We start from the raw sequence: 559,281 nt of genomic DNA, 5'->3' as shown, positions 1-559,281 counted from the left end.
TGGCCGAGGGCGCAGGCCAAGCCTAGGAGGGTCCTGGAGGGCAGCTGGGTTGGGGGGTGGGGGAATGACGGGAAAGCGGCTGCCCAGGGGTCCTGCTCCTGGGGTCCCTGGGCCCCAGCTGGCAGGAGGGGCTCTGCACCAGCACAGGCAGGCTGACTGGGGGCGCAGGCCGGGCTACTGGGGGGTGAGGAGCAGAGCCCGAGGAGGGAATACGGGCTGAGTCCTAGCGGGGTGACAGCCCAGGGGCCTGGGAAGGTGGGGCGGGGTGCAGATGAGAGGGGGCTGTCGGAGTGAGCCCCCAGTTCATGGCCTGGGTGCCTGTGAATGGTGGGCAGGAAGTGGGTTTTGGGGAGGCCTTGGGAGCAACCCTCCAGCCCCAGATGTGTGGATCTAGCCTGGTGTGTGGGCTCCCTGGGGCATGTGTGTGCACACGTGTGTGGATGCACGCTTGCGTGCATGTGCCCGGGTGTAGTTTGCCAAATTCTCAGCCTGTTCTGAATGCCCACGAGGGGCTTGTTGAAGGGAATGAGCCAGGTGTGGGGTCCAGGGCCCACTCTGATGCCTGGGACTCGGGTGAGGTTTGGTGACACACCAGCCTGTCACGCCCCTGGGTGGGGGCTTGTCGCCCACACCTGGACACAGGCAGACTTTTTCCGTGAAGGGCTGGTGGCCATGTGGTGTCTGTCACAGGTGCTCAGCAGTGCCGCAGGGGCCCTGCGCGGGCAGTGGGCGCGGCTGTGTGCCAGTCACACCTGACTTACAAAACCTGGTGGCTGACTTGGCCTGGGGGCCGTGGGGTGTGGAGCCTCTGTGCCCAGTGCCCGACCCGGGGCTGGTGAGAGGGTGGCTGACAGTCAGGGCATGATCCTGGGGCCCCCTTTCCCACCCCTGAAAGTCTCCGCCCATCCTGGTGTGGAAATCATACACGCCTGCTTCCCGTGGTGGCTGCAGGAGCCGTGAGACGCACTCCGCGTGCGGCCACCGCTGACAGACGTGGTCTGTGGTTCTCGTTGTTGCCATTGGTTGGCTGGGACATGGGGGCCTGTGGCTGCGGGGGCCACAGTGGGTGCGAGTCGGGTGGGAACGGCTTGGTCCTTCCAGGGAGAGGGGCCCTTGAAGAGCCACATGCCCACGGGTGATGAGGAGGGGGGAGGGGAGGGATCGCAAGGGCTGCCCCCCACCCAGCGCAGAATCCCACCTCACAAGGGACCAAGTCCCCTACTGCTGGCCCGTGGCTGGACGCTCCCCCCCAGGCTGGCCCTACTGCCATCTCTCTCTCTCTCTTTCTGTACCCCTCCCCCTCCCCTCTTCTCCCTCAGTCATGGTCACAGGTCACAGGTCAGCCGTCTGAATGAGCTGCATCCTCCATGGCCAAGCAGAGGGCAGGTGGCCGTGGCCCTGGTTTGCTGGACCCTGTAGATGCAGAAGTCATTTTTGAGAAATGACTTCTTTGAGAAACAGCAAAGCTCACTTATCTTTTCTACTCTGATTGAATTACACAAGGGAGGGAGACACTGAGGTACAATATTCTAATCCTCGTTTCTCTTAACTTGGCTCAAGTCTGTTCTGTGCTTAAAAGTGAAAACTAACAGCTTTTAGCTAAAACAGTCTTACAAATTAAATCGCATGTGTTTGAAGTTATGTGTGTCACCGCCAAAGAAAGGTGTAGCCTGTCTGGGCTTGGCTCTCCTTACTTGGAGCAGCGTGCTCTCCTGTGGCTCCGAGCACACCTTGCTGATCCGATGTGGCTTCCCGACATTCCCAGCATGGGGCCTGGGGGTGACGGTCGTTGGCTCTAGAAGGGCGCTACTCCCAAGCCATGTGATGCCGGGACACCTGAGTGGAGGCTGCTGGCCCCGAGCTTCCTGGGGAGAGAGTCCCGACTGGGGGGCCCCGGAGGTGCCGGCCACACGCTCAGGCTCAGCTCTGGGTCCTCGCGGGAGGGGGGGCCTCCTGCTTTCTCTGGCCACTTCCCATGGGTCACGTGGCCTTATCGGTGCCGCCTGGCCCACTCTGTCCTGGAGCTGGAGGTCCTCAGGGAAGGGGCCGGGAGTGCTGGCAGGAGGGGTGGTCCTTCCAGGTCGTGGTGGGCAGGGGCGGCCTGAGTGACACCCTCACCTGAGAGCCATGGGAACAGGTGGGCCCAACTCAGCATTCAGGAGGGAGCGGGCTCACTCCCAGGCCCGGGGCTCTGGTTTGGTGGCTGACCCCTGTCCTTGCTGGGCCTGGCCACGAGTGGCCCCCACCCCCAGACACACATCCGGCACCCGGGACCCCGGTCCTATGGGCTGTCCTGGGACTGGGGGTCCTCCCAGGGACACACGTGGGGTCTTCCCTCTGGGAGTGCTTCCCTCAGGGAGGAGGGGCCTGAGTGGGTGAGGCCTGTGAGCAAGGGCCGCTGGCCACACGGCAGGCGGCCCCCCGCAGGCCAGGTCAGGCCCGTCCCAGGAGCCAGACCCCGTCCCCAGGCTTCCTGGGCCCCAGGCCTGCACCGGGTCCTGGGAGGCCTCCAGCTTCGAGCCCACGTTCCCCATGTTGCCACGAAGTGAGGTGTGGATGCTCAGTGCCTGTCGGGCCGACGGTCTCCATGCTGGTCGCTGGTCGTGTGACTTCAGAGAGCACAGCCCGCAGCTGGGATGCCCCCGGGGCCCGTGCTGGGGTGCTTGCCTCTGTTAAAGCCCGGAGATGCTGCTGGGCCCTCCGGGAGTGGGGTCTGCTTGCGGCGGGGCCCTCCCTGTCCTGACTGTCCCTTTCTGTCTCCCCACCGCCAGGTCCGGCCTCTTCGGCCTGCCCCCGTCGGCTCCGCCGCCCCAGGCCCAGGACCCGCCTGTCAACGGCTGCCACGGGCCGGCCCCCACGGAGGGGGACACAGAGGCGATGCAGCTGGGGACAGGCCCCCCGCCACCTCCCAGTGGGGACCAGGCCCCTGAGACCGCCAACCCCGAGCCGCCCCCGCTGCCTGCCGGAAGCCTGCCCCCGTTCCCGCCCTATTTTGAAGGCGCCCCCTTCCCTCCCCCGCTCTGGCTGAGGAACACGTACCGGCAGTGGGTGCCGCAGCCGCCCCCCCGGGGCATCAAGAGGACACGGAGGCGCCTGTCCCGCAACCGCGACCCTGGCCACCTGGCCCTGAGTCCCATCCGCCTGCGGCCCCGCCAGGTGCTCTGTGAGAAGTGCAAGAGCACCCTGAGCCCCCCGGAGGCCAGCCCTGGCCCCCCGGCCACCCCCCGGCCGCGCAGGGAGCCCCGAAAGCCCGAGGACCCCGACGGTGGAGGCGACGCCACCGCCAAGAGGAGCAAGAGGGAGAGGCGGCAGGAGGCGCGGGCCCGGGTCCCCCGGAGCCCGGTCATCAAGATCTCCTACAGCACGCCCCAGGGCACCGGCGAGGTGGTGGAGATCCCCTCCCGCGTGCACGGCTCACTGGAGCCCTTCTGCCCCCCGCAGGCCCCGCCCGGAGGCCCGGACCCCGAGGTGCCCAGGGACAGGCCACCTGCCGGGGCCCCTGCCTCCATCCCCAAGCTGAAGCTGACACGGCCCCTGCCCCCCAGCGCTGCCCCGCCGCCCCCCAAGATCCGCCTGAAGCCCCACCGCCCGGGGGCTGGCGAGCAGGAGCCCGTCTACAGGGCTGAGCTGGTGGAGGAGCTCAAGGGCTGTGGTCGCGGCCCCCGGGCCGGCTCGCCCGCGCCCCTGGCTGACAGCTCTGCCCGCTCCGGGCTGGCGGACTCGTCTTCTGGAAGTTCCGGCGAGGACGACGACTGCAAGGGGTGTCCCCGAGGTGAACACGGGCGTGACGGCCTGGCTTTTCTCGCCGCCTGCCCCCAGAGAACTGGCTGTGCCAGCGTGTCGGTGTGGAGCAGCGACAGCCTGGACGAGTCCAAATCGTCCAGCTCAGAAGTGACGTCACCAGACATGTGTGACCTCTCGTCCGGCGACGGTGCGTCTGTGCCGGCCTCGTCCAAGGATGCGCGGCCGACGGTCCCACCCCTGACGGTCAGGCTGCACACGCAGAGCGTCTCCAAGTGCGTTACCGAGGACGGAAGGACCGTGGCCGTAGGGGATATCGTGTGGGGTAAGGTTCATGGTTTTCCTTGGTGGCCAGCACGTGTCCTGGACATCAGTCTTAGTCAGAAGGAGGACGGGGAGCCCTCCTGGCAAGAAGCGAAAGTCTCATGGTTTGGTTCTCCAACTACATCGTTCTTGTCTATTTCAAAACTCTCCCCTTTCTCTGAATTTTTCAAACTGAGATTTAACCGTAAGAAGAAGGGGATGTATCGGAAAGCTATAACAGAGGCTGCCAATGCCGCCCAACACGTGGCCCCGGAAATAAGGGAGCTCTTAACCCAGTTTGAAACGTAACTCGGGTTCCGACCAGGTGAGTGTGTGCGTGGAGGGCGGCCTCTCTCCGGCCGTCCCGAGCCTGTGTCTGCGTCTGGGCTGCCCCTCCGCCCTGGGCCTCGGTGAGCCAGGGGGACGCGAACGCCCCTGGCCATCTGGCCCGCTGGTCCGAAGGGGGCCGTCTGGACGATCGCCCCACTTGCTGGCAACATTGTCCAGCTTTTCGATTCACAGAAGAGGTGCTTGAAAAGCAGGCGAGTCGTCGGCCACCTGTTCAAAGAACAGAGCTAGTTTGTGTTTTGCGGCCGTCTTGCAAAGGACCGTAAAAGGTCTCCTTGCTCTTTCATTTCCCTTTGGAGAAAGGAGAGGGTTTTAAAGATGGCGGCTTTGACGGATGGGGCGGTGGTGAGCGCAGGGAGGGGCTTCCTCTGTTACCCACTCTTCCCAGGCTGCAGCCGGGGCCTCCCTCCCTCCCTCCCCCACCCCCACCTCCTGCTCGCAGGTGCGTCCAAGGGTCTGATTTTGCCGGAAGGAGGAATGTCACCGAGCTGCCTGCCCTCGGAGGTAGCGCCTATGGCCCAGCGCTGCTTTTCTGCTGCCAGTGGGGGCTCCCCTCCGTCAGCCGGCACGTGGGTCCTGGACATTGGTGCCGGGGGCTCCAGGCTCCTGGTGGCGGGGCCGGTGCTCTGGGATCTGTCCCTGGGCCAGTGCCTCGCCCTCCGTCTCTGCCCCCAGGAGACCTTTGGAAGATCTCCAGCCACAGGCCTTATGGAGCCTTTGTGGGGCTGGGGGTGTCACCACCTGGGGTTGGAAGCATCACCTTGTGCCGTTGCCGTGTCACCAGGTGGGGTGGGGCATCACCGTGTGGCATGTCTGGTCACCTCGTGGGATGTCAGGAAACGGCCGAGGGGCTGAGGGCGTCTGCCGTGAGCTTGCCCTGGGCCCCGAGATGCAGGGAGATGTGGGCGTGTTCTCATCTGATGGCTGCCACCAGCTCTGGTCCCTGGGCAGTGGGGTGTGTCCAGCAGTCACTGGCGCTGGTGGTCACTCTTCCCAGTTCTGACTGCCCTCTCTGTCCTCCCCTGGTTGGTCCCGGGCGGGCCATGGTCCCCCGAGGCTCCAGGCCGCCTGGGTGGACCGGAGGGGACATGACAGGGTCCCCTGTGAGGGGCAGCCCGTGGCGGCAGTGCTCTTCCTGGCTCCGTGGCCTCGTGCCCACGCCCACAGAAGGAGCCGGCATGGCACGGGGGCTGGCCCAGAGGACGAGCTGGGCTTCTGCCTTCGTCTCCGGACCCTCAGGTGACCTTGTCTGGCCTGGCTGTCCTGCTCACCCACCTGTCTGTGCCAGTTTCCCGGGTGACGCGAGTTTTCAGGGCTGGGCAGGGCCAGCTCATGTGGCTGGGGAGGGGCTTTGTGGAGTGCTGGTGCCCGCTCCCTGCTGTGCCGGGCGCAGCGGGGTCCTGGGATTGAAGAAACAGTGATGAGGGGCACGTCTGGGCCGGGGTCCCTGACGAGGCTCCTGAGGCCTTGTCCCCACCCCTCCCCCACCTGCTTCCCACGTCACCTCCTGCATGGCTCCCCGGATTCCGGGCACGAACTTCTCCTGTTGGGGACCAGGCACATCCCCCATCAGTTCTGGCCTTCGTGTTGGGGCGTGGGCATGGCGCCGACCTGGTGGCATCCAGGCAGCTAGGGTCTCAGGTGAGGGCGGCCAGCTCACCTGAGGGGCAGCGGTCCAGGGAAAGTCCAGATGCCCTGGCATCGGGCTTCCTGGGGCATCTCACTGCTGTGGCCAGGCTTAGGGGCACCCCTGGCTGCGGCCGCGTCCCGCTGGCCTGGGGACCACCCGGGGGGCCGTGCCTCTCTCTGTGCCCTTCCGCTCCCGGCCCCGCCCCTCTGCTCACAGGGCCCAGCCCGTCGTCTTTGGCCTGGTGTCGGGCAGCTCGCCCACGTGCCCCTGCTGTGGGCAGAGACAGCCCCGTGGGTTCAGGGCTCTGCAGGGCTCTGCGTATCAGGAAGCAGAGGAGGAATCTCGCCAGACGGGTTTGCCTGCTGTGGGGGCCTGTGCCCCCCGCCCCCGCAGGGTGTGGAGCTTTGGGAGCGTGGCGGGGCGGCCTGGATCCTCTCGGCGCCAAGGCACCAAGTGGTTTTGGCTGATGGGCTTTTGGGTTTTGTTTTTTGAGGCTTAAAGACTGAGCTGAGGTTTGTGCCAGCCAGGTGGCTGATCTGCTGGCGTCAGCAAGCCGGGGTCTCGCGCTCAGGTGGGGTCTGCGGTCTCCTGGTGGACAAGTTTGCTTTCAGGTGTCAAGTGTCTGGGGAGCAGCCGTCCAGGCTGCTCCTTGAAGGGGAGGCTGGGAACTGCCCTCACCGGGGAAGGTGGGCTTCCCCAGGCAAGCTGAGGGCTGCGGGGCTGGTGCAGGAGGAGGGTCCCGGCAGAGCTTGTGTGAGATGCTGGTGGCAGTGCCCCATCGTGGTGCTGAGGTAGGGGCCAGGGTCACCAGCACCCGGGCGCGTCCTGGGAGGAGGAGGGACCTCCCGGCGGGCGTGGGCTCCCCGGGCCCCCCACGGGAGGGCTGGGAGGCTGGCACAGGGGCCTGGAGCTCGGCCGGGAGGCCTGCTGGGGAAGGTGGTCCTCCAGGCCCCACCCACCGGCCACCCCAGGCTGGCCCAGCTGACCCTGCAGCCACCTGAGGACGGCTGAGGCGGTGCCAGGAGCTCCTTGGGATTTGGGGTGTCCGTGCTTCCCCGCAGGTGTCAGGAGAGTCTCAGCAGATGTGGGGCTGGGCCCCTTCCAGGGACGTGTGCCCAGCACCTCTTCCCCGAGAGACCCTGCCTCCTTTGCAGGGCTGCTGGAGGCTTGGCTGAGAGGTGGGTGCCCATGCGGACGTTGTGAGAGTCGCCGAGCCGGCCTGGGGCCTGGCGGCCAGGGCGCTGGGGAGAGGCCAGCGGGGCCTGGCTGGGCACAGAGGCTCTGAGCAGGCACCGCCCCTAGGGTGCTCGTGTGCTCCAGCGGGGCGCATCTCCCGAGGGCTCCGGACCCTGCCCTGGCCCCAGCAGGCTGGCGACTCTGAGCCTCATTTCCCCATCTGTCTCCCGGGTAGGGCCTGAGTGAGGGGACTTGTCTGCAGCCGGCTTTCTGGCTCTGCTTTCCCAGGGGTCCTCCCATGTCCCCCTGGGGGTCCTCCCATGTCCCCCTGGGGTGGGGCCGGGGTTGTGCTCCTGACTGGATGGGCTGGGAAACTCCTGCTGCCCACCGGTCAGGGGGGCGAGGGTCCTGCAGGTGGGACAGGGATGCCCTGAGTGCGGGGCTGGCCCCCCAACCTGACAGGTGACAGCGACTCCTCCCGGGGGTGGTGTGACCCCAGGGCCTCTTCCTCTCAGACCTGGTTACGTGCTTCTTCTCTCCCCACCCACCCACCCACCCACCCACCAAGGGATCGGCCTACCAAGGACTGAATGCTCTGCTGGATGGGGGACAGAAGTGTGCACAGTCACCGAGGCCCTTGTCTGGGGGGCTGGGGAGAGGGCTGTGACTCACAGTCCCCAGATTCGTGCATAATCACGCACAGGAATGTGCTGAGGGGGGGACAAGGGCCTCCCAGCAGAGTGTCTGGTGAGGAAGCTGATTTGGACTGGGCGTCTGGGAAGGCTTCCTGGAGGAGGTGACATATAGCTGAGATTAGAACAGTGAGCTAATCATGAGCTAATAGGGTGGGGATGAGCATCTGAGGATGCAAAAGGAGCAGCATGTGCTGGGGCCCGTGGCAGAAGGAAGCTGGGCATGTCCTTAGGGGTGGGGAGAGGCCCAATGTGGGCCTGGTGGCCTGAGGCCCCAGCTGTCGCCTTATTCTCAGAGTAGAGGTGCCATGGGAGAATTTCAAGCAGAGGGTGGATGGTCCTGTGCTCTGGGACAGCAGTGTGGTAGGGGCCCGGAGGCTGGAAGGATGTGCCAGAGGATGGAGGCTCAAACCAGGATGGGGCATCAGAGGGCCACGGGGAGCAGGGGGCAGAGGTCCAGGGGATGGGCTGGACTGCTGGGCTCTCCCAGAACTCGGGGACTGCCATGCCCCTCGCCGGCCGTGGAGGAGGTACTCTGGTTGCCGGCATCTGAACGCCTGGGTCTCGGCTGGGAGGAGTCTCGGGGTCCAGCCTCAGAGGAGCCTTGGGGCCGAGTGATGGATTCGTGGGATGACGTGGGTGAGGACGAGGCCGTGGGTGAGGACGAGGCCGTGGGTGAGCACGGATGGGCTGGGGCCTCTCCCAGCCCGTGGGCACCACCCAGGTGAGGGCAGGCAGTGATGGAGCCGTCCGTTACCGGGTGCACGGTCACTGGGAGCGCCCCCCGAGGGCCTGGGAGGTGCGGGGATGGGTGCCCCGGTGTCCTGGGAGCCGTGACAGCTCAGAATGCCACCCAATGTCCCAGCCTCTCAGCCCAGTGGGAAATTAACAGGCCCCGTGTGAGCTGGGAGGGTCCAGGGCTGGGGCCCAACCTCCCGTGGAACCGCAGGGGCCCTGGCCCCTTCCCTTCCTGCCTGAGTGGCTGGGCTGCTGGCCAGCAGGGAACTTTCGGGGCTCACTTCGCGGGCAGCTCCGAGCACTGGGTTTTTTGGTTTCCCTGAGTGGAGGGCACCCTTGGGGTGAGCCTCGTCCCCTATGAGCTTCCTGTGGCGCTGGTACAAATGACCTCACGCTGGGCAGTTGGAAACAACAGAAATCTCTTCCTACGGTTCTGGAGGCCAGAAGCCCGAAGTCAAGGTGCCAGCAGGGCTGTGCTCCCTCCGAGGCTCCAGGGGAGGGTCCTTCCTGCCTCTTCCAGCTCCTGGGGGCTCGGGCGCTCCCGGGCCCGTGGCCGCGTCACCCAGCCTCTGCCTGCGTGGTGGCGGGGACCCCTCTGCTGTGATGCGTCCCCCCGCCTTCCTCCGTGAGGACCCTGTGAGGCGTTCATGGGCCACCTGCTTGGCCCAGCCTGATCTGCTCGTCTCAAAGCCCTCATTCCATCACACTGGCCGCACCTGTCCCACGGAAGGTGACGTCCCGGGTTCCAGGGCTGGGGCCCCACTCGCCCACTGCGCCCTCCGCCCACTCAGCGGGCCCGTGTGGGTCCGTGCACAGCACGTGCGGGGAGGCCGTGCACACGGGCCGGCGGCGGCACCAGGGCCGCTTTCGGCTTCACAAGGTGACTCTCCCGGGAAATAGAGACATCCGCGGGAAGCCAGCCGGGACCCGTGCCGCCCGGCTGCTGGCGGCCGCCCGCCCCACCCCGCCCCGCCCAGGAGTGCTGACTCGGCGTCCGGTCCCCAAGCGGAGGCGTCCAGATCCTGTCTCCAGGGGCCACTTCCCTCTTGTGCCTCTTCTAGAACGGTATCCTCGAGGCGAGTGCCCCAAACGGGCTTTTCTCTCTTCCAGTGCTAAATAAAGATGTACTTCTGCTTCTCAGCTGACTTCCGCGTTGCTTTCAGGGAGCTCAGGTCCTCTGTGAAGGTTGTAATTATTTTGTTCCAGAGGAAACTAAGGCCTGTAATTCCGAGGCTGCTGCAGGGGCTCAGGTCCCGCCCCCTCCCCGCGGCCTCCCCAGGTGGGTGCGCGGGGACACACGCCCGGTGTGTGCAGTCGCTCTGCTGGCGTCCCTAGCGGGGGCGGGACTTCTCCCAGCCTGGGGGAGGGGCTGCGGGCCCCCTGGGCTGGGCCTGCCGGGCCCAGTGCTGCCCCCCCGACTGGTGAGATGCCTTAACCACTCTTTGCCAGGGGTCCCCACCGCCAGCTCCAAATACTCGGCCCTGTTCCTGTCCTGCTTCTTCCCCGCTGGACGGAGCACCTACCCCGAGGTCGGAGGTCCCAGAGCACACGGGGAGGGGCCCGAGCTCTGCGCTCCTGCGCCATGGGATTGGGGTGCGACCCCTCCACGGGACGGTGGTCCCTCAGCTGCCCGTCGGGAGGCCCTTCTGTCCTAGTGACCTGATCAGCTCCTTAGCCATCCTGCAGTAACACTTTGGTCACCTTTAGATGCGGTCTTACAGAACAGACGGACGAGCGTCTGAGTCGGTTCCCAGCACCTTCCGGAGTGACCAGCGTGTCTGTCGTAAACATGGTGGACTCCTCTCAGTCCCGGCGAATGTCCTCTTTGATGCCCAGATCGTCCCATTGCTGGCCATGGGCTCATCGGCTCATGAGTCCGCCTGACGACCACAGCGGTCTCTGGCAGCGGCCTTGCTTTCTGCCAGGACTCGGGATTCTGGGTCACCGTGGGCATTTCTGGCCCAGACCCAGGGTCAGCCGTTTCCCGAGGAGTCCCGGGTCCTCTCAAGGGGACTGGTATCTAGCCGCCATCCTGCCTGGGCGCGAGGGGTGCCGGCTGCTGGGGTCACACTGTTTCCAGGTGGTTTCTTAGGCTTTGCAGTTAACAGACCTTGGAATTTCTTTCAGGAGAAAAGAAATCATGACTTCACACTGATTTTTCTAATTCAGATTTTTGACTTCTTCAACTTTCGTATTTGCATCTTTATCCCCTTATACTGAAGATCTTGGTTCTTAGCGATATTAGCACAATAATTTTACGTGCAAAAGTTAATATATGTCAAATATTTAATATATGTAGACTACATCACGTATGTAATCGTTTCAGACAGTGATGCCGCCAGCTTGCCCGTGGGCCTACACCAAGCTTTGTTTGCAGGCCTTTTGTCCCTGGGCTCTGGCCCTTCGGGGGACACGTCAAATTCCTGTTTCAGAGTTATCAAGACAGCGCCCCCTCCGTGGTTGTCATGACCACAGGCACCGTTAGGGTCACTGAGTTCCTTTTTTCGTTCCATCTGTAGAGATTCCTTTACATTTTGATTCCGTGCACATTTCCAAGGGTCCCAAGAGAGCCTGAGCATCGTCCCGGCCCCTCCGTGCTGACCTCCTCCTGCGGGCCTCCTTTCTGCCGTGTTCGCTTGTCCTTGTGTTTGCAACGGAAGCAGACACGCAGGGCGCCCCTCCCCAGCTCTCAGCTCCATGTGGCAGAGCTGCAGTGCCCGCCCACTCTGTGCCCGGTGGCCACCTCCTCAGGGACTCTCTCCTGGGCACCCCACGTACGGCCGTGACCCCAAGGAACCCCCAGAGCTTGGGATTCTCCATCCCCGCATCTTTGTTTGTCACGGCTCCTTCACAACCCACTCCTTCGTTCTTTGCTGTTCTGTTTGGGGTCTCCCCTTCGAGGAAGTAAGTTCCTGCACACCCAGACCCACGTGCTGCCTGGCACACGGTAATGCACACGGGGGCCCGGCCTGCTGGGGGCCTGGGCGCGGCCCTCCCCCGCCCTGCCCTGCGCCAGGTTCATGGCACTCTGCACGCTGGGCTGCACCGCCAGGAGGGGGCCCGTGGCGCCCTGTCCCACAGGTGGGGAGACCGGTCCCCAGGGAGGCACAGCCAGGTTTGCTCCCAGGCCAGGTTCTCCCCTGTGCATCCGGCAGCCCCTGGCCCTGGAGAGGCAGAGCCGGATGCCTGACGCGTGCCCCCCCAGCGCCCTCAGCACCTCGGGCGAGGGGAGCTGCTCCGCAGCTGTGGAGGAGGGGCCTGGGAGGATGGTCTGGCTCTGGGTGGGTTGGCATCTGCCCCATCGTGTCTCTGGGTTAAGAACCCTGAGCTGGAGGTGTCCACACCCGGTCTACACAGCAGATCTGGATGGAGGGGGCAGCGCTGGCTGAGAGAAGGGGCTGCCTGGGCCTCTGGACCAGGAGGTGGGCCACGTGTCAACCCTCTGCGTATCCTGGGGAAATGACGTCAACAACAGCTTCCCAGCACTCCATCCCGGAGGAGCTGGCGCTCCTGGGAACTGTCCCCTTCCCCTCCCTGTGTCTGGGCCAGGCTCTCACCAGACCTGATGCAGTCTGGGTGTGGCTGAAGGGACCACGGGACCAAGCGGGTGACTGGGGAGGTGGGTGCTCGGGGGCCATGGCCAGCGCCTTGCTGGTCTCCGCTGGGTTGAGGGAGTGGCTTTTCCTGAGCCGCGCTGGATGGCCCTGTGTGCGTGGCCCGTGGAAGGTCGTGCGCCCGCAGGGCTGCCGTGGGCCACCTTCCCAGGTGGCATCAGCGATGCCAGGCCACAGCCGCCTTCCTTTGCTTCCTTCTTCGTGAGGCTCCGTGGTTCTCACTTCCAACGGTGGCTGCTTTCTTTGCACGTGAGACACTGACGTCACCGCATTTCGGAAAGCTGTGGTTTGGGGAACAGGCCTTGTCCGTTCTGGTCTTGTGTTGAGCTCAGCGGCCTGGTGATCATCCCGCAGCCCAGGCCCTGTCGTGGAGGGAGGGGAGCCCCGCATCCCCCCATCTTCTCAACAGGCGCCCGGTTTGCAGGCAGCTTAGCCCCGTGAGGGAGCTGAGCCTGGGGTGTCTGACCGCCCTGTGTGGGGAATGGGCTGGGGGCCGCTTTCCGGGCTGGAGACGCCAGGTTGGGATGTACTGCTGGGAACCCAGGGTGGTGTGGCCTCTGCGCCACGGCACCCTCGTGGGGAGACCCGGCTCAGGTGTTGCTCACGAGGTGCATCGGCGTGGCCCCGTGCTGGAGGCGCCCTCCCGCTGGGTGCCCTGGTGCCTGGAAGCTTCCCGGTTAACCTGCTTCCGGCAGGCAGGAGGCGGTGGGGGCTGCCGGGGGAGCCATGTTCAGTGCAGGTGGCGTTCGCCTCCCAGTTCGAGGGGGCTCCGGCATCGTGGCTCCCCCCTCAGACACCTGGGCCCCCGGGCAGCTGTGGGACCGCATGGCCTGCCCCTTCCGGTCAGGGCTGGGGCGGACCTGATCCCTGGGGTGCTGGCCACGGGAGGCGGGGGACGCTGGGGCGTCGGGGGTGGGACCTTCCAGGACCCAGGCTAGAGGGAGCGCCACCTCCAGGGATGTGAGGGCAGGAGGGGCCTCCGGGCCAGGACTGGGCTGAGCGGCACTGGGGCGATTCTTGGGGAGGGAGGAACTGGGGGGAAAGGGGTGAGGAAGCCTTGCTGGGCAGTGGAGCTGGTTCCTAGCCAGTGGGTGTCTTCCTCCTGGGAAGAAAAATGCGCTTCTCTCTAGAGGACCACCAGCAGCCTCTTGCCATGATCTTGTGCCCTTCCTGCAGTTTCTAAGTGGGGTGGGGGACAGCAGGGCCGGGGAGCTCTCGGTGGGCAGCTCAGGCTGTCGCACCCGCCCAGAGGGAACGTCCCATTATTAAAGAGGGACCGGTGTGTCCCAGGCAGAGGGCCTGTCTTAGTCTCAGGGGCATTTCCCTGGCTGATCAGTCAAGAAGAAAGTACAGGGAAAGTCCGGGTTTGTCCCCAGAGTTATGAGAACCCCTGCTGTCCTCACAGAGGCCCGGGCCAGCCTGAGGGCTTCCGAGAGCCGGCCCGCTGGCTGCCCCAGGCCGGGACCCATCCCCCTGGGGCCTCTGCATCAGGGCTTCTCCTGCCTGACCACCAGGGCTTTGGTCATCGCTGCTGTCGCGCGTCCGCGTCCTCTCCGTGCCCCCCACCGCCCCTCCTTGCCTCTCCTGGGGCCTCTGGTCGCTGGGGACTCGGGGGTGGGAGGGCCCGGCAGCCACCACAGGCGGTGAGGACGCTGCCTGGTGTCCGCTCTGTCCTGGGGCACCTGCAGAGGGGAGACCACCAGCGTCAGGGAGGGCCTGTCCCCAGGACTGGCATTTGGAGAGGGTATTTGGCGGCTCAGACAGTTTGGGCAGGAGGCGGTTGGGAATTCAAGAGCAAGGTCCAGGATTTTGTTTTATGGTTTCCGTCTTTTTCTTTGCCAAGGGCAGTGTCCCCAGAAACCTGCTGCTGGCAGACACTGCAGAGCCTTTCCTGGAGCCGACCGTCTGCCCAGCCCAGGGTGCTCCCGGAGGGGACAGCCTGTCTCAGGCACTGATGGGCAAGACAGACCCGGCTGCGGGTACTGGGCCCCGGGTCCGGGATCTGGTCCTGGGTTAGGGAGGGTTCTAGGCCCCAGGTTGGGGAGGGTTCTGGGCCCTGGCTTAGGGCTCTGGGCCCCGGGTCCGGGTGTGGCTTAGTGGACGTCATGCCCAGAGGCTCCCGCTCTCAGGGGTGCCCCGAGACTGGGAGCCCGCCGCCCTGGGTGGACGAGTCTCCTTAGCGGGGCCTTAGCGCTACACTCAGGACTTAGAGGTCTTTCCTGTGTTTGCTCAGGGTCCTGCCCGGGCCACATGCCTTGCATCCCTCTGGAGATGGCTCTGGAGCCTCCAGCCCTCTCCATCCGATGCTGAGCTGCTTCTTTGGACCAGCCTGGGGGCTGTGACTGAGCTCCGAGGCGATCGGGAAGCATGGGGCAGGGGGGATGGCCAGAGAGGGGTCCCTCCGGCACACCCCAAGTCGGGCTCCTGGCCGGGAGCTTTCCTTGGAGCCTTGGGGGAGGGCGATGACACGTTGGAGCCCGACGACCGGCTGCGGCTGGGGCGAGTGTGCGGTCCAGTTTGCTGTGGTCACCGCTGGTGTTTCTTTCCTGGTCGTTGGAATCCTGGGCGCTTTGGATAAGGAGCAGGACGGCGGCTCCCCTTCCCCACCTGCCGGCCGGGCCGCTAGGCCACAGGGTCACTGCTTTCAGACCTGCGCAGCGGTGGTGACAAGAGAGGCTTGTCTGCCCTGAGGCTTCGCCAGCCCCTCCGCTGACACAGGGCTCAGGGCCCATAGGCAGCCTCGGGGATGGTGGAAGGCGTTTGCATTTCTCTGCGCAGATGCATCTCCTGGATTCTATATTTTAAAAATAAGTGGAAAAAGGCTTTGGTTCCTATTTCACATTATAGTAAGATGTTCCTGAACACGATATCTTTCCATTGAATTTTTATTTGTAGCAATGTTACATACGCTCATGGTTTGAAAGCCCACTAGTAACATGAAATGTGTAATGAAAGGATTTCTCTGCACATTCCTACACTTATCTTGCTGTTTCTTCTTTCATGATTTCTCAGCTGAAGCCTTCTTTATGGACTTTTTTTCCTGTGGAAAAGGAAGATTTTGCAACCTCATAACACCCCCTTTTCCTGCCACACAAACACACAAACATGATTTCTGGCTAAATCAAGATTCAGTGTTGATATTAAAAATTGCAGCTTAGGGGCTTCCCTGGTGGTCCAGTGGTTAAGACTTCGCCTTCCAATGCAGGTTCGATCCGTGGTCGGGGAGCTAAGATCCCACGTGCCACGTGGCCAGAAAAAAAAAACCAAAACATAAAAAAAAAGAAGCACTATTGTAACAAATTCAGTAAAGACTTTAAAAATGGTCGACATCAAAAAAGAAATCTTAAAAAAAAAAATTTGTAGCTTATCCATGTAGATAATTATGAATATATTTTGTTTTTCTTCAGATCTGTTCTCTGCAGAGTTGAATTTGCCTCATTTGGGGTCGTTTATATGTAATCAGTTATTGGTTCCTAGGTCTCTGAGAGAAATCGAAACCTCTCAGTGCCTTCAGACACGTAGGGTATTTGTCTCAGTTTATGATCACTCTGTGAACAAACTTCCCCAAAACACAGTGACTTCAGACAACTCTTGGTTGTCTTGGTTATTTCTTGGTTATTTCTCATGATTGTGTGCGCTCCCGGCCAGTGGCGTCGGCCGGGCTGGAGTGTCCGCGGGACTCCTCGCCTGCCCAAGGCCTCGGCCGGGGTGGCCGGCACCTCCCCTCGCACATGCAGCACGCACACCCGGGCCCTCCACGTGGCTGGCGTGGCAGTCTCGGCATTCAGGGTCTTGTCACAGCCGCTCAAGGCTTCCAAGACTACAGAGGCAGACGCCCGCTCTCGGGGCTGGGCCAGGCCCCGGCCGGCATCTCTCCCTCCTCCTGTGTAGGAGCGCCTCATGGGTTCGGGTACACGTCCCCTGTGGGGGGGGGAGCAGCCGGCTTTGTGGCCGGCAGCCCCCGTGCGCTCCGCCTGTCCTCGCTGGACTCTAGGCACCTGGCCTCTCCCTCCCCCTCCTTCCAGGCTCCCTCCTTCCCAGAGCCTCCTGTGATGGCAGAGCTGCAGTGTGGGGAACACTTTCCCCCTGGTTTGCGGGACTTGGGGAGGCTCCCCTCCTTGAGAGCCCACTGCCTTCTTTAGGGAGGGGTTGGCCCTGAGACGCTGGGCTGAGAGGTCCGCTGTCCCTGCTCGAGGATGACCACCTGGTGGTCAGATGGGAGGTGGGGACAAGTCAGGAAGCAGGGCTGAAGCCTGGGCTCCCCACCAACCTGGGAGAGGATTTTCTTGTCCAGGGTCTGCCCTCTGCCCCACCCCTGCCCACCCCTGACCCCAAGGGGGTCTTTTTAAGCCAGGAGGGTGCATCTGGTGGGGGGGCAGGGCTCCCGGCTGGGGGCGGGGCTCCAGGGGTGTCAATCACCCCTCACACTGGGGCCTTCTGAGCCTTGAGCCTGGGGCATGTGCACAGCCATCAGCCCCCCCAAACCCCCAGTCACTCACGGCTGGCGGGACCCAGAACAGCTGGCCTGCCTTCAGCCCCTGTGTGTCTGGCCCAAGGCTGAGGGGCTGCAGGACAAGCCTGTGGTCTGGGTCCCTGGGCCACTGAGGATCCTGCATCTTCCCCGGGCAGTTCAGGGCCCCTGGTAGGTAGGGTGGGCACGGGGGCATGCAGGGGTCAGACACCTGCCCCAGGAGACGGGGAAGGGGCACCAAAGGAGGCGGGACTCCCGAGATGGTGAGGGCTGGGTGAAGCTGAGGGATCACAGAGCCTGAGGGAGAGGCTCAGAAGAGCTGGGTGGGCGCCCTGGCCTGGTGCTTGGACTCCGAGAGGCCTGCCCCCCGGCACTGGACCCTGAGGTAACCTGTGTCCCTTTCTGCTTCCCCCCAGGTCACAGACAATGAGGGCATGGCTATTCCCCTGCAGCTCCTGACTTCAGGGGTGTCCTCCGCACCCCCGCTCCGTCCCAGGACCCTGCAAGCCTTCTGGCCGGCTACGCGCAGAGACCCGGCCCGCGGGGTCAGCCTGGTTCGAGGCCTCCGGGGGCAGCAGGTGCGTCTGGCCACGAGGACAGACCCCCGGAGCACTGCGACTCCTCTTGGCCAAATGTATTTATTCCCCCGACGCAGACTTTAGCTTTTCTGGTTTGTGAAGAGCCAGAGCCCAGCAGCAAGGGTGGCCTCCGGGGTCAGGGCGCCCAGGGGAGCAGGGCCGCGTCACCTCCCTGCTGGCTTCGGAACAACCCAGCCCCGGGCGCACGGGGTCTCTGTGCGCTTGACAACCGGCCGCCTCCCCATCCCCGTCCCCCTCCGTGTTCGTCCAGAGCGTGGGTCTCGCTGGGCTCCCCGCACCAGCCCCAGGGCTGCCCTGTCCCCCCCGTCCCGTGTGGGGGTGATGCAGTCAGACTTCAACGTGAGAAGGATAAAAACCTCGCCTGTTCTTTGTAAGAGGGCATTCCGTACCCCTTTGTGTCACTCTGAAGACCAAAAAGCAAAAAGAAAGGTAAAGAAAATGAGTTCTGCTCTTGGTTTAAATGTAAGAGAACAGAGAGGTGTGTGAGGAAGTCACCCTGGCTCGGGCGCATCTGCGGTGCTGGGGGACCCTGGGGCAGCGCTTGTCACGTGGACAGTGCGGCTTTGGGGGCGGGTCGCTTGCGGTCCTCCTTGCCCGTGGGCCGGGTCGTTCTGGCTGCCGCCGCCTCTCGTCCGGCCCCCCTCGGGGCTTTCTAGCTGGCACGGCTTCCCCGGCGGGACGTCGTGGAGAGTGGTGGTCTCGTTTCTCCCTGTGAAACCTCGACCCCCTGGTTTCCTGGTCGGCGCCTTCAGAGCCAAGGGACATCCCAGAGGGGACGGTGGTGCCTCTGCCTGTTCCTGGCTTTACTAGAACATTCGTGGTGTCCCCGCACCCAGCAGGACCTGCTCCTGGCCAGGCCGGAGGTCCTCTCTGGGATGGAAGAGGGGTGGGACTCCCCTCCCCGTGGGGCCTGGGGTTCTGGGCCTGACTCTTGGGTGCGGGTAGCGGGAAGACGGTGGTTTTCAAACATTTGGAGCATCAGAGCCCTTTTCTCAAACAGAATCTTACCAGAATAAACCCCCTAGGAGGAGCTCTTCTGGTCCAGGCCCTCCCACCCTGAGACCCCCCCCCCAGAAGAGGGAGGGGCAACCTTGCATGAGTCCAGGAGGGCAGAGAGGGGGTGCTATCCTTCTCCTGCCCTCCCCTACCCAGGGAGCCCCCTTCCTGCCCCTGCCCTGAGGGTCCAGCAGAGCCAAGGCCCCGACTTGGGGCAGGGCAGCCTGGCCTCCGTGTGCAGGCCAGAGGGGCCGTCCAGACCCTCTGCGCCCGTGGTTGCCCAGAGCTGTTCCCCACCTCAAGCCCCGCTCTGCGGCCTTGGTCCTAGACGGCTCCCTTGGTGGCCAGGGGCTGCCATGCTCACCTTGAGGGAGATGCGGCTGCCCTGGGATGAGGCCTGGACTTGGGGAGGAAGTGCCGACCACGCAGAGAGAGACAGGGCGTTCTCTGTAAGCTAGGCACTGCTCCGTGGAGAAACGCATGTCTCCGAGTGATCGGGACCCCGGTCCCCCGAGATGGCAGCCTGGCCTGGGCACGTTCACTCCTGACTACCAGCCTGGCTCTCCCAGCCCGGCTCTCCCAGCCCCTCCCTGCAGGCCAGCGCAGCAGGACCAGCCCCAAGGTCAAGTGCGAGGATGGCCACCAGCACATGGGGCTTTGGAGCTCCACAGACAGACGGGGGACCGCCTCTACAGGAGACACAGGCAGTCCCTTGCCCTGGAGTCGTCCCTGGACCGTCCCAGGCCAGCGCCCTCTATGGTCCAGCTGTGCCCGGCCCTGATATGACCCTCAGGCCTGCGGGCTCCCCGGTCCCTTGACCACCCTGCTCCTGATGACCTGATGCCACCTGGTCCTGCTCAGGGCACTCTCCTGCCCTGGGCTGGGGGCCTCTCCATGCCATGGCCCCAAGGCTCCCCTCCAGCCACCCACTGCTCAGACACCCAGGGCACCCAGGATGGGGCTGCCCCCACTGAAGCCTTCAGGAGGGCGGCTAGGCCGGAGGGGCTAAAGGGGAGCCAAGTCCTGGGCTGGAGGGGCTTCCCCTGGGATAGAAGGGAAGCCCCCAGATGGAGGAGCTGCTGAGCAGCTGGCCAGAGGGCATGAAGCCTGGCAGGTCCCCTCTGGTCTCCCACACCAGCACCACTCTTTTAGTTTCCATGGAAGCCTGGGGCTGGGAGGACCACCGCTATCCCGTTGTTCAGATGGGGGCACCAAGGCCCTGAGAACGCACTGCCAGGCGGTCCTGTCCCAGGTCTTTATACGCCCCCGCCAGCTGGGGTGCACTGTCCCCTGGGACAGACAGCAGTTCTAATTGAAAGGGAAGGCAGCCTTTTTTTTTCTTCAGTCTTTGTGACTGTTTCTTTAAGCAGCAAATTGATCATGTTTTCTTGCCAGTTTGATTTCATTGCATCTCACCATGCCCTTCTGTGTGACCATCATTCTTCTCAGGACCCAGGAAGTAGGACCCTCACCAAGAGCTGGCCCCCCAGACCTGGGTTGATGGCTGGCCCCTGGTGATATCTGGGATGCCACGGTGATGTCTGACCCTCAGCTCCTTCCCCCCACTGGCCGCCCCCCCAGAGGCTGGCCACAGTGGCTGTAGGAAGGGAGTGGGCCTCCAGGGGAGTGGGCACCTTGGGGGGGGGCGGGGTGGGAAAAGCTCAGTGGAGCAGGAAGGCCCCTGCCATTCTGGAAGGGGCTGGGGAGGGGTCCTCTCAACAGAGGGACCCCACAAGCACGTCCCAGGCAGGAGGGGCCGGTGTGCTCAGGAGGGGAAGGGCAGGGAGGCCGGGCTGTCAGCGGAGCCAAGGGAGCCGTCCGGGGCCCTCCTGACTCTGGGTCCCAGCTTCCCACGGGTCTCCCTACGGAAGCTCGTCTGCTCCGAGAACAGAGCCGGCCGGGCCTCCCTCGTGTCCCTGTGGGGAGGGTTCTGACCCCTTAGCCTTCCAACGGACCAGGGTGGGCCCCGTGGGGAGCCCTCGCCCCGCCCCCCGTGGCCTTCCAGCCTCCAGCCCCACAGGTCCCTGCAGGCACCCAGCAAGCGCTCGCCCACCCGGTCACACGACCCTGCTCCCCATGGGGCTGGCCACCCGCCCCCCGCCCCTTGGCCAGCTGTCCTCACCTTTGCTGTGGAGCAGGCTGGCCGGTGGAGGACAGCAGGCTGGAAGGCGACAAGTGTGCAGGGCACGTGACTGGCTTTCTGTCACCCTCCCCCCGCCCAGCCCAGCCCCGTTCCTCCAGGGGATGGGGTCTCGCACCCCCTCCCAGCTGCGGTGGGGGGCAGGGGCTGGCGTGGCTGGTGCGTGGGGAGAGCATCTTCCTCCCTCTCACTGCCCGTTCGAGGTCCTCCAGCCAGGTGGCCCATTTCGGCCAGTCCGCTCCGTCCCGGAGGCCCGAGCCCCCGATCCCCGATCCACGGTCTTCAGAAGCCAGAGCAGCCAAGGAGACACGCACTGCGGGGATAGGGCCCACGTGGGGTCCTAGGTCTGGAGTCCGGGGTCTCCTTAGCGTGGCCACTTCCAGGCTGAACCCACATCAAGGAGAAGGAAGGTAGAGGGACACAGGACACGGCCCATGGTGGCCTGGCTCCCCCCGACACCCTGGGGTGACGGCTTACTTTTGGACTTGCGGTGTCCATCTAGAAGGAGCCATCGGGTGGAGGGGCTCCGATTGGGTGGCGGCCCAAGGAGGTGGTGGAGGTGGGTCTAGGGGCTGGAGGGGCTTCCCCTGGGATAGAAGGGAAGCCCCCAGATGGAGGAGCTGCTGAGCAGCTGGCCAGAGGGCATGAAGCCTGGCAGGTCCCCTCTGGTCTCCCACACCAGCACCACTCTTTTAGTTTCCATGGAAGCCTGGGGCTGGGAGGACCACCGCTATCCCGTTGTTCAGATGGGGGCACCAAGGCCCCGAGACCGCATTGCCAGGCCAGGGTGGTGTTGAAGGGGTTCGGGACTTGTCCTCTGGGGGGGCAGCCCCTGCTCACCCTGCCGCCCACCAGGGAGGTCAACGTCTTCTTCAGCTCTCGGAACTCCATGGGGTCTGCGACCTGCCTGTACCAGGCAGTGTGATTCTAGACATGGACCTGGACCCCAGGGAGGCCTGGGCTTCCAGGTGGGGGCCAGGTGCTGTGCAGCAGGGGTCATGGGTGGGGCTCTTGGCCCCAGGATGACCAGCTTCTGCAGCCCCTCAGTCCCCGGTCCCCCCTCCCCACTGCGCCTCTGGTCTCCACTCCCCATAAAGCACACAGTATGGGAACCCCACATGCCACCTGCTAGGCTTCTCTTGTTGGTGGGGGGGCAGTGAGGGGCAGAGCAAACATTTACGGGGCCCTCACCGTGGGCCTGCAAGTCGCCACGGTGCCCACATCTCACAGCTGGGGACACTGGGGCTGGGGCATCCCAGCTGGTCCCCGAGCCCTGTCTGCAGGGTTTAAAGGCCCTGCCACCGGTGGTGTGGCCCCCCTGCTGTACCAGGAACCCGGTTGGTACCTTCCCTTTTCTCCAAGTTTTTTTTCTCTGATTATAAAATAATCCCTGTTGGGGGTAGAACATTAGTAAAATACAGAAAAACAGAAAAAAGAAAAATCCCCTGCAGTCTCCCACCCCCGTGGGTCTTCTGTGTATTTCTCCCTGCGTGACTCTTCTGGGCATTACCAGATCCTTCCCTGCATTCCTGGCCTCAAGCCACCCAGGAAGCTCTGCCTGACTCCCCTGCCCAGTCTCCCCCAGTCCTGGGGCTCCCACCCGCCCCCTTCCTGCCTTGGGCCTGGGGCGTGTCCAGCGGGCATCTCCACGCTCCTGGACGCTGCGCAGGAGCTGTCAGTGGTCTGGGGCTGGGGCCGCCGGCACCCAGAGCCTCCCGCAGAGGAGGGAGCCGGCCTCTGCCCTGGCCATTGTCAGTCCGAGGTAAGGGATGCAGGTGGAGAAGGTGAGGAGGCGGAAACCAGGTGGGACGTGGCCGCCCTGCTGGCCGGTGGGGGCCCCGTCCCGGCCTGAGAGTGGCCGTCGCCTGCCGGGGAAAAGCTAAGTGGCTTGTGCTCTTCCCGCACCCCCAGAACCCCAAGGGAGCTTCCGGACTGGAGCCGATCAGCACCCAGTGGGAGGCAGGGGCCGGGGCTGGGGTGGGCTGCCCACAGCCCCTCGCCCACCTTCTCGGGCTGGAGGCACGTCAGCGGATGCTCCGGTGCGGCCTTGCTGGGCCTGCGTCCCGTCAGTTACATGGTTACCAGGGCCTCCCTTCCTGCCCCGCCCTCGGAGCACCCTGGCAGTGCTGGCTGAGTTATTTTTAGCTCCGCCTGACGCCAGGGTTGCCTTTCACCTCGGAGATCAGAGGCCTCGGGCTGGGCGGCCAGTGCCCTTGACCCTGTACTTTTACGGACTGGCTGGGCATAGAGGGAGGTAGAGCAAGGGGGTGTGCCTTCCTTGCTGGTGTGGCTGAGGGCAGGGGCCCAGGGGCCCCAAGCCTGGGGGTGCGGCCCGGGGAGCCCAAAGCTGGGGTGGGGGTCAGAATCCTCATTCTTCAGGAAGCTGAGGCTGAGGCCTGAGCAAGTGGACCCGCCCCTCCTGGGGGTGCAGGTGGGGATGGGGGTGGGGATGGCGGTGGGGATGAGCGATGGGGATAGGGGATGGGGGTGGGGTGGGATAGGGGATGGGGGTGGGGTGGGATGGGGTGGGGATGGGAGATAGGGGTGGGGATGGGGTGGGGTAGGGATGGGGTGGGATGGGGAGGATGAGGTGGGGTGGGAAGTCCTGGTCAGCTCAGGCTGCGTTACGAAGTACTACGAACACTTATTTCTCCCGGGGTGGAAGGCAGAAGTCCAAGGTCAGGGTGCCGGCTGATCCAGTGCCTGGTGAGGGGCCCCTCCTGGTGCACAGATGGCGCCTTCTGATGACTGAGAGAGCCTGGTCTCCCCTGGGGAGGACACTGTCCCTATTGTGGGTGTCTCACCCTCATGACCTCATCGAAACTGAATTACCCCCTAGGGCTCCTCTCCAAATACCGTCGTGTTGGGGATTATACGTCACCATGTGGATTTGGGGGGTGTGGACACGAGGAGGCACCCTGGACTGGGGGGGTGTGAGCTGGGCCTCAGGGAACAGCCAGGAAGGCAGCAGGAGGAAAAGTGGGTGCCGGGGGTCTTGAGGGAGCCGGGAGGACGGTGAATGGACCTGGACCCGACCTGCCGGGCACTGGGGAGGGGTGAGTGGGGTGGGGGAGGCCCGAGGATGGGGTCCAGGAAGGAGTCCTGCGAAGGGGGTGGGGTTGCAGATGAGTGTGGCAGCACGGGGGTGGGGGAGGGCAGGCTGGGGTTCAGGGGGAGCCGAGCCGTGGCCGGGCTGCTGGGGCCCGGGTGCTGGTCCTGCACGGGGCCTGGATGGGTGGGGCCCGTGCGCCCACAGGAGGAGGGTTGGGGGGGCCACCTGCTTTGGGGAGAAAGCCTTGCTGGTCCCCACCGGCTGCATCAGCCCCTCCTCCCCCTTGCTCCTGCCCCCCCAGGTTTCCGGTGGGAGCAGCATGGGGGATCGCCCGGCACAGGCCCCCGCGGGCGGACGGGAGCTCCTCATGCAGGCGGGAAGGGGCTGTGTTAGGGCCAACCGCAATGACAGTCACCCAGCCTTTGGGTCCCTAGTCTGGAGGCAGGTTCAAGCACAAAGCTCCTAATGGCCATTTGTCACGGAGAGAATGGCCCTAAGGAATTCCGTCGTGTTTTTAGGGCGAGGACTCATGACAGGAACCGGGGTCAGGAAGCCCTTCAGTCCATCTCGTCTCCCCAGGCCAGAGGCACCTGGTCATTCCAGAGCCAGATTGACAGAGACACCGCTCTCATCCCATCAGACCACCCATCACAGGGTGCGATTCAGCGGGTTTTAGGGCGTTCACAGATTGTACAGCCGTCACCACAGTCTGTTCCAGAGCCTTCCGTCACTGCCTTCAGCCATTGCCTGAGCCTGGCCCAGCCCCCGAGACCTCACGTCCGAGTCTCGTCCCCGGGGAGTCGCCCAGCTTGGACGTTCACACAAGCGGGTCTCGTGGTGCGTGGACTCGGCGCCCGGCTTCCCCCCCCAGAGCTCAGTGTTTGCAGCGCCCACACTGCCGCCTGCGTCAGGGCTCCCCTCCGTCGTGGGGAATAGCGTTCCCTGGCTCGGATGAGCCAAGTTTTGTTTGCCCCCTTTTCTGTCGGTGGACACTTGGGTTATCTGCCTTGTGGCTGCTGTGAATACTCCGTGCAGTCTCGGGTGACATGTTTTCATCTCACCTGGGTACATGGGGTCCTTACCTCCTGGGATTCACTGTCTCAGGTGACTTGCTGGGACCCTGCTCCCTGGTTTTGTCTGAGACGCAGGCTCCTGGCCTGTGGCCCAGCTGCCTCCCCGGCCTCCCCCCACGCCCAGGGTTCCGTGCTCCACCCCACCCGAGTGGCTGCAGAGAGGGCAGTCATAGGGTGGGCTCCAGAGAGGAGGGGCACAGGCCTGACTGGTCCTCCGTCACCCGGCTCCTGGCACGCTGTCCAGAGACGCCTTCCCATTGTCTGCCTTGCTGCAGATGTGCCAGTCCTTCCGGACGGTCCCCAACCAGCAGCTGCCCTGTGCTGAGTAGGGGCCTCCCGGCCATCACAGATCGTCCCACTGGTGCTCGGGAGGAGAGTGGCAAGGCAGTGAGGTCCCCTCCCGCAGCCAGTCCCAGGCCCCCCTGGCCTGGCGTTTGGCGACGGGGCCCCGGAGGTGCCTGGGCCTAGTAGGGATGACCCTACCTACCGGCGCAGGCTGGGTCCACCCCACAGGCATCGCCTTCCCTTGATTGGCTTTTTGTTGCACCTGCTGTGGAGCCCTACATCAAGGACACAGGACAAAAACTCTGGAATTAACCAAGCCCCCATAGCAACTGTTGCCATGGGCTCTCCTAACCTAAACCGGACAACCCCCCACTCCATATTAGGTAAAATAATCACCATGTAGTAACCTTGTAGTATCTTGACCAATCACCTAATGCCATCCTGCCAAAAGGAATTTTCTTTGTCTTGAGGCCATAAAAGTTGGCCACTAGCCCACAAAGGGGGCCGGCTCTCCCTGGTCCATCAGGAAGCCGGCTCTCCCTGGTCCATCAGGAAGTCGGCTCTCCCTGGTCCATCAGGAAGTCGGCTCTCCCTGGTCCATCAGGAAGTCGCCCGCTGGATTCGCAGCGCCCTCACTAACTCTGCTCCTTGTTCTCAATAAACTCACTCTCATTTAAAATACTTCGTGTCTGGAAATTCTTCTTCCAACCGGCACATGGACCACAGCACTGCTTTCCTGGTGAGCCCCCTGCATGGATGGCCTGTCCATGTCCGCATAGGCATTTCCGGGGTGGGGTCATAAAACTCTCAGGGACCTGGCGTGTGTGTTTGCTGGGACATGGGTGCACCTCTGGCCCAGGGTCTCATATGGCGGCTTGGTTTCTGCAGAAAGGGGAGCGCAGCCCTGCTTTCTCAACGCAGCACAAAGATTGTAAATGTGCTGTGCGGTCATTCCACGCAGTGAGGCTCCGCTAACCAGAGACCTTTCCTACAAACAGCCATCACTCTGGGCTCAGTCCTAGAGGAACTCTTTCTTTCTGGGTCACATATTGTGCATTTTCCCCTGAAATATTTCACGTGTTAGGTCCCAACTTCAAACACATTAGCTCTAAAGTAGACTATGTTTAGCTTGATTTGAATTTGGCTCTGAGATTTTAAAACAGAAAAAATTCCTGCCAGAACTATGTATCTAAAGAGATAACATGGTTGATCTTTGGCAAGAAAATGTCTCACTTTCTTCAGGTATTTGTGGTTGGGTTAGTATTTACTGGGAGTGGACATTGTTTCACCCACCAGGGAAATGTCTAGAACATTAGGCAGATGTAGCACATTGATGCAGGTACTCAAATACTTTATCTCTTTTCAGAAATGAGCTTTTTGGTTTAATTGCTCTGAATGTACTGGCTGAGATTAAACCACGTGTGCCTTCAGAACGGAAAACCCTGCAGAAGTATTTAGATCCATCTGCAAAGCTGGGAATGGACCCCACTGGGCAAGCCCTAGAGGGGGGCTGTGTGCTTGGGCGTGTGTGCACGTGTGTGAGTTGCATCAACACAGAATTGCACTTTCAATGTGATCGTTCCTTCCTTTCAGGCCACTGCTGAGGTGCCCGCTGTCTGTGGCCATCACTAGCTGTGGAGCCCTGGTCTGCGGTGGTTCCTGGACGCCCTGCTCCATTCACCAATGGGGAGACTGGCTGTTGAGGGGCTGGCCTGAGCCTGGGCCACTGTTCCCAGGTCCTGCAGGGCTCTAAGGGGCCCCCTTTGGTAGCCTGGGGATAATTTTTTTATATTTAATAAACTTTTAAAAATTGATAGACTTTAGGGCATTCCCTGGCAGTCCAGTGTTTAGGACTGCACGCTCTCACTGCCGAGGGCACAGGTTCAACCCCTGGTCGGGGAACTAAGATCCTACAAGCCACGTGACGCAGCCAAAAAAAATAAAATAAAATAAGAGACTTTATACTTTAGAGCAGTTTTAAGTTCCCAGAAAAATTGGGCAGATGGTACGGAGCCTTCCCATCCCCCTCACTGTACATCCCTTATTACTCACACCTGGCACCAGTGGGATACATTTGTTGCAGTTGATGAGCCAACATTGATACATTATTATTAATCAAGCCCAAGGTTCACATTAGGGTTCACTCTTTGAGTCCTACACTCCACGTTTTTGACAAATGCGCATGACAGTACCCACCGTTACAGTAGCACACGGAATCATTTCACTGCCCTAAAATCCCCTGTCTGCCACCATTTATTAATGTTTTCAATGAGTAAAGACACATAGGATTTCAAAGGAAGCAGTTATTTTAAAAATAATTATCAAAATATTAACAAAGCAGCCGCGTGGGCTCCGTGCTGATCTGGGTGAGGAAGCCCGAGCTGCTGAGGCCGCCCAGGCTGGGGTCGTGGTGAGCGTGGAGCCTTGTGCTTCCTGGTGCAGGTGAGTGCCAGGCACCGCGGACGCTCCTGGGGAGGGAAACGCTCAGTTTCGGTTGAGCTCAGCGAGGCTAAGACGCCGTTTGTCCTGTCCACGTTCACCGGCCCCTGAACCGAGGGTCCCTGCTCTAGAAAAAACTTCAGAAGCTGGTGAACCGGGAGAACACGGGCCAATGGGAATAGAAAATGTGTTTTCAAAACCAAATCTATGTTGCTTTTGGAATCTCCCTCATGACAAGTAGCCAAGTGGGTCTCAGATTTCTCTGTTTGCACAGACGGCTCTGAGCGAATTCAATGATCTCACGTTGACAGAAAATGGGTTAATTAGGAGAAGTTGATCAGGCTTTGCAGGAGGGAGTGTAATTAGCGCCCGTCCACACCGCAGGCAGGAGGGTTGCATGTCAGTGTCTTCCCGGGACCGGAGAGCTGCTGCCTGAGCCGGGAGAGGCTGCAGGGCGACCACCGTGCCGCTCCCAGGGGTCCAGCAAGCAGCCGGCACCCCGCCGTCCCCCCGGGCCCCGTGACTCCCACTGGTGCGCAGGGCAGCAGGGTGAACGGCGCTGTGCCACCATGAACAGGCGTGGGCTGGGCCTGGGCCACCGGTGCTGTGGGGATGGATGGACGTGCAGGCTCGGAGGCCAGGACGGCGACGCCTTCACGGCTGCTGGGAAAAGGCAGCTGGGCTCGAAGGACCAGAGCCTCGGCGGCGCGGCCCTGTCGGCGCGGCCCTGTCGGCTCGGCTGGCCCCGTGGCCAGCGTCAGCCCTCGGTGAGCAGGTGCTTGGGGTCTCTCCCCCTCCGCACCCCCTGCCCAGCCCCAGAGTAGAGCCGCGTGGCCTCCTGCTCTCCTGCCCCCGCCCAGCCCTTCCTCCTGTTTTCTGCCCCACTCATTTTGACCTCATTCCTCCAGGCCCTCAGATGCCTTTCCCATCCCGGGATCCCAGAGCTCAGGTGGCTGAGACCTGCACTCACGGCAGGCGCCCTGCCCCCTGCCCCATTGGTCCCACGCCAGCGCCTCCCTCCCCTGGAGGCCCAGGCAGGACTGACTGGGGTACCAAGTCAGGGGGCGTGCCCGAGTCTCCCTCCTGCTGTGGGAGTGGGGAGCCAGGGCAGCTTGTCCAGGGCCCCGGCCGCCAGGCTGCCACTTGCATGTTGATCTGTGCCCCAGGGCCTCAGCCAGACTCACGGTCCCCTCTGGGGTGGCTGCCACCCCCTCCACGTGGCGTCTGGCTCTGAGCCTGTGGGCGGAGTGTGCTGGAGACTCTCCGGGGGAAGGCCAGGGGTCTACAAGGCTTTCCACGACCGGCCATTCTGAGCACCCACCTGCCCCTCCTGATGTCCCTGCCCTGCCCGTCGCCACCCCAAAGGCAGGCCCTGGCATACTTGGTCCCACCTGCCAGCCAGCAGGTGTCCTGAGCTGGCAAGGCCCCCAGGGGAGGGGTTCCACCCCTTCACCCGGGCAACAGGACTCCAGGCCCGCTTCTCCCTGGCCCCCTTCTCTCAGCAGTGCTTTTGTCTCCAGGAAAGCAGGCATCTCAGGAAGGGCTTCTGCCCCTGGGTACTGGGGCCGCCCTGGCTGGAGGAGGCGGCGGGGTGGTGGGTGGAGGAGAAGGTCCTTTCCTCCCACTTCAGGACCTGGGTGGGCAGAGCCTTGGGCTCACGGGCCTCTGGGGGGCTGGGCTTGGCCTCCCCACCGTGATCTCAGGGCCTGTCCCCAGCCCCTGGGGCCCCTTCCGCCCACTAGGCATCTCATCGGCCTCTGGCCGGCGCCCACTTGTAGCCTGAGTTCCAGGTAGGCTCTGGGGGGCTCGTCTGGCACATGCTGGAGGCCCTCGGGACTCTGTGATGCCGATGCCGTGACAGTGACCGCGTTTCCTAGGAAACCGCAGCCCGCCGCTGGGCTGCCTGCCTGTTGGGGTGTGGGCAGGGCTGCGGCTGGTGCAGGCAGGGGACACCCGGGTGGGAAGGTGTGTCCCAGTGCGTGTGTGTCTGTGTGGGGGTCTGTTTGGGGGTGTCTTGTGCGAGCCTGTGCCATGGCAGGTCTCTGTGGGGCATCTGTCTGAGCGTCCTGGCTCTCTGTCTGGGTCTCTTGGGGGTGTCTGGTGCGGGTGTGTGTGTGTGTTGTGGGCGCTTCTCCTCGTGCCTGGGGTTTAGCAGCCTCACCCACCAGCACCAAGCTTGCCATGTCAGCTGGCAGGGCTGCTCCCCTCCCTCGCCTGCCCGGCAGAGGCCTGGGGCCTTCCGGACGCTCCCGTTGGCAAACAAGCGGGGCCGCCCGGTCCTGGCCCAGAGGGAGGAGTGACCCGCGGAGGGGGGCAGGCCTGGGCGGCCGGGTGAGGCCGGGCCGCTCGCTCTCAGCAGGAAGTGGACGGTGCCTCAGAACTGCGGGGTTGTCAAAGCCCACCGCCTGCAGCTTCCTGCCGGCCCCTCCGTGTCCCTGCACAGCCTCCCTGGGCCTGTTGGTGACCCTCCTCCCCCTGAGGACAGGACGAGCCCACCCTTCGCATCCCGTGGACTTGGTCATGTCTGGAGGTCTCCCCGGCTCTTAGACCTTGAGACCAGGTGTGCTCTGGGTCACCATGAGGGCATGGGCTGAGCCGTGGGTGGGGCGGCGTGCAGGGCAGGGGCCCTCAGGACACAGTGGAGACCAGGGGCGCTCCTGCCCGGCCCCCACCTCCCCTCCATCTGTGTGTGAATTTCTGGGCCACACACGGTGCACAAGATCAGCGAGCCCAGGACGCAGGGAGAAGGAGACGCAGGTGTGACCATCCCCTGAGGGCCACAGGCCTGTTCACACCGTGGTGCCACCCACGCTGCGGTCTGCGGGTGTGCGGGGCCGGTGGGGAGACCCTGGGCTTTGGTGACCCCTCACCTGCCCCTGCTGTTGCGAGGCCACATGCTCAGGCGGGTGACCTGAGGTGCAGGGCCTGGGGGACCCGGCTCCTGGGAGGCACCAAGGACAGAGTCATCCTCAGGGCCTGCCAGCTGGGGCACAGCTGCCCCCGGCGGCCTTTTCCAGCACCGGGACTGTCCACAGAGTTTCAGTGGCGCCCAGCCTGCCTACCGCTGTGGCCCCAGCAGAGGGGCCAGAATCTCCTCGTCGGGAGCCCATTGCCCCTCCCCGGGGGCTGTGGGGCCCAAGGCAAGGCACAGTGTCAGGCTGCCAAGGAACCGGGTGGCTCCAAGCACCCTCAGGGCCTGCACCTCATTCATTCGTTTGTTCAGTTGTTCCTGGCTGGCTCCTTGGCGCTCAGCCCCAGATGCGTTTTCTTTGAGGACGTGACCTGTGAGGGCGACTGTGACGCGAAGAAGAATCCAGCCCCCTGGGGAAATCAGGGGGACTTCCTGGAGGAGGCTGTCTTCAGGCTGACGCTGAAGCAAGAATGGGAGTTAGCTTGCTGAGGCTGGCGCTGGAGGAGGGAGGAGCTTTCCGGACAGAGTTTGCACGGCCTGGTGCAGGGCGCCCTCTCAGTCCTGCCCAGACACGGGGCCCGCACGAGGACGTGTGTATAGGGGGTGCTGGTGGAGGGCACAGCAGGGCCGTGGAGGTGAGCGAGGCCGAGGCCCTGGGAACCGGGGAGCCTGCTGCAGGCCCTGGAGGAGCGCCAGCCTGGGCCTGTGGGGCTGGGGGCTGGGAGATGTCCCAGGCAGGTCTGCAGTGTGGGCTGTGGCAGAACCTGGGGGTTCTTTGGGGGCGAACAGTGTGGGACAGGTGAGGGGGGCTCACCCCCAGCCCAAGAGTGAAAGCAGGCAACCCTGGGTGCCCCGTCATGCCCTATCCTGAGGTCTGCCTGGGTGCACGTGGTAGTGAGGAGTGGGGTGAGCCCAAACTCCGGTGTCACTAAAGCACATTAAGTACATGGGGGCTTTGGGCCACCCTGTGGCCGGGGCCTCTGCTCCCCACTCCACGTTCCAGGAGAAGCAGCTCAGCAAGGTACCCCATCCTCCAGGCATGGGGGTGGGCGCAGAGCAGGGAGGCTGGATCGGGAAGGGCTCAGGACCTGCCAGGCCCAGCCCCTGCCAGCAGAGACCCCCAAAGGGCCCTGACCCCAAGGACAGGGAGCAGCCCCCTGAGGCCAGGGCTGGGGTGCTCTGAGGGGTCCCCTGTATTGAAAGTACAGAAACGGTGGCCCCAGGGAGGCCCTTTGTACAGCAGCAGTGTGGCCACCACCCCGTGTGCACCCCCTGGGAAGAAGGGGCTGCGGGGTGGAGAGTGACGAGGAGGGCAGAGGGCCGGCAGAGAGGACGCGCCAGTGAGCGGTCCATCAGGCAGCCCCTCTTCCCACCCGGCCCTGCCCCGCGCCCGCTCTGCTCCCCACGATGTGGCCCAGTCCCTGAGGGGCCCGATATATAGATTTTCCCCTCTGCTAATTGGAATCTGTCTGCCTTAGAGGTAACTGAAAGAATTAGACATGCAGGATTTACAGTTAACATTTTGAAAAAGCACGTTCCCCCCTTTGAGCTAATATTGGATAAGGACAAGCAGGACGTCAGCCTGCAGCTGACGGGAATGAATGATCACCGTGGCCGCCTTCGCTTTGCGGAGGCTTCGTCCCTGCCCCGGGCCCAGCGCCAGAGCGGCCCGGGGTGGGGGAGGGGCTGGCCGGGGTGCACGGTCTGCCGGTCCCTCCCACCCCGGCCTCACGGAGCAGGGAGATCAGTCCTCCTGCTGAACGCCTTTCTGCGGCAGGGGAGACTGTCAGGCTGGATTCACCGTGCGCTCTGGCTGGGGGAAGAGAGCGAGGTGCGCTTCATTATGTAATTGTTCTCGAGTCTAATTTAGCATGGAGTCCTCTTGGGCTCCAGAAGCCACAGCACAACCCGTGCTTTGACGGGGCGGGGTGGCCGCGTTGCTGGGCTTTGTTCAAATTAATGCAGCCACCTTGGACACCGGGTCGGTCACGGCAGAGCCACAAAGCCAGGTGGCGGCTGGCCTGCAAGACTCTGGCCCCAGAGGGGCTGGGAGAGGGGAGGGGGCTTCTCCGGGGGTGGGGCGGGCGGGTGGGTGGAGGGCCCAGTCCATGGGTGCTGTGAGCAAATTGGGACGGGGCCCTGGTCCTTCCCGGCTCCAGTGCAGGTCCCCAGCTGTGCTCGAGGTCGGGGCTAGACGCCATGGCCCCGCTGGAGCCAGGGCAGGGCCTCGGTTGCTGTGATGGTGAATTTCACGTGTCTGCTGGGCTGGGCCACGGGGCCAGCTGTGTAGTCAAACAGCAGTCCAGGTGTGGCTGTGAAGGTGTAACGTCTGCAATCCGGGGACTCTGAGGAAACGCGTGCCCTCCAGGAAACACAGCCCCTGCTTCTCCTTCTCTCACCCACAGAATATTTCGGACGTCAGACCTGTGGGTCTTCCCCACACCAGCTGGGTGTCCTGCTATTTGATTCAATTCAGACACCGACCAGTTAGCTCAGACCCCACAGGGTAAGGGCTCAGTCCCACAACTGTCCCCCACTTCAGCCCCAGTCACGAGTAGTAGGTCCCCAGGTTACCCACAATTTCTGCCCACTTGGCTACAAATCAGGGGTTCCCTTGACACCCTCCCACGACTTAATCATTTGCTAGACTAGCTGGAAGAACTCGGGGACGTGCTTACTTACGTCCACCAGTTTAGCAAGTCATAAAGGATGAACAACCAGATGAAGAGGCGCTTAGGGGGAGGTCTGGGAGTGTCCCAGGTGCAGGAGCTACTGTCCCCGTGGAGCTGGGGTGTGTCATCCTCCCAGTACTTGGATGTGTTCACCCACCTGGACTCTCTCAACCCCGCACTTCAGAGATTTTTACAGCGGCTTCATCCCGTGACAGGGAAGAGCTAAATCGGCATCCAGGTTCTGTCTGTTTCTTTAACTTTAACCTTTGCTTTTCGTTGCCTTTGTTATTATAATCATACATAATGGCCTGCCTCAGGGAACCCCGCTCCTCTGCCTGAATGTTAAACCGAAGTGCCTTTGTACCTCCTGACCCCGTCCACCTGTGGATGGCTACAAGAAAGAAGAAATTAACACATCCCCTCCCTGAGGCTGGCCATTCCAGGGGACATTTGCAAATCTTATGACCTTTTAACTTTACTTCCTCATCTCCTCCCCCTCTCTGTGCTATAAAAGAAACTGGCATCCAAAGCCCATAAGATGGTTTTTCAGAGACACTAGTCTGCCATCTTCTCGGTCTGCCGGCTTTCTGAATAAAGTCGTACTCCTTGTCTCAGCACCTCGCCTCCTGATTCCTTGGCCTGTTGTGCGGGCGAGGAGAGTGAGCTTGGTCTCGGTAACAATCACATCAGAGTGATCGGTCATTAAGTCAATCTCCAGCCCCTCCCCATTTCCCGGAGGGTGGTGGGGTGCTGATGAAAGTTCCAGCTCCTAACCATGTCTTGGTCTTTCTGGTCACCAGCCCCCATCCAGGAGGCCACCCAGAGTCACCTCATTAGAGTGAAAGATGCTCCTATCACCCAGGAAATTCCAAGGGATTAAGGAGGGCTGCGTCAGGGTCTGGAGACAGGCCAATGTTTATTTTTTCTGTTATTTCATACCCTCCAACCTGTGGTGGGCCTCATCCAATCAGTTGCAGAACATAAGAGAAAAAGACTGAAATTCCCCTTAGGAAGAGGGAATTCTGCCTCCAGACGTGAACCCTTCCATGGGTCTGCCTACTGCCGGCCTGCTCTGCAGACTTCAGACTTGCCGCGCCAGCAATGTGTGAGCCAGTCCCTTAAAATAAATCTCTCCCTCCAGGCACCCCCCCACCCTCGCCCACACGCGCACACCCCCCCTCACTGGTTCTGTCTCTCCGGAGAATCCTGACCAGCCCGGGAGCCCAGCAGTGATGCGGGGGGCGGGGCATTCCTGGCTGTGACACTGCGCAGAGCCCACAGATGCCCCCAGCCCACCCCTCTAGGCTGCCACCGCCCTGGGTCCCCTGGTCCTTCTCCATCCTGGATCTGGTTCATCGGGGCTGCAGCCTGGGGTCAAGAGACTGCAAGGCTCAGCGTTGGGTGGGAGCGGAGGGCAGGGAGGGGGGCAAGGGGGGAGGAATGCCAGATGAAATACAGGATGCTCAGTTAAATTTGAATTTCAGATAAACAATGAATGAGACAGGTTTATACTGAAATGATTTATTGCTGATCAGAAATTCAAATATCACTTTGCTTTAACTTTGATTTTTTAAGTTGCTAATCCCATCCACCCTCGACGGGAGCCTCAGGACAGGTGGGCACGGGGCACCCTATGTGCCGTGTGAGGGTCCAGCCTGGCCTCATCCACCCTGCACTCCACCCAGGCCTGCCTGCTCCAGCTCCCTCTCCTGGGAAGGGGCTCCTGGCACTCTGGGGAGGGGCTGGACCCCGTTCCCACTAAGGGTCTTCTCAGTGCGAGGGCCCGTGCTGCAGGCAGGGGCTGGACCAATGGGTGCAGCTGGGACCTTTTTGAAGCCACTGTCATAGCCATAAACACAAGGACCGCCAAGCCTCTGCCAACAGGACAGAGCCCACTGCTGTGTCCAGGCCTGGGGACAGTCTCCACCAAGTCCAGCCACCAGGGCCGGTCAGGGACCCTTGTTTCCAAGGATCTCTGGGTGACGCTCTCAATCCCGCCACCTCACCCATTCCCCAGCGCTTTCCTAGTCGTCTCCAGGCCCTCCGGCATTCACTGGACACAGCTCCAGCCAAGAGGCTCCCTGGCGCTCGCTCACAGGGAAGTGGGGATGGGGGAGGGCCCTTCACCCCACAGAGCCCTGCGTTTAGCTGGCGCGTCGGACACGGAAGCTGCTCGCTCCCCCCAGGGGCTCTCTGGCGTTTCGGTCTCGCTGGACACCCCAGGGGAGCACGGATGCTGCCGGTGACCTCTGGTGCACCCCACCTCCCGCGCATCCAGGCCACGTGTCCAGGGCCCCACTGAGTGCAGAGAGCAGGAGGAACATGACTCCCAGTCAGCCCGCTGACCCCTCCAGCCCAGCCTGGACTCCAGTTTGGAGACACTCATGCGGCCTTGGCTCCCAGGGCCAGGATCCCATCCACGTCCCATCCTCCCAGGTTCGGCCATGACCCCGGCCCTCACTGTGGCGGCGGGTTGGCCTCACGGAGGCCGGGGCGCGTCAGGGAGAGGGTCCCTTATCAGTCGCCTCTTCCTTGAACCCACAAATGCAGGCAAAATGCACCCTCTTTTCCTGGAGATGCAGGTCCCCCACCCTGCTCAGACCTATCCTACTGGCCAGCCTTTTGTGCCCTTTTCTTGTTCTGTTCTGATTATAAAAATTACAGCTGCTCATTATACATTATTAAGAAAATGTGAAAACATTTTAAAGAACAAAATTAAAATTACCCATAATCACACCCAACAGAGATAATCACAGTTGCCTCTTTGGTATATTTCTTCTGGAGGGATATGCATGCACATGCACACACATAGATACACACATGTGCACACACAGACACACGCACACTCATAGATACACACATATACACAGAGAGACACATACATACACATACACGCAGATACATGCATACATGGTTACACACACAGAGATACATACACACAGAGATATGTGCGTACACAATATACACACACATAGATACACACATGTGCACACACAGACACATGCACACTCATAGATACACACATATACACAGAGAGACACATACATACACATACACGCAGATACATGCATACATGGTTACACACACAGAGATACATACACACAGAGATACGTGCGTACACAATATACACACACATAGATACATACACACATACATACATGCACACGTACACACAAATACATACACAGATACGTGCATACGTGCACACATTAGATACATACATATACGCAGATACACACACAGGTACATACACACAGATACATACACAGAGCAGTTGAAGTAATTCTATGCACAACATCATTTCATACACCTTTTCTCTTGCATTAAAATTTGTTCAAAATCAACAAGATTTTAATGGACTGTGTGGGGCTTATGTAACAAATTCACTGTTCCTGACTTTCGGATATGCCACTTGATGCCGTGCTTTTGCGTGTACAAACCACCCCTCCTGAGCAGGTCTGCCTTTGTCTGAAGAGGCCACGCTCCCTGGGAGAGTCTCCTGGGGGAATTACGGGATCCAACCCAGAGGACAATTTTAAGGCTCTTGGTAGAAAAAGCCAAGCAGCCCTTTACAGAAATATAGATGGTCTAAAAGGAAATATCTCAAGGGAAAATTTGACACAAAACTTTAAATAAATGGTGGGCAAGTGTTGGACCATGACTTCTCCTTTCCTTTTTGTAACATTTAAGTTGATCTGTGCCTGGTGTAGAAATAATAGATAAACATCAGTTCATTAGAAAGGATATTGAAATCCGTGGTCCCACCCCCCAGACCAAGCACCTGTCCTTCCGGGCCCCGCCTGCTCCCCCATCCTCTGTCTCTGGAGAGGGAGTGCAGTGACGGGGCGCCCCCAGGCCTCAGGTTTCTCCCATGGATGCCCATGGCGCCTTGGCCTGGGTCTCACCCCTCTGAGCCCCGTCCTCACGGGAGAGGAGTTACCACCCGGCCGGCTGGGTCTCGACGCTTGGGAGATGGTGTAGCCCAGGGCGGGGCTGCATGGGGTGACCACCACCCACCACCACCCACCACCCACCACCACCCACCACCCACCACCACCCACCACCACCCCCACCCACCCCCACCCACCACCCCCCACCCCCCACCACCCAAGCCCCCCGGACGATCTGGCAGTGAGACCCTGAGGAACAGACAGGACCAGGACTGGGGGGCCCGGCAGGGTAAAGCCTGCTGTGGGCACAAGCCGGGGGCCACTGGAGGCCCCAGTCAGGAGCAGAAACTCACCGGCAGCAGGTCGCTCTGGGGCACAGCAAGGTGACTTTTATGTACCTTCAAGTTCCTTTGTACTGTTTTCAGAAATTTGGGGCTGCCCTATTTTTATTCTCTTTAAAAATAGCTTTATTGAGGACTTCCCTGGTGGTCCAGTGGTTAAGACTCTGCTTCCACTGCAGGGAACGTGGGTTCGATCCCTGGTTGGGGAACAAAGATCCCACAAAACACGTGGCTCTGCCAAAAAAAAAGAAAAAGCTTTATTGAGATATAACTCACATCCCATACAATTCTCCCGTTTAAAAAGTACAGTCAGTCGTTTCAGTGTGTCCACAGATGCTGCACACTGTGCAACCATCACCACGGTCCATGTTGGAGGAGTTTCATCACGTCAAAGAGAAACTCCGTATCCTGTAGCCGCCACCCCCTGCGCCCCCCGCCACTCCCAGCTGCTGGTAGCCGCTCACCTGCTCTCTGTCTCTATAGATTCACATTTTCTGGACTTTTCACATTAGTGGAATCATATAATATGCGGACTTTTGCGTCTGGTTTCTTTCATTTGGCGTGATGCTTTCAAGGGTCATCCGTGTTGCAGTGTGTCACGAATTCACTCCTTCAATAGCTGAGTGATGCTCTACTGTGTGGATGGACCACATTTTGTTAATCTTCATCCACTGATGGACATGTAGCTTCTTTCACCTTTTGGCTCGTATGACTAACACTGCCGTGAACATTTGTGTCCAAGTTTCAGTGTGGATATAGGTTTTCCCTTCTCTTGGGCATAACCCAGGAGCGGAATTGCTGGGTCACATGCTAAGTCTGTGTTTGACCTTTTGAGGAACTGCCAGGCTGTCTCCTAAAGTGGCTGCACCTTTTTGCCTTCCCAGCAGGAATGAATGAGGGTTCTGATGACGCCACCTCCTCCAGCACTGGTTGTTACGTCTTTTTAATTCTAGCCATCCTAGTATGTAGGAGGTGGTCCCTGTGGTTCTTGGGGCTTACCTCACTTCCCAGTGAAAAGCTGAAGCAGATAAATGTCCAACAGCGGGGGATCAGATAAATACAACACAGTAGGTCATAAACAGCACATGCCAAAGGAATGCATTCTAGGAAATGTGAAGTGGTGATTGAAAACATGCGTGTGAACGATAAAGAAGATGATGAAACTATTGCAAAACTTGAAGGCAGAAACACAGTTGAAAATGAAACTGGCGAAAAACTCTAGTTCTCCTGATCCCATATTTTTAAAGCTTATTTAAAAATTTTTTTCTTCTTTGTAGGGTATCTAATTTTTGGAATAAAATGAATTAATATATGGGAAGAGCTCAGAACATCTCCTCTGGGTTGTTATTTTTATTGCCCTTGTTATTATTTTTTTATTGTGTTATTATTTTCTCCTTCAGGAAAGGAAGTATGTCTTGATCAATTATGTTTCTTGTATAATATTTTAAAATCTAGTAGAAACTTTCATTTCTATTCTGTAGACAATGCAAATCTATATATTCATGCCCAACTGATCCTTAAAGAATATCTTTAGCAATAGTTGCTCCTGGGAAAGGAGCTGGAAGTCCCCTTGGAGGGGCTGAGTGACTTCATCAAAGAGGAAGTTTCTTTCTGCCAGTGGCCTTCAATCTAAGAGGTGTCTTTTAATTTTATTTTTTTAATTAAAATTTGTTCTTTTTTTAAATCTTTGATCCCCTTCACCCATTTCTCCCATGCCCCCATCCTGCCCCACCTCTGGCAACCTCCAATCTGTTCTCTGTATCTATGAGCTTGTTCTTTGTTTTTGTTTTTTAATTCCACATATAAGTGAAATCATATAGTATTTGTCTTTTTCTGTCTGACTTATTTCACTTAGCATAATGCCCTCAAAGTCCATCCATGTGGTCATAAATGGCAAGATTTTCTTCTTTTTTTTAATCTGAATAATACCCCATTGTATGTATATACCACATCTTCTTTATCCATTAGTCTATTGGTGGACACTAAGTTTGTTTCCATATCTTGCTGTTGTAAATAAAAATGATGCTGCCATGAACATGGGGGTGGTGCAGATACTTTTTTAAAAATTAATTAATTAATTAATTTGTTTTTGGCTACGTTGGGTCTTTGTTGCTGCATGCGGGCTTTCTCAAGTTGCAGCGAGCGGGGACTACTCTTCGTTGCGGTGCATGGGCTTCTCATTGTGGTGGCTTCTTTTGTTGCGGAGCACGGGCTCTAGGCGTGCGGGCTTCAGTAGTTGTGGCACGCGGGCTCAGTAGTTGTGGCTCTCAGACTCCAGAGTGCAGGCTCAGTAGTTGTGGCGCACGGGCTTAGTTGTTCCGCGGCATGTGGGATCTTCCTGGACCAGGGATTGAACCCATGTCCCCTGCATTGGCAGGTGGATACTTAACCACTGTGCCACTCCAGGGAAGTCCCCAGATATCTTTTTTGAGTTAAGTCTTTTGTTTGGACAAATACCCAGAAGTGGAATTGTGGGATCACATGGTAGTTCCATTTTTAATTTCTTGAGGAACCTCCGTACTGTTTTCCACAGTGGCTGCACTAATTTACATTCCCACCAACAGCGTAGGAGGGGTCCCTTTTCTCCACATCCTCACCGATACTTATTTCTTGTCTTTTTAATGATAGCCTTTCTAACAGGTGTGAGGTGGTATCTCACTGTGGTTTTGATTTGATTTCCCTGATGAGTAGTGATGTTGAGCATCTTTTCATGTGCCTGTTGGCCATCTGCATGTCTTCTTTGGAAAAAATGTCTTTTCAGTTCTTCTGCCCACTTTTTAGTCAATTGATTTTTGTTTGTTTGTTTGTTTTGCTATTGAACTGTGTGAGTTCTTTATGTTTTTTGGATATTAACCCCTTATCAGATATGATTTGCAAATATTTTCTTTCATTCAGTAGGTTGCCTTTTCATTCTGTTGAGGGCTTCCTTTGCTGTGCAGAGGCTTTTTAGTTCGATGTAATCCCACTTGGTTATTTTTACTTTTGTTGCTTTTGCTTTTGGTCTCAAATTCAAAAAATTATCACCAAGACCTATGTCAGGAAGCATACTGCCTAAGTTTTCTTCTAGGAGATTTATGGCTTCAGGGTTTACATTCAAGTCTTTAATCTATTTTGAGTTAATTTTTGTGTGTGGCCTAAGATAGTGATCTAGTCTCATGCTTTGGCTTGTGGCTGTCCAGTTTTCCCAACACCGTTTATTGAAGAGACTGTCCTTTCCCCATTGTATATTCTTGGCTCCTTTGTTGTAAATTAATGGACCAGATATGTGTGGGTTTATTTCTGGGCTCTCTATTCTCTCCACTGGTCTATGTATCTGTTTTTGTGCCAGTACTATGTTGTTTTGGTTACTGTAGCTTTGTAGTACAGTCTGAAGTCAGGGAGCATGATTCTTCCAGCTTTTGTTCTTTTTTTCCTCAGGATTTCTTTGGCTATTTGGGGTTCTTTGTGGTTACACACAAATTTTAGGATTTTTTGTTCTAATTTCTTTGAAAAATGCCATTGGGATTTTGATAGGGATGGCACTGAATCTGTAGATTGCTTTGGGTAGTATGGACATTTTAACAATATTAATTCTTCCAATCCATGAACATAGTATATCTCTTCACTTATTTGTGTCTTTTTCAATTTCTTTCATTAATGTCTTATAGTTTTCAATATAAAGGTCTTTCACCTCCTTGGTGAAATTTATTCCTAGATATTTTATTTTTTCTGATGCAGTTATAAACAGGATTGTTTTCTTTATTTCTCTTTCTGATAGTTAGTTATTAGTGTATAGAAATCAACAGATTTTTATGTATTGATTTTATATCCTGTAACTTTACTGAATTCATTTATTAGTTCTAACAATTATTTGATGGAGTCTTTAGGGTTGTCTATATATAATACCATGTCATCTGCAAACAGTTACAGTTTTACTTCTTCTTTTCTAATTTGGATGTCTTTTATTTCTTTTTCTTGCCTAATTTCTCTGGCTAGGACTTCTAGTGTTATGTTGAATAAAAGTGGTGAGAGTGGGTATCCTTGTCTTGTTCCACATTTTGTAAGCTTATTTTCTTATTACAAAACCAATCCATGCTTCTTAAAGAACACTCACAAAACACTGACCATCAAAAGTCATGTTCTAAACCCCCTCACATTTCCCACACACCCCGAGACAGCTCCTGTTAAACCTGGTCTTGTCTTCTCAGAATGTCTTTAGGTGCAGGCACAGGCCCGTGTATGTAGGTAAGTGTGCATTTTTAGCCTATGTGAGTTCATGGGCCACCATTGTATTATAGCCAGACATTTAACCAGCCCCCAAAGGCTGAACATTTAGGGTCTTTCGAAATGTTCCTCTTACCAACAGCATCGAGCAGGAGGAGCTGGTGACAGAGGAAAAGAAAGTGCAAAGTGGGGCACTCAGGGCCTTTTAGAGAAACTGAAGGATGTATTTACAGAGCAAGTGAGCTGGCACCAGAAAAACAGGGGCTGGGCTTGGACCTGATGGCCCTTGTCTCCACTTTGTGTGTGGTTGGACACATCCACAATAAAAATGTTTAAAAAGTATGGAAGGGGACCAGAAAAATCTGAAAAAATGGAAGAAAATGCATGTGGTTCTTACAAGGTTGCTCTGGAAGACCCAAAGGTGCCGGGCTGGAGTGTCCCTTTTCAACCTCAGTCTTCCGGGCCAATTGTTCCCACTGTGCTCCTCCCTGAGGTCACTGGCACTGACCTCGGGTCCACGTGAGCAGCGAGGTGAGGGGACCCCGGCCCTCACTCAGACCGGGAGGGATGATGGCGCTGTAGTTTTGTATGAATACAAAAATCATTTGCAAATATCAGCAGTGAGTTAGCTCTTTAATGGGACTTTAATTTTCAAATGAATATTTGTGAACTGCTGCTAACTCCGCCTGGAAGTTCCCGATTCTGAGCTGCATGATGGTGGCCTGGTTGTCCCTCCCAGAGACTCCAGGAGGGGCCGGTGCTGTCTGGAGCTCCTGTCCTCGGGTCCACCTGGGCCTTGCGCATCTGCCTGGTGCCCCCCACCCTCTGCTCCTCCATCTCAGCCCACGGGCCCTATCCCTGTCTGAGCACTCGGCCCCCGCCTCACCCCCTCAGCCCTCTCCTCTGGGCTCAGCTAGAACCAGGGCTGGGGCCTAGGGTGTCCTGGGTGGGGGGAGCATGAACCCTCCAACCCCATCTCCTTTCCCAGGATACCAGGCCCCCTTCTAGGGGCACCTGAGACACAGTAAAGAAAAACCCTGACGTCACAGCTTCTGCCAGGTGTTTAAAGGAGGCCCAGTAGGCGAGAAGGAGCCTTTGGCTTGAAAATGAAGGCTCGGAACCAGCCATAGGGAGAGCTCTCTGAGTGACAAAGTAGCTGAGATTTGGGGTCTGTTCCCATGGAGATGTGCCCAAAGGCCCCCAGAGTCCTCGGAAACAGTGGGCAGGGCCGGGGGTTTAGGGGAGAGTCCAGGTGCCCCAGCGGTGAGGGAGGCACCCTGTCATAGACTGCGTCCGTGTTTCTCTGCTGTGCATCCGTCCCGATGAGAGGCCAGCTGTGTCCCAGGTGGGGGGTTATGTCTGTGGGCAGGGGCTGTGTCCATAACGAAGGGCCGTTCTAGAAGTTTCCTTGGAGAGGCCCAAAGTGGAAGCCACTGGCTGGTGAGCTGTTGTGACGGGCGGTTCGCCCAGGACAAGGCTGTCCTCGAGGGGACGGGTGTCCGAGGCACCCGCAGCACCAGGCCAGCCGCGCGGCCCCTGTGCCCCGCACGAGCTGGGTGCTGGGGCTCGCACGCTGCTCACGGGCTTGAGGCCCTGGCACTGCCCGGCGACTCCTGCCCCTCCTGCTTCTGTCCCCTGGGCTCCCGCCTCCCCGCCCCCAGCTGGTGGGCTCAGGGGGAGTGGAGCACCGGGAGGGGACTTCCGCATGGGGGCTGGGGATGAGGTGACAAGGTCCAGGCCCTGGTCAGCCTCGGGAGCCCAGGCAGCGGAGTGAGGGTGGGCAGGAGGGGTGGGACCCCGAGATCAGCTCGCTGGCTACTCCAACCCGCCCCCACCCCAGGAAGAAACCTGGCTGGGTCAAGGTGGGGTGGGCAGGCCCCCTCTTAGTCAGCTGCTGAGGAAGCCTCAGGTGCAGAGCTTTCCGGAAGCAGGGAGGCCTAGGGAGGCTCGTAGACTGACCGGCTGAGAACCTCGCAGCTCCCTGCTGACTCACAACAGGAGAGACACAGAGGAAGTGCTTTGGGAGGAGCTGGGGGAGGGAGGAGGGGGAAGGGGAGGAGGGGGAAGGGGAGGAGGGGGAGGAGGGACCTGCGGGGGCGGGGAAGGCCAAGAGGAGGAGGGGGAGGAGGGGGAGGAGGGGGAGGAGGGGGAGGAGGGGGAGGAGGGGGAGGAGGGGGAGGAGGGGGAGGAGGGGGAGGAGGGGGAGGAGGGGGAGGGGCCTCCGGGGCGGGAGGGGGCGGTGGGAAGGCCAAGGCTGGGCGTCCAGGGCCTCCCCAGCAGGCCCTCCGTGGCATGGCGGCTCCTAAGGGCCCTGGGCGCTGAAGGTCACAGCTAGGGGTCAGGGGGCAGGGTCCCGAGGGTCTGCCAGCTGGGCCACAGGGCCTAGGGCCTGAGGACCCGGGAGGTGGGCCTCTGCCTCTGCAGGCCCAGGAGGGCCAGAGGAGCAGTGCTCCGGGGCGGGGGCCCCTAGAGTGACCCATGTGGCCCAGGGGTCTGCCCCCCGCGCCGGGGTCGGGGGGAGGAGGCCCGCCTGGCGGGGCTGGAGGGCCTTGGGCAGCGCCGGGTGGGCCGGGCACGGCTGGGGGAGGGTGCTCGGGAGAGGCCGTGGCGTGGGGGGCGCGTGTGTGCGTAGGTAGCCCAGGTCTGGGTGCCTCCTGGGCCCCTCCTGGCCCGTCCCAGTCCCCCCGCCACCCCCCGCCCCACCCCGGGACCCGTAGGCTTCTCGTTCTCACACAAACTGCAGCCAGCCACCCCTGACCAGGAGACCCGCCTTTCTCCTCCCAGCGCCCCAGGGCTTGGCTGAGGCCAGCCGGCGAGGCGGCTGGAAAAGCCGGTTCTGTGGGGCTGCCTGACCCCAGAGGCCTGTGCTGACAGGTGGATCCTGGGGGCCAGGAATGCGGAGGTGGGGAGGCCCAGGCCGCCTGAGCTGGGAGGCTGGGCTGGGCTGAGCCCAGGGGGCCGAGGACGTCTCCCCCACTCTGGGCACCTCCTCACCAGTTCCCAGGGACCAAGCGTGACGACATCTACGCTGGGCCCGCCGGCCCCTGGCAGGACGGGCTCTGAGAGGCTCCCTGACCCTGGAGGAGGGGAGGGCGGTGCAGGGGTTGTGCGGTGGGGAGGCCAGGAGCCCAGGGGCCGAGGCGTGGTCTCCCCCCGTCTCTGGGAGAAGGCTAGTGGCCTAGTGGCCCGCTCCGGCAGAGGCAGGAAACAAACGGCCTGTCAGATGCCTAGTTCCGATCCGGCATGAGCGCTGGCTCAGCGCTGGGGGCAGGGAAACCCCGCCAAGGCCAGGGTCGCAGCCACCTCCGCACAGGAGGGCACTCAGCGCAGCGTCCAGTGTCCTGCTCAGCTGCCCCACTGCCCCCTCTGGGGCGCCCCACCCCAAGGTCCCCCAGGCCCGCCCCAGCCCTGCCCCAGCTGGGAAGGCCCTGAGCCGCCTGGGCTCAAACCTCCCGGGAACTTAGGGCTTTGTCTTACACTTTCTGTTTTTAAATAAATTAAAATTTTTAATGAAATAAGGCAGTGTAAAAGCTGCTCATTATAGAAAGAGTGAAAATACAAAAAGACATCTCCATCCAGGGAGAGGTGGAGAAAGGAGCGCGGGGATGGAGGGAGGGTGGGAGGCCGTGGGCTGGTTGTCGTCAGGAGCCCAGCCTCCTGGTGCTCAGCACAGCATGGGAGAGCCGGGTCAGCTGCTGAGAGGCCCAAGTCCTGGAAGCCCCAGACACGGGGCCCACCTGGGCCACGGTGAGGACAGGCGAGGACGGGCGGGGCAGGAGGGGTCAGGTGAGGACGCTGGGGAGACTGGGTGGCGGTGGCGTGGGTGTGGATGCTGGGCTGCAGCCCCGGGGGACACGGCCTGCACGGTGGGATGTCCCCCGCGCCAGCCCGTGTGTGATGCGTGGACCAGGGTGACGTGGGCCGTCACCTCACAATATGGATCCCCTCTTTAAATGCGGCTGCGATTCAGTCTATAAAATAATCACACCATCTTTCTAAGTAAGTGCCTTCTTTATGGTGCCGCCATGAAATATTCAGTTCTGAGTTGTGCGGCCCCAGGCGACACGCCGGATGCGGGTGAGTGAGCCACAGGACGGCCCTTCCCAGGCGGCAGAGGATGCTGCGGCTGGGACAGGAGGGCTCGGGGAGTTGGGGAGGCAAGTCCCACCCTGGCACCGGGACCCTCCCCGCAGGCCGCGCCCTCCGCTCGGGAGCTCCTGAGTCGGTGGGCCAGACAGACGGCAGCTCCCACCGTCCACATCCACCGGGCAGGCTGTGACCTTGAGCAGGAGATGGCCGGGAAGGGGGTGGGTCTTGGATTTCCAGGGGTGCCTTTGGTGAAGGGAGAGTGGGGGCCAGGATGGGTCGCCCTGGGAGCCACTGAAAGGGCCCCTGTGCCCACGTCACCCTGGACCTGGAGTCCCTCCCTGCCCCTCTCCCCTGCCCAAGCCCCCTTCCCCCGCACCTCCTCTGGCCCCTCCCCAGACAATGGCTGGGAGGCAGAGTGGGCCCTCATGCACGTGCTCTCGGCCGTCCCCCAACCAGAGCCAGGCGTGGGACCCTCCCCGGCCTCCGCCCTTGCCAGGCCAAAGGGGTGCCCCTGTCCTGGGCCTCCAGTTCTGCGACCCAGATTTCTCCGAGGCCATGGCTGTGGAAGCCACCAGACGCCATGTTACCGGACGCATATGTGAGCATGTGTGTGCACGTGTATGTTCGAGTGTACGACGTGTGTGTGGCATACGTGTGTGCACGCATGTGCGCACGTGGGCATTAAGACTGCAGGTGAGTCTGTGGAGAGACCCCCGGGTCCTGGGAGGCCCTGGGTTTCAAAGACAAAGAACTGAGTCTGGGGGTCAGGAGGTCCAAGAGGCTCGGGCAGGGCTGGTCCTGAAGCAGACGAGGGGACCCCGGGCAAACAGCATCCCCTGAAAATGAGCTGCGGGCTCGGGTGATGGCCCCCCTCACCTGCCTGCCAGCCCCGCCCAACAAGGCAGGCAGAGTGGCTCGTGGTGCCTCAGAAGGAACATTCTCGCGGGAGAGTGTCCGGAGGGAAGCTACCCGTGGCCGGTGGCGGGCTGGACTCACGTGCGACTCCAGGCTGTGTGTGCGGTGGCGGGAAAGAGGGAGCGAGGCAGCCCCTCCTGGCGCTCGTGTTTGGGTGACGTTGTTGGGATGCTCAGCTGGACGGGAGGAGTTCTGGGAGAGGAGGGGAGGGAGGAGGGGAGGGAGGAGGGCCCACCTTGGGAGAATGGGGGGCCGACCGCGCCCCGGGTGTGCTTGGGGTGAAGGGACCCCATGGGCTGCGGGGTCAAGGCCTGGGGGGGCATGGTGAGCTGCAGCCATTGACGGAAAACCGTGAGCCCCACGTGGGGGGCAGCAGGGAGGAGGCTGCAGGCCCCCAGACCCTCCTGGCACAGACACGTGCTGTACCTGGCAGGGGGGAGGGGTGCTCAGAGTGGCCACCAGAGACGCCTGGTCCCCCATCAGAGCCAAAAGTGCCAACTGGGCTCCAGTCCCAGAGGGAGGCTCCCAGGATGGGCCAGCCCAGCCTGGGGCCCTCTGCTGCCAGCTGAGCACCCAGCAGGCTGGCCCTGCAGTCTCTCTCTGGCGGGGGGGTGGGGTGGGGGGGGGTGGGGTGGGGTGGTCCGCACCGCCATGGAGGGGCATGGGGGCCCTCTTCTGGCCGCACTGCAGAAGACACGGCCGCCGCCAAGCAGGCAGCCCCCTCAGGCACCCACGCCGCCCCAGGCCGGGCCCAGGTCCCTCACCTTCCCCAGCGGGCCCTGTACCAGCTCCCTGGCCTCATTGGGCCTGGCTTCCAGGACAGAGGGCTGACCCTCCATCCGTGGGGAGCTGGCTCCAGCCCTGTGGGGCCTCAGCGTTTCCAGCACCCCTAGGACTGGGCCCCAAAGCACAGCTGCCCAGAGCTCACGGCCCACCTGGGGCTCAGGGCCAGAGGGATCCTGGGCAGGAGGGGAAGGCTGGAGTGCTGGGCTCCGCTTGGACACTTCAGGCAGCCGAACCTGGGCCAGGTAAGGACCAACGGCCTCCTGCCTCGGTTTCCCCCTTCAGAGCCCCAGGTGTGCGGAATACTCCAGACATGTGAAGCCCCTGCAAACCGCACAGCCATGTGAGTCCCTGCTCTCTCACTGGGGCCCTTTGGGGACAATTCAAGCCAGACCGGCCTCCAGCCCCGCCGGGGACTTCCAGGGCATGGCCTCAGGCCGGGCGGCGGGGGCGGGGGTACGCGACTCGTGCCCCATGGCGGTGTGCCTTTAAGTCCGCAGTGAAGCATCATCACGGGACGGCGATGCCACCTGCCGACGCTTCTCAGCATCCTGGCCGGAGTGGCCGCAGCTGCTGTGGTGGGTGCGGTCGGGGAGGGACAAGGGGCCCAGACAGGGCTTATAAAGCCGGCAGACACAGACACAGTTACTCCCGCTCAAAGGAAGGGTTTAAAAACTGAATAGCGTTCACTTACCTAACAAACATTTGCTAAATCAAAGCAAGGGAGGAAGCACACAGTAGGTTGACTTCAAGGGAAAGGTCTTTTCTTCTGGGTCTGAGCATCCAGAGTTGAAGCAGAAGCCCTTCAGGTGGAGAAGGCTTGGGCAAGGACCAGGGTGGGCCGGCACAAGACTGGGGGCCAGAACAGCAGGCAGGGGGCTGAGCCGCGCTGCTCTTCAAACCTAGACTTCCACTCTTTTATAGATGGATTTTGGGTCTTTTTTGGCCTTGCCGCGGCTTACAGAATCTTAGTTCCCCGACCAGGGATCGAACCCAGGCCCTCGGTATTAAGAGCACGGGAGACCTAACCACTGGACCACAAGGGAATTCCCAATAGACGTTCCACTCTTTTGAAGTCCATACTCCACGTCTATTTATAAGTCTAGAAACTGTCATAGGGTCTTTGAATAATTGTTCCCACTTACAAACTTCCAACATTTTAAACTGCATTTATTAGTTTAATATATTTGGTTCCTTAAGTAGTTCGTTGTGTGGATTAACAAACACAACTTTGGTAACTGATATATAATGTCTAGAAACCTAATACATTTGTTAAAAAATAATTTTCAGTAAAAGGTAAGATTGTGACTCACAGATATAAAAATGAGCTCATGTGAAAGATGTTATTTACTTACTAATCAAGGGAGAACCAGGCAGCTGTTCTAAGCAACTCCAGGGAGAAGCTGCAGGACAGACGTACCGAAAGGTCACTGATATTGAAACCAACAGAGGAAAACCTGGTTTCTGCACGGGGGTCGGGGAGGGGAGATGGAATTTCGCCTCTGCCCCCTTGGTGGAGCTGAGCTGACAGTGACAGTCAGATCAGACGCCCTCTACACAATGCAGAGCTTTCCACTGAGACATGATTTTTCGGTCTAAATTACAAGTGTGAACACTGTGAACTTTAGCCTCACTTAGTATTCTTGCAGCATCGTCAGCATCTATCTGGGAGGATGAGTCCATTATACACTTTGCAGATGCGAGGAAGCTGGTGCTCGGCCCACGCTCTCTGACACGTCACAGAAAAGACCAAATGTGCACAAGTACATTTGCAATACTCACAGTAACCTAGGGTAGGCTGTGACTTCCTGCCCGTTTCTGCACCGAATCCCAGCTGATCCTGGGCAGGACGGGTGTCTCCCACTGGAAGGGTCCTTGGGCCAGGTGGGCCGAGACCCCAGCTGCAGAAACCCGACTCTTGTCTTGGGCAGCTATGGGGAGCTCCGCACCAGCCTGCATGCCGGCCTTGCCAGCCAGGCCGGGCCCCACTGGAATCTGGGCAGCGGCTCTGGGGACGTGCTGGCCTCGTCTAGCTGCGGGTCGCCCGCGGCGCGGCTTTAGCGGGAGGTGACGGGAGCTCAGGATGTGCCCCGTCGACCCTTGGCCGGGGCGTGATTGATTGTGCTCTCGAGACACGCAGGTGTGTCCCAGGGCCCTGAGCTCACACTGGCCCAACTGCACACACGTTAAAACACCGCTTCCGTGGGTCCAAGGCCTGGGCTGGCATGTGCGGTCCCTGTTAGATGACCTTATAAATTCGTCTCGCTGACTCCCAGCCCTGGGCAGCCTGGCTGACCCAGGCCCATCAGCTTCCTTCCCCGGCCCAGGCCCCGGTGCTGCCCTCCCCATGGCCAGCCTCCAGGGCTGGGTGATGGGGGCAAGGGCGGGTGCCCAGGACACATCCTCAGGCATGTCTGAGGTTCTCTAGGGCAGAGGGCACAGCGCACGGGACCCAGAGACCAGGGCAGGAGGGCAAGGGACAGCCAAGGGCCAGAGCCCCCTCCCCAGCCCTACACCCCTTAATCAGAGCAGCCCTGCTCTATTGCCTTAGGCCTCAGGATCCCCCAGATTCTGGTTGAAGAGTTTCCACTGCCAAGCTTAGAATGTCTGTCTTTGAAATCTGATGGCCACATCGCTATAACCAAGAATTACAAGAGCTGTGGTGAAGCCAAATCTTCCCCAGGCCCTGGGCTCCCAGGTCTCGGGTTTGCTCGAAGTTCCAGCTCTTCAAATAAGACCGAGGTCCTACCAGTGCAAAGGTCGGGGGGAGGGGGTGGGGGTGTGCTGAGCGCCTTGCATCCTGGGGGCATCTTGCTCCCACTGGGGACCAGAGTCGGGCTCTCTACTGGCCAGGGCTGGCCGGCCACTCTGACCACAGTGGAAACATCTTAAAGATGAAATCCGGAAGAGGAGGACTTGCGGGTGACCCCACGCCAGCAGAAGCGCACGCGAGGACGGGACCGCGGCTGTCACGGAGGGACCGAGAGCTGGCATGGTGGGGAAGTTTCCTGCTGAGGAGGGAGGACTCGGGGGGCCTCTCCAGCCCCCCGCCTGCGGTCCTGTGGCCCCCAACTCACTTGATGGCCACACCTGGCCTCCAGGGCTAGGGAGGGGCCCCAACACGGGAAGCCCCCAGGGCCGAGCCCTTGGTCCCCAAACACCCTGACCACGAGTGGGTGGGATGTCGAGGGCCTGATGGGGAGGAGTGGGGCCCGCAGGGCTGGGCAGAGGGGCGCAGGTCGGAATTGACCGAAACCTGGGGGTTTGGTTAGAGGCGGTTCTTTCCATGCGGGGCGGGGGCTTGATCAGGGCTGGGGAAGGATCTGGGTGCCTCAGTGTGGCGGACAGGACAAGGTGAGGGCTCGGAGGTGAGAGATTCGCAGGAGCTGAGGCACTGATGGTCAGTGTTTCCTGCTGCGGGGCCCATAGTCTCTGGAAGTCCCTGTCACCAGCAACCGAGCTTCCTGCCGGGCAGAGGCTCCGGGAGATGTGACGTCCTGCTGATGAAGATGGTGGCCCCAAAGGCGTGTCTGGGATGGTGAGGGCTGCCAGTGCCCAGGGTCCAGGCCGCACCTCCAGAGAGTCTGGGGCAGGTCCCGCAGGGCTCGGGTGGAGCTGCTGGGGGACAGGCCTGCCTGAGGGCTCCTCGTCTCTCCATCCCCGTGCAGAGCTTACTCTCTTGTGGAAGGGTGTCTTGGGCCTGCCCCAGCGCTGACACACGCAGACAGGCAGCCTTGGATGAGACCCGGCCCCTGAGAACGAGCTCACCGAGGGGCAGAACGCTGGCTGGGCTCCCACCCCAGCCTCCCTGCTCCCGGTGTCCAGCAGGAGGCCTTGATGTGGACAGAAGCCACCGCCGGGCCGAAGGTAGTCATTTTCAACACTGGGCTGGAGCCCGGTGAGCCGCCGATGACAGGGTCCTCGGGGTGAGTCACATTCAGACGTCAAGTGTGACCTAAAAATATGACGCCTGCAATTACGGCACCACAGCAGGGGGAGGGAGGCCTTCCAGACGAGGACACGAGCCCAGCCCCGGGGGCCCCTGGTGGCCCATCTATTATTAGAAGAGCTAAAAGCTCCTCGAACCCACACAGTACAAAGACCGGCTCCATTCACCCCAAATGTGGCGGCTACCTTGACTTCAGTCCAGGGGCTGCCCGCCGCCCACCGGACAGAGCCGGCGCGGTGGGTCCAATCCTGCCCATTTCCCGGGAACCGCGCGCTGATGTGGGCTGGCGCTGGGGCGCGGCGGGGGGCGGGGGGGGGAGAGGAGCGGCCAGGGCACTTTCCCAAGAGAGCAGCTGACGGTGTCCATGCGGAGAGAACCCCTCCGGGGGGAGGCCCAGCCGGCCCCACCCCTCCTGTGACAGTGAGAACGAGTCCCCAGCAGGGCTGGTGGCACCCTGCGACAGCTGGAGAAGGCGGCCTGGGTGGGGTAGCCAGACCCTGCCCCCAGGCTGCTCCAGGGGGTCAGGGGTGCAGCCCGAGAGGAGGGGGCCCGGTCCCGCCTGCCCTCTGCAGGGCCCGCCACCGCCAGCAGAGGGCGCCCCCCATGCGCATGCAGGCGCCCCGCATACCGCACCCCGTGCCCCACTGCGACCTCATGAGCCCCATCGTGACCCCACCCTCCTCACAATGCTCACAGCTCAATCTTTGCTCCAAAGACCCTCTGGCTACAATGCCGCAGGGGCTGCTGCAGGACACGTGGCAGCTTAAAGAGGAAAATGAGTGTCCGACCCAGAGTGTCTCTCCTCCCAGACGCTGTCCTAAGAGGGCAGTTTTCCTGCTTGTTTCCCCATGTCACTCAAGTTGTACCCTGTGTCACTCGCCCTGTCGCTGAGCGCAGAGGCGCCCGCCAGCTCTCTCCACGAGGACAAGGACGCAGCGGTGACAGCGCGCTGGCGGGTGTGTAAGCCGCCATTGTCTTTGTCTCTGCCATCGCCATGCCACTCCCTGCCCGCCGCCACGTCGAGTTTGGACCCTCAGCTGTGGGTCTGAGGGCTGCAGTCCGTGTCAGACAGCGCGGGGCTCGTCCTCCCTGACCTCACGTGACTGGGCTCCCAGCTCTGACCTCGGAGGGCTTGACCGCAGGGCGGGCAGCGCAGGAGGGGCTGTGGGGACGGTCACCTTGTTACCTCTGGCCCCCGCAGTGCTCCCCAAGCAACTGTGACCCCAGACAGGCCCCTCCTGTAAAGCCACGGGGACTCCAAGTATCTCCCAGGCTGACCGTCCGCTGTTCGTGACCAGCAAGAAGGCCAGGAAGGCGGGGAGCAGGGGCTGGAGCGCCCAGGGCGAGGGGGGCGCTGCATCTCACCCCGCGGTCCTTGCTGACTGGAGCTGGAGCCACACACGGACTTACCGTCCAGATGATGACCTGGGGCTGACCACAAACGTGTGGTGACCACGGGCGGTGCTGGGCCTGGTCTTCCCGTGTTTGTGTGTGTGTGTGTATGTGTGCATGTGAGTGTGTATTTATATATGTGCGTGCGTGTGCACAAGCCACATTCTGTTCTTGGGCAGGACTCTCCGTTCCAAGGAGGGTGTATGAGTTTCTGTGGCTGCTATAACAAAAGGCCAGAGTTCAGTGGCTTAGAAGATGCAAACTTATGGTCTTACAGTCTTGGAGGTCAGAGTCTGACGTGGGTATCCCTGGGCTAAATCCAGGTGAGGGCCGGGCTGCTCCCCTCCAGAGGCTCCGGGGAGAATCCATTTCCCCTCCTTTTCCAGCTTCTAGAGGTGCCTGCATCCCTCAGCTCATGGCCCCTCCTCCACCTTCAGGCCGCCAGTTGCCTTCTCTGACCCTCTGGCCCTCCTGCCTCCCTCCTCCCCTGTGAGGACCCTTGAGATTACGCTGGGCCCACCTGGACAGTGCAGGACAATCTCCCCATCTTGAAATCGGCCAACCGTCAACCTTCATTCCAGCTACAACCTTGACTCCCTTCTGCCATGTGGGCAACAAAGACCCAGGCCCCGGGTCCCTTATTTTCCCACCACGCGGGGTCTCTTCTCCGGGCCCCAGGCCCTGTGCCTGGAGTCGAGGCTTGGAGTGGACAACCTGTGCCTCACTCAGGCCATCACTGGGGTGACCAGCACCCCCGGGGTGCCTGGCCGTGGGGGGACCAGGTGCTGGGAGCACAGGCTTGGGGCTAAACCTGCTTGTCAGGTGAGCTGGGCCTTCCAGGGGCTGCAGCCTAACCCTAACCCCACTCAGCTGCCTCTGCTGCCTCTCCTTCCAAGGCATCAGCATGGGCTGCCCACCCTGGAGTTCCGGCATCCTCGGGGCCCCCTCCCCTCCCAGGCCCCGCCTCCTCCCAGGACCCTCCTCCTCCCAGGCCTCCTCCTCCTCCCAGGGCTCCTCCTCCTCCCAGGGCCCCTCCTCCTCCCAGGGCCCCTCCACTCCCCAGGCCCCTCCTCCTCCAATGCCCCCTCCCCTCCCAGGCCCCCTCTCCTCCCAGGGCCCCTCCTCCTCCCAGGCCCCCTCCACTCCCCAGACCCCTCCTCCTCCCAGAGCCCCTCCACTCCCCAGGCCCCCTCCCCTCCCAGGCCCCCTCCACTCCCCAGACTCCTCCTCCTCCCAGGCCCCCTCCCCTCCCAGGGCCCCTCCTCTTCCCAGGCCCCCTCTCCTCCCAGGGCCCCTCCTCCTCCCAGGCCCCCTCCACTCCCCAGACCCCTCCTCCTCCCAGAGCCCCTCCACTCCCCAGGCCCCCTCCCCTCCCAGGCCCCGTCCACTCCCCAGACTCCTCCTCTGCCCAGGCCCCTTCCCCTCCCAGGGCCCCTCCTCTTCCCAGGCCCCCTCTCCTCCCAGGGCCCCTCCTCCTCCCAGGCCCCCTCCACTCCCCAGACCCCTCCTCCTCCCAGGGCCCCTCCACTCCCCAGGCCCCTCCTCCTCCCAGGCCCCCTCCCCTCCCAGGGCCCCTCCTCCTTCCAGGCCCCCGCCCCTCCCAGGGCCCCTCCTCCTCCCAGGCCCCCTCCCCTCCCGGGGCGTGAACTGCTCTTCTCCGGGTCCCCAGCACCAGCCTGGATGCTCATGTGCATGTGCTCGAGATACTAGGCTGATGAGTGAATAAATGGGGGGCATGGGCATTGCTCACCTGAGTAGGACCTGACTGGCTGCGGGGCCCTGCCCTGGCATTGCATATGGGCCCCCGGGACTCAGGGAGGACGATGCTCTGGGGGCACTGGGTCAGGGAGTGGGGTGCCGGCTGCCGGGCTGATGGGGCCAGGTCTCCAGGCTGGGGTGGGCCTTTCGGTTCAGACCTCTTAGAGTCGCTGTCTCCCACTGTGGAAGGGAACCTCGTGGGGGATCCCGGGAGCAGAGACTTGGGGTCCACCCAGGAGCGTCGGCCGCGGTGATGTGAGTCTGCACCTTCCAGATCTGGAGTGCAAGGTGTCCTCCTCACGGCGTTGCTGGGTTCCCCTGGGACGGGGTCTGCAGCTGGGGGGGCGCCGGCGAGCAACCACCCCACTGGAGCAGCCTGCCCTGCCACCAGCTCCTGCCTGCCCTACCGAGTTCGCTGCCTTTGCGGGCGCCTCCTTCTTCCGAGGGTAAATCAGGTTACCCACAGCTTTTCCTCGAGGAATAAGGAGGCAGCCTTTGAAACCAGGACAGATGGCAGCCCTTCTCCAGGGGGAGCTGGCTCATTAATCGTTTCTAAATTAGTCAGAGGGATGGTGGGACTTCACGGGCTCTGGGAACCCACGGAGCCACCTTCCCAGCCCCAGCGGGGAGGCTTGTAGCTTCTGCTCTGGCCCAGCCGCCTTGTCTCCTGCTTCCTTCCTTCTCTCCCTTCCCCTGCCCCTCCCCATTCTCTCCACAGACCTGAGCAGCTTCCAGAAATGGCTGGGAGAGAAGAGCCTGCCTGCAGGGGGCTGTGGGAAAGGACAGTGGGCTAGGGGGCATCAGGCTGGTCCAGGGCTGGGCCCTGAGTGCCCCAGCGGGGACCCAGTGGGGACAGCGCCTCTATTCCGTGGCTCGGGGCTGCTCCAGGCCTCCTCTTGAAGGGCAGGGGTGGGAGGGGCAGGCACAGCTGCAGTGGACAGGCCAGGCTGGGCAGAGGGGCCAGCCAGGACCAGGGCAGGGCCGGGAGGCCGGTGGGCCTGATGGCCAGGCAGGGCCAGGGCTGCCAGGGCACCTCAGAGCTGATGTAGGCGCTCAGGTGCCCAGCGTACATGGTGGAGGCTTGAGTCTGGGGGGTCCGGGACTAAGCCCGAGATGTGGGGTGGGGGTCTGTTCGGGCTCCAGCTGCAGGGGCAGAGCTCCCGGCACTGTGGTGGTGGGTCTGGGGCCTCTGATCCCGTCTCCTCAGACGTTGGTGCTGATGGTGGCCGCTCCCTCAGCTCCTCCTGGCTGTGCCAGCGTCGGGGAACCTCCACTGGCCTGCCGGACGCAGAGCCCGGGACGCCTGCACCCTGGGGCCTGGGGTCCAGGCCCAGCTCGCCGTTCAGGGACTTGGGGAGGACTTGCCTCTCTGGCCTCTGTTTTCTCTTCTGTAAACCAGCCCGTGGACCCCTTCAGCCTGTGCACCAAGGGGCTGGTGAGAGCCAGTGCAAAGACCCAGGCTGACTCTGCTCAGGGGCTCCCTTCCCTGTGCCCCTGACAGAGACCCCTCCCCACTCCCCCGACTTGTGTCCTCGGGCTCTCTCTCCTCTGCTGGACTCTGCGATCCCTGAGGGCAGGGTCCTCCTCGGCCCCCAGTACAGCCGGGACAGAAAGTGAGCTCTCGCCCTGTCTGCAAACCTGACTGACACAGAGGAGAGGAAGCTGTCCTGACGGAGGGTCACCAGCCCACCTCTGCCCCCAGGAGGGAGGCAGGGCCCCCTCTGCTGAGCTTCCCACCCCACTGACCTCCTCACAGTTCAGTCTCCCTGCATCTCTGGAGCCCATATCACAGATGGGAAAGTGGGGCTGAGGGCGGAGTCACTCGCTGAGGCCACCCAGCCCCAGACAGCATCTTGGGGTTCAAACCAGGCAGTCTGGGGCCTTGACCCCGAGGCTGCCTGAACCCACACCCCACCCCCATCCGGGGCCAGCAGCCAGAGCGCCCCTACGCTCCCATCACCGGCCCCGGAGGCTTGTGGGATGGAGGCCAAGCCAGCAGACACCCAGCTGGATGCCCACCTGGCCCCCAGGGCCAGCACCCGGACAAGACAGGCCTGGCAGCCCCCAGCTGGACGAGAGGAGCCTGCAGTGGAGGCCGCCCGGCCCCGCCCACCCTCCCTGGAAGGGCTGCCCGGCGCACTGGGCCAGAGCCTCATGTTTTCTGGCTTCGATGAAAACCAGCTTGTTCTGTCCAAGCCTGGACCCGGCCCAGGCTTCCAGAAGGGGGCCGAGCCAGCCTGAGTCTCACACTTGGCTCGGGGAAGGCCCGTTCTCTCCAGCATTCCTGAGCCTCCGTGCTGCCCGCCTGCCCTGCCCGCAGGTGTGCAGGCCCGGCTAGCCCAGCAGATGCGGCTCTTGGTGAAAGCTGACCCCCGGGCAGGTGTGGGTCTGGGCTGGGATGAAGGGAAACTGAGGTCCCAGGGGTGGTCACCTCCCCTGGTGGTCAGGCTGGCCCCTGAGTCTCAGATCTGTGCGCCTCACTGCTTCAGACAAGCCTATGGCGGGTCCTGGGGCCTGGGGTTCATGGGGCCGCCTCCCCCAGAGAGCAGGAGGGCTGGGATGGGACAGGGAGTGGTCTGTGGTGGGCAAGGGTACCCCTCCCCCAGGGCACCAGACCTCTTGGAGGCAGCTCGTTCTTCTTTGGGAGCCGCGCTCAGTGCTGGCCCGAGGCTGGGAAAGGCAGTGCCAGGCCTGGCTCCCAGCAAGCGCAGCTGGTTTTCTTCTCTGGCTGGAATCCACGGCGGTGCCTGCCATGACTGGGAAGCCTCCAGGACGTCCTGCAGGCCGAGCAGCCACACCCAAGCCAGGCGGGAGGAGGGAGCCGAGACGCAGGCCGGGGACTCAGCTGCTCGCGGGCTGGAGCTCGGGCTCCGTACTGACCTCTCAGAGCCTCAGTCCTTCACCTGCGAGGTGGTGCCCACAGCCTGGTGCCTCCAGATCAATCACGGGATGGGGGGGGCAGCGGCCTGGCCCGGGGACCACCGGCCAGGTCAGAGGTGGTACGGCCCTCGTGGCTCCCTGGCTGCCGGCTCCCGCCGGGCTCGGAGCGGCCACTTTCTGTTTCGTGAGCCGTGAGCCGGGCTAGAACCCTCGCTGGCGCCGCCTGGGCCTCGTCTCCAAGTCCCTCTTGGAGTCACACAAGGATCTAGCCAAGGCCTCCAGAACCCGGCGCCAAAGGGTTAGGGGGCCCCGCGTGTCACCCCACGTGGTGCGAAGCACGTGAAGGAGGTCAAAGTCCTGCTCTTTCCCGTACAGACCACATGGATACATTTTGGAAACGACCGATATCAAATCCTTCCAGAAACAGTCGCCGGAGGTCCGCCCCGCTGGTGCCCAAGGCGTGCCGATGGGCAAGCCCGAGCGCCCGCCTGAACCCTGGGGGGAAGCCGTGGCTGTGAGCCGAAGGACAGGCCGCACCAGGCTCCTCTCTGGGAAGCCCCTGCCGCTCCAGGCCCACGGGCTCCGGGGCGGGATCTGCCCCAGGGCGGTGAGACAGCCTGTCCTAGCTTCCCCCAGTGCCAGGCCCACCCCACCCCGAGCCAGGCCTGGCTACCTGCCCACTCCATAACGGGGAAAGCTGAGGGGGTCCGGGCCGCTTGGAGGGGGTCGGGGGTCCCCCGGGAAAGAGGGTCCCTCTCGCGGGAGGGAGGGAAGACCGCTGGGCACGCGGGAGCAACGCTCGATTCCTGACGGACCCGTCACTCTCGGGTCAAGGCCACGTGTCACCCCACACCAGGTGGTCCTGGAGATAGACCGCAGGCTCTGCTGTGTGTCCCATGGGGCTGGCTGGCCCCTGGTCCTCCGAGCACACCTGGACAGGTGGGGGCAGGGCACGGAGCAGCGCCTGGTCTCATCTGATCAGACTCTCTTGCACTTGGGGACACTGTGGCCCGGAGGGGTCAGTCCTGCCTGAGGACGCAGGACTGCTGTGACGGCCCAGGGTGTGGGTGCAAAGAAAGACCCTCCCCATCTGGCCATTGCTGGCTGAGGTCGTGCGGCATCAGCCGCTGAGCTGGCAGCTCCTTGCAGGCAGGGACAGGGCAGGGCACATGGCAGGTGACACCCTGGGTGACAACTCAATGGGGAGGCCTGGAGATCCAGGCTCTGGGGCCATGTAGAGCACACGGTCACCAGGGTACCCCAGCTCGTGGCCATTTGCCTAAAGAAGGAACAATCTGGAAGAAAAAAGGCTGGCCCAGAGGGGAGGGGGTCTGCGGCTCAGGCCTCCTGTCTTTGGGCCCAGGGGATGCTCTGTGAAAGGGGGGCTTTTGATGATGGGGGGGTCACCCGGCCAGGCCACGCACCCACGCCACCATCGCACCCCGAGAGCACCTGGCCCGAGCTGACCTCTGCTCCGGCTATTCCTGCCGGCCTGGGGGGCCTGGGGGGCCGGGGTTGGAGAAGCACGTTGGCAACTGTGGGGAGAGACTCTGGCCCTGCCCCTCCCCACATCCCAGCCCTCCCCTCGGCCGCCCTCATCCCGGTGCCCCAGATCCTGCTTCTGGAAATACACTTGCAATTAAATCAAAAGGCCCAAGCGCTGCCTGGAGAGCCAAGCGGTGGTTACACAACCCTCATCCCCGTGGCTCCCAGCGGCCCAGAAGACACACGTGCCGCCCCGGCCGTGCTCTGGTCCTGGTCGCAGCCTCCCGGGCGGGAACGAGGATGGGCTCCAGGAAGTGTGGGTCCAACCTGGGCGCCCTCCCGGCTGGAAGGCAGGAGGAGGGCAGGGAGGTGGTGTGGCTCCAGGGCCTGGCTGCCCTCTGCCCCGGGGAGCTTGCAGGTCCCTCAGGGCTTCATGTGGGAGGACACAGCCCCTTCCCCGGTCTGGCTTAACAGACACAGTGCGTGCAGCACAAGGTGACCCGACAAGCGGCCGCCCGTTTCCAGGCCGACTCTTGAGGGAGACAGTCGTGCTGAGCAGAGCAGCATTGCCCGAGGGTGGGCTCCAGGCTGGGAGGGGCAGCCAGACTGCGGGCTGGATTCCCAGGGCGGGGAGAGGGGTGACAGCCCCCTGGGAGGTGCCCGGAGAGGCTGGTGGCAGCTCAGGCACGGGGGCAGCCCCGGGGATCAGAGCCCCCGCTGGAACAAGGCTGAGAGCTGGCCAGCCCGCAGGGTCCCCAAGTCCACCTCCCACCCCACGCAGACAAGTTGATGCTCTGAGGTTCTTTGTGGCCAACACTGTAGCAAATCCGAACCCCACAGGATCCGAAATGAGAGGGAGGAGGGAGCGGGAGGATGGCGGCCAGGAGGGCTGCACGCGGACTCGCTGGCCGCTGGCCACCGGCCTCCAGAAGGGGCCACGGCAGGAGCAGCGGCACCAGCCTGGGGCAGGGCTCTCTGGGCCGGTGGACCCTCCGCTGCCCCTGCCCCGGGCCCCCTCCTGCCCCCTGGGCAATGGCTGGGAGTGGCCGGCGCAGGTGGGGCTGTCACCGGGCCACCTCAGAGCTGGGAGGCTCTGGCAGAGCTGGCGCTGGCCGCCTGCCCTGGGCAACGGGACACTTCCGGGGCAGGAGGCGTTTATGGCCCCTTGACCAAGAGGAGTCCAGCCAGGTCCTGTTCTGTGGCCCAGGCCCAGCACCGGGCCCTCGTCCCTGCCCCACCCCCTCCAGCCCCTTCCTTTTGCTAAGTGTCCACAAGATGAAAACTCAGTGGGTTCTCCTGGCATTGGCTTTCCCTTAAAAACAACATGTGCTGCCTTTTCCGGTGATGGAGCTGATTTGTCAGTACAGTGGAACATCTGCAAAAACAGATGTCACTCATACATCCATAGACGAAGGGACCATGGTGACCACATTAGCCACGTCCTTCTAGCCTGTCCCCAGGACTCCTCATTGCCAGTTCTGTGCCTGCCTTAGCGGTAGACAGGGTCCCTGTCATCCCTGTCATGCTCATGCCCTGGCAGGGAAACCAACGTGCAAACCTGCGAGAGACCAGGCACCAACAGGGATGAACCGGGTGTGGCCGAGAGTGCAGGGGCCGCCGTCCAGCCGGGCTGGCTACAGGCGGGGGCCCAGCTGAGGATGGGACATTTAAAAAGATCTGATTGTACAAAGGAGGCAGCAGTGGGAATATCTGGGGAGAGTGTGCTGGGCAGAGGGCAAAGCAAGTGCAAAGGCCCTGGGGCAGGAGATGGTTCGTGGCAGGAGCAGACAGGGCCAGTGAGTGAAGCCCTTGAGTCGGGCAAGCCTGGGGAGGCTGGGCAGGCCCTAGAGGCCCAGACAGGGGGCAGGTGTTTGTGGCAGGCAGGTGGGGGAGGTGGGGGGGGGTGGGGATGTGCCGGGGCCCGGCATGGAGAGGGTGTTGGCAGCAGGGTGCAAACCTGGCGTTCTGTGGTTTAACTTTCAGCAGCCCTTCCTGCACTGGGGGGGCTGCCAAGTTTGTCTCCAGGGGAAACTGCTTATTTGTTTAGGAAGATATGTTAACAGACCTTTCGTTTCTAAAGGGAAAATTCCAGGGCTTAGTCTGGACCGGAATCAAAACAGAGTCAAAGTGCCCCCCCGCAAGAAGGAGGCACTCTGGAAGTAAAGCTATTAGGTGATGCCCCCCCCCCCAAACCTTGGGCCTACAGCAGGGGAGAGAGAGGGAGAGGGCTGGACCACGAGGTAAGGGGTAAATCGGACCTAGTTTTCATTTAATTTCTCTGATGGCTGGAGAGGTTAAGTACTTTCACTTTAGACATTTGAATTATTTTATGTAAATTGTTTTATCCTAGTCTTTCCCCATTTTCCATTGGGATATTTGTCTTTTTTATTAGTTTTGGAAATCTTCGTCCGTTACAAATATTTTTTCCTATTTGTCACTTGGCATTTAATTTTTCAAAGATATTTGTATATATAAAAATGTTAAAATTGTATGCACTCAAATTTATCCATATTTTCCTTTCATGATTCTTCTTTGGGTTAATACTTAGAAATCTCTTATCAAATTTAAAATTGGTGTAGTACCTCCATATGCCTTTTTAATTTATATCATGGTTTTATTTTTTATTTGCTTCTCTAATCCATCTGGAATTTAATTTATGTGGATACTTGGCTAGGGATATAAGTTTATTTTTCTCTCCAGATAATTAACCAATTATCCTGTCAGTGTTTGTTGAATATTCACTATATAGCAGAGTTCTCGTGCTTGGTCTGGTACTTTGACTAAGACTTAATAAAGGGGGTGACTCAGAGACGTGGGCAGGGTTTACGGCAATAGAGAGGGACTGAGCCTTGCCCAGGAGCGTGGAGCTGGGGATCCTGGGCCTGAAGCTGCACAGAGAGTGTCACAGGGCCCCACAGGGGAGCAGTTTGCAGAGAGACCCTGCAGGGTCCTGCCCCTGGGTAAGAGACACAGCCAGTCCAGAGCAAACTGGCTGAGCCCATCTTGAAAGAATTCCCTGACCTCTCTCTCCTCCCACGTCGCCCCCAGCAGGTGGAGGAGTTCTCAAAGGCGGAGGGAAACCTCTGCAGTCCCATCCCTCAGGGGGGATCTCCTCAGCCCCTCCCCCAGGGCCGTCACCAGATTGCCACCTCTCCTCTCAAGCCCTGGGGCCAAGGGGGCCGACCTGCTAGGCGGGCAGATAAGGAGCAGACCGGGTCTAACTCAAACTGCTGTCAGCCCCGCCCAGCTCCATCCTCCCCTGGACGGACTAGTGCAGCCCTCACTCCTCTGTCTAGAAGGTAATGTCTAGTGGAAGGGATGGCACCTGGATCTCACCGGTTCTTTCATGCACCGTGTTAAGCTTGTAACCAACCATTACCAAACATGGAAGAGGCAAGAAAATAGGACCCACAATTAGGAGGAAAAAGTAGACAATAAAAGTGGACCCGAAGATGGATGCTAGAGCTAGCAGACAAGGACTTTAAAATAACTGTGATGAGTGTATTACAGAAAACTGAGGAAAAGATGAATAAATAAGCAGATGAAAAATGGAAAATTTCACCAGAGAACTGAAGTCTTAAAATATGATTTAAATTATAAAAAAAATCAATGGACATTTAATAACTACGATAGTCAACCAATGGCTTTAACAGCAGAACACAGGATTGGTGAACCGGAGGGCAGGTTAATGGAAAATACCCAAACTGAAGCACAGAGAATAAAAACAGAGAAACATGGAACATGCTCAAAACTTCTAACATACTTAGAGTTCCAGAAAGAGAGGAGAGAGAATGGGGCAGAAGCAAAGTGCAAAGAGATAATGACCTAGAATTTTCCAGAACTGATGAAAGACATCAACCCATGAATTCAAGAGGCCCTGCAAACCCCAAGCAGAAAAATCAAGCTACTGAAAAATAAGGAAATGATTAACTCCAGGAAAATATTAAGTTGTATAACAAAGGGAATACAATCAAATGACATTTCATAGCTCGAGTCTGAATGGCATTGACCTAATCTAATAACACAACCATCCATTTTGATTTAAAAAAAAATTGTGATAAATCCCATAAAAGTGGGGGAAGAGAAGTTCATGGGTCTGTGTAGGGGCAGAGGCAATGGGAGAATTTACCTTCATCTTCCAAACCAGGGAGCTGATAGAGAACACCTAAAACTGAAAAATCAAGCCACGGTAGGTAAGTATGTTGTTTAGCAGTGGATTGGTAAATACCTGGGGAGATCTCTAAAAAGAGCTGAAGGCAGTGACCCCTGGGGAGCAGGGAGAGGAGAGGGTTATGCATTATATAACCCCAGACAGGCTTGACGTTTAAGATTGATGATGAATGTCCATCGACAGAGGAATGGATAAAGATGATGTGCCACATACATACAGTGGAATACTACCCACCCATAAAAAGGAAGGAAATAATGCCATCTTCAGCAACATGGATGGACTAGAGATGATCATACTAAGTGAAGTAAGTCAGACAGAGAAAGACAAGTATAATATGATATCACTTATATGTGGAATCTAAAATATGACACGAATGAACTTATCTACGAAACAGAAACAGACCCACAGACGTAGAGAACAGACTTGTGGCTGCCAAGGGGGAGGCGGGTGGGGGAGGGGTGGAATGGGAGGTTGGCATTAGCAGATGCAAACTAGTATATAGAGAATGGATAAACGACAAGGTCTTACTGTGTAGCACAGGGAGCTATATTCAATATCCTGTATTGAACTATATTCAATATTCAATTATGATAAACCATAATGGAAAAGAACATGAAAAATAATGTATATATATATGTATAACTGAATCACTTTGCTGTACAGCAGAAATTAACACAACATTGTAAATCAACTATACTCCAAAAAAATAAATTTAAAAAATTAAGGTTAATGAATTTAAGTATTGTCAAATGCCTTTTGTCGTGTCTATTGATAATCAGATTATCATATTTCTAATTTAATCTATTGATATGATTAAATTATTAATACAATTTAGATTGTATAATTTTAACTCATCCTTGCCTACAACGGATAAAATTAATGCACTCAATGTATTGTTAATTTAAGATAGTAACTGAACTTAATTTGCTAAGGATTTATTCGGAATTCTTATATTTGTGTTCATAATTGACATTGTATCATAAGCGTTTTCTTGTAATGCTATCTTTGCTAAGTCTTAGTATCAAGGTTAAATTAGAGGTATACAGTTACTATTTCATTAACTATCAGTTGATAGCATATATATGCATGTGTGTATATATATATATATATATGGCATTGAAACTATCTGTTCCTTAAAATTATGAAATAATTCACCCGTAAAATTGTATTGGTCTGGCACCACTTATGTGAATAACTCTTTGGCAACCCTTACAGTTTAGTCCATGGTTATTCATCTATTAAAGTTTTCAAGTTTCCTAGTGAGACAGTTTTGGAAAAGCCTATTTTCCTAGAAAATTGTCCCTTTCTTCGAGGTGTACAAACATTGTAATAGTGTTGTGCATGATTTCACTTATTATTTTTATGCTACTGTGTTATTTTTTAAGAATTGTTTTGACATTTAATTCTGTTTTGCAACCAAACACAATTATTTAGGCTAATTCCATGTGTAATTGATTTCAAAACTCACTACAGATCTTTCCAATTTCAGGACGTCCCCATCCCTGTGCCCTTCGTCTCCTTGGGCGGGAGGAAGGACCTCCTCTGCCAGTTCCTTCGCAGAGTTCCACTTCTCCAGTTTGCTTTCATTCCTCTGTGATCTCGCTTCTGCTTTCTTTCGGTCCAGCAACACTTTTCGTTCTACCTGATATTCAGGCAGCTGCTCTCTTTTTAAAAATCGTATCTTATTCCACTGAGACCTCTCATTTGTCCTCTCGTTTCCTCAGTACGTTTATTCTTGATTTTTAATGAAAGTACAAAGCAGACACTTTCAAATATATACTCTTCTCTGTTAGAAAATATTTTGTAAAATGTGTTTTCCATTTTCATCTTGGTTGCTATGTTCTCTATCTCTCAGGATGGAGGATTTTTTTTACAGGGCCCAAGTGGGTGTTTTGGGTGTATGCACATGGGTGTGTGTGTATATATGTGTGCACACACGTGTGGGTTGTACATGGGCATGCATGTGTGTACAAGTGTGAACACACATGTGTATATGTGAATATGAATGCACTTGTGCACGTGTGTATGTGTGGGTGTGGGTATGCATGTCCGTGTGCCCCTGTATTTATGTATGTTTGCATATGTGAGTGTGAGTGTGTGTGTGGGTACAGCCTGAGCGTGTTTCTTGTCTGTCACCCTGGAGAGGCCAGAGGCCCCGCGCCCTGGTGAAGGTAGACATCCGTTTGTAGAAGCTGGGGTGCGTGATGCACCCAGCCCCTGGCCACCCTGCCATCTGCTGGCCCTTCACCCCACGTGGAGGCCACCAGCCATCATCCCCCTTGAGAACCCGATCCTGGTGACCCCTAGCAGCGAGGGCCTGAGCACCACAGCCCCAGGGTCGGCTGCACCCATCACAGACCAGGGGTGGAGGGGAAGCGCCCCCAAGCCGGCCTCCGGTGGGCTGTGTCCTGGGAACCCCAGTCCCAGAGAGGACGCAGGCAGGTGGGTGCCTGGGCTGGGACCTGGGACCCCAGCTGCTGCCTGCGTCCGGAGGGAGGGCGTGTCCCGCAGTTGCTCTGTGCCCTGCAGGGTGTGTGAGAGCCCACTGCTATCGATAAGCCATTCACAGCCGTGGAAACGGGAGAGGTCGGCTGCCGGCCCCGCGGCATTTTGGCGGAAGAGCATTCATCGGCAGCGACCTTTGCGTCTGTCAGCCGCCTGGCCGGCCGGCCGCCCACGTGTTCCAGAAGCCTGGCCTGCCTGACGTGGTCACAGCTGTGGGGGTCCTCCCCGACTGGGAGGAGCTGGGGGCTGCGGTTGATTCCTCCCGTGACCCAGGCGCCTGGGAACAGGGGACCCTCCTGGACGCCCACCCTCATGCTGGCAGCCAAGCCTCCCGTCTCTAACAGGCACCCCATCCCACTCTCACCCCGCCACCTCCCTCCTGATAACACCTGGTGCCGGGCCCTCTGCGGCCTTCGGGAGAATCCAAGCTCCAAGCAGCAGGCTGCTCTGCCCCGCCAGCCCGGGGGCTCCACCTCCTGCCCCTCCCCGCCCCCACCTGGAGCCCTCTCCTCCTGGCCCAGGGGGTCTCGGGCCTCACCTCCTCAGCCTGGCGCACAGCAGGGGCCTGTCGGTGGAGCTGTGGTGAGGGGGCCCTGTGTCCTGTCACCACCCTGCTAGTGTGGGCTGACCTGCTCCCTCCGAGATGACCTGGGAGACCCCTGCCCCTTCCAGAGCCTGAGGCCTCTGGGGGGTCAAGAGAAGCCCCTGAGCTCCGAAAGGAGTTGGAACCACCCGCTTCCTGGAAGCCTCTGGGTGGATCCACCAAGAGGGTGTGGGAACCCCGTGGACACCCAGGATGCTGGAGGGATGGGCAGGGCTGTCCAGGATGGCTGTGTGGCCAGGGGCCACGTCCATGTCCAGGGCGTGCTGGTTCACTAATGTGCGGGCCCTGGTCGCCCCAATCCACCTGCCTCTTGCTCAGAGGCAGCCTGGGGCGGAGGTCCCTGACGACCAGCCTGGTAATCCCTGCAAAGCCACCAGATGCCCCCATCACCGGGCACAGCGAGCTGTCCAGATGGCCTCGGCTATTTTTAGGTCTGGAGTGTGTGCCGGGGCGGAGGACGCCTCCCACTGGAGTGGCCACCGGGGCCTGGGGACGTCCCTGCTTCCTTAGCAGGTGGAGACGTACCTGCTCAGGGCTCCCTTGGCCTCCGGGGTCCCAAGGGTGGGTCCGGGAGCCACAGATCCACAGCTGCGGGGCTGGGGACAAGCTGAGGCCAGGCAGGGAAGTGGCCCAGCCAAGGAGCCTGGACGCAAAGCAGGGCCCCTTCCTGAGTCCCCACGTCACCAGGAGGCCAAGCAGGAGAGGCTCCTGGGAAGGCTCCACCGGGCCGGCCCCAGGGGCGCTGAGTGACGGGGGTGCTGGGGGCCCTGGGCTTCTGCCCGCCAGGAGGACCCGGGAAGCTGAGTCCCACATCACTTGTGTCCACTCCACGCGTCCACCGCGTCCTGGGCCTGGGCAGGTGAGACCGGAGGAAGGAGCAAGGGCGGGTCCAGCTCCAGGCCTCCTCCCGCCGCTGCCGAGCGTCCTGCCCCACGGAGCAAGGCCTGCCGCGTGGCTCTGAGCCTGGCAGGGCCACCTGGTCCCGGGTCACTGAGCGATTTCTCGGGCTCCTCGGAGGCACGGAAGGAGAGTGTGCGTTGTGTCAGGGGTCTGAGAAACGTCCTCCTGGAGGCCAGCAGCGGGCAGGTGTGGCGCCAGAGACAGGCCCAGCCTCGGGTGTTGGAACGGCACCCGGACACGGCCGCAGACCCTTTGACCTGCTACCCAATGAAACAAAGCCAGGAGGGTCCCACCACCCAGACTCCACCAGTCGCAGCCACAGGCCACGGCCGGTCCACGCAGGCCTCCGGGAGCCCCAGCCCAAGGCCCCCGCCTGTTGGCTGTGGGATCCCCCCACCCTGGGGCCTGGGCTGGGTCAGAGCCTGAGCCCAGCACTGCCTGACCCCAGTGCCTATCCTCTGACCCCCCCAGCCCTCCCCCAGGGGCCCGGGGCCTGGTGCCAGAGAGCGGAGTCAGAAACCAGAGCCGCCAAGCTGGCGTGTGCAGAGCCCTGACCTCACAACACGCCCGCATGCAGGCTAGGCGGGCCCCACTCCGCGGGCCGCGAGGAGAGAGGAGCACAGGGTGAGACGGAGGGCAGGGGGCCCCTCGGCCTCGACCAGCAGTTACTCCTCCAGCTAAAATCCAAGCAGGACAAGCTGCCGGGGAGAGCGGCCCCAGGGCCTCCTGAGCACAGAGTGTCACCCCGCAGACGGTCCCCATCCGTGCGACCCTGAGAAGCGAGAGCCCTGCCCCGGCACCTGCAGGGAGCTGGGTCCTGCCAGTGGGTCAGAGGCCTCCCCGGGCTGGGGAGGGGCAGTGGCAGAGCCTTGGTGGGGGGGCTGGGGCTGCAGTCGCGGGCAGTTGCCCAGATCAGGATGAGGGCCCCACCCTGAGCAAGCAGGGGCAGAGAACAAGGAGAACCTCCCCACGGAAACGCCTGCCCTGGGATCGCTTGCGGGGAGCCCGAGGGCTGGGCAGGGCTGGAAGGAGTCCAGACCAGACCAGAGCCAAGGTGAGCCCCCAGGGCCCCGGGCAGCGATGGGAGGTGGTACCTCTCCAAAGCTCTGAGCCCTGCCTGCCAAGCTGCATTTTATCTACGATTCTTGTAGCTACATTAACCAATGAGCGTGGACACCCTTCCAGCTGTCTGGCAGCCACGGAGCCCAGAGCGACCCTCCTGTCTCAAATGTACATGGAACACTCAGGAAAAGTAACTGCACGTTACAACACGAAACATACCAACCAATTTCCATGAAATGATACCATATAACCCGTGTTTCCTGACCGTAACACAATTAGTTAGAATTGAAAACAATATTTAAAAAATAATCTTAATGATTTAAGACAGTAAAAATAATCTTTAAAAATCTCCATTTATTTGGAAAATAAAATACACACTTCCAAACGATGCCTAGGTAAAAGCATAAAGCATAATGGAAACTAGGAACACTTGGAACTGGATAATGATGAAGATACTCCGTGTCGTGCATGTCGTGTGCGGGACCACCTGTGTGTGGCATATTGCAAAGCGGGGCCGGGGGAAGCTGTGTAGCCTTAAAAGAAGAAAAGAAAAAAAAATAAAAGAGGCAAGTATGCAACTTAAATCAGAAAAAGAATAAGAGGCTAAAACCAATAAAAGGAGGAGGAAAAGGCACGGATATGAGCAGAAATTAATAAAATAGAAAATGAAAGGCACAGTGGGGAGAATCAAAGATGAAAGCTGGTTGGTGACTGGAAAGACAAAAGCGAGAGAGAAAGAGAGAGAGACAGACAGACAGACAGCCAAATTAACATTAGGAATGAAAAGGGGAAAGTATCTAACATACACAGAAATTTTAAAAGATAATAATATCGTGAACCACTCAATTTGAAATCTTATTCAAAATGAACAAATTCCCAGAAAATTATGACTTTAAAAAATTGATTCAAGAGGAAAGAGAAGACAAAATATTTCTATGACGTTTAAGGACATTTAACCATTAGTGGAAAATATTGCTACAAGAAAACTCACTGATGGGATTATACAGATGCGTTCTACTAAACTTCCAAGGAATGACTTTTCCAGTCTTACGCAAACTTCCTCAGGGTAGACAAAGGGGGAAATCTCCCCCAATTATTCTGAGGCCAGCATAACTTTTAAAACAAAACCATACGAGAATAGTACAAGAAGCATATTTTAGTCCAGTCTCACTGTTAGGTAAGGATGTAAAACTCCTAAACAAATTACTAGCATTAGCACACTGCACCCTGTAAACTGTATATTTTTAAAAAGTGATGATACATATATATATATACACACACACTTAGGTATGTATAAGAAAAACCAAACGGCCCAACATAAAAATGGGCGAAGGGCATGAACAGCTGAGAAGGAGGAGAGAGGGAAATACAGTGACCCCGGACCACGCCGAGGAAGGGCCTTTCTCATCGCCCTACGGGAAACGCAAACTAGCAAAAGTCAGGAAGTCTGACCAGACCCAGTGCTGGAATGCTATGTTCCAAAAGGAACTCTTCCAGAGCATCGCTGGGAGCTTACATTGGCACAGCCTGCTCGGGAAGCATCTCGGCATCGCCTGTAAAGCTGAATATTCACAAAGCTTTGAGCCGGCAAACTGACCTCTGGACACGTGCTGCTCCCTGGACGCCGGGGCCGCCTCCCTCACCTCCCTCGGGGCTTTCTCCACGTGGCCCCTTCTCAGCAAGGTTCCCTGGCACCTCCCGTCCCACCCCACCTGTCTTCCTTTTCTCCGGAGCCGCGGCACCGTCCAGCACACCAGGGCTTCCTGTGTATTTCCTTTGTCTGCCATCTCCTCCAGGATGGTGGCTCTGTGGGGTTGGGTGTGTCTGCCATGCTCTCTGCTGTACTCTGAGCCCAGGGCAGTGCCCAGCACGTGCTGGACACCCAGTACGTATTTGGTGAATAAAGGAATGAATGAGGGGATGGGGCAATGAAGCACGTAACGCAGGGCCCTGGCCTGGCCTATTGGCCACCTATGGCAGGCACACCCATAATATTTTGGGGCCCAGGGAAAGGGGCAGTTGAGGCCACACCTCACACACCACATGTCCAAATCTTAGGAGCTGCTCATCACTCTCCGGTGTGGGGACTTCCCAGCCCCCGTGTCCACATCTCCTGCAAACAGCCAGGGGCCTGGGGTGCCACTCAGGCATAGGGCACCCCCTGGAGACAGACCCAGGGGAGGGACTCACACAGGCCCTGGACGTGAGCTTGGGACTGTGGCACGGGCATGTGTTCTAGAGGTGGGACACGGCTCTGCGTGGACCCCTCATCCGTGGGTAGGGGAGAAGCGGGCACCTCTGGAACTGCGACGGGCACAGGGGTCCCATGGGATCTTGTTGAAATGTGAGCCTTATTCGGGGCCCTGGAGGGGCCTGAGGTTCTGCGTTCCTAACCAGCTCACAGGTGATGCTCGACATCCTTGGAGTGTCAGAGACCACGGGCGCAGGGCCGGGGGCAGTGCTCCTCTCCTGATGCTTAGGGACGGTGCTCAGTGCTGGACTCGACTGGCACAGAGCCGGCCCCGCCGGGATGGGAGGAGGTGCGTGAGGGGCCTCATGTCATGGGGGCCTAGCCGTACCGCTCGGGAAGGACTCAGAGGGAAGCCAACCATCCAGGAGGCCAGGAAATGAAGTGCTCAGGGGAGAAGGAAGCTAAGGGGGAACGGGGGAGGTGGTCCTACGGTGTCAGGGAAACCTGCTGAGAGGGGGGCTCGGGGAGAGCAGACCATGGGACAGAGAGGGGGGCTGCCCTGCCTCGCGCAGCGCCCAGCCCCCCCCCCCCGCCTGTACCGGTGTCCCCGTGTCCCAGTGTCCCCGCGTCCCGGCGTGCCGAGGTCCTGGGCCACACGGCTTTCCTCTCCTCCGGACTGGGCACCTCCATCCACCTGCTGCCCCTCCCCCCTTAGGCCCCAACTCTGGGACCACCTAATTCAGTCGCTAAGGCCCTGCTGCCCAGGGCCCCAGACAGCAAGGGCACCCCTGGGGAGACCCCGTCGCGGCAGCCTCACCCCAGTGAGGGCGGCTCCCTGCCTTGGCTGAGGGGAGTGGACGGCGGCCCTCGAGGGGCCTCACCCCGAGCTCTTGGGTTCCCGTCCCTCCGGCAGGACCCGGGTGACGCTCGGCCGTGTTCCTCTCTCTAAGGAGAAGTGAGAGCTCCTGACAATGGAGCCGCCAGCCTCAGAAAGGCTGGACTTGGTCAAGAAATGGCGAAATATGTTACCAGGGCCTGGGAGGGGCCCCCTGGCCTGGGAGGTCAGCAGACGACTCCAGAATCAAATCAAGAAGCCCATTTAGCTCGGCAAAGCTCGGATTTGCAGCGGAGAGAATTGTATCAGAGGCCTGGAGCCTGGAGCCAGCGAGATTAACGCTGAGAGCGTCGCGGGGAGGTGTGCCCTGTGCACCCACAGCCCGTCCAGAGGGCACGACCCACTCCTGGTCAGAACGTGCTTTTCCCTAAGGGGAGACGCTGAGCCCAGGCCAGTGACGTCCAGTTCTTCTCACACCACCCTCTTCGGGCTCCCTGGGACCCCCCTGGCTGGTCGGCCCTGAGGTGGGAGCACACCCCAAGAGGGTCTCCTTGCGTCCTCAAGTGAGGGTCGCTCCGTGGGCCCTCCTGGAAGAGGAGGCTGGAGAGCTGGGAGCTGCAGGAGACCAGACCCACTCGGCCTCGTCACCGACAAATTGGCACTTCCATCCGCCTCCACGAGGATCAAATCGTGAGTTGCTCGCTGCAGCTGCTGACCTTCAACACCCCCTGACAGGAGCTCAGGGTGGAGATTGGGAATGAGGCCCTCTGTGCTCTGGGAAATACTGGCAGAACAGGCCTTCAGATAGTTAGATATTTTCAGGAGAAGGTTTTATGAGCCCAATGCTAGCATCTTCTTGTATCTAGAAAAGCACTAAAATCCATGGTGACGTCTGCTCCTCGTGACTAGCGGTAACCTCTGCAAAAGAAAAGTGCTCCATTGCACGTGCTCCCCCTTCACCAAAATCACATCCGTACTGACCTCCCCCCACCTCTTGGGAGCAGTTTCTCGGAGCTCTCTGAGAGGCTGTCTCCTGGGCTATAGGCCTCATTTCTGAGATGCTGTCTCCTGGGCTGTAGGCCTCATTTCGCCCCAAGTAAAACGGAACTCGCAGCTCTCACGTTGTGCAATTCTTTTCTCAGCCAGCAGCCTCCACCCCCTCCGTGTGGAGCGGACCCTTCTCTGCCCCCCGAGCCCCTGTGCCGGCTCTGTGAGTGGGAGGGGCTGGGTGGGCTGGGCTGGGGTCTCCTCTGTCCGAGGCTCCAGGCCCTGCCCTCCATCCCCAGGGCTCCCAGGGTGGGCAGAAGCCACAGTCCTGGATTTCCTCCAAGATCCGGGCCTTGTGTGTGTGTCGCCCCCCGCCCCTGCTCAGTGCCCCCCACCTCCACGGGTTGTCCCTCCACCCCCAGGGTGGTGACAGCAGGGCCCAGCAAAGGTGGGCCCAGCGGGGGCAGAACAGCCACCCCTGCGGGTCCCAGGGGGCCTGCGGAAGCTTATCCGGGCCCACCCAGCACATGCCCACCTCCGCGCCAGGGCTGGGTCCTGGCGGCCTTAAGCCTATGGGGCGTCCCTTCCAGGTGCAGGCATGTGACCAGCAGGTCCCACTGGATGAGTCTCACTTGGAACAGAGGGCAGAAGCCTGCTCTCCTGCCCTGTTAGAACCTGGAAGCTTGTAACTCTCCAGGTCCCCAGGCTCCAGTGGCGCCAGAGGACAAAGGGGACGTGCAGACGGGGGGATGGAGGAGCTGGGGCTCGGTCCCCGGGGAAGCACCTCCACCAGCTCACAGCCCTCGCGCCCGGCCTCCAGGTGCTGGGCAGGGGAGGGGGCTGGGGGGAGGAAAGAGCGAGCTCAGCATCATGTGGTGAGAGGCTTGGGGTCTCCCTGCCCCCCCTTCCTTGGAGGAAGGTCACCTCCTGAGAAGAGGGCAGCACGGTGCGGGGAGGAGACAGGCGAGGCCGGGGCACCTGGGCTCCACCTGGGAACTCTCTTCCCAGGGACCCTAGCTTTCCTGGCAGGAGACCTGGCGCATCGCAGCTCCGGCCAGGCCCAGGCTGGGCAATTGAGTGATGTGTAGGGTTATGCCTTCCTCACCAGTCCTGGCTGGGGGACCCTGAGACACGCTTGCTTACGTCCAGGAGAGGTCTTAGGTCCACCTTCTCTGCTGCTGCCCAGTTGAGAGTCTCCCGCAGTGACCTTGTGTCCACGTCCCCCCCATGTCTCCCCTGATCCTTGGCCCCACCAGGTACCCCGCCGGGCACCCCACCAGCGTGCCGTCTGGGGCTCCCTGGTGCTCCCAGGGCGCTAGCGGGGGGCTTTGGTGTCGCTGTGCTGCACGGGGTCCCAGGAGGATGTGAGGACGGGGTCCCAGGTGGATGTGAGGACGGGGTCCTCGCCCTTAACCTGCTGCCCTGGGCTCCCGGAAGTCCACTCTCGCGCGTCCTCTGGCACCTCTGCTGGGGACATAGCCCTGGGTGGGGTGCGGGGACACAAGGCGTGTAGGGCCCCTCAGCGCTCAGGAGGGGCAGCGGCACTGCTTCCTGTCCCGGGGCCACCGGTGGGCATCCAGTGCAGCCCCGGAGAGGACGGCTGCACCTTGGGCTCACCCCTGTAAAGGGAGTGAAGCCCTCCCCTCAGGGCTCACCCCTCAGCACCTTGGGGCCTGCAGAGACGAGGACCCGGGCATCCCGGACTGCCCCTCGAGGGGCGTGGTCAGCTTGGGCCCGCCCTCCTCCGTGGAAAGGGCACCAAGCTCTCCTCATCCAGCCAGAGACTCCGGGTCCCAGTCGTGAGACCCCGACGGCGGCTGCCACCTGCCGAGGCCTGGGGGTGAGAGGGCTCAGCCCCCAAGGTCTGTGGGAGCTGCAGGCGGCTGTCCAGCGGGGCTTCCCACCTGGGGAGGGCAGCCACAGGCTCACCCTTCCGAGGGCACACAGGCCGCTCCAGCGCTGCTCCTGGCCCCATCTCGTCCTGGCCCCTGAACCTCAATGACAAGGCCTGCCTGGTGCTACCTGGCCCCTCCCCACTCACCCACACCGGCGCACGGCCCACCGCAGCGGGCCTGGCGTCCTCTGGCCCCCAGCCTTGCTTGGGCCTGGGGCCCCTCGCCGTCAGCCTTTTTCTCGTTGGGCTGAGCCTGCTGTGAAGGGGCGGCCTGGAGGGCCCCCCTCAAGACTGCCTTGCTCCCCTGCCCGTGTCCACCCTGAGCCTGGGGGGAGGACACGACCCCGCAGGCCCAGGCGCCACTGCTCCCTGCTGTGTCCCCACATCTGGCTCCGCAGGCCCCCCACTCATCCCGCCGGTGTCCCTGAGGCCTGTCCCTGCCTGTGCTGGCCGCCCAGCCACTGACCCTGGCCGCGGGCACCACGGCTGGCCTGGCCTCAGGTGCCTCAGCCTCAGGTGCCACAGCCTCAGCCGGGGGCCTTGCTCTGCTGTAGGGCTTGAGCCTCATCCCCTGTTGCAGAGGCTCCCCCTCGGGTCCACTGGCCAGGCTGACGCCCCCAGTGCACGGATGGACTGCCTTCCGTCTGAGGAGGCCAAAGCCATTTCACCTGACGTTTATCCGGCCACTGCTTCCTTCAACGGGGCCGTCTCTCTTGCCTCTACTTGTTTTAAATTTTTTAATTGAAATGATTTGCTTTAAAAGTAATACCAGTTTATTATAAAAGTCTGGTACATGCATAAAACAGAAGGAAGAAAACACGCTCCCATGGCCCCATTGCCCAGCCCACACTCCCAAGCGCCCTGGCAGTATTTCATGCCGATGTGTGTTGTCACCCAAGAGTGGACACAGTACACAGATGGCACAATTCACTGTTTAACAGGTTCTTCTCTGGTCGTAAAGGTGATACACGCACATTACAGAAGACTGGATGCCTCGGAAAGGTGCCGCGCCCTGGAGCCCCCGCTCGGTGCCTGCAACCACACGCGCTTCTCTGGGGTCTTCTTAGGGGCTCTGCCTTGAGATCATCCCACAAGCCAGATCAGCGTAAAAGTATCCGTCGTCCCTGGCGGAGGAAAAATGAGGAGGAGCTCGCTGTCAGGTAACCGACACTTGTGGCCTTTTGTTCTCTATGAATAAAAATAAATACATGCTTCCACGAGAGGTTTCGTGACGCAGGAAGGCGTCCTTCACAGCCTTTGGCAAGGGCAGGACACCACTCTTGACGCACGCATGCTTTTGAGGAGGGGGGTCTGCTCGTTTGGGCTTCTGCCACCAGGGTCTCAACCACATGAAAAGTTCCACTGTTGCCGGGACGGGGGTGCTGGCACTGAGCCACGTGGTTTGTCCAACAGGCAGGGACAGGTCTGAACTCCGGGGGGGGATGGGGGGGGGAAGATATGCAGAAACGCACCTCCCAGAGCTGGGCCCAGGCTAGGGGCCGGCAGCCGGGCACCGGGCAGCCTTGTTCTGGCTGCAGAGTCTGTGCCAGACACACGGCTACAGACCCTCATCCGGGGGCATGGGGTTCACGCTGCTTCATTTCTCATCTGGCCAAAGCGCGTCTTCAAGGACGCTTGACAGTGTTACGTACCTTATCATAATCATTATCTCCATCCTTTGTATACGGATATGTAATAAATGCCTTTGTTTTTATCAGTAATAAACGTTATTATTACTTTCTACCTTGGGGATAATGTAATAGCTGTGTTTGCATATTTGACGGGCAGTGGCTCGGTATTTGCAGCATTTTGAGGCAAACTGGGTCTGGGGTCCTGTTCCAGCAGTGCTGCCCAGCGTCTCCTCGAGGGAACATGACAGGTGGCCGTCCTGCCGGCAGAGCCCCTGGGCCGCCGGCCCCTGTTGCGCTGCGGACGCCGTGCAGTTTGTCCTGGTCCTGCCCCTGAACTGACTGCCGCCCCTTGGAAGGCCTGCTGAGGCTTCTATTATTCACTCGCAGCATCTTCCCGGGTGAGTCTGCTGGTCCCGGGCTCTCCGGCCACTGCCCCGCTGGCCCTCTGTGCTTCTCTCTGCCTGTGCACCAAGGGTTTTCCCTGTGAAGCCTCCTGCCCCGATTCTGCCGCCTGCGGGTCTTCATCCCCTGACGTGCACGGCTCCGCGAGCCCCGGCCCCTCTTGTCACGTCTGGAACGCACCCACACTTTGCATGAGGCAGGGCCTCCCCCAACCTAGAGTAAATGTCAAAGAGTTTTCTTCTTCCTCCAGAAGATCATCTTCAGGTGTGGTGGTTCTTCTACGTCTTCAGAATGATGCTCCTTTTCCTGTTTTACACTCTTTTTCCATAGTCCCCTAAGTCCCTCATTCAGCTAGGGCTGACCATCCACCCAGACCGCCCTCGTGAGGTGAGGGGGGCCGCAGAGCCTGCTCCCCCTTGTCACGGGTCCCCCTCCCCGTGTCCAGCCCACTGGCATGGCGCTGGCGATCCCATTGTTCCGGGCTGTGACCGCCGCTTCCCCTTGGTCACCCCCCCAGCCCCCAGCACCTGCCGAGCCTGTGGCTCCATCTGGTCCAGGCCCATCAGCTGAACCTTCTCCCGGGCCTGGGCTGGCTGTGGGCAGGCTTGGCGCTGCTTCTCTGCAGGGCGACTTGACGTTCTTGACAATGATCGAGCCTCTGATCTCCCCCTGCTGTCGTCAAGAGTCTCCCACACAAGCGTGTCAATCTGTGAGCAGGTGAGTGCTTGGCATCTCTGCGGAGACTGAGGCTTTCGCACCCCAGGAAACCTGCCTTGGTCTGGGAGCTGGGCCTGCACCAGGCAGAAGCCTGGGCGCAGAGGGGGGATGCCTACCCACTCGGCATCTACTCTGTCCACCTTTTTGTGGTAAAATAAAGCTCAGATACAGAAAACCACACCACGAAGACACGAAGTTGAGTGAGAATAAACTGAGCATCCTTATAACCATCGCCCTAGCCAAAGTAGAACTTGGCCAGCCACCCGCAAAGCCCCTGTAAGTGCCCTGCCCCCAACACAGAATCCCAGCCCCCAGAGTAGCCACTGGTTTCCCCGACATTGACAGTCAACTGCCCCGTGTTTCTCTGGAGCTTTGGCCCCAAGTGTGCATATGCCGTAGTTCAGTCCTGCCCATCCAGGGGCTCCATCAGACACAGGTCCGATCCCTCTGGTGCATCTCGAGGGGGGTGACCGTCCCTCCAGAGGCGTGTAGGTCTGCTGTCGCCCTTTCCCTGACATGAACAGCCGTGGGGCCTGACGCCCAGATCCACTCACCCACGGGGGTTGCAAAATGGTGACGTTTGGATTCTGTCTTTGCCCTTCAGTCCTGAGTCGACACACTTTTATAAAAAGTCACTTCCCCTCACCTACCATTTGGCTGCCTCATGGTCCAGTTCACAGAGAAAAGGCAGGAGAAATGCTGGATACTTTCCCTTTATCTACCAGCTCTCAAGATAATGAATCGGTTCATGTCATCTTCCCAAGATGACCAACCAGGTTACAGATCGTTCAGTTTTATGTAAACATTATCAACTAATGTATTTGATGGGGTGTGTGACTTGCAAGGATTACATCTTTTGAATGTCAGGTTGATCCACCTTTGGTCAGCGGGAGCCCAGTCAGGTGACCCCCGAGTCCTTCTGACATGATGCTGGTGGGCTCAGCAGCACCCTCACTGCTGTGACTGGACGTCCCAGGCCCTTCTTTGTATTTCCTCTCCCACCTTGGGAATCAGCTGTTTCTCCCAGAACCCCTGGCTTCCCTGTTACCGCGCGGATCACTGTTTCTAAACCTCTTCAGATGCCGGATCTCAGGACCACAAGGTTGGGGTTTTTGTTTATTTTTTGTTGTTTCAGTTCTGTATTAGGTCTGTACTTCCTTCCTTCCACACTGAAGATCTTTGTTCTCAAGGAAACGGGAGATGATACATTCAACAGTATTGAAATATCCCATAATTACTAACTGACTTTATTCCAAGTTGTACATACAACAGTAACCCAATAGCAAAACTAATACCACAATCACCTTATAATTACTGAGAAGAGTTTTTATAAATGTTTGCTATGCTGTTCCCTGTTTTCTAATTGCGTGACCTCACCATTAATACTGAGCCTTCACCCCCTCTTAATCTTAGTTCCGTGTAATGATATCTGTAATGCCCACCACTGGTCTTTATATCACCAGTGCTGTTCTAGTTATTTTGATCGTCTGGAGCTTGGTAAGGGCTCATGGGGAAGTAGTTCCTGAGTTCTTGTATGTTGATAAGTTTCCTTGTAGAGTTTAACACTCGAAAGTCAGTTTTGCTGGGTATGAAAACCCTTGTCTCACATTTTCTTCCTTTGAGTATCTTAAGTACGTTACCTAATTTTCTCCTGGCAAGAAATATTGTTTTTTACAGAAAGTCTGATGATAACCTGATTGTCTTTCCCTTATAAGTCACTGGCTCTTTTGGACTAGATGGCTGAGGGACCTTTCTTTTCCTTTAAGCTCCAGTTGCTTTACTGGACCATGTCTTGGCTTTGGCATTTGGGGCAATATTCTTGGGCACATGGTGTGCTCTTTTTATTCCAGAAAAAATTTTTTGAATGTATATGTTTATTCTGCGCCTTTGTTTTGGTTTTCTTCTTCAGGAACTCCTGTTGATCTTCTTTGCCCATCTTCAATCTTTATCTGATTCTTCCCAATAGTTTTAACCCCTTTCTTTTGTTCTTTTTCATTTTATTTTCCCCTCTCTTTCACCTTCTACTCCTCTTAAGGTATTATCTGTGCTAATTCACTCTCATGTTCCTTTTCATTTAGTCTTCACTCCTGACATGAATTCTTTACTTTTATTTCTAATTCTGTCCTGAGTTCTGACACCTCACTTCTGAGTTTTTCTAATTCTGATTTATGTTATTCTTTCCTGTCGTGTATGTATAATTTTCTTAACATCTTTTAACTTGTTTGAAATAGAAGTTTTCAATGTTATCTGTACTGTGGACATATCTTTCTAGTATCCTTTCATTTTCTGTAGGAATGTCATTGTGCTCCTTATTTAATTTCTTCTCAAAATAGCATTATATTGGATATTGCCTTGATAATTTTTAGTGTTCGCTTTTATGTTAAGTTGATTTGCATGGACTCAGAAAACAGTGGTTTTTAAACTTTTTGAACTTCACGGAGCTCTCTGCTCTTGATTCTGTGCCCACACCTGCTACTGGAACTGGCAAACCTCCTCTCACCTCCAGCTACCCTTCCCAGGGGCTCTGTGTTCTCCAGGGTGGACCTGTGGGCTATTTGGGGTTCTCCTGCTCACAGGTGTGTCAGGTGCCCCATTGCTTCCCTCTCTGTGTGCTTACATGATGCCTGCATTCTCGTGGCTGGTATTTTGTGGCAGGGATGAGGGAAGGACCAAGGATGGGGGCTCCCAGGTGCCAGAAATAGGGATGATGTTTCCACCCCTGGGCCTGGAGGGAACAGGGGCAAGTGGTGTCCTCTGAGCTCAGTAAGGGGTCGTCACGGGATTGGGAGTAACTCCCAGCATGCTCTGTCCTACCCTTCCTCCTGGGCTGGTACTTTCAGGCTCACAGGAATCGTTTTCCCCTAATTTTGTTGCATATGTGTCCGTGGGTTGTGCTTTCTAATGGCTCTGCCTGTCTCTGGTGGGAATTTGGAGAGAGTCCAACGCTGGGCCACCACCACCTCCGTGCTTCCCACGTCCCTTCAGCCCCCGGGGCCCTTTCAGTTTCCTTCCTCCTGCTTGGGCCCTCAGGTGGGAGACAGTTGTTTCATCTGCTTCATCATTTACCCTCTGTGTTAGCTCTGCTCCTTGTAGAAGCAGATGCCAAGATGGAATTAGACATGCAGGAGGTTTCATTGAGGGAAATACCGTGAAGGATGAAGGAAAGAAAGCTGGATAAAACCGGGATAGAGGTCAGCCCACAGAGCAGGTCTGACACCGGTGGGAGAGGGAAATGAAGCAGACTGGAAAGGGTATTAGTCAGGGTTCTGCAGAGAAACAGAACCAAGAGGTTTTGTGTGTGTGTGCGTGTGTGTGTATACATATATGTAGATAGATGTACATATAGATAGAGACAGAGAGAAATTTGTTATAAGGAGCTGTTTTACACAATTATAGAGGTGAGCAAGTCCCAAGACTTATGGGACAGCCGGCAGGCCGGAGACCCAGGAGCACTGATATTTTGTTCCAGTCCCTGTCCGAAGGCCTGAAGACCAGGCGAGCCGACGGTGTGATTCTCATCTGAAGGCCAACAGGCTCGAGACCCAGGAAGATCAGACGCCCCAGTTCAAAGCCAGTTGAGCAGAAAGAATTGTCCCTTCCTTGTGGGAGGATCACCCTTTTTGTTCCATTTGGGACTTCAAGTGATTGGAAGAGGCCCACCCACACGAGGGAGTGCAATCTGCTTTTCTCAAAAAATGTTAATCTCATCCAAAAACACCCTCACAGCGACACCCAGCATAAATCAGACCAATGCCTGGGAACCCCGGAGCCTGCGCAAGTTGACACATACAATTAACCATCAGAGGAAGCGCAATTCCAAGACAGGCACAGCCAGGCCAGTGGGGAGCCCTCCAGCTGAAGTCTCCACTGGAGGGGTTCCCCACCTCCTGTGTCCTGCTTGTTACCGGTAGGGAACTGTCCGTGGGAAGAGTGGCCTTGGGTGGACGAGGAGGTGGACCCAGAGTCACAGCACCTGGGCCATCAGTTATGCTCCGGAGTGTAGGTCTGAGCCATGTGTTTTCACGGCCACCACCCCTCCTGACGAGATCTCAGTGTTGAGTCATGGGCTAGCCTCGGAGCTGCAGGGACTTTCTTGGATCCAAGTGAAAGAGACGCAAACCCAAACTTTAAGCCACAGGGAAGGGGCCGTCCCGTATCCACGAGAAGCTCGTTCCAGGAAGGATGGCTGTGGACACGCTGGGCCACCTGGCTCAGGTGCTGTCCTCGGGACACCCCACCCTCGGCTTCCCCTCACTCTGCCCATGGCCTTGTGGCTCCCTCGCAGGGAGCCTCCTCCATGAATCCAGGGAACGTGGACATGAGCAGCTCCAGCCGACACTGTCCCAGGTCCCCTGAGCCCCCAGGGAAGGAGGGAGACCCTGGTCTCCCGGCCCTGCTGAACACACCTCCAGGAGGGCTGACGGACCCAGTCTGTTTCAGGTGCCTCCCCCTGGGCCAATCCCGGTGGGCTAGGGGGAGGGCAGCAGGGTCGGCGAGGCCTGGGGGGCCAGGCCCCCACTGCCAGGAGGGAGGCAAGACACACCCTCCAAGCAAGTCCCTCCCCCGCCCTCCAGTCTGCCTCACGTCCTCCCCAAAGTGGACCAGGTGTCCTTCCTCCATCTCTAATTTGGCCACCACTACCATTCACCCCTGAACTGAGGCAGCATTTGGGGTTGCTGAGAAAGCACGAACTTCGAAGATGGGTCAACTTGGGTGAGGATCCAGCTCTCATACTCACCAACTGGTTGACTTTAGGCAGATTCTTGACCTCTGTGAGCCCAGGTCCCAGCAGCACCGGAGCCTCCCTTCTCCAACGGTGCTGGTGGTGCCATCGGGCACAGGTCACACCGGGTCTCAGGATGCGACTTGCCGTGGGCCACCTTGTGGACCGGGTGGAGCCTCCCCCGGCCTCCGGGGCACCCAGGGCCTCCTGCCTTCTCCCCCGGGAGCCTCGTGGGCATCACAGCTCCACCTTGGGGGAGCTCGCCTCCCTAGGGACACAGGATATCTCACTGTCTATGGAGGAGGCCCACCCCGAATGGAGACGTGGCAGGTGGGAGTCTGGAGCCCTCGCTTGGGGCTGACAGAGGGGTCACTCTCGGGCTGCACACCTGGCCCAGCCCCACAGCCTGGGACTGGTCAGGACCACCTGGAGGTTAGTCTACTAGAAGGTTCCAGGACTCTGGTCGTTAGACACTCACACAGAATCACGTGTGGATGTTCAAATTTGCCATCCAGCTGGGACCAAAGTTTACACTTCGTCCAAGTGACATGGGCCTGCTTAACTCGGGGTGCAGGCACACGCGGTTACACAGACACGCATGCACATGCCCTCTGAGCCCCACGCCTGGCACCTCGTATGTGTCTAGTGAACCCCCCGTGCAGGTGACAGCCTGCTGATGCGTTTCCAGGGCAACGTGAATAAGGTGCCGATTTGATCTCAAAGGGAGGTGCTAAGGGACCCCACTCCTGGGGATTCGTGGGTCTGGAGACCCAGGGAGGGGGGCCGGCCCAGGCCGCGTTGACGTGTCACGTTTCAGGTCACCCCTCAAGTGTTGCTTCTTCAGAAAGGCCACGCAGACCCCCATCCAGGTCACACCCTCCCGAGCATCCAGCACTCTCACTGTCTCACCTTTGTCGCCTCTGCGATTCCTCACCGTGTTCCTGTCTCTGCGCTCTGGAGGGCGAGACCCTGGGGGCAGGAGCGCGTCTGCCCGGCCCACCCCCCTTTCCCCGCCCCTCCTCATCTGCCAAACCACGCACTGCGCAGGCGGGCGGTAGGGGTGGGACAGCAGGGGCTGCGCCCCTTGCTTCCGCCCAGGGCCTCCCGTCCAGGGGCCCGTGGAGGGCCAGCAGCTCGGACACTTGCGTGGAGGTGACCGGGAGGCCGGCGCCTTTGCCACTCAGTCTCTCCTACACACCCCGGCGTGTGAGTTCACGCCACATGGCCGTTCCAGGAGCAAAGCCCTGAAAAACGTGCCTGGAACCAAAGTAGTCAGGCTGGAAGCCGCACAAGAACCGCGCCGGGACCACGTTCCCCAGATCCCCGCAGTGAGAGCCGCGTGGTGACCACGAGGTTCAGAAACCCCGGGAGCGGACAGGGCGCCGGGCAAGGGGTCCCTCCTCCCCTCTTGGACGGGAACTGGGTCACGGTTTTAAACCTTCTTCATAGAAATTCTGGGATAAGTTCACAGGAAAGAACAGGGACGCTGAGATGAGCTTTAGACGTAAAATGAACACCTCCAGCTGGGCCAAAGGTGGTTCAGCCCAGAAACATCCTCTGCTTTGAACCAAATAGAAAAAGCAGCGAAGCCCAAATTCAGCCACAGCCGCGCGAGAGTGCCACATGGGCCCAGAGAAGCCGCTGTGCCAAAGCCCCAGCCCAGGGACCCCGCCACCGCCAGAGGCTTGAGCGGAACCCACGAGCCCTGCGAGCTCGGCACCAGCAGCCAGGCCCCCGCCTGTCCCTCCTGGAGTTGCACCATGACGGGCCCGCAGCGGGGACACGCCCTGCACTGGGGACAGTCTGTAGCGGGCACACGCCCTGCAGAGAGGGTGGGAGGGCATATCTGGAGCTGGTCCCGTCAGGCTGGTCTGGCTTCTCAGAGCATCTGGGAGGACCTAAGCCCCAGAGCCCAGGGAAGCTGAGCGGATCTGAGGCCGGGACGAAGGCGCTGGGTCCTCCAGCCCTGCCCGAGGCGACACCCCGTCTGGGGCCTGTCTCCCCTAGGACAGATGACTGCAGGCTGGCGACTCGGGGTAAGGACGCTGAGTTGCCCCGCTGGGCCAGAATGGGGGTGGGGCAGCCCGGTGCATAGAGTGAGCTGGGCGATGGGTCCAGGCCCCAGGTCAGCTCTGCTTTCCACACGGTCACCCTCAGCACTCTGGTCGCTAGACGGCTGAAGCCGCCCCAGACCCCCACACGAGGGAGGCTCGGTCCCTCCGCGGGAGTGGAGAAGCTGCCCGGATGCCCCTGGCAGGCCTGGTCGCGTACCCCCTGGTCCCCTGCCTCCTCGGGACCAAGACTCCACCCCGGGCCACGTGTGACCCCCCCACACACGGGGGCCAGAGTGGGACCCACGCCTGAACCCCAGAGCTCACAGGGTTTGAATTCTTGGAACTCAAACAAGGACTCACCCAGTGTCCGTCCTCTGGGTGCAGGGGGCTGGCCGTGGTCAGAGATGAAGTCACAGAATGTCTCCCGTCCCAAGAGACGTGCAGAGCAGGGGACACGGAGGGACAGAAAGCAGATCAGTGGTTGCTTAGGGCGGGGTGATTACTAAGGATACGGATTTCTTTTTTGGGTAACAAAAATGTTCTAAAAAGGACTGTGGAGATGACTATCTGTGAACACACCGAAATCATCGAATTGTATGCTTCAAAGAGGTGAAGTGTGTGGGGTGTGAGTTATATCCCAAGAAAGCTGGTTTTCTTTTTTTTTTTTTTTAAAGGTAGTGTCCCAACAAAAAGAATTTTCTCAGCAGACGTTTCTAAGGGCAGGCACAGGCGAGGGCAGGACCCCAGACCGGGACCCAGTCTGGGTGCCGGTGCGTGGGGAGGTTGTCCGCACAACCCCGAGTCCTCAACAGCCTGACCTTCCCCCGAGGGACCTGCCGCAGACGCCGGGCCACACCGCCCTGGACTCGCCTGGGGAAGGTGGCCGTCTCTGATACACGGCGGGGTGAGAGTCTTTGGACACTTGGTATGTCGGACATAAGGAGTCATGGAAATTTCCCACGATATTTAGGCCAAGATGAGTCAAAGGCAAAAGGAAATCTTTTTTTAGATTTATCCCTTGCGATGATGATTTGAAAGGGCCATTGTTAAGGATCTGCCAGTTAACGTTTTTATGACTCAGTCCGAGTGAGCGAGCTTGTTCGCAGCGTCCACATGCAGCCTGCAGAGGGGGGTGTGGGCCAGGGGTGGCGGGGGTCACCCTTCACTGTTTAAAAAAAGGCATCGATAATAATTCTGAGGCTTCCGATATTTTTGCCAGGAGTGTCACTTTCTCTGGAAGTTTCCAGAAAGCAACCTCTCCCACAGCAGCACTTTGGATACAGGGGGGCTGTCTGGATCCCCTGTATCCAGACTGTTGGGATACAGTCTGTCTGGACCCCCGGGGAGGGGGGCTCCAGGACCCCCGGCCCTCCATGTGGGCTCCTGCAAGAGCTCACCAGCCCCCAGCGGTCCCTGCTGTGGCCTTGGAGACCATCCCTTCGTTCCTTGGCCTCCCTTCCCTGGCCCAGGGCCACCCGCGGGTCCTGAACACTCAGCTGGCCCTGCACACCCTCCCCCCGGGAAGGGCCCAGCCCAGCCCAGGTCTGGGGACGGAAGGTGCGTCCCATGTGCCAGCCGAGCCAAGCCCCAGGAGCTGCTCAGGCCAAAGGGTGCCGTGGGCTGGGTGCCAGAGCCCGCAGCAGCTGACCCCCAGCCCGAACTGCGGCCCCAAGAACCGCCACCCGCCCAGTGGACGTTTCTGGGGAGGCGTGCTGCCTGTATGCAGGGACCGGTCAGTGCAGGACGCAGGGCCCGGGGCCTGGCTAAGACTCGGCGACCCCAACGGGCCCTAGTGGCCCAGAGCTCCCCGTGGGGTCTGCCGAGGCTCATTGCCCACGGAACCCTCTGCCCGGGCTGCTTCCCTCCCTCAGAGCGGGGGTCCCGGGATGCCCTGCGGGCCGGATGCAGAGCTGCACAGCCCACCGCCGGGGGAGCCGGTCCCTGCTGACGGAGGGGCAGGGGGCTCAGGGGCTGTGCGCCTTCTGGGAATATCCTTGGCTTTTGGAGACTGGGGGACCTTGTTCTTGATAGACAGTCTCAGAATCACCAAATGCAAGGTGAGCTGTTGAGTTCAGGCCGGTGAACGTGGCAGGTGGAGCCAGGGGCCTCGAGGGCGGCCCCCGTTCACGCCCGTCCGCCCCCCAGCCCTCCCTGGTGTTTCCTCCTGACGCCAGCTGGGCCCACGCGGCCCTGTAGCGCCCTGGGAAGTGCCCGGAGACAACTGCCACTGCCCCCCAGGGGGGCTCAGCGCCGCGATGGTCATCCCCGGAGCTGAGCTGGGAGGGGCCCGTCCTCACCTGTGAGCTCACACCTGGCAGGGTTGGCCCCCGCCAGACCTCGGAGGGGCCTGTGTCCATAAAAGGAGCAGGAGAGACTGGGGCTCAAGGCGGGGATGGAGCCCCCTCACACCCTAGCTGAGCGCTGGGGTCTCTTTCCAAAGGCCGCCTGGCCCTGAGGCTCTCTCAGGGCCTTCCCTGTCAGCAGGACAGGACAGGACAGGGCGGGACGGAGGGGGCCTGCACCAGCCGTCATGTCAGCCCAAGGCTCAGGGTCCTGGGTCCCCCCACGGGTCATACCCAAAGAGGATCTGTCACAGCAGACACTCGGCCGGCCTCTGGGCGTGAACTGGGATCCGGAGGCCGCAGAGCCGCTGGCCCTTCCGGACGCAGAGCCAGGCCTGTGGGCCAGGGGCCGTCCTTGCACGGAACAGGCAGCGCGTCCCGGGGCGGAGTGTCCTGCGCGTAAGTCAGTGGCTCACATTGCAATTCGGCGAGAAGATTATAAATCGTCCCAGAGGAGGCCGCCGGACGCTCGGCAGAGGAGCGAGGGCTCTGAGGAGACCCTCAGAAGGGGAGCCCTGGGGTCTGGGCCGCCTCTGGCTTCTGCCTCCTCTGGTCAGGCAGGTGGCTCTGGGGGGCGCGGGGGTCCTGCTCTGTGCACCCAGGGAGGCGCTCAAGGCCACCATGGCCACTGCAGGCTGTGATATGGCATCAAGAGGGGTGTGAAGCCCGTGACTCGGGCCTCCCTCTCCGCCGAGGGCGGGCATGAGGGCACGCTCCCGCCACCCCCAAATCCCTGCCCGTCACACCTCCGCCGAGCGTCCCTGCTGGGGCCACACTCCTCTCCCTGCACCCACACACCTCCCCAAAGCAGCCTGAGGCCCACACATCATGGACGGTGCAGCCCCTGCGTCTCCTGGAGAACTTGGACCTGGACCTGTGGACCTTCCAGCCTCTGCCTCACTCCAGATCAGCCGCTCCCCCGCCAGGACACCTTAAAACGGAGGCGCTGGACCTGCCCCAGTGCAGCACCTGGCTGGACCTTCAGTCTCAGTGAATGTCAGTCTCTGCGTCCTTTCCCGATGACCCCGGGTGATCTGAGTTGGCCAAATTGGGATTTGAAGTGACTTGAGGAATGTTAGGGAGACCAGAGGGGCTGCAGCGAGGGGGGCTGTGGTGAGGGGGGCACTCAGCTTCTCACTCCCCACGACGTCAGCCAGTGGTTGGCCTCCTGGAGCCCAGCGTCCTGGGCTGTGGACGGCAAGGCGTGAGGTTCCACAGGCAGGCGTGTGTGAAAGCACCTTGTGAGCTGTCAGCATGTTCCCAGTCTTTGTCATAGAGGGGACTCTCCGAGGAGATGTCCTGAGTCCAGGCCACACTTCGGACCCCCTGGGGCAGGCCCCAGCATCAGCACTTCTATGAAGAGGCCCTGGTCCTTGAGAAGCCTGACACCCCGACAAACCAACACAGGTGCACACGCCCCCGGCCGTGCCAGGAGCACCTGGGCCCCGCGAGCAGGAGGCAGCCTCACAGATCCAGTGGCCGAGCCTGGCTGGGAGGACTGGAGAGCGAGGCTCTGGGCACCACGCAGGCCGTCTGGCAGGTGACCACGTCTCAGGCCTTATTAGCAATTAGATTCTCAGCAGCCAGTTTCAGGCCCAGCGCCCTGGGAACCAATCTCATGCACCTGCCGGGAGCTGACACCACAGGGGCCGGCCCAGCTTCCTGCCCACCAGCCCCAGGTGGTCCCAGGGAGGCTCAGCACAGGCCCAGAGGTCAGAACCGGCTGGCCTGGCCCTCCACCTGCCGGTGCCGGCCAATGTGAGTTTATAGTTTACTATGCAAACCAGGCAGAAACCCTCGGAAGTACACAGAACAGTCAGCAACGTCCCAAGTCAGCACACACAGGGACCGTGGACATCTGGACAGATGGGCCCTCCCGGTGGACCGGAAGTGGTCATGTTCCAGACAGAGCGACTTCTCCACACAAGCGTCAGCAGGAGACAGAAACATTCCCGAAACCAAAGCACTTTCCTCGTTCGCTTCTTTGAGCCTGAGGAATGAGACGGGGAGCGAACGCGGGGTCACCTGGGGTGTCCTCGGGGGATGCTGAGTGCACCTCCCGGAGAGAAGAAAATCTAGCAGTGGTGGGGACGTGGTAGGGCAGCCCCTGGCTTCTGGCAGGGGCGCTGGCCAGCTGGAGGCCACGGCAAGGCACACGCAGAGCCCAGCGGAGCCCGGATCCGCTGCGCTGGCCCTGGGGGCTGGCCGGGTCAGCCGGGGAAAGAGTGTTTGCCCCCGGGCAAACGGGGTAGGGAGGTCCTGGGGCCGGAGGCAGGGCACACACCCTCCTCTGAGCGTGTTCTCAGCCCCGCCTGACCCTGAGGACGGTCAACCTGTCTGCTCCCATCTGCCCACAGAGCCACCGGCCCTGCCCTCCTGCTCCATGGGGCACCAGTGGGACAGTCTGTGGGCCTCCAGCGGCGTGCACGGTCCGATGTGCCAGCTGCAGCCCCTGAGAACCGGCCTGGCCGCTCAGGGCTCAGCAGGGTCCCCGACCCCTGGGCTCTTCGGGGCTCCAGACTCTTCTTGGCAAACAGGGATGCAGCTCACAGCTTTCAGCCATGTGCAGCTGCCCTTCCCTCATGGAGTTCCCGAGAGTCCCGGTCCCCACGTGCTTCACTCTCAGGGGCAGGAAGCCAGGAGTGTGCACAGGGCAGAGGGCAGCCCCCAGACTCGGACTCCCTGCCCTGCTCTCGGGCCCCATCGAGCGGGGAGGATCACCTCTGAGTGCAAACCCGGGAGCCGTGCTGGACCCCGGGCTCACTGCATCAATGAGGGGAAGGTTGAAGGGCAAGAAGCCAGCTGCTGCTGGGCCAGGGAGGCGAGCTCCAGGGAGGGAACGGCAAGAGCAAAGGCCCGGAGGCAGGATGAAGTCGGCAGTTTCTTGGAACAGACAGAAGGGTGGAGGGAAGAAGGGAGAGAGGTGGTGGGCAGGGGGCAGAAGGCAGCTCCCTCTGCTGGGCCAGAGCCGGCCCGCGGAGCCCCCTGCAGCCCCAGGGTGGCGTGAGGGCAGCCCGACCCCCACTGTGTCTGCGGGTCAGGCGTGCAGGCTGGAATGTGTCAGACTCCGCGGCCGGGGTGGGATGGGGCCTCCACCCAGGACTCAGGAGGGAAGACCCATCCTCCTTGGAAGGAGAGCCCATCTGGCTTCCAACGTCCAAGTCAGCACGGTCAGGAGTGAGATTCCGGCTGCAGAGAGGGGGTCCGGACCTGGGCGTCTCGTCCCCGACGAGCTGGCCCTGCAGGCCGCTCCGGGCAGAGCGTCTGTGTTGAAGTGATCCCCTCAGCCGGTGGGGCAAGGTGGTGAGTGTCCTCTGCTGCTGCAAGCTGCACAGCTGGGTCTCGGATGGAAGTTGGCGTCTCCCAAGCAAGCACAGACATCCGTCCATCATGGGAGCTCACAGCCACCCTCACCCCAGCCCTGGCTCCTGTCGGCCCAGGCTCGGCCCAAACGGCTCCTTCTCAGGAGGCACCGACCAGCAGCTCAGGTGACCTAATGCTGCACCAGACCTTGGGCACTGACCTTTTGGCCACATCCTCACCTGGGACCCCGAGACTGGGTGGGGCCCTGTCCCATCGTCCCTGCCCCCACCACCTGGGGACACACGTGTTCTCGCGCCGGAGACACTCGGGCAGAAACCACCAAGAGCCTCGCTGGGCCACGTGGCACCCACCTGTGACCTCAGGCCAGTCACTTGTGTCCCTAAGCCTGGGGCATGCCTCAGGTGGAGCGGGGATGCAGCGTCCTCCCCCTCGTAGGATTAATGGGACGGTCCCAGGGCCCTTGTCATGGCCCGTGGCACACAGTGAACACTTGAGGAATGTCAGCCAGGGTTTGGCATGATTAGGGATCCGGGGAGGTGAGCTGGGAGCTGCTGATCCTTCTAGAATAAAATGATGGTTTCATCGTGTAGAAATACAAATAGCTGGAATTTTCAGAACAATATTAATTAATCGTGGTGAAAGAGGATAGGTCTGTTGTGACTGAAGCCCGTATCGGTCTAGACTCTTAATTACAAAAGACAGAAAAGCCAACTAAATTAGCTTCAAGGGCATTTATTCACTCACATGGCTTTGAGATTCAGGCATGGCTTGATCAAGCATCCCAGTCTAGCTTCTAAGTGTGTTTCTATGTTCCAGCTCAGCTCTCTTCTTTGTCATAACATGCCTGCAACAGCTCTAGACCATATGTCCACTTGGGGAAAAATTCAAGGGAAGGGTGAGCATGTTTCTTCCAAAATTCCCCAAAAAAGTCTCGTTATTTTCCATTCGCTATCACTGGGTCCATTGCCCATTCCTGGCCAGGAGAACAGGATGTTTTGATTGACACACCTGGGTCACATGCCCACCCCAGGATGGGCTGGAGAGGAGAGAGAAGAAGTCTGGCGGGCAAGCATTGACCAGGATAACTGTTGTTCCACATTCTGTATTATTCTGTTCAGAGTTTGTTAAGAATGCTGGGAAGGAATTTAGAAGTTTATCAAATGCTCTTTGGCATTTGTTGAGAGGATAAGAGTTTTCTTCTTTGACCTTTGGCCGTTGTAGAGCTTATATGCTCCTTGAAATTAAACTATCTTTGCATTCCTGGGCTAAAACCTACTTTGGGCTTCATAGGTTATTCTTTTCATATCTTCTTGAATTTGATTTGCTAGTGTTCCGTTTATGATTTTTGCACCTAGGTGGTCTATAATTTTCTTTTTTGAACCAGTTTCAATTTCCTGATCGAGGTTATGCTAGCATCATAAATTGAATTAGGAATTATCTAGTCTTTTTTTCAGAAAAGTTTTTATACCTTGAGAATTGCCTGTTCTTTAAATGTTTGAGAGGATTACTCGGGAAAACTTGAGAACATTTTTCAAAAACCTTCTATTGTTATTTGCGTGTCTAGTCTTTCTCATGCTTCTTAAAGCCATTTTGCTAATTTATATTTTTATAAAATTATTTTCATTGGGATATTTATATTTTAATTGCACGTCTGCTGTTATTATAATTTTGCTTACTTATATTTTAGTTCTTTTTCTGGATTATAATTGCCATGGATTTCCTCATTTGTTGCTATTTTGTCCATAGACCAGCAGCTGGAGTTATTGATCAGTTTTTATTTTCTAATTTCATAGTTTTTTCTTCTGGGATGATCTGTTCTTTCCCCAATTTTGTTTTAACTGCTGCCGTTGGTTAATTCTAGATCTTTAGTCTCATTTAGAATGGCAACATGCCAGAATTGTGACAAGTAGTATTTTCAATTTCACTATGTTTTACACACCCTGGGATTGTGCCTTTGCTGGCCTCTTTGACCCAAGAGCTATTTTGGAGGATTTGCTTTAATTCCTAGCTGCTGGGGGTCTCCATGTAAGCCACGAGAGGTGGCACAGCCCAGCAGGGAGGAGAGGCTCCGGGGCTGGCGGCCATTGGCCCTTGGGGGGCCCTGGTCTGGAGCAGGACTGCTCTGTCCCTTTGCCTGGTGGGGGGGGGGGGCGCCACGGGTCCCTTGTCCGGGGAAGTGATGGGTTAACGTACCTGCGGCCTGGCCCCAGTGCCACAAGCTTAAGCTACTTCAGGGTCGTTATCATGTTGTTATTCATGTCTAGTTTACTTCATTGTGGTGAAAAAATGTGGTCTCTACAAAAACATTTTTTGGAATTATTGAGGTCTAGTATATGAACAAACTTTAGAAAGATCTAACACATGCTTGCAAAGAAATGCGTTCTTTATGTGACACACGGCACTTGATGAAACAATTAGGTCAACCTTATTATTTAAATCTTAAATCTCCTTCATGTGCCAGAAGCGGCAGAAGGACGTCATCATCTCCCAGCGCAGATGGACCTCTGTAAATGGGCCGCGGTGTCCAAAGTGTTTGCTCTTTGTACTTGCTATGTTATTATCCAAACCCAGGGCTTCAAGACCTTTATCCCCCATCATGTCCTGTTACATCCATCTCGGCTCACCTCACCTTGCTGGTACCTGTTGCCTCACGGAAACCATGGCTCCTCCTTGACCTATGGCCTCCCCGACTTCCTGCAGGTTCCTCAGCTCCAAAGATTGTTTCTTCTAATTGAATCATCAGAATGATGACACTCTGTTGCCCTTAAACAGGACTGTTACGTGAGCTCTGTGCTGTGTGTGCACGTGTGTGCTGCCAGCGGTGTGCGGGGGGTGTGAGCGTTGTATTGTGTGTGTGCTATTCTGGTGTGTGTGTGTGTGTGTGTGTGTGTAGGGATCCACCCCGTGTTAGCCGGCAGCACGTGGGGATGGGGGCTGCTCGCACCCTGTCCCACAGCTGGACAGAGCCCCTGGGGGCACCGGCCCCATGTCCAGGGTTCCCGGGCCCTCCAGTCACCTTTGCCCCAGGCCCTGAGGTCATGGCTCCTGCTCGCCGGGCCTACAGTCCCCTTGGGAGGCTCCCGAGCAGGGTCCACGTGCGCCCAGACGAGGTCCTCAGGAATCAGCACAGCTGCCTCAGAAAGCAGTCCCCACGGCCGAGGGGGCCACACGGGTTTCCAGTGAGCACAGGCTGGGGGTCGTGAGTGGGAGGCCATCCAGCCTCCTGGGGTGCCGGCAGAGGGAGTGCTGCCAGCCGCACTTCCCAGGATGTCTGCCACATTCTCAGAGGAGCGCATAAGCCCTGGTTTCCCCAGCTGTTGTGGGGTTTTGTGTTTTTCCTTGTCTTCGAGGGTATCTTAGTGGGAAGTTTAAGAGGACGCCTGGGACGGGGCAGGGAACCAGATATTTTTAATGGAAGACTCTTTTCCAAGTGATTTTGAAGTTAATGAAAAACAACACAATGCTTTCATTCTGGAAAATGGCTCTTATACATCTTTTTATTTTCCCTTACTTCCTGAAAGACAGACTTAGGAATAAAAAAAAGATGCAGAATCAACAAGGTATAATTTACTGTCATTATTCATCTTTAGGAAGCAATTTCCTCCCTAAATATAACAGCATCCTGATGCGTGAAGCAGAGAAAACAACCAACAGACAAGGCAAAGACTGTGAGTCCAAGGTCAACACCAGCAGAGCTGTCTCTCTTAATGACCTCATTCTGGGAAACACATGACAACGTGCACCCCGCAGCTGGACAGCATCGGGACACTGTGGGGCGGGTGGGAAGACACCACAGGCAGGCTGGGAGGCAAGGCCTCCGTCCCTTCCCCGGCGTCTGCTTCGTGTGTTTGCCGAGGCCGTGGCGGCCAAAACTACAAGGAACTGCTGGGAAGGTGCAGGGTCAGGGCCTGTAAGAAGTGCCCTTTCCAGCCGGAGGTTCTGGGGTCTCGGGTGGGCTCACCAAGTCCACCCCCACCCCCAGCTCCAGGTGGCCCATCAGTTCAGTCCCCGCCCACGGCAGAGTCGCCCCGGTGCCCCTCCCCACTTCCGAGCCCAGTGTCCCCACAGAGCCGCTGCCCCGCCCTGGGGCCGCCCCTGGCTGCCAGTGGCCCTCCTCCTCCCCTCTCAGTCCAGGGGTGCCGGAAGGCCTGACCACACAGAGACAGGCTGGGCCCATGCAAACCTCCTGCTGGGTGGGAAGGTGGCGGTGAGATGGACATCCCTCTCTGCACCAGAGGATGCTGAAGAAACGGCAGTTTACTCCAAAGGGACCAAAGCTCCCACACACACATGAGTACGCACAGGTACACACGTGAGCACGCACAGGTGTGCACGTGAGCACATGTGCCCACACGTGCCTGTGTGTCCACCGCCCTCCCCGTAAGCCACACGTGCTTCCCCCAGGAGGGGACGGAGTCGGGGCCTCCGCACGGCCCAGGTGGTCGAGTGACACAGCCGGGCGGGAGTCCGGCTCCCCCACTCTGCTCCGCTCTGGTGACCTGCTCCAGAAACCCTTCCAGTAATAAATGGCCCGGCGGCCGGCTGCTCACAGGAACTGGGCTGCTGGGGGCAGGACCAGCCTGGGGACACTCGGGAAGGCACCTCGGGCACCCAGTGCCAGAGTGAGACCGCCAGAGGCAGCTGGGTCAGGGCCGCATTTGGGGCCAGGGAGGGGAGAAGGGTGGGTGGCCCCCAGGACTCCCAGACGCCTGCAGGGAGAGGGGAGACCCAGGCCCAGCCCCCCTGGGCTCAGCACCGCTCCCCAGGAGGTGAAGGTCAGGCCACATTCTTTGCTGAGGCTGGAATTCTGACATCAGATTTTCCATGCTCTGCTTGGGGGAGGAGCTGGCAACGCAGGGAGGGAGCAAAGGGGTGGGTGGGGCGGACAGAGGGCCGGAGGCTGCCAGGCACCCACGGCTCAAGGCCCAAGGTGGGAGGGTTCCACTGGCCCTGGCCTGACTGTGCCCTGGGCCCGGCCTGCCCACGCTCGGTCGCCTGGCGCATCCCGGCCATTGGCCATCGTGTGACTTTCTCATCCCAGCACAGGGCCTTGCTGAGTCACATGGGGCTGGGTTAGGGACTCTAAAAATAGTCTGGCAGCTGGGGCCAGCGCGGGAGTTATTATTAGGCTGGGACGGAGCCCTCCTCCCGGGGGGCTCTCCCTTCTAGGGGGCCCAGAAGAGCTGGGGACTTAGCCAGGGGAGGCCGGGCTGCTGGACACCCCACCCTGGACACGCAAGCCGATCCTTCCTTCCTGGGGCCCAGGGGCTGCAGTTCCTCCACCTGAAATCTCCCTGGACAACCCCTTCTTCCCCTGCTCCCATGGTGCATCCTGGGGTGGGGGTGGGGCTCCTGGACCCTCTCAGAGGTCAGAGTGTCCCCAGAGAGCCTGCAGATGGGAGTGACCCTTGTTCAAAACGATCAAGGATCTCAAAGAGAAATCACAGCCAAGGAGCCTGCAGCAGCTTTGGCCACATCAGGGTGCAGGGTCCCCGAAATGCCCAGACCTGCAATTTGTTTCCTTGGAAAAGCAGCTGCCAGGCCAGCACCTCTCGGGGCACCTCGAGCCATTCACGTGAGGCCATAGACCTCAGGGTGGCCATTTCGGCCAGTGAAAGAGCAGTAGCCCCCAGATGTGGCTCTGGGAGCAGGCCCCGGATGAGAGGGCTGTGCTCTGAGCCCCTCCCTCAGAAACTCTTTGGTTAACTTCTGAGACCCTTAAGGGACTGACCCAAGGGTATGCTCACTGGGCCTCGTGCGGGCTGGCCCCCTCTGGGCCAGAAGGATCACCCCAGGGCTCAGGCCCCTTCCCCCCTCACCCCACCCTCACGCACCATCTGACCCAGCACTTTTGGAACCAGAGGCCTCGGTGACTGAGAAAGCCCCGATCCAAGCTCAGCCTCCGTACCTCCAATCCAGAGACCCTTCAGGGGTGAGCCCACTCGAAGGCCGGACTCTGGCCTGACCCCAGAGCAGACCCGTCCCCATCCCGCCCACGTGGGTCATCTCTGGTGCTAAAGCTGCATCCACGTGGTGGTGCAAGAAAGCGCTCGCGTGCCAGAGTGGACTTCTGGACTCAGAAGGAAAGAGCCGACAGCCTGGGGCAGGGCCACCTGCTTTCCAGAAAAGGAGTGAGGTCCATGTGGCTGGCGGGGCTTGCTGGAGCAGCAGCTCCCTGGACCGGCTGTTGTGACTTACCGAATACTAACAGGGAGAGCCCCTAGGTCGGGCTGCCAAAAAGGTACTCAGGCCAGAGATGTTCAGCGCCACCCAGAGAGATGGCAGCTCCCAGGGAGCAAGAGACAGCATCGCAATCACACCCGCGAGTTGTCCCAAAGCACAGCAGCCACCCGAGGGCGACATGGCCAGTGGCTGAGGTCGAGGCTGGTCCCCCAGTGGCGGGCTCACCCCTGACCCTACAGCGGGCGCTTTCAGACGCCCCTCCTGGTCCTTTGACATTGTAAAAGAAGAGAGCATTTCCACACTTGCCTCCCACACCTTCTGGCAAAGACAAGGCTTTTCCTGATGAAAAAGTAATTTGTGGCCTGAAAGAGGCTGCCAGCTGGTCCTCGCCTGCCCGCCTCTTGGTGTCCTCACGCCGGGCCGTAAGCGCGAGCAGTGCACGCGTGGGGTGGCTGTTGAGCCCCCGCATCAAGCAGTCAGCCCCCCTCCCCAGCAGGGATCCCCTGGGCGCACAGGGGCCAGCTCTGCTGGGCGAAGGTCAGCGTCCACGCCGCGCTGAGGGTCGCGAGGCGGCAGATCTGAGCTGTTGGGACGAGAACAAGTTTGTCCTGGGGCTCAGAGCTGCCCACGGTGTGGGCTGCAGCCATCACATGCTGGCGGCAGCCACCTGCAAATGTCCCACTTTCCTTCCACTCGCCGTCTCATACATCACCAAGAGCATCGAATCTTCCTAGAGGTCGAGGGGAAAGCGACCTGCACCTGATTTCTGGCTGGTGCCCTGACAGGCCCATCTTCCCAGGCGTCCTGCTCTCAGCCCCATGCCCCGCAGCTGAGGCCTGGGGAGTGGGGCCTGGCAGCACAGCCCCTGCTGGGCCACAGGATGAGGTGACCCTGAAACAGACGCTGCCCTGCAGGAGCTGCCCCGGCATCAGGACCGAGGGAAACCAGCACCCCAGGCTGCCTCTGCCCTGAGCCACCAAAATGCCCTTAGTGCCTGGAGCCCAGGTCAGGACAGTAACCTGCCCACACCCTCCCTCAGGGGATCAAGGTGCGCGCAGGTGAGATGCTGAGGAAACGTTTCAGGAGGGATGGACATCTCCTGAGAGGGAGCTGGGTGGGTTCTGAGTCCCACATGGAGGAGGGGTAGGGAGGAGATGGGGGAGGAGATGGGGCCGGAGGGCGGGGTCATGCCCACTTGCCCTCAAGCCTTGATGAGAAATTAAAAATCCACATTTACCTTTTTGCTCAAAGTAAGTGCCGCCCTTTGAAAGGAGACATCGGTTTTCAGGTGAAGAGAAGACTGACAAGGGAACAGGTGTGACATTTATGCAGTCAAGATCAAGGTCTCGGCCCAGGCAGAGGGAGGCTGCAGAGAGGAAACAGAACAGGCGGGGGACAGAGCCACCTGCTGTCGGGGAGCTGGGGGTCCCTGGAGGCGGCCGAGGGGGCGTCTGACACGGCCCTGGCACCTCTGCTCATCCACCACCCGCCGCCAGGCGTCCTGCCCTGGGGTCCACCCGGCCCTGCCTCGCCGGCCAGACGTGTGGTGAGGAAAGCTGAGCGCAGGGCCTGGGCCTCGACCGGGAGGAGGAGGGAAGGAGGGTGCTGGGCTCCCCTGGAGCTGGGCTTCTCCTGAAACCGCAGGGGAGGGGGCCCTTGCACAGCGGACCTGGAGAGCAGGAACGGGGCCGACCCGCTTAACAGTTTGAACAGACTGGCCTTCCTGCTCCAAGGGCTTGGCTGCGTTTTAGAAATTCCACTTGCGGACCAGAGCTCCAGGAGGGCTGGATTCCCTCCACATCCATCGAAATCCCCGCCTCCTTCCTCCTCTCACCTCCCTCTCCTCCCCCTCCCCCCTTCCCCTTCCAGAGTGTGCGAACCTCCCCCCACCTCTAGGCCTCCAGTGGGCCAGACGGAGTCCAGAGGCCTGGGGTCGGGGTGGGCATAAGAGGCTGAGACAGAGGAGACGCAGGGAAGTGGGAAAGCCCGGGAGGCGATGGACCAGGAGGCCACCCAGTGAGCAGGGACCCTGTGTCCCTCCTCAGGACAGGGCCCGGGTCCCTGGAGCAGATGACGTCCAGGCCTCTGCGGTGCTCAAGGTGGGGCGGGGCAGGGGGCACTCTGGCAAAGAGCTGCTCTCCTTGGGGAGGCGAGAGGCCAGCAGTCAGGCCCCAAACCAGGGGAAGCCCGGTGCCTGAGGCTGAAGACCCCAGCCTGGGGGTGAGTGGCTCTGGGGGGCGCGAGGGCCCCCCACGGTGGGCTCCCGCTGGCTCAGAGCCCCCCTGTGAACACAGCCGAGTAGGAACCAGAGACAGGACCCTCAGCACCGACCTCTCTCTGGACACAGGCTAACGGGGGTCCTGAGACCTGGTGCTTCAAGGCCTCACCAAGGTCTCCACTGGGGCAGGTACCACCCCAAGCCCTGCAGTCTGTGTCTAGGTGTCCAGCCCCATACACACCGGGCGGGACATGGCCATCGGGGACCCTGCAGCAGTGGGGTGGGGGTCACAGAGAGTGAGAGGCAGCCAAGGGCGCAGGCACCTGGCGGCAGAGGAATGCAGGAAGGGTCCCCAGACCGCATCGGGGACCGTGGCCTGAGCCCTAGGGGCGGTCCTAGGGAAAGATCCGGCCACATGGGCCCCGCCGGCCGGCTCTGGGAGGGTCGGGCAGGGCCGTGCTCTCTTCTCGCCGTCCTGGGTGGTGGTGGGGCCCCGCTGGGCACACCCGCCCTGGCCTCTGTCCAGCCCCCCACCCGGTGAGTCACTGCCCCTCGGCGCTTGCAGGGCCTGCCAGACCGGACCGCCTGCCTGCGTCCAGGACGCACCACACACGGAGCGGGGCTGGCAGCGGAGGCCTGGACGCACAGCTCGGCCAGCGGAGGACTCAGGCCTCTGGGCCCGCTGGCCAGGTCCTCGGCTCCATCACTCCAGGAGATGGAAATGTTCCTAAACCCGTTCACTTCACAGCTGCTTTTACTTCTAAGCCTGCGCTTAAGATAGCCTGGAGCGGCCCCTCTGGCTCGCCTTTTCCGCGGTTGAAAAGCAGTGCAGGCAGCGGGCAGCCCGCGGGGAGCGCTTCTCCTGTCACCGTGACGCGTGCGGCTGCAAGGCCTCTATCTGAAAGTCAGGTGAACACGTTTGCTCCATAAAGTTGCCCTCTTTGACTCGGACCAGAGGGCTGCTGGGGAGGAGGAGGCGGTGCGAGGGCTGCTTCTCTCACACGGCTGAGCTCAGACCCGGGACCGCACCCAGCAAGCAGCCTGGCGCCCGGGCCAGAAGCTGGCTGGGCCCTCACCTCACCTGCCAGCCGTGGGCGCTTCTCAGCGGCCTGCCGAGGTCGCGCGGGGGCTGAGGGAGACGCCTGGAGGCCCCGCACACACCCGCTGGCCAGGACCGCACTCCTGCGGGGATGTCCGCCACGTCTCCTCTTTCAGGGGAGGGCGGCGTTCTTCCCATCTACGTGCGAGAGTCAGGCTGCCCGCAGGGAGCCCCTGTGTCCCCCTCCAACCCCAGGGCTCACCTTCCTGCGTCCGGGGTTCGGAGGGGAGCCCAGCAGAGTTCCCTGGCCAGCCTGGATAAGGGCCCCTGGGTTCTGCAGGCGCAGGTGACAGGTAAGCTGGCCCCCTTGGGGAAACAGTGAGCACCCGCCCCGGCTGTGCTGGTCACAAGTAGCTCCTGGACGCCAAGGAGACTCCCCAGGCCTGGAAACGGGTGACACCCAAGGCCTAGTTTAGAGCAGGTGCACGGCCCAGCAGTGCGCACGGGGGGCACCTGTGAGGGTGGTTCCAGGCCTGAGCAGAGGCCACCAGCCACACAGCTGACACCCTGGGCACACCTCCTCTGTGCTGGCACAGACGGGGCTCATCCCGTGAGCAGGTTTCCTCCTGTGACTCTGACTCCATTCTCATGAAGGTTTTATTTCTGGTCTTGTGAATATTTCATGCCATGCTTAATTAACATCGGCCCTTTGCTTCTGGACAAAAACAATTTCATGGCCCCTCGTTTGGCAGCCACTGCCCTGCCCCTTCTGTCCCTGGTTTTGGTCACAACAAGGAACTTCACAGTCATGCTGTCACTCAGGCCAGTGGTTGGGGGCTTTGGCCCTGTGCCCCCGATTTGCACGAGAGGTCCCAGTGTGTTGAGGGTCACCGCTGAGAGCTCTGCCCGGGGTGGGGTCCCCTGAGAAGGGTGGACAGGCTGCCCGTGGCGGGCACCTGGCTGGACGGCGCGTCCTGGGTGCTGATGCGCTGGAGCCGCCAGGGGCGTCAGCAGCCTCTTGGTCTCAGTCTGTCTCTGCCTCTGAGGCTCTAGCTGTCCCAGGCTCTGTCGGCCTGCCTGTCTGTCGGCTCCTGCTCTGCGTCCTTGCAGGCAGCCTCTTCTTTCCTTCTGTAGACGGCTTCTTCTGTGTCATGGGGAAGTTGGCTGAAGCGGCTCCAGCCGGGGAGGTGAATCCCCCCCGGACCCTGCACCCCCATGAAAGGACAAGCCCAGTCACTGGCACCAGCAGAACAGGGGAGGGGTCCCCGAGGGAAGGGACCTGGAAGAGCCTGAGTCCTGCTGGCCTTGAGGGGACGAGTGAAGGCCATGAGGGGGCAGGGGGCCCCCAGGCAGTGGAGGGGGTGGTCCCGCCTGGGCTCGTCCCCCTCGGAAGCCGGAAGCTGTGCTGTTCAGGAATCAGCCAGGAAAGGGAGGGGAGCGTCCCAGAGCTGGCTGGGAGGAGCCAGTGGGCTCTGAAGGATGAGGACAGCTGTGTCCAGAGGCTGGGTCCCTGTCCCTCCCTCCCCAGGGTCGGCAGGAGAGCGGGGCCCTGTGGGCGCCCACGGTGTCAGGTTTACCTCTCCCCTAAGCACCCTCGGGGAGCTGGGAATCATCTGTGCTCTGTGCCTTGAATGAGGACCTGGGTCGGAAAGTCCGGCCAGAGAAACACAGCGCTTTGCCCGGGACCTGGATCGTGGCCTTCTCTAAACCGTGCGTTTGGTTAGAAGTACAGCCAATCTCCTATCCCTGCAGGGTCAGTCTCTGAGCCCTGGGAAGAGCCCCACGCCGCCACCCAAGCAGCCCCAACTGCCCCCGGCGAGTCTGTGTCCTCTCTGGGTGTGGCCCACTGTCCCACTCCGCCCCCCCCCCATGGCCCGCTCCCCTAGGCCTCCCCAGGGCACCACTGGAGCGCCATCGCCTTCGTGGGTCAAGCACCGAGACCCCGAGAGAGCCCGGAGAAGCTGGCCTGGAGCCGTGAGGGGGACGGGACTGTGGTTCTCTGTTTCCCCGAAATTTCAGGGGCTCCTGTCTGGTTTGTTTCCTGGGCTCTGGCTGGAAAAGGCGGAATCTGCAGCTTTAAGCAGGCTTTTAGTTTTGAATGAATCTTCTAACTAACAAGACTGTTCCAGGAATTGACCCTGGACTCATTTTAAAGGTCGGAGGGTGAGGCTGCCAGCTGCGGGGCGGGTGGGTAATCGTGCCCTCTGCAGTTCGGCTGCTGAGCTTTGGGCGATTTCTCCTGCTGGCCCGCGAGAGACTGCTGAGCGGAGCCCGGCGACAGCAGAAGAAGCTGCGCGGTGAGGTCAGCCCTGAAGACCCAGGCCGCCAGCGCCGCCCTGCCCGGGCCAGCAGGACCTGCCAGGAAGGCTGTTCTTCTTAAAGAATTGCTGGAAATGGTTTATTATTCAAGGCAGGGCATTTAACATGTTCTGATAGGACAAGTTGTAAAGTAAATATGTCGTTGGCCTCATTTCAAAAAATAAACAGTTTAATTAAATCTATTTGTGGTTTGAAAAACTGTCATGCTTTTTCCATTCTTGGGGATATCTTAATTTAGCTTTAAATAGCATTAACACCGTCATTTCAAATCAGTTAGTGTGATTCCCTGCCCGAAAAATCCAAGAGACTGTCTAATAAATAATCAAAGAGAGAAAACCAGAAGCAATAGTTTTAACATTTTAAATATATGTTTAGATTAGTAGCATTTCTATTTACAAACCACACGAGTTGGACTATGTGATTGAAGACAGTCACATTCCTAATGACAATACAAAAGATGAAAATACCCAGGAATAAATTTAAGAAGTATGCATGACATTAAAATTTAAAAAAGGAAATTACACCAAAGGATATATAAGAACCCTTGCATTAATAGAAATGCAATTAATAGAAATTATGCAATTAATTAATATTAATATTCTAATTAATAGAAATGTTTTTTATATTAACACATTTTAACTTTATATTTAAGAGGATAGTAAACACTTCCTACTAAATAAACAATGCATAGTATAATATCAGAATTCTCTTAATATTACTAACAGTATATTTCTGTTTAATAGAGGAACAAACAACATAAATACACATAACAAGAAAATGAAACATTTGGTTTTTACTAATTTTTCTTATTAGACTTGAATTTTCCTAAGATATGAACAAATGGTGAATTCAAGTAGCTCGTGTAATGAGCAAGGAGGTATTCCTAACTGTCTTAATTATAATTATACCCCAGACATCCCTGCTTTTAGGAGTGAACCTGTTTCAATAAGATATTACCAGCTAGAAATAAGTAAATATTTTAAATAGAAGAAGATTTGAAAACACGTGGCCTTTTTAACAGAGGTGAGGCCAGTGTCTGGGGTCACCCTAAAAGGGCCACCCACATCAGGACACTGGAATGACCTTCAGCCACTAGGAGATGGGGCTTTGAGTACTGACTTAATAACCATCCTCAAATGTGTGAAAAAGGCTTTCAGGGGTCCAGGTAACCAACCTTTTTTTTCCCTTTTTTCTTTCTTCCTTCCTTCTTTTCTTTTTTTCTTTCTCTCTTTCTCTCTCTCTCTCTCTCTTCCTTCCTCCCTCTCTCCCTCCCCTCTTTCTCTCTTTCTCTTTCTTTTCTTCTTTCTTTCTCTCTTTCCCTTTCTTTTTCTTTCTTTCTTTCTTTTTCTTTCTTTTTCTTTCTTTCTTTCTTTCTTTCTTTCTTTCTTTCTTTCTTTCTTTCTTTCTTTCCTTTCTTTCTCTCTCTCTCTCTCCCTCCCTCCCTCCCTCCCTCCCTCTCTCTCTCGCTCTCCCTCCCTCTTCCTACTTTCCTTCCTTCCTCAGAAAAACTAGCTCTAAAATACAGTCCAAGTGACGTTAGCCTGCATACAAGAATACACAGGGACACACTTCCTTCACCGAAGGGCTGGTGGAGGTGCTGCTGTGTTTCCTACCATTTTCCTTAAAAACAGAGGAAATAATACAGCTGACAGTAAGTGATTTACGAGGAACCACCAAAGCAAAGATGTAGTTGGTTGGCAAAAACAAATCACTGAGAAGTTCATTTTAATAGAGAGACATATGTAATGTACATAAGTAGTGAGATTTAATTTTGAGCAGGCCCCTGCTCAAAATAATGGCAACATTTAACAGAATGGTATCTTCTCATTAAACCATTTCCACTTAGTGGACCCTTTATTCCTGTGTTTACCTGCTCATTCACCATCCATTCACTTCCATGCAGGGCTGAGTCTCTACATCAACAAATAAAACCAACAGGACCCTTTCTATACAGACCTCAGGAAAGAATGGGAAAGAAGGGGAAAGAAGAGACGTGTGCTCACAAACTGCTGTTCATTAAGGGCTTAGATACTTGTGGAGGGTTTTTTCTTGTAAAATAAAGTTCGGGTATTTTTGAATTCTTCTAAAGATTTGAGCAAGGGACAATGGAGACGAATCTTCATAAAGCTGATTTGATAAATACAAAGTTGCAAAATAGAAATTACAGCTGAGTTGAGAATCCTTGAAAAATGGAGGCTGTGGATTGCCCATGCGAGCAATGCTGATTATTTTTTATTTATTTATTTATTTTTAAAATTTATTTATTTATTTATTTATGGCTGTGTTGGGTCTTCGTTTCTGTGCGAGGGCTTTCTCTAGTTGCGGCGAGCGGGGGCCACTCTTCATCGCGGAGTGCGGGCCTCTCACTATCGCGGCCTCTCTCGTTGTGGAGCACAGGCTCCAGACGCGCAGGCTCAGTAATTGTGGCTCACGGGCCCAGTTGCTCCGCGGCATGTGGGATCTTCCCAGACCAGGGCTCAAACCCGCGTCCCCTGCATTGGCAGGCAGACTGTCAACCACTGCGCCACCAGGGAAGCCCAATGCTGATTATTGAAGCAAGAGCTGGCACTTCTTCAAAAGCTGGTCAGCAGGAGGAAAAACAGCTTCTCGCTTTACCCTCAAAATGAGCTGACACACGTCGGGAGCTTTGACAACTTTAAAAGAACATTGCCAACTCAGAGACAGATTTTCCTTGTACGATATTCCTGACTTTGTTTCAGTTATCATTTGGGACTCTTAAGAATTCTGGAACCAATTTGTCCTTTTGGCTACAAAGGATTAACCTCTGGCCAGGTGGTCCCTGGGCAGGGCTGGCCCACCGTGGGCAGCCCCACGCGGAAATATGAGCACTTGCCAGCCGGAATCATGGAAATGCCAACATTTCTGCCTGCACAATATTACGTAAATAATCTGGTCCCGTCGGCAATCTGTTTCTGCCAAAGGAGAGGCGTTACGCACCTTTGCCAAAGCAGCAGGCCTCGCGTGTGCTCGGATGCGGCTGATCGCAGAGGCTGCTGAGACTTTGCCACGAGGACCCCAAATTCACTCTAATTTCCTCCAAAGTCAAGTGACGGTCTCACCCCCTGGTAGGGCCGCAGGGAAGGTCAGGATCGGTCAGCGCTCTCAGGGCGAGTGGCCGAGGGGTCCAGACTGCAAGGCCCAGGCCGGGCACGTCGCCTCAAACCTCAGGAAAATTTTGGGAACAATTATGGCGCCATTAATTTTATGGAGCGGATTAAGAACTAACCAAAGAGAGGAGCTAGAGACGACCTCTGAAGGCAGAACAGGCGTCCTGCAGCCCGAGCAGCAGGCCTGCTGGTGAGGGCTCGCCCTCCAAGAGCTAGCTTCCTCGGCGTCCAGGGTGTGCGGAGTGTGTCCTGGGACGCTGCAGCCCGTCTCCCTGGTTAGCGACTCCCGTCCGTGGAGGTTCTGCTTCAGCTGGCGGAGCAGGCCGTGAGGTGTGAGGTCCAGGCCCGGCCGCTCAGCCTCTCAGCCTGGCGCCCCTCCCTCGCGGGCTCCCTCCCCGCGTGGGTGAGGAGCCTGGCTGTGTGCCAGCCCTGCTCCCAGCCAGGGGCTGCTGCTCTGCAGGCCCCCATGCGGACACCTGGGGACCACGGAGCGGGGATGGAGAGCAGCCTCTTGCTATTATGTTTCGAGACTCACGACACTGGGAGTGCGGTTTCTAAGGATGAAAGTGCAGGTCTGAACGGGGGCTGTTTTCTCAGGAGCTGTCACAATTAAAGCTCCACATCGCTTATCTGAAACCCTTGGGACCAGATATAATTTAGGATTCAGATTTTAGAAAGATAGTCTGCGCACCGCACGTATCACGTACCACAAACAACAGGGGATAGGGGAACCCACATCCGAGCCCATATCCAAGCGTTTCAACCTATGGGAAACAACACAGACGGATTCTCCTGCTGAGCAGGGCACGAAGACTCTATTTTGCTGTACTTTCCAGGTTATGCCAATAAACAAATTAAAAAACAACTTCCCAATTTTAGAGGATTTGGGTTTATGTTATTGTGCATAAGAAATTGTAGATGTACATAATCGTAATGATTAATTCATTTTCCTTTTCAAACATTTTAGATTCACCTTATTATTTTTTAAAAATGTTTGTGCTATTCTTTTTTTTAAATAAATTTATTTATTTATTTTTGGCTGTGTTGGGTCTTCGTTTCTGCACGAGGGCTTTCTGTAGTTGCGGCAAGCGGGGGCCACTCTTCATCGCGGTGCGTGGGTCTCTCACTATCGCGGCCTCTCTTGTTGCGGAGCACAGGCTCCAGACACGCAGGCTCAGTAGTTGTGGTGCACAGGCTTAGTTGCTCTGCGGCATGTGGGATCTTCCCAGACCAGGGCTCGAACCCATGTCCCCTGCATTGGCAGGCAGATTCTCAACCACTGCGCCACCAGGGAAGCCCAGATTCACCTTACTGAGGTATGATTTTCTTACAATAAAATGCACCTTTGTTCAGTGGACATTTCCGTGAGTTTTGACAAACGTATACACCATGTAATACCACTACAATCAAGATCAGGAATGTTTCCTTCTCTCCAAAAAGTTCCCTCCTGGGCCCCTTGCACAAAATCCTCCCCCACCCGGGCCCAGCAACCACTGATCCATTTTCTGTCACTAGAGAGAGAGTTACCTTTTTCAGAAGTTATGTAAATGGTGTCACCCCTTTGTGTGCGTTTGTGTCTGGTGTTCCTGAGCCTGTCCTATGTCGTTTCTGTTACTGAATAACAGAATAATAGAACAATAATAATAATAGTCCATTGTGTGCGGACTCCAGGATTCTTATTCTGGCCATTTTCTTGATGGACGTTGGAGTGTAAAAAGGGTGGCTCTTTTCATTTTATTAACGGTGTTTCTCAAAGAACACAGTTTAAAAATTTCGATAAAGTGCAATGTTTTTCTTTTTCTTTTTCATTTATGAGCAGTGCTTTTGGTGTCCTCTCTAAGAAATCCTCACTTGCTCCAAGTCTCAAAAATGTCCTCATGTGTTCCTAGAAGTGTCATAACTTTAGCTTTTGTGTTTGGGTGTGTGATCCATTTTTAGGTTAATTTTGGTATTGTGTGCGTTAAGGTTTATTTTGTCTCATATGGATATCCAATTGATCCCAGCACTATCCACTGAAAAGACTATTCTTTTCCCATTGAATTGGCACCTTTGTCTAAATCGATGACCACATAAATGTGGGTTCTCTGTTCTGCGCCATTTATTTACATTTATAACAGAACTGTCTTCATTTCTCTAGCTTCATGGTAAGTCTTGAATCAAGCAGTATGAGTACACCAACTTTGTTCTTTTTCAAAACTCTTCTGGCTATTCTATGTATTTTACATTTCCATATATAGTTTAGAATCAACCTGTTAATTTCTAAAAAAAAAATCAAACAAAAAAAGTCTTCTGAGATTAGATTGGGGTTGCATGAAATCTATGCATCAATTGAAGAGAACTGACACTTTAGTATCTCTGAATCTTTCAACCTACAAACATGGTGTATCTCCCCATTTACTTAGGTCTTCTTTAATTTTAATCCCCCATGTTTTGTAGGTTTCTTGTACACCTTTATTACATTTATTTCTACACATTTTAATTTTCATGCTATTTTAAATGGGAATGGTTTAAAATTTTATTTTCCCATCTTTCGTTACATTTATTCCTACACATTTTAATTTTCACATTACTGTAAATGGAAATGAGTTAAAATTTTATTTTTCTAGTGTTCATTTCTGATATATAGCCATATAATTGATTTCTGAATATTAACTTGTATTCCATGACCTTGTTAAATTCACTTATTCAGTGGCATTTTTTGTAGATTGCTTAGGCTTTCCTATGTAGATGATCATGCTGCCTGAAACCAAAGGCAGTTTTACTTCTTCCTTTCCAATCTGTATGACTTTTATTTCTTTTTCTTATTTTATTGTACAGACAGCTCTTTCATTCGTGTTGAATAGAAGGGGTGAGAGTGGGCACTCCTGCCTTGTTCCAAGACTCAGGGAGCAAGTATTCAGTCTGTCAGCACTAAATATGATGTTAGCTGTGAACTCTTCCCAGATGCACTTTATCAGATTTAGGAAGTTCCCTTTATTTTTAGTGTGTGGAGAGTTTTTATCCTAAAAAAGATGTTCAATTTTGTCAAATACCTTTTCTGAATTCCTTGACCTAAGCACGCAAAACTGGAAACGACCTCAACTTACAACACTAGGGTGTCACTGGTCAGGTGAACCGCAAAGTAAATACTTCACATTAATAACATATAGGGAGAGTTTTCAGTGGTGCAGTGTACAGCAGGGTCAGAGCGCTGGGGATGGGGCTGAGCGTAACAAACCTCGACAGAAGTGCTACGGAGATGGTGAGATGCTGGCGATGTGTTGTGAAGCCCTGAGTGGCGGCTTCCCCTTGTCACAGTCTGTGTACAACTCTCTTGTTTCAAACATTCTACGATGAGCATTTGGCTTCCATGAAGAAATGTCCAGTAAGCTGGCAGGGCACGACCTCAGTGAGTGCCTGCGCACGCGTCCCCTGCCTGCTCTCCTGCGGGAACCTCAGGCTTCCTGCGGACCTTTGCCGTCTTAGCCATGGTGTCTAGAATAGCACACAGCACAGAGAAGGTGCTCGATAAATGTCAGCTGAAGGAATACATGAATGAATGGCTGGATGGAGGTGAAGGCCGCATGATGCTGCTGGGCACCAGCTGGGCCTGGAGTCCTGGCCCCGTACCAATTGGCATGTGAAGTTGAACAGCTTTTTAATCTTGAAGGCTTGGTTTTCTTATCTATAAAACAGGGATACATACCTCTTAAGACTGCTGTGAGGACTAGAAATAAGAATTGCAAAGCACCTCACACACAACCGGTGCCTGCGAAGTGATAGAATTACTAAGCTGATTAATGAGGAAAGTACCCAGATAATTCAGAGGGAAAGAAACCTCACTTGCTCAGATGAATTTGAGGTAAGGGAGTAAAATTCCCATTACCTTACTAATGGCAGAAAATACCTCTGGCTAAAGCAACCGAGTCCAGCCCCTCAAAAAGAGGACAGAGCCCTAGATTCCTTCCACTGTGCGCCCAGCCAGCCTCTCTGCCTATAGAAAATTAGCTTGAGTGAGTCAGTTAACCCAGCGTTTTTATATACAACAGAATAAGGTTGACCCACCCTGCAGGAGTATTGAAGGTTGATTATTAAATGATTGAAGCACATTTTGCAGCTACAAAGTGCCATCTGTCTATCCATCTGAAGGAGAACTCTTTTTTTTTAAATTTATATATTTTATTTAATTTATTTTTGGCTGTGTTGGGTCTTTGTAGTTGTGGCTCGTGGGCTCTAGAGCACAGGCTCAGTAGTTGTGGCACACGGGCTCAGTTGCTTCGCGGCATGTGGGATCTTCCTGGACCAGGGCTTGAACCCGTGTCCCCTGCATTGGCAGGCGGACTCAGCCACTGTGCCACCAGGGAAGCCCCTGGGGGAGGATAACTTTTAAGCTTGTGGAGGAGGAATCCCAGCTGTAAACCTCTCAACCATCGGCTAATCTGAATCCATAAATAAATTGGTTACTATCTTAAACTAAGTAAACATGTGATACACTTAGTGGCTAACATACTGTCCTTTTTTAAAAAAAAGCTTACAGCATATTGTTGTTTAATCAAAGAATTGGGTCAGCCTCCCTCCTGGGAGCCCAGAGAGCGTCTGGCTGAGCGGGCTGGGTCGCAGCGGGCTGGCTCCCCTGAGGAATCCATGTCGCAGCCCGGGCTGCCTCCACCTACCCTCCACTGCCCTCGAACACTGAGGGGTTGAGCCAGGCCTCTCCTGAAGCCAGATAAGCAGGCTGTGCAGAACTTCTTCTTTCTCCTCCTCCTCCTTCTTCTTACTATTATTGCAAAGGAAACAGACATGGAACAATGTTCCAAAGGTAAGAAGGGAGTCAAGCAAAAATGATTTTAGGAACGTGGCTTCTAACACAGGTGGTCAACGCTCCACGTCTCTGAGAGTTGGGCAGCCCTGGCCCCGGGCATGGTGATGGCTTCGGCGTGTCATCGATTCCTGTGATACATACTCACGGAGTGTTCCTCTGTGACAGGCTGTGCCCAGGGGGCGGGGGAGGGGAGGCAGTCAACAGGCAGAGGGGAAAGGAGAGCCTGGCCTCCATGGTGAGATGGGTGATGTGAGGGGGAGGCATGGGGTGCACTGGGGGCGCTCAGAGGGGTCTGATGGAGGAAGGGGCATTTGAGAAGGCTGAGCAGAAGAGGCTAGTCAAGTCACCTCTGGGGCACAGGGACAAACACAGCTGCCACGGCCTTGACATGGCCGCGGGCCCATGAGGCAGCCGAAATCAGGCGTGTGTGGCCACCCGTGTGGCTCTGCCCAGTGCGGCGGCCGGGCACACGGCTGGACCAGGAGACAGCGATCACGGTGAGAACGGCCCCAGTGGGCTGTGCGCACAAAGAGGCGCGGTCTGAGGGCCTGGAAGGGAGGGGGCCATGGATCCCGGGGCAAAGACTGGTTGACTTTAAGGAGTGGGTTTGCAGCAAAGGGAGTGGAGAGATGGAAGAAAATGGTGGATGATGGCACCACCCAGAGGGGGTGGCCAGACGGAGGAGGCCCAGCTGCTGGGGGGCCTCGGACTGCAAATGTTCCCCTGTGGAGGGTAAGGGCATCCCCGGGGAAGGGAGGACCCGCTGGCGGCTGGGAGAGAGAGGGGAAGGGGTGCCATCTTGGAGCGAGGGGGGCACATGTGCAGAGAGGCCAGGAGGTCCGGTGCTCAGCGCGGACACCCCCTGGGACCTGAGCTAGGGCCGTGGGCCTGGAGTTTCTCTAGTTAATGTTCTCTGATTTAGGCGCAGTCTCAGAGTGAGTGTGTGCGTGTGCGCGTGCGCGAGCGCATGTGTACCTGTGTGCCGCTGTGCACGTGGGCGGAGGTGTTTCTGGGCCACAGAGGGCTGGGGAGGGAGTGAGAAAACAGCCCGAGGGGAGGGGAGGGGAGGAGGCGATGCCACTTCCTAGGAAACAGGTCCCAGGCATCAGTGATGCCCTTGCATTTGGCTTCTGCTAAGGGCATCCTTGGCATGTGCTGCTTTTGTAAAAAAAGTAAAACAAGAGATGCTGTGTCAGTCAGCTCACGCTGCCGTAACAGACTGGGCAGCCTGAACAACAGAGGTTTATTTCTTACAGTTCTGGAGGCTAGAATCGGGGATGCTGTTCCAAAGGGTTCTGTGTCTGGTTTGTGGACGGCCACCTTCTTGCTGTGTGTTCCCATGACCTCTTCTCTGTCCTCTGTTCAGGGTGGGAGGCTGTGGGTGAGGGAGAGCAGGTGCTCTGGGGTCTTTCCTTACAGAGACGCCAACACTGTTGGAAGAGGGCCCCACCCTTAAGACCCCATTTAACCTGAATTAGCCCCCAGGAGGCCCCGTCCCCACAGGCAGCCACACTGGGGGTTGGGCTTCAGTCTACGAATTCTGGGGACACATTCAGTCCACAGCCGACAGCTGCTGCATGGACTGGACAGTGGTTTTAAGTGAAATGGGTTCAAGTTGTCAGGCTGAGCGGTCGCTGTAGGCAGGAGGGGATGCCTTCCCTACAGGGCCCGCAGCCCAGGGCCTGCGCCGCAGGCCCTGACAGGCGGTGGTGTCGCCTGCCCTAAGGGAGCAGCGCGCACATCTCTCGTCTCCCAGTGGACACTGTCCAAACCGGCGCCGGGGAAAGGCGGCCGCGCGGCTGAGATGCACCTTCAGAGCCTTGAGAACCGTCCTGGACACGCGGTCACAGCCATCTGCATCGACCGGGTGGACAGAACCTAGTGCCACCGTTACTGTTGGAGGCTACTTGTCATCTTTCACTGCACTGTCCGCGCGTCTCCCGTTACCAGTGGCCGTTTCATTTCCGCGGACGGCCTGGCGCGGAGGGTGGGCTGGGGAGACCCCACCGACCCCAGCGCGCCTGCTGCCTTCAGCCGTCCGGTCCGGCGGCCCAGCCTCGCCGCCCTCCTCTCTGTGGGTCCGGCGCAGTCCGCACAGAGCCACGCGCTCCCACCGCAACTCCTGCCTGGGAGCAAGGGGGTCGCGCCCGGTCGAGCCCGGAGCAGCGCGCGGCCCCTTTAAGAAGCGCCGTCGAAGCAGGGCCGTGACGTCATAGGGGTGCGGGAGGAGTCAGTGCGCAGCCGCGGCGTGGGGTGAGGCGGGGCGGCCGCTGACTGACAGGAGCGTGGCTGCGAGCGGCCGAGGCCGGCGCAGGACCGCCCCGCGCAGGCCCCGCCCCTCAGGCCCTGCCTCGATTCCACACCCCGCCCCTCCCACACCCTCTCCGCCCTCCCCGCAGTCCCCGCCCCCGCAGTCTCACCCCGCCCACATGCCCCACCCCTCCCAAGTCCCCGCCCCTCCCCGCCCCTCACATCCCTGTTCCGCCCCCCTCAGGCTCCGCCCCACCCCTCGTATCCCCGTCCCACCTCCCGCAGGCCCCGCCTCCGAAGCCTGCCCCGCCCCCTCGCGGTCCCGCCCCACCCCCGCGCTCGCCCCGCCCCCGGCCCGGGCGGGCCTCTTCTCAGAGATCGGCGGCGGCGGCGCTGCGGGAGCTCCGGCGGCCGCGAACCTAATGGCTGCGAGCGGGCCGCGGTGAGCGCGGGCGGAGAGCGACGGGCGTGGGGCTGCGGAGAGCGAGAGCGAGCGCGGCCGGACCCTGGCCAGGCCCCGCCCGACCGGCCGAGCCCGCGATGCGCCCCGGGGTCGCCCCCCGGCGCAGCTGACGCCGCGGCCCGCGGAGACCCCGGCCGGTCGGCCCCGGAGAGCGGCCACCCCGGCCCAGGCCGCGATGGCGGGGAAGGCAGCCGCCCCGGGCACCGCGGTGCTGCTGGTCACGGCCAACGTGGGCTCGCTCTTCGACGACGTAAGTGCGGCGCCGGACGCGGGACCCTGGACCCCGGACCCTGAGCCCCGGGACCCCGGGACCCAGACACTGACCCCACAGCCCCGGGACCCCGGACTCGGGCCTGAAGCCTGGGACCCTGAGACCCTGGGACCCTGGGACCCTGGGACCCAGGGACCCAGACACTGAGTCCTGAGCCCTGGGACCCTGGAACCGAGACACTGAGACTTGAGCCCTGGACTCAGGACCCCAGCCCTGAACCCTGGCCCTGGGCCCTGGAATCCTGGTCTCCTGGTCTCCAAGTCCCAGCCTTCACCCTCCATAGGTTGAACCCAGAGCCCAGTCCCCGAACCCAGGTCGCTAAACAGCAGTCCTAATCCCTGTCCAAGGTCCCCAAATCCTGGCCCCCGAACCCTAGTCCGAGGGCCCCATACCCTGAACCTGGTCCCAACCCTGGTACTGAATTTTGTCCCCAGAAGCTCAGCCCTGAATCCTGGTTCCCAAACCGCAGCCCGTGTCTCCCGAGCCCCAACCCCTGACTTCTGGCCTCTGACTCCCGACCCTCCGTGGCCCTTGCCCCTGCCCGTCTGCCTGCTTTGTCTGCAGAGCTGTCTGTGGCTGCTTGGAGGTGTAGGCACCCTCATTTTACCTTGTAACTTAGTATCTCTCTAGTTCTCAAACAAGGGGTTTCTGTTGAAAGCCCTGGAGGACTTTATGTTTCTTGTCTGTTAAAGAGAAAGATGCAAGAAGCTTTTCAAGGCCAGAGAAAAGGATGCTGACTGCCCAAGTCCTTTACCTTCTGGGACCTCCCACCCAGGCACCCGAGGCCTTTGGGAGAAGAGTCTGCCAAGGCCCGGCGCTCCCCCGGCTCCCCAGGCAGGCCGAGGCTGACCTAGTTCGGCGTTGCAGCCACGGTGCCACCCCACTGTTGGTACTTATACTGCCAACCCAAATAAAGCAGAATGCGGCTCCAAGTGGCGTGCTTGTTTAAGAAAAAAGGGTGATGGCCCAGATGGAGCCTGAGGCGGCCTCGCACTACCCGCCCCCCTCCTCCCCCAGCCCCTCCCGAGGTGAGCAGTGGGTGCGGCCACTGACCGCGCAGACCACTGATGCAAACATGACTTGCATCCCTGCCTCTTCCGAGCCTCCCTTTGCTGGCAGCGAGCATGGGTGAGATGTTTCTGTAGGCTAAGTTCATGTACAGGCGAGGTGTGATTTTATTAATCAAAGGTAGGCGCTATTTCTGTGTTTTTCTTATTTTAACTTCTAAGCGCCATGTATTATACTTCCCTGCTGGAGATGAACTGCTGGCCCTCTGACTTGGGCACGGACAGGACAACTTTATCTAGTTTCATGATTGATCATTTTCTACAAAAGTGCCCGGTATGGGTGTGTGTCTGTATATTTAGCATTCTATTCTCGGCTTTGCAGTAACATCCACGCTAACATGGTTTTACTCAGATGATTCAGATCCGTTAGCTGTGGCTTCAAAGCCTCAGAAATGTCAGGAAAATTAAGCACGGTGGGGGCATTTCAGTCTCAAAGGGAGAAGAATTTCGCTGTGCAAACATTCTTTCCAGTAATCTTTGATTCCAAGTTATAGCATTTTCGTTGTGTTCCGACTGTATACACACACTTCTCTCTGTGGACATTAAAGTGGATCACTTAATTTACTTTTGTTTAGCAACAGGTTCTCTCCGAGTTTTCATTTTTCGTAAAGGCTGTATGGAGTTTTGCATCTTGTTTGTATCGGGAAGGAACCTTTGTTTTGGTAAGCAGTGTGTGGGTTAATTCTGCAAGGTGGCTTTTGACTTAAGGGCCAGTAGAGACATATCTGTCCTCACCCACAGCTTTCTTGATGTGTGCAGCTCGGTGTGGGGCTGTTCTTCCTCAGTGGCCTGGAAAAGCAGGGGTGGGTGTTAACCAGTCCCCTGTAGCATGGCCGGTGAAAGCAGCTGATTCTTGAGTGAAGGACATTTTAACTCCTTGGTTTATAGTAGGTTTCAGAAGAGCTGCTTGGTGACTCTGTCTTTGTGTGACGTGTGCCCCTGTTGACCAACTATTCAGACGATGGCCCGGCCTGGGCAGGGATTTGTTCTTGCCCAGTTTCATCGCCTGGAAACCAAGCTCCACTGTGTGGCCAGGCCTCACAGTGTGTGGCATTGGCCTCTTCCTGGAGGGTACGGGCCGAGGAGAGGGGGTCTGAGTTAGAAACAGACAGGCCCCGCTGGGAAGGGCGGGCACTGTTGCCTTTTGTGCTCAAGTGACAGGTGATGCGTGTCTGCTTCTGTAGTTTCGTGGTCTCCCCTCGCTTCCTCTTCGCCATCCAGAGGCGATCCCGTTAAAGCTCTGGATGTGGACTTTCACCATGGTTTGGCCCTGACGTCCTGAGACCCACAGGGCGTCTTGTCTGGCAGGCAGCTCTTTCCTCGTCTGCCCGCCCGGCTTGGTTGGGTCTGGGATAGCGCGGCCACTTGAGTCCCCACACAGGGCCCTCGGGTTGCTCCTCGCCCTGTGATGTTACACACGAGGGGGTGGTCACTGTCCAGAGTACACTGGTCCTCAAACTTTTACCCCTTACTCCTTAGAAATTCTGGAGAGCCCCACAGAGTCCTTGGTCTCGTCGGTCGTAACCACCAGTGTCTGCCAGGTCAGTGGGTAGACCCTGAGGCAAGTGGAAACTGAGACAGTTTCAGTAGCTCTCAGAAGGGTGATGTCATCGCACGTCACAGCCCTGGAAAGCTCCGCCGTTCATGCTTGAGACAGCGGGATGGAAAGCGAGCCACGGTGCTGCACTGTTGAGGGCATAGCCGTGACCTGCCGAAGCCCTGACCTCCAGGGCCCCTGTCTGAGCTGGGGCCCGTCCTGAGCCTGCGGGGAGGGGCCTGGCCTGGCTGGGCTGCCTGGGCCTGTTCCAGGGGGCCCCCAGAGAGCCCGGAGCTCTTCCCGGCGGTCCCCAGTCGGACTGTGCTGTCACCCCCCTATCCCGTTGCTGGCAAGGGGTGGCTAGGGTTGCATACCTAATTGCTTTGCTTGAGATGGCTGGATTTTTGACAAGGGAGGTTTCCAGCTTTTGGTTCTTTACGCGGTCTTGTTGTTGTTGTTGTTTTGCTAGAAGTGAACTGAGAAGGTGGATTCTTGCAGGCTGTCGTTTCAGAACTCAGTCCCACCCTTACATGGTAAGACTGTTTCTTGGGAAAGAGACGTAGCCAAGCGGTAGGATTCTGAGAGCACAGCTTGCTCTTGGGTGTCTGCCTGGAGGGCCGTTGTCCTGCTGCGCATTCGGAGCTAAATGTCAGTTTGGAGCTGGTTCCCTTTTTGCCGGGCCAGCTCCTGAGCAGCCCCTCTTTCCGCCTGGACCTGGGGACGGCAGCTCGCTGCGCACGCGGCTCTGTGTCGGGGGTCCACGAGCCCCTCCCCTGGGCTGGGCCCCTCGGGCACTTGTCCCTCTCTCTCCAGCACCATCAGTTTTGCCCTTTAGCCCCTATTCTCATCCCACCCCGAAAGCTCCCTAGCCCTGTGTCCCCCTCCAGCTCCTGCGGGGCGTCCTCTGTCTCCCCCGCCCCAGCCCCATGTGTAGGGCCTCCCCGCTCCAGCCCAGGGTGCGGGGGGGCCCTCTGGGGCCTCATGCGGGGCCAGCCTCGGGTCCGGGCCTTCTCACTTGCTCTGATGGTGTGGATCCCTCCACTTCTTTGAGGAATTTCGTTTGGTGATAGCTTCACTGAGGCGTCACTCACACGCACGGACTTCACCGTGTAAAGTGTAGACTCAGTGGTTTTTAGTGTGTTCACGGAGCTGTGCGACTATCACTGCAGTCAGTTGTAGAACTTGTTTTGTACCTGAAAAAGAAACTCCGTATGCCTTAGCCGCGCCCCGCCCCCCCAGTTCCCTCCGTCTCCCCTGAAACCCCCTCCCCTGAGAATCACCAGTCTGCTTCCTGTCTCTGTGTATCTGCCTATTCTGGATGTTTCGTGTAAGCGGAATCACGCACACGGCCTTTTGCATCTGGTACCGTGTTTTCAGAGCTCAGCACGTCACTCCTGTTGGTGGCTGAGCACCGTTCCTCTGTATGGCTGTGCCCTGCTGTTTATCCAGCGCCAGGTGATGGGTATTTGGGCAGCCCGCGCCTCTGGGCTGCCGTGGACATTTGCTTACAAGTCTTCGTGTGGACGTGTTTTGCTTCTCCTGGGCACATTCCTTGGGTGGGGACTGCTGGGTCTGCGGTGACTCGTGTTTAACCTCTTGAGGAACTGCCCACTGTTTCCCCGTGTCGGCCCTGTTCTGTGTTCCCACCGGCGGCGCACGAGGGTGCCAATTTCTCCACGTGCTCCAGTGCCAGGTGTTATCTGTCTTCTCTCGAAGACTTGCATTGGGCCCCCCACCTCCCGGCCTCCTGGGGAGTTAGTTTCTCTAGACGCTAGACGCAGGTCTTTCACTAGCATCTCTATGCGGATGCCCAGGAGGCAGGGAGGAGACCCAGACCCAGTGGGGACTGCCTCCCTCCTCCTGCCTTTGCCTGGGAAGGTCCAGCGCTTTCGGCCAGTGCCGTGAAGCAGGGGCCGGTTCTCGTCAAAGACGTTGGGTTTTCTGAATTTCAGAGGCGGCGGTTCCTCTACTGTCCATGCAGCCCCTGAAGTCCCCAAGGGCTCCGCTGTGCTGGGGCAGGGGTGGGGCTGAGCGGGCCAGGCCTCTTCGCAGGGCCCCCTCCGGGCTCTCCCGGCCCCTGTCCCATGGGGATGGCCGCGGGGAGGTGTCTCCACATTCTTCTGGCATTACTGCCTCTGACCTGAGACCTCAGTGTCCTTTCTCTGTGAGAATTTGGTCTGTTTGCCCGAGTTGGGGACTCTCCGTAGATGGGGGCCTGCCCGTCCCGTCCCCAGGGTGGTGGGGTCAGAGGAGTCGGTGGGCTCATACTGGTGGCGTTTCAGCACTGCTTCCTCCACGCTGGGAAGCCGTGCCTGCACCCCGCACACCTCCACGCAGCCCCGACGAGCTCCTGTCAGGCCTGCCTTGGATGCGGCTGGAATTTAAACCGACGTGCGGTCATCCGTTTAGGGCCATGCCTGCCTCCTGGTCCCTCCTGCCCTCGTCCCCGATCTCTGCCGGCCCTGGATCGGCCGCGAGAGCGCACTTTCATCTGCAGTGCTTCCTGCATTTACTGGCTTTGGAGATGCTGAGGGAGGCTTTAGGTTACTGGTGGGGGAGGCACTTCTTAGGTGTGAAGTCTTAAATGTTTTGCGTGTCTTGAGTCCAGCGGAGTGAGCACTGCCGGGGGACCTGCTGGACAGCCCTGGAGGATGCTGATACAGGGCGCGTTCACGTCCACTGCCTCTCAGCCCGCGCCACTCCGCGAGCTCACGCTCTGGGCCCACGTCGTGAACTCCGTCAGCACGGGGACTGCGTGCCCTAATGGGAGCAAGCGGGCAGGGGAGGAGGGCCCGGCGCTGCTGCCCTGGGGTCGCCCCTGTGGGCCTCTCTTTCTGGGGAGAGAGGCCCCTGCTGGGGGTGATGCCATGTGTGTCGGGTCTGATTCGGAAGTTACAGGACTCGGACCAGGCCTGCCTGCCCGCAGCTTGCCCTTGTTTATAGAGCCCCCTGTTTGACCCGAAGGGAGGGATGCGGAAGCCGGGGAGGCTGCCTGGGGGAGGGGGCAGGGCTTGCTAAGGGACTAGGGTGGGGTGACTTCTTAAATGTTGACCTCCTCAGTGTTTGCCCCGGCGGGCGGGTGGGCGGGCGGGCGGGAGCATCTCCTGTTGGGAGGTGAGCTTGGTCCAGGAATGGGGTCCAGTAGGTGGGGGTCAGCACAGGGCCAGGAGGCTAGTCAGAAAGGCAACGAAGGGTCTGAGCGGCATCTCGGTCACCTGTCTGTTGTCACTTCTCGGGACGCGGCCCTGCTCTCCTTGTGTTTCTACGGGGCGGGGAGGGGGACCCTTCTGATGTGAGTGAGCTGAAGGAGGATGATCGTGGGCCCGGGGAGGAGAGGAGTGGAGAGAATGTGGCGAGTGCCCCAGGTGGACACGGAGGTGACTTTCGGGTTCTCCCTTTTGTTGCTGCTTCGGGTAATCGGGGCACACGGGACTCTCCTGTCTGAGCCTGAGAAGTGTCCAGACGTGAGCTCCTCTGCAGGCCGGGGCTGGGCGGGTCCACTCCCAGCGTGGCTCTGAGCTCGTCGGAGAGCTCATCCTGATGAGGGTACCGCCGAGAATGCCATCGGGTCTCGTCTCTGGTGACGAGCGAGGGTGAAGCAGCAGCTCGTCTGGGATGTCTGGAGTGTGGGACCAGCACAGGGCCACCACCCAGCCGTGTGACTCCAGAGTTGGAGGGGGTGGGGTAGCCTGTGGGACCCCCGTCCCTCGTGCGTCTGGGGAAGGCCGGGCACACGTGGGCCTCTGTTTGGGAGCATCCAGGCCCTTGTTTAGTCATGGTCCCTGCGTCTGCTTGGCCTCTGGTGATTAGACCTGTTTTCTAAAACTTAAATTTTGAGTTTACGAGGTTTCTTTTGGGAGATGGATGTGGCCCTGGGACAGGGCATCCCCTTGGATCTGCTGCACTGCGGGGGGCGGGGGGCAGTGTGGAGGGCTCACGGCGCCATCGTAGGAGGCGGTGAGCAGGGTGAGCGGGGCTGGAGCAGCGAGGTCCGTGGAGGCGTGGCGTGCGCTGTGCACACCTGACCTGAGATGCCCCAGGAGGCGGCTCGGCTGCACAGCTGTCGGAGTCTGAGGATTGGAGCAGGTCAGGGAGCGACCGGCCTCGCCCCATGGCTGGTCTCGGTGCTCGCACACAGCAGGGGGTTTCCTGGGCTGACGTTGTGCCTTGACCATCAGGGAAGCACACTGGTGCTGACCAGGCTCAAGGAGTTTTGGTTTTCCCTTGAGTAAGAATAAGTCAACTCCATTTCCGGAAGCATGGCTGTGGGGTCATGATGGGTCATCGTGACCTTAGGCCCTTTTTTCCTGGTCCTTTGCTGAGCAGAACGCCCCGAGCTGTGGCCCCGTCTGAACTACCCAGGACGCCTCTTGGGTCTCCGGGCACTGCAGAGCCCACGCTGAGTCTCCATCCCTCTCCGTGTGCATCCTGGCCTGGTCACTTCATGTCGTGCTGGCCTTCCCGGCTCATCCGGCCTGCGAGCCTTGGAGCTGGTGTCTGGGGCTGCATCCTGGAGGTCGGGCGCCCCCGTGTCCCCCTTGACAGAGTCTGGCCACGGCCCTGCTTTCAAGACAGCCCTCCTTTTCTGCCCCGCCTCTCGGGGCCTCTGAATAATGAGCGGTTATTCTAGGAACTGAAAGGGCTTTGAAAGCAGAAGGCCCGGCTTGGGCCTGGGTCTCGGTGGAGGGCAGCTCCACCTTTAGTGCCCGTGCAAGGCGGCGCCCTCCAGGGCCTGCGGGGACGAGCGGGGACGCAGGACAGCTCCACCTCCGTGCACATGTGACGGGGCGTGTGATTCAGCCTCTTATGGCCATTTGCGCGTCAGGGAGTGCGGAACGACAGCGGCACAGTGGCCGCAGCGGGGCAAGGAGGGAATGGACGCCCTGGCAGTCGTGAGGCACCTGTGCTGGCGGGGCCCCCGTCTTCTCCTTCCCCACAAGGCCTCCGTGGGTAGCAGTCTTGTCCTCACCTGCGTCCCGGGCTGAGCTGCGCTCGGGCTGCTTAGCCGGTCTGGCCCAGCTGCTCCCCGCCTGGGGTCCTGACGTGTGGCTCCTGCCCTCGCCTCCCACGAGCACCTGCAGCTACACCGGTCCCCCCTGCCTGGACGGAACACGCGTCTCCGTGCTTTGGCCTAAGCCCCTCTTCTCCCAGGAGCCCCCCAGCCCCCGGGGAAGGCAGGATCGCACCTCCCTCCCGGCACGGGTCACCGTGCCCAGCTCTGCCGCCTTGTCTGCTCCACATCCCTTCCCCACCTCCAGTAGTTACAAGCTTTGGGCTTTTGTCATGTTTTATTACATTCGGTTGTGCTGGCCTCTGACCAGCAGTGCAGGGGCGGGATTTGGGGCTCTGCCCTGATGAGCGCAGGGGCAGAGCGGACATGGCCGTAGGGAACCAGAGTTGCTGCCAGCCTGCTGGGTTGCTGGACCCCCTGTCAGAGCTGGGTGGGGGCTGAGTTGGGAAAGGCGCGTGCCCCACTGGCCTGGCGCCTCGCGGGCACCGGGGGGCCAGTGTTAGAGCCACTCTCGGTGGTCGGTGGACAGGTCTGTGGATGCCTGGGCTCCGGCTGGGTTTTCCTTCTCGCTGGGACAGTCTGGTGGAGGCATGATTTGCATCTCACACGGTTCACCCAGCGTAAGTGTACGGTTCGATGGTCTTCAGAAAATATTTGCCATCGCTCAGCTGTCACCACGGTCCAGCTTGAAACACGGCCCTCCCGGCCTTTCGCAGAGCTCAGCCCCAGCCCCTGGGCTGCTCTCCCCTCCACCTGCCCTCACCACGGATCCCACAGCACGGACAGTCCGTGGCCCTCGTGGTGCTTCTCCTGCTGAGCGCTGTTGGGGGGATGCACCAGCAGCGGACTCGGGGTTGTTCCCGGCTGGGCTGCTGCGCGCGGCAGGGTGCAGCCTCTGGGTGCCAGGGCTGGTCGTGTGGCGGGTGAATGTTTACTCTTTCTGGGCACCGCTCACCTGCTGTCAGAGCGGCGGCTCCACTTCACGCCTCTGGCTGCGTGGGCTCCAGCTAAGTGTGCTCCGGCCCCTCCACACCGGGCCACACGTGCTGCCGTCCCTTTGATGGTGGGTGTGGGCAGAATCTTCTTGTGGTCGTCATTGGCATTTTCTGGCCTCTGCTTCTGAACAGTAGGCCTCCCACTCAGATGGACAGTTTGCCATATTTGTGACAGTTTTTGGCAAACCGTTGACTGGGTTGACAGGGGTGGCTCCTTGGGGCTGTCGCCCTTCTCACTTCCTGGTGGGGGGCGGACAGAGGGTGCCAGAATCCCCACCAAGAGGCCTGCTTTGCCCAGGCAGAAGGGGGCTCTGGTCATGGCGCCCCTCTGAGCACAGTTATGCGGGGGAGGCGGGGCGAGGATGCAGGCGCGGGGCCGCCGTCTCGGGCTGCGCCGTGGCCCGGTGTGGATGGTGGGACGGCACGTCTCCCTGCAGGGCTGGCGTGCTGGCCGAGTCCTACGCCCTCCCTGGAGGGTGCTGATTAGTCTGTTCGAGGGGGCAGTGGTGGCGAGGGCTCCCTGGAAGGGACTCGGGTGTTCTTCTCCCCGCCCACTGCCCCCGGACACGGGGGACACCACCCCAGGTTAGGGGCAGAGCGTGCCTCTCCCAGGGAGATTCTTTTCTCCCAGCCCCTGAGGTGTGATGGCCCACCTGGGGGGCTGTCCTCCACCCCCTTCCCTTTGCTTTTCTCCCCCGGCTGAGTGGCTGTTAAGCGCAGTACAGGTCTCGGAACGTCTCCGGTAGGCTTGCTGGTGCATCGCCTGCCACCTGCCAGGCTGCCATCCCTCGGGGCCCTCACCTGGGCAGCGGGGATGCTCTCAGGTGGAGCATCTCCGTGAAGCTGCCCAAGATCGCCTGCCTGTGGGACAGAAGCCCAGCCCTGCAGGTGCGTCACCTCCTGGCAGGCACGTGGCCGTCCTGGTCTGGGCTCGAGGTCCAGTGAGGACAGTGCCACCGCAGGACAGTGGGGGTGGGTGTCAGGTGCCAATGTTTCCAGCCACTTCACGGTAGAAGAGCAAGAGGCGCCACTTTGGCCTGTTCCTCCTTTAGGGAAAACCTTGTGTGACCGCAGAGGTGACAGGTCTTCAGGCTCTGAGAGGCCTGTCCCCAGCCTGGCCTGGCGTCCTGCCATCTGTGTCACCCCTGGCGGTGGTTTCTTTGCAGCTGGACTTCATGGAGGCCTTTGGGGGTGCAGCTCCCCGTGCTGGGGCCTGGCCATCCTTGGGGGGCAGGGGGGCGTGTGCTCAGGGCCCACCTGCAAGGGGCTGCACTGGGGTCCATTTGGACCAGCGGCTTAGTTAGCTGCACTGCCCGTTAGTCCTGGGGTCCTGAGGACGAGTTGGGGGCAGCTGCCCCGAACCCAGCACGGGCCCAAGCTCCGAGCACCGTACCGTGCCTACGTGGGCTTTGGGGCGGCTGTCGGTGGTAGGGTGTTGAGTAGAGAGCTGGGCGGGGGGAGCTCTGGCCACGCGGGTGAGCCTGTGTGTGTGAAACAGACCTGGGTCGAGTGGTCCGTGCTTTGAAAACCGTCACGAGGCTCCCTCTGCCGCGTCCCCGGGAGCCGTTGCACTGAGAGGCCGCTGTGGAGGCTTGGGAGCGGACAGACCCACCTCTCCTAGTTTGCCTGACGACGCCCCGGGTGTTCTCAAGTCCTGTACCTATTCTGGCTCCCAGAGCTTCATTGGGGTGCCCGAGGGGGCACCTACTTTGTCCAGTTCAGGGCAGAGCATGCTCTATGTTCGATATATTGTAATTTGGGGTGATGTGGGCTTTACTTTCAGCTGGATTCGTTCTGTTAAGAATGACATCTGTCCAAGTAACAAACAAATTTGTGGGGACATGTGTTTTGCTTTTATTTTCTCCTTCATCACTGTGACGGTTTTTCAGATCTGTTGCAACTTCCTGTTTTTGCTGTAGCACGACCGCTCCCCTCGCCGCTGCGTCCAGGCGGGGCGCGCTGTGTGCGGTCCAGGCGGGAGGTGGCAGGCTGGGCCGTGAGGGGCGAGGGTCGTGGTTAGTAGTGGTGCTGACAGAACGTGGGTGAGTGGCCAGAGCTGACCAGCAGGGGAACCAGAGCAGGGCCCGGGGACCCCTCTGGGGGCTGTCTCACCAGGGCAGGCGGCGTCTCACCTCGGCTGCTGAACCCCTGCCCCCAGGACTCCAGCCTTACATACGGGGCCCGGGGGACGCTTGGTGCTTCTGGGGGGCGTTCGGGCTCCCAGGTTCCATGGGGTTCTGCTGCGTCCCCGGGTTCAGCCTCAGCCGAGATTGCAGGCACACAGTGACACGGGGACCAGGAGGGCTTGTCTTTAAGGGCTCCTAGTAGCGCGGCCCCAGGGGCCCCGGGCTCCCGCGTCTCTCCAGAGCCGGGCCCTCTTCCAGGGCCTGGAGCCTCCGCAGGCGGCACCCGGGGCCTCCCCTGCCCACGCCGCGCTCCCGCCAGGCCCGTCTGGGGCGTCCTCTGAACTGGCGCGCGCGGCGGCCGAGCGCTGGGAGCGGCCTCCCCGAGGCCCCTCGCGTGGCGTGCTGTTCCCTGGCCCCGCACCTCCCGCGCCTTCCCCATCCGTCCTTGACTGAGGCAGGAGGAGGGGTCGGCGGGAAGCGGCCCTGAGTCCGCAGCTCAGGGAGAGGCCCAGGCTGGAGAGCAGCTGAGGTCACGGGCAGGTGGAGGCCCGGAGAGCTGAGGAGGGTGAGGAGGGCCCCGGGAGGGGCGTTTGGGGAGCTCGAGGAGGAGTATTTCGGGAAGGGCGTGCTGGGGGTCTCAGGCGCGGGGCCCGGGCGGCCCCAGGAGCCGACAGGTCCGACTGCGTGTAGCCTTAGGCGCCTGCCCGTCACCAGGGCTTCGCCCTCCGGGGCAGGGCGCCTCTGTCCTGGCCGTCCAGGGACGGGCACAGCCCATCTTCAGGGCACAGGGGATCTTGCACCAGGCCGCCTGGCTCACGGCTTGTGCGCGGGGCCCAGGCTGCCCCAGCTGCCGAGCGTAAGCAGGAGGTGAACAGGGATCTGGGTGGTGACTCGGGGTGGCTTAGGGCGCCCAGAGATGCCCTGAGCACAGAGACCACGGAGGGCCCCCTGGGGCGAGAAGCAGGGGCCGGGCCTGAAGGCTTTGGGAGAACTAAGGAAGGGGGGCCGTTGGGGCCACTGTGGGGCAGGAGCAGTGGCAGGAAACGCGGAGCTGGGTGTGCTGGGGAAGCCACGTGGCCGACGTGGGTGGTGAGCGGCGTGGCGTGGCCGGCGTGGGTGGTGAGCGGCGGAAGCCTAGCGCTGCAGGCTGAGAGGCCGTGTGCCTCTGATTGTGCAGGAGCCCCTGCTTCTGTAGTGCACGGGGGACGCAGCTGGTGACGCAGCTTCTGCAGCCGGCGGGAGGAGGCCCTGAGGTGGGGTGCTGCCCCGGCCCCCCGTCTCCCGCACAGGCCTTGGGTGCGGACAGTCGGCTCCCTCCTCCAGGGAGCTGCCGGGGACCTGTCTGTATTTTTTAACGACTGATAAGTGAGTCAGTCCGGAAAGGGAAGAAGGGGGGACTCAGGGCCGGGCCCAGCCGGGAGGGTGAGGAGCTCTGAGCCACTCAGGGAGATGCAGCCAGAGATTATTGGCGCTCCCGGAGGTGCAGCCAGAGATTATTGGCGCTCCCGGAGGTGCGCCCCGAGGTGTACGGGAGGGGCCGTTGAGGATGGGGTCCGTCGGGAATGGCGCTTGAGGAACCCGGGATGGCAAAGCGGAAGCACCGACGTGTGTGCTTTCCATTGCTATTTTTCCAGTACAATAAAACTCCACTGAGAAATGTAAAAATCTATGCTGGTTCCTAGGAGAAAATTGACGTCTGTGAGCCTTGATAACCTTGATAATTTTAGTTTCCTCTAATGAGAAAGATTGTGTGGTGTGACCCACAAAGGCTCTGAAATGTCTCCTCTGTATTCTGCACGGTGTTGCCGTCAACGCTACCAATCCGGACAGACCGCAGAATGATTTCAGCGTTTTGTGGCAATGGCTGCATTCCGAACCTGTGCCGTGTGAAAACAGAGTTCTAACTTTGTTCTGTCAGAGAATGGACACCCCCTTACTGCTGGGCGGAGCCGCCTGGGGGTCTGCGGGAGCCTCTGGTGCCCAGCGGGCGGCGGAACTGGGCACCCGTGCTGGGCCTGCTCCCTCGGGAAGGAGGGGGGCACCCGGGCCCAGACACCTGTCGTGGCGTCCGTGTGCCCTGGGGCGCAGAGCTTGGGGCGGAGGCACCCCCAGGCCAGCCCTTCCTTGTTGCAGGCGGGCCGCCGAGTCCCTGTGCTGAGGTCACAAAGCGTGTGGGTCCTGGGGCAGTCCCGCCGCTCCCACCCTGCGCTGCGTCCCCTCTCGATGTCGCGCGACTTCCTTGGCGTTGTAGCTGCCGTGGGATCCGCTCTCCCGCACACGGCGCACTGCCTTCGCGGGGGGACCCCGAGGGCCAGTGAGCGCCCGTTTCCTGCGGTCACAGTGCCGAGCCCGGGCCTCCCCGCTTGCCTGCGCAGAGCCCCCGGCGTCTGGAGGGCCCGGCCCACGGGCTGGTGTGAGCCGCCGTCCAGCGCGCCTGGGCAGTGTCACGTGCCTGCGTGTCGTGTCCACCCCACGCACACGTGCGTGCGCGTGACACACACGCACGTGCACCCACGCCTCCAGTGATGTGGGGACGCCTGGTAATCACATCGCACCAGCTGTTGGTTCTGTCAGATGGGTATGACATGGCATCTGTTATCATTTACTTTGTTACCCTGGTTGCTTGTAGTATCATTTTTGAGCCTTTTTCCTTGGATTTTCCAGGATCTCTGTTTTGGAACTATGTAGCTCCTATGGATCTTGTATGTAAATTGATAGAGTTATTTGGACAGGGAGGTGATCATAGGGTTTGTAGAAGAGCTACTATTCTTTTTGTTACTGACACTGTTATTTGGGGTCATTTATCTCCTCAGGGCTGCGATTACACAGAAGTCCAGGGAGGTCTATTTGTATAGGACTCTTGACTGCAATTTCTTTCCTGTATCTCATGTTGTGTTCACCAAATTTTGCAGCTTTCTTGTGTTTTTTCTTCCCTGTGCCGTGATACTGTTTGGAAGTCCCTGACCAGAGATTTGGTCAGTCTGCCCACCTGAAAGCACTCGGAGTTCCCGACCGCTCCTCCTCACTTGGTCCAAGGGCATCTTTCTGTTTCCTGCCGCGGGTGACTTCCTTGGACCTGAGACCTGGGCAGCCTCGGGCAGTGCGCTTGGGACCTGCTCATGAAGTAGGAGTCTCTGCATCTGGCCGGGGGCAGATGAGTGCGCTTGGAGCAGGTAAACTTAGGGATGAGTGTCAGCCCTGGGAGCAACCCCTCCACAGGAGAGGCCCTTTCCTGCTGGCCCCCAGCACCAGCCGTGAGTGGCCGCGGTGCTGTGCCTGGAGGATTCCAGGCTCCTGGAAGGTCCTTAGCTTGAATGAGAGAGTGCAGAAATCTGAAGACAACGGCCGTTGGGGCTTAGTTTGCTCCTTTTGTGTAGGGCTGGGCGCATTTGTCTCTTCTGGCTCTTCCACGAGTTGGTGTGACTGTGGGGTGGCGAGGGGCCTCACCGGGGGCCTGCAGGCCTGCTCTTTGTCAGCCTGGGGCTGTGATGGTCCTGCGGTCAGACCGCATCCAAGTTAAAAGGTGAGCGAGAGCGAGTCAGGCCTGCAGTGGGCGAGGGCCACCTGGAGCTCTGTGTCAGTTTTCTGTCTGACACGGGTGGCTGAGTGCAGGGTCACAACCTCAAATGGGCTTTTTACCCCGGGTGTCTGTCAGAGCATGGAAGCCGCTGCCCCGGCTGCCCTCCTGGTCCCCCGCGGCCTGGCTGGTGGGGTGCCTGGCTGAGCCCTCTGAGATGGGCCTCCATCCCCTCCTGCTTCAGTCACTGCTTTCCCAGGGAGCCTGTTACTGCGAAAGTGAGCAGGTCCTCGCCCACGATGAATCACAGAATAAGGGGTGACAACATAAATGTGACAACCAAGACTTTTTAGCTTATAGAAGAGACAGCCTGGTTGCCAGACATCGAGTTTCTGCAGGGCGGGCAGGGGACTTCAGAGGTCCCCTTCCCTGGGCGGTCCTTCCTGCCCCCCACCCGTGCGTCCTGCTCTGCCCCGCGAGGCTCTCGCTCCACGGAGAGGGTTAGCGCCCTGATCGGTATGGTCCCGTGGTGCCCGCCGGTTCGGATCTCCCGCCTGGACCCTGAGCCCAGCGTGGCGCACGTGCCTAAGGTCGACGTTGCCATCCCTCCTCTGCTCTGGAGACCCGAGTCCCCGTCGGGCTGGCTGCCTTTGGAGGGCGGGGGCTGGGTGTGTGTGGTCTCTCCCGTGGCAGCAGGATGGGGACAGGGCACTGGCGGCTCCAGTGCGGGGGGGTGTTCGGTGAGGCATCCCTTTGCTCTTCTCTCTATGGGGGCGGGGAGGGGGGCGAGCACAGCCCACGTCGCTGCATTTTCACCCACCTCGCCGTGGTTGACGTGCCTTGACTCGAGCTCCTGGACCGTTCAGAGGCAGATCGGGACCCCGGTGGCGCGTCCCCGCAGCTCGGTGCCCTCCGTCGGCAGAGCTTCTGGGCGCTCGCTGGTTCCGGCGCAGGTCCAGCCCCACCAGGGCCCCGGCCGGGGCTCTGCCTGCCCCTGCGGGCACCCCACATCCAGGAGGCACCAGGGCCTGTGGACTTGTGGCCTCGTGGGAACCAGTCATCTCAACGTCCCCGACGTGAGGCCTCTCATCGCTGTGCCCGCCAGCCCCCTTCAGCCCGAGCCAGCCTCCGCCAGGAGCCTCCCAGCTCCGCCCGGACCCCTGAGCTGGCCTCTCCCCGTCTCAGGGTCCCTGATGAGGACCTGATGAGGTGCTGCTGAGCCCGGGAGGGTGGCGGGGGGAGTCCCTCCTGGCTTTGGAGGAAAGCTGGCTCACCACGGGTGGGGTGCTGTGCTCTAGCCTTGGTGTGCGCTGTCAGGTGGGTGACACGCAGCTCCCTCCCGCTTCTGCCCTGAGGCCTGGACTCCAATCCGGCCTCGGCCCCCCGACTGCAGCACCCCACGTTGTAAAGGGTTCCCACGGTGGAGGGTAAATTATTCCGTTTGGAGGGCTGTATTGGCTGCATTTATTATTGTTGTTATTATTATTTAAAAGTTGAGACAAAATCCAGGTACCGTAAGGTTCGCTCTTTTTGTGCGTACAGTTCAGTGTTTTAATATATTCTCAAGTTTGGGCAACCATGACCACTAACCCCAGAATTTTCTCGTCACCCCCAAAAGAAACCCAGTACCCCTAGCAATCACTCCCCGTTTCTCCCTCCCCTCAACCCTGGCCACCACTAGTCTACTCTGTGTCTATGGATTGGCCTGTTCTGGACGTCTCATATACATGGAATCAGACAACATGTCTGACTGCTTTTTCTTATCAGGTGTTCAAGGCTCATCCACGTCATACGTGTATCAGCACCTCCCCCCGTTTAATGACTGAGTGCTGCTTCATTGTACGCCAGACCGCGCTTTGTCCATTCAGCAGTTGATGGACATTTGGCTTTTATGAATAGTGTTGCTACGAACGTTTGTGTACACGTTTTTGTGTGACCATGTTTTTAATGCCCTTGGGCATATATCTAGGCGTGGAATTGCTGAGTCATACGATAACTCCGTGTATAACTTCTCGAGGAGCTGCCAGACTGTTTTCCAAAGTGTCTGTACCATTTCGAATTCCTACCAGCAATGCACAAGGGTTCCAATTTTTCCACATCCAAAACAGCCATGGTTATTGTTCATCTCTTTGAGTCTAGCTGTCCTGGTGGGTGTGAAGTGGCGTTGTTTTGCGTTTCCCAGATGACTGATAATAGATATTGAGTGTTCCCTCCATGTGCGTATTAGGTATTTGTATATCTACTTTGGAAAAATGTTTATCTACTTTGGAAAAATGCTTATCTACTTTGGAAAAATGTTTATTTAAATCTTTTGCCTGTTTTAAAATTTTTAAAAATTGTTGCATTTTTCTTTATATATTCTGGATACTAGATTCTTATCATAAATATGATTTGCAAATATTTTTTCCTGTTCTTTGTGCTGTCTTTTCACATCCTGGATAGTGTCCTTTGAAGCACAAACATTTAAAATTTCTATGAAGTCCAATTTATCTGTTGTTTCTTTGGTTGCTTGTGCTTCACATGTCACATCTAAGAAACCATTGCCAGCCCTCCTGCACTGTTGGTGAGAATGTAAACTGGTGCAGCCACTATGGGGAACAGAATGGAGGTTCCTTCAAAAATTAAAAATACAACTACCATATGATCCTGCAATCCCACTCCTGGGCATGTGTCCAGAAAAGACAGAAACTCTAATTTGAAAAGATACATGCACCCCTATATTCATAGCAGCACTATTAACAGTAGCCAAGACCTGGAAACAACCTAAATGTCCACCGACAGATAAATGGATAGAGAAGATGTGGTACATATATACAATGGAATATTACTCAGCCATAAAGAAGAATGAAATAATGCCGTTTGCAGCAACATGAATGGACCTAGAGATGATCATGCTAAGTGAAGTAAGTCAGACAGGGAAAGACAAATATCATATGATATCACTTATATGTGGAATCTAAAAAAATGATACAAACTTATTTACAAAACAGAAATAGACTTATAGACACAGAAAACAAACTTATGGTTACAAAGGGGAAATGGGGGGAGGGATAACTTGGGAATTTGGGATTAACAGATACAGACTACTATGTATAAAACACATAAACAACAAGGTCCTGCTGTATAGCACAGGGAACTGTATTCAATATCTTGTAACAACCTGTAATGGAAAAGAACCTGAAAAAGAATAGATATATGTATGTATGTGTGTGTGTATATATGTATGTATATATATACATGTATGTGACGGAATCACTTTGCTATACACCTGAAACAATGTAAATCAAATATACTTCAATAAAAAAAATACCAATAAAGATATATTAAAAAAAATACACATAGGGAAAAAAAAGAGAGAGACAGCAAAGAAAAAGGAAACCATTGCGTATCCAAGGTCACAGAGACCCCATCTTTTCTTCTAAGGCTTATAGTTTCAGCTCTTACATTCACGTCCTTGATCCATCTTGAATTTAATTTTTATATATGGTGTGAGGTAGGGCTGCTCCCTCCTTCCTTTGCGTGTGCATATCTAGCTGCCCCAGCACCGTTTGTTGGAAAGACTAGTCTTCCCTGTTGAATTGCCTTCTTGAAGATTAATTGATCACAGATATGTAGATTATTTTCCTGGACTCTCAATTCTGTTTTCTTCGTCTGTATGTCTGTCCCTGTGCCAGGACCACAGAGTCTTGATAACTGCAGTTTGTAGTAAGTTTTGAAATGGGGAAGTATGAGTCCTCCAACTTTGTAGTTCTTTTTCAAGCTTCTTTTGTCTGTTCTGGGTGTCTTCCATTTCCACATGAATTCTAGGATTAGCTTGTCACTTTCCACAGAAGAGGCAGCTGGAATTTTGATGGGGATGGCATTGAATCTGTAGATTGCTTTGGAGAGCATTGTCATCTTAACATTATGTCTTGCTGTCCATGGACCCAGGATGTCTTTCCATTTATTGAGATCTCTTTAATTTCTTCCAGTGATATTTATACTTTTCAGGACAAGTCTTACACTTCTTTTGTTTAACCTATTCCTAATCTTTTTACTTGTTATTAGGTCTGCTCGGATTTCCTGTTTTTTTCTGAGTTAGTTTCAGAGTTTGTCTTTCCGGGAATTTGTCATCTCATCTAGGTTACCAGTTTGTTGGCAGACCTTTGTTCATCTTATTCCCTTGTGATCCTTTTTATTTCTGTAGGGTTGGTAGTATTATTCTCTTTTTCATTCCCGATTTTAATAATTTGAGTCGTCTGACTTTTGTCAGTGTAGCTAAAGATTTGTCAATGTCGCTGATCTTTTTAAAGGACCAACTCTTGGTTCCGTGGACTTCTCTCTGTTGTTTTTGTGTTCTTTGCATTGGCTGCGTTTCGGGTTAGATCACACAGAAGCCTATCTTGGAAGTCTCGTTGCTGCCGTGGCTCCTGGGGAGGATTCCATTCTCTCCTTCTGTCTTGCCTTACCTTGTGTTTGGCTGACACTGAGCCATCCTCTACTTGTTCCTGAGGCAAGTGGCTGCCCTTCTCCTGAGCCGCTTATGGTGGCCACAGGTGGCATGTGGCTCTGACTTTGGGTCCTCTTCCCATGCGACAAGCTTCGGGGCAGTTTTCCTCTGTGCCCGGGTGAGGTGGCCCTCACTGCAGGTTCGTTGGCTTTGCCTGTTGCTTGAATGAATGCAAAGTAAGCGCGAGTCTGCTTCCAGCCAGGTGCCCCTCTGGGCACTCTGGGGTCCCTGGGCCCCGTGCCGGCAGCTCCGAGACCCTGAGGGTCGTCACGGATGTCACACGCTCCCTTCTGCGTGCGGGCTCTCCTCTCCGACGTAGGAAGGCGCAGCGCGTGCCTGGGGTTGTCTGCAGCAGTGGACTTGGACGATGCCAGGCTCTCTGTCCAGCCTCCCGCTGGCCCGCGGAGGCCACGGACCGAGAGTAGGCTTGGTTCACCCGCCTGACTCCAGAGGGTGACCCTGCAGTCGGCCCTGGTCCCCAGGGCGTGTGGGCACTTCCTGACTCGGGCAGTTTTCTAGAGCCCATTAGGACCACAGGTGGCCGTGAACCCCGCTGTCCGTCCCCCGTGTGTCTGCCCAGGAGGGAGCCGGCTTCTCGCAACGAGGCAGGTCTTGCTTAACCAGTGTGAGCAAGAGATCGACTTAAAGCCGCGAAAAATGGAGCTTTTCGTGGAACGCGCTGACCCCAGTGTCCCCCACTCTTCCTTTCCCAGTGAGGCTGTTGGCGGCCCCCTGCTGCTGCTCTGCCACTGCACGGTTGCCAGGAGCCCTGAAGGTTAAGGTCACAGCTCCCAGTGTGGAGTCCCTTTGGGGGTGACCTGAGGGAGTCTCAGCTGTGAGGCTCGGCCGGAGTGGTGGGCTGGCTCTTGCCGACCGCAGCCCTGGCCCCTGCCTGGCCTGGGAAGAGGCCCGCCTCAGCCCGCCTGGTCAGCCTGGCGTCCACACCTGGCACTTGAGGTCCTCGGCGGTCCGAGCTCTGTCCTGTGCGCGGGGGTTCTGTCTGAGGGCGAGCGCTGGGGCCTCCTCGGAGTGGAGCCCGCTCCGGGGGGGCGGCTCTGCCCGCCCCCGCTGACCTGAGCCCTGCCCTCAGCGGGGCGGAGTGGGGGGAGGATCACGGCCAGGTTACCTGCTGCCAGCGCAGGGCTCGAGGTACAGGAGGCAGAGCTGCTCTTGCACGTCTGAGCAGAAACGGAAGTTTTAACAAACAGGTGGCTTCCTTGTCAGGCCGAGTCCGCCCCGCCTCGGGCCCTCGCACTGCTGTCGGGCAGAGGGCACCGCTGCCGGCCCCGCCTGGCGGCTTCGGACAGCTGGGTCCTCCGCCCCTGCCCTTGCCGAGGTGGGTGCCAGGCAGGCCTCCTCGCGTCACCCGTGTTGGGCTCGGCTGTGTGGGTGGAGCCCAGGGAGCCACAGTGACAGGAGGACAGCCACGTGGGCCCTGCCAGGGGCACCGTCACCATCAGGCTGTGCTTCTCCCCCTGCCGGGCATTCTGACTGGTAGGTCGTTGACACACCCCAGTTTTAAATTCTGGTTACTATGAAAGACAGTAATACTTTGGCTTAAAATATTCTTTTCCAACAGCTTGTCATTAGCCGCCTGAAAACAGGCATTTTAGTCTAAAGTGTGAAAAGAAGAATCAGAAAGTGAAAACTCATTTCGTGGCTCCTGTTTGATTGACAGGTGCTCCTGTGCAGCACCTGAGACAACAACCGTGGGGTCGAATGCAGGGCTGTGTCCTCGGCATCTTGGGGGCCCGGTCAGGACCTTGGGGACCCCAGACACACGCGGAGCTGCCCGTGTGTCTCCTCTGCTACCCGCGATGTTTGGAATCGGTTTGCGATGGAACACAGGGTGTTTGTTTGTATTTTCCTAGACATTTTTAAAAGTAGCATTTGCTGGGCTCTGAGATGGAGACCACATGAGTGTGTGTAAATTTAACACATCTGTATATAAATAGGTGTTGTTTAAACATAAACTACCTTCCATTTATTGCTCCTTAGTGTACACTGGTTTTTAAAAATACGTGAGTGGTGAGCAGTGTGGTCTCTGTGAGTTTCACTTCAGGGTGACAAAGGACGCAGAGCAAAGTGTTGATTTTAAGGAGGGGCGTTGGTCCTGGCGGGGCTAGAAGGCCTGGAAGTGTTTGCCCTTCACCTCGGGCCTCTCCTTCCTGAGTCTGCGTCACGAGAAGGAGCGGGTGTCCAGGGCCTCATGGACATCGTTCCTGGATTCAGACGTGGCCTGGGGACCGTCGCTGAGCGGCGAGATCCCGGACGTTTTGCCCAGGCCATTGACCCGGGAAGGGAGGAGGGAGGCCCCCCTGCCGGTCAGGGTCTCGAGGAGCAGCGAGGCCCCAGCAGGACTGTCTCTGTGTCTGGGCTCCTCCCAGAGGCCTGCGCAGATGTGGCGCCCACACCCAGCACCCCTGCCCCGCCACGCCTTGTGTACCCGCCGTCTGCTCGTTCCCAGACGGCCCACCTGGCTCCTCCCTCGTGTCCCTGCGAGGGCCGGGGCGACCGTAGCTGGCTTAGATGCCACAGAGGCCTCCCTTTGCTGCTGGGGATCCGTGCCCGTCCCAGAACTGGTCGTGTTTGGAGGCGGCTACTCCGCCGCCCACCCTTGAGGCAAAGGGCAGTGACACCCACTGCTCAGAAGGGGGCGAGGGATGGTATCCCTGAGGAAAGGGGGTGCCCCGAGGGGCTATCCTGGCAGCAGCACGCTGTCTCCTCCGAGGCTCGTCGAGGCTCTCCCGTTGCCTGCTGGCCGGCCGTGGGCCTTTCTTCCCGCACTTGGCTCACTTGGGGGCACCCACCTGTGGGCACCCACCTGTGGGCTAGGGCTCGCGGGGCTGGCGCCCTGGTGTCTGTGCGTGTGCTGGCCAGCTGGGAAGCCCTCAGAGGCTTAGCCAGAGTGTGCCAGAGGCTGAGGGGTGGCTTTGCCCAGTACTTTGAGGTTGGGAACTTCGGCTTTGAGCTGGATGTGGACCGATAAGACGTGGCAGGAATGGATGAACTTGCACTTGTGTGCAGCCTGCTCTCGTTTGTGGACGAGCTCTTGTGTCCACGGGCATCTGTGGGCCAGCTCTCACGTACGCGGACCAGCTCTTGTGTCCACGGGCGTCTGTGGGCCGGCTCTCACGTACGCGGACCAGCTCTTGTGTCCACGGGCGTCTGTGGGCCGGCTCTCACGTACGCGGACCAGCTCTTGTGTCCACGGGCGTCTGTGGGCCGGCTCTCACGTACGCGGACCAGCTCTTGTGTCCACGGGCGTCTGTGGGCCGGCTCTCACGTACGCGGACCAGCTCTTGTGTCCACGGGCGTCTGTGGGCCGGCTCTCACGTACGCGGACCAGCTCTTGTGTCCACGGGCGTCTGTGGGCCGGCTCTCACGTACGCGGACCAGCTCTTGTGTCCACGGGCGTCTGTGGGCCGGCTCTCACGTACGCGGACCAGCTCTTGTGTCCACGGGCGTCTGTGGGCCGGCTCTCACGTACGCGGACCAGCTCTTGTGTCCACGGGCGTCTGTGGGCCGGCTCTCACGTACGCGGACCAGCTCTTGTGTCCACGGGCGTCTGTGGGCCGGCTCTCACGTACGCGGACCAGCTCTTGTGTCCACGGTCGTCTGTGGGCCAGCTCTCTTGTCCGTGGGCCAGATGTGCAGAGTGCTGGGGTGGCACCTGGGAGTTCGAGCACCTCGGGGCTAGGAGGGATGGCTGGGCTGGCCGGGGCCTTCGGTGCCGTCCTCCCCGTCAGGGCCACTCGTGTCGCAGGGTCAGTTGGCCAGTTTTCCAGCTGCAGGAACTTGAGAGTTACTCCTGGCCCTGCTTGGTTGGTCGCCCCCCACCTTTGTCTTTTTAAGAGAACAAGTTTCAGATGTGAATGTCTGTGACTCAGCTTCTAAGTCCAGCCTGGCAGAGTGCGCCGTGGCATCCCTGTGGGCGCCCTGATGAGCCTGGGCCAGTGGAACGCTCACTGGTCCACCTACCCCCCTGGTCCCCTGCACCCAGGCAGCCCTCCTCCCCGCTGCGGCCCCTCCTGACCCTGACCCCTCTCCTCAGCACCTTCTCCTGAGGGCCGCGGCCCCAGGCAGGTTCCTGGGGCTGGGAGGGCCAGCAGACGGAGCAGTGCCTGAGGCCGCTCCCCCAGAACTGCCCCCGGTCCGGACCTGCCCCCGAGCTCCCGGCAGCTGTCCCCCACTTCCCAAGGTGCTCAGCCAGTCCACACCCAAGCTCTGGCCCAGACGTCCCCCAGCCCAGGCCACGCCAGCTCCTTCACTCACGAGCTGACCAGCTCTTTCCCAGATCCAGTCTGTTAGCGCCGCGCTTCCTAGCTCGCAGGGCCATCGTCTGCCTGGGGCCCCGCAGGGCCTTCCGAGGCGGTCAGCACTCCCCCTCCCCTGGCAGGTGCACCGTGGGGCCGGGGGCCGGGGGCACATCCTGGAGTTCACTGGGGATGTGCGAAGGCCTTGACGTTGATCGTGTCAGCTCTGTATCTTGGTCTCCAGCCCTGGGAAGAAAACCTGAGTCAGAGACGAAGGCTGTGGCCTTTCCTTGAGGTGATGCGTGTCAGGCCTGGACCGCTGACCGTGGTGGGCTGTGCTGTCTCTGGGACGTGGAAGGACCGGGGGTCAAGGCCAGACCCTGGGAGGCACCGAGGACCACTTCCTGCAGGAGCCTGAATGGAGGAAGGTCCGGCGGGGCACCCGCTTCCCGGCCCGCGAGCCCCCAGGGCCCGGCCTGCTCCCCGCTCAGCCTGGGCTCACCTGGTCCTTGTAACTGAGCTGCCTTCGGCCTGTTGCGAGCGGAGCAGAACCTCCTGGAAAGTCTTTAGAGGCACTGTCGTCAGACTGGAACAGTGTTTAGTGCTTGCGACGGTGGACCGCACTGGGCCGGGGCCCCTTCGGGGGGATCCCTGCGGCCCGCAGTCTCTGGTGGTGCGGGGACACGGCAGAGTCAGGACAAGCTCCGGGGCCCTGGCGAGCGGGAGCCGCAGGGCCCGCTGGGAGGAGGCGCCCGAGGACCTGGGGAGACCCCACCCCGGGTGGAGGGCCCGGTCGGGGGAGGGCGCCAGCCGCAGGCCTGCACCTGCAGCTCTTGCAGGAGGTCAGAGGCGGAGGGCCGAGCTGCTGCCCCTCCGGGCGTGGGAGGGGCTTCTGGGAGGCGGAGTCTCCTTGGCCGGCCTGGGCTGGGTGTCCGTGTCCTGGGCCCGGGGCTGCAGCGAGGTGTGGGGGTCTGAGGGTGTGGTGCTTCTAGGACCCCCGGCCACGAGGAGGGGGAGATGACGGGGGCCTGTGTCCTTGTGGTCTACATGTATGTTTTCTCTCTGAAGCGTTCGCCGGACCCCTGCTGTGGCTGTGGCTGTGCGAGTAGCGAGGTGATGGGTGGTAATAGTCTGACTTGGGAGCGTGGGCAGGACGGGAAAGCAGTGTGAGCTTTGTTCAGAGTCCGGGCTGTGAAGCCGCTGGGGCCCCTGGAGCCGGCCGAGGGGTCAGGCCGGCGCCGGGTCTCCTTGTTGCCCTACCCCCTGCCCGCACCTAGCCCAGGGTTCTGGTTCTGGCGTTTCCGCGCAGAGAGCGGCCCTGCGGGGGCGGCTCCATCTTTCCTGGCTGATCAGGTGTCTCAAGTGCAGATGTTGGCTTCGTATTTAAGGCAAGGGAGTTAAACAGGAGGGTGTCCGTGTTCGCTCGTTTTACAGAAAGGCTCACATTTTGTTTCGTGTGTCAGTGAGTGTAGAACGTGCACAGGGCAGGAAAGCAACAGAAAATATCAGCAAGTCTGAAAGGATCATAATTACGGGTTGCCGTAGTGAATAACTTTAAAATCAAAGAGAATTCTCAGGGTTGCTACTGAAAACGAAGCATGAGGGGGTGTCCCCAGAAAGATGACACCAGAAAAAGGAGCAGAAAGAGGAAAACAAACCCAAACTCTCCCCAGCACACGGGGTCGGCTTTATGGTTTCACTGTGATTGCTGGTCGGGACTGACCCGCAGGGGCTTCAGTGCCTGGTCTTCATTACTCTGTGTTTCGGGCCAGGCGTCAAGGACGTACATCCACTCGAAGCTCATCAGTCAGGGCCCCCAGCACAGGCTCGCAGACCCCACCTCGGAGGGCTGGCGGGCGGGCCAGGCACAGCTTCGGGCCCTGGGTCTGCGGTCTCCTCTCCTGTCATCGTGCTGGTCGCCGTCCTCTGGGTGTGGCGGTGTGTCCTGGGGGGGCCTCTCACTGACCTCGTCAAGCCCTGGGCTTCCTCCTTGGCCTGGGCGGCTCTGCGTGTTGTGAAGAGCATCTTGAGTGTGTCTGGGCGGCTGTGACCCTGCCTCTGTGGGCGTGTGACTCAGGGCGTGGGTCGTCCCTGGCTGTCAAGCCAGCGCCTCTCATGCCGCTCCTGGGCACCCCCCTGCCTGTCGGTCACCTGGTCAGCCCTTACGCACCCATGTGATTGAGAGTCAGTTCTGAAAGTTCTGGAGTTATTTGGAATAGAATGTATATATCAAGAGTGTTGTTTAAGTGGCTGGAAGCTTCTGATGAAAACTCAACAGTGGGGTGGGGCAAGGAGAGGGATGTGCAGTGTGATTTCTGGGCGCCCAGCATGGCTGTTAGCGGGGTGACTTTCCACGGGGCCTGGGCATTCTAGCCTTTGAGGTGCTACGTTCACGGTTTTTTCACGCGGCACGTGTGTACTGTGTGCCTGCTGTGTGCCGGACCGCACGTGGCCCGCGGGGCGGTGCTTGTGGGCAAGCTGTGCTCGGAGAGGCCGCTGGCTGAGCCTCACGGGGGCACCCCTGCTCTGCGGGGAGCAGCGCGGACACGGCACTGTCCTACAGCCTCTGTGCTGAGCAGAGTTTGACATGCCTTCACGTGTTTCATAGAGCTCGTTTTAAGTGGTGCCTATTTGAAGATTTATTTTAATTCCAAATCTAAAAACAAGAAATGAGCCAGACTTTCCTCTAAGGCACTTTTCATCTCTTGGTCTTCAACCTACAGCCGTGGAGGCACGCCTGCTGGTGTGGACGAGACTCCAGATGTTTGGGGTTTGCCGTCGGTCTGAGCGCGGCCCTCGCAGGTGCCCCTGGACTCGAGCGTTAAGACGGTGGGCGAGGTCGGGGCTGGAGCATCCGTTTTGGCCTAGACCTTCAGATCAGCAGCATTGCCTTCTCCACACACACGGATACCGCTGTTCCCCCTAATTTAGAGGCTCTCAGTTTGGGCCTATGTCTTGGAGGTGACTTCAGCAGGGCCTCAGGGCAGACCGTGCCGGGGTGGTCTTGGGGTGTGGCTGCCACCTTGCCACCTGCACTCCTCCCCTTGGTTCTCCAGGGACCCTTATCAAACCTTAAACAGCTCTAAGGCATTAATTTGTTCAAATATGTTCAAATAATTTTGAACAAACTAATGAAAGGGATACTTTTCTAGCAAAATATACATGACCACGTTGACCCTGGAGGAGAGAGGAAAGCTGAACCGGCCAGTTATTTGAGGAGAAAAGATCGACTTGTCAAGGCCACGGCCCCGGAAAGCCTCCAGGTGCAGATGTTCCAGAGCGGGTCCCACCAAACGGTCAAGGAACAGCCACCTGCAGTTCTGCTTGACCTGCCCCAGCTCCAGAGTGACCCCGGGGCCACAGAGGCAGGACCGCAGACAGCTGCAGGGCCGTCCCCCTTCTGCCTGGTGGCGGGATGACCCCAAAGAGGGTCAGCAGCAAATAAGAGGGGTTAGACCCGTAAGCACTGCTTCATGTTCAGAAAGGTTGGCCCTTGTAGTTCTGCATGTTATAGTTCATAATTTATCAATAGGAAGAACCCCTCGCTTGGTCATCTCTATAGCTGCTAAAGATATATTTGATAAAGTTCAACATCTCTGGCTTAAAATTGATTACTCTTAATAAAATTGAAACAGGTAGCTATTTCCTTAATATGATTTAAAACATGGAAATCAAACATCTGCAGTAGATTCAGGGATAAGACAAAGATATTTGCTATAACCATGATTATTTAATATGTTCTAGAAGCTCTAGCTAGTGTAATTAGCAAATAAGAGGAGTGTGGCTATTGGAATGTTAGAATGGACAAAGTGATTCACATCTGGAAAAGTCAAGCGAGTCTACTGCAAACCTACAGTGTACAATAAAAGGATTTAGTAGTAAATTTAATACATAAAGTCGGTAGCATTCTTATATATCCAAACAGTAAACAGAGGAGATCCCATGTATGATCATAAAATACACAGGCATGAACTTAAGAAATATGCTCTCATTATGTCACGTCAGGGTGGGTGACCTCGGTGGGACTTGGGGCCATGATGCTGGCCCCCATCTCCAGTTAACCTGGTGCCTGCCTCTCCCCACCATCAGGGGACCCTCTTCCTGTCCTGCCCTGCAGTGGGGGCCGGTCACCAGGTCCCCATCCCCCCGCACTCGAGGAGGTAACAAGCCTCGCCTCCCGGGGCAACCACGTGTACTGTTTGGGTATCTCCCAGTTCTTCCCGTTTATTTATTCTTTCAGTTGTCCGTTTACGCCAGTGTGGATTCATGGACATTTGTCCTATTCCTGGGTCACAGCCCATCACTGTCATACATGGGGGCTCAGACAGCCCGACTCTGGCCGTGGCTCTGCGTTCACGCCCATCCTGCTGTTTTCTGAGCACTTCCTGACTTTGCAGCCCGACAAGATGCTCCGAGCAGCTCGGCTTGGAATTTCCCTGCCCAGCCCTGAGTCGGCCGCTTCTCCAGAGAGTCTGGTTCTTCATTGGAGAATGGTATTTAGAGACAGGATCTGGGCACTGGTGTGCCCGTTTACCCCAGCAGTGTCACGTGCAACTTCCTATCAAGGAGGGAGTCTTCCTGGAAGGCACCCCAGGATTCCCCGGTCTCGTCCAGACTGTCTGCTACCTGCCCCAGGCCAGCCGGCCAAGGGAAGTGGGATTGCACAGCCCTGGGATACCCCTGGGTGGGCACATTTGCATCTGCAAACGTCTGGGCCCTTGCCCCCCTAGACTACCCGCAGTGCTGTCTCAAATCTCTACTGCACTGCTTTGGAATTCGACAGGTACAGGAACATGCAGTGGCAGCAAGGAACACTCTATAAGAAGAGTGGTGACTCAGAAGGGACGCTTGAGCAGATGTTACAGTGGACCACAGAGCCGTGGGACTCAGACAGTTTGGAACTGATATCAAACAGAGGTCAGGGGACTACAGTTGGCAAGGCCGAGTTGTACATTTGAAAGTTGCCAAGAGAATAGAGGTTAAACGTTCTTGTCACAAGGGAAAATGTGTAACTCTGTGAGGCGATGGCTATCAACTAAACCTACTGTGGTGATGATTTTGCAACATATACAGATATCAATTCATCACATTGTACACCTGAAAACTTACACAGTGTTTTGTGTCAATTATATCTCAGAAAAGCTGGGGGAAAAGAGAGGTAGGTCAGGGGGACGTGACAGTGCTAGAAAGAGACACAAAAGTGCACGAGAACTTGCCACATGACGAAGGCGGCGTTTCCCTCCCAGCAGAGGTTTCAGTGAGGGTTTCTGAGGCGGCCTGGTGGCCCGTGAAGAGCAGAGCTGAGTCAGAGGCTGACTGTATTTCACCACATCTGAGAGCGTCACTGGGGTGGGGGACCTTGATTTTCTACACCAAGTTCTCAGGAAGGAGAAAGAAAACCACTGCCAAAGTAGGATCACCCACCATGCGTTCATTGGTAAGAGTGGTAAATTTGCATGTGAAAATAGATAAAATATAGCAAATTTGAGAAACAGGAACAGAAGTACCAAAATAATTTTTAAAAATCTAGGCATAGAGAAGACCTCTCTGAGTAGCACATGCGCACACGCACACGTACATGCGTGCACACACACGCACAGAATCCACAGTCATCTTAGGAAAGGTCGATACGTTCGTTCTACACGTGTTGGCCTGTCTGTTCTGTTCTAGCCCCGTTCTGGGCTCCGGGGAGAAGCTGGTGAACTGAACAGAACAGAACAGAACAGAACAGAACAGAACAGAACAGAACAGAAAGCCCTTGTGTTTGAGCATCTTATATTCCAGCCAGTGTCTAACTCCTGTTCATGTTCAGAATGATTATTTCCATTTAAAACTGCCTGTTAAGGTGAGGCTGCAAGGCTTGGTATGCTTCTCAAAGCCGCTCTTGCACCCGAGGCCCTGCCATCTGCCCTGAGGTCTAGCTGACCTTCCAATTTCATTATTCCAGTGCTTGGTTATTTAAAATACATGATTTAATTTTCTCTAAATACAAAGTTTATTGTAATGTGAATTATACTCCCACTTTTTTGTGAGTCATCACATGATAACTTAGTGCTCAATGACAATATATGGAAAACATTTCTGAAAACTTTGGCGAGACCTCAGCTGTTCTTCCTTGTGTTCGTCTGCTGCCCCCCGTGTGAGGTCCAGCTGACGTTTCGCGGCCAAGTCCTCACGGAGACCGTTTTCATGAGCGCTGATAGTCAAGTTTGTCCTGATAGTTCAGAAGAGTGCCTAGCAGCTCCATGAGATCAACAGGATTTTTAACTTGTCTTTAAGTAAGCCCTGAGTTTTCCATTTCAAGCAAATCGTTAAGAATTTTTGTGAAACAATTGAAGCTTAGTTAATAAAGATCGAAATTTTATTGCCAAAAACGTGTAAATTCATTACACGTATTTGCAAAAGTAAACGTAGATTGCAATGGTATATTATTTGTACGTTTTGGAAATTCTTTTAAATACTGGACATCTGAAAACACCTGATTAATTCTAATCACGCAATAAACTGTTAAGTTCTGATACTGCATCTTTTTCTTTTGGACTGTCATTGATTCTCTGTGGTTAAAAACAATTTAAGTTTTACTTAAATGTCTCATTTTATGAGGCTGACTTAGGATAAATCTTGTAAGGTCTTCCTCATTGGTGAGCGCCGTTTGTACTTTTGCCGTGACCCCGACTGGGACCCAGGGCAGCGGGACACCCCCGCACCACTGGCCCTCGGCATGAGCGTGGGGAGCAGCGTCCCTTGGGGGGGGTGGTTTCCTTCCAGATTCTGTTCATAGACTCTTCCTGGTGACCCGCACTTCTGGGCAGTGTCACAGGCCCCGGGGAGCGGTTGGGGCCAGGGAGCTGTCCTCTGGTGTCCCTCGGGCTCCTCGGACCCCTCCCCTGGCGCACCTGAGGACGAGCCACCTACCCACACAGAGGCCTTCGCTGTCTCTTCATTTTGGGTGTTTGCATTTAACATTTTGTTAGATGTTCTTGTCTTTCTAAGTAAGTATCGGCATCCTCGCATTTCCCCCCAAATTCCAGAGCACAGGTGGTAAAACCAAGGGACCAGCTAAACCGTCCGGAAGGGGCAGTAACTGTAGTTTGGGGTGTGGATGAGGGAGTGACTCTTCTGGAGGGACAGGGTAACTGATGGAAGCTGGGTGTCTCTCAGCTGTCAGGACAGCGGGAGGCTGGACCCCGACCTCAGGGGTGTCCACGCACGTACTCAGGTGCACACGCCGGTCCCCCTCCCTCCTGCGCTGTCTCTCACCGCCGAGGCCGGCATCCCGAAGGCTGAGGGCTGAGACGACGTTCCAGCTCCTCCCAGCTGCCCGGCCGGGACCCGCTCTCCCGCCACGGGCTCAGGCCCTGGGTCCTTCGGGCACGTCGCCTGGCCCTGACAGGCGGCCACCTGGGAATGCCGACGATGCAGGGACCCTGGGCTGGAGGCCGTGGGTGAGCGGAGGGAGGAACAGACGAGCAGCGGAGGCGGGTGTCCAGGTGGAGGTCCAGGGCCGGCCTGTGGGGCGGGTGGGCGGACGCCCGCGTGTGCACCTGCGTCCTGAGCCCGCGGGGCCGGGCCGGGCGCCCCGCTGCTGGCCCGACGGCCCGCCTGCCGCTCCGTGCTGCCACGCGTGCTTCTGTGGGCAGGACCGCCGGATCGCTCGAGACCGTGGAGAGTCAGGACCACCACCTCGGCCCCAAACAGCTGTTAGGGAGCTTAGCCGACTCAACACCAAAATAGCCAGCGTGAGTCTGGGAGCCCTGGGCCGAGCGGCGCCGGGGGCAGGGCCAGGCCACCCTCTCCGCTGCTGCTGGCTTCCTCCCACCTCTGTGGCCCCGTGGAGTCGGGCTGCGGGACGAGGGCCTCCGTGCAAGTGCGTGTGGGGAGTTGCAGCTCGTGGCCGCATCAGACGCCCAGCTGAGGAGGGTCATCCAGTGAGAGCATCGTCCAGGGAGCAAGGGCTCTGGAAACTCCAGGCTCCGGACCCAGGCACCCCGACCCTCGAGCCCCGGAGAGGCCTGCCCTGACCTAGGCGTACCGGGAGTCCGGCCCTGCGTGCGTGTGGCCTGGTGCTGCTCCCATGTGAGGCCGGAGGCTTCAGTGGAGAAAGTTAGTGACAGGACAGTGCCCTTGGCCCAGTGGCGTGTCCTTTGGGAGAACACTGAGAGTGTTTTTCTCAGCCGGTGTGACCCCCTAGCGTGGGGCTGAAGACGGCTGGACGGAGAGGTTTTCCCTGCGGTTCTCATAGGCGAGGCAGGCGTTGGGTCTTGGGGGAAGCCACGTCCGAGCGGCCGGCAGAAGCAGAGGGCAGGGTGCTAGGGATGCTCGGAACCGTTTTGCCCTCGAGTCCACGGGTTCACGGTGAGGTGCATCTCGTTTGCTCTTTTCAGTGCGTCTGGTTTCATGAAGCATTTTAATGTCGCGTGTGGTTGTCTGGTCACACACGTTGGCTCAGGGGCTCATCTGGCTTTCCTCTGTCGCTTTTGTCACCGGGACAGAATTCAGGGGAGGCTGCGGCTAGGCAGGGAGCCGGGGGCTCCCTCGTTGTGCTGAGGGCTGACATGTCGAGACGTGGATCATTTCCTGAGTCAGAACGAAAGTCCCTTTTAAACGTCAGCTGAGCTTAGTTTGTGTATGCTGCTTCTTGCAGACGTTGGGTTTCCTTGAGCTGTTGCTTGTGGTGGACGTGGCACGTGGGCCCCGTGAGGACGGGCATCGTTCCTGTTTAGGGCGCCCCCGGGCTGGCATGGGCCCAGTGGACACAGGCTGCGGGAGGCTGTCTTTCCCTCTAATTTAAAGGGATCTGTGAAGGCGGCTTCAGCGAGATGCGCCTGAAGCTCCGGGCATGGGAACAGGTGGCAGGCGGGACGCCGTGCTTTCCCGGTGGGGAGGAGCCTCCCGTCTAGAAGCCTCACAGCTGAACGGACAATAAGAAGTGCAAAGCACGGCTCGGGTGGCTTTCGGGGCCCGTGCACGCGAGCAGGCGTCGTCTGCAGCGTGGCAGGTGAGGTTTCTCCCCAGCACGGGCGTGCCGGCTGCGGGGCCTGCTGCTGGCATTTTGAAAGCCGGTTGGGCAGTTTTAACGGTAACTTGAGGAGGGCGCCCCTGCAGACGGGGGTCGCAGGCCCACGCGGCTGTCCGGGCTCCTCTGTGCGTCACCTAAAGGTCTTCCTGGCGGCCTGGGGTTTGCTGGCCTCTGAAGGGTTGCCGGATGCCTGCCTCTGTGGCGTGGGCGGCACTGCCCTCTGCGTGTTGGTGCTTTTACCTGATACCTGGGCCCCTTGCAGATGCCCACGGACAACCCCGTCCCAGGCAGGGTTTTCGGTGGCCACCGGCTTTGGCCCAGTGAGCTCACGGGGTCAAAGCAGGTGGGGGGCCGGGGGTGCACAGGCAGAGGCCCCGGCGGGAGCCGCAGGAGGGAGCAGCGCCCTCGACAGACACGCCGTCGGAGCGTCAGGCTGGCTAGAGACCGTAAGATGAGTCACCGAGCGATGTGACCACATCCACAGTCATCTGGAAACTAGTGAGAAAGGGAAAAGACCACATCATCCCACTTCCTCACCCGACCACAGCATTTGAGTGTATTTACTTCTAGGCTTTTTCCTGTAGAAATCCGTTTATTTGAAATTCTGTAAGCAGTGTTTACACTGGCTAGGAGCGGCCAAGAACGAACGTGAGCCCTTGGCTCACGGGTGCCCCCGCTGCTGGCCCTCACAGCTGCCCCGCTTGTGCCCGGTGGCCTCGCGTGTCCGCGCGCCCGGGTCCAGCGGGCGGCCTCTCTTTGGCTTCTTTCTTTCTTGTTGAATCGCTTGCTGCCAAAGGGCCGTCTGATGTAATTAACGTCGTGGCTCTTGTGAATTTAAAAACCCGTGGCTCCTCTCCGCTCCTGGACACGGTACTTTGGGGAAAGGATTTCTCCCTGCTCCGCCCCAGGCCTCTATGCACCGCAGCTGCAGGCTCGCCCGCGAAGGCCCTGCAGCAGCCTTCTTTCTGCCCTGTCCCGCTCGCCCTTGGTCATGTTGGCGGAGGCCAGGCCGGGTGTGCAGCCCTGACGCGGCAGTGGGCCGCGGGCTGGGAGTGCTGAGGGTCCCGTCTCTCCCCCTGAGGGCTGGCCGCTCTCTCCTGTGCTGGTCACAGCTGATGGCGCTCTGGATTTGTAGGGTTTCGGTTCCGTTTGCAGGTTCAGGGTGGGGGGACCTGTGTTTCTAGGACCTAGTCCTGGGGGAGTCGGGGGGGTCCCTCCAGCCAGGGTGGAAAGAGGGAGAGAGCCCTGGCCTGGTCCCCGGGGCAGCCGCCTCCTCCTGCCCCTCCGTCGCTCCCCGACCCTCGGCCCCGCCCCGGGCCTGCACTGCGCGACACGGACACCTGCCTTCTCACCGGGTCGGCCAGCAGCGCACGTGGAATGTTCCGGGCTGTCCTGGAACGCGGACCGTCTGCGTTACTTTTAAGTGTTGTGTTCACCTTCAAGATCAAGGGGATGTCTCAACGGGCTCATGCCCCGCCCTCACCGACCAGAGTGCACGCTGTCTGTTCTCTTGGACCAGGGCCTGGGAGAGGCCGACCAAGAGGTGGGCGGCGGCCTCCACTCTATCTTAGAGAAGATCCGGTCTCGTGGGTAGGGTGTCGTTCCCGGCGCTTCTCCTGGATGCTGGGCGGCTCTCTCCGTCCCCCTCCGTCCTCCTCAGGCCCCTCTCTCTCCCTGGTTCCTGGGCAGCCTTGGAGCTCCTGATGTGAGAGAGAAGCGTGGGTTTCCAGGCCTCTAGGGGCTCAGCGGCTGATACTTAGGGGCGAGCTCTGAAGAGCGGGCAGCGAGCGGCTCTGACGCTGAGATTTCTGGTTATTTTCGTTGTGGGTGTATTTGCTAAATGTCAGCAGTTTGGCTTCACTCAAAATTTGTTTTGAGATTAGACTCAATATTGAACTTGAATTGAAAGGAGAAAACTAGGACCCTCAAATTAAAATAGTAGGGAAAAAGTTATTTTATCCTCGGGAGGTAATTATACCCCCAACAAAATATGTTGCAAACTTGGATTCGGCATCAATAAAAAAAGACAAGCACCCTCGCGTTTTTGTGTCTGTTTTTGATGCTGTGGCACGTGACCCTGCACGGGACCAAAACTGAGTAGCTCCACCTCCCGCCCCCAGACTCAGCCTCGGATTGCCCTTCACATTGTTACGGTAGGTTTTGCAGCACATACAGAACTTTACGGGGGCCCGCGTGTGTGTGTGGGGCGCTTCAGTGAACGCTGGTGACACATGCTGCTCATCCCTCTGCTGGTCTCTGGAAGCTGGAGGGAGTGAGGCCCCTGGCTGCAGGGGCTCTGGCTGGGGCAGGGTGGAGGCCCGAGAGGAGGAGGGTGGGTTGTGACCGACAGCCGGGAAGGTGTGCAGAGGAGCTGGGCCGCAGGCCCTGGAGAGCAGGGTGGGCAGCCGGGAGTTAGGGGGCCAGGGGTGAGGGCAGGGGGTGGGGGAGCGGTCCAGCGCGGGCTGGCCCGGCCGCGGGGCTGTGGCCCTGGGAAGGGTCTCCCAAAGCCTGCTGGGGAGCTCGGTCCCGCTGTGGCTGAGGCGAGCCGGGGAAGCTTAGGGCTGCCTGGGTTCACATCCTGTAGTGCCTCTTCCTGGCTGTGACCCTGGGTTTCCTCCATGTACAGCAGGGGTCCGAGGACCCATCTCCCAGGTGGCGGCGAAAGCAGCTCCATGATCCCCTGGGGGTGGTGGCGCTGGTGGGGTGCAGCGGGAGGGGCGAGCGGGGCAGCTGGGGGCCCCTGGGGTGGGAGTGCTCCTGGGAAGTAAGGTCACAGATCCCGGCCCCTGTGTGAGAGCCGGTGGGAGCCACGTGGGAGCCAAGGGGGTGCTGGGGCCGCAGGAGGGGCCGGGTCTAAGGAGCAGGCAGAGAAAGGGGCAGAAGCACGTGCCCGGCCAGGGATGCAAGACCGGCCCCCTGCGGCGGCAGGAAGAGCAGTCCCGGGTGGCCTTGCGTTCTCTGTGTAGGGTTGAAACCCGTGGGGAAGGGGGCGTGGCAGGCCCTGGGCGCTTCCAGAGTTCTCCATGGGTGAGGATGGGGGTGGGGGAGAGAGTTCGTGATTTTCAGGGTTCTCTGTTCCTTACCACCCGCCGTCCGGAGGGCCCCGGAGGGTTGACCCGCCATCGTGGAGGCGCCCGCCGTGACTCTGTGCGTCCTGCAGGTGTCCTGAGCAGAGTAGGCGTGGTTTGTGTCCCGTGGTCCCTGGGGGGCTGCTGCTGGGCTCCAGGAGTGACGCTGTCACCCGTACCGCTCCTCCAGGGCTGGTCTGTGTCGGCTGGGCCTTTGATGACCTGAGGGGGTGACGCTGTGGCTCCGGACGAGCCACAGCCTCTCGGGCAGGACAGGACGGTGGGATCGAGTGGCTCTGGACAGAAGCAGGGACAGGAACGACTTCCACGGGGTGGTGACGCTTCATTTCAGGAAGCTGCTCCATCCAGGCTTTCTTCTAGCCTGTTACCTGTTTGCATGTCGGGATCACACGTCTACAGTTCTGCAGCCTCTCTCGCTATGGCTGGAAGCTTTCTGCTCCCAGGGGCAGGCGGGGTGGCGGGGGGCGGGAGGGTGGCGCCTGTCGTCTGTGGCCTCCCCGGCTCAGTCACTGACCCCACTCCCCCCTCACTCATTGTTCGTGGATGCTCCTTTTCTTTACTTAATAGTGATTTTGGAAAAGTGCATGTTTTATGAATTCACTTTATTTTCAGGAAGATGTTTTCTACCTTTTGCTTTGGAAATACGATAAGATTTGTAAAAGTGTATGTTTCAGGCGTTTGGAAAATGTCGACATCCTCCTGCCCCTGTGCCGGCCTCTCATCCCCTCCCCCTCCCGCAGGCAGCCTTGTCCCTCAGGACCCCACGCCTTTCCTGCCCCGGTCTCGCCTGACCCCCACTCCACGCCCCTTCACCCCTGCCCCCCACTCCTGCCCCATCCTCATCCCCCACCCCATCTGGTCCGAGGTTGGGGGTACCACTGTGGACTTTCGGGGCAGGGGACCAGGAAGCGGGCGTCACATGACACAGCGCTGGCTCCCGTGCGCATCAGGGTTGGAGGGGAAGACTGTCCACCCAGAGCTCAGTGGAGCTGGGGACAGCGGGTCCCTCAGTCCCCATTCGGGCCCGTTGTGTGTATTGACTGGGGCGCTCACCTCCGCCCTGCACCTGGGGCACAGGGAGGGCACCGGCCAGTGCTGGGCGGGGGTCCCAGAGTGTTCTAGGTCAGGACCCCCCCCCCCCCCCCCACCCCCCCCCCCCCCCCCCCCCCCCCCCCCCCCCCCCCACCACCCCCCCTCCCCCCCCCCCCCCCCCCCCCCCCCCCCACCCCCCCCCCCCCCCCCCCCCCCCCCCCCCCCCCCCCCCCCACCACCCCCCCCCCCCCCCCCCACCCCCCCCCCCCCCCCCCCCCACACCCCCCCCCCCCCCCCCCCACCCCCCCCCCCCACCCACCCCCCCCCCCCCCCCCCCCCCCCCTGTGGCCACCCTCCCCCAGCCCTGCCTCTGTGCTTTGTCAGCCCAGCACTCAGCTGTGCGCCTGGGCCGTGGGATGCGGTGCACATTCTTTGAACTGGTGCAGTTTTGACTTAGTCTCCCCAAAAGCAGTGGGGGCCTGTTGGGGGTTTTCAGTAAGAGTGTAAGGGTGGGAGTGCAGAAGGGTCGCTCTGGAGAGTGAGCTGGTGGGAAGGGGGGTCCCAGGGGAGGGCGATTGGGCGTCAGGTGGGCGTCAGGTGGCCTCCAGGTCACCTCAGGGAAGACTGAGGCTTACTAAGGTGAGGGCACCCTGAGAGACTGGGACAAGGTCACGTGAGGTCACACATTCTCTTGGGAGTCAGCAGGCCTGGAGGGGCAGGGTCCGCTGCAGGACACATCGTGAATAACAGGAGAGGCTGTTGGTCTGGAGCAGCGTTCTCCACGAGGCCGGGTGGCCAGAAGAAGGGCTGTGCTGGCTGGAAGCAGCGGGCGGTGCTTGTTTGTTCGGGAACGTGTGGACAGCAGGGGCCTTGTCTTGTATTGACCATCTGATTACTTTGAAAACAAAACCATGATTTGGGGAAAGCACAGATTTTTTCCAGGCCTACATTTAGAGCTGGGCGGGGTGAAGCCTGCCAGCTCGGAGCCCGCCCCGCTGCTGCTGTGGTCACGAGCCTCCATGTGCACCAGGAGGCCGGGGCCACGGACACCGTCAAGGGTTCCGGTGGGAGCTGGCTCCGCTCAGGGCCTCCTCTCTGCTGAGACTCGGGGGCAGCCTGGGGCGCCCAGCCCTGAGGAGGAGGCTGCCAGCCAGGCCGGCCGGGCAGAGGTGGGCGCCCCAGGAGTGGCCTCCAGGTTGTGTTATGTGACAGGTGTTTCGGGTTTTCTGTTCCGTGCATCAGATCTAGTCCTGACGGATTCACATGGTTTAGGGGAGTCGGTGACTCAGCCAGTGCCTGCTTACCCGGCTGCAGTCTAGCACCCCAGAGGGGGGCCCTGGCTCCTCAGAAAGCCGATGTCTGCACAGAGTTCCTCAGAAGGAGAGGCCTTGTCTGAGTGGGTTCTGAAAGCTCCTGTCTCCCGGGGGTGGGGGGACTCTGGGGACACAGCGGGTAGGATGCTGAGTCTGGCGTGTCGTCTGCAGGGCACGGTCACGCGGGCTTCATCTGCCGGGGACAGCGGTGGGGTGCGATCCTGCCGGGCCACCCTTCCACAGATGCACATGTGCACATACCCTACGTCACAGGTGTCGGTGACCTCACGTGCTGCGGGCACAGGTGGGACCGACCCCGCATCCCTGCCCAAGCCTGTGCTCCAGCTGCCCACGTGCCCTCCTCCCCACCTGCCTTCCTTTCCTTCCACGGTTCAGGCTCCTTGTAACAGTGCACTCTGGGCACCATACTCTCTATCAGTCAGGCAGCTTTGGGTGAGAGGGGCAGGAGCCCCGACTTGGAGAGGCTCGAGTCCACGTGGGATCTCCTGGCTCGTGTGACTGTCTCCACTCTGGGTTGGCTTGGGCCACAGGCTGTCTTGCCTCCCGGTTGCAAAGTGGCTGCAGCCTTGCAAACTAAGCTACACTCACCATATCACCCAGGGCGGGGTGGGGAGGTAGAGGCAGGGAGTCGTTGGCCCCCAGGGCTTCACACTGACCGGATGGCCGGTCGTGGGGCGCACCCCACCCAGGGCACCCTGCTCTGCCTTTTCTGCCCGGAACACAGTCCCAGGACGCCCGCTGTCCCAGGGCACCCTGCTCTGCCTTTCCTGCCCGGAACACAGTCCCAGGACGCCCCCTGTCCCTCAGCAGTTGTGTGCTGCCTGTTGCGGGACTGGGCTGCACGTCGGGTGTTTTGGGTTTGCTGGGGCCTCCCTTGGGGCGGGGGAGCCCAAGGCCGTGCGCGAGACTCCCACCGCACCCCCTGCCGCCCCCGTCCCCCGGGTCTTGACTCTTTCTGGACCTGGGGTCGGGCATCGGGCTCTGGGGCCTCTGAGCCAGCTCCCAGCACTCCCGGTAGCTCGAGGGCGCGTGCAGAGCCACCCTGGCAGGGGTGGCGCAGGGTGGTAGCCGTGGTTTCCCGCCAGGAATGCCGTGCAGCGCTGACAGTGGTGGTCCTGGGCTGGGGGCCGGCGGGGCAGGCGGGCGAGTGGGCAGCTGGTTTACGCATTTCCTCGCGTGTGCGTCAGAGGCCACGGGAGGACGATGCGGGGAAGAGGCAGGGCCTCCCATGCGCTGGCGAGAGCCCCGCGGGCTGGGCTGGTCAGATGGTCGTCGGACGTGGGGAGGCCCGGCCCCCGATCTCCCCTGCCCCCCGTTCCACATCTCGGCTGCCCTCGCCGTCCCTTCTCTCGTCCCCAGCAGGCACTTGTGTGGAGAGCGGGCCTCTCCCTTGGCAGTGGGCAGGCTCGTGTGGGTGCCACTCCCCTGAGCGCACGCGGCCCTGCGGTTTTTCAGCTGAGCGCTGATGGCAGGGCCACCTAAAACTGGGGTTGGGCGACTGGGGTTCCTTGGCTCCAGCTGTGGGAAGGTCAGAGGGACAGCGCCCGAGAAGTACCTGGGGCGATCTGGCTCCCTCACAGGAGGGACGGTGTGGGCGGGGGGGTGGAGGGAGGGAGGGGGAAGGTCAAGGGGAGGGTGCCAGCCCTTGACCTCGGAGGTCGCCCACCGCTGAGGGTCTGCCTTCCCTGAGCCCGGGAAGGGGCCTCCAGCGCACAGAGCTGGCGCCCCTCTTGCCGAGTTGTGCTTAGGTGGGCCAGTGCTGGCGGTGGGCCGGGGGGACTTGCGGGGCCATGCCCCTGGGGACTGCCACGTCTCCCCTGCTCATTAGCCTGGCCCTTTGGGGCCAATGCTCCCCCTCCTCTGCGGCCTGATTCCCGCCTGCTGTGCCCAGCGGGAAAGCTGGGGCTGGGGAGATGCTTGTGCGCGTGAACCAGCCCTGCCCGCAGCTGGGGGCTTCAGGGGACCCGCGGCACTGTAGCCCTGTCCCTCTTCAGCCTGGGGACCCTGTGGGGCTTGGGGTGGGGCTGTGACACTCAGCACTGCTCAGGGCCTGGCGCTGTTGTGATTGCCAGTGAGAAGGAAAGGAGAAGCTGGAAACATTTTGCATGTGTTTATTTTACAGCGGCCCTATTTTTAGACTTAAGTTACTTTGGACTTGAATTTTAAAATTTTCAGAACTCTCCCGAGACTCAGAATTAGCATGTCTGATGGTCGCAGGCAGGATGTCGGGCTTTGACGCTTCGTGACCCTGACTGTCCTTCCTTCCGTGGCTCCCGACTCCTGGCCTCCTCTTCGGCCCCCAGCTGTCCAGGCTCACGGGGGCCACTCCCTCCGTCCCCCAGCATGGGCTGCAGAGAGCCCCCTGCCCGAAAGACGCCCACCCCCGCTGCGGCGCTCTCCTCCTGGTGGGGACTTACGGTGGCTCTTGGGTTGGGGCTGGATCAGCTTTATCAAGTAACCTGCCCAGAGGTCCCCGGGGCTGTGTCTGCTTGGTGTGAGAGGAGGGTTCATTCAGTTTGAGAAAAAGAAAAGCAAAATCTGTTGTCCTGGAGCTGGCCATGCTCTGTGGCAAAAGTCACAGAGAGGACCTTGGAGACCATCAGCTTCAGCCCTTTAGTTTTTCTTTTAAACTCTTTTCCAACATTTTGTTATACAGATTCCAAGAATGCAATCAAGTTGAAACTTTTATCATTAGCACTTGTTTGTCAACCACCTAGATTCTGTCATTAACATATCACTAGGCTTGTTTTATTACACGTTTATTACCCACCTATTCATCCATCAATCATTCTTGTCTTTTATGCATTTCAAAGCCAATTGCAGACATCAGTATACTTCCCTCTAAATACCTCAGTAGGAATATCATTTGCTCTAATTCAATATTGCTTTAGTTCTTTCTTTGATATAAAATTTGTGTACAGTGAAATGTGCACATTTAAGCATACATTCGCTGAGTTTTGACAGATGCTTATGTTTAACCCAAACCATTATCAAAATACAGAATATGACCGTCACCCCGGAAGGTCCCCCTTGCCCTCCCCCACCGCAGGCAGGCGGGCTCTGACTTCCCCTCCGTGGCTAGTTTGGCCCATCCTGGGACGTCGCATCAGGGGTCCCACCTGTGCTCCTGCTCTGTCAGCCTCAGCCCGTCGCGGTGGGAGTCCCAACACCGGCCGGGCTCCTTCCCCTGTCTTGCCGGGCAGATCCCTCTGCCGAGTTCCCCTCGTGCTGTGGTGGCTTTGGCTCTTCTCCCGGAGACACACACCTGCACTGTTTCCACGTGTGGCCATTAGGGGCAAAGACACCGTGAACGTCCTTGTACAGATCTTTTTGTGAGCATATGTTTTCACTTGTCTTCGGCAGTTCCACCTGGGAGTTGAATTGGGTTGTCATGGGGTGGGTGTGGGTTTAGTTTCGTCAGAAGCTGCCGAAGCTCTTTTCCAAAGTGATCCAGCCATCCTCCCCCCGCACCCCTGCCCCGCCAGCACTGTGGACGTTGTGTTGGTCCTCACCGTTAACCCGCGCCCGGGGCTCAGGTCTTTGTAGTCTCAGCCCTTCTGGGGGGTGTGCGCTGGCACCTCGTTGGCTTTGCTTGGTGTCTCCCTGACGACTAATGATTGTAGGTGTCTTTTCAGGGGCTTGTTAGCCATTCGTGTATTTTGGGGGGGGTAAAGTATCTGTTGCTATCTTTTGCCCATTTTTTTTGCTGTTTGTTTTTAATACTGAGTTGTATGAGTTCTCTATGTATCCTGGATGCCAGTCCTTTGTCAGATGCATGTTTTGCAAGTTCTCCCAGACTGTGGTTTGCCTGCTCATTTTCTTAACGGTGATTTCAACCCCCGGAAGTTCTTACCTGTGACTCTTGCATGAGTGATTCTCGCTTTCCGTGCCCTAAGAAATCTTTGCTTACCAGCAAGTCGTGAGGACGTTCTTCTTGCTTCTTTCAGGAACTCTGCATTTATCGGTTCCATTCATCCCAGATTAATTTTGTGTGTGATGTGAGGTCTGGGTTGAGGTGCTTTGTCTCCACATGGATGTCAGCTGGTTCATTGCTATCTGTTACAAGAGTTTGTTTCCCCCGTGCATTGCTTTGGCACCTTTGTGGAAAATCACAGTATCAGTGTGTGTCTCTTTCTGGACTCTGTTCCGTCCCATTGATCTGTTCAGTGAGTTTTACTGCAGGACCACCTGTCTTGATGACTGTAGCTTGAAGTCTTAAAATGTCAGGGCAAGTCCTCTAACTGTTATTCTTTGAAGATTGCTTTGGGTATTCTAGGCCTGTTGCATTTCCGTGCATGTTTTAGAGTTGGTTTGTCAGTTTCTACAGAAAACCTGCTGAGATCATGGCTGTGGGGTTGCACTGAATCCATAGGCCAGTGTGGGGAGAATTGACATCTTAGCTATTCTGTGTCCTCTGCTCGTGGACCAGGCGTCACTTCCTTTAGGTAGGTCGTTAATTTTTCCCGCAGTATTTCGTGGTTTTCAGTGTAGAGGGCTTGCACGGCTTTTGTTAAATGTATTCGTATGTAATTTACATTTTTTGGATGCTGCTGTAAATGGTATTTTTAAACATTTCATATTCCAGTGGTTTGCTGTTGTTACATAAAAATGCAAATGAGTTTTTGTGTATGAATCTCATATCCTGTGACCTTGCTAAATTGTAGCTCTTTAGAGACGTTAGGACTCTATGTCAGCTCCACATCTGCAGACAGACGGGCTGTCCCTCCCTCTCTCCGCCTCCCTGCCCAGTCAGGACCTTCCACACTGCGTGAATCAGGTAGTGAGTGTGGGCCCCCACAGCCCTCTCTTCTTTTAGGGGAAAGTATTTAGTAGCTCATCAGTAACAGTGCTGGTGGCTGGAGGATTGTTTTTTTCTTCTTTATTTTCAGTTGTCCCATATCAAACTGAGGAAGTTTCTAATTCTTACTCTGCTGAGAGTTTTTTTTTTTTTTTTAACCATGAAAGAATGTTGAATGCTGTAAAATGCTTTTTCTGCATCTATTGAAATGATCCTGTAGTTTTTCTTTTTTAGTCTGTAAATTTGGTGGATTATATCAGTTTTTCAGATGTTGAACCAAACTACTGCATTCCTGGGCTACTTTGTCATGTTATATTCTTTTCTTTTTCTTTTTTTAAAATGTATTTCTGCACTTGCTTTCTGTATGTATTCATAAGAGACATTGGTCTGTAATTTTCTTTCTTTGCCATGCCTTTGAGGGCCTTTGGTATTAGGGTTGTGTTGGCTTCTTAGAAGAAATTGGAAAGTATTCTCTCATCTGTATTTTCAAAGAGCCGTGTGAGATGGTTGGTGTTCCTTCCTTAAGTGATCAGCTGAATTCACTAGTGAAATTAGAAACACTAGTCTGTGTTTTGTGGGAAGGTTTTTGGTACAAATCCAATTTCTTTAACAGATAAAAGTGTTTCGTTGTGTGTTGTTTTGTTTTTAAGGAATTTGTTCATTTCGCCTGCATTGCCGAATTCGTTGGTGTGATGCTCGCCTTCTTTTGTTATTACTTTAATGTCTGTACTAATGGCTCCTTTTTGATTCCTGGCACTGATCATTTGTGTCCTTTTCTTCTTGCTCATTCTACTCAGGGCTTATCAGTCTTACTAGTCTGTCCTCTTGCTGCTGTCTTGGCTGAGGGTGGTGATGGCAGCTTCTTTCTGCTCAGGACTCCCCGGCCCGGCTGGGGCTGCTTTGTTTTTGTAGGTTGAAGTGGAGGGTCTGGGCCCCACTTTAATGTTTCTTGTGTAGAATGCGGCTTGTTTACAAACCAAAGTGAACTGAGTGTTGGCCCTGCGTCCTCGCCATCCCTCCCGGGCCTGCCTGCGGCTGCTCCCGGGAGAGACCGTCCTGCTGCCTGAATTTCTGCCTGTGACCGAGCCATCCGTGTGGCAGGGTGGGCGCTTGCTGGGGCTCCGGCTCTGGCTGGACCAGGGCGAGTTCTCTCCTCGCACTTTTCCGTGGACCTGCAATCGTGTTCTTCAGACACCCACGCTGCCTTTTCCCCTGAACTCTGTGCATTTTGTGATTTTCCCGGGGAACGCTTTCCTCCTGACATGGACGGTCTGCAGTCCAGCCCGGCGGGAGTCTCGCCCTTGCTCCGCGATCGCTTCTCCTGGCCCTGAGCCAGGCCACACGCTGCGGCGGGAGGTCACACGGGACGGCTGGCCTCCCCAGGGTTCCCGCGACAGCATCAGTCCACTGTGATCAGAGCCGGGAACTGCCCACGTGTCCCCAGACCCCAGCGTCCGTGTGTGTGTGCGGACGAGGGATGGTGTTGTGTTGCAGGTGGGAAAGCCTGTCGCTGAGCATGGGGTGTGTCCTGCGGGAGAGCCGGGTAGGGGCTGCCTGGCCAGGCCGGGCTGGGCCTGTTCTCCCCTTGGGGTCTTCAGAGAGGCAGAGGGAGCTCCGTCGGAGGTCACGGCATCTCCCGTCCTCCCAGGACCGTCTCTGGCTCTCGTGCTGCACCTGGGTCCACCTGGCAGGGGTGAGGGGCCCTCAAGCCCACTGACAGGGCCGCTGTGGAGTCCTGTCCTCGCGACGGTCACCTGGACAGTCCCCGCCCAGAGAGGGATGTGTGAGCCTGTCCCCGGAATCCTGCGGGGACGCCTCACCCCGCACTCAGAGGGGTGCCCGCTGTCACTTGTCACATGGGGTTGGGAGGCCCCCTGACTGAGCGGCCGCACTGGACAGCCAGCTGGAAGGGTGGGGGGCAGGGGACCGGGGACTGTACCGCCACCGATGGTGTGGTGATGGGTCTGAGGTCCCCAGGCGGACAGCAGCTTAATTGTCTTTCTGGGCTCCCCTCTTGCTGAATTTCCCAAAATTTCTGAAAAGACTGTGATTCTCTTTTGAAAAGAAACCTCCTTATGAATCAGACAGAAAGGCATCGGTGCCCTAACTCGGGAGAGGGGCAGTTGGACCTCCACCCCGTCTCTTCCCCAGGCAGCCCCCCTCCCCTCGGGGTTTCCTCTGGTGCCCTCCCGTGTTTCTAAGTACAGGCTCATGTTTGGGGTCTGTGGCGTCTGTGGACTGAGCTGCTCTGAGCCCCACCCTCCCATGCAGTTCTGGGCCAGGGCTCCGTCAGGTCTGAGGTCCTTGGGACCACGCACACGCTGTTCATGGCTCAGCTGCGTGGCCTGCCCTCATTTTATTTCTGCTCAATCACCTTTTTATTAAAAAGAAAACAGAAGTAGTGGGAGGAGAACAGCACATGAACCGTGTTAACGGGATTTGGAGGATGGGAAGGAGACGGCTGGACGGCAGCTTAGGTGTGGGCCCCTGCACCTGCTGATGCCACGTGGGGGCAGCAGGACGGGCAGCGGCGGCCAGGTGCCCGAGAGGAGCCCCACCCCTCCTCTGCGTCCCCAGGCACCGCCCCCTGTGCCCTGGCAGTGCTGGCCAGGGGTCCTGGCGCGCCCCACTCGCTGTTCTAGCCAGAGCGACGTCCTGGAAGGATGTCGTGGTGCCAGAGGGAAGCCTTGGTCCTGGGGAGAGGTGCACACGCATGAGGCTCTGCAATGCGGACGCGCTCAGGTCGGAAGCTGAGGTGTGTCTCCATGCTGACGTGCACACCTGCCTCAGGTGTCAGCCTTTTAGTCTGTTTCCTTCAGCATCTGCTGCTTAGAGTCTAGCTGGACAGGTCTCTGTTCAACGGGCTCAGTTCGGTCTTAACGCTAATGGCTGGCCTGAAAGGTGGATAATTTCATTTTTTATAGGCCGTTATCTCAAAGTTAAACTTGCTTTGTGTCTTAGAATTTGATCCTGTTTGATGATTCACTGTCATTTAAATATACTATGTTCTAGGGCACTCTTTAGGGGAAAGTGTTTATTTTGTTATAAAAGTCCCCAAGCCCTCCTTCCCAATGACTACGGTTCTCAGAGTATCCATCTTTGTGAGAGGTTTTGGCGTAATCTATAGAGACGTACGCTGGCTTTCTGTTTTTCTTTAATTGAAGGAGGATGTTGCTGAGTTATCCTTCATGGGAAAACATCTCTCGCAGTTCTTATTTTCATTTTTTCCTGATTCTCTTACTCTGCCAGGTTTATCTAAAGGCACAATGTGTGAAGAGGAGAGGCGGGTTGCAGGGCGTGCGGGCTGCAGGCCGGACCGCTCGGCCTCCCCGGCCCCGAGTCGCCGGGCGCTGCGCGCAGCCCAGCCCGGTTTGCCCTTGCCACTTGGTGGAAGGCCCATCATTACTTCCTTCTGCAGAACTATTTTTAGCCTCAGTATTTGTGACCGCACAGACAAGATTTCCTTTCTCTTGAAAGGAAACGGTTTTCCGCAGGGATAAGCGGGTGGCGTGGGGCAGGATTTCCTGAGGAATCGGGCAGCAGGACCGGTGCATGCCTCGGGGCGCGTCCCCAGAGGCCTTGCCCGCAGGGTGAGGGAGCCCAGGGCCCTCGTTTGTTTCTGAATGACTCCCGTTTGAAAGTGTTAGGAAGCGCTTGAGAAGGACGAGCTTGTGTCCTGTGTCCACGGCCCTGGGTTGTCACTGTTTCCTCGGAAGGCAGGTGCGCTCAGCCCTCTCGTGGGCGGGGCTGCTGCCGCCGGGACGCTGGGGCTCTGGCGGCCTTGAGTCCACATCTGCCCTGAGCCCGGGCTCCAGTGCCACGCAGCCCCGTTCCCGACGGTCACAGCTGTGCTTCCCGGCTGAGGGACAGCACCCCGCCCAGCAAGCGGGCAGGCTTCCTCCTCTTCCCGCGGGTCCCAGAGGAGAGGCGTCTCGGGAGGCGGGGGAAGGGTCAGAACTGGGTGGGGGCCTCCTGCTTCCCGGCCCTGGGACCCCCCAGGAGGACGTGACGCCCCAGGGGCCGGTCAGCTGCACAGGTGGCCAGCCGGCGGCTCTCCATCGCCTTTGCGGCCGCGCGGCCCTGGCCCCTTCCCGCCGGCCGCCTGCCCTGACGGGCTCCCCGGCGTCCTCTCCTCGAGGGCCTGCCTCTGCCAGCTCTGCCCCTGCTCCCGGCGTCTGTCCTCAGGCCTTCCGGGTGGAGGGGGTGCGCAGCCGCCGCTGCTGCCAGCACTGTCCTCCCCGGAGCCAGCGGGCTCTCGCGGCCCCGGGCTGTTGGCCTCCTTCGGGGACCCCTCCTTCCAGACGCGTCTGCAGGTTTCACGACACTGCAGTCAGCCGGTCGATGTTTGAGCACCTGCTGTGTTCCCTGCCCGCGAGGCCCAGGCAGTAACAGAGGGACAGAGGGACAGAGGGGGCGGGGCACATCCTGTCCTCTCCTGGCCCTGAAGCGACCGAGCCGAGGTGCTCGCGTGTCAGGGGGCTCTCTGGCCCGCCCCCCGCGCCTGGTGCGTGTGCGCGGTGCCTGGGGTGGACGGTGGCCCCCCGTCGCCCGTCTGGCGCCCTGCAGCCTCCTCCTCCGGGACGGCACCAGCGAAGAAGGAGTCGGGGTGGCCGTGTGATGGGTGGACGCCCGGGCACGTGTGCTGCCAGCGCAGCTCCCTCAGAATCCTGAAGCCACGTTTCATGGATTCTCAAAGTACGTTTTCCACATTTTCCGTCTGTCTGAATTGAGACTAGTCTTCAAAGTTCAAAACCTCATGGGGTGGCTGCCGTAGGGGCGTCTTCGATGCGTGAGAGTGACCGTCATCCCTGGTGGAGGCGTGCCGCGGCTGAGGGACCATCCCAGAGCTGGCGGCCTTCTCATGCGGCCTGAGTCTATTCTGCAGGAAGAGGGGGCCCTCGGCTCTGTTCCCGGTGGGGGCCCTGGGCTGGCGGGGCAGTGCCTTTCTAGGGCCCTGTGGGGGGAGCTGGGATCTGGCTCCTGGCTCCCTGGTGCCTCGTCCTAGGCGTCCCTCTGCCGCTCTCAGCCTGGTTCCCTCCGTGACGCGGGGCCCTGGGCCGCGGAGAGAGTGGGGCTGGGAAAGCGGGCGGCCGCACAGGCTCAGCTGAGCCCCCGGCTGGGAGGGCGGGTGCAGAAGCTGGGGGGCCCAGGCCAGCGGGAAGCAAGAGACCCCCCTCAGGATGCTGGGCGGCGGTTGCTCAGACAGACCACTGGCTGGTGTGGGCAGGATGAGGCGCCAGGACCAGTGCCGCCCTCCAGGCCGGCCAGGCTGTCACCCCAGGTGACCACCGAGGGGGTCAGGGTGGGAGAGGGAGGGGGATGGAGGGGGCGCTCGGCGGGAGCTGGGACCTCCACTGAGGGTCACAGCTGCTGTCGGGATGCACGCGCCCTGCTCGCGCTCTGTTGGCCTGGGGTCACGGTTTTGTCTTTCAGTCCCGTCCCCACCCTGGGTCCTTCTGCTGCTGACCGTGGAGGCTGCTCGTCCTGCAGGGGGTCCGTAGTTTGGGTCCCTGGTTGTCTCTCCCTCTTGGTTTCAGGTTGGATATTGGGGGCCAGGTGCCCCCTGCCCCACCTCGGGAGCCCAGCTGCTCCCGTCCAGGAAGAGGGCGACCTCCTTGCACACAGAAGGTCAGTCAGAGGTCTTTTTTGCGATGCTCTGTTTGGGTTTTCTCATATTTTGCCTTTTTTTTTTTCCTGGATTTTAAGAGTTCTTCAAATATTAGGAAGGTTAACTCTTCATCTGTGATATATGTGACAGATATTTTCAATCGGTTTGATAGTTTTTGATTTTGCTAATTTTTTTGCCATGCAAAAGTTGTTTTTTTTAAAATTGTAGACAAGCATTGATAAGGCTGATTATTGGAGGGAGAGAGGAAGGGAGGGACAGGCAGATAGACTGACCACACAGTAGCACTTGGGGACAAGGATTACTCATACAGTTTAACCATTTGGATTACATTGTAAATTAGATCCTTACCCTAGACGTTATACCAAAATAAAATCTGAGCAGGGAAAAATGTTTAGAGTGACATGTTTCATTTCATTATACACACACAGACATGTTTATAATATCAAGGACATGTATGGGTTTTCTATGCTGTGTAACAAATCATCACAGACCTTGTGGTTAGAATAAGCACCCGTTCACTGTGTCAAGTTTCTGTGGGGCAGGAGTCGGGACAGCTGAGCTGGGTCCTCTGCACAGGGTCTCGTCTGGAGACCCCAGGAGGGAAGGTCTGTGGGTCAGCTCCCTCAGGCTGTTAGCAGAAATCATTTCCTTGTGGCTGTAGAATTCATGGCATCTTGCTTCTTCGGGGCCAGCAGGAGAGAGAGAGAGAGAGAGAGAGAGCCCTTTGGTCCCAATCTCTGACCTTTAGATCCTCTTTTAAATGACTCACCCTATATCTGATAAGGTCGGACCTACCCAGCATAATCCCCCTTTGATTAACTTAAGATCAGCTAATTACGGGATTTCATTACATCTGCAAAATCTCTTCACCTTTGCCATATGTTACCCAATCATGAGAGTGACATCTTACCATATTCACAGCCCCTTCCCCACCCCCCCCACCGCCACTCTTGAGGGGGAGGGGTGGTGCAGGAGTGAATGCCTGGGTGGGGCACCTGCAGGCTTGTTGGGATTCTGTCTGCTCAGGGAGCACCTATCAATTCCTGGTTCATTACAGTTTTATCATAAATGTTGCTTTTATTGAAAAACTTTTCAGTTCATTTTTTTAACCTTCATTTATTTCTTCTCCATCATTTTTCCCTTATTTAAATCCAAATATTTGACCTATATAATTTTCCTTCTCCCTGAAAAACTTTTGAAAACATTACTTTCAGGTCATGTCTACCTGTGACGAATTTCCTCAGTTTTGTTTGTCCAAGTAAGGCTATTTCCTCTTCACTTTTGAAAGATGATTTTGCTGGATATGTAATTCTAGGTTGGTGTTTCGGTTTTCTTCTTTCACCACTTGAAAGATTTCACTTCACTCTCTCCTTGCTCATGTGGTTTCTGTCGAGAAGTTCACGTAATTTTCATCCTTGTTCCTCTATAGATTAGGTGACTTTTTTCCCGTTCCTTCTTTCAAAGTTTCTCCTTGTCTTTGGCTTTCAGCAGTTTGTGCCTAGGTTCAGACATTTTGGTATTTATCCTACTTGGTGTTCTCTAAGGCTTTTGGATCTGTGGTTTGGTGTCTGTCATGAATTTTGCAAAGTTCTTGGCCATTGTTTCTTGAAACTTTTCTTCTGCTCTCTTCTCTCTTTCCCCTTCTGGTATTCCTGTTACATGTATGTTTTATCTTTTGAAATTGTCCTACAGTTCTTGGATGTTCTGTAATTTTTTCATTTTTTTAATCTCCGCATTTCAGTTTTGGAAGTTTCTGTTGACGTATCTTCAAGCTCACTAATTGTTTCCTTGGTTGTGTCTAGTCTGTTAATGAGCCCATCGAAGGCATTCTTCATTTTGTTACTGTTTTTGATTTCTAGTATTTCCTTTTGACTCTAAGAGTTTCCATCACTCTGCTTATATTACCCATCTGTTCTTGCATCTTGTCCACTTTTTCCATCACAGTTATTTTAAACTCCCTTTCTGGTAATTCCAAAATCTGTGTCGTAATTGAGTCTGATTCTGATGCATTTTTAAAAATGTCTTTAGGGAATTCCCTGGTGGTCCAGTGATTAGGACTGCACACTTCCACTGCTGGGGGCCCGGGTTTGATCCCTGGTTAGGGAACTAAGATCCTGCAAGCTGCAAGGTGCAGCCAAAAAATAAATAAATGAATAAAATAAAATGTCTTTGGACTGTTTTTTTTTTGTTTTTTTTTTCTTCCCTTTACTATGCCTTGTAATTTTTTTGTTGAAACCTGGACATGATGTAGTGGGTAATAGGGACTGAGGCCTTCAGTGTGAGGCAGGAGCTGGACTGTGTTTACTGTAGCTGTGGTGTCAGAGGCTTCACATCCCCCAGTGTCCTGGTTTTGGGGCTCCCCTAAGGACTCCTCCTGCATCTTGCCCCTGCTTTGGCTGGAGTCACTGCCATCGCACTGGAGCCCTCCTGGTGAGGTGGTAAGGAGTGGGGGAAGGGGTGTTCTACAGTCTGTGATTAAATCTCAGTCTGCTAGTGGCCCTGTGTCCCTGGGCTGTGACCCTCACACATTTCTTATTTCCTTCTCCCCATCCCTTAGATGAGGTAGGGAGGCTAGGAGGGGGAAACGTCCTTCCCGCAGGTGGGCTAAGGCTCTGGCAAAGCCCTTCTCTGCCGAGTGGGCTTTTGAGAACGCACTGGGTGTATTGCACAGAGGTTGCTCTTTCCCTGCCTCTGCCAGAGCCAAGAGGGGATCTTCACTGTGAGTACTCTGTGGGGTGCCTGGAAGTAAAACCTAGGAAAATGTGGCGGCCTACTTAAAATTGCGGTCCCAAGGAGCCTCCCACGTTCAGGCTGTCTGCACTCAGCCTTCAGCATTTCTTCAAAATTACCATCTATTATAAGTCTTCCAATGAGGTTCTGAATCAAGCAGCTTCTCTTCCAGGTCTCAGGGGCGTGGTTTCCTAGCCATTTCAGCTCTCTGATGGGTCCAAGAAAAGACGTTGTAAGGATAGGAGTGAGGACTTGCAAGCTCTTGACGTCATGGGGCTGCAGCTGCGAGTTTCTGTTTAGCGTCTCGGTTCATTTTAGAGAGAATCATTTGATCTTCCTAGTCTTGTTAGTATGGTCGGTTGTATTAGGGGCTTTCCTCACATTGAACCGTCCACGCACTCATGGTTTATTGCACTTAGTTCTGATTGTGAAGTTTCAATGTGCTGCTGCATTCTTCACTGTAGGGTATTTGCACTGATAGCCATACGTGAGACTGGCTTGAAGTTCCCCCTCTTTATGTATGCTGTCTTTATCTCGTGTATATGTCAGTGTTATATCTTTTTTTCATGATAGAGACTTTAAAGTTTTTCTTCTTTTTCTGTGACCTAGAGCTGTACTGTCTAATAATGGCTAATTATATGTGAGTGTTATACTTAAATTAATCAAAATAAAATAAAAATTAAAAAATTCAGTTATTTAGTCCACACTAGCCACATTTCAAGTGGAAATTTAGCTGGTGCCAATAGAGAACATTTTTATCGTCACATGAAGTTCCACTGGACAGTGCTGATCTAGAGTCAGAGAAACTTCCCATGTCTCTGAAATCTGCACTGTCCAGGCCAGTGGTCACTAGCCACAGGTGGCTTTTGAGCAGGTTTGTATGTGTGGTGTGTTTGTGGTGTGTTTGTGGTATGTGTGGTGTATGTCTGTGTGTGTATCGTGTGTGTGGTGTGTGTGGTGTGCTTGTGTGTGTGTGGTGTGTGTATGTAGTGTATGTGTGGTGTGTTTGTGGTATGTGTGGTGTATGTCTGTGTGTGTATCGTGTGTGTGGTGTGCTTGTGGAGTGTGTGTGTGGTGTGTGTGTGGTGTGTGTGTGGTGTGTATAGTGTATGGCCTGTGTGTGTGTGTGATGTGTGTTTGGGGGGTGTGTGTGTGTGTGTGTGTGTGTGTGGTATGTGAGTTATTGGTCTTCTGACTTACAGTGGCTTTTTGTGCAGTAATATGCAAATTAGCCCAATAGCTTTCATGTAAGCTGCAAATAGTTTTCCCTGTTTGTCATTTGCCTTTTTTTTTCTGTTGTTGATAGTGAATAGTAGTTGTTTCAAATGTTGCCAAAGTATTCTGAGAGCTTTCATTGTTTTTCTCTTCCTCAAGCTTTTAAAATTAACAGTTAAAAACATGAAAGTAACGCATGGTAATAATTATAAGCATATTAAAAATGAAGAAAAGAAAAGAAAAAGAAATTGCTTCAAATACAACTACTCAAATTTTGGTGTTTTTTTCCTCAGTCTTTTTTTTCTTACCCTGATAGAGGGTTCAACGCAGCTGCCCCACAGGGAGGGCCCACGGCTACCTTCCGCTCAGCCATTCATTCCTCATGGACCCACGTGGGTCTGTCCGTCCTGCGTTAGCCTTGGCTCGTGGGTGAAGAAGTGGAGGGCGAGGGCGGCCCGTTTCTGCAGGGGCTTCTCTTCAGATGGTTGTGCTGGTCTGGTCCTTGCCGTTGGGCTTGTGCATGGGCACGAATTGTTTTGTGTTCCTTCCATCTCTGTTAAGGTATAAACTGCTTCCATGTTAATATGTGCTCATCAGATGTTGTATTTTTTGGTAAAATACACCTAGCATAGTATTTATCATTTAAATCTTTTGTAAACGTACAGTTCATCGGCATTACATCCATTTACAGTGCTGTGTGATCGTCACCACTGTCTATACCCAGAACTTCTGTATCATCTCATGGATTTCTTTCTGTTGCCTCCTTCTTTCCTTCAGCAGACATACTACATGACTTTCCTTATCAATGAGCCGTCTGCAGTACTATTCTGGAGTATTCTTAATTGTAATTCTCTTATAAATGATGTTATCGTGAACTTCTTTGTGTGCAGAGCGTTTTTGTTGTTTGGAATTACTTTTTTTAGGATCGACGTCCAGAAATAGAATTTCACATTTGGAAGGAATGAGCATTTTTAACATTTTTCCCAGCCACATTTTGATAGTTTTTGTATTATTCTGCAAGGTCATGAGAGCAGATTGAGGGTGTTTAAGAGGTAAGTAAGGTGTGTGCTTTCTTCGAATACACGGAGAGCCCCTCCTGGCTCACGCTTTGGGCTGAAATGAGAGTATTTCTTTAAGAGCTAGTACGTGTGTTTATCTTTTATTCTTACTTTAGTGGCTTTAAAAATCACTCTGCACTAGCCAGATATGGGCTGCAACTCCGAGGAGGCCTCCAGGCCTTGCCGAGAGCTGCTCAGAGTCACCAGTTTGTTAATTTAGCCGCTGGGACAGAAGTGGCCCCGTGATTGCAGCCCAGCAAGACCTGTTTGGGTGGGGCTCTCCGTTAAAGGGTGCCGTGCTAAGGTAGGTCTAATTTTATAGAAAATTCTGGGATACGTACATTTGAAAAAATCATTTTTGTGTTTGGTCTTGGCAGAAAAGCAGACCTCTGTGTGTGTGTGTGTGTGTGTGTGTGTGTGTACATGCACACGCACTCACGTTTTAATGTGTGAGCGTCTATTTTCTAGATATTTGGAACCACAGTGACAGAGCTTTTCCGGTGTTTCTGCTGTCCCTTTCCCTTCTTCCCACGGCGTCGTGGGAGGTGTGTCAGGCGTGGGCACGTGTGGCTGTGCTGCTGTGCGCTTACCCAGGACAGGCCCTGGCTGGCATCGCCTCCGCTCCTCCAGTAGCAGGAGCTTTTGGTCGCCCTGATCTACCTCCTTGAGGACATCGTGGTCTGTTGTTAAACTCCTTACATTCTGTGAGATAAGATTTGAGGCAGATATTAGGATTTCAGACTGTAATTCCAGTTGTAACTTTCAAGAAATTAGTGTTTTTCCATACATCTTCAGGAATGCATTAAGAAAGGGAAACAATAGGGCTATATGTTGGGTGGGGACATCCTTATCTGTAGAGTTTAAAAATTATGTATTATGTTGGCATTGCAGACCGTCTTCTCATTCTTTTGTTGCCAGTGTTCGTCCTTTTGATGTGTGTTGTGTGGTCAGGGTACGTGGTGACATTGTGCTGTGTTGGGCAGCCCCAGAGTTTTCTGTGTGTCTCCGTTGGGTGGACCTATGGGACTTCCCCTTCTTATCACTGGGCTTGAAACTTTCTTTTTTTTTTTTTAATAAAATAAGAGTAAAATGCAATAACGTACATAGAACAGCCCCAGAGACTGCCGAGCCACAGCCTTGGGGGCCCTGCTCCAGTGGAGCTGCAGCTACTTCAGACTTGTTTCTCTTTAGTTTTGTTGTGGTCAGATACACATAACATACGACTTAGCACGTGACCCGAGTGCCAGGCTCAGTGGCATCAGGTACATTCACCTCGCTGTGCAGGCGTCGCCACCATCAGCTCCAGGACTTTTTCATCTTCCCAAACTGAAACTCTGCCCCCATTAAACACTCTGCATCCCCTCCCCACCACCTCTGGCCCCCACCATCTGCTTTCTGTCCCTAGGGACTTGACTGCTGTTGGGACCCAGCATGAATAGAGTTAGGCAGTATTTGCCCTTTTGTGACTGGCTTATTTTACATAGCGTCATGTCTTTAAGAGTCATCCATGGTGGAGCATGTCAGAATTTCCTTCTTTTTCGGGGCGGAATAATAGCGCAGCGTGTGGATAATACCACATTGTGCTTGTCCTTGCATCCACCAGCGGACACTTGCGCTACTTCCACCTTTTGGCTGATTGTGAATAACAAATGCTGCTGTGAACGTGGGTGTGCAAATGGCTGTTTGAGTTTCTGCTTTCAATTCCTTTGGATAAATACCCAGTGTGGAATTGCAGAATCATATGGTGAATTCTATTTTTAATATTTTGAGGGACCACCATACTATTTCCCAAAGTGGCTGCACCATTTTACATTCCCACCAACAGTGCACAAGGGTTCTAATTTCCCCACGTTCTCACCAACACTTGTTATTTTATTTATTTGTTTTAAAATAATGGGTATGAAGTGATATATCATTGTGGTTTCGATTTGCATTTCCTTAATGACTAGTGATGTTGAGCATCTTTTCATGTGCTTATTGACCCTTTTTGCACCTTCCTTGGAGAAATGTCTATTCCAGTCCTGTGCCTGTTTTGAATAATCTTATTTGTCTTTTTGTTGTTGAGTTGTAAGAGTTTTAAAAATATATATTCTGGATGTTAACCCACTATCAGATATATGATTTGCCAATATTTTCTTACATTTTGTGGGTTGCCTCTTCACTCTATTGATAGCGTCTTTTGATGCACAAAAGTTTTAAATTTTGGTGTAGGCCAGTTTATTTCTTCTTTTGTTGCCCGTGCTTTTGGTGTCATAATCCAAGGAATCATTGCCAAATCCAGTGTCATGAAGCTTTTCCCCAATGTTTTCTTCTAAAAATTTTATAGATTTAGGTCTTATGTTTAGGTCTTTGATCCATTTTGAGTTAATTTTTATATATGGTGCTAAGTAATAGTCCAACTTTATTCTTTTGTATGCAGATACCCGGTTTTCCCAAAATTATGTGTTGAAATTACTGTCTTTTCCTTATTTCATGGTCTTGGCACCTTTGTGAAAAATCATTCGACACACACGTGATGGTTTATTTCCGGGCTCTCTTTTCTGTTCCACTGGTCTATACGTCTGTCTTTGTGCCCGTCCCATGCTGTTTTGATGACTGTGGCTGTGAAATCAGGAAGTGTAAGACCTCTAATTTGTTCTTCTTCTTCAAGATTGTTTTGACTATTTATGGTCCCTTGAGATTTCATATGAATTTTAGGATGGGTTTTTCTATTTCTGTAAAAAAAGTAGTTGGAATTTCAGTAGGGATGGCATTGAATCTGCAGATTGCTTGGGATGGTATCAACATCTTAACAATACTGTCTTCCAGTCCATGAGATCGGGATGTGTTTCCATTTACTGATATCTAATTTCCTGCAGAAATGTTTTGTAGTTTTCAGTGTACAAGTCTTGCCTTGGTTATCTTATTCTTTTTGATGGTATGGTAGATGGAATTTTCTTTATCTCCTTTTTGGATTGTTCATTGTTAGTCTATAGAAACACCACTGATTTTTGTGTGCTGATTTTGTGCCGTACTACTTTGCTATAATTCATTTATTAGTTCTAACAATTATGTTTTTTTGGTAGCATCTTTAGGGCTCACTATATATAAGATCATGTCATCTGTGAGCAAAGATAATTTTATTTCTTCCTTTCCAATTTGGATGCCTGTTGTTTCTTTTCCTTGCCTAATGCTGTGGCCAGGACTTCCAGAACTGTGTTGAATACAAGTGGTGAGAGTGGTCATCCTTGTCTTATTCCTGATCTTAGGGGAGAAGCTTTCCATTTTTCACCATTGAGAATAATGTTGGCTGTGGGTTACTTCAATTTTGAGTGTTAGAATCTATAGGCATTTCCCCCCTTAGGTTCCTTTCTGTGCTTTTATGTCTAGGAAGGCTATCTTTCTACCATAAGGACAGCTATTTGCTTATGTCTTCTTCTGATAGTTTTTCCTGTTTCAAGTTTTGTGTTTATCTCCTGAAGTCATGTAGAGCTTATTTTGTTTGCAAAGTAAAGAAAGGATCTAATATAGCAGTTTAAAAATAAGCATTGAACTAGTTGACTACTGCCTTGGCCCTCACCAGTGTGACATGCCCCATTACTTCCTGCAGCTGCCTCAGTTCTGTAGTTAGGAAGGGGGATGCTGTGTCTTCGAGGGTCTGGGTGCCTTTCTCTGTCAGGGGGCATGAGACAAGCATGCTAAAATGATTCTCAATTTCTTCATGCTTCCCGCCGAAATAGAATTCTTTTATAAGGTCCTTTTTTGTTTTCCTTAAAGTCTAAGCATTATAGAAAAGTACAAATCATCCCACAACCCAGAAAGAGCCATTATCCACGTGTCCCCAGCTCTCTGTGTGCAGGGAGCTGTGGTGAGCAGGGTGGGCTGAGTGACCAGGGGCCACACAGCACTGCTGTCTTCAGTCCAATGTCAAATTGAATTCTACTGGAATTTTCAGGAGAAAAAAGTACTGGCTTGAAACTGAAGGAACTTCTCAACTTGAGAAAAATGCAAACTATATATCTCTCTAAAATTCTCCTAAGTATATGAAAACTTAAAAACAAACTTAAAGAATTTGTAGTTTGAAAATACATCTTAACTTTAGACCGTGTTCGTGAACTGCCTGCTGTAAAGAAATCACTCTTCTTCTGCAGTGGTTCTTTGCTTGCCCCCCCGCCCCGCCACCCACCGCCACGGGTATAGATTTAGTATCTGCGTTTTGTCAGGTTTCTGACATCACGTCTCTCCACGTCTAGTCCTTAGTCCTGTGCGTAGGTGGACACCGGCCTCGTCCCCGTGGTCTTCCGGTTTCTGTTTCTGTTCCTGAGTTCTGGGCCTACGGGTTCCGCATCCGTCTGTCCGTCAGTGACCGGGTTGGTCTTGCTGTCCATCTTTCCGAATCCCCTTTTCTCAGAATACTGTTCCCTTTCAAGCTTGGTCAGTTTTCCTTCCCTTTTAGGGAGGCGTTTGCTCTGCATTTGCTTCTGGATCTTTTTTGTCCTGTTTTCCAGCTCCCTCCTCGGGGGCGCCCATTCCTGCTGCTCCCCACCCTCAGGCTCATCTATCTGGTCCCCTGGAGGCGGTTCCCTCTCCTTCCCTTGGCGGCCACTTTTCAGGGTTGGACCCTTTCTGTGCCGTGTTGCTACGAGGGAGTCCCCCTCTGTCACCCCGTTTGTTATTTTGTTAGTTTGTGGGGAAAGAGCTCTTGACCCAACTTTATTGACCATCTTGGCCCCAGTGGTTTAGAGAGTTGTTATTGTCATATTGACTTTAAAGTTGTCCCGCTTGTACAGGGTACGCATACTGTGGTGTGCAGGCTGAGAGGGGGACCGGCTTTTCCTGGTGACCGTCCTTGAGGGAGGACAGGGAAGAATGTGAGAGCTGCTGTCCCGGCTGGGGGGCTCTGTGACTGAGGAAAGCGGGGCTGACCTGAGGGCAGTGAAGGCGTGGGGGCCACTGAGAATCTGCAGGAAGAGCAGGTGCAAAGGCCCTGAGGCTGGAGAGCGGAAGGTGCCGCCCTCCCAGAGCAGAGACGGGGGAAGGGGGCAGAGAGCTCAGACCCCGGGTGGCCGTGCAGATCAGGGAGGGACTGACCTTCCCCTCAAGGGAGGTGGGGGGGACACTGGAGGTGGATCTGACGCGTTTTCAGAGCACTGCGCTGGGTGCAGAGTGGAGAGTGACCTGGGAAGGGGCTAGGGAAGAAGCAGGGGAACCTCATGAGGAAGCAGCAGTGGCGCTTGGACCAGGGCAGCAGAGGAGGGGGCAGGGGCGGAGGAGGGCGAGTCTGGAAGTGCTTTGGCAGCAAGGGCAACGGTGTGACGGGAGCTGGATACAGGGGGAGAGGGAGGGATTCATTTAGCCTCTGCAGGTGGAAGGATGGGTGGATGGAGTTGCCATTGACAGAGATGGGGAGGGGCTGGGGGCAGGGTGCAGGCATGTGTGCATGTGAAAGCATGTGTGTATGAATGCGTGTGTGTGCGTGTGAGAGTGTGTGCATATGAATGTGTGTGAGAACGTGTGTATGCGTGTGTGTGAGAACGTGTGTGTATGAATGTGTGTGTGTGCGTATGAATACGTGTGCGCATGTGTGAGAGCGAGTGTGTATGAATGTGTGTGCATGTGTGTGTGTGCGTATGAATGTGTGTGCATGTGTGTGAGATTGCGTGTGTATGAATGCGTGTGTGCGTGTGTATGTGAGCGTGTGCATATGAATGCATGTGTGTGCATGTGTGTGAAAGCGTGTGCATATGAATGCGTGTGTATGAATGCATGGGTGAGAGCGGGTGTGTTTGAATATGTGTGTCAGAGCGTGTGTATGAATGCGTGTGTGTGCGTGTATGAATGTGTGAGTGTGTGTATGAATGCGTGTGTGCGTGTGTGAGAACGTGTGTGCATTAATGCGTGTGTGTGCATGTGTGTATGAATACGTGTGTGTGCATGTGTGGGAGTGTGTGTGTATGAATGCATGTATGTGCGTGTATGAGAGCGTGTGCGTATGAATGTGAGCATGTGTGTATAAATGCGTGTGTGTGAGCGTGTATGAGTGCGTGTGTGTGCATGTGTGTGAGAGTGTGTGCGTATGTGTGTGAGCGTGTGTGTGAATGCGTGTGTGCGTGTGTGCATGTTTGTGAGCGTGTGCATAGAAATGCGTGTGTGTGCGTATGTGTGAGAACGTGTATGAATTCGTGTGCGTGCGTATGAATGCGTGTGTGCGTGTGTGTATGAATGCGTGTGTGCGTGTGTATGAGAACGTGAGTGCATTAATGTGTGTGTGAGCGTGTGTGTGCATGTATGTGAGAGCGTGTGTGAGCATGTATGAATGCGTGTGTGAGAGTGTGTGCGTGTGTATGAATACGTGTGTGTGCATATGTGTGAGAGCATGTGCATATGAATTGTGTGAGAGCGTGTGTGTGCATGTGTGTGAGCGTGTGCGTAGAAATGCGTGTGTGTGTGTGTGTGAGCGTGTGCGTAGAAATGCGTGTGTGAGAACGTGTGTGTATGAATGCGTGTGTGCATGAATGCGTGTGTGTGCATGTGTGTGTATGAGAGCGTGCCTTGGATTGCCTACGGCCACTTAGGGCAGGGCTTCGGGGAGGATGTTGGGCGGGGCGCTTGTGGACGTCGGGACTTGAAGCTGAATCTCTTTGCCCTGTCTCCAGGCCGAGCCCATGAGCTCTGGCGTGGAAAGGTTGCTGAAATGCCTGGGGACCCTCTGCGCCCCCAAACCAGCACCCTTGCCCTCAGCCCAGGACGGGGGTAGGGGGGCTGCCCTCCCCATTCACTCGTTCCTGGTCAGGGCATCTGGGACCTTGCACTCGAAGTTCTCTTTCTTTGATCACCCCGGGGCCCGAGGCTGACTGACCGGCCATCCCTGCTTGCGTCCTGGCCACGGCGCGGGTTGCCCCGCGTCCCTGGTTCAGGTGGGGGATCGTTCGGGTCGGTGGGAGAGGGGTGCGCGGTGCTTCCCGTGCTCTCGGAGCTGTGCCGCCGTCACCACCGTCAGCTCGGACCACCTCCACCCCTCAGCCACACCCGGGGCCCGGCCACAGCCTGCTGCCTGTCTCTGCGGACCTGCCTGCTCTGGAGCTCCGTAAACTGGAGTCAGACGTCGCCTGTCCTTTGGTGGCGGGCCTCTTTCACTGAGCACAGTGTTCCTGAGGCTCGTCCACGCCGTGGCCCATGTCAGTGGCCACCGTGTTCGCTTGGACCACGCTTTGTCTCTCCGTCCATGCTGTGATGGCCTTTGGGCAGTTCCTGCCTTTCGCCTGCCGGGATTCCGTGGCTACAAGTGCTCGTGGCCGAGCCTCTGTGTGGACAAGCGTTTCCACGTCTCTTGGGCGCATCGCTGGGCCACGGCCAGCGTTTTGAGGAAGTGCCAGACTGTTTCCCACAGCGGCTGCACCGCCCGCAGCCTCCTCCCCCGCCCCCAGCTGTGTCTGAGGGTCCGCTTCTGCGCAGTCTCCCCAGACTTGCCATCTTCTCTCTGTGTCAGCGTCCCGGGGGTGTGGGGCGGAATCTCGCCGAGGTTCGGGTTTGCGTTTCCCTGATGCCTAGTGATGTTTGGCGTCGTCCATGGGCTGGCTGTCCGTCTGTTCAGACCCGCTGCCTGGTCTTTCCGTGGGCGGCCTGCCTGCTTGTGCTTTTCTTTGCTCACCTGGGAGGGTGACAGACAGAGGCACGGCGTGCCCTCCTCCCCGTGCAGCAAGTGGGGGCTGGAGGCTGGGCCCCGGCCCCGAGCTTGGCCTTGGAGACTGGAAGGCCCCACACCCGCTGGACTCCGGCCACCGTCTCTGTTGGGCGGATGTGCGGAGCCTCCCCCACACCCTGCTCTGTGGTCTGCAAGGCTCTGGTTTCCCAGCCGTTTTTCCCTTCGTTCGCTGCTCTGCCGGCAGTTCAGTCTTCCTGCCCTCGGGACACACAGAAACATCAGCGGGCGACAGCACCTCCCGCGTGGCAGCCGTGCACTCCGGCGTCTTGGGCCGTGGGTGACGCGTTTGGGCCCAGCTGTGGTCAGCCTGGACCCTGGCTCCGGGCCCACAGCCTCCGCGTCCAGAGCTCTGCTCGGATCAGGGGTCTGAGTCCTGAGGCGTGGTGGGTGGGGTTTTGTTTCTTTTGTTTTGAATTGTGGCAGAAAACACATAACATTAGATTTATCATCTTCGCCGTTCTTAAGCATGGTCCAGCAGTGTCAGGGGCATTCACATTGATGTCACCAGATCTCAGGAACTTTTCGTCTCCCGTGTCTGAAACTCTGCACCCACTGGACGTACGTCCCTGCCGTGTCTCCCGTCCCTGTCCAGGCCTGCCGTGACCTCTCAGCACCTTGGCCACGTGGGGTTGCGTTGGACCACGCCCCTCACTCGGCTGGCTGGCCTGGTGGTCCAGGACCCCGGCAGGCCATGTGGGAAAAGGCGGCGTCCTGTTTTCTCAGGGACCGGGCACCCTGTGTTGGCTGTGCCCTGGGGTGTCCGCAAGCCCGAAACCAGCACTTGGTGCCACGTGGCTCTTTCCACGTTCTCAGAGCCTGTCCCGGGCCCCCTGCCGCTAGGTCCCGCCGGACACCCCCGCCTGGCTGCGGGCAGCCCCTCCCAAGCCCCCCCACCCACCCGCCCTGGGGACAGAGCAGGGCTGGAGGTCAGCTCTGGATCCAGGGCTGTGGTGCCTGCCCATCACCGGGCGAGGCTCATCCTCGCTCCGCCCCTTTTCCCTGGATGAGCTGTGGACCAGCCCCCCGTGCAGAACGGGGTCTCCCGAGTGGAGCAGGGTGTCCCCCGCCCCGTGTCGCGCCCTAGCCCCCATGGTGAGGACGGCAGATAGGCCATCACATTGGCGTCTGCTCGCGGCCGTCAGGGCTGTGTCACTGGCCTGACTGTCTTTTCTTCTTAATTTACAGCCAGAAAACCTCCAGAAGAACTGGCTGCGGGAATTTTATCAGGTAAGAGCCCCGTGGCGGCCGGGCCCACGGGAAGGGAGCGGCTCACGTTGCGAGAGATCACGTTTCATCCTGTGGCCTCGCGCGGGCAGCCGGGGGGTCCCATCCACTTCCCGGTTCCTCCTCGGAGGCCCCTCCCTTCTCAGATGCCCCCACCCCGGCCGGGGTCTCTGGTTGTCGGAGGGGAGGCTTTCGAAAGCTGGTGGGGACATTCGGGTGCGTTTCGGGGGGCCCTGGGTTCTGGGCAGAAAGCGCGGTGACTGGCTGGCGGGTGGACGCTGGCCGGAGGCTCTGGGGGGAAGCCTGTTCCCGGCACCTTCCGTGGAGCAGCTGTTGGTCGGGCCCCTCGTCTGTGGTCAGTTCTGTCCTGGATGCCGGGGGGCCGCTCTGGAGGGATGACAGAGGACTCTGCTCCTCTGTGCTCCACGGGGACCGGCGAGGAGCACAGCCAGGACCAGCTCAGACGTTCCCCCACGAGGACCAGCCTCGCCGTAGCGGGGTCCTTGGTGGAGCGCGTGGGACCCTGACGGGGCGTTGAGAGGCCACTCTGGGAACTGGTGGACGAGTGGGGCATCCCGCTCAGTGGGGCTGCAGGCTGACTGTGGACCACCAGGAGGCCAGTGTGGCCGCAGCCCGCAGAGCCCGGGGTAGGGACAGCGTGACGAGCCCAGCACATGTGTTCTGTGAACAGGAGGAAGTGCGGGTATTGGGGGCCGGCCTCAGGGCTGCTGAGACCCCAGGGGCTGAGGGGTGGCACCTGGCGGGTCCCCTCGGGGGCGCTCGGTGTCCTGAGCATCCCGTGCGGGACACGTGGGCCACTGGGCAGCCCTGGGCTCCTGCCGTCCCTGCTGGCACTGGGGGGTGACCACCTGTCAAGTCTCCACGCCCGACCCCACCAGATGCTCAGGCCACTGGTGGGGACGGGGTGGGGTGCAGGTCCCACTCCCGCTCTGGAGAGGCAGCCGGATCCAGAGGGAAGAGTCCAGTGAGGTGTGTCTGCCTGGGCTGTTTGGAGGCGGGCAGTGGTCTCAGCTGGGAGGGCAGGTGGGTCCCTGGGGAGCAGCTGAGGCCCCGGAGGGTGGGGTTGGCAAGAGGCCGTGGGGGGGGGTCTGTGGTAGTGAGTGGGGCTCGTTTCCCCATCACCTGGGGGTTCTGAGCTCTTCCTTCCCCACAGTCTGCCCTGCCCAGGTGGAGAGCTGACCTCAGGGCCCCGGCCGAAGCCTGGCCTGGCAGAGCCGTCGTGTCAGCTCCAGGCAGGCAGCTGTCCGAGGGGGCAGGGCGAGACCGCCTTCCTGGCCGAGGGCTCACCTCGGGGGCGCGGTCTGGCTCCAGCGGCTCCCTCTGCCTGTGGCCGTGGAGTGAGAGGCCCTGGTGTGTGGCCGGAGCCATCCGTCCAGCTCTGTCTGTTCCCTGGTCTGTGTGAGTTTCGGCCAGAGCAGCTGTCATGTTTGTTCGTTTGTTTTTCATGGCTGGGCCTCGGCAGTGCCCGAGGAGCACAGGGTGTGAGATGCGGTGGGTAGCGGGCCTGGCCCCGGGCTGGGAGGGGTCTTGGCGGTGACGGCCTCAAGGATGCAGGCGGGAGGCCTGTTCGGGCGCCGGGCTGCCCTCGGTGAGAGGCCCCTGGGAGCGGTCACGGGGAGCCGGCGTGAGACCCCGACTTGACAGGCCCCAGACGGGAGGCGCGGGGCTCACGTCCAGCCTTCCTTTCCCCTCCTGTTTCACTGGTGACCTGGAGCCTCGGTGCAGTCAGGACAGTGAGTAGCCGGTGGCCTGGGGGTGAGTTCAGAGGGCGGCGGCGCCACCTTCTGTGAACTCTGACCCCCGGGAAACACAGACCTCCTCGTTTCTGAGCCTCCTGGCCGCGCGCTCGGCCGCGTCGGGCTGCTTCCGGAGCCAGAGCCTGGCCGGCGGGCAGGCAGCTTGGTGCTTCTCTCGAGGTCGGTGTGCAGGGCGCCTGCGTCCCTTCTGGGACACTCCGCCTCGGCGAAGGGAATGGAACGTAAGGAGTGATGAGAGCTGCGGACGGTCTTCCCGGTTTGCGAGCCGAAGCCTCTTGAGGAAGAAATTTCAGTGGCAATTCTTAAAAGTAAGATTTTAACACAAGCCCCCCCTGCCTTTCTTGGGCCGACTTTGTCAGTGGGGTTCTCAGCCCCCTGCCCGCAGCCCAGCGGCTGTGGCTCGGGAAGCCGAGCGGCCCCACGCAGAGCAAGGCCGGCGCTGGCCCAGGGCCCAGGGCCCAGGGGGCAGGGCCTTGAGACACGGGGTGCTGGGTGGCTGTACGTCTTTAAAATATCCTAGAGTTTCTATTATGCAGTTATGATATTTTTCAAAGTAGGCTTTTAATGACCTGCTTTTATAAACAGGAGAGCTGAATACAACCTTCAAGTTTTCTAGAACCCTTGGAATAATTTTTGCTTTTTTGTCAAACTTGATCACCGTAAAAATGCAGGAGACAGGAGAAAATACCGTTTGTGTTCCCATCCTTAGTTCTGAACTAGGATTTTCATGTGCTCTGTCCCAAACGTGGCCACGGCACCAGAGAGGGTGGTCAACCTTCCAGAAGACGCAGAGCCTGGCGTCACCCCTGCTGGCCTCCCCGTGCTTCCCTGCCCTCTGTGCCCATTCCAGCTCTGACCTCTCCCCAGGCCTCAGACTCCTGGAACCATCGCCAGCGACCCTCACCCACTTCCAGGCCAGCGGCAGCCTTGCCAGCCCCCTTCATGGTCCCTCAGGAATCTCCCTCGGGGCCGCCACACCCCCGCGCTTTCTCTGTGAGCAGCGGAGTGCCCTGCAAATGGAACCCAGGTCCTGCTGCCCTCCTGCTTCCTGTCTCACGGGCTGAGGGCCCCGGGTCCATGCGGGTCCCACTCCCCCCGCTGCCTCCTTCTGGCCCTGCTCTGTTCCCAGGCATGCCTGGGGTTCGGGCCTCTGCCCTCGCTCCCCCGCCCCACTCTCCTAGCCCTTGCAGTTGCTGCCCCTCGGAGAGGCCCCTCCCGGTCACCCTCTTGGCCTCCCCCAGCCTTATCTTGCTCTGTGGATTCATCACTATCTGAACTTATATTCTGGAAACGCAGCCTCCACCTCTGCCGTGGCCTGGATGTTTGTGTCCCCTGCCCCCAGATTCATGTGCTGAAGCCTCATCCCCAATGTGATGGCATTTGAGGTGGGTCCTTTGTGAGGTGATTAGGTTCAGATGAGGTCATGAGGGTGGGGACCATCATGGAATAAGTGCCCTTATACAAAGAGGAAGAGACCATGGCTTGGGAGGTGCCAGCCACCGTGCAGGGTGCTGGGGGCCAGAGGGGAGTGGGCCAGACACCCCGCCCTCGGGAACTTCCACGGTGCTGCCAAGATACAGCCGGAAACAGCCCAGGGTGGCTCAGGGCCACTCTGGGCTGGGGTGCAGGAACCGGCTTACAGGGTCCTCAGGAAGGCCCTGGACGAGGCTGCAGCCAGACCTGAGGATGGGCAGGCACAGCCATTCTGCCTCTGATGGTCACTAATCCTAGTGACTGCAGGCCAGGTCGGTGGGAAGTCGATTTTAACTTTCCAGTTTACAGAGACGGTGGACTTGAGGCAGGGCCCGTCCTGCTGCTGCATCCCTAGAGCCTGGAGTGTGTCTGCACGTGGTGTGTGCTCAGCTCTCAGCTGAATAACAGTGAGGAAACAGCACAAAGCAGAGGAGGATAAATAAGTGTCCCCACCCCCGTTCTGCCTCTGCTTGATGTCACACCCTCATGTCTAATGTCTGTGTGTCCCAGGGAAAAGGTACCTTCCTTAGCCAGTCGCAGGTCAGCGCACTTGGACAGCTTACTCTTTGTTTGGTAAACTGGGAAATCTTTCTATGTAGATTAATATACACTCTCTCTTTTAATGGCTTCAGGGTATTTCATCAAATGGATGGATAGGCCATCATGTTTTAAAGTCATTTTTCTATCGATGGCCCTTAGCTTGTTTCAAATTTATAGTAATGCTATAGATAAATTATAAAACAGGGATGACGCTGGCTCACATCCAAACATGAAAAATGAGCAATTATTGATGATTTTTTATTGAGATAATAAATATTTGTTATTTACTAATGAGAGATCCAGTAAGATGTTAGAACTGGTTCAAAGAAGAATCCAAAGAGCAAACGTGTGGGCTCTCCTGTCTGCAGTGCTGAGATAACTTTGCAGAAGGGATGCAGGGCTGGCCAGGAATGAGCTGTGCGCCACCAGACACTGGCGTTCTTTTTTTTTTTTTTTAAATAAATGAATTTATTTATTTATATATTTATTTATTTATGGCTGTGTTGGGTCTTCGTTGCTGTGCGCGGGCTTTCTCTAGTTGCGGCGAGCGGGGGCTACCCTTCGTTGCGGTGCACGGGCTTCTCATTGCTGTGGCTTCTCTTGTTGCAGAGCACGGGCTCTAGGTGCGCAGGCTTCAGTAGTTGTGGCACGTGGGCTCAGTAGCTGTGCTCGCGGGCTCTAGAGCGCGGGCTCAGTAGTTGTGGCACACGGGCTTAGTTGCTCCACGGCATGTGGGATCTTCCCGGACCAGGGCTCGAACCCATGTCCCCTGCATTGGCAGGTGGATTCTTAACCACTGCGCCACCAGGGAAGCCCGACACTGGCGTCTTGAGGTCAAGAATCTTTGCATCACTGCTGGTGTTTAGAATTCACAGAACTGTAAAACAGCTCAGAGATCAGTAAAGACAGAGATAATCCGAACAGGGACAGGGTACCTCTAATCTTTTATGCCCATTTGAAAGTCTTTCATGATTTTCCCTGACAATAACTTAAAGAATAATGGGATGAGTAATATCTGCTTCCAGCTAACATGGAGAAACAGGTACCAAATTTACTCTCCTGCCTTAAACAAATTAAGACCAGAAAACATATATGAAACAGTAGTTTTCAGACCTCAAGCAGCAGGCAGAACTGAGGGGATGAGAAGGGAGCCTGTACTCACCCCAGTTTACAGCCAGAGAGAACTTCTAGGCTAGTGTCCAGCAAGACGAAATTTACAATTTGATAGTTTACAACCAATAAAAAATGACCATGCAGGCAAAGAAGCCCTTAAAGAGGAGAAAAGTCAGTCAACGGTATGGCTAGAGGTTTATCAGTTTTATTGACCTTGGAGAACCTGCTTTTGGTTTTATTGATCACGCCAATGTTGTTTTCTGTTTTCTCTTCCACTGATTTCTGCTCTTTATGTTTTCCTTTCTTTTCATCACTTTGGGTTTAATTTGCTCTTCTATATGTAGTTTCTGAAAGGAGAAGACAAGAGTGACCAATTTTAGAAATTTGACATTGGGGAATCATCACTAAAAATCCTGCAGACAATAAAAAGATAGTAAGGGAAATATTATGAACAACTTTTTGCCAGTAAATTTGGACACTTATATGAAAGGAAGATGTTTTTGGAAAAACAAAGGATCAAAGCTAAGTCAAGAAGAAATAAATGAGCTCTCTATTAAATTAAAATTCTGCTAAACACTTTCCCACAAAAAAACTCTCCAGGACCAGATGGTTTCACTGACGAATTCTGTCAAACATTTAAGCAAGAAACAATAACAATTCTACGGAAACTTTTCAAGAAGACTAAAGCATGGGTGATGCTTCCTAACTCATCCTGTGATGCAAGCAGTGCCCTGACAGCAAAGGCAGACAGAGGCGTCACAGAATAAAAAGATAGATCTGTATCCCCCATGGAGTAAATGCCAAAATTCATGGAACTTTAGCAAATCGAATATATGAAACTATATATATATATAAAGACACAAGCGACACACGCATGCATATAAACAACAACATATCAAAAAGTTAATGCATCGGTACCCAGGAACACAAACCTGGCATTAACATACAAAATTAATAAATAAGATTACCCATGTCAACCGATTGAGGAAGACAAACCACATGATTATCTCGGTAGATGCACAAAAAGCATTTGCCAAAATTCTACAACCGTCTCTGATGAAAACTCCCAGCGAACTAAGAATAGAGAGGAGCTTGCGCAGGAGCTTCTGTAAAGGGCACTACGAACCCCACAGCTGACGCGATGCTTTTTTGCCTCGAGAGTGGGAGTAGAGCAAGGATGCTTGGTTTCACCTCTCTGTTCAGCGTGGCGGTGAAGGAAGGTCCTAGCCAGTGCCGCCAGGCAAGAAAGGAAATAGAGCCACACGGATCTGAAAGGAGGAGGTTAGACTGTGTCTGGGCCGAAGGCATGACTGGAAATCATGAGGAATCTACAGAAACTTTACTATTACAAATATGTCAACTTATTTAGTTTGCAACGTACAAGATCAATTTGAAAACATCTTTTTCTATTAGATATGATCACTTACAGTAGCACCAAAATGAAATACTTGGATATAAAGCTAATGAAGTATGTTAATGTCTGTACACTGAAAACATAAAACACTGATGAAAGAAATCAGGGAAGATACAAAGAAATGGAGAGGTGTACCATGTTCATGGACTGCAAGACTCAATTATGTTAACATGTCAACTCCACTAATTAATCCACCAGTTTTGCAGTTACAATCAAAATCTCTGCAGGACATTTTGGTAGAAGACTGCAAGATGATTCTAAAATGTAAAATGTGTATGGCAGAGCAAAGGAACTAGAATAGCCAAAACAGCATTGGAAAAAAAACAGTTAAGTTTAAGGAGTCACACTTTCTGATTTCAAGACTTACTACAAAGCTACTGCAATCAAGACAGTGTGTTTTTGGGAAAAGGACAGAGATGTGGATTAGTGGAACAGAAAAGAGATGCAGAAACAGACCCACAAATATGTCTAAGTGATTGACAAAGGCTATAAAGGCTATTCATTAGATAAGGGACAGTCTTTTCAACAAATGGTGCTGGACCAATCAGACATCCATTTGCAAAAAAAATTTTTTCCATACTTCGCACCATACACAAAAATTAAAATATGTTGTAGACTTAAATGTAAAACTTAAAATTATGAAATTTCTAGAAGAAAACTTAAGACAAAAATTTTGTGGATGGCAACTAGACTTGTGGTGATCATTCTGTAGTGTATACAGGTGTCGGATTACAATGCTGCACACCTGAAACTTACATTAAACAAACAAATAAATAAATTTAGCTCTAAGTCCCCCCACGTCCCCGTCCCCTCCCAAATCTTTATGAGCTTGGTTAGGCAACGATTTCTTAGATACAACACCAAAAGCACAACTCATAAAAGAAAAATGCTGATAAATTAGAACTTTGCATAATTAGGAACTTTTGCTCTTTGTAAGACACTGTTAGAGGAATGAAAAGGCACCCCAGATGTGGGAGGGATATTTGTAAATCACATTTGATGAAGGGCTTGTATCCAGAAAGTACAAGGAGCTCTCAAAAGTCAATAATAAGAAAGAGAACCCAGTTTACAAATGAGCAAAGGATTTGAATAGACACTTTATGGAAGAAGATACACAAATGGTAAACGTGTGAAAAGGTGCTCAACATCACTAGTCTTTCAGGAAATGCAAATTAAAACCACAGTGAGATATCAGTTCCTATGTGTCAGACTGGATACAATTAACAGAACCCTGACCACGTCCTGTGTTGACAAGGATGCAGCGCATGTGGGGCCTGCTGGCAGGAACGCAGGACAGTGAGGCCACTGTGGGAAAGCCTGTCTGTCCATTTCTGTGACGTCAACACATGCCCACCACGTGACCCAAGATTCCCACCCTGTTTACCCACCTGACGTGGACACGCATGTTCGCACGAAACCTGAGGCGGGGTTTCCGCTGCTTCTCTTGTCGTCCTCTGCGAGCCAGACTCCGGCGCGTGCCCTGAGCCGCTAATGTGGCTTGTGGGGCCAGGAACGACGCACCCCTACAGGAAGGACTGGGGCCTGGAGGAGGCGAGGCCAGGGGCACGGGCCCTGCTCGGGCTCTGGGTGGCGCTGGGGGCGCAGGAAGTGCCAGTTCTTCCCTGCGCCCCTGCTGCGGGCTCGGCCGCCGCGGGTCTGCAGCTGCCCCCCCTCACCCCGTGCCCAGCCTCACCCAGTGCGTCAGCGCTTGAGGTTCTTTACAGAGACACAGAGCTGGTGACAGGCTGCAGACGTCGCTCGCCTGTGCTGTGCCCGCGGACGCCGGCTCGTCCTCACGGCGTGCGAGGCACAGCACGGCAGCTCTGGGGGGACCCAGTGGTGCCCAGCGGAGAATCCTCATTGGCCCTTGAAGAGCCACTTGCTCGCTGGTGTCATCGTGGCTGCATTCTTTGCCCCTGATACTGAGACGAAGGCCCACCTCCTCGGAGCCCACTGATGTGGTGGCACCGGTGTGTCCAGGCTGCCCTTCTGGAAAGTGCTCTGACCCCTGACCCCGGGACCCCCTCCGAGGTGGATATTGGGGGGGCTCACTAAGAAAACTCCAGCCCTGCACTTTGGGCTGGACGGCCGGCCCGCACCCACCCCAAGGACGCGGAGCGGCCCTCCTGCCCCACACGGGGCCAGGGAGACAACCTCGCTGATCGGACGGCCAGGCCCTCTGCCTGCTGGTGAGGTCACGGAAACTCGTGGTGTCCTGGGCACTGGCCGGCGGCTGCTATGGGGCCTGGGCTCTGGGACGGCGTCCTGTCAGGGCACCAGGAGCTGAGTCTGGGCCTCCTGGGACAGGCACCTAGCCTCCACCCACAGCCAGTCCCAGCGCAGCCCTGGGGCAGAGCGGGGGCAGTCTGGGTGTCCAGAGGACACCCCCGGCTGCCCAGGCCAAGGGTGGGCAGACGTTGTCTGCAGGGTGTTTTCAGGCATAGTTGGTAAATAGCAGCCATCTTTCCTCTGGAGGAATTCCTTTGTCCCTTTTCGGCTCCTTATCTTGGCTCTCCCAGCTTCCACTGGGTTGTTTGTAGGATGTAATTCCTTTTTAGGTCACTCAGATACTTCTCTTTGGAGAAAGCCTAACCAGGCCTGGCTGTTTCTATTTTTAGTCGGGGGGAGGGGAATGGCAGGGCTGCTCTCCTGCGTTCTGGGAGCCGAGGGCCGCCTTCTCACCAGGCCACCTGCACAGCATCAGGAAGGGGCTGCTTTTTGGCCGTATGGGGTGTATTTTTTGTTTTTTTTAATTCCGTAGGCTCTTCCTTGCCAAAATTTCTACTTCGCCTTTTTCCAAAATATTTTTCTTGAGCCTTCCTATGAACGAACCCACCTATTTTTATCGGTTGGCTACTTTTTCCCTAAAGTTCGCAGAAGCTCCTTTTTTTGGTAAAGAGTTTTGGCCGAGCACGTGTGCAGTTTGGGCAGTGACCTTGTCCCAGGTGGGCAGGGTGGGAGCCAAGCTAGAGCCCAGGTGGGCGGAGGCGCCAGACACCGACCCTCCCGGGGGCCTGGAGCCCTCTGCCCTGTCCAGTTCCCGCTTTACTGAGTTCCTTCCAACCAGACGTGACCCGAGCGTGCTGCCCACACCTTGGAGGGACTTTCCTGTCCTTCCTCAAGATGTCTGTGCCGTCGGCCCCAAAGGGATCTCTGTCTGGGCTCATTCAGGTTCCAGAGCTCCTTCCCAGAGGCCGGGGAAGGCCAGCAGCTCCATCCTCAGCTGCCCAGAGAGCTCTGGGCCGGAACTGGCGCGTGTGGTCTGGGGCGGGAATGACTGCGTGGCCCCGTGTCCTGGGGACATCCCCACAGCCGGTCCTGGCACCGCAGCATTTGTGGTGGCGTCGAACTGACATGCCGTCTGGTGCTTGCTCTGTGTCTCGCCTGTGCACGGCGACTGTCCCAGGCAGGCGCGTAGGGACGTGGACGCTCAGAGAGCCCAGGGCAGCAGGCACGGGGGCTTATTCTGTGGCCCAGCGATGACCCTTCTTGGTGAGTGGGCCACGGAAGCGGGTGCGCTGTGCAGCTGCGGCCTGGACTGTTCTATGCGGTCTGTTAGGGCAGTGTGCACACGCGTGTGTGTGTGTGTGCACGTGTGTGCGCCTGTGAGTGGGAGTTTCTGTTACTGGCCACGTACACACGTGTGGTTGTGTGTCTTCTGACGAGTTCTGTCTGATTACCACGCATGCTCTTCACCCCCTGGGTCCCCTTGCTGTCGCTGAGGCGGCCTCCCAGGCTTCCCGTGTGTCCTGCCCGTTCCCTTCCGCGTGTGACTCTGCACGCCCATCTCCCCTGGTGCTGGCGCTGCCTCGTCCCGCAGAACCTTCCATGCTGTCCCGTACGGGGGCCACTGCAGCCCTACCGCTCAGCGTGGGCCCAGGCCATCCACATTTAATGTAACCATTGATACGGTTGATTTGGGGTCTGCCGTTTAATTATGTTTTATGTGTGTACCTCCTGGTTTGTCCCTTTGTTTCCCCATTTGTGCTTTCTTTTGGATTCTTTCTTTCTTTTTTTTTGCATTCTATTTAAATTTGCTTATTGGCTTCTTGCCTTTTGTAAACTATTTTAAAGTGGTTGCTGTAGGCTCCGATACACAGGCCTAAAGCTTTCCCCCTGCTTCTGGTTAACATCATGCTTCTTCACGTATGATGTATAAACGTTGGCATCGTATGGGTTTCGTGTGGCGTGTGCTTTAGGTCCACACGCGTGGAGGACGCCGGCAGGCGGTATTATCATTGCTGCTTTAAGTAGGAGTCAGCACCACCTCCCCGCCCCCCAGCCCATCCCGCCTGCTGCCTGGTTTGGGATCAAGTTCCTGGGGGGCGGCCACGCCCACGCACACAGCATCTTGTCCACACCTGCCCGGTGGCATTGCCGCGGAGACCGCTGGCCTTCAGGGCCTACCGTTTTATCTGGCTCTTGAGGTTCACGTTTGCCCAGCCCTGCTCTAGTAGATCCCTCATGAAGGGCTCATGGGGACAGAACTGACCAGATTTTGTATGTGGAAAACTGTTTTTCTCTGGCTTTGATGTTTGAAGGCCAGTTGGCTGATGCGTATGTAATCCTTGCCTTACACTTCGTCTCACTGAGGTTTTCAGTAAAGGGCGTTCTGCTGCTGCCTTGACTTGTACGTTGGTCCTGAAAGTCTGGTGAGGGTCTCATTGGTTTTGTTTCCTGGAGACCTGGAGGATGGTGTCTTTACCTTTGAAATTTAGTAGTTTCACTAGGATATGTCCAGGAGTCAGTTGTCCAGGGTTCATTTTCTCAGGTGCTCAGAAGGCCCTTCAGTGTGTGCGTTCAGGTCTTGTCCTATTTTGGGGAAGTTTTCTTGGGTTATGATTTTAAGTATTAGTTCTGGTCCATGGTTTTGCTCTTCCTCTCTGGGGACCGCGGTGGCAGATGTTCTTCTTTCGCTGCCTGTCGGCCACGTTCACTCCTTTCTCCCCTGCTCTCTTCATGACACTGTTTTCACTTTCTTGCTGAATTTTCCTTGAAGCTGATTCTCCCTTGGGCACTTTGTAATTTGCTCTTCTTCTCTGTGATGATTTTGTCTTTTTCTCCCATTTCTTTCCTGAGGTTAATCAGCACTTTTCTTTCTCTCTTTTGGGTCCATTTCTATTTTAGTTTTGTGTTTCTAATTCCAAGTGTTTTTTCATCACCTCAATGCTTGTTTGAGTGTGTTTAACTCTGTTTGCAATGTCGGCCTGTAATTCTGTGCTGCTTCGTGATTCTTTCTCAGGGGCGGAGGACCTTTTCCTGGGGTGGGATGTGTACATTTTTGCTGACTTGTTCACAGCAGCTTTGTAGGGACTTGAACTTCCTCTGGCCTGTCCCCATGGTGTCGGCACGGGTAGGATTCCTAGCTTCACAGCGCCCTCTTCTGTCCGTCCGGCGAAGTCCGGAGCGCGGGGGCCACCCTGCCTGGCGTCCAGCAGCGAAGGGGCAGCCTCTCCTCTGTCTCAGGGTTTCTGTCTCCCCCTTTCTCCTCTGCTCCTTTATCCGGTTGCCAAAGCCCCCTGCCCTCTTGGCTGTCCCTTTTTCTCTCCAGAAGCAGAGTCTCACTAGCGCCCTGCAACCTGGTCCTATGGGCCAGTGCTTCCGGGGATTTTCCCTCCAGGGTTCCTGGCCTCCAGCCCCTCCCCCAGCACCTCCCGCGCCCGCAGGGCCTGGGGGGTGCAACTGCGCATTGTGGACTGATCACCAGGCTGTGCATTAGATCCAGAACTTGTTATCTTATCACTTGAGGCTTGTGCCCTTTGACCTACATCTCCCATCCCCTCCTCCCTCTCCAGCCCCGGAAACTGCCTTTCTATCCTCTGTTTCTCTGAGTTTGGCTTGTTTAGATTCTACGTGAGTGAGGTCATACAGGGGGTCTCTCTGTGACTCGCTTCGCTTGGTGGGATGCCCTCCAGGTTCCCCGTGTGGTCGCAACTGGCTAGGTAGCTGGGATGCTTTCCTCAGGAGAGGCTTGCCCTCCTTGATTTCCTTCCCCAGAGGCACAGATACGGAGCGAGGCAGGATAAATTCTTGCCTCATCCTCTTTACCTACCAGTTTTCAAAAGAATGTCCTGACTCCAAGACGACTAACGACGTGTGGGGTTTTTAGTATCGCTGTGAACTCGTGCATACAAATATATTGGTGTCTGTGATTTTCAGTCCAGTTTACACCCTGGTGGCCCGTCCTGGATGGAGTTGGAGCGCTAGGCACTGCGCTTAACGTGCGGGAAGGCGTCCGGCCATCCAGGTGACGCTGTCAGCCTCCTCCTTCCCCTCGTGAAGCCCCGCGCTGCCCCGCTTGTGCTTTTGCTGCCAGAGGTGGGAGTGAGGCTCTTCCGAGTCTGCTCTTTCAGCAGGAGCTCCCCGTACTTGGCTGCAAGTTTATCTCCAGCTGTTCAGGGAAAGCCTCACGTGGATCTGTTCCGTCACCTTTGGTTGTAAATGAAACGTGCGACTTGAGGGTGTAGAGGAATGGCAGCGGCGTGTCCCTCGGTGTACGCTGTTCGTTCCCATGATCATTCGTTACTTTTCTTCTGAAATGTTTCATGATAAGGATCTTGCCATTTTAATAGCTTCGTTTTCAAATGAGACGTGACTTTGGCCTCTTCGTGTTACATTTCGGCATGATTTCATCTAAACGCCTCCTTTTGGCTTTTGAAACGTCCCCTCATGCCCGCTGTGTGTGCAGGGGGCACCTGAGGCCACGCCAGCTGGAACCTGAGACCAGGCATGGCCGGGCCTGGCGAGCGGCCCTTAAGGTCACCGACGTGTGTGGGGTCCCGGTAGGTGGCATGTGGGGCGATCTCTTAGCAGCCCTGAACTTGGGGCCTGTGTCCACGCCACTTGAGGTCACTGTGGTTTGACAGGGCTGCACTGCTCCCTGGAGCTTGGTTTTCCAGGGTTGCCGCTCCCTGCACCCCTTGGCCACCTGCTCTCGTGGCGGGGAGCGAGGGCCTCCCCTCCTCCACTGTGTCCCCATCGGGTTCCCTGCACCTGCCGCCCAGGCTCCGCTGTCAGGCGCTCCTCCAGGTGCGTCCATGTAATGCAGGTGGCTCAGGTTTAGGTGGACGGGACCTTTGTCAACAGCCGGGCGGAAGCACGTGCTGAGGCCTCCTGCACGTGCTTCTCCACGCAGAGGGGAACCCGAGTAAGATACACACTCGCTGGGAAGTCCATAACCGTCGAGACGTAACTGCTCATGATCTGACTTTTCACACGTGTGCGCTCAGGGCAGGTGCGCCTGTTGTCCCTAAGGGTGATCGTGCTCGGCCGTCGGGAAGTGTCGTTCGGGTCATTGCGTAGAAGACGCTGAGTTTCAAGAGTTAAAATAATATCAGTCATTTTATTTGGCTGTTGATTTAAACTGATGATCAATTGAAATTCAGTATCAGGTTAATTTAATTTCACTATAATTTAAATTTGGAATTAAATTTAGTTTAATTGTCTTTAAATTTAAATCTAATTGTGATTACCAATTAAAATGTGTTGGATAGAGGTCATCCTTCCCCAGAAAGTGGCTCAGTCAGGGACGGTGTTGTGGGCACACAGGGGCTTCACCTCTCCTGGGTGGGGCTCCCCAGCCTCTGTCCGGGCAGAGCTGCGGCTCAGGGAGTCCAGCCAGAAAGTCTCCCTCCCCCTGAGCTAGGACAGATGACTTGGTGTTTGGGTAAGACCGGAACGCAGTGGCGGGGACCGGAGGGCACGGGGTGGAGGGGCGGGAGCTGCCTGCACGGCTCCAGGCCAAGGACACGTGGGGACATGTGGACACGCGGACACGCGGCCCTCGCTGTGTGCCGAGTCGCAGGCGCCGGGCAGGCCGGAAGCACCTGCGTGTCTGTGGCACGTTCGCACCCAGCACCTCGGCCGGGCTGGAGCGCGGCCTTCTGAAGAGGGGCTCAGGGCGGGGGGGTGTCAAGAGAAGAGGAAGAGCAGGTTCCTTAGTCAGCGAGCCCTTCGTCTGTGCCCAGGGCTTTGCAAACCGGTGGTCTTCAGAGACCATGGCACCAAAGTGGGTCACAGATGTGGCCACCCTGCAATCGTCCTTCAGCCTGGGACTTGGGAGGCTGGAAGGTGGGTACGTGGTGCGGTGGGGGTGGCGGCAGAGGGGGCAGACGACACCCCCCGCGATGTGCGGTTGCACGTGACCCACGCTGGGCTCTGTTGCTTGCAGAGTGCCAGCCAGTGCCACCTGTGCGTGGCTTCTGGGGGCGTCCTGTGACACAACGTGTAGGCAGAAGTCCCCGGCGAGAGCCTTCTTGTCTAAATAAAGTAGGCAAAGCACTAGAAAAGAAGCCCTTTCCCCTTTTCCTTTAACCTTAGGCCCTTTCCACTTCTTCCTGCCTGGAATGTAGGCATGAGGCCTGGGGGCTTTGCAGCCATGTTGCAGTCACGAGGATGACAGCCAGTGCTCGCAGTGGCAGAGCAGACATGGTGGAAGCAGCTGGTTCCTGGCTGCCGTCTGCGAGCAGGTGCACCATCTCCGCCTGCCAGCCCAGCCTCCTTATGCAAGCGGCTGGTTGTTGGTTTTCTGTTGTTGGCCAAGCACAATCCTAATGGAAACCTGGTAAGCCAGCTTTTCTGAGAATTGTGAATAAAACTCATTTACCTGATCAGTTTATTTACTGATAAAGCTCAACTCTTCATTTTGTCACTTTCCTTTGTGAGTTTATAGCACAAAGAAGTGCTCCTGGAGGGCTTTTCAGCGCCACGTCTTTTCTTGGCGGTGGAGATGCAAGAGGCCCTGGAAGGAGCACGGTGGGGCAGGGGAGACACACGTGGAGATGAGCCTGGGGTCAGACGGACTTGGTGCGCAGATGTGCGGGCCTGGAAGACGAGAGGCAGAGGAACCCCAGCTCTGCTCTTGCTCCGGGGGCTCCGTGGTGCAGGCCCCGGACCCCAGCCTTGCATGCCAGGGCGAGATGGAGCCGTGCGTCCAGGAGCCGGCAGACCCGCCCGCCAGGTTGATGCTGAGTGTCGCCTCTTACCAGTTGTTTCAGGCAAAGCCCGAGCGGACGGGCTGGTCCTTTGGGAAGAACGTTGGCAGTGCTGCAGGGAGACGTGCTCTGCGCAGGGTGACCTCGGACTGTCCGGCCCCGTGAGTGCCCGGGAAGCCCACAGCGTGCCCATCGGGGTGGTGCCTGCCCCGTGCGTCCCCCGGTGCCGCTGTAAGCTCAGGCGCGGCCCCCCACGGGCGCGAGGTCCCAGCCCGCCCACCCCTGGGCCGGCGTTTGCTCCCTCAGCTGTGGCTGTGACGGGGCTTCCCTGGCCCACAGCAGGGCTGGAGCCCCGGCAGCTCCCGGAGCGCCCACCTCGGTGGTACCACCAGGCCCCTTCTCTTGCCGGTACCCGGTCCCCCCGCCATCCGTACGCAGGCCTTGTCTCTCCTTTGCAGCTGAGGCTCGGGCGGGCAGGCGGGGGCTGCCCTGGGCCCCTGCTCCTCCAGGCCCTGTAGCTTAGGCAAGACCGCCACGGGTTTCAGAGAGAAACCACCGCGGAGACGGCGCCACGTCCCAGGAAGGGGCCCGTCTGCTGGGCGCTGCCCGATGCTCTGGAGTCCGCACGAGGGGCGTCCGCCCACTCCCAAGGAGCTGCTATTTTTGGATTTCTCCATTTTCTGAGATTTGTGGGGTCAGAGTCAAATGTCTGAGGAGTTTCATGTGATTTAAAGCGTGAATTCTGTGCCATAAATGGCTATTTCAGTTTAAACCACAGCAGACGTCTTACGAGGGAGACGTGTATGGGATTCGGGTGAAGGCAGACAGGTGGGCAGGCCTGCCCAGAGAGACCCCGTGTGTCTGTGACTTAATGTGGCCACACGTGGGCCCCTCGTCCTCGCTGCCCTAATTCATAATGGGAAGTCCTTGGAAAGTGGCTCTGCTTGGCTTTTCCTGGGGACTTGGGTCGTGGTCCCAGCCACGATCTGGTGACCTGCAGCCTCGGTTACAAGAGGTGACGGTGTGAACTGCAGGAACCTGTCACTGACTCGGGGCCCCGTCTTCGCCCACAAAACCCAAGCGTCTCTGGGGCTTCCTTCTCCTTTTCCCGCCCCTGTTGTGGAGCTGGGCAGAGAGCACGCTGCAGAATTACAGGAACTGGTGTCACGGACCTTACAGTCACGCTCGTGACGATCTGCCTGTGTCAGAGCATCGCGTTCACTTCGTGTGAAGTCACCAGCTTCCCAGGGAGGAACTGCTCCTGGGGGAATTCTGTGCCCCCTTTGTGAAGGTCTGGTTTTATATGTTGTTCCAGGTACTGCAGAGGGTGGGTGACAGAGCTGCACACATCACGGAGCCTTTGGTGGCTTCCGTGTGACCAGGCTGCTGTGTGCGCCTGTGGGCGTGGCTGGCATTGTGCACACTCGACCCTGGGCCTGAGGGCAGAACGGTCTGGTGACCTGACCCAGGCTGGCCCGGAGCCTCTCCTGACTGGCGTCCCTTGTGCCCTTTGCATCGAGGCTTCAGGCCCGGAGACCATTCTGCAGTCTTTTCTGGTTGGTGAATGTGATTTGCTGCATGGACACCCCTGGGATTCGTGAACTTTGTCTTGTGATCATTCCATGCCGGCAAGGGCTGCACGGGGAGCATCGTGTGTGAGGGCGTCTGCCAGGGGGCCGCCGGCGGGTGGCCTCCAGCTTGTCTCGGAGTCTGTGTTTTAGCGCCTGTGCGGAGCAGGACTGAGCTTGCACGAGGCAAGCTGCCTGGTCCCACTCCCCCCGGGCAGGGCTGTGGCGCCGCCAGCTGGGGAAACGTCTGGGCCTGTTCTGGTCCCCGTCCCCGAGAGCCTGAGCCCTGAGGCTGGTGACCAGGAACAGAGAGAGTCCACGCCTGTGTTCAGTGGGAAGCGGAAGCACCCTGGTGGACGTCCCGTAAACCCACTTAAACGGAGCATAGGGTGCGAGCCAGGGCAGCCCACTCTACCCGCTGGTATCACCTGGGTGCCTTTCCCACGCGGCTGAAATACACTTTCTGGTCTGAATTTTCCTCCTTTTTAAAGAACCTCCCCATCTTGGGGATTGTGTTTTGATGTCACAGCTGGAGCAGGACCAGGTCCAGTCACTGTCCCCGAGGCTGGACGTGCTGCCTGCCGTCTGCAGGTCAGGGGCAGCTACTGCTGGGCAATGCTTCCTTCTGAGACTCACAGAAGCGTGGCACCCAGGGCCTGATGCCCTGTGTCCTCTGTCCCCGTGGCCGACTTTCTGGCGTGGCCTGGCTGAAACCTAGATGCAGCCACTGCCCATCAGGGACCACACAGCCGTTGTTCCCAGAGCACCCATCTCAGCAAGGCCCGTTGGATGCAGCCCTCACCTGTCCACGGTGCACTGACCTCCGGGCAGGACGCGGTGGTGGCCGAGGTCGGGTTCAGGCGCTGACGCTGTGGCCTTAGGCGTGGATGGGCTTGTGTAGGGGACCTGCCTCTGGGATGGTGGGCTTGGGGAGGGACAAGGTAGTTCTGTGGGTTTTGGTGAGGGCTTCAGAGCCGGCAGTGTTGCCGTGTCAGCAGGTACCAGGGAGGGGGCGGAGAAGCGCAGAGCCGAGGAAGGGCAGGGGCCGGGCGCTGGCGGGGACAGGCAGCCTCTGGGCCTCCAAGTGCCCTGCCTGGCCTCCTGGTATGCCTCCATCGCTGCCCTTGGCCATCGGGTCCCAGCAGCCCCTCTCCACTCCCGGGAGCCCTTGCCCTTGCTGCTCCCCCAGGCTGTGCTGACCCCCCCCCCCCCAGTGCGTGTCCTGGCACGGCTGCCTCGTCACCACACAGCGTGCCCCATCGGTGACTCACTGCCCCCGGCGCCCCAAGAGGGCAGGGCCGTGGGTGCCTGGCCCCCTCGTGAGCCCGTGCGGGTCGACACCTGCTCAGGTGACCTGTGGGTTGCCCTGAGACGCCCAACGTGGCTTACGGCAGGGGTGAGACGTAGGTCCGTGCCACCACCTGGGGGTGGTTGGGTCCGTGCTGGGTTGGGTGTGGGCAGCGGGGGGCAGCTGGATGGCGCTCTCAGGACCATCCCTGTGAGCTTCCTGGAGGAGCCGCTAGGGGGGTCAGCGGCCGCAGCTTCGAGGACGACTCCATGGTCGAGTGACCGAAGTGTGGGTGGGTTGGGCGCTGCCTCGGGGCCAGTTTATTCGGAGCCCAGGGGGCAGGGGACCCTGGTGACCAGGGAGACGCGGCAGGCCTGGCCCTGTGGGCTGTGGCGGGCGGGCGGCGCTGAGAGGAGGTGGGCCAAGCTGGCTCCGCTGCCCAGGGGCCGCGTGGCTGGACCGGGTCCCACTGATGGCCGCAGCCGTGTCCCGTGTCCAGCCTGCCCCGTGGGGTTGGGGAGGTGATGTGGGGGTCGGGTGTGAGATGGCGCCAGCTCCTTGCACGGCCAGCTTTGCTCCCTCCCGGACGGTGAGAGACGCGCGCACACACACATGCACAGCGCTGACACGCACACGACACGGGTGTGCTTGCACCCTCGCGGGGGCCGTAGCAGCATCAGGGATGGCTGCCCTTACGTGTGAGGTTAGGGAGCATGTTTGTTCCTCGGGGCCTTTGCAGGCGCTCTGCAGCTGACACGTGCGACTCCGTAGTCGGGAGGAAATGCCCGGATTACTGAGGACGGTTCCGAGGATTTGTAGTACCGGGGAGGGAACGGCCCCGGGGACCGTGATCCTCAGGATTTGCGGGGAAAGCGCTGCGGCAGGAGCCCCGCGGGGGCCCTGACGCTGCCGTGTGTTCCTCCCCAGGTCGTCCACACGCACAGGCCGCACTTCCTGGCCCTGCACTGCCAGGAGTTCGGAGGGAAGAACTATGAAGCCTCCATGTCGCACGTGGACAAGTTTGTCAGGTACGTCCCGGGGCAGCTGCTTGCCCCTCTGCTTCCGCCTGGGGTGGGGGGCACGCTCGTGTGAGCGCGAGGCCCCGGCTGGGGTGACCGCGCCCCCCGGGCCTGGAGGCGTCAGCCCCAGGTCCGAGCCGAGATGCGGTCGCGTGGCCCGGTGGCCGTGAGCCTGCTGCTGCTGCGGCCGGGGACAGACGGGGCTGACGTCCACGCAGCAGCTCACAGCTTTTCTGTCACAGTGGGAGGGGCACAGAGCGCCATCGTCGGCGTGGCTCTGTGGACGGCGGCCCTGCGTGGCGCCGCACGGGAAGCGAGGGCCCGGGCCTCGGGAGGTGGACGCAGGGGCGGGGGCAGGACAGGTGGGACGGCAGGCCTGGGCCAAGAGGCTGCGTGCCGGACAGCCCTGGCTATTGGCAGCCACCGGAGCATCCTTCCTGCTTGGGGCACCCTCTCTGCACTGTGTCCCCTGCGATGTGGCCCTGTCCTCCCCGACCCCGGGCCCTGGCGGAGTGTGGGGAGGTGACACGTGCCACTCGTGAGGCTGGTCGTTGAAGGCGGCTGTGGGCGGGGTGGGCCGGGGCCACGTGTGGTGTGCAGGTCTGCGGGTGGGTGGCGTCTATACGCCCTCAGCCGGGGGCCCCGCCCGAGGCTGAGTCCAGCTGCTGTCCCAGGCCTCGGCCCCTGTCAGAGACCCCAGTGGCGTGGAATGACACAAGCCATCCGTGTTTTCAGCTGTCAAATTGTGGGGTCCTTTGTTAAAAGGCAAATTTTTAAAAGCTACCAGACTTTCCCCAAATAATCTATAATTTAAGGCAATTTCAATCAAAATGTTTTCTTAACACTTAAACTAACACTAGAATTAATATGGAAGTGCAGAGAGGCAGGACTCGCTGCAGTACTTCTGAAGCACAGCAAGGGGGTGTCCTCAACTCCCCCGGCCCGAGGGCCTCCTGTGTGTGTGTGTGTGTGTGTGTGTGTGCGCGCGGGCGGCACCTACATGCGCGGCAGCGGAGCCCCTGCCCCACTTCACCCTGGTGTGTGGCAGGTGGCGGCTGGGTCAGGGGGCGGCACCACCGGTGTCCTGGGCCAGGAAACCATGAAGCTGGGTCCCCAGCACATCGTAGTTCTCTCCACACACAGGGGTGAATTTCAGTTATTACCGAGTCAATGTAAAAGGCCCGAGGACAATTCGAGAGTAAAGTGTAGGAGAGCATCTAGGGAGAGATTTCTTTAAAAAGGTGCAAAAGTGCAGCCCACAAGAGAAAAGACTGATGCATTTGACCATGTTGAAGTTAAAAGCTTTATCAAAAGACACTATAAACAAAGTAAAAGTTTAGCCACACTTGGGAAAAGGTATCTGCAACGTACTTTACTGACAGAAATCATCAGTATTTAAATATATAAAGAACTGCAGTAAGTCAGTAAGAAAAGAACATCTTTGGAGAAGCTGGGCACGTCAGCGACAAGCAGACACAGGTGACGGGCAGCGCCCGGCAGGGCCGTGCGTCCGAGTTCGCGGGATCCCACGGCTCCCGTCCCCTGCCGTCCCCCTGCTGTTGTCTCCTGCCTGTGCTCCGCGTCACATACATGTTGTTATTTTTGCTTTAAACAGTCAGTTGCCTCTTGAAAAGGTTAAAAAGTGAGAGAACATGTCACCTGTTTGACTAGTCACCTGCTGTTCCCAGGGTGAGTCCTTCTCCGTACAATCAGCTTTCTCTCCAGCACCATTTTCCTTCAGCCTGAGAACTTGAACATTCATCTCAACACAAGTTGCTGCTGATCAATTCTCTCAGCTTTTGTTTATCTGAAAAAAGTCTTTGTCTTTGTTTTTGAAAGATAACTTTTGTTGTAAACAGAATTCTAGCTTGTCCATTTTTTTCCTTTCAGTGCTTTAAGGATATTGTTCCATTGTCTTCTGTGTGCCATTGTTCCTGAGGAGAATTGGGCTGTTGTTCTCGTCTTAATTTTCTGTATATAGTGTGTCTTTTTTCCTGACTGCTAAGTTTGTCTTTCTAGCTGGTTAGCAGCAACTTGACTGTTTTGCTTTAGTTTGATTTTCTTTGTGTTTATTTTGCTTGGGGTTCTTTGAGCTTTTTCAACCTGTAGGTTTATGACTTTACTGAGATTTGGGAAAAGCTTTTGCATGGTTTCTTCCCTTCTCTTTTGTTCTTGGACTCTGGCTTCCTGATGTTAGACTGTCACACAGGTCTCTACAGCTCTTTCAGTTTTTTTTTTCAGTTCATTTTTCCTCTTTGCTTCAGTTTGGATAGTTGTGTCTGTTCTTCTTTACATTTTAATCTGCTGTTAGGCCTATTCAGTGAATTTATTTCTGATGCTGTATTTTTCAGCTCTGGAACTTTCATTTGTGTCCATGTTTTCCTTTATATCTTTGGTTACATTTATAATAGCTGTTTCAAGTTTCTTTTCAGCAAACTCCATCACTTTTATCCTTTCTACATCTGTTTCTGTTGCCTTTTTTTGTAGATTATGGGCCATATTTGTTGCTTCTTCACATGTCAGTAATTTTGATTCTGCTGCTGTGTGTGTTTGGTGTCTGCGTCTTGCCTCACCCCCTAAAGCATGTTGGGGTTCATCCCAGCAGGCAGGTAGGTGCTTGAGGACTAGTTTGAGCCCCTCAAGGCTTATCTTCTTCCTTCCCCTCCTCCCTATTCCTTCCTGCCTTCCTCATTGTCACTCCTTAAAGCTGGAGCCCCTCTTCTTCCTGCCCTGAGTGCTGGCTGGTCACACAGCGCCCATGTCCTCCACCCCCTGCTGGGGCGTTGGTTGGGGGGGGGGGTCAGGTGCCTGTGTCCATCCGGCGCCATCACAGAACTCGAGGGTGCACGGCAGCTCTGTCCCGGCCATGTCTGTAGAGATGGCGGCGAGGTCACCTGCTGAAGGCTCTTCTGGTGACAAAGTGTGGCCATGAGGTGTGCAGTCAGGGCTGGAGCCTGTTCATAAGGGACGTCTGGAGACCCTTCCCTCCTTCTTGCTGCAAAGCCTCGGCCACTTGGTCACGGTCCTCAGCTTCTCTCCCGTGAGGAGCGAATGCGGGCGGGACTGCCCAGGCCTGGGGGCGCCTGTGTGGCCTCTGTGAGGACCGGGCGCAAACAGCCAGGATGCCCCTCAGGCTGTGGACTCGAGCTTTCCTGGCGTGTGGCCCTGGGTGAGTTCCCAGTGTCGCCTTCCCGAGGGGCCCCCATCCTGCTCATCTCACGGCCGGCATGGAGCGACCTGCGCTGAGGGCGCATAGTGGGTCTCAGTTTATGCCACCTTCGCCTCTCTTCCCCCTCCCCCCCTTCCTTCCTTCCTCGCCGTTGCTGTTGTTTTCAGGACAATGTAAAGCATGGTTTCCAAGCTGCCATTCCTGTGCTTTGCAAGCGCTCCCATCAGAGGCTGAGGTGTGCGTGTGGCTGTGCGTTAACGAGCTCCCTCTTTCCTTCCAGAGAACTGCTGTCCAGTGATGCGATGACAGAGTATAACAGGGCGCGGGTCTACCTGGATGAAAACTACAAGTCCCAGGAGCACTTCACGGTGAGTGCTCTTTCCTTCCGTGGAATAAGCGTTGGACAAGCCAAGCGTCTGCTGGAGCTGCCATCCTCTGATTACATAAACAGACTCAGTGGGCAGCTCTGTCACGGGCACAGGCGGCTGTGCGTGAATTACAGTGTGACAGTGGTCTGGGGGACGGCGGATGCCCGGGGAAGCAGCCCCGGCTGGCGTGGTGGCCACGGGTGTGCCGGGTGCAGGGACAGGCAGGGGCGTCTCGAAGCAGCGAGGTTGGTCGGCTTTGAGTGGCCATTGCTGGTGTGAGGTTCACCGTCTGGAGGCCCCGTGTTTGGGGAGCCCTGAGGTCACCTGTGCTCCTTAGTGTCTTGTGTCATCTGTCCTCCGCGGCCTTCCCCTCACGCCGTCCCCTGCTGCAGGTGCAGGTGCTGGTTGCTGGGTCCCCTCCTCAATGCATCCCTGGCCCAGGGATCTGGCAGCAGGTGACTGTATGCCCGCTGCCTGGACCGGGGGTTGTGTGCGGGGAGCGGGGGCTGGGAAGAGCATCCTGCGTAGAGCGGCCGGGGCAGAGATGCCACCGCGCTTCCCCTCTGCTTAGAGAGGCTCCTGCCAGGTTTCAGTCTTTAAATTCGGGGCGTCTGATGCCAGTTATGGGGTAATCACGGACTGCAGATTCGTGTCTCTGCCTTTAGCTGCGTCTGCGAGATCCTGCATCCCAGGGTCTTGCCTCTGCCACGCTGCTCGGCGGGGGGACCCTCCCCACATTCGCAGGGGCCTCACCCCACGGTGACGGGCCTAGCAAGGCCTCGAGGGTGGGGACACAGCCCCCTCCTCTCTCTTCCCTTTCTCCCCGACGGCTCCTTCTCCTCCGCTCGTCCTGCAAATAAAAATGCTTTCCCCAAGTGGGACTTATTCAGATGAAAACTGCAGTGTCTGGAATGAGAACCACACCGTTATCAGCAGGTTAGGGCCACAGCGTCAGGAAGGGCTCCCTGAAGGGCAGCAGCCGCAGGAGATGTGCAAAAAGAAGGACTTGGCGATGGGCGTCGCCCAGCGCCAGGGCGTCAGGTGGTGTCTCTGGAGCCCCAGGAGGGCCGGGAGAGGAAAGGGCTTGAAAAGGTCGTGGCTGGAATCTGTCAGAGTTTGATACGTGTGTAAACCCATAGATCCAGTCACTGTGACAAGGGCCAGGCGGTCAGCATCGTCCTCGGGTTGCTGCTGGCGGGTTAGCGGGGCCACTCCTCGCCTCCCCGTCTCAGAGGCCTCGGTCCCTGCTCGGCCAGTAGAGCCGCCATGGCTCACCATGGCCCTGGTCACCTCTGCCTCGTGGACACCATGCTCGGGTCCTCACAGCCTTCTTTAGGTGGCAAGATGGGTATTTTACAAGTAAAAGGATGAAGAAAAAGACCATCCACACGGGTTCTGAGAAGGTAGGAGTGGCCGAGTTGATATCGAGGGAGCCTTCAGAGCGAGGGCTGTGACGGGGCCAGGGCGCAGGGCGCAGGGCGGGCGCAGCTCCCCAGGGGGATGTGGCAGCCCATCGTGTGGGTACCCGTGTCAGAGCTACGTGTGCGGGAAAGCTGGCAGAGCCCCTGACAGCCGGCGTGAGCTCACGGGCCTCCGTGGGACGCGGGGCTGGCGGCTGCACGCGCAGCCCTGGGACGGGGACATGGCACGTGGCATGTGGCACGTGGCACGCCGAGGGGCGAGGCGGGGCTGTCGGCTTCCACTCTCTTCCCTGGGAAGGTGAGTCTTGCTCTGACGTTTGTCGGGGTGGGTGCAGGGTGGCCTGTGGTTGGGAGGGGGTCCGTCCCGAGGACTCAGGCATTCCCACCCTGGCGGCCAGAGCACAGGCGGTCTGGGGCCTGGACAAGTCTTGGCCTGTGTGTGCACATGGAACATTCCACACACTGAAATCTGGGCCGAAAACGCAGCTCAGCACGTGTGGGAGATTGAGGTCACACAGAGGAACTGAATTAGGAGTAAACAAAAACGGTATCTGGAAAAGTCCCAAATATTTGGAAATAAACAAGAAACTTGTAAATAACCCATGAGTCACAAAGGACATTAGAAATTATTTCCAATTACACGAAAAACAAACTAAAAACCTTCAAAATTTGTGAGATGCACCTAAAGTAGCGCTTAGAGGGAGTTTCCAGCATTAAATGCTTACATTAGAAGTTTTCAAAACGAAGAGCAAATTTAACCAATGCCCGTACAGGAAAGGAAATCATAAAATAAGACAGAAATCAGTGAAATAGAAAATAGAATATTAGAGAAAATCAACGAAATCAAACTGATTCCTCAGAAAGGCTGACATATCTGATACACCTTCCGCAGTGGACCAGAGACTGAGGCAGGGGTGGGTGGCCGAGGGAGAGTGGAGGCGTTTGTTTCCCTGGGGCGGAGGCCATCCATCCGCTGAGGGAGTTATTCTGGCGCCGGCCTCCGTGCCCCGCGGGGCCCTATGTGCGCTTGGGGCTGAGTCAACAGTGAAGCGTGGGTATCAGCTTGTTAGTGGACTGGGCCTTGGTTCTTGTGCACAGAAACTGCGGCCTCAGGAAGGCCGGGAGCTCCCACTGTCTTTGTCTGTCTGTCTGTGGAAGTTTTCCATAGTTTTTTGAAATGCTGAGTTTTCTAGTTCTCCGTGGTGTGTTTTGTGTCACCTGTCGTGACATGCTGATGTAATATCTGCGTCTCTCCTCCAGCCAAATGCTTGGTGGGCTGAGAAATGGTTTGTGTTGGAAGCGCCTGGGGGCTGAGAGCTCCATTTTGGCCTTCCTCATCCCTGGAGATTTATCTTAAAATGTGATTTCACAATTTGCAATGGAAAACAGAAACCTGCCAAAGAGCTTTCCCATCACTCAGCAGCTTCACTGGACAAGTAGCCGTCTTGCACACTGGTGTGTATAAGGATGGTCATCAAAAATTATTGGATAGCAAAAGTTGGAAGTAATTTTAAGTACCCAGAATTAGGTATTTTTACACCGTGGACCAGCCACATGGTGGAGTAATCTGCAACCACTGCAAACACTACAAGTGGCACGCCCAGAAGATCTTCCTGTCCAGTTGGTGCATTGAGGTACCTAAGGACGATATTACATCCAGCCTGTTCTTCCACGAGTCGATTGTCACATTTACATCTGAGACCAGGGTGCATCTAACACCCATGGCATCTCTCAATTAGAACCGGCAGCGTTTTCCTCTCTTGGTCTTAAGTACGCTGATGGCACGTTAGTCGGTGACAGGGCCATCTTGCTTGGTTCCAGTCCGGGACGGCGCTTGGGGCTGGCACCTCCCTGGGCAGGACTGACCCTGCAAGGGACAGCACCGCATCAGACATGGGGATAAGCCCAGGTGTGAGGCCCTGAGGCTGTGGCTCCAGGTGTCTGCAGGACTGGGCAGTGTCTGGGAGTTGAGGATGAAGGTCCAGCCTGCCCAAGGAGGGGTGGGTGCGTCGGCTGGCCCTGCGAGGCTGTGGCCTGGCTTGCCTTCCAGGGTTGCTGTCCTGCCGGCGGTCCCCTCCTGCAACCACAGTCCAGTGCCGACATGTTTCCCGGGGCAGGCGGGGTGGGAATGGCCAGCGGTGCTCCACGCTCCGGGTCTGGACCTCATCCCAGACTCTTCCCCGGGGGAGGCGTGTGTTTGTCACCCGTCTCCTGACTGGGACCGTAATGGTTTGTGATAAAATCCTGCTTGGCCCTGGCCCTGCGCCCCCGGCCCCGTCATGCCCGTCCCTCGCCCCTTCAGTGTGTCGTGCGTGGAACCGCCTTTGCCGGGTCCCCTGGACGTCCTGTTGGAGGGGACCTGGGCAGCACTGGCCAGGTACATGGCCACCCTCTCGCCTCAGCCTGGTGGCCTCTGGCTGTCAGAGGGAGGAAAATTTAATTTTTACAAGATTAATAGTATTGGAGTGATATTTTTAGCTGAGTGTGGTTCAAATAATAGGCCATTAATTGAAAAAGGAAATTGAAATGAATTTATCTTGTACATAAATGCTGTCACAGGTATTAATAGGGATCAGAAAATTGCAACCTGTTCCCAGAAAGAGCTGAACCTGCAGCTGCACCTGGTGATGAGAATAACGGGGGGGGGGGCTCACGGAAACATGGGGGGCCGTGTGTCCTGGGGGCCTGTGTCCTGGGGGTCGGCGTCCTGGGGGGCTGTGTCCTGGGGGTCGGCGTCCTGGGGGGCTGTGTCCTGGGGGTCGGCGTCCTGGGGGGGCTCTGGGCCAGCAGGGTCTGCAGCCTGGAGGAGCTGTGGCTGGGTGGGCAGCGAGCTGGGGGGCGTGGCCTTGGGCGCAGTGGCACACCAGGAGCCTGCAGTTGCTCATCTTCACCAGGAGATGGCGGCAAAGCAGCATTTCCCATCCGGCCCAGGAGCTGATCAAAAGGGCAATTTTTAGACTTAAATAAAATGATTATGGTAAATTTTGTCTGCTCCTAAGAACCATCCCGAGTGGCCACTCACTTAAGCACGTGGCTCGTCTGGTCTACTCAGGCCTGAGGAGACAGAGTGTCCCCCACTGGGCGTCCTGCGGCGGGCCACCCTCCCTCAGGCCCTGCCCGCTGGCCGGGTCCCTGCCCGCCAGGGGTGGGCGCCTCGCTCCTGAGGCAGGACACGCAGCCTGGCCCAGAGACCCCAACGTGCAGTACCAGGGGGGCCACCTGAGGGGTGGGGCTGACGCAAGTCCCTGGGGAGCCCCTGGGACAGAGGGTTGGTGCTCTGAGCACGCGAGGTGCAGGCGCAGGCCCTTGCTTGGTCTTCTCCCCGAAGCACCTGCTGGTGGAGCAGCTGGGGGCCACGGGCATCAGCTCCAGCCTGCTGGGCAGGACCCCCCAGAGCCTCCCGACCCGGCCTGCTCGGGCGACTGGGCGGGGAGCCTGGGGGGCGTCGCCCCCTCAGAGGGCAGGCGGCCCCCACCGTCTCTGCGGCGGGGCGGGCATGGCTGCCCCGTGCCGTGGCCTCACCCCTCCCCTGCCCTCCCCTCCCGCAGTGGCACCGCGTCAGCCCCGCGCGTCCGTGGCGGGAGCGGCCTTTCTGGCGGCGCCTTCTCGAGTCCCCCTTGTCCGGTGTCAGCCTGCGGGACCTGAGCCGCGTGGCCGTCTGTCCAGTGGACGTGACGCCCGGGGAGCGCGGGCCGGAGGCTGGCAGAGGACTCCTTCTGCTGGCGCCGGGCCGGTGTCGTGGGCCCAGGGGGAGCCATGCGGTCGGGGCAGCCACGCGGGCGTCCGCGGGCTGGGAGAGTGCCCAGCGCGGGCGCCCAGGACGGCTTTGGTGACCGTGGCGTTGCCTGAACACGCGGTGGTTCCGACTTCCCCTCAAAGCTTGGGACGTGGGGTTGCGTCTGAGCAGACGGGTCAGCGGCCGGCACCTGTGTCCCCAGGGCCCCGGGAAGGCCGGCGGGGAAGGGGGCTCCGGGGCTGTGCCTGGGAGATGGAGGCCCCGCGCTGCCCAGGGTCCCAGGCTCGCCCCACTCCGCTTCCCACCGCCGGCCTCCACCTTCATCCGCGGTTAACTTGGCCCCTGGAAGGAGGCGCACGGGTGGGCTTCATTTCCTGTGGGGTGAGAGTGCGGCCAGACCAGAAACCCACTGATGCAAATTCAAGGCTCACAAAGGTTTCCTGGGACCGTGGCCTCGCTGGTGGGGGGGTGAAGTCGAAGTCGGGAGAAGCGACCCTTGCAGGCCCCTCCAGGAAGCGCCTCTCCATCCCTGGCCTAAAGCTGCGCTTTGCAAACCCACCCGTCCACGGGTCCCCAGGCCAGGAGGGCACAGTGGCCTGACGGCATTTCTCCCTCCACGTCAGACCAGGAGGCCCAAGGACAGGCCCTGGCGCCTCGGGTGGGCGTGGAGGTCTGTGCGTGCCCCGAGGAGGTCCTCGCCCTGGAGGGTCCATCCGCGTTCCCACTCGCTCCACTGTCCATGCTGGTGGCTCCTGGGCCCAGGACCCCTTGAAGGCAGGTCACCAACAAGCAGTTCCCTCTTCTTCCTTCTCCTCCCTGTTTTGGGGGCTCCTTCCCCTCCTCACCGGGGGAGCACAAGTCTGGAGGGTCCGCGCTGGCCTCGGTGGTCTCCTTCTGCAGGAGGGTCTGGGCCTGCCTTCCAGCCGTGGTGGCAACTGCTCTTTTCCGTCGTGGTCCCAGGGCCCTCCCCCTGCCCCTCGGTGGCCCAGTGCCTGTGCAGGGGACAGGCCGGAAGCCACGCTCCTTCCGAGGCGACGCCCTCCTGGACCCTCCTGGCTCCTTGCTCCGAGACCTGCCCCTTCCCTGTCTCTGCTCTCCTGGATAAGATTTTAGGGGAAATTTATAGAAAATTAAGGAGCTTACTGATGTTCTCTGATCCAGGGGAGGGGAGGAGGGCAAATGCATCCTGATGAGGGAACCGACCTGCTTTAGGGGGCCCCCTCCGGCCCCGCCCCGTCTCCCAGCCTCTCGCCCCGCCTGTGGGTCCAGACAGGCCTGATAAAGTGAGGGAAGCAAGATTGGTTTTCCGAGGGCACCGGGCCCTGCACGCTCAGCTAAATCATGGCTGTCGGCCTCGGGGGCGGGGGACGGCCGCTCCCGCTGCGGCCCCTGCGGCCCCGTGGGACGTGGTGATGTGCGGCCGGGCAGCGGCAGGGGCTGCAGGGAAGGTGAAGCTGTCATATCGATCTTTTTAGCACTAAAATATGAGCCACTTTACCCTGCTCCCCGCTGCTGTGATGTGAAAAATAATAACTCGGATCCAAATTAAAAATATTGATCTCTGGAAGGTGCTGAAAGTAAATAAACACCTTCCGAAGTTTTCGGGTCAGCCGAGAGACGGCACTCGGCAATAAATGTGTCCGCATGCCAGGGTCCAGGGTTCTTGATCTGTTTTTTCTTTAAATTGATTTTTCATTATTTACTTCCTAAAAGTGTTGGAATTTGGTCCTCAACTGTTAAAGCCCAGTGTTTGGGCAAATTATTTCTTTGGGGCTTATGAGGTGCGCCTAATCCACTCATTCATTGATTGATTTTTGACTCAATAAGCTTGCAGCCTGGGTCTTATTTAGGGCTTCCGTCATAATTTTTTATGCATTTAGGCTCGACTTTTATTTCCCTCTAACGGATGAGCTGGCGTTGGGCTATCAAGTGGGGAGGACAGTTGCCGGGCTAGTTTGATCTGCTGTGCGTTCCACGGAGCTGGCTGTGTCCTGGCTGAGGGCCAGCAGGAGGGCAGAGCCCTCCGGGGCCTCTGAAAACCCGCTTGCCCACCGGGGTGTGACCCCGGAGGTCCGAGAGCCGTCTGCAACCACGCGGCTTGAGTCTTGGATGCGGTGATTTTCCGGGAGCCAAGGAGACGCCGGGCCGGGTGCTTCCGGAGGCTCTCCCCTCCAGAGGCCCCGAAAGCTTGGGCGCATCGGGTCGCCGCACAGTCTGGGTCCGCGGGCCTGGCAGGAAGGCGGGAGGGCTGGGGGCTGGGGGCCACTCGGGAAGGACAGAGGAAGTGCTGTGTGGCGCCTCCTGTGGGGCCGTTGTGGGGTGAAAACTCACCTGGGAAGACCGCAGACTTTAAACGCGTCTCGTGGCCGACAGCGGTCCTGCTGCCCTGAGAGCCAGTGACCGTTCCCACTGGTGGCTGGAACAGGGCACCGCCAGGCGTGGGAGCTCCCTGGGCTGGACCCCGGGGTGGCAGGAAGAAGGGGGCTGTGCCTAGGGCCCGGAGGGGGCGGTGCGCTGCCCCACCCCGCGCTCTGTGTGCTCAAGGCCACCGTGCGGCCCTTAGTTCCAGGAGGGCCCCTGTGTGCCTGCTCGTGGCCGTGGGAAGCAGTGGCTGCAGGTCCTGTGTGGGCCGTCCCACTGGTGATGCTGAGTGCTGGTGACACGGAAAACACGTGTGCAGGGCCCCGTGTCTGCTCCAGTGGGAGCCCTCCATGGAAGGCCTCTCCCAGGATCCTCACGCGGCCCACAGTTGCCCATACTGGGTGGAGGAGGAAGCCAAGGCCATGGAGGCTTCTCTGCCTCACCTGGACTTGAATCCCAGTCCACGAGGCGGCCTCAGTGCCTTGCCCAAGAGCCTGGGGTCCTGACCACCACCCAGGGCAGGACAGGTCGGGAAGGCTGGAGACGTTTCTGAGAGTGGCTGGCGTGCTGGCCAGAGGGAAGGAGGGCCACTGGCTGGGGCACGGAGGTGTCACTGGGTCCCACAGAGGCCAGAACCGTCGGGGGTCTAAGCGGGCCTGTTTGGGAGGGATGGAGAGTCCGGGAGGAAGGAACTGCTTTTCTCCATCCTGTTTGGAGGTGGTGGAGTGAGGGGGACGTGGCAATGGCTGCTGTACCAGCATGGTGGCAGGGTGCAGGACCCCCAGGTGTGGTGTTGGCCAGTCGGGGTTTTGGGTGGGAGGTGGGAGGAGCCCCGCCATCCTGGACACGTGGCCTGCTCTCTGGGGGCTGAGACGACCTCTCTGTAGCGGGGAGCTTGTCTGAGTGCCAGACACCCCGGAGTGTCCAGTCCTGGGTCATATTTTCCAGCCGTAATGCCCATTTCTGGAGCACTGGTACCGCCCCTCGCTTCGGGCACCACTTCCCCCCAGAAGCCACGTTTCAGATGAGAACACGTGTCTCGGAGGATGACGTGCCCTTCAGGTGCACCTGGGAGGCTTGCTGGCTGCCGTAGGAAGTTCGGAACACTGCCCTCCATTTCCCACCAAAGACCGAGAAGACTGCCCGGGGGCAGCTACAGAAGGCTCCTCGCGGCAGGCGTGGCCCGGTCCTGCTGGTGTGCCGGCACGGCCCGGTCCGGTCCGGCTGGTGTGCCGGCACGCCGGAGCCGAGACCACAGGTGTTGGCCTTCTGAGAGCTGAGTCTGCTGTTCTCGGCAGGGGGCTCGAAGGTGCGGTGGAGCCTTTCTGTTTGGCTGCAGGACACGCGTGCTGTGCTCTGTGTGCTGGGCCTACGGCGGGTGCCACGGACGCAGAGACACAGGACACATGCCACGCTGCCTGCGATTCCCCATGCGCTACACACAGCGCACTCACGCTTTTGCCCTCGTGGAGCTTGCACGCTCCAGTGAGCAAACATGCAGACACGCGACACTCAGCCTACAGCGTGTGACACGCTGCATGTGACCCTACACGTGACCTGACATCCTCACACTCTCTGCCCTCGTGGACGCTGGGGCAGACACACAGCTGTGCAGTTAGGAGGTGTGAAGAGAGCTGATGTGCCCGTGTCTGCTGCCCGGAAGCGCCCGCGGGGCCCGATGGTGACAGGAGTGGAGAGCAGGCCGCTCTGAGGACGGCATTTAGTGGGACCCTGAAGGACGTGCGGGAGTGGGCGGGGAAGGAAGGGGCAAAGGGCAGCCCAGGCAGGGCAGTCATGTGGGCACAAGACCAGGGCAGACTCGGGGATGTGCCCCCTGGGCCCCTTTGGGGATGGCCTGCTGCTGGCCGTGGGGCACGTGGCCCTGGGTGGCCTCCCCTGCCTGCCTCCCCCTGAGGCCATGTCCTGCCTGGGCAGCCCACCCTGGTGACTGAGGGAGTGAGGGCATAAAGACCCAGCATCGAGGCCCCATGGGGCAACTCTGAGGGAAGAGAGGGAAGGGCAAGGGCCAGAGGAGCAGGGACCCTGGCAGTGCCCACTTCCAAGGCCACACTGGAAGGCAAAGGACAGACCTTAACCTCCGGCATGCCAGAATTCCCATCCAGAATTCCCATCCAGCCAGCTTATAAACGTGCAGGCAGGGAAAAATGAAAATGGTACTTCAGATATGTAAGGCCTTTTAAAATAGTATGTCCCCAGTGCCCTCTGTCAGGTAGCTTTGGTTCTCTACCCAAAGATCCAGGCCAGGAAGCACAGGAAGCAGCGGTTTGAGCACACCAGCTCCCTTGAGGGCGGGAGCAGAGAGCTCAGACGTGAGGGTTGGTTACCTCCACCCTGACCAGGTGTCTGCTGGGCTCTTAGCAGAGGGCCTTACCTGGCTCCCTGGGCGTGAAGGGTGGATGCTCTTTCTGTTCAGCTTGGGAAACACTGATGTGTGCTCCTCTGTGCTAGGCCTGATTCTCAGCTCTCAAGGGAACCCCCAGGTCAGTAGTGAAGGGAGATCCCACGAGGATAACCGTGTAACAGGCGAGAGAGCAGCCATGCAGCTGGTTAGGTCTCAGAGAGAGAGTCTCCAAGCAGGTGAGATTGATGTGGAAACATACTGAGGTGAGGTTTAGAGAGTGTGTGAATGACTTATGATAAATGTATATTAAAGAACTCAGTTAACAAAAAAAGAAGGCAGTGATGAACTCCAGGGAAAACAAAGAGCTGTTCAAGAGACGAAAAGCAGTTGTAATGAAATAAGTGGTTCTGTTGTGAAGAGCATTTTCAAAGTTATAATGATATAAATACTGATTATTAATTTAAGTAAAAATGTGTTTTTATCCGGAGGATGGGGATGAGGGCTAGTGTGTGTGTGTGTGTGTGTGTGTGTGTTTATGTGTGTGTGTGTGTCATGTGAATGAAGGAGGAAGGTGGTGTAAAGGGATTAAATCCTCATCTTCCACAGTGGAAAAATCAGTAGTCAATATTGAAGACTAGAAAATCAAGAAATAGCATTGTAAGCTTTAGAGATACGGAGGGACATGCCAAAGGAAACAATTAAAAGAGAATAATAGCCTCTGGGGAGTGAAACTTGAAATGGTCAGGGCACTGCTATTTTTCCATAATAAGCTTTGCAGAACTGTGACTTTTTTAGACAAACTTTAAAAAAAAGAAATAGCAGGAAGAGATTCCTTCCCTTACTGGTGACCTCAGAGGAGACGTGCCGAGGAGCAGGTGGAGGTGGTGCTCGGGCGGCCTGGCCTCAGGGAGATGGCATGTGGATTTGTGGGCTGATGCACAGAGGCGGCTGTGGGCAGTGCATGGGGGTAGTTCCGGCCGTTGAACACAGGCTGTCTGAGAGAGACTACAGTGAGGGAGGAGGCTAGCATCCTGGAGATTCCTTGAGCATCAGGCAGAGGAATTTGAGTGGTCGGCAGGGAACCATTGCAGAGTTTTGGGAAAAGAGGTAAGGCCATCAGAGAGGCAGGGAAGGGATGGGCGGGTTGTTTGGAATGTGAAAGGCCTATAGATGTGGCTTTGAAGTTCTTGTTGAAATCAGTACCCAGAGCGCACCAGAAGTAGTGACCCACTTGGGTTTTATTTTCTTGACTCTGTGCCTTCCTCTCTCTGAGCCTGAGCCATCCAGGGCATGTCCCCTAGTAAACACTAAGGAGAAATGGGCCGAACCCAGGAGGTGAAGACAGTGCAGACTCTGAGTCTCCTGGGATGAGGAAGCCAGGGTGTGACCAGTCCTGGAGTACAGCTTACATCCCCCGTCCCTGCACACACACCCTTTCACTCCAGCCAAACCACACTGCACCTCCAAATGCATATCTCCACCCCTCTGTGCTGTAGTTTTGAAAACACAGTCCAGAGCCAAGGGCAAATTGTTTGAGGCTTGAGATCAACTTTACTGAATTGACTGCATTGAACGTAATGAGGACAATATCTCCTTCAGGGAAAAACAATACAAAATGCAGTGCTTTCATGAATAGTCAGAATGGATTTGCTAATGGAAAAGTATTTTGTTTATGTCTTTAAAATCTAGTCATGTAGTTACAGCTTGTAAGCTGTCAACTTGTAAATGATTTAGGTGGAAAATGAAATTCAAATAACATTACCATTTATAGTAGCACCAAAATATGAAATATTTAGAATAACTTAGGCCAAAGATAAGCACTACAACATACTGTTGAGAGAAATTAAAGAAGAATGGAGAGATATACCATGTTCATGGATTGAAAAACTCAGTATCGTTAAGATGTCATTTCTCCCAAAATCTATGTAAAGATTCAGTGCAGTACCAATCAAAATCAGAGCAGACCCTTTTTTTTTAATAGAAATTGACAAACTGGTTCTAAAATTTATATGGAAATGTTAAGAACCTAGATTAGCCAAAACAACTTTGAAAATGAACAAAGATGGAGGAGTTATACTACCTGATTAAGATTTATTATAAATCTGCAGTACTCAGGACAGTGTAGTCTTGTAAAACCAGAGAAATCGATCATGGACCAGAATGGAGAATCTAGAAACAGGCCCACCCCACCATTGATTTTTTACGAAGGTATTGGGGCAACTCAGCGTGAGGACAATAATCTTTTCCCAACTGGTGCTGTAACAGATGGCCATGTACAACAACAAAGCCTCAATCCTTACTTCAAAACTTATGAAAATTTAACCCAAACAGACTGCAGACCTAGTGTAAGAGCTAAAACCGTAAAAGTTCTACAGGAATACATAGGAGGAAATCTTAGTGACTTTGGCTTCGGCAAAGAGTCCTTAACTATGACACAAAAAGCACAAACTACTACTAAAGAAAACATTAAGCTATCATCAAAATGAAAAACACTTGTTCTTCAAAAGATACAAAAATAGTTCACAGCCAAAGAGAAAATATTTGCAAAATATCTCTGATAAAGGACTTTATCTAGAGTACTACATATAAAGAACTGTTACAAACCAGTACTAACCAGACAACTGAATTTCTGAAAGATCTGAACAGACAGTTCACTGGACGAAGTATAGAAATGGCAAATAAGCATGTGAACATACACTCAACACCATCAGTCACTAGAGCAATGCGATGAAGAGCACATTGTTTGTTAAAGATCACAAATGTTCCACTGTTAAGTGAAAAGACTTAAGTGAAAAGACTGACCACGTCAGGTGCTGGAGACGGTGAGGAAGAGCCGAACTCTCAGATGTTGCTACAGCGGAAATGTCAGGTCACACAACCACTGGGGAAAACACGTGGGGAGTGTCTTAAGTTAAAAATACACCTACCATATGACCTAGCCTTTCCACCACTAGGTACCCACCTAGGAGAGATGAAAGCACATGTCCACACAAGGACTGTACATAAGTGTTTATGGCAACTTTACCCCCACACTGTGGACGACCCAAACATCCTCCAGCAGGTCAGTGGATAGACCAGCTACAGTACCACTCGACAGTGGAAGGTGAAGAAGTGTTGATACAGGAGATGGTACGGATGGATGTCAGGGATTATGCCAAGTGAAAGACACCAGATGAAACACACATTCTGTGTGACTCCATTTGTATAATCTTGAAAACGAGAACTGATCTACAATGACAGAAAGTAGTTAGTGGTTTCCTCAGACAGGGACTGGAGGAAGGGATTATCCGGGGACCAAGGGACACAGGGAAACCCCCCCCAGGTGACCGACGTGCTTGTTACCTTGATTGTGGTGATGGTTTCACAGGTGTGTAGATATGTCACGCCTCATCTAATTGCAAACTTTAAGTCTATACAGTTTTCTGTATCCATCAATAACACTGTGAAAAATGTCTACTCATGTGGTTAATGGCTGATAAGCAGTCAAACTTTAAATGATTTAACTGAAAAAGGATATTTCCATTACAAGCTGACTCCAGGTAAAAGCCATACAAATCGTTCTGTATGTCTTATGATTGAGGAAACTTAACGTTAACGCAAGAAGTAACAGCAGAGTGTGAATAATTTTCAATTTCACATGTGCCCTATGCAGATATTATCAGTATAAAATTCATTCTTTAGTTAAATAAGGCTTTATTGATTTTGAATGTAGCATTGTTCCAACTCAATGAAATAATTAGTGTTGACTTTGGTGCACATTTTCTCCTTACTTTGGGCTGGCGGGCGCTGTCTTTTGGTGTGTAGTTGGCCAGTCCGTTTGCACGTGATTTACGTTCCTGTGATGGGGCCTGTGAGACGGGCGTGGGGTCTGCAGGCTGGGTGTGGGGAGGGGCTAGGAAGAAGCTCCTGGGGCGGGGGGTGCAGGAAGTGGCCCACGCGCAGCCGCGTGGTGTAAGGAGTGGTCCCCATCGCGGCCGCGGCTTCCCTGCCCGCCACAGGCTGATCACGCAGCTGCCCGCGCTTGCCCGCCCCGGTGTCCCCAGGCTGTCCCCCACCTACATAGCGCTCACTGTGTGCGCAGGGTCGCGGCCGTATTGGTGTGATTCCTTGGTGAAGGGGCCCCTGTTCCTTTGCCCAAAGCCCCGCTTGGGGCAGTTTTCCTGATCCAGGCGGTTTGTCTCCGCTTCCCTCCCACCACTGCGGGCCGCTGGCAGGGCCCTTCCCGCACCCTCGGCCGGCTCTCTGGGTGGGAATCGGGCTGGGCTCTCGGTGGCAGTGGCAGGGCCCGGGTGGCGATCGGTCAGGGGCAGACAGGTGTGATGGAGCGCGTGTCACCCGCCGCCTGGAAACAAATGCAGCTCCTGGAATGTCCTGGTGAACAACTGAAAAATTGTAAAGCTCTTAAGGACTTTCAGGCTTGTTAGCATTTTTTGACAGGAAATCAGTGAAGCAGTGAACTTGAAGAGTGGTCCCGGCGACTGACAGTTTACCTGTTGTCCGCTCATTCAGCCTGAGTGGCACGCCCCCGCCCCCCAGCCCTGAGCTCACCCAGATCACCAGGCCCCCCGCCCTTCTCCCGGGACCCTGCGCCGCTGCGCCGGGGCTCCAGCCTCACGCTCCCGGGGGACCCCCAGGAGCCCTCCGAGCAGGCCCCTCCTCTGACACCTGCAGCTGGACAGCAGACTCCGGGAGCTGAGCCCCAGGAGTGTGGCCCATCGGCTTTCAGAGCCCGTTCCCAGAGGAGGGCGGGCACAGGGCACTGTGAAGGCCTGGTGAGGAGGGGCTTCCTGAGGCCTCCCTGGGGCTCCCGGGGAGGTGGGCATCGGCCAGCCTCCCGTGTGGACGACGCCTGAGTTCCTGCGACGGGCCGGGGTCCAGGCGGAGCTCTGGGTGGTGTGGGGTGGCCAGGCTCTGCCTTGTAGACCGTCCGCAGCCCGTCGAGGAGAGCGAGGTGCAGGGTCTCCGGGGAGGGACAGCCTGCCGTGGGCCAGCGCCCGGCTCGTGCCCACTGCATGCACGGAGCTGCATCCGCCGTCCGGGCGTTAGTCCTCACGCTGGACCGTGAGGGTGGCCAGTGCTGGGCTTCGCTGGCCGGTCTCCGGTTGTCCTGTGCCTTTATCCCCAGGCCCACGTGTGCGAACAGCACAGCCTGGTGCCCGCCACGCGCAGCCAGCTGGTGGAGGTCCCGCTCCCTGTCCGTGCCTCGCGGTGCCCGTGGGCTGTAACTCAGCGGGGGACGTGGCCATCAGGCTCCGCCTGTCGGCCACATCCTTTCTGGATTTATGTCTGTTCGACTCGCCCATCCAGACTGTGCTGCTTCCTGTTGGCCCCAGCCCTGGCCCCTGAAAGAGAGGAAATGGCGCCGGGCAAGCCCGGTGCAGGGGTCCCGACGGGGGGCCGCTGTGGCTGCCGTCTGCGGTGGCGGGGTGTGGCTCTCAGGGCTGGTGCTGGATCGGGGCCCCCGTCGGCGGGGGGCTTGTTGGCAGGGGCCCCACACCCCCCTTTGCGGCCGGGTGCCGAGCCGTCAAGAGGCCACCCCGCCCTGCCCAGACCTTTCCGAGGTGGTGGCTGGGCGCCAGCGTCTCCGGACTGTGCCACCTCAGGGTGAACCCACCAACTGAGCTATTCCTGCTCCAGGCCCGTCGGACAAGAGGAGAGGAAAAGCGGACGGAGCCCGGAAACTGAATCTGCGTCCCGTGTTCCTGCAGGATTCCTGGTGTTCTCAGAAAAGGCCGACAGTGCCGAGCCCGTCACCTTCACCTAGAGCCACCCTCCCGGGTGCCTTGTGTCCCGAGAGCCCAGGGCACCACCACTGAGACTCACACAAATACCTGTCCTGAAAATCAGCGTGTCCCATGGTTTTCCCTGGATTTTGTATCCCTTGCCTTTCAGAAGTCCTGCTTTTTAACTATTACAAAGAAAAGTGGGTTGAGATTTGGGGTTTTCCTCGTTGTATGATTGTTTTCCGGGTTGAAAGGGAGGAATGTCAGCACCCTGATGGCCCCTCCCCGCGTTTGCCTTAAAATCAAATAATCATGTGCCCGACTCTTTTCCACGTTGTGGTTAATTTTAATGCATCGTTAAAAATTCCTTCCTGTCTAGTTCCTCACCTTCGAACATGATAATCTGTAGTCGGGATGTTTGTAGTTAGAAGCCAAAGAGGAGAGCCACGTGCAGACAGGCTTCTACGATTGCGTGGATTTTCCGCCATCCTGCTGGCGGGACGGTGAGGACCGGGAGGTTGTCACATCGACAGACGGGCAGCAGGCAGGGCCCGTTCCACATGCAGGACGTGGTGGGGAAGTGCCAACCACGACCTCCCTCCTCTGCAGAAAGAGGAGGGACGTTCAGGCGACGGGAGGCTACCGAGCCCCGGTCAGCTCCCCTGGAACGGGGAGGCCCTGGCCCTCTGCGGTGGCTCTCCTGCTCCTCCCGGCCACCTTCGGGGGCGGCACAGTGTCCGCGATGGTCCAAGGAGGCCCTGAGAGATGGGCCGCGGGGCCCTGACACATCTTTCAGACGGAAACTGCTACACTTCTCTCTTCATCTTGATATTAATGTTTGGTTGTCAGCTTTTATTGGTGATTTGAAGGATGAGGCCCAGGGACGGCGGGTGTCCCCTTGGAGCAGCCCCTCCAGTGCTGTGGACACCGTCCCCCGTGTGTGGCCCCCCCCCGTAAGTGGCTCAGGTGGAGAAACACCTGTGCAGGATAATCAGTCAGAGGCTCTGACTCGTACTCTGTGCCCAGTGCCCCAGGTACTGGGCGGGCAAAGGTGATGTTTTTTTGTTTTTTGTTTTTTTTGTTTTTTTTGTTTTTTTTTAAAGGTGATGTTTTGTTTGTTTAATTTTTTTTAATTAATCCTCCACTCCCACCCGCCACTCAGGAAAAACACGGCTGGACGCATCTTTCCGGGCTGGGGCCAGACCAGCCGGGAATGGGCAAGGCTGAGGTTTATTTATCAGTTTACGAGAGCCAGTAATGCATGATGTGATTGTGCCTGTCTAATAATGGCTGCTACGAGCGGCAGCAGACGTTACACTGTGACCTGAATCGGCGGGGCTGCGGCCCCATTTGGGTCAGAGCTACGCTATTTAATAAATGTGCGCTCTTGTTCCAACCATCGAAATTATTTAAAGGGTTTTCAAAAGAGAGAGAACAAATCAAATCAAATCACAACTGTTGTATCTCATTCCGGAGTTAAGTGTATTTTTTAAAATGTGGGCCTTGTATAGGATCTCCTCCCAGTTTTCATCTATTATCACAATAATTGAGTTTGTAGCTGGAATTAAATTTATCAAATTGTGTTATCCTCTTTAGAAATTGGAGAGGTAGCCTGGCAGGGCGCGGCAGAGTTAATCCGCTTTGCTGAAGCCCCCGGTGGCTCCACGAGGCCGATCCGGGCAGCTCAGACATCTTCCTGTCACCCTGGACACGCTGTAATTTCTCCTCAATCCCTTGTGCAAATAATGACATTTGAATCGAGCATTAACAGGCTTAATTACTTTAAAATTGTCATTTTAATTTACACTGATATAGTATTGATCATACAAGCAGAGATTAAGCTGTTCAGTGGAGCGGATGATGGGAAATTAAACATGAAAGGGCCCTCCAGGGGCTGCGCGCTGCCCGGCGAGAACGGAAGAGGGATGATACTTCTCGGTAACGAACTGGCAGCATGCGGGGGCATGAATCTCGGGCTCCTGGAAGAGCGGAAATAATGGGGTTTGGGAGGCATTTGCAGGTTATTCATTCGCTGCCATGCATCAATTCTCCGGTGATTCATCTGCCTCACCAACATTTATTTATCTAGCAAATTCCGAGCTGTGACCTTTTGGCTGAGCACATCGACCAGAAGTTGGAGTGGAGATTTTTCAGGTGTAACTTTTGTAAGTGTTTGTTATGTTTCCTTATGTCTCGGTCACACCCAACAGATGCCTCCGTCTTTCAGATGCACTCGGGATCTGGGCCGCGTGGCGACAGCGGGAGTGGCGGGGCCGGTTTAAGTGTCACTGGTCCCTTTTTGGACGACGTGACTTGAGAGTCTTGCACGTTCACCAAGGAAGTCTTGGCCCTTTGCCTCCTTCCAGTTCATCTTTAAGTTTCCTTGTAGTCAGGGCGACCCCCGACCGTGCAGGTGCTGCTGGTGGAGAGAGCGTGGAAATGAAGCAGAACATCCCCTTTTCAGAAGCAGGCACGTTGCCAGACACCTCCCGGCTCATGCCGGAGCACATCAAATATCTTAACCTCAAAGCGTTTCACTCTGTAGAGGTTACGTAATAAAAACTTAACGTGATTGACTTTACCGCTCAGCAGGGAACAATGAAAACCTCGATCACTGTTCATGACGGCCTTATTTTAAACAGCGGCCTAGAGATTTAGTTAGCGCCCGATCAGGGAAGTGAAGAAACGCTGCTCCCTCGCTCAGGAGACGCGTGGATTTGCACTTGGGAGTGTTACAAGGGCTCATCGTTTCTCTTCAGTGTGACTTAAAAGCTTGTTTTCCGTTTTACTTTTTCTTGACTAGCTCACTGATCTTCAGCCCTTAACAGTAGCGCGTTTTGTTTGGTTGAGTTCTGTGGGTTTCTGCAAAAACGGCCGCGCTCTGACGCATCGCGAGCACTGCTCGCTTTTACTGGGCACCTGCTGTTTGCCAGGATTGTTCTGAAAGCGCGACCACGATTCCCCCATTTTATAGCTGGGGACTTGGGGACAGAGGGGCCCAGAAACACTAGTGACTGGACCCAGCGGGCAGTCCAGAGGGTCACAGGCACGGCCCCTGCCGCCCCACCCGAGGCGCAGATAGACGGTAAAGAGAGGGAACGCACACGCGTGTTATCTTAACCCTGCGCTTTTAGACCTGCCAGCACATCCTTACAGAGGAGGACAGGGCCTCAGTGACCCGGGTTCATAAACTAGTCAGGACGATTCCCAAGGACACTCCTGGGACAGGTGGCCGTGCTCTGTCGGGCCGTTTCCCTTGACAGCCGTGGGAGAGTGACGGCCAGTCCTCCGTGCGCTCGCCAAGCCCCATTGGAGTGGCACTGACGCGCCCGTCAGCTGGTCAAGGGCGGGGCGCGAGGCGGCCGGCAGGGCGGACCCCAGGAGGGCTCTCCTCTCTGACACGGGACGAGGTGCCACCAGAGGCTCATTGAGACTGTCCGGGCGTGGGGGTGACAGGCTCGCGGCGCTGGGATCTTTGCTGTGAGCCCCAGGGCAGCTGTGCTCCATCACGGCTCTCCCTGCTCTCGTTACGTGTATTTCCCGAGGTGGCCCCAGCTCCTCCTCGTCGGGGTCGGGGGGTGAGGCTGCATGTTACACAGTGACTCAGCGGCTCCCAGGGCATGTAGTGTCGCGCGTGCACACAGGAGGACCTGCCCTCCGTGCCCTCACAGCCCCCAGCACCCGAGGGGCGTCCTCCGGCCCTGCCCACGCGGCCCCCGCCCTCCCTGCAGCCTCTGCAGCCCCTAAGCCCCCGGGTCCTCGGGCCACCCCTGGCAAATCCCAGGCCCACAGACCTCCTCCCGAGAATCCCCTCTCCCGCCAAAGCCTGGCGCTGCCCCCAGGCCTCCCGATCCGCCTTCTGCCCCGGTGCCCCTGTGTCCCCCTCCCCACTTCAAGCCCCGTCCCCTTCCCGCCGGCATCCACCCGCGTGTCAGACCCTCCCCCCAGTCGTTTGCCAGTGACTGTGTGACCAGTGGGCAGGCAGGACGTGTGAGCCCCCGGCCACTGAGGAGAGGGTGCACCTGGGCCTCGTCCGCCCCTTCCCGGCTGTGCAGGGACGTTGGGCTCACGGCTGGGGGGGCTCGGTGTCCCCGCCGGCCTCCCTGGAGGTGCCGTCAGGAGTCCCCCCACCATCGGTTTTTCTCATTGGGCCAGATTGTCCGCATCAGCACACAGGCCGGTGTGTCCCTCTTTTGTGGATAAAAGCTCTCCTGACCTTCGCCCCGCCTAGATCCTCCGTCCTGGGGAAACACTGATTTCTCTTACTTTCTAAGGGAAGCGAGCCCTGCGGCGCCCGGGGAGTGCAGGCGAGGAGGGTGGTCCTGCTGCTTCTCCGTGACCTCGTCAGTAGGGTCAGTAGGTCCCCTTCCCGTCGAGGCCGCTGGGGGCGGCTGTTGTGACCTGGCCTCAGAGAGAGGCGAGGGAGGAGGGGCCTTGCTTTCACGTTAGGGGCACCATGCTGCCCGCGTGATGTGAGACGTGGGGCGCGTGGGAGCCACCTCCTTCCTGCCTTTATCTGACCGGGGTGGCTGGTGGTCAGTGAGGGCTCCTGGTGCAGCGGAGGGGGGGCAGCAGGCTCGCCGAGGGGGTGACGCAGAGGCAGGTGGGAGCCTCTCCCAGCTGGCCGCCCCTCCCTGCTGTGCCGCCGTATTCCCCGGGCAGCGAGGACGCCTTTGAGCTGTGCTCCGCTCTCGCGGCGCAGCCGGGACTCCGGGTGGTGGGAGAGGATTCTCACCATCTGACCGGCCTGGTGGTGAACTCAGAGCGGCTGTGTCCCGATCCAGCACCGCCCGCTGCGGGTCAGAGCGGCCCTAAAAAGCAGACACAGGGCGCACCTCCCACGCCACCGAGGGGGGCCCAGTAACGGGACTGGGGTCCCCAAATCAGGGAGAGCAGGTGCGGGATGTGAGCTCGGGGCTCTGCTCCAGAGCCGCGCTCTGAGCCCCTGGGCTGCTCACGCCCAGAAGAGGGGGAGGGGAGGAAGGTGGGCTGGAGCCAGGGCGCAGTGGGGGACGGTCAGCGTCGGGGTGCGACCTAGAGGCCGGTCAGGTGAACGCGGGCTCCGAAGCCTGAGGACCGGTGTTTGGAGCTGGCGGGGCCCTGACTCCAGGAAAGGACAGGAGGCCGTGCGGCTGGTGCTCCTTTAAGGACACTGTTGAACGTGGTGGTCACAGACCTTGGCAGGCAGATTGGACCAGGCACCCCTACAAATGAGGCTTTCCTGGTGTGTTTGCCCAGATCACAAGGCTAGAAACTGCAGAGCTGAAGACAAGATTAATGAACTGCCGGTGGGCCAGCAGAAAATGGTGAAAGGAATCGTGGAAAGACAAAGGGTGGGGTGGGAGGTGTGTGGTCTGACAGACGTGGAATTGGAGCCGAGGGGAACGCTGAGGGCATCAGAAGTCGTGTTTGAACAGATAATAAGTGACAGTTTCTAGCATATAAGAGACAAACGCACAAACTCAGCAATCCCAAAGAGCCCCAAACAGGATAAAAAAAAAAATCTGTGTCCAGGCAGATCATAGTAAAATTGAACAGAACCCTGGACAAAGGGGACTCTTTAAAAGCTGCCGTGGGGAAAAGACGGGGTCCCTCCCAAGGGGCAGCGGTGACGCTGACGGCCGCCTTCCCAGCCGAGGCCGCGTCCCAGAAGGAAGCTGCCGGCATAGGATCCCGGATCCACAGAATACCTTCAGGATGGAAGGTGAAATTGACGTTTTTATTCAAATGAAACCAAAAAGGATTTGTCACCAGCAGACCCACCCAAGGGGCGATAAATCCTGAAGGGCATTCTTCTTGCGGAAGGAAAAGGACCCCAGGTGGAAAGTAGAGGCAGAAGGACCAAGAGCAGTGAGCAAGTGTGGGGCGAACGTGGTGGGGAAAGAGCGCCTGCAGTTTAGACGCAGGGTTGAAACTCACCAGCACCAGCACCAGCAGGCGGTGGTGTTTCCGTGGAATCAGTGTCCGCAGGACCCTGCCGTGTTGACAAAGGGCTGTGAGGCTTGAGCGGCTGGGGTCCCTGTGAGCCATGCCCTTTGCAGATGCTGCTGTTTTAGCGTTTCTGTGGGCTCAGGACTGGGTTAAATTATTTGAAACAGAAGTAGATGGCAGTTTCCCAATATAATTGAAGTTTAAAAATCAATTAAACCTCTTTCATAGCATTTTATATGCCCAGGCTTTTCTGATGGCAGAAGGTAGTGTGTAGACAGCGTGCATCCGTGTTGGCTGGCTCTTAAAGTGCATTTTACTTTACTTAATCCTACATCCATAATGCTCATAGCCTATTTCTCCAGAACATTTGTAGGAATGAAATTGTAATTGAAAAGCTAATGATTTTTAGAAGACAAAAGATGAGAGTCAGAGCTGTTTTAATAATTATGATGCAAACTCTCTACATAATTTAATTGGCATAAAAGTTTATTGATTTACTTTGGTAATCATTTAGACATGGAAGTATGGCAACAAATTTCATAATTAAAACGAGTTATTTTAAGTCTGATATTTTTCTTTGCTCATTATCAAAACTTCCCATTTGCAAGGTATTATTATTGAAAATAACATTCATACTGCAAAGGAATCTCATTTTGAGACGAAATACTTAGGTGATGTAAAGTTAAAGATGGTTTGGGGGTGCTTGCCGAGGGACTCGGGGTCTGCGGCATTTCTCACCGTTGCCTTGGAGGTTGATGGGCCCACAGCGTGAATTCTGTCTCGTGGACGGATTTACTTTCCCACCTGCTGCCAGGCGTCAGCTCCTGGAACTTGTTAAATCAGGCGAAGTCAGTAGCATTTCCCTTTTGAAAAGGAAGGTCCAAGATACTGCCTTGAACAAAAGCGAGTGATTCTGTGGGGGGAGGAGGGTGTCGGGTCGTGGACGGGGGCATCTGAGAGCGTCTCCCAGGTGCTGGGCGGGTCCGGGGCCCCCACGAGTCCCTGCCCTTGGTGAGCAGCCGCTGCCTGGGCTCCTCGGCTGCGGGATCCTGCCAGAATTGCTTCCACGTCACCACTGCCCCGAGCTGTGGGCTCCGGGCTCGGTGCCCAGCCCCGTGCACTCAGTGTGCCGGCGGGTCAGGCCCTGTGGCCATGCCCCCTCAAGACCACCCCCAGGACGCCTCCTGCCCTTGTCCTGTCCTCTTCCCTGACTGTGCCTGGTCGCCGCTGACCATTCCTGGTCCCCACTGACCCCCTGTTCCCATGACCTCCTTGTATCCCCATGACCACCCCCATGTCCCCACTGACCTCCCCATGTCCTTGCTGACCCCCCATGTCCCTGCTGACCTCCCCATGTCCCTGCTGACCCCCCCGTGACCTTACTGGCCTCCCCGTGCCCCCGCTGACCCGCCATGTCCCTGCTGACGGCCCCCTGTCCCCTGCCCTTTGCACTGGCTCTTGTCCCTCCTGAGGGGTTCTCCACACACCAACCACCCCATTTACATCTGGGCCCAAACGTCTGTCCTGGACTCCGGGCCTGATGTCCCCCTGAGGTGTCTTAGGGCCATTTCAGCCCCAGTTTGTCCAAAGCTGGACGCCTTCCCTCCCGAACCCTCCCCGTCTCAGGCGATGGCAGAGCCCACCTCCAGCTGCCTGGGCAGAACCCCGGCTCCACCTGTTCTGTCAGGACGTCCTGGGGATGGTGCCCCCCGCTCAGAAGCTGACCGTCCCTCCGAGGCCCCCGTCACCGCCCCACGCCCCGCGCCGCCCTCAGGCTCTCAGGCCAGACTTCGTGCTGCCTGAACGCGGTCGAGATGGTGTGGACGGTTTGCGGGGTGGGTGGGTTCTCTGGGAGGGCTGTCCTGGGTCCGAGGTCGCCGTGCGCAGGTTGGGGTGGGACCAGCGTCCTTGCAGCGCGGGGCCATGGCGATGTGCCCTCCCCGCAGCCCGCCTGCGAGGCCGTCTGGTGACACGCCAGCCCTCTTCACGCGGCGACTGGAAGGGGTTAGCAGCATGTCAGCCTGGTGGGGTTTGTCGCGGGCCAGGGGACGCGGAGCGGCCGTCGCCGCGGTTTGCCCCCCGTCAGGACAGTAGTGCCTGCACTGGGTACTGGGCAGCCCAACGGGGGACAGCACAGCCCGGCTGTGACAGGGCTCAGCGCCCGGGGCACAGCATGCCAGCCGCCCTGCTGCACGCTTTGTAAAATGCTTTTTAATTCAGCAACGGAATATCATTAACTTCGTAAGTGGATGAATACAGTGGCCAACCGATTTGATTAACTTCTGATGCCGCAGTCGGCGGGAGACCAAATGACATTACGCCGTCCCTGGCGCAGGCGGGCTGCCTGGAGTGGGGCTGCAGGGTCAGCGGGGGTCTGGGGGCGTCCTTCCGCGTTTAGCCCACAGGCTGACGTGGAGAGTCAGTCAGTTCCAGTTTGAGGTCGCAGAGCTGCTCGGAGAAGCAGCAACACCTAAACGCAGCGTCCCCGCAGCCGCCTTCTGGTGACGTGGGCTGACACGGCCAGTCGTGCCTCCTTGGCCAGTTAGGCTGCCCGTCCGAGAGTTTATTATACGGAGAAGATCAATGAAGCTCTGCACTGATGGAAGCAAGAGCCTTGTTTCATTTATTATTGTTTATAATCTAATGAATGTTATAGTAACTTTGCTTTGATTTATTACTCAATCTATTAAATTGTTTAAAAACCCGGAGTCTTGGGGCTTACTCTTGTGAAACGGTTGTTCCCCTTATTGGTGAAAGTGCGTTATTTTTCACAGTCAGGCTCAGCTTCTTGGAGGCGCTGGAGGCTGCGTGTTAGGTTGTCCTTTGAAATCTGCGCATTGGCTCCAGAGCCGCGGACCCGTCTCTCATCGGGGTGCCCTGCGCCTCTGCAACTCTCTCGTCTGACCGGTGGATTCCTGCCATGTGCCAGGCCTTGTGCTGGGGACTCAGAGGTGACCAGACCACCCTCAAGGAGCTCCCTCCACTCCCGGTAAAGAAGGGAATAAGCACACAGCCAGAGTGGGCAGCACCGCAGAAGGACAGGGCTCTGCAGGGCTGCAGTCCGGGAGGGCTGCTCAGAGGAGGCAGCATTTCCATGGAAACCTGCGGCCTCAGGGCTCTATTTCCATGGAAATCTGTGGCCTCAGGCTCTCGTGAGAAGAAGCTGGCATAGCAGGTAACGCCTTGATGACGGCAGAACTTGGCCATCTCCAGGCCTGGAAGGGCTAGTGTGGCCAGAGCTTTGTGAGCTGGGCGGGCTTGTCGTGAGGAAGGCTGACTGGAGAGCAGAGGGCCACAGGGCCAGACTTCTGGTGGCCCTGGCAGCAGGTGGGGGAGAGGCGGGGAAGCAGTGGAGGAAGCAGGGGTCCCACCTGGTCGGGGGCAGGGGAGGTTAGAGACACGTTTCTGTGATCGTGGAGTTCACGCGGGGAGTGGACGTTTGGGGGGGACGTGGTGGTGGAGAAGCAGCGGGAGGCGTCCAGAGAGAACGAGGTTTCCAGTGGGAGCAGGAGGGGGACCGACGCCGTAATGTCCTGAGTCGGAGAGGCTGGACTTTTACGGGAAGTCCGCGTGGGGACTGAGTGCCCTGCACCTGAGGCTGGCCTCCGGGGCGGGCGCTGCATGGTGAGCTGGAGGCTGCTGCCACGTGGAGCTGGGGAAGAGACCCCGGGGAGGCCGAGAGTGGTGTCCTGACACCGGAAATGAAGGCCTGTGCAGGAGGACAGGTCGGTGACAGGAGGACAGGTCCCGTGTTGCCGGGGAGCTGAGGGTCCCAGAAAGTCTCCTTCGGATTTGCAGCTGGGCCGTCACGAAGACTTGGCTTAGTGATGTCACCGGGTGGTGAGGACAGAGAAAAGGTTGGGAACAGGCAAAACCCTGGACACGGCACCGCAGACAGGATCCAGCGAGCTGTAAACCTGTGCATTGTGATCAAGCCAGGCCGGTGCCAAGAGTGCAAGGCTGGCTTAACATTTTAAAATCTCTTAAAGCAATTCACTGCTTTAACTAACCAGAAACCAGACCTCAATATGGTTAAAGATATATCATGTTTATGGGCAGAAAGACTGAGTATCACAAAGATGTCAGCTGTCCCCAAGTCAATCTGTGTTTGTAATCCTATCCCCAGCAGGATGTTTTGGGTGTAATTTGGCAGTTGTTCTGGAGTTTTATATGCAAGTATAAAGGTCCAAAAATCACAAAAGCAATTGTGAAGAAAAGCAAAATGGGGCATTTATTTATGCTGCTAAATATCAAGACTTATTATAAAGCTAAACTAGGAAAAAGTGCTATTAGACCAATGGAACAGAAATGAGAGCCCAGAGAACAGATCCCCAAGCGGATGGAAATGTGGTAAATGAGTCGTCACATACGTAATGGGGAAACCAGCAGTATGGAATTCCATATGGAATGAAGTAACGCTAGATCTCACCTTGCGCCATTCCCACGAATAAGTCCCTGTTATTGTAAAAACCTAAATGGGAAAGAAACAACCTTACACGTTTTACATGGAATATTGAGACTCATTGTGGGGTCAGACTAGGGAACTGTTTCCAAACAAGACGTAAAGACGAAACCATAAAGGACTATGTCGGCTAATTTGACTACCTTAAAAATAAAGGCTTTCATTTCATGAAAGATACCATAAAAATTGACTAGGTAAGCCACAGAGAGTGGGGGAATTCTTTGTAATGCAAGTAGTAGACAAGGGAAATAGAAAATAAGCAAAGGATAAGAATAAGGTGTTCACAGGAGAAACCCAAGTTTCCACTCCTCTTAAAAAGAGGTGCTCAGCTGCGCTAGTCTAAGGAAAACGCAAATAAGACAACAGTGATGTGTGATTTCACCCCAGTCGGCTGGCAGAGATCTAGGTGTGCCGGCACCAGGTCCTGGCAAGGGTGTGGGGCAGCAGGCACTGCTGGGCGCCATGTAGAAACCTGCGTAGAAGATGCCCATCCACCGTGACCCAGAAACCCTGGCCGCATGTCACATACACACACGCACATTTAATACACACGGGTGTGTATCTCTCCCATGTGCTCAAGGACACCGTGCAATGTTCGTTTCAGTGTTGGTTCTAATAGTGAAAACATTGGAAGCAGTCTTCATGTCCAACAGCAAAACTGGATAAATAACTTGCAGTATTATTGTATATTGAATCTTGTAGCATTAAAAATAAGCTAATGTTACATGTTGCAACATCAAACGTTTCTAAAATAGAACTTTGAATGCAAAATAAAACAAGTTCCTTAGCCAAAGCAATCTTGAGGAAAAGAAACGGAGCTGGAGGGATCAGACTCCCTGACTTAAGACTATACTACAAAGCTACAGTCATCAAAACAAGTTCCTGAGGAGGGAGTAGGTACGATGGCGCAGATAAAGTTGGTGAAGGCTCTGAGCCCTTCCAGGGGTGCCTTTGACACTCAGGATGGCAGCCACCTCTGGGGGGACAGTTGTGTTGGGAGTGTCCAGCATAGCGGACACCTTGGAAGTCCCCACACAACCTAAGGCCTTTCTAGAGCAGTGACACCCCGTGTGCACCTGCTTATCGCCCTGCTCCCCCCATAACCCCCATGCTGAGTTTTGTGCCGATCACTTTATTCCTTCGTTCTGTTTAAACGCACTCTTTTGATTGTGTTTCTGTTATCTTGGCACCATGCCCCGTGAAGTTTCAGGAACTTTCCTCTTTCTCAACATTGCGAAGCCCCTGTGTGGTTTTCCGTGTGATTTGCTTGTTCTCCTTGCTAGTGCTCCACTGTAGGACTGGATCACGTGTATCTGTCTGCACGTTGTTAGGCATTTGGTTGCTGGGTTTGTTGGTGTTTCTGGCAGTGCCGCCTGCCTTCCCGTGCGTGTGTCCTGAGAGCCCCGGCTTCTGAGAGAGAGCTCTGTGTGTGTGTTTATGCACGGCTTCCCTTGGGTGTAAACTAGCTGTGAGGCCGTGGAGCTGTCCGTCTCCCCATGGCTGTGTGCTCAGAGCTTGCGGGTCCCCCGTGTTACGAGAGACTCACAGCCAGCGTGGGTCCACATCACAGCCTCTCGTGTCCTGAACTTTGTTCTCCGAGGGTGGAGATGTTTGCATCTGATCCTGACTGGAATGTCAGTGCTGAGCTGAGCACAGCTGCTTCCCTGACGCCACAGCGCGTGTGCACATGCAGGGCCGTACCTCATTTGGGGGCGCTGTCTGCTCCCCGGGATAGAGCAGGTGACGTGTCAGGGGTTCATCATAATCTGCAAACCAAGGGGCCTTTCCAGCCGTGAGTCATTCACACCCATTGATTCTAACGTAGAGCAGCTCACGTTCTGTGGTTTGCTGCAGACTTGAGGATTGGTTATCAGCAGTGTCTTAGGAAGTTTTTATCCTCTTCTCAGATGCATTTATTTTATTTTTTTTAAAAATGACACGTTGAAAATGCTGTATCTGTAGAAACAACGTAGTGCAGTGCCTTCCTGGAGGAGCTGTGTTGCACTTAAAGGCAGTTGGCCCTCCTGATGGGCAGATTCCCCGGCCCTGGGCTGTGTGTGGCCCCCTGGCACGCCCTCTCCTGTCCTAGAATGCGGCAGCTGGCTTCTCGGGGAGCCCCTGCCTGCGGGATGGCGGGGGGTGTTCCCTGGGACTTCGAGGAGGGCAGCTCCCTTCTGCAGGCACCCTGGGAGCTGAGACCCGGCCTTCCTGCCCCCACGGTGCCCTCAGAGGCACAGTTAGAGCCTGGGGTCGTGTGCGAGAAGCACGTGTATGGTTTCCTCTTTCACTGTATCTGGAGAAGAAAATTTCGCTCCTGTGCCCCTTCCTGCTCAGGCGATTTGACTTGAGGGTTCGGAACTGTCTGAAAGCCAACTGGATGCGGGGGCCGAGGGCTAACCTGTACCTGGGCCGCTAACGTCGGCGCAGAAATGATCAGTTAATGAATGTCTGATCTGTTTGCAAATAAAAGGTGGAGGGGTGTTTCCAAGGAGTAGCTTTTGCCTGTGAGTCCCCGGGCCGCGGCGGGTGGGCGGCGGCTCCGTCCGTGGTGCCCTCTGCAGAGCCACGCTTCGCCGACGTCTGCGGATGCGTGGCTTCCTGACCAGCATGGGGGCCGTCTGCCTGCGGCCCCGTCCCGTGCCCTGGCTCTGTGTATCTGCAGAGCGGCCTGCGGCTTTCAGAGCTCAGCTCCCGCAGGCAAACGAGCGCCCAGGCGTGGCCTGTGGTCCCGTTAGCCGTTAGCTGACCCGCTACAGGCAGGGGACTGGCTTCGCAGCCCTGCAGACCCTCGAGGATCCGGTGGAGCCCGGCAGGTGGGACCAGGAGCCACACGGGCCGGATCCGGCCCGCACCCGGCACCCTTTCAGAGCCCTGTTGCGAGAACTCTGGCCTTGGGTCCCCGTAGCCGTGGGGCGAGGCTGCCCCTGAGGCCATCCTGCTGCCAGAGGTCAGGGCGCCCGCCCTGTGTCTGCTGCTCCGGGGACACAGTAGCGGCTGGACTGCATTTCGCTAATGGAGAATTAATAAGCACTCGTGACAGTCAGGTTTATAAATATGTAAAAAGTATTTTAATTGTTTCTAGCAAAGCAGGCAAGGAGTCAATACTCTGAGACGTGACGAACACACTGCTGACAGGTGCGGGGTCAGAGGACCCGCGAGCCGGCGTCCGTCGGCAGGCTGCTTCCTGCCCCCTGTCCTCACAGCCTGTGACAAATGGGCCCTGAACTGTATCGATGGAGTCGGTCAGACGTTGAAAAAGTTGAGTTGAACTTTGACTTGAAATATTCATTAGAGCTAATTATGGATTTTCTGACTCTATGAGTTACAGCTCTGTACCTGCATTGGCAATTTATTTTCCATTTATTTATTGTAAACTTCTTAATGTTATGTTAGCTTTATCACATCCAATGAGGCAATAGTTCAAATCTTTGCAATTGCGTTATTTACTTACGCTTTTTCTGAGTGCTTTCTTTACCCAAGCAAACGGGAAGATATCCGTTCACTCATGGGTGTGGTCCTGCAGCTTTCCAGGGTCCAGTGCTGCCCACGTCCCTCTTCTTGGAGGGGCCTTGACTGTCCGCGGTCAGAACAGAGAGCGGAGGCTGGTCCTCGGGTGTGTGCGCCAAGGTGCCCAGCTCCTCTCGGAGAGGATTCGGGGCAGAGACCTGATGGGTGAGTCAGGCAAGCAGCACGCGCGCTCCGTTTATTTTGTGCCTGCGCCGTGGGGAGCCTGTCGGCACTGACCGCGTGCCTGAGTCCCCGTCACACACATGGATACACACGAAAAAGATGTGTAACTACACACGCACATACACACGCAGTTAAGTCTGAATCCCAGGTAAACAAGTGACTTTTGGCACCAGATGCCCCATCCCCACCCCAGCCCGGTCGCTGCACTTTGGCCTTTCCCTGAGGGGGGCGAGCAGGACCGGCCTCATCGCCCAGAACAGCTCCTGGCACCCGGTGGGCGCTCCGTGGCTGCTTGCGCTGTTGATCGTGGATGGGCTGGGCTGGTGGCTCCGGAGGCTCTGAGGTTGCAGCTCAGTCCTGAAGGACGAGCCGGTGAACGGGGAGGGATTGGACCGGGCGGCGGGCGGCTGGCCTGCCGAGGGGCAGGGGGCGCCACGGCGAGGCTGTGCTGACCAGAACGGAGCCGTGTCCTGCACTCAGGAGCCATCCCACTCTGCCCCGACCCTCGCCCGCTGGACCGCTGGACCCTGCAGCAGATGGGAGGCGGGGCGCGGGGGGGCGGGTGCGTCCACAGGGGAGATGCCCCCTCGGGGTTGGCTAGCGGCCGGCGCTCCTGGCGTCCTGGGTCGGGAAGTGTCTGCGGCTGACTGTTTAGTTTGGGGGCTGTGATTGGGCTGCAGTGAGCTGAGCTCTTTTTCTCACCCACAGAGCTTCTTAGTCACCGCTCAGGACTGCTTTAGAAACGCTCCCGTGCTGGCCTCACTCCATTTCTCTGTTTGCTCTACAGGCACTAGGAAGCTTTTACTTTCTTCACGAATCCTTAAAAAACATCTCCCAGTTTGACTTTAAAGGTAAGACTCCATGCGTGCTCTGCTGTCTTCTGGGATTCTCCGTCTTGGTGGACCCCCGACCCCCTGCCCGCTAGCCTGGCTTCTCCTGGTCTCTCCCACCCAGTGTTCCTGCGAGAGCACCGCATGGTCTGGGTTTGATCGAGGGGTTTGCGCAGTCACTAAGCAGGGAATCGTGAGGACACCTGCTTTCTGGCTTCTCTGAGGCCGAGGTGGCCGGCCTGTGCTGGGCGGCTTCCCCCTCCCCGTCCCGCCCCGCCCGCGGCCATCCCAGCCTGTTACCGCACCTCTGCCACCCCTCACGGCTCTGGCGGGTGACTCTAGCTTTCCTATAATACAGTTAAGAGGAGAGGGGAGTGTTTTGTATCTGTGTTCCTGCCGAACGTGAGAAAGTAAAAAAAATGAAAAACACAACTGGAGGATAGCATATTTCAGGGAAAAATGGGCGAGAGCATATGTTTGTGGCAGAGCAGAAAACGTAGCCCCGTGTTCAATGGGTAGACACTGTGTGCCTGTACTGAGAAGAGTCACCCAAGATGCTCATGACACGAGGGCGTGCGAGCCTGTCCCCTGATCTGAGGAGTTGCCGTCCCTGCTCCATTCAGTGTGCGGGATGCGTGTGCATTTATCATCCCCCCAGGGTTGTCTCTTCATGTTACATGTAAATCCGTCTGAGCTCCACTTGGGCTGTTGAGCCGGATCACATTAATCTGAGATGCCTCCCAAGGTGTGATAACTGGGGGAGCGGCTGATTATGTCGGTTTGTTCAGATTCATTATCACCACTCACTCGGGAGACGGATCGCACTCACCAAGTTGGGAAGCAGTGATTCCATCAGCGTTGAGAACAGGGTCCCAGCCAGCAGGTGATTGTTCACCGGCCCCGTGGCCTGAGCTTTCTCTGCGCTTGAGACGCAGCGTCTGCCTTTCCTGCCGAGGAGCTTGGAGCGGCCCAGCAGAGCTGGCGGGAGCCGGGGCTGGGGCTGCTCTTCCCACGACCCTAGCAGACACTGGACGCCGAGTGTCCTGTCCTTGGACCGCAGGGCTGTGAGCAGAGGGGCCGTGCGGACACGGCGGCTCCAGACGAAGCTGAAACAGAGCAGGTTGCGCTTCTAATAAACCTGCACCTCAAGCTCCACAGGTGCCACGTCTGTTGAACTTTTCCTTTTTCCAAGTACCCATTTGCAGACGTATTTTATTACTAAATCAAACTCGTCCTAAAGTACCTGGCTAGCCCACAGTTTATTTACAGCTGTACCTTCGATGTACATTTGACTCTAGCAAAACCTCCACGTTGTCAGTGACAAGAACCATGATGAAACGGGCAGCGGCCACGCCCTGAGCAGGCGAGCCTGGCGGGAGGCTGTGTCGAGTCTGAAAACACCACTGGGCGCGGCGTGGCAGGTGTTGCTGCCGACCGATCCACAGCACGGGCGAGGCTGGGGTCTCGGGCAGGCGTGGGCTGCCGACTCCCTCTCCGCAGCCCCGGCTCTTTGAGGCTCGCACTTCTGCCTGGAATTGAACTACAGCCAAAGCCATCCAGGTTTGTGAAGTTTGAATCAACTTTTGAAAAGAAACAGCCGGAATTTTAACAAATATGTTCCTACTTAGAAACTTGAGATGAAAAGGGATGAAAGGGACTCCAGTTTCCGCTCCAGCACGTGATGAGCTTGGAAGCTGTCACTCAATCCTCACGCGAGACAATCCAAACAAGCTGAAAATAGATGATTCTTCTTAGGTCCCTCAGAGGAGCAAGGTCACAGGGCAAACTGCTGCCCCCCAAACCAGGGAGACAGACAGACGGGCCCAGAGAGTCAGAGCCCACTGAGCAGAGAGCACCGCACGGTCAGGACACTAAGAGAGGCCGAGCGCGGGCAGCTGGCGGGGGAAGCGCATCCAGGCTCAGGGCCTACACTGTTGTGGGCTTTACCTCCTGGAAGCTAACCGGGTTCTCACGCCGAAGATCAAAGAAAAATCCCCATTTCTGGCAGGGGAGGGGAAAGTAGCTATTGTGAAATATGCCCAGACAACTCTGTTCTTCTTAAAGGCCTGCCCTCAGGGAAACCCAGAGCCCAGCCCACTGGGGTCTGATCAGGGCCTAACCAACGGGGGAGGAAGATAGACGACTGCAGCCTCCTCTAGCCTTCCTGTGCAACCTGAGAAAACAAGAAGAAGAACAAATTAAATCCAAAATAAGCAGAAGAAAAGAAATAATAAATGGAGCATACATCAATGAAATTGAAAACAGACACTCAGTAGAGAAAATTAATGAAACCAAAAGCTGGTTCTTTGAAAAGATGAATAAACTTGGTAAACCTTTAGCCAGGCTAACCAAGAAAAAAAGAGGACACAAATTACGAGTATTAGAAATGAGAAAGGGGTCATCAGTACTGATCCTATGGACATTAAAAGGATGATAAAGGTATATTGTGAACAAGTCTATGCCTATAGATTTGATAACTTAGATGGCCCACTTCTTTGAAAGATACGATCCACCAAAACTCATTCAAGGAGGACTAGATAGTATGCATGGGCCTTTGTCTATTAAAAGGAATTCAGTCAATAATTAATAACCTTCTAAAAGCATCAGGCCCAGATGGTTTCCCTGGTGAATTCCACCAAACATTTAAGGAAGAAATTATACCAATTCTCTACAATCTCGCCCAGAAAATAAAGGCAGAGGGAAAACTTCCTAATTCATTCTATGAGGCCAGCATTACCCTAATAACAAAACTAGATAAAGGTATTACAAAAAAGGAAAACTGTAGGCCAGTATCTCTCATGAACAGGAAATGCAAATTCCTCAATATAATATTAGCAACTCAAAACTAACAATGTATAAGAAAAATTATACACTATGACCAATTCAGATTTATCCCAGGTATGCAAGCCCGATTCAACATCCAAAAAATCAATTAATGTAATCCATCACATCAATAGGCTAAAGAAGAAAATCACATGATTATATCAATAGATGTAGAAAAAGCATTTGATAAAATCCAACACCCATTTATAATAAAAACTCTCAGCAAACTAGGAATAGAGGAGATCTTCCTCAACTCAATAAAGAACATCTACAGAGATTCTACACTAACATCAAAATTAATGGTGAGAAACTAGATACTTTTACCCTAAGGTCAGTAACAAGGAGGGGGTGTCCACTCTCACCATTTCTCTTCAACATCATACTGGAAATCTTGGCTAATACAATAAGACAAAAAAAAAAAAGGATATTAAAGGCTTATTGATGGGAAGGGGCTGTCTTAGTTCTTAGGTGACATGTTTACATAGAAAATCCCAAGGAACCAACAACAACAACAGTAGCAACAAAAACTGGTACCAATAAGCAAGGTTGCAGGATACGAGGTTAATAAGCGTAAGTCAGTGGCTTTCCTCGATACCAGCATTGAACAGGTAGAATTTGAAATTAAAAACACAATATCATTTACCTTAGCACACATACAAAAAGAAGTACTTAGGAATAAATCTGACAAAATATGTATAATATCTACATGAGGAAAACTACAGAATCTGATTGAAGGAATCAAAAAAGACCCAAATAAGTGGAGAGATAGTTCATGTTCATGGATAGGAAGACTCAGTATTGTCAAGTTCTTCCCAACTTGATCCATAGATTCAACACAAGCTCATTCAAAATCCCAGCAAGTTATTTTGTGGATATTGACAAACTGATTCTAAAGTTTATACGGAGAGGCAAAAGACCCAGAATAGCCAACACAATATTGAAGAAGAAGAACAAAGTCGGAGGACTGACACTACTCAACTTCAAGACTTTCTATAAAGTTACAGTAATCAAGACAGTGTGGTGCTGGTAAAAGAAGAGACAGATAGATCAGTGGAACAGAAGAGAGAGCCCAGAAATGGACCCACACAAATACAGTCAACTGATCTTTGACACATGAGCAAAGGTAACAAAACAGAGCAAAGATACTCTTCTCAACAAATGGTGCTGGAACCTGCTGGACATCCACACACAAAAAAAGGAATCTAGTCACAGACCTTACACTTTCACAAAAACTTAAAATGGATCATAGACCTAAATGTAAAATGTAAAACTATAAAACTCCTAGACGATAACTTAGGAGAAAATGTAGGTGAACCTTGGGTTCAGTGATGACTTTTTAGATGCAACACCAAAAGCATGATCCATGAAAGAAATAATTTTAAGTTGGACTTTACTAAAGTGAAAAACTTACATTCTGCAAAAGACACTGTTAAGAGAATGAGAAGACAAGCCAGAGATGGGAGAAAATATTTGCAAAAGACACATCTGATAAAGGACTGTTATCCAACATATACAAAGAGCTCTTAAGACTCAACAATAAGAAAGCAACCCAATTTAAAAGTGAGCTAAAGATTTGAAAGACATCTCATCCAGGAAGATATACAAATAGCAAATAAACATATGATGAGAAGATATTCAACATCGTATGTCACCAGGGAAATGCAAATTAAAACAACAATTAAAACCACTACACACCTATGAGAATGGCTAAAATCTGAAAACTTGACAACACCGTGCTAGCAAGGACGTGGAGCAACAGGAGCTCTCACTCATTGCTGGTGGGAATGCAGAATGGTCCAGCCACTTTGGAAGACAGGTTGGCAATTTCTTGCAAAGCTAGACATACTCTTACACATCCCTTGGCATTTACCCAAATGAGTTGAAAACTAATGTCCACACAAAAACCTTTACAGCAATGTTTATAACAACTTTATTCGTAATTATCAAAAACTGGAAGTAACCAGAATCTGTCCTTCATAGATGAACAAATACACAAGCTGTGGTCCAGAGACAATGGAATATTATTCAGCAGTAAAACAGAATGAGCTATCAAGATACAAAAGCTCATGGAGGAACCTTTTAGGAGGAACCTAAAATGTGTGTTCCTGACGACAGGCAGCCCACTGGAGGAGGCCGCCTGCAGTATGTGGCCAGCGACTGAGGAAACGATGGAGACAGTGAAAGCATGGCTGGTTGACAGGCGCTGGGGGAGGGAGGGATGGACAGGTGGAGCACGGGGGCTTAGGGCCGTGGAAGGGCTCTGCGTGCCATTGCAGCAGTGGATACGTGGCGGCGTGCGTTTGTCAGGACCCCTAGCGCGTGCGAGCCCACCAACACGAGATGTTGGGAAGCTGTTCGGGGGGGAGGGTGGGAACTCTCCACTTGCAGCTCAGTTTTTGTAACCCCCAAACTGCTCTAAAAATACAGTCTCAATTTTAAGGAAGAGGCCTCCTCCCCCCCACCCCTCCCCAGTCTCCTTCTCTTTCCTCAAGGGAACTGGGGTTTCATCTCAGCAGAACTCCCTGCTGCTGCAGCCCCTGCCCTGTCCTCATTTCCAAGAGCCTGCAGGTGGCTGCCCATGCCTCAGGGCTGGTCCTGCACCTGTGCCCGCCTGGCTCACCGAGGGCTGGTGCGTCTGCCCTGTGGACATCCATCCGTCCTGAGGATGTCCGTTTGGGGGGGCGTCCACCCCTCTGCAGCTCATGAACCGATGCCCGCAGTGGGCTGTTTTGGTGATTCAGCCTTTGCTACGAGGATCCCCATCCTGAACAGACCTTTAGAAAGAACTTTCTTTATTCTCAGGTCCAGGCGATACTCGGGCCGTGGCGGTTAGCAAAGGGGCGTAGGAAGGAGGGATAAATAACCCCCTGCAGGGCGCCCAGACGGTGGGCCCGCATGGCCCCAGCAGCAACTCGGCGCCTCCCAGGGACGAGCCCGGATGTCCGGAGGAGGGGCGTCCCTAGGACCCGGTAGAGGCTGGCCGCTGCCAGGGGCTGGACCTCCGCCCGGCCCTCACCCTCCTCAGAGGCCTCGCGGGAGCCCAGGGCCACCCCTCGCTCCTCCATCAGGCTCAGCTCCGCCCTGCTCCGGGGCTCCCCTGACCGCCCCCCAGGTGACACCCTCCCGTTCTCCACACTCGGCCGCCGTGCTTCCGGGTCTGAGCGGCCTCCCTCCTCCTTCCCACTGCCTCAGGCTCATCAGCAAGACCCGGCTCTGGCCTCTGGGCGGCCACACTCGGGGAGTATCCACGTCCCGTGTCCTAATCCACGTCCATCTCCCCGCCTCACGCCCAGGCCCACTCGCCGGGTCGTGTCTGCGTCCCATGTCCGCGTCCTCAGCTTCTGGCCGGGCCCCACGGCACTAAGTGGATGTCCTGGTGCCCACTGGTGCAGGGAGGGCCCAGGAGGGGAGTTCGAGACCCGGGCGGGGTGGAGGGAGGGGCAAGGCGGGTGGGTCCACACCACAGGCTGCAGCCGCCTGAGAGCCTGGCGCCCCGGGCGGTCTGTGTGGGACAGGCCTGCCGTCAGCAGGAGTGGTCAGCTGCCCCGCTCCGGGGCCGGGGTGGCCCGTCCGCCTCATGAAGGGGAGCTGGACGCGACGTGCCGGTGACGGCAGGTGTGCCTCGCAGACAGCACTTCCCCCCCCACCCCCCGCCACCCTGACGCCGGCTGTGCGGGGTGAGGTTTGATAAACGCTATCCTTCCACGGAGATGGATGGGTGGTTACAGTAAGTGCCTCCTGTGATTAACACACTTCTGCGTCATTTCCCACCGCAGGTGGGTGTTGTGAGCGGGTCGTGGCTTCGTGCCTTGTTTGTTTACACCGGCCTGTGCCCACCTTCCCAGGCACCAGCCTCCTGGCTCGTGGGTTCGCCTGCGTTTCCGCCGATGGGCAACCCCGGGGGTGGGAGGGTAGCCTCAGAGCCAGCTGCACCTGTCGTCTGAGGCTCGTCTCCGTGGTTTGGGAGCCAGGTCAGAGGAGCAGTGGGTACAGCGCAGCTCCGCCCTGGGGGAGGGGTCCACGTCACGTGCTGTCTGTGTGTCAGTGGGCCCGTGGGGGCAGGCGGCCCAGAGACTGCAGGCGGGGCTGCCCGTGGGACGCGGAGCAGGGCCTCCACAGACACTCTGACGGGACGGCTTGTCCTTCGTCCCAAACACCAGGGATCTCCACACACCCCAGGACCCTCACCCCAGTGTCCTGGCCCGGGAGCAGGGGACAGGTGATGCTCCGGCAGCCGGTGGGGGCAGTCTGGCGACCGCCTGGGCTTGGATCTCCCCGTGGCGGTCTCGGCAGGCCCCCCCGCTGCCTGGGCTCTCTGCCGGCATCTCGTGGTGAGGCTGACAGCCTTCGCACCCACCAGACAAGTAAGAGTTTGAGGAATAGACACATTTGTGCATTAATCCCCACGGTGGTCTCTGAAAAGGAACGATCCCAGGTCTGGGTGTAAAAGGACCAGACCAGGCCCTGTGTGCGGGGCGTCAGCCAGATGCGGGGAGAGCCCACGGGACACTGGACGGGGCGGGTGGCCAGGGAGCGCTGGCCCAGAGTGCCCGGCCATCTTTCCTTTCCCCCGTCTCACGTAAGGACTCCCCTTCCCTGGTTATGAGTGATGTTGGCTGGATGCAAGGAGGAAATCGATGTTATTAAATAAATTCATCTTAAGTGTGAGTGGACGGTAACTCCACAGCCCTTTTAAATACAGTCGCAGTTTGCTCAGAGGATGCCAATTAGCCCCTGTAAATCTGCAGGCTGGGAGCTCGGAGCGGGTAGTGAAGCCCAGTGTCAGATTCCAGGTCCAGGGATGGGAATGCATGAGCCACGGCGTCCCCGGGAGCAGCTGCCCTGCCTGGGGTCGTGACCCTCGTCGGGTCTGCCTTCCGGGGCCTCCCTCGCCTCCAAGGCACTGCCCGGATGGGACGCGGGACCCCACGTGGCCCTGAGCTGGGGGGAGGGGGCGAAGAGCTGAAGTTACCCCCGGGTTCTTCTTCTGATCTTTCCTAGCCAAGAAGTATAAAAAAGTCACTGGTAAGGAGATCTACTCAGACACGCTGGAGAGCACGCCCATGCTGGAAAAAGAGAAGTTCCCGCAGGACTACTTCCCCGAGGTACGTTGGGGCCCCGCCGGCCACACTCGTACTAGTGCGTTTACTTTCAGGTGGACTTTAGGACATGAACTCTTCATACTTCACAGTGGGGATCCCCGGCTGCCGTCATGCTCCAGTATTCTGTCCTTCTGGGAGGTTCTAAAACCCACGTGGGTTCATCTGGGTGGTCTTAGATGAGGGCTGGGAGAGTCCGTGGTGTTTATCGTTACGTCGGCAGGTAAATTTTCCAATCATCATCGTTTCCAGGCAAAGGAACCTTCCCCCAGAGAGGTAGAAACACGGTAATCTGTTCATCTGGGGCCTGGGGTGTGCCAGGGGCCTCCCAGCAAACCTGAGTGTGAGCAGGTCGATCTGGCCAGTGATGCAACCCGACCAGAGAGCTCGGGCGTGCTGGGACGGTGGCACTCGGGGGGCTCTCCCCATCCCCAGGCTGCTGAGTGAGCCCCCGGCTCTTCCCCGGGTAAAGCCTTGGGTGTGGCCAGAGAGGCGCAGCCGCGCGCTCGGAGCCGGGTGTCCCCACCCTGTGCGCTTCAGCAGAGGGAGGGGCAGGATTACTTCTCACCCTCTGCTCAGACACAATCAGAAAGCGTGGATGCGTTTCCTCTGGGTTTCAGTGCATTTTTGTGTAGTTTTGTTATTTTTACGTGGCCGCTACGCTGCACACATAATTTTGGATTCTGGTATTTTTAGTGAGTACTATCATGACCAGCGTTTTTGGAGTCTCGTGACCTGTGTGGTCCACGTGCTGATCCAGACTGGATCACCTTCCCTTTCGGGGCCTGTTGACTCGCAGTAGGAAGTGACCCGTGACTGAAGCATTCGGGGGTGAGACTGAGAGCCGGGCGGCCCCTCCTCACAGCTGTGTTTCCACACGGCCCCCGAACCCCCACGGAGCAGGTCTGCTTGGCCGAGGATTGCCCACCGTGGCTCTGCGGAGCCGCCCCTCCTGCGGCACTGGGAGCTGATTTCAGCAAGGCCGCAGCTTTATTAACTCACTTTATGACCCGATCCTGCAGTGGAGGAAAGGTAGCCGCCGCCTTGAAGGATGGGCCGCGTCCCCGGCCAAGGACGCGGTGTCAGGGGCCCGCCTCCCGCCCCGCCCGCCGCTGCCCCTGCCCCTCGGCACTGCTCCCCTCTGCTCTGCCTCCAAGGTTGGAGGAGGGTGTGGCTGGAAAGCTCCGGAAGCTTTCGTTCTCAGCCTCCCATGAGTGCGGCCGAGCCCGTGAGTGCTGCAGTCCTCCCGGGACGTTGGCCAGTGGATGTGTCCAGCAGGAGGCCGACCCAAGGTTCCCCGGATCAGGGCGAGGGCTGAGAAGTCGGTTTCAGAGTCCGTCAGTGCCGGTCTCCTGGCCCATCCCGATCCAGACTCACCCTCGCTCCGCTGCAGGCAGCACGGGAGCCAGCACTGGCCCTGGCCTGAGAGCAACCAGGGACCCCGGTGAAAACGGTGCAAGCTGCGGGGAGGCCGGGGGCGGGGCCTGCAGCACCACAGATAGGGTCTCGGCCTCTTCCCCCACGCGGGCACCTTAAAAGCAGGAGAGCCAGCTTACAGAGGCCCGCTGGGCACAGCCCTGAACGGGCCAAGGACGAGGCTCTGGCATTTCAGCCGCTTCTCTGCAGGAGGGACCCCTGATGCCCCTGCTGATGTCCAGGGTCCACGCACCTGGCAGAGAAGGCAGGGCCGCTGGGGACGGCCACGAAGCCAGCCTCGCCCAGATCAGCGCAGGGGCCGGGTAGCTGGCGGGCAGTGCTGGGCCCAGGGCTGCGTGGGGCTGGGCGGGGAGCATTTGGGGCAGCCCTCTGAGCAGTGAAGTATCTTTGCAGCTCTCCTCTCTAACTGCCACTGAAGTCCTGAGCCGCGGCAGGTGCCAAGGCGAGCCCGTGGCCCGTGACTGGCAGGCGGGCCTCTGCTCTTCCCGGACCCGCCCGTGCCCTCGAGGCGCTACTCCCCCAGGCCGCTGCCCACCCAGGGGACGCCTGGTGCCTGGGATGGACTTCCCACTCCGCACCCCCCGCCAAGGACTGGGACGCACCTGGGTGACCTGGCTCGAGGTGGACGCCCAGCGTGCAGCCCCCGTCACCCCAGGGACTCGCTCAGCCCACAGCTATCCCTCATCCTCTCGTCACTTGCCGATGAATCCAGAATTCGGGGTCCTCTCACTTCACCTGTGCCCTCGGAGCTGGGCTCACCGGAGGCTCCCAGCATCTGTCGTCCGGGAGCTGTGATGCTCCCGAAGAGGAGGCTTCTGTGACAGTCACCGTGTCCTCCTGGGTGGGCAGAGGGGGCCCCACTGCTTCCTCTGGAGAAGGTGTCCGGCACCTGGGCGGGAGCCTCTGCGTTCCCAGCTTGCCCGCTGCCCCCCGCCCCTGCGGCTCTGGCCTCCATCCCTCCCTGGACCGCGGCCTCCTTCTGAGGGGCTCCCTGCCCCCCCGGCCCTCAGGCTCTGCCCTGCGTGGACTCCCTCCCCAGACCATGGCGTGTCTGGGGGTCTCCCCGCATCTCTCTTCCCTCCAGGGCCCGGGCGGCTGTGAAGCTTGGGCTGAGGTTGACCTGTGGGTGGGGGAGGGGCAGGTGTGGGGACCTCAGCTGTGGTTCCCACCTCCCTGCACACTCCGTGCGCTGTGCCCTCCGAGGTGCTGGCCGGTGCCAGCTGGGGGGGGCTGAGCCCTCCTCAGACCCAACTCCAGGCGGCCTCACTGTCATCCGCAGGCAGAGGGGGAGTGCGTCTCTGGGGGGAGGAGGTCGGGGGGTCTCTGGGTAGACCCCGATGTCTCGACTAGAGCGGCGTGTTGCAGGGACAAGGTGACCCCTGCCCCGGGGTGCTGGCCTTCCTGGGGGCCCCGTTCTGCTCCGCGGAATTGCCTGAGTGTGCGGTCCGCTGGGTCTCACGACGTATGAGTTTTCAGGGCTTGTTCATTTTCCTCTCATCTCGATAAGTTAACAGAAGGAAAATCTTATTGAGAAGAACACAAATGCTTCTGATGTTTCTGTCAACTGCGTGGAATTTCTCAGGTGTAAGGAACTCCAGGACCGTTGATGGGCTCACGTGTCCTACTAGAAGCCTCTGCCCGGCGTGCGTCAGGCCAGCAGGCTTCCGGGCAGGGCCGCGGTGCCCAGGAGGCTGCACTGTGGCTGCTCCCCTCCTGCTGGGCCTGCAGGCCAGGCCTTTAGCTTTATTGGAACACGTTTTGGGGGAGGGAATTAGTTTAAGACTGATTTCTCTTTCTTTTATTACCGTCACTTAAGGGTAATCTAAACGTAATTACCATGATGGAGGCATGATGCAATTCCAAATAATTACAACCCACTGCATATAAAACCGACAGAACTTGCCCTGGTGGCTTGTGGGCGCTCTTGGCTCGACGCGAATTCCACATGCTGCCTCTGGGGGAAGCACTCCAGACAACGTGAGACCATTTTTAAAAAGCAGGTCTGTGTAGTCAGTCGGGGCCGAGGCATTTTTTTCCTCTTGCCCGTAGTGAGAAATTGGTTGTTACCATACATCACAGGGACTGCTCCAAGCTCTTATGAAAGATGAATTAATTTCACTAATGCTCTGAAGCGGGCCTTTCACGGGGAGGCTGGGTGGTGATAACCTTCCCACAGACTCCCTTTTCTCACCGTGATTTATGCCGTCTTTTAGTAGATGAAACCGCCTGTATTCGCCATCCATCTACTGGTAAAGGAATCCTATTAACAGGGCATCTGAGCAGAGACTTAATATTGTCAGGTGAACGATGTGGCAGTACCCCCCCCGCCCCCCCCCACCCCGGCCCAGGCGTGACATGGTTCCCACTCCAGTGTGAGAGCCTCTCTGAGAACCGGGGTGGGCACCCCAGCCACTGCCGTCCCGTCTACCGTCGCCTGGAGCCTTCGGTGGCTTGAGAAGGCAGCCGATGACCAGTGAGCCTGGGAGCGTGCACTGGGCTGGGCAGAGGCAGAGGAGGCCCAGCCCCGCCCGCATGCACCCTGCCTCTGTTTGCAACGAGCATCTGCATCCGGAAGCTTCTGTGCTGGAGGCCCCAGCCTCCCTACATGTGTGCTGACCGCAGGCTGCCCAGCTGGCTGCTCCCAGGGAACCGGCCCAGACCCTGGTCCCGCTTCCGGAGGCTCGCCCTGAGCCCAGGAGTCAGGCCGCCCTGTGCTGCGGCTCCTGGTTTCCGAGTGTGCACGAGGGCACCAGGGTGGCGGCGCCCGCTTCCCACTCTCTGCAGGAGGACGTGGCTCCAGGCGGAAGACAAGTCGCTGGTTCTCCCGGAGAGGCCGAGGGGGGGCGGGGCGCCCTCGACAGCCAGTGCGCGTGGCGACCCCCTCCCACTCCTGCTGCGGCAGTGGGAGAAGGCGACGGACCTTCGGGTGGATTTGACCGGGCCCACGTCCGGCCTGGCTCCCCTGTGGCCTGCCCCAGCGGGTGACCACTTGCCATGTGACCTTGGGTGCGATTCTCAACCTCGAGGGCTCCTGGGTCCCGCAGGCGCTGCGCTGAACAGTGGGCTGGATTCTGAACCAGACGTGGTCAGAGAGAGGGTCAGTGAATCAGCGGTCCGGGTGAGGACTCGTCCGGACCCAAGGCCGTGGTGACCTTGCGAGAGCAGTCTGGGCAGCGGGTGGGGTTAGGAGCCCACGGGGCGCCGAACAGAGCGGAAGAGAGAGGAGCCGCTCGTGACGGCCGGCTGTCGGGGGAGTAGAAACAAACGGGACGGTGGTTAGGGAGGCGCGTGGAGAGCGCTTTAGCCGCTGAACCGTCTGCGCTAAGTAAAGAAACGCGTGGCTGACCTGGGCCCCTGCTTCCCTGGACACGGCCGTCAGGAGGCAGTGCTTTTCGCCGCGTTGGTCTCTGGGTCCCACTCGGTTACCATCTCCGGGACCACATGGTCTCCGCCCTCTGCCCCCGCCTGTCACCACGGCACAGCCCCACACGCCCCCCGCCCGAGGACCAGCCCCTGTGCTCCGGGGACGCTTGACACGCTGCCCTGGGATGTGGGCGGAGGGTCCCGGAGAAGACAGACGTTCCCTCCAGCACCCTGACGTTTGCCACCAGGGATTCAGGAAGGTCCCCAGTGCCTCCTGGGGACTCGCAAGGGGTGCCAGGCAGAGCCCCACTCCCAAAACTGCTCAGGCCGTGGAGCTGCCCTGTGCTGTGTGGCCATTTAAGTGAAAGTTGATTATGACACCGTCACACGCGGCCCCCGACACGGAACGTCCTTCGTCACAGAGCGGCCGCTGAGCAGCCCGGCTGCATCCCGCCCTCCTCCCCGCCCAGCGTGAGCCCCAGGGGACGAGGTGGCCGCTGACGCTGGACGGGGCAGGTGCCACCCCAGCTGCGGGACAGCAGGACGGGTGGTGGCTCAGCGAGGCTTCTCCCAGCTTCTCCAGCAGAAGTTCTTTTCTTTGAGGGGGGTTGGTGGAGAAGTAAAGATGGGGTTTCTGTGCTCTGACCCCCCGTCTGCCTCCCGGGCTCCCACACAGCTCTCTCGCGGCCATGACGCCACAGGCCCCGAGCCCGCTAGTGGCGGCCTCTCCACGCAGACCGCGCAGCTTCCTTCCGGCTCAGTCACGTCCTGTCACCCGCCAGGCCTGCCAGCCGCGTAGGAGGTCTTGCTGGAGCCGCCGCGCGGGGCCCCTGAACTTGGCCAAGGGCATCCTCCTGTCCACTGGGGCTCCCCACGGCCTGGCCGGCCGAGCCCCTGCAGCCTCCTCCAGTCTGGGGGATGGTGGTGGTCATGCCTCGTGGTGCCCTCCCTGCCCGCGGCCAGTGTGGAGCCCGTGTGGTCCCACTTTTCTCGGCGCCCCGACTGCCTGTGAGCCAGGCGTGCCCTCCTCCCCGCTCACTGCTGACCAGTGTGACCTGTTTGTTTTTCAGTGCAAGTGGTCGAGGAAAGGCTTCATCCGGACGAGGTGGTGCCTTGCGGACTGGTACGTCCACCGTGGTCCCCTGCGTCCCAAGACGCTCCCCCTTTAGTACTGGACACAAGCGGTGCGGGGGGCACTTCCGTCTAAGGCTGCCCGACCTGACCCGACCCTCTACTCTTTGACCCTTTTTGTTCTGGCGACTCCGTGTGACACAGAGCGTGGTTGCCGGGCCCATGACTCTGGTGTCCCAGCACTCACTCCCACCCGCCTCCCCGTCCCGTGGGTGCCCTGGCAGCCCCTCCCCATGGTGGCCCCCTGCTGCTGCGTCCAGCAGCGGGTCCTGCTTCCCTGACGTGCGCTCGGCCACCTGGGGTTGGGCCCGGGGGACTGAGGGCCGCGGTCTGCACTGCGAGGTCCTGGGGTTGGGGTGTCTCCCTGGGGAGAGGCCCGACCTGCCACTAGCTGACCGCTTGTTCAGGCCAAGGCTGCAGCCCATCCTCCAGAGCCGCGCCCCCGTCAGGTGCCAGCGTCAGCCAGTGACCGCAGCCCCCCTGCTATTTCCACGCGGGCCCCTCCTTGGGGCCACGCAGGTCAGGGCGTTCCCTGGGGCCAGGGGAGCTGAGACAGCCGCAGCCTTCGTGACCTGACCCCCCAACTCCTGCCCTTGCCCTCAGTCCCACGGGTCCCCCCGGTGCAGCGTGAGAGGGGCACGGGGTGGCCACCTGGGGTCAGTGGGTCCTCATGAGGCCATAGGAGAGAATTCGAGCTCTTTATCTGGAATTTGGGGCCCGGTGGTCCCAGCTCTGCAGATGGCCCCCCGCCTCCCTGTGCGGCAGACAGGCTGCAGCGATGCCCCAGGGCTCCCTGGGCACGAGAGGCTGACGGGCCAAACCCGCCTCGCCACGTCCCTGCAGAAGCCCAGGCGACACTGGGCTGCCAGGGTTTCCCCAAGGGTTTTCCAAGGGCTGTGAGCTTGGGGCTTCTTCTGGAGAGTGAAATGAATCCCTTAGTGACCCCCGTGGCACGGGGACCCCATGGTGAACACTGAGCGGCACTGGGGGCTTCGGGCTGTAGCACCAGCTGCCCGCGGAGGGAGCTGAGCCCTGGGGAGGGGCCTTGTCCCCTCCCCCTCCTCCCTGTCCCCCCTCCCCCCTCCCCGTTGTCCCTTCCCTGGCCTCCCTCCCCCTCCCCCCGCCCCCCGTTCTGAGGAAAGTTCCTGGGATCCTGTGTAGGTCCCTTTCTTCCGAGAAACAGCTCCCTTTTCCGTGGGCCGAGCACCCGCGTCCGTGTGGGGACTTGACTGTGTGAGGACTCCAGGTCTCGTGTGTCCTCTCTGACCCCACCTCGGAGGAGGACGCGCCTGGGCAGCGTGGGTGCACCTGCCCTGAGGAGCCGCGCGGGGTGGCATGGGGGTGCCACGCAGGTGGCCCGGCAGCCCCAGCCCTCCTGCGAGCTTCCTGTCTCTATCCCCGCAGTGCCTTTGACCTGGTGAACATCCATCTTTTCCACGATGCTTCCAACCTGGTTGCCTGGGAGACCAGCCCTTCTGTGTACTCGGGGATCCGGCACAAGGCCCTGGGCTACGTGCTCGACAGGTAGGTGCTGAGGGGGGCCTCCCCCCGCCCACCTCCGCGGAGGGTCGCGGCTTGCTCTTTAAGCCAGTATTTCCTAGTTAGCTTTTTCCTATTTACCAAAAATACGAAACTTGCCGATGTCGACCCAGGGATAATGCACAAAGCCCAACCCCTGCCCCAAGGCTCCCGCTGCCCCGTCCAGACGCGCTGGACGGTGGGTGGCCTCACTTTCTTTTCCGTCTGGGGGGGAAGATGAGCCACGGCAGACGGAGGTCTCCTTTGGCCTGGGGTCCCGCTGGCCGCGGGCTGAGTCTTCCCAGACTCTGGCCCACCCGCCGGGCTCCGGCTCTAGGCCCCTTGGAGAGGCTGGCTGGGCAGGTCTGCCCTGCCCGGCCGAGCGCCGCCTCCCGCACTGCTCTGCCCCAGCTTCCCGGCCCGGCTGCGGGCCCCTGGCCAGAGGGGAGGCAGCCTCAGTGGTCGTCAGAGTGTGTGAGCTTCTCCCGTCGCCTGCCCAGGCTCCCAGCACCCCCTCCGACCGCCCCGACCCCGTCACAGCTGGTTTTCAGGACCCTCCCCCCGGGCCCTCTGGGGCCCTCCATCTGTCTGCGATGGTCTCATGTGACCTTTCACGGGGTCACCGCTGATGGGCTGTCATCTGGGAAAGAAAGGGAGCCCCTCACACCCGATTAACAGGCTGTGTTTGGCCCTGATTTGCCGGAGCACGTCCAGCGGCCGAGTCCTCAGCTGGAGGCCTCTCCCGCCAGCGCCCGTGCCCTAAGTGGGGCCTTTGGTCCGCTTGGGCTTGGGGCGGGGTCTCAGATTCCCCAGGACCTCGCCAGCCTGCCCGGACCACGAGTTGTGCCTGTTCCTTCTGTGCACTTGCTCGGCCGAGACGCGCCCTGGACGGAGCCAGAAGGCCAGGAGCCTGTCCCGGTGCCGCCGTTCAGCGGGGCGAGACAGTGGCCGCCAGTTCGCCTCCGGGCTGCCGGAGACCAGGCCCCTTGCCCCATCCGAGGCCCCCACGTGGGGGACACGGGGGTCTGCTTGCCCTCACCCTGTCCGCAGCCAGGCGCCAGCATCGCCCAGTCTGTGCTGAGGCCCCGGGCTGTCCGCCCTCGTGGCACCGGCCCGACGCGCACGGTGCCTTGGTTCAGGAGGAGGCCCAGGGGCGCATGCGGTCACATAAGACTTGGGAGCAGCCCTCCTGGGAGGGGTCACCTCGCAGCGGCCAGACCGGCCCCCCGGGGCTGCTCGGCTGGGGCGCGGCTGGGGCCCTGCGGTGCCCGGGCCCTCTCTGGGGCCTCCTTCGCGGCCGGAGCCGGCCGGATGGGGAATGAGCTGGGCTTGGTGGCTGTGGTCAGGTCGTCAGACGGATGGCCTGAGGATGTGTCACTGCCCCAGACCGCCTGTGCTCTGCGGCCCCCGGGAAAGCGGCCTCTGGGTTTCGGGCCCTTCCCCGGCTCTGCGTTCCCATGGAGGGCTTCTGTGGGGCGCTCAGCCAGCCACATCCGGACCTCCACCGCGCGGGGCCGGGCCGCCCGCACAAAGGGCCGCTCTGTCGGCGGTGAATGACGGGCCGCCCTTTCATCGGGGATGCTAACCTTTTGGCAGCCACCAGCAGACCGCATTCTCTCTGCCGATTGGGAGGACAATGCCATGCTGGCCCTTTGAATGGACGCTGCCACCAACAGTTTCCCATTCAGGGCGTTGGGAACCTCTGGGAACATTGTCTGCGGCCGGCGTGGACGCAGGGAAACAGTGCGGGGTCCGAGGGGAGCCCGCCTTCCTGGCTTAATCTCCCTGTAAAGCCTCGCAGGCTCGCGTTTCCATCCGAGTGAGGGTGTCAGGCCCGGGAAAGGTGGCACGTCAGCCTAGGTCCTGTCCCCACGAGCTGGTGGGGGGACCTTGGGTTAAAACCGAGAGGCACCCGGTGCTGTGTTTGCAGTTTTTCTGTGAATCCAAGATTATTCCAAAATAAAAAGCCTATTTAAAAAAAAAAAAAATCCTGAGAGTCAAGCTCTCGTCTGAAGTGTGTGAACTTTCAGAAGTGTCTACGCTACTAGCAGGGCCCGCCATGCGTGTCCCCTGCAGAGCACCGCGCCCATGACGCCCTTGCTGTGGCGGGCTTAGTGGGAAGGATTCCCCTCGGAGGCGCTGGAAAATAGGATTTCCAGTGTTAATAAAGGGCGGCCAGTGGGTTCGTCTGGGTTTTTATGATAAATTATAACTGATGTTTTTGTGCAATAATTTTTTGCTTTAAATCTTTTGTTCTGGGACTTCCCTGGCAGTCCAGTGGTTAAGACTCTGTGCATTCAATGCAGGGGCTGTGGGTTTGACCCCTGGTCGGGGAACTAAGATCCCACATGCCGCGAGTCGGGGCCAAAAAAAAAAAAAATTAAAAAAAAAACCTCTCGCTCTGCAAGGTTAAAAGACAAATCTCTAATTAGCAAAGGGCGTCAGGCTCGGAGACTTTGCCGTGGGCTGTGTTGGGGCCTCTGCGCGGGGCCTGGGGTCCTGTCCGCCTAGAGGGGTGGCTCAGACCCTCCCTGGGGCTCTTGGGGGGGGGCTGTGCGGGCCGCGTGCACCTTTGTACCCACCGTGGGGACAGGTGGTCCCTCTCCAGGCGCACAGTCACGCTCTCGGGGAGCGTTTGGGGCATTAACTCGGCAGCAGAGACTACAGCTCACACAGCCCTTCCTGGACTCTCCCAAGCTTTCGGCAGTGAAGTGAGATTTTTTTTTCCACAAGTGACAGGGCTCTTGTGTCTCCCTATGCAATGCGGCCGGGCCAGGTCCTCAGGAACATTTTTACATCACAACTGTGAAATCTCGGCATAAAGCGCCCCTTTGTCCCCCAGTATCTCTTCACAAATACAGTCCATTGTCACAGCGCTGAAGTTAATTTGATCAACATTGGGACATTTAACTTTTATGTCCGGTCAAAAGAGTTGTTTCATGCTCATTTTGGGCTTTCAAAGAAAATGATTGCCAGAAAAATAATGCTGCCCGGAACAATTCGGAGCAATTAGTTTCCCGGGCGCGGCGGTGTGATGCGGCGCCACGCAGCTCGCCTTTGTCATTCTGCGGGCGGTCATCCGTCAGCTGTCAGCTGCTCAAAGACCCTCGTCTCAGGGTTTCTCTTAGGGCCGTTCCCAGAACTCGCCTCGCTGGTCAGCCAGCAGAAGAAAAGCCGCTGGTCTCCAGGCAAAGCCAGGCTCTGTGCTAAGGATGCGGGTCATCGGGACGCCCCACGTGGCCGGTGGCCCCGAGAGCGGGCTCTGGTGCCTGTGGCTCCCACCTCCCCACTCAGGCGTCCCTCAGCCTGGAGGCCCAGGTGGCCACTGTCCCGTGTCTGTTTGGAGCCCAGCTTGGACGCAGGAGTCCCGGGCCCGCCAGGCAGCGTCCTCGCCGCCCCAGCTCCTCCTCAGCCCCAGCGCTGGGCTCCCGCCTGCTCCTGGCGTCAGGCATCCAGCGAGGTGTGGAAGGCTACGATGAAAGTCACGCGTCCTCCACTCGGCAGTGTCAGGTTTACGTTTTTCCGTGCTTGTCCTTCTGTTCAGAAGTGAAACAAGGGTGCCGTCAGTGCCCCCGTGTTCTCCGTCCTGAATCCTCGTCGTACCCGCCCCCCCAACCCCGCGCCGTCTTGATCCAGTGCCTGTCTTTCCTGGACCCCGTGCACATCCCTGGACCGCTTGTGTGCGTTAACACGTGTGCAGTATTGTATATGTTTTTACTGCATGTTTGCATCCTCTGTTGTTTTGGGGGATGCAGGCTTCCGTGAGCCCCTTACATGGTATCCTGGAGCGTCACGTGAACGGCAGCACGGGCACCTCCCTCTATGGCTCGTATCCTGGCTTCGTCACCCCCACACTCCAGCTCCATGTCCCTCGTGGCAGCTCCATCCGTGCTCGTCCACCATCTTGCTGGCCTTCCTTTGGGGTGTTCTCAGGGCTTCGCTAGCATTCAGGACGTCTCGTCCTTCTCTGCTGGACTGTGGCCCTGCCAGCTGCGTGCTCACCCGGGCTGGGGACCGCGGGATGGTCTGCATCTCCCGAAAGCCGCTGACATTCAGCATTGTTTCCGACGTTCTTTGGTATCAAAAGTCTTAAAGCCTCCCTCGGCTTTCTGAGCTTCCAGCTCTTGCTTTCTCTTCTGGGTACGTGGGAGAACTGAGTGGCCCCAGGAGGCTAGGGGTCTTCTCTGCTTCTCTGGCTTGTGGTGGCATCTGAGCAGAAAAGGCGTATTTAATATTATGATGCTATTTAAAGAACGAATGAGAGAACTGCTGACGGGAAGCTCAGCCTGACGCCTGCAGGAGGTCTCCACCCACAGCCCTGCCCTGGAGACCGTTGTCATCAAAGGGAGCATGGACATCCAGAAGGTGACAAACAGCGATTTGATTGAGAAGTGCCGGCGATGGTGGGGCCTGAACCCCTCCTGTGACCTGACCCCCCGACAGAGGCAGCCTCGTGGGCTGGAGGACATCTCGGTGCACAGACAGGAAACTCAGGCCCAGGCTGGAGCCAGAGCAACCATGCAGATTACTGGAGAGCCCGCGGCCACGATGCACTTCGCTGCCCTCAGCTCTGGAGGCCGCAGGTCTGGGGTCAGGGGCCAGCGTGGTCCGGCTCTAGAGAGGCCCCTTCCTGCTGGACGCCGCTGGCTGCCTTCTTGCTGTGTTCTCAGGTGGCAGAAGAAGCCCTGGTGCCTCTTCTTATGAGGACACCTGTCCCATCGGATCAGGGCCCACCCTCACGGCCCCATTTGACCTTGATCATCTCCTTAGAGCTCCGTCTCCAGTACTGTCTCAAGGGGCTGGGCTTCAACGTAAGACTTCAGGGACAGTCCAGCGCCCGCGGGGCCTCATGGCCTCATTCCAAGAGCCGAGCTCCGGCCACCAGCCAGCTGAGACCAGAGGGGCATTTCAGAGCGGGGCGCGGTCCCTGGAAGCTTACGGGGAGGGGGGGGTTTGTAACCGGCCACAGCGGCTGCCCCGGTGCGCCGCATGTTCTGCTGCTTGAGGGTGCGGCCTCACCGTGCTCCACCCCACGCAAGTGGCTGAGGGCTCGTGTGTCACCCGTGCTGGCCCAGCCCCAGGGTGCCTGCTGCTGCAGGAGGTGTGGGTGACCTCACAGGTCACGGGGGCGCCAGGCCTGGGAGACGCCGGGCTGGAGGAGCGCGTGGTGCCGGCTGGCGGGGCGCACGCATCGCTGGGACTTGGCTCAGGTTCTGTCCCCCAGATGTGCCCTTCCTGCCTTCACACGGGATCCTCCTCCTCTGTCTCTGCCTCGGGTGCGTCTGGGACAACCCACCTCCCCACAGGCTCCCTCGTGCCTGCAGCTGTCACAATAGGGACTGTCCCCCAGGGCTGCCAGCCCCACCGGCCCAAGCCCGAGGCCAGCACGCGGGGCAGAGTGAAGCGTGCAGTCCTGAGAATAGCTTCCAGGAAGGTCGGTCTGTAGAAGGCAGCTTAGATGCACGTGTGATAAACCCTTCAATCCCATGCTTTAAGACTAAGGGAAACTCCGAAGACCCTGAAGTCGGCGGCCAGTAGTAGGAACCTCCTGCCATCCATGCTTCGCTATTTCAACTTGTTTGACCTAAGCACACGGCCTCTTCCAGATCTGAGACGAAACCTGAGGTCGGTTTCCACCACGTTCAGTAGCTAAAAATAACAAAGGAAGAACCCTGGAGTGCAGCCTGGTGAGCAGGCCCGACGGCCCCTTGTCTGCCCCGCCGCCGGGCGTCCTGTCCAAGGCCGGAGCCGCCCCCGGTAGAAACGTGTGACCTCAGGTATTCGATCTGTGGCCCCTTCAGGGCTGTCGCCTCTGCCATCGGGCTCTTCAAGCCGCGAGGCGTCCTCGGCCCCTTCCTTCCTCACGGGCAGCCTGAGCGGGTGGGGACACTTCGGCACAGCAAGGTTCCTTGCGTCATGAAATCGCCCGTCAAAACAGAAAGAGGCTCCGTTTTCAGGGCCTAAAGCATTGATTTTTATGGCCCTTCTTGTAATTCTCTTTCTGAATTAGGCACATGGTATCGATGTGGACCTACTTTTTAATCATAATAGCTACTGACAAGGTAATTAATTTTAAAACAACGCTTTTTTCCTGCTGGCCCAAATGGCACTATGTTGAAATTAAAAGTGAGGGCTGCGGGCCGCGGTCTGGCACTCGGGCGACTGCTTCCCTGTGACAGCCCTTCCATCTCGCCTCGGACGGCGATGTTATTAATGGGCTCAGGCCATTACATCAAAAGGAGCAGGGCATGGAAAGATGATAAAGTTTAGGATTTTAATGATAGAATTACAAGATCCGAGACAAGCTGATGAAATCACGTCACCAGTCACCGTGGGCCACCCCCTCCGTCACCAGAAAGAGGCCGCGGGGGCCGGGTTCCAGGAAGGCCGCCAGATGCAGCGTTCTCTCCCTCCGAACCCCCAGAGCTCTTTAAAGTTGATTTAGTCCCATATTAAATCTGAAATTTGTTGTCTGTTAAAAAGGAAATTACCTCTAAATGGATTCTGCCATTTAATTAGCCAAATAGTCTTTTGCTTCCCCGGTGCAGTGTTGGCTGTCTGCACTGCTTCCTGGTGCCTCGTTTCCCGCCCGTCCATCAGCGGCGAGGACGGTCAGCCGGGCTCGTGCTTCACCCAGATCGTCCGATGCCCGCCCACCTCCACATGCCTCCCGGGAAACCGCCCGCGTGGGGACTGGGGCCCAGGCCCGGGCCGGACCTCCTGCACGTCCCTCGGCTCCTGGGCCCCTGGCCGCCTCCCCCGCGGATCCCTCATGGCCCCCTGGAGCAGGAGAGCTAGCGTGGCCGTGACCTCCAGCGCCTTCAGGCACCTTCCAAGGCTTCGACCCCAGGAAACGTGGAGCTCCAGTCTTTCCTGCCGCAGGGCTGGAGCCCGGCTTTCCAAGCCAAGATTTAAGACAAATGTTCTGGCTCGAGAAATAGTTCAGGATAGAGGGGCGCTGTGAGCGCTCTGGCCTCACGTCTGAGCCGTGTCCCCGTCGCCTTGCTCAGGTGTTGCGTGTGACCCGACACCACGTTAAGTGTAAGAAGCCGAGAGAGAGCAGCCGGTTCACCTGTGAATGCAGAGGTTTCTCCACTGGCCACACCGACTTTTCTCGAGGACGTTGTGCTCTGGGCTTCTTAATAAACAGAAGCTGATACACCATCAGGATAAAATGTGTAGGTTTAAAGTGGACATTTAAAATGTTTCTGCCCAGGAAGGGTGACAGCTCGCCCTCCTTCCTTCAGCAAATCAAGTCGAAGCTTCGCTTTGGTTTAGCTTTTCTTAAAGAATAAATAAAAAGAACGAAAGAAAAGAGAAGTCCCCTTGAGTGGCCTGAGGTCCGAGAGGCGGCGGTGAGGAGGGGCCGTGTGACCGCTGAGCCCAGACCTCGCGGGGTCCCAGGCGCGGTGCCAGCTTGCTCCCCAGCCCCCTGCCCCGGGGACACCCTGACGGGCACCCCCCAGGCCCCTGTTTGGAGGCAGCCTTGCTGGGCCACGGGCGCGGGGGGAGGGGGCTGAGGCCGGGAGGTGCCCCCGAGGGCCTCCGGGAGGGCTGGGGTGCACGGGCCTCGGGGAGCTGCAGGGACTGGCGGTCCTCGCGCTGGGGCTGCGCGGCTGCTGGGCGCAGAGCGGGTGACGTGGGGTCGCGGAGTCGTGAGGCTGGAGGGTGAGTGCACGGGGGGCAGCCCCCCTGCCCACCCCCAGGCACAGGCCCCGGGGCCGTAGGCGTCTCTGGCCTCCGCACACAGCCAGCAGTCACTCAGCAGGGGTGCAGTGAATAGTTCACTTTGGGGCTTTTTTAAAGAACAGTGTGGCGGAACCCCAATGGTTGTGTCTCTCTCATCCGCTCACTGGTCCTGGGAGGCGGGGCCGGGAGGGACGTTGCTGCTTCTCCTTTCCTGGTGGGGCTTGTGCACCGGGTCCCCCTCCCAGAAGATGGGCGACCACGGAGTCCGTGCCCCGATGTCCTGATGGCGGGACACCCTGTCGGCCTTTCCAGGAACCTGTGCAGGTTCTCTGAGATATTTTCTTGTTCTAAAGTTGTTTAAGGGCAGAAAAAGATTAACGTTCTTCAAGATGGCTCGGATAGCCTTCTGCTGACAAACAGTCGGTGGGGGCGGGTTCCTCCCCTCACCCGCAGGTGCCAGGCGGGTGCCAGGCGGGTGGGACGGGGTGGGGTACACAGCCGGTCCTGGATGCACGGCAACCCCGGGGCCGACCCGCCGGCCTCCCTGTGTTTTCATCCCTGAGCGATGTTTCCTCCACAGAAAGATTTAACTTTAACACAAGAAGTGACATTGCTGGTTATCTGCACTGTTAATGACAATCTGTTAAAATATGTCCTTTGTCTTCAACTTCGCGTGTGTGAGAATCAATCCAACTAAACAGGAAAACAAGACTTTTTGTGGAATTTAGCTACATGATACAGCAATTAACGTGCAAGAAAATATGAAAACAGCTGAGACAATTTCCAGAAGAATTTCAACAAGCAGGGCTTCCCTATAACAAGTCCTGTGATTTAAAAGCATACAGGAATAGATAAAAGAAATGCAGAAAAGGAGAGTCTCAAAAAGACCCATGTAATCTAGGGACTCCGGTTCTGTACAAACTCAAGGGGAAGAGGATTGAATGTTTAATAAAGGGTTTGGATCAGTCGACTGTTGGGAAAATCGATAAACTAAGATCCCTTCTTCACACGTAATTCCAGATGGATTAAAGGCTGCCCTACAGACTCTGCCAGGAAGACGAGAGAAGGACTTGTCGGGAATCAGCCTTGGGGGGAGAAGGGCCAGCAGCTGGGGGGACGTGGGCATGTTTCCTGCGTGAAAATTAAGGCTCGTGCGTGACAAGTACTGTGAGCAGAGACAGCATCACCGTCACACTTTACAGGGAAACTCTTGGAGCTGGAAAAGCAGGAGGCGAGGAACCAGACAGGAAAGCAGGCCAGGCGCGAGCCAGGAGCGACCAGCTCGCCGTCCCTGGGGGTGCGGACGGGAGTGTCCCTCCAGCCCAGCGGCCACCGTTGTGAAACAGCGGTGATGTCGTCTCTGTCAGTCACCTTTCCTTTCTCAGGCTGATGGATCACGTTGGGAAGGCCGCTCTCCGGGGTTGGGGGCACGCCTGCTCGCTCCGCACTGGGGGCCGGACAGGGCAGGGCCGGCGGCACCCGGGTTTCTCGGTGCCGGCCAGTAATTTCTGAGTTGATCTGGGTGAGGGGTGCTCCCTGGCTTTGCCCGCCTTTGCCCGCCTTTAATATTTATTTTCTCAGAGTCCATCGCAGCACGTGGGCCTTGAGGACGGCGCCCCACCCTGTGCCCGTGGGCCCTGCTGCTCCGTCTCAGCGGGGGTGTCAGTGCAGCCACCAACGGGCAGCGGAACTGGGGACCTGGGTCACCGAACCTCCCTTCCCTTCTGCCCAGACCACACGTCTGCGCCGCAGGTTGTCTTGTTAGCCATGGTTCGCATTCTGCTTTGAGTTGGAAGTGACCCGCGCTTGCTTCCTTTGCCCTTGAGGCCAGTGCAGCCGGGACCCTGCTGCCACCAAGGGCGGGGAGGGGGTGGGGAGTGAGTGAGTGGAGGATCGGGGTTGGGTGGTGTCCTGGCCTCTTACCGGGGAAGAGAGGTCTGTACGGGGCCGGGGTGGGGGGGGGCGCTGACATATCACTGTCACGTTTGCCGTGTGTGCGTTTCTCAGCTGAAAAATCTCTATGAAATAAATTGTGGTTGATTTAAAATATGTGGAAAAAGTTTTTTGAGCAAGGCAATACCTAGCTTAAAAAAAAAGACATCGTCGCTCTTACTTTGTAGCTTCCAAACATCCACATGGGGATAAGCTACAACACTGAGAATGAGGTCAGGTGTCCACCACCTATGGGAGGAACCGTCCACGGGCCAGACGGAGGCGTCCTGGGCTCATGTGGGTCGCCCGCTCCTGGCGGCTCTCCCGTGTCTGGCGTGTGGCGTGGCCATTTTCCTTCCCTGGCGCAGGCTGTCGTTTCCCGCCAAACGTGGTTTTCATGGCCCCAGCCCAGCGGATGGGACCACACTGGCGCACACCTCAGTGCTGGCAAGCTGGGGGCCATCTGGGGAACGCGTGTTGATCACGGTCACTGGGGTGCAAGTCTCCTTCAGCAGGAGGCGGTAGGAAGTACGTGGTGGGGAGCCTGGGGAGAGGCCGGGCGTGGTGCCTCAGTAACCCCCTCTCCTTCTCTCCTCCCAGAATCATTGACCAGCGATTCGAGAAAGCGTTCTACTTTGTCTTTGGCGATTTCAACTTCCGGCTGGATTCCAAGTCCGTGGTGGAGGTAGGCCACGCCGGGAGCCTCACACGTGTTCGGTCGCGTTGGGAAAACAGCGGAAGCCCGTGGTCCTCGACGGGCGCGTTCCCACCGTCCTGCTCACTGGTTCTATTTAAGGCAGAAACTCCTAATGGAGAACGTTTTACTGTCAAACGGGGGCTGTTATGGGAACCCCTCAGAACAAGTAGCTGGGTAGCGGTGGGTCGCCAGCTGTCAGCACACGTGCTGAGCTGTTGACCGTCGGGAGAGGAAAGAGGAGGAGGCTGCCCGTGAGAAAGCAGCCCCTGGTCAGCCGTACGCGCCAGTTCCCCCCGGCTGTGGGACTCTCCTGGGCGCCCTCAGGCCCCTGGGTGACACTCCTGCTGAGTAGCAGGCGCAGGTGGAAACAGGATGGGCACCAGCCGCGAGGCGCCCGGGTCGGAAGGCCAGGTCGTCAGCCCCACCAGGTCCCGCCACGTGGCCTGGAGCGTGGTCTCCTCTGCGTGGGGCCGGCTTCTCCCAGACGGTCCGCGGCCCTGAGCCCCGCTGCCGCGCCTGCCCCGCTCTCCTGGGGCTGCAGTGCTGATGTCAGTGCCCCAGGCCGCAGCAAAGGGGGGCCTGCCAGCCGCCCAAGGTGAGCGGGTCCACCCAGGCCTGGGTGCAGAAGGGAAACCACAGCGTGCAGGGTCCAGCCCAGGCCTGTTCAGAGCGGGGCACACACAAGTGTGCGTGTGCAGTGATGATGCAAACAGCAGGGGGAGACCCCGGTGGTCCCCTCTTGTCATCTTCCTTTGGCGTCTCGGGTACAAGTAATCCTCCCTTCTCAGCAGAAGATTCTCTCTTAAAACTGAGCAGTGAGAGGCGCCTGAGTATGGGGAGGGGGCTTTTGACCACTCGGAGTGTTTTCAAATAGACAAATGAATGCCACTGAGGACCATAAAATCCTGCATTTGGTTCTGCTGACTTTTTTCCCCCTCATTTTGAGTTTGGCTCAATCAGCAACCTGGATCCAAGGTCCCATGGGTTCCGCGCCTTCGACCCACGGGTGCGACGCCGCCTGTTGAAATCCGCCGGTGCACGTGTGATGCTGTGAGGGGTGCGGGGAGCCCGGCCCGGTGCCCGCAGGCCAGGCGCCCTCACCAACAGCGCCTCCTCTGGGAATTTTAGCCGCGCTGGTTTTCCCGGGGTGAGCCCCCGAGCACAGGTCGCTTCTGGCTGGTACTTGGGCCCAGTGAGCCTGCTGTGCCGGAACGGCCTCTCTGCCCGTCCGAGGGCCCCGCATGAAGGGCCCTGGACACACCGGAGCTGATGGACGGGAGCCGCCAGCCGCAGGCGCATTGGGAACAGGTCCGGGAGGTTTCCAAAGTGGCCTTTCCTTTGCCAGCAGAACAAATGCCACAAAAAGGGCAGCGGCTCTGGACACGGGCGGAATTGTCATGGGACGTGTGGCGCGTGCAGGGCTCCGGTTTCCGTGGGGGGCGCCGAGCTGGGCGCATGGCCGGCGGCGGGGAGGCTCCTGCAGAGTCGTGATTTCCTTTTCTTACTGAGTGGGAAGCGGGAGGACACGGCCCTGGGCGTGAGCGGGCGTGAGGGGGGGTGAGCGGAGCTGGGCCGACTACGCACGGTCGTGACACGTGTGGCTGCCGCTGATCACGTGACCCCCTCTCCTTCCCCAGACTTCTCTGCCCGGCGCCCTTTTTCCTGACCCTTCACCTTCAGATCTTGGCTTGACCTCAGGGACCCGTCCCGTCCCCTAGAGGAAGGACTCCTGCCACACGGTGACCGCACAGGTGGCCGCTGCTGGCCGGGGTCATGATGGACCCTGGACTCGGCCGGGGAGGCACTGCCCACGGCTGGGCTGCTCCATCCTTCTGTGTTTCCTCCCAGAGTTGGCAGCCCGGCCCCGGTATCATCAGGATGTCGGGGCTGCTGGTACAGGACCCGCGGCCGCACGTCCTTGACCGTGAGTGAGAGGGGGCAGAGCCCGAGCAGGGGCGCAGGCGCTCACTTCCTGGTCAGGAACAGCCCGAGGTCGTCCCCCCAGCAGCAGAGCTTTGAGGACCAGACCGCGGAGGAGGGAGAGGGCTCGCCCCCGAGTGCTGAGGGGCAGCCTGGGCTGTGGGTCCACAGTGAGACCCCCGAGAGTGGGCACATTGTTCTGAAGGCCACCCGGGGGCCCCAAGCGTCTCCAAGGACCAACAGCCTGAAAGTTCCAGGCCAAAAGCCTCGGTATTTGGTGGGCTGCCCAGGTTTTAATAAGTTCCTCTTCCTTCAAGAAAGTACAGGGGATCTTCGTTCTTGAGTGCTTTTCCAACTAATTAACTGACTTAGATAAGGAACTACGTGAAATGCTGTTTTTGTAGGCAGTTCTCACAACAGCTGATTTTTCAGGGAAGCGGAACTGTGTGCACAAGCTTCCCCTCCTGGGCCCCCGCGGACCCCGCCTCGGCCTCCCCGGCCCTCGGCTTCCCTCGGCCTGGCCGCCCCTGGACCTGCCCCCGGCCTTGGTGTCCCGCTGTTCGGGCAGCTGGTGAGCACACCTGGGAAGGTGTGGGGCGCGGGGTGTCTGCGCCTTCCCTGTGTGGGCGGCTGTGTGTGAGGTCAGGTGCAGAGCAGCAGTTCCGCTGCTGGTAAGAGTCACAGACGTTACGCATGTGTGTGGCCCCTTCCCCCAGGAGGTCATTTCCTAAACAATCATCCGTCCGCTCTAGGCTAGGCATTTCCATGTGCCTTAATCGCAAGCCCCTTGGACTGTGCTGGGGACCCCATGTCAGTGGTCCTGAGAGGCCAGAGGGACCCACGACAGGGACGGGTCCTGGGCACGCGAGGGCTGACCCAGGCAGGCTGCCCACCACAGGGGGGCAGGAAGCAGGGGCCCTCCGCCCCGCGCGTGCTCGGGAGAGCGGGTTCCGGTGAGGGGGCGTGGCCAGGGCGGTCTCGGGCCCGAGGGGGTTCTGGTGGCGTTAGTTGGGGTCCCACTGCACCCCAACCGGACGTGGTCGTTTTGAGCAGCCGCTCTTCCCAGCGGGCCTGGTTGTAGGTGTCGGGCTTGGCGGAGCGGGGCAGCTCCAGGAGACCCTCGTCTTCCGGGCACACGGAGTCTCCCTCGCGGAATCGGCGGCTTCACCCAGGGCTCCATTCAGCCTCCTCGCGGCCTCTTCTGGGAGCCGCCCGGAGTGTGGCAGCGCATCTAAGTGGACCTGAATGCCACCAGGACACCCCCGCACCCCCGAGCTCTGGGCTTGCCCACGACAGCTCGCTGGACACTGCCCCTGCCCCACTGCTGCCAGGGAGTGTTTGCCCTGGCTGTGCACTGCACACATGAGAAACCCAACGCTCCGTTGTCCAGGGCTGTGAATTTGGCACTTTCAAAGGAGGGAGGAATCAATAGTGTTTAATTGAATTATTTGCTCGATGAATAAACAGATGTATCTAAGATTCGTGCATTAATTTTTGGAGGGTTTTCTTGTGCACGTGGTTCTTCAAACCATATGGTCCATCTATCCTGTGGATAAATGGCTGTTCAGTTGATGAAAACTTACATCTCTGCGCACAGTTTATTATGTAAGTAAAGCAGACCAATGGGAAATGATTTTTATTCCCAACACGTGGAGTACGGTTTTTGATATAGCGAGTTTTTAGGACCGTTTGGTCAAATGAAGACTTTAGCCCTAGGAATTAGAGACCGTCTCCTCCTCACGCCCCATCAACACAGTCATCAGCTGTTCACGAAACGTCCAGACTGTGCAGGAAGCTGCCAGGCAGTCCCGAGGCTGAGCGCCCTGGCGGAGAAGCAGGAATCCAACTGGGGAATCGTAGGCGGATAGCGTGGCACGTGACACCTGGACCCCACCCTTGCGCCCGCGTGTCCCCTCCAGGTTGCCACGTCACCTTTGGCCCCAGACGTGTCCAGCTGATCAAGAAAATTATAATGAACTTGGTATGTTCTGAAGTTCCCACGGAAGACACAGCTTGTGCCTGGTGGCACCTTCCTGTGCTGTGTTTCGTGGCCCCGCCTGTGCCGGTGTTCCGGGACAGACCGGGCGGCTGGGACACCGGTCTCGAGGCAGAAGTCTGAGGTCGGGGGGGCTCCCTCCTGCCTCCTCGGCTCCGGGGGCCCAGGCGTCCCTGGGCTGTGGCCGCGTCACCGCAGCCTCTGCCCCGTCCTCGCGTGGCTCCTCCCTGCCTCACTTTCCTTGTGAGGACAGTCGCTGGACTTGGGCCACCCTGAATCCAGGGTGAGCTCGGCCGAGAACGTTGACCAATCACATCTGCCAAGGCCCTAGTTGACAAAACAGTCATGGGCTGAGGTCTGGGTGGACGTGAACTTGGGGACGCTCTGCAGCCCCCTTCCTGCCAGAGCCCCGTTTCCTCTCCCACCGCTGGAGAGATCGATGCTAACTCAGAAAACATACTTGTGGGCAAAGCTAGATCTAAAAGTTTAACTGAAAAAGACCAAGTTTCTTTTGTTGAGGATTAATTTCAGTAGCCTTCCTTAAGCTGCCTGTTAAGGTCTTGAGCTTTAAAACAACATGGAAGCACCTCTTGGAACATCACAGTCTGCCGGCTGGCATGGCTTTTTGAAAGGGTTTCTAACTATAGAAACGACTTAGAGAAACTTTGTGGACACCAGAGAAAAGATCTCCAAATTTTCCCGAAAGGCCGTCAGACCGAGTGGATGGCTTCTTGAGGCCTACCAGCCGTCCCGGCTCCCAGCATGTGCAGAGCAGCGTGAGGACAAGGCCGCCCGGGTGTTCGTGGCTCCGGGGCACCTCTTCAGGGGCTTTGCCTTTTACAGGAGAGCCTTGTACGGAGGCGAAGGCGGCCACTTCTTGGGACTTGCACAGCCGGGGGTCAGCGGGGCACATTTGGGGATGGGCCGCCTGGTGGGCAAGGCCTGGCTGGTGCCACAGGGTCCTGCAGGTTCTCAGGCAGTGCTCGGGGGCATCACTGAGGGTGTCAGGCGGGCACTGGGGCACCGGGAAGAGGGGGAGGGGGCTGGGATGCAGGCAGCTCATCCTCCGCCCCACCCCCGCCAAGGACTGCGCCCAGGAGGTGCAGCCACCTGCCCTTTCCTTCCAGACAACACGGCCCAGGAAAGAGCACCGGTCAGAGCGAGGCGCACCAAGGCTTGAGACGGGGCCCAGGCCTGGAACTGTCCCATCCCCGGGTGAGCGGCTGCCCTCAGCGGTGACCCTCTAGAGACACCGGCGTTTCGTGCCTACGGACCGGGTCCTGGGGTGGGAGAGGCCATGCCGGCCCCGACCCGTGTTCCTGGGGAGGCCGGTGTCCTCAGCTGGTGGGTCACCCCACAAACGGTTTCCAGATTGCCCAAGGTCAGCGTAGCACCCAAGGTGACCACGAGCACGCCAGACAGCACTGCAGTCGTGCGGGTCAGAAGGTCCAAGGAGACGCAGGGATGGGGACGCGGGACCTCCGTCTGCCGGTGTCATCTTGTCTGGAGGTGGCAGGTGACCCCCTTGAAGAGGAAAGTTGAGGTCATCCTTTGTGCTGGCCCAACGAGAAGCCGGCTTGGCTGGGCTTTGGTGTTGGTTGCTGGTCCCCCACTAGAGCGGCAGGTACGCCCTCCCCAGCCCTGGGCCCCTGGGATGCCCAGGGACGCCATGCCTCTGGTGCTCACCCCACCAAGCTCCTGGAAGCTTCCAGAGGGGAGTCAGGTCCTTCCGGAAACACGAGCGTCCTGACCAGCAGGGAGAAAGAGGCTGCGAATGTTCACCCTGGGCTGCAGCGGGCAGGGGCTCCTGGAAGGACAAGTCGGCCAGGGGCTCCAGGGCAAGTTGGAGACCCGCCGGTCCTTTGCAACAAGGGGTCGCGGGCATCTTGCTGGCACCAGCATCGGAAAGAAGTGCTTTGTGCAAAGTGAACGGCCGCCCCTCCCACCCCTGGAATTAGAGCTTCTCGTTTCAGATGCAAATTAATACAAACATGCTTGCAGAGCAGAACTGAAAAGATGATCCTGCGATCAAACTTGGCACCTCTTAAGCCGTAATTAAAACATATAAATTAAACACGATGATCATGTGCCGTCTAATGGGCTGTGCGTCCTGAACTAATTAACGATGCAGCCTCCCGCTCAGCCCCGCCGGCGGGATTGCTCAGAGAGTATGTTTCATGCCTTGCGCGGTGGCAACTGGCAGCTGGGCGCTCAGCTGGCCAGTGACAAAGAGTGACAGCAGTGCCAGGCGCTCCCATCTCCGCATGGCCCAGCCGCGCCCACCTGCCGTCCGTCACCGCTGGCAGCCGTGGTGATGGATGCGTTTTTGGAGGCTGGCGGCTGTTTTTAAAAACCGGTTGCCGGTTGCTGACAGGTACAGGTTCAGGTGCCAGCGGGGCCTGTGAGGACCCTGGCTTCTCGGAGGTAGCAGCCGTCCCTACGCTCACGTTCGCGGGGCGGGGGTGGGGGGCGGGGGGTGGGTGCCCAGGCGGTGCCCCAACAACCGGGGTCCCAGCACTAACCGCGCCCGCCTTGGAAGAGGACCAGGAGGCACTGCAGAGCCCGCCCCGCATCACAGCGCCGGCCAGGGAGACTACGCAGGTCTGAGCCCCTGCCCCAGACCACGGGCATTTCTGCCACCCAGCCTCCTGCCCTCTGGCTGCACATGCGACCTGGCGAGGGTGGGTTCCCACTCAGCCAGGAGGGGGCATCGCACCTGGTCATTACCTGTGCCGGCCCTTCGGAAGGCCCCGTGAACTGTCCCCAGCCTGTTTCTGCATTTTCTCACTTCTCTGATTAAATTTATTCCTTGGAACTCAGGGAAGGCCTAGGAGGCTAAAGTTTTTCTGCAAACAGAGGCAGGCAGGGGACAGGGGCAGGGGGTCTGTCCCGGGAAGGCCCCGGCGCGTCCTGCTCGGTTACAGAAGGAGGTGACGAGGGGTCCTGCTCTCCCCCTGCCCCTTGTGCCCCACTGCCCGGCACGACACGGGCCTAGAAAGAGCCCGCGCTGCTTCCTTCTAGAAAAATCAGTCGAGCTCCCCTGGTTTGCCCAGCTGGCCGCAGGCGGGCGCTGTCGCCCCTCCGTCAGCGGGTAGGGAGCTGGCGGGGCGTCTTGGGGAGGAGATGAAAGGGTCTTTATGGCGGTTGTTGTTCTCGTGAACAGCTGATGATACAGAACAAAAAGGACGAAGGCGCCTCTGACGCTGACACGGCCTCACAACAGCGCCTCTCACGGACCCCGGCCAGCGGCCTGCCGCCCTCCCGCGCCCGCCCGCTCCCGCCCGGCGACGTCTGCACCCTCAGGCCCTCAGAGTCTGTGTGCTCTCGGCCACCGAGGATCTCCCTCCTCCCGGGGGCCGGGGTTTGCCAGGAAAACCTCTGAAAAGCTGCGGTTCTCCAGAAGGGTCTTCCTTGGGGAAGTCAGAGTAAATGGAATGGGGGCTGTTTAGGGTCGCTCCCGCCCGATGCCGGTCGACCACCCCACGGTGCTTCCCGGTGAAAGCCCGACACGGCCTCCGCCCCTGCTCGGCCTCAGGTCCTCGGCGCGCACCCAGGATGGTCCTTCTCTGTGTCAGGCAGGCCACTCGGACCCTGAAAACCGAGGAAGTTAGCACTCTGATGAGCTCCCCCGAGGGCAGGGTTCCTGCCAGGCCCTCCTGCGGCCAAGGCCGCAGGGTGTGGGTTTTTTCATCGTTCTCGCGGGCGCCTGTTCTGGGCCCCACTTGGTGCAGCTGAGAGGCAAGACGCTGCCCAGTGGCCTCGTCTTAACCACACGAGCTCCCCCCGCCCCCTGACACCCAGGGACAGCAGTCACGGCCCGGCACCTGGCCGCAGACCTCCCCCTAGAGCACGTGACCTCCTGGGCCTCGGGCCGGCCTGACTGCCACAGGAGGGGCCCTGGAGCTGCACGCGGGCCAGGCAAGCCAGGGCTCTTGCTCTCCAGAAGATGTGTGTGTGTGTGCACGTGTGTTGTGCACACCATGCGTGCATGGGCATGTGTGTGCGCCGAGGGGCGGTGTGTGCACGTGTGACAGGGAAGGAGGCTGAAGCTCTGGCTGGAGCTCGTTGGGCCACATGTCCGTGCACTGTTCCTGCCGCAGGCTGAGTGGCCCCGGCTGTCCCCCGGGGGCTCCCACGGCAGCGTGTACCCTGGGACCTGCTCACTCGGCCGCAGGCGGTGTGGGCGGCTCCGAGACGCATGTCTGTCTGCGTGCCCAGCGCCTACTTTTCAGGCCGTGGCACATGTCTGCCCCGATGGGGATGGTCAGAGGGTTCGTGGAGACTTTTTCTGAGCACTTTCCTGCGGAGCCATGAGTTACCTGTGACCAAGGCAGGTTCTGAAGCCGCTGACTCACTCGGCATCCCTTCTTCTCTGCTCCCTGGACGCCTTTAGGACTGAAATGACGTCTGTAGACGCTGGTGACCGAGGACTGGCCCATCCCTGGGACGGATGGTGCTTCTCTCCTGTTCCTGGCGGGTGGATGGGCGTCCAGGGCACAGGGCTGGCTGGCTGATTCTCCATACCCACCTCACAGTGACCCAGCGTTGGACCCAGACCTCCCACACGCTGACTTGTGAGTGAGGTGCCAGAGGCAGCCTTTAACCTCTCGATTCCAAGAGGTGGATCTGGGCAGCCCGGGTCAGGGCCGCGGCACCGTGGGTCCTGGAGACCCCGTTCTCCTTCCAGAGCTCAGGCAGGTGTGGGGTTAAGGGGATGCAGCACAGCAGGAGGCAGACCCGGGTTAACGTCCAGTGTCACGGGGAGAGTCATCGCAGAAAAGGTCACGTTTATCCTCTAGAGTGGGATCTGTTTTCCAGTCATTTGAAAAAGATCTAAATGTAAAAGGTAATGATTTTCCATTAACTTGTTCTAAAGAAAACCTATGTAAAGAACTCAGGTCTTTCTTTGCACACCGTCGTTTCGAAATCCTTCTCTTTCTTTCTGTGGTCTGTGCTGCAGGAGGATGCAGACGGAACGTTTATTTGTACGCCTGTTTATTTTTAGACATTTTTATGGCTAGAATTTAACCAAAAGTAACAGGATGACGAGAGCAACCATGGGACAGGGGTGAATTTCTTCCTGACGCCCTTTGTTGGCTGGTTTTCAGTGAAGGGCGTGGACGCCGAGGCCCGGTTTCTCTGACATCTCCGTGATATTGGGGGGGGACCCCAAGGACTCAGGGCCCTGCAGCCCAGCTGAGCTGGGGCGGCAGCTCCATGCCGAGCTCCTCGGGTGCAAATTGCTGGCCTCGGCCTGGTTCCTGCTGGACACACAGCACAGAGATGGCGAGGGTGTCCGAGTGCCTGGGGAGGAGATGGCCGCCCCCTCAGGAAGGAGAAGCTGCTTGTGGCTGCGGCTTGCTTGCACCAGGAGCTAACACTGTTCCAGCTCCCCGACGGCCTCCGTTCCCGGAGCGTGGACCCCCTCTGCGCAGAGGACGAGTAGCTGAGCGCACGGGCCCGCGGGAAGCCGGGTTCAAGGCCGGCTGTGCGTGGGTGCAGGTGGGCGGGTGGGTCTCCGGCCCCTGCTCCCGGGAGGTGCCGGCACCGGGGCTGCAGACACAGCTGATGAAGCACCTGCTCTGTTCCCGCTTCTGCTTCCAGCAGGTGGACCCAGAGCCGAGTCCCACGGGAGTGGCCAGAGCTCGGGGCCACAGAGGCGGCTCTGTGTGCGCCCCGCCCGTCCCCGGGCCGTGGCAAGTGGAGGCCGGGCTCCCCACAGCGCCCCACCGACCAGCGCACTCCGTCCTGCGGAAGGCGGCAGCGGAGCCCCGGCACCCCACCCCCGTCTGAGGTCTGGGCCTTTCTGGCCTCACTCCATGCGTCTGAAACGCAGCCCAGAGCAGCCACGCCCCGCTCACGCGGGGCCTCCAGATCAGGGTCCCTGTCCTTGTGACGTTTTGCAGGAGACGAGGGCACGGATTTCAGTGGGTGAGGGTCCCCAAGGGGCCGGGCGGAGTCAGGACTCCCCCGCGACACCCCCAAGATGCCAGAGGCCAGGCCGGCGGCCCCGCTGAGCATCCTCACCCAGGGGCACGCCACGTCCGGGCTGTGTTTAAAGCCCTTGAGAACGTGTTTCTTTTACGTGCTTTTCCTTTCAGCTTCTCGGGGGTCGGTCCTACGAGCACGTTTGTGGCCGAAGAGAGAACCGGCGGCCACGGCCAGTCGGCCTCTTTGTGCCCCGGCTTTGTTTCCGATTTCATGCTATCAGCGGGTCCGCGTGTTTTCCTGCGTGATGTTGTCAGGGGATGAAAGCTCCAGAGCGGGGTCGCACGCCAAGGGCCGGGCAGGGAGCCCACCCGCCAGCCTCCCGCCCTCCCGCCGGCCCCTCCGCACAGTAACGGTGTCGAGCAGGCCGGCCCGGCCCTTCGCTGCGGAACCAGCGCTTCCGTCCAGACCGGCTCATTCCTCTTTCATGGGGCCAGAAGGAGCCTCGTCCAAGGCTAAAACAGGACGGCTAGCTCACCCTCCCCACCGGTGACCCACTGCCCAGGCGCGGATGGCCGAGCTGGGTCCCTGACATGGTCAGGGAAGGGGGAGGGAGGACGCTACCAGCTCCCTGTGTTTTCGGGAACATGTGGCTCTGTGATGGGGCAGGTGGAGTTCCCGCCCCGTCCTCACTCGGGAAGGACCCCAGCGGCGCAGAAGCTGTGTCCAGTCTGGTGGGACGCAGTGTGCAGCGGGCCTCACATTGGAGGCTGCTGGCTGTCCTTCCTGAGGGCCCGCGTCCAAATAGAGACGCTGGAGGCCAGGCCCCAGGCGGCGGGATGTCACCACGGGGACCGGGTGGACCCTGCAGGGCTGGGGGCTTCACAACTTCAGGAAGCCGCTCTTTTGGTTATATTTCATTTTAAGGCTGTTGTAGTTTCCATTTGATGGAAAAAAAAGTTAATCCAGCCCCCAAGGTCTGAGCAGGGAACGGAGGACCCCGTGTAGGTGCTGGCTTGCCACCCACGCCCTTGACTGGAAGCGGCCTTGTCACCGGCAGGTGGGCACCGCCGAGAGAATGCTGGACCTCCAGGGGGCTGGACGCCCTTGGTCCCGCTGGTCCCTATTTCTGGGGGCCCGTTCCGTGGTGTGAGCTTCTCCTGGGGGCCCAGGCAGCAATGGGGGCTACGCGTTATGTCCTTCGGGGGGTCTGCATTTGAATAGAAAGAGGAGTGCAGTCCTCTTGCTCAGAATGAACTAGAATATTTCCAGCATCTGCTGGTACTGTCTAAATTTGGGTGCCAGACTGGCTTGGTGGTTCGTTTTGATTTTGTTTAAACCTTGCTCCCCACGTGGAGGGGAAGAAGGCAGAGAGGGCTCGGGGGAGAGATGCAAGGGGTCGGTCACTGCCTGTACCTGAAACAGCCTCAGTCGTCTGGCCAGACTGGTTTCCCTCGCTGCCCGACATCAGGATTAAACCTGCCCCACCCTCTGTGCAGCCCCATGAGTGACGGGGCGCCGGACAGTGATTCCGTTCACCCCTTCTGGGCTCAGGCCCTGACGAGGCCCCTTCCCCGGGCGCAGGTGTGTGTATGGGGAGCCAGAGCAGCAGAGGTCAGGAGGCCGCGGGGCTGAATCTGCACGCACGTCCCCTGCTGCCCCCCGGGCTCCGCAGCTTGGACTCCTGGTCGCCTGGCTATGCCCAGCCATCCCGGGGACCCAGGTGCTCCTCGGAGCCTCCCAGAAGCCAGGGCGTGAGGCCCGTCGCTGAGAACGTGGGGCGCCGGCTGCAGGAAGGGAGTCCGTGCCTCCACCAACACCCAGTCTGTGTCAGACTCGTAAACCGCCACCAGGATAACTCGGGAACGAGGTGTCGCTGGGGCAGGAGGCGTCCCCCTGAGCCCAGCCCCTCGTCTGCAGGCCCGAGCGTCCTGCGGGGCACAAGGGGAGGGCGCCGCGTCCCAGGCCGGCAGGGAGCACCCTGGGGGCGAGCCCCAGCGCCTGCTGACCCCTCCCCGCGCCCGCGCCATCCGCGGGGTCTAGAACCCACAGGGCAGGGCCCACACTCGGGCTGTGGGCCGGTGGGCTTCTTCGGGGTCCCTCAGAGACCCCTGCACGCTCACCTGTCGGGACTCCCGACTGCGGTGGAGAGAGACCCAGACGCGGTCCCCAGCCCACACCGGGCTTTGCAGACAGAAGCAAGACCAGCTATTTGTGTTCATTCAAAATATGCTTCCAATACCTGCATCGCTTCCTATGTTTTCTCAGATGGAGAAAAAAGGTAGAATGGAAGTGTGTTCTGATTCTCTTTTTGCCTCTGAGGAGAGAACAAACCCGCTGGGCCGCTGGGCAGGCCTGTGACGACGGGGCACGCCCCGAATTTCTGTCTTGGCCGCCCAGGAGCTCTGTAAGACAGGCTGCGTCCCCTCAGCTCTCCTCCACACCGCGCGGCCCGCCGGCCGTTCCCTGCCTGCCCCCAGCCCCCCTCAGGCCCTGTCTCCACCTCTCACGCTGCCACCTGGCCTTTGCCCCCCCAGGGCCCTCCACCTGGAACCCGGCTCCATTAGCTCCGTTACACGCTCACCGTCTCTCTAGTTACCCCGACACCCAGCCCCAGGCGTGCCCCCCGTATACGCTGCACGTCCTGGACGCCGACCACAGGTGCCCACCAGCCCGGCCTACGCTGGGTCCTTTGGAAACTTGGGGTGTGTGTCAGCTGGGGCTCTGGGGGGACCCCCTTCCTCTGGGCCCAGCGTGCTGGGTCCAGACAGAAGCCTGGTCTCTGGAATCACAATAACTGGGTCTGAAGCCTGGCGAGCCATCAGTAAAAACAAACTGAGATGCCTTTTTTAAATACCTACTACCTCTTGAAGTGGATGCACAGAAGAGAGCCTTACAGCTTTTATTTACCATTTAGAAGCTTAGCAATTACAGTGAGAAAACGACCGGTGTGCCTCTGACCTCCACAGACGGAAACTTACCACCCAAACTTGCCAGAAGGCGCGTCGTGACCCAGACTCTGAAACCCGCCGTGTCCCCCAGGTCGGGCTTCTCAGACTCGGAATGTTCCTGAGCAGCTCCCGGCTGATCCCAGGGCCTGTCCTCGTCCCCACCCCCGCGCCCCAGGCTGGCTGTCCCCACCCCCGCGCCCCAGGCTGGCTGTCCCCACCCCCGCGCCCCAGGCTGGCGGAGAGCAGACTGGGTTCTGTAAGGCGGCACTCATGGGCTTGCCTCTGGGGACCCAAGGGGCTCTGCCTGCATAGAATTTGGACCCTGGCGGGGAGCATTTGTGACGGTGGGATGGGGGCAATGGGGCGGGCAGCTCCGGGAGGAGCGGGGCCAGCTGCACAGGCGCCCTGTGCGGATCCAGTGGCTGTAAAACTGCGCGACTCGCAGAAAACGCTGCACGCTGCGCTTCTGGGCTGACACCGGCGCCGGGTCCTGCGGGCACCACCCCAGCAGCCCCGTGCCCCTAAATTCCAAGTGAAAAACCAGGGGCTCCGGGTGCCAGTAAGACAGTGCTGGGCTGCCTCTCCTGTGCCCTTCATGCCACCGCTGATAGTGAAATAAATCTTAGACGGCTCTTTAAGAATAACATTTGGGAAATTTTTTTCTCCTTTCAAAAGAGGAAAATGCCTTCCTGTAAGTAGGCGAGCCGGAAAGGCCCTGGCCCAGGGTTTTCTGCATGAGTGGTCACGACTGCGGATTGAAAGGCCCGGGAGGAGGCCTGGACGGCGGGTGAATGAGGTGGCTCCTGGTGGGTGTGGGAGAGAGGCCCGAGGCACGCGGAGGCCCCTCCAAGGGCTGGGCTGGCCAGATGTTTATCCTTTGGGAGCCCGTCTGAAGTGGCGAGATAAAGCAATTTTTTAAAAAAGTTTCCAGCAGATGCCTTTGGGAGAAGACCATGAATTTCCTGAATCGCGTCCGAGAGGCTACAATGCCGTCTGCCTGCCGAGCCCTCCCCATTCACTGCGCTTAAGCCACTTAAGCGCATTAGCATCTGGATGGGGCGACCTCCTCGCCGGGGGGCTGGGCAGGGTGGCCGCGCTGGCCGGATGGTCCAGGCGCTTGTTCTAATCTGGCCGTTTGAAGGCGGCCAGACTGATTTGTGACACATGAGTCCAGAAGCCACTGTGGGGGGCTTGACCTGATTAGCTGTCTGTGCTCTGAATGTCAATGCCTGTCCTGGAGCGCGGCCCAAGGGTGATCGGCGTCTGGGCTGCCCGGGGCCCTCGGGCCTGTTGCGGGAGGGTCCCCTCCAACACTGGCTGCTTCGAGCCTCTGAGCCCCGCGGCCTCTGAGCCCCGCGGCTCCGCCGTGAAGTGACCTCACGAGGGCTCCTTAGACGAAGGGGTTTTTTTTTTTTAAGTCAACGTTAGTTCAGTTGCGGTGGTCTTTCTTTCTTTTTTAAAATAAAAATCACCTAGTGCTTTTTTAAAAACAGCCCCATCAAGGTGTAACTTACACACAAACTGAAATCCAGCTGTGACCTTGTCACCCCACCGGCCCGGCCCCCGCGGCCCCTGCTCTGCCCTCTCTGGACTCCGCGTGGATGGACTTTCCCGAAGGGAGGCGTGCGCGGCCCCGGCCTCCGCGCGTCTTCGCCGGCGCTTGCTATGCACCTGGGGTGTCTCCTGGCCCGTTTAGAGCTGTACGTCGTCTCTGCGGTGTTGGCGTGGTCAGCGCGGCCCTGCGGTGCCCCTAAGTGCGCCAGGCCTCGCGGCCCCTGCGCCAGCCTCCAGCCCCGTGCTGACTGTGGGGTGCGACCCTGTGTAGCCCCCATCCTGCTGCCTTTCCTCGCCCCACACCCAGCTTGGGACAGGAAGGCTTTTCTAAAGGAGCCTGGATTTAATAGAGTTTTCAGCCTGTCGCAGTCGGCCTGCCGCCTGTGCCCTCCCGTCTGCCCTGCCGCAGCTGGTGGGCGCCCCTGCCCAGGGCCCCCGGCGTGGCCTCTGTGTCCCCCGTGCTGCCCCCGTTCACCGTCCCTCCCGCTGTGGCTGTGGAGGACCGCTGTTCACACTGTTCCCTGCGGAGCCCCGCAGGCCTCCTGGCTCCCCGGTCCTCGGGGCAGCCGGCCGGGTGTGCAGCCCCGCCGTGTCTGGAGCCGCGGGCCCCTGCACGGGAGGTGCGAGCCCCTGAGCCGAGGTCGGGGAGGGGTGGAGGCGGGCAGCGGGCTGGCATGTCTCCGGGGACTGAGCTCTTTCCGTGTCTTTCCCAGACTCTCTGCACCAAGGCCACGATGCAGACGGTCCGGGCCGCCGACACCAACGAAGTCGTGAAGCTGATATTCCGAGAGTCGGACAACGACCGGAAGGTGAGGCCCTGCAGGTGCGGTGGGCGCTGCGCCCTGGGGCCCCGCGGCGGGAGGGGTGGGGCCCCCCTGCTCTGACGGCCCTTCCCTGGCAGGTGATGCTCCAGCTGGAGAAGAAGCTCTTTGACTACTTCAACCAGGAGGTTTTCCGGGACGACAATGGCACCGCGGTGAGTTCTGGCATCCGACGTGTGGCTGGTCCCCCGGCAGCCGCTCTGGGGTGGCGCTGGCCCCTGGCCCCTCCCAATGCCCCGGCTTTCCCAAGACCATGCTTCCCGGTGCCGTCACAGCCTGTGGGTCGGCTTCCGAACCCTCACCCTCCCATCACTTCTCCACTGAGCCCTTTCTGGGGGGGCGTCCTGCCGCCGGCTGGGCTGCGGCCACCTGCCTCGCTGCCTGTGCCGGCCAGTGTGGCCCTCAGCACTGGGGTCCTCCCTGGTGAGAGGCAGAGGGCTAGGGGCTTTGGGTGCGGAACCCCTGGTTCAGGGCCGGCCCACAGAGGCCTGGGCTGCCTTTGGAAAACCACCATGCGAATTTGCGGGGGCATCTCTGTGGCCGCGAATGCACGTGTGTGCGTGTGTGTGTGCAGAGGGAAGTATTGATATGTGTGAACGGACGCCTGCAGTTCAGACCACCCGGCGGGCGCCGTCCCTGCAGCGGGATAGCCTAGGGGGGCCTGCACCTGCGGCGCCCTTTACCTCTTGTGCGTCAGTTGGGCCTGCTTTGGACGCATTTATCCGACGCCTGTGTTGTGTCGGCGCCTGAGGGCGGTCGGGACACCTGTGGGAGCCTCACCGCACGCCCAGGTGTGCACCTGTGCCTCCCCCCTCCCGCCTCCTGGGGGCCTTTCTGCTCTTCCTGCCCTGGTAAGGGGCTGTCTGTACCATTGTCCCCATTTTCAGTTCCCGGTTCACCCCACCTCGCCTGCTTGCCACCAAGACCATCGTCACCCCTCAGGGACGTCTTTATCCCGAAGGCCAGGGATGGCGCTTGGACTTCAGGGCCTGCCTCCGAAGCGTCCCCCCCGGGACCACACCCCTCATGGGTCAGCTCCCTGGTCCCCCTCCGCCCCCAGCTCAGCTCTTGTGCTCTGGGCGCCCCTGAGTGGCCTGGTCACCTGCTGGGTCTTGAGTTTCCAGCTCTGGACGAGGCCTCTGTCTCACGTCTGCCTCAGGCCCCTCCGAGCACTCGCCCCGGCCCGGCTTGGGGCTCCGTGCCTCCGTGCGGGAGGGTCCCTAGCTCTGTGCCAGGCGCGCAGAAGAGGGCTCATGTCTAAGTGGACGGGGGCTCTCCAGATGTCCAGCAGACTCTGCCAGCCCGTGTCCCCGCCCTGCCTTCCTGTCCTCCCCGGAAGCCCTCGTCACCCGCCGGGCCTCCCTCGCCTTGCACATCCGCGGCTTCTGGGCCTGGACTCGCCACATGCCTGAGTCTGCCGCCCCCGGCCGTCGCCCTCCCTGCCTCCTTCCCGACCCCTGCCCCTCTGTCCACCCCCGGCCTGGAGCCCGCCCAGGGCCGGTCACACGCCCACCCAGTCAGGCCCAGCTTTGGGCCCTTGGCCACCTCCCACCGCCGTCGGGTAAAGCCTGGGACCCTGACCTCTCCTCCGAGGCGCGGCTCACGCCCGGGGCCCCTGTGCTGACCCCCCACCCCTCCTTCAGCCGCACGGGGGGCACCTCTGCCCCCGCGGACGCCCCGAGCCTCCTCACGCACTTCCCCCTGCCTGTCGTGCTGCGGACACGCGTCCCCGCGGCCAGGTCCCAGCTCGGCGGCGCAGGGGGCCTCGGGTCCCCGTGAGGTGGGTTCCTGCTGTGTCCCGCAGCGCCTGGGCTCAGCACACAGCGCTCACGGCTCAGCTGCGGCCCCGCTGGGCTGGACGGGAGGCTCTGTAGGGCGCGGCCGCGTCTGGCTGCCGTCCTGTGACTTCCCAGGCCCGGAACACGGGGGGCAGGTTTGGGGACACGATGCGTTCGGTGTGCCTGTGTGGAGGTGAGGTGCCCAGGAGACTCGGGGTGCCGTCTGCTCCCTGGGCAGCCGTGCGACCCTCTGAGCTTGGAGAAGGGCGGGCGGGGTGGGCTTTGAGGGCCCCTAGCACAGAGCCGGCCCCTCGAAGCCAGGGATAGTGTGGTTACCAGGGCGAGCCAGAAAGCGGAGACGCCCTGGGAAGGGAACAGTGGACGCGGAGAGTGGCGCTGGGGTGGCCAGGGGGCCAGAACGTTCCGGAAGGAGCCAGGACCCTGGCGAGAAGGAAGGTCCATTATGCGAGGGAGAAACAGGGTCCTGAGGCAGGTGTGCGGGGCGGGGGCGGGGGGGGGGGCGGACACGGGGATGTCACATGTGGGTCCAGAGTCCCCGCTGCCCTCAGTTAGCACTTAGAGAATGTGTCACCACCCTGGAAACTACAGATGTCACCGTTAGACGTAAGCTCTAGTTCTGTATTTATTTACCATGTGAAACCGTGCTCCTCTAAGGCGGAGGAAAGTTAGTTTGAACATCTGGGAGAGGTTTGAGGCTGACTCAGATGAGAAGACGCAGTGGAGTCGAAGCAGAGACGAGGTCTCCACATGGGTTCTGGAAGGCCCGCGGGCCCCGCCTGTCGGGTCAGGCATCTCCGGGGAAGGGGGTGGCCTCGTGCGTCCCCCTGGTGCAGGGCCTGGGCTCAGCGGTAGCTGCCCCGGCAGCTCGGCGTGTCAGTCCCACTTGGGGGGGGGGCGGGCGTCCAGACCCCCCTGGGAGATGATGAATGGCCTGAGGAGCCCTCGGAGAACATCTCACCTTCACGCGAGACGCCCACAGCACGATGGATGTGCTGCTCCGGCCTCGGCCCCCAAATCCATCGCATCCTTGATCAGCCACCGGTCTTGTTCCCGTCTGACAGAAATTTAATTCAAGCTGGCTCTGAAAATAATTATTGTATTTTAAGAGTAGTAATCATTGGCCGGGACATGATTGAATGTGTCCATGCCTATTGACTTTTTCTATGATTTATAGCTTTGTTGAGTCGATATTCCCATCGAAATTGTATAATTAATTATAAGTGTGGCTGTCAGGGCTGCAGGATGGAGTGCCCTGGTGAGGATTTGGAGAGATTAAATTTTCTGCGGCTGTCCCAGGGCAGGGCGCGTGAGTTTTCACCGCGCTTGGCCTGTTGGATAGAGATGTTTTCTGGGTGTGTAGCAACTGCTCCAGCTCAGGGCGCATCGATTTTCCGGCCTCTTTCCCTTTATCAGCGCGGCGTCTCTGCAGTAACAGAGGAATGTGTGCAGCCGGGACAGCGCCTGACAGACGCGTACGATCAGCCCAGCCGGCCGCTTAATCATTGTCTACACACGCCCTCCTCTGTTTTTCACTTTGTAATCAAGAAGAATGTTAAAGATACATGTGAAATTGGTTACCACTTTGTGAAAAATCTCAGAGAGGTACAGATTACCATTTCAACAGAAATGCACTGTCATTTCTAATCAGAAACACCTCACGCTGGCCTCCTGTGGCAGCAGCCGTGGCTCCAGCCCCCATCGCTCCCGTGGACTCAGGGCGTGGAGCCCTGGGGGCCGTGGGGCAGCAGGAACAGAACACAGCCCCGGGTACGAAGCGTGTAGGAAGCGCTCCACAGTAGCGAGAGTCCACAAACATCAGATAACTGAATACTTGATAAAAATTATAAGATGAGATTTAAAGGTATTGAAAACGTGAAAGAATCAGAAACATAAACAAATACCATACCCAGAAAAAAGCAGGCAGATGAAAAGGTATGGGAAGTGCTAGCAGCAGTCACTGAGGTGGAAGTCTCCACAGGTGAGGTAAGTGTCAGGACAGACGCAGCTGGACGGCGGAGCTGAGACCCCAGCGCAGCACAGACCTCACGGTCGCTCAGAGGCAATGCCTGGAGGCTCCAAGCGGGGCTGGAAGGCCTGGTCCTCAGGAGCTCGGCGAGTCCTGAGCCGAACGCCAAACGCGAAGACTGAGAGCAGCCCGAGCGCCAGGTCTCCACAGGAAGGACATTGGCAGCGGGCCTTGTGGGAGCGACAGAGCCGCCACGGCCGAGGGACCGGCGGGGGGAGCGGGGAGGACGCGGCCGGGGCAGCAGGAGTGAGAGCGTGCGTGCGGGGCTCTGCGGACACGCGTGTGCCCGGCACGCGGAGGACGGGGCGGGCGAGCCCGTCGGGACGCCTCGCGGACTTACTGTGTCCAGAATGTTTCTCTTCTTCTCTCAAGAGTCTGAGTCAAATTTGGGAGAAATTGAAAGGCTTGGCAGCTCTCGGTGGGTGAGGCTCGGGCCGCTCACCGCCTGCAGGTTCCCGGGTGCTGGACCGAGTCCCCTGGGGGGAGGAGGCCGCCGCCAGCGTCGGGGTCGGTGGCCGGTCGTCAGGGGTGCCGTGGATGCTCCTCGCCTGACCTCGCCACCAGGCCGGTGCCTCTCCTGACGGTCGCGCCCGCCTGCAGCGGCCCCGCAGCATCACAGCTGCCTTCCCGTCTGATCTGCGAAGGCCAGGAATTCACACTTGGGGTGTTGTGGATGAGACGTGCTCGCCGGCCTCCGTGGGGGTGTGTGCGCCTGCGAGTGTGATGTGAGGGCATCTCCAGGCACACGTGTGTGCAAACACATGTAAGCACGGGACTGGTCCAGGCCCCATGCTCATGCTTCACACACACACACACACACACACTCTTCCCCTCCATCCCCGGCACCCTGAGGCGCTAACTCTGCAACCTTCCGGAAGCTGTTTGGCCTGGGCTGCTCCCTGGAAGTGGGGTGTGTTTCTCCTCGATGCAGAGGCAGGGGCCACTGGGGCCGCGAAGCTGAGGGCCTCTGCTGCCCCCCATGCCTCCCCCCGCCCCACCCCCTCCCGCACCCACAGCTCCCCCCCTGTGCCTCCCCTCCCCCGCCCCCAAACCCTTCCTCCACCCCATGCCCCTCTCCATCCTGCATCCCCACTCCTGGCCCTGCACCCCTAGGGCCCGGGCATGGCCGTCAGGGGGTGCTGAGTGGGGTGAGGTTTGCCACGGGCGCTTCCTCCCAGCAGATGTGGGCTCACAAGTGTCACCTGTGGGGTCCGGTATCCAAGCCTCGCCACGCAGGGTCCGAGGCTCTTTGTGCCCCCGTCTCCGGGTGTCCAGGATGCTGCAGGAACCTGTGTGAGACTGAAATCAGGCAGCTGTGTCTGAAGTGGTCCCGTTTATGCAAAAGGAGCTTTGGTTCATCCCCCCACGCAGACCACAGACACCATCAAGGGCTCTTGCCGGGGGAGGTGTCGGCTCTGCCTCCCTCTGACCGGCCAATGGCTGGCCTGGTGCACGCAGGCTCGGCGGGGAGGGCCACGTGCAGGTGGCTCAGGTAGCAGCCTGGTGCCCGGTAATTACTGTGAACATGGCACTGCTAACTGCACGCTTCGGGAGTGATGGGTGAGGTAGCAGAAGAAGAGAGGACGGGTGTGGCTTTGGGGGCCTGCACGATGCCGTGCTCCCGCACAGCTGCAGGGGACGTGAGTGATGACCGCATCCCTGGGGTGTGCGTGCCCGTGGTGGCCCGACGCTGCCAGTGCCCTTCCCTCCTGGGGGCACGGTGCCCCGGGGCGTGTGGCTCTGAAGAGTCCCTCAGGGCCAGCTTCTGTTTTTTGTCTTCCTGTGTGAGGTCAGCGCTCTTACTCTCTTGACTTAGTTTGGGCAAAACGGTGTCCCCCCTGCTGGACACTGCCTGAGGGCACCTCGGAGGCAACGCCAGTGCCCATGGCGGCTGCACCGCGTGGTCTCAGCGGAGCGAGGTGGCCCTGCGTGGCCGGTCAGCACAGGCAGTGTGGGTCCAGCGCCGGCGGCAAAGGGGCTGAGTCTGGAGCAGGCCTCGCACAGAAGGGCCTGCAGGGTGCCCCGGGTCTCTCCAGCCGCACGCCCGGGGGGCCCGCCCTCGGGAGGCCTGCACGTGGCCCGGGTGATGTGCAGGGCAGGTGCTGGAGCAACGCATGTTTCCCGGAGGTTGCAGGTCCCTGCTGCAGACAGACCCTCCCCCAGGGCTTCTCGGTGCCCCTTGGGAGGCAAACCAAGGTGACTCTCTATTTTTTTCTGTTTCTTTCTTCAGCTCTTAGAATTTGACAAGGAGCTGTCTGTCTTTAAGGACAGACTGTACGAACTGGACATCTCGTTCCCTCCCAGGTAAGGAGCGCCGCTCGTTGGGCCAGCAGGTAACTGTGCTCCTGTCCGTGCGTCGTGCCACCTGTGCCTCCTCCCCCCGCCCCCCCACCCGGCACTGAGCACAGCAGGGGTCTGTTCTCTCCTTTCTCCCAACATGGCCTCTCAGATTTGCCTATGAGGGGCCCACACAGGCAGCTCTACGTTCTGGACCTTGCTGGAACCGTCGTGGGGTGGGTTTTGGTTTGGTTTGTCTGTGTCTTTCTCGGGTATGTAAGCTTTTGCTGGGTTTTGCTCTGGTGTTCATAGAGTCTTGAAATCTGCAGCAATAACAGTGCGTTCCCTCCCGACCAGCCCGGGGCTGCAGAGGGGCGGGCTGGGGGGAGAGAGACGATTACGAAGTGGCCAGGACACCGGGTGGGCGCTCGGCCCGTGGGCCCATCTGGAAAGACACGGATGCCCCGTCACGGGCTTCTCCTACCCGTCTCTCTCCTTTCATAGATTCCAAGTAGAAATTCTTATCACTTGGGAGAAAATGGGCCTTGGGCAGGTTCAGGGAAGCTTTCTCAGGTAGACGGGACCTGGTGAGCAGCTGCAAGCGGGGCCGAGAGCGCCGCCTGGCCCCCCTCGTCTGCGTCGGGCCTGGCAGTAAACGCGTCAGATCCACGTCAGAGGAACGGTTGGCATCCAGAACGCGCTGGGGGGCCAGGTCCTCTCAGGCTCCCTCTGAAGGTCACCCCCTGCTTCCTGGGCCACACTCCAGTGGTCAGACGTGTGCAGGCTTGAAGGGCCCCCCACCGTCCACTGGACATGGGACTCGCTGCGGGTCCAGGCTCTGGCCAAGGCGGCCAGGCGCTCGCAGCTCAGGGTCGGCGCCCAGACCAGCGGTGCGAGGTTCAGAGGCCAGAGAAGCAGGGACCTGGGCCCTTGGGGTGCCTGGTTGGCCCCCAGCAGCGGCTCCAACACCCGTGAACTCGTGACTCGGCGGCTCAGGACGAGAAGGGCGGCCCTCAGCCATGCCGTCCAGGTGCTGACCACCACGTTGCCCTCAGTCTCTGACGCTACTTTAAACGTACATATAATGTGCGGTGAACCGTGCTCTCAGGTACAGCTAAAGTCTAAAGACGTCCTGAGGGACTTGTTCAGCCCGCGCCTCCTGACGGTAGTGCCAGGGTCCAGAGCGTCCCTCCCGCTTGATCAGGGTCCAGAGCGTCCCTCCCGCTTGATCAGGGTCCAGCGCCTCTCTCAGGGCTGTGGAGCCGGCCAGGAGGGAGGGGGCCTGGGGCTGCCGAAGGCATAGCCCTGTGGACACGTGTATGTCCTGAGCTGGCGTCGGCCCCTCGAGCTTCTCCCAAACGCCACAGCCTTGAAGGTCACCCAGGTGCAGGGCGCAGAAGATGCGGGCAGGACCGGCCACAGGACCTCGTGGTCCGTGCTCAGGTGGCCGAGGGACGAGCCCCCCACCCCTAGGCAGCGGAGAGACTGGCACGTCCAGAGTCAGGAGGGACAAGTCTGCGTGGTCCAGCCAGGCCCCGGCTGGCGGTCTCCAGGAAGCACAGGCCGTCCCCCCGGAAGGCGGCCATAGCCCCGGCCTCTGAGATCCCACTGGTAGGTGGGGGTGGGCATGCTTTGGTGCCAAGCCGGAGGAACTCCAGGGAGGGCCTGGGGTTCGTCGGGGTACCTGGGGCTGCGGGCACCTCGAGGTCACCTGCGCTCAGTCTGGGGCACACCTGCCTCGGGGTTTGATGGGCTCGTGTGGCAGGAGAATGACCCCGAGAGGTCCCGCCCTCGTCCGGGAACCTGTGGACGTCCTGTGACTTTGCAGGTGCGTTAGGAACGTGCCCGCACTGTAGGGGCGGTGTCCTGGGCCGTGGGGCCCCCCCACAAGCCCGTCACAGCAGAGGTCCCCCTCTGCCTGGAGGTGGTGGCTGCCACCCGAGGGAGGTGGCCTGGGAGGACCATCAGTGTAGGGGTCAGATTTTCTCCCTTTAACTGGGAAGTAGCACTCGAAGTTTTCTGAGGTGGGAAAAATCGTGGTTTACAGACTAAATCATCGGCTCCCAAAGCTGGGGGTCCAGCTCACAGTAGGAAATACACCTGACCTGTCAGCCCCGTCACAGCCGGTGGTGCAAGACCCACCAAAGGCTCCTGAGGCCTTTCCGGCCACTGCCCGGCTCATCCATCCCTCCCCCACCGCCCAGGTCATCTCCCCCCACTGTCCAAGTCACCCACCCCTCCCCCACTTCCTGGGTCATCCATTCCCCTCCCGCACTGCCCATCTTCCCCCTCCTCTGGTGCCTGGGTCACACCCATCCCCCTCCCTTGGCTCTATTGCATTTTAAAACCATGTTTGTGACCATCGGGTAGAGCTCACAGCCCCCCTGGGTTGCCACGTGGGGGCTGGAGGGCTGTTCCAGACATGGGACAACGTCAGCAGAAGCAGAAGCGGGACAGCAGCAGGGACTTGGTTAGAAACGGTGGCTGTGTGGTTTGGTACCCAGGTGTGTTCTCTGACTCTGCCGGCAAATAAGTGATCTCAGGCGTGCTGTGTGTGTGTGTGTGTGTGCAGGAGCATGAGCTCCTGTGCACACGTGTGTAGGGTGTGTGCACAGAGGATTGTGCATGGGTGTATTCACTTGTGCACACTGTGTAGGCACGTGTCCATGGATGTGGCACCGCATGGGTGTAGGTGCATGTGTGTGCAGAGTGTGGGTGCATGTGTGTGCAGTGTATGTGCACATGTGTGTAGCGGTGTGTGTGTACCTGTGTGGGTGTGTGTGCAGGATGTATGCGATCGGATTATAGACTGATTGCATGTGTTTGTGCAGTGCATGGGTTTGTGTGCGTATAGTATCCACACATGCATGGATATGGGTGTGCACACGGAGCGTACGTACATGGTGTGGGTGTACACGTGTGCCTGCAGAGTCGTACGCATACATGGTTGTATGTGCACACGTGTGGGTATGTGGGTGTATGTGCATGGGTGTGTGCAGTGTGTCTTGGGGTGGGGGTGGGTTGTGTATGCACATGTGCACGGTGTGTGTATGCATGGGCCTACTTGTGTGTGCGTGTGTGTGTGCAAGTACATGGCTGTGTACAGGTGTGCATTGCAGAGGTGTGGGTGTGTGTATGAGCTGTGTTTGCACATGTACATGGTATGTGCACGTATGAGCGAATAGGTGTTTGCACATACATGGGTGTTTACGTGGGGGTGTGTGCGTGAGCTTGTGTGCAGTTCGTGCGTGTGGTGCAAAACTCGTGTGTATACGTGTATGCGTGTGTGCTTCCTGGGTGTATGCATTGCCTGCATGGGTGGGTGTGTTGCTGGGGTGTGCAGGGGGTGTCCTCTGTGCACAGCTGCCAGCCGAGGGCCATCTCCCGCTCTTGGAAGCTGTCGGGGGCTTCTGGCCTGGAGCGGTTTCCCTGCAGACCGTCCGTCTACCGCTTCTCTCCGAGCTGAGGGGTGGAAGCCGCCGAGGAGCCGCCTGAGGAGCCTGGCGCCCGGGCTGCCCTGGTCCTGCGCGGGGAGGGGCAGGCGGGGGGAGGTGGGCAGGGGAGGCGCCCATCGTGTCCCGTGTGCCCAGCGTCCCCGCCCTGGAAGGAGGCAGGGAGTCTGCCGGGGTGCCCGCCAGCTGCGCATCCTGCCCACGGGGCCGTCCTGCATCCAGGCTCCACCACGCTGCCCTCTTCGAGGTGGAAAGGCAGAACCTCCCGGTTCTGTTTCTACTGGTGTGGCTGAGCCCCGTGGGGACCTTTCCGGAAGCCGCGCTGGTCAGTGAGGGACACCACGTCTGCGTTTGTCTGTGTGGCCTCGGGCAGGGCGGGGTGTGCATGTGGCAGCCCCTCAGTCACAGAGAAGGGCCACGCCAGCCCCTTCCCACACTCCCGAGGCCCGTGTCATCCTCACGACTCCGTTCTGTGAAAACGGCCCTTCCCTCCCACGTGGGCCAGGCGGTCGGGACAAAGGTGCGTGGGCTCTGAGGCTGTGGGCCCTCGCTCGTGGCTCTGGGCGTTTGTGGGGACGGTCTGTGCCTCACTGGCTGCCGGACTCTGGCACCTCCTGGGGGCGGGGGAGGGGTGTGTGTGGACAGTGTCCATTCAAGGGGCAGTGGGCACCCCAGGCCGTCGTGCCTGTCCTCACCCTGCGTTCCAAACTCTGTGAGGCCTGTTTGCTCCAGCTTGTCAGCCAGGGAATTAGCAAGAGCCATGGGCATCTCTGGTGCCAACGGGCAGTGCCACGGGAGCAGGGTGTCCTGAGTGGCATCCTCTGGCCGTCGCGCCTGGTTTTCAGAGCCTTTCTGCGCCTTTGACTTTGTTACCCAAGCAGTGGACTCAGTGCAGAGCCCGAAGTGGAGGCCACGTGCCCCCCGTGGCTCCAGGCTGAGGCTGACCGCATCCCCGGGACAGTCCTCAGAGACGCTCGAGCAGACAGGTCTCCTAAGGAGAGCGAGGGGGGCGGGGGGGTGTTTCTTGAGCAGAGGCGTTCATGACTGTTCTCCGCGGGCTGACAGAACTCCACTCCTAATGGATTGTAAGTCAATGCTGTGTGTCCCTTTGCTGGAAGAGGTGTTAATATTTCAGGCGTTTGGAGAGCCTTCAGTTCTCGTTCTTCTCAGCCTCGGGCACAGTTTTGCACCTTCATGAGGGACAACCACGAAGTGACCGGCGGGGTGGGGTAGAGGCAGGGAGCGCGGCCAGGCCAGGCTAGTGGGCACAGGGGGTGCCCGCCACAGAGATCCTCCAGGCCCCACCCTGCGCTCCAGATGACGCCCGCCAACCCCGAGTGGCCACGGACGGCGCTCGGGACCAGGCCAAATGAAGGCCTTTAACGCCACGTGGTGTTTCCACGTGCTGGTGACATAAAAAGCTTTAAGTTCGTGCTCAGAATAACTGGTGGTCAAAGAGCGTGATGCTGGCGCTGGCGTGAGCCGTGCCCGCCTGGTCTGTCTGTGTGAGCGGCCTCGAGTGGATGCAGAGCCGACCGTGAGGCTGGTTGTTTGCAGTGGACAAGGCGACGGTCAGCTTTCCGTGTCCTGCGTTGTCATCCTGGCCACCCTCCCTGCCCTCCGGCCCAGCGTCCGCTGGCGGCTCCCACTCTCAACCCGGATTTGGGCCGATTGCGGGAGCCCCCCCTTTCCTCTCCCCAGGAAGGCCCGGCGTGAGTGGCAGTGATTTGGGACGCCCCAGAGGTGACCACCAAAGCCAGTCCTGTGCATCCAGCAGGGAGTTTCTAACGTAGAGTGTCATTCTGAGTTACTGCCGTTGGTTTTAAAATAAAGAGATCAAAGTATGAAGACGAGACGGCTTAGCTGCCTTTTCCACTAACATGGTGGCAGCAGGCTTCCCGTGGTGTGGAACCCTCCCCCAGCCCTGCACGCGGCCCTGCCCTGGACCCAAGTCCCTGTGGAGCGCTGCTGCCCACCCGCGCCCTCAGAACCGCCCCCACCGCCGCAGGAAGCCTCCCGTCACTGAGGCTCGAGAATTCCCAGAGGTGGCGGGATGCGCCCCACACGCTCCCCTCTCGTCCCACTGACTCCTAAACTGTGTCTCCCAGGCCTGAGATTCAATCAAGGAAGCATTCGTGCGGCTTTGCCTGGGTGGGGCTGAGGAGGGGGCCGCCCCCAACACCATGACAACAGCAAGTAGCGTCTCCGTGTAATCGCGAACATAGAGCTTACCTTCCAGCCCCTGACAGGGTCTCGGGCCCCTGGGGGTCCACACGTCACGGCCGAGAACTCCCCAAACCTGGAAGTAACCAAAACGCCACCTTTAACGGATAGATGTTGGCTGCTGAAGCGGCCGGACCCCTGCTCCCCGCGGGCCTGGGAGCTGTGGGAACCAGGGGGCCGGGGGCTGCTGTCTGTGGCGCGGGAGCCGCGGGGGGGTGGAGGGCTGCTGCGCCCCCTGCGCTTGTGGCTCTGCGTGACACGTGTGCCTCAGAGTGAAGCTGACCGGGGAGGTGGACAGATGCACAGTCAGAGTACACACCTCGCCAGAGAAAAGTCACACCTTCCCAAGGACAGACAAAAACGCTCCACGGTGGGAAAGAGGTTTTTACTGGGCAAATTAATTACAGAAAAAGATCCAGCGAGAGCTTTCGAAAAAGACAAAAATATATATAACACAAGGATAAAATGTATCACACAGCTCTGGCCAGAGAAGGCTGTCTCTCTTCAGTGGATACATTTATTTTTATATTAAAGATTCGGAGGCGCTTTTCAGACTTATTTTTGGGCCGTAATTCAGCTTTGGACCATCTGTAGATTCCTGTCTGTAACAATAAATATAAAATGGTAACATTTGGACAAAAAGGCTGAGCTCCCTGCTGTGTGCCCGGCCTGGTTCTTGGGAAGGGAGCCAGGAAGCTTGTCCAGCTGGTCTCCGAGCCCCGGGTGGACACGGCCCACACGGAGGCACAGGGACAAGCGCTGAGGGGTGGAGGGCCAGGGCACCGGTTACTCGGGAAGCTGCTGGTCACCCCACGGGGACGCTGCGGGCACCTGTGTCCACAGAGCCGGGTCAGCTCTATGGCTCTGACCACAGGCCCCTCCTGGCCCCTTGGCCCCGAGCTCCTCCTCCCCACGACAGTGTGAATGTTATTGCCCAGTTCAGGTGCAGCTTCCTTCCGCCTCCTTTTCTTTCCCAGGAGTCTCAGGTGTTTGGAAACTGAGTTCCTGCACGGCCACTGCCTGCCGGCCTCCGGGGCTGCCGTGCATGGGTGGACGGTCCGCCGATTCGCCGGCCGCGCGGGCCCGTCCGCCCTCAGCAGGGCCGTGACTTGGGGACACTCGCGTTCTCCCCGCGTGAGAAGCCCAGGAGGGTCCCCCGCAGCACCCCCAGTTCTCCGCCTCCCGCTTCGGTGAGAACTGGGCCTGTCTGGCCAGGTTCAGGGGCCCCCGCCCCCTCCACCCTCGGGCTCCTCCTGAGCCCGCATCTCTCGCGCACGGCGGCCGGCCCTGCGGAGTTGGGCGGCCGGCACAGTGGGCCTTTGTGCCTTCCCGGCCTGGCTGCTGGCCTCGGGCCCTGGTGACACCACCCGCCTGCCCGCCGCTCAGATGCAGGCCGAGCCTTGTCGGCAGCGCCCTGGCAAAGGGGCCGCTTGCCCACATCCTGCGGGAAGGAGCCCGAGGGGCTGGGAGGACAGGTGGGCGATTGTTAGCTTTATCGCAGGGCCATTCGTTGTGGCAGTCACTCCCCACCATGCGGGGCCAGGCCGGCGGCTCGTCCCGTGTCCCCGCCCTGCACAGCGTTTGCTTTCAGATAAGTCCGCGTGTGCAGCGAGCATTAATCATCGGCAGCTCCGGCAAGCAGCGCTGGGCCATCCTTGGAGTGGCCTGGGCAGGGCCCCCCTCCCGGGCCCACGCCGGCCTTGCCCGGCCCGTCTGCACCAGCACCGCCCTGCTCGCTCCTGGCCTGGCTCTGGGAGTGGCTGGCCCCTTCCGGGAGTCTGTCCACAGCAAGGGCCCCCGGTCCGTGGGGTGAGGGTGCCGCCCCCAACCGCCCTGCCCGTCCCGGCCAGGGCGCCCCTCACGGCCAGCTTCTTTCGCCCGCTGAATCACACGTGGGCAGGCCCCACGGCAGCAGCAAGGTTGAGAACATGGACTGAAGGCCCGGTGGGAAGCTTGTCACGGCTCCGGGCCTCCCGGGCCCTTCCGTGTTACTCCTCACCAGGCTGACTGTCCCCGTGATGGCCCGTCAGCTCCTGGCAGTGGACGGGGGGCGGGCCCTGGCACCCTGTGATGATGGCTTCGCGGTGTGCGTGGGGACTGTCCATCACTTACCTGAGTGGGCTTTTTGTGCTGTTTCTAACGCAGGACCCACAGCACTTCCCTGAACCTTGCCCTAGGCAGGTCCCCAGGGGGCTCTGTGGGCATTGGGGTGCAGCCTCAGTGGGACCCCCGATGGCCAGGGCTCCCGAGGGCTTTCCCGTAGCAACAACGTCACAGGTGCAGCTGAGGGGCACGCGGTGGTTCCCGAAGCCCCTGGGACTCGATCCTGCTCCCGTCTGCACTGCGTCTCCGAGGGATGCTTCGAGCCGGCCCGTTCAGCACTCTTGGAGCAGCGTGCGTCTGTGCGGCTCCTGCCCGACGGGGAGCGTGGGCGAGGCCCGGGGTGGCCAGCTCCACCTCCCAGACCTGCTGTTGACCGCAGATTTCCCTCTGGGTGAACCTGTCCTGCCCCACCTCACGGTCAAGGACCAGCTTGGGTGGGCTCAGAGCACACACGACCTTCCCAGCCCTGGCCACAGCCCTGCCGGCCGCCCTCTCCCCTGACCTTTGCCTCCAGTGGAGGGGGCTGGGGGCTTGCTCTGTGCTCAGCACATCCTACTCTGGACACTCAGGGTCGGCCCGTGCGGACCCCGATTCCCGCAGCTCCCGGGGGGATGGGGCGGGCGAGCGTCGCTCCTTCAGGACCACAGCCAAGCTAGGCTGGGACGTGCCTGAACAAGCCCGCCGTTGGCACCCCTTTTCCCTGAAGGAAGTTGTAGGGTGGTCAGTGCTCCGTGCCGTCAGCAAGTGTAATGCTGTTAGAAGCAGAGATTAGGGACGTTTTGTTTGTAGCCGTGTTTGCTGCTTTGGGTCTTAAATGAACTAAATCCCTGCAGGGCCTGGGGCCGTAAGTCGCCGTTTCTGGCGAGAGTGTGTGGAACGCTCTGGAGGATGGAGGAGGCTGAGAACCGTTAACTCAGGTTCTGTGGATCCTGACCACGGGCCACAGAGGGAGGGAGGAGGGGCAGAGGCCCCACGCGAGCAGGTGCCCAGGACAGAGCAGCCCAGGAAGACAGTGGCATTTTTCTCCTCCAGCTGAAAGCACAGGAAAATTTAATAGAGAGTAAAGTGCCATTCACAGCAAATACCATGTGGTATTTTGGAACTAACCTAAAAAGCACATTAGACCTTTGCAAGGAAAAATTTTAGACTGTACTGAAGGCCATAGGAGATGCACCACGAGAAAGCAGCCCCGCCATCCTCATGGGTGTGCAGGGAGCACGGCTGAGGGTCCCCCAAAGCCAGTTAGTTCATTCTGGTTAAATTCACCTTCCGTTAGTTCAGTGCAACCCAATCGAAATGCCCACGGGGTGGGGCGAGCAGTTTTACATGGACCAGGGCGGACCCGCTGGGCAGTGCAGAGCCCGGAGCCGGAGGTGCCGGTGAGTTCTGGGCCTCAGCCAGGCGGCTAGTGCCAGGGTGTCGGGGGCTCAGCTGGTGGTCACAGGCCCCACCTGCTTCTCGCCATGTCAGTCGGTCGGCTGTGGTGGCTCCATTCCCAAGGGGCCCCGGGCCTCTCCCCGCTGCCGCACCGGGCCGGTGGGCGGGAAGCGGGGCCCGTGCGGCCAGGGCAGTAAGTCAGGGCCAGGCACACACTCCGCCACAGCGAAGGTCCAAGGCCACGGCCCGGGCACCTGGGCGCTTCCTGAGGTGGACGCCTCGGTGGGACAAGGGTGTGGCGTCAGTCTGGGCCCAGGCCTCCGTAGGCTCCTGGGCAGGTTTTCGTTGTGCTGTAGGCCACATCCAAAAATAAAACCAAGTTTAATAGACGTGTCCGTGTCCGTGGGGAGGGTTTATCCGAAGTGCTGGGTGGGACAGTCCTTTGACTTTATTCTGGAAACTTCCGTCCGCCTGTTCTCCCCCTGCACAGGCTCGGCCTTTCTGAGGTGCGTGGGGCAGAGCCCACACCGCCCTCCCCCGGGCGCGGAGGAGGGGCTGGAGGAGGGGCCCCGCGCTGCTGACCGGTGCCTTCCTGTCCTGTCTCCCCAGCTACCCATACAGTGAGGACTCCAGCCAGGGCAGGCAGTACATGAACACGCGGTGCCCCGCCTGGTGTGACCGTGTCCTTATGTCCCCGTCCGCCAAGGAGCTGATTCTGAGGGTAAGTGTGAGGGCCGCGCAGGCCAGAGCCCGGGCGGGTGGGGAGCCTCGGGCCAGGGGACGTGCCCTCCTGCCAGCCCCAGGATGAGCCCTGACCCCGTCCTCGGGGCTGGGATGGAACCCGATCTCCAGTGTCTTTCTGGATTCAAAACAGGCATAAACTGTCGCCAGTGCTTTAGGAATCGTTTTAGTTTATTGTGTCCTCGGGGGAGTCAATGAGCTCTTGTCCTCGAAAGAGCTTGGGAGCTATGAAGTCCGTCCTTATTTTCCTAAGTTGTAAATCAGAGCCAGAGTCACACTGGGGCTTGAGAAGTTAAAGATGAATGTCCAGCACTCAGGAGGCAGCCCCATGAGACTGGGTGCGGGGGGAGTTTGAGTTTCCTGGAGCCTCTTGATTTCCCGGGGATTTTCAATGCCCACATTTAACACAAAAGGACTGCTCTAAAGAATCAACATCTACATTGGTTTTGTCAACCCCATCAGTGAAAAAATATAATAACGAGGTGCACTGATTCATCAGGGCAGCAGTCTGGCCTCTGCGTGATGTGGGCAGCCAGTTAGGAGGGGGCAGGAGGTCCCCACGGCCCAGGCCATCCCCCAACCTCAACCCAGTACGTTTTGGGCTCTAGTGACCACCCTCCACAGCCCCCGAGGCTGCTGCGAGGAGCCCTGTCTGCGCCCCTGGGCCCCAGGCCCTTACCCAGAGACGCAGCCAGGAGGGCAGAGCCCCCTCGGCCTGCCCAGGTGCACACCCGTCCCCCTGCTCGGCAGCCCCTGCAGATCCCCTCCAGGAGGCCCCACTGCTGGCCTTTCCGGGGCGGGCCGGCCCTCCACGCTCTGCCTTGAGCCAGAGCCCCCGGGTGCGTGGGGAGGGAGGCCGCTGGGCCCGGGTTGGAGGTGGGGACGCGTCGGGTCTGCAGTGAGCTTGCTCTGACGGGGCCTGGGGGCTGGCCGGGGCAGCCTCGGCAGCCCTCCCCGGGGCCTGTGGGCAGGGCCTGCACCCGGCTGTGACACGCCCACCCCCAGAGCCCATCACGGAGGACAGGTGCTGGCTGGGCTGCTCCCACAAGCAGCCTTCCCGAAGGGAGCTGCATGGGACATTGGCCCTGACCACACAGACCCGGGCAAGCGTGCCTGGTGCCCGGCCTCGGACGCAGCCCTCTCTGCTGGGCCTGCCCTTGGGGCCCTGAGATGCCATGTGAGGAAGCAGAGCGTGGACAGTGGACATAGAGTCTCACGCCGGCAAGCGAGCTGAGCACAGGGCTGCGTCCAGAGAGGGGGCCTCAGGGGCCTCGGGGCGCAGAGAAGAGGCCAGTGTCCTCTTCCAGGGAAAAAGGCATCCTGCGGTAAACCCACCAAGACAGCAGGAGTGCATAGGATGGTGAAGGGGGCTGCCCAGGGCTGCAGACGGGTCCAGCAGAAGGCGGCACTGCAGGCTGTTTTACCTGCGTTCACATCATGTCAGCTTCGGGGCCCGAGATTTGATGCTGCAGACACAGTGGGGACAGAGCTCGGCTGGGTGGCCCAGGGTGGGGAGGGCCCAGCGCCCTTCTGGGGCGGGGTGGGAGCCCCGGCAGGCCCTCCCCTGGGGGCTGCCCGGCGGGCGGCAGGCGTTACCAGCCCACTGGCCGTGGCGCGAGCAGCTTCCGCGGCGTCATCCATCACGCCACGCTCGGTCACCTCGGCATCACGTTCGTTCTGCTTCCCGGCCCCAGAACACGGAGGTGGCGGGCGTGGTGATGAACGCGCAGCGAGGTGTGCGGCGCCCGCTTAATTGTTTATCTGTCTCACGATTATGCACTTGGAAATCCACAATTTTACGCTGCCTTTGTAAATTACCACGCTGTGCTTGATGAACGTTTCCCCACTCCGGGGAGGTGCTGTGATGGCGAAGGATGCGCAGAGGGGTCTTTACGCCTTCTGGCAGGCGACCATGCTGGACAGTAAATCTGACCTTAAGCTTCCTACTGCATTAAAGATAGTTCAGCTTATAGTCTCAGACGCTTCAGCCGAGGATGTGAAATCCTGGCCCAGTCGGAGCCAGAGCCGACTGACTGCGGGAACACACCCTTGGCTGCACACCTGGAGTTAAGGTGCCTGCAGGCTGGCAGAGGCGGGAGGGCGCCCTGTGCACACAGCCCTGCGTCACTGGGCGCGGACCGCTGGGTGCGGCAGCGTGGCGTTCGGGGAGTCTTCTCGTTTGAACAGGGAGTTCTGGGTCCAAAACAAATGGCAACAGGGAAAACAGGAACCAGGTGGGCTTCCTCAGTGCCGGGGGCACAGCTGGAAAGAAATTTCACAGCTGCCCCGACTGCAGCGAGCACGGTCCAGGGCCCGGCCCGGAGGGAGAGGGGAGCTCGGGCTCCACACCCACCGCCCGTGTCGCCACCTCCCAAGGCCGGAGCCCTCCCACCTGGGAGAGCAGGGTGCCGAGGTGCTGCCCGGACTGCCCGGACCTCCCTCCTAGGGGCCAGAGGCACACTGGCGGCTCTGAGCCGGCCAGAGCCCCACGGAGACGTGGGCAGAGTGGCTGCGGGCGGAGCATCCGCTGGGCTGCCACCCGCTCGCTGCTCTCCCAGGAAACCCCACCATTTCCGCCTCCCATGCCTCTCCCTCTGTTTGCTTTTCCCAGTCGGAGAGCGAGGAGAAGGTTGTCACCTACGACCACATCGGGCCCAGTGTCTGCATGGGAGACCACAAGGTGACGGAGCCGCGCTGCGGTCTGGGGGCTGGGCCCGAGGGGCGGGCCGTGGCGGGCTTTACAGGCTGGGGGCTGTGGTGGACTGCTTCTACTGCCCCTCTTCTCCGCCTCCTTAGTCTACTTCACAGAGGAGGCCAAGTTGGTCTGTTTTTATTTAACTTTAATAAAATACCAGAAGGTAGGTAGGTAGGGGCTAGATAGGCAGGTAGATAAGAAGGCAGAAGTGACTGGTCACAGAATAAAATACACAGTTTTACTATTTGTAAAAGGAGGCTGTGTCCACCGCTGGCTATTTCTGGAGGCCGTTTCCTGAACGTGCACTCAAGTATTTTCCTGGCTTCTGGGGCGAGCCCCCACCGCCAGTGCGGGTGGGAGACGGGCGGTGGGAGACGGGCGTGTCACCGACCCAGTGCCTCGCGGGAAACACCGAGTATTTGTTCCCGGACTAACTTTGTACGTGTGACTGGCCCTGGCCCCTCCGAGGGGCGTGTGGTGACGGGTCGTGTGTCACCATCAGCCACATGAGAGACGTTCACCGTTTCCCATTTTCAGGGCCTCTGGGCGGTCGCCCACACTGCCCAGGGGGCCGGATCCCAGGACGGGCTCTGTCCTTCCCCGTGTTCTTTGGGCCTGAAATCAGCTTTCACGTTGTCTTTATCTGGAAACAACAGCGTCTTTAGAGAACGCGAAGGCCTTTTGCCTCTAGCCTCTGGTCGCCCAGTCCCACCAGCTCCTCGGGAACTGGGGCCCTGCGCTGGGCCCGCGGGCCGCGGCCGGGTAGCCCGGGAGCGGGGTCTGGGCGCCCGGTTCTGACGGCCTCTCTTCTCCCGCTGCAGCCCGTGTTCCTGGCCTTCCGCATGGCGCCCGGGGCAGGTAAACCTCACGCACGTGTGCACAAGTGTTGTGTGGTGCAGTGAACTGGTGGTAAATATGCCTCCTCCCTCGAGTTCACCTTTCTGAGCTTTTCGTGGTGTGTCTGTCCCCTTAACAAATGGCTGATTCCACGGCAGGGAAGCGATGCCAGCGCCACGAGGGGACCCCCGGCGAGACCTCCCTGCAGCACGAGGAGCCACGTCCTCCGACAGCTGCATCGACAGACCCGCCTGAGCGCCACTGCTAGACGGCCGGCCCCACACGTCGCTTCAGCCCCGGACGGCGCTCCGGACAAGCCTCACATACCTCACTGTCGTGTCTGTTCGTGTGACATCAAGTAGAAACATTGGGATTTTTTAAATAAGTCACAGTCCTGTCGCCAAAACTCTAATAGACAGCAAAGAGATTCTGCATTTTAGACTTCACGGTTTTCGATTTTTAATCATTGTCAGCGTGGAGGAGCTTCTCCGGCGTAGAAACCCCACAGGGCTTGGAGTCCCCTCTGTGGCGGGGTGGCCGGGGCTCCGCCGACCGGCGGCGTGGCCCTCGCTTTCACTTCTGGAGGCCCCTTCCCTGTTAGTCACTCTACTGCCATGTTACATGGTTTTTGAATCACACTGCAGCTGCTTTCCATTTTTATATATATAAATATATATAAATATATACTTTTTAAAAATAATTTATAAACTTACCAAAACTTACGCTAAATATACTTTCCAGTATGAACGCTTGAGTGTCATATCAGCAGGGTAGAATTGGCGTCTAGGAGTTTGGTTACGTGCACGTCAACACACAAAGCTATAAAACAAGTACTACGACCCAGCAGAGCCGTCAGGGGTCAGACCGACCACAGCACAGCCATACAAGCAGTTGGAGACTCCTAGGCCTTTTTCTGCCTAATATTAAGAACTGAATGTGAAGTTTATAGCTAGCTCGGGTGTACCTTTTAAGAATTTTGTAAACCGTTTTGTCTGTCTTTTGTTACTGTTCTATGGTGCCAAGTATTCTACATAAAACAATAATATCATGGGAGAACTAAAAATAGCTAGTCTGCTTCTGATAGAAACTGCTTGTAACGTGGCCTGTATATAAAAATATTCAGAGAAACAAACTGTACACGTCCTTGGATGCTGAACCTCTAACGACCTGTCGTAACCCTGCTGCACGTACTTGCTCCTGGCACCCGGCGGAGCAGTGAGAGGTGGTCCCAGGGCCCGTGGATGAAACACAAACGAACGTTTTATTGATTTGCTTTAACACTACAGAACTCCTGGGCTGGGTGAAGGCGCTGGGTAGAAGCTTGTTTTGGATAAATCACAACCGTTGCAAATGAGCTGGCGTCCACGTGCCGAATCTGTGTCCTTGACAGTACCGTCGGGGTCTGTGTCAAGCTGTGGTCGCTCTGCTCTGGCCGGCCCACGGTGATTCTGTGCAGCGGGGTTTCAGCTGTTGGTCACTCAGGAGGCCTTTGGAAATGACCGCTCTGGTCCCTAAGCAATAAAATCGATCGTGGTGAAAATATCCCGTCTGCTTTGCGTTTCCTCCTCCCGTGCTCCGGGCCCTTTGTAGCCTGCAGCGCAGGCAGGCTGCGCTCCTCCTCGGCAACCTTGGACTCCATTCTGTCGGATGCTGTTACAGAACTGAGCTATGGCGTGAGCGCAGAGAGAGCATCTTTTGGATTTTTACTGCAGAGGTAACTACCGGGATTTACCCCTCAGCATTTTTTAAATGAGATTTACATAAATGCATTGCTTTCCTCAAAACTTTAAAACTGGCAATTCCTTTGCTCTTAACTTGAGCTGAAAGAATAGTTCACTCACATAAATTTTGAAAAAAAATTAATGCTCCTTTAGAAAGAAAACCAGCCAGTGAAAAAGTCTGTTTTTTAAATTGATGCAGCCATGTGGCAAAAAAAACCCCAAAAAACAAAAAACAAAACTTCAGCCTTTTACATTTCTCTTTAACATTTTCAATAATGCCTTCCAAGAGAAATCTTACAGTAATACAACCCTTTATATTCAATTTTTAAAATTAACACAACAGTTCCGCAACCACGTGGAGCGTCCAGAGTCTGAACGGATGGGGTGGTCTTCTGTGAACCAGAGCAGACTCAGGCTGCTGTTAACTGGAATCCTGGCCCTTGGATTCCGGGGTGAGGAACAGGCCAGAGGGAGGAGGGCTTCCCGGGCCTCCGCGGGGCTGGGGGTGCTGGGTCGGGCTGGCCGATCCAGGGAGGTGCCAGGTGGAGGACGGAGCTGCCCAGGAGGAGGATAAAGTCCAAGCACCGGCCAGATGTGCTTCCCCGCATCCCAGGGTCAAACGGGCAAAGAAAACTCCAGGGCCCCTGAGAGAACTGACACCGCTGGGGCAGCAAAATTATTTTGGATTTCTCTTTGTAGTCCCAGTTTGAATTAAACCCTGCTTTCTACCAATGAAAAAAATCTATTAAACGGCAGCAGAAGGGCTATGGTGCTGATGAATTTAAAACCTGATTTATTTCACCCAATGTGAGTTCAGTGCTACTTCAAATTATGTAGCTAGTGGGGCAGGAGCGGGGGTTCACCTGCCCTTTCCGGCAACCCCAAATGTGTTTAAATCTGCCCAACCCTCATCCACCTAAGCCAGCAAAACAGCGGGCCTCCAGAGCCCTGGGGAGGGCGCCCCCGGGCTGGGGCCGGTGGAGTTGGGGGGAGGGACGGGGACAAGGGGTCCTACCTGCTGCCCCGCGCGCGCCACAGCTGCCTGCGCCGGAGGAGCCACCGCCGCCGCCGCCGAGCGCCCAGAGCCCCGCTCCATCCCCCCGCCGTCGGCTCCGCTCCAGCTCGCTGAGTCCTGGCTCTTCGCGGCCCCCCGGGCGGCCCGAGAGTTCTCGGGCGGGGCCGCCTTCCCCGTGCCGGGCCTCGCGGTGCCCTCGGTCCTGCGAGCTGCTGCCGCCCGGGCAACCTGGGGCGCGAGGCGACCGGGACTCCATCACGCCCCGATTCCGAGCCGGACCCGCGCCAGACCCAGGCGCCCCTCCGGCGGAAGGCGCGGACCCCGCGGCATTGAAGACTGGACAGGGGACCCGGGACAGCGGGCCCGGCAGAGGCAGAGGGCTGCGCCACCGCGCAGGGCGTCTCGCCCGCGGTTTCCGATAAGGAAGAAACACGCGGTGCAGCCTCGGGAGCCACGGCTCCGACGGGGACGTGTTAAATAATTTATTGATTATACAAAGTGATTCCTCTCAGGACGCGCGGCAGCGGCGGTCCCGATCCCGCGCCCAGGCCGAGGACAGGGACGCGGGCGCTCTGGGGTCCCCGCACGCCGAGCCCGAGCCAGGCCGCTTTATAACTTATTCTGTAAAAATATATATACACACTCCGGCGCGGGCGGCTGGCGAGGGCGCCGGCCCGCGTCCCGTACCCTGGTTGTCCGGCCTTGCCGCCGCGTCCTCACGAGGCGTCCCCCGCGCCGCCGCCGCACGGGCTGACCAGCGCCAAGTTCGAGGGTTTGTGCTTCTTGAGCAGCCGCGTGATCTTCTCGTCGTCCGAGTTGGGGTCCAGGGGCCGGTTGTACTCGTCGTCGTCCTCCGCGTCCGAGTCGCCCACCTTCAGCTTCTCTGCGTCCGAGTCCTGCTTCTTCTTGGCCGACGCCATCTCCGCGGCGTGCCGCTTGCGCCACTTTGTCCGCCGGTTCTGGAACCACACCTGGGGTGGAGGGTGCCCATCAGGCGGCGCCTCCCGAAGCACCCGGCCCGCGGCAGCTTGGCCCCTCAGCGGCCCGTCTGGAGACGCCGCCGGCCGCGCGGACGCGGAGGGACGCCCGAGGCCACCCCTCTGCCCGGGCCCGGCCGCAGGGCTGGGCGCCCCCGGGACCGGGGCCAAGGCCGGCGGCAGCTCGCAGGCCTTTCGCAGGACGCGGGGGAGCGGGTGGGCCTCGGCGCAGCGGGACCCGCGGGGGGCCGCCCGGGCCGCAGCCGCCTCACCTTGACTTGGCTCTCGGTCATGCCCAGGGAGTAGGCGAGGCGCGCGCGCTCCGGCCCCGCCAGGTACTTGGTCTGCTCGAAAGTCTTCTCCAGCGCGAAGATCTGCTGGCCCGAGAAGGTCGGCCGCGAGTGCTTCTTCTTGCCGTCCTTGTCCAGGACCCCGCTGGCCTGGGCTGCAAAGGAGGGCGGGTGAGCGCGGCCGGCGGCCCCGCGCCCCCGCCCGCCCCGCCGCCCCACGCCGAATCCGCGCGTGGGCCACTTACCCGGGCCGGCCAGGCGCGGGTCCCTCCAGGGCGAGCCCTGCACCACGCCGGGCCAGAAGATTGGCGGGCGCCCGGGCAGCTCGGCCAGAGGCTTGGGGTAGCCGCGCGCCACGGCGGCCGCGGGCCCGAAGTAGACGCCGGCCGACGAGGCGAGCCCATTGAGACGGGGCAGGCCGCCCAGGAGGCCGCCGCCCGCCGCGCCCACGGGCCGCCCCAGGATGTCGCTGATGCCGTGCGGGGTGCCGAGCGGCAGCTGCGCGCCCAGGCCGCCCAGCGCGGGCGCCTTGAAGCCGGCCGGGCCCTGCAGCGCGTACGGGAACAGCGACGTCTTCATCTCGGCCATGTTGTGTAGCGCGGCCAGCGGCGCGCTGCTCAGCACGAACGCGCCCGGGCGGTTAGCGTCCATGGGCGCCGCCGCCGCCGGCCCGGGCGCCCATCCAGGCCCCGCCGCCGCCGCCCGCGCCCGCCGGCCCGGGAAGTTTGCGCACGACCCGGGCGGGCGCCGGCTGCAGCGGGGGCTCGGGGCGCGGGCGCCGACGGCGCGGATGGCGGGCGCGAGGGCGGGCGGCGGCTCCCGCGCGGGGTGGGCGGTGGCGGCTCCGGGGCCGGTCGGAGCGGCGCCGCGCCGCGCGGGCCGGACGCGCTGATAACCGCGGGGCCCCCAGGCGGCGCGCGCGCTGATTGGCTGCCGGCGACCGCGGCCCGGCCATTGGCCAGCGCCCCCGCCGTCTGCGCGCGCCCCCGCTGGCCGCGCACTCCATGAAGGGCCCATTAGCCCGGCAGGTGCCTCCCGGGCTGTAAATTTGCCCCCTGAATTATCTCCCCGGGGACGAAATAAATCCCGTTGGATGGGAGTTTAGTTAGGCAAAGGTTTTAGTGGGAAATCAGGAAAAAATACGAGAACATATTTTATCACCGAAAGAATGCAGATTTGAGGATCCCCTTGGCACACTCCGTGCGCCCCATTCGGTGAAGAGGCACAGGCGGGAGGGCGCGGGGATTCAGCAGGCACCTTCGGGGTCACAGTCCGCGCCCCGCCTTGCGGCTTCCCGGCCGCCCCGGGCTCAGGTTTGAGGGAGGAACGAAAACATTTCCGGGAACATTCTCCTCTGGGATGCAGAAGGGCGGAGGAAGCGGGACGTCAGAGTCCACGGGCCGAATGCTAGACTTGGCCCGCGAGAATCTGCTCTGGTTTCACCAACCAATGGCTGGCGCCGTGGCGAGGCCTGTCCCGGGGCCACACGCGAGGCCGCCGAGTCGCGCGCGCTGCCGGAGGGGGCGGTTCCCGGTCCCTTCCCTGCCCTCGGGAGTGTACACTGCCGGGTCAGGGTGCGGGGACCGCCCGGGCCTCCCGGTCAGGCGTTTCCCGGCCGCGAAGTCGCAGCTTGTTCCCGGGAGGCAACCTGAGTCCGGAGCTTGGACCTGGGCGCCGCGACCTAGGGCACAGCCGTTCCCTCGTGAAGCGCGGCCCGAGCCGGCGGTCGGGGACCCTGGCAGGCTCAGAGTCCGGGTCCCAAGGCGTGCGGGGCCACGCTCAGGGCCTTAACGTGGGTGCGCGCCCGAAGTGCAGCCAGCGGGCAGAAGCGTGGCCTTTTGACGGGCACGCAGGGCCCATGGTGTCCTCCTCTGGGTGGAAATCCTCCCACCCCGTGGAATTGCTGTGCGGGTTCAAATAAGATCGCAGTGGACTGCGGGCGCCGGGGGAGAGCCAGTGCTGGGTACAGTTCTGGACTTCGCCTCCTTGGTTCTCTTGGGTGGTGTCACATAGCAGTTACTAAGTGGCGGCTATTATTATTCGCTGCCTGTTGGGAACGTGACGGGAACGTGTGCGAACCGACGGCTGCAGTTTCGTGGCTGGGCGGCGGTGTGCGCCAGGCCGGCCTCTCTCGGGCCTGGTGTGGTCGGTTAGCAACGACGTTCCCGTTTCACCCCGGCCGCCAGGGTTTCTGTGGCGCGGACGAAGGCGACCCTTCCGGCTCTGTGCAGGGACCCAGCGTCCGCTGGCACTGAGACCTTTGGGGGGGTCCATTTTCGTTTTGTGCGGTTAGCTTTCGGGTCTTGGCGCTGCGAGTCCTTACGCCAGATCGCCGCTCAGAAAGCCATTGGCCGCCGGGGCTGGGCGGACGTTCGGTGGCCGCCCCTGCCCGCGTGTGCGCGCACCGTGCTGTCCCAGGCGGCGCGCCGTGGCGCGTGGTGCCCCCGGCTTCGTGCGCGGTGCAGTCCGCGCGCATGGGAATTTCTCTCTTCCCGCTTCCTCGGCCGGGGCCGCACTCGGGGGATCCAGGTGTGGCTGCCCCGCAGGCGATCGGCACCTGCGGAGCCAGGCCCGGGATACCTAACGAGCGCGTACCTCTCGCATTCCCACGCTACCTACGGGCGGCCAGGCCCCGAGACCCGCCCCGGGCCTCGCTTGAGCCCCACCGCCTCGGGCACAGCGGAGGTGCTCCCCGAGAGCCCAGCCGCAGGGAGGATCCTTCCCAGCAGGGTTTGGGCCCCTCTGGGCTCCTCGGAGGCGGCTAACGGGGTGGCCAAGGCTCGGGCTCTGATGGGGGTGGCAGTTACTGGCTTGGGGGCGGGGCCAGAGGGGCGGGGCGGGGCCAAGTGAGAGGGGCGGGGCCGGTTCCCTACGCCAGGCACCAAGGAGCCGACCCTGGGCAGCTGTGGCAGGACAGTCCTCTGGGGCGGGCCGGGAGTGGCGCGCCCGCACGGGACGACAGGGCGCACTATCCTCCCTGCGACTGTGGCTCGGTGGCAGGAGGAACACCGCAGCTCTGGGCGCCGCGCTGTGGCTCCTCGAGCACCCGGGCTGGGGCCTCCGCAGCCCTTTTTACCGCTGAGGAAACAGACACCCCGAGTCGCTGCCCTGCGCCCCGGGTCTGTCTGCGCCGCCGGACCCTCCCTGGACCGCGGCCGGAATGCTTGGGGTCGCGAGTGGGTCTGCTTCTCCCCTGGCCGCAGCGTGCTCGGCTCTCCAGGGAGCCAGTGGCCCTGGGTGCAGGATGGGGGGCCGGAGTGCGGTTTGGAGGGCCCAGAGAGGATTGGGGGTGCGGGGTGAGGGCGGCCTCTTCTCCATGCTCTCTGGCGGTGGGTGTCTCGGTGCCCTCCCCATGCGCCCTGTCCTGCCCGGCGCGCGGGGGTTCCCAAGCCCCGGACGCAGTCCCTCAACCCCCCCGGACGCCACGGCACGGGACACCCTCCCCCAGTGCCCCAGTCCCGGGTGTGTAGGCTTGTTAACTTGCTCGACTTGCCTGCCCGCCATCTCTGGGCGCTCCGAGGCTGCGCCCCTCCACCTTCTACCCGGCTCCCACGCCACCCCCTCCTCCTGAGCTCCCGGGAGCCGCCCCCTGGGTAGCATCAAGGGAAACGCCCCCTCCTCCGGGGAAGGTGCCGTGGCCGCCTGCGGGGAAGGAGCGCCTCTCGGCTCCCGAAGCCCGCGCTGATTGCCGCCGGGGTGGAGAGGTTCGCGAATGCCACCTCCTGGTGCTGAAGGAAAAGTCCTGCCTGGGAAGGCGGCGGGCACTTCGGCGCTCTCACTTCGACGCTGTGGGAACACGCAGAGCGCGCGTTTGACAGAGACCTTTACTTAGTCAACGTTTATTTATTGGGCACCTAGTAGGTGCCAGGCATGCTCTGGGAGAGCCACGTGAACGCAGTGAACTCCACCTCTGCACCCCGCCCTGCCCCCAGGGGAGGAGTGGGTAATAAACAATAAACCAAAAAACTTCCGGAAGTCCCTGCAGGAGGGGAACAGGACCAATGATCGCTGGGAAGGGGGAGGTCAGGGAAGGTGGTCCTCCTGGAGGGCCATCCAGGGCCAACAGGTGTCCAAGCCCAGGGTGGGTCAGAGCCTGGACGGCAAGGGCCGGGGTGGTGGGGGGGGAAGGGGGGGCGGAGAGGGAGGGGGGTAAGGGCGCTTGCACCTAGAAGGAGCTTGGATTCTATCTCCAACCACACAGGTACCCCTGGAGTTGGCAAAAAACCTTGTCAAAGGAAAGATTTGTCATTTTGTGGGGCTGGCAAGTCATGGAGCTGCTACCTGCTCGGTGGCTTCCTGCAAAGGGCAGAGGGCCCTGGCTTTGTCCTCCCATGTGTGAGCAGTTCTCGGCCTCTGGGAGCTCGAGGAGGCGACCACAGCTGCAGGCGGATTCAGGGGGCTGCTGACCCAGGGGTTGGTGGGTCAAGAGAACCAAGTGCCGCCCACAGCTCTGGGATGAAGGGGCAGAGGTGCGGTCACCTGGGCCCTGGAGCTGCAGGAACTCCCAGGTTCTGGAGATGCTGAAGGAGCCCGGCTGGCACAAATCCCACCCCCTCCCAGCAAACGCCCAGGCCACAGAGAAAGACCAGACCCCTGCCCATCCCGCTGGGCGCCCTCCACTGGCTGACCCCCGGAAAGGCGGCTGGCAGACACCCGTCACTGCGCAGGGGCGCGAGTGGAGGCTGCCCTGTTCACTCACTCCCAGTGCCACCAGGGCAGTGATTGTCTGAAGGCAGCGAGAGCACTGAGTGCTGAGGGTGTGCGGGGCCTGGGGTGAGGGGCACAGGTGGCTGGTAGGGGAGACCCAGCTGGTCACCGGGCCCCGCCTCACCCCTCTCCCACCTGCATTAGGGCCAGTGCCGCGCACCACGCTCCAACCCGGTCTAATCCCCACGTAGCGACCCGTGTGCCTCAGACCGAGGCCCCCGGTGGCCTCGCATCCCTCTGACCCCCACGCTGATCCGGTTGCTGCCACCCCGCCTTCCGCCGGCCCCGGACCGCTGTCCCCCCATCTTCCTGTGGCGCACTTCCTGCTCCCTCGGCTCTGGGCTGGACCCTCACCCCCAGCCTCCGCCAGGCTGGCCTGGCCCTCTGCACGGCGGCACCTTCCAGAGAGTCAGCACCTGGGTGCAGGGCCCCCGTGCTCCGGCCACCTGGACGGCTGAATAAGTGCTGCCGAGTCAAGGACTGAACATGCACCCCAGTCCCAGGCTTCAGAGGGTTTTCCGGAGCCCATGCTCCCCCAGGGAGATGGCACTGCTAAGAGGCTCCAGGCGCACTGAGCCAAAGGGCACCATGGGCGTGTGGCGCCCAGGAAGGGACGTCCCTGGGAAGATCCTGGCAAGACCCTGGGAGGCGGGGACCGTTGGTGGGTGGGAGAGACCCCCGAAGGTATATGAAAGAAGCAGCAGAGGCCTGGGAGCGGGCAGGCCGAGGGGCCCCAGCTGCCCCCCATCTCTGGGGACCTCCTACCCCTCCCCCATCCTCTGTGATGCTCTGGCTTCACTGGACTTGAAGCCCCTCCCCCAGCCTGGGCCGGGTGGGCGTCTCCCACCTTGCAGAGCCCCTCCCCACACCCCCAGCTCGCCCTACCCCAGCTCCTTCACTTCTTTAAAGGTTATGTATTTTGATAAATGTAATAGCCATAGAGGAGTGTACAGAGCTACACTACGTGTTCTTGTCGTACAAACCTGAGTCTCTTTTACCATTTTGCTGTGCTGGCCTCACCTTTCTCCTCCTGAAGGAAGAGCCCAGCCGCCAGGTTGAGATCTGACACAGAGGCTGGGCGTCCGCCAACACGCTGGTCTCCCAGGACCTGTGGCTGTGGAAGCCACTGGTACTGGGTGACTTGACCTCACGACTCTGGGTCGTTCTCTTTGGGGCACGTGGCCACAGGCCTCTCCTGGTTGCTGAGAGGTGCCCACATATGAACGAACCCCTTTGCTGATGTAGTTCCAATTATTTTCATTCTCTTCTCAGGCAGCTTCTTAAGAGGGTGGCACCTTCCACCCTCCCTGGCCAGTGCGTCTGGGCTCAGCGGGGCTGCCCTATCTGATGGGCAGCCTCGGGTTTCAGGCACCCGGCCTCTGCGCTTGGGGCGGCACTGGCCACACTCCCACGGCTGCCGGCGTCCTGCGTGCCTGGCCTTCCTCCCTCTCCGGCCCCTCCCTCCTTCTTCTTCCCCTTCCAGGGTCCCTCCCCCAGGTCTGCTACCCCCACCCATCTCGCATTCCCCACGTGAATGTCCAACAGGCATCAAGGCTGTGCTGCCTCTTCCTTTCCAGGTGTCCTGCAGGGTCCTTAGTGCAGGACAGACTCCAACCCACCAGGGGCCCCGGCTGCTAAGAGCTTGAGTGAAGGAATGGCTGGATGAACAACTCCCTGGCAGGGAGGATTTGGGGCTCAGGAGGGAAACGTCCGTGTGGGTCTGGTCCAGGCCAAAGGCTCGGACAAACCTGCCCCCCAGTCCCCCCTTCGCCCCGCCTCTAGGCCTGCCTGGCCCCAGCTCTGGGGCACCTTTCCTAGGGTTGCCATTTTGCTCTGCGTTCCTGCTTCTGGGTGGCGCCTGGCTCTGGGCTGGAGACCTGTGGGCACCTTTCCCCTCAGCCACATCCAAGCTGGACCCGGCGAGGGCTCCGGCTCCCTCTCCACAGCCGGGAGCGGGGCCACCACTCCCTCCGACTGGGGAGGGCCGGGCTGGGGCGTGCGCCCCCAGATGTTCTCACCCGAGCTGGAAAGCGTCCCCCAGCCCGTGGCTGTGGAAACGGGAGCCAGGCGAGGGGCCCCGGGGGAAGGTGGCCATTGCCCTGACCGCAGGCGGCAGGCACATGGCGCCTCAGAAGCTCTCTTCTGGGGTCCCAAGACTCTTGTCTCCCTCAGGAAAGGACAAAAAGTGGCAGCCGTAAATCCGCCTCCGAGCTCATCCCCGGGGCCTCGCGGCACCAGATGCGCTGTCGTGGGCTATGAGCTCTCTCCCGGGGCTGCTCTCCCGGGGGTCTGACCGTGTGCCAAACGCGCTAATTGGGCGCCAAGTACAAGATTTGTGTTAGGGCGTCTGCTCCAGCACCTCTGCTGTGCTCCCAGGATGGGCTCGGACAGCGCTGGCCAAGGAGACGCTTCCGGAAGGGCTCCTGGCTACACTCCAGGCCGCTCCGGCCCCTGGGTGGGGCTTCCTGGTGGGTGAGGGGTCCAGCTGTGCCATGGCCAGTGCCCTCCCATCACCCGCCGTGCGGGGCTGGGCTCGGGCCTCAACGTCTTTGTCCTCGTACCCCCAGGTCTTTATTAAGTGCCTTTCGTGGCGGAGAGGGGCAGACAGGAGGCAAATTAATAACCGAGCCTGACAGACGCAGGGTAGCATTATTGACACGGTGACCCCTGCACTGCTGCTGAGGGCACGTGCGGCTACCTGGGGGAGGGGCAGCTTCCCTGGAGACCCGCCCAGGAAGTGGGGTTCAGTCTTCAGGGGAGGAGCTGCCTATGATGGGAACCAATTTGCACTTTTAAAGGGTCACTGGGCTGTGGATGGAGGGCTGGACCAGGCGGGGTTTCAGGTAAGAGTGATGGAGTCCCCGCCCTGTTCCCGGGTAGGGGCCGGCACACAGGGGGCCTTGGTCTAAGGAAAGCCTTACAGCCGGTGCACAGGTCAGGGCGACTGCTTGCCATAGACCGGGCAGCCTGTCCTGTAGCCTCCCATACATGAGGGACAGCCAGGCTGTGAAAATCCCCCGACTTTGAGGCAAAGAGCACCCCACGGCCCTTGCAGCACATAAGGGGGTCCGGCTCCCTCCCAGGCTGCCCGCTGCCTGGCCATCCAGCTGTCCGGGCAGTGCATCCGGCAGGGCTGGGCAGGGGAGCGAGCTGGGCCCGGGAGCTGGTCTGGCACATGACCCCCAAAGGCTCAGACGCTGTGTGCAGCTGCCAGGCCACTGAACCCCTCTGCCACGGGGCTAGTGGGTACGGGCACCCCCAGGCGCTGGTGGCCTGTGGCATCAGTATGTGGCTTGGTCTGCAGGGGCCCAGTGAGCTGCCTGAATTTCATGGTCTGGATGCCTCTTCCTACAAAGGGCCCAGGAGAGGCTGTACCTAATTTAATTCAGCTAAGGAAGCTAATCCACCCTCCCAGCCAGAGTTCCTCTGCCCGGCCCAGGGGACTTGCTTTGCTTCTCCTGGGAGGACCCCACTCTCTCTCCTGATGACCAGCTTGGCCATGTGATTGCTGTGGCCAGGGAAAGATGGGCGGGAGGACAGATGCCAGCCCAAGTGGAATCTTTAGGATCCCTCGTGTCCACCAGTTTCCTGGCTCTTTGTCTCACCATGAGAACGGCGTGTCCCAGACCTGCCCCAGGTGAGAAGACCGGGATTTGGGGGCAGCCACTGCCCCAGGCCCCGGGGACAGCGACCCCCAAGGACGGAATGCACAAAAGACCCCGCATGTGGGAGGTCTCACTCTCTATAAGATCCGCCCCCCACAGAACTAACACACACACTCACACTCCTGTCTGTGCCCCGTCTCCCACCGGGCCTGTGTCATGGCATCTTCATGGAACAGCTGTTCAGGGCCCAGAATTGCTCGGTCCTGCAGACCAGTTTTGTGGGTGTCCCTTAAAGGGTGTCACCTTTAGCAGTTATACTGCGAAGATCACGGGGTACACATGCAAAACCTCTGATATCCTTGTTAGGATAAATTGCTGCAAGCCCCTGACCGGATCTGAAGATTTCTGTATTAATCCTGCTGGTGTGTGTAGTTACAGCAAGTGTCTTTGGCCTTCTGTGATCTTACTTTGTGTCTTGCTTTCCTTCTCGCCTTGGTTTCCCCAGTTCTCATCCTTTGTCATCCGGTCTGCTTTTTAGTCTCTTTTGGCTTGGGCACAACGTGGGGACCCATGAGCTCCCCCGGGAGTCCTGGGCGGTCCAGGCGAGGAAGGTAGGGCTGTCCCTGCCAAACAAACGCAGTTTGTGGCTGACGTACAGACGTCTGTGAGCAGAAACCGTGGGCCAGACGGTAAAGCCTCTAAGGTTCATCTCAAGACAGCTACAAGCTACAGCTGACAACAGTGGAAGCTACAAGCTGTTCTGAAGACAAACCTGGCACCAAAATCCTTAAGAGTTAAAAAAAAAAATGTCAGAAATGCACAAAGAAGCAAAAAGAAACCCAATTGTGGTCGTGAACTTTAACTCACCCTCCGCATCCATGACGGCCCACGTCAGTTGCAGAGACTGGAAGGATAAATGATCAACGCTGGGATCTAATAAATACATCGAGTTCTCCGTCCTGAACACCGAGGCATGGCAGAGTTACAGGAGTTGACCATACATTATTCACAAAGAAGATATCAGTAGTTTCACCAAAATAGACAGATTGCTTGTATCCTGGGAGCACAGTAACCCGAGGTGCGGCCATGTATGAAGTGTGAGACGCCCACGAAGACATGCAAAGTGGGGGGACCCTGCTATGACAGCACTTCTAATATACTAGCACTTTGGGGAAATCTGCGCGTCATTTCATCATTAAATATATGGACACTCACCCAAAGAAAAGTCCTGCAAGTACCCGTGGCACCAAACCCTGCCCTGGGGAGGAGCCTGGGGAGGAGGGGCGGAGCCTGGGGAGGAGGGGCGGGGCTTGGAGAGGAAGGGGAGGGCAGCTCTTGCCTTCCTTCTTGTAGTGTCTGCTGCGCTCTTCGGTTTTTTCTGTGAGCAGGGATTACTTTTATTAATAAAAACGACAAAGGCCCACATCCTGGGAACTGAGTGGCCGTTGGTCATGACTGATGAGGCCGGGCTGGGGTCCGGGAAGACCTGCGTTTGTTTGAGCTCGAGGACCATTTTCTCCGGCCGAAGTGAGTTCGGAACAGCCTGCCCTGTTGGTTGTGGGTCTGTCGGCAAAACCAGCAACACAGCAGGAGGAAGGCCGAGCCCGCGGGACCAGGCGGCAGTGGGGTCAGCGGGCCGAGAGTTGTGGCCGGTCAGGCACTGCCCGAAGCAGGCCGTGGGGCGAGGTGGTCCTGGCCGCGGGGTGCCCGTGACGCCCCCGTCCTCTGAGCAAGTCCCCCCTGACTGGTTCCTAAGAGCACCACGAGCCTGCTGGGCCACAGCCTCGGGCTTATCCACGAGCCGGCCTCGCCCGCTCGTGGCCCTGGCTTTCACGAGCCTCCGCCGCGGACTGCACCCCGCGTGACCTTCACCGCGAGGCCATCCCCGTGCCTGCGTGGGAGCTGTCGTGAGTGCGAGGACTTGGGGGCTGGTCCCCGCAGCGGGGCAGCCTCCTCGGGGCCGCCCTGCGCTGGGAGAGGCCTGTGCCGGGGAGGACCCCGCCAGCCAGCGGCCGAGCCCCTTCCCGGGAGCGCACCGCCCTGCACGTGCCTGCGAGCCGCCTCACCCCGGACTGCAGAGTCGGCTAGAGGGGCCGGCTGCAGGCGGAGCCGGGCGGAGCGACGGACACACGGTGGTGGTCAGCGAGGGCAGGAGGACTGCGCGGGGGTGGAGGGGGGCTGGAGGGCAGGGCAGGGGCCACACAGGAGGCGGACGGCCCCCATCGGGATCCGACCCCTCCCGGCCCTGCCTGGAACAAGCTCCCATCAGGACCAGGCCGGCTCTCCTCCAGCTGATCTGAGCTCTGCGTCTGGGCAAAATCGTTTGTTTTTATCTTAATTTCTCATTAAACCGGTTCCAGAGCCAGCAGATCAGGTGGGGATTCTGTAGCTTTATAATTCTGGCACTGCAGCTGGGCAGATGGAATCAGCCAGGATGCCTGAGTGGTCAGGATGCTTGGATGCTTGGAGCCTTGAGAGCTCTGATGCTTGGACGTTGGCCCCAGGACAGCAGAGGCTGCAGATAAATCTTCTTTCCACTTTTTACTCAAATGCTAAGATTTAGGCTCTAAGGCTGATGTCTACGCTCAGTTTCCAGGGAAATCCAAAATAACCTGTGGTGAGCGGTGGATCCGAGGAAAGGGCTCGGGGGGCAACAGGCGGCCCAGGGTGGGAGCCTTGTGGACGGCGGCCTGGGCCAGGATTCCGGCTCCTCAGCGGATGGCTGCACCTGTGGCCACAACTGGATCTCTGTCCACACTTGTTCTGGTTCCTGAAACTTGTCCCCATCACCTGTCACTGCCCTGTCGTTCCTCAGGGGTCAGGTGTGACGGGTTACACCACAACCAAAGGATGCTGTCCGTGTCAGTGATGTCCACGCGGACAGTGTCATGACATGGTCCCCAGAGGCAGCGGCAGAGGCCAAACACTGTCCTTCTCCCCAGGCTTTCCCTGACTCCATGCCCCCCATCCCTCTGCCTGCCTGGGGCTCTGTCCTCACTGACCCGGCCCCCGTATCCAGTGTTCCCAGCCTCCACCCGGAGCCTCTCCTCAGAGCCTGGGCCCATCCAGGCACAGCTGCCCCTCCTGCAGAGGCCAGAGTCTCCCCCCGTGGGAAGGGGCTCCGCAGGCCCAGCAGACCCCCTGATCTCAGGGCACCGGGGCAGAGGAGGCCTCTACCTTATTATCCTGATGCCACCTCTCACCTCGTGTCACAAAGAATTAAAATCTATAATAAGAAAATTTAAGAGCTCCCCATCAGCTCCTTCCCGGCCATTAGCCAACCGCACGGGGGTATTAATCTCCTCATCTTCCCTTGGTCTCAATGAATTGTGATAAAAATGTCAAACAATTAGATTATATTGGCCGAGAGAGCCGTGTGATTGATTGGCAAGGCAGGGCGCATCCCTTGAATCCCCCTGACCAAGGGGGCGGGCTGCACGCTGCAGTACATCCCCCGGGACCCCCTCCGATTCTGCGTGGGCACCCGGTCCATCCGAGGTCAGCGTTGGTCCAGTGAGCAGGGCTGTCCCTAGGGAAACCTGCTGCTGGGCATGGGGGCCTTGGGGACCAGAGTGATGCTGGGGGGGGAGGGGAGGAGCAGGCAGCACCTGCACAGGACAGACCCCTGGAGGCGGGGTCACAGGCCCTTCCCAGAGTCTGCCCTACGGAAACGCTCTATACAGAAGGGCTGGCCCATGGAGACGCCCCCCGGGGTCTGCAGTCAGGCCCGAGCCGAGAGGGAGTTTGCAGGCGCCACTTCCCAGGAACCACGCTGCCTTCTTCTTTATAAGGGTGGAGACGTATTGAAAATTGATTTCTCTGCTGGAAGTGGGATAATTAAACTGGTTGTTTCTATCTCCATCATCGTCATAATAAAATGAGAGGACAGTGGGTTATGCATGGCATGAAGTAATACTGTATGTCTTAATGCAAGGGAACATTAATTGAATACAAATGGCCTTTCTTGAAGTTGCTGGGTTATATTTCAGAGATATGGGATAATGATGCCAGTTAATCATTTTTACAAGATATAAAATTACTGGCTCCTCCAGGACGATCATTAAGGAAAACAATTGTTCACAGTAATTGAAAATAGAGTTTTAATTATTTAATACAGAAATTAAACTATTAGAGACCAGCATTGAATGAGGGAACTTAACAGAAATTTATATACAAGCGCCTGTGAACATTTTAGCTTTATTAACCTGCCTAATTTCTTAATCCAGATCAACCTGGAAGGGCTGCTTTAGCTGTGATTGTGAATTAACCGCTTGCAGAGGAGGGTGGGCCCAGGCTCCCCAGGCCCCAGGTGGATGGGGGAGCTGGCCGGAACCACAGGAACCACAGGTTCCTGGGAAGTGTGGTGAGGGGCAGCCGCGCCCTCAGGTGGGCACCGGAACACCCCACTGGGAATCCCGGGTCGGGGGGGTGGGCGGTCCAGGAGCTCAGAGAGCCCGTGCCTGGAGGTGTGAGCCTGGGGCCATGGCAGACCAAGGCCAGGGTCTCCCACGCGGCCAAAGCGGTGGCCACATCATGGAAGATGGACCTTGGTCTGTGCCTGGCGATGCCGTTCCTCGGGATTCGATGAGGAAGGAGGTGCTGACCCGGCCGGGAGCTGGGACCACCCACGAGGCAGGTCCTATGAGCATGAGCCCCCCACACCCCGGCTGGCCCAGCTCCAGAGCCCACCGTCCCCGGGCCCCCAGCCCAGTCTGCTGCTGCCCCCACTCACCCTCCGGTCCCCCCGCTTCCCCAGTGATGAGCGGGACCCCAGGCTGCCTTGCCCCATCCGGAGAGGCCCCCTCCAAGCCCGAAGGACCTCGTCCCGGTGCATCAGATCTGTCGTGTTTGCAAGCAGCCTGTTTGAGGGTAGGAATGCTTTAAACAAGGTTTCTGATTAAAATCTTGAAACGGGAAGTCCTTTACCATGTCGTGTGAGACCACCAGGAGCTCACTGTGCAAAAACACAGAGAAGAATCCAGAAACCATCAAAACATGGGTTTCTGCCTTTGTGTGGCTCTGAGTGCTTTTCTCCCTTTAATTCCCACCCCCCCCGAATTTCCTACAATAAAACATATTGTTAAAAGAAACTCCATATTTTAAAAATATGAAAATCACTATTTCCAAGACATAAATTCGGAAAACAAACTGAACTTTTAAGCAGGTGCAATCAGCTGCTCAAAGCAGGAGCCGACTGGTCCGATTCGCCGGCTGCCGTGGGTGAGGGACCCACGCTGTTGCCCGGGACCCGGGGGCCTGGACGCAGGCAGAGCGGCTGCGAGGACGACGCTGGGCCCCTCTCCTCCCCATCCGGCCCGCCCCGGGTGCTGCACTTTCCGGGGCTCCTGGGTGACCAGCTCAAGGGCGTGGAGCCCATCCGGAGTCTGGAGCTCAGCTTGGACCAGAGCCAACTGCCGATGGGGAAGTCAGAGGCTGGGTGAGGGCAGTGGCGGGGTCTCCCGGGGCCCCCGGCCCCCCGTGCCCCGTGCCAGGGCGCCCCATCATCCACCTGCGTCCTTTCTGGAACGTTTAGAACTTGCAGATCTGGTCGTCCTTTCTCAAAGGGCTGAAGGGCTGTCCACCATTCAAATTGCATTCTGTCTCCTATTATTACCAATAAATTCCAAGTCATCTTTCTTCTTCTTATAGTTTTTAGGGTTACATAAATTTCACCTACGCGGTTCTTTCATGCTTGTATATATTACAGAATGCCACTTCTGTTACAGGAGCTAATTGATACTGTGATTTGTTATGTTGCTGGGACATAATTCAGAAAGTTATCGTAGAGCCTTTGATACACGGAACGGCACTCGCGGTTGAACATTTCTCACAGAAGCAGATGCAACATCAGGTAAAAATGTGATGCTGCACAGATGAAATATTTCCAGAAGCTTTTATTCTTGTTGTTTGGGTGGGTGCCAACATCTTTCTAGAAGAAAGCTCGTATTTCCAACGCTTCTTGATTTGAATTTATTCCCTGGTCATTAGTTAGTGCTTTAAAAAAAAAAAAAAAAAACTGGAACAAGTATGTGTATATATTTGAAAAAAGGAAAAAAATCAGACACAAAAGAGGGGAATCACCACCTCTCAATCTAATCAAAGATGAGCTTTTAAAAACATTTTTATGGTGAATTAATTATAGATTCACAGGAAGTTGCAGAAATAGCAAAGGCAGTGCAGTGCGCCCTACACAGCACACACGCCCCCGGGGGGGTTGCCCCAGATAGCGGCAAACCAGGAGCCCAGGTTGGTGCTGCAACCCGGGCTGTGGACCCGGTTCTGTTTCCACCACTCCAACAGGCATTCATGTGTGTGTGTGTGTGTGTCTGTATGCCTGTGCGTCTGTGTGTCTTGTATCTATGTGTGTCTGTGTGCCTGTGTCTGTGTTTATGTGTCTGTGTTCTGTGTGTCTGTCACTGTGTGTCTGTGTGTGGGGGGGCACTGTGAAATGTTATCCCATGTATAGATTTGTGTCACTGTCACAACCGAGGTACAGAACCTGGCTTTGCCCCAAGGCTCCAGTGGGCCTGTTCGCCATCTCTGCTGTTCTGTCCTTTGAGGATGTTGTATAAACGATACCACAGGGCGTGATCTCATTGGTGTTGGCTTCTCCACTCAGCGTGACGCCCTTGAGGTCCATCCAGCCCTGGTTGGCTTTCTTTCCGCCGTGGGCATTCCAGCAAGTAAATGTGCTGCTTGCTTAACTGTTCGAGGTGACGGCATTTGGGTTGTTTCTAGTTTTTGCTCTAAGGGGATGGAGCTGCTATAAACATTCATGCATGTGTTTGTGTGAACCTGAGTCCCCATTTCTCTGGCATAAATGCAGAGGCTGGGTCACATGCTAACTGCACACACAGTTTATGAGAACCTGCCAAACTCTTTTCCAGAGGGTCTGCACCATTTTAGATTCCCAAGAGCAACGTATGGGAGACCCAGTTTCTCTGCATCTTCCCCAGCATTTGGTGTTTGTCACTATTTTTCATTTTAGCTGTTTTAGTAGACATGGTAGTGATATCTTATCTCGGTCTTAATTTGGGCCTTTTTTTTTTTTTTTACTGTTCGGGCTGTCGTGTGTCTCGGCCCAGGAAGTCTCAGTACTGCTCACCCTGCACCTAAGAGCAGGGACACCGTGCTGCAGGGATGCAGTCTTGCCAGCTGGTGTCCAGGGCACGAGGTCAGGATGGAGCTCCGTGCCTGCTCACGTACCAGGGGAACCTTCCCCTGCTGTGCCACCTCCCATCTGCTCCACTCCTGGGCCTCCCAGCCCGGACGGTGACCAGGGTCAGTCAGCCTGGGACTTGGCATCCTCTGGCCATTGGGTGGCTTCTTCTGTCTGCCACGTGGCCCCAGAGGTAGGCGAGGCAGGCAGGGGACTTGAGGCCTGCTTGGGGACATGACTTCTGCGCGGACACTGCACCTGTGCTCGGAGCCTGGCAGGACAGCCCCAGGAACACCTGGGCGCCCTGGAGACGGCAGCCCGAGCAGCCCCGGGGCCAGCAGCCCAGACCGTGTACTCTGCGGCCTGGCCTCAGCGGATCTGAGGGGCTGCCTGCCAGGACCCGTGCCAGAAGGGGCTCTGACCCTCCCCGGCCCCCGCCTGTGCACCCTCTAATGGGCTGGCTCCACCCCAGAGAGGCCAGGAGTGGGCTCACCCTCGACCCTCAGCCACAGACCTGGGGGCCTCTCGGGACGCAGGGTCCTGGCCAGTCTGCTGCCCACAGGTGGGCCAGGCTGGCCTGGGCGTGGTGTGAGGAGCTCTCCCGGTGACGGTGGCATCTGTCCTCCTACGGCCACCTTCAACTCCAGCTGAGTGTCCACCTCTGGGGACAGTGGACTCTCCCAGGGCTCACTTCGCCCAGAGCGGTGACCACAGGCGGTGGTTGGACGTCCAGCTCTGGTGGAGGTGGCTCTGCTGCACTTGCCATAGCAGTGAGGGCTCTGAGATCAGGGATGGGGCCCCCTCCCCACTCCCGTCTCCGGAACCGGCAGTCACCCTGCAGCCCCAGTGATGCCCTCAGCCTCCTGGGCTCAGCCTCCAAGGCACGCCCGTTCATCCCTTCGCTCGGCAAATACCTGCTGCCCCGCCACGGCCTGGCGCTGGACAGAGTGCCCCTCTCCAGGGATTCCCAGCCCAGTGGCTGGAGGTGACCACAGACTGTGACACACCAGGAGTGGTCAGCGAGGAACAGGACAAACAGGGCGTCGCAGGCCCGCCCCCGCCTCCCCGAGGATCCCTGGCGTGTTCACACGGCCATTTCTGGTTCCTTGATTCAGGGGAAACGAGGTCCTGGACCCAGTCTGCCCACTGGCTCTTCCCGCCTGCCCCCTGCCCGGGACGCCAGGGCTGGCAAGTCTAGTGCTGGCCACTCCACTGAGAGGCATTTGGAGCGGACATCCCACCCCCTCACATCTCCTCGGCAAAGCCCCGTGGAACTGAGTGGGCGAGGTCCCGGGCTGGGACCCTGGGAGCCCTGGGGACACGGTCGCCTCTGCCCGGGACGTGAGTCCCCACCCCGTGGAAAGCTCTGGGCAGGGAGGGGAGGCCTGGGGGCTCATTTCACACAGCCACGTCCTCTCTTTGAGTTTTGAGGTGCTGGGCGGTGCTGGCGTCTGCGTCGGCCCGGGGTGCAGAACCGGAGCTGGTCCCTGCTTCCAGAGGCACAGAAACACAGCTCGGAGGTGACGCAGCTGTTTACTAAAGCACTTCAACAGACTCTGTCCTCCCAGCGTTTCTGGTCTAGGAGCCGGGGCACGAGGGGCTGGGGGCTGGGGCCCGCCAGCTGCGGAAGCCCATGGAAGGCACACACCCCCTCGCCCAGCGCCCGACACGGGGACCCCAGGGAGAGCCTGGAGCCGCGAGGGGCCCGGGGGCCCAGGCCGCTGTGGGGTGGGCCTGGACGCATTCCTCCCCCCACCCGCGCTGCCGAGCCCCCCGAGATGCTCTCTTCCCCCCGACGGGGCCCTGGCTTCACCGTGGAGGGAGGGGCAGGTGCCGCCCTGCAGAATGGGGGCGGGGGGTGGCTCTGGCAGCGCAGCCTTGGAGGAGGTCAGGGGCGGAGGGGCCGTGGGGAGGAGGACACGGGGAGGGGGATGGCGGATGGTGGGGACGGGCTGTGGGGAGGCGCGGCCCCATCACACGATGGCCTGGTGCGGCAGCCCGTAGAGGACCAGGTTGAGGGCGACGGGGAGCCGCTCCGAGCCCCGCGGCTGTGGCCGGAAGAGCGCCAGCCTGTCCTTCCAGGTCTGCAGAGACTCATCTGCGGGGAGAGCAGACGGGGCTCATGAAACGCGGGGCTCGCGGGGGCAGGATGCCTGGGGCCCCGCCAAGGCTCACGGCGCGTGCGGGGAGCACAGCAGAGGTGAGGGTGCTGCCGGCTCTGCCTCTGGTTGCAGCCCGGACGGGAACACTGTCCTTACAGACGGGGACACCGCCACTTGTCCCTACAGACGGGGGCGCCGCCACTCGTCCCTACAGAGGGGGGCGCCGGGCGCGGAGGCAGCGGCCACAGGCCAGCCCTCCTCGCCCGCTCACTCGCACCTTTACTCGCTCGTCTGCTCGCTCGCTCCACAAGCATTTATTGTTTGGCAACTACCTCCCGGGCACCGTGGACCACGTGAGTTTTGAATTTTAAGCCCCTTTTGCCTTGTATATTTGAAAATTTCATGATTTAAATCACCCTGGGATAAACCTTAGTTACGGTAGATTCTCCCATCAACGTATTGCTAAAGCTTAGACTACCTCGTGCTGCATTTAAGTTTTTTACACCAGAATCCGTGTGTAAGACTGCTGCTACATGTGGACCTCAGGGTTCCATTTGCCTTGAAGGAGGAGTGGGTGGGCTCCCCCCCTCCCAGAGAACACACCAGGGCTTCTGGAGTTTGTGAGACTTGAGCTGTTTTGAAGATGAAGATGTTCCAATGACCCATGTGTGTTTCCGTAAAGACATTCGATGCCAGATCTCACTGTAGGCAGTGGTCTGTAGGAGGCTGAAGGTCTTTGTCAGTGCAGGCTGACCTTCGGAGGCCGTGCAGAAACAGGAGAAGTGGGGGACCCCTGACCCTGTAGCCTGAGGGACGAGCAAGGAGGTGGGGCCGTTTCTAGTTACCGTGGTTGACAGTTTCACCAGTTCCCCTCTTCTGAAGGAGACGGGTCGTTCTCCCGATTGGCTTGCCATTTGTCAACAGATCTAGAGAAGAAACACCCCTTCAGAGGGGCCGTTAACACCCCACAGGCTTCTGGGAGCCCCGCGGGGCTGCAGGACGGGCCGGCTGCTGGCACGACTCACTTTCCCACAGGACGCTGGCCCGCATCGCGTTGTCCTGCAAGACCGTCGGCCACTGGTTCGCCACGATGCTCCTGACCCCCACCAGACTCAGTAGGACGGCTGTCTCGATGGGCCCCTCCAAGGACAGTTGGGGTGCACTGCGGGGGACCGAGCTCCCGTGGGCCGGCACCAAAGGGCCCGGTCCGAGCCCTCCTCCACCCGCAGCCCGAGGAACACCAAGTGTTGTATTTGGACTGACAGCTCTTAGGGTTCTCGAAAGAACAAAGAATTCCTCCCCCGCCCCCGCCCCACACACAATTAAATACCATTTAACAAGAAAAATCATTTCAGAATACTGCCAAATCCCTCTGGACGCTCCCAGCCATGGGGTGTGGAGCCAGGAGGGGAACCCCCCGGGAACCACCCCCAGAGGGTGGTCCTCTGCTCTGCCTGCAGCCCACAGAGGTCCTGGGGTGTGTGTGACAGGTGATGCGGGGAGCCCTGAAGCCAGGGTGTCCTCCCAGTTGCCAGCCGTCTGTTTCCTGGCCCAAGCCCAGCTGCCTGAAGTTCCAGCCAGGCCCGTGGTCTGTGCTGGCACTGTCCATCCCCCCACCCCGGGACTTTGCCAGGGCAGGGTCTGGGGGCCGGATCACGGCATCCCAGCTGCCCAGGGGGTGCAAGGACAACGCCCCAGGCGGACAGCCGTGGCTCATATGCCGCCCCCAGGTTCCTCGTCAGCTGCCGGAGGCCAGGCTGCAGGCTTGAGACCGAGAGGAGGGGACCCCGGGCACCTCTTGTTCTCCGAGGACTCCACGTGGCGCCGCATGCTCTCGTAGGACCGTGCCAGGTCCAGCAGGACCACCATCTGGCACTCTGTGGTCACAGGAGGGGCGGCTCAGTGGCGGGGCACCCAGGGTGAGGGCGCCGTGCAGGCGGGGTGTCGCCCAGGGCGAGGGAGGATAGCGGGAACTCAGCCCGACCTGACCAAGGCTCCAACTCCACTCGTTCCCTTTCTGGGTCACGTGGGCTGCACGGGCAAGTCGGCCATTATTTGCCTCGGCGGACCCACACCCTTCACATCCTCCTTGGGCGACCGGGCCGGGCGAGGGAGGGAAGCCCACCCCGGGGCCTGGCCACAGCTCTCCCTGCCTCGTAGAGGGGTCTTGGCTCCCAGAGGCTACCCATGAGGCACCCCGGCTTGCCAGGGGCTGGGCGTCGGTGGCCCTGGCCCCGTGTGCCCACTGAAATGGGGCCAGTGTCCGAAATGCAGCTCTTGGATGTGGGTGTGTGGAAAGCCCCACAGATGCGGAGGCCAAGTGTCAGGGGCCGTCCCCAGAGGGGGCAGAGCCTCCAGCTGTGTGAGGACAGGCCTGACTGGGAACAGCGGGGGCGCCCGGCGATGCTGTCACCCCTACAGGCGCCTGGGAGCCTATGATTTCTTCAGCGTCACTCACCAGCTCGTCTGAGAAGGTCTGGAATTCAAGTTTCAAAGAAGCCTGTTTCTACCTTCTCCTGGGGTAAGAACGTGCGGGCCCCACCCATATCGGCAGGGCCTGGGGAGGAGACGGGGTGACGGGCTGGGTTCAGGTATCCCGACCACGGACAGTGTCCACCTGTGCCACGCACCCCAAGCGTAGCGGCCTCTCTGAGGGGTCCCTGAAAAGGCCCCCACTCAACCGCGCACAGTGGCCAGCTACCCAGCAATCCCCTCAGGAGAAGGTCACGTGAGGGCAGGCCAGACGACACTCACGGGCACCCTGGGGGTGGGCTGGGTGACGCAGGGGCCAGCGGACAGTGAGAGGGAAAACGGGGCCAGAGTGCCTGCAACTCTAGTAGAAGAACTGGTGGGAAGGGGCTGTGACCAGCACTTTCCAGAAACGCCCGCCCAGCCTTCCTGCACTCTGCAGGCCCAGCCCTCGAGGGGTGACCCCTCCAACACTTGACCCTGGCCAGGCCTCTCAGAGAAACGGAGGAGGGGGACTGAGGGCAGGAGGGGCCCTCAGTCCACGCCGGCCCCCCAACCCAGGCCCTGCTGTGCCTTCCTAAAGCACCGCCCACCCCTGCCCTCCATCAGAGGACAGGGGAGACACCTGATAAGACACAGGGGCGCCCTGCTCTGTCCCCGTGTGGATTCGACTTGTGCCGGCGGGTCTGGCGGAGAGGCGGGCTTTTGGGGGAGGGTCTCACCTTCTAAGTTCATGGCGGCCAACCTTTCTACCAATATGTGGGACAGGAAGCTCTCCATCCCGTAGAAGAAAAAGCCTCCACAGCTGCCCAGGAGCTGCTCCCACTCGGCCTGGCTGCCAAGGGAAGGAGAGAGACCCGGGGTGGGGAGAAGGCGGGGACAGCCCCGCGTCTGCTGGAGCCGCGGGCTAAAAAGCCGCAGAGGGTCTTCCATCCGGCCAAGGAGCCCAGGTCCCTGCCCCAGATGGCACCGCCCCTCCTGGGCCCCGCCCCGACAGAGCCCCTCCCCTCCATCGCGCCCCGCCCTCCTGGGGGCCCCGCCCCCTCCGCGAGGCCCCGCCTGGAGGTTGGGCCCGCACACCCGCGACGGACGGCCCGGCCCTTGTGCAGGGGCGCACACACCGCAGGGGCCCAGGTCCGCATCCAGGATCTGGGGATCTAGGCGCCTCCGTGCACCAGAGGGAAGGGTCTGACAGGACAGAAGTGAGGGTCAGGGCAGGAGGGAGCCTCAGCGGGTCGGGGAGGGGGGAAGGGGCCGCATGCGGAGCGCCCCTCGGGCTGGCGCAACGCAGCCACCACAGGACCGCGTCCCGGGAACCCAGATGCCAACCTGGGAAACTGCTTATTCCCAAGATGCCCCGCCCATCTCGCAGTGAACGTGTCTCGGAATCTTTCCAAAATTTCCCGGGTCACGGAGACAGGAGTCAGCATTTCTGCAGCCAGAATCGGATGGTGACAAAACTTAGGAGCACTGCGCGTGTGGGCACGGGTGGTCCCTGTGCCCTTGGTGGCCCTTGGCGTGGCAGGGCGGCCTGGGCCTTGGCCCCGCACAGACGGGGGCCCCGGGGGAGTGGAAATCTTCGTGCTCCTTCCCTCCTTTGTGGAGAGATGAAAAAACCAGCTCAGCAAAAGAGGAGCCGAGGAAACCTGTCCTGGAGCCGCAGAGGCAGCCCTCAGCCACACCTGCAGGCCCCGAGGGGGCAGCGGTGCCGCCTCAGGGTCCATGTCACACAGCCCTCGCCCTGACTCGGCTGCAGACGGTGAGGGCGGGGTCTCGGAGCACACCAGTGTCCCTCTCCCGCCCACCGTCAGTGTAGCAGGAGGTGACGGAGGGCCGGGTGGCAGCAGAGGCCGAGGCACTCGGTCCACGATGCTCCGAGTGCTGTGGGCGGTGCGTGGCTTGTGCGTGGGCGGGAGGGCTCACCTGGGCCCCGGGCCTCCTCGTAGGGGTCCACAACGACTGGGCCTTGGTTAAGGAGAAACAGGACCACACGCTCGCTGTCTGGGGCAGAAGCAGCAGCAAAGGATACATCTGAAGTTGTCCGCATCGACCGTGATGCAGTGGGGGGGGATGATCCGGGACACGGTGCCCTGCAAGGACAGGCAGGGGTCCTTGGGGATGCGTCCTGGGGGCAGGGCCGGACCTCGGGCCCCCTCCGGCTCTCCGCCTGAGCGGGGCCTCGACCACCTACCTTTGCTCCCTTCTTTGCTAAGCCTCTCTTTCTGTGATCTTTACCTCTGCTCTCCTTTTTCACGTTCCCTTCTGTTGAGACAATAACAAGAAGTGGTGATGCCCTGGAACTAGACACAGGCCGTGGTACACGATGTTCAAATGCATTAAATGCCACTGAATTGTTCACTCGAAAATGGTTAATTTTATATTATGTGAATCTCACCTCAATGAAAAAACAAGAAGTGGTGTGAACAGTTGATTTTCATTTTTGTAAAGTTGAAATGGCAGTAATCTCTCAAAGGTAAAGGCTCACAGGGCTGGGAAAGGCCCGGGCCAGGAGACCTCAAGAAAGGAACGGCTGCCAGAGGTTCCCTGGCCCACGCGGCTGCCCAATCACACACGACGCTGGGCACCTACCGGTGCGCCTGCTGAGCTGGCCCAGTCGCAGAGGGCTGGGCCCTGCTGGCCCCTGTCCCTCTTGCAGGACGATTTACACCCTGCACCCACTGCACTCCCGTTCTGGTGAAGGTAACCAAAAATAATGCCAGTTTCCTTCATTCCCGTCCGGCTGCCTCAGAGATGTAAGCGCTGATGTGGGCCTCTCTGCCATGTCCCAGCTTTACGGGGGCACCACTGGGAAGCAGCTTGCCCTAGATTTGGACGGCTTTCTCCACCAGGATGAGGAGAACTCCTGGTTTGCTAAGAATTTCTATCACGGATGCATGCATTTTATCAAATGCTTTTTTTCCTGCATCATCTGGGGTGTTTATAAGTTCATTTTCCCTTTAATCTGCTCCTCTGTGATAGTTTTTAAGGTCAGACTGGGTGATGAAATGTTACACGTTTCTTTCTTTCTTTGCTACTCTTGAGTAGTTTGGGTGTCAGGGTCTGGACTGGCCAGCAGAAGGATGGCTTTTTTTTCTTCTACTTGGGGAGACGTGTAGACTGACATGAATGGTTTCTTGAAATTTTGGTAGAATTCAACAGAAAAATGGTAAAACCAGTATTTTTTGTGGGGAAATGTAAATCTGTTGATCTTCCTTTCTTCGCTATGAGGCCGTTGGGTTTTCTTTCCTTCTTGAGTCTCCGAGTTCTTTTTTTCCTAGGACTTTGTCCACTTTGCTCAAAGTTTTGAATATTTTGTCAAAAAGCTGTTCATAATATTCTCTTCTTCTCTTAAATCTCTGATCTTTAGAGTTGGTGTCTCTTTTATTTCTCATATTGTTTATTTGTGCCTTGTCTATTTTTTCCTGGATCATTCTCACCCAAATGTGTCTATTTTATGAGGTTATTTTTTCTCAAACAACTAATTTTTGTCTTTGCTTCCTATTTTGTTGGGGTCTGTTCATGATCCTTTAAGCATTTAAAGCTAAAGGATCCTTCTAGAGTCTGCTGTAGTAACATCCAGCCAGTCTTTGACATTTCTATGATCACTTCTTCTGAGTCCCATGAGTTTTCAGAAGTCAGTGGGTTTTTTTGTTTTGTTTTGTTTTGTTTTTTAAAGGGTTTTTTTTTTAAATTATGTGTAACACAAAGTTATTTAAGTCAATAAATTTTTGAGGAATTTCACATGTTCTGATTCTTTCCACCGCCAATCTCCTTAGTTCCTCCAAACTCATAATCTTCAAGATAAAATAGCCCTTTCAAAAAGAAGTTATCATGTGAGTCAGCCCACAATTCTTTTAGTTAGGCTTCTTTGATCTCCAATGAAATATGGACACACTTCAAAATTCCCCACCTGTAATGTTTGGGATCCAATTTCCTCAAGCGATTTACTTTAGGACCATGTTTAGGGTCAGGAGATGGATCTGCCTGGTTCTGAATTTGACACCCTCTAAAAATGTACTAGGTTCAAATCATATTCACTCCTAAGCCATCACACCCTAGAACAGTACAGATCATTGGGCTAGGCCAATACCTAAGATAAAAAGTTTGTTAGGTTTTTCATAGTTTACTTGGCAGCTCTGTCTTGTAGTTCTTTCCCACAGATCTAACAGGTAGTTCTATGAGTAAAGGAAACCACACAGTTAATCTATGAGGCGTTTCCAATGATGTAGGTTTACAGAAAAAGCCCCATCGGGATAGACCTCAACCCAGAAGTCAGTGTTTTAAAATTTCCAAATGTATGGGAATTTAAAAAATCTATCTTTTGGGAATTGGTTTCTAACCTAATCATATGTGGCCTCAGCCAGTTTCTGTGATTGTTTCACGTGTACTTGAAAAGAACGTGAGTCTCTAATTTTTAGGCACAGGGCCCATGTGTCCATTAAGCCGAGTCTGTTAAGTGTGTTGTCCCAGTTCTCTCTGTTTGTGCTCTTTCCGCTGTCTGACCTTTCAGTCGTGGAGGCGTGCTGGAGTCTCCCATCGCGGGAGTGGGCCCACCAGCCTCGCCCCAGGTGCTTGTTACTTGCTGCTTCCCGTATTTGAGGCTCTTTGATCCTCCCGACGAGCTTCACCGTTATCACTGTGTGATGACTCTGCCCTACTGATGCCCATGGCTGTAAAGTCGGCTCCGGCGGACGGTGAGATGGAGGCCCTTTTGGTGGCTCGCCCGCCCGGTACCTCTCTTTCCATTTTTCTGCTTTCTGGCTTTTGTGCCTCCTTTCTGTTCAGGAGAGTCTCACATGGCCGGCATCCTATTGACATGCTCTTGTTTACTGTGTCTTTAGTCGGCAGGTGTGGTGCACTCACTTGTTTGGTTCCTGATCTAATGGATGGGCCACAGCACGTTGCCCGTGGGTTCTCCGTCCTCCCTGTTCCGTGTGTGCGTCTCCATCACTGGCTCTTTGTAACTCGACTGAGGGGTTGGTTCACTCGCTTTTCTTATTCATTTTCCCTCTTTATTGGTTTGGAATTTATACACCAGTTATGTTCTTTCGTGATTATTCTTAAAGGTTTGCCGTGAATATTTAACACTCAAAGGGCGTTCCTCCAGCCTGAAGGGTTCAAGGCTCTGAGAACACTTCACTCTGGGACCTGCAGAATCCTTCTTTTTATCCCCACTCCGTAATGCACTGAAAAGACTTCACTCACATTTATGCAGTATTTTTGTTACTTTATGGTGAGAGTTTGTATTAGGGTCTAGTTGCTGCTGTAACAAATTACCACAAATGTTGGGGCTTAAAAGAACATGAATTTATTACCTTACAGTTCTGGAGGCAGGAGTCGAAAGGGGTCCCACTGGATTAAAATCCAGGTGTGAGCGAGGCTGTTTCCTTTGGGAGGCTCCAGAGGAGAATCGGCTCCCTTGCCTTTTCCAGCCTCCAGAGGCGCCACGAGCTCCTTCCGCTACCTCCGCACCCTCCTGCCTCCCTCTTTTCAGGACCCTGGCGATGACACTCGGCCACCCAGACAATCAGGACAGTCTCCCCATCTCAGGACCCTTCACTGAATCACATCTGCAAAGGCCCTTTTGTCACATCAGGGCACCTCCTCTTGGGCCCGGGGTCAGGGCGTGGGCGCCTTTGGGGCTGCTATTCTGCTAACCCCACCAGGGGGTGGGTCTGCTCTTCCAGACAACGCTGGCAGCGCAGAGCAGTGGGGACAGGAAGGCCCTTTCAGTAAATGGGGCGCGCACAGCGGGGGACTCAACGTGGGAAAGAGAGACCTGCCCCTTATCTCACACTGTGCGCAAAACCGATTTCGGAGGGAAGGTACGTAAAGACGTGAAGGACGAAAAAAGAGAGACATATTTAGAAGACATCATAGAATATCTTCATGATCTTCAGGTAAGAAAATATTCTTTTTAAAAAGACCCCAAAAGCACCAGCTGTTAAGAGAAGATGGATACATTGGACTATATTCAAATATTTTGTTCACCAAGAGGTACCACACAAAGGAGTGACAAGACCAGCTGCAGACTGGGAGGAGATCGGTAGTTCATAAAATGATCGGAAAATTTATACAAACCTAAAGAACAAAAGCCAGATAACCCAAGAGAAAAACCGGCCAAAGACTAGAACGGATTTTCACAAGTGAGGACATCAAATGGCCCATAAAATGTGAAAGGGGCTGGGCTCCCCGGCAGCAGGGGGTGCAGATCGGTGGGGCTTGAGCCCGAGGCCCCGCCAGCTGCTCCTGGTGGGCCCAGCACCGTGGCCTCTTGGAGGCGCAAGGCCTGTTCTCTCCCATCCTTTATATCTGGCACATTAGCGTCCTTTTAGTTAAGCCGATTTCCTTAAAGAAGCATGTTTTGGACCTTGCATTTCCATTCCCAAAGGTGATCTTTACCTTTTAACTGGGGTGTTTTGACCTTGTACGGAGACTGTGATTATTGATGTGGTTGGGTGGAAACACACCATCTTGCTGTTTGTTTTCTATTTGTCCTGTCTGTTCTTTGTTCCATGTCCCCTCTTTTTTCTGCCTTTTTCTGATTAATCGTATTTTTTTTTATGATTCCATTTTGACTTCCTCATTGTGTACTAGCTGTACCTCTTTGTTTGTTTTCAGTGGCTGTGCTGGTCCCCAGTACCCCGAGCCTCCGTTCTCAACCCCCCACCAGCCTTTGCTGCCCCACAAGTTACATTTATATAATGTTGTAGAACCCCACAACACGTTGCGATTATTTTTCACTCTAAGCTGTCAAAATCTTTTAAAGAGATTTTAAATTAAGAAAAAAGCTTTAAATATTGACCCACCTAATTCCAGTTTCTGGTGTTTATTTCTTTGTGCAGATGCAGGTTCCCATCCTTTTTTTTCCTGCCTGGAGAACACCCTGCAGCATTTCTTGTGGGGTAAGCAGGCCTGCTGGGGAAGAATTCTTTCAGCTCACCTATTTCTGAAAAAGTATTTCACCATTGTTTTTGAGAGTTATTTTCAAAAATATCTGCATTGATAGATATTTTCTTTGATAATTTAAAGGCGTTCTTCACTGCTTGCATTGTTTCAGCCGAGAAGTCTGCTCTCTCTCTTGTGTTTGTTTCTGGATACATAATGTGTCTTTTTTCTTTGGCTGCTTGTAAAATACTCTGTCACTGCTTTTAATCACTCTGACTACAGTGGTCCCTGGTATGGTTTTATTTCTTGTGTTTGGGATTCATTGAACGTCTTGGGTCTGCAGGATTACAGTTTTCATCAAAATTGGGAAAAATTGGCCATTATTAACTCAAATGTTCCCCCTGCAAAGACTCCAGTTACAGGCAGGTTCGGCCGCTTCACTTTGTCCAACAGCTCACTGGTGCTCTGTTTTTGTTTTTGTTTTTGTTTCAGTTTTTTCCTGCTGTTACTTCTTCAAGCTCACTAGTTTCTTCTCCTGTCATGTCGAGTTGCATTAATGCTGCCCAGGGCATGTCCCTCCTCAGCAGAAGTTCAGTTCTGGTCCGTTTTACATCTTCCGTGTCTTTGCTTACCACCTCCTGGAACACGTGGATTATAGTTACAGGAACTATCACCTGTGTCACCTCTGGGTCTGCTTTTGATTGGCTTTTCTCTTAACCATGGGTCTTTGCATGCCAGGTGATTTTTGATTGGACGTCAGACATTTTGAATTTTTCCTTGTTGGGTGGGTCCTGGATTTTTTAAAAAATTCTATACATCTTGAGCTTTATTTTGAGATGCAGTTAAGTTACCTGGAAATAGTTTGATCCCTTGAGGCCTATTTTTAAGTTCTGTTGGTGGGACGAAAGCCAGTCTCCCTAGTGCAGACAGGCAATGCCTTCTGGTTCCTGTACCTGATACCTGTGAATTATAAGATGTTCCATTCTGGCTGTAGTCTCCACACACGCCTGCACTGACCGGCTCCTAGCAGAAGGCTGAGGGGGACCCTCTGCAGGTCTCTCCTCCCAGGACCGCCTTGGGTCCCCAGTCCCTCGTCTCCTCACCTCAGGGAGACCACCAGGCTCTGCCTGGTCCCCCCCCCCCCCACCATGTGCTACAGCCTGTAGACTCTCTCCAGGCAGAAAGCTGGGGCTCACCTGCTTATTTCTCTCTCTTGGGGATTGCTGTCCCCCACTGCCTGTTCTCCAATATCTGAAAACCACTGTTTCATATATTTTTCAAATTTTTTATTTATTTATTTATTTGATGTGGACCATTTTTCAAGTCTTTATTGAATTTGTTACAATTCAATATTAGCTCCCCGACCAGGGATCTTAGCTCCCCGACCAGGGATCGAACCCGCACACCCTGCATTGGAAGGTGAAGCCTTAACCACTAGACCACCAAGGAAGTCCCTGTTTCATGTATTTTTGTCTGAGTTTTTGTTGTTCCAGCTGGAAAGCCAAATTTGGTCCCTGTCACCTCATCTTGGATGAAAACAAAAGTCCAATCTATCTACTTTTAATGTAATTTGATATTTACCGTAGTGCAACATACACGCAGAAAACTGCACACAGCACCAGTGTACAGCCTGCAGAATTTTCACACCCCAGGCACATCCACGTCACGGGACATGATCATGCCTGAGTCCCCAGCCGCCCCCAGGCCAAGCCAGGTCCCCCTTGTCCTCTCCCTCATTGCCTCTCACCATCTGATTGATGATTAACTGTGTAGTTGGTTGGTCACCACCAGTCCCCTCCTTTGAAACAGAAGTATGTGAGGCCAAGAACAAAGTTAAGTTTCCTGTTCAGGGCACGTTTGGCACCTAACAGAGCACCGGCACATAGCAGGTGTTCTCTGAATGAACCAGGGCCTCGAAAAGTATGGCAACATCTGCGAACTATTTTTTGACAAGAGTTACATTCTCTTATCGTGAAAGTCACTTAAATATTTGCATTTTAAAGTCAAGTATCAGTGTAGCTCTTACCTGTCTCCTTTCTATGCAGGCGGTTCCACAGCATCTGGAGAGAAAACTCTCGTGACACGGAGGAGACCATCCCTTCATCGAACACAGAGAGACCCTCTAATGGCAGCTCCAGAAGATGCCTGTCAGCGATCAGGATGACGTCGTCTGCGACCTCGGGCTGCACTGCGGGCGGGAACGCCAGCGGCTACCGAGGCAGCGGCAGACACCAGATGGCCAAGCTCCGCCCCTCACCACTGAGGCCGGCTGGCCGCTGCGCAGCCCCCCCGGCGGGAGACGCGGAAAGGAGTCTGAATTGGGTACCGCTCGCAGACACGCCAGCGCCGTCTTGGGGGTACACGCCGGTTTTGATGGTGCGGCCGGGTCACAGCCAGGACCTGGACAGAGCCCAGGCCATGGGGACATCGGGTCCTCTGTGGTTCTGGGGGCCGCCCAGGCTCCGCGGCCACTCCGGAAGCAGGAGCTGGAGCCACAGCTCCCCTCACCAGGGAGCCCCTCCAAGGGACGAACATCTGCACTAACCCCCTCCCCAAGGTCTGCCCAGACAGGGGCCACGGCCTCTGGGGACAGCTCCGTTAGGGGGAGGGTAGGGGCGCCCCCGTGACACCACGGCTTCTCCAGCCGTCGGGAAACCGGTGCAAAGGCTGAGGCCCCCAGACGTGTCAATGGAGTTGATGTGTTTGCAAAGTCAAGTCGAGTTACTTAAAATCCAGAAGGTTTTCATCTGGGAACTTTTAGGGCAGAAGCTCAGGTCACACAAGTGGTCACTGGGTTCCTGACAGCTGCGCACACTCGGCGCGGCGCTGGGACCTCGGGCACTGGGGTGACTCAGCCACGGGGTGGGGGGCGGGGAGCAAAACAAGGGCATTTCATCTTCCACTTGGGAAATCAGTAGACTGCTGACCCGGGAGGCCCAGCTGCCCTCCTGCCATCTGGCGTGCTCAGGAGGGTGACGAGGACGTCACCGTGGTTTTCGCCCGGGCATCCGGCAGGGCATCTGCGGCCGCGTGGGCAGTGGCGGGGTGGCGCGAACCTTCCGGAAGGCTGCCCCCACCGGCCCCGCTGCAGCACAGAGAGCGCGGCTCTGCCGGCCTCCAGCCCACAGACGCGGACCTGGGGCCCCACTCACCCTGCGGCAGGGACACCTTCCTCTCCTTGTCTTTGCCCTTGTATTTTCCCAAATCCCCAACAACTGTGGGAATCGGTGCTCTGAAAGGCAAAGGCAGAGATTCAGGTTTTAAAAACTCCATGAGAATCACTGAGAACAAGGACAGCATCTCCTCAGGCTGCTCCCACCAGGGCAGGGAGGGCCACAAGACTCTCCCGGCCCGCTGCTGGGGACCGGTCTCCGGAGATGGGGCAGGGAAAACACGCAGGACGTGAACACGCAGGACTCAGGATGCTCTGACCTGCTGGCCAATCAGGGAAGTTCACGTGCCCGACCCCTCTACCTTCTCTCCCACCAACACAGACCCAAGGGGCCAGGCGCTTCACCGTGCTCTCCCCTCCTTCCCACACCCAGGCCAGTGGCTCAGAGGGCGGCAGGGGCCTGCACGGTGGGGACGCCCCCAGAAAAGGTGTCAAGCAGGGCCAGACTTCCTCTCGATGGCGGGCGGACAGAGCCCGGGCTTCTGTTCTCAAAGAGCCTGTGCACGTCTCCCGTTTAATCGAATGGTCCAATTCAGCACAGAGAGAAGCCCACTATGGCGCTGTGGCCTCAGAGATGCGAGTTTCCACGAAGGAAACAGCTCTGAGTTTCACACGCCCACAGCCAGTCGCTCAGCTGGCCCTGGGACTCAGGGAGTGCTTCCAGGCCGCGCCCCCCAGCCCGCCCAGCCCCACCCTGGGTGTCACAATGCCCATCGCTCCCTGTACCTGTGTGCATCTGTGTGCACCTGTGGGGACAGAGAGACGACACGACCCTGCACCCCGAGGGCTCGGGCAATCCAGACGGCGCCCGCTCTCCGCACCCTCAGTCCCTGAAGCCTCAGGAATCAGCCCTCGATGGGTGGGTACCTGGCTTCCGGGGGGCAGCTGAGCAGCCGGAAGAGCGGCCTCAGATACTCCTCCATGGGCTTCACGACCTCCACGAACCACTGCAGAGAGCGTTCTTCCCTTCTCAGGGGCAAGCCTTCTGACCCCTTCTCAACCCAAAGACAGCCGCAGTCAGAGGTGTCAGAGGGGAAGAGGGACGGGACCCTGCCGGCGACCCCCCAGGACAGGCCCAGCTCAGCAGCCAGGTACCCCCCCACCCCCGACTCCTCGGCCAGCATCGTGGAGGCGTCTGCATCAGACTTGGCTCAAGGATTCAGAGCAGGATTGGCCCCGTGCCTGGTCGGGGAGCCTGACCCGGGGTCCAGCAGCGCCTGGCGGGGGGGGGCTCCTCGCCCAGGCCTCGCCACCCTGCCCTGCGGGGTGGCAGCACCCCTGGCACCGGGCTCGGGGCCTCACCAAGCCTGGGCTCAGGGCCGTGTCCTCACTGTGCGCCTCGGCCTGGGCGTGCTCCCGGAACCGCCGGGCACTGGCCAACAGGGAGGAGAAGGCGGCCGGGCTCACGGCCACCCGAGCCACCTTGCAGGAGCCTGCAGAGACAGACGCCGCCGCTGTCCATGCACGAGGCTTCGCAGAACGCCCCCCGGGGCTGAGGGGACCGCGGGTGGGAACGCGTGCGCACGCTTGGCCTTGGCGCCGGTGGGCGCACCCCTGCCCGCGCCCAGAGGGCGGTGCTCCGGCAGAACTCACCCCCGGCCTGGAGCGCTTTGCCTTTGGCTGCAGGGATGAGCTTGGGTTTCTCGTAGGCAGCGCCGTACAGATGGGTCCTGTCGGCAGGACGCAGGGTGGGGTCAAAGCCCAGCTCCGGGGGTCTCAGAGGAGCCCCGGCCAGGCCGACTCTGCGCCATGTACCCACCCTGCCGGGAGCAGGAGCCCCCTCCCTGCGGTGCCCCGGCCAAGTCAGACACAGGGTTAAAACAGGCCCCTGGGGGCTCTGTGTGCGGCGCTGCCGGAGGCTGGGGCACCAGCTTCTCCCCAGACCCGTGGGTTCTGCCCCACTTGAGCAGCGAACTTCAGACCAGGGCCACGCGCTGGCGGGAGCTGGCACCGTGCCCTCTCCCCTCCCCGGGTCGTACGGGCCAGCCTGGCCATCGTGGCAGAGGGACGGTCCCCGGCCCCCCAGCGGGCAGCCCCCGCCGGCCTGTGTCTGTCCCTCGGCTTGGCAGCCCCTGCGCTGTGTCCACAGGGACCTTAGCGGGCAGAAGCCTGGGTAGCAGCCCCGAGAACACGAGAGAGGAGGCCTCACCTGTCCCGTGAGTGGTGCAGAAAGAGGATCCGAAAAGTGGGAGGGATTTCACTCAAGAAGTTTAAGTGCTCTTCGGTGACCCGGAGATTCTGCCAAGCCTGCGGGGGGCAGTCAGGAGTCAGCGCCGGGCGGCGGCTGCGGGGCCGGGCGCCGCCACAAGGGGGCAGCAGACGCACGCGGACTTCACCGCTGCCCCGGACACTGGCTCCGCTGGTACCGCCAGAGCCCGACCCGCCGCGCGCACCGGCAAAGGCACCGAGCCCAAAGGCGCACGGAAAAGCCCCGGCACGTCCTGCAGCACAGCCGCCGCCCTCTCCGCTCCCCGCGGTCCCGGCGCCCCCCGCGCAGACACCGGCAGGGCAGGCGCAGCACCCGCGCTTCCCGGCCCGCAGGCCGCGGGGGGCGGGGGCGGCCGGCGGTTCCCCCTGCCCTGACCCGGGTCCCCCTTCTCTGCGGGGAAGGGTCCGCAGCGGGGGCCACACAGCACCCCGCGGGCCGCCTCCCCAAAGAGGAGCGGCTGCTCAGAAGCCCATTCCCCACTTTCGGATGAAATGAGCTTCAGCTTTGCCAAAGCCGACCAGCGTCCGCACTCAAGCCCACGGCGCTGCGGAGGGGGTTCTGGGACGCTTGCCCTGGCGGCGCGCGGACACAGGGAAGCCGTGGGAGCCGCGCTCGGGAGGCTGCGGGCTGCTCACAGGGGCCACGGCCTCGCTCCAGGGGAGGAGCCGGCAGGCTTCCGCAGCTCGGGCGGCCCGCTGTGCGAGGCCCGGGCCCCTCCGGGCTGGCGCACGTGGCGGCTGACCCTGCTGCCCTCTGCTGCCTGCAGAGTGTCCCATCGGTGAGGGCACCACTTCTCATCCCTTCTGTGGCCACTGGGCACCTGGGTGGCCTCCCTTTTGGGGCCACAAATGCTGCTGTGACGTCTGTTCTTTGGGGACCACCGGCCGCAGGGGAGAGTTGCTGGGGGACGTCGCTTCCAAAGGGGCCGCCGGGCCCCACCCCCGCCAGGGCCCCGCCTCCTCTCCCGCCCTTGGGGCTTTGCACCTGTTCCCTTTCAGCCCTTCTGGTGGATGTCTAGCAGTACCTGAATGGGGTTTTAATTTTTCCATTTTCCTGATGACCAGTGAACTTGCGCGTCATTTAAAAAGTTTACTGGCCACTTGGGTATCTTTTGTGAAATTCCAGTCTTGTGATTGTTTTCTGTGGGAGAGTCAGTCTTTCTCCTGCCGAGAGGGGACACCTCCTGTCTACACACAGGACACCAGCCCCTGGCCTCTCGGGTGTGTTGTATCTCCTCTGGGGCTTGCCTTTTGACTCCTGGGCATATGGTTTTGATGAACACAAGTTCCTACTGTCAATGCAGTACAACTGATCGTTCCCCCTTTGATGGTTAGCACCTCTGTCTCCTGCGTAGTAAGTCTTACCTACTCCGAAGGCATGAAGAGGTCCCCTTAAAGCTTCTTCTGAAAGCTCTGCTGTGTTACCTTCTCAGGTAGAGCTGCCCTTCGTGCAGGGCTGCACCATCCGCTCTTCTGCCCTAAGTGTCGCACTTGACATCTGTCAGGTGTGGGTGGTGGGTCTGTTTCTGGGCGTTTTCTTGTCCCATCGGTCATTTTCTCCATTTGTGTGCCAATGCCACGCTGTCTTACCTTCTATAGCTTTAAATAGGTCTTGGTATCTTGTATAGTAAGCTGGCATTTCCTTACAAACATCTTAATACGGAGCCTTCCCCCACAAACACAGCTGCCTCTGTGCTTACATAGTTCTTGAATTTTCCTTAGGAAGGTTTGCAGTTTTCAGGGTAGAAGTCATGTGTATCTTTTGTTAGATTTTCCTTAGGTATTTGATTGTTTTTGATGTTACTGAAAACGGTATTATTCAGACATTGTAATTGCTTGTTTGTAACTGGCATGTAGAGATGCAACTCATGTTTACAGCTTTCAGCAGTGACCTGCCAAATCTGCATGTTAAATCTGTTATTGAGAGAGAGTATGATTTTCAAGGCCCACAATCATATTGATTGTGAATAATCCGTTTTACTTCTTCCTTTTCAGTGCTTCTGCCCTTCATTCCTTTTTCGAGTCTAACTGTTCCATTGAATAGAAGCAGTGATAGCTTTCTTGTGTCATTTTGACCCAAGGAGAAAATTTTTCAAAATTTTAGTATATAGTGTGATGTTTGCCATGGAGTTTTAAAGACATTCTTTATCAAATTAAGAAAATTATCATCTATCTTGACTTTTTGAAATCACAGACTGGTGCTGAATTTTGACAAATGGTTTTTTTGCATCTATCAAGATGATCTTATGAGTTTCTCCTTTTCCTCCTGTTAATACGGTGAATTATATTGAATGATTTAAAAGTATTAAACCACATGGAACACAGCCATTCGATCCTCACGTATTATCCCTTTTATAATCGCTGGATTTTACTTGCTAATACTCTGTGTCCACGTTGATGAGAGAGATTTTCCTTCCATGTAACGTCCTTGCTAGGTTTCTAGTATCGAGGCTCACTGGGCCTCTTTAAAGACAGTTAGGAAGTATTCCTTTTATTCCTATCCTCTGGAAGTGTTTTGAGGATTATGTCTTCCTTCAATGTTTGGAAGAATTTATTGGCGAAGCCAGTTGGGTCTGGGATTTTCTTTGTGGGAATGCTTTTAATAAAAGGTTCCATTTCTTGAAGCGATATTATTCAGATTTTCCATTCTGTCCGCTTTGGTAGGTAATATTTTTGGAGGAATTTGTCCATTTCATCCAAATTGTCAAATTTATTAGAGTAAGCTTATAAAAAAAATAGTCTCTTATTAGCTTCTTGATGTCTGAAGGATCTCATGATGTCTTTTTATTACCGATACTGAAATTTTTGTTTTCTTTTTTATCAGGTCTTTCTAAGTGTTTATCAATTTTATTAGTCTTCTCTTTGGAACCAACACTTGTCATGAGTGATTTCCTCTGCCGTAAGTGTGTTTTAATTTCATGGCTTCTGCTGTTCTCGTTCTTATTTGTTTTCCATTTTTCTTAGGTGTTTTTACTCTAGCTTCTTGAAATCACAGCTTAAGTCACTGTTTTTAAGACTCTCTTTTGTATTCAAGGCTGTATTTTTCCTCCACGCCGTTTTAGACAAGTCGCCTAGGTTTTGATATACAGTATTTTTATTCTCTAAGTCAATTTAAAATATTTTCTAAATTCCATCGTGATTTCCTCTTTGACCAACTGATGATGATAGACATACTGGTTAATTTCAAGGCTGTTGTGTGTTTTACAGGTATCTCTTAGTTACTGATTTCTGTTTTAATTTCCTTGTGGTTAGAAAACAAACTGAATGACTTCAGTGCTTTGGAACTTGTTGAGGCCTCTCGTGGCCCGGGGCTGGTCACGCTGGCGCAGCGTTCCAGGCCGGGTCTGTCCACACCTCCTGCACTCGCGGACGCCCCACACGCTTCTGCAGGCCACTGCCTCTTCATCTGCTCATCGTGCCAGCAGCCAAGAGGGCGGCTGCAGCCTCCCCGCAGAGCCGGGGGTCTGTCTGCGGCTGCTCTGTCTCTGGCAGTTCTCTCTTGCGCCTCTGAAGCTGCATCACTGGTGCTCACGGATTCAGGACGGTGGTCGGCGCTGACTGGCTCCTGGGCCGTTTCCCTCCAGTGAGGCATCTGAGCAGAACGCTCACGGGTTCTCACCTGTTAGTGTTTTCACGGTTCACGCACTGCTTCTTGCCTCCTCCAGGCTGGCCTGGCCCAGAGCAGCCTGCACCCCGTCTTGCCTCCGCCCCGCAGGAGGGAGGATTCCCGTCCCTGGGTCACGGCACTGGCTCTCGGCCTGGAGACGTTTTCGGTTGTCACACCTGGGGAGGTGCTGGAGGCCAGGCTGCCGCTAAGCAGCCACGGCGCACAGGACGGCCCCACCACAGAGAGTCATCCCGTCCTCAGAGGTCAAGAGGAGGAAAGCAGCCTGGGTCAAGGGATAGGAGGTCAGCCCATGCGAGTAACCGTGGAAGCCCCAGGAAGGAGGAGGGTGGGCTTGACCAGAGCATCCGGGCCTGTTTTCTCTATTGAGTTTCATCAAGTTTAATTTCTTTAAATCTCCAATTCATATTTGCTAGTCCAAATAAAAGCAGAGGTGCTATTAGCTACCATGCTCTGCAAATTTCTTTCAAAATTAAACTCTTAAGACTTGACTGAGTATAAAACTTTTCTTCAAACACAGCGAGGGCTGAAAGCAGAGCCCCGGGGCACCGTCCCCTCCGCGGCCTGCTGCAGCCCCTGGGCATTTGTACTTGCGAGCTCGCTGACTCTTGCTGTCACCGAGGAGGTGGGCTGCTATCCCCCCACCGGGCCCATGAGAAAGCTGCAGCTCAGAGAGGTTGAGTGACCCTCCCAGAACCACACAGCAAGCCAGGATTTGGACTCGGTCCGAGTGTATCTGCAGAGCCGCGGGGCCAGGGGCAGGGTCAAGGGCGTCCCTAGCTTGGTCACCTTGGATATGGCGGCCAGTCTCTGCTCCACGCTGGCAAACAGGCTGGTGGACGTCCTCTCCTGGCGCCTCAGCCTGTGCTGGAGCTGCAGCAGTGCAGCCAGCTGTGAGCTGCTGGTGCTGGCCGTGGCCGTGAGCAGGACATCACGCATCCCCTCCGAGGCCGAGCAGCTCTGAAACAGACCACGGAGGCTGCCGAGGGGCCCGGGCGCTGTCCAGGGCGGGTGGGCGCCCAGGTACTCCTCCTGGTGGCCGGCACAGCCGCGGGGCAAGGCCAGACCGGACCTTCACCGCTGTGCCCGCAGGCCTGCAGCTCAGGACGCAGGGAGGAGGGCTTGGCGCTCTTGCCCTAAGTCTCAGGAACACGAGCTCGGAGGGCTTCCGCCGCTCGCGCACCCACGAGCCTCCGGGCAACCTCGGGGGGCCGGACCCCTTCTCCTGGTGCCCACGGTGCTTCCTCCAATGAGCGCCATCCTTAAGGCAGAGCCCAGTTGCAGCCTGGCTGGCGGGGCCACCAACGGAGGGAGCACCGGGGTCTCGGGGACCCTCCTTCTCCCCAGTGGCTAAGAGGGACCTTGCGGAAGGTGCCCAGAGCAGAGCGCACCTGAGACAGCGCCAGGAACTGGCAGGTGGCCGTGGGGTCCAGGGTGCCGACACACCCCACCATCTCCAGGCTGGCGGCTGCAGCGACGTCCAGGAGGTTGCTGCCCAGGGCTACCTGCAGGCACTGCAGCAGCACCTCGGACGCCTGGGCCAGGTACCGCCGGGCCAGCGCCATCCTCCTCTGCGGGGCAAGGCTCAGGCTCAGGCCGGCTCTGCGGGCAGGGCGCGCCCGGGGCGGGGCTGGGGCTGGGGCAGGGGTACCTTCAGATCCCAGCCTTTCCCGCTGTGCTCCTCGGGGGTGGGCCTGAAGGCCAGCAGGTCGCCGTAGGGCCCCTCGCGCTCCTTGTCCTCCTGGATGACCTCCAGACACTTGAGGCTGCTCAGCTCAGCGCCCCCCTACGGAACACACACCTCCAGTCGGCCCGCACGTCGGCACGGACGGCAGTGCCCGCCAGGGCCAGGCGTCTCTGTAGGATCCCTGGGTGAGGGCACTGTGGGCGCTGGGCCGGCATCTCGCTGATTTAGGTGACCAGCAGGACCCTGGCCCAAGAGCCTGGCGTTTGGCAGGTGCAGCCAGGGTGGGGCCTCGGCAGGCTCAGGTCAATGGCCTTCTGTGCTCACTCCCCTTCAGTCCTTCAAAATCACCTCCCCCGGCATCAGGCCGGCCAGGACCCGGGGAGCCAGCTGCCAGTCTGCCCCAGGGGCCCGGGGAACAAAGGCACAAACGAGGCCCTCCTGTCTGCAGGACAAGCCACCCTGACGGGGTCCTCAGGATGCCAAGGGAAACTGCCTAGGGGGCAGCAGGCCCAGGAGGACTCGGGTTGAAGGGGACCCTGGGTTTGAGGGGACATGACACGAAGCGGGGCCTGGGGGGCACGTTTCCCCAGCGGCCCCTCCGAGTCGGGGTGTGGTGAGGGCCGCTTCATAGATGGGACGCCCGCTCAGAAAGGAGCTGTGTATCTGGTCCACGTCTGCCTCAGAGCCACCTGCTCTGGTTGGACAAGGGGCCAAACGCCATCAATTCACCCAAATGTGAGTCACGTCCTGTGGCCTGGAGACCCAGGACAGACAGTCTCGGGCTGACCCCAGGGCCTGCACACCCAGCTGGGTCAGGGGAGTGGAGGCACCAGCCCCAAATCACAGAGGGGTGCAGCGCCTGGCTGCTCGGGGCTGGGGGGTCTCCTAAAAGAGCAGAATCTACGGGCATGAGCCTGGCTGCACCGCCAAGCAGGTGCCTTCCAATTGGAGAAGGTGGCATCTGCAGAGGTGGTTAGGACGGTGACCTGGAGCTTCCACGGCCAGCGGGGGCAGTGGCTGTCACCAGAGCTCCTTCCAAGGGGCGCCAGGACTGCTGGACAGCCTTGTGGGGGGTGGGGAGTGCTGGAGAGAAGGGTGTGGGCTTCCGTGCACTGACGCAGCTGCTGCGGACCGTATGGGCGGGGGAGGGGAGTGGGGGTGGAGGGGAGTGAGGGGGTGGAGGGGAGTGAGGGGGCGGGGGAGGGGAGTGAGGGGCAGGGGAGGGGAGTGAGGGGGCGAGGGAGGGGAGTGGGGGAGGGGGGAGGGGAGTGAGGGGGGAGGGGAGTGAGGGGGCAGGGGTGGAGGGGAGTGCTGTAGGATGGGGGCCCAGTGCTCAGGTGCAGGCCAGACGCCCAGGTGCAGAGCTGCCAGGGTGAGGGAGACACCAGGGACACCCACATTTGGGGTGGGGTGGGATGCCCCGCTTAGGATGGGTCCGTCCTGCCCTCGGACCAGGACCAGCCGTGTGCCTGCCCTTCCTCTCCCACCCGTTCGCCACCCCTCCTCGGGCCTGTCCCCGAAGTCCCTGTCTCTGTCCTTCCCTGCGGGCCCCGGGCCGGGCTGCTGCTGCCCTTTCCTTCCTGCCGTAGCCCACATCGCCCTTCTTGACGGGGATGATTCGAGACCTGTTTGCCACCTCAGTTCTTACTGAGGTCAGGTGAGCTCTAAATATCTTGTTTCTGTTTTTTAAGCGTAGGTGGGAGGTTGTGAACCAGCCAGAAGCAGAAGCACGTACCAAGAGGCTCTCCTCCCAGTAGAAGGCGGGGCGCAGTGGGTCTGCGTGCACGGCCAACAGGTGCAGGGCCTTCCCGGCCAGGCCCAGGAGCTGGGCGCGGAGCTCCGCGCAGCCGGCGCACAGTGGCTGCAGGCTCCCCAGCTGGGCCAGCACGGTGTGCGCCAGGGTCCGCTTCAGGGTGAACCACTTCTTCAGGGACAAACCGCCTCGGTTACCCCATCCCCGCCCCGGAAATGCAATAGGCCCACCGCTGCTGCCCCTCCCCACCGGGACCCACCCTCTAACACGCCATGCATTGTGGCGAGGGTCTCCAAGGCTCAGGTGTTGGGAGGGTCTGAAGTCTGCTGATAGAACCTTAATTTGGGGCTGACTGACAAGGACATGAGTTTGTATGCAGTTCCATTTTAGGACTAATTTGATCCATTTAGAGTTACATCAAATTAATTTGATTCATGCTTCATGAAATCTAAGACAAAGTCTAAAATGCCAGGACATGTTTCCCTAAAACAAGCATTTCGCAAATGTAGCTTATTTTCTTAACAGACTGCAGTTGACCTTTATGGACTCCTTACTGTGACGACATAACCGTCAGAGCAAACTCGCGCCTTGGGAAGGGAAGCCGTCTGTGCACAGGGGGCCTCTCCCGCCAAGTACGACCCCGCTTTCATTAGGCAATTAGACGGGGCCTTTCTGAGGCCCACCGAGCTGCTGGGGGCTGCTGGGGGCTGCTGGGGGCTGCTGGGAGCTGCCGGAAGCTGCCGGGGCAGGGAGCCCACTCTGGTCAGAGACCTCAGGGGGAGGCCTGTGAAACCCGGCCTCCTGGACTCCCAGCGGCTGGTCTGCGGGACACGGAGGTGGAGACCCCGCCGCAGCACGACAGCCCCCGTGGGTGGGGGGCCCCGGGGGACCAGCGAGTGTCCGTGGAAGGTTACCAGGCCGACAGAAGTGTAGTCGCTGGGGCTGTGCAGGTAGTCGGCCAGCAGCTTGTGCACGGAGCCCTGCTCCAGCTGCCGCCCCAGCGTCTCCTCCCGCGTCAGCTGGAGCGTGTCCAGACACACCTCCACGAAGCTGAGCTTGAGGTGCGCCAGCCTCCGCATCCGAGGGGTGCTGACGTTCTGCAACTGAGACACGCGCGCGGGCAGTCACGGCGCGGGCGCTCCCGCCGAGGTCAGCCTCCGCCCAGTCAGCCCCGACAGGCGCGCGCGTCCTGACGCGTGGATACCCACGAGGATGACGGCTGCTCCCTCGCCCCCAAACCCCCCTCCCCACTCCTCCTCAACCTCCTCCTTCTTAGGCAAACATGTGGCTACTTTCTGGGTCTACAAGTTAGCTTGCACTTTCTCGGATTTTACATAAATGGAAGCGTATAGCATGTACTCTCTGCCTGGCGTGCTGCACTCAGCGTGGTTATGTTAGGGTCCATCCACGTTGTTGCCTGTATGTCACTCCCTTCGTGCAGCTGAGCAGTGTTCCGTCGCGTCGATGCGCCAGTGTGTTTACCCACTTGCAGTCTGGGGCTGTTACAAATACCACTGCTGTGAGCATTCGCGCACACGCCTGTGTGTGAACACGTGCTTTCACGTCTCTTGGGTAAACGGCTAGGAGCGGGATGGCTGGGGCATACGGCGGGCCCGTGCTTAACTCTTCAGGAAACTGCCAAACCATTTTCCAAGGTGGCTGCACGCGCTGTGTCCCCAACACAACAGCGTAGGAGAGCCCCAGTTCCTCAGGTTGTTGCTAATATTCAGTGTGGTCGGTCCTTCAAGTTGTAACCATGTTAACAGGTGTGCGGCGGTTTTTCACTGTGGTTATAATCGGCGTTTCCCTGACTCACTAATAACGTTGGCCATCTTTTCACCTGATTATCTGCCATCCACATATTTTCTTCGGAGAAATGTCTGTTCAAATGTTTGGTCTGTTTTTATTGGGTTGTTTATGTCTTACTAAGTTTTGCAAGTTCTTTCTATACTCTGGAGACAAGACCTTTGTCGGATAAATGATTTGCAAACATTTTCTCCCAGTCGTCGACTGTCTTTTCTTTCTCTTAATACTGTCTTTTGAAGAGCAGAGTCCAATTTATAAATTTATTGTTGGATGGATCATGCTTTTGGTGTCATACATAAGAAATCTTTGCCAAACCTAAGGCCGCAAAGGCATTTTCCTGTTTTCTTCTAGAAGTTTGATAGTTTTAGCTCTTACATTTAGGCCTATGATCCATTTTGAGTTAATTTTTACATATGGTGTGAGGTAAGAATTGAAGTTTATTTTTTGGATGCGGACGTCCAGTTGCTCCAGCACCACTGTTCTAACGATGGGACTTTGTTCACTGAACTCTCTGCACCTTTGCTGAAAGTCAGTTTTCTGTCTATGTGCGTGTGTCTATTTCTGGATTCCCTATTACGTTCCACTGATGTTTGTGTATTTTTAACACTAAAACCACACTGTCTCAATTCCTGTAGCTTTACAGTAAGTCTTAAAATCAGGTAGTGTTAGTCCTCCGACTTTGTTCTTCTTTTTCAAAGTTGTGTTGGCTACGTTAGGTCTTTTGAAATTCCATATAAATTTAAAAATCACTTTGTCAATTTCTAAAACAAAACAAAACAAAACAAAATCCTGCAGTATCTTGATCAGCAGATAATTTAGGGGGAAACTGACATCTTAATAATGTCAAGTTTTCTGAGCCATGCACTTGATATATCTTTCCATTTATCTAGGTATTGTTTAATTTTTCTCAGCAATGTTTTGTAGTTCTCGGGGTACGAGTTTTCACTTTTTTGTCAAATTTCATATTTATGCTGTCATAAATGGTGTTTTTTTAAAATTTTTAATATCCAATTGATCATTCCTAGTATATGGAAATATACAATTAATATTTGTATATTGTTCTTGTATCCTGCAACCTTACTAAGCTCATTCCTTAGTACTAATAGCTTTATTATTTTGTAGATTACACAGGATTTTCTATACAGACGACCATGTTAGCTGTGAACAAAGACAGTTTTACTTCTTTCTTTCCAGTCTGGATGCTTTTCTTTTTCTTGCTTTGTTGAACTGGCTAGAACTCTAATAAAATTCTGCATCAAAGTGGTGGAGGACGCATTGCTGTCTTATTCCTCACCTAAGGGGAAAGCATTCAATCTTTCAACATGTGAGCTCTAGTTTCTTTTCATAGATGCCCTCTATCAGACTGAGGAAGATCCCTTCTATTAATAGTTTGCTAAGAGCTTTTTTTTTTTTAATCAGAAATGGATGTTGGATCTTGCCAAATGCTTTTCCTGCATCTATTAAGATGATAATTTATTTTTAATTTTTAAAAATATATGGTGAACCAAATTGATTGATTTTTGAATGTTAAGTCCTGGGATAACCTCAACTTGGTATATAATCCTTTTTATACATTGTTGCACTTAATTTTCTAAATTTTGTTTAAAATTTTTTCCATCTATATTCATGAAGAATAATGGCCTGTAGGTTTTTTAAATTTTTTTAATATCTTTATCTTGTTTTGGTATCATAGTGACACCAGCCTCATAGAAGAGTTGGGATGTATTCCCTCCTTTTCAATTTTCTCAAAGAATTTGTGCAGAATTGGTATTATTTTTCCTTAAATGTTTGGTGGGATTCACCATTAAAGCCATATGAGTCTGACATTTTCTTTGTGGAAAATCTTTTAACTACAAATTCAATTTATTTAATAGATAGAAGGCTATTCAGTTATCTATTTCTTTTTGAGTGAGCTTTGGTAGATTGTGTCTTCCAAGGAATTTTTCCATTTCATCTAAGTTGTCAAATATATTGGCATAGAGTTGTTCATGATATTCCCTTATTATCTTTTTAATATGTGTAGAGTCTATGGTGATGTCACAGGTCTTATTTCTGATATTGCTTATTTATGTCCTCTCTCTTTCTTTTTTTTTTTTTTGATCAGTCTGGCTACAAGTTTATCACTTTACAGATCTTCTTAAAGAAACAGCTTTTGGCTTTATTGATTTTCTTTTTAATTTTTGTGTTTTCTATTTCATTGATTTGTACTGTGATCTTCAATTTCCTTTCTTCTACTTATTTTGAGTTTGATTTGCTCTTTTTCTCCTTTCACATTGCAGAGGGTGAGATCATTGATTTGGGATCTTTTTCTCTTCTCATACAGGTGTTTAGTGCCACAAAATTTCCCCTAAGTATTGCATTAGAGATACCTTAAACATTTTGATATGCACCCCCTGCAGCACTACAGTTCAAAATAATTTCCCTTTTGATTTCTTCTCTGGCCCATAGTTATTTTGATGTATGCTACTTACTTTCCAAACATTTGGGCATTTCCTCCATAGCTTTCTAGGTTTTTTTAAATTGAGGTAAAAATCACATAACACACTTACACCCTGAAGGGACAGTAAGCCCTGAATACGGTGAAATAGCTCTTCCTCTTCGGCAGCAGCTCTCTGGACCAGGTCGTATGCTTCCAAGTAACATGCAGTTTTCCGTTCTTCATCTTTCTCATTTTGGGCAGATAACCTTTATTGGATGGAAGAGTGGAATTTAGAACAAAAATGTCAAAGCATTACGTCGTCAGTACTAACAAAATGTGTAGCATGTAATTTTCTTGTAATTATGATGTATATTTTATTAGTACTTTAAATTTTATAATTAGATGTTTTACCTGGAAAGATATTCTCAATATAGCTCAGAAAAAAAAAAAAAAAAGGAGAGATCTGGAGTAATGCGGTAAACACAGTATGACACTATGTTTATAAATAATTAAATCGGTGCTTGATACATCAGGTGAAGCAACGCCACAATATTAGTTGTGCTGGTTTAATCACCTAATTTTCCTGTCTGTGTTTTTTTGCATTTTTTAAAGTTCTACATATACTGCTTCTACGATAATACTGTGTTAGGTTAGGTTTCACAGGTGTCAGGTTGCTTTTCCCGCATAAAGTCTGTTTGTAATACCCTGCCCTTGGTTTGCTTGTTGTGTCTTGGACGCTTGCGTGGCCCCGACCGCGTGGGGACCCTGGGCGGGGTGCGGGGAGAGGGGAGGATCACGTGGGAGGGGTGCCGGCCCACTGAGGCGGGGGCAGCGCCCGGGCCTCCCGAGGTGACATGTGTGTGGCCGCATGTGCACACGCGTGTCTGCGCCCGTGTGGGATGTGGGAAGACGCGCGGGCCCGGGGCCAGGGCTGGGCCGGGACGACGTGGGCGGATGCCCCCCAGAGGCTGCGGACCCCAGTACGTGTCTCTGGGGGAGGGTCGTGGAACCCCGGGGCCAAGCCAAGCCGCGTGGAGGCCCTGCCGGCGGCCGAGCGGGGGCTGGCCCGGGAGGAGGGCTGGGCGCGTGGGGGAAGCAGGGAAGCGCAGCGGAAGGGCGGGGAGGGGGCCGGGGAGGGGGGCGTGGGCCCACCCACCTCTTCATTTTGGCGCGCTCCAGCTTGATGTCCACACACTTCTCCTTGCAGCCAATGTTGGTAAACTTTTCCTCAATTTCCAACAGGCGATCATCCATTTCCATCAGCAGAAACGAGTTCTGGAGGGGCTCACAGCCCACCGGCTCCAGGACGGCTTTGATCTGGAGGCTCACACACCTGCGGGGGGCGGGGGCGGGGCGGGGGAGGCGCTTCCCTGAGACTCATGGTCAAGGCCACCGCCCACCTCTAGCTTCCATCTGGGCGCAGGGAGAAACACCTTCCCCAGCGTTTCTTGACACCAGAAATCCTATAAGCCACGTTCTTTGGTCACAATGCCATAAAATTAGAAAGTAACAACTCCCCACCCCGCCCCTCTCTTAAAACACTCAGGGGCAGAAAAGAAAACCCACCAGAAATGAAATCTGTTCACAGGTCAAACCTGCAGGCTGCTGCAGGGGGCGTCAGAAGTGCCTTTGCTATAGGCGGAGAGACAGAGCATGGGGGCCAAGGAACCCACCCCAGAGCGGGAGACAGAACAGCCATGACAGAACAAGCCCTCTCCCAGCACGGGAAGAACTCAGCAAAGACCAAGAGAGAATATAGAAAACCAAAATCAGGCAAAATCCACAATTCGTTGGTCAGTAAAGCAGAAGCTGCTCTGAGAAGGAGGATTCAGTTGGAATCTGCAAATCCAGCTTAGGAGACAGACCTCGAGACTTTGCACAGTTACGAGAAAGGCACCCATGAACGTCCGTGCTGAAGCCGCGAGGAAACCACTTTCTAGGAGAAGATGAACGACCAGGAGTATGGCTCGAAGATAAGCTGCTGATCTGAAAGCTAACGATCCTACTTGGGGTCTCTCTCCTGCGGCCTCCCGCCTCCCAGGCAGCTGCAGAGACCCTGGTGCTGTCTCTGTGGACCTGACACACGGCCCGGAAAACTGGCGAGCAGAGGAGCAGACAGACCAACAGACCCCAGGAGGACGTCTGACCACCTGGCAACGTGGGGAGAGGAGAGGCCGGGCCTGCCCCAGCCTTAGAGGCTTCCCGGAGACGGAGCCACTTCCGGGGTCGCTGAGAATCCACGGGACAAACAAGGCCACCCGCCCCATCCCGAGAGAAATGCCAGGAAGGGATGCGGGCGGAGGCTGTGGGCACAGGGCCTTGTCCTGTGAGTCTCTGAACTTCGTAGGCTTGAAATTTGGCTTAAAAAATAATAGATGGAAAAAAGTAAACCACTTTTTTCATGTTGATTAACGTTTTTTCTTACAAAAAATTACCTGGCTTCTAGGTCTGTGGTCATGAATTCCAATATGGGCATTCGGTTCGGTCTCTCCTTCTTAAGAACGTTGAAGGTATCTATGAGCTTCTGGAACAGCTGACAGACCTAAGGCAGGCCCAGCAGGGTCACGGCAGCCCCCGCTGTCCCGCCCCTTCCCCTCACCCTCCCCCGCAGGCTGCACCACCGGGCGGGCACGTGGCCGGCCCCTCACCACTGCCTCTCTCCTCTCGTTCTCAGTGGACAGGAGCGTGTCCGCCAGGGTCAGGGTGGAATCGTACCAGAACTGCTCACTCCCCCCCAGGCGCTGGGCCCTCTCGATCATCTTCCTAGCTTGCTCGTACTTCTTTTCCTTATTTGCCAACTGTGCCAACAGGTGCAGGCATTTCGATTCTGCACAAGGATCGTCGAGCTCCTGAAAAAGAGGTGCGTGCTGAGATAGGACGGGGAGTGGCGGGGGGAGAGTGAGCGAGAGAGAGACAGAGACAAAGAGATAGAGAGACAGAGAGGCAGAGAGACAGAGAAACAGACAGAGACAGAGACAGAGAGATGGCAGCCGTGGCACCAGGCCTCTGCACACACTGTCTGAGCTCTTGTCTGGCGACATGCCTGCAGTGTGAGGGCACAGGGGCTGGGCTGGATGCCCGTGTATGTGTTAAGACCTACTCCCCTGACTCTGGAAAGCACTGACGGCCCTGGAAAGCCCGCTCCTGGCAGCAGGAGGGCTGGGTGGCGGCCAGGGGGAGGTGAGGGCAGCGTGTGGATGACTCTTTCGTGGTCTGGGGGAGGCTAGGGAGGGTCACGGATGCACGGGCACGGGCCAGGAGACGTGACTGCGGCGCCTGTGGCATGTGGGTGTCGCTCACAGCCCTTCACCTCCTTCGGCCACCTGTGCACCCTCTGGGTCCCCATTCCCGGCCCCTGGGAGCCCTTCCGTGCCTGTGCGCCTCTGCATACCCCCGGGGCCCACCCTGGCCGCTTCCCTTCAGCAGCCGCACGGCCTCCTCGGCCCCCTCCCAGGCCGCGCTCCCTCTTGAGTCTGGTCTGTACGCACCTGTCCCCCCGCCTAAGACAGAGAGCTGAACCTCCCAAGGCTGTGAATTTTTTATACCTTTATTAGGGATGCTTCTCTCTCTGGAGTTCTTCTACAAAGAAAGTGCCAGCCTGTCTGGTTCTGTAACTTTGCCCCACCCTCCCAGGGAACAATTCTGAACCCGCTCGGAGACAGAAGCCCCCGTCTGAGGCCCCGGGAGCCACCGACGCTGCAGCTGAGCTACCGCCCCTGGGGAGGGAGGGACACACACAAGGGTGGCTCCGCTCTGTCCTGGGTTTTTCGCGAGGGCATCCGTCCTCATGGGGGACAGAGCCCAGGAAGAAAGCCACAGCTGAGCTGGGGGAGGAGGCAGGAGCCTGGGGCTTCCAGAAGTTGGCACTGGAGGGGGCGGGGGCCGGGGGGAGGGTCCAAAGACCTGTGCTCAAGGGCAGAGCAGGCTCAAGAAACCCAGCAGACAATAGCAGGGGCCTGAGGGGCTGAGCTGAGATCTGAGCATCCAGGCTGGAGTCAAGCCTTTCTGAGGGGGCCGGGCGAACCCCAGGCTTCCAGTGAGACCCCGGAGAGGCCACAGACACCTGCAAGGCCCACACCGAGGAGCGGGAACCAAACAACCAAGCGGGTTGGGGCCCTGGGGCACCATCTATCTGTCTCTTAGAACAAAACCGAAGCCCTCAGCCTCTCCAGGGGCTCCCGTCCACACGCACATCGAGAGGCCGGCTCAGAAACAGAAGGGGCCCCCCAGCCCAGGAGGAAAAAGAGGCAGCGGTTACGAGAAACGGAGGCTCTAACACACTCTGATGAAGGAGCTTGAGAAACCAGAGGAGCAGACAAAGGACGTGAAGGACAGACCTCCGGCAGAGCTGGATCTGCACATGGGAGTTGGACGGGTGCTTTAGAACAGGCTTCAGCACAGACAGGTCCCTGCCTCCCAGAGAGAAGCATCTCAGCGGGGGCGCGGAGTTGGGGGGCTGCTTCTCGGGGAAAGAGGCCCCACAGGTGCAGTGGGCCGGGCAGGTGTGGCCTCACCTGGAAGGCCAGGTACGCCTCTGACAGGAGCAGCCGCGCAGGCTGGTACAGGTCCATCTCCAGCAGGACTTCAGCCTTGAGGGTCCACAACTGCGGGAAGGACATTCCATCCAGGCCCCTGCCGGTCTCTCCGTTTATCTTCAAAGTCTGTAAGACATGCAGGCCCGCGGGTGCTGCGTGGGTGCAGGGCCCGTGCTGTCGAGCGAGGTTGCCCACCGGCCCCGCACCCGCCGAGCCCAGCCCCCGCTCCGGTGCCCGTGGCCAGGCTGTCCCCCGGGAGGTCTGTCTCTCCTCACCCACCAGGCCCACCAAGCAGTCCCGGGTGCAGGTGGCTCGCCTGGCCTGTCCTGCAGGAGGGCTCTGCGTGCTCCGGGGCCCGGCCATCTCCCCCCACGAAGGGGGTCCCAGGTGTGGTACTCCCATGGTAACAAGTGCTCCTGACCTCGGAGCATGGCGGTGGGGATGGTTATTTCCTTTACGGGCAAGCCCATACGAGGCGAGCCCACCACCGGACGGGGTCGGGGGCGGGCCGGTGGGCGCTCAGACCTCCTGGCCGCTCTGGCTGCGAGGGCCTCGCCCTTTCCCCCTTCTGGTTGGTGCGGTAGCTCTCCCCAGGGAGGCACCCGCTGCTCCCAGCCCGTCCTCTCTGAACTGCAGCTCAGGCCCTGCAGTCCCGTCTTCCCTGGGGACTTCCAGGGCCCGCAGGGAGGGGACACATCCCATCAGTCCCTGGATTTCCCAGGAAAGCCGGCACCAGGATTTGGAGGCAGCAGGCAGTTAAGACAAGTCCGAGCTTAGTGGCTGGAGCGGGGCCTGTCACTGTCCCCGCTGGGCTAGGGACCAAGGTGCTTCTGCAGAGCGAGGCTACCTTATCCTTTGCTATGAGGGGCTTCATCTCTGCTTGCTGGGCTGGAGTGGGGGGCTCGCTCAGTGTTGGCAGACTTTCTTCTAATAGAGGTTCCTTATTTTTTTCCTTTTTCAAGGCAATTTCTTTTCTGCAGCTAATATAAGTAAAACAGGCATTATGCCAAAGAAGAAATACAATGGCCAGAGACACCTGAAAATGTTCAATTTCAGTAGTAATCAAAGAAATACAAATGAAAATAGCTACAAGAAGCCGCTATTCACTCACGTGTTTACAAAGTTTTTTTTAAATTCCCATGGTTTAGCAGCATATATGACTCCCAAATTTCCACTCCTAGCCCATTCTCTCTTCCAAACTCCAGGCTCATGCATCCAGCTACTCATTTGACATCCCGACCTGGATGTTTAACACGAATCTCAAACTTACGTCCAGGCCAGAACTCCACCCCATCTGGAAAGGCAGCCCACAGAGGCCCCTGCCCAGCTCCTGCTTCTTGTGGGACCCTCCTTCCCCGTGTGCCCTCAGGATGCCACCTCCTTCACCCCTCCCGCTCCACCTGGACCCCTGCACACGCTTGGTGCTCCGTGTCCCTCCCTCACGCAGCCCCAGCCCGGGAGACGCCCACACACGGGAGGGCAAGTGAGGAATGAACTGCCCCTGCTGCCCAGCCGTGGCGGGAGACGCGGCCGAGAGCAGGGCCGGGTGCCTGAGCACAGCAGGGGGGGCTCCGCGGCCTCAGCTGACCTACCTCGCCTGCTCCACTGCGCGGGTGTAGGCGTGCCCGACCACCTCCTCGTGGAAAGCGGCTGCTTCCCTCAGCTTCAAATCAGAACAAACCAGGGCAAGTCTAGGGGGGGCGAGAGGGGCATCAGCCCTGAGTGGGCTGCCCTGGGCTCAGCCAACTTGATACAAGTTGGTAAACGGGAAAAGGAATGGATAATCTGAGGATATTTTCTATAATTTGTAAAGCTAAGGCAAATTACTAGGGAAAGATAACAGATGGCTCCATCAACTTTCAGGCAGAGCACATTTCTACACTCATTCATATATTTTACTCCATACACGTTTATAGTCTCAGGGTCATCTTTCGAGGTCAAGACAAGGCACAGTGGGTGGGGCTCTGACCCGTTACAGCTTTAAGCAAACAAGCTCTGCTTTGATTCTTGTGTAAAACACTTGTATTGTGAAATGATTTCAAGTTTCCAGAAAAGTTACACAAACACTACAAAGAATTACTACATCCTTCACCACCCAGTTTCTCTCTCTCTCTCTCAATTTTATATATGTAAAAACCTATTAAAATTTTATATAAAAATTTATAAAAATATAAAGATTGTATATATAAAAATTATTCCCTGAACTATACATAAACTTTCATATATAGTTCAGGAAATAATTAAAAGTTATTTACACATAAATTTTATATAAAATTTATATATATAAAATGTTTTCCTGAACTATTTGAGAGTACGTTGAAGACACAATGCTCCTTTTTTCTACTTATTCTACTTCAGTGTGTATTTCCTTGGAATAATCATATTCTCTTAAGAACCAGGTAGAAATTTTAAAACTAAAAATACTATTTTTATGTTTAAGTATTCTGATTTATTTGGCTTTACAAATCTTAGGGACTTTATTATTTATATAAATAGTCAACTACAGAATTAATATTTTAAAATCTTATTTGGTTTTACATTGCTTTGGGAAATATTCACTTTAGCCACTTAAATGTCTCCCAGCTCCCCTGAAAATAAAGCAGGTGTACCAACCGGAGGTGGTAGAGGTCCTTGAGGCTCTTGCTCTCGACCACGGAGGCTGCAATGAGTACCCCCAGCTGCAGGACCGGGATGGTGAGCTCGTGAAGGAACACCTTCTGCAGGGCCTCGACCAAGTGGTCCAGATAGTATAAACTGTACGTCTACATCAATACACAGCAAACATGTAAGGTCAAAGACGGGGGAAGGGTAGGCCCCCAGCTCACAGGGTCTTCCCTCCAGGAACTCTGTGCACACAGTGCCACGCACACAGGGGTGCTTAACCAGTGTCTGTTGTGGGAAGGAGTGATGTGCTCTCTGCCTCCTTCCCTTCAGTTCATGGCTTTCAGCTTGTCGTGTGCAACTTCCTGGAATCTTCAGCGCCCAAGCATAAAGACGCTCACAAGAAAAATCCATCTGCTTTCATTCAAATTAATGTCTTTGTTTCATTTCTTTATATACACATACAATTGCTTTCAAATTGAATATAGGCAGAGATGAACTAATACTTCTTATAATGTCAGACTAGGTTTGATAAAACAATTATTCTTCAGTAGAAAATTAGAGAAGTTGGATGAGCTATTTTAAAAATCTGCTTAAAAGCACTGAAGAGTGAACAATGCAGGCAAAAATGCCTGGGCCGAGACATGGAAGAAGATGTGAACTGAGAGATGTGAACCTGGCATATTGGGATACACGTGTCCTGGGATGTCTGCTGACAGCAGAGGCAGCTGAGAGCCTGAACAGCACCTCTGACTTTTCCTTTGCAGGTGGAGTTGAGGGCCCACTGAAGGCTAATGCCCCGACTGGGTCCCCAAAGCCTGCACCTGAGGCTTAAGGGCAATGAAGTAAAACAGCCCTGTCAGGGGTTACATCCCAGCCCAGTGGTATTTGGGTGGCCTGGAAAGCATGTGGTTTTTTGAGAGACTAATAATTGATCATTCCTGGTGAGGCCGCTCAAGAAAGAGAGCGGGGGGAGACACAGAAATATTTATAGATTCTACAGACACTAAAAGATAATAATAGGATATTAAGGACCACATTATGCCAATAAATTTAAAATTTTATATTAACTGGAAACATCCTAGAAAAACACAACCCACCAACATTACAAAAGAAATATAAAATCTGAAACGTTCTGTAACTATTAAGTAAATCGGATCCATATTTTAAAATCTGCTCAAACCATTGGGGAAAAAAATCAACGTAATTAAAATAAAGAAAGAGAAAAAACCATTATTTGATAGATGGAGAAAAATATTTGATAAAAATCTATAGCCATTTGTGATTAAAACTCTCAGTAAATAGAAACAAAGGAACTTCCTTAATCAATAAAGAATACCTATAAGCACCCACAGCAAACATCGGTGACACTGAGTGACATGCTGAAACCCCCTTGCTAAGACAGGGAGCAAGATACGGAGGTATCACCGTCTCTGTTCAGCGCTGTGTCGGTGGCAGCCAGTGGAATAAGGAGATAAAAAGTGTAATGATCGGAAATGAGGAAAAACGTTTGCGGACGAAATGCAGACTCTGTGTATACACATAAAATCAAAAGAATCTTCAGATCGACTACCAAACTTATCTAGAAGTTAACTAAACTGATGGCTGCAAGGTCAAGATGAAAACAATTATATTTCTAGATTTCGTCTGGAGTTTAAAAAAATGAAACAGAAAAGGTATATTTATAACAGCAGCACAAACGTCAAATACATAGAAATAAATCTAATGTGTGTAACCTCCACGCATAGAGCTCAAATCCATCATCGAGAGAAGTTGCAGGAGACCTACGTCAACAGGGAACTAGAATGTGCTCACCGACTGGAATACTCAGTGTGGCAAAGACGTCAGTTCTCCCCCAAACCTAAAACTGGTCTCGAGATTCAATGCAATCACAGCCAAAACTCCACCAGGGTTTCCAGTGGAAGCCAACAAGCTGACTCTAAAAGACACGTGGAAACATATGGACGATGGAAAGGACATCCGAGACCTTCCTGAATAACAAGGTCAAGACGTGTTCTCTCCCAAGCAGTCAAGGTGACGAACCTCAGCAGCTCAGACAGGGAGGTGTCGGTGCAGGTGTGGACGCCTGATTCATGACAAGCGTGGCAAAGAAGCCAGGCAAACGACGTGTCACTAAGTGGTGTCAGAACATTCAGACATCCAGATTGGAGGGCTCACGCCCGGATCCTCCGCCTCACACCACGCACGGGGACCAGTTTCAATCACGCCCGGATCCTTCGCCTCACACCACGCACGGGAACCAGTTTCAATCACGCCCGGATCCTTCGCCTCACACCACGCACGGGAACCAGTTTCAATCACGCCCGGATCCTTCGCCTCACACCACGCACGGGGACCAGTTTCAAGTGGCTCTAAATCTGACATGGAGAAGTATACAGCTTTTGGGAAAATATCCTAAGAGAACATTGTCATGACCTTTGGGAAGGAAAACTTTTTTTTAAACAGGACACAAGGCACTAGTCATAAAGGGAAAGATTAACACTTTTTAGTACACTAAAACTTGGAATCTGTATTCACGAGAAGACCTCAAGACAGTCAAGGCACAGAGTGGAGGGTGACCTGCTGTCATAAACGGTCAAAGTGTTTTTTTCAGGACAGATAAGGAACTCCTTCAATTCAACAAGGAAAAGACAGAAGGCTTAATAAAATGTGGGCGACCGATTGCACAGGCAGGCCACAAAAGAGGACATGCAAATGGCCAAAAGCCGCTGAGAGGCGTCCGGCCTCGCCGTAGTCAGGGAGTGTCCGGCTGAGCCCAGTGAGAGGCCCACGCCCCCCAGACGGCCAGGTGAGAAGGCGGGCCTCACTGGCACGACCACTGCCGAAGGCAGTTTGTCAACATGCTGTAGTTGGAGATACACGTGCTCTGTGACCCAGAAACCCCGCTGCTGGGTGTGCCCTCCAGACACGTGGGCATGTGGGCCCTGAGACATCTGTAACAGGCATGCTGGAAACAGCCCTGTGCCTCCCGTGGCTGAAGGACAGACAGGCCGTGGTCGAGTCACCAGACGGAATACTCAACACCGACGATGTGAACACATCCAGACACACGAAGCAGCGCGGAGGATTCCCGCGGACGCCGCGCTTCAGGGAGAAGCCAGCCACGGGCGGTTAGAGGCCGAGAGTCTCTATTTCCACAAGCACAGAAACCAGGCAGGTGCGGGGCTGGAAAACAGCCCCCGAAGTTGCCCGGCGCTACCCCTGGAAGCCGCGTGCAGGTGTGATCAAGGTAAGGATGCCGAGCTGGGGAGGCTGCCCTGGATGATACAGGCGGGCCCCACGTGTCATCGTATGGGCCCCTGTATGTGGGAGATGAGACACAGACACAGCGGAGAAGCCATGTGACGACGGAGGCGGGGTGGGGGGTGGTGACGCGGCCACAAGCCCAGGAGCCCCCAGGAGCTGGAAGAGGCAGGAAGGACCCTCCCCTGGGGCCTCCAGAGGGAATGTGGCCCCGCGGACATCTTGACTTCGGCCCAGTGATACTGACTTTGAACCTGTGGCCTCCAGAACTGTGAGGGAACACCTTTCTGCTGCTTTAAGCAGCCGGTTTGCGGTGGCCTGTCACAGCAGCCGGGGGGCACTCCCAAGCACGTCTGAATTTCATGTTCAGGAATGTGACCCGTGCGGGAAGCGTGAGGAAAAGTCCCCCGGGTGCTGCAGGTGCTCGGGGAGGGGGAGGACGCCGGGGACGGGCCTGTGGGAGGGTCTGGGGGCTCATGCCCAGGAGGCCCTTCTTCACAATTCCCTGAGCAGAGCCCTGTTTCTGTGCATCCCTCTCTGGTCCCACTTCACACCGGAAAGCGTCAGCTGTGACAACAAGCCAGGAGGCAGGACACGGACACAGGCCTGGGACGGCATCTTCAGGTCCACTCACCGGCTTCTGGAGAGTTGACGGGTTGACGGCAAAGTTGCTCTGATCCTGTTTAAATACTGATATGGCTTCTTCGGGGCAAGCGTAGGAAGCCCACTCTTCTATGCTTGCTGGTACGTCTTCAAGGCGTTTGCCAGGAGTGGGGCTTTGAAACTGCAAAGCAGGAAGGCAGGCTCTGCTTTAGGAGGTGGAGCTCGAAGCAGACACCCAGGTGGCCCCGTGGGAAAGGACGGGTCGGCAGCGCCTCTGGGGACGTGCGTGGCGCCCTCCCTGGGCTGCCAGCCCGACGGCAAGCCACACCGGAGCCACACGTGTCTCCACTTCCCAGAGAGCACAGTGCTGGGAGAGGGAGGCGGGGGCGTCCCCAGTGGGGACAGTGAGGTGGGACAGCCGGGAGGGGTGCTGCCGCGAGCACAGCCCCGGACACGGGCAATTCCTCCGGTGACAAGGTGACGTGCAGCACAGGCCCCTAGTGGATGGAGAGAAGGTGCTGTCCCGCCCCGCATGGCCAGGGCCCAGATGCACCTGGGCGGAGGGAGGGACCCGCTCTGGGAACGCAGATGACAGACCACAAGGGAGAAGCCAGACCCTCCCCGTGTCACCTCCTAACACCCGGGGAAGGGGGACCAGAACCGCTGGCTCCACTTCCCGGGGGGGGAAACCGGACGGAGCAGCCGGGACGGCCCTGCCCTCTGCTGCCCAGCCTCTGGGATGAGGAGCCTTGAGGGCGGCTGGGGCAGAGCCTGGCCCCCCGGGAGAGCACAGTCACCTGCTTCGTGCCCCTGCCCTTGTCCTTCTCTCTGCCCTTGTCCTTCTCTCTGCCCTTGTCCTTCTCTCTGTCCTTGTCTTTTTCTCTGTCTTTGCTCTTCTCCTTCTCCTTTTGAAGCAACAACGAATGTGAACTTGCTGCTGCTGGAATTCTACTTTCTGAAATTGATTTTCCTGCTGTTAATAAAGAAACCTGGGAAAAGAAAATCCGAATTTGCAACACTGATAACAGAAGCGGGTCCCCCTCCTCCCATGCACTCAGATATGAGGGCAGGTTGGGAGGGAGTGGCCAGGCCATGAGCCACCCGGCGCAGAGGTGGCGGCAGTGCCCCTTGGTGGGTGGACACGCGGCCGCCCTCCTCTGCACTCGGGGGGCTTCCTCCAGGACTCTGGGCCTGCGGGGACGCACAGCTGACCCTTAAGAAGACCTTGGCAGCCCCATAACATGAATTAATGTCTCTAATGAAGAACACACTCAAGTGACTTTTAGCGGTTCTCAAAGAATCGCAGAGTCGCTGCGTGGTGGGTGGTGGGTGGTAGTGGCCTGGGGCACCTTTAAGACCCAGGACAGCCTTCCCAGTCCTTCCTGCTGCCAAAGGGCGATGGCCCTGTTGTCCCCAGCACATGGCTGGGGGCAGGGTGCAAACCTGCCCCCAGAAGAAAGGCCTGTCCTGCCAACACTGTCCCACTGGGCGGGCACCGACGGCGGGAGGTCCCTGAGAACAAGAGTCGACCAGGAGCTGCCCCAGGGGCCCCGTAAAGAGGTGGTGGGAAGGAGGGCAGCTCGGAGGCCGTGCGGAGGGGGCATAGAGAAGGTTCTGGAAGCCCAGTGGCAGCGTGGTGGAAAGACAGGGTTCTGGGGGTGGTTGGGCAAAGGCGCTGGGGTGAGTCTTGGAGAGGAGGGGCCGCTTCGTAGGGAGCAGCGAGGCCCTCCTTCCTCCCCTGAGTCCCCAAAGCAGGGAGGGTGCTGCTGGGAAGGAGGGGAGGGGGACGCTGTCCCGGGAGAGACACAGGACCTGTGTAAGTGCAGGTTCCCGGGGCCTCACCTGCCAGATGCGGCGGAGAAAGGTGTAGGCCATGAGGCAGTAGTCCTGGTGGCAGGCGGCGCTCGGGGTCACCACCAGGGCCAGCAGCGTGTAGGCGCGGGCCAGCGTCTCAAGCTGCCGTACATTCCGAAGCTTCTCCAGGGAGGGGGGCCCCGAGTCCTCGGCCCCCGGGCCCTCCGGGGCCACCGGAGTGGACACCTGCTCTTCTGGAAGACAGGGTGCCGCTGGGTGTCCTCCCTGCCCGCCCCCAGCGCCCGCCTGGTCTCCAGAGGCCCCTGTCACCCGGCCTGGGGTTGAGACTCTTCCACGGGGGGGGCGCCGCCCTCACAGGGGCCAAGGCCACCCTCAGGGACGGGCCTCCCAGGGCTCCCCCAGCGGAGACGACAGGCCCACCCGCAGGGACGCTGTGGCCACCGTCAGGGCTGTGAGGAGACGCCACCCCAGGCCGGGGTGGGGGCCTGGGCTCTGGGTCTACTTGGAGTCTCCTCCCCACCGTGGTTCACCCTAGCCGGTCTGAGCTGGGCATCTGGCTGCACCCAGACAGGGCTGGCCATGGAGTGGGCGTGTCCTCGAGCCTCCAGCACATGCGGAAGAGAGGCGGCCCCTCTCCTGGGCCTCTGAATTCTGCAGGCCCAGGAGGAGGCTGCCTCGGTGCCGGGAAGGTCGGCCCGCTGTTCCGAGGCGCCTCTGCTGCCCGGAGCACCCATCCTACTGGAGCTCTGTCCCGCCTTTCGGTGACAGCTCTCACGCCGGACCCAGACAGGGGACCAGAGGGGCTGTCGGGCCGCTGCCGCCCCTCCCTCCACCCATCTGGCAGCTGCTCCCACCGCCTCCCTATCACCCCTGGGCTGGGCCTTCCTGGTGGATGTGCTCTGATGGAGGGGGAGGGCCAGCACCCGGGGAGGCGGGGCCCTGACGCCGCCAAGTCCACAGGGCACTGGCCTGGTGGGGGCGTCGCAGGGACAGCGGAGCCCAGGAGCCCCTCACGGTGGGCGGCCCCTCCCCCAGCCACTGCGCCCCTCACCTGTGGCCCCCGCGCCTGCAGCCCCCACACCTGCTGGCTCCGGGGAGCCCCTGTCGGGCTGCATCCTCAGCAGGATGTCGATCGCCCACTTCAGGTGGAAGATCACGTCTTCAAGAGGAAACTGTTTGTGGTACAGCCACTCGCTGAATTCCATGATGTAGTCGACCTTCTGCCACTCACTCTCTGGCCTCTTTGGGATTAAACAGAAAAGGATGGTAAAGACACACACCTGCCACTCAGCAGCCCGAGAACCACACTGCAGGTGTTGTGTTCCTCCACCTTCTAGAAACAGAGGGGCTCCTTCTCACCCGTCTCTACCGTCACGAGACCACCAGGCTCAGCAAGACCTCCCACGTGCAGCGGGCAGCAAGACCAAAGCCAGGCGAGTGTCCCCGGCCTCTGCTCCCCGTGGACGCCCCGCCGCCTGCCCGCCGGACCCCTCGCAGGCCCCGCGTGTCCCTCCTGCCTCCGGGGCAACGCCGGCCTGAGGGGCTCTCTGCCGGCGCTCCACCATCAGCCCTGGGTCTCCTCCGGCACTTGGAGGTATGGACGGTCCTGTGGCTCACAGGGCTCGGAGGGCAGGGAAGATGCTGTGCCCTGCAGTGTGCAGTCCAGGTCAGACCCCATATCGCTCATCAACCATCACTGCACGAAGGGAGGACGCTGCCACCCCCCGCCCCCCCGAGAGCGGAGCCGGCCTGCCTTCCACTTGCCGGGTGGGGCCCCAGGCCCCACCCCCCACACCTCACGCCTCTTACGCCAGGAGGAGGAGGATGTGTGGCCGGAGGTGCAGGAGGTGAGGGAAGGGGCAGGTGGCGGCGGGACACGGAAGGCCAGGGTGGACTCTCCCCAGGGCACTGCTTGACGTCACCAGGGAGGGAGGGGCGTGGACGGGGCATCCCAGCCCTGAGTGGGGTCCTCCCCCCTCATTAGGAGCGGCCCTGAGAGGTGGGGGCCTGGAAGCCAGGTGACAGGTGACCATCAGTGCAGAGGAGAGGTCAGATGGGGCCTCAGAATGACTGTGACCATGTGGTCACGGGTGGCTTTGACAAGAGCTGTGCAAGAGAGATGTAGGGGACAAGGGCGGTGGAAGAGAGAATGGTCATCGTTTCAACAACGGTGCTGGGAAAACCAGGCAGCCACACGCTGAGGAAAGGAGCAGGACCCCTACCTCACACCAAACACAAGGCTGAACTCAAGACGGATCAAAGAATTAAATGTAAGAGCTAAAACTATGAAACTCTTGGAAGAAAATATAGAAATCTTCGTGACCTTGGATTACACTTTGGTTTCTCAGCTACGATGCCATAAGCATAAGCAGCAGAAGAAGAAATAGATAAGTTGGACTTCATCAAGATTATAAACTTTTGTGCTACAAATGACATCGTCAAGAACACGAGAAAGTAGTTGAAAAGACAACCCACAGAATGAGAGAAAATATGTACAAATCATATATCTGATAAGGGACTTGTATCCAAAATACATAAAGAATTCCTACAACTCAGCAATAAACAGACAAGAAACCAAAATTTTTTTTAAAAAGGGCAAAGGATTTGAATAGACATTTCTCCAAAGAAGATGCACAAATGGCCCATTAGCACATGAAAAAAACGCTACTAGTTACTACATTAGTTACTAGGGAAACGCAAGTCAAACCACGATTCAAATAGTTAAACAGAGTCATCACAGGACCTGGTAGTTCACTCCCAGGTATGTGCCCAAGAGAACAGCGGTAACGTGTCCGTGCAAACACTTGCACACGGATGTCTACAGCAGCCCAGTCACAAGAGCTCATAAGTGGAAGCAACACAAAGGCCCATCGGCGCAACATCCACCCACACGATGGAAGATTATCCAACCACCAGCAGTGGAGCCCTGACGTGCGCTTCAACAGATGCAGCTTGGACGTGGCGTCCAGGGAGCGCAGCCGGACGCAGGGGACCCACCTCGTCTGGTTCCATCCGTATAACGCTGGCTCACTGGGGCTGGCGGGGGTGGGGGGAGGGACATAGTGCCCGCGGACCTGGGTTTTGGGGGGCTGGTGAAATGTTCTAAAATTGATTGTGATGATGGCTGCATAACCCTGTGAATTTACTATAAAGCACCTTGTACCCCTAAGAAAAAAGAAACGAAGGAAGGAAGGGGCAGAGAGCCTTTCCACGGAGTCTGTGCAGAGGGTTCCGGCAGCTCGGCTCGGCCAGCAGCCGCCCCGTCCACGGCACCGCCTGCTCCCCCGGCACAGCTGCCTGGCCCCAGGAACCCTGGCCTGGGCTCCAGGCGCGAGATGCAGGGGCACCCACGGCCACTTGTAGCGGACCCAGGCCTCTGCTTGACCGCTGGGTGATGACCACACGGCCAGCGATGGAGCCTGTGTTCAGACCCCTTTCCGGGCGACACTCCGACTCTGGAGCGCTCGGAAACCTCGGTGGGATCTGCTCCACGAGGGGAGACATTCTGCTCAACAGAAAAGCCCATCAGGTGCCTGCCGCAGGGCACATCTTTGGGGCGGCTTCAGTCCCACCGTCAAGGGGCCTTCTTTGCCCCGAGGCAAGTCCCACAAGCTCTGCATCACATCAAGGTGCCCGCCCGCCCCCAAATCTCCAAGCGCGTCGAGAGGAGCATGTGCCCTCCCCCAAATCTCCAAGCGCGTCGAGAGGAGCATGTGCCCTCCCCCAAATCTCCAAGCGCGTCGAGAGGAGCATGTGCCCTCCCCCAAATCTCCAAGCGCGTCGAGAGGAGCATGTGCCCTCCCCCAAATCTCCAAGCGCGTCGAGAGGAGCATGTGCCCTCCCCCAAATCTCCAAGCGCGTCGAGAGGAGCATGTGCCCTCCCCCAAATCTCCAAGCGCGTCGAGAGGAGCATGTGCCCTCCCCCAAATCTCCAAGCGCGTCGAGAGGAGCATGTGCCCTCCCCCAAATCTCCAAGCGCGTCGAGAGGAACATGTGTCTTGGCTTCTCGGGGGCGGGGGCTGTCCCCAAGACCCCGAAACCCCAGAGGCTGCAGAGCCCCGCGGCCCACCCCCTGCCCTCTCCACACAGCCTCATGAGGACCACGTCCCTCACGTGGGAGGACAGGGTCCGTCTGCCACCCCGGCGCGTGTCCCGCTGCCCCCCTCTTCCCTCTGGGCCTCCCGAGGGGCAGGGCTTCGCTCCACACCGCCCCCCCCCCCGCCTTCCCGCCCCCGGGGGCTTCATCCGCAGACACGTGGTCAGTCAGAGCCAGACCTGCAGGGCCTGGATGGCGCGCCGGTAGCAGGTCAGCTCCCCGGGGACACTGTTGGAGTTGAGGGCCAGGCGCTGCCACATGTGTGCCAGATGCTCCCCACTCTGGTTTTCCCATTTCTGCATTTCCATCATAAAGTTCTGGCCGAGTCTAGCCTTCACGATGACCACATGCTTGAAAATCCAGCTGAAGAAAAGTAAAAGAGAGAAATTAATGCTTGAATGGTAAAAATCGTAACTATATAGAATGCACACAAACTAAAGTATTTGTGCATGTTCCTACTTACAAAGAGAAAACAAAATGAAACCTGAGTATCTTGGGGGTCTTGTGTTGTGCTGTGTTTTGTTTTTTTCATTTATCATTTGTGTGTGTTGGGCTTAAACCCCCTCCCTTCTTGTGTTGACTTCTTGGTAGGGAAATAAAGTCACCAGGGGAAAGGGGAGAGTGCGGGGCTGCAGGGGGAGGCACCCCGTTGGGGGACTGCAGGGGGGAGGCACCCCGGGGGGGGGAGGCGCCCCGGGGGGCCTCAGGCACTCACAGGCGGTGTGCCTTCCGCGGCAGCACCTGCAGGGCCTCATCCAGCACCTTGAGGCAGCCCTCCCAGTCGTCCTGGTCGGCGTGGCTGTGGAAGAGCAGGCCGTAGAGCGCGGCCCTCAGCGTCAGGTCATCCTCGGCCCCTGCGGTGGGAGAGGGGGCTCGGGAGGGGCCTGGGAACGCGGGGGCGCCGGTTGGGGGGTCTGGGAATGGGGGTGCTGGCAGCTGGAGGTCCACCCTGAGGCCCACAGGACCGGGGGTGCCCCAGGGAGCACTCGGGACACGGCCGCCTGTCTGGGACGCCCCGGGCCTCCTGCTGCAGAGCCGGACAGCAGGTGGGACTGCATGGAGATCCAGCCACATGACCTCGTCATCTGCGTCCCTTAGACACACGCAGAGCTGCCCTTCCAGGGCCAGGCCTCGAGCAGCGGGAATGACTCCTGATCGTGGGAAACACATCAGTCCTTTCGGGACTGAAGGCTCAGGGGCTCCTCCTGGGCGACACCTGCACTGCTGTCCTCCCTCCCCCACCTGCACCAGGTGCCCCTGGCTGCCCCTCAGTCCCACCCCGCCAGGCTTTCTCAGGCCCCGCAGTCCTCCAAGCCCTTTCTCTTTTGGAAACTCCCGTTACTCTTCCGTAATTTTAAAAATAAACAATGGGAGCGTCAGGAAAGAAGCCTCTCCCCACCACCCTCACCCAGGCCGCTCGAGGGGGCCGACTCAGCCCCACCGTCCATCAAAGCAGAGCCCCTGCCCCTGGTACCAGACACTCAGGTTGTCCTGTTTTACCTCGTTGACCGCGTAGCTCTCTTTCCCGTTTTTGAATCGTTATAGCAAATGGGTGAACTCGCCCATGGATCCTGCCGGCAGGTTGTCCGGCTGCTGGCTAAGAGGACAGCACCAACTCACACCACTCAGGGCCTGAGGGCTCGCCGTGGCCCCCCGCTGCCAGCGCTGGCACGTAATACAGGTGCCCAGGAGGTGGATTTCGGCACGTGACCAGATAAACTGGTCAACGTCTGACACTTGGGAACCACGTGGGTTCTGTAGCGTGCTTTCCTCCTCTCATCTCGGCCGGGCCAACTCGGAACCACACGCCGGGGTGGTGAGGGCTCTGCACCCCCTGGTTGGCAGCAGGGGCACATGCCCCTGGACGTGGCAACCCCACTTGCCAGAAATTCCAGACGGTGCCTTGGACGAGGAGGGAGAGACTGCCCGTGCGAGTTCAGCTGCTGAGCCTTCGGGGTCATTTGTTACTGCAGTGTGGCATCTCGTAACCTGACTAATGTGACTGCTCATGCATTACAGAAATGGATCACTTAGCTGCCGAATTTGATGCCAGTACTTTCCCAGTGTTTACTTTTTAATTTTCTGCATTTCTCATTATTTATATTTTCATGTATTTTGAAAGTGTGCCTCTTTGATCACTCTAAACTTTAGGCAGTAATCTTTCCTCAAAACATTGCTTTGCTCAATTCTACTTTCTCATTTTTTCCTGTGATTTGACTCGTTAAAGCTGCTAACCCCTTAGCTATCTGAGTCTGTTTCAGCACGTGGAGCAAAGCGTCACGGGCTCCACGCGCTCCGGGCGGCGCCGGGACCCCAAGCAGCCGGCTTCTCACCGGCCCTCGCCGTCCTGCGGGTCTGCATCTCCCTCTGCGGCACCAGCAAACGATCTTACCTGCGGGGGTCTAGAGTGCAGCTCGATATTTAATTACACATGGTCACATCTTTGTTCGCTATTTTAAATCAAGTTTCTCTCTCTCGTAGACTCTGAGGCACCCGAGGGAGGGGCCACGGCTCTAATCCACACATGCACGCTTCGCAGTACACACCGTGGCCCTTACACTAACAGGGATGATTATTTTTTAGCAGATAATCATTTTTTATTTTAGAAATAAATTATACAATATATTTTTATTTTATTAAGGTCACTACTTTTTTTCGCAGAAGTATATCTCCACATTTTTATGGAAATGGAAAAGTGTGATTTACCTGTCAGAAAAACCCAGAGGCTGGATTTCAAGGCTGCCTGGGAGGGCACGGGGTGGCCCTGAACTGGGGGGCCATCTAGGCGTGGGGGTTTCCTCATGCTTACAGTGGGGGTCCCTGATTGCTCACGAGGAGCCCTCACCCTCACCGTGCCTGCCCGAGTTCAGTGCTGAGCAGGCATTTCCCGTGGTCACTGCCACGACTTCACCTGTTCTACACAAGGCTTGGGATCTAACAGCACCAGGCCCTGCCCGGCCTCATGCCTGGGGCTCCGTCTGTCCTGCATCTACAAACCTGAGAGAAGACACCCTTCCGTCGTCCCTCCACTTTGGAAGTCGGCTGTGGGCCACTGGTGCAGAAGCAGCGTCTTCCCTTTTTCCTAAAGCAAAAACAAATCAACAATACAGACGTTTGAAAGTTGCAGTTTCTTCTTTCACCAGTTTGTTTTTCATCTGGTTCAGCATTGAATTACGGAAACTGCAGCTAAACTTCTGAAATACTAAGTCACAAAAAGTGGAATCACATTTCCCCTGTAAGAGAAGGCACTCCAGTTCAAGGTTCAGTACCTTAAAACAAACACACACATGCACAGACTAGCCCTGCAACACAGTCTACGGCTTTTAATGACACGAAGCAGACAAGTCAGTTTTATAGCTTTGAGTCAATAGGATCAAAAGCACATTAGGAAAACTTACGGGACATGGCAAAAGCAAGGTTCAGAGGGAAGTTTATAGCTGCAAATGCCGACATTGAAAAAGAAGAAAGATCTCAAACCAACAACCTAAGTTTACACCTTAAGGAACTTGAAAAAGAACAAACTAAATCCAAAGTTAGCAGAAGGAAGGGAATGTTAAGGATTAGAGCATAGAAAAATAATAGGAAAAAAATCAATGAAACCAAAAATCGATTCTTTGCAAAGATCAACAAAATAGACAAACCTCTAGCTAGACTGGCAAAGAAAAGATGAAAGAAGACACAAATAACTAAAATCAGAAATGAAAGTGGAAACAGTACTATCAACCCTACAATGATAAAAAGAACTATAATAGAATCCTATTAGCAATTGTCTTCCAACAAATTAGATAACCTACAAGCAATGGAAAAATCCCTTGAAACACTCAAATTGCCTAAGCTGACTCAAGAAGAAATAAAAAATGTCAACAAACTTCTAACAGTAAAGACTGAATCAGTAATCAGAAACCTTCTAGTTAAGAAAATTCCTGGACCAGATGGCTTACCAGGTGAATTCTACCAAACATTAAAAAAAAGAATAACACTTATCCTTCTCAACTCTTCAAAAAATTGAAGAGGAAGGAACATTTCCTAACTCATTCTATGAGACTAGCATTACTTTGATAGGGGGCCCAGATAAAGACATCACAAGAAAGAAAATTATAGATGAATACCCTTTATGAATATAGATGCAAAAATTCTCAACAAAGTAAGTTGCTGAATTGCAAATCAAATCCAACAACACAGTAAAAATATTATTCACCATGACCAAGTGAGATTTATCCCAGGAACACAAGGGTGGTTCAACATAGGAGATCAATCAGTATAACACATCACCTTAATAGGATAAAGGAGAAAACCACACGATCATCTCAATTGATGGAGAAAAGGCATTTGACAAAATCCAAAAACGTTTCATCACAAAATCTCTCAGAAAACTAGGAGTGGTGGGAAAATTCCCCAACACAATAAAGTTATGAAAAACTCACAGCTAGCGTGATACTCAAAGGTGACAGACTGACGCTTTCTCTCAGGTCAAGGGAGGTCCCCAGGCCACGACCTACCGCACTCCTGGGTGACGGTGGAGCGGGAAGGGGGCCTCACTCCCTGAGGCCCACCAGATGCCTGTCCACTGTCAGGCGAAACCTCCCTGGGCCCTGAGTGGGTCTGTGCCCCCACCCTCCCTCCTCTCCCCTTTCCCACCGGAGCTTTCCAGGTCTGAGTTAGGGTTCCCTCGGGGATGGGGAAGGACAGAGCTGAGCCCTGAGCGCAGCCAGGAGCCGCCCCGCCTGTCCCGCTGGGATCTCAGGGGTGTCACCGTCCCCTGCCCCCCATGCAGCCGTCGTGTCATTGCTTGAGTGGTTCCATGGGGCCCGTCTTTCCTCGGGAACCTCGCCCACCTTTCTGGAGGGAGGACGTGAGAGGCGGCCCAGAGCGCACCTGCTTTCTGGCCTCCGTCTCGTTGATGATGCTGATGACCCTCTGAGTGGCACTCTTGCACTTCTTCCTGCTGACCGCAGAGGACAGCAGCGGGAGCCAGGTGTTCCAGAAGTGTCGGGCAGCCAGCATCACCAGGGCGCTGCTCCCCGCGAGGCCCCCAAACCTGGAAGGGAAGGTCTGACCTGGACAGGTGTAGGTGCCGAGGGGAGGGGTGGGGCCCCAAGACGGCTCTGAAGGACCAGGACGGGCTCCGCTCAGGCAGCCCTGCCGTGACCTGCTCACGGCCTCGGCTCCCCGTTCCTCAGGCCCGTCCCGGCTCAGACGCTCAGGGCTGCCGGGAACCCCCGGGGGTGAGGTGGGTGTCACCACACGGGGCAGGCGATGACCCCGGTCACAGGGCCACTGGGGGAGGGGCCGGCCTCGGGGACAGCCCCCAGCGAGCACCATGCGCCGCCATCATCCCCACCCGCAACACGCACCCCAGACGCGCCGCGCGCACCATGACTCTGGCCACCGGGGGCCGCAGCCCACCTCGCACTCTCTGTGAAGGCCTCGGCGGCCGTCAGGCGCAGCTGCTTCCGGCCCTTGAGGTTATCCATGATGCTCCTGCCCTGGATGCAGGCTGCGGTGCTCAGCATCTCCGCCACCAACTCAGCCTCCACCCTGGAGACAGACAAGCGCCACGGCTCACAGGAGCCTCCGAGGGGAGGGAGGTGCTGCCGATAGGGGAGAGCCCTGGGGACCCCCCACCCCGCCCCCTGGAGAGAGCCCTGGGGAGTCCAGAGTAACGTCATGAAAGTCCCCAAACCAGAACTAACTGGCTGAGTCCAGTCAACCCGCAGAACCATGAGACGGAATCATAAGCTGATGTTCGGATGACTGATACGTGGGGTGTCTCGTGCGGCAGCAGCAGTAACAGAGCCAGGCGCCCACCCCCAGCGAGGCCGGGCCCTGCGGGAGCAACGGGGCCCCGTTCCCCGCGCCCCGGGGCGCGTCTCGTTCAGGGGGCCCAGGCTCTGCGCTGAGAGCTCAGAACGCACAATTCAGACTCAGCAACGTCAAGGGCGCCGTGAGCTCGCTTCTCTCAGCCAAGCCGCGGCTTGTGCACGCAACTACCGCACGCACGCCCCTGCAACTCGGCTCAGGGGGCACCAGGCTTACTCTAGGAGAAAAGCACTGGTTTCTGGGTAGACCCCCCCCCGCCGTGGCCCGGGAGGCCCCAAAGCCAGGTACCTGCCTGCAGGAGCCAGTCGCTCCGCCACCCTGCCCGTCAGGAGTCTAGGGGAGAAAGAGGCTGTCCCTCAGCCTGCAAGGATCTGCAGGGCACGGTCAAGCTCACGCTCTGGCGGTGAATCGGAGGCTGGCCCCGTCCCCCAGGATGGGCATGCCAACCCAGCGGGAGGTGAAGGACAGCCCAGCCCCGCCTGGGTCCTGGCGTTGCTGTCCTGGAGACCTGGATCTTTAGGACGTGGTCCTTGGGGAGAGTCTGTCAATGACAACTGGGTGATCTGCTGATGGTGACCATCTATATGCTTACGGCTTACTTTGTTCTATCAGCCACTGAGAGAGGAATGTTGAAATCTACAGCTATAATTGTGGCTGTATCTAACTTTTTGCTTCTTGAATTTTGAAGCTCTGCTGTTAAGTGTATGCACATTTAAGATTTTTAGGTGTTCTTGCTGATTGAACCCTTTTATCATTGTGAAATGTCTATCTCTGATCCCACATCCTGGGAGCTTTACTACAGCCCCACAGCGTTCTTGCAACTGGTGCTGCAGACGCCATCTTTCCCCCTCCTTTTACTTTTCACCTGTGTCTTTGTATTTGAAGAGTGTCTCTTGAAAATGGCTTCGAGTTGGTTCTTGCTTTTTGGGTCCAGTGGGATAAACTCTGCACTTTAACTGGAGTGTTGGTCCATTTACATTTAATAGATCTGTTGATGTGGTTGGGTTAAATCTTCTATTTTGCTATTTGCTTTCCTTCTGTCCCATATGTTCGTTCTTTCTTTCCTCCCCTCTTTTGGATTAATTGAATATTTTTAGTATTCAATTTTATCTTCTCCATTGGACGTCTAGGTGTAATTCTTTTATTGTTTTTGTAGTACTTGCTCTAGAGACTGCAACATACATTCCTAACTAATCACAGTCTACGGTGAATTAATATTATATCACTTCACAGTGTAAGAACTCTCGATATACCCCTCTCTCTCCCATTCCCATCCTTTGTGTTATCACTGTCATACATTTTACTTCCACATTTGTTAATAATCCCACAATACAATGTATTTTTGTTTGAAACAGGCGTATGTCTTTTAAAGAATTTAAGAACTGAAGGGGAAAAAACCTTTTATGTTCAGCCACACAGTCACCACTTGGGGCGTTCTTCACTACTTCCTGAACTGAGTTTCCATCTGGTACCATCTTCCTTCAGACTGAAGAACTTCCTTTAGCATTTCTTGTTCTGTGGGTCTTCTGGGAATGGATTCTCTTAGTTTTAATTAATCTAAAATGGCTTGATTTTGCCTTCATTTTTCAAAGGCTATTTTTGGTGTATATAGAATTCTAGATCGACAGGGTTTTTTCTTTTTTTACCACTTAAGATGGTTTACATTGTTCCTGTTGAGAACTCGCCTCTCATCCCTGTTTCCCTGTGTGTAATGCATCCTTTTCCCCTTCCACCTTCCTTCCAGGGTTTTCTTGTCACCTTGGTCTCCAGCGATTTGACTACAATAAAAATAGGTGTGGTTTCCCTCGTGTATATCCTGCTTGGAGTTCATTGAAAATCTTGGATCTCTGGGTTGATATTTTTAATTCAATTTGAAACAATTTCAGCTATTACATTTTCGAATATATGTATTCCCATCTCGCCCTCTGGCCTCTGTCCTTCTGAGACCACACCTGCACTTGTGCTGGCCCGTGGGCACTAGCCCACTGGTCCCCAAGGCACTGCTCCTCTTTCAGGCCTTTCTCCCTGTGCTTCAGTTTCCATAGTGTGCTGACCTGCGTTCAGAGTTACTGATCACTTCTCCAGCGTTCAAATGTCAAGCTCTCCCAGTGATATTTCCATGTCAGAGATTGTATTTGTCATTTCTAGAATTTCCACTTAGTTCTTTAATTAGAGTTTCCATTTCTTTGTTGGAATTCACCACCTGTAATTTGCCCATTAAAATCCTTTCTTTCCTTTCTTGTATTTACAATAACTGTTTTAAATCCACCGTCTGCTAATTCCAACATTTGTGTCATGTCTGAGTCGGCTGACTGCTTTTTCTCCTGGTATGGGCCACAGTTTCTTGTTTTTCCACATGCCTGGTGATGTTTGCTGTTATGCTGGGCACTGGGCACTGGGCGGGGGGCGGGGGTGGAGGGTTGTCTTGCTGAGAATGTGGATTATGTTGCCTTCCTTTAAAGGAAGGTGGGGTTTCATTCTGGCAGGCAGTGAATTCACCTGTGGCTCATCCTTATCCTACTGAGATTTGGATTAGGCGTCTTAGGGCGAGTCTCGCGTGGCCCTTATAGCCCAGCCCCTAGGGCGTGGTCTTCCTGAACGCCCCGGCGGTTCAGCGAGGGCTCCCTGACTCTCCTGGGCCAGCACGGGGCCTCCAGCATCTCTGTCACCCGCTTCCTGCCGGCCTGCGGGGTCTGCCCTTCTCTGCCCAGGAACCTCCTCGCTCGCCTCGCATCCTGCGGAGTCCAGCGGCCCCAGCAGCCCTGGGGTTTGGTCTCTGTCTCCCGCGAGCATTTCTTCTGTCTGGGCTCCAGCTCCCGGTGCTGCAGTTTGGGCAGCGCCCCGCGGCCCCAGGCAGAGCGCGAGGGTGCATGTGGGGCTCACTTCTGACGGCCTCTTCTTGCAAGAAGCACGGCCTTGGGCCATCTGTTGGCCAATGTCTGGAAGCAGTTGTTTCATGTATTTTGTCAAGTTTTACAGTTTTTTAAATATCACAAGAGTATGAGATCCATTGTGTGTCATGGCCAGAACTGGCAGAAAAAGTGACTTTTAAGTTCACATAAAAACCCAGCAGTGATGATGATTATGTTAAATAAAAGTGCTAAACAAAGTAGAAAGGTAATTAATCTCTGTTGGTCTGTTTTAGGGATCTACATAAAATTCCTTATTAATATATATTCCTTTACATTAATAGTATAAATATGAAACTGATTCTGGTAATTACACACTCAGAGGGGAGAATACTAATTGATTAGTAACTGCACTATTTTTCACCAAGATCTGAAAACTATTTTCAATGTTACTGTGAAATGCTATCATAAAAATTACTCTGTGACCAATTCCACACTGAGTTTCTTTACATAACTTGCAAAATAGAAAAAATTAGCATACAAATTTGAAATATGTATAATTTTTTTTTAAAAAGGTGAATCATCTGCAGTACACGCCACGTGGCTGAAGTTGACCGTGGATCCTGCCCACTGGGGACAGGGTCCAAGGCTCTGAGGGGCCAGCAAGACCACTGTGCAGTCGGCATCCCCTAGAGAGGCAAGGGCCGCTGGCCTCTGCCTGTCCAGCCTCCTGGCGCCCAGCTCCAGGCCTGGACACAGCTGGCCCTCAGTGCGGGGGGAAAAACGGGGCAGGTCCACAGTCAAACCCGGGTAGGGGGTGACCCCACTGAGAGTGGTGACACCGATCACCACTAGAGGGCAGCAGCAGTCTACAAAGGAGTTCTCAAAGGTCTTCAGGCGAAAACCAAACTTGTACACAGTCTTGTATGACCTCCCCTTTCCCTATTACCATATGTAAACATTTATGTTTTTAGCCTATTTTATTATAAGAATTGCTGTTTTAAAATAAAAGTCAATTTAAGAATCACTGAGGAAAGAACGGCGAAGCTGGGGCACACACCCGTCACCGCAGCGGGCACCCTGCCACCCTGTCCCCTGACAAGATCTGCTGTGCCCGCAACGAGTAGTGAAATCAGCCTTAACTCCGTTACAGGAAGACGATGCAGCAGCCCTCACACACCGACTCTTTCTTTATGAATGTAGTCTTTTTCTTTCTTTTAAAATTAACCTTTTAATTTTTATCAAAGTGGCACCTACCACATGGTTAAGAAGAACTCCCCTACCCAGCTCCCAGTCCTATTCCCAAGAGGCAATGACTCCTAGGTCTTCAGCTCTGTCTTCTAGCAGGTGTATGCTTTCCTCCAAAAAACTGGCTTCTATCTTGATTTCCCAATTTATGAATTTTAAACATTACCTATAGAAGTCCCTTTTCCCAACTTATGAATAAAGCTGGTCCCAGCATTACTTTTAATTCCCCTATTTATTATCTTTGTACCTCAGAATATCTTGTGGACCCTCAACAAGTGACACCCGACTGTTCAGCTTCTCAGATGAGGGTCTCACGCCACCTGTCCTCTTCCCCCTTCCCGCTGCTAAAGTATGTTATCTGTGCTTTTACTTTACTTTTGTACTGTCAAAATTGGTAACACTGATATTTTATTAGGTAACCACAAATAAGTCTTCTTTGTCAAAATGCTAATCCTAACACTGGAATATCAATAAACACCATGATAATGTCTGTGTTTTTCACTGAAGAGGCAAGCTATTACCTTTGTTATCTCCTGGCATTTCCAACTGGCTTTTCTCCCTCCCTCCTTTACCACAATACCTGTAAACTCTCCACAACACTGGGTCCTCCTTTGGCCCTGCCTACACCCCCAGGGCCCTCCCCTACATCCTTGCTGAGGAGGCTCTCTCAGCAAGCAGCGCAGCTCGGCACCTTTTCTGGATTGCATCTCCATTTCCAGCATCCAACATCTTTCTCTTTTCTGGGTTACTCCCTTGTTTTTCTGGAGTGTATCCTCAATTAACTTTCTAAAAACAGGTGTGCGACAAATACATTGTCTAGGTCCTCATCTGTTTAAAAGTAGCTTTCTTTACCGGGATACTTGAAAGTTTGGGTGAGTTAGAATTACATGTTGAAAACTACTTCCACTTAGAACGTCCCACTTTCTTTTAGCTTCTAGTGATGGTTTCTGAGAAGACTGTTGAGTTTCTATTTCCTTCTTCTTTTTCTTTTCTTCTAAATGCTGTAGGATAGTCTCCTTATCTGCCGTGACCTGATGATCCCATGATGTATCTGGATGTGAGTATCTCTTCATTCTTCTCGCCGGTCATTTGGCGGGAGGGTCAATCATGAGACGGTGTCCTCTGCTCAGGGAAGCTCCTGCGTTTCACTCCTTTCTTAAGAACGCTTTCTTCCCTCTTTCTGGAATTCCAATAATTGGGTGTAGGACCTCCTATTGTTCCTTCTGGCTTTTCTGAGCCTCAGCCTCTGCCTGCTTTGGTTTCCTTGCTCCCAGTTGGGGCACCACAGCCCCTGCCCAGGAGCCGCTGCAGGGACAGATGAGGTGCGGGGGGGGGGCCTCCACGGGAGCTCTGAGCAGCCTGTGGCCTTGGCTGCGTGCAGGGCGGGTGACCACAGCTTGGGTCGTGGTCACTTGTCAGCCCCCAAACACCCATGGGGGTGTCCCACGCAGGCCCCAGAGCAGCCGCTGGGATGTGGCGGCCGCACTCCCGCACCTAGCCCCGGGGTCCTGACCGAGGGAGGCTCAGGCCCCCACTCCCATCACCCAGAGGCAGGAGGCCAGGCCTCCTGGGATCCGGCCTCGAGCGGCCAGCTTGGCTGTGCGGCCACGATGGGTGTCTTCCTGGCCTGGGGGACGGGATCCCGTCTTTCAGGAAATAGACTCAGAAGTAAGGCAAAGAGAAGAGCCTCAAGGGAAACAGTCTTTACAGCAGAAATACTTACAACAGAAACAAATTTAAAAGAGCCTCATGTTCAGGAAGAGGGAAGGATCAGGAGCCCCGATTACTGGTGAGCTGAATGGGGCCCGGGGCACAGGACCAAGTGGCCTGGCGCGTCTGCGGCCATCCCGGGGGCCCTGGAGAGCCGCCGCCAGCAGCGCTCAGGCGGAGAGGAGCCAGTGGCAGGGGGGATATTTTCCTTTCACTGAAATCACCCTTCAATTACTTCCGAATTTATTTGGCCTCCTAAGTCGCCTGCTCAAAACTACTTTCAACAAAGCTGCCTGCCTGTGGGGAGTGGCCGACGGTTGAGCCTTGAGGCCCTTTCCGCCTCTGTGCCCCCGTCACGCCCACAGCTGGCGAGGCTCGTGGGGCCTCGGGATCCTTCTGAACACGGCTCTCCAGGGGCCGCAGCTGAGGCGTCGCCCCGGCCAACGCGGGGCTGGCGGGGCGGCTACAGGGCCGAGCGGGTGAGGCTGCGGGCCCCCCCGGTGGGCTCGGAGGAGGCACCGCACCACAGGGACACAGGTCGGGCGCTGGGGTGACTCACGGACTGAAGGCCTGCAGGTGCTTGATGCCTATCTGGATGGCCTTCTGCGAGCAGGCCATGGTGGCCTCGTGGTCCCGGGCCACGTAGGTGAAGTGGGTCAGCCGCGTCAGGGTCTGCACCTCCACAAGGGGGTCCGACCAGCTGCACTCCGAGGCCATCTTCACCAGCTGCCGGTGGCGGGGAGAGGGGCGTCTGTGAGTGGGGGGCGTCTCTGTTGCCAGCTCACGGCTGACATCACATGGACGGGTCCAGTGGTCACCCAGCCTAGGCTGAGTCACCTGCGAGGTTGAGGCTCCAGCTGCCAACTGTGGCCAAGCCTGGGTGGGGCTGGTGGGTTGGGGACAAATGTCCCAGTGTCCACACCGCGTTCCTGCCACATGGGCAGCCCTGCCCTCTGACGAGCCAGGAGGCCAGGCTCAGGGGCCCTGAGGGGACCGCGCGGCTCTGTTGGGAGTGCTGTGCTGAGAACGCGGCAGGGCCTCTGGCCACCTGGGGCTCCTTGTCTCGACAGCGGGATTCGAATAAGCACCTCGAGTTGGGGAGCCTTGTCGGGGCACAGCCCCTGGAATGCCTACCAGGCGCCTAGTGACACCTACGTGGGCCAAGGGGGAGGAAGGCGACTTCTGGGGCGAGGTGACAATGGGGGGGAACGGGACACCTGCGGGGTGAGGGAGCGACAGCTACCTGAGCCAAGGGGGGCACAGTGAAGTCCATGAGGCCCAGCCCGTTGCAGGAGTACATCTCCAGAGCAACGAGGACTCTGGTCACCGAGCTGACATCCTCGTTGGTGCTCTGGTGGGAAGGGAGTGCAGAGGGCCCGTCAGCCCAGGGGCTGGAGGATCTGGACTACGCGGGAAGCGACCCTGTGAAACGTCAGCTCTGTGGCAACGATCGGAGCTATTTGTGTAACTGTTTGTCTCCACGTTACCTCTTCATGTAATGAAGAGGAGTAGGCGCTGCAGCCCCTAAGGTGGCCCGGCGGCTGGCTGACCCGGCCAGAGGGGGAGGGCAGGTGGCCAGGCACAGCGGGTGGCCCTCTGCCTGGAGGCCCCTCCCTTGGTCCTGCTCCAACCCCGTGCTCACTCCTGGCAGGCTCAGATGCCCCTCCCTGATGGTCCCCTCCTTGCTAGCCTCACCTCCCACCTGAGCCACGTGTCCTGGCTCCAGCTGGGGCCCCAGGGAACCTCCCACTGGTCTCCACCCACGGCCCACGTCTGCAGGAGCAGAAGCCGTGGGGCTGGCCCTGCCCCCTCCCCTCTGGGCCCCTGGTGGCTCCCCTGCCCCCTCACCCCGACGGCCTTGCGTTCACAGCTCAGGTGGCCCGTGGGGCCCTGCCAGGGAGGTGCCCCCCTCTGGCCTAGACGCACCTCCAGAGAAAGCCACAGCGAGGTGTCACCGAGGGTGGACAGCACCCCCAGAGGCCCAGTGGCTCTTGGTGGACAGTTAGAACCGTGGCCAGTCGGCTGGAGGAACGAGGGCATGCTCCAGCGGCCAGGCGGGCAGAGGAGGCCTCGTGCCCCATCTCTCGGGGGTCGGCCTCGGCAAGGACGGACCCTCCCGAAGGGAAGCACTGCTTCCGCAGCCCCGCTGCCCTGTCCCCCAGGCTGCTCGCCCTCGGGTGGGGAAGGCGGCAGCAGGGGCGCCCCCCGGCCGGCACCTGCTCGTCCGTGCCCAGGCGCGGCCCGATCTGCTGCTGCAGCAGCTGCTTGGCCTTCACCCACGTGGCAACGAGCTGCTGCTGGGCGCTGACGGGCACCGCCTCCTCAGGCACCGTCCCGCTGGTCAGGCTCAGGGCGAACTCGCAGACCTGAAACGGCGGTGTCCTTGTTCATGACACCTGAATCCAAACAGGGAACCCGAGCCAAGACCCAAAGCTGCAGAAACATGCAGACCTGGCTCTTGGTCCAGAAGGGAAGGTGGCCCAAACACGCACTAGTCCTGGGCCTGAGGCACAGCCCCAGGAGGAAGGAGGCACTGCTCTCGGCCACACTTGGGGCAGCCGCAGGCTCTGCACGTCCCTCAGACTCACTACAGAACTCACTTTCTCTCACGTTGACTAGGAATGGGTGATGGGTCATCAGATGCTTGTCAACACCCATCAACATCCCTCCTCCTTGACTGGGATGACCACCACACAGTCCACGTCACCGGGAGATGCAATCAGGGGACAAACAACCCCACTCGGTCACCGTGGAGCCGTCCGTATCCCTGGTCTGTGCATCTTTTATTTGGTGTTGCGGCTTTCCTGCTCTGAACAGGCACTGGTCCTATTTTTCTGGCCTTATGTCCACATTTTTCTGAGCTCTGGGCCTTGCAAGGGATGTCCCCACCACCAACACCCAGGTGTCCTCGTCTTGTTTCCTTGCTTTTAGAGAAAGCGTGTCCCCCACCCCGCGCCCCATTTCCGGGCAGTTGAGAATGGCTGCAGCTTCCCTTCCTCAACTGCCCTCCCACTGACGCCTGCACTGACCGGGGTCTGACACCCCCCGGCTCCGATCCCACCCGCAGGCGCGGTACCTCCACTGCGGTCCTGACTTCAGAGGCGGCCTCGGGGTCCAGTGGTGTATGAAGTGGGTTTGAGCGTGCTTGTCTTCTAGACTTCTCTGGCGTCGGGGCTGGGATCCAGGTGACGATCAGGCCTCGCGCCAGGGTGCTGCAGAGCATCGCCAGCAGCGCCAAGTCTCTGGAAGAGAAGCAGGTCTGGGCCAGGCCGTCCCAGGGAGGAAGCCGTGGTGACGGGACTGCCTGCGGTGGAGGCTCGTCCTCCCAGGCAGCCTTCACACCTGGGAGACACCTGTGCCAGGTGGGCTGGACTCCTCAGGGAGTCCCGCGGGGCCTGGACAGAAAGGTCCACCTGGCCACCGTGCCCGCTGCCGGGCCGTCCAGCAGGCCCTCCACTGGGTGACGGATGGAGTGGGCTTGGACCAGAACCTCCCTGCTTCTTCCTGAAACGTCTCAGCACCAAAACATTTAAAACCGTCAAACGCGGTCCAACCTGTGTCTACGACAGAGACACGGACACCCGCCTAGAAGGAGAGGTGCTCCCGCAACCCCTACGGTCCTGGGGACCCTGCCAGGGCCTCGTGCCCAGAGGAGAGGTGAGGGCACTGGCAGGCCTGTCCTCCATGGCTGCTCTGTCCTGTTCGCAGCGTAAAAATCCCCATGTGCACATGTAGCTGCGTCCTGACTCACTCAAGCCTTTCTGCTTCGGGATCTGGCAACAGATTTTAAATTTGAGTGTTTAGACTAAAAGCCCAACCAACAAAAAACACAAAGAGGGCTTCAAAAAGTCGTCCTCATTAGGTACAGGTCCGACCTGACTTGACGCTCATTAGGTAAAGGTCTGACCTGACTTGACGCTTTCACATTTCTAACTTTGGGGAGTGAAAACATCGGTCTCTTAGGAGTCCACACCACCTGGATATGAAAACTCTCGGACACTGATTTTCAACCCGCCCCAAGTCAGACCAAGGTCGGTTTCCACCCGTTCCTACAAGACTTGGGCCTCAGCCAACCTCCCTCAGAATGGCGCTGTCTGAAACAAGAGTGTGACAGGCTGGGAACCCGCGTGGCAGTGATGCTGCTGGGAATCCGTGTGCGGGCCCGAGGGCGCCTGACCACCTCATCCATCCCCACACGTTGCCCTGCGGCTTAGAGAGGGTGAGTATCTTGCTCGGGGTGCACGGCCAGTACACAGAGGCCCTGTCACTGCTAGGCGCTAGGTGAGGGTGGCCCCGCAAGTCCCACCCCACAGCTCCCGGCCCGATCCCAGGGTCTCTGGCAGGGGCAGGATGGGGCCCTCCTGGGAAGCCAGGATGCACCCAGCGACCGCCAGCCTCACCCACCCGCTGTGGCCCATGGCCTTGATGATGCCCAGGAGGTGGTACAAGGCGTCCACGAGCTCCCTCTGCCGCCCAGCTGTGATGAGGTGCTGGTTATGATTCAGGACGTAGACCACGGCGTTCTGCACGATCCACGCCTCCTGTAGCTTCTGCCCGATGTCGGCCGAGCGCAGCCAGCTGTTCATGGCGTACTGCGACAGGCCCTCTATCCAGGTCCTACAGAAGGCATGCGTCAGGCTCTCCCCGGGATCAAGACCCTTCCCAAACCAGCACTAAGACACCAGTGTGAAGCCGTCCCGAGAGCCCAGGGGTCAGAGAGTTGCCCTGCTGGGGGCTGCCCGCCGCTCCCGCTGAAGGACCCGGCCTGCCCGGCTCCTCCCGCCTCCACCCCATCCGCCTGGCTCTCCCATCTCCCTGCTGGACGCGCCTCACTCCGCCCCTCCCCGGCCAACGACGGACCCCTGCCAGTCCGCCTCTGCACCTGCCTGTGCCCAGTCTCCCCGGCCCAGCGCACCCAGGCTGCCCTCCTCCGTCCACATGGACGCCATGTGGATGCCAGCGCCTGGCAAGCCCTTTCTCTAAAGGGTCAGACAGTTAGTACCCTGGGCTTCGACAGCTACATGGAGTCTCTGTTGTGTGTTTTTCGCTATTTAATTTCATAAACTTAAAAACCATCAAAACCACTGTTAGCTTGAGGGCTGTACAAAAGCAGTGATCAGGTGTGGCCTGGGCCCTCCTCCAGGTGTGGGGAGTCCGGCCCCAGACGGGAGCGGCAGCGGCCCCTGGGGAAGGCCCCGGGCTGCGCTCTCACAGGCGACTTAAAACACCAAGACAAACCCCATCTGCACAAAGTCAGGGCCCTCCTTCCTGTGCCTCTCGTGGGCAGAGGGAGTCCGGCGGCGTCCCCGACTCTCTCCACGGCAGGCGGGTGTGAGGGCCCGTCCACTGGGTGCAACAAACAGGAAAGTAGGTCCCTCTCCACATTCAGCGGGGAGCAGCCAACAGCCTCGGCTCCTGCGACACCGCAACGCGGTGGTGTCACTCACCACCGTGTTCACCTCTCAGATATTTAATTTTAGATGAAACAACGGCTAAAAACTGTGGTTGTTTCCACAGCACCTCGGTTTCATGATTGAACCGCACTCGGCATCTCACGTGGGCAAGTCTCTGGGGGGTTCCCTGTGGACCCTCTTTCCGTTCACATACTTCCCGGGACCGTTTCCCACGGCCAGCCCCGACTACCGCTTCCCTCCGCGGACACCAACTCCCTCACATCTTGTTTCCACCGATAACGAGGAAGACTAACCACAGCGACCAACGACGTGAGCTAGTGAGCCGCGCGGGACAGCCGGCCACTTCCCTCGCACGTCTGGGCGCGGCCCCCGACCCGGCCTGTGCCCCCGGGCCACACATGAGCGGTGCCAGGTGCACAGGACGCGTCCCCGCGGCTCCCCTACCGGTACGTGATCCACTCGGCGTTGTCCTCTGGGGACTCGGGTACGTAGCCCAGCGGGTGCTGACTCAGGTCGTCGGGGGGCGTGGGACAGTCATTTAGCTGCACGCCCTCTGATCGCAGCAGGTGGACGGTGGCCTGCAGAGGAAGTGAGTGGAGTGGAGGAGAGGTCCCGGGAGCACAGACCCAGCGCGATGCCCCCAGGGCCTTCCCGGCCCCTGGGTCCTCCCCGCCTGCAGCGACACTTCCCCCGCCCCACGCCGTTGCTGCACCCGTACACGCGGCATCTCAGAGAGAGACGGGCTCCTTTCGAGAGCACAGCCTGAGCCCCCAGGGACACAAACGTCCCCTCGTCACACCTCAGGCGCCCACGGCATCCCGGTCCCCGTCCCTCCACGGCTGTGCACTGAAGCCCTGCAGGCCGACAGGACCAAGGACGGGGGGCAGGTGGCCTTGCCTGCCTCCCGGGGGTGATGCCGTCTCCATCCCTGGCTCCGCGGTCACCTGCCCCCAGCTCTCAGCATGGCCTGGCCCTCAGGAGGCGCTCAGCAAACCCTCACTGAACGAGCTGGGGAGTTCTGGCCGGGTTACCCCATCGACCCCCAAAATAAACAACCTCAAGTGGCCCCAAGAATCACGAAGTTACAAAATATCACCAAAATCACCACCACGTGCAGGTGCAGGGATTCCCAGTGCCAGCTTGGACCCAGTTCAGCCACCTGGCTGAGGCTGGGGTCTCTGCATGCTCACTGCAGGGGGCAGTAGCGACCCCAGGTCGGGCTGAGGGGGACGGTCCCCAGCAGCCTTCAGCGGCCTCTGAAGGGATGGGATCAGCACACACGCCCCTCCCTTACAACGGGTTCAAAGTGCTTTTGAAGCTATTCCCATGCAGAGGGCACTCCCAAATCCAGCAACCATCAGCCCGCAGTACCTATGTCACCGTGGATTCACAATTCAAACATGACTTCTAAGGAAAATTAACATCTACACCCCTCACGATACGTTCTGATTTATATTCTTCTCCCAGAAAGTCTCCCAAGAATCCAGGAAAACTTCCCTAAAGGACAGGCTCCTTCGGGAGCAGGGCTGGAGTACAAGGGTCACGTCCGTGCAGAGGTGACACGGGGGCCGAGGGGCCGTGGGCAGGGACGCACCTCGGCGTTGATGAACCCCACCTCCGCGAACTTGCGCAGCAGGCTGGGGGACGCCTGCCTCTGCGGGGTGGCGTCCGACTGGCCCGAGGAGTCCTGCCCCGCGCCGTCCCCGCCCTTCTTCTTCTTCCCTGGAAACAGCAGAACCGCAGGACGCTCGGAACCCGAACAGCCTTTCAGGGAACGCGGCGTAGCCCTGGTGCGGCGGCGGGGTCTCTGAGAGGTGGCACTGTGCCCAGGAGGGGCTGGCAGAAACCTCCCAAGCGCAGGGGCCCCACGGGGTGGCGAGGTGTCCCTAAAGCCAGCTCGGCCGCGGCTAATCTGCCGCCGATTCCCTGACAGCTGGGCTCTTGGTTGTTTGCGCTGTTCTGCCCCTCGAGAAGCCCCGGCCCCGCCCCCAACACCCACGCCCCGGGCCTCCTGGGACTGCCCGCAGGTCCCCCCATCCTCACCGTCCGCAAGACCAACCTCTTCCAGGGACCTGCAGGCCGGACTCGTGCGGACCCAGCGCTGACTAGGGGAGCCGGCCCAGGCCCACCCTCCGCCCGCAGGCCCCCCGCCTGCAGCCCTGGGTCCCCGCGCTGAGCCCCCGCGGGCCCCGCAGCGACCCCAGGTCGCCTGGGGAGACCCCGCCGGTGCGGGTGCCCAGCGGTGGCCCGGGGCCTACCTCGCTTGAGCCTCGCCTGCTGCTGCACCTTGCCGACGTCATACACGAGGCAGAAGCGGCTGGCCGTCCGGCACACGTCCCACACGCCCTGCTTCCGGGCCACCGTGGCCAGCTCGGCCCAGATCTGTACCCTGCAAAGGTGCGCGATGAGCCCTCCGCTCGGGAGAACCGGCGCAGCGCTCCTGCCACGAGCCCAGCGGACGCCCCACCCGGACGCGAGGCGGCGGGAAGACCCGCGGGGCTGCTGCCCGGGGCCAGGCGAGGGGGCGGGCAGCGGTCCGGTGCCCCCGCCGCGACGACCCCGAAACCCCCGCACGCCCCCCGGCCACTGCCCGCTCACCTCTCCTTGTCGTTCCGGCCCCGCAGGCGCCGCACGTGCCCCGCGGCCTCGTCCACGCTGAGGGAGTGGTGCCGCGCCTTCGCGTACAGGTAGGTGAAGCGGCCCCACTTTTTCCCGGTGGAAACTGAGGGTGGACAGCGGGACGGGGCAGTGACGCGGCGGGTCTCGGGTCAGGACACGTTCCCGCAACCCCAGCGCGCAGGACTCTGGACGGGTGTGGTGGCGCCTCCCGGGCGTCTTTTGACCTTTTCATGAAGATTAGGTCCCGCTAGCTGTGCCTCTGTGGGGGAGGAGCGCCGGGCACCAGGGGCAGCTGGTGCGCAGAACGACCCCCCTCTGCACCCGCCGGGCCGGCCCCAAGAGCCCCCTCCCGCGCCCAGCACAGTGGCGGCCTCCGTGCCCACAGCCCCTCACCTTCAGGAGCCGACTGGAGGAGACCCTGCGGAAGGCCCCCGCCTGGCCGGGTGCTCCTGCCCGGCCCCTCGCTGAGTGAAACGCACCAAGAGAGCCCGAGCGTGTCCGGGGCGACTGCCCACTGGGCCCGTGCCCCTCACACCCGGCAGGACAAGAAGGAAACATGGGGTGGCACTGCCACGCCCCGGGCAGGGTGACAACAGGACCTGGTGACGTGCGGCGGCCACAGAGACAGCACAAGGTCCGTGGCCCACCGAGGCCAAGGGTCACATCCTAGAGCCGTCCCCCAGTCCCCATCCCAGATCCACAACACTGGCCACCGCGGGCTCCCTCCGTGGCTCCTGTCTGCGGACGGCTGGGGCTGCCCGGCTGAAGGCTGCCGGGGGAGCCAACATGAAGGGAGCCCTGGGCGACCTCAGGGGAGACTCCGAGAGGAAGGGCGCCGGGGTGCCCCAGAGCCAGGCGCTAACCTGCCATCTGCAAGGGTTCGATATACTTGGGGGTAATGCAGAGAAGCCCAGAACCCCCATCCTCGGGGGGGACAGTGGCATGGGGGGAGTGCCCCCTAATATATACGAGGAAGCCCTAACCCCCCCAGAACTCCAGAATGTGACCTTATTTGGAGATGGGTCTTACCAGGAAAAATCAAGTTAAAATGAGGTCATTAGGGTGGGCCCTAATCCATTATGACGGGTGTCCTTAAAAGGGGAAATTGGACACAGAGAGAAACGGGTGCAGAGGCAAGCCAGCTGTGCAGGCCCGGGAGACAGGCCCAGGCAGCCCTTCCCTCCAGCCCCTCGGTCTCAGGCTTCGGGCCTCCAGGCTGTGTGACGGTGAACCCTGCTGTGTGAACCTCCCCCCGTGCCACGCGAGGTGCTCTGTCACGCAGAGTGGGGACCCGAGGCTGCACACCAGCACCTGAGGCCCGTGCGGGCGGAGGTCGAGGGCGGGGGGGTTCAGGCGTGTGTGTGCTGCTGAGAGAGCCTGCACACCTTTGGCCTCGTTCTCGCTGTCGAGCACGATCTGGAAGGTGTCAGGGGCCAGGGCCAGGCCCGCGTTCACCAGCAGCGCCCGCTTCTTGCGCACACTGTCCTCGGGCATCGCCTTCTTTGCCTGCGAAGGGGAGACGGCGTGATGAGCGCTCACGTCGTCCAGAGCAGCACCGCTGCCCATCTCTCCCGAGCGCTCCTGGCCTGACGGGGCCCCGCCCAGGACGCCTGCCCTCCCCAGGCGCAGAGGCCGCAGGGCCCAGGTCCCGGGCTGGGAGGGGTGGGGCACCTGCTCAATGGCCAAGGTGGCCTTGTCCTCAGTGCGCTCGGGGACCTGGTACAGCGTGGTGCAGAGCTGCAGGCGGTTGAAGGCCATCTTGAGCTTGTCCTGGTAGAGGCCCAGGGTGTCCAGGAGCATGGCCTTCTTCAGGTGCGCCATGGCGGGCTCCAGCCGGTCCTCATCCTCCTCAATGTACGCCATCTCCATGTGCACTTGGCAACGGAACAGGACCATGAGGCTGGGGGGACAGACAGCATTACAGGAGCCTGGCCGGGCTGTCGCGGGACGCCCCCTGGTGCCTGGCTTTCCAGCCCTGCCTTCCGCCCTGCCTTCCCCCAAGGACCCACGGAGGACCAAGAGGAGGTCCCTGCAGACCACAGGAGACCCCAGAGCCTGTTGGTGTGCCAGGGCCGAGGAGCAGCGGCTGGGCCCAGCCGGGCTCCACGCTACAGAGACCAGCTGTGACACGAAAGCCAGGTGGCGGGCTCAGCAAACACGGGGCGCCCGACGCTGCATCTCGTCCAGCACCCCGGGCGGCTCTTGGCGTGGCCAAGCAAGTGAATTTAGTACAACCGAAGCCCAGGCTTCGCCTCAGGGGATGGGCCCTCTCGGCTCTGCTCTGAGTTCTCTCCGTCTCGTCGGCCGAAGCACACACACCCCTGCTCAGAATGCCTCCCATGGACCCGTGGGCCCTGCCTGGCGTTTGCCCCTGCTGCTGCCTCTGCTGGAGGCTCCTGGGCTGGGCGGGGCTGGAGACGGCCGTGTCTAAGATGGTAATACAGTCTCCTCAAAGCCTTTCATCCACAGCACGCAGAGCCCCGCGCCACGCCTCCACCCTGGACGTGAGCATCAGAGAAGCCAACAAATTTGGTCGAATTAAAGTTCTACGGGACCCATGAGCCGACCCTCAGCCACGACAAGGCATGAGCGTCACACGCTAGGCCTGTGACCTCAGGGAAGAGGACGCAGCGCCCACAGCGCCTGGAGGCTGGCGCTCTGCTCTTCGGGGGGCGGGAGTGGCGGGCAGGAGAGGGCACCTGGTTGATGCCAAGCGTGAGGTCTGCGCTCCCGTCAGGGAACCGGGTTCCATGGACTCTGCCTGGAAGTCTGGACAGTAGCAATGGGCCACTTCCTTCTGTCTTGAGGCAGGGGAAGAGGAGGCCCACAAAATGGGAGCTGGACCAGCACCGAACTGTGTGCTCTGGGCAGCCTGACCTTGAATCCATAATGCGAGACTCATCCAGGGCTGGACCACCCGAGGAGTGAGCTGAGGCAAGCCGACACCACACAGAGAGGTCTACACAGAGGCACAGCCCTGGTCAGGAACAACCTGCCAGGCAGAGAGGTCTACACAGCAGAAAAGCCAGCATCAGGAACAACAACCTGCCAGACAAGAGAGGTCTACACAGTGGAAGAGCCCTGGTCAGGAACAACCTGCCAGGCAGAGAGGTCTACACAGCGGAACAGCCAGCATCAGGAACAACCTGGTAAACCATTGGCTCAAGGAAGCCATGGAGATGATGGTGAGTAAGCACAGCAGATTCGAATGAGAGACTCCGTCCCTGCCAAAACAGGATGAATGGGACCAGACGAAAAGGACTTAGAGATGAGTAATTTTCAGAGTTCCTTCTGCTTCCAACTGTGATCAAGTCTCTGCCATGAGTAGCCACTGTAAAGCTGGACCCAACACAGCACTAGGTGTGGGCAGCACGAGAGCCTGGGGTCCCTGGAGGCGGGAGCTCAGGAAGGAGACCGCGCCCTGCCTGGAGACAGTGTCCTGTGGCATCGCAGGCAGAGCACTGGGCCCAGAACCAGGGCACCTGCCGTCCACAGGGAGGGGCTCTGCTCTGGGCTGGGAAGGCTGCTCCAGGCTGGAGAAGAGGAGCCGGGTACCAGAGCAGCTGTTGCAGGCCTGCCCGCCAGAGAGGAGAGAGCTCGGTATCCCTCACTCACACCCCAGATGTCAGCCGAGCCCAGGGAGATGGCGGGTGCAACTGGGCTAGAGGTTGAGCCCCACTGAGACAGGCTGGAAGACACCGTAACCTTCCAGAGACATGGCCAATGAAACACGAAACCAGCTCTCAGCCAGTAACTGAAGTACCCAAGAGAACAAAAATCAACACTCTCTTAAAGAAGATCACAGAATCCACAGACTCCACAGTGCACCAACCACGACATTCGGTACACAATAAAAAACTACTGGACATGCAAGGAAACAGGAAAAGGTAACCCATAGTCAGAACATAAGACGGGCCAGATGCTGGGTTTTTATCAGAAACTACGAAGGCCAGAAGAAGATAAAACAACCTCTTCAAAGGGTTTAAAGAAAAAAAATCTGTAAACCCAGAATCCAGCAACTGGTGAAAATAATCTTCAAAGATGAAGGTGAGGTGAAGTCATTTTCAGATCAACAAAAGCCAAAAGAATTCGTCACCAGCAGTCATGCATTACAAGAAAAAAATAAAGGAAGTTCCTCAGGCTGAAATAACAGCAGATAGAAACTTGGATCTGAGGGTAAGAAAGAAGAAAGAGCCTGTGTGATTGACAAAGAAGTGGGCAAATACAAGGGACTATTGATTTTCTCTGTAATTTTCTTTAAAAAACCACTGGCTGCTAAAAGCAAAACAATGACACTGTAAGATGAGGTTCATAACACATTTAGAAGTAAAAGACGTGACAACAAACACACGAAGTGGGGTAGACGAAGGGAAATGCGTGAGGTTTTCCCTTGGCCGGGTGGGAAGCACCACCTCACACAGACTTGGCTAAGGAGGATGTGCACCGTTAGCCCTACAGCAATCCCCCCCCCTCAACAAGGGTACAGTGGACACAGAAGCTGATAGAGGAAATAAATGCCATGGTAAAAAATTCAATTAACCTCAAAGAAGGCAGGGAAAGAGCAGCAGCAGAACAGAAGGGACACCTGGAAACATGATGAGACTGTAGACAAGTTCAAAGCTACACTAAATGCAAAGAGACTAAACCCTCCAGTTAAAAGGCAGAGATGATCATACTAGACAGAAAGAAGCGAGACCAACAGCAGACTACATGCTGTTCAAAGCTGTGTTCTACACTTTAAATTGAAAGATCCACAGAGGATGAGAATTGAAAGGATGGAAAAAGAAACGCTTCAGACGGGCCCAGATGGTTTCACTGGATTCTATCAAACATGTAAGGAAGAAAACACCAATATTGCACAAACTCCTTCAGAAAGCAAAGGAGAAAGAATCCTTCCCACCTTCCCAATTCATTTAATAAATTCAGCATGACCTTGATGTCAAAACCTGACAAAGACATTACGAAAGAAGAAAATCACAGGCCAACGTCCTCACGAACCTACACGTAAAAATCTTTAACAACACGCTGACATATGTCAGGACCATGCAGAGAAGGCAAGGTTGGTTCACCACTCAAAATTCAATCAGCATAATTCATCACATTAAAGAACAAAAGAGAAAAGTCACAGACCTTTTAATAGATGCAGAAGGAACATTCGACAGCACTCAACACCCACCCATGATTAAAAAACAACACAGCGAAGGGACATTGACAATGTGTGGATTCTATTGTGTGCAATTATATCTCAATAAAGTTAATCAGAAAAAGAACTGTCAGAGAAAAAGAGGGCAACTAGAAACATTATTTTTAAAAATCAGGCAAATATGAAAATAAACTAAAAAGATATTTTGGAAGAAATAGTCATTAAAATTTAAAAATGTAGGCTAAAGAAAGGAGGGAAAATTAGAGAATTTGTAAAATAAACGAGTACCAATGGCCTGGAGGAAATCTGTCAGAATTCAGCGTGTCACACATGGGGGGTGGGGCCATGAGTGTGGAAGGTTCGCTGTGGCGGGGGGGGAGGGTCGGGAACTGGGCTAGGAGCCCGTCATACATCCCCATGGGATTCCAGAAGGAGAAACTATTTTTAAAATGGGTAAAAATCCCAGATTTGAAGAGAGATGCAACCCTTCACAGCCAAGACCCCCAGGTGCTGGCAGGAAATGAACCGTACTGGAGAACCTGGGGAACCCCCTTGCCCACCCTCAGGCTGACAACCAGGCCCCTGGCTCCCCTGCCGAGACCCCTGCTCCGAGGGCTCAAGTAGGTGACGAAACCCAACCTTCATTAATCACAGGAGCAGACGGGGCAGGGCAGCCCTCCCCTCTGCCCCTTCCTGCGGCTGCACCCCCCTCCTGGGTGACCCTCCACACCTCTTCTCTGCCCACACACCAAGTCCCCGTCTCCCAGCCCCCTTGTCTGCCGGGGACCATCTGCAGCATCCCCATGGGCTGCGACCCCCAGCCTGGGGGCCTCACCGACTCACCGCCCACCCCACCTTCCCTCCTGCACCTGTGCCCACAGGCCCTGTGCCCTGCCATCCCCCTGCCACGCAGCCCAGGACCCTCTCGACCTCAGATGGGCGCCGCCTGGGTGGCCCCCAGCCTCCCCCCTGCAAGGCCCTGCCCCCCGCACTCCAGACGCACCTCCCCCACGGGCTGCCCGCCTCTCGAGCTGGCACTTCTGCGGGGAGCCGTGGAGTCCTGCTGCCCTTCCTGCCCACTTTTTGGGAAAATGAGTTGGACGTCGTCCTTACCCCAAGGGTCTCCCGCCCGCTTGTCCCCCTCCCGGGGGGACAGCCCAGGGCCGCCACCTGTCCACCTTCTCCAGGACCTCCGCGATGGCGGTCAGCGACTTGCGCAGATGGCGCCGCAGGTCGTGCTGCAGCAGCGGGAGGCACGTGTCCCATTGCGTGGCGCACACCACGTGGATGACCCGCGGGTCGCCCAGGCGCACAGCTCGCTGGAGCACCGTGTCCAGTCTCCGTACTATATTCAGCTGGGTCTGCACAAAGGACAGCGGCCCGTGTGTGAGGCTGGGGGCCAACGCGCACCACAGGGCGAGCCAGGGCAGCCCCGGCCGACCCTGAGCCCAGGAGGCCGCAGGTGGGGCCCGGGCCCACAGTCTGAGTCTGTCAGTGGAAATGGCCTGCGTGATTTTTTCTAGAAGGGCCCGGCTTAGAACGGGCTCTGCGCCCTCTGGGTGTGTCTCTGCTCTGTGAGCCCATCTGGGCGAGGCTGCTGATCTCCTGGCCCTGTGTATTTATGGGGCCCACGCCCAGTTACGTCCACTACCCAGTGAACAGCTCCTGCAGTCTGTGCCCCACACGCCCTGCCCAGCAGACAGGCGCTGGCCGGCCTCAGCCTGTGCAAGGGGCCTCACCAGCTCCACGCCTCCCTCAGCGCCCACCAGGGCTGCCCGGGCTCCTAAGCTCAGCCATGTCCGTGGGCCCTGGCTTCTGGCACCTGGGGGCCTCCCCTCGTGCTGCTCCCAGGCCACCGGGACCAGCGCGGGCTTGGGGTTCAGACCCGGTGCCTCCTGGCTGCCAAGATTCATCCGTCAAAGCCTCAGGAACCAGTGCCCCTGAAGGGCCCCTGGCCCGAGGTCCGAGGCCGACAAAGGCAGAGGGACACAGCCCTGCAGTCCCAGCGCCACCACCTGCCAGCACCAGCACGCGGTCAACAGGTAGCCCACGACCTCCCTCGAGAAGGTCAACGCCGGCAGGGGCAGCCACCTGGGCAAGTCCAAAGGGGACACGCACACGCCCCAGGTGGCCTCGAACTCGCGGAGCCCCGGCCCAGCTGCTCGTCCTCCGGCAGAGCTCACAGCGCCGACGCTGCCTCTCCTGCTCCCCCCGGGCCAGGCGGGGACGTGGGGCAGGACAGCCCGGCTACAGGGCTCCAGAGAGGGTCCCAGGAGCTGAGCCAGGGAGCAGACACCTGGGCCCCAAAGAAATGCCAGCCGCCATCATTCTGCTTCCGTGTATTTTGGTTCCCTTTTTTCAGCTGCAGGATTCTTATTAAAGAACGTAAATGACCGCTGGACTCCTCTTCTGGCGGTGGCTGCTGGACCAGCTCTGACTGCATTACATAGGATGCTGAGCTCACGTGGTCTGTCACTTTGCCACCGTGTTCACCAGGCTGCCGCACGCCAACTCCTCAGAGAGACAGCTGCCTCCTCACTAAGTGCCAGTGGAATATTCTAGACAAGTCAGGGGTTTCCAAAGGGGGCAGCGAGGGAGGAACGCTCGTGGGGGTCCTCTGGACCTGCCCTCCCCCCTTCCCCGGGGTCCCCCCTCCCCCAGCCCCTGTGATGACCTCACCACTTCACTGGAGCCCCTCTGTTTCCCAAGCCCAGCGAGGCCGACAGCCCCGCACTAGAGCCGGGGCAACGTCTGCCTTCCTGGACCTGAGTCAGGATGGCAAAGGGCTCTCATGGGGACTCAGCGTTCACCAATGGCAAGCATTATCAGTGTGCTGGGGTGGGCCACTCCACACAGGCCGCAGGAGGGCTTGGCCAGAGGACGGTCTCACCCCAGCCCCCGGCCCAGAGAATGGGCTGCATGAACCCAGACGTCCGCCAGGCCAAGGTGGCCCTGGGAGCCGTGGGGGACCCAGCTCCGTGCCGCGGAGGAGGACGGCAGCCGGCCTCGGCAGCTGAGGGCCACCCAGGCCCCTGGAGCTCCTGCCAGAGAGGCCATAGTCACCGGTGGGAAACCAGGGCACAGGGGGCTGGCCCGTGCCTGTCAGGTCTCTCCCCCAAACCTGGCACCAGTCAAGTCACAGGGTCCAGGGAACCTGCACAACAGTTCAGCATCTGCTGTGGCTCCTAGTCGAGGACTTACCTCCACAGCCTCTCGGGTGTAGATTTTAATTTTATTTGCAAGTCTTACAGCTTCCAATTCATACTCCAGGCATTCGATTTCAATTAGCTTCCCGGGATCCTGCGGGGCACAGGAGTTGTTGTGTAAGATGGAGAGTTTTAACGAAAGTGATCATGCACATTCATTAACTTCAAAGACCATTTAAAAATATAATTCATGTACTAGGTAGAAATTCAACAAATGAAAATTAGATAATACAAATATATATAAGAAAAACTTAAAATGTTTCCAAAAGATGCAAAGATTTAAATGAGAAAGCTAGAAAATAATTGTTTTTCACCTCTGATAGTTAATTTCACTGGACACAGAACTTCTAAATGACTACACCAACTTCAGACAAACGAGCTGTTATGAAATTTGGCCAACGATTTCTTTCATTTAATCCCTGCCGGGTTTGGACTGGGCGTCCTGCTGGAGGCGGCGGGGCGGCAGGGGCCTGGGATTTGCTGGGTGGGTGGCTGGGGCACACTTAACTTTTACAAACTGCTCAACTGTTTTCCCAAGGGGTTGTCATTTCCCATCCCACTCCTGGCCATCTGGGACGGTCAGTCTCCAGTCTAGCCATCTACTAGGTGTGTGCCTGTGAGATAACAGCTCACAAAGTTTCCTCTTATTTTCTTCTCTTAACGTTTTTCCCAAAAGTTTTATCATTTTAACTCTCACATTTTGGTTTATGATGCATTTTGAGTTAATTTCTGTCCATGGTATGAAGTGCAGGCCAACGCTCACTTTCTCGCATGTGCTTGTTTCCTTGTCCGGTACCATTTGGGGACGAGATGCTCTGCCACCCACCGGAAGCCTCTGCACCTCATCCAAGCTGGAGGCCCCGAGTTTGCGGGTCTCTTTCTGGACCCTGTCCTGTCCCTCAGTCTCTGTGAGTCTCCATGTCAAGGCCACCCTGTCTTAACCACGGTGCCTTTATATCAGGTCGTGCTCGTCTTCTGACATTGTTCTGCTTTTTCAAAGCTGCTTTTAGCTATTCTAGATCCTTTGCATTTCCATATAAATTTTATACTCAGTTTGTCAATTTTTGAAACACTCCCGCCGGGACTTTGAATCGCATTGAATGTACAGTTCAATCTGGAGAAAACTGACATCTTAACAATATTGAGTCTTTTGATCCATGTTATTATCTTTGCTTTAAAGAGCCAATTATCTTTTCAAGAGATTTACATATTTATCAGTCTCTATGTGACTTATGTGGCTCCCCTTGCTGGTCCTCTTCACTATTTTGTGGATCCAGATTTCCGCCTGGCAACATTTTCCTTCTGCTTGAAAAAGTCCTTTAAAATTTCTTGTAGTGTAAGTCAGACTCTTTCAGATTTTGTATATTTTAATAAATACTTATTTGCCTCTGATTTTCAAAGATATTTTCTCTGAGTGTAGATTTTTTAGGTTGATAGTTTTTTAAATTTTTTAAAAATATTTTAAGGATGTTGATCTTATGTCTTTTGGCTTGTATAATTTCCTACAGAAAGTCTGCTGTCATTCTTCTCTCTGTTCCTCAGTACATAATTTCCTGCGCTTTACAGACGATTAAATTTAGAATTTTGAGCCATTATTTCTTAAAATATTTTTTTTCTGTTCCCTCCTTTCTCTATTCTTCAGGGACTCCGATTACATATACATTAGTCTGCTTGAAGTCGTCCCAAGCTCACTGATGTTCTCTATATCCTCCTTAGTGTTTCTCCTTTCTGTTTCATTTTGGATAGTTTGCATTACTATACCTTCGAAAGTTTGCTAATCTTTTTTTCTGAAATGTCTACTCTGCTTTATTTTTATGTAAAAATTTTAATTTAGGTATAACTGACAAATAAAATTGTATATATTTAAAGAGTAAATGTGTAAAGTGTAAAAGCATATACACTGTGGAATGATTCCCATAATCAAATGAATTAATTCATCCATGACCTCACATTGTTGTTTTGTTTTCTTTTTGGTGAGAATGCTTAAGATCTTTCTTACCAAATTTCAAGTATACTCTACAGAATTATGAACTATAGTCACCACACTGTACATTAGATCCTCAAAACGTTTTCATCTTAAAGCTGAAAGTTTGTCCCCTTTGATCAGCACCTCCCCACTTCCTGCACCCTCAGGCCGTGGCAACCACCATGCTATTCTGTTTCTCTGTCTGGCTTCTTTCACTGAGCGTAATGCTCTCCATATTCATCCACACTGTCACAAATGGCAGGATGTCCTTTCTCATGGCTGAATAACACTGCATTACACACACACACACACACACACACACACAATTTTCTTTATCCACTTATCCATCAACAGACACTTAGGTTGTTTCCACATCTTGCTTTTGTGAATAATGCTGCAGTGAACATGGGGGTGTAGGTATCTCTTTGAGATCCTGATTTCATTTCCTTTGGACATACACACAGAAGTGGGATTGCTAGATCATATGGTAGTTCTATTTTTAATTTTTTAAAGAACTTCCCTACTGTTTTCCATAATAGCTGTATCAATTTACATTCCCAACAACAGAACACAAGGGTTCCCTTTTCTCCACATCCTCACCAACACTTGTTATCTCGTCTTTTTGATAACAGCCATTCTAACAGGTGTGGGGTGATACTCACTGAGGTTTTGATTTTATCTCCCTGAGGTTTTGATTTTATCTCCCTGATAATGTTGAGCACCTTTTCATGTACGATTTGAGTATCTTCTTTGGAAAAATGTCTATTCAGGTCCTTAGCCCATTGTTTCCCATTGGATGATGATGATTTCCTACTGATGTAAGAGTTCCCTATATATTTTAGATATTAAATCCTTATCAGATATATGGTTTGCAAATATTTTTCTCCTATGCCATAGGTTGCCTTTTCATTGTGTTGTTTCCTTTGCTGTGCAGACACTTTTTAGTTTGATGTAGTCCTACTTGTTTACTTTTGCTTTTGTTGTCATATTCAAAAAATCATTGCCCAGACCAATGTCAATAAGTTTTTGCCCTATGTATTCATATAGGAGTTTTATGATTTCAGGTCTTAAAGTCTGTAATCCATTTAATTTTTGTGAGTGGTGAAAGGTAGGGGTCCAATTTCATTCATCTGCATGTGGCCATTCAGTTTTCCCAGCACCGTTTATTTAATGGTGTCCTTTCCCTATGGTGTTTTCTTGTTGCCCTTGTCAAAGATTAGTTGACATTATGTGTGTGGCCTTATTTCTGGGCTCTCAATTCTGTTCCATTGGTCTATGTGTCTACTTTCGTACCAGTACCATATGTTTTGATTACTATGGCTTTGTGGTATAGTTGGAAATAAGGAAGTGTGATGCCTCCAGTTTTGTTCTTCTTTCTCAAGAGTGCTTTGGCTCTTCTGTGGTTCCATACAATTTTTTTTTCTATTTCTTGAGAAATGTCATTGGAATTGTGATAAGGATTGCATTGAATCTGTCGGTGATTTTGGGTAGTATAGACATTTTAACAATTTTCATTCTTGCAATCCAAGAATATGGGATATCTTTCCATTCTTTGTGTCTTCTTCAATTTCTTTCATCAATGTCTTCTAGTTTTCAGTGCACAAGTCTTTCAATTCTTTGGTTAAATGTATTCTTAAGTCTTTTACTGTTTTTGATGCTATTGTAAATGGAATTGTTTTTGTAATTTCTCTCTCAGATAGTTCATTTTTAGTGAACAGAAACGTAACCGATTTTGGGATGATGATTTTGAATTCTGCAACTTAACTGAATTTGCTCATTAGTTCTAATGGTTTTTGGTGGGGTCTTTAGAGTTTCCTCTGTATAAACAGGTTATGCCAAATGCAAACAGGGACACATTTACTTCTTCCTTTCTGATTTGGATGACTTTTCTTTTTCTTGTCTGACTGTTGTGGCTAGAACTTCTGGTACTATGTTGCACAGAAGTGGCAAGAGTGGGCAACCTTGTTTTACTCTTGATATTAGAAGAAAAGATTTTAGTCTTTCACCATTGAATATAATGTTAGCTGTGGGCTTGTCATATGTGGTCTTTGTTATGTGGAGGTACATTCCTTCTATACCCAATTTGTTGAGAGTTTTTATCATGACAGGATGTTGAATTTTGTCAAATGCTTTTCCTGCATCTATTAAGATGATCGTATATTTACCCTTCATTCTGTTAACGTGATATATCGCATTTATTGATTTGCCTACATTAAATCATCCTTTCAACCTCAGGATAAATCTCACTGATCATGGTGTTTGATCTTTACAATGTTCTGCTGAATTCAATTTGCTAGTATTTTGTTGAGGATTTTTGCATCTGTGTTCATCTGTGATATTGGCCTGTAATTTTCTTTTCTTATAGTGTCTTTGTCTGGTTTAGTGTCAGGGTAATGCTCACCCTGTGAACTGAATTGGGGAGTGTTCCTTTCTCTTCAATATTTTGGAAGAATTTTTGAAGGATTAGCATTAATTCTTCTTCAAATGTTTGGTAGAATTCACCAGTGAAGTCATCTTGTCTTTGTTGGGAGATTTTTTGATTACTGATACAATCTCCTTACCCATTGGTCTATTCAGATTTTCTATTTCTCCATGATTCAGTCTTGGTAGGTTGTATGCTTCTGGGAATTTATCCATTTCTTATAGGTTACCCATCTTCCTGGCATATAATTGTTCATAGTAGTCTCTATGATCCTTTGTATTTCTGTGTTATCAGTTGTAATGTCTCCTCTTTCATTTCTGATTCTGAGCCTTCTCTTTTTTTCCTAGTCTAGCTGTTTGTCAATTTTGTTTATTTTTTCAAAAAACCAGCTGTTAGTTTCAATGATCTTTTCTATTTGTTTTCTGGTCTCTATTTCATTTGGTTTTTGCTCTGATCTTTGTTATTCCTTCCTTCTGCTAACTTTGGGCTTTGTTCTGTTCTTTTGGTTTTTTTTTTAGTTCCTTGAGGTATAAATATAGGTCATTTATTTGAAATCTTTCTTTTTTCTTATTGTAGGTGTTTTTGGCTATGAACTTTCCTCTTAGGACTGCTTTTGCTATATTCTATAAGTTTTGGTATGTTGTGTTTCCATTGTCCTATGTTTCAAAATCTTTTTTTCCCTTTTGATTTCTTCTTTGTTCAGGAGTATGTTGTTTAATTTCCACACTTGTGTGAATTTCAAGCTTTCCTCCTGTTGCTGATTTCTGGTGTCACACCACTGTGGTCAGAAAATCATCTTAAATTTGTTGAGACTTGTTTTATGATCTAACACAGGGTCCCCAACCCTCGGTCCGTGGACCGGTACCAGTCCACAGCCTGTTAGGAACCAGGCCGCACAGCTGGAGGTGAGCGGCGGGCGAGCAAGCGAAGTGTCACCTGCCGCTCCCCAGCGCTCGCATTACCGCCTGAACAACCCCCACCCACCATCCGTGGAAGAACTGTCTTTCTCGAAACTGGTTCCTGGTGCCCAAAATGTTGGGTACCGCTGATCTAATATATGATCTGTCCTGGAGAATGTTCCATGTGTGCCTGAGAAGAATGTGTATTTTCCTCCATTGAGTGGAATGTTCTACAGATGTCTATTAGGCTCATTTTGTCTAAAGTGTAGTTCAAGCCCAATACATACTTATTGATCTTCTGTCTGGATGATCTATCCATGTTGAAAGTGGGGTATTAAAGATTCCTTCTATTGTTGCATTGCTGTCTATTTCTGCTTTCAGATTTGTTAGTATTTGCTTAATATATTTAGGTGCTCCAATGTTGGATGCACATAAACGTACAATTGTTATATTCTCTTGACAAATTGATCCATTTATCATTAATGATACTATTGATGCAAAACTGCAAAAATCACATCATCTCAAATGTATGAATTGCACTTAAAAAAGACTGAAAGGAATTTACCAACACAACAATTTAGGCCCTCCTGGTGAGGGGCTTTTGAATTCCTTTCCCGTTTTTTTTTTTTTTTGCCTTTCATGTCCAGATCACAGTGAGTGGGGGTGGTGCACCCAGTCCCTGACCACCTACTTTGCTGTCCATCTTCTTCAAGTCTGAGAGGCAGTCAGAGGTGATCTCCCCACATTTCAAGATCAGAGAAAGATGAGCTAATTCAAAAAGCAAAAGAATTCTGGAAACAGAAACAAAACAGCATAGGGTCAATAGGAGACAACAAGAAACACCCACCTGTGGGTAGAATAAGCCTTCAGCTGTCACTCAGGGGAGGCCAGAATAAAATGGAAGAGAAAAGAAATCCTATGGTGAGGGTCCCTAAGCCCAGCCCCCTCTGGCCCTGACACAGGATTTGGAGGGACTTCCACTGCCTCAGGGCAGGTGCAGGCAGCCTGATGAGGGGCTGTGAGCCCTGAGCATCACCATTTGAGCCCTTGGTGGGGGGCAGGGGCGACAAGAGACAGACACGCATTTCCTCGGGGCGGCTCTTCCTATTCCGTGACCAGAGCATTCACAGTCACCAATCGCCACAATTGCCAATCAGGGTCTTTGTGGAAATCAGCAGGTTGATGCTAAACTGTGTATGGAAATGCAAAGGACCTAGGCTATCCTAAGCAACTCTGAAAAAGAACAAAGTCAGAGGACTAAACTGCCTGATTTTAAGACTTAATATAAAACTGCAGGAATCAAGGCAGTGGTTCTGGTGGGAGATGGGCCAGGCTTCTCAGCCTGACACCATCACGTCTTGATGAGGCAATTCTCTGCTGGGTGGGGGGACCCGTCCTGCACACAGTGGAGTGTTTAGCAGCACCCCTGGTCACCAGCAACAGTGGCCACCAGCAGCGTCCCCAGACGTGCCAGCCTCCCTTGGGGATAAGCCAACACCCCCCTGCTCTTTCCGAGGCAGGCGTCACAACCTGAGTGCGGCCGGACCACACGGACTGCACTTGGTCAGCTCCTCTCAGGCCCGCAGCCCCACCCCCGCCCCCTTCTAGTGACCGCGACCCAGCTTCCGCCCACTCACAAGGAATGCGTCCCCGCCAGAGGAGCCCCAGCAATGCTAACGCTTGCCTTCACCTGACATGAAAACTGAAGAGTGCCCTGTGTTGCCAGTGGTCACGGGACCCCCAGGGGAGGTAAACCCGCGGTCCCACTTGGTAGTCAGGTGCCATTTTTAGCTCTGGCCCCTTTAAGTCCTCCTTTAAGTCCCCTGTGCCCCTTTTGGTGGCTCGGAGCACAGCTGTGGATGCCTCTGGATTGTCGTCCGCAGACCGTTCCTGCCTGTGTGTCAGTCCCCACGATGAACTTCCTAACTGTACTTTATGGAGCTGCCTGCTTCGTTTTTCGGTCTCAAAGACACTTCTCAGCCAGGAGAATATTGTCCAGTATCTCCGCCTCCCGACACTCACCCCGGCAGCAAGCAGCCTGTCCGCCGTAATAGGCACCCTCCCTTCTCCCTTCACTGGGGTGGGTGAGGGTCCCCGCCCTCCGCCCCGACCCGTGCAGCCCGGACCTCCAAGGGCCCTGGCGGGGCCTCCAGACCGACAGCCCCTCTGGCCTCCCCGGGCTCCGGCCGCCTGGGCCTGTTGTGCAGGGAAGAAGGGAGAACCCACAAAGGGAGCCATCACTGATTTTTCAGTCCTTTTTTGGTCTTAAACTCACAGAACTTTTATTTCTACCCAGAATTCCAGATACAGAAGCCCAGGGGCCCCTCACAGACGGCTGGAGCCTCGGGGCTGAGGAAGGACCTGACCCCACAGACAGCATCTCCAAGCGGCTGAGCCTGTGACCCTGGCCAGCAGGGGACACGCCCCTTCCAGGCCTGGGAGAAGCAACTGGGCTGAGCACTCGGGAAGCCGCATCACAAGCCACCCAGCCAGCCTCTTAGCCACAACACAGTAAACCGGCAACAGCGAAGCCACAGACCCACGGGCGGGGGAGAGGGGGCGTGTGGTGGGCGTAGGCACAGAGGCCCGGGGCGGGTGCGGGGGGTCAGGAGCAGGGCGCAGCTGGCTCCGTGCGGGCCACACGCCGGGGCTCCTGGGGGAGCCGGGTCAGCGCCCACCGACCGGGCTGCTGGGCCAGGAGCGTGGGGACTCCCTGACGGTCTAAATGGAGCCTGGTCCAGGATAGTGGGGGATGAACATCAGCTCAAATTATTCTTATCTTAAATAAAACACACCTGGGGACTTGCCTGGTGGCGCAGTGGTTAGGAATCTGCCTGCCAATGCAGGGGACACGGGTTCGAGCCCTGGTCCCGGAAGATCCCACATGCCGCGGAGCAACTAAGCCCGTGCGCCACAACTACTGAATGAAGCCCGCGCGCCTAGAGCCCAGGCTCCGCGACAAGAGAAGCCACCGCAATGAGAAGCCCACGTGCAGCAACGAAGACCCAATGCAGCCAAAAATAAATAAATAAATAAATAAAATAAAAATAAAACACATCTGTACATTAAAAATTGTTTTAAAAGACCTGAAAGGTAAACATACTGACACAATTGATAATTATACTGGAATTGGAGGACTCAAATTTTGAAACAGAAAAAGCTTTTGCAAGTCCTTAGTAAAATGATTTACAACCTCCTTTTTAAAAACTGGGCAAAAGAAATCACTGGAAATTTAACGAGAGAAAAAAAATGTCCGTAAATATATGAAAGAAAGTTCCACTTCGCCAGCAGGCAGCAGACCTGCAGTGGAGTCAGTGCAGTCCCAGGCGGCGGGGCAGGTGTCCCGGTGTCATGCGGTCCCCTCTGTCCCCAGGGTCCCCCCTCTGGAACCTCCCGGGGCCCCTGAGGGAGGCTGTGCCCAGGGACGAGACGAGCTGGACCTGCTCTGAGTTAGAACAACTCAGAGAACCTGATGAAAGAGCTGAACGGGGGGTACATTCCAGACCTTTCTTTCAGCCTCTGGCTCAACTACCAGTTCCCAGGAATCGATCCAGGACTGGATCCTGAGACGCGCTCCCAGGAGCCAGGGAGCAGGGACCTGACAACTGAGACACTCAGCGAGAGGTCTGTGCTTCCGCCGGACCGCTAGGCGTCTGCTCAGAGGCGTAAGACGGCACAACGACTTGAAAAGCGCTTGTCATTAGAAGCCGAATTTGACTTTTAAAAAGTATGATGTGAAGTTTCATAACCCAGGTGCTGCCAAACAGTACCAACCTCAGGACAAAAAAAGACTAGACAGAAATACACTAAAACCTCCACAATGCTTGATACTTGCTTGGGTAATTATGGTTATGTGTTTTTTTTTACCACATTTTCCTATAGTTACGAAATGCTGTACATAGATGTGAAACTGGGAAAACATAAACACTTACTTTTCCTCTCCGATTGAAGGAAAGTGCTGGTGATTGTAATAACTTAAACATTTATAGGTATCCTTCAGAATTCTGTTGATATCTTCAGATAAATCATTTTTATCCAGTTTTCTAGAATGTAGATCAATTTAATCAAATATTAAATAACCAAAAGATCCTGTCAGATTTCTTTAAATTATCCTAAAAAAATCTGAAGTCTATGAACTTGTGTCCTCACTGAACAGAAGGCCGAAGGCGACACCTCCTCCTTCCTCCCCTCCATTCTCCTGATGACCTCTCACGCCCCTCCTCCCTCACTGCCAGCCCAGGCTCTAAGTTCCTCCATCACTAAGAACGGACCCCGAGGACGCCGTGCACAGGCCCTGCACCCAGAACGAGTCCCACACCAAGAACCCACCGGAAGGGAGGCTTGGCACTCCCCATCTGCCCAGATCCAACCCAGACCAGCACCTGCCTCCTCTGGACAGCTGTCCTCCCCACTCACACACCGGGATCTCCTCACTCTCACACCAGGATCTCCTCACTAACACACCGGGATCTCCTCACACATACCGGGATCTCCTCACTCACATGCTGGGATCTCCTCACTCACTCACCAAGATCTCCTCACTCACACACTGGGATCTCCTCTCACTCACACGCACCGGGATCTCCTCACTCACACACACTGGGATCTCCTCACTCACACACAAGGTTCTCTACATTCCTATTTCCCTCTCGCCACCACAGCAGGTCTCTACCTGGGTACAATCTCTCCCGTGCACTCTCACCCAGTCCCATGAGGGTTTCACCCATAACTACTCTCTTTTTGTTCAAGCTCATGGTCAAGTCTCAAGCTTCCTTTGGCAGGGCCAACTGAAGCATCTGACATGGCTGCTGTCCCTCTCTTCTAAAGCCACCCTCCTCACTGCTGAGGAGCTGCACTCACTCTGGCATCCGCCCCGGAGCCTCTCAGTAAAGGGAGGCAAGGCCGAGCCCGCCATCCAGCCTCACCGTCCCTGCACACGTGCGCCCCACCCCGGCACACAGACTACTCGGCGCCTATCCCCCTTCCCAAGGCACTTACGCTTTTAGCATATTAATCTGGAAAGTGACAGACAGGCTAATAGAACTCCTCTTTTCTTCCTTTAACTGAAGCTCGTCCATTAATTCATGTCGGACCTGTTATAAGATGAAAACAGAATATTAACAGAGATTTAAGCAAATAATTAGGGAAAGACCAGATATTTTGTTTAGCTATTATTTTACAAATGTTCCTCCTTTAAAAGTAAAATTTTGTAATTAACAGTCATTTTCTCATTTATTATGCTTTATATTTAGTTTTTCTTATATAATTTAAGTTGATTCCCATATATAAAATTAATAGGTGATGAGCGCTCTTTACACACTGTTGCAGTAATTACTTAAATTACTAATTTTCTGCTAACTTTTTAAAAAATTCAGTGCTGTTAAAAAGGAAATATTCAGTCACAACGAAGGAAAAGATTTTGTTTTGTTCTGTTCATGCTCGTACATTTGTATGTATGTTTTTGTATCTCTCAGTGGATGGTCTTGGTTTTTTATCCATAGTTTCCTGAACAATGGCTTAAGAAAATGATTTCTTTCTACAGTTTGGAATATTCCAGCTTACCATGAGAGCAAATATTTGTCGGTATTTCTGTGGCGCGTTAGCCTTGATGAACGGTGCTGCGGTGGCACAAAACTGTGCGGCCTCCTCGTGTTTCCCAGCTTGTAGATAACACTCCAGAAGCTCCCTGGATAATACAAAAATAGTCCATACTAAACCTGGATGGAGTCATTTTCTGCTGCAAACGTCTAATAACCTGGTCATTATATTTTTATGTTTTACAAATTTCAGAAAGATGCAGGGATTGGCAGCTCCTTACCCCACGCCCTGTATGGGGCTCACTGGGCTGGGGCCGGGGCTGGAGAGCTCGGCCACTGCCTGCAAAGGGAAAGGGGACTGTTGCGCTGTGATTACCGAGGACCCAAACAACGGTGTTTTACAGAAAGAGCATAGTTTCACTTATTTTCTGTTAAGGCCTCCCCAGATAGCTGTAAAGCAGGTGAGGAATGCCTGCACACTCTACATTCCAACTTCAGGGCCAACCCTCTGGGCACCGCCAGTGGCATCCACAAAGTCACTGGCCGCAGACAATGCCACCAAATACAGGAAAGTGTCACTGAGCGCCTTTCAGCCCGCCTGGCCGGCTGGGGACCACTTGCCGACATCCACGCAGGGCTGTCTGTCCCTGGGGTTATGCGCTCGGGGCAAGCTTCCCAAGTGGGGCCACATGGATGCGTGAGCATTCTGGCCAACCTGTATGTTGCTAGAATGTCTACTAGATTCACAACTTATTTATTTTCAAAACCACGAGCCAGGACTATGACACAGGCTCCCACTTCCTGGGTTCTGAGTAGAAGCACTTGTCCTGTGGGAACACCTGTCTGATAGGACACCGTGATGACGTCTGCAGAGTTTAGAAACATGTGCGGACAAGACACACAAAACCTGATTCTAACTTCGGACTAGAGAGCACTGCCAGGGCTGCGATGTGAAATGTGGCCACCGGGGGGAGGGGAGGGGAAGGCCAGCGTCCGCCGGGCGTCTGGCGACTCACAGCATCAGCTCTGCCCGCCAGCCCTTGTCCTCCTCAGTCTCATTCAACACGCTCACGATTTGCGAGAGGCTGGGGATCAGGTGGTGATGATACCCAGGCTTGAGAAATGGCCTCGCCATTCGCCAGTAGAGGACCGACGCGTTATACACCAGGAAGTAATACCTGGGGCACAAGAAGAGGGTGGGTGAAGCTCACCCAGAGCCAGTCCGTCCTGAGCCCCTTCCTGAGGGAACCCAGGGCCTCTGTCTCTGGCAGGTGCAGCAGCCCTGCCCGAGCCCCCCTGGCCTGGCTGCCGGATGCACATGTGGGGTGGATGCAGCATCCTCCCAGAGGCAGCCACATGCCCTGCTCAGCCAAGTAGGTGGCTCCAGTTCAGACCCCGCCACAGGCTCCTGGGTCCAGACCAGAGATCCCATCACTCCTTCGGCCATTCTGAAAAGTGATCAGCTCCCCATAAAAGTACCCAATGAGGAAGGCCTCCTTCGGCTTTCAAGGGATAGACAAGAACGGGCAAGTGAAAGGGCCTCAAGGAAGGCTGCCTGGAGGAATCAGCCAGGAGAGCAGTACAGGGAAAGCAGCTTGGGTGGGGTGCCTGTGCGTGTGGATGAAGTGCACGGTGGGAGAGGAGGAGCGCTGGGGAGGGAGCAGGGCGCCCTGAGAAGCTGGGCTTTTCCCTGAGGGCTGCAGGAGCCCCCAGAAGAACCCGAGTGAGGGAACCCAAGCACCTCTCTGGAGGGGCCACCTCTGCCTTGCAGGACCCAGGTACCTGGCGGTGCTGGTCGTCTGATGGACGGGTGCTGCCGATGACCGCTGTGCCCCAGAGGAGGGAGGACCAGGCCCAGCAGGAAGACAAGGCTGCCTGCTCCTTCGTGGGGTCTACTCAGACCCCTCATCCACCAGCCCCCGAGGTTCCTGGTCCCCCCCAGGCAGTCTGCACGTCCCCCTAAGACCCCTGGAGTGCAGCACTGACCAGGCCCCTCCCCAAGGGTGCCTACAGCTTGGGCTCCAGGGCTCCAGGGCTCCAGGCCATGGTCCCCCTGAAACACCCACTGTCCTTAGAACCTCTGGCTCAAGGCCGGGCCTTGCCATCCAGATGTCCCCGCTGAGGAAGGGTCTGCGGGGCTGGGCCCTGTCTCCCCAAGCACCTACGACAGGGGCTGGCCAGAGGAGACCATCCACAGCAGACACTGGGAGAATGAATGAATGAACCTAGGGTTTATACTTAAATGTGCTTTAAACGTTGTATCCTGTTTAAATAGGCTGTATCAATACCAGTTTGTATGCAAACTTAACAATTTCAATAATATTTAAGCAGTAATTAAGTAGAAAACTGTGCTGGAGTTTCAGGGGAATCACCCCTCCAGACACGAAGCCGTGGGCCAGGCGATCTGCCAGGGGGAGCACAGGCCGGTGGGGGCAGGGCAGGGAGGGAGCCCAGATGCCAACCCCCCAGAGAGGACCAGAAAGGGAGGTGCCTGGGGACTGGTCAAAGGCGAGGTTCCCACAGAGAAAGCAGGCAAAGGGCATCTGCAGGTCATAGAGACCTTTGCACAGGGAAGAGGATGCAGCTAAAGGGTCGAGTGTGCACGCGGCCCAGCTCCAACGCTAGAGACGTGAGCCCACAGCCTTAGATGCAGTAAAACACGAACAAAACAAGACAAAAACCCCGGCGTCCAAACAGACAGAACCACCTGGTAAGCTCTGGTTCTAAACCTTGTACACACTCAGTTAGAAATGGCCGATCCGCCTTGCTCACCTTGGTTCTCCTTTTGCAAAGTTGATTGCCTTCATATACTGAGTCACGCAATTTTCAAATTCCTCCTAAACAACATAAAGAATGCACAATTAGATCAAATTTGCTACTGGAACATCAATCACCGGTCACCGTCACTCCCCTGAACATTAAGCCTCTCTGAAGACAGCCCAGCCCCCAGGGTGTGAACAGTGGGAGTGGACGCCCACAGAAGCTCTCAGGAGCTCCGCCCCCTCCCTGGAAGCCTGGAAGTCCACCCCCCACCCCACCCTGCGCCCCACCTGTGCTGCAGGCATGACCAGGCACGGGGACACAAAGGGCAGAGGTCAAAAGGACACAAGCCAGACCCCTCAGGGAAAAGCACAGGTGGGAAATGCAGCATCTCACTTTACTGAAGATGAATCTGGTCACCCAACTCCCAACAAAGCCGTTTTAAGGTGAGTCTGCCTGACGCCGTCTGGAGGTGGGGGAATTTTAACTGCGGCGGTACAAGGCGTGGAACTTTGAGGAGAATGAAAGCAACCTCAGGGGAAAAATACAGTAGGACAATTATATATTCATTTCAGGATGGCCAACTAGCTAAGGCTGCGCTTCACCTCGCCAAGACACTCAAGGTTGTACACACCAAGGCTTCATGATTCAAAAGGACAATGAAGAAAATCGGGAGGAACCAGCACGCAGGGCTGGCGGGGACGCTGGGACAGGGCCCGGAATCGCCTCTCACCATGTTTTCGGTGGACTTGGGGGCACACAGCTGGGCCCTGCACAGGTGCGCTCGGCCCAGAAACTGGGTGACCGGCCCCTTCACCTTGAAGTACATCCGGATGCAGTCCTCGCTCACCTCGGGCTGCCCCATCTGCGCAAGAACACAGACCCCCCCCCAAGAGGTTCGCAGAGGGGGCGGCCCAGTGGACCACCCACCAGGGGCTGCCACTTCCCGCTTCTAGTACAACCAAGAAATCGGGGTCCCCTGAAGGCGCCTCCCTAGGACCCCTGGGATTAATCACCTTCAGGGCCTGTTCTGCACACAAAACAAACAGGTCAGGGCTGAAGCTTTCTGTGGGGTCAAACTCTGATTTCCCCAGGTTGGCGGACTTGATCAACTGATAAGCCCTCTTCAGGGACGCAGCATCTATCAGGACAGGAGTTGAGGCAGATTTGGTCACCACTCAGCCATTGCACCACCAAGCAGCAGTGGGGACGGTCAGGAGGGACTGGGACGGGGCTGGGGTCGGGCAGGCACCCCCGTGCTGGAGCCCGCGCTGGCCCGGTCCTCTCCGGGGGAAGGAGCCCAGCAGCGAGATGGCCGAGCTCAGCCCTCCGGGCCCCGCAGCAGCTCTGCGGCTCCGGCTTCAGGAGCAGCGTGAGGTGAATAATCCTTGAGGAACGGTTAGGAAGGACGAAAGGCTTCCTTTTAAAAAGGCGCCTTAGTTTGCCCAAGTCAGACAAATCCTCGAAGTGCTGGCTTCAAGGGGTCACTGGATCAGGCAGGGCGGGGGTCAACAGGGTGGGGACAGCCTCCCCAGGAGTGAGGGTCTCGGCGGGTCCCGAGTTCTCCCCGGGGGCAGGGGTCCGGCGGGTCCCGGGGTCTCCCCAGGGGTGGGGGGCGGGCGGGTCCCGGCGCCCCCCCACCCACCCTGCTGGCTCTCGGCGCGGGCCAGCTCCTGCATTATGACCGGATCCATGACGCCGGCGTCCGAGGTGCCCGCTGCCCAAGGTCGGTTAGCTTTCTCTCCGCGGCCCAGGGGTTGCCTAGCGACAGAGAAGGGCGCGGGCCCTACGGGTCGGCGGCGGGGCCAGACTTGTCCGGAGGCGAACCGCTCCGGCGCCCACGCGGTGAGCGCGCCTTCAGCCCGTCGGAAAGGACGTGAGGGCGAGGCGCCCGCCTGACCGGGGTCGCGTCCTCGCAGGCGGGTCCGCAGGCTCTGCCCCCGCCTCCCGCCCCTGCCCACCCCCGTGGCGGGGCTGCCTAGTGCAGCTGCCCCGGGTTCCGATCTGGGTCCCTGCCGGTCCAGGATGCCCAGGGTTCGGGCCCTGACCCTCTGCTGAAACCCCCTCGCAGTCTCCCAGAAAGCGGTCCTGCGTTCCTTAGCTCATTCATTCATGTATCCTGCAAATAGTTAATTGCCCCCTGCCACTGGCCGGGGCTGAGCTGGGCCCGAAAAGGCAGCCGGGTGGACGGCCGCCCCCGTGGGGAGAGGACATCACACGGGCACAGAGTAACTGTGCGCCCGGGGCGCCGCCAGGGGAAGCGCGGGAGCCAGGCCACTTGTAGAGGGGTGTGGTCCCGAGGGGGGTGTTGGGGAGAGTGCCCCAAGCTCAGGGCAGTTGAGCTGAGGTCTGAAAGAGGGGCCAGGTGCTGGACAGAGAAGGAAGGGGAGAGGATGTCCAAGGAGTAGCGTTTGCCAAGGCCTGAGGAGGGGCGCGGGGTGGGGGGGCAGGAAAGCGCGACTGCCAGGGCCGGTTCTCCTTCCTACTGCTTTAAGCGGTGTGCGTGGGTCTGAGCATGTTCCGTGGGCGCCAGGTGAAGACTGGGTGATGGACGTGGCGCCAGGGAGGGCCAGGGGACCCTTGACCTCGGGACTACACACCTGGTGGTGGATGGGGGCACGGGCCAGCCTGGGGAGCTCCGGGAAAGTGCGGGTGGTGTGGGGCTCAGGAGGACGTCGGGCCTTCTGTCTGGGACATGTGGATCGGGCGCTCAGAGCCGACATCTGTGGGAGGTGTCTGAGCTGGGAGGAGAGGTCCGGGGCTGGAGGCTCAGGCCTGTGAGCAGGTGTGCAGAGGTGATGGCGTGTGGGTGAGATTGCGGAGGGGGAGCATGGCGGGGGGAGTGCTGGAGGCAGCCCTTGAGACCCCTGGGCCGTGGGCAGGAAGAGGTGCAGGGGAGACTGGAAAGCTGGACAGGAGGCCTGTGCAGGGCTGGGTCCACAAGCCAAGGGAAGGGGGAGGGAGGGATCAGCCAGGTCAAATGTGGCCCAGACAGTGGCGAGGTGAGCACTGGGAAGTCACTGTCGGGTTTAACAGCACCCAGGGGAGGAGGGCGGTGACTCAGGAATAGCTACCTCTCTAATTGGGGGCGGGGTGGGGGAGGGGGTGGAAGAGTGAGCGAGGGAGAGGAGGCGGAGCTAAAGACTTGGGTACATAATTCTTTAAGAAGTCTGGCTCTTAATGGGGAGGAAAGAGCCTGGGGGGAGATGATGTAGGGCCTTTGGTGTCTGGGGAGGTGTCTTATTAAAGGTAAAAGACAATTAAGCACTTTTCAAGTTGATGGGCTTTTATTCGTAAACAAAGCGATCATGGGTGTAAAAAATCCTGGGCATCTACAAAACTACTACGACTACTAATAAGTGAACTTGGCAAGGAGCAGGATACAGCGCTATCCGTGGATATCAATCGTATCTGTGTATACAGACGACCAACAGAGAAGGGCAGAAACGTACCATTTAAAATAGCATCAAAACCAACTACCTTGGGATAAATTTAACAAAAGATGTGTTAGTACTGTTCCACTGAAAACTACATCATCTTGCTGTGGGAAACTCCAGGAGACCCCCGTAAACGGAGAGGATCGCCGAGCTCGTGAACTGGAGCTTATCTGTGACGTGCCCTTCTCCCCAGGCTGATCTTTCTACTCAATGAAATCTCAGTCAGAATCCCAGAAGTGCTTTTCTGGAAATTGACAGCTGATTCTAAAATTTATATGGAAACACAAAGGCCTAGAATGGCCAAAATAGCCTTGAGAAAGAAGAACAAAGTTGGAGGACTCAAACTCCTGGATTTCAAGACCTACTCTAAAGCCGCGGTGTTTCAGACAGTGTGGTGTTGGTGAAAGACAGATGAGTAGATCAATAGAACAGAATAAATAGTTCTGAACCAGACCCACGTGGATTCGGTCCATTGCTTTTGCCAGATGTGCCACTTCAAGGGGGAAAAGGAAAGTCTTTGCAACAAGTGATGCCAGAACAAGTGGGCAGTGAATTGCCTGGAACCTGCATCACACCATGGACAGAACTAATTTGAGATGGACCATAGGTAGACTTTAAAAGTAAAATTTAAGTGCGTACAGCTTCTTGAGTAAAACAAAATACTTCACCACCTTAGAGCAGACAGCAGTTTCTTAGGTAGGGAATAAAAAATGGCATCAAAGGAAAAGAAAGAAAGTTGTCCTCATCCAAAGTGAAGCCTCTGCTCTTCGAAAGGCACTGTGAAGAAAATGAAAAGGCAAACTACAGGTTGGTTGAAAATAATCACAGTGAACATCTAACAAAGGACATGTATCCAGGTTATAGAAAGAAAGCCAATAGATCAATAATAAAAAGACAACACAAATTTTAAAAGACGGGCATAAACTTGAATAGACTCTCAAAAATACAAGATATTTGAATATCCAATAAGCACGTGAAAAGGTGCTCAACATCATTGGTAATCAGGGAAATATAAATTTTTAAAAAGAGATGTCACCATAGACCCACTAGAACGGTTACAACGGAAACAGCCAACAAAGGTGGATGTTGGGATTCTTCTGCACTGCTTGTGGGGATATGAAATGTGCTACCACTGGAAAACGATGTTTTTAATAAAGTTGAACATTCCCCTACTCTCCGACCCAGAAATCCTTCTCCCTAGGCGTTTACCCAGAGGAATGACCACATGTATGCACAGAGATGTGTACGAGAAATTTACACAGCAGCCTTATTCTTAATGGCCCCAAGGTGGAGACAACCCCAAATGCCCAACGGTAAACAGCTGTGGCACAGTCACGGTGGACCACGACTCAGCAACAAAAGAGTGACCCAGCCACGCGACCCCGAGGTGGATGAATCGGGGCGATGGGGAGCAAAGCACCAGGCGTGAAAGCCATCTGCACCATCCCGTTTCCACAAAATTCTAGGACAGGCAAAGGGACCCTAAGGCGACAGAAATCAGGTGGGGGCCTGACTGGGGAGGGGTGGCATACAAGGTCCATGTCTTGACTGGAGAGTTGGGCACGTGGTCGTATGCATTTTTCAATACGCAGCGAAGCGACATTTAAAGCAGGAGCATCTTCTTTTACTGTGATGACAGCCAAGCCGGAATGAACCATGAGCTGGGCCCACTCAGAGCCGGGGCCCCCGGGCCGGGCGGGTGGACCAGGACCAGGGGTCAGCCGGCGGGCACTTTGCCTGGGAAGCTGAGGGAGGCCAGGTGGTCTGGGGAGGACTGGGCCTGGAGGAGGGAGAGGGAGTGGGTGACAAGAGGCTCCTGTGGGCCCTGCGGTGTGGGGCCATGAACCCCGAGTGGCACCCCCATCCCCAAGAGGCTCCCGCAGGGCACAGCTGCTCAAGTCCAGGGAGAGAGAAGGTCCCCTGGGGCCCCTTTGGGTGGGAGGCCGAAGGAGCAGGGGAGGTGGGTGCGGCCATCGGGCGGAGGTGACCGGGAGGGGAAGCTGGCAGGCAGGGAGAGCGGGGGTCTCGGTGCCCTGGGCGGGGCTGGGCTCCGGTGACGTGGCTGGAAGAGCCCAGAAGGCCAGCCTGAAAAGAGGAAAGTGTCGTGGACGATTTGACAGTCGGCAGCTGAGGGGCGGCAGAGCAGATCTCCCTCACCTGGCCTCCCAGGCTTCGGGGAGATCTTGTCGTACTCTGTCTTCTCCCCTTCTTCCTCAGGAATAGATCCCAGTTTTAGCAGGCACAAGACGTCCCCAGTTCCCGCCTTCCTTATGACCAGTATGGCCAAGTGACCCAGCTCTGGTCACTGCAGTGCAGCCTTAGGGGAGTGTGCTCAAAGGGAGAGCAACCCCTTCTTTGGTCCTTCCCTTTGTCTGCTGGTGGGACAGTGGCTATGAAGACTGGAGCTTGAGCATCCATTTTGTGCCATGAAGAGGAAACGTCCATGCTGGGGTGAAGGAGCCCGGGTCCCCTTCTGTGGGCACCTGCTCAGTCCTGGGTGGCCTCATGTGAGAAAGAAGTAGACTTCTCTCTTGTTGAATCCACGGCTGCTTTGTGTTTCCTGAGACACCCCCAACCGACATCCTCACCAGGGCTTTAGCTGTGCCCGTCGGTGAAGGTTAGGACGCAAATGCAGACCACAGGGCAGTGGGAGGGAAGGGAGACGTCTGACACATTTTCTGACAAGTGTCTAAGTTTTCTTAGATAAAGTTTAGAGCCCAACGCATGATGAAATATGGATACACATGTACACACATGACAAAAGAAGTTCTCCCTGGATATCACTTTGAAACCTAAGCACCCTTCTTCCTCAGCGTCCGGAGCCGTGCACCACCTTGGAGGGAGAAGGCTCCAGTCCCTGTCAAATTAGCCAGCGATTAGTCCTCACAGATGGTTCTCAAACGTGTCTTTGTTTATTCATAAAGACATCCGGCACCATACGCATAGCAGTTATAAAATATTTATTCCCACCGAGGAAGTGTCTCACAGACATTGTGTAGTAAGAGACTTTCAGAGTCCTAGAGCATTAAATATTAAAACTCATGTTTCCAGTTTTACAGCAGCCTTAAATATTAAGAGTGGAAAACAAAGTTATTTTTTGCCGGATGGTATTTCATTTAGCAAAGACAATTCAGGTCAGGCCCACTCTTTGCTTTATCTCCCCAAGAATCAAATTGGAACTTGTGGGGTGCCATGCGTTTCCCCCTGAAATTCTCCTCCGCTCCCTCCAAACACTGAGCGCGCAGAGGAGCTTGGATAGAAGGCCGGGCGTCTGCCCAGGTGGGGCCCGCTGACCGCCCAGGAGGCAGCTCCGCAGAGCCCTCCGCGTGGCTGTTTCCCGCCTGTGCCCCGCCAGCCCCGTCGGCTTCCCTCTGGGCTGTGAGGAAAGGTCCTGCTCCTGTGAACATTTCACTTAACAATATGCGCCTCAATGTCAATACGTAAGGTTGTCCTGCGGTTTCTTCTCAAGCAAATAACTGGGAAGCTTGTCCTTTTTTCCTTTTTTTCCTGTGCTCTTGAACTGGTTTTCATAACATTGTAATTATGTGTTTCTTAAAGGTTCACTAGAGCTTGTGAAACTGGACATTTTCTTTTCTTGTTTTGAGCAGGTGTGTGTGTGTGTGTGCGTGTGTGTGATGTGCGTATATGTGCTTGTATGTGTGTGTGGGTATTTGTGTGGACATGTATGTGTGCATATATGCTCGTGTGTGTGTGTCTGGGTGTATGTGTACACGTGTATGGATGTGTGTGTGTGTGTGTGTGAGATGTGCGTGCATGTGTATATGTGCTTTAGTGTATGTGTGTGTGGGTATTTGTGTGGATACGTATGTGTGCATATATGCTCGTGCGTGTCTGGGTGTGTGTGTACACGTGTATGGATGTGTGTGTGGATGGATGTATTGTGTGTGTACACGTGTATGGATGTGTGTGTGTGTATGGATGTGTGTGTGCATGGATGTATTGTGTGTGTACACGTGTATGGATGTGTGTGTATATGGATGTATTGTGTGTGTACACGTGTATGGATGTGTGTGTATATGGATGTATTGTGTGTGTACACGTGTATGGATGTGTGTGTGTGTGTATGGATGTGTGTGTGCATGGATGTATTGTGTGTGTACACGTGTATGGATGTGTGTGTGTGTGTATGGATGTGTGTGTGCATGGATGTATTGTGTGTGTACACGTGTATGGATGTGTGTGTGTGCATGCACGCGTGTGTAGTGTTGCAGCTCTTTCACAACACTCTCATCTGTGGTAATTGGCTCCTCCTGACTCAGTCTGGTAATTTATATTTTCCTAGAAAAGCACTCATTTCATCCAAATTGTAATATGCATGGGGTTGAACAAAGTAGTCATTTATGGTTGTTTTCCATTTTCTCTGTATCTGGGGCTGTTTTTTCTTCTTGTTTCCTTATTTTGTGCATCTCTCTTCTTTTCTTGATTAGGTTAGCTAACTTATTTTTTTAATTTTATTGTTTTCCTTCTTTATAAGAACCAGCTTTTGGATTCATTTATTGATCCTATCATTGTTTATTTTTTAAATCATTAATTTCTTCCTTAGTTCTTATCCTTCTGTCTGCTTAACTTAGCTGTATTTTTAGTTCTCATTGAATTGGATGCTTGATTTATTATTTTCACCTTTTCTTAGTAATTAATATAAGTAAAAAAGGGTGACTTTTCATCTGAGCACTCTATTAGCTGTATCCCATGATTTCTGATATATAATGCAGAAGCCTGATTCTCAAATTGTTGAAACGTGTTTTTTATACAAATAGCTGGGGGCGTGGCAGAGAACCCGCTAGCCCATTGATGAGGGAACTGGCGGATGCCCATGAGGTCCAAGGTTGCAGGACATAGAGCCCCGCCCGTGGACCAGGGACAGTGAATCAGTTTCCTGCCTCAGATCCGCACCTGGTGCACGTCGCACGGGACAATGAGCGTATAGCCTTGGGGTCACTTCTCTACCCACACGCCGTCCCCTCTCCACAGGGTGACCTCTGACTTCCCAGGTTGGCCGGCCAGCCCAGGGGTCACGACAGGAGCCCCCAGAGCTCTGCCCGCTGCAGGCGAGGGCGTGGCCTGATGCTGAAAATCAGAACCCTTAGCTGCCTTACTTCCAAATTCTGGATGCATTTTCTTGAGCAGTAGGGATTTCCCTAGGATTGCTTTCTAGATATTCTGTAATGAGAGTTCTTGCTTCTCTGGCTCAGTAGTTTCTTATGCAAGTTGAAAGTTTTTTGTTTCCTGCCGCTTTAACTTCTCGTGGTGCCGCATTGTGAGGAGAGAGCACTGGCCCGGCTGCACCTGTTCTGCTCTGCACCTTTGGGCCCAGATATGCAACCAGTTCTCAGGACGGTCCCGCAGGCACTGGAGACGTCTTGACGTGTCAGTAAGAACATGGCACCGATTCTACTGTCCAGGTCTCCGCATCCTCACCTTTGAAAACACGGCATCACTGGCGTGCTTCTGCCTGGGTCTCCGTGCTCACCTGCAGGCTTCCCTGCTTTCAGGGCCTCTGGTCCTGTGTCACGTGGCACATTGGTGTTGGCGGCCATTCCACCTGCACTGTGGGTTATCACCTCTGTCATTCTGTTCATTTCTTTTGCCTGGAGTCCAACCTTGTCTGATGTGAAGGTCACAGCCCTCCCTCGCTTTTCTCTCCCTCACAGTTTTGTGTATCTTTGTGATGTAATTGTTTGACCTGCAGTGAAATGCACAGGTCCTAAGTGCCATGTTTGGAGGGGTTTTGACAAATGCATACACCCCGTAACCACACTCCCACCAGGACATGGGTCATCCCGTCACCCACGGAGGACCCAGTGTCCCTCCCCCAGAGACAACACTGCTCCGATTTCCATCTCCACAGTTTGCCTGTTTAGAACTTCCTGTAAATGAAATCTTACCGCGTGTTCCGTTCTGCGTCCGGCTCTTTTTCTCACTCAGCATAGCCTTCCTGGGGCTCGTCCACATGATTGCGTGTGTCGTTGGCAGCTCCTCTACACGGCCATGTGGTGCTCTGCTACACAAGCACATGTGATTGTGTATCTGTTCCCGTGTTGTGGGACTTTGCGGGTGTTGGTCTGGGTGTTATGAACAAGGTTACCATGAGCTCCACATGCAAGTGTTCCTTGGACGTTTGTTTTCATCTCTTTGGGGCAAAAGCGGAGCAGTGGGGGGCTGAGGTCCAGGGTGGGTGTACGCTTGCTTCACGAAAACTGCAAACTGTTTTTCAAAAGGCTGCACCACTTTTCCACCAACAAGGCAGGAGAATTCCAGTTGACCCAGATATTTGGCAACACTTTGTGTAATCTGTCTGTTATTTTAGCCATTCTCGCGGGTGTGAAATGGCATTTCATCGTGCTTTGAATTTGCATTTCCTTAATGACTAATGATGTCGAGCACTTCCACGTGCTTTCGGACCTTCGTGCGTCTGACTTTGTGAAGTGTCTGTCCAAGTCTGTCCTGGTCACTTTGGCTTCCTCGGGAACCGTCCAATGCATCCAGGGTTTCAGATCATTAGCACAGAATTGTGCTAACAGTCTGCGGAGCCTTAATTTTCTAAGTCTGCAGTTAGTCTCCGCTTCCCAGAACTAATTTTGTACCTTGACTTTTCCTTTGATTTTTTTTCTTGACTCAATTATCAGTTGGTTTAGTGAATTTGTTGTTATTATTTTGCTTTTCTTAAAAAGAGCTCCGACAAGATAGGAACCAGCAGGCTATGCAGGCTCCGCACAGACCCCAAGCCACCGGGTTATCTGTCGGAGGGAAGGGGCTGGTGCCAGGCCTGGGGGACAAGCCCAGGCTCAGAGCGGGGGTGCGACCAGGCACTCCACACGTTTCTCTGCCGACTGTGCTCGCACCACTGACCCTATGTGGCCACTCGTGCCCCCGAGGGTGGCCGCTCCCGTCCGTGTGGCCGGTGAGGAGGGACTGGCTGCCTGGCCTCCCCCCATCGCAGGCCAGCGGAGCACAGGCTGCCTCGGCCGGGTAGCCGTGGGGGCACAGGCGCCTCCTTTCTCTGCCCCCCAGGTGTGGACTTTGCCGGAGACCCCTGGGTGGGCACAGCAGAGCCTGGTTGCCCAGGGTGCGCTGGAGTGGGGTCCAGGTCACTGGGGTTTGGCAGGGCGGGGAGTAGGAGGCTTCCTAGTGGGAAGGGGGCTCAGGCTGCCCCGGGAGGCTGGGTCCCGGAGGTTAGTTAGGGGAGCCTGTGGCCTTGCCGGGGGGTCCCGAGTTGGAAGGGGGAAGAGTGACAGCCATTGACCGCGTCCTGGTGGGTTTGGCCCGGGCGCTGCAGGGAGTGGGTCAGAGTTGCCTGTCGGCTGTGATCTGGCCCTTCAGAGTTTCCGAGGCTCCCACTGAGATTTCCTCCTCAATCCCGTGGAGCCCGGGAGCTCCCTTCCCACGCTCGGCCAGGCCCATCCTCGGGCCCGATTCCCGGCCTTCCTGGCTCGGTGCCCTGACACGGGCAGCATCTCCAGGAGGTCCCGCGTCCTTTGCTTCTGGCTGAGCCTGGTCCTCGATGGTGTCCTTCCTCTAATGGACTTCGGGGCAAGTGGTGATCGAGCCCTGTCCCCCGGAGCTCGGCCCTGACCGCTGACAGGAAAGGCACCGCCGCGGTGAGGTGAGGGGCTGAGCAGACAGCTCTGGTCAGCCCTGGGCAGGAAGGTCCTGGGCCCGGGCAGGCAGTACGACCAGGGCGGGGGAAGGGCAGCAGCGGACATCCTGAGTCCGCGCCCATCTGCACTGGAAACAGGGAGCACCAGGCGTCTGCCTGCCTCCTCGGGGTCTCCATCTGGGTTAATCTTGTGTTTCTGATGTGCAGCTGGGGCCCTAGCCCAGCTCTGTGCTTTCTGTGCTGGAGTCTGGGGTCATTTTGTTCTGTTTTGGGGACTGTAGTCTTTCCCACTGAGGACACACTTCTCTCCTTGAACATCAGGAACCCAGTGACCACCTGGGCCAGGGGCTCCTCCTCAGCTGCAGGGGTGACCGGCCACTGCCCACGGGGAGGCCCAGCCCCCTTCCGGCTGGGGTGCTGGGGGCGGTCTTTCCAGGCCGGGACCTGGACCTCCCAGGTGTCCAGGCGTCGAGGGAGCCTGAACCCCGCCTGGGCTTGGCGTCTGCCTGACTGCGCTGAGACGCAGCACGTCCCAGAGAAGCAGGAGTGGGCGCCCTGCCAATCAGGCCCATCCGTCCGCCCGGGACCATGGCCAACCAGGGCCGGGGTGGGAGGGCGACCTCTCAGGACTGCGGACGCCCTCCGGGGTTCATGCAGAGTTCGCAGGTCGGAGGTCAGCCTCCTGTTTACAGAGTTGCCGGCCCCCCCGAGAGGGCCCTCACTTGTCTTTGTGTCACCGAGTCTGCCGCCCCCAGTTCTGGGTACAGATCGGAAGCTCAAGGCCCCCTCCCTCGTGCCCTGACCCTGCTCGGGGACCCAGAGGGGTGGTAAAAGCCCGAATCCTTTGCCATGTGGACACCAGACCTTTTCAGTTTACGTGATTTTTCTGGAATTGTGCCTCCTGTTTGAATGGTTCCCAACCCCCAGGTCCTGCCCAGGAACTGGATGGGGTCGGGGCTGGGGGCAGGGGCCGAAGCCGGGGGTAGCCTGGGTCCAGGGTGGAGACACGAAGTCCCTCCCTCGGGACGTCTCTCCATGTCTGTCTCGCCTCCAGTGGCACAGCCCCCTGGGATGCAAGTCCGAGGAAATGAATTGGGAGCAGCCTCCTGTCCTGCTGACCCCAGTCCTGTGTCCACCTTTGAGGGCAGAAGTCTGGGTGGAGGGCCTGGCATCTCCCCGTCAGAGGGAGGTGGACGGGGTCCGGGCTTTGCAAATCTGGGGAGTTGGAGCCTCTCCTGGACGTCAGCCTTGTCCCCAAGACTTCAGGGTCAGGGTTCGTCATCTCCTCAGGGAGGAGACGGATGAGCAGAGAAGGACCAGCCCTCAGTTCCCACGAGGTCGCCCAGGGGTCCCTGAAATCAGGGCCCAGGTCTTGAAGTCAGCCTCTCAGCCCCAGGTCAGCACAGCTGTGGACCTTCTGTATACAGTTTGACAAACGAGTCACATGCAGGTTACCAGGCGGCCCCGGCTCCCAGGTGAGGGGCACACTTGGCCCCCAGACACCTAGGACCAGCCTTGGGGCGTCACCTTGAAGAAGAGGGGCTCAAAACCCAGGCGGTCACCAGGGCCTCTGCAAAACTAGGAGTTGCGCACGTGGCCGCGGGTTGGAGGCCCTGTACCGCGGGCGCCGTGTGGCCTGGGGGACCCCAGTGAAGCAGGGACGTCCCACCTCCTGTCCTGCCCCCTGGCTGGCCAGGTGCCTGCAGTCTTGGACCAGGGGCCCCGGCTTCACCTTCTCCCAAGAACAAACCGCGTGGCCGGGCAGAGCATGGAGCCTGCCTGCCTCCTGGTTCCAGTGCCTGCGTCTGGCCTGCCTACCCCTTCCAGAGCCCAGCCCTCCGTCCATCTGTCCCCCAGCGCCCCCACCCCGTGCGCTCTGTCCTCGGGAGGGTCTGCTCTCACTACCCCTCATTGTCGCCTGTGCAGGCTTAACCGGGGGCGGGGGGGCCTTGTGTCTCCAGTCCTCCATCTTTATCCAGAATTGGGGTTGGCAGACTTAGCAAAAATCAAACATACACAAAAGGACCCCCAGTTACATTGGAATTTCAGATAAAAAATTAGTTTTTCGTATAAATATGTCCCATAAAATACTGCCGACCAAATATTGCATGGCTCCTATATATACTAAAAAAATAGTATTTGTTGTTTACCTAAAATTCAAAACTAATGAGACATCTTGTATTTTATCTGGCAACCCTATCCAGAAGCTTCGATCCGAGAACTTTATATTCAGCCAAACTACCTCCTAACATACCTGCAAAAACGCAGGAAACGTGGTCCCCAAGAGCCTTTCCTGAACACCCGGGGAGAAGACAAACCTCAGTCACCGGAGACCAGGGGGTTCGCGTCCAGAGCGAGGGGCCTGGGCTCCTCCTAGGGCACCTCTGGGCATTATGGCTGCAGGTTAGAAGTCAGTATTAAGGAGGTAATAGAGAAATCACTTCAGTAACAATAGTTGTGAAGGGAGGGGAGGGAAAAGAAGGTAGAAAACAGTCTTTAAAAAATTATTTAAAATTGATACATCAAATAGTAAAAATAGAAGAATATTTAAATGTGTAGAATAGACCCTGGACAAATTAAGGAAAGTGTTACTCAATGAAATTTGGTGGTTGACAGGAAGGCCCGGAGTTACAAAGTGGAATACATCCCATAACACCGTGGTTACACAGAAACCACAGGGAAAAGCTTCCCCCGAAGCCACGTCCTCCACAGTGTCGGAAGGAGCTCACAGAAACCAAAGCAGAGCAGTCACAGATGATTTGCTAAAAGAAAAATGCAAAACACAATAAAGACAGAAAGTTTCACATAAAAATCTGAAAATATAAATGAAATAAAACAGAAACAAATATAAATATGTAATAAGACCAATTTAATATCAGGAAAAGAGCCCAAATACTCCTGTTGAATGAAAAAGACTCAAATTGGAGCACAAAACAAACCTAGCTATTTGCTGTTAAAAGAAACACACAAACAATTAAGTGACCCAGAAAGGTTGAACATAAAAGAGGAGACAAAGGCCTAAGAGAAAATGCAGGAGACAGACAGAGAAGGAGAAGAAAAAGGAAGGAGAAAACACAGCATCCTGGGATCAGACAAGGTTAACATCAAATCTGAAAAGCATCAATCAAAAAAAGTAGAAAAATATTAATACTGGAGACTTTAATTCTGCCTCAGTTAAAGACAGATCAGGTAGACAAATGTAAGATTTTATATATTAATAACAATCCTCCAATTCAGATATCTATATATATCTCCTGCTGAAAATAGAGAATAAACTTTTTTTTCAAGTGCCCAGGGAACATTCAATTATTGATCATGAACTAGGTTACCAAAAATCCCTCAATACAGTCCCCAAAGTAGAAATAGCAGAGACAACAGTCTGATCATAAGACAAAGCACATCTAGAATTCGGCCATTCTAACTGGATAAATATGTCTATGTTTTAAAGAACTCTCAGATTCAAGAAGAAATCAAAACAAATTTATTAAATAGAGTATCTCAAAATAACTGGAGGGAGGTCATGCACATCCCTGCCAAAGACAGTGCTTGGAGGAAAAATAACTACTTGTGATTATAAACCAAACTTAATATTAGCCATCCAACCCAAATTTTAGAAAAGAATGACATTAACCTAAGAAAAGCACAAGGAAGGAATTAAAAAGATAATAGAAAATAATTAGAAAACAGAAGAACCAAAGCACTGATAAATGAATCCAACATCTGGTACCCCCCCCATCACCACGCTGAGGTTTGCTAACTTGATGGTTGAACTTTGGGGACCAAAGGACAGCTTGGGACACAGAGAGGGGCTGTGTCACCGTGGGGCCGGGACTTGGGGTGACTTTAGCTGGTGCGGGTTTCTCTGGGTGCCTTCCTTTGGGGCTCTGCCCAAAAGTGCCTCTGATTCCATCCCCGTTCCCTTGGCAGGAAATGATAAAGACAACCAGTCAGCTGAGAGGGGACACAAAGCACATGCCTCAGACTCAGGTCAGACCCCAAACAATGCACTGCAGGACGGTGGGTCCCAAAGCAGTTGCACTGGGCACTTTTCTTGTTTCCTGGCCACCCCACACCTGCTCCTCAGCCTGGGGGACCTCCTGCTGCTCTGAGACCGCCGGGGGCCCCCCAGCCTACTCCTGGCGGCAGTTAAGAGCCCCCTTGCCCCCTCCCATTCCTGTGACCACAGACACCGGGGAGCTTGAGTCCCTTTGGAGGAATCTAGAGAATGAGGCTCCGCGTGCGTGTGAGAGTGTGTGCACTTGCGCAGCCACAGATGCTCCTGGTGGTGGCGCCGGCAGCCCCGCCTGCCTCTCCCGTGTTGTCCCTGTCGGAGCCCGGGTGGCGCAGGGCCACCCGCTTCTCAACGATCCCGCCCCGCGTGCAGTTGTGATGCACAGCCCAGAAAACTACAGAGCGTCCGCGTTCCAATATCCAAGGGCGGAAAGGAAGAAGACTAAGCCTCCGTCTAGCTCAGAGCCCCGGGGACGTGGTCCAGGCTCGTCTGGTCAACCAATCCAACCCTATAACCAGGCGCCGGTGCCGAGCCTTCCTGCCCAGCTCTGCAGGAATGTGCCCTTTTAGCCCAAAATGCTTGTGGGACTAGTTACGGAAGCGACAGGCGAGTCTCTGCGGAGGCTCAATTTTTCACGGCCTCACTTGCCAGTGGGCGACGTGGCAGCTTCTCCTTTAAAATCCTCCTAAGAAGGCATGCTTGGGAGGCAGGCCCGTGTCCGGGTCGAGAGGCAGGGGTCCTGCAGTGACCGCTCCATACTGTGGCCCCTGGGACTGGGAAACGGGACAGAAGCCCCATCCCCCAAGCCTCCCCAGGGCCCACAGTGCCGCTCTTGGGCCTCCTGGCGGGACCCTCACTCACAGCCGCGCTGATCCCACTCGGCACCTGCCCCCCACCTCCCGTGGGTGCTGCCCCGACCCCACGATGCGGGCTCCCGGGGCTGGGGGTGGGTACACCTGCCGTGTCCTGGATCCTCTCGTGAGCTGGGCTCACAGTCATCCAATTCACACTCATGTGCTTGGGACAGTCTGACGGCCCTCGGAGAGGGCGCCCTTCTGCTGGTTTACAAAAATCAAGACCTGCCGGAAGCCGCTCGCGTCCTGGCTCCGAGCTACCCCGTTACCTGCCCATGGGTCCGGGGCCTCCCCGACTCAGGGCGGCCGTGGGTCCCGGGCCCAGCCTTGGACCTCTGCACATGCCCTGGGAGTGACCCCCTGGTCCAGCGGTCCCTCCCTGCAGCACTGAGCCTGCTCCGGGTGTTACCACCAGGGCTCTGGGCCTCCTTAATCAATAAAAATTGATCAGAGGCTAGACAAGAAATTGGCAAGGCTGTACGGGGGGTGGGGGTGGGGTGGGGGGGGTGGGGGGAGGCCTGCTGCCGGGGAGTGAGAACAAACCACAGGCTCCTTTGTTTGCTCACTCCCTGAAGGCGGGCAAGCTTGTTTCTTATATGGGGCGAGGGTGGGGTCAGGTCCAGGGGTCCAGCGAGGGGCTGCTTAAGTGTTCTGCCCACCCCTTAGGTGGTGGTGTATGCAGGGGGCATGCACAGTTCCCTGCTTTTGCTCCAGGCTCTTCAAAAGTGGCAGTTGGGTTTTTTGGTTTCTTTGTATCTTTTGTGTAGAATTTGCCTCAACTGGTATGCACGCAGTTATTTTTAGTCCCACACAGTTACTTTGTATTTTGTTGCTCCAGGAGAGGTATGTCCAGATGCAAGCACTGCTGCACTGCCACAAACGGTCCCAGGTCCCAGCCTGTCTCAAGAGGACCTGCTCCCCAGCCCCCCGGCCTCCCCTCCCTCCACCTGCTGCCTCGGCCTCTCCTCCCTGCTCAGCCTCTGAGTGACAGGCCAGGCCCAGAGTCCCAGGTGACCAGGCCCCCGGCATGAGCGCATCATCAGAGCCGGCTGACATGTCTCCTTAATCTCAGGGGTCCCTTGACCCCTCCAGCCGGCCTCTTCAAACCCAGCCCCTCCTCTTCCACACCCACAGAGCTGCCCTTCCAACCACATGGAGTGGCAGCCCGTGTTTCCTGCAGCCAGGAACCCCTGGCCAGGTGTTGAGCAGGATTTAACAAACCTGAACACTCGCACACCTGTGACCCAGCAATCCCTCTCCCGAGCATGCACACACGTGCCGATCAAAAACACGCCGGCACGTTTCTCGCAGCACCGCTCACAGCCCGCAGAACGGGGGCCACAGGACATGGCACAGGCACCTTCCTGGGTGCCCGTGACACTTGGCCCGGGCTTACGTGTGGATCATGGTGGCGAGCATGGAGACAGAGGGGACACTGGCAAATGGCCTTGCGCTGGGAGACACCCCCCTCCCCGGGTTAGGACAGGACCCTGTAGAGGCACCTACGTGAATGAACCAGGAAAAGCGTGGAAAGCACACAGTCAGGGATGTGGAGGAGGCGTCTGCTGGGCCGTGCACCCCGAGCGCCCAGCCTCCTATCCTGGCTGCCGCCCAGGGCCCCGCCCGGAGACAACAGCCAGCGGCAGAAGCTAAGTAACACTGGACCAGGAGGTCCGCGCTGGGGGGCTGGGAGAGAAAAACGCCGAACGTAGCGCCAGTTTCTCATTTGCAGCCTCAGGCACCGTGAGGCTTTCTTTTCCCTGAACAACCCTCATCCTCAGACCGATGGGACGAGGAAGCAGCGCCCGGACGGCAGCACAGGAGGGAATGACCAGAGCCAGACGCGAACTGCGATCTGGGAAGCGCTGAGCATGTTGACCTGTCACCACGGTCTGCTCACCCGCAGGTCCCCACGTGCTGAGACTCTAAGGCTCTGCAGAGTGTGGCTTGCCGGCCGAGCCGGGGACGCACCCTGTGTAGACGGGGAACTTGCCAAGTAGGATGACCAGCAGCAGATCTCAGATGAGATCGCGGCCTCACGGGTGTCCTGTGCGCCCTCACGGGTGTGCTGTGCGGCCTCACGGGTGTGCTGTGCGGCCTCACGGGTGTCCTGTGTGCCCTCACAGGTGTGCTGTGCGGCCTCACGGGTGTCCTGTGCGCCCTCACGGGTGTCCTGTGCGGCCTCACGGGTGTGCTGTGCGCCCTCACGGGTGTCCTGTGCGGCCTCACGGGTGTCCTGTGCGCCCTCACGGGTGTGCTGTGCGCCCTCACGGGTGTGCTGTGCGGCCTCACGGGTGTCCTGTGCGCCCTCACGGGTGTCCTGTGCGGCCTCACGGGTGTGCTGTGCGCCCTCACGGGTGTCCTGTGCGGCCTCACGGGTGTCCTGTGCGCCCTCACGGGTGTGCTGTGCGGCCTCACGGGTGTCCTGTGCGCCCTCACGGGTGTGCTGTGCGCCCTCCGGGTGTCCTGTGCGCCCTCACGGGTGTCCTGTGCGCCCTCACGGGTGTGCTGTGCGGCCTCACGGGTGTGCTGTGCGCCCTCACGGGTGTGCTGTGCGGCCTCACGGGTGTCCTGTGCGGCCTCACGGGTGTGCTGTGCGGCCTCACGGGTGTCCTGTGCGGCCTCACGGGTGTGCTGTGCGGCCTCACGGGTGTCCTGTGCGGCCTCACGGGTGTCCTGTGCGCCCTCACGGGTGTGCTGTGCGCCCTCACGGGTGTGCTGTGCGGCCTCACGGGTGTCCTGTGCGCCCTCACGGGTGTCCTGTGCGGCCTCACGGGTGTGCTGTGCGCCCTCACGGGTGTCCTGTGCGCCCTCACGGGTGTGCTGTGCGGCCTCACGGGTGTCCTGTGCGCCCTCAAGGGTGTGCTGTGCGGCCTCACGGGTGTGCTGTGCGCCCTCACGGGTGTGCTGTGCGGCCTCACGGGTGTCCTGTGCGCCCTCACGGGTGTGCTGTGCGGCCTCACGGGTGTCCTGTGCGCCCTCACGGGTGTGCTGTGCGCCCTCACGGGTGTGCTGTGCGGCCTCACGGGTGTCCTGTGCGCCCTCACGGGTGTGCTGTGCGGCCTCACGGGTGTGCTGTGCGCCCTCACGGGTGTCCTGTGCGCCCTCACGGGTGTGCTGTGCGGCCTCACGGGTGTCCTGTGCGCCCTCAAGGGTGTGCTGTGCGGCCTCACGGGTGTGCTGTGCGCCCTCACGGGTGTGCTGTGCGGCCTCACGGGTGTCCTGTGCGCCCTCACGGGTGTGCTGTGCGGCCTCACGGGTGTCCTGTGCGCCCTCACGGGTGTGCTGTGCGGCCTCACGGGTGTCCTGTGCGCCCTCACGGGTGTCCTGTGCGCCCTCACGGGTGTGCTGTGCGGCCTCACGGGTGTCCTGTGCGCCCTCACGGGTGTGCTGTGCGGCCTCACGGGTGTGCTGTGCGGCCTCACGGGTGTACTGTGCGCCCTCACGGGTGTGCTGTGCGGCCTCACGGGTGTCCTGTGTGCCCTCACGGGTGTGCAGTGCGGCCTCACGGGTGTCCTGTGCGGCCTCACGGGTGTCCTCTGCGCCCTCACGGGTGTGCTGTGCGGCCTCACGGGTGTGCTGTGCGCCCTCACGGGTGTGCTGTGCGGCCTCACGGGTGTCCTGTGCGCCCTCACGGGTGTCCTGTGCGGCCTCACGGGTGTGCTGTGCGGCCTCACGGGTGTCCTGTGCGCCCTCACGGGTGTGCTGTGCGGCCTCACGGGTGTCCTGTGCGCCCTCACGGGTGTCCTGTGCGGCCTCACGGGTGTCCTGTGCGCCCTCACGGGTGTGCTGTGCGCCCTCCCGGGTGTCCTGTGCGCCCTCACGGGTGTGCTGTGCGGCCTCACGGGTGTGCTGTGCGGCCTCACGGGTGTCCTGTGCGCCCTCACGGGTGTGCTGTGCGGCCTCACGGGTGTCCTGTGCGCCCTCACGGGTGTGCTGTGCGGCCTCACGGGTGTGCTGTGCGCCCTCACGGGTGTCCTGTGCGGCCTCACGGGTGTGCTGTGCGGCCTCACGGGTGTCCTGTGCGCCCTCACGGTTGTGCTGTGCGGCCTCACGGGTGTGCTGTGCGGCCTCACGGGTGTCCTGTGCGCCCTCACGGGTGTGCTGTGCGGCCTCACGGGTGTCCTGTGCGCCCTCACGGGTGTCCTGTGCGGCCTCACGGGTGTGCTGTGCGGCCTCACGGGTGTGCTGTGCGCCCTCACGGGTGTCCTGTGCGGCCTCACGGGTGTCCTGTGCGCCCTCACGGGTGTGCTGTGCGGCCTCACGGGTGTCCTGTGCGCCCTCACGGGTGTGCTGTGCGGCCTCACGGGTGTGCTGTGCGCCCTCACGGGTGTCCTGTGCGCCCTCACGGGTGTGCTGTGCGGCCTCACGGGTGTCCTGTGCGCCCTCACGGGTGTCCTGTGCGGCCTCACGGGTGTGCTGTGCGGCCTCACGGGTGTCCTGTGCGCCCTCACGGGTGTGCTGTGCGGCCTCACGGGTGTCCTGTGCGCCCTCACGGGTGTGCTGTGCGCCCTCACGGGTGTCCTGTGCGCCCTCACGGGTGTGCTGTGCGGCCTCACGGGTGTGCTGTGCGCCCTCACGGGTGTGCTGTGCGGCCTCACGGGTGTCCTGTGCGCCCTCACGGGTGTGCTGTGCGGCCTCACGGGTGTCCTGTGCGCCCTCACGGGTGTGCTGTGCGGCCTCACGGGTGTCCTGTGCGCCCTCACGGGTGTGCTGTGCGCCCTCGCCGGAGGAGACCGTGTCCTCTGGGCTCGGTCCTGAGTGAGGGCTCATCACAGGCCGCATCTTTTGTCCCCCTGCCCAGGGCCAGTGTGGGTGCTCTGGTCCCCGGTCAGCAAGCGCCCGGGGAGCACAGGTGGTCCTCGGACGGCCCTGGGCCCCTGCCTGGCTGTGGGACTTGGGCGGGTAGCTTGACCTCTCTGAGCAACATCTTCTCAAGCCCACGTCGAGACAGCCCGACTGGACAAACCCAGGGAGGTGACCGGGCAGAGAAGTGGTGCCAGTGACCGTGATGATCACCTGGGGCCAGGCACCCGTGGTGAAAGAAAGCTGCTTTTACTTGGTCAGCGATGCGGCAATGCCAGGCCAAGAGCGGGCGAGGGCGCTCAGGTCCCCGTGACGGTTTATTCACAGACCGGCTGTCACGGGGACTCCCCCAGCCCTTGCTCACACCACTCACATCTCGGTGAGGGCGGCGGGCCCAGGCCAGGTCCAGCAGCGCCAAGCCCCGGACGAGCACAGCTTTCCCGACCACGCGGCGCCCACCTGGCCCCAGACCTGGGCTGCTGGCGGGCTTGGCTGTTCTCTGCCCGAGACGCAGGCCTGTCCTTGGAGCATAGACGGCCGCCTTCCCTCTGTGTCCTCACACGTCGTCCCTCTGTGTGTCTGTGTCCTAATCTCCTCTTCTGAGGAGGACCCCAGTCCTTCGGGATCCGGGCCCACCCTAATGACCTCATTTAACCTAATCACCTCCTCCAAGACCTCCAGCTCCAAATAGAGTCCCTTGTGAGGGGCGGGGGGGTAGGATTTCAACATTTGAGCTTTGAGGGACTCAATCCAGCCGAAACCGTAGAGAGCAACGTCTGACTTCCTGCCCCACTTTCCAAACCCGCCCGCACGTGGGGCTGACGGCAGGGCTCCCTGGACACCCCCTCCCCCCCGACCGAGAGCAGCGCAGACCACGGATCTGGGCGGACCTGGGGGGCATGGGTAAGGCAGGATTGAGGAGGCGAAAATTACTGCAGTTCAGGGCTACTCGGGTGCGTCGATAAGATAATGTGAATCCAAGTCTCAGCAGCATTAAGTCCCTGGGGCCCAGCCTTCCAAAACAGAATCTGAAAAGTTATCGTGACGAATCAAATGTAACTTTAAATCAGCCTTTGCCCACTTCAACTTTCCTCCTTGGAAGCTGTTTACAAACGTCGCGGAGCCAGGCCCTGGCACTGAGCGGCTGGTCCTCCCTGTGGGGCTAAAACAGGAAGATGAAGCTAGGTTTGCACGGAAGTCTCCTAGAACGTTATTTCCCCTGTTCTTGCTACTATTGTCTCAAGTCTGACAACGGCATTTAAGACCTTGTCACTTCAGTGAAAAGATGAAACTTGGAGGCGGATAAGGGCAGCCTGGGGGGAACTGTGTGTCGCTGACCAGACCCGGCGTCAGTGGAGCATGGCGTGCGCTTCGCTGCGAGGCCCTCGTGCTCTGACGCGCGAAATGAGGCGAGCAGTCACCAGGTCTCGCTGTCATTTCTTAGGATCAGGTTGTTCTCCCTGCCTTCGCCTGGCCAGGCCCTGGGGCCACTTTCAACACCATGACTGAGGTTTTCTTTTACTTTATGCTGACCATTCAGTCATTTTTTATGGGATTCTGAAAGACTGTTAGAGGGAACAGGTTTGGGCACTGAGCCTTTTTTTCATCGGGCCGTGCCCGTAATTCCCTGTCACGAGCAATTCCAGTGGGCATCGTGGCACCGCCACTTCCCGTTGGACGGTGTGGCCCGTGTCAGGCCGTCTTCGATTTCCGGAAATAATAGTCCATTGCTGGTCTCTGGCCAAGGGCGTGTGGGCTTGGTCTGCAGAGGGGCTGGGAGGGCAAAAGGGGACACCAGAACCTCAGAAAACCAACAGGAAGGGGGCTGAGCCAGTGGCCGCTGAGGAACAGGTCCAGGATGTCCTGCGAGCCCGCGGGAACATCCGCTGCGGACTCTGGGGCGTGTGGACAGTGTCGGGAGGGCGCTGTGGGTCAGCCCGCCCCGCCTAGGCCTGTAGGGCCCCGAGAGCAGGTGGAGGGGAAGAAGGACCACCCACCCCCCAGGAGCAACTGGACCAACTATGGCCAGTAGGTGAGTGTGTCCCCGGCCTGACCTGCCCTCTGGCCCCAGGAGGACACCAGGCCTGACCGCTTCCTTCACCCAAATGTCCGTTTGTCCACTGGTGACTGGGGGTGAGTGTGGAGGCGATCTGATCCTGGACGTGCTTCCCGTCGCCTGCCCCGCTGGTGCTGCCAGGGCACCCCGGGGAGGGTGGCTGGGGCTTTCGGGCACCATCTCAGCCTCCTGAAGAAGTCACTCCAGTGCCACTCGAGACCCCTGCTCAGGGCATCTGCCCACAGACCTCAGGGCCTGCAGACCCCTCCTGGGGGCCCTCGAGGTTGGATCACAGGCGCTGGAGGTGCACTCAGGGCTGGACTTGGGCAGAAGGCAGTGTCTGTGTAACAGCATGTGATTAAAGCGAGAGCCACACAAACAGCGGGTCCAGGAGGAGCGCTTGGGTGCATCCAGCTGGCAGAAGCCCATCCCAGCAAAGGCCCAGACTTGGGCTTTGTCCTGCCCCTGCTGCCCTCGGTCCACACTTTATAGATGACCACACGCCTAGGAAGCATCGCCTAGCTGCCCACTGGGCCCCATGACAGCTCGGGATCCGCCACCCGGGGCAGAAGGGCGGCCCTGCCTGGTCACCTCGGCCTTCAGCTCTTTCTTGTTCGGAGGCAGCTCTGAGCCCGGCTCCGAGGCCGCAGGCGCCCAGGTCAGACGGCCACACTCCGATTTCCCCTGGGCCCCTGCCCCTGCAGTGCCGCCTGGCGTGGACTCGACACTTGGGCGGGTGGGGAGGAGATGGTGACCTTGTGTGCGAGGGCTTAGACAAGGTAGGGTCTCCCCTCCCCTCCCGGCACCGCCTCCTGACCCGCCATCTGGGCTACACCTCTGGAGATGTAGCTTCCGCTGGGATGTGGTCATTTGAGACCGCGTGGGCCCCTAGCCCTGTTCTGAGCCACGTCCAGACAAGCACCCCCGCTGAGTCCCACCTGCCGTCCTGGCCAGGCCCGGGTGTTTGGGGCTAGTGGTTGACAATTGACCCTGCTCTTGGGGTCAGGCCTTGGTCCCACTGCAGCCGAGCTGAGGGCCCTCGGAGCCTGTGCTCAAGCCTGTGTTCCTGCAGACAGTCGAGGCTGGGCTGAGACCAGCGTGGTCCGCACTTCCTGGGGGGTGGGTGGGAGCCCTCCTCCGCCCCTGTTGGTCCCTCCCCTGCTTCTGCACCTCCCTGGCCCCCCGGCCCTCCTGGGGACCCCGCTCCACCCGCAGCTGGAGTCTGGCTGTGGCAGCCTGAGGTCTGTGGGTCGGCGGGAGGCCCGTGTGGAGAGGGCAGGGGCTGCGGCCCTGAACTCTGTCAGCTGGCAGCCTCCGCCCCCCGAGTGCAGAGGGGAGGAAGGCACTGGCCTTGCGTCCGAATGTCCGGCCTCAGCTCCCGGCTCCGAGTGGAGCTGCTTGGATGTAATCCCTCTAGGCCTCGGTGTCACCGGTGGGCCGCGACTGGGAGTGGGTGACCGTGCAGGTGGACAGCCGAGCAGAGCCTCAGGGCGCAGGGCAACATGCAGCTGCTGGGCTTTGGCTGGGTCCCCTCTGCCTGCTTCACGAGCAGCATCTGCAGCTCTGGGTGCCAGAAGCCCAGCGCGAACTGGCTAAAGGTGAGAAGTGGGGGGAGGATTCCCGGTGTCCACGGCAGGGACGCTTCCTGCCCCTCAGGCCGTGACCCTGGTGGGGGGAGAACCCTGCGTCCAGGACGGTGTGGGAGCTTGGCCTTTTCCTGTGATGAAGACGCCTCGGTAAAGGCTACTGTGTCGATCATAACAAACCCAACCCGTCAGCTTCTGAAAAGAATTCCAACCTGGAAAGCTATACATATGTAATTTACCAAAGCCTTATTACTGAGTTTTATTGGACCTTTTTTCTTAGATTTTTGAAGACGGATTTTACCATTAGTGGAGAAACCATGGAACAAGAAGAGAAGAGCCAACCCCTGCCCCTTCTATAAAAAGTGCAGCCCATTTCGTTTAAAATAGCCCAGAACACTCCCTTCAGTGACCTAGAATCTCAGGCTGCATTTCCTTTGTCCAGAAGCAGCTTGTGAGGGATTCCTGGTACCTGGCGGCCACAGGGCGGGGCTCCCTCAGAGAGGGTCCCCAGGCGAGGCCCTGACAGTGGTGGGAGGGGACAGGAGGAGGTGTCTTTCTTAGTCATCTGGGAGCCTCTCTGTTCCTGGGGGCAGGAGGGAGGGGGCCGGCATCCTCACCAAAGGAAGGGATTTCTTCCCAGCTCAGCATCGGCCTCTGATGTGCCAGGCTGAGTCTAGGGCTCCTCTGTTTTCTGTGCAGGGAAGCACATCCTGTTTACCAGGAGAACAGCTTCCCGAGGGCATTTGGGGGGCCCCTGGCCTGCTGTGGCCGCCACCTGTGGGCTTGAGCTGCTTCTCAGCTCTCCTCCGGGGTCATGTTAGGGCCCATCTTCTGACCAGTAACAGCTTGGCTTCTGAAGTGCAGGGCGGAGCCCCGACATCTGGCTTGCTGACACCCTGGAGACACCTCTTATTTCTGTGTTATTAACACAACCAACACTCACACTGATGCCAAGAAGCCTTCTGAAGGTTGCCCACGACCATGGGAAGAAACAGAATCGAGATCCGTCGAGGGGAGTTTAGACCCGAGAGGTGAGCCACGTGGCTCTGATCACGGGGAGGACCCACCGCTACGTGGCCAGTGTGGCCACAGTCAGCCTTCCTCACCTGGAAGGTCAGCATCCCTGGGGGTGGCCGGTTGGCTAATTCACTCCGTATCAGGGGCCCCGTGTCCGTGAGCTGTATGAGGTGTCTGGTCCTCGTGGGGGCAGCCCCAGCTAAGCCATCGATGGCAAAGGGCGGTTCCTCCGCCTGCCCTGAGCAGGGTGCTGGCTTTGCTCCTGGGGCATCCTGGGCTGGATGAGAATGACCCTCTGGCTTGGCCTCGTGGGCATCCCTGGCGCCCTGCAGACACTGCTGGGACCCTCGAGGAGGCTCGCCCACTTGGCGGCGGGGAGGGAGCCGCACCCGGAATCCCCCCGCAAATCCCCGTGCTGCTCGGAGACCAGCAGCTCGGCCCCTCCTGTTCATGAGGCATTTGCTGTGCCCCTAACGGCTCCATCTCCCCAGCTTCTAAGTGCTGGGTGGGAACAAACCCCCATGTGCACAGAGACGGGCGGGCCAAGCAGAGAACAACACAGCGGAGTGAAGGGAGACCGCGGATGGATGGAGCGGCTCCTGTGAGCTGGTCTCTGATGAGTGACATCATCATCTGGCCCAGAAGCTTCGGGCTGGACACTGAGACTTAAGGGGCTGGGTCCTGGGCTGGGGGTGGACCCTCGTCATAGCTGCCACCCCGGCTGACCCTCAGCGCCCCAGGAGCCTCATGAAGGATTCCTCACCCTGTGGATGAGCTGCACCGGAGACAGAACCGGCGGGCCAGCAGTGGGTCCAGGGCGGCTGGAGCGCCATCCAGTCTCCGGAGCGCGAGGCTGCCCAGTGGAGGCTGGCACTGCCCGAGGCCCAGCCTCCGCTCAGGGAGCCTCTCCTCTCTGACGATGAACAGCGGAAGCGCCTCCTGGAAAGAGACTGGTGTTTCTGGTGCTGAAACCTCAGCGGAAATAAAAGGAAGAAATATAATTTTTACTGTCAAAACTTGTCTTCCTTTTGCAAGTTTGAGGAGAAGCACAGATGCGTGAAACTGCATTTTCGTGGCCACGAGCAGCCCCACCAGGTTTCAATCCACCCGGAGCCCCTGCCCCCTTCAGAGCGGCTGGTGCTCACAGGACGTGCCGTGGTCCCTTGTCCCTGGGCATCTGTTTGGGACGTGGTGGCTCCTTGGACAGTGGGCAGGAGGACGCTGTGGCCTGCGGCCACTGTGGAGGGTGAGAGCCGGTGTAGACACCGTTGAATTCCGTGGTGTAAGCTTGGGCTGTGCATCACGATCAATAAACTCTTCAGAAACTTCAGGAGAAGGGCTGACTTCAGGGTCTTGGAGTTTGGGCAGCAGACGTGCTGTTTCCCTGCAGGATGTGGGCTCTCGGGCAGGCCTGAAGCCCCTGAAGTGCCCAGAGACTCGTCCCCTGATGGGCGAGGACAGAGGGGCCTCAGGCAGGGGCGGGCGGGATGCTCAGGAGCCTCTGAGCCTCGGGCCTCGGCCGACCAGGGCGGCTCTGCTGTGAGACTGTGCATCCTGGGCTCCTGGTGAGATTTAGTTCAGGAAAGTCAAGGCTTTTTTGCTAAAAAGCAAAAAGAGAGGGAGAATGTGGAAAACACTGGTTCAAAGTACACTTTGCTGTTTGGGCTCGAGGAAAATCAGGGTGGAACGAGCCTCCCATCTGTGCCCTTGTGCTGATCTCCCTTTATACACAAAGGCAGGCGTGTTGGAGTAGATTTGGAGAGGCCACATGATGACAAAGCCTGAGCTAAAAGAATGCCTTTCCATTCTCCCTTCACCAAATAAACCATTGCATTCCATCAAATTCTTAACCTCCGCATTTTCCAGGTCACGGAAGTATCCCTTGGGTTGTGTGATCTAGGAAGCTACCACCTTCTGACGATGGTGGTGGTGCTGATGGCAGGGGTGATGGTGAGTGTGGTGGTCACGAAAGTGGTGATGATGGTGATGGTGGTGGTGGCGGCGATGATGATGGTGATGGTGATGGAGATGATGGTGGTGATGGTGATGATGTTATGGTGGTGATGGTGATGATGTTGATGGTGGTAATGGCAGTGTGCTAGTGGAGACAATGGCCTCTGACACTTACCTACAACCCCTCTGTGCCCTGTTGTGTTACCAGACTTGGCGGCATTCCACTGCTTCATCTGGTTGGCAACATTCAGGTGTCTCTTTAAAGGCTGACTGGAGGTGGGTCTGCAGTTTTGCTCCAGAGACATTTTAACCCACAGTTAGTTAGCTTCTGGGCTCCTATGTGGCCCTGGTGTGTTACAGAGACTGAGCCTTGTGACAATGACGCGTGGCCTTGGCAAGTGTCAGCCTCGATGGCGCTGTTTCTGTGGACCTCGGCACTCCAGGTTCAGAGCTCTCCCCTTGCCATGGTCAAGGTGGGGGGCTGGCCGGCTGGGAAGAGGAGTGGACAGCAGGACTGAGGCCTGTCACCCTGGCCAAAGGCCTTGAGCCTCTGTGTTCCCCACCTCCATGTTTCCACATTGGGCTAATTCTTGGGGAGTAGAGTGTGAGAGCTCATTCCTGGGTGATGCTTCCCTGGTGGTTGGACCCATGTCCACACCTAGCTAGAGGGGCCAGAGGGGCAGCATGGAGCCCACGCACCTGGGCACATGAGGACCAGCCACTAGCTTCAGACAGGGCAGCCCTGCCGTGGGAGGCACAGCCAAGAGGGGAGGTGACGGCGGTGTCCATGGGGTGGGGAGGTGACGGCAGTGTCCCTGGGGTGGGGAGGTGACGGCGGTGTCCCTGGGGTGGGGAGGTGATGGTGGTGTCCTTGGGGTGGGGAGGGCGATCGCTGGCATCCTGGGCTTTGGATGCAGCCTCGGGTGGAGTTGAGGAGGGTGAGCCCTCAGGAAGTTGCCACCAGAGGGAGATGATGCTCTGATGGCAGCTGTGGGCCCTCCTGCCGGTTCTCCACCAGGCTCCTGACTGCACAGCTGGGATTCTAGGGCTGAGCATCACTGAGGGCGTTCCTTGGGCTGATAACCTCCTGGATCCCATGGGCTCGGAGACAGGCCCCGAGGGCTCCCAGGCTGTCCAGGGGGTCCTTTGCTGCTTCTGTGGTGAGGACATGGGCAGGATTGTTCAGAGAAGCTAGTCTGTGGACAAGCCTGTGAGAGTCGATGGTGGCAGCTCCTGGGCTCCTTCCTTTTCGGTTGGGCAGTGATGGGGGATGACATTGCAGAGCAGAGACTCTCCCCCCAAGAGGGGACACCACAGATCACCCCAGAACAGTCCTGGGTGAAGACAGTGGAGGGCACGCAGTCGGGGGATTGGAGGTGGGTGCGGCCGGCCCTTGCAGGCTCTGCTCTGCAGCCCCAGAGGCACCTCTGGATCCTGGCATCGCCTGCGCCCACGGGTCCCTCACCCTCTGCTCTGGGGCCAGGCCTGCCCCTCCCCTGACTCTGGAGAAAGCACAGCCCCTGCCGTGGGGCTGCTTGGTCCTCGAGCTACCTGACACCACAGGAACCTTGGACCAGGTGCTGGTGTTCGGGGTGTGGAGGGCTGGGTCACCCAGGGTCTCCAACCTCCCCCTCCCCACCCTCCTCCTCAGCTGTGGAATTGGGGTAGTTTTTACAACCCACCCCTCTGATGCTCCAAAGATCATGAGTGGAGTTTGAAAGGGTCGACTCCAGGGGATGCGTCTGAGGATGGGAAACCAATGCCAGCTTCGCATCCCGAAAGAGCCGGCCCAGGACCAGCGCTGCCGAGTCCGGTGCGTTTTCAGCTCTGGGAGGAGCCGACACTCAGAAAACAGGCTTTTCATGAATTCACAGGAATCTCTGCAGTTCTGTGCGGAATCAGCTCTGTCTCTGGACAAAGCACTGGGGAGGCGTTCCAGCGTGTGGGCCCCCAGCCCTGAGGGGCGCTAGAAGGAACAAGACGGGAAGTGGTGGGGAGCTCGGAGGCGGGGCTGGGCGGGGCTGGGCGGGGCAGGGGGCGGCTGCGCACAGACAGACAGACTGCGCGGGGCGTCTGGGAGACGGAAGGGAGAGGCGCAGGCAGCCTGGGTGGGAGGTAAGGGGAGAATCCCCGGGCAGGGGGTCAGGCAGTCAGGACCCCTATGCTCTCCAACCTGTTGCGGCCTGTGTGGGAGCTTCTGGAACCTCCCCTCCATCCCCTCCGCCGAGGCCTCGCACCTGCAGTGGAAGAGGTTTGGACTGTGTCCCAGCTGCTTTCTGGGACAAACATTCCTTGAGCCGGGATTCTAGAGTTGAGTGGGGGTGGGAGAGACCTGGGGCAGTTGAAGAAATTTCGTTTATTCTCGACGCTCACCTGGAATGTCCAGGTGGACGAGCTATGCAGGTGACAGGCGGGCGGGACCTCGATGTGCGTCCGCAGTTCCTTCCTGCTGCCTGGCCGCCGGGCAGGGCACCCCCGCTCCTGCAGAGCCCACGGCAGGCTGCCCGGTGCTAGAGCACACACAGGGGTCAAGGTCATGGGTTAGTGAGGGGGGTGACCCACGTGCCGGTTTGCAGGGACAAGTGCCCTGGGAGCCGCAGGGCGGTCCCTGGCCCTGAGCTTGGCTATAGGAAAGGCCCAGGACGTGGGGCTGCTGAGGCTGCCGTTCTGGGCCCTTTGCGAAACCGCGTCTCCCGACCACAGCTTCTGGGCCATGCTGTGATGATGCTATGCTGTGATCGATGGTTTAAGGCCTTCCCTGTAAGAATTAAGAGGATTGATTTAAACCATGACCGTGGACTAACAAGGTATGTCCTATCTTGATCCTCAGGAGATCGTACTGTTCCTGACCTATTTTATGACAGCTGGTCGCCAGGAGATGGGAGGGAGAAGCAGGGTCTTCACCCCGTTTTCTGTTCTTGGGACGGTAGGGCCTGGTGGTGGGGCTGGGCTGAGCCGGGCCTGGGTGGCGCTGAGCTGTGAACTCCTGACTCAGGAGCTGCCAGGTGCCCCATGGTGGTCCCCAGCCTGGAGTGAGGCCCCGAGAGTGGGACCCAGGCTGCCCTCCCGTGACCAGGAGCCGCGAGCCACCTCCGGCCGGGCTCTTCGGAACAGGTCAGCGTGGTGATGGTCAGGCTGAGGGCTCTGACTGCTGCCACGGCCCTCGGTGGGCAGTGTTTTCCCCGAGCCCTGTCCCCTCTGCCTCCCCTTCCCTGGGACATGCAGGCAGCGCAGTCCGACGGTCAGAGCGTGGGCAGCAGCCACTTTCACGCCGGGCGGCCTGGGAGGACTGTCCTAACCCCACCTGATAAGCCCGGGTGAGACGCCCACAAAGCTGGCTGAGCTGGCTGGCCGACGGCCCTCGCTTTAAGTCTGCTGCTCTCCTTTCTCTTCTGCTTGTTCCTGTTGAAGGTCCCCTCTGACTCCCACGATCTACGTGCCAACCACGCTTCTTCCCGTTCTGACAGAAACACACCCTGAAACCAGTGACACGGTGTTTAATCTTTCCTTCCCAGCTACGACTCCCATCCCCAGAGGACCCCTCCGCGTCACGTGGTTGCACGCGCCCTCGGGGCTGTGGGGATAGCCCTGCAGCCTCACGGGGTGAGCAACGTGTCTCCCCACGACTGCGGCGCTGGGGTGGAGCCCCGGCTGAGAGCCTGCGCGCTGGGTCGCCATGGGTGCCCACGCCCAGGTCGCGTGCAGCTAAAATTGTAATTGCAAACACACGATGCTTGTATCTTTAGTTATTGGGAAGAAAAACGGCAACTTGTAATCTTAGAGAGAGAGTAGTGTCTCTGAAAGAAGCCCCAGGGAGGTTAACTACCCACCCTCCACCCCTCAACTACCCACCCTCCACCCCTCAGCTACCCACCCACCACCCCTCAACTACCCACCCTCCACCCTCAACTACCCACCTACCACCACTCAACTACCTGCCTGCCATCTCTTAACTACCCACCCTCCGCCCCCAACTCCCCGCCCACCCCCTCTCTGAGCTCACAGGCCCCGCCTCCTCCCGAGTCCTCGCTCACGAAGCTCCCGCATCCTCAGCAGGGGCGTCATGTTGCCCAGTTCACAGAACCAAAGGTCTGAACGACGCGAGGAAACCCCTCATCAGGGACTCCGGTGCCTACCCTGCTGCCCTAAAACCAGAGAACTCAGCCAGTGTGGCTGGGGTCTGCGTTTGTCCCCTGCAGCCACTGAGCTCAGAGAGCCCACAGCAGCGTTGGGTCCCAGGACCCTCCCCGGGGTATTCGGCCCCCGCAGAGCGCCCGGGGCCTGAGTCGGAGGGAGGGGCTCTGCCTGGGGTCCATGGGGCCTGTGGGGTCCGTGGGGCTAGTGGGGCCCATGGCCCTCCACTCCGTCCCCCTCTGCGCTCCCTCCGAGGTTCCCCTGAAGCCCAGCGGGCTTTGGCCGCTCAGTGCCTCCTCTGGAGGACCACGAAGGGGTCCACGGCTGGCTCTGGGCGAGGGGCTGCTTCAGCACCAGCCTTGGTGCTCCTGCTTGCCCACGTCAGGGTTGAGCGTCTGGGGTTTCGCGCAGAAGAAGAGCCGCAGCCGTCGGCGGGCGCCGGGGTGGGGTGCGTGGTCCATCAGGGGAGGTGGGAGCAGGACCCGCGGGGCGGGGGCGCTGGGCTGGGGGCGTCGGCTTGCTCCCCCCGCCCTGGGCATCACGCTGCTCACATCCATCACGTCTAGGATTCTTCACTGTCAGAATTCAGGGGCTACATCTGTTTTCAGTCCTTAGCATAACCTCTGCAATAAAATATTTGGGCTCCCAAAGTAGGGTCAGAAGGACTTTTGGATACTCAACAGCTGAAAGGATTTGCAAGTGTCCAGTTTTCCTGTTTCAGCTTCAGTGTGACACGTTAACTACAAGGTCACATGTGGCCGAATAGAAGACTGGCGTTTCCTTTGTGCAAATGAGACATGAGAAGACTCTCTCTGTGATGTGTGTTGTGATGCAGAAGGACCCAGGCAGAGCCTTTTATGGGAAGAATGGCCTCTCGCAGCCTCTGCCTCGCCCCGACAGAGGGCCGTGAAGCGAGTTTGCCCCCAGAGCCCTGGCAGGGAGGAATCTGGCTGGGGCGTCCACGCGCTCATGCACGCCTGCTTTCCTGGCCCGTTTGGAGGCCTGCTTCGGGGGGCCTTGGGCGAGGCCTCCCTCCTGAGGAGAGGGCTCTAAAGACACTTTCCTCCCCTCTGACTCGATTTCCTCTCCCAGCTCTCCCCCCTCCCCTTGCTGCAGGCTCCAGGGCAATTCGGGGCATTTAGTGCACGTTCACTGTTGTGCAGCCATCACACTATCCGCCTGCAGGACCCTCTGATCCGCGAGAGCCAGCGCCCGCCAGGGGCCACTCCGCGTGCCCCTCCCCCAGCCCCTGACAACACGAATCTGCTTTCTGTCTCTTTGGAGTTACCTTTTCTGGACACTTCGTACACGCGGAATCATATAACACGTGGCCTTTGGTCTGGCCTCTTCCACCGAGCACAGAGTTTTCAACATTCATCCCTGTTGTAGCGAGTGTCAGGGCTTAACTCCTCGCGGCCGAGTCACATTCCGGGGGTGGATGGACCACGTTTCATCTATTCACTCTCATCTGTTGATGGACATGTGGACTCTTCCCGCCTTTGGGCTACTGTGAATCGTGCTGCAGTGAACATTTGTACACAGTTTCTGTTTGAATTCCTGTATTCAGTTCTTTGGGTGTATACTCCGGAGTGGAATTGCTGGGTTTTATGGTAGTTCTAGGTTTAACTTTTTGAGGAAATCTCTCTCTCATAGAGGAGAGTGACTTCATGCACTCAGGTGTCTATACAAAGCACACAGTTTATACATATGCTGCTGACATAAGTTCAGTCATGTGTTACCTTATATTTAAAATAAGCATTAGCAGAGCTCAGCGTCAAACAGCCTCTGTTATCTGTTTTTCAACTGTCATTCTCATGTGAAAATTCATACCATTTGAAACTCTCTTAGCTGTGCTGAATTATGAGGCAGATCAGGGAAGCTGATTCTTTTTCATTTAAATACATCTTGGGCTTGAGCGGTTTCGTATTTATAAAATAAATGACTTGCATGGTTTTTTAAATTAAAAGTCTTAACAAACGTTATCACTTAGATGAACACAATTAGGTGAAATCCTCAAAATAATAAAAAGGCCTCTTTCAGAGCACTTTGGGTATAAAAATAAACCAGCGCCTCTTGGGGGAAGATTGTCATCTTTGCAGCGGAAATTCCCCAGGGGCTGGTGGAAAGGAAGCCGTGTGGAACCGAGGCAGTAGGTCCATCCACCGTTGCGTCTAGCTGGACTTGGCTCTCGGGGGATGATCTTAATTAATAACAGTTTTGAAGAATGGGATTATACCCTGTGTTTCTTCCTTAGCTGGTCGGGCTTTTTCTGTATTTATCTCAGAGCAAAGGGTTGTTCAGGGGAATAAAGGATTCGGACCCCACAAAAACACGTTCCCTGATTGTGGCCGTGGACACTTGCCCCATGGGCAGTATCTCCATTTGTCTGGTGTCTTGGGTCCCTACACAAATTGTCTCGTCTTTAGATACCACCCTAGGTCCCTGTGTGTCCCACCTCTGTTAACCAGGGGCACCTCATTTGTCTGAGGAAAGCTGGGGAGCTCAAGGGTTTCAAAGGACTGTCTTGGCTCTGGATGGGCGGAGGGAGGGTCCCCAGGAGTTGCCACAATGGAGACCCCCGTCCTGGGAACCGTGCGGGGCCCACATGGAGCCCAAGGACACATGGCCGAGGCAGAAGAGTGACAGTCCCAGCAGCAGGTCACCTTTGACCCAGGAGACCAGAAAGGAGCGCGTGGGTCCATCCAGGCTGTGCCGGGCCCGGGGTTGGCCCCCACCTGGTATCTGCCGGCTCCTCCCGCGACGGCTGCAGGCCTTCAGCTCCCACAGGGGTCTCTGCAGGGAGAGCTGGCGGCCTTTGGGGACTGGGCCCCAAAGGGCTGGACGTGAGCTTGTGTCAGGGGAGGGGGTCTTCGGGCCAGGGTAGAAAGCCAGGGCGCTGGTCACCCGTTAGAGGAACCCTGCGTCCAGACTGCGTGGCCCGTCACCAGGTGTCTGGGACGGGACGAGGGTCGGTCAGGGTGGGGTGGGGCTGACTTCTCCTTACTTGGGCCCCCACGCGGTGGTGACAGCGCTGGAGGAGGTGGTGGCTGCGTGTTTGACCTGAGACAGGGCTCTCTGAGCCCGCAAGCCTGGCCGTGCTGGTGGACGCGTTAGGGTTAGGGTTAGGGTTGGGTTAGGTTAGGTATTCACTTTCTGTAGGACGAGCTATTTTTCTGAATGTGTGTACAGAAAAGTTGTCAAAATTCCTGATTGTCCCAGGGATGGAAAGAAACCCCCCAGGCCTGGGAGACGCTGGGCTCCAAGCCTGCGCCCGAGAAGCTCGGCACCCCTCGCCCGACTGAGGCTAGCTCGGCTGGGAAGCATCTAGCTCCATGACTCACTCGGCCTCTCCCATTGCCCCAGCCTTGTCTGTCCTGTCTCTGTGGGAAATCAGCCCAGGGTAAAGTCTTTGCTGTCAAAAGAATAATGCAAACGATGATGACAGCTCACTATCCAGAACACGTTGTCCCGAAGCATTGGCCTGGCCTCCTGGCCGAGCTTTGCTCGGCCCGAAGACGTTATCTGTGCGTCAACGTTGATAAAACCAGAACAAGCGACCTCCCTGCTACTAGCTGTCGTCATGGAGACTAGAAATCCAGGATCGTGCTGTTTGTTGTTGCCAAAGTGTTGGATGGACGCCATCCTGGCCCACTGCACTCATCGGGTTCTCTTCACCCCCGGCCCTGCCTGGTGCCCGCCTGGGCTGGACGGGAGGTGAGGGGTCAGTGGGCGGAGGAGGGGAGAAGACCACCCGGGCTGGCTTCCGTCCGCGGGAGGAGCGACTGCAGCCGACCCGAGCCCGGGTGGTGCCGGAACCGCGGCCCCCGCCTCCGAGCCCAGGGGCCTGGTCCTGCCCTTCCGTCTGTGCGGGAGCAGCGCCCAGGAGCCCTGCCCTCTCACGTGGAGCGGCTGCTTCTCTGGGACCCGCCCTGCAGGCCAGGTTTCCTGCCCCTGGCAAGCCAGCGCTAGGCCCCGTCTCTGATTCCCTCCACGCCCACCCTCTGCTTTTCCCAGGAAGCCCCTCATCCCCGGTGAGGACCCTGCCTGCCGTCAGAGCAGAGCCTCCCGGGAGTCAGCGGCCGGCCTCTGCGCACCAACGCTTCGATGCGGATGTGCGGCCCCGCCTGTGACCGAAACTGCCGAGCTCTCTCTGACCTGCGATTTCTGCCACTTTGTGTTTCCATTCTCTGATTTTAAACACGATTCCCCCCGACCCCATTTTTCTTTGAAAACCCTGGCCCTTGTCCTTCCTGCTCTGCTCATGGCTGGCTGAGCTGTGGTCTCCCCTCGACGCAGTGGCCGGCTGGACCCAGGCAGCCAGGAGGCGCCCTCCTGTGCCCAGGGCCCCCGCCGGCCTCTCCACCCCTAGCTTCCCCGCGGGCGAGGGCCGGTGGTACGGGGTGCGCCTCCCTGCCAGTGTGGACGCCGAGTGGACTTGGCCGTGGGTGTGGCCCCACGCAGGGCTGACCGGGGACGATGGGCAGGGAGGTGATGGACGCTGCTGTTGTCAGAGGTCACCCCTGGGGACCCTCTGTGCAAAGACCTGCTGGGTCGTCTGTATCTGGGTTTGCATGAGTCGGCTCTGTAATCGTGAAAGACGTGTTTTCACTGGTTTTTAAAAAATGTATGAAAGGGAGCCTTAAGACACCCTATTCTGACGTGGCGGAGGACACGGTCTTTTCCTACCAAGCTGATTTCCAGAACAAACGCAGCAGCTTGTCCAGGAGATGGTGGGGGCACTTGCAGTTCATAGATGGCATGAGGCCCGGCCCGCGGCTCCTGAGCTGTTTACCATGGGCTCTGCTCGCCTGATCCTGTCGTTCTGACGGGTTGTGCAAAACTTCATTTTCAGTTAATCGAGTTGTATTCCAAATACAGTCGCTGGAAGAGCTCTCTATTTAAAAGCAGCTTGCTGAGCCCCGATGCAGGAGACGATGCAGGTGATGCCAGCTCACTTTATTTTCCTGAAAACCAGGAACAGGCTTCCACAAGTGACGGACACAGACCCCGTCACTCCGGGTCTGAAGGAGCCCCTCCCGCGGGCCGGCTTCCTTTCGCACGTGGAGCTGGTCCAGAGAAACCGTGTAAAGTAAACACTCTCCGAGCCGAGTCCCGTTGCCCCATTCCCAGTGCCACTGCACACATGGACTTTTCCAGAAAGCACTGTGGCCCCAGGACATAGTGAAGTCATGTGTCTAGGGCCAGGCACCAGGAGTGGAGGGGACAGGCGGGCACACGGGTGAATAACTGTGCACGCTCCGTACATGCACACTCACACACCTGGGCACACCTACACGCACACACTTACGCACAGGTGTGCACACACCCATGCACTCACGCAACCCCGCACGTACAGGAGTGCACACCTGCGCACGCGAGACGCACACCACACTCACCTGCGCGCCCAGCCACACACGGACGTGTGCCCTCACCCCACCCCCCTCAGCCCCACCAACTCCTCATCTCTTCTCTGTTTCTGCAGGTTTTCCATTTCCAGAATGTTACAGAAAAGGAATCACGCCGTGCGTAACCCTGGGGACTGGCTTTTTTCACCGAGTGTGGCTGCCTGGAGACTCACCGGGTCGTCCCCTCGTTTCTAGGGCTGAGTAGTTGCCCGTGGTCTGGGCGTGTCTCAGCTGCCTTATTGTTGAAGAACATCTGGCCTGTTCCTACACTTTGGCTGTTATAACTAAAACTGTCATAAACATTCGTGCACAGGTTTTTGTGTGAAAAAAATGTTCATTTCTCTGGGATAAACGCCCAGGAGTGCAATTGCTGGGTCATATAGTAATTGCATGTTTAGTTGTTTTTTTTAAAAGCTGCCAAATTGTTTTCCAGAGGGCTCTACCATTTTACCTTCTCAGCAGCTGTATCTGAGGGATCCAGTTTCTCTGCCTCCTACCAGAATTTGGGATTTTTTATTTTAGCCATTCTGAGAAACGTGTAGTGATACCTCATTGTGGTTTTAATTTGCATTTCCTAATGGCTAATGATGTTGAACATCTTTTCATGTGCTAATTTGCCATCTGTAGATCCTCTTGGTGGAAAGCCCTTCGTGACTTTAGCTCATTTTATAACTGGGTTATTTGCTCTTTCTTTTTTAAAAAAAAAAAAAAACAACTGTTGAGTTTTGAGAGTTCTTTATATGTTCTAGATACTGGTCCCTTGTCACATATGTGGTTTGTAGTTTTTTCTCCCAGGCCATAGCTTATCTTTTCCTCCTCTTAATGGGGTCTTTCATAGAGCAAATGTTTTTGATTTTGATGAAGTCCAACCCATCAATGTATCCATTTATGAATTGAGCCTTTGATGTCAAGTCTGAGAACTCTGCTTAGCCCTAGATATTAGAGATATCAAGCATTTTCTCCTATGCTTTTTCTAAAAGCTTTACTGCTTTATCTTTCACGTTGAGGTACATGGCCTGTTTTGAGTTAATTTTCGTGTAAGGTGTGAGGTTTCGGCCAAGGTCCTTTTTTGCCTGGGTGCCCACTTACTCCGGTGCCCTTTGTTGAAAAGGCTGCATTTCCTCCACAGGATTGTTTCTGTGTCTTTTTAACATGTAAGTTGAGCACATTCGTGTGGGCCTGCGTCTGGCTTCTCTGTCCTGTCCCACTGATCTGTGTGTCCGTCCCTCCATAGACACTATACAGTCTTCCTAATGAGTCTTGAAATTGGATAGACAGATACCTCCACTTTTTCTTTTCTTTCTTTTTTTCTTTCTTTTTTTGCTTTTCCATATACATTTTAGAACAACCTTGCCTATATGTATGAAAAAAATTAACTAGAATTTTAATGAGTTGTTGTAAGCCTGTATATCAGTTGGAGAGAGTTGATATCTTTCATTGATTCTTTCATTATCATTTTGTAGTTCTTACATAAAAGTTCTGTACATGTTTTGGTAGATTTATTACAAGTAAATCTTTCTTTCTCTCACCCTTCTTTTTCTTCCTTTCTTCCTTCCTTTTGTGATTTGAATGTCATTTTATCTTTAATTTTGATTTCCATGTGTTTATTGATAGTATATAGAAATATAATTGATTTTTGTTGATCTTGTATTCTGAGAACTTGCTATTAGTTCTAGGAGTTTTTTGTTCGTTTTTGTTTTCTGTGAGGTTTTTGTTTTGTTTTGTTTTCTGGGTTTTTTTTGATAGTCATTGGGATTTTCTACATAGACAGTCATGTCATCCGCAAACACGGACAGTTTTATTTCATCCTTTCTGGTCTGTATGGCTTTTAATTCCTCTTCTTGCCTTATTATGTTGACTAGAACTCCCAGTACAATGTTGAATAAGAGTTATGGGAGTGGACATCCTTGTCTTGTGCCTTGTTTTAGGGGGAAAACATTTAGACTTTCACCATTAAGTATAAAGTTAGTGCAGGTTCTTTTTAGATGTTCTTTAACAAGTTGAGAGTTTTTCTCTATTCCTGTATTTCTGAGAATTTTCATCATGAATGTGTATTGACTTTTTCAAATGCTTTTTCTGCATCAATCAATAAGAACACATGATTTTTCTTCTTTAACCTGTTCAGATGGTCGGTTACACTGATAGATTTTCAAAAACTGAACACAGCCTTTCAACCCTGAAATAAACTGCACTTTCATGCTATATAATTCTTGTTATGTGTTGCTGAATTCTATTTACTTATTTTTTTATAAGGATTTTTGTGTCTATATTTATGAGGGATGATGGTCTGTGGTTCTCTCTTTTTGTACGGTTTTGGTATCAGATTAATTACTAGCTTTATAGAATGAATTATGAAGCCTTCCCTCCTCTTATTTTCTGGAAGAGTTTGTATAGAATTAGTGTTAATTCAACTTTAAATGCTTGATGGAATTCTCTAGGGATACCATCTGGGTTTGGAGATTAATTTGGGGAGAATCTTTTAATTATAAATTCAACTTTCTTCATAGTTATAGGGCTATTCAAATTATTTATTCATACTGAGTGTGTTGTGGTAGTTTATGTTTTCTAAAATATTGGTCCATTTCATCTAAGTTCTCAAATTTGTGTGTTTAATTTTGTTTGTAGTAGCTCTCCCTTTATTACCCTTTTGATGTCTGCAGGCTCTGACTTGATATCCCCTGTTTCATTCCCAATATTAGTTATTTGAATTTTCTCTCTTTTTAATCACTCTTTATAAAGATATGTCAATTTTATTTATATTTTCCAAGAATCATCTCTTTGTTTCATTGATTTACTCCATTTTACTATTTTCAATTTCATTGATTTCTGCTCTTATCTTTAGTATTTCCTTCCTCTGTTTGCTTTAGATTTATTTTGCTCTTCCTTTTCTAGATTCTTGATGTGGGATCTTAGATTATTGATTAGACATTTCCTCTTTTCTAATATATACATTTTAGTGCTATAAATTTACCTCTCAGCCCTGCCCTAGCTGCATTCTACAAAATTTGACGTGTTGTATTTTTATTTTAATTCAGTTTTGTATATTTTTAAAATTTCCCTTGACACTTCCTCTTTGACCCATTGGTCACTTAGAAGTGTGTTGTTTATTTTCCAAGCATGTATAGTTTTACCTGTTATCTGTTTGTTATTGATTTCATTGTGGTTGGAGAACACCCCCTGTATGGATTCAGTTCTTTTAAATTCATTGAGGTTTGCTTTATGGCCTGGGACGTGGTTTATGTTTGTATATGTTCCGTGGCCACTTGAAAGAATTCTGCTGTTGTTGGGTGGAGGTTCTTTAAACGTCAATTAAATCCTGTTGGTTAATGGTATTGTTGAGCTCCTCTATATCTTTGCTGATGTTCTATCTTTCAGTACAGAGAGATAGATGGGATGTTTAATTCCCCAACTGCAATTGTGGATTTGACTATTTCTCCTTTAAATTCTATCAGTATTGGTTCATGCATTTTGAAGCTCTGCTGTTTGGTACATACACATTTAAGACTGCTGTGTCTTCTTGGTGAATGGACTCTTTTATCATTATATCATATCCCTTCTTGACTCTCTGTCTGTAATTTCTTTGCCCTGAAGTCTATACTATCAATACTAATATAGCCACTTCTACTTCTTTTGATTAAGGTATGCATGATATAGTTTTCTTCATTCTTTTACCTTCAACCTGCCTGTATATTTGAAGTGAGCTTTTGGTAGACAACAAATGGTTGGATCATGTTTTTTAAACTACTCTGCCAATCTCTATCTTTTATTTGGTGTATTTAGACTATTTATATTTTTAAAATTAAGATATAATTCACATACCAGAAATTCATCTTTTTATATGTATAATTCAGTGGTTTTTAGTAAATTCACAAAGTTATGTAATATCACCACTGTCTAATTCCAGACATTTTCGTCACCCCAGAAGGAAAGCCCGTGAGCAGTAACTCCTCACCCCTCCTGTTCCCCAGCCCCAGACAGCCACTCATCTACTTTGTGTCTCTATGGATTTGTCTATACTGAGCATTTCATGTAAATGGAGGAATACAAATGTGGCCTTTTGCAACTGGCACTTTTCACTTAGCCTAAGGTTCTCAGGGTTTACTCATGTTTTAGCATGAATTAGCAATTCATTCCTCTTGATGGCTGAATAACATTCCATCATTAGAGATGGCATATTTTGTTTATCCATCATCAGTCGAAGGATTCGTGCACACTTTCTTTCATTCAGAAACTTTGACCTGAAAAGAAAGGACTTCAATCACACAGAGGCTGCTTTAGATGAACACAGATCATCAGAAAGTGAAGCTGTTCTGTGTGCTTGTCAACGTCTTCTTTAGAAATCGTGAACAGAAGCCATTTCTAAAAGCCCACATGGAGGTAAATAAAGAATGCTGTTTGTATACAGTGAAAATGAGCCTGAGACCAGAGCCTCCTTGAAAGGATGAAAGCACCAGGTGACCCCAGCATCCTGCAGTTTGGGGCACCCTGTGTCTGGAGTCCTGTCCTCCCCGAGCATCCTCCTCCGCCAGACCTCACCAAACCCAGCAGGAGTGCAAGGTCACACCAGATGGGAGGGTAACCGCGGGGGCCCCTCTCTGCGGGAAGAGACTTGGCCCAAGGGGCCTCAGTGAGTGGAGATGAGGGGACTGGGCAGTGCCTCGAGAGGTGGGGAGTGTTCGGAGGAGAGAGCAGGGGAGAGGGGCATCCTCTTTAAGAACAGAGCGCTTGTGAGGATCAGCTCGTATACTGTCTGGGGAGACCCTGGGGCCACTGGAATGGTGTTGGGGCGAGGCTGCCGACAACACTGCTTCCAGGTGGGTCTCTGGGTTCTCAGATCAGGGACCTGACCACGCCCCACTCCGCCCACGGTGAAGATGGGAGCGCCCTACTCTCTGAACTTACCTCTAGTTGGGAGACAAATAAATGAAGCGAATGCGTCCAGAAGTGAGCAAGAGAAATCCAGGCAGTGTCCTTGAGCTGTGAGTGCCCCTGGGATGTGCTGGGAGGTGGGCAAGGCCTGACTCTGGTGGGCCAGGGCACCTCTGTGGCCAGAACGACGATCAGAGACCAACTGAGGTGCGGAGCCAGTCCCGGGTCCCAATCACGCAAGCATGTTTCCAGAGGAAACACTTAACAGTCCTTGGGTTTTAATCAATACCCAGCTTATTCAAGTTACAAATTTAAATGTCTTTCCTTAAGCCTCTAGGCTGAACTCACAGATCTTGTTATATTATTTATGGATTTATTAATATTGGTATAAAATAATAAATGTCAGTCATTTTACTCGCCATCTGATTAATTCGTAAACACGATAGTTTCCCCTAAACATTTAACATCATTTACATATTCAGACAAATCTCCTCCAGCATCTGAAACTGCAACCACAGATTTGATTGGCCACTTCTTTCAGACCCTCAGACCCTCCCGGGCAGCCCCCCAACCTGGCGAAACCTCCCTGCACAGCGGGAAAGCTCTCACGGCAGCCCTGAGGACGGGCAGGGGTCAGCGAGCAAAGATTCCTCGGGGCGTGTGGACACAGAGCGCCTTTTGGAAAGCACACTTGGCGGGGGCAGCTCTAAAGTCACCGCCGGCCACAGTGTAGACTCACCTCCTCAGGGCAGCTGGGGGTCACCCAGCTGAGAGCCGGGACCGCCAGCCTCCGCAGCTGCCCTGGGTGCAGTGTCACCCCCAGGGGGCCAGGGTGGGGATCCAGCCACTCCCTGCCCCACAGGCGGCTCTTGGAGCGCCTCGTCTTCCCAGAGGTGATGTGTGGGCAGGTGTAGGGCCGGAGCACGTGGCTGGAAGGGCCCCCAGCCTGCTTCTACAGCGGCCGGAGCAGGGCTCACCGTGGCCCCGGGGAGGGGCCCTGGGGCGGTGGGCTCTGTGCAGGGTCCGTGCTGCCCAGCGTTCAGGCCCCCTGCCCGGCGCAGCCTGTCCCCGGGCCCGGGGACCCCCGAGGCAGGCGTGGGGACCAGCAGCCCTCTGGTGCCCAGACTCTGCTCAGCCTCATCCTCCAGGGAGAGCTTTGCTCTTTGGGCCTAGAAGTAAAACACCATCGACAAAGCAGAGGGAAACAGGACTAAATACCAAACCCCCCTCGCAGACTCGGCATCCGGAGGGTGAGGCCCCGAGAGCTGTGGGCGTGAAGCCCCCGAGGCCAGCGCGCACTGGGCGAGGGCAGCAGCCCTGTCACAGGCGCCCCGAGAAATGTGACGCGGCTCCACCAGTTCCGGGGGTTCCCGGGGTCTCGGGGTGCAGGGGCGCCCTGACTCACCTCCGTGTGAGGCCCTGGAGTGAGCGAGTCCCCTGCCCTCGGCCCCCCCAAGTCGTCTCCCTCCTCCGGCCACTTAATTAAAACTCCTGGTCTGGGGCCTGGTGGGTATTTGAGAACCAGACTTCCATGTTTCATGAGCTCCTCGCAGTAAAAGCCGGTGCTTCTGGGAGCTCATGCCGTGAAACCCTGCAGGACTCCCGCTTGTCCTGCGGAGCCCGGGCAACCGGAGGGAGACAGTCTGTCCCCTTTGGGCCCCTGGACAGTGCCTTTGCCCTCCCTGTCCAGCCATCTGCCCGCCCACAGTCTGAGCCCAGAGGCGCTGGGCTGCAGGTCTGGGCCTGGGGGAGGTGATGCCCCATGAACTCTACCGAGAGGCCCGAGACCACCCTGGGGGAGGGGCTGGGCAGGGGCGCCTGGCTGGGGTCCCGGCACCTGGGGCCTCCTGCTCCCCCAGGTGTGCGCTGGCCCGGGTCTGTGGTCGCACACAGACCCCTCCAGCCAGGGTCAGGGAACAGGCCGTGCGAAGATGGGCTCCCCCAGCAGCAGACCATCTTCCGCTCTCGCCTCAAGCAGACAAATAAAGGCTCTTGAGCGTTTCCGAGTTAAGCCTGAGCAGGTGCAGGGAGATGGAGCCGCCCCTGCCCTCCGTTTGCGAAGAGCTCCGTGCTGGGATGGGCACGTGGAGGCTGCACGGACTCACAAAGACCTCGTTTGGGAGGGAAGGGTCCGCAGTCCGAGGGGTGAGGGCCCTAGGAAGGGTCTTCCGGCAGCTGCCCTGGGGACAGGGCTGTCCACCCTCCCGGACTCCTTCCCGTGGCGGGCAGCGGAGGGGTGGGTGTGGACGGGCCCCTCCCACGGGCGCCTCTGCAATCCCCAGCATGCAGTGCCTCTCACAGGGGACTGGGGCTCATGCCAGGCCCCGAAGGTCAGCCTGATGCCCTGAAGGTCAGCAGTTCTGTCACCGTCCCCGCACATGCCGGAGGAGGGCAGAGACACACCGTGATGGCCCCCAGGACCTGCGCACCTCAGAGGCCGTCTGCCCAGAGGAGGCCACAGCCCAACCCACACGCTTCAGGGATCTGACTGGGCTCCACAAGACCCGGCTTCACCCAGGGTCAATATTTGCGGGTGACGGGAGGTGGGAAGAGCTGCCTCTCAGCCTGGCTCTGGGGAGCGGAGGGCGGCCGGGGTGCCGTCTGTACGGGGCTGCCCCAGACAGCCGGGCCAAGTGGGGGGTCATTGGGCGCAGGGCCGGGAGGGGCCTCACTGCCTCTCTCCAAAGCTCTGCTGAAGTGCCCTGGGGCGAGGTGGATGGAGGGGCCCGGTGGGCCCAGTTGGACTCCACCCACCCGTGCGCCCTCCAGACCCAGGGGCCCTCGAACACGCTCTGACAGAAGGGGAAAGCTGTGATCGCTGAAGCCACTGCTGTCGGGGGTGGCGCAGAAACCACCGGGCCACCCGCCCTCCTTCCTCCTCTGGAAGGACGGACGGAGGACGCAGGGTTGGTCTCTCTGCAAACAAACAGCCCGGCCCCTCTTCCTGGGGCATGTCTGGGACACCTGGGCCTTTTCCATAAGTGCCAGCGGCGGGTGTGCCTTTCCCGGGGCTGGGGCCTCAGGGCAGCCTGCAGAGCTGAGAGGGTGAGGCCTGCTCAGAGGGGCCCCCAGGGACTGACCTCTCCATTCTGTGACTTCCCACCCCCACCTGAACCTGCCTTCGGGCTCCCAACCCCTCTTTTCAGTGAACCCCTTCCCAGGGTTGTCTGCTTTCGTGAAGTTCCTGGGTGAGTCAGACCCCATGAACACGAGGCTCCCCCTCCAGGGTTTCCGTGCCGGCCTACGGAGGGGCGGCGTTGGCCCCTGCGTCCCTACCAGTCCTGCTTCCCAGCCCATCACTGGATCAGTCAGCATCTGCTTTGGGACAGATTTTGAGGGGTTGAGGTTCTGGATCAAGGAGCACCATTTATGATTAAACATTGGGGGCCACGGTTAATTACACAGATAATGGGTCAATGCCAGCCCTTGGAGGGAAGGTGAGCCGACCAAAGACAGCTATTGGCCAGGCGTCCCGAGGAGCTTTGCCCTTTGATGTTCCAGAGCCACCTTCTAAAATCAGAAAGGATCAGAGCACGTGTGCTGATGAAGTGCCACATGCTTCTGCAGGAAGAGCTGGTCCCGGCTAATCAGGGTGGTTTGTCCAGGGGATGGATGTGTAAACATGAGGCGAGTCCCTCTGGTCCTAGGGAGACTCGACTGGGGGCCATCTGGTAAATGTCAAGTCCGGGGCGGGGGCAGGTTCCCGTCACATCTCCCGAGCCTGTTAGAACAGAGCATCCTGTGTGTCTATCACCACCCGCCCAGCTACATGGCCTGTCCAGGCAGAGAAACCCTGGGTGCGCGTTAAGTGCACTCAGAGTGGCTTCTCCAGGCTGGACCATGGCAGGGAAGCGGAGTGCCAGCTTCAGGATGGGCTGGTTCAGGCTGAGGAATTAGGAAGAAGAATGACAAGGGCCCTCCCAAGAGGGTGGGCTCTGATAATGGCTTCCAAGGGCACAGAGGTCTGAGCATCTCCCAAGGCTCTCCTTAGAGATGCTGCTCGTCTGGAGGCTGCTGAGCCCCCAGCTTGCCCCTGGGCCGAGAGCGAGGGGACCAGAACCTCCCGCTCTGCCCCTGCTGTGCACAGCTCCGGCTTCATCAAATAACCACCCGAGGCTCCGGGGCTCACCGGCTAGACGGGGGCCAGGGCTGGTGAGCAGCTCCCCCGCTTGGAGTCAGCACTTGTGGCTCCTTGGTGAGCCTCCCAGGCCGGATCCCCCAGCTGTGAAAGGCGGAGACAAACAAGGCCATTTGAGGGTTAAATGAGGAAAGAGGCCGTGTTGAGTGCTTGGCGCAGCCCGGGGACCAGGAAACAGCGTGTCCTGCGTGCACACTGGGGAGAGGGTCTGTGCCCATTTAACGCGGCCTCTGTTGCCAGTGCCACGCCGCACACGTGGCACGGAATGAATGATCACTGATTGCGTGCAGGGAGGGGTCAGGGAGGGGAGCGGGAAGGGGGCGTGGAGGGGAGGGAGGGAGCAGAGAGGGAGGAGAATGCAGCCTCCAGAAGCAGGTGACACTGCTGAGATCTCAGCATAAACAGCCAGGACCTAGAGCCCTGTCAGATTAAACGTGTCAAGAGGTCAGCCCCGTGTGCTGCACCGTCAGACAAGGGCCCGGGCTCTGGACGGGCTGGTCACGAAGACATTTCCAGCCCTGAGATACGCTCCTGCCCCAGAAGCAGGAGCAGAGCTGGGTGTGGGGGGACTGCCCCCCAGGGTGGCCAGCTCTGCCTCTCCCTCCCCCGGGGGGCATAACCTGCTGCTCAGAGGCAGAGTCCTTCAGAGCCTGCATGGATGGATTGTAGCTGTGCTTGGAGTTTTGAAAAAAGATCCTGCCCCTCAATACTATAATAAATCACTTAAATCAATACTTAAATCAATCACTTGAATCTCCCAACGGTATAATAAATCACCATCGTTACCATGTGGGGAATTGCATTATATTTGAGGAAGGATTGAGAAAAGTTGGTGTGTGATAGAGAATGAGACAGAATCACAAAGAATCCCCTGGAAACAGGGGTCGGTGCTGCTGCCCGTGGTGGTGACACGGTTTGGTCAAGGTCTAGGTCGAGGTCCAAGAAAGGACGGGAGGGGTTTCTGCGCCGCCCCTCAGAGTCTATTGGGATTTTATTGGTGGCCTTATCACAATCGAAATGAGAAGAGCGAGTTAGCATTCCTTAGACAAGGAAATGCCATAATTTTATAACGAGAACAAACAAATGCTTTTCGGACCTTTCACACCTAAATATATTCTAGGCCCATGCCCAGGGGAGAAATGGGAGCCCCTCACGCGTGTGGGAGTCCTGTGGCCATGGCTCAGAGTCTGTGCAAACTCGGGGCTTGGCTCCCAATTCTGTGCCACCACCATGAGGCCTGGCTCCATCCTGGGGCAGGGGTGTGGCAGGGGAGACCCTGAGGGCAGCTCAGTGCTGGCCTCTCGTCCTGGGGTGTTTCTGTAGCTTTGATTCTGAAGACCCTTAAGCTGTCCCTGGAGAGGACGCCCAGTGGACCGGGGCTGGAGACAGCTGCTTTGTCTCCTAGGGACCCCTCCCGCCAGCCCCGAGGGCCTCTGGCAACCACGAAGGGGGCATCCTTCATCCCGCACCTGCAGGACCCTCACTGCCTGTCAAATGCAAGTACCAGGACGTGCGCGTGTACATGTGCGCACCTGTATGTGTGTGTGCATGTCTATATGTGCACATGTGTACGTGTGTGCATGAGTGTGTATGTGTAGGGGCACCTGACCATGTGTGCACACGTGTGAGTGTACGTGTGCGTGTCTCATGTGTGAGCGTGTATGCACACACGTGTAGTTTCCTCCCCGCACCCAGGCGTTGGGTTTTGGGCCAGGGGCACTTGTTCTCTCGGGCCCATTCCCCCAGAAAGCAGGGCCGAGACAGGACGCGTGTGCTGTGAGCGCAGACCCTGTGAGCCTCGGTCTCAGGACAGCGGGGTGGAGGGGGGCGCAGTGGCTGCCTGTCCCGGGGCCCCCATGAAGCCCCCTAAGTGCAGGAGGAGAGCACTTATCCGCTGGTGCTGGCTCCCATCGGGTAACTCCCCACTGCTCTGGGGTCCACAGGTCACGGCCAACAGGGAGGCCCCGGTAAGCAGCAAGAGGCCCGCGTGGGGTCAGGAGAGGTCCATCTTTCTGGGGGGCAGTGCAGGCGTCCCTGGGGGCCAGGAAGTGCAGGGAGGGCTGAGCAGGTGACCAGCAGAAGTTCTGACACAGGGGGCCCCTCGCCTTGGCTCCCTTTGCAAAGGGGCCTCCACCTCTGGGAGGACCGGGTGCCGGCCCACCGCTGAGGGTGCTGCCAGCTGATGGTAGCCGGTGGTGGGCGGCTCTGGACGCACCCGGCTGCGGTCCCTGATCAGCGCACCTTGTTCCCGTGCCCGGAACTGGAGGCAGGGAGGGCAGCTCCGGTGCCAACACCCCCTGCTCCCTGCCCAGCAGTGTGGGTCCCTGAGAAGCCAAAGAGGCCACCCTCAGAGTGCACTCTGTCCTCGCATCCTGGCCATGCCGGTCCCAGGGGAAGACTCTCAAGCCCAGAAGGAAGCTGTGATGCCCCTTTGTCACTTTGGGCTCCCTCCAGAGGGGGTCAGGGGCACTGACCATCACCTCCTCGTAGGCCTCAGGGTCCCTCCTCCTTCCACCGTGGCCGCTCACCTCAGCCTCTTCCCTGCCAGTTCTTGAACTTTTAAGTTTCCCAAATCAAGCAATGCCCAGGTTGGCTGTCCTGCCCTGGGGACCCCAAATTCTTGGGCCACATCCTTGCAGGATGGGCTGCACTCCAGCCTTACTGACCCTCCTGGCAGGCACGGCCTCTGTGCTCTAATGGGTACCGCTGGCCTCTGCTGACCTGGAGTGGGCCTGGCAGGGCCCAGCCACCCTGGACTCGCTGGGCCTCCTGGAAATGGGGGCATCTGCACTCACCTGGTGGCCCCGGGCGATGTGCACGTCTGACCCCCCCAGGCGCTGCGGCCTGCGGTCAGTCTCTGGGGAGGGGCCACTGGACGCCCACGAGGTCGCCCCTCTGTCCCTCCATGATGGAAGGGAAGTGTGTGTCGCCATGGCCCTTCTCCCCGATCCCCTTGCAGCTGAATCAGGATGGGACCGTGACTCGCTGGGTCCCGTGGAGGCCCCTCCCTGCTTGGGGAGCAGAGAAGCAGAAGGGCCCAGAGGATGCTTGTAGGCTGCCGCTTCTGGTCCATAGCCGAGGTGCGGACACAGAGTTGGAGGACTTGCTCCCTGATTTCACAACTCACTATAAAGCTGCAGTAATCAAGACTGTTCACAAAAGAGGCGACACGTGTGTCAACAGAACAGAATAGAACAGAGAGGCCAGAAATAGACCCGCGTGATATAGTCACTGATTCTGACAAAGAAGGACAGTCAATTCAGTAAAGGAAGGACAAGTTTTCCAACAGCTGGTGCTGGGACCACTGGACACGCAAAGAATAAACTCAAAACTCACTCAGAAATGCAAAACTGTAAAACTCCTAGAAGACAACATAAAGGAAAATCTATATGACCTGGGGTTTGGTGATGAGGTTTCAGATACAACAGCAAAAGCAAGATCCAAAAATTCCTGCGTCTCTGAAAGACACTGTTAGGAGAAGGAAAATACAAGCTGCTGAATGGGAGGAAATATTTCAAAGCCACATCTGATCAAGGATTCAGATCCAGAATACACATACAACTTTTAAAACTCAAAAATAAGAAAACAAACGGCACCATTTACAATTGGGATAAAGATCTGAACAGACCTCTCCAAACAAGATATATGGGTGGCAGATAAGCACATGAAAAGATGCTCCACACCATGTGATATTAGAGAAATGCAAATTAAAACAACAAGATACCTCTGCACACCTATCAGAGTGGCTCAAATCGAAACCTGCCAACACCAATGTCTTGAGAGTGTAACCGAAAGTGGGGGTCCAAGCTGCTCGCTGCTCAAAAGCCAATAAAAAGGCCATTTGGTAGAAAGGAGAGTCTGCTTTATTTTGGATGCCAGCAACCAGGGGGAAGGGCGGACACCTGTCCAAAGGCCGACTCCCCCCACTGACAATCAGTGGGGAAGAGCTTTGATAGCTGGAGGGAAGGGGCTACGTGCAGAAACAGCACAGTCGGCTCTGACAGTCATCTTGAAATTGGTCATTGGTGGTCTGACCAGCGTCATCTTGATTGTTTTAAGTACAGTTAATCTTCAGTTCCAGGGTCGGTTTGCTCCCATTTCCTTGAGGCCAGTTCTCGGAACTGTGGCAGCTTATGTCATGGCTACAGCCTGGTCATCATGGAGTTAACTTCTTCCACCCGGCAGGGGTTTCAGTATCAACAAGACAGCTCACAGGATATGGCTCAGAATATGATCTATAGCCCTTGAGGAGGAACTAAAGGTCCTTGACTTTGCTTAATGACTAAACTATTATTACTTTGTGCTGTTTGAGTGCTTTCCTTTGCTTCTGCATTTTCTCACTTCTCTGATTACACTTATTCTTTGGCTAAAATTTTTCCACAGGCAAAAGGCAGGTGGAGGATGGTGGGGGGGAAGGACCCTAGGGTCCTGCTCGTTTCGAGTCAGGGCAACAGGAATCAGCATTCCTGGTGGGAGCACAAGTGGTGCAGCTGCTGTGGAAGACAGCCTGGAAGCTTCTTTATAAATCTAAACGCAGTGTTACTATATCATCTAGCAATTACTCTCCTAGGTATTTACCCAACTGATTTAAACGCTTTTGTCCACACAAAAAACCTGCACATGAGTAAAAAGGTGTAACCAAGCAAGACCTGGGGGCCCTTCCCGGGGCAGAACCCCCTCCCCCCATGTCCTCCACCTGCCTCTTGTCTGTAGAAAACTCTAGTCTCCCAGGCTTCCCCAAGTTCCAAAGAATAAATTTAATCAGAGAAGTGAGAAAATGCAGAAACAAAGGAAAGCAATCAAGCAAGACAAAATAATAATAGTTCAGCCATAAAAGAAAGTCAAGGAACGTTAGTTGATGATGTTGACTTCCGAATACCTCACCACCAACAAATCAGAAGAGCGTCCACAAACTGATCACACCCTGCAACCTCTTGCCTCACCCTGTCTTTAAAAACCTTTCCCTGAGAGCCTTCAAGGAGTTCAGTCTTAAGCGCTAGCTACCTGGACTCCTTGCTTGGCACCTGCAATAAACACTGCACTTTCCTTTCCCACAACCAGGGGTCAGTAGATTGGCTTTACTGCACACGGGCGAGTGGACCCAAGTTTGGTTCTGTAATAATTTTGGCACCCCTGGTGGGACACAAGTCTGGTGCGGGCATCTTGCCCATGGCACATCAGCCTGTGGCCAGTGGCAGCTCTTGGATCGTGTCCAGCAGCTGCCTAAGCACCTCTGTCTCAGGGACAGGCCCAAGTGCTTGCCACTGACCGGGCGTCGCTGGTCCACGGTGTTTTCAGTTCTGTGGTGAAGGAAACAAGGCTCTGGTCCTGGTCGGTCTGGTCTGATTTGTGAGCCTCTCTGGTAAGTGACGACACCAAGGTATTCCTATGTCATTGGCTTTACCTACGGTGGAGTGTTGGTTGGGATTTTCCCTTTTGGACTAAGGTTTGGTCATTTGGCTTTGTCTCTGGTGGGGCATTTACATCACTCATAAAATGGGAGAAAATATTTGCAAATTATGTTTCTGTTAATGGATTTAATACTCAGAATATAGAGAGAACACCTAAAATTCAACAACAACAAAAAGAAACCAAACAACTTGATTTAAAAATGGGCAAAGGATTGAATAGACATTTCTCCAAAGACAACATACACATGGCCAAATCACATGAAAAGATGCTCCACATCACGGGTCATCAGGGAAAAGATCAAAACCACAATGAGATACCACTTCACACCCATTAGAAAGGTTGCCATCAAAAAATAGAAAATAACAAACATTGGTGAGGATGTGGGGAAACTGGAACCCTTGTGCACTGTAGTGGGAATGTAAATTGTGAAGCTGCTATGGCAAACAATATGGAGGTTCCTCAAAAAATTAAAAATAGAACATATGATACAGTGATTCTACTCCTGGGTATACACCCCACATAACTGAAAGCAAGTACTTGAATGGATATTTGTACACCCATGTTCACAGCATAGCTAAAATGTAGAAGCAACCCAAGTGTCCATTGATGGACAAATGGATAAACAAAATGGGATCCATCCATACAAAGGAATATTATTTAAGCATAAAAAGGAAGGAAATTCTGACACAGGCTACAACATGGATAAAACTTGAGGACATTATGCAAAGTGAAATAAGTCAGTCACAAAAAATACACTGTATGATTCCATTTATGGGAGGCACTAAGAACCGTCAAAATCATAGAGACAGAAAGTAAAATGGGGGTTGCCAGGGGCTGGGGAGGGAACGGGGGCTTGGTGTTTAATGGGGACAGAGATTCAGTTTTACAAGATGATGAAAAGATGGAGTTTGTGATGTTGCACAACATTCTAAATGTATTTACTATCACTGAACTGTGCACTGAAAAATAATTAAGGTGGTAAATTTTATGTTATGTGTACTTTACCACAATAAAAAAATGTCAAGGTCGTCAAAAACAAGGGACATCTGAGAAACTCACAGCCCAGAAGAGCCTAAGGAGGCATGACAGCTAAATGTCATATGGTGTCGTGGATGGGAGCCTGAGACAGAAAAAGAACACTTGGTAAAAACTAAGGAAATCTGAGTAAATTATAAACTTTAGTTACTAATAATGTATGCACATTGGTTCATTAATCGTGTCAACTGCACCACACTAACGTAAGATGTCAATAGAAGAAACTGGGTATGGGATATGTAGGAATTCTCTGTACTATCTTCCCAATTTTTCTTTCAGTCTAAAACTATTCTAAAATTAAAAGTTTACTTAAAAAATAAAGAAACGCATAGTGGTTGCTTAACCAGTTAGCTTCTGCAGGCGAGGGAGCTAGGCAGGGAGAAGAAAACCTGAATCAGCAACTCAAAACATGGGCAGTTGGAGCCCTGCATTGCAACCAGCGGGATGGGTCCAGTGTCCAGGCAAACATCCCCAGTCACGGGCCACTTTCCTGAGCCTTGCCGGCCTGGGGAGAATTTGCCCTGTATCCTATATTCCTGCATCCATGGTAGATGAGATAGAATTGGACAAAACCCTTTGCGTTCAATTCTTTTTTTTTTTTTTTGTGCGCCAAGGGAAGCAGCCTACTGGTGTTCCCTTTGGGAGTAAACCTGTTGTTGGCAGTGACGGAAGCCGTGATCATAGCTACGTGGTGGGAAATGACGGGCGCATCATTTCGCTCGGCCCCGTGGCCCCCAAGGCCCCGAGGTGCTGTGTCCCCAGTAAGCACAGATTCCCCCACTGCTTGCTGGTCCCCTAAAAGCCCCACGTGGCCCGGACACCTCTGTGTCACGGATCTGAGCCTGTCCAGATGAACCGCAGTGGCAGCTGCAAACCGCCAGCTCAGTGCGAGTCGGGTACCCGCGTGACGCGGCCCCGCCAGGAACAGGGGCTGGTTGTTCGGCAGCGTCGCCAACGGCTGTTGCTTTGCCACCTGCTCTGGCCGCACCGGCTGCCGGACGAACAAAGTCGGGCGCCAATTTGTCTACGCTCGTTATTCCTTAGCGGGCCTGGGTGCGGCCATGACCAGGCCGCAACCTCTCAAGTATCAGGCCGCGTGTGGCCGAGAGCTCCCTGGGGAGCCTGCCTTTTGTCCCTGTGGAGGCTGTGCTGCGGACAGGCAGAGTCACAGTGGGGCAATTTTAACATAAAGTGAAATGATTGTTACTCATCTGAGGTCAAGTGGGGTGCGCCTTCAAAGAAGAACGTAAAACAAATCATGACAGTGAGAAGCTGCCTAAGAAAATGTGTGGTATATTCTGGAAGATGGCTTCTTACTGCTTCTCACCTCCCCCCAAACACAGGGAGGGTTTAGTGCGTGTTGGCCGCTCAGAGGCCAACTGCTGCCTGCGAGGGGCGGCCCTGCGAGCCTCTTGTCCACTTTCTAGGCTTTTCCCTCAAAAGCAGGCTGTACAGATTTGGCCTTCGAGGCCTGGTGGGCGCTGTTTCCCACAGGTGAGCTCTCTGCAGGCAGATTAAGGTTATGCTGTTTGTCCCAACGTTTCCGGAGCACTGGGGACACGTCTGTGTCACTCCGTGGCAGGGGGGTGGACGCCGGGTTTGGGAAACAGGATTCTGAGCTTTTGGAGGCGGGAGCTGTGCTCTGAGCACACAGATTCGTGTCCAGGACAGATGGAGCCTCGCCGCTCCTAAAGGACGGGGGGAAGCGCCTCGTCAGACCACGTGTGACTCTGCTAACCCCGTGTCCCCGCTGGGGCCTGTGAGCTCTGCTCTCAGGAGGCGACCACTCGTGCCGGGACGGGGCGGCCAGGCGGCCCCGAGGGGCTGGACTCTGGGGGAAGGCGGGCAGGAGCCTTTCCAGGCGCACGACCTCTGTCTGTCAGGTGGCACTGCAGCCAGGACGGGGCGTCCGGGCCTGGGCTGGAGCCTCTGCCTCTCTGCCGGCAGGTCCCGCGCCGGGCAATGGATGCGGCACAAGTCCAGTCGAAGTGGATGGTTGCAGTGTCTGCCGGCCAGTTTAAATGTCCAAACAGTGACATCAGTGGGGAGACGTGTCTCGGGGCCCCAGGAGGCCACACAAGGGCAGGGAGAGATCTGTGCTGCGGCTGGGCCCCGGGGCAGGTGACAGGCCTGCGTGACACCCCTGTCTCCCCTGTCTGTCTGCTCTGCACCTGGACAAAAGGAAGCACACCCAGCGCCCCCTTCCAGGGGTGCACCTGGCCGGCCAAGTGAGGGCTGGGCATTCTCTCCACACGCAGGGTCCACGTGTCTGCCGACGGCACGGGCGACACCACGCTCTGGGGGCTCTCCCTGGCTCTCCAGCCTCCTGGGCCTCCTGGTGGGGTGGTGGATACGTGGATGGGGTGGGGGGGGTCAGTGGAGCCTTAGTTCAGGCGGCTTGGGCAAGCCTGTCCCCCCCTCCGGGTCTGTGTCCCTCACACAGGCTGACCTCACGGCCCCTAGGACACTCTGCCCCCCGACAGAGGGACAGAGGGCGCTGAGGACTGGGGGGGCTGACTCTTCACTGGATGGACTCCGCGGGCTGGGCCCCTGGTCTCTGGGTGTGACCAGGGGTCAGTGCCAGGGCTGTACATTCTCCCATCCGGGAGGGGCCGGGCAGGACAGGGGGGCTGGGGCTGGGTGGTGACTCGGCCCAGGTCTTGCTGAGGTCAGCCTGGTGCCTGGGCCTGAGTGCAGGGCCATGGGACGGGGGCCCCATCTGCACGCTGGCCTGACCACCTCCCAGGAGGACAGTGGGAACAGGCTGCACGTAAGCCATGGACAACACTGCAGAAGAGGACGTTTCATTTAAAAACCAGGTTTGTTGAGGTATGATTTACATGCAGTAAAATGCACCTTTTAAAACTGTACAGTCGGATAATGTTTGACAAATGAACACAAACCACCACCAGAGCCAGGGTATGAACATTCCCTCCAGCCCCAAGTTCCCTCCTGCCCCTCTCATGCCCAGCCTTGGACAGCCAGGGGTCTACTTTCTGCCACCACAGATTAGATTTGCCTTTTGAGGAATTGCGCACACGTGGAGCACAATTATTGTGAGATTCACCCGTGGTGTGTGTATCAATCGTTCGTTTCTTTATATTGCTGACTAGTGGTCCAGCGGGTGGATGGACCGTAATTTCTTACATTTATTTGACTGTTGTTGGGCATTTGGGTTGCTTCTGGTTTGGGGCTTTTATGAATAAAACTGCTGTGAGCATTGGTCCACAGGTCTTTGTGTGGACGTGCGGTTTCATTCCTCTCGAGTCGATCCCTAGGAGTAGAATGGCTCAGTCGTACGGTAAGAGTGCTTAATATTTTTCTGAATTGCCCAAGTATTTCCCCTCAGCAGTGACGAGCGCTCCATCCCTCCACATTCTCGCCAACACCTGGTATGGTCAGTCTTTCAAGTTTTAGCTGTTCTAATAGGAGTGTAGTCGTTGTAGTTTTAATTTTCCGGGTGATAATGACATTAGCACTTTTTCGTGTGCTATTGGCCATTTGTGTATCTTGCTTTATGAAATACCTATTCAAATATTTTGCCCCTGTTTTCCTTGGGCTGCTCACCTTTTCATTACTGGGCTGTAAGCATCCTTCCGCACACGGGTCCTTTGCCCCAGGCATCGCCAGTGTCCCTCCCAGACTATAAACTGACTTTCCACATTCTTAGCAGTGTCTCTCAAAGAACAGAACTTTTCGATTTTGGTGAAGTCCAGTTTCTCAAGTTGTTCTTTCATGACTTCTAAGTCTTCTCTAAGAGATCTTACCTATTTCAAAGTTGCGGAAATTTTTCTCCCATATTTTCTTCCAGAACCCTTACAAGGAGAGCTTTTACAGGGAGGTCTCCGTTCCATCTGAGTTAATTTTTGTGTTTGGTGTGAGGCAGGAGTCAGAGTTCTTTTTTTTTTTTTCTTTCCCACAGAGGTATCCAGTTGTTTCAGCACATTTGTTGAAAAAGAATTATTCCTTCCCCAATGAATGACCTTGGCAACTTTGTCAAAAATAAGTGGACCATACAAGTGAGGGTAGATTTCTGGACCCCATTCTGTTGCCTTTATTGACATCTCTCCTTATACCAATCCCACTCTGTCCTGATTACTGTAACTTTACAGGAGACCTTGAAATCAGGCAGCACGTCCTCCAACTTTGTTCTTTTTTTCCCCCAAATTGTTTTGCCTCTACTATATTTTTTGCTTTTTCATATCAATTTTAGAATCAGTTTGTCAATTTCTTCAAATTGATTGGGTTGCATTAAATCTATGGATCAGTTTGGGGGAAACTGACATCTTAGCAATATTGAGTCTCCTGAATCATAAATGTATCCTTTGTTTCACTTAAATATTCTTTAATTTCTCTTGGTAATGTTATATAGTGTTCAGTGTATAGGCCTTACACATGTTCTATTAACTTCATCCTAAACATTTCATGTTTTAATGCTATTGCAAGTTTTTTTTAAATTGACTTAATTTTGTCAGAGCATTCTAAGACAAAATTGAATTGAGTGGAAGGTACAGAGATTTCCTGTACACCTCTTGCCCCACACATGCAGCCTCCCCCTGATCAACATCACTCACCAGAGGGGCCTTTTATCACAATTGATCAACTTATATTGACACGTCATCATCACCCGGTCCATATTTTATATCACAGTTCACTACTGGTATTTTTGTACATTCTGTGGGTTTGCGCAAATGTCTAATAACACGTCTCCGTCCTCACAGTGTCATACAGGGTAGTTTCACTGCCCTAAGCACCCTCTGTGCTCCACCTGTTCATCCCTCCCTCCCCCCAACCCCTGGCAACCACTGGTCTCTTTACTGTCTCCATAGTTCTGCCTTTCCCAGAATGTCATAGAGTTGGAATCATACAGTAAGCAGCCTTTTCAGATTGGCTTCTTTCACTTTGTAATAAGCATTTAAAGTTCTTCCCTGTCTTTCATGGCTTGGTGGCTCGTTTCTTTGTACGCTGATGGACCACAGTTTATTAACCCGTTCACCTACGGAAGGACATCTTGGTTGCTTCCAGGTTTTGGCAGTTATGAATAAAGCTGCTGCAAACATTTGTGTGCAGGTTTTTGCATGGATGTACATTTTCAACTCCTTTGGGTAAATACCAAGGAACAAAATTGCTGGATGGATCGTATGGTAAGAGGATGTTTATTTTTGTTAGAAACCATCAAACTGTCTCCTGAAGTGGCTGCACTGTTTTGCGTTCCCACCAGCGATGTAAGAGAGTTCCTGCTGCCCCTCATCCTCTCTAGCACTTGGTGTTGTCAGTGTTTTTGGATTTTGACCATTCTAATAGGTGTGCAGTGGTATTGTGTGTTACTTTACATTTTCTGATGACATATGCTGTGGAGCATCTTTTCATATGCTTGTTTGCCATCTGTATGTCTTATTCGGTGAGGTGTCTGTTAAGGTCTTTCGCCCACTGTAATTGGGTTGTTTTCTTTTTGCTGAGTTTTAAGAGTTCTTTGTATATTTGGACAGCAATCCTTTATCAGACGTGTGTTTTGCAAATGTTTCCTCCCAGTCTGTGGCTTCCTTTCTGTTCTTCTTCCATCATCTTGAGCAGAGCGGGAGTCTTTCATTTTAATGGAGTCCGGCTGACCGGTTATTTCTTTCATGGACTGCGCCTTTGGTGTTGTATCTAAGAGGCCATCACCAAACCCAAGGTCCGTCTCAGCCTGAGCGGAGTGGATGCTGCAGGTGCCCTGGCCGCCTGGGCTGCATCGATGGAGACCATGGCCTTGCTGCCGACAGCGGGTCAGCGTGCGGCCCCCAGAGCCCCGCGGCCCAGCCCACCTGCAGGAGGGGTAGCCGCCTCCAGCTCTGGGCTCCCCCCACCGCCTCTGTCCCCCACGGCCATGTATTTCTTTGGTTTCTGATTTGTCCATCTGCCTGTGGGTTAGCCCGAGCACGTGAAAGCTGGGGGCGGGGGGGGGTGTGTGTGTCTCCCTTCCTATCGTCTTGGAAAGCCCGCAAGCCATTTCTCGGGGTCTGAGTTGTGTGGAGTGTGCTGGGCAGGCTCCAGGCGCCCCATGACCCCTGCCTCCTGCTGTGCCCCGCTCGTGTGAGCCCCTCCTCTCGGGTGCATGTCTGGGGGTTGGCCTGGTGCCGGGAGGCCCTTGGGCCTGGCCTCCCACCCTACCTAACCCACCCCACAGATGGAGGGGCTGGCTGTGCCCCCGCTGTCTTGGGGGCTGCGTCTCTCCAGACGCCCCCATCTCAGCTCAGATTCCTGACAAAGGCCGGCTGAGCCCTGCGGTTTCCAGCCTGTGAAGGAGCCTAGCCTGGCCCACCCAGCCTCCCATGGGCTCTGTCAGGGGAGGGGTGACGGGGTCTCTCTTCTCCAGGGGGCTCCCTCCCAGCTTCCATCCCACTAGAGGGAAGGACAGGACCCGCTGGGAGCAGGACCCTCACTCACAGAGTAACTCCCCCCAGGTAAGGGGCGGGGCAGCGCGCCCACAGGCCCTTGCTCACGGCTCCTCCCCAGATCTGTGCCCCCCGCCCTGTGAACTCGGGGAGGCATGGAGGGACCCCTAGTGAGACTCCGGGGCGGACTCTGCACCCTGACCTCTGTGCCCGGGGACAGTCAGTCGAGTCCAGGCCTCGAGGCCTGGGGTTCACGGCCAGCCCGTCCCCCGTGTGGCTGGCCAGTTTGTGTGCTGGGGGAGGGGTGGAGGAGGCCCTGCTGCGTTGGGACGGGTCACTGCCAGCCCGGCGACTGTCCCAGGGGCCCCGCAGTAAAGAGGGCATGTGTTCTCAGACGTGCCCTGGAGTCTCAGGGTCCCTCTCCCCTCGGGAGGCTCCCAGGGGTCCCCAGCGCTTTGGCCTTTGTGCTGAGATGAGAAGATTGCTTCCTGGAAGGTGCTTCACTAACACTTGGGAAGAGCTGCTGTGGGACGCCGGCCCGAGCTGAGGTTCCCAGGACGACCTGCCGTCCCGGCCCAGGGTGCGGGGCGTGCAGAGCGGGGCAGCGGCCCCAGCCCGCCTTTCTCCACTGAGCTCACTCAGGCGGGTATTTTCAGAAGCACCAGCGCTCGCACGACCTCGCCCTTCTTCCCCCCGAGGCCCTGGACAAGCACTTAGAACGCTTTTCTCCTGAACTATAAACAGCAGCTAAGGTTCACTTTAAAGACATGAACTGGGCCACGCCACGGGGGTGCAGTCTGATCCCAAGCAGCCTGGGCACTGGCGTCACTCCTCCGGCCGCTCGGCCTGTGAGCACCCGCCGACCAGCCCAGGCAAGCATCTGATTCTGCCAAGCTCAGCAGCGGTTTCGGAGGGCCAGGAAAGCACACACCCGCCTCCCGACTTGCCCATCAGTGTCTCCATTTAGCTCATCCACTGCACCGCCGCACCGCACCCCCCAGCCCAGCCCGAGACCCGTCCGTCAGCTCCGGCCCCAGCCGCTCGGTGAGGGTGCACACACCCCCCCCCCCCACCGCCTGTCACCCGCCCTCCAACCCCCTCCTCCCCTGAGCTGGGCTCCGTTTCCTCCCCGGGTCCGCGGCAGCCCCTCAGGACCCCTGGCTCTGGCTGCACCTTCCTGCTCCCGAGTCCCGGGAGTCAGGCCGCATCTCAGCGGGTCCTGCTTCCTCCAGGCCGGTCCTGAGCCCACCTTCCCCGCACCCCCTTCCGTAATGCCTTCCCGGACCCCGGGGCTACCCCCTCGTCCTCCCGCACCCGTTTCCCCAGGCCCGAGGAAGAGCGCCCCCGGCCGCGGCTCCTCACCCCGTCGGTCCCCCTTCTCACCTAACCCGGGACCACGAGGGGACCACGAGGGGACCAGATGTGAGGACGAGAGCAGATACCTGACAGCGGGGTGGCGGGGGCGGCAGGCCACGGCCGGCTGCCCGGCGTCCGAAGGCCGAGTGGTCAGTCCTGGAGGGGAGCAGAGCCCTGGGAGGAGGCCAGAACTGTCGGGGGCCCAGGCCTGCCCTGGAGCGGGGGTCCCAGGCGGGTGGAGGCCTGTGCGGACCGAGCTCGCAGACGCGGTGGGGGGAGTCTGCAGGCCCCTCCCGCCTCCACCTGTTCGCCCCTGGACCTGAGGGGACACAGCACCGCACAAGTCTGCCTCGCACAGAAGAGCGCCCCGCGGACGCCTCTGTGGCAGCTTCCAGGGCCGCCCTGCCCTGGGGTGAGGCCTGTGACGTCCCCGCGTCCCAGCCTATGGGCCCATCGCCTCCTGGGGCCGTGGCCTTGCTCTGTGGTTTTTTCCCGCTTTGGTGCAGGCTGGCAATCTTTGACCAAATCCAGACATTGTGGATTTTACGTTGGCAAGTGCTGGATGTTTCTGTGTTTTAGGATTCTGTTAAATTACTTGATCCTTGTGAGTCTCACTTCTTAAGATTTGTGAGGTGGGACCAGGGTGGTGTTTCTTCCAGGACTCGTTATTTTCCACCAGTGAAACGCTTCTGTGAATCTACCCAGGGCCCAGGAGTCGCGAGGTTTTCTCATCTGGCTGGACGGAGGTTCCCTCTCAGCCTCTCGCTGGCCCTTTCCCGACCCCAGGTGGTTTACACACACACGTGCAGGCCAGGAGCCAGGAGGACGCACGTGGGACCCTCCATCCCTCTCCTGGTTCCTCTCCTTGTGCAGGACACGGGGTGATTCTCCAGCACAGGGAACCAGACTGGACGTTCACACCACCAGGCCTCCCCACGCCCTGCCCACCCCGCCTACGGACGGCTGCCGTGGGGACACAGCGGACAGACCGTGATCAGGACGGAGGATTGTTCGCAATCACGCAGCTGTGGACGAGTTTCCCAAAATAAGGACTTGTGGAGAGAGATGAGCAACTTAGCACTCGCCATCAAAACAAGGGAAGGGATGGAAAAACCCAGCAGGCTTCAAAAGGAGGAGGGGCCTCATGCTGAGACGCGTGGTGTTGACTTGCTCCTGCCCTTGGGGGTGTCGTGGCCTCAGCCTCCATCCTCATCCTGAGACCTTTCAATGCGCACAGGGTTACACTGGTCCCTGCTGTGACCCTTAGACGTCAAGGACCCGCGGGCTGATGAGGCTCTGTCCTCACGACCTGCTTGGACGACCACCCCAGCCTGGACGGCACATCCACGCAGACCCCGTCCTGAGGGCCACGGTCTACAAGGCGTTTGGACCGAGCACAGGACAGCTGCCACCTGGGAACGCTTTTCCCTGCAGAGAGAACCCTCCACAGTGACGTGGAGGAAAGCGGGGCCCCGTGGCTGCAGCAGGGGAGTCTCCAGGAGCCACCGCAGGGGGCGATGAGGGCGGCCCCATCGCGGAGCAGCCAGCTCGGCTTCAGGCCAGGACCCCCCCCAGGATTCCAGAGGAGCGAGTGGGAAATGTCCCCTTGGCTCCAAAGCCGGGCCCTGGAGCAGCAGCCCTGGTCTGGACGTCGCCGGTCTGAGCCCCTCGATGGGCCAGTGCAGGCGGCTCCTCTCCGGCCAGGCCCCCAGGGGAGACGCGACGACCCTGGACCCCTGAGCCCGGCGGGGCCGACACTCTGGACCCGATGGGGCTCCTTGCCGGGTGGGCACTAAACGGACCTGAACTGCAGCCCTGCGTTCCAGGGATGCTTTCTGACCACGGGGTGGACGCTCTGCCCCACTGAACAGAGCTTCTCCTCGGACCCCAGCTCTGCCGATACCTACCCGGGACCCTGGGCTGTACTTGTCCATAGCCCTCGGTCTGGGCAGTGGGTCCCTCCTCGTGGGGCACAGGGCGCGGTTCCTGGCGGAAGTAGCATCTCCAAACCTGCACCTGTGGGAACCACCTGTGTGGACGCCAGGCCCGCTGCACACAGGGGTCCCCACACCTCCATCTCCCAGGCTCCGTCATGGGGGGTGGGGAGGGGTGCCAGCCTCACCAATACCTGTTAGCGCTCATCCTTCCACATTTCCCCATCCCAGTGTGTCTGACATTACAGCTGGTTTTGACTCACATTTCCCTATTGACCAACAATGCTGGGCATCTTTAGTGCATGGAATAGCCATTTCTGTATCTTCTTTGATGAGATAACTATTCAAATATTTTGCCTACTTTCTATTTGGGTTATTTATCTTATTATTATTGAGTTGTAACAGCTCTTTATATATTCTGGATACAAGTTCTTCATCAGATATATGATTTCAATTATTTCCTTCAGTCTATAGCTTACCTTTTCATTTTTATGTCTTTTGAAATTGAATCTATCAATTTTTAAAAATTGTTGTGCTTTCTGTATCTGAGAAATCTTTGCCTAACCCAAGGTCACGAGGTCCCAAGGTATTACTCCTATGTTTTCTTTTAAGAGTTTTATAATTTTAGTTCTTTCATTTAGTTCTTTGGTCCATTTTGACCAAATCCATCTTTTTTGTATAAAACCTTCTTCCTGCCCGTGGACGCTCACTGTCCCAGCGTCACGTGTTGAGAAGACTGACCTTTCCCCAGTGAATTACTTTTGCGCCTTTGCTGGAAATCAGCTGATGGTGAGTGTGAGGGTTTCTTTCTGGACTCTGGATTCTGTCCCACTGATGTATGCTCTGTCCTTGTGCCAGAACCAGTCTTGATGACTGTAGCTTTGCAGTACGTTTTTTAAACTCACTTTGTTCTTTTTCAGGATTGTTTGTCCTCCCTGAGGCCTTTTATTTCCACAAAGCAGGACTGGTTTGTCAGCTTCCACAGATGCTGTTTCTTGCTGGCGGTGTCAGAACCTTCCTCCGACCTCTCTCGCTGATGCCCACCCTGAGCCCCCATCTCGGGGTCTGCGGGTCCACAGCTGTGCTGATGCGGTGTGTGCCCCGCGGTGGTGGAGCGACCGCAGGAAAAGGGGCTTCCGCTGGTCACCGGGCTGGGGTCTGGCCTCCGGGCTTGGTCACGGCGTCTAATGTCCTCCAGCGAGGGCACATGGGGAGCTGAAGGCTCCAGATAGTCTAATCGGGTCATCTAGATAAGGGCCAAGGGGGCGGCCGAGGGGCACCCCTGGGGTCTCCTCACCACAGAGCTGACCATAACAGGTGGATTTTAATTTTCTCTGTAAACAGCCTCAAACCAACATACAGTGTGGAAGCTCCCACAGCCCTCAGTGCCGCCAAACTGGCCCGGGTGTGGGTCTCGGGAGAGGAGCCGCAGCCCCGCCTAGAGCCCGGGGCCGATGCCGGAGCAGCGCGACGCCCCGGCCGAGGGAGCGGAGGGGCGCGGGCTCCGGCCCCAGAGTCCAGGGCCGCTCGGGGAAGCACGTGGGCACGGCCCCGGCAAAGGGCACGTCTGCCCCCAGGCTGTGTCTCCTACACGAAAGCCCAGCGTCCGAGTCCGGCCTGGCTTGACGGGTGTGTCCAGGCTAGCTTATGGCAGATAACTTCCTCATAGCAGTAAATACATATGAAGATACTTATCCCCAGCTCTCCACCATTTTCAAGGCTTTAATACCTTCCGTGGTCTAATCTCCACGGTCTCAAGCCCAGCGACCTGTGGCTGACATTTAAGTGTCTCCCGTAGAAGGATCACCGTCACTCCTTCTCCTGTCTCCAGACATCACAGAATAACTGGATTAGCTCAGTCAGCGGGGGCCTTGCTTGGACTTTCGGAACCGAAGCGTCTGTGAGGATTAATTCTGTCTGAACTGTGCTGGCAACTGTGTTCCCGTTGCCACCTTTCCTGGGCTTGATGTGTCACCAAGCAGACACAACATAGGCTCCTCTCGAAAAGGCAGGGTGCTGCCCGGATTTCACCTTCTTTGTTTCTGTACTGTTGTGGTGTTCTCTAGATTCACATTTTGTATACTCTACTTTCAAAACACTTTGAAGGGAGGTTTTTTTAAGGATCATTTTTGCCTGGAGCAGAAACAAAGAACCCTCCTGTTAAAAAGTGCCAATAAAATAGATGCCTGGATGCACGCAGAGGATTTTCTGTGGCTAATGGGTTTTAACAGCCTAGATGTAAGAGTCATTTTTGGCAAATGGGTCTAAACTATTTATACGTGAAAAGCTGCCATGATAATCCGGACGTTTCCCAGAGCGGGCAGGGCAGGCGAGGGGGTGGCCGGGCTGATGTGCACGCGTCCCACCTCTGGGGCACACGTGCCCTCCCCGTGTGCCAGGACCCCCAGCTTTGCCTGTCCCCAAATCCAGCTGCGGTGTCCCGAGGCCCCCGTATGCCAAGCGGGGATCTGGGCCCGGCCCGGGGGTGGATGGACAGGGTCCTGACCACGTGGCACCAGGACAGGGAGCCCCTGCCCCGAGCCCCGGGTGCCGTGAGAGGCCCCAGGGTGCCAGTCACCTGCCCTTCACCCTTGCCTGGGGGGCAGGGACTGTCCATCTGAAACCTGACCCAAGCCCCACGCCCGGTCACACCCCCAGGAGCCGGCCCTGCCCACAGGGGCCCCAGGGGCAGGACAGAGTGCCGTTAGGGGTGCCTTCTGGGCAGAGTCGGAGTTTGGCGGCACCTTCCCCTACGACCCTTGGCCTTGGCACCCAGAATGGGGGGCAGGGCGGCTCCCACCAGCATGGGGGTCACCAACCTCCGACTGGTCCCGGCATTCCTGGTGCTGAGGGTTGGCAAACCCCAGGCAGTCTCAGTGGGTCTGTGGGAGCAGCAGCCTTGTTGGGGGCGGGGTCTCCTGTGCCGGCCCTCCCCCCATCACCTCTGAAGAGGTCATCGCCATGATTACCTCAACGAAATTCCCTTACCTTTCCTGCAAGGCTTTCACTCAAGAAAATGAATTATTTAGTAAAGTGTAATTTTTCCATACTGTGCTGAGTTTCATGCCCTCCTGGGGGTGACCCCTGAGGTTTTCTAAAAAACCCACCCTCTGAGCCCGCGGGAAGCTCCCATGTGGTGGTGGAGGTGCTGACCACCTGGGCCTGAGCTCCACTAAGGCCTCAGTGGTGTCGGCGCCGGAAGAGCCTCCTGCGGCCCAGGCCAGGCCTGCCCCGTGTCCCTGGACCAGCTGAGGTCTTTGTTTGCCTGGATGGGCAGCTGGGCCGGGACAGAGCAGAGGTCCCCTCCTCCCCACTTCCGCCCTGCGTTCCCCACTCCCTCCAGACCGTCTTGTTCGGCAGTTCAAGGCTGAGACCGTGACGACAGGACAGGACGGCCGAGAGACCGGTGTTGATGCTGCAGATGCCCTCGTGGTGTGTATTCATCAGCGTCGCCGGCTGCTGTAACAAACGTCCCCGAGTCTCAGCACAGCAGTTTTACTTCTCACTCACGTCCCATCCAGGCCAGTCGAGTGGCCTTGCCACGGCGGTCACTCAGGGGCCCAGGCTCTGTCCAGCACACACGTGCACACACGGGCCAGGACAGCCTTGGGGTGCGGTGGGCCATCGGCAGCCCAGGAGGAGCGTGGCCCAGCGCCTCTGCCCACCCCACAGCCTCCAGGCTTTAATTGTTCTGCATTGTTTTTATGCTATTGATACCATTTTGCTGCCGTTTAAACAGGTCTGACAGCTTTCAGGAAGTGGGGATTTCCTCTGGATCTGTGTGTGACAGCTGTGAAATGCAGAGCGACTGACCTCCCGTGTCCCCTGCCATGGGACCTCCTTACACTGCCCCTGGCGCCTGCCCCTGGCCCCGAGTGGGCTGTGAGCACCTCCCCTCACCTTCCTCCCCCCTTCCACGTGCAGGGTTCCCCCTACGGCTGAGATAAGAGCAGAGACCGGGAGGCCCCCAGCTCCCCACCCCGTGAAGCGGCCGCAGAGGAATGAGGGGACTCAGAGGAACATAAAACATGAGGGTGAAGGAGGCAAAGGCAAGGATTAAAACAAGTACCTGTGAGACACATGCTCGGAACCTAAGTTACACTTAAGTTTTTGTGAGAAGTTCTAGTGCCATCAGATTGTTCGTTTCCAAATTATGTAGAAAACGTCCTTATGTCTGAAGCACAAATAATTTTTAAAATCTGGGCTTCTATAGTTAAGGAAAATAATGCATCATCCAGTCATGGGTTTGCAGCTGCTGCTAAAATGTGACACGGTTTTCTATTCTTAGTTGACTCTGGTCACCCCGGCCGGCGACCGCCTTTAATTGCGTGTTGGGGTCGGGGTTTCCCCGGAGCCTTTGAGTGTCGATGGCGATGCCCCGTGTGTCACGGCCGTGGCCTCCCGACACGTGGCAGCGTTCACCCCCAGAGGTCAGATCTCGGTGACGGTGGGCAGGGGTGTCAGAGCCCGCCGTCAGCCCAGCGCCACCGGGTTTCTGGAGGCCCGGCTGCCGAAGCCGAGCGCCGCCCGCGCACCGTCGGCAGCAGGGATGCCGGCCGCGTGCGGAGCGAGCAGAGCAGAGCACGTGCTCCAACGCGGCCCCCGCCGGCCCTTCCTGATGACGGTTCTTAGCTAGACCTGCGCGTGGCTCAAAACGTAAAAGAAAAACCAGGAGGCCAGCGCCTCTTTCAAGGACCGGGCGGTGAAGCCCGGAGGACGTGGTGCAGCTACCCCCAGCCCCCAGCCCCTGCCCTCCAGCCTAACTGCCCTTTGCCCAAGGCGCTCCGTGATCCCGGCCTTTCCAGCAGCTCCAGCGTGACTGAAACAGCCAGAGACGGCAGCGGGCATGTGACTGCCCCTCATGCCCGCTGGGCTGGGCACCCCGAGCCTTGACGCAGAGGGAAACCAAGTCCTGGTCCCCAGGGCGGCACTGGGCCTCCCCCAGTCCCGCCCAGACCCCGGCTGCAGGCTTCCCCATTGCGGGGGCGTCTCCCCGGGAGCGCGCTTGCAAGGCAGCCTCCAGGGACGGTAAAGTGGTCGTGTGGGGCTGCAGGGGTGCTCAGCAGGTGTCCCCTGACCCAAGGAGGGAGAAGGGGGCCCCCCGCGGAACCACCAGCGTCCAGTGGCCTCAGCATTGATGAGAATTTCCCAAGAACTTTTCTCCTTCAAGACGATATGTTAGTATTGTCATCACTGTTGTTTTTAACCCAGGACAAAGTTCAGAAACTGAGGGGGAAAGCCAGAGCGTAGAAAAGACTGCAGGGCTCTGGGCAAGTCAGGCCCAGCTGCAAGACGAGCCCGGCCCCCCCAGACCTGGCCTCCAGCCTCCGCTGTGCGTTTACCCCAGGCAGCGGCCAAGCCCAGGACCTGCTGGTCTGATGAAGCCGGGACCCGTCTGAGGGGGCGTCTCACTGCGTCCAGCAGCCCACAGACGCCCTGGCTGTGTGTGGAAGGGGCCATGAGCCCCCTGGCATCTCCCTCTGGGCCTGGACACCCGGACGGCCCACGTCAGGACCAGCAGGCTCGTACAGCCGGGAGAACGTCCAGGACCAGGACGAAGAGTCACCGTGAAAATCTCCAGGAAATCTCCAGCTCCCGCTCAGAGGGCTTCACAGGGAAACGTCCTGAAACACGCTCTAAACCGCCTCCAAAGTGAGAAGCCGGGAGTGCCTTCCCGTGCTTCATGTGGACACAGCACAGACGGGGCGGGCCCTCCCCAGTGTGTCCTTTCCTAGAGGACCTGGTCAGCGTGCCGGGCACTTGGAGGAGATAAATGACTGCGACTCTGAAAGGTGTCCTCGGCCCACACCGGGCGGCCGCTCCACCCTCTGGTCCCTGCAGACCCCAGAGAGCGTGGGCTGCCCGAGGGCCGCGCAGATTCCAGGCGGCAGCTGCGTCCTGGGCTGCCCGCTCTCCACGCGGCCCTGCCCCGAGGACACTGCCCGCCTGATGCAGGCACGTGGACACGTCTCAGTCCCGGAGAGCGCTCCCCACGCGGCCCTGCCCCGAGGACACTGCCCGCCTGATGCAGGCACGTGGACACGTCTCAGTCCCAGAGAGCTGGCTGCGCGACAGCCAAGCCGAGCTCGGCTTCTCGGGCCCAGGGAAGGCTCTCGTCCCTGGGACGGGCCCGGGCCTAGCACCTCCTCAGGCCCAGAGGCTGCTGTCTCCCAGCTTAGCCGAGGCTGTTCCTTCGGCCCTGCTCGCCTTTGGGAGAAGTGAAGGGGCAAGTGCCCTGCTGGCCCCTCTGCAGCTGGGCCACAGGCCCGGCCCCTGAGCCGGGAGACCACGCCCTGGGCCACGCAGTTTTTAAAGAGCTGGCGCACATGTCCACAGAGACACATTCGTTAGCTCAGCAGGTGAGCGTCTGTTTGATGAGTCTTTTCAAAAAAGGGCCTGAAGCGTGACCAAGGGGCCAGAACCCGTTCTCCGCATCTTGAGGGCTGCTCAGGCAGCATCCGGGCAGGGATCCGGCTCGTCCTCACACGTGGACAGAGAGGCCAGGAAAAAGAGGGCACCGTCAAATTTGAATTTCAGATGAACAGCGAATAACTTTTTTTAGTTTGTCCCTTGCAATATTTGGGACATACTTATACCAAAATAATGTTTATCTGAAATTCAAATCCAACTGGGCATCCTCTGCTTTGTTGCTAAATCTGGCAACTCTTTGCAACAGTCCTGTGAGGCAGAGAGGCAGGTAAGACCTGGGACAGCTACCCCGTGTTTATAGATACAAAACCAGAAAGGAGAGGCTGCGTCACTGCCTGAGGGCCCACGACCCCTCAGCAGCCTAGGGCCCACACTCAGGCCACTGGACGGTCACAGCTGGGGGCTGGGGGCCGGGGGCCCAGCACCACGGAGTGGAGGGTCCTCCATCAGCTCTGACCCAGAGGCCAGGATGGAAAACTTATCATTCCTTCTTCCACGGGATGAAGGGGAAAGCGTCATCTTTCCATGTGAGCTGATCCGGGGGCCACAGCTGATGCACAGCTTCTGAGAATGCCCCCCCCCCACCGGCCGCGTCAGTCAGGAGCTCTGGGAACAGCCCGTGCCCACCTCCCACCCTGGGACATTTGGGATTAGACTGTGAGAAGCCCATTGGGTTGGGGTCTGGGTGCCAATGCACAATCTGCTGTAAAGGCGGACAGAGCAAGATAGGGAAGTGTTCTTGACCCTCTGTCCTCCCTGGAAACAGGAGGAGAGTGGCCTTCCCACCTGACGTGGGAGGTGGCAGCTCTGCCCAAGGCTCTCTCAGCAGGCGTTGGTCACGGCTGTTCTCCGGAGCATCTGACCGTCTTCTGCTCTTGTCTCATTTGGAAAATGTGGCGTCCGTCCTGCACGTTAGGGGTTTTATTCACCAGCTCTCCAGGTGACATGCTGGCCCAGTGCTGCCCACCCTGTGCCTGCTGCCTGCATGTCACCGAACCAAATTCCGGTCCACTCGCCTGCCCACAGTAAAGCCAATCTCCTGACCCCGGTTGGTGGGGAAGGAAAGTGCAGTGGTTATCGCAGGAGCCAAGCAAGGAGTCCAGGCAGCTAGTGCTCAAAAGGCCTGAACTCCCCGAAGGCTTTCAGGAAAAGGTTTTTAAAGACAGGGTGAGGGAGGGTGGGTTGTGGGGTGTGATCAGCTCGTGCATGCTCTTCTGATTGGCTGGTGGTGAGGTCATCAGGAGTCAACATCATCAGCCTTCTGGTTCCAACTGGCCTGGGGTCTGCGTGCTTGTGGGCAGCATGCAATTAACTTCTTCCACCTGGTGGGGGTTTCAGTATCTGCAAAACAGCTCAAGGACGTAGCTCAGAATAATAGCTATAGCCCTTGATGAGGAACTAAAGGCCCTTGATCTGTTTAATGGCTAAACTATTAATATTTTGCCTTGTTTAACTGTTTTCCTTTGCTTCTGCATTTTCTCACTTGTTTGATTAAATTTACTCTTTGGAACTTGGGGAAGTCTAAAGCTTTTCTACCGACAGGAGTCAGGCGGAGGATGGGGGGGTGGTGTCTGTCCTGGGAAGGCCCCCCCCGCAGGGCCCTGCTGGGTTACACGCAGGCCTCGAAGCTCCTTGCGGACCCCGTGCCCATCCCACCCCAGGCCCTGCAGAAGGGCTGCTTCCCTTTGCTGTCCGTGGTCCAGGCCCTCCATACCTCACGCAAACTGACACGGTGTGACCACCTGAAATCTGGCCCAGAGGCAGGGCTGTGGTTCTCTCCCCGTCCGGCAGCCAGAGGCGGGCTCTATGTGTGCCAGAGAAAACCGGAGAACAAGCTGAAAAGAGCCCAGATTCTAAAGCAGGTTCCACTCTCAGAGCCAACACCTGCTGGGAAACTTTCCCCATCACCATTTTGAAGCCACTCAAGGAGGTCATGTGAGAGAAGGTGGGAGGTTAGCCCTGTCGTGGACCGTGGTCGCTGTCTCGACCCAGGTCTCAAGGCTGGGAGGCAGGGCGTGTGCCCATCCGTGGACGCCTCCATCTTCTGGACCGTGGTCCGAGGTTCCGAGGGTTCCACACCCTCCACGCCTGGGCGGCCATTTCTCTGTGGGGGAGGGGTTTCTCAAGGCTCCACTGGCCACTCCTGGCCACCCGGCCACAGCAGCGGCCCCGCAGGTCCCCACGTCCTGGGATACTTGCTTTTGTCTCCTGTTCAATGAACTGTGGTCTATTCGGTGCTTCTCTGTTTCCCTTGGAATTTATCAGGCGGTGTTTCTCCAGCCCGAGGCACAGGCTTTACTCAGAGCTCCGGCTCTGGAAGCTGTATGAGCCGGCCTCCGCTGCCCTTGGGCTGGTTCTGACCAGCGGTCCCTCCAGCGTCTGCCCTCAGGCGCAAGCCGGCCCTTGGACGATTTTCTCGTCTCTGTTGCAGTTTTCACTAACGTCCCGCCACCCAGATGAAATAGCTCTGCAGCCAGAGTCTCACCCCACAGAGAGCACGCAAAATACCTGATGCGCCTTTAAGCTCCCAGAGAAGAAGAGCGCCTCGCCCAGAGGCTGAGAAGCAGGGCGGGACACCTTCCTAGTTCATTAAAACAGTGCATCTTACCAGCAGGGCTGTGCCTGGTTATATAAGCAAGTTCCCGCTCCGAGGTGGGAACCCTGCCTCGGCCCGGGTACCGAGGGGCTCCTAGGGTCTCCCCGTGGGGTCCCAGCTGGGAAGTGAGGTGTCCTGGCAGGGGGTGCATGCCTCCTGACGCTGAGAGGGCTGGAAGGGACAGACCCTGAGGAAAGGGCGCAGCCTCCCCGGTGTGTGAACCTGGCCCTGTAGGACGGAGCCTGATGCCACCCAAGCCCACAGGCCCAGCCACAGGGAAGGCTCAGGCCTTTGTCCTGGGGGTGGGGCCTGGGAGGGTCCCTTCAGCCGGGTAATGACGGCACCCGGCCCCCACCTGCTCACCTGCTCGGCTCTCTGGTCACAGGCCTAGCGCTCAGCCTTGCGGGAAAGGGCAGCACTGCATCCGCACCTGGGTCCTACCTGCCTTGCACGGGACCCCCTGAGGGAGGGGGAAGACGGTGCTCCCCGGGGCCCCTGGATGGAGCTGCCTGTTCCGGCCGATCCCCTCCTGGCACCCAGCGCTGCTCCGGGTGACGGCGGCCCCTCCCGTGCACTGAACGCCACACGCAGGAATCACCACACAGGACCCCTCGTCCACCACGGCTGCCTCGGCTCCTGGTGCGTCCCCCCTCCCCGGGCCGGCAGCTCCCTCCTGGGTCCCCTCGGGAGGGCGGTGCTCTGTGCCATGTCACCCACAGCAGCTCAGTCCAGCTGCCACCCACGCATGGATGATGGACTCAGCCAGGGTGAGGCCCAGAGTCCACGGGACAACCCGTCTGCTCCAAGTGTCAAAGACAGATGCACACGCACAGGGCACGGAATACAAGCACACGCGTGTGCACACACATTCATACACACGCACACACACCCCCATGCACACGACACACATCATACACATGTGCACACACCCATATACACATGCAAACCCACTGGTGCCCACGTGTGCACACCTACACGCATTCGTGCTCCCTCATGCACACACGTGCACACTCACATGTGCACCGTCCCCAGGAGTCATTTGCTCCCCGCACTGACCCTGCAAGTTGAAATTTCTCAGCTGAAGCCTCAGGGCAGCTCACCTGGAGTCTGGTCATCCAGCTGTCAGGACCGGAGGGCAGACCAAGCAGGGAAACAGGGAGGTGGCCCTGTGTGGGGATGCCAGGCAGTGTCCCCAGGGCTCTCCCTTGTGGGCTCCTGTTTGGGGAAAAAGGATTTCTTGGCCCGCTGAACATTCTTCCCCACTGAAACCCAGACTGCCTATCTGAGTTAATATGATGGTTTTATACAAGGTGGGGTTTTTTTTAAAGAAAGGATTTTTCTACCCTGAAAAAATATCGTTTTGCTTTTGTAAAATCTGTGGAGGAGCCTCTGTGATCTTTTGTTCAGAGCAGCTTATTGAGCTACGAGGCTGCAGCTTCGGAGCTGCGCTCTGACAGCTTAATGACAACCGAGGCTGCCCCAGCAAGCAAATGAAAAAATACATTTTTACAGATTGAGATAAAAGGCGATGCTGTTTTGAGTCTGAAATGTTTCCTTTTTCGTGTGGTGAAACGATCCTCTTCTGCACCGTCCACACTGAGTGTGGATCCCCCCCGAGGCCGCCCTCGGCGTGTGGGTCCTCGAGCCCCTTCCCACCACACCTCCACGCTCTGTCCTGCTGGTGTCCTGGGCTCGGGGACCCAGCGTCGGCTCCCGTGGGGACGGGGGATGGCCGAGGCCTGGGGCTTCTGCAGCTGGAGGTGGCAGCAAACCCGACCCCAGGTGGCCGCCCGCAGCCCGGTTCCCATGGCCACCGGCTGGAGGAACAGACTCGAGAGGAACGTTGGCCGAGAGGGACCCCTGCTCTCCCGCCATGGGAAGGGGTGTGGGCTCCGCGGACCTCGTGAGGCGCCACGTTAGTGTCGGGACAAAGGCCGAGAGCGGCCTCCCGGAGTCGATGCAAGTGGGGAAGAACGCAGGCCGGAGGTGGCACCACGTCCTCAGAGGGGCCTGGTGTCACCATGTCCTGCAGGGAGCAGGGTGCCCTGCGCTCACGTGGAGTCTTCACCGGGCCCTCAGCGGAGCGCTCACGTCCCGTGTGTTTGGGCTGGAAATGTGTGCTGAGAAGTGTCTGCATGTGTGGACAGCGTCTTCGGGCAGCGTCCTCTTTGGGACACAGAGGCCAAGCTGGGACCTTTCGGAGGGCGTCGGGTCTGAACCTGGGTCTTCGGCCCTCGGCCTCCAGCCAAGTCCAGAGCTGCCAACACCCGTGCACACGTCACGGCGTTCCCTGACGCTCGGGGCTGGGCGCCGGCCCCCCGGGAGCTGAGTGGCCAGGGTAGCCCTGGGGGCAGGGCACCCTCTACCCGGCAGTCCTCCTGGGGGAACACGTTTGAGTTCCACAAAGCCAGCCAAAGCTCAGACCAGCCCTGGGCAGTCGGCGTGACCCAGGCAATCCAAAGCTCGGGTCCGAATGTGGCTGCGCAAACGGCCAGCGAGAACCCTCCGCTGGCCGAGGTCCCAGAGGCGTACTTTGGAGGGATGGGGAGGTGGTTGGGGACAAGCTGTAGTGTGGACTGGGGCGCTGATGCTGTGGGACCGTCACGTGCCTCCAGGCGATCAGGGAGCAAGCAAGACCGCCCACCGCTCACGCAGGGTGTGGACTTGTCGAGGGGACTCTGGAACTTAAGTCTCACTGAGCGAGCTGGCTGGTTCCTCAGAGACACAAAGAGAGGACGCCTGGGAGGCGCCCACCACGCCGGGCGCAGAGGACGGGCCACCGAGAGTGGGACCGTTTCAGCCGAGGCCACAGAGCAGGGGAGGGACCGGAGCTGGGGTCTGTCCCCACATTCAGGTCTGCTCAGGTTGGACCACAACTGTTCTCTCCTGCTCCAAACCATGCTTCAAATCATCCAACCAGATTCAGGTTTGTGATCCTCTTCGGATGTGTCCACACGACAACTCAGCCGTGCACAGAAACGTTTCAAGAAGGAGACACTGAGGAAGCGCCGTCCGCCCTGACCCAGACGCCCCTTGGGAGCCGCGGCCCAGCTCTGGTGTGGGCTCTGCAGGGGCGCCCTGGACAGAGGACGGGCATCGTCCTTCCCTCCACACAGGGCCCAGGGGGCCCGTGGGGTCCATCTGGCTCTCGAGACAGACCCTGTGAGCCCCACCTGGAAAGGGCCCCGTCTGCTCTGAGCTCCTCTCTAAACTGGGTGACATTTCTGACACTTTGACATGCGTGGGCTCATGCCTGGCTTACACCTACCTCACACCTGGCTTGCACCTGGCTCACACCTGGCTCACACCTGGCTTCATGGCCAGGAGCAGAACCCTGTGGGAAGGCTCGGGCCCCCATCCCTCTCAGGGTGCAGAGGTGCTTCTGGCCACACCAGGACTGCCATGTCCCATGAGTTAGGAGCGCGTCTCAGTTAACGAAGGTGTCTCTCTGCAGCTCTTCAAGGTAGGGGCAGTGAGCCTGGAAGCTTCTGGATCATGTATGCTGAGCAAGGAGGGTGTGGACGGACCTTTAAACTCTTCTCAGGATTCTGGTCCTAAATACTGCTGCTGTGGGTGCAGAGCTTAGAACAAAAATGGGCTCTTAAACTACTCTTACAGAATTAAGTTTTGAATCATGATCTATAAATCCAGCCACTAGATTGTCACTTGGGTGACCTTGGGTTTCTGGCAGCTAAAAATATTTGAACTCTAAGCTTGACAACGATTTCTGTGAACAATCCATCAGCTCTGAGCACGGGGCGCTGGGGGGTGGGGTAGCGGGGTCTCCTCTCCTCCAAATTCCCACCGGCATCTAATCAAATAATCAGGCACCATCAGAAGATTAGCCTCCCCCGAGTCATGGGACAGAGGTTCATTTAGGAAGAATCTGCTGAACTTTCGCATGGCTTGGGGCGGGGGTGGGGGGGAATTTGCAGAAGGTTATTCCCTCGGGGACCAAGGCGGTGGGGGGGGGGGGGCGCTGTGTGGAGATTTCAGGGTGTGTCTCAAAAATCCTGCTTCTTAGCCAGGCCAGACAGGTCTGCCTGGATGTAACTGCCCAGCCCCACACGGTCCCCTGATGGGGATTGCTCTTAAAGGGCGTCCGACCTCACAGACCTCAAAGGGACCTCGCGCCTGGTAGCTTGTCCCGACCTCACCAGCCGTCAGAGCTGTGCCGCCGCTCCTCCCACTGGATTCCATCAAGGCTTAAAGGATGGACCGCATCAGTAATGCAGGCCTGGCAGGCCGGCTCAGCCCTTCCTTACAAAGTATAAATCACGTTAGCACGAGTGATCCTGATGGATGCCTAACTCTCCCCGTACACGCGTCCTGGGGAAAGGCCAGGCTGGTCTCCGGTAACCTGGTCCGCATTGGGCACGTAAAGCCGGAGCGTAGGTTCCTTGAGAAGGTGAAATGCTTCCCGGGCAGGGAGTTCCTGGAGGCCGTCTGGGGGTCTCTGCCGGGCAGCAGGATGTGTGTGCGCCCACCCCGGGTCTGTGCACCTCTCCGACTGGCCCCGCTGGTGGGGCCCCGGGTTGGGGGGCGGGGTGGGGACGGAGGACCACCTGCAAACATCCGAGTTATCTCGGGATCAGGTGAGTAGGTGGCGTCAGCCTCATGTTTTTAAACTTTTTTCTCCATGAATTGAACACATTGTCTCTGAAAACTCAAAATAGGCTCCCTTGTCTCCAGGGAGCATGAACCGTCACGTAAAACCTGTCCAGCATCTCAGCGGTCTTCAGCCACAGTTCTGACTGTTGGTGGACAGCTCCTGGCCCAGCCCGAGGCTGGTGCTGCTTCTGAAGCACCCGTGGCTCCTTGGGTGTCGGCACCTTGTGCGCGGATTCCGTGTGTGTGACGACAGTCAGGCTGGAGGCCCCAGGACCCACCTACAGCCACCGCGACTTCCTCTGCCGCCGTCACTGGTGGGCGGTCAGGACGTCCGGTCTGTGTCTGTGAAGTACTTCCACCTGGACGCTTCCTGCTGGGAAGATCCCCCGAGGGACACTTGGTGTGGGCTTGGCTCTGCCCCACCCCAGCAAGGCTCAGGCGTGAGGGTCCCAGGAGGACGGCCTGACACACCCCCAGTCCAGCCCGGCTGAGGACCACCTTCTCGTTCCTATAAAATTCAGAGCGGCGATAGGCAAGATATGAAGAGTTCATAAAATTTTCTAGGCGACCATCTGGTTTCTTTAAAGCTGCCCTTGAATTTCTTGAAAACACTGTGCTTTCCAGTGTGAGCTGAGTAACACAGGGCTCGTCTCCTAGAATAAGGCAGCTCTGAATGATCATTAACCTTGAGAAAAGGAGGATGCATCGAGTGAGACCCACCCAATGAGGCGGTCCAGATCACCCCAGCCTCTCAGCCTCAAGGCCGCTCCACTGGCTTCCTGCCTGGCTGGGGGGGATCCCCAGGTCACGGTTCATGATGGCCTCAGCTCCTGGTTATGGACACGTCCCCAGTGGCCATCTCAGAGCAAGTGCCCCATGAGGGCCCCGTCTGACAGACCGGGGGGTGGTCTGGCCCCAGGGAGGGCCGTACCCCTGTCCCGTAAGAACATGATGGTGACCGGCATGTCCGGCCCTTTGCTGGGTAGTGGGAGGGTCGGGGTGGGAGAAGCCCTTGGCCCCCGAGGGCACCCGTCTGTCGGGTCATGTCCCCAACGCATGGGTCCCCGGTGCCCAGGACACGCCACAGGGCATGGGGGCTGTGGGGCACTCCTACGTCCCCCTTGGTGAGAGCCCCACAGCCCACAGCAGCCTCCCAGGGCCGCCCACCAGCCCCTTCGCATCAGCAGGGGCCCGGCCCTCACAGGCACCCACCCACCACCGCGAGGCTCCTTGTAGGACTGCTCCTGGGCTCGCTCAAAAGGACGAGCAGGCTGGGGGAGGGCAAGAGCTTCACTGGCCGTCCAGAGGGTGTGTGTTTCCGCAGAGTAGCCGGGAGGTGGAAGCTTCTGAGTCAGGAGGGGGTGCGGGCATCTGAGCGCTGGGTGGGCAGCGCCCAGGCTGGAGCTCCAGCCCCTCAGATGGATGCAACGGGCTGTGCACAGCCCCCTTCGCGGGAGGCCCAGGCCTGGTGAATACTTAAGCTTCCTAAACAAAACATGAGAGAGTCGGATGGACCCGCAGACTAGCCTTGCCTTTTTTCTGCAGTGAAAATACTGAACTCGGTGCCACGTGGCCTGTGCCGGGTCACGTGCACGGACGCAGAGGCTGCTCTCAAGTCTGGCTGCAGCCTCCCCTTGGCTCTGACCCACAGGCCACAAACCAGCCAAACCACTGGCCGCTCACCTGGTCCTGAGCTGTCAGAACCCGGCAGTGCTCAGGGGAGGTGCATGGTGGGGGGTTGCCTGTCGCCTCTCGGGGAACGCGGGGTCACAGTGCCTGTGTTAAGGTTCGGCCAGGCCTGTGGTTTGGGTTTTCACATGGATGTTGAAGACTCCCTCCCCCACAGCGTCATGCCCACGGTTTCCAGCATCCCAGTTCTTATTCCAGAACCCGTGAGCATCCTCCAAGGCCACTGTCAGCCCCACAGATGGCTGTCCCACGGATCAGAAGCCCCACTGCCCACGCCCGGGTCCTGGGGTGTCTGTAAGGGGTTCCCGTGGAAATCGCACCCTCCCCAGACACAGCTCCAGCGATGGGCAGGTCAGGAGACACTTGCGAAGTCAGCCGGAGACCAGACTTTGGAACCCGTGGTTTCAACACCAGCACATCTCCTCGGGTGGGACCTGCCCCTTGCCTGGCCCCCAATCTCAGGGGCTGGATGTTCTGGTTAAAAATAAAACTTTAGAAGTCCATCACCCAAGCCGGTGTTGAGAGAGCAGCACAATATATCCGCATAGAAACCCTAGGAGCCCCGGCACCGAAGCCGGAGCTGGTAATGACACCTCGTTTGCTTTAACACCAAAAGGTTTGTTAAAATCCTGCAGGTTCTAACAAAATCCAAGGACGTGCTGTCACCGTGTGATGATCAAAAGGAGAGGAGGACACATCCCTTGTTACTGATCTTGCCTTGCAGGCCACTCCGCTTCATCCCGACGCATGTATGGAAAGCCCGCTGCTACCTCTGGCATCTGAAGGCCCTGCATCAGGACCATGAGACCTCGCCCCGGCTGGGCCCTCATCCGAGAAGCCACCTTTGAGGACATGTCCTCAGACAGGCCCCGCAGTCAGGGACCCTGAGGTCCGCTGTCCTGGCAGATGGGGGGCAGCTCGAGAGGCCCTAAGGCGGCCAGGTGCGGAGCGTGGGGCTGGGGGAGGGGAGGCCCGGCTGGCCCAGGGGCGGCGCTAATTAAATGGCTGGACATCTAGCAGGTCAGTGTCACCCTCACGCCCACACGTCTTCTGCTGACCTGCCTGGGCTCCTGGGCGCTGAGGTGCGGCTCCTGTGTGGAAACATCTCTTCAGCTTTCCTCACCAGGGAGGGTTCTTGTGGATGGTGGGGATGAGGGTCATCTTTCTCCTTCACGTCATTCCTGGGAATGAAGGGCCTCGTGAGCTGCAGAGACCCAGGTGTGCCCTCCCCTGAGATGGCTCCACCAGCGCGAACTCAGAGTTCAGGGCTCAGACAAGAGAGGAGAGCGGGACCGTGGCCCCCCAGCCTCATCGGCCCCTGCTCCGCCCTCTGGTCACTGGCCCGTTGCCCCGCCATCCTGCCCACCCGCGCTGCCCATACCACCCAGGCCCGTGCTCTTCGCTCTGCCCAGAACACAGCCCCCCGCCCTGGAATGGGGGGGCACATGGACACTCCTCTCCTCCCCCAGGCATCCCCTGCAGGCTGTCATCCAGCCCCCAGCCCAGCCTGCAGGGAGCCCTGGAGCCAGGGTGGGTAGGGGCACCTGGGGACCAGCCCTCCTGAGCTGGTCTGTTTGGAGCTCGGTGCTGCCCAAGGGGGCGGGAGACAGCGGGATGCAGGCATGATGTGGTCTCAAAGGCGTCGCAGGGACCCAGGAAAACACCTCCCACTGGAAACCCGCTGCCTCGGATGGCCGGGCTCTGCCTTGATTGTCCCGATGGAGCCAGCTGAGCCCGTCCTGTGAGGCCAGAGAGGCTGGAGAGCTCTCACTGCCCAGGAAGGAGGGGGCTGCCCTGGGGCCCCGCCTCAGATCAGGGGAGGCCAGCAGAGGGACTCAGACTGCCTGGGCCCCAAATGTCTGGGCCACTGGGGACCAGCCAGCACCCCAGCCCAGCCCCACCTGAACCCCTGGACCAGAGGCCGGGTCACTGGGCACCTGGTGGCTGGAAAACTCAGGTGCAGGAAACATGGGAGCCTTGCTGGAGGGAGGGGAAGGGGGACTGATGGGGTGACAGACAGGATAGGAGGGTTATTGGTTATTGGGGCTAGTGGGCCGTAGAATGTTCCAGAAATGATAAGTCTCGAAGAAAGGAAGCACTCCTTTCGTGAATCGGGTGGGTGGGCCAGGAGCTGCCCCTTCAGAGGGTCCCCTCATCCCCATGGGCTTCTGGGGTGTGGCCGGGCCATATGGTCACTCCTCGGCTGCCAGGAGAGGGGAGTCCACGTCCTGCTTTACGGCTCCCAGCGTAGGGTCCGGGTCCCCCTCTAGGAACTTGGAATCACCGATTCTCCAGAGGAAGCAAACCGGAGGCCATACCAGCCAACAACGTGGTGACCCAAAGAAACAAAATGCTAATCAAATCGGCCTCTTCTGATGACTAGAAATCAGATTTCACACGTGGTTGCAAATTTCTGGCTTGGAAACGAGTGGCTCTCTCCTCTGGAGCCCTGGGGCCTCTTGGCAGCAGTCAGCTGAAGCCCAGGTGAGGCTGCCTGTCAGGCCGATGCCTTTGCCACTGTCCCCACCTCTCCCCAGCGCCCACAACACAGTCAGCTGCCTTCAGCAGGGGCATTCGTGCCTGGCCCTTGGCTCCTGAATGGACAGATGGACGGAGGAGGGCAGAAGGGGACAGAAATGAGGCCAGAGATGTTGTAGAATTTAGAATAAGAAAAGGTGTCATTTCAAACCGTGGGACAGGAGGGACGTCTCAAGGACGGCTGAGGTTGACCAGCCCCTGGGAGGGCTGACAGCGGCGGGAGCCGGCCCGCGGAAGGGGCTGGACGTGTGCACAGGGCAGCGGGGGCTCCGCTTCAGCTTGGCCACCTCAGGGCACAGCTCCCACCCCAGAAAGTGCCCTCGCGCCAGCACCCGGCCAGCACCGGTTTTTCAATGAAAGAAAGTACACCTCCAAACGTCTTCCAGGGGTCCTGCCGTGCGGCCAGGGCAGGGGTCAGGGCAAGGGGCTGGGCCTCACCGCCTCGCCAAACGTTACCTTTCGAGGCGGTGGAAGCCTGGGGTCTCCGGGGGGTCACGGGCTCGGCAGACACGGAGCGGCCATCCCTGTGCCAGTGGACGACGCAGGCCCCCCCCTGCCTGTCCGCTCCCCGGAAGGTTCTGGGCTGAACCGGGCTGTACAGACCAGCACCCACCTCACTGGGTGCCCAGTGACCCAACCCCAGGGCCCACCCGCCGGCTCGCGGCCCCAGACGGCGTGTCCTGGTCTGCACACGAGGCGGGCGCCTGAATCCGGCTCAGGTGGTGGCAAAGTCACCGTCCTCACGGATGCGGCGGGAGCCGTAGCCGTAGCCGTTGCTGCAGAGTGATCGCTGGGCTGTGTTTGGCTGGAAGGTGGAGCGCGGGGCCTGCCCTCAGCTCAGGACCGTCCTCCGCGGGCGCCTGGCGCTGGTCTGCAGCCTCTGTTCAGCTCCGGCCCGCAGGCTCAGCAAGGGAGGAAAGATCTGGCCCAGAGCCTTCGAAGCGGCTTTAGCCAGTGCCGGGCCTCCTCCCGTGTGGGGCTGGGCTGGCAGGGCCCCGAGGACTCAGCTCCCTCAGGCGCGCCTCGGGTGTGTCTTCCCAGGGGCTGTTCTTGAGATGCCATCACCTCATCAAAGCAGCTCGATCGCCCGTCGGTGAACCTGCTGACCAGCCGGGTCCCATCACACAGACCCCGCCACGCCCGCGGTGGGGATGCCTTTAGGGGTGAGGTGGGCCCCGCTCAGTCTGACCAGCAACCGTGTCCCCAGCGGTGGCAGGTGGGGGCCCTGGGGTGGCGAGTGCCTCGCCCATAGGCTTGGGGACCGGCCTTCACTCATTCACCGCCCACTCCTCTCTGCTCGGGGGTGCGGGGGGCTCCCCAGACCCCAGAACCCCTGCGGAAGGCGCTCCTTGCCCGAGCCTGCAGCTACGGGGGAGGGAGCAGAGCAGCCCTGCAGCTGTGGGGAGGGGCTCCTCTCCTCAAGCTTCCAGCTGCAAGGCCAGGCCCCAGGTGCAGCCTCTGTGTCTCGGGCCTGCTCCCTCCTTGTGACCTCATAGCCACTCTGGCGGGAGGAGAGCGGCTGGTCACCGTGGGCCCTGAGCCCAGCATGGGCTCGGGGACCAGGGGAGGGAAGGGACACGTCCTCCCTGGGGGCAAGCGGCATCTCCCTACAGCCCAAGGAAGCCTCCTCTTCCGCAGGGGACGCGGTCTGGGGGCCTGGAACGTGGACCCCCGCTCAGGCCTTCTCTGCCTTAGACTTGACCCTGAGGGAGGCCGCAGGACCCCACCACCACCTCCTCCGACAGCCCGCAGGACCCAGATGTGGGCGGCTGGGCGGCCCGAGCCCGGTCTGCCCAGAGATGCGGCCCTGGAGGGTGGTTAGCAGCCTCATGCGGCCGTGGTGCCACGGCAAAGGAACAGCTGAAAAGTACACGTGTGCGTGAACGTACTGTTACACGTACACACACCTGCATCTCCTTTCACTGTCATCTCCGGCTAATAGGATTTGCAGCCTGAGACTTAATCCATCTTGCTAGTTTGTCGAAGCAGCTTCTGGAGGGTGTCGCTGAAATCGGAATAAATGATTCCCAACGTTCGGCTCTGTCCACGTACGTGTGGAGGGAGAGGGCGTTCCCTTCCCCCGTGGGGCCTCCGCACACGGGACCGACAGCCCAGCTCAGCTGTCCCGCAGAAGCCACATCGCTAAAGGAGGCTGGGGGAGGCCCCGGAGCTGGGGGCACCAGTCACTCACTGGAAACCACAAAACAACAGAATTGTCTCCAGTTGCGTGGGGCCACTGCCCCCGCCTCAGACCTGCAACCATACCCGACACGGGGGGAAACTTGAAAGGTCAGGACCTCAGCTGCCTGGACCCAGGCCGGACGCTGGTGTGTCCACACCAGGCTGCGTGTCCCAATGGCAGGGACCCACTCCGTTGATTGGAAGTTGGCCTCGAGGGTGTTGACAGTCCCTGGAGGAGGAGGGGTCCACACCCAGAGGGGCCAAAGGAGCCTCGGGCGCTTGACGGCAAACCCGTCAACCGGGGGGTGCAGGGCCCGGTGGTGAGATCCTGAACGGCCTTGCTGGGGAGGAAAGAAGTGGCCAGTGCAGAGAGGGGTCATCGCCAAGAAGGCCGAGGGGCCGTGGGGTCCTCCCAGCCCCTCGGCTAACGGCCTTCCCCACGTGGAAGCCGGCGAGGACTCAGGGCAACGGCTGGAGCCACGTAAGGAGACAACGGCCACAAAAGAGGGCTGGGTGGGGAGAAGGCCGGCAGAGGCAGGGAGGACACACCTCCCGGTCAGAGTGGAAGCAGGAGGCCCAGGGGAAGCAGCTCCCAAGAAGAGGAGCAGCAAACGGAGAGAAAACACCCAGAGCACAGGTGACGATGACTGCCCTCAAATTCCAGGGGAACCATCAACCGAGATGGGGCCCAGCGAGGCCATCAGATTTCAGAATACGGACAGAGTCATTTGAACATCTTAGCAGAAAAATCAGCGGCGTGAAGGGAGAGGAAATCTGGCCATACCACCCGACCTGCCCACAGGAGCACTCGGGGCCGAGCCGAGGGCGGAGGGTGTGACCCAGGCTGAGCGTCCAGCAGAGGGGGGACGACGGCTGGTGGGTTCTCACAGCGGAGGGGCCCAGAGGTCCCACCCGAAAACTCTGCCTGATGACCCGGACGGGGCTGAAGGGCGCGGTGGTGGAGAAATCCCAAGACAAGTCCACCAGGACATCCCTGTCCCGTGTCCCCTTCAACAGGGGATTTACAAGCAGGACGCGATGCTGATACTGGGCGCCTTGCAGGTAAAGCAGTAATAGTAACACGTAAGCCAAGGGTGAGGGCCAGAGGGACCAGGAAGTATTGCCAGGCGTGGCCATCAGAGCTCGTGCCAAGTGCGAACACGGGGATTTGTTAAAGGGCAACCATATCAACCACTGAACACTCACAATATTTTTTCTTCAGAGCAGTTGGTCTCAGCCTTGGCTTCTCATTAAAATCACGCAACAGAACTTTTAAAGCATCTGGACGCCAAGTGCCCCTCAGGCCAAGTCAGCGAAGCTCTGCAGCCGCAGCCAGAGGGCCGGTGGTCCCCGAGGCTCCAGGGGCTCCTGTGCGCAGCCTGGAGTGAGATCGGGGTTCCTGGGGACCTTGGAAACATCTCTGACAGGAGAGCCACTTTTATCTGATGCTCTGTTCCGTCAGGTTCACTTCAACCGACTTTTCTTTGGTTAATTTCAAGTAAAATTAATTGGGTATGTTTTATTAAAATACCACATATATATTATCCCGATTTTCAAAAATGATTTCTGTCTTTCTAATTATAAATATGTGCAAAGGGGTATCTGCGCTGAGTGGTTGGATTTTGGGGTAGGTTTTTTACTTTCTTGGTGGTTTTCTGTGTAGCAAAACCCCGGGGTCAGGTGCGCATCCGGGGGGCAGGGCCTGGGTCTGGGGCTGAGTGTCCCCCCGGGTTGCAGGGGCAGGGCAGGCGGGAGGGGGGTCGCCCCCTCACCACCCTGTACCCTGGACAGCCCAGCCTCCTTCCTCCTCCACAGGGGAGGCGATGCCTAGCGCCTGCTTTCCCCTGCCCAGGGGTTGTTTTTTTTAGCTCAGATGAGATTCTGATGTTTGTAAAAGAGATGCACAGACCGTAAACAGCTTTCAGATATTCCTGGCAGCTCCGTGACAGCCAGCCAATTTGTGGGGAACACGTTAATTCAACACACCTGGAAGTCTGCGAGGAAGGACGGCCAACCAACGTCCAGGAAGGAGGCTTTACAAATTACTTAGGATGTCAATTTTTAACAGACTAAACACATTTTTGTTTTGTAGAGAGAACTTATTGTTTTAAGAAACACATTAGGGACTTCCCTTGGGGTCCAGTGGTTAGGACTTTGCCTTCCAATGCAAGGGGTGTGGGTTCGATCCCTGGTCAGGGAGCTAAGATCCCACATGCCTCGTGGCCAAAAAACCAAAACATGGAACAGAAGTGATATTGTAACAAATTCAATAAAGACTTTAAAAATGGTCCACATCAAACAAATCTTGAAGAAAAAAAAAAGAAACTCATTAATGTTTAAAAAGTACGGCAATGAGGAAGGGAAACTCTTGTGCCCCGTCTAGGGGAGCTTTAAAATTTAAGAGTTGCAAATAAAGCTGATGAATTTTTAATCGATTTAGTCTCAAGTAAATGCAGTTTCAAAGTATTTTAGGAATGTCTTTTATGATAAACTTTCCGTTTCTGCCAATGTATAACACTTTAAATTTATATTTAGTATAAAACGATGCTGCTACATTGTAGAATTTCATCTGCACACCCCATTCCAAAATTGGGAAAGTAAGCAGAAAAAAATTAGAGTAACTTGAACTAAGAGGGAGCATTTTCTTTGCCCCAGAAATATCTCAAATGCTCAGATCCAAAATAAGCTCTAAATAAACAGTAAAGATATGATTGAGTATCTTATGCCAGAAACACTGAACCCAGCCATTCAGGGGGAGTGGGAGACCCACTCTGGTATTTCAGGCAGATTCGCGCGTTTCCTGAGCTGGGGGCCCTTCACCAGCTCCCCACTGTCCCAACGACCTAGGAGTGTGGGGTCCGCTCCAGGTCTCCACACAGGCTCAGCGTGGTCCAAAGGATGCCGAGAGCGCCTGAGGAAGCCTGACAGTAGATGCGAGGATGCTCTTCAGGACACGGTGATACTGGAGAGGCTGCGATGCCTGGAGTCCCACTGAGTCCTCCCTCCGCGGGAATCGGGAATCGATTGTTTCCATGTAAATTTAACCTCAAGTTGTCACATTAACATTTAGATTAAGTGTCCTCCATGGAATGACTGGGTCTACAAAAGCCGTTTGGGGGGAAATTAGAAGGTGGCTCTAAATATCTTGTCAGAAGTCTTTCCTCTCCTGAGGGTAAAGGAAAGTGATTGCCCCCTGACTCTGGTCGGTAATTACGAGGTGTCAGGAGCACTGCCCTCTAACTAAGCTTCTCCCACGTGTGTCCCAGAGGCCTTTTCATTCATTCGTCCACTGGGTTTGAGCCCCTGGCTTGCCAGGCGCTCTGGAGTTCTGGGGAGGTGGCAGCTAATGGGGCGGCAGAGCCCCGGCTCCCCAGGCCCGGCCTTGTCTGGAGGAGATCCTTCCCGGTTATTCAAGCGTGATCATGCCGGATGAGGGGGATGGAGTCGGGCCCCGCTACGCGTATCTGCCCAACCAGGGGTCCTGCCAAGGCCCAGAAGGTGTGAAAAGCAGGTCACTGCGTGTCTGGGTCTCAGGCTTTAAGCTCAGCGGACTCAGCCGGCCCGGTGGACAGTGCCTCAGGCCTCCTCCAAGCCTCCCAGGGCTGGACCCCAGGAAGAGCGTGATAAAGCCCTTTGATTGGTATGAACGTAAGTTGTAATAGAATTTTCAGCATTCACGTTAATTATAATGTGGTATTAACCTTAAAAGAATATTATCTGGAGGCAGACATGAGAGGAACGGAACCCACGTAAGAGTGGCACGTCCTCTCGCACCTCGGCGGCTGTGAGTTGCCCCTGACTGCTCCTCTCAGAAAACCCTGGACGGTCAGCCCTGATGTGGTGTCCCAGAGGCCTGGGCCTGCACCACCTCTAATGGCAGAGCACGTGACTTCGGGCCTCCGGCCTTTGTTGCAGTGAGAGAGCGATTTCTGTTGTCTTAAGCCCCAGACTGGTGATTGGCTGGGGCAACCCTGGGAAATTAAGAGAAAAGGCCTCTTCCCGGCTGGATTCCAGCTGCGTCCGTATGCAGTCAGCGTGCCCTGCTTGGTTTTCAAGCACAGTTGCATTAAGTGAAAACAGTTCCTTAAATCGAGGTGAGGAGAGGCCTCGGGCCAGCCCCGCAAGTGCGAGGTGCCCACACTCTGAAAACTTATCCCCTCTTCCTGGGAGCCCTGGGGGCTGGTGCCGGTCCCCACCCACCCGGGCCCCCAGCGGCTTCAGCTCGGACCTGAGCCTTTGAAGCCACGCCCCTACCCACGTGTGAACTAACTGCCCCTCCTGTCTGCCACCGGGAGCCGGGACTCCTGCGGGGGCTTCACGCGCATCCCCACTGGGGGGCCTCGCGGACAGAGGCTGGAGCTGGACAGCCTTGACTGAGACCAATGAACCTCCACCACGGCCCCGGCGTGATCGGGAAGGCGGGCCCTGGGGCAGGGGTCTGGTGGACCGGCCCTCAAGCCATCCTTCTGGGCAGCCACGCCTGGACCTTCAGCAATGTTTGCGTGCAACCCCGGGGGGCTGGGCAGACCGAGGGCATCCCGCGAGCCTCCAATGCCCCTGTCCCTCCAGTCAAGCCCTCACATCTCCCTCCACCTTCTCCCGGTGACCCCCCGAGGCGGGGCCACCGCAGTGCACACGTGTGGTGCCTCACAACACGATTTCCTGTTGGCTGTGTGTCCTGCAGCTCGGAGCGGCTGGGCGGACACCACCAGCACCGTGATGCTGTGGACAAGCGTGTCCTGTTGGAGGCCCAGCGCGAGGCCGGAGCCTGCAGCTGCGTTTAGCGCTGCGTGGAGAGGGTGGCTGAGTGCCAGCCTGGGGGTGTCGGGAGGAGACAGAGGGGTTCTGCCGCGCCTTCCAAGCTCGGGGCTTGGGAGAAAGGTGGGGTGGGGGCCCTGGGCAGGATGTGACGCATCCCCACGCTTCTGTGACCCTGTAAATGAACTTGGGACCCAGCCCCTGAGCCCAGGTGTGCAGCCCTGGAGGGGCTCTGGGCAGAGGAGGAATTTGGGGAGGGGGTTGCTTGCTCCCCCCCAGGACCCCTACTTCAGGGTCTGAGGAAAAGGGGAGAGAAGAGAGCCCGGTGCCGTCTGCCCACCTCTCCCGCAGCGCCCCTCTGACCCTGGGGCAGCTGCCACTCACCTACAGGCCCGGACTGAGCCCTGGGGCCCGGACAGGGCTGGGCCTGGAGGCGGCTCCTACGTGGGGACCCGCTCACCTGTTCACCTGCTCTCACTGTTTGCGTCACAAAGCCGTGTTCCTCCCTCGGGTGAAATTTGCAGAGACCACGAGCCCCGCCAGGCTGTATAATGTCCGTGAGGAGCGGAGCGGTACGGTCAGGCGGACGTGTCGCTGTCAGGCACACAGGTCGCCATGAGGCACCCTGGGCTCCGGGCTGGGCTGTGCGGGCAGGGCAGCGGGAAGGCAGCCCCGCCTGGGACCGGGCGCGGGCTCGGGCTCACGGGTGGCGCCCCTGCCGGCCAGGTGCTTGCTGACGCCCGTCTGCCGTGTGGAGAGGCAACTCCGCTTGTCCAGACGACCAGCCGCCCGAATCAGGATCTGGGCTCCTGTCAGGCCGCTTGGCCCTGGGGCCCAGCAAAGCCTGTGTCCCTGAGAGGAGACCAAGGGAAGTGAGATCGGGGTGTGGGGCGGAGGGGCCGGAGCCTGGGGGTCAGTGCGTCCACCCAAACAGGGGTTTTTATCAGAAACAACCGTCCTGATCCTTGATTTCGTGGGTCATTAGGAATTCTGCGCACACAACTCAGGTCTTGAATAATGAATCAAATGTTCTGGTGACTGATTTTTTAAATGGGCCATTTGCATATTGTGATTAATCAGCCGCTCCTCAGGGCTGGAGCTGAAGGGGGGTCAGGGTGTGGGGCTGTGTCCTCTCCCACCCCAGGGCTCTAGGGAGGCAAACCCACCCCCCATGCGGCACCCCCGCCAGGGCGGCCGCTGGACGGAGACTTTAGGGACAGAGTGGACAGACGTGGAAGGCAGGGCCCCATGGCAGAGACTTCCAGAAGTCCAGGATTCCTTTGGATATCCCCTGCTGTGGGGAGAGGCTGGGGAGGTCCAAGCCACCCTGGCATCCCCGGTGAGCAACCGGACGTCCCCTGCCCAGGCCTCAGGCCGAGTCCAGGGAGCGCTTCCAGCAGAAGACACCTCTGACCCTCCTCGGCCGTCCCTCCAGCCCCAGCACACCCGCGCCTCTTGGAAGAAAGCCGCCATGATGGCCACAGCGGCCCACTGCCAGCCTTGCACCTGGGCAGAGAGAACCAGGTTTGGGGAGCCGGCTGTTCTTCCTGCCCCCCTGGCTGGCTTGGCCTCCAGACTCCAACTGCCGCCCGGGCATCTCCCGAGAAGGACTCGGGACCCAGAGACTGAGGCCAGCTTGTGAAGACTCCAGCCAGACGGCAGCTGGACTTGGCAATCAGCACCGCCTGGCCAGAGGCAGCCTGGGGGATTGCATCCAGCCTCAAGCGGCTGACGCTGGACAGCTGTCCCCGAGGGCACGGGACTGAGGCTGACCCCTGGGGATGGGAAGGAGTCGGGCACCTGGCCAGCCAGTGCAGTGAGGCGGCCCTGGACAGTGCTGACCACGGGCAGAGCGAGTGCCAGGCAGGGTGCGAGGGGCCCCGAGCGGTGTTTCGAGACCCTCACCCACCGGCACGGGCCCCGCAGTCCCGGTTGGAGCTTCCCGTTTTAAGCACCTCCGCCCAGAGGGGCAGCCTTCAGCTCCCACCGCCCCGCCCGGCTTGCCCGTGGTCCTGGGATGTGTCCTCTGGGTGGAACACGAGCCAGTGTCCCCAGATTTCCATGGGGGGCGCTTGGCGGGGCCTGGGGTGCCTAGGGTCAGGGACACGGGGGTCTGTGAAGACAGAGGTCGTGACAGCAGGAGTCCAGGTGGAGAGGGGTCCACAAGGATGGGCAGAAGCTGCCTCTTCTCTTGCAGGAAACTCTGAGGCTTCAAGCCTGGTGCCTGGACCTGGAAATCAGCTGTTCTCAGGGGTCTGTGAGCCTGTGGCTTCCAGCGGGCCTCATGTGGCGGTGACACTGGCCCCTCTGCTCTCACAGGCCACCCAGAACGTAACCCCTCAGTCCTGGCTGTGGAGCCGTCCATGCCCAGCACACCTGGCCAGTCAGCCACGCCTGGGACAAGTCAGCTCCACTCAGGACCAAATGTGCATTTCACATGCGGGCTGGGCTGCCGGGCCTCCCCGCCTGGGTGGGTGCAGGGGTCCTCCAGGTTCGGGTGGGCTGCTCACCTCTATGGGGATTCAGCGCCCACCCTCTGCTGGGCCTGCGATGGCCATCGGCACAGACGTGGCCAGGGCAGCGGTCCTGGGGCTGGGCTGCGGTCTCAGATGAGGGACCGTTCCTGGCTTGGGCGTGGGAATGAGGTGCTCGGAGAGAAGATGCAGGAATCGGGAGGAGCCTGAGAAGCACGGCAATGAAGGCAGCCGAACGGGACGTGTTAGCAAAGCTAAACACTGAAACTCGCCCGAAAGCGTAATTTTCCCTTTCACTGAGCACGCCATCAATTCTGGGCTTCTTGGCCGAAGCTGGTCACACCGGAAGAGGCCTCGAAACGCCTGACCCTGCACGTCCAGGGGCGGCTGCCGGGTCTCCCACTGGACGCTGAAAAGGGGCTCATTTTCCTCTGCTGCTTCTCACGCCCTGAGTGAGACTCTCGGGGAGGGGCCTGCAGCGTCCTCCCGCCCTCGTGGTTCACCAGGAGCCCTTGGGCCCAAAGTGACATTTCCCATCCAGGCTCTGCTGAGGGAGCCGTGAAGCCCACAGGTCGGTGGTGAGAGGCCTGGACGCCCCGCCCTGTGGGCGTGTTCGGGGAAGGCTCAGGCTCAAGGGCAGTGGTCAGCGTTTGCAGGGCCGCCAGGTGGTGTGGTGTCTGGGTGGGGGTCATGTGCCCCTCGGAGAGGCCCTGGGGCTGTCGGGCGCTGCGGGTGAACCCCAACAGGAGGAGCAGTTGCCTTCCTTCCTTCCTTCACAATTGCACAGACGCTGGGCGTCTCCTGGATGCAGTCGGGGCCCAGGCCCTGCCCTCAGGGTCTCTGGCTGGAGGGAAAGAAAGATGGAGCCCGTGTGGCTAAAGGGAGGGGTGGGCAGGGGCTGGGGGTGTGTGCAGAGAACCAGAGGGTCTGCAGGCGGGGACTACCGAGGTGCATGGGGAGTGCCTGAGACGGGACGTTCTGGGAGTGTTTAGAGCGTCCCCAGGCTCCTTCCCCCCAGTACCAGCTCCCCCAGGCTCCCTCCCCCAGGTCCCCTCCCCCCCCAGGCTCCCCTCTCTTACTGGGTCTCAGGGCAGCAGAACCACCACCCCCAGCCTCACGTTGCTGCACCTCCGTCCACTGCTGCACGTGACGGTCCCCACTCAGCCGGCCCACAGGCTCGGTGACTCAGTTTGTCGCTATGGGGTGGAAACTTTGTCCATCAGCGTGAGGGTATGACCTGGACAGGGTCACCTTGATCCCGACAGGAGCTGGGTGGGCTCAGAGGTTTCCTGCACAAGCCTCCTATGGGCTCAGCCCTCGGCCCCTGCGGCAACCAGGTCGTGGTCCCAGCCATGACCCCAGCCCACTGCCATCCAGGACACAGGTCCTATGTGCCTCTGCTCCCTGGTGGTCAGGTTGCCTTCCCCTGGACCCCCACCTCCAGCCCAGTGCCAGTGGGTGGGCTGGATGCCAAAATGACTGAATGATCCCGCTCTTGAGGGGGGAGGGGCAGCCACTGTCATCCACCTGTGTGTCCACCACCCACGTCCGGTGGGCAGCTCCGGGCATCTGGAGCAGACACTCTTCTATCTGACTGCAAACTTGGACGAAATTCTTCGCCAGTGACCCTGGCCTTCATAACAAGACAAAGATGTGTTCGTGCCTTGGGATGCTCTAAAATGTACTCGTGACAGGAACTCCCCGGCGCTCCCGTGGTTAGGACTCTGCACTTCCACTGCGGGGGTTTGATCCCTGGTTAGGGAACTGAGATGCCAAAAGTGCAGCACAGCCAAAAAATAAAAATTAAAAAAAATTTTTTTTATAAAAAATAAAACGGCTCGTGAGATGATTTTGGAGCCTCAGAGTCTCACCTCCTGGTCCAGCTCTGGTGGGCACGGCATCCGCTGGTTAAGCCTCCGTCAGCGCAGCCCCTGCACAAGACGCTCCTGCTTCCTTCCCTCCTTTGAAGCCGGCTAACCCTGAGGTCAGGGCGGCCTCAGTAAGCTGATGAGAAAAGCTTTAATCGCGTCCAGAGAGCATATGCAGCTGTGCCTCTGCCCCCTCCCCACAAGGGCTGTCGGGAGGGTGGGCCGCCCTGCTGAGCTTCAGACCCCTGGGGCCGGAGCGGAGCCCAGCTGACACCCGCTGTCCTGGGTTCACAGATGCACCTGTGGCCCGAACTTCGCTCCCTCCCGTGACCCGTCCTCTGTCCTTCTGACCCGCAGGCCAAGCACAGAGCTGGCCTTGCTCCCCGCCATCACGCCTCACCTCCCGCCTGCTCTCGCCCATCTGTGCGTCCGGCGGTTTGTGGTCACGGTGACTGGGCATGCAGCTCTGGAGTCAGGTCAGGATATAAACGTCCCCCGCCCTGGTTCATGGATTCGTTGTGGGCCTCAAGCGTGAGAAACCAACCTGAGCCGTGACGCGGTGTGGTGGTACACAGACGCTGTCCTGGCCTTGCTGCCCCGAGGGGGGAGACTCTCGGTCCCTTCTCCCTGTCCGTCCATGGCTCTGCGGTCCCATGTCCTGTGGTCTCACCCCCCCAGTGGCTGATGCTTGAGACCCACCGCCCTCTTAGCAGAATCCGTGCTCCACGTTCCATGATAGAGCCCGGTGTCCACGTGGGGCGGTCCGGACCATCCTAGGGTCTTGGGCCACTCCCAAGGGACGTGTTCAGTGTAAAAACTTTTAAAAAGAAAAAGCCCCAGGACAAAGTGGCTGTTAACCATAGTTTTCCGTGGAGAGTATTTTCCTGAAAAGGTTCATGCGAGACGAACGCATTGTGGCCCCGTGTGGCATCTTGTTTGTGGTGCCGTGGCTCCCTGGGGGCGTCTGTCTTCCGAGTCCTCCCACCTGGATGGTCGACACGGCGCACAGGGTCCCTCTGCATCCCCCTGAAGCCCCCATCTCAGAGCATCGGCCATGGCTGCAGGCAGCTCAGGGAGTGAACCCCTCGCTCTGACCTCCTCCTACTCTGAACCATTTAGGCAGCGTTTCCACCGTGCCGAGCGATCCCAACAGTAGGTCCCCAGAAAACGTCACCCCTTTTATGGCCCTGAGTTGGGGTCGCCATCCCCTGAGCAGAAGTGATTTGCTCTCCTCTGTTGAGTGCAAAAATGTCAACACGTTTTCCCAAACCGGGGACCTTGCAAGTTTCAAGATGACATCACTGGAGGACTTGGTCCCTCGGGGCCACAGCCGCATCCCAGACCCGCTGCTCTCCCCCACCACACGCCTGGCAGCCCAGTGTCCAGGCAGGTGCACAAAGGTCAGAGGGTGCCCGGTGGGCAGGGAGGTTGGATGAGGTGCACCGACCAGTCGCCCGCCCTGTCACCTGCCGTGGTGCCCACCGCGCCATCCACTGTGTCCTATACATGGTCCTGGGTGGGTGGGCACGCACGCACAACGCTGCGTGGACAGCACCATGCCCCTTGGCCAGCACACCTGACCCTGATCGTGGCCCTCTGGCCAGTGGTCCTGGACCTGGCGGAAGGAAATGCTCTCTCACCCGATTCTAAGGGGCGCTCCCGCCAGGCGGGGAGATGGCTGCTGGATTGTTGTGAGCAGTTCATTGATCTGCTCTGGAACTGCAGTGAAATGTGCAGTAATGAAACCTGCATGGCTGCAAAGACACGACATGCAGACCCTGCTTCAGCGTAGGGGCTGCAGCTCCCCGACCCCCGGCCTGGGTGCACACGCGGTGCCGGGTGCCCCCCATCCCGCCAGCTGGGCGCACTGCCCGCCTCACAGATGCATGCGCGTGACACAGACAAATTTAGCCTTTTTTTCTTGGTTTTGCTTTTTTGATGAGAAGAGAGCCTCTTCTAATGAAAACGGTTTTAGCAAATTGAGTCCAAATCAAGGAAGAAAACTTGAAATTAATTTTCTAAAATTCTTCTGTGTGTTATTGTTCGATACACAGACTAATGGGATGTGCAGTGATGCGGTCAGGACTCTGATCTGTGCTGCAGGCGGGGAGGGGGCCGGGCCGACTCGGGCAGCAGAGGGGGGTCCGGCCGCACCGAAGAGTCAGTTCAGCTGAGGTCCGACCCTCTTACGGGCAGAAGCACAGAGGTGGTTTTCCCCTCTGGAGGTCGATCCAGAAGGGTCTGACCAGAGCCCTCTGGGCAGAATTGGGCCGTTCTTGGGGAGCAGCAGGTCACCGCTCAGAAGTCTCCCCCCAGCTGTGCCCGCAGCTGTCCTTCCGAAAACCCTGCCCCCAGGGGCTCCCCCCAACAGGACCCCACAACAGAAAGGAAATGTTCCCACTTCTCCCCAGCGTCCTCGACCACGGAGCAGCCAGTGGGAGCAGCTGGGGGAGAGGTGCGGGGTACCCGAGGGATGGGGCTCGGAGGGCGCAGCCCTCACGCGGATGGACCAGTGGGCAGACAGGACGAGATTGCAGGCACCACGGCCTCCGGCCACGGGGCACGGTGGCTCCTCCAGGCCCAAGGCCGCTGTGTCTGAGCGGTCCTCGGCTCACTGACCTCATCACGATGCCCAGGGCCGGGCCCGCGGCTCCACATGTGAGATGGGATAGCACCCCCTTGACTAGTGGCCTAAAATCCCACCAGCTGGGGGCTGTGACTTAAGGATTAGGAGGAGAGGGACCGGCATCCCATCTAAATTTGGTCTGAGTCTCCGGAGAACAAAGATTTGTAAGGGTGGCCGCCTGGGGGGGGGTGGGGGGGGGGTGGGCTCCCCGGGGCCCAGCACCCGCCAGAGGCTGGAGCCCTGGGAGGACGGGTGGACATGCTCTGGGAGACCATGGCCCCTCTGAAGGACAGCGCAGAGCTGGGGCCACTGTGGGACTGGACCGTGGGGCCAGAGGTGTCCACCGCCTGCAGCCCTCCGGTGCTCCCGGAGGAGCGCCTGGTGCCGGGTCAGAGGTCACTTCCCAGATGCTCCTGACGGCCGGACAGCAGCTTGGCTGTGTCTGAAGCCCCAGCACCGGGTTGGCCATTTCCCTCTGCTTGTGATTTGCAAAAGGAGCTGGCGAGTCCCGCCCGCTGCTCCTCTCCGCGCTGCTGGGCCTCGGCGCCCACCTGCCTCGGGGCCGAGCGGGGCAGCACTGGCTCCTCCCCCTTCTGTCTGGTCGCCCCGACGCCGGGCTCGGGGCCAGGTCGGAGAAGGCGCCTCTGTCTGGTCTCCAGGTGCTGGGCACGTGTGGGGAGCCTACACCTTCCTACCTGCCCCCATCACCCCAGGCCTGGCAGGGTGGGGCCAGCAGCACAGGAGGCCGAGTTCCAGGCAGGCTGGGGCCCACACAGGCCCCCTCAGCTCAAGGTCGTGCCCTCTCGCCCCTGAGGACCTTGCTGCCCGGGGGACTGGGAGAGCCCCCAGCCCCATGACCCAGAGCCTCGCAGGTGGGGCTGCCCCAGTCCCACCCCCGGCCCCCAAGTCTGCTGAAAAGCAGAAGGAGTCGGGGGGGGGTGGCGAGGGCTGTGGACGTGGGGCATCAACAAGGCCTTGGTGCAAAGCCCACCCCTGCCTACAGGCTGGGGACCCCCAGGGCGAGGGGCTCAGGAAGACCTGGGGGCTCGCTTTGGGAAGGCAGGTGAGGGCACAGGTGGCGCCCGCCGGGAAGTGCTGTCAGCCCACTGCCCAGCCCCAGCCCCATACGGACAGCCCAGGGGGTCAGGATCCCCGGACTCAGCTGGGTCCCTCACGTGTTGGTCTGGAAGCCCTGACCGCTGCTGGCGGGGGACTCGGGGGGTGGGGCAGCGCTTGTGTCCCGATGCAGGGAGGGCTTGGGTGACCCTGTCAGTCTCACGCTGGTCCATGTCCGTGGGTTCCTGAACTGCCCTGGCCTGGGTTCCGTGGCTCCATGTCTGTGGGTTCCTGGGCTGCCCTGGCCTGGGTTCCGTGGCTCCATGTCTGTGGGTTCCTGGGCTGCCCTGGCCTGGGTTCCGTGGCTCCATGTCTGTGGGTTCCTGGGCTGCCCTGGCCTGGGTTCTGTCGCTCTGTGGCAGTGGTGGAGAGCGGCAGGGCTCCATTCTAGAGCACCCCTCTTCATTCTAGGTGCACGAAAGCCAGTCCCTTTTACGAAGCATTCCCTCACGTGTCACCAGCAGATCATGCCCTGCATTCTGTCTTCACACAAGCCCGGTAGGAACAGAGGCAGGACCAGACTCAGATGCGTCTCCTACAAGGAGGTCAAGGTTAAAGTGGAGCTGCATCCATCATGACCTTGGCTCTGCCTGGAAGCGCTGACTCCAGCCCTGAGGACAGAGTTATATCTTCACTTAAATGCAGATTTTGGAACCAAATCATTTTCCTTGTGAGACACTGCCAGCGTACTGTGCATGCTAAATTATAGCAAGATTATTCCCAGTTACCAGGAAACCACTGTCCGTCCGCGTTCCACCCGGCAGCATGCTGCGTGCTGTCAGACACGTGGCTGAACTGGCACAAGGCTTCCCGTGGCATCTGCCTTGACGCTCCCAAGCCGCGGTGGAAACACAGCGACCCCCTCCAGAGCAGCTCGCGGGGCCGCCATGTCAGCCTCAGCTGCGAGGTCACACGGCAGGACCGTGCCCGAGGTTTGTGCCCATCGGTGCCAGGAGAGTCGTCAAGGTGGTCACCCAGGCCTGTGTGCTGGGCGCAGGGAACAGAGGGCCAGCACAGGCTCTGGCACAGCCGGGCGGGCAGCGGCCAGAGGAAGACGGGCAGGTGTCTCCTCACCACGCAGTCGGCGTGATGGTGACCTGGCCGCCCAACGTGTGGCAGGGCCATTCCACCAGGAGGGCGAGAGGGACGGGTTTCCATGGCCAGTCACCAGAGGGCCCCCTGGGCCTTCCCGACCTGCAGGGCCTCGGGGGATGGTGCAGGCCGGGGCCAGGCACGGGGTCTCTGTGTATGTGAGGGGCCCCACGGGAGTCCAGGGCCAGAGCAGGCACAGTCCTCGGGCTTGGGCTCACCCCCATGGGCAAGTGCTGTCCCCATCCGGCCACCTCTGGGTCTGAGAGCAGAAACCAGTCACGCCAAGCCCAGGCCATCGGACGGCCTCGTAGACCCGGAGACCCCCCGCTAAGAGCAGGCCCAGGGGCCCAAGGCCACGTGAGCCGCTGCCCCCGCCAGGAGGGTCTGCAGTGGAGAAGAGGCGGTGAGCACAGCGGAGGGGGGAGGGCAGCCCGGGGGGGTGGAGGGGGGCGCTGCGGGTAACGCAGGCACATCAGCCCCATCTGAGTCCCAGGACGTCCTCACAGAGCCTTCCGGCTGAGAGAGCTAATTTAGACAGAATCTAATAAATGATATTGACCTTGGCGAAAACCTTGTCTGAAATAATTTCTCTCCCTGCAGACGTCACTTGGAGACTCTAAGACGCAGGCCGCGGAGGCGGGGGCACTTCAGGCTGAAACCCTTCATGGGGCGGCCTTCCCCTCGCCCGGCCACACAGCCCGGCCAACCTGGAGTCTGTCGGCAGCGGCTGCAGGTCCCCAGGCCCCACGGGGAGCCGTTTGGAGGGATGAGCACGCAGACCCGGGCCCACAGGGACATCAGACACGGTGTGGGTGGCGATGAGGGTTGGGCAGGGACCCCAACGGGATCCGACAGGCCCCTGGGAGCGGACGAGGAGCCGATGGCGAAGGCCAGGCAGCGGTCAGCCTGTGTCCAGGACAGGCCTGCAGTCGGCGCGCCTCTCACGGAGCAGGGGTCCCGCGTGACGTGGCCAGAGCCGGGGCCCCGCCCTTCCCGCCAAGCGCCGGGCGGGGGGAGAAGGTGCTTCCACTCCCGACAAAAGGTATCCTGGGTCCCTCGTCAGGGTTCCAGCTGTCTGGTGTTCCTCACGGGCAGGAGGTCGGGCAGGTGTGACCCTCACGGGCAGGAGGGCAGGGCCTGGCTTGGTCCTTGTCACCTGCATGGCCACAGACAAGGAGAAAGGGCCTGGGCTGGAGCCCTCTGCTTGTGCAGGTCATGCATTTCCCTGGAGGCGGCCTGGCCTGGTCCCCAAGGACATCACGAGGACAAAGCACAGGGCATAACAGGTGACACAGGATAGAGGACTCCAAGGCAGGAAGACTCCACAGCAGGTCCCACTTGCTCTGTTGTCACTAGAATCTGTGGCTGATCAGGTCAGCGTCCTGTGACTTTCTGATGCTTCAGAGACGGCGCTTTCCTGATTCAGAGAGAAGCACAGCCCACAAAGCTGCCACACTGCACCCTCTGGCTGATGAAAGGCACAGCCTTCGTGGGCGCCACCCATGGCCTCTGTGCCCTGCGCCCACGCCTGTGGCCCCTGCGAGGGTGTCTCAGCGCCGGGAGCAGGGATGTGGCAGTGGGGCTAACTGAGCGCCCAGAGCCCAGCACAAAAGGGCTTCTGCTCTCCCTGCCCTGAGATGGTGCCAGCTCTGCATTCGTGCCGGGGCCAGAGTCGGAGCAGAGGTGGCATGCCCTCCTCGCCGGCCAATCTCACACCGAAGGAGAAGCAGCTCACCTTTGAAGTCAGCTCTCCAACAGGTAATACATTTTCAGGAGACACTCACGTTTATACCTGTTTGCTTTCGATCTCCTGCCTTTAGGCAGCAGGTCACGAGGCACCCAGTGCAAGTGGGCCAGCCAGGAGAGCAAGGGTCCGAGATGACGCTCCAAGGTGGCTCCCACGCGCTGGTGGCACTGCCTCAGCCTCTCGGGGAGGTGGGACCTCAAGGGACCAGAGCAGGAGGCTCCCCTCCCAGCCCCAGGTCCCAGGGCTCTCGGCACGCAGGGCACTGGGGACCAAAGGCAGGGAAGCCACAGCCAGGACCCGAGGCATGGTGGCCACTGGGATCCTTAAAAAAAGAACGGTCGGGTGGATGGGTGGATGAGTGGATGGAAGATGGATGGGTGGACGGGTGAGTGAGTGGGGGGGGGGGTGGTGGATGGATGGACGGGTGGTGAGTGGGGGGTGGATGCGTGGTTGGATAGGAGGACGGGTGGATGGATGGACGGGTGGTGAGTGAGTAGATACACGGGTAGGTAGGTGGATGGGCGGGTGGTGAGTGAGTAGATACACGGGTAGGTAGGTGGACGGGCGGGTGGGTGGGTGAATGGCAGGAATGGACAGGAGAGAGGACAAAAGAAGAACACAATGGCTGGAGAGTGCACGAAGTGGCAGATGGCCAGGAATCAAGGATGATTTCACCTTTCAAAAAGAGGAAAGTTTTCTCCAAAGAACAGCATTTTAGCATAAGCCAGTTATTTCCTCCTGGAATTTATTACAGCTTTGTGAATACTGACAACACATGGGGAGGGCATTTATTGATCCACTGCACAGGTAAATTGTCCTTTAAAAATTCAAATATTGGGTGAAATATAGTGAAGCAAATTCATGTTTCAAACCCCTATGGAGAAGTAGCAGCGCATGCGCGATGATAAATGACAGGACATGAAAAGAACATTGTTTGTGCCCTCCCCTGAAGTCAGAGAACAAATCTGCCTCTGGAGAAGGAAACTTTCCAAGGGGCAGCGGCAGCTCCGGGGGCAGCGCCATGCGGCCTGCAGACGGGGTAACACACGTCCCTCCTCGGAAGCGACCCAGGAAAGGCGGGCGTGAGGCCCAGCTCCCAGCAAGTGCACAACAAACAGTGCTTCATCGGTGAGTTCTTCTTAAACAAGGCTGTGTCCAAACATACAAATTAAATTTTACAAAAGCACACGTGTTTGGGAGTTCCTCAGCTACCTCGTGAAAACTATTCTGCTTTTATGCCGAGAAATTATAGGTTTAGCGCTGGTTCTAAAAATGGTCATTATGGACTCTGTGTGCAGAGGTGGGACCGAGCAGGTAGCGAAGCGCTGGGGTTCACGGGGCTGGAGCTGTTCGCGGGCAGGTGTGCGTGAGAGACAGACCTCCGTGGACACACGGGCACAAAGTCACGTGGTGGGACCCAGTGCACGGCAGTCAGAGAACGGGTGCCGGCCGGCAGGGGCACAGGAGTATGGAGGCCGGGCCTCCTGGACCATGAAGTCCTGGGCCACCTTCCCACTTACCCCCCCGCCGGGATGCACCTCAGCACGCCTGGCCTCAGAGCTCCTGGCCCCTGCGCACCTGTTGGTCTCTGTTCTCCAGGCCTGGCCCTGGGAGTGACCGTCGGGGGGAGGGGAGAGTACAGGGGGGGGTGGCCTTGCCCTGCTGGCCTTGTGGGAGTGAGCTCCTTGGGAGGCGGGGGTGTCCGGCACCTTGGCCCACTGGCTGGAGCTGGAGGAGGCTCCAGAATGTTCTGCACTGAGCGGCTGGGCTGGATCCACACCCCAGTCCCAGCTTCCGGGTCACAGACCACGCAGGCCTGAGGGCCCAACCACCCCCATCCCCCTGAAGTGGCCAGAGAGCTGCCCGGCCTGGCTCCCGCCTGCGGCCCCCTGTCTCCCCACGTTCCCTCGAGCCGCCCCTGCCCCGCAGACCCTCTTCCCTAACCCACTCTGCCGACCCCTCCTTGCTTTGGGGATGCCCCAAGCCGCCCACCGTCTAGGACTGAGTGTCCCCCTGCCTCAGGGGCTCCAGGGGCTCCTGGCTGCAGGACAGCTGCCTCGGGGGTCTGGTCCCTGCACTGCTGTCTGTGACCGTGACAGCGCACGGCAGCCAGGCCACTGCAGTCCCAGCCGAGAACCCAACCACGTCCCCAGTGCACGTCCGCTGGCACAGCAGTGATGCCCGGCGGCGAGGAGGTGACTCTGGGGGGGCCCGGGGCAGCGAGTGCCTGAGCCCACCTTGCCGTCATGACAGACACTGAGCCGCGAGGGGGGACCCCACATGGGTCGGGCTCTCCTGGGCAGCGGTTCCTCCGAGGGGCTCAGGCAGCCTGCGGGTCCGAGAGACCTTGAGGAGAGCGCTGTTGGGACACTGCTGTCACCCCTCTGACCCTGAGCGCCTCCTGCACACCACCCGGCCCTGGACCGGCACCCACAGAAAGAGAGGAGGGACCTGCCTGACCCCCAGGCCTCCCAACCCCGCGGGGGCGTCACTCCCCCCCCAGGGGGCTGGGGGTCTTGGCGAGGGAGCTAGAAGACAGGTGGGGGATGGGGGCTTGGACTCAGGCTCACCCTGGCTCTAGCCTGTGCCTCTGACCTGGCGAGCGGCCTGGGCCCCAGTGTCCCCCTGGGGGGCTGAGTGGGGCCCTTCCCAGGGTCACGAAAGGGCTGGCCATCATCTCAGTGCTTGGCCCCTGAGCCCCGCGGACAACATGGGGTCACCTCACCGTCTTCAGGTCCACTCTGCATGCTTGGCCCCTCTGAGCTCCAGCTCAGGGGGTGAAGAACTGACCACAGAGGTCGGAGGTCGGGATGTGCTCCCTGGAAACGCAGGCAGCCTTGGCCAGAGGGACACTGTCTGGGGGCTGGGACCACCTGGGGCCCCACCGTCTTGCCCAAAGTGACCTCCTGGCTCCAGGCCACCCCTGACACACAGCCCCCCGCAAGGCTGGTTGCTCAGAAGATTCTTCCTCCTGGCCGGTAGGGGCTGCGTCCAGCCCTTCGGCCTGTCCGCCAGGCCCCAAGCCCAGCCGGTTCCCCTGGGTTCTTGGAGGTGCCCGAGCTCTCGGCACTTTATTCTTTTAATTATCGCGCCAGTGATGACCTTCCTGTTTCTTCTCTAAAACCAGGTTTGGGGCCCATCGGGAGACAGGAGAGATTTTCTCGTCTCTCTGACAGCCCCACTGGTTTTTAATTACTGCAAAGCCCTCGGGTGCTTTCTCACCTGCTTCAGACCGAAGCCAATAAACACGTTCATTTACGTCTGAGTGACTCAAGCCCCAAGGCCTTGGTGCAGTCCTGGGGCCGGGAGATCTCGGAAGTTCCGACCATGTCCTTCACCCCCTGAGCTGGGCAGGGCCACCCTCCCTGTGCAGAGAAGGTGTGGCCTCCATCAGGCCCCGCTCCAGGCCCTGCAGGCTGCACACGCAGCCAGGAAGCGGGGCGGTGAGGTCGCCAGTGGGCCGTCCTGGAAGGTCTGAGGCCAGACTCTGGAGTGTCCAGCCCATTGCCCGCCACGTGCACCCGTCAACAGACGTTTGCTGAGCCACGAAAGAAGGAATGGAAACGGGTCTGAGGTTTTCTTAGAACGGCGAGAAGCGTATTGTACTTGACGATTTTAATTGCATTTGCCAAAGGACGTTTAAGTCTCCCTGGAGCAACGAAGGGAACCGTGCCCCGTCAGTTCGGGACAGGCAGCCGCGGTGTGGTCTTGGAGCAGAGGCAGAGAAGGTTCTGGACCCTCCAGCACCCGCGGGCTGACCACCGAGTCCTGGTGCCCCATCCCTGGGGCTGAGCAGAGCCCTACCCGGGGGCCCAACGGGCACAGAGGGAGAAGGCCCGTGCACAGGAGCTCCTAGAGCACCTTCCAGAAAGGCCGCCAGGAAGCATTCCCAGCTCTGAGGGCACGTGGTCTCTGCCGAGCAGCTGGCCGTGCTCCAGGAGACCCTGTGGGCAGACAGGCCGGCCTGGCTGTGCGGAGGACCTGCCTCTTGGGGCTCTTGCTGCCGGTGGGGCGCGCCTGGGCTGGGGTCGGTCAGCATCGGGCCCCAGGCCTGGGCTGCGGAAGCAGTGGGGGCTGAGGCGGGCTGAACCCTGGCACGGGAGGAAAGGAGGCCTGGGGCCTGAGTTATTCCGGAGGGGGCGTGGGGAGGCGGAGGGGGCAGGGTCCCAGGCTGCAGCTCAGAGGCTCCCTCTTGGGCCACGACCCCAGCAGGGCCCAGGCCAGGCCTGCTCCCTGCCTGAGCCCACATCGCCCTGACGCCAGCCCCGTGCAGTGTCCCTGTGGCTCTTTGTCCAGCTGTCCCCCGGCCTCGGGCCCTCCCCAGCTGGCTGGCTCTGACTGCTGTTCTTCCACCTGGGGTGCTGGGCAGCTTCCTTTGCCCTGAGGAGATGCCCTTCCCGCTGGCCTTCGAGGCGTCTGCTGAGCCGACCACACCCTCTGCCGCGTCAGTGCTCACGGCCCCAAGGGACCGGGCCCCGGTGCAAGCACACCGGCACCACAGTCTCTCTCCACTCGGGGGGCTCCTGGGCACCCTTCAGGGCACAGCTCAAAGGCTGCGGCCTCCCGGAAGCCCGGCCTGCTTGCTCCTCCCCGTCAGCATGGGTGGCCCTGGGCCCCAGGCTCACTCCTGCCCACCCTGTCTCTTCCCCACAAGCAGGGCCTGCCCGACCGGCCCTGCGTCCTCCAGCGGGACTCTGCCCGTCACAGGCGCTGAGTGAGACTCAGAGCCCAGCGTGGGGACGGGGCCGGCCCTCCGAGCAACTTTGGAGAACGTTGCTCCCTCCGTTCGCTCTCCGGATCCACGCGGAGACCCCACCCCAGTCTCCGGGGCGCCCGGCCCTTTCGGAAAGGGAGGACGGACTGCCAGGATGAACGCGTCTCACGGAAACCACTTACGGTGACATCCAGGGGTTTGTTTTGGTGGCATCCATCACCACCAAGCAGACAGATCGCACAGGAGCTCGTGTCACTGAGGGTGCGTGACTTAACGGTCGCCAGGACGGTGGGGATGCCAGGGACAGACAGGCGGACCACCCACCCGAGAGCCTGCCAGCCAGGGGCAGCGACTCAGCTCTCCCAGAGCAGATGTTTCTGGGAGGCCCAAGCCCAGGGGCCTGAGCACCCAGGCCTTCCGAGGTTAGCGGTACGTGGACACGGGCAGCGGCTGAGGGGGCGGGGAGGGGTCAGTGCAGACTTGGGCTTCGCGGGCCCTCCTCCCAGCTCCCCTCAGCCGCCCAGCCCAGAGGTTCCTCCCGTGAGTCCCACAGGGCCCAGCAGGCAGCCCTCCTGCTCACTCCCCCTCCCTCTCTGTCTCTGTCTCTCTCTGTATCTTGAGGAGCGAGCTGGGCCCTCGCCCCTGGGATGATGAAGGGCACCGGGAGCATTAGCCGTGCCGGGCAGCGGGCGGAGGGGCTGTGACCAGCAGCCGGCGGAGATGACGTGCCCAGGAGGTCGAGGCAGCGGCCTCGGGGGAGAAGCTCAAGGCACCGGAACCCCCAGCTGCTGTCAGTCTCCGCTTCCATGTAAAGTGTCAAATTTACATATGTTTATTGTACTTTGTTGAGAATTTAAGAACCGCAAGTACATCATTTACAGAATTCGCACGTCAAGATTTTCAACCTCACTCCAATTTCACGTCGTCCTTCTAAAGTCTAAAGTGCTTCTCCTCTAACGCAGTCTCAGGGCAGCGTCAGCTTGGCACCAACCTGGAGCACAGGCGGGTCGCAGGACATGGGCCGTCCCTGGGATCGCGGCCAGCGGCCCTGCGCACGGAAATGCAGCTGTTCAGAAACAGGCATCTTTATTTTCCCAAATTTCCTAGGCAACGAATAACCAGGGGCTGCGGACTTGCTTGGGGAAATTAATTCTGGGAACAGTGTTATTTTTACTTCTGTCTTGTATCCATCTCACCACCTCCCCGCCCCCTGCACCCGAGCATACGTCACGAAGTCAGGAGCTGCTGTGCGTGCTGGGCCTGGGGCTGAGCTGGGGCTGCCCGGTGGACAGGGCCCGAGGCAGCAGGGACTCAGGGCACATCTGGGGCCACGGCTGCAGCTGCAGAGGCCAGCGGCCAGCGGCTGGTCCCGCTGCAGACCGTGGGGCAGACGTCACCAGAGGCTTTGCCCAGCTCTTGGGACGTGTCAGCAGGTGGCAAAGGGCCACGTGACTTCAAGGAGACGTGGGGGACGGAGCCCAGGTCTCACCGGGGCCCCCCTTACAGAGCAGGTGTCCAGACATCGGGTCTTTACAAACACATGGCACACCCACACACACACTCTACCGTGAGGGTCAGCGTGAAGCACGGTCACCCAGCCCCCAGGACGGCAGTGTGGTCACCGCACCTCTGCCCCCTCCCCTCCCCGCACAGGTGACTGGGAAGCAAAGCCCAGACGTTGATCATCCCCCCACCAAATGCCCCGTTAAGTGCGGCCACAGGACCACTACCAACCCCTAAAAGAGAGCAAGAAGAGTCCTGGGTTTAATCAAATATTTAGCCCATGTTCACATTTTCCAGATTGTCTTGTACTTTTTACAGTTTATTTTTAAATCGGGGTCTAAAGGTCCCTGAGCTGTGACCGTTGGTGCCTCTTTCTCTCCTCGCACGTTTTTGCTGACGAAACACAGTCGTTTGTTCCCACGTCCGGCTTCCAGCGTCTCCTTGGGTGCTGTGTGTCCTGTAAGGTGGCACTTCTGTCCCCAGGTCACTGGGTCCCACGTCGGGTGCGACAGGGAAGCACCTGGGCCGCCCTCCCCGTGAAGGTCACGCCTACGTCACCTAACTCATTGGGGCTGCAGGACGAGCTCCGTCCTTCGTCTTCCTTTTGCCTGGACGCTCCCGTAAGAGAGACTCCCTCTCACCGTCCCCTTGGCCACCCCGAGGTGCACACTCACAGAATAGGCAGAACAGGCACTGGGCTCTTCCCTGTAGTGACCCCTTTTCAAAACAACGAGTTTGTCCCCCAGAATCTGCCTGATGCTGAAGTGAGCTCATAGGCGGTCCCTGCACCCGGAGGGCCCAGGATCCAGTGTCGGGGTGTGTGGAGAGATGGGAGGCCAACGGGCCCCAGGCCAGTCACCGGGGGCCCTGCAGACCGTGCGGGGTTATGGGCACCACTGCTGCTCCTGGACAGACCCTGCGGCAGCTCGAGGTCCAGGCCCAGAGGAAGGGGCTTTGCTCTTGGGAGACGCTCGCCTGGCAGGGACCCCCTCTCTTGAGGCCCCTGGCTCCCCGCTCGGCCTGCTCGTCGGGAAAGCATGCGAGGTCCCTGTGTTGATGGCGGGCGGCCAAGGGGCTGTAACTCGGGGCGGCCTGGCTTGGTTTCTTCACTGTGCTGGGGGCGGTGGGCCCAGTGCCCTCAGAGTGAACCTGTTACGTTATGCCTGGAGCAGGGGCTGCCATCTGGAGAACACAGGCCGCGGCAGTCTTTCTGGCTGGGGCCTTGGCCGAGTGGGCCCCGGTGCTGTGGGTGAGGGCTCAGGAGCAGAGGCACGGTGGGCGCGCAGGTCTGGTCCCAGGGCCCCGGCAGTACACCCCCAGCTGAGCTCCAGCACACACCCTGGCAGGTCCGCGCCCCTCTCGGGGAGTGGGACCGGAGCGTCCTGCTCCGGACGGAGGCCAGCCCCTGGGGGGTGAGCTGCCATCTATAGGTTGGCCCCCATTTCCACTCTGAGCTGTGGTGGCGCCTGCAGGATACAGGACAGGTCATTTGAAACATCTGCTGCTGGGAGGACTCAGTGAGGTAGCCTCCTAGCGGCCCGGGCCCCAGCGCCCGCCCACCCAGAGCTTCCCGAGGAGACGAGGCTGGGCCCCTGGGGCCCGTCCTGCCAGCCCCGCACCACCAGGAGGAGGTGGGCAGTGCCCCTGCCCTGTCCCCCGCGAGGGCCGGCCCCGACTGCCGGCTGCTGCCCCACCTCCGCAGTCCTCGCGCCCCTCCTCGGCCTCCTCGGGGGAAGGGGAGGCCAGGCGGGGGACAGGCTGCCAGCACCCACAGCCCTGCTCGGTCCGGAGCTGGCCCGAGGGCCCCGGCGCAGGCACGAGTACTTCGGCAGGTTGAGTGGGGCTTCCTCCTGGGCACGTCATCTCCGACAGCTGCTGGTCACAGCCCCTCCGCCCGCTGCCCGGCACGGCTAATGCTCCCGGTGCCCTTCATCATCCCAGGGGCGAGGGCCCAGCTCGCTCCTCAAGATACAGAGAGAGACAGAGAGGGAGGGGGAGTGAGCAGGAGGGCTGCCTGCTGGGCCCTGGGGGACTCACGGGAGGAACCTCTGGGCTGGGCGGCTGAGGGGAGCTGGGAGGAGGGCCCGCGAAGCCCAAGTCTGCACTGAAACTTGAAACCTGACTCGGTGGATCTGACTGTGTCCAAATTGGACACATTTGGAGAAAAGTGCTTAACTGGGAATCTTTTATTAAACCGGGGATGAGGAGGGCTTTTTTTATCAGTGGTTTAGGAGTGATGAAGGATTAAGATGCACAGCAGAGGGATTCAAAGCAGGAAACAGAATCTTCCTGCAGTGCTGCACCCCTCACATCCGGTGGGGGGCCCGGGGCTCAAGGGCCTTGCAGGCCTCCCTGTGGGGTGATGAGCACAGAGGGGGGCCAGTCTGGCCTTGGGGACCGTGTGGCCCAAGCCCACGCTCAGCCCAAGTCTGTCCTTGACCATCTGATCTCTGTCTCCGTATCTAACTGGAGGCAATGGGCAGGCGTGGTCAGGCCCAGGGAGACACCGCCCTGACTGCCGGGACCCGGGGCCTGACCCTCCCTCCTGGGTTCTGGGTCCTATCGCTGCCCCCCGAGCCCCCCATTTGGTCTCCACAGCTGGCACCCCACAACCTCAGGGAGCTGGGGTGCCCGCCTGAGGCTGGGCCGAGTGGGGCTGCACTACAGGGCGGGTCGGGGGCTGGGCCCTGGGAGGACCACACACCCTTTCTTCCCACCAGGACCCCGCTCCTCCCCAGACCGATGTGCCAGCCCAGGGCGCCGGGCTTCCTGCAGAGGGGCTTGTGCAGGGAGCAGGGGTGGAGCCCGCCATGTGGACGACTTCTGCCCGCCTGGACGGAGATGGGCAGAGTGGAGCTGACAGCAGCCCACCTGGTCACCAGCAATGCCCACGGGGCTGCCCGCGGGGCCAGGAGCCTCTGCCCACACCTGTGGTCTCAGGGCAGCTCCAAGGAGGCTGGGCAGGGGGGGAGGTTTGAGCCCCTCGGGGTGCCTGGGGGCCGGGGCAGGTTTAGACAGATGGGCAGTGGCCACGGGGAAGCCCCAGAGCCCAGGGAGGGGTGAGGAGGGAAGAGGGGCAGGGGGCTTGTGAGCCCCGCCTGGGGTGGGAGGACCCCGGCCGGTGGGACCTCAGTTCCTCGGAGGGAAGTGTGAGCTCCGTCAGAGGATAAAGAGCACGGCTTCCAGGCAGGGGCTGGGCGGGAGGCGTGAGGGTCTCCTCCCCCGGCCCGTGCGAGCCTCCTCCGGGTGCCAAGCTGGCGAGCAGGACGGTGGTGCTGGCGGCCTTGGCAGGTCCTCCCCCGGGGGCCCCGACCCTCTGTCCTCCTCCCTCACGCCCACTTTCCCTCCACTTTCCCCCCACCTGCTGCTGCCCCTCAAAGAGTCCGTGGAGCGTGTGGACGTACTGGTCGATGTTGGAGTTTGCAAACCATATTTTGAAATTAATGAGGATCTTAGCTTTTATAGACTTCCAAATGTATAAACCTGCCAACCTGGGCGAGTTCAGCGTGAGGCCGGCTCCTCGTGGACCTGACTGCTGTCCTGCAGGGTCAGCAGGGCCGGCCGGCGCGCCCGGATCTGACTGGAGGGTGGCCGTCCGAGCGCCCTGGGGTCTGGGCGCCCCGCCTGCCAGCCTCCCCCGCACACGCATCCTCCAGGTGCTCCTCGTCACACGAGCAACCCAGGACCGTATGCCCACTGCTTTCACAGGGTCCCAGATTGGGAAGAGGGGGATTTTGAAAATGCTTTCTTTATATTCACAAGTTGTGATCCTTTTTCAAAATTCAAGATCTCTTCTACTTTTGTTTCTGTTTATCATAATGCTTGCTTTTTCCTTATTTCTTGATTTTTTGGCTTGTAACTAAGTTTAGTTATTTTGCCAGCCCTGCTTTGTAACGTAGGCAAACCATGGAGTGAGCCAAATAACTACAACTGAGGAGTTAATCAAAAAACCTCAAAGTCACAACTATTAAAATTTTATATTTTTTATTGTTTAAACTGATTTTATTGGGTTTTTTCTTTACCAATAAAACAATGCATGGTCAAGAAAGTAGTATCTAAAATACAGATGCAGAAGAATAAGCTGACCAATGGTCACTATCCTGCTTGGCTGTGGGCACCGCCACCACCCCCTGGGTCCCTCAGATGGTCCCAATGCGCACGCACAGGTGCGCACACTCGCTCCGCTACACACATCCCGTCACACGTCTGTGACCAGCGGCTGCACGAGCGTCTGCTGGCCTCCTCTCCAAGGGCTGCTCACCCATCACCAGCCAGCAGGCGTCAGTTACTCCAAGCCACCCCGTCAGACGCTCAGAGTGTTCCAAACCTCAGCTATTCCAAAGGCTCAAGGCAAGAATAACTGGCTGAAAATGATTAGATATTAAAATGTAAAGATTATTTTTAGGCTTAGGGGTATTTTGAAAGGAGAAGGGGGAATGTTTCAAGATACAAAGCATTGGAAGTCTGTCCTGCGGTGTGCCAAAACGGCTAATGCTAGAAAACCAGAGACTTGGGAATATTAATTTTCTGACAAATCACTATTTTAACAAAATTGCCATGTGGAGCAACTTGCTTTTGACCACATCTAATTTGGTAAAATTGCTTTGGCCCAAGTGCCAGAAGGGTTGGCAGGGACCGGGCAGCCGGCGGAGGAGAGTGGAGGCCGGGGAGACCGGTGGGAGCTGGGCCGCGTGGGACGGGCCAGCCCAGGTGGGGCCCAGACAGGCAGGGCGGGTCAGATGCCGGAGCAGGAGGCCTGAGCGGGAAGGAGGGCACGTCCTGCGGGAGCACGAGGGCGGCAGGGTCAGGCCCAGGCCGGCACCAAGGACGGATGGCTCAGCTGCGGCCATCCTGCTGTCTCCTCTTCCTGTGTCCACTGCCCCAGGATGGAAGGCTGCAGCAGGTGGTGACATGGCAGGGACAGCAGAGAAAGACCCTCCCGGCAGGAGTTTCCCTCAAGACCCTCCACTCCTGCGGGAACCCCACAGGTGAACTCAGCCCCACAGAGAGTACCAGGCCCCCCAGACACCGGCTCCAGTCCCAGGAGGCTGAATGCTTCCATGAACCAGTAAGTGTGGTTAATGACTCAGGTCTGGAAACTGGACTAGTCCCTCAAGTTTATTTTTTTTTAATTTTTTGTTTTATACTGGAACATAGTTGATTAACAATGTTGTGTTAGTTTCAGGTGTACAGCAAAGTGATTCAGTTATACATATACATGTAACTATTCTTTTTAAAATTCTTTTCCCATTTAGGTTGCTACAGAATATTGAGCAGAGTTCCCTGTACTATATCGTAGGTCCTGGTTGGTTATCTATTTTAAGTATAGCAGTGTGTACGTGTCAATCCCCAACTCCCAATCTATCCCTCCCCTCTCCCTTTCCCCCCGGTAACCATAAATTCATTCTCTAAGTCCGTGAGTCTGTTTCTGTTATTCTAGATATAGAATATATATAGAGAGAGAGAGAGAGAGAGAATATGTATCACATCTGCTAATGGACATTTAGGTTGCTTCCATGCCTGATTCCTCCAGCTCCGTTTTTCTTTCTCAAGATTGCTTTGGCTATTCAGGGTCTTTGTGTCTCCACACAAATTTTAAGATTTTGTGTTCTAGTTCTGTGAAAAATGCCAGTGGTAGTTTGATAGGAATTACATTGAATCTGAAGATTGCTTTGGGTAGTAGAGTCATTTTCACAATGTTGATTCTTCCAATCCAAGAACATAGTATATCTCTCCATCTGTTTGTGTCATCTTTGATTTCTTTCATCAGTGTCCTACAGTTTTCTGAGTACAGGTCTTTTACCTCCTTAGGTAAGTTTATTCCTAGGTACTTTATTCTTTTTGTTGCAATGGTGAATGGGATTGTTTCCTTAATTTCTCCTTCTGATCTTTCATTATTAGTGTATAGAAGTGCAACAGATTTCTGTGTATTAATTTTGTATCTTGCAACTTTACTGAATTCATTGATGAGCTCTAGTAGTTTTCTGGTAGCATCTTTAGGATTTTCTATGTATAGTATCATGTCATCTGCAAACAGTGACAGTTTTACTTCTTCTTTTCCGATTTGGATTCCTTTTATTTCTTTTTCTTCTCTGATTGCTGTGGCTAGGACTTCCAAAACTATGTTGAATAAAAGTGGTGAGAGTGGACATCCTTGTCTTCTTCCTGATCTTAACGGAAATGCTTTCACCTTTTCACCATTGAGTATGATGTTAGCTGTAGTGTCATATATGGCCTTTATTATGATGAGGTATGTTCCCTCTGTGCCCACTTTCTGGAGAGTTTTTATCATAAATGGGTGTTATATTTCGTCAAAAGCTTTTTCTGCATCTATTGAGGTGATCATATGGTTTTTAGTCTTCAACTTGTTAATGTGGTGTACTACACTAATTGATTTGCAGATATTGAAATCCTTGCATCCCTGGGATAAATCCCACTTGATCATGGTGTATGATCCTTTTCATGTATTGTTGGATTTGGATTGCTAGTATTTTATTGAGGGTTTTTGTGTCTATGTTCATCAGTGATATTGCCCTGTAATTTTCTCTTCTTGTGGTATCTTTGTCTGGTTTTGGTATCAGGGTAAATTTGGCCTCATAGAATGAGTTCAGAAGTGTTCCTTCCTCTGCAATTTTTTGGATTAGTTTCAGAAGGACAGGTGTTAACTCTTCTCTAAATGTTTGATAGAATTCGCCTGTGAAGCCATCTGGTCCCAGACTTTTGTTTGTTGGGAGTTTTTAATCACAGTTTCAATTTCAGTACTTGTGATTGGTATGTTTATATTTTCTATTTCTTCCTGGTTCAGTCTTGGGAGACTGTACCTTTCTAAGAATTTGTCCATTTCTCCCAGGTTGTCCATTTTATTGGTGTATCGTTGCTCATAGTAGTCTCTTATGATCCTTTGTATTTCTGTGGTGTCCGTTGTAACTTCTCCTTTTTCATTTCTAATTTTATTGGTTTGAGCCCTCTCCCTTTTTTTCTTGATGAGTCTGGCTAAAGGTTTATCAATTTCATTTATCTTTTCAAAGAACCAGGTTTTAGTTTCATTGATCTTTTCTATTGTTTTCTTTGTTTATATTTCATTTATCTCTACTCTGATCTTTATGATTTCTTTCCTTCTACTAACTTTGGGTTTTGTGTATTCTTTCTCTAGTTGCTTTAGGTGTAAGGTTAGGTTGTTCATTTGAGATTTTTCTTGTTTCCTGAGGTAAGATTGTATTGCTATAAAATTTCTTCTTAGAACTGCTTTTACCGTGTCCCATAGGTTTTGAATCATCGTGCTTTCATTTTCATTTGTCTCTAGGTATTTTTTGATTTCCTCTTTGATTTCTTCAGTGATCCATTCATTGTTTAGTAGCATATTGTTAAGCCTCCATGTGTTTGTGTTTTTTACAGTTTTTTTCTTGCAATTGATTTCTAATCTCATAGAGTTGTGGTCAGAAAAGATGCTTGATATGATTTCAATTTTCTTAAATTTACCGAGGCTCTCTTTGTGGCCCAGCATGTGGTCAGTCCTGGAGAATGTTCCATGTGCACTTGAGAAAAATGTGTATTCTGCTGCTTTTGGATGGAATTAAGTTTGGTTAATGATTCAGGTCTGGAAACTGGACTAGTCCCTCAACATAAAACAGTCTGACCACTGGATGTTCCTGTTTCTGTCCTGATCTTGGGTTTGAGATCAGCATGGATGACCTCGATGCCAGCTGGGCAGGGGATTTGAAGGAGGACAGTTTAAGCAGAGGACCCTGGTTATAAAGCCTCATGTTCACAGATGGCCTTGGGACCCACATTAACTTCTGAAAGCGAGGCATCTCCCTCTGCTTCTCACATGTGCAGAGCCAGCGTCAGGGCTGCGGCTCAGCTGTCCCTCTTAGTGGACCCTTCGCTGCCCTGCCTGTGGTCAGCCCGTCCTCCATGGCAGAGCGTACCGGATGCCTCCTTGCCCGAGCCCATGCTGGTGTGTGCTCTCCACCAGGCACTTGCAGGTGTGCCCCTTGGTCTGTTGAACCCCAACTCCATGTAGAGGAATCAGACATCTCCGGGGCTGTCGTGCATGTCCAGGACTGCCTGTGTGGGTGTGCAGCGCAGGCCCTTGGAGGTGATGATGGACAGAGGCTGGTTTACAGCTCGGGGTCATGGGTCCCAGAGCACATGTGGAGGGCCAATGGCACGTTTGTTCCTGCCTCGAGACTGTCCCTAACAAGTGTTCTGTTTTTACAGTTTGCAAGGGAAGCTCAAACAGGCTAGGCATGGAGCTGTGGGTTTCCGCTGCGCGATGCCAGCTCTGGGTGCTGACGGAGGGTGATGCCTTTGGGATGCACCACAGTGCGTGGACCTTTCAGAGGATTGCTGTGGACACACTTTCTTGCCTGGCCGCACTCAGGGTTTGCTCCCAGGCCCCACATCCCTCACGTGCTGCAGAGAGCCTTGGTCACCACGGCTGTCCCACTGATGGGCTAACCCAGGACATGGGGAGGAAGGCCGTGTCCTGGGTGAGAGGGTTGCAGCCCCCGTGTGGCCTCTGGGGAGACTGGTGGTAGGGTGGGAGCAGAGCTAAGGGAGACTGGCTGACCCCAGGAGTCCAAGCAAAGTCCCAGCTCATCAAGCTTTACCACGCAGCTACGGGCAAGACTTCCCTCCCTACTGACTCCCCCCAACACCAGCCATGACTCCCCAGTGCTACAGAACCAGCAAGGATTCCTCAGGCCCCAGCCCTCCCCACCTGGTCCCAAGTGGCATCCTGGGATGTTCTTCCTACAGGAACATCCTCCAGGCAACCTGGCGCCCTGGCTGCACCCAGCAAGGCAGGGTCTCCCTGCATCCTCTCAGCCTGAGGCCCGCCCCTGTCGCAGGCCAGCCCCCCTGCAGGCCTGGACCCAGCGGACCCCGCACCCATGGGTATGGCTCCAGGACACTCTCCTGAAGGAGGGAAGGGCTTGCAGGGAGGGTTTGGCTCCAGGAGGGTCTGAAGGCTACGAAGGAGAAAAGAAGATGTGATGTGAGGGAAGGAAGGAGATAAAAAATGGGGCAAATCGGGAATTGCCAAAAAGGAAAAAAGAGAAACAGGCAGTATGTTCGTGACATTTAAGCGTTGTTTTCTCCGAGTGTCCCCCGCCCTTCCTCTCCGTTCAAGTGTCTTCTCAGGGACCCTTCTAATGGGCCTGAAGGATGCAGTCAGGTGGGCTAGGGCTGAGAGCCCCCAGGAGGCAGGGGAGGTCTGGTGCCTGCTACCAGCCCAGGGCGCTCAGAGACAAAGGACGGGGGCCCGCCCTCGCTTCACTGAACCCTGCTCACCGTGCAGTCACCCCACACCCAGGCTGACCCGTGGCCTGTGGAGCCCAAAGCGGGCCTGCTCGGGCTTGGCTAAAAGGGCCCTGCACCCCTGGATGTGCCCGGGAGCCTGGCGGGGATGTGCGTGGGCATGGATCCCCACAATGCTTCTCAAGGTGAAACCCCCGAGACACCTCTTCTGTGAGGGGACCACGAACCCCCGAGGCTGCCCATTGGTCACCGGTGGTCAGCGAGAAGTTGCACAGGGGGTGGCCTGGTCCTCTGGGGGCTCCGAGAGGCTTCAGTAGAGGAGGGGTGGCCATGAGACTAGGGTGCGTTTGTTAATTTTACTATTTGGTTCTCAGATTTGGCTTGACCTCAGGGCAGAGTGAACTTGTTGGCGTAAATCTTGGTTAGAAATGTTCTGCACAAATTCAAACTGACACTGTTAGGGGAGATGGCTGGTTGCCATGGCAACCAGAGAGTGGTTTTCATTCCTCTCTGTGAGCCGCGGATTGAGCGCACGGCTGGGATGGGTCGGGCGTCCGGCCTCCAGGGCCAGGCTGCACGCAGCCCGGAAATGCCACCAACGCCACCTCCGTCCAGCGCACACAGCCCCCATGAAACGGCCGGAAAGCAAGCAGCCCGAGGATCCCGGCAGTTTCCACGGAAGAGGCAGGTCCGCCGGTCTGAGACTCTGCAGCCCCGGGGCCGGTCTGAGACTCTGCAGCCCCGGGGCCGGTCTGAGACTCTGCAGCCCCGGGGCCGTCCTCAGTGAGCACTTGCGCGTGAAGCTGCGGCCAGACTCACGCCCAGGGAGGGAAGACGGCACCCCGTCCCCCTGAGCTGACCCCCAGCCCATCATCTGACCTGTGACCCCGTTCACTGTGAGGCTGTCCGGAGGAGCTCAGCAGCGTCACCAGGCTGTTTCCTGGCCTCGCACAAGCGGCCTGCAGGTTCCCAAAGCCCGCCCGACACCCTGGGCATGGGGACCAGGATTCCGGCCCTCCTGCCCAGCCCGATCCTCACCCCGGGGTTCCCCTCCCCGACGAGGTGGGACCCATGCCCCCAGCCCTGGCTGCCCCTGAGCGCGTCCTGGCCACACGCCCACCCCGCCCTGGCCCCGCAGAGCCGTGGGTCACCCCTGCTTCAGGAGCGACTCTCCCTCCAAGGGGCTGGATAAAGGGCTGGGGGGCTGCCAAGAGGGGGTCGGGTGGGGGGCACGCAGCATACAGACCCTCAGTGGCGGCGAGTCCTGAACTCACAGAAAGTTCCAGAAAGGGGTCTTTCCTGGGGGGAGGCAGAGGCTCAGTGCAGTGAGGGCTGAGAGCCTACCCGCTGAAGGAGACACCTGTTTTACCACAAAGAAGCCACACAGGTTTCAGGAGTGAGTTCTCGGTGACGGTGAGAGGCCTGTGCCTAGAAGACACATGTTTGGGGCATTAGAGACCATAAAGGGCGGGGATCCACTGAACCTGGCTCTGTGGTCACTGAAAATTCTAGAAAGCAGGGGCTCCGCTCACGGATGGCAGAGAAGCTCAGGGCACGGGGCAGAAGGCGGCCTGAGGCTCCCCAGCCAAGGCCACCCTGAGGCCCCAGGAGCAAACAACGGTGCGTCCCCAGCACAAAGCATGGCACCCATGACTTCTGGGACTCAGCCCCGTCCAGGCGGGTCCCTCTGGGTCCTCTGAGCGGAGGCCGTCGTGTTAGGGAGCAGGCCTGAGGCTCCAGCAGTGTCAGTGGTCGTGGGCACAAGGCCGGCCGACAACGCCCTGCTCTCCCCGGCCTGGCTTTGCCCCTCTGACCCGGTGGCCAGCAAAGCAGCCGACAGCCTCGGTTTCCCCATCTCGCAGGTGTGCTGCTCTGCAACGCGTACAGAGCCCAGTCACCATGTGGGGCTGTGTGAGGGCATCGTCGGGCCCGCGTCCCCTCTGTGGGCAGCTCGGTGCCAGCTCCTGGGCACTGGGTAGCCAAGCCTGAGGAAGGGCTGGTGAAGCAGCCCTGAGGGTGGCCCAGCTCCCCACACCGTCACAAAGCCCAAGGCCCGCGGATGTGGCTCCCAGGACGGCCTCTTCCTGAGAGACGCCCCGCCTCCAACCCTCACCCAGGCTAACACTGGGATTCGGGGGCCAGCACCCACGGGTTTGGGATGTAGCAGCCAGACAGGCCTGTCTGCCCCCTCGGGGGACCTCCCAAAGCACCCAAGAAACTTCTGTGCACCCCACCCAGCCCCCAGTGCCCCCCAAAGCACCCAGGGACCCTCCATGTGCCCCACCTGGACCCCTGGTGAGTCTGGAGCTTGATTAGCCTTTCCCTTTAGAGCCTGTGGGCCCCGGCCCTGGGCATACAGGGTGGGACTAAGGCCTGGGCTAGGAGGGGCTCCTCCAGGCCACCCCAAGCCAGGCCAGTGCCCCCCAGCCCCGCCATCCCTCTGCATTCCTACAGCATCTCCTGTAAGTTCTCCCAGAAGCCACCTCTGGTCCCCGCCCCCACCAGCTCTGAGGCCAGGGCGGGTCACTACTCTCCGGCCAGGACACAGGGACAGCGCAGGAGGCCGTGCACAGGACGGGGGGACAGCCCCCCACAGGGCCTCTTCCTTGTGCCCTCCTGCCACCTGGGCACCTGGGCCCCATGATGGGTTGTTCACATCTGCCTTTCTGTCACCTCTGGTCTGGGAGCCCCTGACCCGTGTTCACCTGTGCCCCTTCCCCGGACAGTCTGTGGAGGCAGCTGCAGGTGGGCACAAGCCCCGTGGGGACCACCGCAGCCTGGGGGAGTCTGAGCAAAAGGGCCCCCGATCCAGGGCGGGCCTTCCCACCTCCTCCACTGCCCCACTTGTCCAGGACCATCAACCCGGGCCCCCAGGGAGCTCCACGGCGCCCTCCAGCCCTGAGGGAGCCACCCCAGGACGCCAGGTGGGCCGGACCTGGGCGTGAGGGTCTCCACTCAGCTCTGACACCAGTGACTGGGCGACTGGAAACTCCCTTCACCCCTTGGGGTTTCCTGTCCCTCAGCTGAAGTTCAGGAGCCATCACAGCATCCCACTGGTGCAACGGGAGTACCAGGAGCGATGCAGACAGGAATGTTGGGAATATTGGTGGGATGAGGGACAGGAGCGTGGGAAGGCCCCACTCAGAGGCCTGCTGGCCAGGCAGCGGCCCACCCCCCCGCAGGCAGGATCCCGCTGGGTGCCCTCCTCCTGTCCTCCCCTCCCCTCCACACACTTGCCTTCCTTCCTGTGCCCTGTCATCACCAGCTCTAACGCCCGGGCTGGGGGCTGAGGGCTGGGACCCCGGGCTGGGCAGGGGTCTGGGGGCCTCTTTCTGCACAGCTGAGGCCTGTCTACACTGGCACGATCACACTGCTGACTCATGCTGGTGCGGACTCGTGGGTTCACCTCGGTGTGGCCATATTTGGATTTGAGAAGATTTTAATATGAGGACTGTGAAAATTCCTCCAAAATCAATTTCCTTGTCTGTATTTCTGTTCTCAGAGCCCTAGTGGACAGGGGCCTCTTGTAATAATAAAATAAAATCGGCCAGTCCTCCTTCCGCCTTCTTCAGGGAGATGTTTTGTTGTGAGGTGTCCGATTCTGTTGGAAGCAAAGGCAAAACCGCCGGTTGTCTCTTTAAATCGGCTCTGCAGTGTGCTGGGGCCGGCGGGCTGGCTGGGAAGAACCATTCCCACCCTGCCGCAGGGAGCTGGCCGCCGCCATCAGCGCCTCCCCCATCCCCATGGTTACGGCTCCTGCTTCCCGACCGTCCCTGGTCCCTGGCTGTCGCCCGCCCGAGGGAGCAGGCACAGCGGCCGCCGGCCGCCGGCACTCCTCACCGGAGTCCGGGAAGCCGCCTGCTGAGAACGGCAGTGACTGCCTGCCCCTCCGGCTCTGACACCCTCCCCGGTGCAGAGCCCTGGCCGTCGCCGGGCTGCAGCCTTGCAATCTGTTGATAACTCCACTCACGAGCTCCAGCGCTGCCCCTGGGGTGGAAAACTGCTCCCAGACCTGGGAACTCACCGCCTCTCGCCAACAGGAAGCTCAAGACCGCTGCCACTCCTGCTGTTTTTGCCAAAATAGGTGAGAAGTTGGGCTGCGTTTCTCCGGGGTCCGCGCGGCAGGTGGGCCCCCGGGCGAGGAGGCAGCAGGACGCGGGGGGAGGTGAGGTCGGAGCCCGGTGGCCGCAGCGTACGCTGCCCCGGCCGCTTCCTGGGCATCCGCGCCAACCAGGAGTGAGCAGCTCCTGCCCTTCCAAATGCAGATTCTCAGCAACTTTGGGTTACACAGACGGCACGGAGCCACCAGATAAACTGATCTGGGTGGGAGACGCCAGCCCGTGAGGTCTGGCATCTGTGGGAGACGCCAGCCCGTGAGGTCTGGCCACGTTCGGGCAGCAGAAGCGTCGCCCTCCCAGGTCTGGCTGTCCGTTGGGGGCTACTGGAGTCTCTTGACTTAAACTGACAGACATGCTGTACGTGTCTTCTGCAGCCTGAGGTTGGGCTGAGTGTCTCGCGCTGGGATGGCGAGCGGAGGTTGGTTTTTAAATATGGAGAAGGAAGTGCTCCCCAGGGGCACCGTCCCTCTAAAGCTCTGAGGTCCCAGGTGGTCCCCGGAGCCTCTGCCTGACTCAGATACCCCAAGCCAGACACTCCGACAGGCTGGCTGGGTCGAGGGGAGAGGAGATGGGGGCAAACTTCGGAAGGAGCTGCTGCCGGCGGCACCCGGGGGGCTGCCCTGTGGGTGGGTGCTAGATGCAGGTGGCAGGGAGAACCCCCACCCGCCCTGACCTGCCCTGTCTTCGCAGATGGGGGCGGCCTCTCCACCCTCACCCGCCCCATCACGGTCGCCCAGGGCTCGACCCCGTGGCCGCTGCCTGGGACCTTGACCTTCTGGACGGCCATGGAGGCCAGCGGGGAGAACGGTGCGACGTAATCGGCTGTGCGTTGGCACCACCTCCATCCCCTGCTCACACTTCAGTAACTTCACTGTGCTCATGGTGAGTACACGCGGGGGCCGGGGCGGGGGGGGCAGGCCGAGGCTGCCACCGCCACGCACGGATCCCCAGGCAGGGAGAGCGAGCGGCCTTGTGGTCAGCCGGGGGCGGTGGGCGCATGCTGGCCCTGTGGCCAGGGGCCCTGGGGGCGGGGCCGGGGCGGGAGGGGGGCCGCGGGCTGCCTGCTCCGTTGCTCGTCAGCGGCTGCTCGGCGTAGATCATACTAATTAGTGGCAGACGTGCTGCAGCGTTGAATCACTGAATCAGTGGAAGACACAGCGTCCCACCACCACCCAGGCTCGACCCGTGACCTGTGAAAACCTCTCTGACCCCGGGCCGGGGCCCTCCCTCTCCTGGCCCCAGGCCCCGCACACAGCCCTCCCGCTGCAGCCCTGCCGGCCCCCTTCCCGTCAGAAGGTTGGCGGAGTGGCAGGGGATGCGGGTGGGCTTCAGCGGCACGGTCGGCAAGCACCGAGGACGCCTCTCTCACCAGAAGAGGGGGTGCGGCCGGCTGTGTGGGGCTCGGCCGGCAGGCTTGGGGCGCTTCCCTGTGGTTGCTGCTGGCTTGGGTTCCGGAAAGGGTGATGCTGAGTAAGTAATGCATTGTGCGTGCTCGTGAGGGACAGCAGCCGAGCGCACGCAGAGAACGCCGATGGCCGAGGACAGCGCAGCCACAGTGGCCGAGGCTCGGACACTAACAGTGGGTCGTCAGTGCAGACCCGACTCTTCACAAGCAGGGGTGTGTCTGAGTCACTTGCTCATTTTCTTCCTGTTGGATTAGAAATGTCCAAACAAGAGAGGTGCTTTTTGCCAAAGGTCGGCATCATCTCGCAGAGCTGCCGTGCCACCTGCCTCTCAGGCGTCTGAGGGTGTGTGTTCCAGGCGCAGCCTGGCCCGCACCCCAGCTCTGAGCCTGTCACCTGTTGCCTGCAGGCACCACCCCGCAACAAGCCAGGGCCTCCGGGTTGGCCGTGTTTGAAGCTTTGCATCCTCGAATTTAGATCCTCATTTGCAAAATGGGTCCTGTCATTGGCAGATGAAGGGTGAATGGGGGAGGGGGGCAGCACCGCCCCCGGGGGCCCCACCACACGTGATCCAGGTGCCCCAGTGTCAGGCCCCATCTTCGCCTCCGTCTCTGACCCTCCAGCCCTTCTGTGCAAATCTGCAGGGCCGCCCAGGCCGCCAAGCACCCTCCTTCCTCCAAGTCCATCCACACCCTCCCCCCAGCTCCCAGCCCCCTCCACGCCGGCCAGTCTGGGACTCTGGGAACCAGCTGGATTACCCTTGCCTGGAGAGCTTGGAATCTCAGCAGTTTGTTGGGTTTTTATCGCTAACAAATAACATTTACACTGGAGAGAGCTTCTGAGAGGAATAGAGATGCCAACCTCATGTGTGGTGCTGCAGTTCTGCTGCAAGCACTTTCCTGCCTGTGTCTGGGAGCCTGTGGGTGAGACGCCTGCGGCCCCTGGGGGCCACGGGGAGGAAAGCCAGCGGGGGCAGCTCCGGCCCCGTGCCCCAGGCTGCCACGCTCCGGCCACCTGCTCGGGCCTGGCCCTGGAAGTCAGCTGCCCCGACCAGCTCCTGAGTGTAACGGCACCGAGGTGTCCTGGAGGCCACGACCCCGGTTTGAACCGGGCTGAGCCCTGAGCGTCTTCGGGCAGGCTTTCTGGCACCTGTGCCTCCTTCTGAGCAAGTTGCCTGTGTGCCCTCGGCACCAACAGGGTGGTGAACACCCAGGCGTTCCGCTGGGGGCTGAGGGGCTGGGGGCCTGCACCCTGCAGCCTGGTCTCCAGCAGGTAAAGCCCAGGCCCCAACACCTGCCCAGCACTGACCCTCATCAGAGTGTAAAACAGGATCTGACTGCACTGCTGCTTCTGCGATGATGCTGTGGATACTCAAATTCAAGCAGGTCCCAAAATGCGCGTGACTTTGCCCCTCGTGCTCCCCTTTGATCCTCACCGTTAGCGCAGAGAACAGCGCTCTCCAAGGGAACAAAGAGACACGTCTGGAACTGGAGTAAAAACCGTCCAAGCCTGGGCACTCTTTCCTTCCTGAGTGTGGCATCCGGTGGTCCCGCGGGCGGTGCTGGCACCACCGCTGCTCTCCGGCCATACCTGTCGCGGGGGATTAGCTGGGCGGCAGGAATGGTGTACGTGGCCTCCCCACGCGGCTTCCCCGCAGCCCCTGTGGCCTCAAGTGGGGCCCAGAGGGGGAGCCCACCCGCTCACCGATGCGGTGGCCTGAGTGCCACGGAGACCCGCTCGGCGATGGCGCATCAGTGTGGCCCGGGCCCAGGAGGTGGCTGCAGTGGCAGCCCCGCTGGCTTTGAGTCGGGGTGACCTTTGCCAGGTCCTGCAGGGCCTGGAGCCAGGACAGGGTGAGAGGCCAGGCCGCCCCAAGGGCAGACACCATGCAGGACGCCCCGGTCCACACAGAAGCACCCGCGTTCCAACAAGAAGGGTGGAAGTAAAACCCCAGAGAGACCAGGGTGGATGCAGGGCGGGGCCCGGGAAGCCGGTGCCGAGGATCAGCAGGGGGCAGGGGGCCCGCAGGGCATCCGTGGGCTCCCTCTGAGCCAGTGGAACCCGGGCCAAACCTGTGGGTGGGCTCCCACTCCGACCCGCCCGCTGCCCGCCTGCGATGCTCCAGCCTCAGAGCTTCAGTGAGTTCCTCCAGTTTGCTGCTTTCTATTCAGTCCAATATTTAAATTTCTAACAACTCATAAAACCTGCCTTCATCTCACAGAGTTTGTCACCCACCTCAGGCCTCCCCTTACTGTTGACGGTTTTAAGCAAGTAACCCCAGTCCTGAAGGAAAGCCCGTCGTATTTCTCAATGTCTTTTCTCCAAAGTTCTCCATAATTAGACCAGCCCACCCACCCTCAAAGGAAGATGGCTACAAACCACACAAATGTCCAATCGGGGCAACCTGTGCTCCGAATGAAGAGGTGGCTCATCTGTGTCTGCCTCTCCCCCGGGACTCCCTTAGGGAAGGCTGACAGGTCAGCAGGATCGCCACCAAAAAGCAGACGAGGGGCCGCAGGCTCCACAGAGTTCAGTCTTGGTCGGGACAAGCCCGGGTGGAAGGACCTGCCCACCTCCAGACACCCGAAGGCCCAGCCTGGATGCCTGGCCATGCGGGAGGGACACCCGTAGACGGTCTGCACCGCGGCCCTGAGAGGCCAATTTGCCGCTTTTGATCAGACAAGCGACACCTGACCTGACCTCTTCCCTCCTTTCTTCTTGTCTTTCTTGACATCCCAGTTTGTTTGATTGCAGAACATACCAAAAAGGACACATCAAACTAAAATCATAATGAGGTGTAAAGGAAAAGGGGAAATACAAACCTAACAGCACGGGAACTGCCGCCCTGGGACCATTGCTCGGAGCCTGCAGGCTCCACGGGGAAGCAGGAGCCCGGGGTCCCCGGAGGAGACACACCTTGGCTGTAGCTTCTACCGCAGCCCCGCCGGTCATCCTGCAGGCACAGACGTGAGCGGGAATGGCGGGCTTCAGCCCCACAGCCGGGCAGGACCGCGGCTCCCGGCACCTGGTGTGTGGCCTCGTCCTCTGGGCGTTGCCTTCGCCTCCCCTCTTCCTCTGTGGGTTCTCTGGACCTCTCTCCAGCCTCTCTGCTCTGAGGTCAACGCTCCATCCACTGTCGCTGGTCCCCAGAGCACCGCTGGTTCCACAGCCTCTGAGGGACTTGTTCATCTGATGCTGTCTGACCACATGCTGGACCATCATAAGGGTTTTGCCTGTGGAACACTTGCAGAGTAGCTTCTTCCAAGAGGAACTTGTACATGTGTGAACTTTAAAACATAAAATACATCGCCATTTTGCATTACTTACTTTGAATTTTAAATGTCACCTCTAAAAATGTAGAAAGCACTGTTGATAACTCTGATTTAGAGAAAGGAAAAAAAATAGGAGGCCAAGTGGAATTAAATCTCTGTTTCTCCTAAATCATATATTGTGGATGCAGCTGCTGCGGGGTCGGAGACCCCCCTCACCACCGTGAGAAGCCTCAAAACTGGGCCCTCGGACGAGAAGGAAGGGGTCCAAAGGCAGGGTGACCTCCGGGCTGGTCCAATGACAGGCTGGGCGTCATCCTCAGGAAACGCCTCTGTGTCTTGAATGGATGCTCTGAGATGCTTTCCTGCTGCAGGAAAACCAGTTCTGGCTCTTATTAGGCTTAACATACAGGGGTTTTGCATGTGTGAATAGAAACTGGCAGATAAGATGCTTTTGGAGGTAAGCTCTCCACCGAAGGTCCGGGCGCTGCATGGGCTCCCCCATCGTGGGTCAGATGCACCTGTGGCCCTCGGACCCAGGGCATCAGGCCGTTGCTGTGGACGCTGCATCAGGAAGCAAGTGCTTGCTTTGTTCACCCCCCTCCTCCGCCATCCCTCCCCCAACCCCAGAAAGAGTCAGGGGTCTGACCTCAGTCTTTAGGGGCAGCAGTGCAGGTGACAGCACCCGGAAAAGGTGGGGAAGGAGCTTGTAAGCCCCCCAGAGGGGGTGGACCCACCCCGGGTCCCTCAGCTCCAGGAGAGACACCAGGACACGGGTCCCGACTGAGTCAGTGAGAGAACTGGATGGGCCAGACCCGGAGCGGCTCTCGCGTGTGGACATGAAACCAGTAACAGAGGCCCAGGTGCACCTTTGTGAAGAGTCAGGGGGTCTCAGCCCTGGCTGATGTCACAGGAGGGACACACCATCGTCTCCCATGAAAAGGACGACACGCACAGGCCCAGGGACGCCGCCAGTGCCCAGTCAGACCTGAATCCAACACTCCCGGCTGATGACTCTCGGAAGAAAAGATCATTCGATATCAGGACTTGACCAGGAAAACCTGCCTTTCCTCGACGTTTGCAGTGAGTTGCATCTGGCAGGAGGCTGGTGCCCGCGGAGGCTGACAAATGCAGAAACACCCTGGGACTATAGGGCCTCGTGAGCCCCCTTCCCGCCGTCGCCTGACGGCAAATGCTCCAGAATTCAGGATGCGTGAGGGCCCCTGGCAGGCAGGACGCTAGTGGGAGCTGAACGCCCCCGGGAAGTAAGAACGGCAGGCTGCTCTCTCTTTCTTGTGAAACATCTATTCTCCACCAGGAGACCATCCTGCCCCTCGTCACAGAGGCCCATCCTTGCCCAGACGGAGGCTCCTGGTCGCAGGACAGAGGGCCCAGCAGCCTTTGTGCTCCCCTGGGTGTGGTGTGAGCCGGGATTTGACCACAGACCCTCCCCTGTGCCGAGCCTTCCCGGGCACCTGGAGTGGGCGGGACCTCCAAGTCTCCCCTGGGGACGTGCAGCCCCTGCGTCCCAGTCACCTTGAGGCTGGCGTCTCTTGGCTGCCTTTCCTCCTGAGCTCGTGACTCCACGGATTCGGGCTGTGAGCGCAGCATGCATCCTGCTGACACCCTGGGTGTCCGGACGGGAGCCGTTGGGGTTCTGTGCACGTCTACACCTGCGCTTCAGGCTTCCCGGCCCGTGGACGGTCAGGCCTGCAGCACGAGGGCAGCCGCGGCGCCCTTCCCCGACCGCCTGCTTATTCTGGGCAGGGCGCTATTTCTGGCTTCACTGGACAGCGGGGCCCCTGGGCAGCCGGAGGCTGAGGCCCCTCGGCGTCCAGGTCACTCGGTGCCTCTTCCCGGGCGACCAAATTCAATCAGCTGTTGCCATGACAACAGCGACCTCCTCACCAAAGTCCCTGCGTCGGAGCAAAGTCGGGGTGCGGAGGCCCCAGCTGGGGCCCAGGGTGGCTCCTCTGAGTGTGTCCCCTGGCTGGCCGGGCCTCCAGGAACGTCCATGAGGAGAGAAGCCACCTGAGCCCGGACGCGCTGGCTTCCTGACTCCCGCCGTGACAGGCCAAGGCCTTCTCGGGGTGCCTCTCTGCTCCCCACGACTCCATCCTGGAGGAGCCGCCAGCCACCTCCGCTGTCCTCGCAGCCCAGGGAGGCACCAGTTGGAGCTGCTCTGGGCCTGGGGCGGGGGCGTCAGCCGTGGACGCCCCTGCGGTCTGCGGGAATGGGGCCAGCACGACGGCAGACCCCTAGCTCTGACCACCAGCCCCGTGGTCACAGCTGGTGCAGCTCATGTGGTCCCACAGGGGATGCCAGGCAGCCCTCCACAGGCCCAGCTCAGCCTGTGGGCACTGGCCCCCAGCCTACTCCCCAGAGCCCAGCGTGTCCCCCAGGGCCGTGGGAGCAGAGCAGGGCATTCAGGCTGGGGCATCGAGCAAGGGCTCCACCCTCTGACCTGGGCAGTGGGAACCAGAGCACCGCTCAGCTTGTCCCCTGGGGCGGCCGTGACAAAGTCCCACAGAGCAGGCGGCTTAAACCAGAGTCCAGGAGGCTGGACGTCCAAGGTCCAGGTGCCTGCAGGTTGGCTTCTCCTGAGGCCTCTCCTTGCAGTGTAGACGGCCCCTCCCGCCGTGTGCTGGTGCTGTCCTCTCCTCTGCCGGCCCCTTCTTACAGGGACTCTGGTCCCTTTGGTCAGGGCCACCCGAGGACCCTACCCAGCCTGAGCCGCGTCCCTAAAAGCCATCCCCTCCGGATGGTGGGGCCAACTCCGTCCACAGCAGGCTTCTCGTGTGACTCGACGACTTGTACCACACGAAGCGTCCAGAGCAGGGCTCGGTGCGGGCAGAGGGTCAGGGGTCAGAGGTGGGTGCCGCAGGCTCTCGCCCCTACCTCCCAGCCTGGTGTGCCCCGAGCCCCTCCGGGTCCTCACCGGCCCTGGGGGTGCCCCTGGCGGGTGTGCCCGGGCTCGCCCTGGGAATGCAGCTCCGACGCAGGGCACTTCCGGGGCTGCGTCGGGGGTTGGCCTCTGAACCCCAGCGCCTGACGCAGGGGGCCTCGCTTACCTGACGAATAAAAAGACAGAACCTCCCTCAGCTCTGAATGTCCAGCCCGGGGCATTCTGCCCTCAGTCTTACATCCTCCAGGGAAAATGGATGTCCTTTGAACCCTGACCTTCAGCCCTTTACCTGGGCTGTGACAAACAGTGAAGGTGGTACACCCGGGGTTCTCAAGCCTGCTCACACCTGCTGCTCTTTCCCCACTGACCTGAGTCACCTCTGGGCAGACTTACTGAAATGATACAAATTCTCCTGGGAGACCACTAAAAGCAGCATTGCAGTGGGTGTGAGGCCCGGAGTGGACTCGGGGGTAATCTGACACGAGCCTCATGGGGGCAAGTTGTGCCATCATACAAGGGCATTTGACAGAAGCAGGAGCCGGGTGTTCCACCAGCACCCCTGGAGGGCGAGGAGGCTGGAGGCCAACAGCCAGCACAGCAGGAGGTTGCCCTTGGGGAGCTGGCCGTCAGAGCCCCCAGAGGCGCCCGCAGCTGAGCAGACTGGCGGGGGGCCCACGAGGCCACACGCCACCAGCCCTGAGTGCTTCCCTGGTTGGGGGCCCTCCCCTGCCCCGGGCCAACCATTTCTGCTGAGACCTGCGAACCTCCACCAGATCCAGGAAATGCTTCCAGCCCCTTGCCGGGCGGAGGCTGGACCTGGGGACAGCCCGGCCACCTTGGTCACATGGGTGTGCTCCATGTCCTTTCCAGGATTTGAGGACTGTCCTGTCCCTGCCCCAGTCCCCAGGGGAGTTCCTGCACCCCGTGGTGTATGCCTGCACGGCCGTCATGCTGCTATGTCTGCTGGCCTCCGCCATCACCTACGTCGTCCACCAGAGGTAAGGCCCGCTCTGCCCCTCACCTTCAAGGGCAAGCCCTCTCCTGCCCTCACGTAGCAAGGAGTCCCTGGAAGGTACTTCACAGGCAGCCGGCCAGCTTGAGCCTGCCCAGCGCCCAGATGGCTCTGGCGGCCGAGGGTGGCCAAGTGCTGGGGGACAGCCTCGCCTTCCATCCCAGGCCTTCCCGTGCTCATCTAATCAGGTGGCACGCTTTCTTTCTCCAGTGGCACCGTGTCAGTTCAGGGGCCCCGACAGCCCATGGCCTGAGGAAGTTAGAGTAGCTGCAGAAACTTCGAGCAGCCTTGCCCTCTGCTTTTCATCTACAGGGGAGTCCAGCTGGTTTTCTACAGAGCTGGTTTCCTGGCCACGTCTGCCTGGAGGGGGTGGGGCATCACTTGAAGATGCGCTGGGTAATGTGAGGAGGGGTCCCGGCCGCCATCACGGTCAAGTCCACAATCAAAGTCATGGGCAAAGCCTAGGCCACAGTCATAACCATGGTCATGGGAAGAAGCTTGGTTATGCCATGGCCATGGTCATAGGTAGAGTCTTGGGCATGTCCAAGGCCATGGTCACAGGTAGAGGCTTGGGCATGTCCAAGGCCATGGTCATAGGTAGAGGCCTGGGTGTGTTCAAGGCCACAGAGAAGCTGTGGTCATAATCACAGCTGCAGGCATAGGCTAAGAAATTTCATTTTGTCCATCGCCAGGGCTGGGGCCTGGTCATGGGTATGTTCACAGCCTCAGGCAGCGTCCTATCCAGGTACAGGCCCGGCTACAGGGGATCATGTCAGAGACAGTCAATCATGGCCTCCTCCTAAGGTACAGCCTCTGCTCAGAGAGGGAAGAGCTCTGTCTGGGGAACCAGGAGGTGGGACTGGGTTTCCTCCCCATCCTCCCTCTGTGACATTGGACAAATCATAGAGTCCCAGGGCCTCAAGGTCCTCATCTGTCCAATGACCAGAGACCTTCCAGTCACAGCATTCCAGGGCGATTTTCCGACAAACCACCCAAGGCCACATGCTAAGGTGGATTCAGCGTGTCCATCCATCTTTCCCCGACCTGGTCTCTCTGCTATGCTTTTCCCTGCCCGTCTCCGTCCCACTCCGAGGTCTTCAGCCCATTCCCCGCGTGGACGGGACGTGGCATTTGGAGAAAAGGGTTCACTTCTACGCTCTGCCCTGAGAGGCTGGCTCCTGACCTGAGATCTCCGTTCCTGCAGCGCCATCCGGATCAGCCGGAAAGGCCGGCACACGCTCCTGAACTTCTGCTTCCACGCGGCCCTGACCTTCTCCGTGTTTGCCGGTGGCATCAACCGCACCAAGTACCCGAGCCTGTGCCAGGCGGTGAGTGCTGTTGGGTCTTCATTTTGCTACAAACTCTGAAGTGTTTGTCGACTCTCCTACCAAAGGGGAAGTTCGTGATAACCGTCTTGTGTATGAAACCACATTCAAGTGCTCGTTCAGGCTTCTCGTGAAGGGGACAGTTAAGCATCCAGTGCGTCTACACCTCTCCCGTGTGAGTCTGACCGATTTGCTCAGCATTTGATCATGTCATTTAGTTTATTTTCCAATCGGACCCGTTTTCTCCAAGGCCTATGGTGACATGTTAATGAGACATTCATATTCCGGGGCTCATCGCAGAAACAGGGACGCGACCTGCCTCTCCTGCAGAGACAGGTGGGGTAGGAGCACAGGGGCGGGACCCCCTGCTCCCTCGGCCCAGGTAAGGGTCCATGGATGTAGGTGCCGCAGCTCCTCATCAGGGAGAGAGTGCCATCACTGGCGGGTCGCCAGGGGTTCGGGGCCATGGAAGAGACGTGCGGCCCCACCTTCCAAGTGGGACTCGGCGGTCTTGTGCTGGGGGGTCTGGCCCTCTCAGGTGAAAGGCGAGCATCGAGAAGAAGGCACAGAGGGGTCTTCTTCCCACCCCACAGCCCCGCCTGACCTTCCTTAAAAGGGGGGAAAGGGACTTCCCTGGCGGTCCAGTGGTTAAGGCTCCACGCTTCCACTGCAGGGGGCACAGGTTTGATCCCTGGTCGGGGAACTAAGATCCCACGTGCCGTGCAGCGCGGCCAAAAGAAGGTGAGGGCGGGTAGTACGACCTACCCTCCGGTCCTGACAGAGCCCAGAAGAGGCCCTTCTGTCAACTATGAGTCAAGGACAGAAGGCCCAGGTGCCTTTGCAACTGGACATCGAGGCCCCTCGTGCTCTCCCCCTCCAGCCTCTCACCAGCCCGCCTACTCCTGGCCTCAGCTCAGCCCAGTGGACAGTCCCCTCCAGGGGGACAGTCCCCTCCAGGCGGGCAGACCCCTCCAGCACCCAGGCAGGGGCCAGGTGGGGCTTCCCCATGGACCACAGGGCATCTCACCAAGGACTCATTTGGTGTGTGTCCATCTGCTTGGACCATGTGGAGGGAGCGTCTCTGCCAGCACCCACCGGGACGTCACATGCACCCCTCGCAGCCTTGGTTGTGTGAATTCAACAACAGTTTATTGACAGCCGTGAGGGCTGCTGCAGCCCAATTACCTGACCTCCACGCCCCCTGTCCACACGAAAAATGACTTGTCCTCCTGCACAGACGGCAGCAGCTGGGCGACTCCTGGGTATCAGGGGCAAGAGGCTGCTCCCACAGGGGTACCTTGGGGAGGAATCAGGCTGTGAGCTCCTCCCCCGATGCCTCCCCCCTGCAAACAAGGTGCCAGACCCATGAGACAGAACCCGGGGGCCCTGTGGCCCAGTCTCCCCAGGCTCCTCTACACAGAAGAGAGGTCACTTTTCTGCAAATCCATGTTAGGGCCAACCATCCCATTGGGAAGCCGATTCTGCCACCTGTTCCTGGACCCCAGCAGAAAAGTCACCAGCACATCCCTGAAAACCACGCAGAGGGGCAGACACGCTTCCGGAAGCCTCTCGATAGCGTGGAAGCACCCCCTGGGAGAGCCCCGGGAAATCCAATTTACCGTCCGCCTGTGAACACCTGCTGAGACGTGGAGCCGTCTGGAAGCAGTGAAATGGATTGTTATCTTTAATCCACACTTTGCCACCAGCGCTCCACATGCCGGGACCCTGCAGTGGGAGCCCTGGGACCTGGCGGTGCAGCCAGCTCCAGGCACCCCCAGCCCCTCAGGTCATCACGGCCCTTACAGGCCTGGGAGCCCCACCTCCCCCAACCGGGAACTGACCCCAAGACTGCCAGCCCAGACAGAGGCTCCGGGGGCCAGGCGTCCTTGTGGCAGCCGAGGCCTGGCCGGTGCAGCCGGTTGGACCCCGAAGTGTGTGGTGGATGGGGGCGGACAGGCCTGGAGGGTCTGGAGAGGCAGGATCTGCAGAGGTCCTGTTGGTGTGAGACACGCTCGGTCCCCTTGTAGTGACAACCTCATGGCCCTGTCGGGGAGCAGCCTCGGCTCTGGAGTCGGTGCTGGCCTGACTTCCCGACCATGTTTCCAGAAGGAATCAGGGCCTCGCTCTCTCTCGCAAACCAGCAGTGGGCCAGGTCTGGGGCAGTGAGAACAGGATTCCAGCAGGATGGCCGGCCGCACACGGGCTGAACGGCGCCCACCGAGTGCCCAGAGGAGAGATGGGGAGAGAGAGCAGGTGAGGGGCTGGATGGCCACAGCTGTGGGGCCGCCACTCGCTGGAGGAGAGAGCGAGCCCAGGGGACACAGCCCAGGACCAGGACGGCTGGAAGGTGTGAAGGTTGACGTCCTGTGTCGAGCCGACCGGTCATGGTGCAAACGTCTTTCTGCACGTGTCTGTGAGGGTGTTTCAGCGTGAGGTGAACATTCGAGCCATGGCCCGAGGAAAGCAGACTGTCCTCCCCAACGCCGGCCTCATCCAGTCCCCGCGGGCCTGGACAGAACAGAAGTCTGAGTAAGAGAGACCCCTGTGTGTCCTGGGGCCGGGACCTCAGTCTCCCTCCTTTGGATTTGGGCTCAGACCGAAACCGCACCGTCGGCTGTCCCGCCAGCTGCAAACGCTGGGTGTCTCAGCCTCCGTGACCACACAAGCCAGTTCATCAGCGTAAGTGTGGATTTGCTCCGGCCAGTGGCCAGCCTGCCCGCACGGGGACAGTGACGGTTCACCGCCACCCCAGGCCTGGTGCAGACCCCGCAGCCAACCCTCCTCGTCCAAGCGTCACAGCGAAACGTGTTACAGAAACATGAGGAATGGGAGCGGTCCAGAGCTCAGGATGGCTGGAGAGAACGGACGGTTGTTATGGCGACGAAACCACGGCTGTGCGCCTCACCGAAGGGCTCCTTGACGTTATGGGCACGGGCGGCCGCCGCAGGCCCCGCTAACCCCGGTGCATCAGAGCCAGCCCTGGGTCCGGGAGCACGGGCGGCAGCCGGGATGGTGGAGGGGCTGTCTGGACGCCAGGGTGACGACCCGGCGACCGCTCCACGTGTCCAGCCTGAAGCTGGCGTCTGGCAGACAACGTCCTGCTCTGTATACCTTCTGAAGCTGGCGTCTGGCAGACAGCGTCCTGCTCCGTACACCTTCTCATCAGCCACAAACGTGCACAGTCCGGGCGACGCTCGGAGCAGACGCTGAAGGGCCCGGCCGGCTCCGCCACCTCCCTGCCCCTGCTCTGGCTCCGGGTCCTCTTCCCGGCCTGGGACCAGCTCCAGAGGCCGAGGGTGGCATTCCTTCCAAGGACGCGTCTCTGTTTCTACTTACACATGATGAGAGCCACTCTGCTGTCCTTCGGTCGAGGGCCAGGCCCACACGGTCCCCTTTCCTCCTGTTTCTGGTGCAGGGAGTTCTGGCCCCTCAGTGCCTCATGCCTCCTCCTCTCGGCCAGGCTGGGGTGAGGCCGTGAGCTCAAGGCCCCAGGCACACACAGCCCCATCACGAGGCCCAGGCCGGGCCGAGGGGAAGGCTGGGCTCTCCCACCTGCAGGGAGCCACCTGAAACCGTAAACACAGCCCGGGGAGTTTCCCACCACCCCACAGCGTTCTCACCGATTATTACGGAGCTTTCTCATAAGTAAAGACTGAACCCTGGATTTGATAAATCATTATAACGGTGCGATGTTTTACCCTTATTCACAGAATATCTGTATTCCTTAAACATTGACATCCTTACAATTACAGCCATATTTTACTTGTCATTGCGAAATGTCAGGTTATTACTTCAAAGGTAACCTCATTTTACAGAATCGGGTGGAGATGACGGGGTGTGGAATACGTAATCAGCTAAGGCAGAGCCGCCGCCATGGGCGACTGGGGCTGTTGCCATAGTAATGAGCGACTCCGACTGGCAGGCTGTGAACTTCAGCCTCTGACCCCAAAGCGCTTTATCTCACCCGCAAGCCGCAAACACCGGAATCCTGGGAGACCCCACTGCGCCATCGCCCCTCCCTTCCTTTGGTGGGCGCCGGTGGGGCTGAGCCATGCCAACCACACGGACGTGTGCACCCGGCCCACACGCGGGAGGATGTGCTCACCACCAGGACCATGCCCAGGGTGTCGTTCACACACCTCTCTGCAGGATGGCCGTGCTGACCCGTTCAAGGGTCCTGGCAGCCCACGCGACTCCCTTGGGCTCCAGCCCCTGTGAAGTGTGGCATCTGACCTCGTTCAAGGGTCCTGGCAGCCCGCGCGACTCCCTTGGGCTCCAGCCCCTGTGAAGTGTGGCATCTGCCCTGAGGACCCCAGTGCCCCCGCCAGGCCCACTTCCTGTCACTGTTGAGCTGCCTCCTGCGGATGCAAGGGGGAGGGGCTCGGACTTGGGGGAACGTGCGCTGGCGGGGGCAGGGCTGGGGCGGTTGGCTCACTGGCTCTCTCCCCCCAGGTGGGCATCGTGCTGCACTACTCCACGCTCTCCACCATGCTGTGGATCGGAGTGACCGCCAGGAACATCTACAAGCAGGTGACCAAGAAGGCCCCGCTGTGCCCGGGGGCAGACCAGCCACCGTACCCCAAGCAGCCCTTACTCAGGTACTGAGTGCGCCTGGCCGCCCCACCACCCGGCTCCAAGAGACCCCGGCCCTGGACCTCCTTCTGGGGGTCTTGGCCACAAGGGAACTTGGGGCCTGAGGATGATCCGATGGCACAGGTGGCCAGGGGCAGGGTGGGGCCCTGGTGCTGGGATGACTGCCCTCTGGTGCTGCTGAGTTACCGCTGGGAGAACCCCAGCACCCACGTTAGGTGGGCGTGCGGAGAGATGGCTCCGTGGTGGGTCAGTGCCCTGGTCTTGGCTTTGGCTTATTCACGGGCCTCAGTGAGCTAAGAGGGGAACCTGATCTCAAGGTGACCGCGTGGCTTGGGCACGGATTTGGAGGCCCCTGCTCCAGCCAGCTGTCCCTGTTTCTTCCTCGGGCCGGGAGGGTTCGAGGTGGACGTGGTAGGAACAGGCCTGGGGCCGATGGGAGCCCCAGACCCCCTTCCAGCATCGGAGCCAGGGAAACGCTGGGGCACCAGCCTGCCAGGGCCACGGCAGGAGTGCATCTCACTTCACGCCAAGGAGCGATCTCGGTTCCTTTAGACAAGGACATACCTGCCCCCGTCACTGGGCAGCCATCCATGGCAATCAGTGTTTTGCTGGGCTCTGCCCTTCAATTTTCTGAGCCAAGACTGAACCCAAATCGGCCGTTGGCAAGAGCCAGGCTCAGATCGGCCTACGTGGCCCTGAGCCTGGGCACCAGCTGTCCAAAGCCATCCGGCTGCCACCATCTCCAGGACGTCACCTGAGCTCAGAGAGCATAAGCCTTGGCTGCCCACTGAGCTTCCCCAGGGTGACCACTGGTGGTGATGTGCAGCTCGGCCAGAGGCTGCCCTGGACACTGGGGCTGGGGGTGGGGGGGACCCTTGGCATTTGGGAGCCTTTTGCCTGGGATTCCTGAGACGATCCCAACCAGGTGGTCTCTGGGAAAGGCAGCTGCTGCCGCTGTGAGGTTGTGGCCCATGCGGGGGGCACCAGGGACACCCGGCCCCTCGGACCGAGCTCTGTCTGGCTTTGCATTTGGAGGGCCGTGGACCAGCGCTCAGTAAGCCCACAGCCCGGCAGAGCGCCCATTCTGAGGCAGATTAAAAAGCGCCCTGTGTTATTTAAGTGGATAGTGACCACCCCCCACCACCAGCCCATCCCCGCCCCCAGGCTTCCGACACTATTTGATTTTCAGGTGGAGCAGACACGTTGCCACGTGGCAACCGGGGCAGTGGCGCCTTCGCAGTGACTTGGGCCAGGGAGGCGGGGTTTCATCATCTCGTCTCCTGCCCGGGAGGCCCCAGGTCCCCTGGGTTTAAAAATCACTCTCAAAATGCGTTTGCGGGTCTGAAATTGATTGAAGCGCTGCCTGGTTGTTTGAAGGCTGGGGTGGAGCTGCGGAGCACGCTCTGTTTCTCTCTGACAGCGTCAAAGTGCACGTGACCCGGCGGGCGCCCAGCGCCGCGGGGCTCCGCGACCTGGGGCTTGGGGTGGGGACCGCCCCAGCCGCGCTGTCACAGCTGCAGGTCACTCTGGGAAGCTGGCTCCTCCTCCTGCTGCTGCCCGGAGGCCACTGCCACCCCCCGCCCTGGCATCCACTTCCTTTAGTACAAAGGGCCTTGACGCTGGGGCGTCCACGTAGCGCTGTGACCCCAGTAGCTCCCTCGGTTACCGGCCTGCCTGTCGCCACCCCATCCCGGCACGCACACCCCCCACGGGTGCAGACGTCGGGGGGGGGGCGTCTGCTTCCGGCTCCACCAAGGGCCCGCTCCCCCCATCACCACCACAGTCTTCTCTCTCGGGCCCAGCCTGGCCGGGGGCTGGCGGCGAATGTGATGGGCCTGGGCCTTCTCCAGAGAGACCAGAGGCTGGTCGTGGGGACCCCAAAGGCTGAGGGGAACCGTCAGGGACCAGAGACTTTCGTCCCAGGCCCCCGGGGCTCACATCGTGCCCTCCGCACTCCAGGCCCTGCAGCCTCTGTCCTCAGCCTCCTCAACCCGGAAGCATCCTCATCAGTGAGGATCTTCCCACCGGCCCCGCAACAGGCGTCCTTTTACTGCATCCTTGACCCCACTCCCAAGACTGGAAAGTCGCCTGGGCTTTACCAACAGCAACAGGAAGTTAGCTCCTGGGACTTCCTGGGAGGGAAGCGCCCCAAAAGGCCACGTGCTGCCAGGGCGTCGTGCGTAAGCTGTCAGAACAGAGCGCGCCATGTCTTGCTGGACCCTCGGGGAGGGCTGGGCGGCACGGGCAGTGGCCAGAGCCCCTGTGTCCTACCCAGCCCGGCTCTGCAGTTTTCCATTGAGCAATAAAAAGAAAACAGTTGTGAAATCCCACACAAATATTAAAATAGTTTTCTCCATTTCTGCAAAAACGGCCATTGGACTTTGGATAGAGATTGCATTGAATCTGGAGAGCATGTTAAGATGTGTTACCATTTTAACATTATTAGCAGTATCCAATCTGTAAACGCAGGATGTCTTTCCATTCATGTTGGTCTTCTTTAATTCCTCCTGGGAATGTTTTACAGTTTTCAGTGCACATATCTTGTGCTCCGTGGTTAAATTTTTTCCTAAGTATTTTTTATGCTATTGTAAATGGGATTGTTTCCTTAGCTTTATATTCAGGTTGTTCATTGCGTATATATAGAAATACGACTGATTCCTTGTGTTGATCTTGTGTCCTACAACTTGGCTGAAATTGCTTACTAGCTCCAGCAACTTTCCGTGGATCCTTTGGGATCTTATATACATCATGTCATCTGCATGTAGGGAGTATTACTTCTTTGTTTCCAATTTGAATGCTCTTCTTTCTTTTCTTGCCTAATCGCTCTGGCTAGGACTTCCAGGACTGTGTTAGTCCTCTCTCTTTTTCTCTTAGTCTAGCTAATAGTTAGCCAAGTTTGTCAATCTTTTTGAAGAACCAACTTTGATTTCATCAATTTTCTCTATTTTTAAATTTTTCTTTTTTGAAATAGGCAACGTTTATTGAGCACATACTCTGTCACGCTCTACGCTAAAGGGCAGGCGTGTGTTTTATGATTATTCACAGTTTGTTTAGAACAGAAAATGTGTCTGACGTAAAGTAAGTTTACTAATACCTCATAGTTTACAAAGTACTTTCACACACATTAGAGGGAACATGACTATTTCTATTTTACAAAATAAGGAAACTGAGGCATAAAGAGATTCAAGGGTTGTCCCAGTTCACACATCAGCAGCTAATTAGTGATCACCTCTATTGTATTTATCTCTGCTCTAGTGTCTATTACTCCCTTCCTTCTGCTGATTTGAATTCAGTTTGCTCTTCTTTGTTCCAGTTCCTTACAGTATAAAGTCAGATTCCCCATTTGAGATCTTTCTGTTTTGACTCTAGAACTTATGGCTATGAATTTCCTTCTGGGCAATGCTTTCGCTGATCCCAGAGGTTGTGGTGTGTTGTGGGGTTTATTCATTCATCTCAAGGTCTTTTCTGATTGTCCTTGTGATTTTCTCTTCTACCCACTGGCTATTTATGAATGTGTTGTTTATTTTCCTTTTGGAAAATAGATCATTCAGTTTTCAGGGGGTGGGGTGAATCTCTCTAGAATTGTGCTTAAAGTCTTAGAGACAGCTGACTGAGGGAATTCCAGATTGACTGAAGGGCCACGTGGCTGAGGGGAGAGATCTTGACTCCAATGATGGGAAACATACTATTTCATTCCTTCCGGTGTTTGGAAAGCTCTGAGGTCAGGGTCAGGAGCTGGGGAGGGCCTGAGGTGGAGGCGGGTTACTTTGCAGGTTCTGCTGTGGGGCTGCACGGCCAGGCTAGCTGTCTGCTTTCTCTATGTGAGGAATGGAATGGGCGTGGAGTGTGGGCTCTAGGGGAGCACCTCGATTCAGGCCCTGGGCCAGGCCCAAGGGTCACGGAGCAGAGTCAAGGCCTTTACGGGTCTCTCATGGCTGTGAGCTGAGTGTGAATTAGGTCCCTGGCCTGTCAGTCCTGCCTCAGGGCTTCCTGCTGGGGTATCACCACCTGGAACAAAAGGGTGAACATTTAGACAAGGAGGTGCTACCCCTCAGCTTTGGGGGTGGGTGTCTGGGGATGGGACAGACACAGGGCCTCAGCTGGGCCCAGGGTGTCAGCACCAGGACCTTCTGGTTTTCTTGGTGGTGGTGCGGGGTAGGCCTTGGGGAACCAGCACATGGGCAGCGCAGGAAGCTTTGTGAAGGGCTAGGGGGAGAGCGGAGGTGGGAAAGAACAGCAGGAGGCGAGGGAGGACCATGCCCCACAGGGGAGCTGCCCAGTGAGGGGGCAGGACTGGACCATGGACCCGGCCAGGAGCCCGGTCCAGCTCCCAAGGGCCCACCCAGCCCAGCCTCCACTACCAGGCCCCCCGATCCAGGACACAGCGCCGCCCACCCATGACAGGGTCCCCTCACACCAAGATGCCTGGAGGGACTCAAGGCAGAGCTCCCCACTCCAGCCACCACCTCCCAGTGTCCATGCAGCTCTGGTCCAGCCTTCGGGCCCCAAGGTGCCAATGCTGTCTCTCAGAGGCCCCAACACAACTAATAGTGTGTCCACGAGGGCCACAAAACCACACCCACACTCCTGTGTGTCCACATGGACCCGAGCGCACGCCCAGCACCCTGGTGTGTCCACGTGGACCCGCACCCACGCCCAGCACCCTGGTGTGTCCACGTGGACCCGCACCCACGCCCAGCACCCTGGTGTGTCCACGCGGACCCGCGCCCACGCCCAGCACCCTGGTGTGTCCACATGGACCCGAGCGCACGCCCAGCACCCTGGTGTGTCCACGCGGACCCGCGCCCAAGCCCAGCACCCTGGTGTGTCCACGTGGACCCACACCCACGCCCAGCACCCTGGTGTGTCCACGCGGACCCGCGCCCACGCCCAGCACCCTGGTGTGTCCACGTGGACCCACACCCACGCCCAGCACCCTGGTGTGTCCACGCGGACCCGCGCCCACGCCCAGCACCCTGGTGTGTCCACGTGGACCCGCGCCCACGCCCAGCACCACCACACACACAGCAGGCGGCTCAGTCGGGCACTAGCACCGCCACCCCCACGCCAGGGCCAGGAAGCTGGGCGTTGCTCCACGTTGGTCTCGTCCCCTCCCCACGTCAGGAGGAGCCCCCGTCTTCCCAGCCTCCCCTCCTCCGTCACCCCGCCCCCCTCAGCCACTGTACTCCCTTCAGATCGCTCTCCGTCCCCCAGGCCTCCCGCCCTCAGTGCCCTTGCGTCCAACCCCCATCCCTCCAGAGTCCCCTCCTGACGTGGAAGCACGCAGGCCCCCGACGCCGCTGACGCCGGTCCCCAGCCTGAGCCCCCGCCGTCCCCCGGCAGCCCCTGCTAGGACGCCTGCTTCCACCACGTGGTGACGGCCCCTCCCCACACCTGCCACTCCCTTTGCTCCTGCAGGACCGTATCCCTGGATCCCACAGAATGCTGTCGGCACCCACCCCAGTACATCTAACAGGGGCTTTGCTGCGTCCTCCCCCTGGACCGAGGGAAAGGACTGCCTCTGCCCCTTTGTCTCCTCAGAACCAGGCTCACAGCTCCTCCTCATTAAATGTCGAAACCACATGCAGACACATGATAGTGATTCAGTAAATATTTTTTAGTTTGGCCTGGAATGCATAACCTCAGTGCTCATCTGAGCTGCGCGCTGGAGGAAAGCAGGCTGAGCAAAACTGTTCTGACGTGAGGACCAGAGGCTCGGCTACCATCACGGGGCTCCCGGGAGGACCAGAGGCTCGGCTGTCATCACGGGGCTCCCGGGAGGACCAGAGGCTCGGCTACCATCACGGGGCTCCCGGGGCGCCCCCTCCACTGCTCAGCTCGGAGGTGGTGGCTGCTTAGCTGTGGTTCCACAGAGGGACCCACACGGGGCCGCAGTGGGAGGAGACCCCTCGGGCTGAGTCTGGGAGAATCTGCACAGGCTCGCACGCTGGGGAGGGGTTTCTAGGAATGCAGACACTGGGTGAGGGGTGATAAAGCTCAGCTCCGGGAAGAAACGCAGACGAGGCCTTGAAGGGGGCTCGTTGTACTCACAGAGGGGGCCACGGAGCCATGCCAGGCACACAAGGCACAGCCAAGGCGCTCGACCCAGAGGTGCGGACCTTGCTGGGGCCCGGGGTGCAGTTGAGGGGCACTGGCACCAGGGAATTTCACTGGGTGGTCTGAAAGCAAACCAAGCAGCAGGAACAAGCAGAAGACCAAGTCCAGGGCTGGGTCTGCCACGCGGGTCCGGCCGCTCGGGGTGTGATCTGCAGTGTGGGGCTGAGAAGGCGCTGCAGCTCCGAGCAAGAACCCAAGTGGAGGGTTCTTCACACGGGAGCATATCCTCCAGGAGCAGGGTGCACACGGGGTTTCTGCCCAGGGAAGCCGGCTGCGGGCACGTGCGGATCTGCCCTGGGGACTGGCTACACAGGCGCCCCTGCAGCCCGACCGCCACAGCTGGTGACCTCCAGACCCTGGAGGAAGCAGGCGCCCCAGACCTGCCATTGGCACAAGTGTCCGGGCCGACCCGGCACACGAACACCCTTATCAGTCAGTGATATGGGGAACCACCGAGACCCAGGTCCCCAGCCGCCAGCCTCGGGGAGCAGAGCCGGCCTGCTGGTCAGCACTTCCGAGTGTCAGGGGGGAGGAGAGGGAGACAGCTGGGGAGGGAGAGCCTGGCTGAGAGGCACAAACAGAGAAAACGAGGCAGGTGTCCACGCTGAGGGACCAGGAGCCGTGGCTCGGCCACTGCTGAAAGGCCACCACCACGAGGAGGGCTCGGCACCCAAACTTCACGACTGTTTGTCTCTTTAGCCTCGTTCAGGCCCCTCTCTGTCCACGTCTCTACCTTCCCTGCCTGTGTCATCCCCACGGAAGGTGCCGCGTGTAACCTGGTGACCGTGAGTCTCCAAGCCCAGCCGCTTGCGGGCCGTTCAGCTGGCGCCGGGGGAGCCACTAGAACAGCTGTGCCGGGCACCGTCCGCAGCCTCTGTGGATGGGCTGGGCCAGCCAAGGCCCCTCAGCCAGGGTCTCTGGGTGGACAGACCTCTCCACCTCTCCCGCTCCCTTAGCCTTAGTCCATTCGGGTGACGAAAACAAAACTCCACAGGCCAGCGGCTTAAACAACAGACACTTGTTTCCCACGCTCTGGAGGCCGACCATCCAGGACAAACGCACCAGCAGCTTCGGTGTCTGGTGAGGGCCAGCTTCCTGGTTCCTAGAGGTCCGTCTTCTCGCTGCGACCTGACACGGCAGAAGGGGCTGCAAGCTCTCTGGGGTCTCTTACAAGGCGCTAATCCCATTCGTGAGGGCTCCACTCGCATGACCAAGGCCCCTCCTAATACCACCACCTTGGGTTGAGGATTTCAACATGGGAACGGGGGACATTCAGTCCACAGCAGTCGGCCAAAGGGAGTCTACCTCAGAATCAAACAGAGCTTCTTGCTGTGATTTTACAGATGCTCAGGGGCTAATTCCCAATTTAGCTGCATGTAATTACATCCTAATTTTGCAATCTGTTCTGCCCTTTCTGATAAAGTGCACTTAGGTAGTTTCCTATTACTTAAGGTCAGCCGGTGGTTTTCTTATCTGGAAACTGCAGTTGGCGCTGGTGCCGAGGTGCCTACACCCTGGATGACAGGCGCCTGCAGAGCTGAGGCCCCTGGTTCGTCCATTAGCCCACGTGCAGTCGGCCCCGACTCTGGACGGCCCTGCCTGGTGGAGGGATAGTTCCCTGGGGCTCTCTCTGCCAGGAACCCCTTCTCGCAGCAGTGATTAAAGACGGCCAGGGGCTTGGGACGTGCTCGGCAAGCGCTGGTCCAGGCGGAACCACACAACCCCCCGGCACGGCCACAGGGGCAGAGGGCTCCGGGGCCGTCGGTGAACCGAGCAGGACCCTCCAAGCCTGACCCCCGGGGCCCCGTGAGGCCACACCTGGGATCACGTCCTGGCTCACAGACCTGGCCCAGGAACACAGGGCTCCTTCTAGGTGAAAGCAACCACACGGCCCCACGCGCTGGCACCTGTCACTGAGAGAATCACGGCAATTGGGGTGCGGCTTCCTGCTGGTCATCGTAAAGCGCCCTGGCTCCATGTTACACGCAGGGCCCACTCTGAACAGGAGACGGTCTTGGAGCATCCGCACGGCGTGGTCAGGGCTCGGGTAGGCGTCCCTCACTGTGTGGCCCTGAGGCCTTCATCCACCAGCTTTTCTCCAGGCCTCAAATCCTCAAGGGTTATCACCTTCCTCTGTCCATCCCAGTCAGTGCAAGCTGGACGTGAGGGTCTGCATCTCAGAGGCACGTCGGTGGCTCTAAAAGCCACATACCTGGGCGATGGATGTGGACGGCTCTCTCACCTGAGCTGAAATCATCAACCTGATCTCTCGCGTTTCAGAAGTCCTGAGCTACACAAGGAACACTAACTGCACCAGGAGATGGACACCTATCTGATGGACACCAGGTCTGAAGGGCGGTGCCTGGGCAGGTTCACAGGTCATCCTCCCTCCAGCCTCCACCGCCCCCACCCCCGCCTGCATCTCCCCGGCTCAAGGACACGGGGAGGCCTGGCAGCAGTGACCCCCGTGAGAATCGTTCACATCCGCTCTTCATGTCAGCGCGTCTCGTCCACAGAGACCCAGGCTCCACGAGGGCGCGGACCAGCCAGGGTCTGTCGGCGGACGGCGGTTCCTCGGGCTGTCCTGGGGGAGGGCGCTTTGAGCACGTCTGGCCCCGGACAGTGGACCGACTGTCCAGCGGGGCGAGGGGGACTCATGGCCCCCACCCCGCGGGCAGGACCCTCATCACAGCCTGACGCGGCTTCTCCTCCCAGGTCCTTTCTGGGGGCTCCTTCACCCACTGGTCCCTTCTGGTGGCCGAGCTGCAGAGGGAGAAACTGGCCTCTGCTGCCCTCCATCCTCTCTTGTGGCCCTTTGGACTCTCGGGGAAGCGTTGCTCCCCCTTGACCTGGAAAGAGGGTCCTCCGCTCAGCTCAGCTGACACAGGAAAGGCACTGGGGAGGCCGCTGGGATTTCAAAGTCAGGTTTCCCTGTGGCCCTGGAGGCTTGCGGATTACTAGCCTAAAAGCGGAAAGAGGGGACTCTTAAACAAAAGCCCGTTTAAAATACTGAAGCTCAAGTAGATGGGACCTGCACTGCTGGAGCCAGAAACCCCAGTGGCCTGAGCTCACTGTGTGCCCGTCACTGACACCGCACCCTCGAGGGCAGCTGGGCCTGCCTGGAGCTGGGGACAGACACACGCAGGGGCTCCTCACCCAGCCCCACAGCTGCCCGCCCAGGACCCAAGCGGCTTCGGCAGGGACAGCGCCCTCCATCTGGGCCCTGCGCCGCTGTCCAGCATTCTGTGTCCCGGGAGCTGGTTTATTCTGACTGCACGCGGGCTCCAGCCAGACGAGCGTGCAGGGCAGGGCCCAGGCCCAGCTCAGAGGACAGGACGGGGGACGGTCAGGTGCCCGGGCAGGCGGGTGGTGGGGTCAGAGCTGCCGGAGCCCACACTCTCCAGGCTCTGCGGCACCCCAGGCTCAGGGAGAGGGCTGGTCCTTTCTCTTTCTTTTCCTTTTTTTTTAACTTTTTTTTTTTTTTGAGAAATAGAACATTTACATCCCAAATAAGTCTAAAATATCAGCACAGGTTTATGAAATTTTCGTGTGCCCTTCAGGGGAAGAAAGAGGAGTCTCCCCTGCGGAAACCTCAGCCGTGCCCACACCCAGCCCCCTCCCTGTCCTGATTCATGACTTTTATTGCCTTTTTTAATAGTTTTACCACCCAAGTATGCACCCCTAAACACCAGTTTTGTCTGCACTGACTTTGAGCCGTATCCACATGGAATCGTTCATTTCATATTTTTATCTGGTTTCTTTCACTGCACAGAGTGTTTTTCAGACCCGTCTCTGTAACTGTGTCACCATCTGGCCGTGTGACGTGGACAAATGACCAGACCTCCTGTAGTTACGCTGCTCCTGGTGGCGCCGGAGGGGGGGTGTGACCCCACCAAACCCCTCAGCCCTTGCCCCTTTCCCTGGGGGGGACCTCTTGGGGGTCCCATCTGCCGTCCCCTGCTGAGCACCCAGCCTCCTCCCATCCTCCCTCTGGGCCGTGCGTCCGTCCATCCGTCTGTCCTTTGCCGTAGGACAGCACACACCCCCTGCATCACCTGGGGCTGCTGGTGTTACAAACGGCGTCCCGACTCCCACCGGCTGTAAGGCACCTTCTGAAGCAGGAGCCTGGGGCACGAACGCTGCGTCCGGTTAACAAACCCGTCCTCCTCTCCAGATGCCTCGTACACTCAGCTCTGTGATTCCACTGCCACTTACACTCCTGACTTCCGCCTGGGACGGGAATTTCTGGGTGGTGTAAGCTGGGGGACCGGGTTAGTTTCCTGTTCCTGTTGGAAAAAATCACCACAAATTCAGGGGCTTAAAAGTACACAGATTTATCATCACACAGTCCTGGGGTCAGACGTCTAAACCAGCCCCCCTGGGCTAAATGCACGTGTGGACAGGGCTGGCCCTTCTGGATGCTCCAGGTCAAATCCGTTTTCGTGCTTTTGCCCGCTTCTAGTGGCGGCTGCACCCTCGGCTCGCGGCCCCTCCAGCACTGGGGTCACGACCTCACGGAGAGGCTGCGGCTGGACTGGAGTTGGCCGCTTGGGGTGGGGAGTGGAGGCTGCTGCAGGAGGGTCCATGCGGGGGCGGGGGAGCCGGGGCAGGTGGGGGGCGGAGCATCCCCGCCGCGGAGCGCCCAGCGGCCGCAGCGAGAACAGCCGCCCTGGCCGAGGGGCCTGTGGCGGCCTCCAGCGCCCTCTGCTGACCGAGCCTGCACGGCGCCCCGCGACCTGTGCTCAGCATGGCCCCCGGCAGGTGTGGACTTGGAGCCGGAACAGCCCAGGCAAAGGCCGGGCGAAGCTCCCTGCTGAGGAAGAGGCGCCCGGGGGCTGGAGGGGGCCTGGCCGGAGGCGGCAGAGAGGCCGTGACCGCTCACCCTGCACGACTCCAGGGCCAGGGCACAGTCTGGCTCGGGCTGCAACCTCGCCGTGGGTGGGAGGGCGGTGTCAGCCACGTGGGCCCCGGACTGTCCACCGCGGACAGGGCAGAGCCAACCTACTGGCTCCGGGGCCCCGGCTGCCTCTTGGTCTCCAGGGAAGAGAGGCGGCGGCAGCACTGAATCGCCCCGGGCTGAGACCCACGGCGGGGTCTCTGAGCAAGCTGTCCCCCGGCTGGCTGTGGCTTAGCCATGTCGCCCGTTTCTCCATCCACCCAGACACCAGAGAAGAGACCACCCTGGGCCCCCCGCTGCAGGGCTTCTCGGGGGCTCTCTGAGCCATAGGGCCGCGGGGGGCAGTGCAGGCTTGAGCAGGGGGGTCCCTTCCATGCGTGTCACATCCCACGGGGCCGCCTGCCGATGCACCTCACCGTGTGCTAAAGTGTCTCCTGATCAAACCCCGGGTTTCTCTCCAAGCAGCCCCGTCAGCAGTGGGAGCAGAGCGGCTGCAACACGGGGGCCGTGGAGGCCCGCAGGCCAGACCCCTTTGCTGCGTGGCTGGAGCAGGACCCTCGGGCCGGGTCCCCAAGCACTCGCTCCCCTGGGAAGATTTCCCCAACTCACTGAGGCAGTCGGGCCATCGTCCCTGCAGTTTTATCTGGCCTGGCCGCTGCCCCGCCTCGCGCTGAGCTGGAATCCCGGAGGCTGGCTCGCTGCGCCTGCAGGGTCTGCGGACGCCGCTCATTTCCCCCGGCCCCCCCACGGAGGCGGAGCACCCCCAGCCTCTGGCCCTCAGGCGGCCCCTCACTCAGGCCTCGGGCCACACTGGCCTGGGACAGCGTCCTGCGAATCTGGCCAGTTTCTGGGCACGTCGCTTCCCTCTTCCTCCTGCTCTGGGCTGGCCGCATGGGCTGCGCGCTCACACCCGGAGCCCCAGGGAAGGCACTCAGAGCTCATGGCCCGAGGTGCTCGGACAAGTGCAGGGGCCTGCCCCACTGTGCCCGCTCTCACCTACAAATAGTGAACGTCCTACGAGCACAGAGACTCGGCACCACTCTTAGAGGAACGCGCTGTGCTGGCAGCAGCTTGAGGGGAACGGGGTGGGCGAGGCCCCCGCCTTCATGGAGAACATGCAGGTGACCCGGGCACGCAGGGAACAAAGCAGACGGTGCGGGAGGCACAGAGGAGGTGAGCCTGGAGCCGCAGGACGGACGGAGCAGCGGGAGGGCCCGGGGTCCCGGCAGAGAGACAGAAAGGGGAGGCCCACGCAGGAGTGAGCCTGGGGGGGCTGCAGGCAGGGATGGGGGTCTGGCCCACGGAGGTGCTTGGAGGGCCCCAGTCACCTGTCACTGGCTGTCATCAGGCTGAAAGTGCTGCCTACACAGGCCCCGCCTCCTAGAAAGAGCTCTGACAGTTTCTCTTCAAGTGAGGAGCCCCCAGCCTCACCCCAGGAAGGGAGGCCCCCGGTGGAGGGGCCGTGCTCAGCTGTTCTCTCCATGGGGAGACCCCTAGCCAGCCTGGATGGGACAGAGCCCAGTGTCCCGGTCCACTGTCAGACCTCTTCCCTCCAGGACCACACGGTCCTGATGCTGGGGCTCCGTAGTCTATCCTGCAGTCCGTCTTTTTTTCAGGATGGCCTTCGATTGTCTAGACCCTTTACATTTCCATATAAATTTTAGAATAAATTATCCACTGGAAAAAAAAAGAATCTGCTGGGATTCCAGTTTGATGTCATCGTAAACAGCATTTTTATTTTCCAATGCTTTCCTGCTCATGTACAAAGTATAACTGATTTTTGTGTGATAAGCTCGCAACCGTCTAAATTCTCTCGTTAGTCCCAGCAGTTGTCTTGGAGACGCCACAGTATTTTTCAGGTAACGAGTCAGGTCACCTGCAAACAGAAATGTACTTACTTCGTTCTCACTGGTGCCTTTACTTCTTTGCTGCCTCATCAGGGTGCCGGGGTGTCCAGGACAGGGTTCGGAGGGACTGGGGGGAGGGGCACCTTGTCCGTTCCTGATCTTGGGGAACCTCTACCATCTCACCGTCAAGGATGACACTGGCTACCAGTTTTCATAGACGCCTCCCAGCAGGTTGAGGAGATTCATCGACTCCTAGTTTGCTGAGATTTTTTTTACGATGAATGCGTCTTAAATTTTCTCAAATGTTTTTGCTACACCTATTAAACAAGCACATGGCTTCTCCTTACGTTTATATGATGAACTGCATTGATCGATGTTTATGAATAACGGGCTAATTTGCATTTCTGTGATCATTCTTACTTGGTCATGATGTTTTGTCCTTTTCATAAAGTCCTAGATTTCATTTGCTGACACACTGTTGGAGATGTTTGTGTCTGTGTTCGTGAGGGTTGCTGTGTGTAATCAACTCTTTTTAAAATGTCTCCATCTGGGCTGGGTATCAGTTCATGCTGGCCTCATAAATTGAGTCAGGAGGTGTTCCCTCCTCCTTTATTTTCCGGAAGAGCCCATATCAGATTGGTGTCCTCTCTTCCTCAGATGTGTGTTCTGATTCACTGGGGACACTCGCAGAGCCTGGAGTTTCTCTGTGAGATGTTTGTGGATATTGAAGTCAGTGTTTTTACTAGAAAGAGAGTATCCAGATTTTCTAATGCTTCTCGTTTCGGTTTTGGTAACTTGTATTTTTCTCAAGGAATTTATCCATTTCATCTAAGTTGCTAAATAGTTAGCGTACAGTTGTTTATAGTATACTCATTTTTCCAGTGTCTGTGGGTGGACAATGCTGGCCCCTCTTTCCTGATGCTGGCAATTTGTCCTCTCTCTCTTTACCCCTGATCAATCCAGCTATGAGTGTATCGTTTTGTTGACTTTTTCTTCTTTTCAGGAAATCAATTTTGGCATGATAATTTTCACTATTTTTTGTTTTCTTTTTTCATTTATTTCTGTCCCTGTTTTCATCATCTTCTTCCTCCTGGTTACTTTGAGTCTACTTTGCCCTTTTGTTTTTCTGCCCTGTTGAGGTGGAATCTTCAGTCACTGAACTTCAGACCTTTCTTTTTTTCCTCATAGAAATACTCATGGTTATGAGTGTCCCTCTAAGCCCTGCATCCCAGAAATATTATACTGTATTTTTTCTCATTCTGATTAAAATATTTTCTAAATTCCCTTATGATTTCTCCTTTGATCCATGAATTATTTAGAAGTATATCATTTCATTTTTCAGATACTTGTGGTTTTCCTAGTTAGTTTATTGCTATTAGTTTCTAATTTAATCTCACTTTGATCAGAGAATATACTCTGTATGATTTCGATACTTTTAAACTTATCAACACTTGTTTCATGGAGCATCACATCATCTGCGACGGTAAATAGTGTGCACTTGAAAAGAATGAGTGCTGTGCAATTATTGGGTGTGTTCTAAAAAGAGCAATTAGGGAAAAGATTAATGTTATTGTTCAGATCTTCTATTTCTTTACTAATTTTTTGCCTACTTGTTCTATCAATTGCTAAGAGAGGGGAATTCAAAACATCAACTATGATTTTGGAATTGTTTATTTCTCCCTTTAACTTTGCCCATTTTTGCTTCACATATTTTGAATCTTCCCTTTGGCTCCCACACATTTACAGTTTAATGTCTTCCTGTGAACTAACATTGATATCATTATGAAATGCCCCTCTTTCTCTCTTCTCTTAAAAGTTTATTTTGTCTGGTATTAATAAAGTCACTCTGGCCTTCTTGGACTCAGTTAGTGTGGATAGCTTTTTCCATCCATTAATTTTCAACTTCTCTGTGTCTTTTTATTTAAAATGTTTCCTTCTATTGTAGACAGTATATAACTGGGTCTTGCTTTTTTGCTGTTGTTAATCTATTCTGATTATCTCTGGCTTTGACTTAGAATGTTTATTCCATTAAAATTTAATGGGAGTTTTGATTTGGTCTCCATTTCATTATTTGTTTTCTGTTTTTGCTTCATTTTTCTCTTTTTTTTTTTTCTGTCCTCCCTTTCCTTTTTTATTTTCTTCTTTGGTTATTTTAATATTTTTTAACATTTCATTTTAATTTATCTATTAACTTTTTGCCTATCAGCTGTTCATGGTTGCTTTAGGGATTAAAATCCACAGCCTTTCCACGGTCTTTTTAGTTTGAAACTTACACTACTTCATGTAAAATACATTAGAAACTTTGCAACTGCATGGGACCATCTCTCCTCCCATCCTCTTTATGCTACAGACACTATAGATAGTGCCCCTACCTATATTGTAAACTCCTCAAGGCCGTGTTAAAATTCTTTCTTTAAACACCAATATATATTTTAAAGAAATTAAGAAGAAACAAAATCTTTTATATTTACCCAGATGTTCAGTATTTCTGATGATCTTCATTCTTGCAAGTTTCTGTCTGTTACAGCATCCTATCATCCTGAAGGATTCTATTTGGCATTTCTTAAGTGCAGGTCAGCTGACAACGAATGCTCCCAGTTTTATGTTTGTTAGAATGTGTCTTTCTCCTTCACTCTGGAGGACGTGCCCTCTGGATACAGAATTCCGGGAGGCACGGAGTCCCCAGCCGTCACCGCGTGTGACCATGTGCAGGGTCATCCACTCCCACCCGTGGACCTGGAATCCGTGTCATTCCCCTCGCTGGGGACCTGGTGCCCTCCCATCGATTTGGGCATTTGTGGCATCCTGTGAATGACACCCTCTTATGGGGGATCGTCCCCGAGCTGGCCCCTTGCTCTCCCCACCAGAGGCACCACCCATCACCGTGTGTGACAACCAGCGTGCTCCATGGCCAGGTGCCCGTGGCACGGGTGCCTGGCAGTCCCCGGCCCTCGTGCTCCCCAGGATCCCGCTCCAACACCCGTGGATGGAGCTGTTGGCTGCGGCCCCACAGATGGGACAGGCAGCTCACGGGGGGCAGGCAACTCCCTTCCAGGTGAATCCCTGTCCTCCCAGGGAGGGGTCAAACCCAGAACTTGCCCCCAAGCAGCTGAGACACTGGGCTGCCAGGCAGCACACAAAGGCACAAGGAACGGCCCCTGTGAGTTTCTCACCGTGAGGTTATCAGGCCAGTTTCAGGCCTGAGCACGCGTGGCTAGTCACTGACGCCAGCCACCTGCTGGCACAGGCGTTACCTGGGCTCGGGCTGAGAGGCCCCGGCGCCGGCGGCATGAGCAGCTCCGCCTGAAGGGGGCCAGGCGGCTGGCTACAGTGTCCGCCACAGCCCCGTACTGTCCCCCATGGAGCACGCAGCCCCCTCCACCTTATCCGCTGTGGTCCCCCCTCCACTCAGGAGCTTCACGTCGTCCCCGTTATTTCTGCCGCGTGAACCAGGGCACCACATGCCCCCAGACGCACGTGCTGGGCCCGGCCAGGGTCACCTCTGCACAGGCGTAACAGCGGGGGTGGGGGGGGGAACACCTGGAGGAGACGTGGGGCGACCCGGGGGTGGGGGGATGTGGGGGAACACGGGGGGCAATGCAGGGGTGGGGAATGTGGGGTGCAGGGCTCGTGGGGGAGGGGGCGCGGGGGAGGCCAGGTCCGGTGGGGCGCTGGCAGCGGCTCCGCCACCAGGGTGGGCCGGTGCCGCCCTGACAGCTGCTCGGCCGGAACGCCTGGGCCTCGCCTCCCCCGCTCTGCCCCGAGGAAGGCGAAGGGGGGCTGCGCTGGGGCTGCAGGGGGACTTGGAGCGCAGTGAGCGGCCCCTTCCCGCAGGTTCTACCTCATCAGCGGAGGAGCCCCTTTCATCATCTGCGGCATCACGGCCGCCACGAACATCGGGAACTACGGGATGGAGGACGAGGACTCCGCGTAGTGAGTACCCGGCGCCGCGCGGTGGGGGGCGGCGTGGCCCCGCCCAGGAGCGCCGTCCTCCCCGCACGCGCGCTTCCCCGCCTCCCATCCCCCACCCCCCGTCCCCCACTCCCGTCCCCCCCCACCTCCCCGGCACCGTGGGCTGGCAGGAAGGGTCGGGGGGTGGGGGGGTGCCCGTCGCAACAGGGCCGCCTCGCCCAGGACGGCCGAGCGTGGACATGACCTTGCGTAGGAGCCGAGACAGACCCCGCCCCGTCGGCGCCCCGCCCACCGGCCCCCCTCGCTCTCGGCGCCCCCGCCCCAGCTCTGCCGCCTCCAGCGCCCCCCGCGGCCGGCGGGTGGGCTGGGGCCCTCGGCCTCGCTGGCCCTGCCCAGGCCGTTCCCGCCGTGAGGCCACCGGTCGGCTGCACCTGGTAGTGACTTCTGTGGGCTTCTCAGGGTCCCCCCTGGGCTCTCCCCGAAGCCGCCCCCCCTGCCCTTCACCGTAGAGCCTCCTGGGGAGGCCGGTCTGGCCCCCGCGCTCACAGGAGCAGCGCCAGCCCCGGGTAGCAGCACGGCCCCCAGCAGACCCCCGGCGCTGGAGCCATGCCCGCACTCTCACACTCCTCCCACAGTTGCCCCCCCAGGGCAAAGCCCCGCAGGACACGCAGGCCCTGTTCCCCCGGGGCTCACCCCTTCCTGGGCCCGGCACTGCGGCCCCACCCGGTCCGGGTGAAGCTGGGAGGAAAGGCAGCCGCCCGAGAAAAGCAGCAGCGCCAGAGAGGCGGCCCGAGGCTCGGAACCGAGGCCTGGCTGCCGCCTGCAGGCCACCGCCACCGCCGGCGCCCCCAAACTCCCACCACGCTGGCTGGTGGCGGCAGGAGGGGCGGCCCCGTCCCGATTTCGTGTGTCTCCTTCTCTCACGATGACCCTCCCGCGAGCTCAGGGAAGCGGTGACCCCTAGTCCCAGCCGGTGCCCTGCCTGGTGCGACCCCCTCGCTGACTTGCTCTCCTCCCGCAGCTGCTGGATGGCCTGGGAGCCCAGCCTGGGCGCCTTCTACGGGCCGGCGACCTTCATCTCCCTGGTCACCTGCGTGTACTTCCTCGGCACCTACGTCCAGCTGCGGCGCCACCCAGAGCGCAGGTACGAGCTCAGGGAGCGGACGGAGGAACAGCAGCGGCTGGCGGGGCCCGAGGCGGGCGGGAGCCCCGGGGCCCCGGCGGCCACGCCGCCCGCCCGCGATGCGCCGGTCACCTCGCTGCTGCAGAACGAGCACTCGTTCAGGGCCCAGCTGCGCGCAGCCGCCTTCACGCTGTTCCTGTTCGTGGCCACGTGGACCTTCGGGGCGCTGGCCGTGTCCCAGGGCCACTTCCTGGACATGATCTTCAGTTGCCTGTACGGCGCCTTCTGCGTGACCCTGGGGCTGTTCGTGCTCATCCACCACTGCGCCAAGCGGGAAGACGTGTGGCACTGCTGGTGGTCCTGCTGCCCCTCCCGTGGGGACCCCCACGCCGCGAAGCTCGGCGCCCGCCCCACGCTCGACGCCAACGGGGATGTGCTGAGCCACGCAGCCTGCCTGCAGGACTCACCGTGTCCCGGCCAGACGCTGGGCTTCGGCCACCTGCCAGCCAGCCACTGCAAGATGACCAACCTGCAGGCCACCCAAAGCCACGTCAGCTGCCTGTCACCAGCCACACCCTGCTGTGCCAAGATGCCCTGCGAGCAGTTGATGGAGGACGCAGCCCACGTCCACGTGCACGAGGAGGACGCCTTCGGGCGTGACCCGCACCTGCACAGGTGCATCCAGGGCAGAACTGAGCCTCACTACTTCAGCCGGCACCAGGCAGCCACGGCCGAGCAGGAGTACGCCTACCACATCCCGTCCAGCCTGGACGGCAGCCCCCATAGCTCGCGCACGGACAGCCCCCCCAGCTCGCTCGAAGGCCCAATGGGGCCACACTCGCTGGCCTGCTGTGCCCAGGGTGACCCCTTCCCCTTGGTCAGCCAGCCCGAGGGCGGCGACGCCAGCCCTGTGCTCTATAGCTGTCCCCCACGGCCCGGCAGGGAGGCAGCCCACGGCCCGGCCCACTTGGAGATGCTCCGGAGGACACAGTCCCTGCCCTTTGGCGGCCCCGGCCAGAACGGGCTGGTCAAGGGTGATGCACGGGACGCTGCGCCCTTTGGCTCTGACAGCACGGGTAACATCCGCACGGGGCCCTGGAGGAACGAGACGACCGTGTAGCAGGCGGGGCTCTGTCACCTTCGCCCACACGGCCTGGACGTGCTTCAGAGCAGAGCCAGGCCCTCGGCCACGTGAGGTGGGCAGGGGGTCACCACGTGACCCAGCCTTGGCGGCACCGCCACTGACCCCTTCGTTGGACGACCTGAGCGGGAAGACGCTTTGGGCTACGTCGGCCTCCAAGAGCCCCGAGGGCAGCCGAGCGGTCCACGTCCACAGTCACCTGCTTTCGTCCCGTAGTGCCCAGTCCCCGGCAGCCCAGGGCAGAAACCCACCCTCAGCGCCCGGCGTGTATCCCGTCTGTCCCGCCACCTGCCTTGCTGGGCCTGGCCGCGGCAGGTGGCGCCCCCAATGTTTCCTAGTGTTTAATGTGTGTTTTCCGTTTAGGCTTGTTCCTCGGGGCAGGCAGGCAGCCTACCTTTCAGTCCAGAGCACTCTGGGCAGCTGCCCCAGGCCCCTCCACTCTCAGGGGGACTCGAGTCAGCACCTCTGCCCAGTGCCGGCTCCACCTTTACCCCTGTCCCACAGGCCTCAGAGCATCACAGACGCTGGGGCAGCAGCCGTACTCTGGGAGCACAAGGGCAGAGGGACTGTCGGTGACCCTAGGCCTTCCAGGGGCCGGTGGGGTCTCTGAGGGGCCTGGGCTTTTGGAAATGCCCACACACCCTTTAATGTAGACTCGACTTCTGAAGCCAGGTGCCATCAGGGCTGGGTCCCGCCCGCACCATGAGCGTTTGGGAAAAATAAAGTCCCCTGCCACAAAAAGAGAGGGTCTGGCATTTCCATGAACATCCGGGCACAAAACCGTGACTCAGAGGACAGACGTCGGTGACAGTGATCCTTCTGTGACAGCAAGTGGCATGTCTCAAGGGAAGGGGTCCACGGGTCCCCGTGGAGACAGAAGCTGAGACACCCAAAGGGATGTGTGTGTGAGCCTGTCCAGTCTTTGCTCCCTCCCTCCATGCCGCGGGGTCTGTAACACATGTGCAGACATGTGCACCCCACACACAGGTGCACACGTGTTGGTGCATGTACCGCATACAGGTGTGAATGTGCCACGTGCACACTCCCCACACGTGCACAGTACACCGTACATGCACAAGAGTGCACACACATGCACTGCACACAGCATACATCACACATGCCACGCGTGCACACACGTCTACTGCGCACAGGATAGAGTGTTTTCCAGCCGCCCGAGCGCCGGGCTCTCCTTGCCCTGTGCAGCCTCATCACCGGGACTTGTCAGCGTCTGTGTCTTGGGCGGGGACTCCAGCAGGAGCAGATCCTTCCTCACACCCACCTGGGTTGGGGGCGTGTCCGGTGTCCCAGGCGAGATGCCCCGTATCTGAGCACAGGAGCCCCGCTTCCTGGAATTCCTGTAGACTTAACAGTGACGTTGTAACAGACCAAGGTGTCCGGTACCTGCCCCGAGCCCCATGTGTCCTCACGTGTCGACCAGACGGGCAACCGATGACCGCTGGGTGGCTCCTGTCTCCACCGCCGACCAACCTGCTTGCCTGCTCCTGCGACTGACCCGACCAGCGCCCCGGGGCTGTGCTGGGCACACGCTGCAGACGGAGAACCGTCGACGAAATACAGTGTTGTCCTTGTTGGCACTTTGGGAGGCTGGTTCATAGCATCCGCAAGCATCTCTCTCCCTATAGGGGGGCAGGCCCGCCGTGGTGCCCGGGGCTGGCAGAGGCCGGGGAGCCACGAGGCTGCCCTTTCCGGCCCCTCCAGAGGGCACCCCCCATCCTTCCTGCCCCAGTGCCCCGACAGACCAGGGAGAGGAGCTCATCATTCAGACCAAAGAGATTCGACGTTAAATGTTAAACATCATGTGTTTCAATATTGGTTCAACCTCCTGAGTCCACTTGGAGACAGGGTTGTGACACCTTCCGTTTGCAGGTAATGTTTCCCAGGAATAAAAATCCACGGCACGACCACATCTGGGAGCGCCCCACACGGACGATGCCTCCAAAGGGATGCAGGGCGGGAGGTCAGAGCCACAGCCCATCGTCTGAGGTCTAACGCTGTGTGTCACCCCTTCCTTTCTGCTATGTGTGTGCATACACGGGGGGGTGTGTGTGTGTGAGTGTGCTTCCTGTGTGTGTGTGGGAGAGTGCATGAGTGTGCCCGTGTGCTGAGTGCATTGTGCATTCTGTGTTCAAGGTGGTTTGTGCCCATGCGTGAGTGTGTGCATGTCACACATAAGTCTGCCACGTGTGTGTGCATTGTGAGTGCACATGCGAGGGTGGGACTGTGCTGTGTTGAGTTGGGTGGGTGGGTGCCCGTGCATGCGTGTGTGTAGTGTGAGAGCACGTGTATAAAGATGACCATGTGAGCACATGATAGCATGTGCGGATGTGCATGTGTGAAAGCGTGTGCACGGGCGAGTGAAAGCATGTGTACGTGTGAGTGCATGCGTGTGTGTGTGCTTACGTGTGCGTGTGCGTTGTGTTTGGATCATATGGCTGCGTAGAGGTGTGAGCGTGTGGGTGCCTGAGTTGTACATGTGAGTGCAGGAAGAGCACATGTGTGTGTGTGGGAATGTGCGTGCGTGCGTGTACAGGCCCTTCACAGAGAGCCCCCTGGCCTTGCTGTGCGCTCCTGTCTGACGACCAGGGTGCAGGCCTGGCGGCCTCACAGGGTCACCGTGACAGCCTCAATCAGCCCAGAGGACTCTGGGAACTTGGCAGGTCTGAGCAGCCCTCTCCTGAGTGGTTCAGCCGGGGACGCGTCACGGTCCATCCTGAGAGCTGGTGTGGCATCATCCGCTGGGGACCTGGAAAGCACTCGCCCACGGGTCCGGCCAGCACTGCTGTCCGCGGGGAGCGTTGGTGCTCAGTTAAGGGCACCTCCACCGACCCCCTCCCCGATTTCTCCAAGAAGCCCCTTGAGCCACCTCTGAACAAGCCATCCCTGGGAGCCCCTCCGGGTCTGTGGCATTGCCTCAGCTGGGTCTGCAGGAAGGGGCTGGACCGGGATTCGGAGGGCCACCCACTCTGTCTCTCATCCTGCTGGCCCGCTGGGCTCTATAAGACGCAGACAGTCGAGGAGAGCCTTGGGGTCCAGGAGCAGCCTCTGGGGGGTGGGGTCACAGGGCATGAATCGCGTCTGCAAAGGCAGCTGTCCAGGGGGCTGGTGCGTCGTGCTGGGCCCCCTGTGGGGGCTGGGGTGGCAGCAGCAGTGTTCGCCGCTTTGGGAGGCCTGTCCTCTGCCAGGCTGGGGACGTTGGCAGGAGCACCACGCCCTCAGCTCTCGGGGCCCTGGGCAGGGGCACGGCCAGCCACGTGAACGGCCTCACACAGACGTGGTGGCTGCAGCAGGGCCACATCTGCCCTACGGGCACCCAGGTTGCCCCTGCAGTCCTGCCACCCGCCCCGAGACCCTCGGTGTTTCCCAGGTGGGGAGGGGTACCGGCGGGCCTCAGGCATTGGTGTCACCGGCAGCTGGACACAGGCTGACCGGCCAAGATTGGCCTGAATCCAGGGCAGCAGGTGTGCGTGTGCTGCCCCTGAGGATGGCTGCCAACCCCGCCCTGGCCTGCACACCCCCGGGTTCGTCTCTGAGCCGAGGCTTCAGCAGCAGCTTTTACTACATGATTGATTATCGGGCCCCTCGGGGCATAAAGTTGCCTGTTGGATCCAACATCAAAGAACATTCTGGGGCCTGCAAGCTGGGGAGGGGGCACCTCTGGTCCTGTTGGAGGCCAGCTCTGCACCCCCCCAGAAGGTGGGACAGAGGGACAGGGTAAGAGCCCTGTGAGGCCACAGGGAGCAGTGCTGCGGCAGCCACGCCAGCTGCAGGGTGGAGGGCGTGGCCCTGGTGGGCGCCTGGGGAGGCCGGTGGGGGAGGGGAACAGAAAGGCCACATTGGAGGGTCTTGAGGACCAAATCGGAGAGCTTCAGCCATTCAGGAGGGCAGGTGTGGCAGGAAGGGGCACACGGGAGACCCCTTGGCACGGGTGAGAAGGGCTCCCCCAGACGTGACCCAGGGCCCCGTGCGGCCACTTCTGGGAGGTGGGCCTCCACCTCGCGGCGGGCGGCTCAGCCTGCAGGCGTGGGGCTGGTGGCAGGACGGCTCCGCGTGCCCCACTCCGGTGGGCTGGGAGGCAGGGGGTGTTGGTTGGGGCCGGAGTGCAAGTGGCCAAGTCCCACGGCCCACCGGCCACCTGCCCGGGCCTCCCATGAGCCGCGGAGCCGGCGCCCTGAGCACAGACTTGCCACCCCAGGGACAGTCCTCCAAGGGCGCCGGACAGCAGATCCAAAGTCGCTGGCCTGGCGTCGGAGGTGGACCAGAAACCCTGGCGCCCAGAAGGGAGGGTGGCTGGGAAGCGTGGGGGGCAGGGCTCTCTGGATCCCCCCCACCGGGTCATGGCTCCACCGTCCTCTCCGCTGCCCTCACATCCAGCCTCCCGGGCACCACACGCCAGCGGCCTCGGCTCTGCTCTGTCCTGCTCGGAGGCCCAGGCGGGCACTGGCCACGGACGGCCTCCCCCTCGCCCAGGGGGTCCCAGGCCCTCCCACCGCCCGGGGTGGATGCACTGAGAGCGGCACTGGTTTATATCCACTCTCTGTGCACAGACGTCAAGGCTCCCCTGTCCCTGGCAGCAGGTTACTTCTCACACACACAGCTCTGGCGACACCCCCGGGTGGCCCCTTTCAGGGACAGCCCAGCAACTCAGGCGCGTGTGACTGGGGTCCTGGAGCGCAGGTCCCTCCCACGAGCCGGTATCCGTGGCCTGGTCCCAGGGTCGAGTCTCAGTCACTCAGATCCAGGAGAAATGTGTCTGTGTTGGGGCAAGTCTGGGGCCGAGGACAGACGATCCGCATCTCTTATGAAAGCCCGTGAGACTGAAACGCCGTCTCTGGGGTGCACGGACCTGCGTGGCGCCGCTGGCCACCAGGGAGGCCTTGCCCCACCGAGGGCGGAGAGGGGGCCGCAGGGCTGAGCTCGGGGCCGGGGGAGCAGGTGGGCGGCACAGGATGGACATGGTGGGAGCAAGGGGTTGGGGCCGCAGTAGATCCAAGAAATAAGATTCGGGAAGGAGGTCCCAGGTCATGGGGGCCGACTGGATGTGGAGTTGGGGTCTCAGGTGGGAGACCAGGGGCGTGTGGTCAGTCAGGGCGGGGCAGGCACAGGCCTCAGCAGTGCTCCGGCGGAGAAGCCGGGGGGCAGAACAGCCCAGGAGCCAGGGGTTCAGCAGCCCTGGGGACGGTGGGCGGGGTCCCTGCACAGGCCACAGCCTCAGAGGGCAGGGGAGGCCGCAGACACACAGGTACACGGGTGCACTCGGGCACACACACAAGCTCTGCTCAGGGACGCACCCAGATAAGCACACGCGTGTCCACACACACACACACACACACACACAGGACATGGCGGCCTGTGTACACACACACACGTGCACACTCAGGCTTCTTTCACCCCAGGCTTCTCCCCCTAGAAGCAGGTCCTGTTACCGACCAGGGTTCTTGGCCTTCCCCAGTCAATTGAAATTGATCAGAGGCCAGACGAGAAGTTCAGGCAAGGCTGTACCGGGGCCCCTGCTGCAGCAAGGGGGAGTGAGAACAAACAACAGGCCCCCTTGCTTGCTCGCTCCCTGGCGGGGCGGGGAAGAGAGGGGGCGAGCTCGTTCCTTATGTGGGGCGAGGGTAGGGGCGTGTCCAGGGGTCGGGCCGGAAGGGTGGCGTCGGTGGTCTGTCCACCCCTTAGGTGATGTTGTGTGCAGGGGGCAGGGGCAGTTCCCTGCTTTTGCTCCAGGCTCTTCGAAAGTGGAAGTTGGGTTTTTGGCCTCTTTGTACCTTTTGGGTCCAGGATTTGCCCCAACTGCGCATGCACACAGTTATTTTAATTGTTTTAAATTTTATTTATTTATGTATTTTTAAAATATTTATTTATGTAATTTATTTTGGCTGCTCCGGGTCTTAGTTGCGACACGCCAGATCTTTTTTTAGTTGAGGCATGCGGGCTTCTTCTTTGTGGCATGCAGACTCTTAGTTGAAGCATATATGCGGGATCTAGTTCCCCGACCAGGGATCGAACCCAGGCTCCCTGCATTGGGAGTGCGGAGTCTTACCCCCTAGACCCCCAGGGAAGTCCCCACGCAGGTCTTTTTAGTCCCACACGGTTTCTTTGTATTTTGTTGCTCCAGGAGACGTGTGTCCAGGTGCAGGCACTGCAGCACTGCCGCAAACGGTCCCAGGTCCCAGCCTTTCTCAGTCCCACTGAGGCTCTGACCTCCCTCCCATCTGGCCTGGCAGCCCCTGTCTGCTGTGAGCCTTTCCTCTCTGGGAAAGGAGCCCAGGTCCCTCCAGGGGGTCCCCAGCCGTGCCTCCAGGGGCCCCAGTGTCCAAGAGGCTGAGTGGAAAGTGTGTGGCAGGGTCTTTTCGTGCCTCCATGGGGAGGCAGTGGGACACCAAGAACTTCCCTCCATGGAACCCGGGCTGCTGGGGAGCCAATGCACGTCTTACAGACCCTCCAGTCTGCAGGGACTGGTCCCTGGAGACCCAGCAGAGAAGACAGTCCGGGAGCTGGGCCCTGCCCTCGGGGGCTGACACCCCAGCTGCCCACATGGGCTATGAGATGGGTGATCACAAATAAGGAACAGACTGTCGCCGGCCCCAGGAGCCGGGAACAGACCCTCGGGGCCCCTGTGTGGGAGGTTCCCGAGGAAACACACGTGCGTGAGGGATACCAGGGCCCCAAAGACAGCTGGTGCCATGCAGCTTCTACACACGTCACCCCATGCCAACGTCTCCAAACGCGGGGTGGGGGGGTGGGGTGGAGGCAGGCCTCCCGCTGTTTACAGACCGCCCCCACTGCCAGGTGGTCGTAGTGCGGCTGGGACTTGGCTGACGAACAGCGGGCTCCGTGTGGCCTGCGGGCAGCCTGTCTGTGCCATCGCCGCTGCGTGGATGGATCCTGGACAAATGTTGGGGGGCCCGCAAAGGCAGGAGGACCCCCGTGGCTGGTCAGACGCTGAGACCGCCTCTCAGGAGCATCGGCAGAGGATGGGGAGGCCTGGGGACCAGGGCAGAGGGCACAGGTCTTGAAGGGTCTGGGTGGGGGCCGGGAGCCCAGAGCCCCAGGGGCGAGACTGCGGGGTCCGGCGGGAAGCACAGGCTGGAAGCTGTCAGCTCCTCGAGGGGCCCGGCGGGTGAGATGCTCAGAGCAAGATTTAAGGGGCCCCAAAACTCAGTAATAAAGCAAGTAATGTTGTGACACAATATTTTAAAAAACCAAAATTGATACCAAAAAATCCACGGTGACCGGCATCAAAATCTTACATGGAGACAGAATCAGTGTTACTGGTGGCCCCCCAGTGGCCCCAGTGTGGGTGTCGGGGATGCTGAGCTGACACACAACTCAGAGGACAGTCCATGCCCAGCATCTGCCGGGTCCTCACCAGAGCCAGCGACCAAGGCCGTTACAGGGCACAGGGACAGAACAGCCCAAAACCAGGTGAAGAAATGACCCCAAACCAGGCGAAGCGGGCAGAGAGGTGCTGGACCTGCCAGAATCAATTTGCAGACAGAACAGCAGCCACCTTATCTCTCATGCTGGAGACACACAAGCTATAAAAATGGAAACGCTGAAGCTTGAGATGGGGCAGCCGAAATGCCCGTCATCCTTGCCCCACGGCTGGGCCAAGAGGTCCAGGAGTGTGCACCGCACTTCACAGTTTACAAAGAGCTGCCACATCTGAGCTGGGGCAGGGGGCGAGGCCCTGGGGGAGGAGGGGACCCACGGCGGGTGTACAGTCCCTTCAGCCCCGCGGCGCTGGGTCCAGGAACCCTTGCAGTGTGCAGGGCAGTCGGGGTTCACAGCAGACAGCGGCCCTACCCGTGGCAGCGTTCCTGCCCACAACCTGCAACCAGCTCACAGCGACAGGATGTGGTCAGGAACCCCACCTTCCCTCATCTTGTCCTCCCCCCACTCCCGACTCAGCACCAACCGGGGAAAGCGAGCTCCCAGCCTCCTTCAGGGCCGGGAGCCTCCTCCACCCACAGTCTCCGCTCCCACCTGCCCTCCGCTCACTGCCAAACCCAAGTGACCAAGCGGGCCCGGCCAGGTGCCTTTCACGCGTCACCTGTCAAATGCTCACATCCAGCCTCGTGAGCAGGCTCAGAGAGGTTGAGCAAATTGCCCAGCGTCACACAGTCAGGAAGGGCAGAGCCACAGCATCCGTGACCAGCTCCCCCGGCGGCTCCAGGGAAGCAGCGCAGAGGCCACGTTCACCGGGCCCCAGCCTGCATCCTCCACTGCACCAGACGAGGGGCAGATGGGGGTCGTCCGTCAGCCAGGGACCCTCCGTCTTCACACGACAAGCCAGTGGCAGGCTCGGCTCTCTGTCTGCAGCCCACCACCCATTTCTCTTCCCCACTTGGTCCACGTCCTCACAGCTTGAGAGCAGTTCGGAAGCTCTGGGGACGCTGGTGGCCTCCGTGTAGGCTGGGAACCTGGAGGGGGTGGGGAGGGGCCCTTCGGAGCCACCTTCGCAGGAGGATGTGGAGGGGCCCCTCCTGAACCAGGGAAGTGGCATCGATGGATGGATGGAGCTCTCCAGGTGAAGCCTCCTTCAAGGCCTCAGACTGAGCTCATAGGATAAAGATGACGGACAAGCAAAGAAACAATTCTCTCATTTCCTACAAATGCTCCAAAAACTGTGGCAGGTAAGTACAAATGCCTGGGAGGAGCACCTTCTGGAATGTCCGTGAACACGCGGAATTCACTCCATGAGCTGCGTGGAAACATCCTGCACAGAAAGTGTTGGCCTCGGGTTCCAGGGGAGAGCAACCCCCCTCCTGCAGAGATGCATCATAAGAGGAGGGTCACGGCCAGCAGGGCTTGCGAACCCCACCCAGGGAGAAGCCAACCTCCCTGGGGATGAATGATAGAACTGACCTCCTGGTAAAAAAAGAAAAAGCCCATTCACGAGTCAGATGGTGGGAGGCACTGACGGGCGGTGGCCGAGGGACCCCTGAGAAGGCCTAGGAGCTCAGCCCGTCTCCCCAGCTCCGTGGAAAAGTCTCCAAAGCTGTGTCCTGCAGAGACTTTGGGAAGAGGATGCTGGGAATAGGCAGGGCATCCCCAAAGGGAAGAAACCTCAGGGAGTTTGGAGCAAAGGGGTGACAAAGACCCAGGACAACAGGGAATTCCTGTGCCCTGCTCCCCCTGTGGCCCAAGGGTCCTTGTGCTCAGTATGTCAAGAAACAGATAAAAGAGGAAAAATATAACTGTGTATCTGAGTCTCAAATCTTTTCACCTTTTTCTGAGAAATGTACCCCATTGAAGTGAATGAAATGGAGTTTCTGCTATTTTTCAAGAAACGTAAGACATCACCATCCAGGAAAGATGGTGGCATTTCAGCATTTTGCTTACAGGGACCCACGGTATTAAACCAATTCTGCTTTTCGCACATAGGGGTAATAACCAATAAGCTCCATGTCTTGGCAATGTCTTGTTTAAACTGGGTTTAATTGAATTTATTCTGGAATTTTGTTTTTAAAGATTAACATTTGCTTTATGAAGGATCAGTGCCAGTCTAGGGGCCAAGAAAGTCTCAGCCGGCCCTGCCTGTCAAATGAACGGACCCCCTTCACATTACAAAGGGACTATTGCCCCTCCGCTGGGGGCAGGGGTACCAATCACAGCAAAAACCCTTTTTGAAATTGGTTCCATGAACAGAAACAAAGAAAAAGTATGCTAGTCCCCGTGAGAGGTGTTGCTATACTTACAGACCCAGGACGGGCGCGCCCACCGCAGGGAAAGGCTAAGCCTTGCCGGGACCCTCCGAACTTACCCGAAATCCACGCCAAGCTTTTCATTACAGAGAATCCAGAGCAGTGGAGGGAGTGGAAGAGATGCCTCAGGCGCCCTGCCCCCGGCACCATGGGCAGCAGTCAGGACTCCACCCTCGAAGGACCGCGGCGTGAGGGCAGCAGGACCGAGATCTGCAGGAGACGGATGTGTCACAGTTGGGTGGATTTGCTCCCAGAGTACAAAATTAGTCTACCTTAGACATTAGCACACTCACGGAATAAAGGAGAAGATCAAACCATCACCTTAATAGACACAGAAAAAGCATTTGATAAAATTCAACATCTATTTGTGATTTTAAAAGAACATTTGGCAAATTAGCAATAGAAGGGAACTTCATTAACCTACAAAAACCGACAGCAAAATTATCCTCGACGGTGAAGAAGCAAAGCCCAGCTGCTCACCTTGGGAACTCAGCCAAGAGGACCGTCTCACCACGTCGGCGCTGCGCTAGGGTCCCATCGGGGCAGTGAGGGCAGGGAGAGGCCTGGTGAGGATGAGAAACGGAGAAGCGGCGCTTATTCCCCGGAAGTGTGATCGCTCTCACAGGAAATCTAAGTCAGTCTCCAGATCAGAACCACTCAGTAGGCTTAGCACATTACTGGACACAAGGTCATCGGACAAAAGCCAATTTGAAACTGATTCACTTTGCTATACAGCAGAAACTAACACAACATTGTAAACCAACTATACCGCAATAAAAATTAATTTTTTAAAAAGAGCCCATTTGACTCCTGTAGGCCAGCACTAAACAGGAGACAAAATTTTTACAAAGATACAATTTTACAATAGTACCAAAATACGCCCAATATTCATGATAAAGACAATAAAAGAAATGCAAGTCCTCCTCACAGAAAACCACAAAATATTATCAAGAGACAGGAAGGGAGCCGGATTCTAAGGGGAAAGACCCACGTTCGGGGTTAGAATACTTGCTGCACGTCAGGCTCGTGGGCTTCCACACGCCACACAATCCCACTCACATCCAGCAGGATCATGAAGGCCCCCAGCACGCGGGCTCTCACGGGGCCAGGAAGAGCCAAGACATTCTTGGAGGAAAAGGAGGAGGAGGGGGGCGGGGGGCGGGGAGACTCAGAGCATGGGGACTTCTGCGAGGCTGACCACAGGCCGACGGACAGACTCACACATGTGCACACTCGGTGTCTTTCCAGCAGACCGAGGCTGGGCAACTGCACGCATGCGTGGACTTGGACACGAGCATCACCTCTGACCCGGCAAGAACACGTGCAGGTGCACAACGCGAGCAAAATACGTGCCGGATGACACCCCAGACCTAGAATATGTCTGGATGCCCAGACATCTGTCAGCGGTGGATTCGCGCATCTAACACAATTCAGTAACAACAGTGAGCAGATTCCCTCTGCCAGGACAGCTCTGAGCGCGCGAAGCCAGGCAAAAAAAGAAAACGCACACAGTGTGCTTCCATTTATACAAACTACCAAGAAAGAAAAAAATGAGCAAAACTAAATTATTTCTTTAACGACATATGCTTAGTGGTAAAACTATATGAAAAAAGAGAGTAGAGAAGTCTCTTCTGCAAGGGTAGGGCAGTGACTGCCCTCGGGGTACAGGGGGTGGATTGGGGGGACGTTGCCTGCTATCCTGTCTGATAGATCAGGAGGGTGCCCCTCTCTCCCTGGATGTCATGATTTGCAATTTACAATAAGTTTCCCAGCGGCCCTTCTCTGGCACCCCCAGGACCTGCCTTCCACGGGCTGTGACTCCCCCTTGCTTGGGGCTGGCTCCCCCAGGTGCTGGCAGCTTTATCTGTGTCCCAACAGAAGGCAGGCTCACTGCCGTCACCTGATGCCAGACAGGTGTCCACACCGGAGCCAAGGAGCTCCGAGGTGGAGCCCCAGACCTCCAGCCCAGCTCTGAGCTCTGGGGCCAAGACGTCACCTGGGTGTTCACAGGGGCAGCAAAGACCAGCAGTGTGGTGGGGGCATGGGACACCCACGGTCAGGGTTAGAGAGACGGGTGGTTTAGCCCAGGGCGCTCGCATGTGACGACATCAGAATCCCCCCCCCCCAAGTGTTGGGGGGGAAGGGTTAGAGACGCAGCTTCCTGACCAAGGTCCCCCCGTCACTCTGCCCACCTCTGATGGGGGCCCTGCCAGCTCCATCCATGAGGGGACCCCAGTCTCCCTCAAGCTCCCCAGGTGTGAGAAATTGCATCTGGGGTCTCTGAATGCTCCAGTCGGGCATGCTCCCTAGCGGGACAGCTGGACTGTCGACCTTTGCGGGTAGCGACCTCACCCCATCCTCCACACTGTGAAGCACTGCAGCGCGCGTCGAGAGGCGGGGAACTTGGTCCGGGGGCGTGGGCAGCGCGTGCCGGGTGATACAAGCCCTGGAGCCCGGTCTGCGCCCCCTCCTGGGAACCGTGAGCTCCCTCACGCGCTGAGCCTGTGACTCATGACTCGGCTGCACACTTGCGTGACTGTGAGGACGTGGAGGCGGCCGATCCACACGACACCCGTGAGTGAAAGGAACTGGTCTGGACCTGTGGGCGGTGCAGCCGCGCCAGTCACTTCCACAGAGAGCGTGTGCACGGGAAGCAGGTGCTGGAAGGCAAGAGGGGCATGAGGGTCCTTGGGGACAGTACCTTCAGGAGCACGCCTGGGGGCAGGGCTGTTAGAGCCCGGGGCCCAGACCTCTGGGGAGGGTGCCCCATGGGTGCTGGGGTCCCTGGGGTACGATGAGGCTGGTTCTGGGGGGCTGGAAACAGGACCCAGCTGCCCGCCCTGGGAAGAACAGAGGGGAAGGGGCTCCTCCTGCCCTCACCCGCTCAGGGAGGCCGGCAGCACAGGGGCGAGCCAGAGTGTGCAGAGACCAAGTGACAGACGCGGAGTGGCGGCCACCAAGTGACAGGACGGCACAGGCTCCCCCAGCAGAAGCAGGTCAGCGGTCTAGGTCCTACCGCCAGGAGAAACATGGTCAGAATATTTCGATACTGTAAAATGAGTCTCATGGTCACTGGAAACAAAAATGTTTAAAATTTTTACTTAATAAATATTTAATTTATTAAAACTTACATGCATTTTTGTTGCAAAGTATTATGGAGAATCTACAGAAATTTTCAAGCATAAAAATATATCACAGTAGGATAAAATTCTGGCTGAAGTTAGATAACAATAATGAGTTTAAGGAAAATGTTATGATGAAGATTTCCGACTATGAAAAAAAACATGTTTATGTGTTTTTTTCTAAATGATTGATAATGGGTATCAAAACCACTTTGGTTTTTAGGTCCTTGGATATATTTACAGGAGTGACTAACAGCTTTATTTCAAAATGTCAATAATTATCCCACGCCAGAAATTACATTCTTTGCAATTACTTACATTTCTTATTTTTTCAAAAATGTAGAGTCAACTTCAAAATGTACAAGTGGTGTGACAGCTTCTCAAAATTCTTTCAGGGAAAACAGGAGCTTTGAAAACCCATCCTGCACCACTCCCTCCCACCCCACATTCGGCCTGATCTACCGAGAGCCACTGACTGCACGGCGGAAGCCAGGGGAGAGCGCGCCTGGGGTCACGCGTGGCGAGGGCCCAGCCTAGCGTGGAGTACAGCCTCCCTGGTCACTGAGGGCGGCGGGGGAGGGCTGAGGTCTGAGGCTTGGCGGTGGGCAGGGAGGGCGCTCGGGCCAGGACCTGCTTGGAGACAGAGGGGGGGTCTTGGAGGAGATGGGGGTGGAGCAGAGTGAGTCGACGGGTCAGGGAAGAGCCGTGAGGAGACGGGTCCCGCCAGGCCGTGGCCTTGGCCGTGGAGCTGACCGTGCGTCCAGGAAGCCCCTGCAGGATTCCGGCAGCACCTGAGTCCCAGGAAGCAGACTTGCTCGCCGGGCATGTGCTGGACGTGCGGGTGGTGGGGCGAGGCTGGCGCAGAGGCCGGGGCGAGCGGGCCCTCGCGGCAGTCTGCTCGTGAGGACTCTTGGCCTGTTTGGAGCTGAGCTTGAAATTAACTTTGAGTGGGCGCCCAGGGCTGCCTGGACGTCCTTGTCCCATTGGCTCTGGGAAGGTTGGGAGCGCCCCATCTGGACTTGGTCTGATCTCGAAAGTAATGTCACAGTCGTGTACCAACACTGACGAGCACCCAGCACGCCCGAGGCACCAGGACACAGGGTGCCACGCCCTTCCAGGGAGCAGAGCTTGCCATAAACGCGGGCAAGTGTGCAGACACACAGTGAGACTCAAAAACACCCAGCAGAAGCTTCCGGTCACTCCACTGAACAACGAAGACCAGTGACCACAAACGCTTTGGGGAAGCAGGCGGGTAGAAGAAGGAAGGGCAATGCGGCCCCTACCAGGTGCCTCCCTAGGGCTCCCGCCGGCCCCTCCCCGCTGGCCCAGGCGCCCTGGTCCCTGCTTGACCGAGGAGATGGGAAATGCCCACTAAGTGCTTTTAGGCTGTAGCAGCCAAAGCTGACTCAGCCGGCGTCTACAGCCCATTTGTTCTGTATTTTACCCAAATTGGATGCACCTTTTCCCGAAGTAGACAATGCCATTAGGCCCAGAAGCACTGGCGATGACACTGCTCCTTCAGTTAAGGGGTTTGCACCCCGCCCCCCAGTTCAGCCCTCAGCCCAGAGCCCGGGCCCGGTTGCAGGGAGACCTGACAACCAGGTGACAAAGCCGGCATTCTCCCTTTGGGCCCACAACAGCTGAGACCCCCGGAGGATGTTTAGGCTGGATGGCGGGTGAGGGGTGTCAAGGCCACACGCCAGGCTTCAACAGCCTTCGACGCCAGCCTGGGACAGAGGGAAGGGGCAGCCCCCCGCCCCTGCAGCACAGGGACCCTGCAGGCAGGGCGCTCGGCTCCGTGGACCCAGGGTCCGAGCACAGGATGCAGCTGGAGCCCCGGGGCTCTGGAGCAGGGCCTGCCTCCCTCTGAGACCGGGTGGTGCCCACCGACAGCCCAGGCACTCATCCTGAGATGGATCTTCTCCAACCGCTGCTGCCCTCACCCACCCACCCGCCCTGGCTGCTGCTCCCAGCTCCCAGACAGCCAGACCCACTTCTCTCAGGTGCCTTGGGTGGGCTGCACAAGGTGGGGATGCTGGCACCCCGGCCGCCAGCCTGAGGCCTCGCTGCCCACCTGTTTCTCCCCTGACCGGGTGCTCCTCGCCCGCCTGGGGTCACATCGCGGGGTCCCTGGGGCCATGAGACCCGAGCCGGGATAGAATTAGTCCCCTGCAGCCTCGGACCTGGCAGGGCCTGCCGCGAGTCAGCTTCCTTCGCCGAGGAGCATTTATGGAGTGGCTGCTGTGAGCCTGGCCGCAGTGCCCACCGTCTTGTGGGAGCTCTGACCCCCTGCTCTGCGCCGGGGGAGGGGGCCCACCCGGAGGGGGCCCACCCGGGGCCCACCCATCACCCTCCTGCGGAAGACGTGGAGGCTGTGCTGTCCGGCTCTCTGCTTCACTGTGAGGGGGCACCCTGGCTCTCTGCCAGGCTGGGGTAGGGGTGTCCTGCTCTCTGCCCAGCCACAGGCCCCGGCTTGGCGCAAGGCTCGTCCCCGTGCCGAGGA

General features: G+C 57.8%; 5 protein-coding genes, 1 long non-coding RNA gene and 1 other non-coding gene across 13 annotated transcripts in view; 4 read left to right on the top strand and 3 right to left on the bottom strand.

Moving 5' to 3' along the window:
* The window catches only part of PWWP2B (PWWP domain containing 2B), a 32,294-nt gene extending 6,789 nt beyond the window's left edge, over positions 1 to 25,505 (top strand). For 2 of the 3 annotated variants that reach the window (XM_061183002.1, XM_061182992.1), the window contains exons 2-4: positions 2,772 to 4,369; positions 17,130 to 17,741; positions 24,019 to 25,505. In XM_061183002.1, coding sequence (XP_061038985.1) covers positions 2,878 to 4,353 — 1,476 coding nt within the window. In that variant the 5' untranslated portion in view covers positions 2,772 to 2,877 and the 3' untranslated portion in view covers positions 4,354 to 4,369; positions 17,130 to 17,741; positions 24,019 to 25,505. The remainder of the gene's footprint in view (positions 1 to 2,771; positions 4,370 to 17,129; positions 17,742 to 24,018) is intronic. The other variant, XM_061183011.1, reaches the window with a different exon arrangement.
* Positions 25,506 to 111,225: 85,720 nt separating this feature from the next.
* Positions 111,226 to 288,499, top strand: INPP5A (inositol polyphosphate-5-phosphatase A). 5 transcript variants are annotated; one of them, XM_061182786.1, is made up of 16 exons: positions 111,226 to 111,558; positions 173,351 to 173,392; positions 192,424 to 192,524; positions 195,965 to 196,052; positions 226,526 to 226,589; positions 234,393 to 234,496; positions 240,361 to 240,413; positions 241,826 to 241,945; positions 252,161 to 252,245; positions 267,320 to 267,415; positions 267,508 to 267,582; positions 273,483 to 273,556; positions 283,294 to 283,405; positions 286,037 to 286,105; positions 286,942 to 286,978; positions 287,116 to 288,499. In XM_061182786.1, exons 1-16 carry the CDS (start codon positions 111,484 to 111,486, stop codon positions 287,223 to 287,225), a joined length of 1,305 nt encoding a protein of 434 aa, XP_061038769.1. In that variant the 5' UTR covers positions 111,226 to 111,483; the 3' UTR covers positions 287,226 to 288,499. The 5 variants fall into 5 exon arrangements, with proteins under 5 accessions (XP_061038769.1, XP_061038846.1, XP_061038918.1 ...); XM_061182863.1 differs by having other exon boundaries at positions 286,942 to 287,029; positions 287,116 to 287,205; XM_061182935.1 differs by lacking the exons at positions 226,526 to 226,589; positions 234,393 to 234,496.
* A 1,649-nt stretch (positions 288,500 to 290,148) lies between these two features.
* NKX6-2 (NK6 homeobox 2) lies at positions 290,149 to 291,977 on the bottom strand. Its single transcript, XM_061191678.1, has 3 exons — positions 291,206 to 291,977; positions 290,943 to 291,115; positions 290,149 to 290,664 (listed from the first exon to the last, which is right to left on the bottom strand). Exons 1-3 carry the CDS (start codon positions 291,975 to 291,977, stop codon positions 290,410 to 290,412), a joined length of 1,200 nt encoding a protein of 399 aa, XP_061047661.1. The 3' UTR covers positions 290,149 to 290,409.
* Positions 291,978 to 308,208: 16,231 nt separating this feature from the next.
* CFAP46 (cilia and flagella associated protein 46) lies at positions 308,209 to 394,807 on the bottom strand. Its single transcript, XM_061182979.1, has 59 exons — positions 394,713 to 394,807; positions 394,084 to 394,208; positions 393,801 to 393,932; positions 393,080 to 393,144; positions 391,324 to 391,485; positions 390,333 to 390,456; positions 389,769 to 389,863; positions 388,703 to 388,813; positions 385,462 to 385,561; positions 379,479 to 379,577; positions 377,391 to 377,638; positions 372,806 to 373,034; positions 372,520 to 372,640; positions 371,114 to 371,237; positions 370,774 to 370,904; positions 370,110 to 370,237; positions 368,960 to 369,093; positions 367,506 to 367,718; positions 366,178 to 366,343; positions 365,318 to 365,467; positions 364,345 to 364,452; positions 363,661 to 363,827; positions 356,881 to 357,012; positions 356,350 to 356,512; positions 354,472 to 354,556; positions 352,190 to 352,328; positions 351,654 to 351,837; positions 348,430 to 348,619; positions 347,406 to 347,611; positions 346,361 to 346,552; positions 345,595 to 345,744; positions 341,709 to 341,857; positions 340,688 to 340,786; positions 339,943 to 340,075; positions 339,075 to 339,221; positions 337,209 to 337,409; positions 336,996 to 337,102; positions 335,717 to 335,893; positions 334,691 to 334,826; positions 331,250 to 331,438; positions 330,318 to 330,506; positions 328,547 to 328,681; positions 328,287 to 328,466; positions 327,685 to 327,855; positions 323,212 to 323,309; positions 322,656 to 322,732; positions 322,365 to 322,495; positions 321,930 to 322,054; positions 321,043 to 321,122; positions 319,917 to 320,078; positions 313,194 to 313,264; positions 313,032 to 313,092; positions 312,926 to 312,961; positions 312,332 to 312,434; positions 311,725 to 311,837; positions 310,329 to 310,410; positions 309,559 to 309,695; positions 309,379 to 309,459; positions 308,209 to 308,529 (listed from the first exon to the last, which is right to left on the bottom strand). The coding sequence occupies exons 1-59, from the start codon at positions 394,759 to 394,761 to the stop codon at positions 308,405 to 308,407; spliced, it is 7,917 nt and encodes a 2,638-aa protein (XP_061038962.1). The 5' UTR covers positions 394,762 to 394,807; the 3' UTR covers positions 308,209 to 308,404.
* On the bottom strand, positions 315,137 to 315,267 carry LOC133079322 (small nucleolar RNA SNORA18). The gene has a single exon (XR_009698160.1). It is a non-coding gene; the product is annotated as a small nucleolar RNA SNORA18 (small nucleolar RNA).
* Positions 394,808 to 417,241: 22,434 nt separating the features above from the next.
* LOC133092380 (uncharacterized) lies at positions 417,242 to 419,724 on the top strand. Its single transcript, XR_009701049.1, has 3 exons — positions 417,242 to 417,448; positions 418,296 to 418,467; positions 418,945 to 419,724. It is a non-coding gene; the product is annotated as an uncharacterized LOC133092380 (long non-coding RNA).
* A 105,047-nt stretch (positions 419,725 to 524,771) lies between these two features.
* ADGRA1 (adhesion G protein-coupled receptor A1) lies at positions 524,772 to 543,907 on the top strand. The gene is made up of 3 exons (XM_061191663.1): positions 524,772 to 524,896; positions 541,587 to 541,685; positions 542,686 to 543,907. The coding sequence occupies exons 1-3, from the start codon at positions 524,787 to 524,789 to the stop codon at positions 543,905 to 543,907; spliced, it is 1,431 nt and encodes a 476-aa protein (XP_061047646.1). The 5' UTR covers positions 524,772 to 524,786.
* Positions 543,908 to 559,281: the final 15,374 nt, after the last annotated feature.

Source organism: Eubalaena glacialis, chromosome 1 (genome assembly GCF_028564815.1).
Source record: "Eubalaena glacialis isolate mEubGla1 chromosome 1, mEubGla1.1.hap2.+ XY, whole genome shotgun sequence".
In the NCBI taxonomy this organism is placed as follows: Eukaryota; Metazoa; Chordata; class Mammalia; order Artiodactyla; family Balaenidae; genus Eubalaena; species Eubalaena glacialis.
This window is presented reverse-complemented; position numbering and strand designations above follow the sequence as displayed.

Coding starts and splice junctions, on each gene's coding strand:
- INPP5A (XM_061182786.1), top strand. CDS start 111,484: ATGGCGGGGAAGGCAGCCGCCCCGGGCACCGCGGTGCTGCTGGTCACG. Junction 192,525..195,964: donor CACGTGGACAAGTTTGTCAG/GTACGTCCCGGG, acceptor CTTTCCTTCCAG/AGAACTGCTGTCCAGTGATG. Junction 286,106..286,941: donor TCTGCATGGGAGACCACAAG/GTGACGGAGCCG, acceptor CTCCCGCTGCAG/CCCGTGTTCCTGGCCTTCCG.
- NKX6-2 (XM_061191678.1), bottom strand. CDS start 291,977: ATGGGCCCTTCATGGAGTGCGCGGCCAGCGGGGGCGCGCGCAGACGGC. Junction 291,116..291,205: donor CCCGCGCCTGGCCGGCCCGG/GTAAGTGGCCCA, acceptor CCTCCTTTGCAG/CCCAGGCCAGCGGGGTCCTG. Junction 290,665..290,942: donor TGACCGAGAGCCAAGTCAAG/GTGAGGCGGCTG, acceptor CCTCCACCCCAG/GTGTGGTTCCAGAACCGGCG.
- CFAP46 (XM_061182979.1), bottom strand. CDS start 394,761: ATGGATCCGGTCATAATGCAGGAGCTGGCCCGCGCCGAGAGCCAGCAG. Junction 348,620..351,653: donor GCGCCATCCAGGCCCTGCAG/GTCTGGCTCTGA, acceptor TTAATCCCAAAG/AGGCCAGAGAGTGAGTGGCA. Junction 346,553..347,405: donor TTCTCCGCCGCATCTGGCAG/GTGAGGCCCCGG, acceptor TTCTTTTCCCAG/GTTTCTTTATTAACAGCAGG.
- ADGRA1 (XM_061191663.1), top strand. CDS start 524,787: ATGCTGTGGATCGGAGTGACCGCCAGGAACATCTACAAGCAGGTGACC. Junction 524,897..541,586: donor CCCAAGCAGCCCTTACTCAG/GTACTGAGTGCG, acceptor CCCTTCCCGCAG/GTTCTACCTCATCAGCGGAG. Junction 541,686..542,685: donor GAGGACGAGGACTCCGCGTA/GTGAGTACCCGG, acceptor CTCCTCCCGCAG/CTGCTGGATGGCCTGGGAGC.